Source organism: Helicoverpa armigera, chromosome 3 (assembly GCF_030705265.1).
Source record: "Helicoverpa armigera isolate CAAS_96S chromosome 3, ASM3070526v1, whole genome shotgun sequence".
Taxonomy (NCBI): Eukaryota; Metazoa; Arthropoda; class Insecta; order Lepidoptera; family Noctuidae; genus Helicoverpa; species Helicoverpa armigera.
In genome coordinates this window covers 1,515,117-1,985,781 of record NC_087122.1, presented here as the reverse complement: position 1 = coordinate 1,985,781, position 470,665 = coordinate 1,515,117, and the positions used below count along the sequence as shown (strand labels likewise).

Genomic DNA, 470,665 nt, shown 5'->3' with positions numbered 1-470,665 from the left:
AAATTATCTGTAAATGCGTAAGTAAGCCATAGTCATGGGTTTTACTTCCAAATTAGTAGTAGGCAATTGAAGACTCCACATTTTCCAATTCCGTTTTTTTTTTATTTAAAAATGTGACTTTGACTTCTAAAATATAGGTGTGTAGGCACACGTTGGAAATCATTGAGGTTCGTAATATAAAAGTGGTGCCCTGTAATTTTTCAGAAGAATACAGGCTTTCACAATTACAATTGCATGTATACATATTTCTTAACAATAAAATCCACAATATCGACATGAAGTTCATGAAGACATAAAAAAAAACAATAAATAGCTTACACTGGTCAACAAACCTAATACAATATCTCCTTGTAGATACCTGGAAATCTTTTTTATTTGTAAGCAGAGAGCTGATAAGGAAATATTATTTTTGTTATTGTTATTCTACGAATCAGTTTATCGACCGAAGGATCGGATTAGAGCGGGAGTTTCCCTGCGCAGGCGCAGCGCTTGACCACTGCTCTGTCAGTCAGTTATAGATGATGAAGTTGAGCGCTCGTGTGGCTGGTGAGTTGAAAGGGTTATCGACTTTAAATATAGGGTAGTAAGGTTTAAAATTAACTGGCTCTTTAGTGTAGAGGCTTTGTAAAAGGATCGACAATGGTACGGGTATTATTCAATAATACATAATAGTTTATGGCCGTGATAAAATACTCTTATGCGTCAAGTACATTGATAGTTTTTGTTATTGAATTATAAATATAAACTACTGCTTAATGTTTACTTAGTTTTTGATAAGTGCTAAGTCAATCGTATGTGAAGTATTAGCTCGATGAAGCTTATCGAGAATATAATTTGTAGATATTATGTAAACTTGGACAAAAAACGTTTAATGTCAGACTGGAATATTTTTTTATACTTGAGATTGCTATTAGTTTTATGTATGGGGGTTCAAAATAATTTTGTATAACTTTCAACACTGAAACAAATAACAAAGTCCGGAGTAACCTCTTATGAAATTAAAACAGAAAAACATACTAAGTCGTATATAGTTAATTGTTTAATTCAGTCTGTAAAAACTTTTCAAGTACTTATTACAGAAAATAAAGACGCCTAATGTTATCACTTGACTTTGGTTAACGACCATCTAATAGTCAAAATGTACTTGAATACAACATCTAAACAAATGTTTTGGGTAGTCAAACATGATTCAACCACATTCGCGATGAAAATACTAAATGTATTTTGATGTGTTACTTAGCTCTTGTAGAAGCGTAAACTTATGTAAGCCAATAAAAAAAATAGGTTCACTCGTGTCCCGTGAAAACTACATCTTGCCTGCACCTTGATAAAATATTATAGCCTACGTCACTCGGGGATAGTGTAGCTTCCCAACAGTGAAGAATTTATCAAATCGGTTCAATCGTCTTGAAGACCTTAGCCAATTAAAAAGCACGTAAAGCTATTAAATCGGATTGCATATTAAAATTTGTGCTCAGCTTCTAAACTTGACCACATAGGTAGGTACACTTAAACTGATAGTTAGCAAGTCATCAAAAACAGGCTCACCAAACTGGTATGTTCGCTCTATAAAAACAAATTCGAATCGATTGGTTAATCTTTTTAAACTATAGAACTTTTTTTGTAAGTTTTTACAAGAGGTATGGCGGGAGGCATGGTGGGTAACGTCTGAAAAGGAGGTCCAATACGGTGTGAATACAAAACGCTTCACTAATAATATATTGCTAGTGATACCTAGGTTTATAACCTCATAGAGAAAAATGTTGAGATACAAAAAAGTAAATGACCTACTTTTTTATAACATTTATTTCTATTAAGGCATATATAGATGACAGAGAAGAATAATAATCTGTATTTTCAAGAGTTACAGGACACCTAGAGGCTTCTATGGACCACCGACTCAAGAGAGATTTATTGGTTCTAAGCTTTTCAGAAAAAAAACGAGAAACCCAGATCCAAAATATCCTCTTCTTTTATTAAAATATTTACACTATGTTACTTTTGAGCAAGTAACAAAGTGCCTTTACTTATAATGACGGCTTCTGATTTATATTTAAACGTAATTTACAGTAATTATTATTTAAATTAGATCTTAACCCTTCGTTTTGTTATTTTTTGTGTTCACTCAAGCCCGAATCTACAATGATAAGTCTTTTTCAGGTTTTCCTCGAAGTGGAGGGGTTTTCCAGCAAATGTTAAAGGACAAAGCACCGTTCTTAGTATTTCTTGCAAATAATAATTAAAATTTTGTACCTACGTATAACTTACTAAAAAAAGAGTTTAGCTGAAAGGCGAATGGAAGTTAAGTAATTAATTGATTGTTTAATTTGTTTGTACTTAATTTGCATTTTCGGTAGCCGTTTTTCAAATGTAAAAAATTGTATACTGCATAATGTATACTGGTTTTAGTAAAGTATATCATATCAAACATTTTGAAAGAGCTAATATTTTAGGTAGTAACTTAAAACTTATATTTAACCCAATTTATCTAGGTTTTTTTAATTTCCTTCCTGTCTATATAAATGCTACCAGAACGTAAGTAAACTGTAAATCTTTCGAGCCTTTTCCTTAATCTTAAGTAAGTATAATGCCATGATATAACGTTACTTTCATAGCCTCAGTGGATCGACAATTTGAAGGTGTCGGGTAGTGGATGGATATTGGCTGCCTAAGAGTAGCATGGTTGGTACGCAAGCCTAATTTCATAGGCTTTCAAAGCTTAGTACAGATCCTTGATGAAACTAAATAGTCGTAGGGACTCCTTGAAATAAGAGTTACCGCGGTTCTGGTTAAGTCAAACATATTAATTGATTTGATCTAATTGTTTTTAATTTTCCTGATTCATAGCGATATAGAAGGGTATATCATTTTCCCCTATGAATAGATATATTTTCGATCTATCAACCTATTTACAATATACTGAGTTTCCATGAATTCAATTTCCTAGAAACATGAATGAATGCTATCTGGTCTGCAGTTTGCAGAATCAATATTGACAGGTAAGTATTCAGTCGGTAAGTATTGAATTATTTAACTACCGGCTGGTCCTTTTAACATGGTCATGTTAATTGCTACATGACATAAGTTGTGCAGGTGTTACATGATTTTGCATCCGAATATACCTACAGAGTATGTAGAGTGCTCCATAAGATAAAGTCATTTAGAAAGGGAATACATAATTTGTGTCAATTAACTTTGCATTTTGATTGAGGAGGTCAGACAGGCAGTCGCTTCTTGTAAAGCACTGGTACTCAGCTGAATCCGGTTAGACTGGAAGCCTACCACAACATAGTTGGGAAAAAGGCTCGGAGGATGGAATTAACTTTGCATTTTGACAATTGAATTAGCCATTTCTCGCTTTTGACTATTGTAAAGTCAATAGTAGCCATATCCGGACAAATAAAGCTTCTCGACAAGATCTCTATAAAAAATGCGCAAGGGGTCTAAGCCTAACTTGAGAAAAGCAGAGGTAGATAATTGTCGCGAGTTGAGAAGAATGATTACGAATGTTTTTTAACACTCAAAGACTTATTTTCGTCGATAGCACTCCACAACCTACTAGAATTTGGAAAATTGTAAAACAATAGTCTAAAAGAAATATATATCGAGACATCATAGATTGGCTATCTTTCCAAATATAGTGTATACGTTTACAATACAATGGAGCATTGAGCGCCTACATGTTGTTGCTAGCAGTACTATATTTGCGCCGTAAAAGTAATAAGATGGAGTAGGCGTTTGATGCGTGGTTTCACAATCCAGTATGTATGTAGTACAAAGATTCCAAGCTTGGAAACCACAGTATATTGGTGATAACCCATTAAATATAGATAGCACATTAGTCGGCTTTCTGCTAGAACGAACTATTATTTCAGGTGTAAAAGTGCTCCAAAACACAGGTTAGATACGCTTAGTAAACCTTTACATAGATTTACGAATGTTATATTCAAGGTGAGTATAAAGTATGTTAAAAGTAACTTTAGTTACCCATGTTAAATCGGGGATGTTGAGGGGTTCAATAAGCTGCTAAGACCAGCTTACTTTATATTAAAATACAGCTGCAAAATAACAGCCTTACTTATAAAAATCAGCTAATCATCTTCTAATCATTGTTTTAACAAATTACTACTTACAGCTTTAAGTAGTGATTAAATTATTTTGACCTATAAACGTTGCTTAAGCATGTCTTAAGTAATGAACAGATAATGTCATAAAAACATACTAATTTCTCAACACTACCGGAATGTTGGTAGCTTAAAAAAATTTTTGTCGTGAAAACGTTGTGTAATGGCAACAATGGCATCCGTAAAATATAAAATTAAAAAGTTGAGCTGTCAATAAACCGGAAATGAAAAATCAGCTGGTAAGAATCCAGCCATTTTGCTAATTAGTGGGTTAAACAAGGGTGTGAGGCTACTTAATTTGACAGCTAATTTAAGACATTGCTAAGAAAATGATTTAGTTCAGCCACGTTTATAAGTAAGATTTTTTCTTAAACACCCCTTAAGTATAACTTATTAGTTTATAAGTAAGACTGTAAATGTTTTTACGTGGTGTTTAATACGGTGCCTATTTGAAAAGTTATGCGACGGAAACCCACATTGCTAGTTGTTTTAGATAGGCAATCTAATTGTCTCCTGAACAAAACCGGGGAGTAATTTTCGTTTAAAATATTATTAAAATGAAACTTCTCGCGTTGTTGTGAAAAATGTTACGTGTAGAAAAACCGAGCGTTGGTACGCGGAAAAGAGCGTGAATACTCTATGAAAACGCTTGAGTTATAAAAAGTATCAAAATTTGTTTATTTTGAAAATAGAACGAGAAAATTCTTAGCAGACAGTGGTTTTAAAAAAAACTGTCGTTTATGTTCTAGTGAACTTGGGCCCAAGGTGTACAAAGTCATCTTCTGCGAAAGTTATAGGTACTTCGCCATTCTTAAAGCAGTTTTCAGAGTTTCTCTTCCTTTCATCAGGTAGATTATCAATTCGGATGTTTGTTTATTTTTTTTTGTTACTCGTGTTTATTTCTTATGCATGTTTTTATTAATATTAACCATATGATTGATGTAATTAATTTGTCAATATCTGTTATTGCTACTAAGACGACCCTAATCTTAGAAGCTATTCAAACCAATTATTTTCAATATTCGTTGTATCATCCAATTATAAGTAGTTCTATAGGTAGTACCTAAGTTTTTATCAATGCGTGTCGTTTAATTTGTGTTGTTGAATGAAACGTATGACGTCAACATTATTTATTTGTATTTGCCCTAACGTAAATAATGCTAAGAACTTCTGGGCATTGACCTTTAACAATTTCTAGATCCCAATATTTTGTCCCAAGGAGCTAACAATTTAAGATGCATTTGCTACTATCTTACTATCCTATTACTGCGACTGCAAATCTTATCCTACTGAAATTATGAAAGCGAAAGTTTTTAAGGATTAGGCTAAGAGTGTTTCTTTATGTTTTTTAGTTTTTTACTTAAACTATGTGACGGACTTTGATGAAACTTCAACATTAATTTAGCTTATATATTTAATAGAAAAACATATTATAGGTCACTAGGCGTCCATGTAAAACACTGGTACTCAGCTGCATCCGGCGAGATGAGAGCCGACCTCAACATAAGTAGTTGGGGAAAAGCTAGGCAGATGATATTTCCATGTTCGAAAAAAAGGTTCCCACGCTGGTGAATTACCGGGTAGAAGCTATTAAGTTGGTATTTAATAAACTGGTTACCTACCGATTAAATGCTGTAGGTGTTTAAATATGAAAGAATAGGTATATCGTGTATCAAAAACATGTTTAATTGATGAGACTAGACTGTTTATGAGTAGGTGAACGTGTTTTTCAATTTTGAATCAAAGGTGTAAAGAGCAACTGGTTTTAAAAAATAAAACGTCTGATTTGAGATTTTTGAATACAATAATTTATTATAATTATTACCTACTTATTTAACATAGTTTTGTTTGCTTAGAGCTAATTTTATTCACATTGAAATTCGACATTTACCTTCATCATTTAAAGATCGACTAATTTTGTCTTCTTCCTTCACATTTTCTTTATCCCGACATTACATACAAAAAACAGTTCGATAGCAGTAGATCAACTAGGCGGTACTACTTATCATAGTAAGTATTGCCCCTATCTCCTCCCGCGCCCCCGTAGGAGTTGGTACCATGATTGCCTCCGTGACCGCCGCTACCTCGACCTCTGCCGCCGCCTCCATGGCCGATGCTGAAGCTGCCGGCACCGAAGGTACCACCGTCTACAGCACCTACTCCGATACTGCCGTCTGATGCGTGGGCGACGCCTCTGCTCCTTTTACCTGAAATTGGAAATTTATTTTTAGAGAAATTGGACGGAGAAGTTACGCATTTTTACGTTGTTTTTAGATCCATATGGAGTGGTGTTTTTTTATCAGTCTTGTTACTTGAGATAAATATTGATAAATTAATGATTCACTTTGGTCAGTATGACAAACTACACAGCTTCGAGTATATAAATAGTTAGGTACGCATAATTTATGTTCTTCCCAAATTATGTACCTGGATTAGACGTCATGAAAATCCCAGAGTCTGGAGATCTTTTAAAGGGCTGAAAACTCAATATTATCTAATCCCGACTACTTTAAGTACTACTTAAAAAAATCTACACAATGTCAAAAGTTAGGTGAGCCAAAAAGTAATGGCCTGGAAAGGAGCCTGGAATTTGAAGATAAATAATATGAATAATTGATGGTAATAATACCTGGAGCAGCCAAAACACAAGAAACCACAGCCAAAACCAAAACTACGGTCAGTAAACGCGCCATCTTGCAAAAATATTGTCCACAACTGAATTAGAATCAGTTTGTCAGCAGCTTTTATATCCTTTACATTATTATTGCGAAGTTTTTTGAATAAAAAAACAACTGTTATAAATTCTTGATACTTATTCCAAAACTGAGTCGTTATGTCGCGTCGGGAAACCGGTTGCAGTGAGTAAAATGGAGGAAAATCATCTCCGATTCTCGTTTAGATAACAATTATTTTTTGTCATTTGAATTCGGCTGTTTCCTTTTTGGCAAAAAAAACTATAATATTTATAATCATTGCCCTTCCTTAGATGCCGTAAATTGCATTTCAGAAAGAGTATCCTTCTTATAATATAAATGCTAAAGTTTGTAGGTTCGGATGGTTGTCCAGCTTTTACGCAAAAATTGCTGGATGGCTTTTGATAGAACTTGGCAGTCAGTATAGTAGCTAAATATCAAAAGAATAGATATACTACTTTTTATCTAGATACAGGAAGTATTAACTAAATTATCTAAATTATCCTTGACTTGCTTGAAAGATAAAGTGAAATAAGATTTTGATTTTGAAATAAAACGGGGGAACTCCCACAAAATATTATTTGACAAATCAAGTTAGCCTATTGGATTATTACTTTGTTCTATGACTATATTAAAGAAAGGAAAAATAAGACGTCGATCAAATAAGGATGAAATGTTTTATTGCGTTTTTCGAGAGATGTCAATCTGTAAGAATTAGTCAGAGATTTCAAAGTTTGTGTGGTTTCCTTGTTCCTCAAGACTTGCTGGCCTGGTTGCCGCCATGGCCAGCGTCTCCGATGCCACTGCTGGAGCCTCCGTGGCCGATGCTGAAGGTGCCGTCTCCGAACTGTCCGCCAGCCACGTTGCCTACACTGATGCTGCCTTTTGTAGCATCTGCAGAGCCTTTTAGTGGGGGTGCTGGAATAGAACATATTTTGTTGCTGAGAAAAATGATACTTAAAGTACTCTTGTATGTATTAAGAACAAGATATGGGACTGCCTTCATAAGATCATCGAAAGAGCGCAGGTTAACGGCCGATGATTTGATGTTACACGTAAATAAGTATAGAGATGAATTATTGTGCGTACATTACAATGATCAGGTATCAGACCGATTAAAGTTTGATTGGATTCCCGATTACCTTGAAACTGAACAGCAAACTAATCATACGACCAACTATCAACATCGATAGATCAGTCAGCAGTGGGCTGAGAGTCTACCAGATAACAGTTAATATCTTCGTTTATGTTATGGTAATAAGTATGAATCTTAGATATGATGAATTATCAGAATATTTTGATATGTATACTATTTATTTGTAACTGTGACATTATGTGCGCTTCTCTCTCTTCAAAAGTAGTATAATTGTCGCCATTTAATATACGACCTCACTCACGACCTACTAAAGACTTGACAATACTTACCAATAATCCCAGGTGTTGCCACAACACACGCCACCACAGTAAGCAGCAACAGTACAGTCAGTAAGCGCGCCATCTTGTTCTCTGCACTACTGCACCGAGTACTGAACTCACATCACTCTATGCAGCTTTTATATCCACATAAACATTTCTTTTTTTCTGAAACCTGGATAATTTCTTTAACCTGTAGACTAGAGTAGTGAAGCATGCAAGGGAACCGGTCTAGGCGTGTATGAAAATAAACAATGTATAGGTAACTAACCCCGCTATTGCATCTAAGGGAAGGCTTGGTTCATGATTTCAAGACGAAGATCCTTGGTAATTTTTTCTAAGGAAAAAGTAATTTGAATCAGTTACTTTATTTAATTGATGTTAAGGAGTATTTTCACATGAATAGCGAAATAATTGCAGATTTAATTGAAGCAGTATTTACCGTGAGAAACTGTAGGTCAATATGCCGTGCAGACAGACACTGTCCTTATAGACAGGATTAAGTTGATGATATGGTGACGGCAAATAGGCCATTCTTGCTTGACAGAATTTGTGAGTGCAAGAATCATAAGGCCCATTTTTGTAGAATCTAGTTTTTGTGAATTTGACATACTGTTCACATAATTTTACTTCAGGAAAATAAAACAATTGTTTCTTCCAAATCCGAAAAGTTTATTTTCCTTCATTAAACTCAAAGATTAGGTGTTCTTTTCCCAATTAATTCTTGCATGCCGTGAGGTTCAGGACGCCTGGTTGCCACCGTGGCCACCGTCCCCGACGCCGCTGCTCTGTCCCCCGTGGCCGATGCTGAAGCTGCCGCCACCGAATTTGCCACCAGCCACATTGCCGACGCTGACACTGCCGTGAGATGCCTGTGCTTGTCCTTCTAGCACCGGAACTGGAAAGGTAAGTATGAGAGATTCTTTATTGCTATTCAAATTGTCTAATAGCGATAGGTATCCATTTTTTCAACTTGTGGTTACATTTCAAACTATTAATACAAAAATAAACAACGTTTAAAAAGGTCGTGTCCTACCAGGCATCGGGAATACCTTCTTAAAAAGCAAGTTACTTAGTTATTAGTAAGCTTTCTATAGATAGGGAGAAAAACTCAGTCTGCGTTATTTTTATCGTAATTTACTGCTTAATGATATTTAAATTATCCAATTTAGTTAAATACGACTAACTGTAAGTATTTGCAATGACCTTGTTCATTTATGGAATATGTTTTATGCACTGTCTTTGGAGCGTAGAATTTCCTTTTTTGATCTGAATATCAAGTTTTAATTCCTTATACGTCTTCCTTTTTTACCATCTCAGTTAATGTATAATTTGTTGGACTATTTTTATCAGAACCGACATGATGTTTGTTAATTGATTTATAGGTACCCCAAATTAGTAGTTATGTTTAAGAATTTCCAAAGAATATTTACCAACAACAGCCGGGGTTGCTACAACACACGCCACCACAGTAAGAACCAACAGGACTGTCACTAAACGCGCCATCTTATTCACTGTATAACCACAAGGAATACTGAATACACATCGGCCTTTACGCCTTTTATATTACACATAAACAGACTTTTCTAGCTTTTTTTTAGAACCTGTAGTAATTCCTAGCCCTCCCCGTCTATCCTTCAGGACTGGACTCGAAGGACCAGTTAAGTGTTTATCAAATGCAATAGTGCGTTTGAATAGCGTAGTGAGGGTTCCGTAGTTCGAGAAATAAATGTACCTATTGTTTGGGTACATCTTTAGATTACATCTTTACATTACATACCTATCTAAAATGAATTGTTTATTTTTTTATGTCATCAATCTATAATATTGTCTGTTATAATCTTTTAAGTGGTACCACTTTCAATTCGATAAAAGGCTGCAACTTTGTCTAACACACACGTTTACAGAATTAAGTATCGATGTATCATCTTATTTTTCTACTACCTTACGAACTTGGGGTTTTCGTTTTTCTTTTTTCGTAATGGAACCCTAAAAATGAGCAATAAAATAGTCAGGGCATCGAACGGTCTGGAAGATACTTGTATCTGGTTGGAGTGGGAATATACGAGACTTTGATATGGTTGTTTCTTTGGCTGGGAATACAAATTAACTAATGTCTAAATACATACAATGTTTTATCTTGTGCAACTTTTATTCGGACAATTGTTATTGGTTAGTTCCAAAAATGATCATTATTTCAAAAATGTTACGTCGTATGATTAAGAAACAAAATACGTGAGTATATAATTTTACTTTTGTTTTCGTTTGTTCATCATAACTTACATAATTATAAGAAAAATCTTCTATTAATGCAAGAAAATAATTTTTCCACTGCACTCTTTTTATACTATATTTTTTTAGACTGTTTCTGAGAAACGAATGAGTGTTATAAACAAAGGTTGCTAAAGGGATTTCAGAATTTTCAGTTTGTTTTAATTAAAACCACTATTGTTATACATCCGAAACATATATTTTCCAAATGCCTTCAAAATTTGTCATCAGTTGTTGTCAAATGACTCTTGTCTTCAAGATGCCTGGTTGCCACCGTGGCCGCCGTCCCCGTGGCTTCCGCTGGAGCCCCCGTGGCCGATGCTGAAGCTGCCTTCACCAAACTTGCCGTCTACCACGTTGCCGATGGCGATACTGCCGTGAGAAGCATGCGCTTGTCCTGCTAGCACGGGCTCTGTAATATTAAATTAGTTAAGTAATTATACTTGCACTCGCATCGCGTGAGAATTACTCAGCACACCCGCATGAAAAATAGCCTATAACCATCTTTGATAAACGGGCTATCAAACATTGTAATATTTTTTTAAGTCGTCGTATCGCGAATAAATCCAAATTAAACCATCTTTTCAGCTTTATAATATTACCTAAGTAAGTTCGTAGATTGATCGTCACCTTTTTCTTTTTTATAAAAATATTTATCTACTACACTCTTAAAATGTTTTGTAAAAGTTAATAAAATAATATTTACCTACGACGACAGTGGGGGTTGCCACAACACACGCCACCACAGTAAGCAGCAACAGTACAGTCAGTAAGCGCGCCATCTTGTTCTCTGCACTACTGCACCGAGTACTGAACTCACATCACTCTATGCAGCTTTTATATCCACATAAACATTATTTTTTATATTCCATGATAAGTAGTAGCCCTCCCAAACACCCTGTCTGGTTGAACCAGTTTAGGTCATGAAAAATAGTACCACTTAGTACGAGACGAGCCAGGGTTTGGTAAGTACTCTTTATTCTTATCGTAGGTACTGTTATTATTATTAGTAAAGTAGGATTCCAGATGATCTTATGTATGTACCATGTGAGATTTTAATTGCCCTAATAAATCACTGCCTGTTGGTGAAAATCTGTCATTCGTTTTTGACTTTAAAGTAAATTAAGTTCTAAGTAATGAGTTAACATTACTTTCGCTTTGCATTGTAGAGAGGTGAGAGCGTGTTTATCATCACACTGATTTAGACAAGGTGATTTTGGGGTTCTTCACTGTCATAAAAGGGACGTAAAGGGATAAATTCGTTTGATTAAATGGATTATTTTATTTGTATCTGAGGACTGGATTTCTCACGTTCGTTACGCAAGAAAAATAAAACCACAGTACACTTCAGATCTAAAACATGTATTTCGCCATGAACAAACATAGTTCTCCACTATCAGTTGTTAGATTTTTCCAAGTTTTTTCTCGCTCTCAGATGCTAAGGCTTGTTCTCCTGGTTGCCACCGTGGCCGCCGCTCCCGTAGCCGTCGCTCTGGCCCCCGTGGCCGATGCTAAAGCTGCCGCCACCGAACTTGCCACCAGCTACATTGCCAACGCTGATGCTACCGTGTGACGCCTGCGCAGATCCTGCCAGTGGACCTGGGAAAGGACATGATTCTATATCATCTTGTGCTTTCCTGATACTTACGTAGATTTCTATAACCTATCTAATCGGTTTTTTCGTGGTTGAAGATTGTTTGACATATTTTTTATGGAGCTAGGTAATGTCAATATTCAAACTCTAATCACAAAACAATGGATAGGCGAATTGTAGAAATCCGCAGTAAACATCTATTTTATTTTTATTTTAACCTAAAGAACAACGATAAAGTCCAAAAAACTGTTAAAGTAGTAATATGTGACGTATTGATGAAAACTTTGCTTCTGTTATTCTAACAAACATAGTCAAAATTATTTCATATAAAGTTCACAGGAGTGTAGCAGTTTATTATGTCGTTTCTAAAGTTTGTCCACACGTGAATTGGGAAAGGAAAAATAACCGTACATACCTTGTAATTAACATTACAATCGAGTCTCACTCTTGTGTATAAATATGATTTAATATCACCGTATTAAAATATATACTACTTGTGTTTTATTTTGGAACTATAAACAAAAACAATACGTACCAAAAACTTCGGGGGCCGCCACAACACACGCCACCACAGTAAGAAGCAACAGTACAGTCAGTAAGCGCGCCATCTTGTTCTCTGCCCTACTGCAACGAGTACTGAACTCACATCACTCTATGCAGCTTTTATATACACATAAATATTACTTGCTAGCTTTTTTAAGCCCCGCAATTTATTGTCCCTTTCTCTCACTCATCCTGAGCTAGCAGTTCCCAGAACCTGTTCAAGAATTGAAAAATAAAAGCGATCTACACCGAGGTAGATACATGCATCAAACCGTATTAAGTACTTTGGAAAGGAACGATATATGATTGTGTGAACTTGCGTTTATAGCGCTTATTTTGTCACTGTTATAATCCTTTTTGGTTAAAATGATTAGAATACAGGAAAGAAAGAAAGAAAAACCTCTTACCATTGCAAACTACTGTATTTATTGCGTCATTATTTGCGCGAAAAGGTCAGTATTCTATGCTTTGTTGCTCTACTACTTTGTACTCAGGACAAAAATCCGCCCATGTGAAAGCTCTGTTACGTGACGTTATATTTGACATTAGTTAACCAAGCAGTTTCAGTTGGTTCCAAAGTATTTCAAAGGAGTGCTATAACTGTAGAGTAGGTGTAGAGCTCTTATAATGTGACATTTAATGAAATAGTAATTTTATGTTCTCCGCATCCTTCAACTAAGACTAGAATTACTGTACGTAAAGAGAGCACAGTCACCGTATAAGTGTCATCATAACTTAAGCTACTGAGAGACAATCATATTTATGCCGGAAAAATAAAACTAAAATGCAAATCCGAATTCTGTAATTCCTTGAAATTCAAAGCAAATTAAGTGTCATTCGCAACGTTCACGACTTGCCTTACCTATAGTTCTAAGAAACTTGGTTGCCACCGTGGCCACCTTCCCCGACGCCGCTGCTCTGTCCCCCGTGGCCGATGCTGAAGCTGCCGTCACCGAACTTGCCACCAGCCACAATGCCGCCGCTGAGATTGCCGTGATACGCCTGTATTTTCCCAGCTATGAAGGATTCTGAAAAAAAAAAACATATATTTATGTGGAAACAGACCTGCTTAGGCCTAATTGGGGTCTTATTGATCATGATTTTGAAACGGCGATATTTTTAAAGCAGGTAAAAAGTAAAGTGGGTTGGTAGTTAATAGGTGTTTGATTCCAACGTTTATGTGATTCTACTAACCGCATCCGGATAAAATATTGCCTAGTTACGAATAACTTAGCTTTCTATTGGTAAAAATAATTTTCTAATTCAATTCAATAGATCTACTCTACAAAGTTACTCTACAACGTTACAGATTCTCAATTTTCCTCTATTTAATAGCAGCATGTATTAAATGTGACGATCAATTGCCTAATGTGACAATTAGATTAGTTAATGATGAAAAAAACTAAAAAAAGACGCTAGTCATCAGAACTCAGAGCGTGTGCAAAATTTCATCCTAATCGGAGACCGGGAAGTGGGTCAAAGTAAGCTTCTAAGATTTTCTTACATACATGGTTACAAGAAAAGCTAATTATAAGTGTGTTAAAAAAGGTGTATATTTACTATTGATCAAAGGGGTTGCCACAACACACGCCACCACAGTAAGCACCAACAGTACAGTCAGTAAGCGCGCCATCTTGTTCTCTGCACTACTGCACCGCGTACTGAACTCACAGCACTCTATGCAGCTTTTATATCTACATAAACATTATTTTCTAGCTTTTTTTAACACCTTACCTATAATATCTAGCGTTCCCTGTCTGTCTATGGGATAGGCTGGTAGAACCAGTTTAGGTTATGAAAAAGGAACGTTGTAATCGGGCTTCGAACGGCCGGGTAGCATATCCTATCCTACAATACACGGTTTTATTATGTATGTTGGTTTCTAGATAGTATTGCCGAAGCTGCAAATGGATTCTGGAGAATGCGAACTATTATTATAATTCTGAGATATTCCCAAAAATACCATTAGATCTTTTTTCTCTGTGTTTATTTAACGTTTTTTGAATAAAGGTAAAAATTTGATTAACCATATCATTTACTTTCATTTTAACATATTGGTTGTGGCCATTTTCCTGTGTATAACTTTATTTTCTTATGTGACACATAGTGATTGTTTTACTGCAGTGTCTGCTTTGTGGACGATAAAGTGATTTAATAATAGACTGTTAACAGTTATGAACAACTATAAAGCGGTTTATGGTAAAAGGAATTATTAAAGGAAAATAAAACTAACGACGTTGTAGAGAAAGGAGTGTATTGCTTACAAGAAGCGGCCAATCAATCAAGTTCTCATGAAGTCATTAAGGGTCTTTTGCAGTATCAAGGTTTGTTCTCCTGGTTGCCACCGTGGCCACCGTCCCCGAGGCCGCTGCTCTGTCCCCCGTGGCCGATGCTGAAGCTGCCGTCACCGAACTTGCCACCAGCCACATTGCCAACGCTGACACTGCCGTGAGATGCTGATGCTAAACCTTGGAGGGCAGGCTCTGGAAAAGGAAAATATTCCACAGTCATAAATTATTCATGCTACCAAAATACTCAGAATTAACCCAAGTTTAGTTTCATTCTGGCAATGGACCGATTTTTTTTCATTTTATTTATCCTTAATATTTGCATATTTATGATCTCCTTTTCAATAAAATTTTATCCAATTATTTATCACCAGCCTAATCTACCTTAAAGGCGCCTAATCAAAAGTATTTTTTAGCTTCGTTTATTTTGTTTGTTGTTACTATAACTAGCATGTGGAAAGCAAGTAAAGGTTAAGTTAGGAACAACATCATAAGTACATAGGTATAGTTCTCGTCAAACTTTTTGCAGACTCGGATCATTGACATAAACTTTGTTCGGAAAGAGCCGTCACCAAGTTCAGCGAAATCAACTGAAGACTATTTTGATCCGTATTCACGAACTTCGCCATTTGATTTACCTATAATCCCAGGGGTTGCCACAACACACGCCACCACAGTAAGCACCAACAGTACAGTCAGTAAGCGCGCCATCTTGTTCTCTGCACTACTGCACCGAGTACTGAACTCACATCACTCTATGCAGCTTTTATAGGGAGCCTACATAGCTATGCTTTTGTTTTTTTCTTCAATAACTTCTTCAGGGATGGGACTCGTGAGCTAAGGGAACCGGTCTAGGGTGAACGAATCACGAACAACATTAGTGCTAGTGCACCAATCCTTGGATTTACCATAAAAACAAAATATTTTTGATTTTCCTCTTCATCTTATTTTGTGACAAAATCATTAGGTGTCTTCTTTTTAATATTTAGATCTAAATCGACACGGGCAAACACGTTTTTTCAAACGATTATAAAAGAGGTTTTAATTTGTATTTTTGTTAGTGTTAATTCGTTCGCAATCAAGATGTCTCGTGTTGTTATTCTTTTGTTGGCCTATGCGCTGTTATCAACTGCATTTGCAACACCAGGTATATTATATTGTTTTATTAGCATTAACCTAATTTGTGAAGTTCTTAGTTAGATCTAATTCCTTGTACGAATCGTTTGTACTGAATGTAATATTTCATTTAGAAACCGAAATCTAGATAATAAAAAAATATTTAACATTTCTTGTGATGACGTATCGTGCGCATTCCACTTAAGATCTTGTCTTCTCTTACATAATTATTATTTTGAATCGTTTTTGTTTTCTATATTGCTATCTCTGCTCTTAGCAAGGTCAATGTATGTATAGGTCGTCTTATTAAAATATCTTCTATTTAAGTACCTATTAAAATAATATTGTTATCTGAGGATACCTATTCAGTATCAGGAAAGCTATTACTTCCAAAGTTGACTTCAATTTTGACTTTAAGGAAAACTAATGACACTTCGTTAATATCTCCATAGTCCTTTGTAACTGGTCCAGCTTCACAGGTTTTGTAAAAATAGCTCCTTGGACCGGTTGTATTTGTCGGGAATTAATAGTCCGCAGCTGGGATATTGTAAATGGCACTGTACGGCCTTGGCCCATGTTGTGCCCTTGGAAGGCTTATTCCACAAACAAACATCTAGTGCATTCAACTTTACAGACTTGACCGACTAACTACGAATGTAAGTGTAATAATGTCAGCACTGCAGTATAAGTTTGCATTTTATTAAGTAGTTCAGTGATAGCATAAGATGTGTGGTTCGATTCCCTGGACAGGTCGAAATCTTTACAACGTTGACAATGGCTTTATGGGTTATACGAAGCTTTGCATCGGATAGTAGATAAATCGGTCTTGCCCTTGATCTCTCTCAGGTCGTGTCTGATTCTGGACATTATTCGTTGTTTCATGATAACAAAACACGGTCACTCATTGACAGTTTAACTTAGAAATAATCTTACACAATTTTTATTCCTTCCAGCTCACTACAGTGCAGAAGAATATAGCAGCGACGAAGATAGTGGAGAGATCGACACAGTTAAGTCAAACGGGGGCAGCATTGGAGTTGGCAGGGTGAAGAGTGGGAGTTTTGGGGCTGGCAGCTTCAGCATCGGCCACGGCGGGGAGAATGGAGGCCACGGAGGTAACCATGGAACCAACTCTTATGGAGGACCAGGGGGTGATACGGGAGACACGAAGTATGGACGTTAGGGAATGAAGATTGAAAGAAGAATCGGTGAAAGTGATGAGAATTTTGGGACTGAGCCCGTATTTACAAATAACAAAGTGAATAAGTTCAAAAGTGTGATGAATCACTGATCAACAAAGTTGAAAAAATGTTATTTAGTTTTATTGAAATTGGTGATTGTTTGTAAAGAATTCGAATATCTTTGAATGGGAACTAAAATAAAAGATCTATGCCTATTGCCTATACTTCGACTTTATTTAATTAATCGTCTTTTAATGCTAAGTCATTACATCCAATCTGTACGTACATACCTCTAAATATTGAAACTGGATTAACTAGATAGTATGTTTTTTGTACATAGATAAAAATTATTTCAATGAATGTTTTTTCATCATTCTTTAAACCTCGTTTGTGTTCTCCAATTTTGTTATGGACATCAAGCGAGAGGAAAAAGAACACATTATAATAACGTGGCACATAAAAACACGTAGTATTGAATAATTAGGTAACTAAACAAAAACGAAATTGACAAATGTAATAATAAGTATTTTTGTAAGCGATAGCTGTAGAATATATGACATTCCTACATAACCCAGAATGAGGAAAATGGACGCAAAATATTGTATTTATGGTAAACTTGAACTTTGGTGACCAGACAAGATAAATATCATGGCAATGTCTTGTATTTACGAAATGTAGACAGAATTATTATTTTAAAGCTAAATAATATCGAATCAGGCTAAGATCCATAAGTATATACTTACCTTAGTAGGTACAGGACTATTAGGGCAGGGTAATGATGGTATTGGTTAAGATTATAACAGTAAATTCAAAGACTGCTGAGTTTAAAATCCTTTTATTTAAAAGTAAGGTGGTGGTGGCCACCAAGGTAGCCACATTCCGGGTCCATAGTCACTAAAACAAAATATTCAGCATTAAAAGAGGAAAGTGTAATGAACTAGCTCTAGACTACGTTGTACCAACATTCAAATCGGATGAGAAGTTTTGGCGGAACTGCGAGAAACAGACAGACGAGTCTTTCGATGTAGGTAGTAAAGATGTGGGATAATTTTCTCGTCAGTAATGGAAAGAAAAATCTGACGTACAAAACTAGTCGATGGGTAATTAAAAGGAAATAAAAGATTTTCATGTAATACCTAACAAAGTGATAATAACTAGAAGATTTATAGAGATAAGAGGAAAATGTAACTGTGGAAATAAGTGACGTCTCGAATGTGGGTTTTGCCGCTAGAGTATTCAATGAATATTAATAATATAGGTCAGAATCCCATACTACAAACAGTGTGTTAAGTTGGATTCATTATCCATAAAAGGACATGGGAGTACCTACATGTTACTATAATTGGGAACAGGACAGGTACCTAGAAGAAGTCGGAAACCTATTGGCGTTAGTGCAATGATAGCCTCTAACAAAGTATTAAAACCAGTTAATAATCCAAGTAACACGGGCAGCAAGCCATAGAAGAAAAAAATATCAGCCAAAAGAAACAAGAAGAAGAAGATATCACGGCTTCGGACACAGTATCTAAGTATAAAAAATAATTCCTTACTCATAATCGTATCTGTATTTCCGCTGTTTTGGTTTATAACGTTTTGTCATGAAGCTTTTCCCTTTGAACTTGGAGCTGGTTATAACGCCCGGTCCAATGCTGCCTCCGACTGAAAGAGCAAACCCGATGTTGCTGTCACCTAGAATTATGAAACGACGATCTCTTTCTGCAAACAAAAGAATGGAATAAAAACTCTTTTTGAATCTTTGGGCAGCCATTAACCTCAAAGGAATACAATGATTTTTGAAGCTTCAGTCCAAAAAGGTGCATCAAGAGTTGTCTATGATGTAATGACTCTAATCAGTTTTGTATTTGGAATTCATAAAACAAAACAAATGAAAAGAACATGCGTGATTGATTTCCCATAATGTTAAAGTAATGAGGGAATTGGGGAGACGGGTTTTGCTTGTGATTGAATTTAGATAGCTCCATATAAAACAGATAGATCGGGTAATGAAACCCGCAGCTATTTGGTATTATAATGAAATAACAACAATATTAATTACCAGGTTCACAAAAAACATAACTGCACACAACGAACAAAACAAAAGACACAAAGTTACTCTTAGCTAAAAACTGCATTTCTCAAAGTACTGTTTAACGAGATAAACGTTACTTCTTCAGATCATCAGCTTTTATAAGACCCATAACCCTTCCCTGCCAATCCATCAAATATGGTCAAATGACAAGCAACAATACTGACAATTATCGAAACTTAGGGTCCTTATTTAATGATTGTAATTCTGACATGTATACCTCAGCCTCAGTCATTGATAATGATCAGGATAAAAAGTTCTATTGAAACCTTAGAGCACTTAACGAACTGGAACCGCCGTGAACATAAACTATTCGTAAGAGAAGAGAAGTTAATTCAAATGGGGAAGGTGAGGCAATACAAAAAAAGTCATAGCTCGCTCATGACTTTTCGATGGCAAAATTGATAATCATAAGCATAATCTTGAAGCGAATACGAGTTTTTGCTGCTCACAGTAGAAAGTCTTGAAGCAAGACTGTGAGCAGCGTTTTCTTTTCATTTGGTAGAGGGCAAGCGAGCAATTGCGTCTCCAGTTCCTTCAATTCTCCAAGTAATTGGTTAAATTCTCTAATATTGAAACGCCCAATACACCACAATTTTGAAGGTATAATGATACGTTGGTAAGTTTTTATTGATTATGCAGCTGATTGACTGCATCGTCATACTATGACCTAAGTGCATCATGCGTTATTCCTTTTGCAATGCAAAAAGTAAATAATGTATGCGATTTTTTTTTGTAATAAACCTACTCGTTATTCTAGTTCAGAATGATCTAAACTTGATAGTTTAGTCGGAGTCACTTCACTACTGAGCGTTTTCCAGCACATATTAATATTGACAATTTGCATGTACATCAACTGCTTTCGTTATGTAAAATATCTAACACTGCTTTCGCACTGGCAGATTTTTCACTCTGTTTTCCCATGTCTAGCAAATGCGCGTCATATTTCCAGCGGCTAAACTCTTTGTTGTACCAGCAGGTTGTCCATTTACTGCCACAAAAATACATACGTCCTTAACCGAGCGGTAAATCTGCCAGTGTGAAAATACTGTCATACTTAGTTACTCACAGGTCAAAAAATCTAAACAATACACTGCTATGATTCATGGGGACGTGTATGACAGGGCCTTTGAACTCTATACAAAAAAACACCAGAACCGTATCCGAAACAAAATTATTACAAATGCCTGGATCCTCATTTTTTGAAGTTTGTTTTGAGAGGATGTTTTGTATTCCATCATTTTGGCTTACCTGAACGTTATTGTCATTTTAGGGATCCAGGATCTTACAATGATGAATATGAGTAAGATTCAGTAAAATAATGAGTCAGCTTCTTTAATCAAAACAATCCTCTTTTGGTATTTCATGGATCTAATGGACCCTCTTAAAAATATTAAAATAAAATAAGACGGTATTTGAAAAGGGATCATCAAAATGTATTTCGCGCAAATAAAATATCCCTATGTCAGTCTAGGTTGAAAGTGGCAAAATTTACTGTAAATCGACGTCATCATTAATTTGCCTTTCTGAAATCTATCAGATGGATGACATAGAATGGAAAAAGTCCATCCTGTGGGCTCTTGTGTCTACGGACGAAAAATGAGAACATTGAAAATTTTATATCTTATACTACCGAACATAAATTATTTTAATTTAAAAAAGCCCCCACATACACCAGCGCCATCTGTTTTGACCATTATAAATAACGCCAAGCTAACAAGTTTAGTATTATGGAGGCAGGTAAGCCAACTTATTCAATAGATTTTGTTGCCATAAGCTTGTGGTGATTGATCCTCGTTTATTTGCATCGCTTGCTCGACAACAGGATTTGATTCTGTTAAGAGTTTTTTAAGTACTAAAGGAGATGGCGCTGTTGATGAATTCTAAATTTTAAATGCTTGATATGATAATGAATCGACTTCAGATAGGCCTTTTAGACTAATTTACAAACTAATACTAGCTTCATGTGCTGAACGCATCGAAGAAAACATTTCTATTAAAATTTCTTTTACACCTGACATACCTACGCTGTTTTCAGCCACATCGAATCAGATGAGGTCATCTATTTTTATTTAGCAATTCTGAGTTTTTTCCAGATTCAGATGTTCTGATGAGCAGTGTATGACATTTCAAAATATTTCTTGTAAGTATTTCTAATAGAATTTAAAGTCCATGATCAAAGGAAGGTTTGGTGGGGCTATGTAAGGCAATTTGTTCAGGCGTGTAGGAATATAACAAAAATAATACATTCATTTAATAATTGGAATAATTTATTTGGCACTTCAATTTGTAACATCTGAATGTAAATCTTTGTAAGTACATTTTTGGTTATCACAAATCACAACTCACTTTTAATACAGTACATAAATGACATAAACATGATAATGAAAATAAATATCTGAATGCATCTCTAAAGTAACAAAACAATTGTAAAAAATAATACTGACTTAATTTTAGCTTAGCCACTAATACTGTTTTTAATACACACCAATTTTACCCAACAGCCAAGAAGAGTGTGAAACTATTATAAATTTCTTTGTATTTAGTCCCAAATCCAAGAATCACCCTTATTTCCAGAAAAATATCCAGAATTGTGTTGGTTGTTTTCTGAGCCATGTGAAGCTCCCCCCTTTTTATTACTATTGACTCCAACACTTGCTTCATTATCTGCACTGTTGTATCCAGGTTTTCCATTAATAGCACCACTTATCTGGTTAGGCACGTTGACTCCAGGCTTGTTGTTATAATTGATACTCATTGCTCCGTCTCCATATTCGCCGCCAACGATTGAGCTGATGTGAACATTTCCATCATCGTCAGTGTTGAGAGAGTATTGATGTCCAGCTGGGAAGTGGTAGCTGCCGTCTTCGCTGTTCAAGAATGATGATAAGCTGCCCCCGTCAGACCAGAAGGGTTTTTTGAAGCCGTTCTGCCATTTGTCGTCTTTTTTATCGTCATTAGGACCAATTATTGCGCCAATGCTGATGGTTCCTCCGTGTCCGTGGCCTCCCTGGCCTCCTTGACCTCCTTGACCCTTCCAGGGTTTTTCTGGTTTATATGGAGTATACCATGATCCACCTTTAAGGAAATAAATAAGACCATAATATTATAAAGTTTATTGAATAATACATAGTTATACAAACATTAAGTACAGAAACAGTCTTAGATGAAATTGACACTAGTTTATTTTGAATAACTACTTAATTATTTTTTTTTAGTAATACATCATTGTTAGAACTATTGTCATAACTACAAAGAGATTCACTGATTTAATTCCTCGGATAACTGCAGAACTATTTGGTTCATTCTGAGGTTCATCATTACCTTGGTTTTCTCCTTTATTTGGCTTATACGTATCGAGTCTATCGCCATCATCTTCGTGGTTGGATGGTGGCCTTATGGTACCAAATTGTGGACGGATGGTACTACCACCGACACTAAAACTTCCTGGGCCAAAGCTTCCACCACTTATAAGTCCTATAGCAACTTTCCCATTTTCTGCCACAACAGGAGCTGGAATAAGAAACAAGAGATCATTAAACACATTTTTTTAGTGTAGACTCGTATCATCGCTGAACATCCGGTAACGTCATGGTCCGATAACTAGGTACACTAACAAAGTCAAAACGGTTACTAACAGTCGCTAAATAAAAATAACTAACAACATTAACCTGTAGAGAGCTGGTAAACATGCATCATGATAACAGGTTTTCCGTCGTGGTAAACAGAACAAAGTCACGAATTATGTATGCGCGAATGTAGTTGCTTACTCACCCGTATTTGTGGCCGGCGCGGCGTGGTAGACAGAGAGGAGCGCAAGCGCACCCACGAGAGCCACGAAACGCTTCATCGTTGCAAATACACAAATACACTAGGCACGCGGCCGAACGAACCAGCTTTTATAAAGCTATACTACTACATATTAGTATACTCGTACACTTACGTTTGAACGGCCTGGGTTTTGCCGTGGCATGAACGCACCTACGGTGTTTTCGTGAACAATTACGAAAATTCGCAATAATAGTGAATGAGCTTATTGAGATGAATCAATTTTAATTCTGCTAAAATTGTTAAGCTAATATTTTGATGATGAACCGGTTCTTTGGTCATGTTTATTTTGGATTATAGGTAGTTCATGTTACGGTCCTTTCACACGACAGTCCAGTTTTTTGCAGGATACCGTTTTTTGCAAGATCCCGTTTGATCGCAAAAGATATTATATACTAGTGTTCACACGAGTAAACCGCATGCAGGATCCTGCAAAATGCTGTTCCCGTCGATTTGTGCGACTCGGTTTTGTCACTTGATACTGGATCGTTCGTCCAGTAAAAAGCGGGAATCCTGCAAAAACGGACGCTGTGTTCACACGTTGTTCAGTTTTGCAGGATACAGTAAAATGCCGGTCCCGCAAAACTGGACTGCCGTGTGAAAGGGCTGTTAGGCTTTATTCAAATTTGTCAAAAGTAGAAAAAGAAAACAAATTCAAAATTTTTCATATTTCATAAATAATTGTAGTATGAACCAATATGTCCGTATAGTACTTGTTATAAATGTAACTGTAGTTTCTCAGACAAAAGTTTTCTCTGAAGAATAATCTTGATTACCTACTTTTGCAAATTATGGCTTTAGGTAACTATTCCTTGGCATTCTGTTATCAATGCAACCCTAACAGCCTTTTCGCACTGGCGGATTTTCCGAGCGAATTTCCCGCTCTTAACATACAAATTAAATAATGTAAAGAATATGTTAACTAAAGTGGATTGTTTAATATAAAGTTTGCACATCCATTAAGTAGTACATATATTGTCTGTAGTATCGGATAATTTTCTACCTAAGGCTGCGTTCAAACCAAACTGACTGTCAGCCGCCGAATGTGAGCGAACGTTCCGCTGTATACTCGTATTGTATTTCCACACATAGGTATTCACTTATTCGTTCACATCTACAGTGCAAGTAGCTTGGGCATTTTGAGGCAATTTATAAACGTGTGGGTCCAGCGACTCGCTCATTTACCAGAGCAAAATATTCACCCGCATGCTCTTGTCACTTGCTCCAGCTACATGCACCGTGTAAACGCACCCTAAGAATAAAAGGTAATGTTACTTGGGTGGTGAAGTTTCTTTGTAGGATACTTGTGGACTGCAATATGTTAATAGAAATTGTTAACTACATATAAAATGGCGCGGGAAGCAGCTAGTCAACTGTTTATTTCTCACCCGTATTGGTCGTCATGTAGAGGTATGGTCGTATCGGAATGAGCAACTATTTGTGTAATGACATACAATTCATGTCGATGAACTATGATAGCTATCACAATTTCAAGGCAAATGTTTATACCATTTTTTTCATAACGATAATTGCCGAGATCAATTACATTTTACGAAAACATTCGCGGGCTGGGTAATTCCGAACGATAATAGCAGATTTTGATAAATGGTGTTCAGGTCAATAAGGAAAGTCAAACAGTCAAATATTTAAACTAAAAAATTATAATTAAGTTCTTTGGAAATTTAAACGGCGGTTAACGAAGATTGAGAGCCGCGGTCTTAAAAACTCCTATAGCCTATAATTAAGAGCTATTCCAAGACACTTATAAGAAAAAAATCTTAAATTCTCAGTATACAGGATCTTACACCCGGATGAGCATATTACGATAGAATTTTTAATGTATGACATCCTTTGGCGGTGGTCTGGTTAAATAAAGAAAATGTTTTTTACTACTTCTTTAGTAATGACAAGTTATCAAATACAAAAAAAAATACAGTATCTTGATTACCATAGGGACTGACAAAATAAATACAAGTCTACGAAAATATAAAAATAAATTGAATTCTCTCAAAAAAATCGAATAATGACACTAATACATAATAATTCAGTTTCAGGAATTTCAACCCCCTGAAAACTAGCCATTGAACTAAGGAGTTTATTGACCATGACCTTGACCTTCGCTTATAGCATGTTCTCACACCATTGAAGATTTGTTTTGTAGATAGCCAAGTGATTTACGTTTATTTGGCTTTTTGATTACAGTCATAGTTAAAAGGGGCTGAACACAGACAGAATATAAACCTATCTATGCAATAAAAACTATAAAACCAAGTGCTAAAAACCTAACTGCCTTAAAATAGGATTGATCAAAAGTAAACTTTAACCTCATATTTACATAAATATCTTTAATATACTTTAGATATGTAAAAAAATATCAGCAACGCGTTTCGCTGACCAGTGTCACGTAGCCGGCGAGAAAACCACAGATAGGACACTTTTTTGATGAACTTTTCGTGTTCATGCATCGGAAAACTGACCACGAACGACTTAAGTTCGTGTTGTGACTCGGCTCCAACCTTTCGACCCTCATAGTCAACCTACTGGCACATCGTAAAACAACGAAATTGAAAATGATAATTTCAGCCGTTTGTCAGTTGCTTCGAGTAACTGGGAAAAGGCTGAAGTCGTCAATCTGCTTGGCCAATCCGTATGATGAACATTAATTCCATCTCAGAAGGCATGAGAGGAGTATTGTGTCCTGCAGTGCAACAGTGAAAGGATTGTGAGAAACCCATTTCACTACTCCGACGATTAAATCAACGATGCAGTTAGCATACTAAATTCACCTTTGATTTATGACCAGGTTTTTTCCGTAGTACTAGTAGTTTTAGAAGAATATATTGGACAGGTGCCAAGTTTGTATGCGTTTATCTTTTGCAAATATTTGCGAGTGTGACGTTATGCGGGCTATGTCAACAAATTACTTTTTTATTTATGAGTTCGTTTGCATAGTGTGGAAAACGTAACCTCTGGGAAAACATGCTGTATAAAGAAACAATGAATTCAGAACCTACTCCTTTTATGCAAGTCGGTTTATAATGTTGACGATCATTATCTTTATGGGTTTTCTTATACTGTCAGGATCTCATGGAAACGATCATGGTTTTAGCTCCTTATTAAAACTTTTTTTGATACCTATGTTTAGACGTGAAAGACATTTCCTTACGCTAAAATACAAACTAACAAGTAAACAGAGCCATGCCATGTATGATGGCACTCGTCTAACAGAATAATACAGAAAACTGCAAAAAGATTGACAAGGTAATTGACTGGCTCAAAAATAGCTTATGTTGTCATATTCACTTAGAAAAGCATCTTAAAATAATGTTACTTTCATTTATGGTTTTGATGGAATAATTGATTTATTCATAGCTTACGTTTTCATACATATTGCACAGAGGGTAACCATTTTTGATAGTTTAATAGTAGTTATGAATTTGACTTGTTGGAAATTACCGAATTTTATTTTGAAATGCTAATGTAAACAGAGACAAACTGTGTAAAGTTTTAATTATTCTCCATTATATGTACGACTATCATTAACAATAATTTAATTTATCAGTTTAGCCAAACAGTGAACCATATCATTTGCATTAAATATTATTTAGGAAGTTTGGTTTCCTATACCTACATATAGCAGGCCGCAACCCATAACAGCTACCTTCTAAAAACATTCAAATATTACTTAGTAACATTAGTTAGTTATTATACATTACTATAAAGCTTGAAATAGTCTCGCAGTAAGCTTGCAATGTCGTCATATAGTCGTGCCTCTGGTGGGTATTATGACTCCTTACTCGATCTCCTTTGCATACCTATTGGAAAATCCTGATGATAACATCCGTGATGCTAACCCCAGCTTAAAGGTTCGTTTCCATTGAATCTGATGAATATTATTAATGGGAATATTTTAAGGGGTCATGTCTAAAAATAAGGTTTGCTGACTGCAGTTTATCACAGGCGAGATATTTTTAAATCGGTTTTGTTTTTGCTATAAAAAATAGTATGTACTCACTAGTTTTCCCTAGACGTTTCACCCCTACCTAGTAAGTAGATATTATCGCTCTCATGGATAGCCTATAGTCTCCTCCAACACATGGGATATCTAATACTGGAAGATAACCTTTTCTAATTAGCGCAGATCCTGAGATTATCACGTTCACAAACAAACTCTTCAGTTGTTTTCAAGAGTTTCACTGAGGGAATTACTTAACTGAAGCTCTCAGAAGTATCCTTAACCCTTCCTCAGGGTTCTAATCTTTCAACCTGCCAGCTTCTGAACCATTTTTCTAGTGAGCTCGAAAGAAGGCGTGTCATTACAGTATGAACGAAATTCCACATGACATAGTAGCTGTAACAAATTACGTTTTCTCCTCAACTAATTTTAGTACATGAAATACTTTTGGAAAGAAAACACAGCTTGGGTTTTACCCATCACATCATTTAAAATGGCTGTCACTACTCTGCCAAAGAGCCAGAGATTATTCTAAATGGCCATTTCTTATAACTCAGACTTAAAATAATAAAATAAGTATTTGTATAATGCAAAAAAACAATTTAATGTACGCAACGTCAATTCCTAGATGCTTATCTGTTAGACGTTTCTTGCCACTCTTTTTTATAGGCATTAGGCACTTTGTGGATATGTGTGTCAAGATTTCGTAGGTGACTACGCTTACCATTTAAACTAAATCTTTCAATTAAAACTTTCATTTGGAATTCATAAGCATTTAAGTAAAGGAATCTACAAAACTCTACTACTTTCTCTACATAGTCTTTTCCCTAACTGCCTATATCTGACCCTATCTGACCTCCTCAACCCGGTGGCAAGACCCGTAACGACAGCTAAAAAGATGCCGATGAATTGAGAACCTCCTCCTTTTTGGGAAGTCGGTTAAAAATGTTCGAATAACAGCTGGCCTACCAATTTAACGTGCCTTCCGAAACTTCACGAAAAGATGGACCCGTCTTGCACCATGAGTTGGTGATTACGAACCATTCAGCTGTTACTTAGCAACGACTTCCAAACTTCATTCCAAAATTAAAAAGCGCGCCATTTCCAGCGCATATCATTTTGACAGTACATAAAGATAAAAACAAAACGCGATCGCTTAATTCCCGCGAAGTTTTATTCATGCACAATTCGTGACTATGCTATTGTTTTTTTTTTTAATTATTATCTGAGTCACAGCGGCGCTCCTCGCGACCTGTCATCGTCGAATCGAACGTACATATAATAAAACGCGTTGTGTGTGTGTGAAGTAAAGCGAAGTTTGTTTTGTTCCCAGCCAGTGTTGTTCGCCATGTCGCGATTTGTGGCCGGTTTTATAACAATCCTCTATGTCTGCGCGGTCTCAGGTAAACATTACGATATTATTATTAGAGTAATAGGCGGGAAAGTGTTTTTTTTTTTGGTTTTCCTTGTTGCGTTTTGTTGCTTTCATATTTGGATACGTTAAATCTGTAAAGGCATTTGAGGTTATAGTTAGGCTTTAACCTTTTAGAGTCACTTGGAATTTTAGGTACCTACTTTAGAGTAGCATTTTTGAAATGCCAATTTTTTCCTTGTATTATAGATTTTTGGATTTAAGTGCATTCTTCTCAAAGTTGTTTTTATTTATTAATATTATGTATTTATAAATTCTTAAACAAAGTTTTCTGTTGACGTAAAGTCCAACTTATACCTAGCGACATTTTTCCTTGTCTATTGAATATTTATTTATGAAACAATCCAAGCAGTTTGTGCACGTGAGAAAGTGGGAAAACAGCATTAAGGGTCAGCGCACACTAACTCTCTGTACGAAGTTTATCGCAAGTGCATTGTTGGTTTTCTACTTTTCAACTATCCTTTTCATGCCAATAGTATAAAGCTGAGGAGTTTGTAGGTATGTTTGAACGAGCCAATCTCAGAAACCACTTTTCCGATTCTTTTCCTATCGAGTAAACCTTTATGCATCTTTTTGGGGTAGTTCCTACTGGTGAGAAACTGGTGAAGCCGCTGGAGAACTACAGTGGATTTGAAGAAGATATCACCATTAATACACTATATTTTACCACTAAAACTTATAGGTACCAATCTATACTAATATTATAAAGCTGAAGAGTTTGTTTGTTTGTTTGAACGCGCTAATCTCAAGAACTACTGGACCGATTTGCAAAATTCTTTCAGTGTTAGATAGCCCATTTATTGAGGAAGGCTATAGGCTACTTTTTATTCGGGTTCGTGCCGTGGTTCCTACGGGATGCGGGTGAAACCGCTGACAGAAGCTAGTATTATAAATAAGCAAAAAATAACTTTAAAAATAGCATAAACATATTATTATTTTCGGTTAGCTTATCGCCTTATTTTAATGTGTAATGAGTAGGTACAATGTTATCAATGTTACAGGGATAAAATATGCATAAACTTTCCAGTTTTTTGTTGTTGTGGCAATTGAAGCATGACATGGGAGTAAATAATGGCGTCCACGGCCGATTTCGGCCACGGCGGCTGTTCTCATTTAAGGAGATCAGCCAGCTGTGCAGGGCATATTATACTAAGTGCACGAGCATTTGCGCAGACACAGGGTGCACTCCCTATTCCTTCACTCTCATAACCCGATTTGACGGCAATCCGACACGACCGGAAAGAGTCATAGGAGTACCTACCATGGCGAACAAAATGACTAGCGGAGTTGTCACTGTAGGTACTTACTGAGAAATGAATATCCACCAACAATGGAGTCATTAGATGGTTATCAGTTCCTTTAAGAAAAGCTTATTACTGCTTAATGTGGATTGATGTCTGATACAAGTATGACGTGCATAGGAAAACCCATGAGTCATTGCTAAGTGCATACCTTTGTTTACTTTGTTATATCTTCACTAATCTGTTTCACGTTCGGTCACTGCCCATGTTAGCAAGACAGTGTTATGCATGACAGAATATTTGGTCGTCTTAATGAGATAATTTTGAAACCATGACTTCATAATTAAACGGAACAAACAGATAAGTTTATCCACTTTGAACCTTGGCAAAATTTCCCAAATACATAACCCAAAAATATAACCGTTGGGAGATGAAAAACTTAACTCAGAGACAGTAGCATTTTATGTCAATAAAACTACGACATTGTGCTTACAATTCTTATCGTGTATTGGGTGGATTTATTTACAAACAAGACCCTAGAGTCAGGGTTTACTCAAAGCCCTCTACAACATCGAATGCAGATATTAATATTTTTTTATGTACTTTTTAGTAACCATTGATATAATTTCCCTTTAACCCGATGGTTGACTGGTAGAGAATGCCTTGAAGCATTAAGTTCGCCAATGTGCCATTTATTTTTGTACGTGAAGTATAAATAAGTAAATATACTTACTGATAGAAATCCTTACCTCCTTTCAGGACAGCAGCAAAGAGGTCCACCAAACGACAGCAGCATCAGAGTTGGGTCTGTCACTGGTGGCAGCTACCCTGATGGCGCCTTCAGTATTAACTATGGAGACGGCAAGGGACCGATGGTTCCCTCTTCAGCGAACGGTAATTGTTTACAATAATTAGCTGGTTCTTATGTTCTAAAATAAGCCTATCATATACCATCTGATCTGATTGACTGCCTCGTTGGTCTAGTGGTCGCAAGCGCGGCTGCTATGCTCGAGGTCTCGGGTTCGATTCCCGGGTCGGGCCGAAATCGCTTTGTGGGTTTTCTTAAACTTTCACAAAGCAGCCCGTAGTCTGGAAGTTGGTTATTGATTCACCCGTGCATCGGAGAGCACGTAAATGTCGGTCCTGCGCCTGATCTCTTTCCGGTCGTGTCGGATTGCCGTCCCATCGGGTTATGAGAGTGAAGGAATAGGGAGTGCACTTGTGTCTGCGCAAATGCTTGTGCACTATAATATGTCCTGTGCAGCTGGCTGATCTCCTTAAATGAGAACAGCCGCCGTGGCCGAAATCAGTCGTCGACGCCATTATGCCATCTCAACTAGTTCACCTGTTTTACAACGAGAGCTTAGCAAAAGTTCTCTGCAAAGACAGCGATTCAATTTTATTTTCCTATCAAAAGTTAGGAATTCGTTATCAGTCTATAAGTGCGATGTCTATGACTCAAATTAGGTGAAATATAGAAGAGAATGGAGACGACATATACCTAAGACTTATTATCCAACAGAAAACACGAAACAAGGGCCTTATCTAACATTGTATATAATGGGCATGTATGATAAAAGGCAGATAGGAAAAGTTTCGGATTTAATGCAGGATAAATTAACTACGTTAACAAATGGTATAATCTCCACTGAGGCACACAATAAGCCATTATCAAGTTTTAGACATCATATCATTCCGACTTAATAAGCGTTCGATGCATCTGATAAATGTTTCCATGACCTTCACCAAGAACTTTAATAAGTTACCTCACTAAGCGATATCCAAATTAGTTCATCGTTTAAATAAGGAAACACCCATAACCGAATTAGTAACAAACAAACTAATTAGGAATCAAGTCAGGATATGCAACAGACAGACTCGAGTCATCCTCTATCATTGTCTAAGGATAGAGTGATTCATACATTTTCGACGAAGACATATGGATATTGACACAATTTATAATATCCCATGGTCCTATAATGAGCTAATTTTACATATAAATCTTTGTAAGCATGATGTAAACGTACAGGAAACCCCTATGTATCATTGCTAAAAATAATATTTGTTTGGTGATTTAATCGTTAACTGTCAAAATTGGTCATGGATGATTCATCGGGATAGGCTAATGCAGGTTAGTGATGAAATAAGTTAAGACTTTTGCTACCAATTTAATTTTGAGAATCGTTGTATCCTGTAGGCGAAATTTTCCTTCCATTACCATTTACGATACTGTGGCTATTTACCCCTTTTTTGAGCCTTGTTTGAGCATTTACGTAAATACACCCATTTAGTGTCCTATCCATAAATGTAGGAGACTTTTTATATCCACATTTCTTTCACAATATATTAACAAAGAACCTCATCTCATTCCAGTGCCCCAGAGAGAAGAAGACCTCAGAAGACTGAAAGCGACAAACGACAGCATTGCAGTCGGCGTGGTGTCTGGTGCTAACTTCGGAGACGGAGCCTTTAGCGTCAACCGCGATGACAATAAACCAGCACCAAATAATGGTGCAGCTGCATACGACAGACCGAATAATGGATACGACGGACCAAATAATGGATACGACAGACCAAATAATGGATACGACAGCCCAAATAATGGTCAAGGATTTGCCTACGATAACAACCATTTAGGTGATAGCCAGAATCCTCCGTACTACGGAAATAAATACGATAGGCGAACAACTGAAGCTCCGGCATCGAACTCTGGGACAGATAAAAAAGGGTTCTTTTCAACTGTCCGTAGTTACTTATCGAAATGGTTTTTCTTTTAAATGTTAAATGATTTTTTGACACGTTTACTTTTATAAATATATTTAGTAACAAATTGTGATGTTTGTTTTATGATGACTGAATTAAAAATAGAATTGTATTCGTTACTGGGGGTAGATTTTTGGACTATTGGAAATAATGTGGGTTGCTACTTTAAGAACACGATTTTTGTAAAGAGAATGTGACCGGCTTTTTGCATTTGTTTTGGCTGTGGACACCAGAGAAAGTATGTCTTTATAAAGTTCAATCATGACATCATAGTAAGGGGCGTACGTGGTTATCATAACTTTTTTGTTAATATTAGATTTTACAAACTTATTTATAATTTTATAAATTAAATAAATGCTTTTCCATATAACTGTTTTATTAACTTATATCTACATTTTACTCTTTTTGGTAAAATATTCTCAGTAGATCCACAATGGCTTATACATTTTGTGACCACTGGCAAATCTTATCTCGACGATGGTTGACAGCTAAACAATGTTTTCGCTTTTTTGTATATTCATCTACTTTACAAGTAAGGACTCTTAAATAATCTACGGAACTTTATCTGGCTGGATACCTGTTTAAAGTAAATACATATGACGCTGTACTTATCTCCCAAAATAGCCTTGATGGCCATTGTTGCATCATCGCTGCATTGAGACTGATGAAAACATGATACGTGGTTTTATCGGTAACTAGCTTCCGCCCGCGGCTTCGCCCGCTTCAAGTTCGGTTATATCGCGTTTCCAGGAGAACTCTTCAAAAGTCTGGGATAAAAACTATCCTATGTTCTTTATCAAGGTCAACTCTGTATCTGTACCAAATTTTATTAAAATCAGTGAAATGGTTTAGACGTGAAAGCGTAACAGACAGACAGACAGACAGAGTTACTTTTGCATTTATAATATTAGTAGGGAAGTAGGGATTCAAAATAAAACTACTTTTACGGATTTTTCTAGGCCTGGTCTAGCCAGGCCTAGAAATATAATCACTGTAAAATCCTAAACCTAAGAATTCAGTAAGCTCGTTCTGCGTAAATCGCATTGTCAATAAATACTTAATCAACAAAATGTAGAGTAGCTTTTTGTAACTAAAATGTCAAGACGACCAACACCTTAGTCTGCCCGTGATGGGATATTATCTGTCGGGATATAATAAAATTAATATAATCGCGATAAGATCCGTAAATTAGTTTTTTATAAAAGTCTTATGTTCGCGTAGGTAAGTGAAGTGAAGTAGAAATCAACATGTTAACCAGTTTATCGGTCAGTTTGAATTTTTGACCTATTCCTTTTCATTATATCTGACCGTATCGTGTGACGTATGAGATGAAACTAAGAGAAGTGCAGGATGTTTAGTATAATACATTTTTGCAAAACAATTAGTTGGTGAGAGTAAGTATTGTGATAATAAGTCACTGTATTACATTAGAATCTTGGATTCTCCAGTGCGAGTTGTGTTACTCGGCAATACTTAGCTAAGCCTTTTCTAGATACCATGGGTGACGACTTGGAGCCTAACAAGGCGCTAAATAATAACCAGGGACAACGCCATCTAGCGAAATGCGTGCGAACTATAGTTTGTGTAATGCGACGCCCTCTGTAATATTGTGAGAAAGATGCTTAATAACTTCATGGATTTCATTATTTTCAACAGTTCCTTCAAAACATAGAGGGCACGAGACACAATTTCAATTTCTCTTTGTTGCCTCCTTTTTCATTTTTACCGATATTTTGAGCTAAGATTAGCTGGAAGCCGAGCGACCCCAAGATAGTTGGGAAAAGGCTCGGGAGATGATGTTGATTTTGAGCTTAGAATATAAAATGCTCAAATGGAATTGGTACCTACATAGGAAAATGAATTAGTAAAAGAATATACTTTTAATAAATATGGTTTATTTTTCTTTAATTTTACATTAAGTATATAGGTTGTTCTTAATATTATCTAAGCATTAAAATTAGTAAATGCATTGTTTGAAGAGTCATCAACTCCGTACGTTGTAAAACTTTTCTTTTTTTTACAAGTATTCAGAAAGTCTTAATGTATAGTTCGGTAGGGTGTCGTAGAATACTTTCTTTCTCCTTACGTGAAAGGAATTCTGTCAGCGAATGTGTTGTTCCTGACGACTGATGCTGTGACACTGCCGAACATGGCCCAGGAAGCACCGGTGTTCACTTTGTTCACTAACGCCACTTCAGACACTGAAACGGTGAAAAATAACATGTTAAACAGTTAGTAGATAACCACAAGAGTACACTGCAATCTTCTAGACGAACCATAGTATGTGTGGGCTCATAAACCAGTATGAAGATGAATGGTAGTAAGAACATTACAAAGATCAGGTATTAAGCCGCTAAAAAAATTTGCTAATCATCGGGTCAACAGGTTTAGTCTACAGTGTCGGGAACGCTAAGTTTTAAGGACTTTTGTTTGCGAATAAACATGCGAACGATGGCGAGAGTCCACGGGCTACAAAGTAGATCAGTAGAAACACTTATACCTACGCGGCACTCAAGTGTTATCAATGTACATATGTAAGTACTTTATTTACGTTTTATTACGTTAGGCATTTGATTTTGATTACTATCCATGACCCCGTGACATATTTTTTATCTTAATTTTATACATTTATTTTAGTCTTATTTTAAAGCACTGGTACTCAGCTACATCCGGTTAGACTGGAAGCCGACCCCAACATAGTTTGGGAAAAAGGCTCGGAGGATGATTTTAGTCTTATTTTACTAATAACACTAAAGTAATCATAATAAAGAAGTAAGATCTGCCCAATTAGATTTGGTACTTAATAATATTTAGTATTTCACATACCTATATGTTACATAGGTACTTAAGTTTCGTACATAATCTTTAAATATCTTGGGAAATCGTTACTGCTAGTCAAGTCAAAGTCAAAAACGTTTATTGAAAGTAGGCTAGTTTTTAGCACCTTTTCACGTAAAATTTACATAAAGGGAGGGCCCCTTTCAAAAGTCAGAAAGTCTGATTCCTATGCGGCGAGCAGGTCAGAATTGGAAACCGACCACAATATAGGGGAAACGCCAGGCCAGGCTATTTTGATAATTATAAGGCTCATTCACCAACAATATAAACTGCCTCCTGTGATTTTACATGAAAATTCAGGAAACTGACAATGATGCTGACTTATAACTTGTTCCTTGGTGGTATATCAACATACCTTCTTCGTTATTTTCTGGGGGTTTAGTGGTGGGGTTCTCTCGCGCCCCCACCACTCGGTTGCCCTCCACGATGCCGCCGGACGCGCCGCCACCGATAGCGAACGCGTTCCCAATGTTCGTGTCCTTCATTAACGTTAGCTTCTTCCTGGCTGGAATTTTTAGAAAGAAATACAATATCAGAAGTTATACTTATAAGAAAGGTACGGTAGACTGCACATCAGTGGTAACTGTCATGCACCTTAACTTAATAGTAATAAGTATGATTTTCCTATAAAACTGTTACCACTGACCTGAAGTTGATTGCACAAGTTTTATTCGAAAATAAACCAACTCCACTTATACTACAGGCTACGATAAGAAACGAGCTTCGGCCAACTGTTTATTAGATGAAAAGTATTTTACATTAAAGGAGATGTTTCAAAATGTACCTATGGAGCCCCGGCCCACTCTTTGTACTTGCACCATACTAAAAACTGGTGAAAACTATAATAAACAGTCAATCCAATTAATTTAATTTGGCTGTAAAATACAAAAATATACACTTGAGATTGCAACACACAACAAAAAACCATTATGGCGGTAAGTTTAATACCATATGCTGGTGGTTCTACCATCGATGTCTGCTCGATAATGCTGCCACAGACCATCAATCAAACTACGGATTGCTATTTACAGCGGTATATAGTTCATTTTACATGGGTCGGCAAATGTCCCTTGCACAATGACTTAATTTATTGAATAATATAATGGGTTGGCTTAAAATTCCTGGCCAAAAAATTTAGATTTTAACGAATAGAACTACCAATCGACAGTATGCAGTACAAAGAATATGCAAAGCTTGGGTTGTCTATTTCTTTCCTGGCAGAATTTATGGGATCACAGATTTTTTGAAGAACTTTATGCGTATAATTTACAAACTAAATTGGGTTTACTATAAACATAAAAAAAAACACGTTAAATACCTGGACTTGCGCACACGCAGGCGAGGAACAACAGAGCCAAAGTGACAGAAAGACGCGCCATCTTGCTTCTCTGGTGATATTACACAACTGGTTCACGATACACAACGACGAACGTTTAAATACCGCCAATACCGCAGCTTTATCATTCCGCTGCACTTTCTTGTTATTATTTTTCATGATAAACGGACATCCCGAAGCTTTTGATAGTAGTTCTATAAATATCTAGACTTTTATATAATACTTTAAACTGACTTAATCTGTACTAGTTCTAGCTTCACTGGCTGCCCGAGATTAAGTATTGCTTCCCGTAGCCCTATAGTGACAAAAACTATATTCTCCTATGTCCTGTTCCCGTATCTAAGCTGCCTCACTAATTTTCAGTTTAAACGGTTCAGCCGAATTGAGGCATATTTGGAGGATACAGTTTTTGAAACAAAGATTTGGATAAAAGCTCTGAGTCTACTGAACTGGTTTAAAATTCTTTCAATTATGGGGAGCTACAGTATCCCTGGAAGTATATTTTATTCGGGTACGGGAAGCATTCATGAAACCATAGCAACACTTTGTCATTAGTATTTTATATCCCAATAATTAAAAAAAAACATAAAAATGATAAATTGTGATTCATCGAACCTTTATTAATAATGCCGGAGTGATGACTTAGGGACAGCAATTTTTTTTTTGGTAAAAATACCCGTTGGTGAGCTAAAAATACCTATACCTGCACATCTCTTCGGACATAAGGGTGCAATAACATAGCCGTTCATTTTTAAAGGTAAAGGACCTTTACCACAAGAGTTTCCGAATTAAGATTTTTTTTATTTATTCCTTAAAAAAATATCAATGACACAATGTCATGTCATTCTAAGTGGAAGCTAGTATCCAATCTTCGATTGTAACTGGGTTTAGCCTTCATCATAGCGGCTCGAAGTAGTAGCCGAAACCCTGTGGCCAAACATAGGTTTCGTATTTATCATCGGATAGGTTTTCAGTTCAGTCAAGCTTTTTGGATTCCTTGAATCTAGAGGAACTGCAGCATATTTGGAATACTGCAGGTAACTTGGAATACTTCGATATCTAAATATATATAAACGCCATCCGAGTTTTTATTCCGTAAACATAACGTCAAACGATACACAAAGCCATACAGCATTAAAAACAGGACGCCATCTTGACATTTCGGCTACCAGCCCCCAGCGAACGAGACGCCTGATTTGAAAACTTTTTCGGTAAGAATGCAATCAGTGGTAATCATTTGCTGTAATACTCTAAATCATTATTGTAATTATTTTAATTGCGGAGTAACCTTGTTAGTTTAAGATATTACTATGATTTTGTGAATATTTCTAGAATTAAAAATTTGACATGCAATTTTAAGTTAGGTTGGTGTGTTGTTAATTTGGAATACCGTGTTTTTTTTTGCTTTTCAGTTTTTTTGGGAGTCGGTTTTATTTTTTTGGGAAAGTTTCTTTTTTGTAAAGAGCCAATGACTATAAAAATATTAGAATTCTATTAGTTTCTAAGAAAAGGTGTTAGCAATTTTCAAAGAAAAAAAAATGAATATAATTTAGAATACTATATTCCAAATTATCTGCACCCTAGGTCAAATCACGTTTTTGGAGTTTTTTTAGTTTGATAATATATCTGGTATTTTTTATATTTGATTGTTCTCATTTTTAAAGTTTAATATTTTGACAATAATTTAATGTATTTTTTATTGAGCTATCCCGTTTCTCCTTCAATTTATTTTCAAAAAACAAACTGGTATTCCAAATATGCTTCACTTCCTCTACTGAGATTCTTATCTCGTTTCCAAACTTATTAAATAATTTCAGTGCACTTCGACTTCTTGAAATACTTTTTCGAAACATACGAGTTTCTTAAATTGACATAGAGATACATACCTACAATTTTGAGTTGACAGGTCTTATTTTATCGTAACATACATTACTTTTATTATTCTGATTACTTGTGGCCTGGTCATTATTATCAACAAATTGTATTGTTATATATCTTCTTCACTTTGGAAAATCCAGCAGCTAAGTATATACCTAGATTTTTATTTACATTTATTTATTCATTTGTTTATAACAGTACTTGCGTACTTACATTACGTAATATGTATATCCAAACCTGTTTAGACGTAAGAATGTTAAACGACACATGTAATTATTATCCTACATGTACGCAGTAATTATAAAATCTCCCGCAAACTGGGGACATTTTAGTTGGCCGACAGTTTCGTCGGGTCTCGTAGTATCTACTATATAAAAATAAGTCGGGTTTTCCTTCCTGAGTCAGAGAACGCACGAGCCGATTTCCACGGTTTTGCATTTGTTGGAAAGGCAAAGAAAAATCTCAAATATAAAACAAAAAAAAAACTTTTATCTTTTAATCATCAAACAAAATGTAACATAAAACGAAGCTATCTGGTGGCAAAACGGAGTTCGCCAGGTTTGCTAGTAATGTATGGATTAAGATGAATGGGAGAACGCACGTAACAAAGATCAGGTATTTGATCGGTATCAGGAAAATGATTGAATGATGATGAACTCAAATTTCTTAAAAAAATAAAAATCTTTGTGGCCCACTGTGGGCCGACTGTTTGGTCCGCAGTATGCAGGTTGGCTAAAGGTAATATCAGGGAATTCAAAACATGTTAATCGTTATAACTTACCTTCCTTATAAATTATGTTGGAAAATCAATCAATGCCACCTAAATAGCTAATAACATTAGATTGTAAAATGATAGAGCTGTCTAAATCCCAAGTTCACCGACAACATAAAAGTCCTTTTTCCTAAAACAAGGAAAAACTGTTTTCTAATAACGGGAAAATTGTTGTATACAGAATTGATTTAAGAAAACTACTGTTCAACTTTACTTTTGTCGATACCTTATTAAACAAATAACTCTCATAATATGAAAAATCTATTTACTTCAGATACTTGGAAGTTATTACTTTGGATGTTAAGAATACACATATCCAATATTTTTTAAAAGTGAACTGAATATTAATGTAGACGAAGGAACTAATATGGCTCCCGCTAAAAAAATATTTGGCCATGTGTGTAATTTTCAGTTGTAGTATAGTTATCGGCACGAATCTTGAGCTCTGACCTTCACCTGCGCAGAAGTAATTTATTGGGTCCCTTTTGTGGTATGAAGTGAGGTGCGGGGGCGGGCTAAAGCGGTGATTGGCCCGCAGTGCAGCGCGTCATAGCCGTCACTCGGGATTGGTTCTTTGCTAATAAATCACTTCTGCGCAGATGTAGGTCAGAGCTCAAGATTCGTGCCGATAACTTATACCTACCGCTATTTTACTATTACTCGTCAATATCTATGTGTATACTATAGGTATGACATATTACACAATATAAGAAAATATTTTTTATTTCTGCCAACGCAATGTTATGAAATTGATAACAATTAATCGTTACCTACTTAAGTATAAACTTGAGCTGTAATCTTAGTCAAAACTAGGTATTTTAGTACTAAAAAGATGCAAGATTTTTCCTCTAAAGATGAAGGGAGATCTAGAGATTTCTGCTGAAGATCGAGCAAAGGGTTATTCGTCAACTGGACGCTAAAGAATGGTCACAGGCTCGGGAAATGATACCTAAGTGTTGTCTCATTCCTCAGCAAAAGCATTTCCAATAAAGTATGGACACTGTTTCTTTTACATGCACTATCAATCCCAGGACATTCAGTATTTGTGAGTCAGCAATTTTTTTATTTGAATCTCCAACGATCGGATTTTTGCAGTATCTGATTCAAGCTTTAAAAAAATGTATTTATGGACATTTTCCACTGCAGGAGTTAAGTATATAATTCTTATAGTAAGCACATATATATCTGCAGCTGCATCCTTTACTCGTTGGAGAAAAAAGTATCATAGCGGTTGCCAGACTTTGTGGTTTATTTATGATCTCAATAACCTACCTCCCCGGCACTAAGAGTACTCCATCTTATACTGGATTATTGATGAAGGTTTGTCCCTGCTAGGGCCTATAAGTTCAGATTCAAGGTCTGCGCGGTCATTTACCTCCTTGCTCAAGTCTTTTTGTACTTCCAATACTAGTTCTTTGCCGGCTGCTTCGCCTGAGTTACAGAATAGGCTCTTATTAGAGCAGTATTAAACTTTTTCTATATCTATAGCTGTATGATATCAGCTTTACTTACTCAATATACTGACTCCAATATTTCATTATTTGTTTGTGATGTGATGATGATGATGATGTCCTCCTAGCCGATTATCGGCTACGGCGGCTGTTCTCATGTAAGGAGATTAGCCAACTAGGTACGGCACGAGCATTTGCGCAGACAGGTGCACTCACTATTCCTTAAGTTCATAGCCCGATGGGACGGTAATCCGATACGACCGGAGAGGGATCGACCCGAGACCTCGTGCTCAGCAGCTGCACTTGCGACAGCTAGACCAACGAGGCAGTGCTTGTGATATACCTTTAATTAGGGTCACTGTACTACTTAGAGTAAGAGTAATGCCTTTGTCCAGCCGTGAATGTCTTTCGGCTTACATGATGACTACCCAAGAATTTCTGCTACTGCGACTACCCGGTATAAGATATTCAGAAAAACAAAACACAACATATAAATTCCGATATTTATTCATTATTAAAAAAATACTGAAAGACAGTTGAATTCAGTCTACACATAGATCAAGATGTTATCACTTAATGACCGAAAGGTGCAAACATATTATTATTAATAGGGAAGGGTTGTTGAGGGGCGTCCTGGTTGTTCTTCGAGACTCCGGTGGCTCTTCCACCAGCCGCAGAGAAAGCACTTCCAGTGTTCACGTTCTCTACCAGCGCTATATCTGTCTCACCTGGAAGTAGACATTACAATGTTATTATTTATTTGAATATGAGAGACTCTTCAAAGTCTTGGTCCCTTATATCTGATAACTAGCTTCCACCAGTTTCAACCACGTCCCATGGAAACTAAGTACTCCAGGCACCCGAATGGGAGGTCATCTTTCCTCGATAAATGGGCTATCTAACACTGAAATGTTTTCTTCCAATCTGTCTAATAGTTTATTTATTTAACTTATAAGCTTGATAATACTAGTATATTGGTTTCGTGAGTTGTTTTGAGTTAGTATTTTGGCTTAGTATCCCTAACAAATCCTAATTTAAACAGACGAGATTTTTTTTCCCTTGGGAAAAATGCGAGAAGAATTCTCTACTCGATAGTTCGTTCGGTCTAAAATATAGGAAGAAGCTGATGCTTACCTGCTTCTCCAGGAATGGGTGCTTCAGCTTCAAGAGGTACTCCAGCCTTCGCAGCCATATCACTGTCCAATTGGGCACGACCACCCAAAGCACCAATTCCGAAACCAGATCCTATTGAGCTGTTCTTGGCTAAAATGATCTTCCCAGGCACTGGAAATAAAAAAAAGGGGTTGTTAGAACTACTCAAAGTTTCAATAAAAATGTCTGACTTAAATATCGTATTAATTTTCATTGAAGTCACTGATTAAAGTTAAAAAAATATCATAAAGTACTAAATAAAAATATTATTTGCAATGGTCTAACACAACAAATCACTACATTTAATTCTTCTTACAAGGTAAATAAACAAGAATAAAAATAAGTACATGAATACCTGGACTTGCGCACGCGCAGGCGAGGAACAACAGAGCCAAAGTGACAGAAAGACGCGCCATCTTGCTTCTCTGGTGATATTACACAACTGGTTCACGACACACAACGACGAACGTTTAAATACTGCCAATACCTCAGCTTTATCATTTGTGCACTTATTTTCATGATGATAGGGTATCCCGAAGTTTTTGATATATATTCGTTTTACACAATAATTTATTAATACACTGCCTGTATAACAATTTCATCATTCGGTTCCACTTACTTGATATATAAAAGTTTAAAGGACTCATAGATATTTTATTTCAGCCAAGAACCAAATTACAGTTTGTATCTCATGCTTCCACTGTTGTAATGTCTGGACTGATTTAGGTACAATTTTATATGGATGTAATATTGGTTATAAATTACTTGCCATTCAGTAACATCATATAGGTCTCCCAGGATTATAATAAGAAAAGATTCTCCTGGATTGAATTAGAAGTAAAATGAAACCTGTGTTACATATAGTTATATATGGATAAGAAATATATTTATTAAGTACCTGATCAAAATTAAGTATGTACCTATTCAAAATTATACTTCTAAGTATACGTAACAAACTTAAGTTTATATCACATTTTAATTAGTATTTATAATAATGTAATGTTAACTTATCTTAAGTACTCATTTTGTTGCTATAGGTATACTTACTTTTATCGTACCTATAGACATTATTTTTATAGTGCGTACATTGTTTACATACTTATGGCCATCTTCTTATCAATATAATTGTCTTCTGCTGGTATCTTTTGCATTTCGGAAAGACCGTAGATTATTTAAATCTATACATATAATAAATCCGTAGAAAAGTAATTTTTGTACATTGAAGAAATTGACAAAAAAAATAGCCAGCATGTTAAAGGATAACTAACAGAACCCATTTCCATCATTTTTGTCATTTTTGTCTGTTTGTCTGTTTGTCTGTTTGTCTGTTTATCTGTTTATCTGTTTGTTCGTTCGGGATTCACGTAAAATCTACGAATTCAACGCAGACAATGCTTATATACAAAAATTCTACGTAACTTGAGGTATTACTTAGTTTTTGTTTCATCGAAATCGATTCACTCTATCAAAAGATATGATTAATTTTGTGAATTCAAGATGTAAAATATTACGACACGCAATCTGTTTGTCAAAACTGCACATTTGAATGTTGTACTTATATTAGTTGATCGGCCTATTAATCTTTACACAGAAAATCACACCTTCATAAGTAACTTCGGAAGAAAAAAAAAATGAAAATTTTGTTTAGCCAAGGTTAAAGTAGCTCCATCTGTGGTAATCTGTGTTAAATAAAATACATAAAATTTGACAAAGGAGCGAGGTGGTAAATGACAACTAATTACCATACATTCTTTATAGAGGATTATTATTTCAACAGATGGAGTTGTGTATTTCCCGTAATTCACCATATTTTAACACGTAGTGTAATTTTTCGATAGACATTTCAATAGTGTTTGTCAGTTTGCCGTGCCACATCAAAATCCAATTATAATTATTACCTTGATGAAAGGAAAATTAATAGTTCTCAGCCAAATTTAAAACGGTGCCATCCAAATAAATTTTTGAACATTATGTCAAAAATGATGACTTTAGTATAACAATTAATTATCATTTAAAGTTACAGATGGAGTTCATATCAGGATTTTTTCATAAACATAGTTTAGCTTATCTTCCACTAATGTGGTGGCCTTAAAACAAATTACTTTGAGTGAGTAGTATTAAGTAGACCTTAATTATTTTTTCTGATGCAAAATATGTAAACTTAATCCTAGAAGAAATGAGGATCTGTCTCTCGCAAGCGCTGCTAAGCGTGAGGTAGGTAGGTAATGTAGGATTCTGTAGCTTTAAGAACAAGCCCAGATACAAAGTGCAGATAAGAAATGGGAGCTTTCTCGATTTAATACCATACACACGTAAAAGCGTCTGAAAACCAACACATTGCGCGTCGCATACCAGAGACATGCTTACTGTTGCAAATCCTATCCACACACAGGATAGGATACACCTATCCTAATCCAGCATGCATTGCAGGTGTGCATTGTACAAAAACCAATGGTATCCTATTCGAGAAGTCAAAAGAGTCGACCTGCCAACGTCAGCTTCTGCGCTAAGCAAGTGTTCTTAATAGTACCATCAGAATTACATTCATCGTTGAATGAGGTGAATAAATTTTCAGAAACCGCAATAACAGTAGGAGCCAAAGCATATGATCGCTTCATAGAGCTCTGATTGGCCCCAGGTGACCAAGTCAGGTCTGATTTGTTCGTTCATCAGATCTTTGAAAGTGTTTCGGTGGATACTGTCGTCCTGTGTGACACAAAATATGGTATATAAACGTCTTCCGCAAGAGCGAAATTTTCCCGGTGTGTGCGGTAGTGACGCACAGTATACAACACTTATGTTTCTTTCGATTTGCTGGCTCCACCAAGAAATGACAAATTGCAAGCGTACATTTTGAAAATCTTGGCAAAACTGCAGGTTTCAAGTACGAACTCGGGCGTGTGAGTAGCGCGGGCGCCGCGCGTGCGTCGCGTTTTGCTGCCCTGCGGAATTTACCTATAGCGCGCTCGCGACGCGCACGTGCCGCTCTCCTTGACGTTTAACTGCTAAGGCGTTTAGCGGGCGGCGGGGATAGCGGGCGAAGGGATAAGAACCCAACTCGAGCGCCGCGTGCTCGCGTGCACATGCCGTAGGGCAGCAAAACGCGACGTTCACGCAGCGCGCTCGCGACGCCCGCGCTACTCACACGCCCGAGGATCGCGCACGCCTAATGTGGAGTCAGCCTTACCATAGTGAGTAAGTGCACAGAAAATCCCCGTCATACAAGTGTTTCTCCCCAGTAGTGAAACTATCCTACCCTATGCGCCTGCTGATGATGATGACTCATTTTATCATCCATCCAGCTATTCCCCAACTATGTTGGTGTTGGCTTCCAGCCACCGAATCTGTTTGAGTACCAATATTTTGCTTGGAGCGACTACCTATCTAGCTACCTTCAATCCAGTCAACTACACAAGACGATATCCATGGTAAGACTGACAGACTTTCTGGCTTCTGATTAGTCGCAGCAGCTGCAGAAAATGTACAAATGACAGCTTTGTCAGACTCAAAGCATATAGACATAGATTATAACTGTTTCCTGTGAAAATTATTTACGCACCATACGTTATAATTTTCCAAATTGGCTGACTGGATCCAGAGATATTCACAACGTCACAAACTTTACTTCTTTTGTTTAGATAAATGGTCACATCCACAACACAACCTTGATCATTGAATCTATGCGACTGCTAAGTGCTAATCCTAATTATACTGTCACGTGAAAGAATGCACCTACGGGATAAGTAGTATTTTGACTATTCTATATTACCCACGCAGACGAAGTTGCGGGCAACAGCTAGTTAATAATATAAAAATAACCATAATAACAGAGTACGTCCTATCTATACTTCTACGCCAATATAATAAAGAGGAATTTTGTTGGACCTTAAAGGCTCTGAAACTGCTGAACTGTTTTGAAACATTCTTTCACTGTTGGGTAGCTACACTCTTCCCGAGTAATATAGCTATATTTTATCTCGGTACTGGCAGTAGTTCCCATTAGGACGCGGGTGAAAACGTGAAGAAAAAAAAATGTTTTCATTATTAATTAATTAAAGTATAAATTCCGATTTACATCAAATAAAATTAAATACATTTTAAGTAATATACAATTTCATAAATAAACCTAAATATTCAACCTCAGGAATACTATCCCCTAACGAGATAAGGTATAGCTAGGTCTCAGATTAGTAAATAGTTTCTAGCTAAGTTGAGAAATTTCCATTGAAAGCACAGTAGTCGTTAAGTGGTAAATAAAAATATTATTACGATCCTGCGACATATTTATAGTCTTAATCAAGTACTGCTCTACTAACCGGACTATAGATGGTGCAGGTATCATGGTCCTTTAGGGCATGAGGGTCAAGGCTCTAGCGGTCAATTACCTCTAAGGGTTTAAAACATTTAGCAATAAACGTTAAAAATTGATTAATCACGGTATCTTCATAAAAAAATTATTTACTTATTTCCGAGTAACAAAATTAAGACTAAAGTCATCCCCAAAAATTCAAACTAAAGTCCCCTCAAGACACAGGCTCAAGGCTGTAGCCTTGTTTGAGAGTCATTGTCAAACAATTATTGTAACTTTTTTGATGAATAAATAATTTTGAAAAAAAAAGAAAATCTCTACTCTCAACTAATTTCTATGCCCAGTTAGCTTAAAACCTACGACTTCAAAAGAAAAATGCATTTTTCTTTTAATTTTATTCATGTGTAATACATATCGATCACTCTTGATATTTTTCAATTTGGAACTAAGAATACGGTGAGACCACGTTAAATAATCCCAAGCTATGAATATCATTTAAAGACTAATAACTCTCTATTGGTTGCAGCTACAATTTAATGCAACAAAAGAATTACTCAGAATCTACTTGTGAATTGTATTTTATTTTCTCCCAAAGATGGGGTTTTTGCCATTGAACAAGTTGTCCTTCAGTACGCCAATGCTGATACTCTGGTCGAAGCCAAACGCTATTCCTGAGTTCACGTTCTCCAAGAAACTGAAGTCCGGTCGCTTGCGGGCTGGAAGTGGGAAATAGAAGTGGTTATTTGAGGAAATGTTTAAAAGACAGAATTATCATGTTAAAGCTAACTAAATAAATGACACAATATGGTGTATGTATTGTTACTGAAAATATTTAAAAAAAAACAGTAAGAATTGAAATTATTTAATGTTTTTATGTGTACGACATCATAAGTGCATCAACGCTCTTTGGGAATTAAACAATCGGTGACCTAACATACTCCAAACGTCACAGAACTAACGGAAATAAGTGTCTGATACACATAGTTAAGTTTCTTTAATAACCATATCAAACTATATTATACAGCTACATACAGATGGTTGAATGTGTGGATATTTGTTACTCATTCATTGCATCAGATCACACAAACATGATCAACGTGACAGCATTATATATATGTTACCGGCCGAACCCGATTTTAGGACAAACCAGTTTTGCCTAGGCTCAACTAGTTCTTCCTATACGCGTTAGGATTAACTAGTATAGCCTAGTCCAAACTAATTTGTCCTAAGCCCGATAGGACGGACCAGTTTAGGCTAGGCAAAACTAGTTGATCTTGATATAAGTACGCACACTCTAGGATAAACTGGTAAGGCCTAGTCTAAACAATAAACAAATGTAGCGAGGTCGGAAAGTAACTGAACAAACATGTCAAGAACTGCAGCTACGAAACATTCTGTTGGATCAGGCCAAGGTTTTGTAAGATGCGGCTGCAACAAGAACTGTTTTACAAACAGATGCCAGTGCAAGAAGGCAATGATACTCTGCAATTCTAAGTGCCACCAAAGCAAACCGTGTAAAAATAAATAACAATTTTAATAATTAACATAACACTCGTATGATAATGGCTTCTTAAAAAAAAAACAGTATTATTTGTTATAGTGTGATTGTTTGTATTGCCAATTATTATCCATAACTTTTAACGACAACAATTTTAATTTGAGATTTGATTATAGCTTCTATTAAAAAAAAATGTTAATTTGCTACATATATGTAGTATGATTGTTCGTATTATCAATTTATCCATAACGACGAATCATTATAGTTTAATTAAGATGATTATTTTTCTAAACACGGAGTAGTTTATTTAGTTCATCTATTTATTTAGACTTTTAGATATGTATATGTTTTGACTAGGCTATACCAGTTTATCCTAGAGTGTGCGTACTTATATCAAGATCAACTAGTTTTGCCTAGCCTAAACTGGTCCGTCCTATCGGGCTTAGGACAAATTAGTTTGGACTAGGCTATACTAGTTAATCCTAACGCGTATAGGAAGAACTAGTTGAGCCTAGGCAAAACTGGTTTGTCCTAAAATCGGGTTCGGCCGGTAACATATACATAGTACACATAGTTTATACATTCATTCGCTCTTGGGGAATAGTTCCCTCGTGATACTGGAAGACAGATGGCCAGGTACTAGAAGACAGCTAGTAAACAATAATGATCATCTTACCTACATCCTTAATTTGCACTTTGATGTTTCCATTGCCGATTTGTATGCCAGCAGTCTTGCTGCCGCCAGCCCCCAGCGCGAAGCCAATAGTACTGTCTCTTATCACCGATACTTTAGCTTTCTCGTCAGGCACTGAAACAAGGCCCTTGTGTTAAGATTCATATCATTTGCCTAGCCCCAAAAATATCGGAGTGAACTTCCATTAATTCCGGTCTAATCTTATGGAGCAGGGTACCAGTGTTTTACATGGTGCGACTGCCTATCTGACATCTTCAACCCAGGTAGGCATTACCATAATAATCTTATCTTATTGTTCCACTGAAATGCTTTAATCAAACATTGATGTACTCGTAAGTACCAATAATTTGGTACCAATAACAGCTGGTATTGGTAGTCAGAATCTCCTATGGACCGACGATAAAAAATCATCAGAAGGTATTCGAACTTGCATCTTCGTAAAATTCAAAAACAGTAATCTTAATTGATATTTCATCAGGTCATAATCCTTTAGAATGAGCGGTTCATCAAAAACGTTGACCCATCAGTTTATCAGTACAGCGCTCATACATACAATATGTCATACATGTGTGTAAATTTTAAAAAACAGGAAAGAAGCAAAAATAAATCATGATTGCAAAATTGTTGTTTTGGGTAAGCAATCTTTTTGTGCAAAAGGAAAATAATTGTAAAATATGTCTTTGTCACTGATTCTTAAGAAAACCCAGATGCACTTTTTCGCTGGGGGCTGTCTTTTGTTTTTGACGTTCAATAAACGTTTTTGAGTTTGAGTTGATAAGGGCAAACACATTACGGATATTTTGTTATATTTCAGTTTGGATCATTGTGTTTTAAAGACTATTTATAACACACCTTTCCATTCATATGTGCATAACAAAAATGCAAAGAAAAGACGTCTACACGAATAGTACCTATCTATTATTTAATCTTAATCATAAGATGCAGATGAATGCAAATGAAGAAACAGGTTTATCAACACCATGTTTATATGACATAGGTATGTCGGCAATACTGATCATGGAATAAATATTTATGTATATTACAGGTCTTAATCAAAGCCGACAAAAACATAGTTGTAATCGGCAGATGATGATACACAACAAACCATTTCTAATAATCAAGATATAATCAAAATTACTTCAAAATGCTAAACTTTCCTGTTTAACGCAATTTTTATCTATTTTATAACCATTTACTTAAGAAAATAAAGTTAAGGTAGTTACCTGGGGCTGCGCAGACGCAGGTGATCAATAAAGCCAGAGACACAGTGTAAGCCGACATGATGGTACAACGACTGACCAAAATGGCAGCTTTTCTAAAATACCTGGTCGACAATATTAAAGTTGTCGTTTAAATTATGTTAATTGAACCGCTTTATTATTTAGTCACTTTTCCTTGTATCTTTGAGGTAAAACGATAAAATCAAAATCAAATTTATAATTATCTTTTTATTTTATTTTTTTGCCAGGGATCCCCCTAGGTTTAACCAGCTTCTTGATGAAAATGCTAGCTACTGTTACTTTCCATAGGTATAAAATAATGACATAGCTTTTATCCAAATTTCGACGGTATCACGCACCAGTGGTTGTTAATTCATCTTTGTATCTCATACTAGGCTAGGCTTCCAATACCACTTATGGGGTCAGAGATAAATGTGTATGTTAACAAGCATATTTTGTAATTCATTTGTTACTATAGGCTAACTATGGAGGTAGTGAGCATTTCCGTATATCTTCTCTTTTGTCAGAAAATCATCTAGCTTTTTAAATAAATGTAATTGTATAGAGGTGTCTCACACAGAGGGATGGCTTATCTGCCCTTAGACTCCCTAGCGACTACCTTTAAAGACTGCTAAAGATATACAAAAGACAGCCAAGACCCCGCAAATATAGCCTTACTCTCAAAGTCAATATCAAAGGTTTTTATTTCATATAGGTAGATCTATTACTGGTTACCTAGGGGTATTGAGTTGCCTGGGTAACTGGGTTGATGTCAAATAGGTAGTCACTCCTTGTAACACTGGTACTCAGCTACACCCGGTTAGACTGGAAGCCGAACCCAACATAGTTGGGAAAAGGCTAGGCATGCAGATATACCTATTACAGGCTCTTACGAAACGTCAATAGCTATGGTACATGGCTCTATAGGGTGGGTCTCATGGTAAAGAAACTCCATAGATACTCTTTGATAATAAACTCTTTAATTTGATTAAAAATAAGATCCCCCAATGCTCAATTATCCATTGCAATAACTTAACAGGAAAATGATACAAAAATAAAATTATCTGAATAAAAACAATTGAATAAAAATAAAACAGATGACATAGGTTAAGTATATTTATTTTGCTTAAACAGTAGGCAATTGTTTATCGACGAATTTATATAACCAGGTGATGTATGAAAACATTGATTGTTTTATTATAATTTTAATGGGATAAACAGATCATTTTTATCGGATAGGCAAACATAATATTTTTCAATGTCATCTTATTACATTAACACCTACAATTGTTTGCTTGTTTTTCTTTTATTTTAAGGAAAAAACTTATTTTTGAATTTGAAGAAGTGACTCTTGACAGCTTCCACGTCGACTTTTCCTCCTAAAGCGATGCCTGCACCAGTGTTCACGTTCTCTAGCAATATTATTTCAGGAGCTTTAATGGCTGAAAAGGAAACATATTTATAAATTAGTATTCCGAAGATACTATGCCTCGATGGTTCGGCAAACCACCCAACTAACCTATGCTCGATCTTTACCTTTGAGTTATTATTTTTACCTAGCTCTGCTGTGTTTTCTTTCTTCCCTGATATTCGTATTTATTATAAAGCGACTCTATTTACTATTTATTTACGGGTCCGTAAGGGATGTTTTGATATTTGCTCCATGTTCCTCTTTCACGCAATTGATGAAACTTGGCTATATTACTAGCTTACTAAGCTAAGCTACTTTTTATCCATAAGCGGGAAGGAGTCCTCTTAGGAACCGTTGGCTGGAAGCAACTGATAAAATATCTTAAGGAACCATACCAGCTTCTTCAGGCAAGTCAATTTCCACATCTTTGGACCCCTGGTAGGTGCCTGAAGCCTTATTTCTGTTATCACCAGCGTCGAAGTCGTAACCAACGTTACTGTCCCGGAGTATCGTCACTTTAGTTCGACGAGGGGCTGGAACGAAAGAAGACAATTTTGAAACAAAGTGATACTATTTAGATTTATTTATATCGAAACTATGTATTTTTATATGAAATGATGACAACAACGTAGGATATCTCATGGAGTAAAGGTTATATACTGTATTATTAGTCAGCTAAAAGTTATATTTTTTTATCTTATTAAAAAAACTTGCAGCAGTTTATATACTATCGAACAAGCATCATCAAAAATACTATTTAATATTTTGAATGAATGAAACACAACTGATCCATGTTCAACTCTAGAACTATTCACATAAAGAAACTACTAACAATTTATTTTTGTAAAAGTAAAAACCAGAAGAATTGCTACATACGGTGTTAAAATACTGAACAATAATCAGACCCTTATATGTTTTACCTGTAACAGGCGTACTAAGGATAAATATGTACATTTTAAGTTACCTGAAATTGCAAAATCGCAGACAAAAAACAATATAGTCAGTAACACAGTGACTCGGGCCATCTTGCTAGCACCACTAACAGCACAACATGGATTTTGGAAGCTGTTTGACAATATCAAGACCTGTTTTTAAACATTTTCAAATGTTAACTACCTATGTTTTTTGGGCACACTTCCTCACGGAATTCTGAAAAGTAAAAACCCATTTTAGAAGGAAATTCTAGACTAATCAGTTGTCTAGAGTTATTTGGGAAAAAAGGTTTTTTTATCCTTGAAAGTTTATTATTTATTAGCTTCCACCCGCAGTTTCTACCGCGTCCCGAGATTACTGCTTTCCGTAGCCTGATGGTGACAAATACTGTAAGCTACCTCCTCTCTAATTTTCAGTTTCAGCCGCTCCATCGTTATAGCGTGACCATGGGATATAGGGATTCATTTAAATATATAAATATTTCCATTTTATAATTAGAATACCTATCTTAGTTTCGACTTTCTCTCTGTAACTGTCTCTTACCACACTAATATTATTATTAAGACGAGAGTCTACATTTGTTGCTTTCTTTACGCTCAAACCATCAAGATTTTGATGAAACTTTGCAATTATACCGGTTACGCATCAGAATACCTAATATTCAGGCTACTCTTTCTGTTAGTTTGCAATATTGATGAAATGATATTTTTTATTATTTACAGACGAACAGTTTTCACTATGAATAAAGAAATAAACACGTTTAGATTGTTTATCCTAAAAATCTCCGGGACATTAAAAAAAGTAAGTTTGTCAAAAACCTAATTAGGTAAACGTGTTTTACCGCATGATAAGGAAAAATTTTGATATTACCACCTTTGTTATGTATGATTCAATAATTTTATTTATTAAAACTTTTAAATGAATATAGAACAAAAATAGGCAAACCTTTAGTAATTCCTAAAGAAAGGTGATTTGGTTGTATCGTCACGGTCATTGTTGTGTCAGTATCGATGAAATAGTCATATCGGTGTAATGTGACAGTTGTTCTTCATCATCATCATCATCATCTCAGCCATAGGACGTCCACTGCTGAACATAGGCCTTTTAGGGGAGGCGACTTGCATCCAGCGCCTTCCGGCGACCTTTATAATGTCGTCTGTCCACCTTTTTGGTGGACGTCCTACGCTGCGCTTGCTAGTCCGTGGTCTCCACTCCAGCACTTTTCGACCCCATCGGCCATCCGCAATTACATCCTGATAAAAATAGCCTATTTGTTATTCTTGTACCTCGTACCTATAACCTACATTAAATGCAAGAATGCCTACCTTTTCGAATACTTAACTTTGGCACGATTTATGGTTGAACACATTTAGTTCCTAGCACCGTTTTAAAAGCATCGTTTATTTAAACACAACATCAACAAACCTTTTTTAAGGCGCTCGTTTTTAGTTTTATGTAAAACACGAGCCTGGTTGTCAAAGAAGTTAAACAATAATTATATTGAACTCTATGAGCATAATTTTAAAGTTCAGGTGTTATCCAAAGCCTGCCGGCGCTGCGGGATTGTTCGAATAAGTTGCCGCGGTCCTGGCACATAAAGGGCTCAAGAAGGAACATGGTGGGTTTTAATCATTAAGAGTCTGGCACCTCACACGGCACCTACAGTAGGAGGATTTCTTAAAAAGAAAAGATGTTATCAATTTCAAATACACAAAGCTCGACAGCTTTATAAAGTGCAGGCTGTATTCACGATTACTAAGAGCAAAACATCGGTTGTGAATAACGAGTTAAAATTCTTACAGGAGTCTGTATGACTCCAAAGGATATATAACACCTAACCAGAAAGCAGGGAACCGCAAATGAAACCTGGTTATTAGCTAAAACCTATAATTTCTCTTCAATCAATCAATCTCCGCAGTAAGATATAGGAAATGGTGAAGCAGAAAGGAGGTAAGCTTTTTGGGGGCCATCTTTTGTAATTTTTAACGTAAAAAAATGTGCTGTTTTGCAGCTAAGTTAGAATTTGAATTTTAGCATGTATCATCACTAATCTTAATCGCAATCTTTGCCTGTTCATCGTTTGAGATGATAAAAAATCTAAACTAAATTGTAGCGCCTGTAGACTTATATTTAAACCTACGCTGCTGCAAATTGCTATAACATGATGACAAGTTGCTTGAGAGGCATTTTAAGTTTTCCAAATGCAGGTTTTATTTACCAAAACTCGCCTTTGTTCCTTCTGGATCTTTTTGTATACCAGGTACCTTTCAAACAATCCTGCAGCCCCGGCAGACTGCGGCACTTAAGTTTCCCAACTATGTTGGGGTAGGCTTCCTGTCTAACCAGATGCAGTTGAGTACCAGGGTTTTACAAGAAGCGACTGCCTATCTGACCTCTTCAACCCTGTTACTCTGGCAACCCAATACCCCATCCTCTGTAAACTGGTTGTCAGAGTTGCTGACTACCCGTAATGAAGCCTAAATATATTCAAATGACGGCCGGACCTAGTTTATCGTGCTTTCTTAAACATTCAGATTATAGCCAGGAAAACCTATGTGCATGTACAAACATCATTAGCAACATAACTAAGTGATAATGAAATCGTTATAACGCCTAATACGCAGTAGATACACAGTAATCAATTAATAAGTATAATTGTACCGTGGTCACCTGATTGTAGTTCCATTAGTTAGCGTCAACCATTGTGTTGTTTAAGTAATTATTGACTGTAAGACGTAACTAGGCATAGTATGCGATGTTTCTTGTATTTTCTATGCTCAGTTATAACTCCAGCTTGTTACAGTTATAGTCTGAGCAGCTAAGTGATCTCAGGATAGAGGCAGCCGTTCTTGGGGCTGTGTTATGTTGTTACCTACATAATTTTTGAAGTTTGAAATTGCCAATTCAGCCTAGTTTAGCACACTTCTTGTCGTAACTTTGCTTCTCCAAATTAAGCCATAAGATGTCTCGCACATACGCAGTATGAAACTGTTTGGTTCTTTTTACCATCGGGAAGAGGTTAGGCTGTGACTCCAGACAATTATTATTAAAGCTAAACAAGAGCTCTGTAAGAGCCTTTCATTTATCTTATATCCTGGTTTCTACCTAAAAAACGAATTGTTACTTCAATCTCTTACGAAACAAAGGTGTACTCGTACTCCTTACAAATTACCCATCTAAATATCGGTTAGCTTACCTTTGAATGAACTGTGTCATTAACTCGGCATACAAACAAACGTACAATCATAAGATTTCATAACATCTACGTCATTTTCAGGGATTGACACACGTGCGGAAGAATGCAATTATAATTATATCGATGCATTCATATAGTTTTTGTCCCTTTGTAAAACGTGGCCCTTGTTATTTTCTTTTCAGAAAAAAAATAATTATATGGATTAATTAAGAGCACTGTAGTTTTTTTCCTACTTACAGTATTACTTTTTACTTCTTCAATGTGTGTCTGTCTTGCGGATACGACTGTGTAAGTCCGGGGCTCTAAACCCGATTGTGACAGCCTTGTTTATAAACTACTCGATGACAAAATTAGATTTACCTAGTTGATGGCTATAAGCTCTTCAAGCAAGGAACTTAAACATGACCGGGATCATTGGCGTTCGTTGGTGGAGACCTAGGTTCAGCAGTGGGCGGTAATTGGACGATGACGGTAGACTATTTTCCGTGGTCCTTTGGAAAAACTGGATCAATAAGTTATTTACACCGCAACAGTACTTATGTCCTGATAAAAATGTACAACCAAAAAAACAAACTCTTCTGCTTCATAATGTACCAGCCATTCCCGAAATAGGAATAGAATAGATACCTGTGATAGAATTTTTCACATCGGTTCAGTAGTTTCGGTGCCTTTAGGGTATAAAGAAACAAACAAAAAAATGTTCCCTCGTTATTGTAATAGTATAGAAAAACATTTATTTATTTAACAATTTATGTACACACACACAGAATACAGAGAAGAAGAAAAATAGAAAAGATAGTACAAAGGCACAAACATTAAGTGAATAGAACAAAAAATATTCAAAACATAGATTGTTAATACCAGTAACAAATTATTCCGCGTGTATAATGGTCAAAGTTCTTTAATTTATTGAGTTGTAATTAAATAATTATATGTTGTCTATATATTTTTGACCACGGAATCAATTGATTTGGACATCGATTTTTTGTGCGCTAATTATATTTGAGGCAAGATAACTGGGCACATATCTATACTGATATAATAAAGAAGAAATATTCTTTTGTTTGTTTGGAGCCTTTAGCTTCGAAACCACTGAACCAATTTGAATAATTCTTTCACTGTTGGAAGTAACATCACAAGTAACATAGGCAATATTTTATCCCGGTACGGTCAGTAGTCCCATGGGACGCTGGTAAAAAATAGAATACATCTACTTTTACTTATGGTAAAGGTAAATATTGTGAGAAGATAATTAAGTAGCTTTTGATAACTACGATGTGTAAAGATATTCAGCAGTTCCAATGAATTTTCTTTATAATTTACTATACTTACGGAAATAGGTAGACATAAATTCAAGCGTGTGTTAAGGATGGGATGGATTGGATTAAGAATGGTGCCTGCCAAAAATATAAATTTAATTTGTAGTAGGTGATAATAAATTACAATACAAATGTTCGAGAAGTCAGGTAATTGTTTTATGACTTAAGTATAAAATGGTTAAACGGTATGTATGAAACGGTTGAAAGACTTGGATGCATTAGGAAGTATCTCGGTATATTATTTATCATCTAGGGATATATTGAAAAAATATTATTATTCAATAGTTTTATCAGGTAGTCATCTGTTATGGCGGCCTTGGTAGCAGTATTTTAATTTATTTAATATTGAATAGGGCAAAGTCGATGGTCTTAGCCAAGTCATGGTCTTGACTTCTGATTATTATGATTGTGCAATATATTCTAATATTAATATACGTAGGTAAATATTGTCAGTTTGTACAGACTTGAGAATTTACCCAAATTTTAATTATTCTGTATGGTTTCTGTTTCAATTTTATGGCAATTTTTTAGTTTTATGTATACCTACCTAGTTAGAGATGTTGCTGCTTAAATTGAACTTTTTTCGCAACAGAAAAGGTAGGTACTTTTTTGAGGTACTTTTTGCAAAATTACTTGGAATCGTGTCTGACTTCGTGCATTTGAAATGAATTAAGTCAGTGCCTTTTACAGACAAACAATCAACCTAATGTAGAATAATGAGAACTTCAGGCATAAGTTTGTACCTAACTGATAGTACCTAAATAACATGGTATATTTGGAATTGAGAAATAAAACAACAAAATAAAACTATAAATAAGTTTACTGACTACGAGGCATAAACATCACTTTACAATTACAATCAATATGGCCGTATTATCCTGACTATGTACATAGAACTACTAGTATGTCTTATCCGTAACTGCCTGCGTTTGCTGAGGCTGAGGCTTTCGCTGACGCGTAAGCTCCTGACTGGCCATAGCCGCCTGATCCTCCGTATCCACCAGCTCCGCTGGACGCGTCACTATTGCTGTATGCTCCACCGGACGAGCCACCGTAACCACCGGCCCCGCCATAGCCACCGCCGCCGCCAGATGAACCCCCGTAACCACCTGCTCCGCCAGAAGAGCCACCGTAGCCGCCGGCTCCACCTCGAGCGCCTCCGTAACCACCTCCGCTGGCGCCGCCACCGCTGCCGCCGCCGCCGCCTATGCCAAACCCTCCACTTAAACCACCGAGGAAGGATTTAGCTAAACTACCCAATCCTAATCCGCCGCCACTACCTCCACCGTAGCCTTTTCCTCCACCGCCGCCGGCACCTCCGCCAAGTCCGCCTCCAGAGCCAGTTCCTCCAAAACCTCCACTGAATGAGAGGCCTCCTCCGCCAGAGCCGCCGCTGGCTCCGTAACCGCCGCCGCTGCCGCCGGAGCTACCCCCGCCTAGGCCACCTCCGCTACCCCCGCTTAGGCCACCTCCGCTGCCACCGCCGAGTCCGCCGCCATACCCGCCTCCACTACCTCCTCCAATACCCCCGCCATAGCCAGCACCGCCTCCTCCGGCGGAACCTCCTCCACCGCCAAGGCTTTTTCCTGAGCCGCCTCCAGAAAGCCCAACTAAGAATGAACCCCCGAGTGAGCTACTGCCGCCTCCTGAGCCACTTCCACGGCCACCACTTGATCCACCACCGTAGCCACCGGCGCTTCCACCGCCAAGGCCTCCACCGCCACCGCCGCCGAAGCCTCCCCCACTGCCGCTGCCATAGCCCCCGCCGCTGCTTGAGCCCCCTCCGATTGACCCACCGATGCTCCCACTGCTTCCCCCACTTGAACCGCCGTAACCACCGCTGCTACTGCCGCCTAGGCTTCCTCCGCCACTACCACCGAGGCCACCTCCACTTCCACCGCCGAGGCCTCCTCCAAAACCTCCTCCATATCCACCGCCACTACCCCCGCCGCTGCCGCCGCCGCTCCCACGGCCGCCACTTCCTCCGTATCCTCCAGAGCTACTGCTTCCACTACTTCCACTTAGTCCTCCACTACTACTGCCGCCACTAACAAGTCCACCTCCAAAACTTATTCCACCGCCCAGTCCACCCCCGGAGCTACCTCCATGGCCACCTCCAGAGCTACTGCCATGTCCTGAACTGCCTCCGTGGCCTCCTCCTGAGCTACCTCCGTAGCCGCCACTAGATCCGCCTCCTCCACTGATTCCAAATCCACCGCCACCGCCGCCGCCGCTACCACCGCCGAATCCACCTCCAAATCCACCAGCACTGCTGCCGGAATTAGCTGATACGTGGGCAGATCCACTGCTGCCTCCGTGTCCAGATCCACCACTACCTCCGTGGCCACCTCCGGCGGAATATCCTCCACCTCCACTAGCACTGCCTAATAGGCCACCACTACTGCCTGAGCCACCGGCGCCATATCCACCTCCACTGCCCCCACCGCCACCTCCTCCGAGGCCACCACCAAAACTCAGTCCACCGCCAATTCCCCCACTTCCACTGCCTGTGCTACCGTATCCCCCGGAACTTCCTCCACCACCGTATCCTCCACTTCCAGAGCCGCCTCGTCCTCCAGAGCCGCCAGATCCTCCCGAGCCTCCTCCTCCGAGGCCTCCTCCGCCACCGAATCCACCACCGGAACCGAAGCCGGCGCCGCCTCCGTAACCTCCGCCGCCACTGCTGCCGCCTCCTCCACTGTATCCGCCGCCGCCGCCGTATCCACCTTTACCACCGTCAAGTGTTCCCGTAAAAGCGAAACCACCAGATTTTCCGTCGTCTGATTTCGTATAAACTGATTTATAGTTTCCTCCGCCTCCGCCTCCACTTCCGCCTAGGCCGCCTCCGCTCCCGCCCAGGCCGGCGCTGAAGCCCGCGCCTGCACTTCCGAGCGCACTGAGTCCGGACTGCACGTCACTGAGTATGCTGCCGACACCATCGCGGACGCCTTCCAAGCTAGCTCCGAACACAGCAGAGCCGCCGCCATAGCCGCCGCCATAGCCGGCGCTGCCGCCGCCACCACCGCCGCCAAACCCGAATGCACCGCCCCCGCCACCCCCACCGCCCCCACCGCCGTGCGAGTACGCGCGCCCGATCCTCACTGAAAACAAAATGTTATGTCATTAGAACACATAAACTTTATCACTTAATCGCAATAAACTTTTAATTATGTCGACTGCTTATATCATAAAAGTTTTTCGTGCGTTACAAAAACTGTAATCACTGAACAATAACGACGCAAAAACTGGAATAACAATTACCTGATGCATCGCTATAGCCTAATATGAGGCAGAGGACGATGCAAGAGCGCACCGCCTTCATGATTCCTTCGTTAACTGACTACGTTTAGTAGTTAGCATCCTTTTATATTAAGTGCCTGAGCGTGTTCAAAGTTCATAGGAACTCATACATACGTATGTACGGGAAAAACAATTAGTTTTTATAACGCTTTATACTTCCCACAACAGGTTATGAATGTAGTAAAGCCACAGTTTTTGTCGAGCTGAGATTAGTCAGAAGCGATAGTGAATATCATGGCATCTTCGTCTTTGGCTATCCTTGAACTACAGTATTTAGGTACAGTATAAGATCACCTTGGCTTGTAACAATGCATCGAGTACCTACTAATTAATGCACAGTATGAATGAGTGGCTCTTACGGTGCAATGTTATGGTTTTGCTCTTATTGTGTCATTTCCCTTGTGTTGCCTCGTCTGTGTTGTACGGACAGCCTAATAAACACATTTCGATCAATTCCTATCAAATATTTTTTTTAGACCAAACAATCTCCCATTTGAATGCTATCAATCATTTCCCTAGAAAGGAGAGAGAATAATACGCCCAATAGTAACGACAAACTTACTTTGGATATCTAAATGAAAACACCACGTATTTTCGACATTTCAACTGATTAAATTATTATTTATGTGCATTTACTAGAAATATCCACATTAGAATAAAAAACGATTTATCATATCAAGGTTTTTCGCCTAATAAACCAGTTCAAATAAGACCAGAAACTAATAAATTGACATAATATTAAAACGTCGAACTAAAACCAACTTAGCCTTAATTGATGACTACTACGAATTGATTTCATTTTTCTTTTATTGGAGAAGAACAAAACAGTTTGATGCATATTAAGCATTATTATAAAAGGATGTTATCTCATTAGGAGGTCCGTAATCACGACATTTGACCTTTCATCATCTGAAACTGATGGTTATCAAAATGGACGAGTATTGTATTGTTAACGCCCTCAATGACGCGATGCCTTTAGATGCATTATTGACCTTGATAACTGTGTTTGTTATGTTTGTATTAACTAGCTTACTGCTGCCTGCGACTCTGTTTACTCCTTGAGATTATAACAACATAGCAATTCAAGTCTGTATTTTAGGAAAATCTGATAAGAGGAGCCCCTAAAATGTTGAAAACAGAATATGAATCATATCAGTAAGTTACTGCAATATTGTAGGTACCTAATGACAAATTCATTTAGCCATAGGTTTGGTTGAGCCATTTTTTGATAAATCTGGGTTGAAACATTTCGAACTGTAGTTTTTGCGCTCGCCGTAGTTTCCTTTGGTTTTTGTGTAAACAAACGATAAGAAATGACCGATAAACGAGCGTAGCTTCCGGGCAAGTCTGACACTATATAGCCTAAACTCGTCCTGAAACGAGAGACACCTACCATAGTCCCTACCCCTGCAATAGTGGCTTTTTCTTATACCCTAAGTGACCAGGTTATATACTTTAGTCCATCTTCCTTCTCCCGAGCCTTTTCTCAACTATGTTACGGTCAGCTTCCAGTCTAACCAAATGCAGCTGAGTACCAGTGTTTTACAAGGAGCGACTGCCTATCTAATCTCCTCAACCCAGTTAATTAAAAGAATAATATTTTCGTACTTCAGGCTTTCTTAGAGCAAGGAATATGCGGGGACATACAAACTTTTAGTTGGTCAATAGATTAATTCTTTTGACTGTACGGATATGTATGGTAGTTTGCACTTTACAGCGATCAGGTAACCGACCGGATCAACCAAAAAGCTGGGATTCACGATTCCTTTTAAAATTAAATATCGGGAACTGTAGGCTGTTGTTCAATTTGCAGTGGGTGGGTGCTCTTGTTATCTTATTACACCATGATAACAATTCATACACACGTTATGAAAGACTTTGTGTTCATCGATTCTTATTATGAATGTTGCACGTGGATACCGGAATGTTTTATTTTGAAAACAAATACTAGATGTTTTATCGAGTTTCCGCAAGCGGTTTCACCTGCTTTCTAAAGAACGATTTTCTCCCCACTTGGATGTGTAAGCAATATTACTGCTACGTCTTATCACAATCCGTTCAGCTGTTTGCGCATGAAGGAGTTACAAACAAACACATTTAGGCCGCGTTTCCACTGACGCGGAGCTGGGCGGAGAGGAGCGGAGAAGAGCGGTGAAAAGTGGTCAGTGTTTCCACTGAAGCGGAGCTGGGCGGAGAGGGGCGGAGAGGAGCGCAGCTGGGCGGAGAGGAGCGATGAAGACTTTGAATGCACCTAGTGACGTAACGAAGACAACTGACACACTGCACACGAGTCACGCACCGCCCCGCTCCGCACCGCTCCGTACCGCCCCGCTGTTCTCCGCTCTCCACCCCAATGCTCGCTGTCCTCCGCACTGCACCGCCTCGATGTATGAATATTCGCTCAGCTCTGCTCCACCCCGCTCGTACTGTTTCCATTGAAGCGGAGCGGAGATTTCAAGCATTGTCATTGGTCAATTTGTGCACCGCTCAGCTCCTCTCCGCCCAGCTCCGCGTCAGTGGAAACGCGGCCTTACTCACAAACTATCTATGTTAGAGTGATCCCACCCAAAACAAAAATGTGAAAGACTGCCAAGTTCGATAATATGGGAATGCTTCGCCTATAAAAGAAGTGAGATCTGAATAAGTACCAAGTTCCATACACATACCTCAGTTAAAAATAGTTACTTTTTAATGATGATTACTTGGCAAGTTTTAATAGAAAATTAATTACTTGATTCATTGCGTTTAGTAGGTGCGTTTAGTAACTTGCCAAGTAATCATCATTAAAAAGTAACTATTTTTAACTGAGGTATGTGTATGGAACTTGGTACTTATTCAGATCTCACTTCTTTTATAGGCGAAGCATTCCCATATTATCGAACTTGGCAGTCTTTCACATTTTTGTTTTGGGTGGGATTTCATTTATTTTTGTAAGGTTGTTTATTTTATTTTTTTCTTATGATGAAGTTAGTTAAAGAAATGTCTCATTTATACTATCTTTTAGATTTTTTAATATGCACTATGTTTCTTACAAAGAAATGAACTAGATTAACTATGACTAGATTTACCAACTGACTGACATGACATGTTATCATATATTATGTTCGTGGATCAAAGTTACACATTCGTTATTTTCGAAAGTGATTCACACTTGGCCGTTTTCAGATTTTTACTTTACTTTGACTAAATATAAACCTTTGTACCATTCGAAGATATATTATATAAATATAGATAAATTTAGTTCGTTTTAGTTCCTTAGGGGTATAAATTTACACCGGGTATAAAACACCTTCATTATTTTGAAACCGACTCACACTTGGCCATTTTCAGATTTTTCCCTTTACCTTGACATAAAGACCTACCTCCATGCCAAATTTCAAGTCAATACGACCATTGGAAGTGGTCTAGGTTTTTGATGAGTGAGTCAGTCAGTCAGTCAATCAGTGAGTGTATAGTAAAAATAGCGATTTTCTGACGTCAATATCTCAAGACCTACAATAGGTATATTAATGAAATTTTGTATTTTAGATAAGTGAGGGGGTCTCAACAGATACTAGAAATTTGATATGCGTAAATAAAATAGATTTTGAGTTACAGGGGGGTCGAATTTGGCCCGAAATGGTTCGTGTAATATAACCCCGGCCGGTGTGTCGCCTTTTTTGCTCGAACTTGGCGGACACACTGCCGTGTGTCTAGATAAGATGGGAACCAGAGGAAGTTATAAGTGTGGATCTTGAGAGCCCATTCATCCCTGGCTAATCAGTGACCTACAGCACATTTTCTAGTTTTTGCTACCGTACTCGCCTATCTATTTATTTTTAAGAATTGCGCTAGAATAAAACAGACAACGTACCTAGTTTTACTTTCCAATTTCTTCGATTCTTTTTTTTGTTCTGGTCTCTTGATGTCTTTTATTTGTTCTGGTCTATAAACAAACAAACGATTAGTTTTTCAAAGGAATATAAACAATTAAATTCATAGATATGTGAGTAATTATGATAATCATCTAAGGGCATATGTGGAAATAAATAAAAACCGGTATTGTTTGTGGTTTTATAAATAATTTATGTAATAATACCTCTTTTTTAATTGATACAAATCATCTAACGACCTCTTTACATTCTAAGTGTAGATGATCTGTATATAAAGTTAAGAATAGCGAATCAGTCACGATTTCTGCGCAAACGCAAGTAATGTATGTTATAAAACCGCATCCGGGTGCCATCTCAGAATTATCTGGGTGAACTTTTATAAATGTTTTATCTAGATCTGGAGTAACCTTCTACTTTATAATTAGTTCATTGGACTCCGACGCTATCATTTGTGTACATCTTTAGGGCAGGCAAGGCTTTAGGTAAGGGGTAGACAGAAGTCAGAAATCTGAAGACCAGTCATACCACAGGATTTCCCTAGAATTGAGGTGTATATAACACAGATATGCTATCGCTCCATATAGCTAGAATACAGGTTCTTAGCTGCATTAGATTAGACTCGGAGACTCCAATATTTTTGAGAAAAGTGTAGGAATCACAGTTTTGCGATTAGGTTATCAATCTTAAACTTTTTTGACTTTGAATATGCGTAGGAAAGTGTTTCTGTTCGTCTTTAAAACTACTTAGCTAACTATTGCACACTTACGCAACGGTCATCTGTAGGCAACAACAAGATTCTAATAAAACGTATATTTATAGCGTTTATTCCACATCATAAAATACTCTATCCTGCATTATTGTAATAAATTTATAATTTGCAACATACGTTAGTGTACGATTATGAATTACCTATCAAAGTTGCTATCAACTTTGAATCAATCAAGGTAGACTTAAATGGTAACCTTCAGTAAATACTTAGACAAAGCTAAGGAAAATGTTTAAAGCTTTAATATATTATGATAATAAAATAATGCTCAAAGTCAGCTCTTAACTTTAATAGATCTATAATGTGATTCTCCATAACACCGTACCTACGTTTGAAGCCGTTCAACGCAATTTAAAAAAATCATCACATGACCCCTCCCTCTGTGGGTTAGCAGCGGTGAGGGAGTGTCAGATTCTTACTGACTAAAAACCATCGTGTTCCGTCGTAGGCCTTTTATGTACTGGGGCCGCGGTAACGCTTTCGAACAAACCCCCAGCCCCGGCAGACCTTGGCCCTGGTGGTCCCCGCTGTTCTGACTATCCCTTGCGCCTGCCCAAAAGATGTACAAATAATAGCGTCAGAGTCTAATGAACTAATTATTAAGGTCCAGTCTTATTTTTTTAATAAGCGTAAAAAGGTCTATTTGGAATAAAAGTTATTTTCCACTTCATGTTTTGGAATGAATACTTCATATACGCGTGCACTGTTTTACAATCTTCTCGCTAATTACGCTTATCACATTGTGGGAGGTCATCACAGAGGTTTATGACCCGTGCCTTACCGCCTATAATAAACGCAGCTAAGTCAATGGTAAGCCAGACTGTTGCTTGAATTTTAACTACTACTTAGTAATTATGCTCAGTTCTATGCAGTTTGTACTGTAAATATCATCATCCTCCGAGCCTTTTTCCCAAACTATGTTGGGGTCGGCTTCCAGTTTAACCGGATGTAGCTGAGTACCAGTGCTTTACAAGGAGCGACTGCCTATCTGACCCCCTCAACCCAGTTACCCGGGCAACCCAATACCCCCTAGTTAGACTGGTGTCAGACTTACTGGCTTCTGACTACCCGTAACGACTGCCAAGGATGTTCAATGACAGCCGGGACCTACAGTTTGTACTGTAAATATGTGTTTTGTATTTCTTTCTGTAATTATGTCTCGACTCTAAGAACCAACGTTAAAGTTTTTAGTAGTCTGCAAAGAGCAATTTTGACTAAAATGTTAAAACCACAAGTCGCTTTAGTTATGTCAAAAAACGTAGCTTCCACTAGCCATTTTTCATATTGATGCAACGTTTCTATCGAAGTGAATATAAACAAATCCATACTACTAATAAGTACTAACGAGGATAGAGGTTTTGTTTCTTTGTTTACCGATACTAATGAACCAATTTAAAAAAATCTATTCACTTTTGGAGAGCTTCACTCTTCTCGAGTAACATATATTATCCCGATACGGGAAAAAGTTCCCATGGGAGGCAGATGAAAGCGCGGGAAAACCGCAAATGGTTGATATAACTGCATAAACAGCATTAATATAATTGATGATTACTGTCAGTCAGACAATAAAATTAATTTATTACACAAAAACAAGTTGTCTAGAGATCTAGACAGCGAAAAAACAAACAATACAAACATCTTTCAATAAAAAAAAAACAAGATGGCGATCGCTTCCTGATCTATATACGTCACGTGATGTTCACATAGCGATGTAATATTTCCATGAACATGGAAATTAACACGACTTCTAATAAAAAAATAATTATAATCAACTATTTTAATTTTTTATGATCGATGGTCAACATTGACAGCGATAAACGGCGATCAGAAGTTCCACATTGAAATAAACTTAGGTATCTACAATCAAAGAAATAAAGACTATAGAAGTCTGTGACCATGTATACCATCGTTTTCTAAGTCCTATAGCGAGATCATTTGACATAACTTTCCTTTGGTATACTGGAAAACAGGCTATAAAATTTTATTCCTCTGTACAGATCTATTTTCAATTTAAAGTTTAAAACATTCTAGATTTATTAGGATGTCTTCGTCACAAATACCTATCTATACTTCTAATAGTCTTTTGGGGAGGTTTCTTTGTGACTTCATTTCGAACAATAAAGACTGCCGCAGTCACTATGTCTGCTCATCTTTATCAGTATCTGAACCTTCTTACAAGTTTATCAGATCAGCAATTATATCAAGTTGTCTAGCTGCCGCTGTTACGGCGAGGCCGACAATGTTGTGAACATATCTCGCGAACAAAAAACTGTAGCAGTCACGTCACGCGAGAATAACACGCATTGAGATTTCATAATTAACGCTTTGATGACTAATATGAGGGACACACGACAAATCGCCAAGAAAACTTAGAAAATATTTCTCTGACAAGGGGAGTCCGCCTTAGATCCTCTGTACCAAAATTACACTGTGTCCATACTGCTTTTCTAGGAAAAGCTTTCAAAGAATCTTCAAGATGTGCAAGATTATAATTGTAGGTGATCCAATTTGTATGTAGAAATAGAATAACCTTGATTGATTTGACTAATTGACGGAAAGACGGCTGTTTGGATATCGTTATAGTTACTCAGTACAACCTAAGAATTTTAGGGCAGTTGCAGGGTGCAAATTCAACTTCGAGAGGAAAACAACAGAAAAAAACATAAATGTTTGATCTGTCTGAACCTCCATGTAAATAATGGAAAAAAATCAAGGCAAATAGGTACAGAGGATGTCCGGTAAAACCCTATTGTTTCACCGCACAACCCATTAAACGTAGGTACATCACGATTTTAAATAATTCATGTTAAGTAGTTTACTCAGCTTCTTTAAAATAAACACATATAATGTTATTAACTTCATTTGCATACTTTTTTCATCCATACTGGTTTTTCTAACGTCCGGTACTTTTTCGTTGGTTAATTATAAACTTCTGACGTAAGAAACGGGTTCCCCTATTTTGCTAATTACAGTCAAAATTATGTATCTACGTATACGGTTCATGATTGCAAATGTCAAAATATGCGCGGTCTTTCCCAGATTTTCGAATTGCATTTGTTTTGGTGTTCATAGACCGTGGTATGCTTGTTGGGGTTTTTTGGACTAGACCGGAAAAGCCGGTTCAACAACTTTTATTTTTATCTGAAGTAGACTACTTTTTTTTCTGGAGACCACAAAGACCACCAACCAAAGTAGGTTAAGATCAAGATTTGATTGCAGAAAGGCTATTTGATAACGGTCTGACCAGAAGTCTACCCCTTATCGCAGCAAACTCTTGATTGAACCAGAACATTTCCTAATCTCGTTGCCTCATTATTTATGTCCATGTAAAAATTCCGGTCTATTAATAGACATTTTGGTAGGCCAAGGAAATAAACGACGCAGAATATAAAGTTTCCAGAAATCTAAAGCTTATAACCAATGAATATTAGTATCTAGCACACACAAATGCAGACGTGATCCGTGGGCTGCATCCCAATGAGGTTCTTTAGAATGAACTATATAACGCGAATTCTGACTGTTGACAACAGAATCTTACTTGCTACTTAACGTGTAACATTGAACAAGTGAACTTGGAAATCAAAATGAAGTTGGTCTTCTTGTTAATGGTTCTGACCTTTGTGGTATTCGAAGCCAGCGGGTACCCGTACCCTGTGTATACTTCTTCGGGAAACGTGGATACTTGTAAGTAGTTTGTCTCTTATGTTTACTAGTCTATTGATACATCCTGTTAAACTTTTATCTTTTGGTCCAATTGTTATATTACGTCTTTGATGTTAAATTATGCTAAGTCGATTAGTGTACGTAAGATTTTTACAAGTTAAAAGTTTAATTTCTGCCACCAACCAGTGTCTTTTAAGTATCATGTGGTATTTTATCTCATCTACAGGGTCATACGGTGACGAAAATCGTGGTGGCCGAGTCCTTAGCCGCTCCTATGGCCCCTATGCCAACCGACGGATCATTAGAGGTGGACCAACGACCTATTCCGTCTACCAGCCTGAATCCAGACTAACTTCTCAGCAGGCCATCGAATACCACCAAGCTGTCAAGCGCCGTCAAGCTCTACTGGAAGTTAATGACACACCACCTCAGGAGAATGCACCATTTTACCCTCAAGTACAAGACAACCCCGCAGTAGTACCAGCCGAAGCTACTGAACTCATCTTACCTAACGATCAAGTAATCCCAACAACCGAAAAAGCTATAGTACCAGAACTTATTGAACCTGAAATTGAGGAACCCAAAGAGGAAATTCAACAGACCAAGAAGGTTCCTGAAGAGAAGAAGCAAAAGAAATGGTTCGATGAAGAAGACGATGACGATGAGGAAGATTATCCTAGTCAAGCCAAGTTTCTGCGAGGAGGGTCTTTCTTCCCAATGATCTTTGGATGGGGTGGTGGTAGTGGACCTATAGCTGTAGCCAATGCCTACAGCACGGGAAAGGGTGGAGCTGCGGCCAGTCATGCAACCGCGTACGCAACCCACAAACCCATAGAGCGAAAACCTTGAACCAATAACAATGCCAAGAATCTATCCGAGATAAAATTAGATATAATAATTGTAACAAAAATGTGGCCGTTTTTATACTGTATTTTACACGTGTAAACTGATACTGTGACTACCATAGTTTTTAATAAAAGTTTCCACAAGTAAAAATTCTATGTATTTTTTTACTTTATCATGACGTCAATCTTTATTAGAAACCCATCAAGAATGATGACATGACCGTGAAGATAATCATGATTATGAATATGAATAGATATCAATTAAACCAGAAAAAAAAGTTATCGAGTTCTATGACTCAGTTATTAAGTTATAAGATTTGTTATGATAATTAACTCAATTTGTTTTAAATAGTCAAAGGTTTCATTTACATCAAAATACGAATAAACTTTGATCTTTTTAAGAATTAATTATCTACATATATAGTGACGTAAATTAACAAAGTAAAGGATAAACATAGCAGCTAAAACAGTTTTGAGTTAAAGTCTAAGTTTATTTCAATATACAGTACCTACCTACATTTCACACCAAAACTATTGAACCGATTTGAATGTTTGGTAAACTTATAGTCTACTTCCAGAGCCTTAAAAATGAATGGATTATTTTTTTCCGGTTGTGAGAAGAAGTTTGTATACCTAGTTCTCTTCGCTAGAGCAACCCCACTCAATCAAACAGCTAATCTAGAGTAACTAACTAAAGGAGACTTGGCCATTAGGTATTTATTACAAGCCTCTGCCAGCGGTTACACCCGCATCCTGTAAGAACTACTGCCTTTGTCAGGATAAAGAGTTGCCTGTAGCCTGTAGCCTTCCTTGATAAATGAGCTATTCACTACACTGAAAGAATTATCCAAATCGGACCAGTTGTTCCTGTGATTAGCGCGTACAAATAAACAAACTCTTCAGCTTTATAACATTAGTATAGATTTTCGTAAAACTTACGAGGTTTTCTTTCTCCTGATTACTTGATGACAAGTCCTTGGGCGGTACTGTTCACATTTCCTGGACATTATACAGACGTTATTCTTGATGACTGTATTTCATAATGGACAATATTTCAGTATTTCCTTCATTTAAGACAAATTTAATTTCATCGGCTTAGATCTAAATTATATAAAATGCGAATTATTTATTCCTGACAACACTGACAGACAGCTGACAATATCCAAATTTTTATCAATAGCACCACAGATTAATATAATTGAAATACTGTCTTTCCGCCTCCTTAGAGCTCCCATCCTAGACCAATCTTTTTCCTTGCAAGTTCTGCGTGCTGTGCGGCGGCTGCAGCTGTGGCCGCGGAGAACCTCAAGCGGCGGAAATATAGTGGCCTTGTCGGCAACTATATTTTAGAATTGTTTGGGGTTGAAACGTCGTGGTGTCTTTTCAGCTTTTTAGTTTTAGGTTTTTTACTAGAATAGTTTTTATCTATACTAATATTATAAAGAGGAAACCTTGTTTGTTTGTTTGGTTGTAATGGATAACCTCAAAACCTACTGGACCGATTATATTCTTTCACCATTAGAAAGCTATATTATCTGCGAATAACATAGGTTATATTTTAAACCCGGTGCGAGCAGTAGCTCCCACGGGACGCGGGTGAAACCGCGGGGAAGCGGCTAGTATTTTATAATTTTAATTGTGTTTACTTTGTTCAGTGCCATCTACCAACAATTTTAAAGCCTGGTCTGTCTGCATTGACCAGAATATATGCAGACTCGACTGACCGGTTCGAGTGAAAAGCATAAGATGGCGCCTTATAGCTATTGAATCCCCATCATGATTTATTTTACAACGTTTATTTATTCGCCAGAGCAGTATATATCAGTATATATATATAGTTTATATACGCCTTCTGAAAATATAGTCGAATTACCAAATCGGGCATTAGAGGAAGAATATAACATAAGTAGGAATCCTTACTACTAACTTAATAGGTAAGCAAAAACAGGCCTGGACTACAATCTAACTAAATAATTAACGCTTAATTTATTTGTTAAAATTGTTAATTTTGGGGAAAACATACTAACAGAAACTGTGGTGACGCTTTCAGGACGGCCTTTGCTCTTCAACTGCATAGGGGCAACTTACGAGCACTATTACAACTTACTATTTTCTGGAACCTAGTTAGGAAAATGGTGTATTTAAATTTAATATTTAATTATGCTACGGATGGACCAATAAAATCAGTAATTATTAAACTACTTATTACACTGATTATATTAACATAAGTAACTTAAGCGAGTAGAGTAGGTAATAAAATTTCCATAGCGCCTGGAAAAAATTATAGCATAGGGGCCTATTACGTATAAGAATGATGCAAAATCTGCAGAAGTTATTAGGAGCCTAGAATTTAATAATTAAAGTACACAGATTAATGGCAAAAAATATTTTAATGAATCATGAAATGCGCATTAAATCTATACATATAAAAATATATAACAACATGAAGATATAAACTTTACACTTATCTCTAACAACTTGTGATACATTTATGATCGCTCATCTTGTCGGGGGGTTCCGTATGCGGTGGCGTGGCTCGTGGCTACTCCTCCTCTGCCGGTGCTGTAGGCGTTAGCCACGGCTGTGGGACCTCCGGGGCCACCTCCGCGACCACCGTAGCCGAAGAACATGGGGAAGAAGGCAGCAGCAGGCATCCTTGGCGCATATTCCTCTTCATCTTCGTCATCAATCGGCCTCTTGACTTGCTTCTTCTTGTTCACCTTCTTTGGCTTTTGGACGGGTTCTTCCTCTGGAACTTGTTCGATTTCAGGCTCAACCAGTTCAGGTACAGCCACAGATTTGATTGTGGTTGGAGCTGCTTCAGCCTTGTCAGTTGGGTCGGCAAGTTCGGTGGCCTCAGTGGGGACGAAGGCTTGGTTGTCAGGTTGTTGAGGGTAGTAGACTTCGTTCTGCTGGGGAGGGGCGTAGTTGACCTCTTGCTGTGTTTGGCGACGTCTGTCGGGGACGTAGTACTGGCTGGACTGGGAGGGCGTGGCCTGGGCCTCAGGCTGGCGGACCATGAAGGCAGCCATGCCGCCACCGACAGCACTGGGGTTGTAGTAAGGGTTGTAGTAGCGACTCATCGCCATGCCGCCGCGGCTGCCATCGCCGTATGAGACTGTGAAAGAACGATGAGAGAGTTAAATGACGAAAGAATCAACATTTTTTGGGAAATCCTATAATTGATTCAAAGACAAAATATATAAGAATTATTTTTGTTTTATTGGAAGTTAAAGCATCACACATAATAGCTCTATTTTTTATTATCTACGCATCAACACTGCAATTGTCTCAAACTTTGAGAGACAATAATAGAGTAGAATAATAGAGAGTTGTTAGCCTAAACATAAAAAAAATCTTCCCAACTTTTTAATGGCCTCACTGCTGGACTTCTCAATTAGGGTAGTAATGATTTTTAATGACTATCCTTGTTCCAGACAATTTAAAAATCGTCACTTATCAATAAACATTCCCACAAAAAGATAATATCCAAAAATCTACTTACAGGTATCAACATTTCCATAAGACGGATAATACGCGTACGGATATCCTCGAGCTTCGAAAACCGCGCAACTTAAAACCACCAGAGAAATTATGAACTTCATCTTTACGATTTTCGACAAAAATATGTTCACTACGATTCCCTTTTGTTCCAAAGGGTGTTGTGTGTTAAACTGCTTCTGAATGTGTGCTGGTCAAAGCGAAGCCTCGCTGTTATATACTGTGTTCTGTCGGGACTAATTGGGATGCAGATCACGGCTGCCACTTGCACCTCACAGGTTTGTCTCTCGACCAATTTACAATATTCGGCAGAGTTCTAACTGTAGTCAGTAAGACATCCTAGAGGAGACCTGGTCGTGGTGATGCATGACACGTAGCTTGGTAGGTAGGTGAACCGTTGAACTTTGTGTTTTTATTTGGTGTTTTTTTGCATTCTGTTGCATTTGGATGACTCAGGCTTTTACAGTAGTAATTGCCTACGATTTGAAAAAGTGATGAAAAAAGTTTAAGTTTAGTGGCCTAATTTTGTAGCCTATTTTTTCAACCCCTGCAGGTTGAAAATATTGGCTTTTAGAAAACTATTATGCTTATATCTTTACGAAGAGCATTATCAATCATACTTTGAAGATCAATCATGGTCATATTTTACGTTAAAAAATCGGATAAATTATGATGAACGTTCATTTGAGCCATGATCCTTATACTTTTAGTATTTTAATTAAATACGGACAATCCTCACATTAAACTCCTATACAATCCTCGGTAAAGTATACGGAACGCACCATACATTTATTTATAGTAGCATCGTGTGAATCTGCAACACAAAGTGCTATAAATATGGAAAAATCGAACTGCGCGTACGATGCGTGCGCGCATTATGTTGCGTTCACGATCACCCTGCATAAATCCAGCCCTACGTGGAATGACAAAAAGGTTCATTCATGGAGATTTATAACGATAGTAAACACAAGTTTACTAGATTTTTAACTACTTCTCGGAAACTATGAGGAGTTTAAATTACAGTGTTAACATCGCGGAAAGTTTTATTGTGTTACGCTGAATGTTTAGGTACAAGTCAATGCTATTTTCTATGTATTAAAAAATCTCTTTTATTACAAATCGTGTAAAGGCTGCATTCCTATTTATTGGATGCAAATTGTCTAGCTCCATAATCATACCACGTTGTTTATACCCGGAGGTATAGCAATTCTATACAATTGAGATGACAGAAGTTCAAGTTATGCTAAAGTCAAGAGACTGAAAGACCCACATGACGTCGTTATTCCCGAAAATGTCTCAAGACTCCCCCTAGCTGGCAGGATTGGTCTATACTCACCAAAAAACATGGTATGTTTAGTGAGCCAGATGGATATCTACAAATTAAACAAGTAATATTTCATCTTGATTAGTGAAACAATTTTGATTCTTGTATATCAATACTACAAGCATCTACAGAACAATGCATTGTCAGAATCATGTTGTTACATACAGTTATTTAATGAAGCACTTAAAACTTACTCGCGACGAATATTAAAAAGGCCATCGAAATACATAATCTTCTACTACGTCAATCATTTCCCAAGAAATTACTTTACGTACGCGGTGCCAATAGAAGCTAAACAGCACATGTCCGAAATTCTAAATATTAAAATCCATACATATTTGTATTTCGTCCACGTGAAAGATTTGAGTACACTGGTAGCTGAGGCGGCGATGGTATCGGAGACCGACGACTACTTGAGCCCGATAGCATCGGAGCCGAAGCATAAAGTCCGTTAAACGTTCATAACTGTCAAATTTGCCTGTCTGCAAGTAGGAGATGTAAGCTGGTGGATTTATGCCGGAAACGTCGTGAACTCCACATTAGTATGGCCCACGAGACCGCCTGAATCATGCTCTACAAGACTCAAGTCATGTTTGAACACCTGTAACAGCTACCGGACTATGAGTATTAAACTTGGACTTTAAAGACAATGCTATGTAATAAGTTGGAGATGTGATTGGTTCTATGTCTGGTATAGACGTGGGGTATTCATTACAAGTTTATAACTTTATTATTGGTATTTTATTTGTTTTCTTAGAAACGCAGTTTGTGAATTATCAAAACCTTTGTTCTTCAATTTTATTTTCTATTTTAGAATTGCTGCATACTAAAAGTTTAGCTTTTTGGATTCGCTTCGAGGTCAAGCTTGTCATTATTACTCTCCCTCTTTCTACGTCTGTTGTATGTGGTAAATCTGAGACACTTTTTCACCAAATCGCAATACTTATATGGGAACAACCAACACAGGTGTGAAAAAACTGCAAAGCATCCCAAAACTCAGTTCCATCAATAATTTGCGTAACAAAGTGTTCGTCGAAGTGCATCGCAGGCCTCGGCAGACATTCTGACTGCGACCGAGCTGTCAGATGGCGCGATACGAACATTGATGGTCTGATAACACATGCTAATGCTGGAGCAAGGACCTGCCCCAAAATGTTACAGTTATATTTGATTTCATTTAGAGCTGGTGTTAACTTTTTTTGGATATTATGATTTGCTTGGGTGTAAAATTGGTGAATTCAGGAACTTTGAAATTGTGGACTGAAGTTTGGATACATAGGCACTGCGTACCAGAACACACCAGTCGCAATGGTAGTTGAAAAAATGGGCAACTGGTTTCTCAATGATGAAAACGCTTTAGCGATGAGAAATGCAGGTTTTTGGCCCATTCCCCGATAGCTTTCAGAGGCTGCATGTAAATTGGAAGAGCAGAAACAAAACAGAAACTTTAACCTTCAATTAAAATTGTAAACACACGTGTTTGCAGACCAAGGTTAATACCAAGGATGCTAAAACCTCTCATAGTAAACAAAACATCAAATCTAAAACCCACTAATATATTCTGCAAATGCTAATGAAAATCGTTAGCATTAAGATTCAATCGCTGATGAGTTTCGAGGATGCATATACAGTAGCTGATCATATTAAAAATATGGATAAAGTCGAAAAGGCGTCATCTAGAAGATCCGGGAAGGGTCAAAAACTCTGGTGATCCTACATTTATCAATAGATAACCATCGGTGAAGACCGTGACTTCTATTCTTTGAGGACGAGATAAAGACGAATCGTGGACGAAATATTTACTCATTAAAATGTTTTGTAAAGCCCAATTTATGCAAATTGCAGCAGAGTAAAATATGGAATACACAAAAACTCAATTTTGACAGAAATATGTGTTTTACTTCTAAGTATATGACACCAAGCAGAAGACTTACAATAGAGATTTAGGGCGCCCTTATCAAGCAGATATCATCGAGCTAATTACAGGATCATATCGTTTTAAGCCCCTCGATAGCTAAAGTCAGTTTGCCTTTTCATTGGTTTTAAATAAGTGTAATGGTCGCTCTTGAAGGCACTCTCAGGTAGGCGTTGTTATGAAAGTTATCTCCTTCCTATATTTTCTTGTGTTCAGCTTTATCTTCACTGCGTCAACCCCACCGAGTAAGATGGTCCTCTAAAGTTTTTTTCTCCAAAATGACTTATTCTTCAAATTCTAGGAATATAGACTTTGTATTCTTACCTCTGCCAGAAGTCCTGTCGGCAATACAATATCAAAATTAAGTTTCTGAAGATTTATTTCTGGATATCCTTAATGGGTCAGGAAAATTTATGGGCAATGTCGGCAATCCTTTTGGCTTCAGAGTTGAAGTTCGCACCAAAGCTATCCTTTGTTTTACATTCATCATGTATGTTATGTGATTATTCTTATCACGGGCTTATTTGCATTCATGCTTCTCTGCACTGAATTTTGAATAAAAAATTGCTAGTTCTTTTTTTTTTTTTGGTTAACGTTAATCCGCCATAGACGCTGCCATGTATGATGATGTATAGTTTGCTAAACCATGGACTACTTACTGTAGTGCTCGTAAAGGAAATAATTGTAAACCTAACTTAATATCCAGTAACATTACAGCAAGACATTTATTTCTACATTACAGATAAGACTGATTTAAAAGCAACAAGCATTGCGGATCATTGCCCATCTAAGCAAGGTATAATTACAAGCATGTATTTTTGTAAATTCTGAGTCAAGACTCATAGGATATAGTAGTATACTTTTGCCTAATTTGATGCAAAAATGTTGGTGCCCTAAATTCTCAAAACCACAAAAGAACAATTGACTGTTACGCACGAAACAGCTTTCAAACAATGAACTTTACATTGAAAGCTCATGACGTAGACTCCCACCCTTCGCCGTCTGACTGCAGTCTGGCCATTGAATGCATATCGCCACATCTCCACGTCAAACGCGTACAGACAGACATGAAATTTTCCTGTTCTTTGTGTAAATTGCCATGGAGAATAAAACGACGACTGGAGATGGCATAACGGAAAATCTCTTAAGAAGGTGTCGCCAAAACGCGGGTGTTCGGCTGTTGAGGAACGTCGCTGATTCTGCCCTCATATTCCTTTTCTAGGGCCCGCTCATTTTTTGTAACACCAAAAATCTTCTACAGACGTCTAAAGGAACCCGAAAGCCTCGTTAGTTTACTCGTAACTGATCGTTATGACGTATTTTGACCCAGAAGAAGTCGCTTGACCTACCTGCCTTATAGCATCTCCGCTCTTTTTTCCTGCCTTCATGATATGTCCATATGTGAACGTGCCTAAGTTCACGATCATCGATTTTCATTTGTCATGTAGAATTGTAGATCATTACAGGTGTTGAATGTTTTATGATTATCCTCTTATATTACGTCGGTGGAGCCGCGTGCGCAGGTTTGTGGCTTACATTATTTATAATTGTCGTTGTGGAAATGTTGTTTGAAGGAATACGTATTTTGCATGATTTCGGCGAGAATCGTTTTGGTAATAGATTTGAATTACGTTTTTTATCAGTTCAGTGGTCAGTGTGGTCACTGTTAAAGAACGTGGGACTGACAAACTAGTTTATGACAGGACTTACGGTGTGGGTACAGGACTAGCGCTGTATACTTATTTTACCATTATTTTTGCAATGAATAATGATCATCATCTGCCATTTCATCTTTCCTCGGCTTGGCTCAGGCCTCCTCTCCTTCTCACAAAGAGGAGGTGTGAGCATTAAACTTCACGCTTGCTCCAGGTTTGCAAAAACTCCGGCTGATTGTAACTGAAAACCAGCGTGATCAAACGCAAGAACGAGTCCCGGCTTAGGTCCAGGACCCAAGATCATCAATCGTAAGTAGTTAGGTTATACTAAACATTTAATTATCGTAGTTAGTGGATACCTAGGCTAACATAAAAAAATAAGTAATATCAATAGTGACATAGTTTTCTATAAGATGATTTCTCCCACGGTACATATTTCGGTTATCACTTCGATATGACGGCAGTGTCTCCCTATGTGGCTGGTTGACGCACCGGGCGCCGACCGACGCCGACGCCTGATTATATCATCGCTTACTCACAATACATTGGTTTTTACTCCCATTACCTTCAATACATGCCTCACTGTACATACAGGAGCAATATGATACTCCACTAGAATTAATTAACATTCTAATCACGACCAACGATTTTTTAATTTACGACCTCATTGATACATCTCGATTAAAAATGCCTTGTGCGTTTAAAGAATTTTTATTGTTCCCAGTTGTTATAAATTCGGTAAAAACAGCTGCAAATACAAGAGGCGGAATATAAATCCTTGGCGAGGTCGTTACTGATTTTTTTTCTGCAATCCTAGGTACTCTTTGTCCAGCTAAGCTATAAATTGTCACGCAGACAATAGCTACGGAACGAGCAATTAAATGAATATTTCATAGTATTTCTTTACTATGCAGATACTAGAAACCGAAATCATGTGCATTTTAATTAGTTGTACGACTTAAATCTTTAAAATATTTTGTGCATCTATGCGGGCGGGTTACTAATGAACTCTGCAACATTGTATATGCAATTCAATCAGTCAGGTTTGACAGGACAAGATGGAGGCTACTCATCAATTTGTGGACAAACAAAACAATGGATTTGAACATTCTAAGAATTTATAAAAATAGAAGCGACGCGACCGATATCTGCTTGGGTGGCATTCAAGAAAACAATGCATCTGTTACATTTGATCATTCATCGGTATCGAGACACACTTCGTAACCGACTTGGATGAGGTACCTATACTTTAGTGACCTAACAACACAAATGTGTTTTGTATATCTCTATAGAAGTTTTTTTTATTCATATTTGAGTTCGATGTTGTAAGACTTCTGCCATTTTAGTAGGACGTATTGTATGATAATGTTTTGTGTTTTTGTATCTTGTCTATAATTTCAAACTCTAGTGGTTGCTAAAAGTTGAATCCTATTCTGAGATAAAGAGTCTGGGTTCCTCTGAATTCCTGTGAAAAAAGAAAGCTTCTTGTGAATAAGAGAATAGGTACTTAAAGATATTTAATGTCCTGATCGGGAATAATATGAAGAGACAATGAGTGGTGAGAGGGACCAAGAATTCACTTTGTACCTGGTTGCGTTTGCACCATGTGACAATTTACGCCGATGCAAGCATTGACTTGACATTTATTACAAAGTTAGCTTACTTTAAGTAGGCTTTGTAGAAAAAGTAATAAAAACATACTTTTCTTCATTGCAAATTCTGGTCAAACACACAATACCGCTTGCTTTAATATTCAATATTACCAAGAAACGAAATCCAGGATTGCGAAAAGTTTAATTAAACGTAGGAAAGGCATAGTAACAAATCATTTGTTAGATCGAAATGGTTCTACGAAGACATAAGGCGGAGTGAGCGACCAATGGCGTCCATACCAAGTACCTACGCGGTTTGGGCACAAAATACATACATAGGTACAGAAGTCAATCTCATGTATGTACTTCACTTTTCATGCCTAAACTCGGCGGTCGCGCTAGGGTCGTCAACTTTTTTATGCGCATAAAACTAACGTGGTAGTGGTACTCGTAATTATTTGATTTATTGTTGAGAATAAAACAGGAAAAATGAAATATAAACCAATAGTAATAAAATATTTAATGTGGCATACATGAGGTTAATAAACACTTTCAACGGAAATTCGTTTGAACGAGATACCGAACTTTTTCAGAAACCGCAATTTATAATTTTGTTATTCATACATATATAGGTACTTACTTATTACTCTTTACTTGCGAAAAAAATATTTTTGTATGTAATGGGTTGGTACAGTCCCTGATCTAAGCTTGCTTCTACCTACAGAAACCTTGATGTGCGAGTTTTATTTCGTCTACCTTACAACATACTCTCGCCATGATCACAAAAATTATCAACTCCTACTAGTAATAATCTTTGAGGGTAGGTTGGGAGGTTCGCCTGGGTCGACACTAGCAAAACTTATTACGGCATTGGGCCAGAGGCGCCCGGGGCGCTTACCTACCCACCTAACTGTTCCTACCTACTGCGTTTATTAAAAGAACCATCGAAATATGAGAAAATAAGTAGGTCCATACTATATGTAATACGGCAGGCTAAAAAGCGACAGTTCACTGTTTATTGTTGTATTAAAACAACCGTCTACTGAACAATTATAATACGACTTTTTTTGTTGCTCCATTATTACTTTTTCTTTTGTTATTAAAATTAAAAATATTACAGTCAAATTACAGTTAGGTAGGTATCAAAACGCGTGCACATTTATCTACCTTGTGTGTGACGCGCGTATCTCAAGAAAACGGCAGCCCCGCTCGCACTGTTTTGAGTTGTTTTGAGACAGCGCGTCTGTGAACACGCACACATAGACACCTATGTCTGCGTGACTCGAACGCGCTTTTTATGTAGATTGACTTCTGTACCTATGTATTTTGTGGTTTGGGTGCGCGCGCGCCGCTCGTCGGTAACGGTGGCCGGTGATCCTCTCAGTTCTAATGGTGATTGTATTCAAATATTGTATTATACTGACTAGTTTATACATGGTGTTTTTTGAGGTGACTTTGTTTGGCAAAAAATAATCTTAAAGTGTTACTTATCCAAGACTGCTAATCATCTCTGTCACTGCCCATTCTTAGCTATTTGTGAATTTCTTAATTACCAATCTGACACAAAAGAAATCTCTCATAAGCCACCGATTTAGCATTTATTCATTCAACTTAGCGAACTTTTGGGGTCATATTCATTCCTAAAGTGGTTACTCGTAGGATCTTGCCGTATCATCATCATCTTCATCCTCCTGCCCTTCTCCCAAGGATCTTGCCACAATACATGAATACAATTTTCCTCCTACACCCCACGCACATTTCTATTTCTTTATATATCTATAACTACATATCCTCGTCCCTCAACAAAACCACAACCTGTACCCACTACAAGCTCAAAGAACGTTATGCGTGACGCGTGCGCGACTCTGATGTCTGCGCACACGCTCAACGCATACCATTAGCACAAGAACATTTCGTCTTACTCCTTCTAATAACAATACATCTTCTAAATACACTATTTCTATTCTTGAGGTAAAACGTCAATATTGCCCGTCTTAGTCATAGTTTCTTTTTAATTAAATTAACATGTATTTGCGTGACCTTTTCAAGTGTTTGTCGGATGGGAGTTCATCTACCTTTGTCGATACGATCGGTATTGATGGTATCTACATATCGATGGATTGGTGTCCTATTTGGCAATAGAAAAAAGTATTTGGTAATATATGAGCCAAAATCAGATATGAAATCTTCTAAGTAGGTTAAGCACTTTCTGAAATTACGCCTTGTGAAGTTCTTAGAAACAGCTCAGGCATTTTTTGCCATATATCCTCATTATTTGTTGTCAGAAAATTGCTTTTAAGAGGCCAAGGCTTGTACCATAAAACTATTCGGTGATCAAATCTTCTCACAACACTCATTGCAGAGCAGTCGTGGTCAACTGTTTATCAGCCTTAGGATCTCCTACAATGGCCAAAAGAGGAGTTAGCATTCTACTACCTCCGCAGATACGCCTTTCTTTCCACTATAATACAGTCCCTTTTGTTTACCATTCTAAAATACACAAAGACACAGAGACTATTAAATTAATCGCTATACAGGGAGGTCGAGCTGTTTCCGTGAACATGTTCGAGGAACAGTCAGCTGACATGAGGAGACAGCTTTATCGTACGACCAGTGTTTTGTTGCCAATATTGTAGTGGCGCTTTAGATTACAGTTGAGTGCAATGATATGGAGGTAAGGTCAGTATGTAAGACTACATTGTGTGCTACAAATGAAAATCTGCATGAATTAAAAATCGGAACCAAAAATCGCCAAATTAATTAGCAGATTCATGAAATGAATGAAGAGATATACTACGGTACTAGATATATACTACTAAGATATATAGGTACTATAACTGTTTACATGAAATGAATGCAGTTTAGCAGTGACTGCCTAACTGTATGTAGAGACTTCGACTCCACATGGGACATCTGAAATTGTATGCTGGTGTAAAGTTACAAACGGTGCAATCCAAGAACAGTTTTAGTGTGTTATGTACTTTAATTTATACCAAAAATATATTAAAAAAAACAGAGTTTTGGGATAGCAGCTATAACTTCAGAGGAATCTATATTATTCGATGTCTCAGAACTTAGCATTTACCTCACCAAATGTTGTTCAAATCTAAGCAGTTTTTTATGCATTTATCGGTCCAATAATTGGATGCAAATCGAACCAGCTCATCAGAGCAACCTTTATCTTCTTCCGTGACATATTTTACAATGTTATTTATTTAAATATTTGCCAAACTATGCACGTGTAGTTTAATATTCTGTCCTAGTAACCTACAATGGTTGCCTACACCCCAGTGTGCTCCAATTCGTATTACTAGAATCGTAAAAATGGCGGCAATTTATGGGTAATCTGATCCTAATAGTCTCTAAACGCTATCTTGTGTAGAGATGTGTGTTGAATGCTTCATTAGGTACTTTTTTGTAGATACTTTTTTGGGGACATTGTTTAAAAGTCGTGGTACAGTAACAGCCGCACGGTGACCAGACGATAATGATACCATAATGGTCATCTTTGACAGTCATCATGGTTAGTTAGAAGCCTGGAAAGCCAGTTTTACCAAGGTTTTACTAAAGGGTATCGGATTGCCGGGATAACTGGGTTGAGGAAGTCAGATGTCGCTCCATGTAAAACAACAATACTCAGCTGCATCCGATACCTAAGTCTGAAGGTTGACCACATCATAATTGGAAAAAGATTAGGTAGGTAGGTAAGATTAGGTAGGATGATGATTGGTCCTTTGAATATCAAAACCTATTATTTAATATCCTTGTTTTATAGGTATCTACTTAGGTCATAAATAAAACACAAATAGCAATCAAAAGTTTCCACCCAAACATTTAGTAGGATCTATGACACTATTTACAGAAAATACGTATTACATATACAATTTTAAAGCATTCATCACTTTTGTTTACGTACATCTGGTGATAATGAAGTACATATATATGCCGAGGCTGTGCGCCGGATGTGTCTCTAAATAGTATTAGGTACTCGTATGTAAATATTATGCTTACTAAAGTATGGTTTTAGAATTATATGTTACATATTGTTATGCCATAGAAATCCGAAGGGTTTGTAGAACATGGATGATTCTATCTGATCCCCCAAAGACAAGTCATGTTTTTGTATCTAATAGACCTTTGGAGGCCGGTATTACTATCTATTCATCACTGAAGTTTAGTTTCTAATTATGATCTGAAACTCTGGGACAACCCATAAAAGACATGCAACCATATAATGCGTTATGGTATTATCTAATAACTGGTATCGTAACAAAGACAGTACTTAGCTGTAACTAGTAATGTGGGTGTACCTACTACCTGAATGGAAGACAACATGTGACTAAGTAGTTGCGTCTGGTAATACTGGAAACCGAGAGAGGCTCGTCTTGCATGAGGATAATAGGTGGTAGAAACGTATTTACTATTTGGAAAAAGACCAAGAAAAAATGAAGTTAGGTACCTAGGTACTTGATGAGTGTTTGAGTAGGTATCTTGCTAGAGCTGTTTATAAAGTAAACGCTGTTACAATCTTACAAAACTGGACATAATAATCTTAGGAGTTTTCAATAAACACAAGTGCAAACCGGTTAAGGGCCTATGACAGTCTCGTAATAATGTAATTATGCGTACGTAATTAGTATGCAAATATAGTATTAAAGCAACAATGTCAAAGCTAGGTTCTTCATTGCTCTATGGTTTATCTACATTCTTACATATTATTATTCGTGTCATGGCTGCTTTTTTAAAATTAAATCATGATTAATCGCTTACAAGCAATTACTACACAATAAATTCAATATTACATTTTATATTTCGCCATTCATATTCCTATAACCACCAACAGATGGCGCTTGTTTCAAAAGCTGTAACTTGTGTCAAGTGAATCATTTAAAAGGTTAAAAAGTAGAACTCGTTACGTTACGTAAATAAAATAAAGACAACATAAACCTACATTGTACCATAATTATAATATAATATTGCACTTATCCTAACACAACATAAAGTTCTAATGATATATCTTAGCCTCAGCGACACGCGCGCCATCTTGCAGGCTTGTCTGTGTGTTAGTGCGCGCTTGTCGGCTGGATGGTGATCGCACGTGCAGAACTGATTCCACCACCACCTCTTCTACGAAAGGCTGGCCGTCTGCATCTGAAAAAGATAGTGGGACAGTGTTAATACCTATGTTGTTGTGTAATGAAAGATCGGGAAAATTGAAAAATCTGTGAAAAGTCAATACTTTGTTATCATTACGGTTACGGAAAATGGAAAATTCTTATTTTTAACTGTAGGTACTGTTATTTATTAATTTGTTACATTATTTGTCATAAAAATTCCTCGAACAGTGTTTGGATTTTCAAAAACATTCGTGAACTGATTCACAAAGATCATTCTAAATCTCGAATATATAACTCTATACTTTCTTTCGCTTCTTTCATAGACATTTTTTTGGGAAGGAAAAACCGCTGTGAACGTTTAGTATTAGGTAAAATAAACAACAGACAGTGTTCAAGAACATGTTCTAGACTTGACACACTTTTTATCTCGGCGTGTGAATATAAAAGCTATTGTTAAGTATTAAGTGTCTAGATTTCTATTAAAATAACATTATCACAAAGAATGGCATTATATTGAGAAATCAGACGGCATCTCACGGTTTAGGTTTGAAAGAGTTACAAACGTAGTCGTAAAATATGTTCAATTAGAATAACTAATTTACTAATTAGTTGTAATATTAGTTAATAATAAAACATCGTCATCTTTCTCTATTTTCTCTTAACTTAAACACTATCTACCAATTATTTCAGGTGTAGGCTATAAAACTTACATAAAATAATAAACGCCTTATAGAATTACATTTAGCTATTTATAATGCCAAAAGTAAGATCTGCCATCTCGTTAGTCACACCTAGTTTAATTCAGCATCTTGTTTAAAAAACAAGCCTTTTTAAGAACTGCAATAAAATCTACACCTACTTTCTACCAAATTGCTTATTTCTTTATAGCCGGCAATTTCACATTTTTATTGAGTACCATATTTGGTTAACATGAATCTTCTATCAGTAATAAATATCTCTAGGTACCTACATATACCTAACATGATTGAACTCATAAACGCGGAGCCAAAAGTTTCTCCAATCTATACTAGACTAACATAATAGAGAGGATTTTTTTTTGTTTGTTTGTTTGTATCTTCCGTAAGGGTTACGAAACTTCTGCACCGATTTGAAAAAATATTTCACTGTTGGAAAGTTGCCAAAGAGTTACCCCAAGTTTTCAATCGCATCCCGTGGGAACTACTGCACGTACCCAGATAAAACATACCCCGCGTTCAGCGCAGATAGTGTACCTAGCTTCCTAACAGTGAAATAATTTTTCACATCGGTTCAGTAGTTTCGGAGACGAGTTTCGGTTCTTAGTTTACAAACAAACAAAAAAGTTCCTCTATAATATATTATAGTTTAGATAAATAGATTTACGGCTGTTTACATATAATGTCCCATCAAGTATTACTCACACTTCCTTTATGGTTAAAACTAAACCAGATACGAATGAGTAATCACGTTCAAAACGAGTATTTACGTAGATATATCTTGTTTACTACGTAATAACTATAAAGTAGTTTCAATTTGTCGGAAATTAACATACAGGCCTCATTGATTCATTATTTTTAAACCTTATGCGGTACGTCAGTTTGCCGCATTCTATTTATAAATGGGTCTGTACTAGACTGACAACTAGAACAAGCGCCAAATAAGTTATATTCAAGAATTTTATTGGTGTTTCTAAATTGAATCTACCTCTACATTTACTTCGTCACACTAGCCTTGAAGCCAAGCAAAGGAAATGTCACTACTGAATAAAAAAAACATAAAAAAAAACTTCCACAATCGCACATACAATATTTACAACTAAACCTTATTTATTAGAACTTCGATCTCTAAAACAAAAGAAAAACTTAAAACAAGCGAACGCGTGTTCAGATCAGAGCTGCGTTGTACAAACGCAGTACGCATACTAATTATCTAGTCGACTACCCGTTTTCCCGCGGTTTCGCCCGCGTCCTATAGGAACTACTGCCCGTACCAGGATAAAAAGTAGCCTATGTTACTCGGGAAGAGTGTAGCTTTCCAATAGTGAAAGAATTTTTCAAATCAGTCCAGCAGTTTATCCATTACAAGCAAACAAAAAAAAAATACTCTTTAATAATGTTAAGTAGACAGTGACGATTTTGTTAGTAAGAATTTTCAATATGTTCTGAACTACGTACCATTGGTTCCAGTCTGTAGTTTAGACTTCGCTGGTGCTGCAGCAGCGAGGTACAGGATAGTGAGGAGAGAGAACAGCAAAAGGGCTCGCATCTTGACGCATGCGCGGTGAATACTGCGCGCGCGACTGTCGGTGTGTCATTGCGCGCGCGGCCATTCTGTAACAAGTTGAGTTTTGATTGTATGAGTAAATTAAACAAATAATATTAAATCCTTTATTATTTTAAGTAACTTCTTGCTTCTTTCCTATTTTACTATTTAAACTAAGTCAAAATTTTGCCATAACAACACCTAACAGAGACATTTTATTAGGACTCACAATGATGATTTATAACTGATTTCAAATGACGTAACTATTATATAATGACGTTCTTGTTGTTTTCTTTTTGTTGCGTGAAAACCCCAACATCGAGTGAACACGTTAGAATAACATAAATTAGATAAATTACTATAACGGATCAAGCAATCTCGATGTTAACTTACTATCGAGTAAGTATTGATGATTTGAATTTTAAGAAGTTGTTGAATGATAGCGGTAAAAAATAGTGCAAAATAATGATATCGTCCCTACATTATTCTAACTAACATATTTTAGTTTCGCTCATTCATTCATATGTAGGTATTTTATTAAAAAATGGAACTTTATAAATAAGTAAGTACAACTACTTACCAGAGGTTCTTCAGTGCAGAATAACGCTACTTTAATTGCATAACACTGTAACTAGTGGGGGTGCGATTTCCAAGCTTCGCAGGGTGCTGTCATTTAAGTAACAATAAGCGGTTCAGCGAAAAAGTATCTGCCTATCCTTTGCCCAACTATGGCGTTGTCGGCTTCTAGTCTAACTGGACGCAGCTGAGTACCAGTGTTTTACAAGGAGCGAGTGCTTGCTCCTCAATCCAATACCCCTAGGTAAGATTGGTTTTCAGATTTACTGACTTCTGGCTACATGTAACGACTGCTAAAGATGTTCAAATGAACCTTTAATTGAACCTACACTCATACTTGAGAGGTAAGTTCTTTACCCACTAGGCCACCACGACAAACAAAAAGAATGGAGTATTTTTTATAAAAACTAATCTTCCATCGCACGGAATTCCAAAAAAAAAAAAAGAGTCAACAGTTATTCCTAAGTTTTATGCAAGCATTTTTTTCTAGGACTTTGTTATAAAAATTTCGTCAATCGACTAATATAATGCCTAATAGTTTATCAAAACTAACAATAATGTCGCTTAACCTGCTACCGGTAAAAGTAAACCCGCTATTCGCTATTCGTATGCTAATGTATGCACAGCTTGCAAACGGTTGTTGCACAATCGCTAACACATTTGTGACCAATCTTGTTGACTGACACACATTTTGTATCTTACATTAAAACATACTAAAAACTTGTCTCGTTAAATCACAACGTTATTTAAAAAAAACTTGTTTTTACTGTAGGTTCTTTGCGATATAGGAACTAAAATTATGTTTACATGAACCATAGAGGGGGTTGAAAATCTAGGCTAGGATCGCAGGATAGTTCTAAAAGAGTAGATTTGACTCTGAAACTTATAAGACTACAAATTACCAAACCTGACTTTCGGGCAACAAGGCAAATAGTCAGTTTTATAAAATCAAAACTCACTCAAACTCAAAAACGTTTATTTAAATTAGGCTGATAAATCAGCACTTTTCGAACGTCAAAAATAAAAGACAGCCCCCAAAACGCCCCCCTTCACCACTTTCTATGTGTTTTTGCTGGAAAGAAGAAGTGGCGCAGCAAACTCCCCAGCAAAATACACACAAGTTTTTTAAAATCTTACTTACTGAGGCTGGAGCCATGCTGCCCCAGTGATCGACGCTGATAGCATCTTTCGGTGGATTTTATCTTTAGGTTATGTGAATGGTACATGTGCTTTCCCACAGATGGCGCTTTACTTAAGTATATTTGCAGTAAAGCCTTTTTGCTATGTGTCTGTAATTAAATAAAATTCTCTATATGGGATCGCCGAAGATAGTCAGACTTTTTTTACTGACCAAATCTACTACTAGGGTAGGTAGATTTTGTTCATCTGGAGCAATTTCTGTCCTGGGTCTATAAAGCTATCGAAAAATCCTCAAATACGAAATCGATAGTCATCAGATGACATCTACAGCTGAGCGTATAGCGGGAAGCATTGACTAAATCCCACCCGAGCAGCGGAACTCTTTCACAAAATCCCACAGCACCATCACAGATACCCCTAAACTTTTATTTTTACACGGGTTACTGTGAAATTTTCGATCACGCAGCATGTTTGGTATAAATGACAAAGGTACCTGGCCACATAAGAGTTCCCACAATTAGCTTAGATAAATGACCACGTTTGATTACTCTAAACATCTTCACAAAGCTATAGATCATTAAGATATTTGAACTCTTGACCTCGGCTGTTGTCGGAGTGTTAATTGTTGACGTCTGATGCCTCTTCGCGAATCTTTATATTTTCTAATTTATCATTAAAAACGTGTTATTTATAAACCTTATTTATTGGTCGTTAAAAAGTCGTATATTTTATGGATTTCTTTAATAAAGCTTAGAATGCTCGTAAATCAAAATGCTATTAATGAAGTATGGGTTTTGGGGTAAAGTGATCAATTATTGGCAGTGGGTCTGTGGGTGTTAGTTTTGTCCTCATATAATTAAAAAGCATTCACTACCTTATTTGTATGTTAATCTTCTGGTAAGGTGTTGCTTGAACTTCAATTTTACCAACTTTCTACCAAAATTATGTATGTAGTATAAAATTGGTAGCCAATATCTTCCATAACATTCTTATGTGAAAGCCACCATAAAAACTAAAAAAACTGTTTTTGTGTTTATATTATCTAGGCACATATTCAATTATGAAATAAAATATTTTGAAACTACATCAGTCCAGATTTTCAAAATATTTTATTAACTTCACTCGCAGTTTCGAAGTAATTCACAACATGTTTTTTCTTTAGTGGACTCATTAAATCTTTAACCTGCAAAATACGTAAATGAGCAACAATTTAATAAACTATCCAAAGTCAAAAAACTCATAATTAATCTGGATGCATCGAAATGAGATCATTTGGTTATGCAAATGATTGCGGATGCTACACAGGAGCAATGATCTGTTTATCTAGAATCTAGATTATATTTATTGCAATTCCAATCTAGGTTTGACTATGTTGGTACATGCTATTAAGTATTTCACGAATAGCTGCCGGGCATACTGTGGGTTCAATTCCTACATCAAAAAATATCATTATGGTAATTAAACTTAGAGGATTTATTTCTTAAAGATGGGTTTTTAGCATTGTTGAAATTTTTGAGTCATAAAAATGCAGTTTGTGATTCTACTAGGTACTCATAATGCACCTTTACTTGTTGAGCCAAGTTAAGCATACAAAGATGAATTAGTAGAGCCAACCGAACACACACCGAAGTATTCATAGGCATAGAGTGTAACAACTTTTCGTACTGAAAGGGGACAGACCTAAAATTAAACTGCCTTTTCAGTTGTGTTACATACGCAGCTATTACGCAACCATTGTGTAGGTAACATATTGATTAAAAATCTAATAATTAGTATTGTAGCTTCGGGAATCGAACAGAGAAACTTATTCTCAGCAGCCGCACTTGCAATCACTACACCATGAGTCAAACAGAGTTTATTCAAATCATATGACGACATCTTCAAATTAATATGCAAAATTAGTCACTCAAGCCATTGTGCCTTTTATGAGTATAATAAATTAATTACAATCGTCTAGCGGAGTTATCTTTATTTTGGCAATAAATTCCGCCATATACAGAGCGGTTTTAAAAGCTTTTTCTGTGACAAAGCTTGTTTGTATCACGGTGGGTAAATCCGAGATGCTTTCTTATTTATTTTTGGCAAATTACGTAACTAAGCAACAGGGATTATTGTGGTACTGTTAACAACAGTTAACAGTAACAGTAACAGTGAAAAAAACTCACTCAAAGTTCACAACAATCAACAATCTTCAATAAACGTTATATTTCCTTTGGTGGTCATGCTAAAACATATACTTACTACCATACTTACATAGTTAGATTTCCTTGAACCAATAAACTTATTGCAAGTTCAGCAGCAACCATTTTGCCTTATCAATAATAGGTACCAAAATCAAACACAAATAAGGGCTTTATCGATTTATTCCATAAAACATTACCAGAAGTTGAAATAAGGGTTGAAGGTCGGGTAGTACCACGCGGGTCCCATTATATCGTACTGAGGCAGAGCGTGCTTGAACATGTCCTTACCCCAGGGGTCTTGTGACCTTGGCGTGAACGAAGACTGGGGCATCATTGAAAAAGATGGCTGAGGTGTCTTTGGGAAAGATGGCTCAGGAATCCTTTCAAATTTAGGCTCAGGAAACCTCTGGAATTTAGGTTCAGGAAACTTCTGGAATTTAGGCTCTGGAATCCTTTGAAATTTAGGCTCATACATCTTTGTATTGTAAGCAGTATTTGCAATACTAGGGAACGCTGGGAAAGGATCAGGGAAGAATAAGTCGTTCATCATTGGCTTCATGAAGGACGTTGACCAGGGATCAAAGCCTGTGATCTTAGGTCCTGCAGACGCTGACGCTGATCCTGAGTTCGCTGATGATGAAACCGATACTGATCCTGGCATGATTCGAATAGTTCCTGATACTCCGTCACCTTGCTTTGTTATAGTGAGGGGCATTTGCATTTTGTTCTCAGAAGACTTGAAGTAGTAGTTGCCTTTGCTATCTGTCTTCACCATGGAGTCTGCAGATGGATAGAACTTCACTCCAGATATGGAAGATACCCTACCGTTCCTGGATTCAACACCTGCAATGCTGGCAACGCCCATGCCATTGCTGACTGAGGCTGATGCAGAAACATGGTGAACTCGCGAAGCTTTGGAAGCTGTGACTGGCTCTTTTGACTTGCTTGTTTGTTCCGCTTTGCTGGCTGCTCCGGATTGGCTGGTGGCTTTCAAATCCGCTGAAATCAAAACATAAAATATTAATCGAATATAATATTACTATCTAAGTTTAGGATCTTAATTATTCAGATATAACTAATCAGAATTCATAACAAGGTAATTAAGACCAAAAAATCCAATAAACCGATCTAGATCGAAATTGATAGCTGACTAATTAATTAGTTTTAAACAAAAGGAAGTTCGACAGTTACCTGCTCCCGTTGCGGCTACAACCAATATATAGACGACGAGAACTCCTCCAATCTTATTCATCTTGCAGACCGAACAGAAATGCATGACAAACATCGATCTCTCACTTTATATCCTCATCGTAAAATTACAAGTTTTGGGCTTTATAGCATAACAAACGGTTCTTAATATAGACGCCGCGACAGATCTGTTTTTAAAGATAATTTCTCTGCTATTATTTTACGAACGTCGTTTTGATTGTCCGTTTATAGTTTCTGAATGTAGTAATCATAGATTTAAGGCATCGGTGCTGAGCAATTGTGTGTAGCAATTATTTTAGTTTTTTCATCTTTACCTTCACCTCCGTGGTTGGAGATAACAGTAGATATCATGATTGTTCATTCGAAGATTACAAAAACTGTAGTGGTTATCGAAAACAGTTGTAATGTGATCACGAACTATAGTGTGTTTGGTGAATTTGCAAATAATAATATTCCTATTACTGTTCAAATATTGAGTTCTGTATTGATATATCCAATTTCGTTTTATTGCCAATCATTTCTAACTCGTAAAAGTTAACGTGAGTACCGTATAGAGTTAATATAGTAATTTATCTTACATTATAGCGGTATCTTTGATTGATTGATCAACTTATCGTTAAGCTCATTCACTTAATTATTGTAACGCCTATTAAATGTTTTCAGTTTGCGGTCAGAGAATAATTATTTTATTATATTTACTATCAATATTTTATTCATAGCCTGCATAAATGAACTCATTATCTTTAGTGCTAGAATCAATTTGAAGAAGAAATGGCTCGAATTGATGTCATGGCTTTATGACTTTGAGGATTATTTTCTTTTGCTCGAGTTAACATGTAGTTTCTGCCCTGGCTGACTAAAACCACGTAGTAAAAATATATTTTCTGGGTATTTCTTGCGTTTAACACTCTGAAAGACTGACTAACTGCCTCTGAAAGATGATGTGATGATGTACTCATGACCTACAAAGTGCTTATAATTGGAACCTAATCAAAAATTACCTATTCTATGATTGTTTGTAGTCACATTTTTTTTCTTAATAATATTCTCAAAACCAAGTTATTCCTACAATAACAAAATTCACAGCTACAAAACTTTCTATTGCTACGTACCTACGTTCGTCAAATAAAAGCATAGAATATGTAAAACCAAATCTGGTTTTAAAACTACTTTTGGTACTAATGAAGGTATTAAAAATACGAGACATGTGAACGAGTTGTCCTTTTGAGAGCTTTTGCGGTGCGTGCAGTGTAAATCGTTCATTTTATACTGCTTTTTGCCCAAATATGAGGCTATGAGTCATCTGGTTGTTTTTAAGTTGTCATAAGATATTATTAATCAGATTGCGTTGCTAGCTCGTTTCTATTTTGGTAGTTTTTTTGTGGTTGTTACTGTAATTTAAAATTGAGTTTCCATCTTTTTTTGCAACGCACTGTCTATGTTTTTATTTTGCCTTTTCAGTGCTTTTACAAATCTAAAAGGTAAATGATTTTCTTTTCATGTTATTGAAAAAATATATTTTTTTTCTCTCTAATAAAATAGTGTGAAATACCCATTTCAAAAATGGCTACTATTTCGAGCTGTCTGATTTGTTTCCGAAAGACCATCAATTATTTATAAACGGTGTCCTAGACGAAATCGGATACATACTGATTTATGAAGATTGCTTCCACAATAACATGTAGTTACGCCTAAAGTAAAAACTTTTGAGTAATTTGTTACCTAATAAATTACGTTTACACCGTTTTGATGGTTTATTACCATGCGAGCAAAAAGTATTCTTAATTACTTCAGTATTTGATTCTATGCTAAAAATATATGATAATATGATGATGTCTTTTGATTTAACCTGTTATTGTGATCGAAATATTTAACGTATAAAAATTGCGTTTAACTATTTCCGATATCTCTTATATAGCTAGCTCTATATATGTAGCTTAAGCAATAATCATAATTTATTTCTGCTAAGTAAACAAACAGTACCAACCAAGTAAATATATTTCAGTCGGATAATCAGAATTTTACTAAAATATCAATAAAAAAAAATGATAGATTGAAAATCAAAGATCAAAACGAAACGACCCATTAGATTGCTATCATTTTTTTCTCCTAAACACAAGATGTTACGGATAACGGTAAACTTTAATGTTGTCGAGCACATTTGTCAGCCTATTAATCCATTAGACCGTGGCAGAGTCATTTGTTACCGTCATCAGTATGTATGAGAAGGAGGTACTGTTATCATCTAGCGTTTAACTCCTTAATATTAAATAAATAATCGATATTTCATCCGTTTTTGCCACCTCTGGTAAGCCTCCGTTAATTTGCATGGCATATAATTTTGTGTTAATTGTTTAAATTAAGAAAATAGCTGGTAGAAAGTTCTGAAATTAATCAGGATTTGGGTAAAAGAGGGCGGAGACTGGTTGACATCTCTTCACAGCAGATTTCGATGATATTGCTGATAGGAATTAATTCGCTAACCTGGCTCAAGTAATGGAGAAAAAAAAATAATGAAAAATGGAAAGGTTTCCATCATCTGCCTAGACTTTTCCCAAGTATTTTGGGGTCGGTTTCTAGTTTAAGCGGTTGTAGCTGTCTACTAGCTAGTGTACCATATACATGGAGCGAACGCCCACCTGACTTCATCCAACCAGATACCTGGGCAGCCCAATACATCTTGAGAAGACTGAATGGCAGATTTTCTCCGGCTCCTGAGGCTTCTCAGGCCCCTGATTATCCGTAACGACTGCCAAAGATGTTCCAATAACAGCCCATCAATTATCGTGCCTTCCAAAACACGGAGGAACTTGTCATGACGAAATGGTAACTCAACCAAAGACCGCAGCTCAAGGCTTTATGATTGATCGACCGGAGCGGCTATTAGGCTTCCAAAAAGTAGCAAAACAATGTTAGTGACTTTCTTCAATAATAACCATAATTTAGAACAATCGAATTCCACATAGAAACGGTTGACAATAGGAATGTAGCACAATAATAACATGTTTTAGCACTAAATTAACCCAAAATAAATTCTTTTACCAAACCTGCTTATAAAACAGTTTTTTCAAACATTCTTAATATTGATGACGATTAACGTTCAACTTAGCAACTATGGAAACACTAATTATGAATATTTTAGCATATTAGTAAGTTACGTCATAAGTAGGTATAATATAAAAAGCTCATATAAAATGAAATAGATCCCATAACCACGTAAAAATGAGCTAATGAGCTAATCTCATAAAGTTATTATTATCTTGGTAGAAACACAAATAAAAATATTTATTTTAAATCCATGTTAGCACAGTTGAATCTAGCGACATCTTTCGTTTCATGCCTGAACTTGATAGCATTATGTTTACGGTACAAAGTTGAGATAGTAAAAGTTGTTTATTTATGTTACGAGTCAACATACATAGTAGTGCCTTTAAATTCCGCTTTATATAATTGGCGTCTTGGCGCTTGTTAACTTTCAGGGTACAATATCAAATCATCGACTTACAAACGATCGGGTTGATACTGAATGGCATCCAATTGTATCGATATTGTAATTAGATTTTCCATATTTTGTTGTATGCCACTTACCAAAGATAGGACTATACTTTGTAAATAAAAAGTAATGACCGAAAGTTTTACTGAAATGCTTGGCTAAGGCAAGTTACAACATATTTTGATGAATAAAGTAATACTGAATATTTAATTAACTAAGGGCTGATTTTTCAAACGCCAGATAACTCCTATCTGAGGAATATTTTTAAGGTTTTGACAGCTTTTGTATGGAAAATATGTCAAACCGCCATATTTATTCCTTAGATAGAAGTTAATTGATGATTGAAAAATCAGCCCTTAACCTAATTGTCAGTAGACCCTAGACAGTTTGGCGCCTACACCAGTAGCTAATCGAAGCGTCACGGTAGGCGGTCGTCAGAAACAGGCTTATAGATCATAATTATATAATAAAATGGGATATAAACGAGTTAGTAGGTATATTTAGAAGAGAATATGATAACCACAAGCGGTCTGGTGATGGTCTAACAAGAAGACCAAGGTCTAACTTTTTGCACATTAAGGCTACAAGTTTAGGTTTTTGTCTTAGTAGAAGCTTCCTAACGCTAGTCTCGTGTTTGATAATAGGTTATCATAGTATCATCTCTTAATTTTCCACCCTATGTATTTACTTACTCACAAATGCCACAAACTATGAAAAGATTTCGAAGACATAGCGAATTGGAGAATATAGAGGTATAGAAGTACATACATGATGGATGCTACGCCTTCTACATAGAAAGAGGCGACGTTTATTCTAGTCCATGCTCTTTGGAGTGTTGCTATTTAATTCGTTCCAAATAAGTTTTATAGGTAATCTAAAAGCAGTCTATTAACATACGAATTAAATAACGACGCAAATTCGGATAGCAACTCAATAATAATACTCGATATAAAAATCGATCCATGCAATGCATCATCCGTTAGATCCTGTGAAACTTGCCTTGCAACTACGCCCAATAAACGAGAACCATCCATATTTGCTATACCTACATGAACCACAAGTCATGATTTAAGACTACGCAAAGATATTAATCTCCCAACATTTCTAAATCACGTTTGAGACAGTGAGATGGGTCATTCACCCTAAATTGAATATAATAAACTATCGTTCGGACCATAGCATCCTATATAAACCGTACATTGTGATCCGAACACTTATTGCGTTATAGAGCCTAAGTTATAAGTACGGAGTTCTTTGAAACGAGATAATGTTTGTTTTTAAAGCTTTTGCCTTTGTTTTATTTGCTAGTTTTGTTGTGGAAGCTGTTCCTGTTGTGTTTAAAGGTAAGTTTCATTATTTATTTGGGCGATATTCTTTTGTTTTTGTGGTGTTAAGATTCGACAGTTGAAGCTCACCGTTTCTATGATAAAGTTGCGTGAACTAGTTATGAGTGCGTAGTCATGTGAATCATCTTCTATTTATATTAATATTTTTTGTGCATATTCAAGTTGATTAAACAAGTTCAATCATAAAATTAGCTGTGAATCGATTTCTAAGATTTATTCTATTTTTGTGTTTGAAAATATTTTATGGCCAGGCTATAAGCAATAAAAATATTAAACACCTATAATTTCTTGTTGAATAAAGACTGACTTTTAAATTAAACTGTTGCCATTGTTTCAGAATCAACTCCTAATGGTGAATCTATAGTGGCAATATCATCATCGGACCCAAACGTTGAGAAGTATTTCACTCAGCAATTTGCTACCAGATCTGGCTTCAAGCGAGTCGATGATGAAGAGCAGAATCGTCCATTCAACAGCCAGGGTCAAGTACCTCAGGGTACAGTACATTCCAGCTACAGTATAGCTGTTCCCGGGAAGGCCGTGGCTGGAGCAGGGAGAAGCTTCGCATCAGCATCAAGTGGACCATTCTTCCCACTCTTCGCCTTCCCCATAATTCCCGACAATTATGGCTTCAACAACTTTGGTCCCAATGATTGGGTCCAAAATGTTGAAGGCTTCTACAATCCCAGCTTCCCTGCAAACAGTCAAGTAAACAGTGCGACTGCTATCAATGATAACGGACACATTTATGGGAATGTTAATTCAGTTACTTTTGATAATAGGAAAAAGCCTAGTGATGGTTTTGATAAGCCAGCTGAAAGATCAAATAGTAGAGACAAAAATGTAAACAGTTACAATAAAAAAACTAGGAGCGTAGACCCTTTCGATAACAATGTGAGATACGGTAACAATTATTAAAATGTTAGATTTTTTTAATGAGATTTTTTCGCATGTTTAATTGGACATTAGGACTTGGATAGGGCTCAGGACAGTTTTATGTAATAAACACGATTTAAAAATCAAGGTCTTTATTGATTTTACTAACTTAACCTAATACAAGAACCTCAAAGATATTGAGACAAGTTTATGTATCGTCGTCTCAACATCTTTTTACATTCTTAGTAACACTTCAGTAGAAGCCGGTGTTGATGGCGTGCGACTGCGCGGCCTGGATGCCGGGGCCGTTGATGCTGGTGGCACCACTGTGCTGGATCCTTCCACCGTTCTGCTGGGCAACGTGAGCAGTGCTGGCACCATATTGTCCATTGTTCTCAGCAGCAGACACGGCTGAACCGTAACCCAAGCCTCTGGTCTGAGCGGAGGACACAGATGATCCGAAGCCAGCGTTGCGAGCGGAGGAAAGGGCTGATCCGTAGCCACTGTTGGCCGAGGAGATGGCAGATCCGTATCCGTTAAGGTTCTGGGCTGATGAAACAGCGCTGTTGAAGCGGGCAGGGCCACCGCTCTGAGCAGAGGAGACTGCAGATCCGTAGTTGTTGCCACCGAGAGACTGGGCAGAGGACACAGCGTTGCGGTAGTTGCCGAAGTTGGTAGCAGAGGCAACAGCAGACTCGTAGGCAGGCTGGGGCTGAGCGACCACTTGGTATGGTGTTGGCTGGTACTGCACGGGCTGGCTGTTGCCGGCGTTGGCGATGCCTACACCGCGAGCGTATGATCCATCAGCAGCTCCGATGCCGCTGCCGTAGGCCTGACCCTCACCAGACTGGAAGGAGGCGCCGATGCCGGTGGAGTGGGAGATGCCGCCGATGTTGCTGCTGAAGCCGCTGCCGAAGCCGTAGGAGATGCTGGGGGAGCGACCAGCGCGCATCACTACAGCTGGGACACCTGAAAGATTGAGTCATTAGTATGGTGTTCCATGAGTTTTTCTTCCCTAGCGATCCTGTTTTCAGAACTGTATAATATATAATTTTGGGATAATTTAACTGTCACTTGAAAACAATGAATAACTAAAATTATTTACATGTATGCGACTGTATTTCAGTTAACAATTGCTAAAATGCAAATTGCGGAAATAACTGATGCCGTGAGTAATGTAGATCATATATCTAATTACTCTTTCAAGTTCACTTTCAATCACAATTGCAAGATGCACTTACCGCTGTACCACACAGGGACTGCATTGCAAGCAGCAAGCACGGCAGCAAGGGCGATGAATTTGGCGGCCATTGTTGTTTCTCCTTCAAGGATCTGATGACCTTTCCTGTGGTAGTGGTAGGTGGTTGTGGATGGTTGTGAAACATGCCCCTCAGCTTATATACTAGACTCATGGACCCCCTCCACTCACACCTGACTGGGTCACCACTACACCCAAAGCCATTGACACTCATAAACAAAATTTGTCTAACGAGTTACGGTAAACATTTTCTGATGGGTACAGGTGATCCGAAACCATAAATTCTAAGAGTATCATCGCCAAATTGATAAGACAACTGATTAATTGGCCGTTATAAAAACTGAGTCACTTAATTTAGAAAAACTAAGGAATCTTAATTAAAATATTCTCTTATTCGATGTTCTTGGCGGAAAGCGTTATATCATTTCAAATTAGCTCTTCAAACATTTTGACTTTTACTGCCATCGGACACATAAATGTCACCATTTTTGTTAATTATTCGGAGATTGAGTAAAAGGATCTCTTAGGCAATCGATTCATTTTTTTTATTTGATGAAGCCGATCCTGGTAAATAAGACATTTATGTCGCTATGTAATTAAAACTGTTTTCGCCTGGAAATACGAGTATGTGTAGTGTAGGTACATAACTAGATATGTAACGTCAGATCATTGAACCGGGCTATTTTATATCATGATTACGGACTTCAACCCTTTAGGTTCACCGACAATATGAGCGTCATTCTGAGAACAATTGTTAACCCGTTCAATTTCCAAAGTTCTTATAAGAAAATTGACGTTTAGTATTGAAAGAAGATGTCTATTGATATACGTTGCCTTTGTTAATGTTTTTAGGACCAGCGACTCCAGTCCTATTCACTTTCCTCATGGCTCATCATAACGATTCACCGTCAGTTGCACAATGCTCCATTAAAGTTAAAGCTTTTTTATATTGTTGACAAAGAAAGAGTCAGCAATAGATTTAAAGAAGCTTTAACTTTAATGGAGCTTTGTGCAATTGACGGTCAGTCTAGTGCTATTCACAAGCCTTTCATTTACTTAGTTAATAATTTGTATATTTTTTTTACTTTAAAGTTATTTCAGCTCGACATTGCAGCGATCATTAAGAAGCCATCGCGAGTATATAATTCGTAGCGAAGGACTGTAACTCCTACTCTGTACTCAATTTACATGAAAGTTGAGATTTATAGAAAGATGAGCATTCGTTTCAAATACATAGGTATTTGGTAAGGCATGTAAGGGCCGCCTTTTTAATCACTGTCTGAATTGCGAATCTGAATTTAATACCCATGAAGGGATTCATTTATTTATATTTCATAATGTGTGTTACATGTTATTATACCAACGCTTAAAGCTCGAGTGCAATAATTATGGACCCTGTAATGGCCTAGCAACACACTTAAACGAGAACAAAACTCGTTATTATTTCAAAACGAATGCACTTTTTCCGCTCTCATAAACAAATGAAAGAGGTAATAATTATTTTAGAAATAGAATGCGATTTCCTTAATGTCATTTTTAATGGCATTCATCTCAAAAATCTATTCACATACCTAGGTCATAGACCTTATAGATCGGGCAAATGATCTGAAAATTATACGATTAACATAAAACTCCTAATTTTATTGAGGATGTGAAACATTTATCAATAATATGCCTGACATAAAGAGATCTCATTTCGATTATAATAAAATCGTCTTCAAATCGATTATTTAATATTTAGTTTGTTCACATGATCTTAATTAGGAATTCTTTCGGTGCATTCTATTTTGATTGATAACTATTTTATATCTTTCTAATAAAAAATAACAACCAATAAATCATAACTCGTTTTATTTATACGAAACTATCACATTCATTACAAACCTAATCAACAAAAGCTTATCACAGTTATTTACTTCTTTCAACTCATAAATTATACATAGTTAATTTACATAACTAATCATTTATACAAAGAGATACAAATGTAATTATGAAAACATTTACAAGCGAAACATCCATTAATACAAACTTAATCATTGTTTTCAATAAATCTTTTAAAACGTGTCGTTTTAAATTTACAGTTTACATCTTCAAAAATAACTTAAGCTTTGCTTTCAGCTACAGCAGTAGCACTAGCACTCGATCTAGCATAAGAACCATAATCATTATCATTCTCTTCATTATTATTACTATAATCTCCTTCATTATCTTGATCATCTCTGAACCCAAAAGGCCCTTGGTACCCGTAACCTCCACTAGGTCCACCAGAGAAGTAGTTCCCATTAAACTGGGCATTGTAAGCTCCATTGCCGTTATTGTAAGCTGGCTTGAAACCGTACCCGCTACCTGGATTGTAACCCAGAACGGGGTAGACTTGGTTATAACCTTGTTGGTTGGAGTAACCCTGGTTGTAACCTTGGTTCTGGTATCCCTGGTTATAACCTTGGTCAGGATACCCCTTGTTAGGGTATCCCTGGTTATACTGGTAGTTGTTAGGGAAGTATCCACTGCCGTGGCCGCCTCCACCCTCATTGGCTGACGACTGAGATTGACTGATAGCAATGTTTATAGGAGGTTGGTATCCCTGATATCCTGGATAGCCCTGTTGTCCTTGGTAACCCTGGTATCCTTGGTAACCACCCTGGTATTGTTGGTATCCGCCATAACCCTGGCATATTCCGTATTTTTTGCATAATTTCTTCTGATGTGATGTTCGAGGTACTCGCACTAAAGTTGCAGATTCACTTACTGAAGTTTCTGAAAGTAAAAAAATATTTTAGTTCAAAGATCTGGTGTTGCTCTGCATTTTTTTTACTGAAATGATTATTTTAATTTAAAACTACAAAAATTGGGTGTGGCCAGTTTTGCACGATAGTTATCTAGTTTTAGAAGATGTCCAATTAAAAATGTTAAACTTATGTGGAACACACGCCATTATTTATGGCAGTGGAACCTCCCTATAAAAGTGTGTCGAAACGCTTTCAAAAAATGCAAATATATAATTTTTTAAATTACAAGAAAATGCTGTCAGGTTAAGAAGCACACCAAAACTTCGAAGAAGATAATCAAGCAACTCAGTTTAAACAGAACTCCACAAAAAATCCGTAACACAGTTTTTTGACCCATCCCAACATAAACTACACGTACTGTCATATAACTAGACCACCCAATTACCTACTACGCAAAGAGACAATTACCGGCGATTACCTAACGGTATCGATTCGGAAACTGCAAGTTTTATCGATTGATCGTGACACCGAGAAAGATTATAGACTATCGATACAGTATCGATAAAAAATTACCACCTTCGGCTAGGGTCGGGCTGCATCCCGCAATCGCGATCGCAAAAAACAAAAGGCTGATATTAGCCATGTTTCGAGTAATAGTTTATCGAGTGTTCCGTTAAAATGTGTTTGATATTTTTTTGCGAGTATCGTTTTATAGGTCGGTTCGGAGGTCGCGCCCCACGCCTTGAGACATTGAGGTTTTATTTGGTAAAAATCCCACGGAAGTGAAGCACTCGTTAAAATGGTAAACAATACCGTATTTGTGGGTCGGAAGTAGTTTATTGTAATATATTCAAATATGATGTACTGTGGTTGGAAGAGTCTATTCTTCTTTCCAGAGATCCTTAAGAATATTACTACTTACATGAGAAAAAGACGCAGGCAAAACTACTTGTAGAAGCTAGTTTGCACTAATATTAAAAGCTGAAAAGTTTGGTCCAACTTGAATTATTCTTTCAAAGCCGAAAGGAAAGCAAAGTTCCTTTTTATCCGAATACACGAAGCAGTTAGCACCGGACGCAGGTGAAACCACTGGCAAATGCAAATTCCTCCAAATATCTCATTCCATCATACAAATTTAGTTAACATCACCACCACATAACAACAGTGTTGTAAGCGTAACATTTCACAGTGATGCCGCGGCAATGATTACTAAACTTACAAATATTAACCTTGATCTTGATGGTTAAGTAACAGTTAATGAACTTGATCTGCGCAAGAGTCTTGTACGTGTAGCCGGTTTATCATCTGATTGTTGTACAAATTGTACAAGATTCTTTGTAGCAAGTACTTTCAGTTTTGTATTTTTCGAGACTTTTGAGGTATTTTAGGCTGGTCTACAATTGTAATTGTCATTTGAAAGTGTCAGACTGTTAAGCTCAAAATGTTTTATTTTGAGCGATTTTCTTGGCGTCGCTTTTTTTGCTGTATGCATAGCAGAATTCAGTTAATCTTTTATTTTAAAATATAGGCAAAATGAGGATCGTGAAAAAATCTCCAAACAGCAAAAACAAAAAATGGAGGCAGATTAATTAATTATCAGTTAATTACAAAGAAGAATTTTAAGTTTACTTGTAAGCAATTTATCTAAGCTTCGTTCTGCGTGCCATAAATCTACACTTTACTTGAAATGAAGATATTTCACTATATTCTATAATGAATGGCCAAAAGATAAGAGGTACGAGCGCCAGATGATTGAAACCGACATGGTCGATGACACTAGACCTTACAAATGTATTCACAGGAACACTAATTTAGAACTCTCGTAATTTATATATGTAAAGTCAAAATATTATTAAGAGCACACTACAGACTAAACAGTCGACCGATAGTTGTCCCGATAGTTACCAAATTCATTTTTTTTAATACATCTTGACTGAAAGTTTTCAGTCGGTCTGATTTCGGCAAAATACCCAATCTTTGTTATGTGCGTACTATCTCTTATTCCTATACTGATTTATGAGTCCGAACAAAAAACATTTTTTGAGGTACGTACATCTTGACTCCAATCAAAGTTCTCAGTCGGTCTGGTGCAGGCTAAATACCTGACCTTAGTAATGTGCGTAGGACTACCTCTCATTCCTATAAGTATTGCCGGACAAACTGTCAGCCGACTAAAAGTTTGCAGTGTGTAGTTACTCTAAGACCTAACAAAATTCACAGGAACACTTTAATTTAGAGCTCTTGTAATTTATTATACATACGTAAAGTTAAATATTATTAAATCTGTTTCAAACATGTTGTGTGCGAATGAACTCTGATAACTTATGACATTTTGATGCATAGCTTTTAATTCTACTTCAGGTTTTTTGAACAGAAATTAGGCAGGTGAAAAGACAGATATTAAGAAAAGCAGAAAACGCGACACACTTTTTTGGTAGAAACTTAACAGGAATATCAGATCTGGTGCATAATTCCCTTCTTAATTTAATTCGTTTTGTAAAAAATCGACATGTGTTACAAATATGTAAAAAGTGATATTTAATTTACTTTAAATGTCCTAAAACCACTCCAAAAGCTACCCCCTTGTTATTCATTCATCTTCCCCATGACATGAAAGTTTCGCTTGAATCGCTCGTTATAAAATTCTTACACGAATCCAATATAATTACAGCATTTACAAGTTATGAATGAAAAATCTTCAAATCAAACTTAACTGCTACCATAATGACTTAACAAAAACAAGTGTAACTTCATCTAAGAACAACAGAAAGTGGACCGCCACTAGTACTTGTCAAATAGCGGTACACACAAACGTAGTTACGTTTTATGGCCCTCTGATTGAGCTGATTTCGCAAAAAAACTCGCTTTATTGCCCAGTCTGGGTCAGTTGTGTAGAACTTCCCGACAATAACGGTTTCAGTGACCAAGATCAACAGTTAAATGGGTAGCTCTTTGACCAAGGCTTTCCTTGATGGCATTCGAGATATGACGTCATTAGGATTACTGGAACCGCGATGATAAAGAGACTTTTTGACACTTTTAACCGTGCAAATAGTGGTAGTGGCTTAGTGGGTAAAGAAGCAACCTCTCAAGTATGAGTAGGTATGGGTTCGGTTCCAGATCAGGCAAGCATCAATTTCAATCAAACTTTTCTAAGTTTGTATGTTCTTTCTCAGTATATCTTGGACACTAACGACGGAGTTTCCGAAAGCATGATAAGCCGTAGGTCCCGGCTGTCATTTGAACATCTTTGGTAGTCAGAAGTAAGTAAGTAAGACCTAAGTCTGACAACCAGTCTTACGGGGTGGCCCGGTAACCGGGTTGAGGAGGTCAGATAGGCAGTCTCTCCTGCATCCAGTCAGACTGGTAGTCGACCCCAACATAGTTGGGAAAAGAGAAGGCAGATGATGGAACCGCGTGCAATTAGCTTGACGTTTCTAAAGAGTTATAGGTAGGCCTATTTGAAATTAAAAACAAACAGTTTGATTTATTTAGAGGCGGTGTTGATCTTGTTTAGTTAGAATGAAAAATAGATCAAGTTTTAGGCCGTAAATGTATGGAGATTTATGAATATTCATGAAGTACATATAAACTAAAGTGGTGATTGAAGATATTAATGATCATGACAATACTCCGGATTTCCTAATCTTAGCTTAATCGGAAAGTAAATGGAGTAAGTATTTTATGGTAATCAAATAATGGGTTTGCGGTGCTTTTTTTGTCTTAAAATATATGCAAATAACTAAACAGCTATATAGAGAAAGATCACACAAAATGGAAGCCACGATCGTTTATTAATCTAGAACATTCATCCCAAAAAGCTATTAAATTAACATATTTACATAAAATAATCAATTATTTTACACCTTTCCCGCAAGAGGTCTAATATATCACGTTATTAGAGGAAATAAAATTAAATAAATGTTCTGTTTATTTTAAACAATTTACCTAATAATGCTAACAAATGGAGCTTTATCGCGCATCTGCACCGGTACATAAACATTAAGATTAGAGGAATTATTACTATCTTGCAACAAAATCTATTTTAACAATATTTCGGGGTTCCGTATCGAAGGACCATAAAAATCAAAGACCTGACTTTTGACGCCCCTTTGATATTAGTACTTATCACCTTTTTCTTGTTGTTGTATTTTCGAATGTCAAAATATTCTCTCTTAAACAAAAATATCGGTTCCAAATATCTATTGAGAAATTGCTATTTTATTCATAATATTTGCTAGAGAAATTATTCATAACTAATCGAACTGTCAACGATATAATAAACGATACGGCAATTTAATCAATAATTGCCTTTTCTACATTTCTTAATTATGTGTGATTTTAAGAAATTCGATGCCATATAGAAACAAAACGGAAGCATTATTTAAATATTTCCTCATTCATTAAGGATTTGCGAAATAGTTAATTTTGCCCAAAAACTTGAGCGCGAGGTTTTGCGTGGGATGAACTGACCTTAGTATAATTAAGATTCTACTTCATTGACGATACAAATGTCCTTTTGATCAACCGCCTTGCTGCGTAATTGTTTGAAGGAGTTACCGTGGCGCTGGTACATAAGGTGCTTAAGAAGGAACACGCTGCACCCACATTTGGGGGGGTTATTTGATGACTTCCCAGCAAAAAACAAATCGACTTTTAAAAACTACATGTGCACAAGATATCAAAAAAAAACCGACATAGGTACAATAAACAATGAAAAAAAGAAGTGAATAGGCTCGTTATTCGTAAGTAAAAAAGGACCAAAAGTAGATCATATTTATCAATGAAAAAAACATATCTAAATATTTTCTGAATAAAATATTTCAAGTCACCATTTCTCAAACAAAATAAACTTGTTAAAAGTAATCCATATTCGCTGTTCCCAAGGCGATAATTTATTCAAATCTAGGAAATTAAACATTTTGCATAGATAAAATAGTGTTCGATTTGTATCACAGGTTTTTACAACTATTTAGCATTTCTTCTTCTATATTAATATAGTTTTTTTGCAGTCAGTAATCAGTTAGGTACTTATCTTTTTAGCTGATAAATGGTAATGGTATAACGTTTCTGTGCCAAATAATCCGAGGGATGTCGGATATTACTAATAGTAGTGAATTAATAACTGTATCGCAATTAACATTTACACTTTTGAGCGTATCAATTAATTTATTCCGATTTTTTGGTAAATAGTTACCTATTATCTAGCTTAAAAGCGTGAAGAATTTGATATTTTTAGAAGATATTTTAAAGATACTTCCTGGCAAATTTTATAGGTACCTTTTCAGGTATAAAGCCTTTTCAGTAATTATAGGTTTACTACATACAATCTATCACAAACTGCTTCTTGCGAGTAAACGAAAACTAAGATTAAACTATGAAAGATATCTACTTACTTTCAAAACTCCTTTAAAAGTCAAACGCCCAATTAACTGCCTCATGTCTTAACCGACAATTTTATTAGTCCTATTAAAAAGTAATCGAATATCCCAAAGAAAGTATCACATTCATATAAAATTAAAAACTTTCATTTAACCATAACCTATAATTATAATCTTCTAATACACACAAACAATTTAGTTTTACGACTACATTATGACCTGCTTAGTTACTTTTTAAAAAGTTATTGCCAATTTGCTAAACACATAAGTTATATTTTTAAAATTATAGCTGCCAAAATGGATATTATCTTAATTGTATTGATTGCGAAAATATAAAATATTGTACTTTCTTCGATATCCGTCACGATTATGGGCGTCGCTAATTTTAATTGGGATAGCATGGAGGAATTGCCAATATAAATAACGATTGGAGTTGTATGTTGCCAGTGATATAAATTTGAGTGTTCTATTCTTGAAACTATATTCGATACATTGCTTTTGCACCGAATTTGTCTTTTGTGACGGCAAAACTTTGACTGAAAAACTTACATACTTTGTTGTACTTAAATATCAATTATTTAGGTACAAGAAGCGAAGAAGCGAAGAAGAGCTTTTAAACTATTCTAAAAAAAAGTTCTGTTAAACGAGTACCTACGATATAAAAAGTATAGTATGTAATCAATTTTGTTAAACCCGTTTGTCACCACACAACTTGAATCGAAGTCATTTCGAGATTTATTGTAGTTTTACAAAGGATGTGGTGACAAGTTATTATGATTTATACTTCTTGCTACACTTTTTTCTAAACTGTGTTTTTCTAGCCTTTTTCTCTAAACTGTCTCTGTAAATTTTTTGCCCACTGAAAATGATCCTATTGACTAGGAAATGCTTATTCTAATAATTTCCATAAATTAAAATAGTAAAACTATAATAATTAGCATTTCAATATAATGTATCGTAATCATATGGACCCTGAAGATAATGAAACTATTTTCTGCCAAGGGTAACGAGTGGTTATTTAGTAATACGTCTGACTAATCTAGTTTTGGTAAAACCGAAAAAATGACCCTGCCCTTGACCGGATAAGCAATGTGTAATAAAGCCTTCGTGTACAAAGTGCTAATTGTTCGTCCTATTGAAACTTTCAAACGGGCATCCTCACCGCAGTTAGGTTTCATTAGTAAATAAACATTTGAAGCCCGGTATAGTTATCAGCACGAATCTTGAGCTCAGACCTACATCTGCGCAGAAGTGATTTATTAGCAAAGAACCAATCCCGAGTGACGGCTATGACGCGATGCACTGCGGGCCAATCACAGCTTTAACCCGCCCCCACGCCTCACTTCATACCACAAAAGGGACCCAATAAATTACTTCTGCCTGCTCAAAATTCGTGCCGATAACTATATAAACAAGAAAGCTTCGTTTTGTTGGCGGTAACTTTTGGCGTTGTGTGTGTTGCTCAACAAAAATTGAGTAACTACATTATGGACCAAGAAACAATAAGATTTCCCCTAACACGTTTCATGTCATCTGATACTCCTCAAATTAACTCATTCACAAAACACTAAAATGGATGCTAAAAAAGCAAAACATTTAGTTAAATCCATTTCTTTAATTAGTAAATTTACTCTTGCGCCATCACACCTTCCAAGTTCTGCGTGCTGTGCTGCTGCTGCCGCTGCGGCTGCGGACAACCTCAAGCGGCGGAAATATAGTGGCCTTGTCGGAAACTATATTTTCGAACCGTTTGGGGTTGAAACCCTCGGGTCGTGGGGTCCGAATGCCCACATTCTATTTAAAGATCTTTCTAGGCGACTGGTTGACGCTTCTCGTGACCAGAAGGCTGGCTATTACCTCGGACAAAGAATCAACATGGCGATCCAACGAGGTAATGCTACCAGCCTCTTGGGCACGCTCCCAGTTGACAGCGATGGGGACGAATTTTTTGACGCTTTTTAGTTGTTTGTTTTACTAGGATAGTTTTTGATTTTTATTGTAAATAAGTATTGTAAATATTAGTATTGTAATTTTTAAATACCCATAAAGAGGTTGACAACTAATTAATGTCAAAAAAAAATTTCTTTAATAAAACAGCTAATTTCAATGGAAATCAAGATAATCTACTTTAGTAACATATATTATTATTTCAGAGCAGGTGGCAACATAGGAATATCTAATCTAATATGAAAATAATGCAGTTGTCAAGTCCTCACAAGATTGAAATGGCAATAAAAATGCTAATAAACAGTAACGGTACAAATACTTAACGAAACAATACTACCTATTAGATCTTAAGAGGATTAAAAGAAATAAAAAAAGTGTGAGATTTTACTGAATACCAAAATCTAACGGAACATTAAATTCTGAATGTGATACTTTTAGATCTTTCTTGAGTTCCGTAAAAAACGATAGATTTTGTATTACTATATTGTTTGGGGTAATTTACCCATACTCACCGCGCTAGGGCAGAGAGAGTAAGTGTGGGATATTCTTAGCTTCAGAGATTCTGCTACCCATCTCCAAGTTTTATTAGCATTTAGTATCCCACTCGATACTCTGTGATATTGTACCTCCACTAGTGGGTGGCTTTTTAAACCCGTGGTATATAACACATTTAAAGCCATTTAACTGGCTCAATACATACTTCAAGCTGAGCGTTTCAAAGCTTTCTGCAAGCTCATAGCTCGACCTCTAAGGTCAGCTAGAAAATGTCGTAATTAAAACGGATCTTTTTGCCAATAACCTCATAATGACACAAAACAGTAAGTTACAACAATGCGGGTACTGTTTCCTTCTAGGATCAGGTTTAGGTACACTTTGAAATTTTTACTGTTCTTCTAAGAATATGACTTGTTTTTACCGTGTAGATGTTTGTTTATGATTTTTTTTACTTTTTAAGCTTGATGTGACATGGTTGAGTAGGTAAGTATATCTACAATTATCCGATCCACTATACTTCTGGTTTCGAAAGCTTTTCATTTGAAAAGTTAGTTAGATGTAATAATTATATCTGATCATTTAATTGCAACTACGCATTCTACATGAAATAGGTATGCCTATGATGTCTTTTTTTCTTGACGGCTGAAGACACAAAATACAAATTAAAAATTAAATTCTTATATTTCGAACTATTAAAAAGTAACTATATCTTTATTTCTTTATGCATTTATGTAAATACATATTAAATTCGTATTTTAATGACTATATTCTTTCTTAATGTCCATCAGGTCAATATCCAGATCATTATGTTAAGAAATGAATATTCATACAATTTTTCGAAAAGGACTTACATAGAAAAGCTTTTAGCCGTAACCTAATAAGGAAAAGTTACATACCTAATAAGCCTATTCAAATCAATTGAATAAAACACAACAATTTTATTAACTAAACAGACTTTTATTTGTAGACTTATAAACTTAACAAAGAATAATGACAGATGAGCATCAAATGCAGAATCGTCATTTAAAAAATTGCTCGTGACAGCAACACATTTAAAAACAAATGCAGATCACGCTCAATTGTCATCAGATACATACAAGTGTGTTTAGACCAAACGAACCAAACAAGAATAAATCTTTCATAGCATTTTAACTTTATTAAATTCTTATAATGTTAACAGATACAGACCACTATTTCCTTGTTCTTATAATTTAACACTCGCTCGTTTGGTTTAAACACACCCTAAAACATTTGAATAACAGCCAAGAAACCTCATGATTTAGGACTAGCCTTAGCCACAGCTATCGCAATAGCGTCTCCATTCTGACTCTTAGCATTACTAAGAGCGGATGAAGTATCTTTACCCCCTGGGCACGTGGAACAGGGTTCATCGTCCCTTCTTGACGCGGCATCATAGATCTCTTCGAAGCGGTCACGATGATGATGATGTGGCCAGAATGGTGGTCCTGGTGGCCCTGGTGGCCCAGGTGGGGGTGGGGGTGGAGGCCAGAATGGTGGGGGTGGTGGCCCTGGTGGTGGTGGGGGCCAGTACCTCTCCCGCCGGTTTCGGTAGTAGTCGTAGTTGTCACATGAGTCTGGAGAGCGTTTTAGTCGCTGGATGAGGAGGGCTTCTGTTGCTGAAAATACATATAAGAAAGGTTATGTAAACATCAGCTAGTTGACTGTTCAATCTTGAGTTACTAGAAGAAATAGACAGAAAATACCTTTTCTCTCTTTCAACTGTATCCAACCCAAAACCTGATAGTGCATCAGAGTCATAAATATATTAGGTTAACGAACTTTTTGTGAAAGTTGCAAATATTTTTGCATTTTCTTTGTAGGTACACAAATCAGCAGTCTAAAAACTTATAGAATAATATTTATCGTCGCATAAAATGACATGTTTGATCAAGTAACACTTACGTTTAACATCAGCAGCTGCAAACTCTAATAGGACAGTCCCTAACAACAATACGCCTAGTCGCCACATTTTGCCGATATGTTCTGAACTAATTTCTCAAAACATGACATCTTATATACTTGAAAGATAAATATTAAATAGACGCTCCAAGAATTACTGCGAAAACTGATATTCACAGCTGAAGTATAATTGATTGTGACAACTTGGTTTGTTAGCGTGAAAATGTTTGTGGCGGTGGTGATTCCCAGTGGCGTGTTTGAATAAGGCTGGTTACATACTCATCATCTGTCTGGCCTTTTTCCAACCATGTTGGGCTTCCAGACTAATCGGGTGCAGCTGAGTACCAGTGATTTACAAGGAGCTAGTTACTGCCTATCAGACTTTAACCAGTTACCCAAACAAGCCTATATACCTTTGAATGGCTGGTTACATACTGTTAAGTAAAATCGTTAGTAGCTTTTGGGTGGAGTGAAAGGGGTATCAGGATGTTACTGCCCAAGCCGTGCTTTTCTATGTTCCTTCTGGAGCCCTTTGAATACAAAATACCAGAACCGAATATTCTTTTAAATGATGCCGTAACCCCGACAGGATTACATTCTAAAGGGGCCTTCTGCAAATATGCGGGTGATGCACGACGACGTCAGCCCTTTGAATCTAGCAAAATGCTTCATTATTTAATCTTGTAACGACTAAAGATATTAAAATTTGTTTTAAAAATTACTTCACAACTAGTGCCATAGAGGGCAGCACTTGTAGTACATTATTATTTTGGAACGATAGTTTGTAACCATCCTTATCATATCTAAGCCCATGTTTATGTTTCCATTGTCATGTGGTTTCTGATGATGTAACGATTTAGATCAATTTCGCGGTTTCTGTGTTTATTGTTATCAAAATGTTGTATATCCTGGTGGTTTTTTGGATTGTCTGGACTTTTAAAGTTGAGTGTTTATTTTGACTGAATACTCTAACAGCCAACAGTGTTGTATCTTATTTCCTACTATTATTAGTTATAAGTAACTATAGGTGTACATCATTGAAGAGCTCGTGGCTCAAAGACGTATTCAGAATGTATCGATAATAAAGTTAAGCAACGTTAGGCGCGGTCGGTCCGTGGATGGGTGACCATCTTGTCATGGCTAGTTCTTCGATGTTTCAAAAAGCATGACATGAAAGTCTCACCATATATGTATTGGGTTTCGCGGATAACTGGGTTGAGGAGGTCAGATAAGCAGACAGCAGTCGCTTCTTGTAAATCACTGTTACTCAGCTGCATCTGGTTAGACTGGAAGCGGACCCTAAAATAGTTGGGAAAAAGGCTATGCAGATGAAGTAAATACCTAAACATAATTTGGGTAGGCACCAGAGTTTCGACATAGCTCTACTGTTACCAATGCCATTTTCAAACTTCCTCTTATATACTAATTTCTCACTGAACCTCACTCTATCCATTTGCCGAACACCACAAATTCCTCTTAACATCTTATGAAGTACTTAAAATCTCTGCCGCATGCAGTTGTCTTTTATTCAAGATTATTTACCTTTATAAACGCGTCATAAGAATCGTCATAAGAAATAACTATTACCCTTATGTGCTCCCTTATGAACTCTTTCATATTCTCCCTTATCTACTACCCCAATATTATACAGACTTATGTATGTATTTCCTCTTATGTACCGCCTTATCTACTCTCATTATATACTCGCTTGTGTACATTTCTCTATGTACTTACTTGTGTTTTGTATGTTCTCTCTATTTACTCCCATATGTACTTCCCTATAACAAGGAGTATGGAGTATTACTCCTATATACTTAACGTACTTCCTTATGTACATTCCTACACTTATAAACTTTCTTATGTAGGTATTTCTTTATGTATGTAATGTATTCCAAATACAGCTCCACTCCTTTAGCAGGTGTCACTGAAATTCCTTGTCGTGTTCATTACCGAGATCTAACCTGGTAATAAATAGAAGTCGTATTAATTACTCCATCAAACTTCGGAATATCATAATCTTATATATGGTACTTAAGTTATTGGTATGTGTTTTGGCACTTTCATGTCCACTTGGGAAAGTTGTGCTAAGTTTTATTGTTACACAGAAGTTGCTACTGTTTCATTAAGTCTACCTGCCTTAGTTAACAATCAAGTACTTTCTATGTGCTATGTATAGGGTAATACGAGGTAGAATGATATAAAATTAACTCGGTACTTTGTGTTCTAAGTCAAAGCACTGATCTATGCTTTGTTATCTGTACTTGGCCCTTAAGATAAAGGATTTTCGTAATGAAAATATGAGTTTTAATGCATTAAAATTTTATTCAATATCATGCAACATTATTTATTAAATATTTACATCAAATTGTAAACAAAAAAAATAACCTACATTGTATCTTAATTAACAATCACAATATGCTCATAAACATTAAAATAATATCCAAAAAACATTAACACAGGAATTTATAGCATTAAAATCAGGTACTGTCTAACCGCTTACAGAAAGAGCAACGGCATTGCCATTCCAACTCTTAGCGTTACTTAAAGCATAGTTGCTCTTTCCACAAGAACTGCATGGTGCCTTCTGCTGTCCAGCAGTCTGCAAGCCTTGGGCAGCCAGATCCAAGGCGCCCTTGAGAGCTGCCTGTGAGGAACCCCTTGAGTAGCCACCGTAACCTCCCGAGCTGCCGGATCCGAAGCCATTTGAACCACCTGAGCCATATCCAGCACCCCCTCCAAAGCCAGAGCTGGCTCCACTGCCACTGGAAGAGCCAAATCCAGAAGACTGTCCATTCCCAAAGGAACTGCCTTCCTTGTGGCTGCTTCCTTCATATTCAAACTGCTTATTGTCGATTTGTCCACCGTCGCTGCCAGATTCAGCGTTGCTAGATGATTGCTGGTCATTGCCGCCAAAACCTTGGCCTCCAGATTGTGAATCGAATCCACCATGACTCTTACCTCCACTTTGGAATGAGTAGTGAGACTCCTGGTAGCTGCTCTTTTTCTCTCCATGGCCACCGAAGCCCACAGAGGATTGACCATTGAAGCTGCCGGATCCTTGTCCATCATAATTTCCTGAGGTCTGGCCATCAATGATTCCATCTTTGTAGCCTCCAGAAGAGTGGCCACCGTATCCACTGGATGATTGGGAATTAAAGCCAGAAGAGAATTGTTGACCGTAACCTCCTGAACCATGGCCTCCAGAAACTTGCTGGCCATAGCCTCCTGATTGGCCGCCGTTACCACTAGCAGATTGGGAGTTGGAGCCGGAAAATTGGTTGTCAAAACCTCCTGAAGAATGGCCACCATAACCTCCAGAAACCTTTCCACCGTAACCTCCCGAAGAGTGGCCACCGTAACCGCCTGAGTGGCCCCCATAACCGCCGGAGGACCGAGCGTTGGAATTAGCTGATGATTGGCTGTCTGATCCAGATGAACTCTGAGCATTAGAGTTGGCAGAGGACAGAGCACCAGATCCGGATGAGCTAGAACTACTTGAAGAGTGAGAAGCAGAGCCACCAACCGATCTGCCAGCTCCATAGCCACCAACAGATTTCACTCCGTATCCCCCAGAGAATTCAGACAATTGCCCATTATTTAAATCAGCAGACTGTTCTTGTAGGCCTAATCCTCCTCGTGCAGATGCTCCACTTGAGGCTAAGGAGAAAGCTTCTCCTGCAGCCTGGTTGGCATCAGCTGCATCACCGGTGGCTGCTGAAGCTCCACTGAACACTCCTCGTTGAAGGCCATCATCAGTTAGGCCCGTCCAGTGAGTGGCGTGGTAGAATACAGGTGGGCCCGCAATTGGTGGGGCGAATGGTGGCGGTGGTGGAGGAGGCGGGGGAGGGGGAGGTCCGGGGGGACCGCCACATGTGCTGCATGGTGAACGTGCGACTCGTTTGTGATCTGAAAAAGAAAGAAAGACCAATAAACATCAAACCAAAAACTTTTTAGAAGTCGGTAGGTGCAATCAGAAAATTGTCTTTGAAAATATTTTTATCGCTTATGTAAATAAGCATTTAAATAATGGTCATTGTGATGAAATAAATACTATACCTTCATCTTTGATAACAGCACAATGAGCCGAGAAAACGGACAGAGCCAAAATACAAACAAAAATTTTCGCCATCTTGTCGAGAGATCAGTCTTGTTCTGAAGCGAATCATTCGGCTGCTAACATTTATACGTGGTTACTGAAGGATGTGATAAACCCAGTCTTCCAAGAATAGTATACTCAAACGATAGTTGCCGTCAAATTGGTAATACAAATATCGCATAAGGTAACAGTGAGACAATTCACACTGATATCATAAATATTTGTACTGCAGCATAACTTTTGCTAGCAAAATCGAAATTTGGATTTTATCACAATATTATGTCATGTGATGTTTAAATATTGGTCTTATTTCGATGTGTGCTGTCAATGTTGATATACAAGAGCGAATTCTTGGTAAATAAAAACACTTGATATTTTGTGCGAATTGGAAAACAACCAGTTTAGAAGAATTGACTTTTCACGATTCTTTCCTTTGGTTCCTGGAAATGGCCTTGATAAGACATTAGTATGTCTGTGTAAGTTTATTTTTCTTCTAAAACTGGGATCATGCCATCTACGACCCTGTCATTAGACCTCAGGTCGAATTCCATTAACCTCGGAATTTAGGGATTTGGTTAGGGAATTGATCAAATCCCCGTTTTTATCATATCCCTGCGACAAACAACAATAAAAAATGTTAGACGAGATAGCTTTTTCAGAGATTCTAGATTTTATGCCGTTTGTGTTGTGACTGGTAATACTCGTATATAAGGAACCCGCAATTTAAAAAGCAGACAAATACCAATGTTAAAGTTTCTTTAATATTATATATAAGTATGTATATGTGTATGTATGTATAATAAGTCTATGTACGTTTATATTTTCGATTTGTCTTTTATATTTAGTGCACCTGCCATGAAATTTCTCTTCCACCTATAGGTTGTCTGGTAGAGAACGCGTTAAGTCCGCCTTTGTACATTGTTTTTTGTGTAAAATGTGTGCAAAAAGTGTAATAAATAAATAAATAAATAAATGTGATCTCATGTTTATCGAATAACTAAATCGTCAGTAAGACAAGGGATTTGATTTGTCTAACCTTCTCTGAACGATTGGAAAGATAACAGTTTTTAATAGTGTTCTTCTTACCACTGAAAACAGTATTCATAACTAAACTTATCATATTTTTGCTGTCTCACTGGAAGACAGGTCTGCCTCCTCTCATTCTGAGAGCATAAGCATAAGCTCAAGGCGAATAAGCGATTTCAGATAACTGGTTCTAACAACAATCTTTTCCTTTTATTGTGGGTATCCAGGATACGCTTAGGAAGCTCAATATAACTTTAGACTTTAGGAATAGTGACATTGCTTCACTTGGAAACTCCCCACTACCTGACATAATCTAGACTGATGTTTTAACTGCGAGGTCATCACGCACTAGTATCACATGCACGGTGTCAAAAATTAAAGAGTTTTGTCTGAACAGGAAAAAAGAAGTAATAGTATATGGTGAACTGGGTTGAGGAAGTCAGATAGGCAGTCGCTTCTTGTAAAACACTGGTACTCAGCTGAATCCGGTTAGACTGGAAGCCGACCCCAACATAGTTGGGAAAAGGCTCGGAGGATGATGATGATGATGAGTATATTATGGTGTAATTGCCTTCACATATGTATAAGTTTCATTTTGTATGAAACTTCATTAGAGACTTTATTGATTTACATATTATGAAATAATTATGGTGGGGTTTTTGCATTTGTACCAGGTACACGGAACGATTCACTCTTGTCCTGATTGATAGAAAATGTTTCCCATGAGCCAAAATGTTGACAGCAGAACTGTTTATTCTATTGATATTATAAGTAGTTATATAGCTTCAAGTTTGTCATGTTTTGGGAACAGTTTCTGTATCGTTTTGGATAAAGATAAGATTGTAAAACATACAATCATAGATCTTAGATGTAAGGGCTATAGGAAAGAAAACTAGTATATTTGCTCGATAGATTTTATTGCCTATTTACTTCAAAAACACTTTCTTGCCCAGTCTAACTAGATCCTTAATCATGCCCAAAGTTCTACTTTCAACATCAACTGTGTAGAATCTACGCAGTCTTCTTACATCTTCGGAAATAAAATAACAAAAAAGTTGCAACAAACATCTTTATTCCATTAAACAAAAGCCAGTGTTATTTTTCAAATCGACATCCAATATCATAAACAACTTCTTTAAAAGTCTTTATCCTCGTCCACCAGCCTGGGAGCTGGCACTGGATTGTGCTTGAGATCCTGACGAGCCACCGGTGCTGAAGCTGATGGATTTACTCTTGGAAACGCTGAAGGATCCAGATTGAGGCCGCTGAGGACCCTGGTTGTGGTAGCCACCGAATTGTGAGCCACGGTGTGGCGCTGAAAAAAGAGGAAACTAGCTTTTAAACAAAGTTCAGAGGCTTGGAAAACCCTGCTTCTGCTTGTTACTTGTTGTTCTGGTTGAAAATGGTGTCGATGATAAAACATTGAAATTGTAGAAGGTCAGCAATTTTGACAAACTTATTACGATTCTGTTTCGAAAATTGCCTCCCAACTAAACTTTATGTCAGTGAGTAAAAGTTTCTCGTTGTTCACAGTGGTTCCTATAATAAGTTTACCGTCAGTACTGTTCCCGACATGTCTTTCCTAAAATAGGATAGAAAATTTGAGATTAATAAAAAATAATTACCTGCATCAACACTAAACAAGCTAACTAAGACTAGAACAGCCAACAGACAGTATGTTAAGCGAGCCATGTTGCACGATGTTGAAGGATTCACAACAACTGATACAAAACTGCTCAATACTCCCCTTTTTATTGGTCTGTAATAGGAAATCCTAAAATAGAATCCAAGTGAGAATTTTAACACTTACCGATTTATTTGATAGGACAACAATCTCGTTGGTTATGGAGTACTATTGTCAAAAATCGAATGACAACAGTGTAATAGATTTTTCACACGGGCCGATTTTCCGAGCGGATTTACCACTCGGTTCATCCGCACCGCCCATACAAATCGGGCAATACTCAGAAAGTCTGCCTATGTGAAAAGGCTGTTACAACATTTGAGGAGCTGTTTTCGTAAGACACGTTAATGTCCGTTGAATATAGTAAGGGAAAAGCAAGACCTAACTAAATGTATTTTTAATATTTGTTTTTGTTTCAATGAGGAGTAAGTATATTGTTTGCAAAGCGATACTTTGTTATAAAATTAGGAGCCTCCGCCAGTGGTTCCATACTCGTGTCGGACGTAGCAAACAAACAAACTTCAGCATTGTAATATTCCATAGGTTTAGATACCTAAATTATATATATACCTCTACAATTTATTTATTTACATATTAATAAAAACACAACACATACTTATAAAATCATTTTTTTTATTTCAAAACATACAAAAAACTTTTAACACACTTGAGCCACAGTCTTATTTGCCAAATCCACCAGCGTTAGAACTAGATTGAGCTTGCGATCCCCCTCCATTACCAAAACTGATTGATGAACTCTTCGAAGCACTGAATGAACCAGGGAATCCTCCATTGTTACCATATCCATAACCTGGACCTCCAAAGCCGGGTCTGTGGAAACCGTGGCCCCCAAAGCCGGGGCCACCATAGCCGGGACCCCCAAAGCCGCGGCCTCCGTAGCCTGGGCCGCCAAAGCCGGGTCTTCCGAAAGCACCTATGCCGATTCCAATTCCCACGCCACCGCCTCCGAACTGTGGAGATCTCACTGGACGTGATGCTGAAATTAAAATAGGAACAATTAGTATATGTGTATTAAATGAATTTTTAAGGACAATAATTTGTAAACCCACGGACTCTTAACAGAGCTAAGAGTGTATCAGTTAAATCGTTTGTGAAAATTCTTGTCGGTGAAAATTCTCGTTTGTGAAAAAGTGAAAATCCGAAATTCTTATATGAAACAATTTTAATTAAACACTGAAATTATTTGACTAAGTTATAGACAAGTTTCCTGAGTAAGAAGTTAGAACTTAATTTACTTGAAACCTAAAAACACAGAAACAAATAAAAATTACCTGCGTCAATGGTTGAGACATTAGCTAAGACTAGAATAGCCAAAACACAAACTGCAAGACGAGCCATATTGTAAGTATGTAGGTATGTAAATGTAGACGAATGTCACTGAATACTGAAATAAAAACATAAGTGTACACCATTTTATATATTGATTGAAGTCGATCGGGTGCCAATTTTCACACCTGCGCCGGTAATTTCCTGATCACAATTCTACATATTTTGGAAATTCCTTGCGGTTTTTCTATTTTTGTAATTGGAATTATAGGATCTTCTAAGATTCGTTACTTATTTATATTTATTGAATAGCAATGCGGCCAGTCTTCTGGGCACGTTTTTGGTTTTTTATTCCCTTTTATTTTTATTCTAGTTTGTACGTAAGTTGTAGGGAATAATTTAGTTTGTGCATATAGTAATAGTTTTAATTTTTAGTGTAAATATGTCAATTATAATGTCATGTCTTATGTATGTACTTGCTACTTAAGTGTAATTCTTGACCAATTATAATGGAAGCTCTTAATAAAACTTTGTTTATAACGAACTTATTTTCTATTCGTTAACTTTATTGCAATTCGTTTTTCACTTCAAACTTGGCTTAGGTAATCAGGAAATCATGTATTAAACCTGTGTATTGTAGGTGTAGGTATTATCATCTAATTAGCACCTAAAGGGCATGGCATGTTTATGTCAATGACATTATCTATAGGTATCTTGTTTTTAGCATCTTCCAAATATTCCATTGTATTGAATCAAACTGTAGATAGCGAGATACATATTAAGACTTTTGTTATTTTGTAAAGTGAAAGATATATGGATTCTTGCTGCTCTTGTAGATCGTTTAGGCATTTTTGAGTACCTAGATCCGCTATACAGAGAGTACTGTTTTTCCAAAGTTCTAGTTAATCAGCCCTATATTTGTTATTTTGTGTCTAAAACCTGAAAATGTAATTATGAAAGTAGAAGTTTGAAGATCGGTTAGGCGGACCCGTCATGTAACCAGACCTGTAAAGGTATGTACCTATTTATAATTGTGTTTACTGATGATGGCCAACGACCCTTAGATAATTGGGAAACCCCTCTGTGGTCTATGATGTATGTGATGACGTACAAAGTAACATTGGCATAACCATCTCAATCAATAGCCACACAGTGTTTGTCCTTTGTATATCACTATTAGCTTTTCTTAAGTTCACAGAATATTTATTTTTTTAATTCTCTATATTTTGGGTTCTGATGGACGAAGGTTTCTCACTTAAACCTAACTTTAAAACTATTCTTACTTACTTACTGCTTCATTGCTTAGCTGTTTGAGTATATTACATTATTTTTTCGATGCTTCTGTCCCATCATGTAAGTTCTAATAATGTCGGGACACCTTTTCACACACGGTCGTTTAGCCCCATGGTAAGTTATTAATTAACTTGTGTTATGGGTGCTAACACAACTGATAAACTACATATAGCTACATATATATGTCACCGTAAGATTACAAACATCGTTAGATTACAATCTATCTCGAGAGATTGTAAACTGTCGAATTATTGTGAACCGTAACATCTGATTGCAATTTCACGCATTATGTTTCGCTATATTGTAATCTATCGATGAGAAATTGTCAAATTGTCAACTGTCCGAAAGCTCTCCCTGATTGGTCATTCTTTTTGTAAGATCGACCAATAATCCGTTCTGTTCCCATGGAGTTCCCGTAGAGTTAGGAATGAAATAGAGGTGTCAGTTAAATAAAATAAATGCTCTTCAAAAATTCTTCAAGTATTTATTATTTAGTACGAGGATGTAATTAATATTCCTGACATATGGAGAGAACAAATTGTAACGAAATATTTATTCTTCAAATACAAATTGAAATTGGAAACATATTGATTTCTGACACTTACGCGAATATTAGACATTTAAATAAAACTACTTTTACGGATTTTATCGCGGTTATATTATATTATTTAATCCCGACGTTTAAAACCGACCGCGATAAAATCCGTAAAAGTAGTTTTATTTAAATGAAATTGGAAAATTATAAGAAACTTTTATAAAAAAAAAAAACAAAACAATTAGGTAGTTTGTCTTCAAACACAAATTCATTCCTAACTCTACGGGAACTCCATGGCAACAGAACGGCTGGTCGTGATTGGTCGATCTTACAAAAAGACTGACCAATCAGGGAGAGCTTTCGGACAGTTGACAATTTGACAATTTCTCATCGATAGATTACAATATAGCGAAAAATAATGCGTTAAATTGCAATCAGATGTTACGGTTCACAATAATTCGACAGTTTACAATCTCTCGAGATAGATTGTAATCTAACGATGTTTGTAATCTTACGGTGACATATACATATTTATAAATACATATTGTAACACCCAGACCACGGCCAACAAGCATGCTCATCAGCATCACACAAATGTCGACCGAACCGGGAATCGAACCCGGGACCTCAGGTCCTGCAGTCCGGCATGGTGACCATTGCGCCATCGAGGTACAAGTAGTGAACATTATATGTAGATATTAACATGTAGCCAGGTCTGGCTTATTTATTACACTTAGGCTTAGATATATTTATTCTTTTATTTATGCCAATATGTAAAAGTCAGAAAATAAATACAACATTTTAATACAAAGTAATTTATTATAACATAATCACAGGTTTTTTTGTATAATTCACATAAATATCATTTTCCGAAACCACCAGCGTTTGAACTTGCACTGGACTGAGCACCACCTCCATTTCCAAAACTAATTGATGTACTTTTGGATATACTCAATCCCGGATTACCACCGTATCCATAACCAGGCCCACCGTAACCGGGCCCACCAAATCCGGGTCCACCGAAGCCGGGCTGACCGTAACCGGGGCCCCCAAAGCCGGGGTATCCATATCTAAAGTGGTGATGATGGTGGTGCCCAAAGCCTCCGTAACCGTAGCCAGGACCGTAGCCAGGACCGTAGCCAGGACCGTAACCTCCAGGGTACGGTGAGATTCCGCCAATTACACCTCCGACACCAAACACTCCGAATTGTGGTGATCTTGCTACTCGAAGTGCTGAAAAGTGAGAAATAAATATAACTTTTTTCCTCTAAATCATTTAAAATGGCTTGGACAGAGAAAAAAAATCACGATTTGATTAAGATATGTAGGTACTGAAATTTTATTTAAGTAAGTATTTTTATCAGTTTTCGCGTCCATTTTTAGAACATAGTCATTAGCGGATAGAAAACAAATAAGTTTTGATAGGTGCTTCTGGTAACTCAAAGATATTGCAACATCATTCGTTGGAAGCCGACCCCAACATAGTAGGGAAAAGGCTCGGAGGATGATGATGATGATGATTCGCTTACAATTAACTTGTAAAGTTAATTTTAAGTTTATTATCAAACAGTTTTCCAATATTACCTGCATCACTACTTTCAAAACCAGCTACAAGTACCACAGCAATCACAAACCACATGAGACGAGCCATATTGTCTAAACAACAAACAACTGATCTGTTCTCAACGATACAACAGTTTATATCGAACCATGGCAGTACAAATATACAACGTAAGTGACAATTCTAACACACCGTAACTGTGATAATTCGTTTCTAAATAGGAAAATCCTTATTATATTGGTTTCTCCTGATGGTTGCAAAATATGCAACCTTGTTCAGCAGGCCTTGGTCTTGGGTTACATTTTATATTTTTGGAAATACCTCTACGAAGGTATTGTTGATAAGCTCGTTACATCCAGGTTAGTATTCTTCTACTTCTCCCTATCTTGTTCCCAAGTTATTTGGGGTTGGCAGATTATGTTTACCGCGTTCGTTCTCTCTAGGTCTCCAAGTCATGTTTAGTTCTGTCAATTAATCCAAGTATTCTTATAATCTGTAACCAGTCATGTAAAGTTCTGATGTATCCATCTTGATTGAAATCAAACAAACAACAGGCTATGAAGGTCTAATAGAAAATCTTTGCACCTCTGCGGTTTAGGCTTTATATAGCAGAAATATTGACAAATACGTGTTAACTACAAGTTCATGGCTGATCAAATCCTGATAGTATTGCACAACATGGAGATATTTTTAATGATCTGTTTATATTGCATTTTGACTGTTCATATTATACAATCCCTATTTGTTAGGTCAGTTGAGACAAAAGTCATTTAAGCAGCTCAGAGGGTATCATTAAAAGAGAAAAATTAAGTAAAGTAACTAAAGTAATTGCAAATGAATAATATGTTCCCCTACTGAATAGAGCAAACATTGAATTAATTTAAGACGGTTTTTGTCTACGGTGCAAAACTTATGTTTTTCTTAACACTATAACACTTTATCTCTGAGGCATCTTACTTAATAAGGGAAAATAAAACAAAAACCAATAAAAAAACAAAAACATTTATTTTTACAAAGCAATCAACACATTTCAAACACATCTTCAAAACTTAAACATCATTTGCCTTTATCATTCGATGGTTCACTCGCCCAGATTTATTAACTTTACCCAGAACTGGATCCACCACTTGATGCTGCACTAGACCCACTGCCTGATCCTGCACTGGACCCAGCACTCGACTGAGCATTGTTCCCAGAACTTATACTAATAGTCTTGGAAATACTGATGGAACCGCCTTCAGGGATGTCGTACTTCGAGTCATGGCCGTGGTGACCATGGCTGTGGTGTCCGTGACCCCGGTGGCTGTCGAAGTCAGGCCCGCAGCTGGGGCCGAAACTGGGGCCGTAGCCGGGGCCGAAGCCACGTGGGGGTGGTGGTGGTGGTGGACGACCGTAACCGCCAAAGTATTGAGGTGAACGAGCTATGCGAGCTGTGAACAAAAAAGAGTAACTTTAGGTACAATTTTGTAAAAAAAAAATTGAGCCAAGAAACGTTGAGTGGTCTACACAAAACTTTACCTATCTATTAAAAAGTCTTCACAAAAATTCATGCAGAATCTTTCACATTAGGTATGTATTATGCTTTAATCTTTTAACCACCAGATCTTAACTCATAATAAGAAATACAGAAACAACTGATACAGAAAAGTAAAAGCTGCAAAAGACTGACCTTTAAAAACCGAATACTTAGCTTCTCCCTAAGATACCTAAGGTTAGGTTAATAAGTAATGTTTAAATAACGCAAAGTGCTAAATTATATCCTAGTAAATAATTAATTAGAATTACCTGCATAACCAACTTCCAAATAAGCGCAAACAACGAGGAGTGCAATACAAACTACACTAAGTCGTGTCATTTTGATCCTTTGAACATCACTGACTAAGAACATATTCAACACCAATTTATATTTCCATACTAAACGTTTAATTTGAACCTAAGTGAGAAAATACACCATTCTTGTCAATTTTGGAAGTAGATTTTCAAGCATTTTCCAACATATATTTTTAATTTTCAACCTTATTGTGAACAACATAAAAGACATTATACAACGATCGAATTTAATCACGAAATCTGCTAAATATAAATCTGAACTCTATTTCATCGTATGTAGGTGCTAAAGTTGTTGCGCAAATTAGAATGCTGTGAAACAAATATTTGTTTTTATGATTTCCTGGGACATGGGGAGTCACCCGTACCTATTGGAGTAGTTATGTACTTAAATAATGAACCTGATCATCGGTTAGGTCCTAATTATTTAGATAAACTTACTTTTTGCTCAGTCATTCAAAAAGTATCCTGCAGTCTATTTGATAAATGGGATACTAGTTCCTGAGATTAGCTCATTCAAACAAACATACCCACTATCCCCAGTATCGAGATATACTTTCGGGAGTCTCTCATCTGGAAATCTTAAGTTAGTATAGTTCACTACTATTTAGACTGAAACTAACCGTACCTCATACTATGCTGAAACAAAAAGGTTGCCGAAACCCGGGATCGAACCAGGGACCTTTAGATCTTCAGTCTAACGCTCTCCCAACTGAGCTATTTTGGCTGTATTCACAAATGCAGTATGATTCCACCCCAACTACGGATTAAGGCAATTCGGAAAAAAAGAATTAATAAGTTAATGTAGATTATCAAAAATATGATCTGCCGAAACCCGGGATCGAACCAGGGACCTTTAGATCTTCAGTCTAACGCTCTCCCAACTGAGCTATTTCGGCTATATTCATGAATGCAGTATGATTCCACCATAACTGCGGAATATGGCAATTCGGAAAAAAAGAATTAATAAGTTAATATAGATTATCAAAAATATGATCTGCCGAAACCCGGGATCGAACCAGGGACCTTTAGATCTTCAGTCTAACGCTCTCCCAACTGAGCTATTTCGGCTGTGCGAAAGGGGTCAAAATTGGCCAAAACTACGTGTGTTACTTTCACCGCTGCAGATTCGGGATGGGGACGTGCGAGTCTTGAAGTTATTTTGTAGAATGATGTGCAGAAATAACGTACAATTCATATTAATATGCTAAATAAAATTCCGATCCATAAAGAGAAAAAGGCCCCCAACTAGGTACCTACTAAAAACTTCTTCAACTACTCGTAGTCAGGAATCAACCAAGCAATTTTCAATCTTGTCGTTGTTGTGTTATTAAAATATTTTAAAATATATCACTTTTTTAGTCTATTTTATTACATACGACAAACTAGACTTCTCATAGAGGGAACTGCAGGTTACTTGACAATTACCTGACTAGCCCTGGACTTTCTCAAATCCACCTTACGGCTTTTAGCTGAAATTGTAACAACACCTGCTACTGTGTGTTACTCGGTAACTATACATGTTGGAACTAAAAAGCTTTGCGTGTCCTCCTAGACACGGGGGTATAACACCGACAACATCCAGACTGCGGGCGGCTTTGTAAAAGTTCCTAAAACAAAGCGATTAGCCGGGCAATGATCCAACCGACCGGTAATCAAAACCTTGGCTAGCTTTGCAGACAGGCTGGCGAAACCCGGGAAACCAATGGGCAGTTAAAAGTAGATAACCTATCAACTAGCATAAAGTGCTAGTAAGCTACAAATAAGAAAGCTCAGTGGCTCAAACTCCTCGCAAACTAATCAGCCATACCCTGATTAACAAAGATTGAAATCCCGACCCAGAGTTGTTGCGTATGCAGATGTACTTAGCTAGCAATATTTCTAATGAGCACAATGGTGCGATCCGTCACGTTTGCCATATCTGCACGTGATCGCCACAGGTGTTGTTAGATCGACCGATAGTCTGCGCGTTCAGATATTCAAACTACACTAGGTACTCAACGAGAATGTTAATATTGCACCTAATTATTCGGAGCTAGTGTTTGGGAGATATGTAAATTATGTATAAGATACCTATATCATTTGAGGCTTGTATGAGGAGGACCCATAAGGCTTCTTAAGATTCAGTAGCATTTTCAAACAAATCAAAGATTAGAATTGGTGGCGGAAGGGGTGTAAAACAAAATAATCATCTGCCGAAACCCGGGTTCGAACCAGGGACCTTTAGATCTTCAGTCTAACGCTCTCCCAACTGAGCTATTTCGGCTATTGCTGTTGTTCCAAGCGAGGTACGTCCATCAAGGGATGAAGCCCTCAAAATAACATAAAAATGCAACTTGCAGTGTAGTTTGTGAGGTTATTTTCCGAACTTACAAGGCTGTGAAGGTGTAAAATCAAAGCTAAGTAAGTATAACTACATTATAGGGACATCGAATTAAAACCTAGCAGGTTAAGTCATAAAAAGAATGTTGCCGAAACCCGGGATCGAACCAGGGACCTCTAGATCTTCAGTCTAACGCTCTCCCAACTGAGCTATTTCGGCTATGAAGGGGTAAGTTAAAAAGTAGGTCGGAAAATTTTCAGTACAGGGTATCGTTCGATAACTCCCTGTACCTATCTCGGGTTTGCTTCCCACATATTCCATTCTTTAACATATTATTGATAGCCTTATCATTTGCTGTAGTCCACAAAATTGTAAACAATAGGTTACAACTGATGCAACATATACCTATCTACGTATATGAAGCGATATCATTGCTATGATTTTTTAATGTTTGCCTGTGAATCTCCGCTGATGAAGGAGTCAAGAAGACGCTGTGAAGCTTCTGCTATACTAGCATTGTCGGGGCTGCGAGATTGTTCAAGACTTATCGTGGACTTGGTACATAAAGGGCTTAGTACAGAAGAACGAACAAAGTTAACCGTCGCGTTGCACTCATAGCGTGAGGGGTCATCTTGGATGTTCTGCCACCTAAAACCACCAATAATTAAATGTTTTGAATGACTGAATTCATGGTTGACGACAATATAGCAATCACATGATACATAATTTATGAAGTTCCTGATAATATTTTGTCAGTAGGTAGCTATAAGGAAAACCGCAAAAAATCACACGCTCGCAATGTCTTCATAATTTGCTTAAAAAATATATCTATTCGTGGAACAGACGTCTATTTATACGCAGGATACACATCTATTGTGTTTGATATATTTTCCTATTATATTTTAATGGATACCTTACGTATTTTCGTGCGTAAATACTGTCAATGACCTCTAGCAACTGTTTATCGTGTAATTTTGGGCAAAATCACATAGGTAGTTGTTCCTCTCTGCTGATAGCAATATGACTTGATGATACGCTTCACGCAGACATAAATAAAATAGGTAATACCGTTCCTTACGTTTCGTTATCATTATGCATTATGTTTTCTTAAACTTTCACAAAGCAGCCCGTAGTCTGGAAGCTGGTGATTGATCCCCGTGCATCGGAGAGCATGTAGGTAAATGTCGGTCGGTCCCGAGCCTGATCTTTCTCTGGTCGTGTCGGATTGCCGTCCCATCGGGTTTTGAGAGTGAAGGAATAAGGAGTGCACCTGTGTCTGCGCAAATGCTCGTGTACTATAATATGTCCTGCGCAGCTGGCTGATCTCCTTAAATGAGAACAGCCGCCGTGGTTGATGTGATGTGTAGCAAAGGGTGTGCAAGGCTTTTGAGACTTTTGGGATAGTTTTTCATAAAAATTGAAAATTTCTGAAAATGACCAGTTTTTTTTGAATACCTAAAAATAAGACGAAAACCATCTGGGCACTTTTTGCCAACGGTTCGCCTGAAAATGAGCACTGAATGTCATTCTGCGATGTAGGTATGTAAAAACACTTTCTTTCGAGCAAATTTAGTTTTTGGTAATCACCTACTTACTACGGTCGGAAAATCAAGTGCAAGTACCTACTTCTAATCAATACGAACAAAGGTAAACTCCTACTTCTAGGTGGTAGTACCAAGGGGTATAGCCTATAGAAGTTTGAGATAGAAGACCAAGCGATTCGAGTTCAAGTATTAAAGTAAAGGCGCCCCGCTTACTTGCCGCATTTTATTTCCCTAAACGTAACTAGATGGCGTTGTTACTTTCTGAATCGCGCTATGGTTTCGTTACCGCGGAATGGTGTAGTCTCCAAGAGACGTTAAGGCGCTGATTTTGATGAAACTTTTAATATTTTTGGACTTCGTTCGCAACTGCTTCGTGTTGTTCGCTGAACGATCATTATACTAAATTATGATTGTACAATGTCAATGTACAAAACTACAATCAAGTGCGTTTTTTTTTCAATCTTACGAAGAATTTATGTAGGTAAGCCTCTGCCGCGACCCGGAGATAACATCACCCGGGATAAAGTAGTCTATAGTCTGCAGGGTACCTATGTCAAATATCCCTAAACCAATGCAGCCGTTTTAGCCTGTCTTGCACGCAGATTATTTTAATGTTTTATGATGGCAGGGTTTTTTTATGGTGCCAATGTGCCATTATTTTTATAATTGTTGGCAAACTTAAAAACGTCTCCCAACTAGCTTCCAAGCACCTCCACTCCACCGTATGATTTGTTAGTAGGTAAATACCTAAAACTCGCTTTTTCTACATAACTTTTTACTGTCTTGAGTAATTTTGCGTGTGTTACAAATTACAATGAACAGGTAAATTGTATTTATTGCTGATTTTAGAAGTCAATATATACAGTTAGGATTGTTAGTTTAAAAAAACTAGGAAAAAAACTATTTACAAGCAATTAGCAATTTATCTATCTATATCTATACATATAATAAATCTGTAAAAAAGCTGTGTCTGTACATTGAATATATTAAAAAAATAATAATTGGGTGGGGTTTAGAAACAGTAATGGAGCACAAATCCAAAAAAAAAATTCTGTCTGTTTGTCTGTATGTCTGTATGTCTGTTTGTTTGTACACGCTAATCTTCCGAACTACTGAACGGATTTCAATGATTTTTTCTTTGTTGTATCAGTATTAAGCCTGGTCAACATATAGGCTATAATTTATCTTCGAAACTTGAAGACCTGATGCAGAACACCAACAGACCAACAAAACTATAAGAGATACAAAAATGGTGCCATGGCAAAAATTGTTTCATGTGATGAGCATTTTCAGCTGAGATAATAAATTTTAAGATCTGGAACACCTGATGTGGAACCCCAAGAGCCCAGCTTCTCTGTACCATATACAGGTATGGCGTTTTAGCAAAAGTTGTTCAATTTGATAAGCACTTTCTATTGACTTATACAAATTGAAGATCTAAAACACCTGATGTGGAACTCCAGGGGCCCAGCTAGACTATAGCATATAGAGGTATGACGTTTTAGCAAAAGTGGTTCAATCTGATAAGCACTCTCTATTGACGTATAAACATCGAAGATCTGGAACACCTGATGTGGAACTTCAAGAGCAATACTACACTTAAAATGTATAGAAATGAATGTTACGAAATAGGTATGGTGTCAAAAAAAGTAATTAGTCCATCTTTATACACTATAGAAATGAACCCAAGGACAATCCCCGGTGGACGTCGTTAAAAAAAAAGAGAATCCCCGGTTCTGTGCTATACCATTCCTAACTGTGGATGAATACTACTTGGGCTATTTTAACCCTTAATTTGGCAAGCATAATCTTTATCAAATTTTATTAAAAAAATACTGTAGTCTAATTATTTGAGGTATAAGGAAATAGAGAAAAATATTCAAAAAAAATTTTTTTCAGTAATTGCGCTGAAATAATATGTATCTTATTTTACACATTGCCAAATACGGAGGAAGGTATAGTTTTTCGATAATGTATCCAAAAGGATACATTACCAAATCGGGGTTATAAAATAATATAGTTAATTGGTAAGAATATGTATTTTTTTACATGAAAATCGTGAAAACAGTTCCGTTGTTCAGTTGGACATAATCTCACATTACATTTTATCCGAATCCAGTGAAGGTGTTGAGGAACTACTATAAGAATCATGTTGTATTCCATAAACTGGCAAAGATGTGTTATCTTCCTCATTGTCTGTTGTGTCACTGTCGTCCGATCGTGCATTTCCTGCAGGAATCAACACTAGAATGCGCTTTGATCTTGCTTGTTGTAATACCTACGACCAAAAAAATTGCACATGCAACCAAACCAAACCCAAGCAAACTGAATACTGAACTGTTTATATGAAATTATGTCAAAAATTATGCAAAAAAAAATCTAAATAAAAATTAATTTTATCCAACGGAACCTTACGGAATGCTGTAGGGTCTCTCATGCGTGTTGTTAATATTTTTTGATGTAAACATTACGAGAAATTAACTTGCGATAATAGGTTAACTTTTGGCAATGTGTCTTTAAAGATACAATGTTGTATAGTCGACATTTGAGCAAAGTATCTTTAAAGATACATTGAGGTTTGACAACTTGTCATGGCTCGATAAATACATTTCTATGCCATAAATTCAGCTAAATCGTTAGTATATTACGTTACACACATAAAATAGTAAGAACCTGACATCATCACATATAAAAAATAATAAAAATCAATAAAACTTACAGCTTTGTTGCTCTTCTCGTCCGTCATTTTTTCAGGTTGACGTAAATAGGTATGTCCAGTTGTTGAAAATGCAATAGACTTAATTTTCCTAGTGATGTCATGAGTCAAACTTTATAATTAAATTGATCGATTCAAAAAAATACAATTATTTAATGTTACAGATTTTTTTAAAGTTGTTGTATCTTTAAAGATACATTTTCAAATTAAGGGTTAATGGGATGCTAATGGGAGGCTAATGGGATGATGGGACTAGGAATGGGGAAACTACGGGAACTCTGGCACCTGCGATGACAATGTATTAGATACATGTAAAAATGGCAGGTGGAGACTCGCCAGCTCACTTACTGGGCCCCCGGGAGTCAGTCACTGAATAGCAACAAGAGGGCAACAGGGACATGAGCGGTTGAAGTGTGAGGATACCTCGGCAGATTTTAAACGCAGATTACGCGCTCCCTTTGCGTCAGTTACCAGTTACCACGAGGCACCTATCGAGGATCGTTACTAACCCTGTTCTAGCGACTCCACTCTGGACGGCCAAGCCAAGCCAGAGGCGTGAGACCTACCCCCGTCATGGTTCACTCCGACCGGCCGGAGATGGGGGACAGTATACTCTCCCTGGAGAACTCAGTATATTTAGCCCCGCGGGGTCGCTACTCCCCGTCATCAGCCTCAGATCTCCTGCGGTGCTTATATCTCATTCCTCCTCCAGATAACGGTCATCCAAAATATACGTAGAAAGTATATACGAACTTAGAAAAGTTGCATTGGCAGGCACTTGCCAGACCTGGAATCAAAGACGCATGCTCATACTTGTGAGATTGGTTCTCTACCCACTAAACCACCACGACTTCCACTAAGTCATCACGACTTTGTCATTTCAGTAACATTTAATGTTTTTTTACGTAATAATACGTGTAATATTTTTGCCACACAAAACTTAAATGCGGACTAATTAGAATCACTACTTTTATCCCTATGGGTGATCATAGTATATTGTATTGTTGTATATTGCAGTTCAGTTCCCAGCGTTTTTTTTTGTCTGCTGTGCTTTTGCCGTTGAAGTATAAAAATTAAATATATGAAACGTTTCTAATGGCTATGCGTATTCCGTTGTTTTCAAGTCAACGGGCCCTTAAAATTCAATATCAGACGATTCAGATCTTTGATTTTGCTGACCCCGTAGTCGCTGGCATAAGGGACAGGATCCGCGTACGAAGTCGCGGGCAGAAGCTAGTCAAAGAATAAACTTGCCTAATCATAAGGGATCCTGTTAGTTTTATACGAATGCACTTAGATTCAGTGCTAAAGTTAATGTGGATTCCTCTAGCCTTAAAATTTCTTCTACAATTAATCCCCTCTTTAAAAAAGCATAAGTAGATACGCACTAATATTGCAAATGGTTAAAATTCTGCTAAAAGAGTAGAAAAAGATATGCATAGGTATGCTTCGTGCACAGTGGAGTGCATAGCTTTAATGAGACCCTTTAGTAAGCAAGCAAGCATAAGGTAATATTAATAAAGTTGTTAGTATGTGAGAAACACAAAAGTGATAGTTATGAGACATTTATTAGCAAGTACCCAACAAGCACAGTTAATTAGTGTTAGTAAGACTATACAATTAAATGATGTTAAAGAATTATAATACTGACTGTTTACATGTTATTGTGAACGATATGAGCACTTTGCAAGTAACTGTATTAATATATAAGAGGTTGTTAATATTCCATGATTCTTTTATAACCCCTTAAGCAAAAACAAGGGTGTTATAAGTTTGAAAGCTTTGTGTCCGGAGCTCTTAAACAGATAACTAATTTGTACATGGCGTGCCAGTGGTGTTTCTTAGGTAGGTTTCATGAAAGTCGGCTTAGACGTTTTAAATCTTTAAGCTTATGTAAACAGAATCAGGTTGAAAACATCGCCTTAAGAAGCCTTGCGAAATACAGCACTCCATAGTACTTATTGACTTTTTAAAGGTTTATTATAATACAATTACTTGCACAGTGCACCAATAAGATGACAATGAGATAAGTTAGTTTCTAAAACTATGTAGGTATAGCGTAACTTTAGCCCTAATTATAGCAATTAATCATGTAAATGGAAGCAAAAACCATAACCAGTTAAATTGACTAGACAAACTTCCACCATGGAAAAAATGCTGATACTCAGAGGAACTCATTGTTTTTAAATACTACTAGTTAACGAACTGGTACTGTACCCTCACTAACGGTTGATCCCAATATTTTGTCTATCTGTTATAATATGTGCTTTCTAGAGATAGAAATTTAACATTAGTCCCATACATGTTATGTCAATCTCCTATCTTTAGTAATCAAAACAACAGATTCATAGAATATTGGAAGAGCTTCTGGAAGAGCATATAGAAGGTGAAACACACTGTGCAAATTATTTACATTAGTGTAAATATTAGTTTACAAAGTGCTTCTACAACATCCATCACTACATAACAATATGCTTCATACATAGCTAGGTAGAAACAGACTAAGTGTGAATAAGCAACAAGATTAGCATTTCTTTAAATGAAATGTTTGGCCCAAGCTTGGTACATTATTTCATACCATTGACACTGTCCACTCCCAATATTCTATCTCCCTATTACCAAAGATAAAATTTAGATATAAGCCCCAAACAACTCATATTAAATTCCTATCTCTGGGAAGCAAAAGTGAGACAGTGAGACTTAAAATATAGGGATTGGAACGTCTGACAGACCACAAAAATCAGTTTGTTTTAAAATTAGGGTTCTTCTAATGTAAAGTAGTATGAGACCTATGCAATTCAGCAGAGGACCCTCTAGCTTGTGCCATCATATTCTCAATCCTATTCGTAGTCTCCCTAACCATAGAGAATTCAGACAAGTCCGGTAGGTCAAGAACAATATGAGCAGAGAGACGTTTGTAAACAGAATTAGAATCTTTTTTATTTCTCCTAGCTTCCTCATATTTTAATTGTTGCTTTAAAAATATTGATTGCTTCAGCATTTCTTGGATGTTCTTAAAACTGGTTGCGGCACCGTCCATTGATTTTACCGCACTGGAATAGAAAAAAATAATTTCATTAAAAACTTGTTTATCACAGGTGTAAAGATAGTACTATAATTAATAATATTTAGAGATGAGTCCATGATAGTTATTTATATGTTTACTTCTCAATTCTTTAAGCTGTAACTTTAACAGTAAAACTAACTTAATTAACTGCTTTTTACTTGCCTTTTTACCATGTACTGTAAAGTACATAAGAAATTGTGTGTATAATATTTCTTAGTGTCGTAAATTGGACATAAAACTTTTTTGTTTTTTTTTTTTGTAGGCACTTCAGTAACTAAAGTACTACTAACAAGACTTGATGTTAACACATTCATGTAATAAAGTCAACTTTTCGTCTCTACATTCTGGCGTCCATGTTTTACTATTTACTAAGTTAATTAGGATACATATCAAATACCTGAGAGCATATTCCACGTCATAGCACCTTCCTTGCAGTTCGTGCTGTAATTTGGTAACTTCGACTCGTCTCTCAACCATGGGAGGCAAAGCTTTTCTTACGTGTTCCTGTAGTCTATACAAAGCCAATGAAGGCTCATTTGCCACTATATGCATGTTCTCCGATATCCGCTCTGCAGCTAAAATAAATAAAAAATAGAATAAATATCAAATAATATATTTATTTAAAAAAAAACACGGGTTAAGAGTGAACAAACCTTTTTTAGATTTCGATTCTAATTCACTGTCTCCTTGGTACACAAAAGCCATGTTTTAAAGCTTCTAAAACTACGATACTATATACTAAAATTTGTCTAAATTGTAATTATCTCTCAATTGCAATTAAATAAGCAATTTTAATATCACAATCATTTCATTTTTCTTGTTTATTTTGACTCGCCCGAATGCAGAAGGGAATTAAGAATGACATTTTGTCAATTCTGTCAATTCCAGTATTATATGTATTATCTATGGTCAATTCTCTAAAGAAAGGCCTGTCTGCATCGTCTCCATAGTGATTTTTCAAAGCCCGCTTGGCATCAAAATTACCAATTTTTCCAGATATTTTTCTAATGCCATGTGGGTTGCTTTTATGAAATGAAGTCATGTGGAAAAATCGCGTGCAGAAAATATTCCATTACGTGCACGGGTCTTTGAAGTTTCCGAACGAATATAATGTTGCAAGCATCATCTTACATTTTCTACTACTTTTAGTTTATGTTTGACCCACACATGTAACAAATCCATAATTCACCACTGCTAAAACGTCAAGAAATATAGAAGAAGCCCAAAATAATCATCTTTCTGGAAAAAAATAAAAAAACTGTGGTATGACTTTGTTCTGAAAAAAATGACCGATTGAAAATATTGTGTCAGTCAACCTGTCTCGAGTCACGTATGAACGCTGCCTGTCAGTGTGTGTAGAGCGTGCAAGTGTACCAAAGTTCTTCAGTGTTAACTAGGTACCCACACACAGAAAGAACTTTAGTTTTGTCTCCTTTGTTTGACAGCTATCAAATTCTGTGTCATGCTGTCAAGTAAAAGTATCAAAGTAAATAAATTGGTGTGTTGTATTTTGTTATCATCACAGTCATAAATTATTGCTGATACTGATTATTTCAATGTTACTTAAACAATGCATTGCATTGAGTGATTTTTATAATTTCAACAAGTCCAGTTTCTGATAGATTAGAAACAAATCTTGAATTGTGGTTTTAATATTTACCGATTATTATTTTATGTAAATGTATTTATACAATCTAGATTAATTTTATTTACACTTAAATTCAGATATTTTTTTGCTATGACTTCCGAAGTGTATTATGACAGAAAGGTACGTGTTTATTTTTTATAAATAAAACTTGCAGGTAGGCTATATTTAATTTTTTCATTCTCTGTTTTGAACTTTGTAAATGTTTTCGAGTTAATTATTGACTACTCTTTTACTTTCCAGGAAAGCAAGCTGCTAAATAGCGTATTGGGGATTTTCTTAAATGTCTTTTTCCCTATAAAAATGTTGTTGAAAGTATACTCCTTGTGCATACTAATCGTAGATATTGGATGGGTAGTACTAAATGCTATTTGCGCCGTACTACAAGCTATTTACGAACTTTTTAGACCTCCACCACTGAAATCAGTTCGCCTAGAAACTGCACTGGTAAGAGAAATTTTACTAATATCTTTATCCTTTTATGAATATTTTAATAATTAAATAAAGATAGGATTGACGTAAGCGTAAGTAAGTGAATCGAAGAGGACTTTCTTGAAAATTCTTAATCACTTTGATAAATCCAAGATGATACCAAAATTGAAAATCAGGCATTAATACTGAAACTAATGTTTATGTAATAAAATGTTCCAGATTATTGGTGCAGGAAGAGGTGTGGGGCGTGAACTATCCATACAATTAGCCAATTTAGGAGCTATAGTCCTATGTGTGGACAAGAATACTGTTTCTAACGAAGAAACAGTCGATTGCATCAAGAGAAAAGGTGGTTCGGCCATTAGCTACACATGTGATATTACTAGAAGGGAAAATGTTCAAGCATTAGCTTCTCAATTGAAAAAAGATGTGGGCTTTGTCAGTATGTTGTTTTACTGCTGTGGTATTCCAAGCCCTAGGTCTCTACTCACGCAACCTCCTCAAGATATTCATGATACACTGGATCTCACACTAACATCATATTTCTGGGTTGGTAAACATTACTTAGCTTATTTAATGATTATGAAACTAAAGTTTATAAATCAACAAGAAAAGTAATTGTTGCAATTTTCAAATTGTTGAAAAGGACCTAATGGTTGCAATTTTCTTAACTATGAATGATTAGTCAAAAAATGCCTATTTTCCTATTCAATATATAATATATTTTTTTTAATTAAAATTTTAATTATTTTGCAAGTGTATTTGGTACAAATGTTTTTGTTTTTTATTTCAGCTCATAGACCTCTTCTTGCCCGAAATGAAAGCCAAGAATCATGGTCACATCGTAGCTTTAACTTCTGTGGCTGGTCTCAGCTACATCAAAGACCAAATGCCTCTAAGTGTAGCCCAGTTTGCAGTTCAGGGTCTCGCAGAATCTCTGACAGAAGACCTTAGAGTGAACAAAATTGATGGCGTTCATGTCACACTAACACATATCTATCCTTTCATTGTCAACGATGAAAGTGCTGATATAAGATTGAGGTTAGTATATCTTTCGAAATTAATTAGTCATTTGCGAAGCTTCAAAAACTTATCTATCAGTAAATTTGCTTAATAGATATGACAAAAAGATAATGTGATAGAAACAAGCAGATGCATGACTAGGTAACTACAGATTTTACTGATGCTAGGCTAAACCGTTACTAAACTTTATGTTTTCAGGATACCAAGTTACTTTGGCACCATAACTCCCAAGAAAGCAGCTACTTCTATCCTCGAGAGTGTTCGTCGGAATTACTTTGAAGCTTCAGTACCAAAGCACCTACTATATCTCGGTCACCTCTTGCGTATCTTGCCACGAAAGGCAACAGTCCTTATCAGGGATCTTTTAGACACCGGAGTGGACTTTGCATGACAGATTTCGTAATTCCTATTCTTATCTTAGCGGCTTATGCTCGCAGTGATAATGTATCGATTAAAGCCATTATGAATAATTAGTTTCATAAGTTTGGTAGGTATGTAACCTTGGCATTCGAAGATTTTATTCTCGAATGAATACCTTAGTGTTTCAATAAGCCAAACTCTGGTCTACTTGGCGTGAATGTCTGTGAAGTTAGATAGGAAAAATCTAGCAACTTACTGATGCAATATAAATATGGTAGATACTTAGTCAGTATCATAATAATCATCAGGCATTCAGCCTTTATTATCCGGGGTTGACGCATGTTTTCTTCTTCCATAATATTCTTTCTACCCGTATCGTCTTTCACACCGTCATCTCTTCCTTTGTTTTGTCGTCTTTCTTCTTTCCACTCTCTTCAATCTATCGATCCTTAAGTTCAAGGTTCTTTTGTTTATATTTTCATATAAATAAATATTTATTGGAACAAACCTCATACCTACTACAAATTGGTTGTATTCAAAAATATCTACAGGAGTTAGAAACTTGCTATTGATGCTTAAAGAGTTCGAATTAACGCGTCACCCGGTCACGTAGCAATTGTTCCTGGAAGTACACATGTGTGATAATGAAGATGATGATATGAAATCGGTTATTGCAAAAAAGTCAACAGTGCATTTAGGTGGCATTTCAATTTAATGTAGGTATCAGTATCATGTTACTTTTATATTCAATTTTGTCGAAATTGCAGCAGTATTTTAATCTACCTACAATAATAACTTAATGCATTCGTATTTTAGTAGTTTTATGCAATTAAATCGAAAAAGACTGCATAAAAGCATTTTGCTCAATACCTGTCAATTGAAATCAGTCACAAAATTAATTATATGTGTTTTTACTCATTGAAAAATATTGTTCCTATGCCATTGAAAATGTCTAGATGTAAGCTTAGGTATTGTAAAATAAAATTTGATTATAATATTGAGAAATTAATAGCCATAAGTAATTTTATTTTGTTAGTAGTTTTATACATTCGATTAAATTAAGTATGATAGAATTTGTAAAATTGTAATTTTATAAAGTATATTGACATGCATATGATAATATTCATATACATGGAATTTTTATCCAGCGCATAGTTCTCAGAATGGAATAAATGAATTTATTTTTTAAACATTTTTGTTTATTAATTTTGTAAAATCCCAAACACTTCCACACACATAATTTCACATAAAATGGCTCATAACTTTTACTTTGTATCAGTAATAGCTGGGTATTATAAGATAGTGATAAAAATACCTGATAACAAAACGATCCCGGAATTCTTTCTTGTTAGGGAATTTAAAACATTTTGTGGTGTTGTTAGCACATTAAAAATACTAAATACTACCAATTTTTTAATAGCAACACAAACACCTGATGTCATCAGACTATTTGCATTGTGGCGCCATCTTAAACATTTTTCGTTTTCGCAACTTGTTTCTGTAATTTGCGTATGTTAAAAACAAAATAAAATCGGCAATTAAAATTGTGCTTTGTGCTGTTGTTTTTGTGTGGAACTTGATAACGTTTACAGACTGTCGAATAAAAGTAAAATAAGACTGCGGTGTGGCGACACATCGTTAGGTAAGTTGATCATTGCTTGAATTCTATCGTAGACTGACACCAACAGCCGATCGATATTAGAAAACTTATGTATTATTGGTTTAATCGGTCACGATTCGGTAATATTTCATTAGCTTTATGTATTACCTATACAATTACATTGTTAAAAGGTAATGCCCCATTTATTGTTGGCGCTGGAGGGGCAACTTTCTAAAAGGCTACATTACGCAAAATAGGCTTTGCGAACCTAAAATATATTCTAATAAGAAAAATGCTTTTCGGAGACTAGTGTTACTATGTGATTGTAATACAGTGCTGTTACTGTGAGGTAGTAAACGGCAGAGTAAAGTTTTTTAATGTAGGTATTTATTTTATTCTTTTTTGTATTGCCTTATGTTGCTAAGTAATATTGGCATGTCAATTTCAATATCAATCTAATAAAAATAGGTGTTTGCAGTATACGGTGCAAGCAAATAATTTACTATTGAATTGATTATTGTTATTGGTTAGTTTTTTCATTAATCAATTTCTTTCTTTATTTAATTTAATTTTTAATTCAATGAATTTAAGAAGCATCTGGACAACCTAATTAGCTTGTTAAGTTATTATTAAAACTCTTTTGTATAATTTGACACCCCACACATTACACATACAGTGGCTGAGAAATAATTACACCTGCGTTTGGAATATTACGTTCCAGAGTAATTTTCATACTATAGAGATTTGATACTAACATAGCTTTATAAGTCTGAATGTATAATACTGGTTGGTTGTTAAATACCATATTAGTACATAGTATTAAATTGAAACAGATACACATTAATTAGGTGTTGACTTATTAGCTATCCATGCTTATTTCAGTAGTGTAAGAATAAAAAAATAAATTGTAGTACCACTAGGACATAATACTGTATTTTGACCTTTTGACCTTTGCTTAAAGTCCAGCAAATAAAAACATTAGTATGCAGATACAAGTATGCATTGTATTTTTTGTTGATAACTATTTAACTATGCATCACCTTGAAAGTAAATAATATTTTGGTGTTCATGTTCAATGAAATACTTTTTTATTTGAATACTTTTCGTTGTTGAATTCTGGGGTTTTATTTCTGTTTTGTGCTACTTAGCAACTTTTGTTCACTGATTAATTTATAGATAGCGGTATTAGTCGCCTTTCAAATCATCTAGGTTCTATGAGCCAAAAGACTGAAGCCACGAGCCACGGAAAAGAACCATAAATCACCTTAGACATGGTTCCTATAAAAAGTTAACAGATGGTTTTAACTCAAGCATCATATAATCGAAACCTACTTTGTTACATAAAAGTTAAATAATCTGTGCTACTGCAACATTTCAATTTGTTGGAAATTATGTACAGATATTTTACTTATGATTATAATTTAAAAAATCTATTCAAATTGTAGTTAGTGGCTCTTCATGACCCATTAGAAACAAGCTGGACAAATATATTAATACTTACAAAATTTGTGTTCCAGTCCTTGATATCATCTATCTGGTCTATTAGAAACAATTGTATTTTGATAATGAGCACTATTCAATACACAATTAATCTTTTGTTTTTACATAATGTAGGTAATGTAAGAATTATAAACCTATGTATAGTTCCATATAAAATGTTCCTCTCTGGGCTGAGTCTGTTGAGGGCTGGTTAAGCCAAGCGCAAAATGCCAATACATATACATAAAGAAAACTTCGTTAAACGATAACACTAAACTTTTTTAGGAAAAGGCAAACTAGTGATGAGCTTTTGCACATTTTTAAATTATCCTACATACTTTTTAAGAAGGACTGAAATTATCGTTACGAGAACAGAGCGCTCATTTCTCTGTAATCGAACGTAAACATTAAATTGATAGCGAAACATAATGACGTTTATCGTCGTCTGAATGTCGTAATTTTTTGGCGCACTCATTTCGGCTTTTTTGATTAATTGCTCCCTAATGACACAAAGCATTAGGAGCTGGTAATTTATTGTTAATTTCATCGCTAGCCGTGGATTTGATCTTAGTTATCGAAAAAATGAATAATCGACCAAATTATGCGTGAATTCGATATTATTCGTATTCCATTTGTCATCTACAAACCTTGCGTTATAATCGTCGATTTAAATTAAGACCGATATTATTATATTTTTATTGAAACGTTTATCACCAGAGAGGGAAAGTGAATAAAATGAACTGTTTGTTAATCTCCATTATCATCTAGATTGATCGATTCAAAGGATCTTCAATATACCTAATAGACTATTGAATGAAGTTCAAAACCGATTTTAATGTTGCTTTTCTCCAGTTGGTAACAACATACCTAATCGAATAATATTACCAGTTAATTACTTGAACCTAATTGAGTTACATGAATTTGCGTAGCTCCCAGGCTTTAATAACTGTAATATGTACATTGAACATAGATCAAGCACACTTAAAATGAGATTGTATTTCAACAGTATCGATTACGACAGATTCTTGGAGATCGTGCTAGAATACGAGTAAAAAACATCATAAATTGACTACATACACACTCAAATCCTATAAAACTTCAATGCTCTTACCACGAAAAGCTTTAGCGGCATAGGTCGATACACTTATTGCATTACCGAGACATGTTCCCCCAAAGAACACGTGGAGAGCATTTCACCACCGACTTCAAGGCCGCAGTATCAAAGTCACTTCGTACAAAGCCCGTCATTAAAATTCTTTTCACGTCGTTTCGGTGTAATTTGCTAGGATGTGCGGACGCAGCCCCGTCAGTCCCTTGGCCCCCAATCCGGCCCTTTGCAGCCGTATGTTACTGTATTGTGGCCAATATACATTCTGTCCCGGTTTAAATTGGATCTTAAGTGGGAATGTTTATGTTTTTAATTAAATTAATTGATTAAACGGACGATGGGTTCAGATGCGTTTCGTGAGAATTGTTTGATAATTGGTTAATTTTGTTGTGTGTAGATATGAATCAGCTCGGTTCGTTGAGTTGCTGATTTTAGGTATTTCATTAATTAAGAGAAAAGCATGATTGAAGTCTGTTTTCCATTTCCCTGGGTACATCTGTACACTAGATTAAGCTAAAAAGGTTCAATGTGCGCAGGTGTTTGCCCGCCAAGATCGTTTTCCAAACTGCGGTTTTTCCACAGTTAAATTTGAATAAGCCATTATTCTAACCCGACTCTTATTGGACGGTAGCTTTCTTTACTGTAAATCCACTTTTACAAGTTTTCTGGATCCGTTCAGGGTATTCATTTATTGAGTTTCTACCCGACGAGCGAGAACAAACCCTTTGTTTGTTTTAATTATCATCTTGTGAGGAATACTTTAGACTTTATTTGAGCAGTGCTGCTTTCATAGCGTTTCAACGTGAACTAGGCAAGTATTTTACAGATGAGATTTTAGTTTGTACAAACATCATTATTATTTTTGTAAGATTGAAATTAAAATATTCCTGCATGGTAAAAACTCCATTAGGTACTTCATTATTCCTGGTAAGCATGTATTTGAAAAGTATTTTTTACATTAAAATGTATAGTTGTCTGTTCTAACAATTTAAACTCATCAACTTTTTGAGTAACGATAAAAACAAGAGCATAATTAAAAAATCTACCGTCCATTTATCACAAGAACCAACAGCAGCGGGAAACCATTTGTCGTTGGCCTAGCTACATCGTAACTGAGAGCTCAGATTGTGATCGAGTTTCAGGAGTAAGCCAGCCAAGCTTAGCTGTAATAATTGTGTTTATCACAAACAGAATTCACTAGCACTATGACGTTGCCTGTAATTTTAGTACTAGGAAACAATACTTTGATAGTTCACTTGGAAATGTGATGAAAGAGAATATCGTATGCCTTTTCTGCAATCCAATATCATCAACAAAATGATTGAAAGCACGTTCTCAAAGTGAAGTTTTTAATTTAGTATCCAAGCGTGAAATATAGAGCAGCACATTAAAGCTGAACTGACCTGGATCACGGAGGACATTGTTTTATCTGTGGAACGCACAGTGCTGCTGTAATTAAAACCTCGGCTTAGTCTGTGGCCCACTCATCAAGCGAGTAAATAAACGTGGACACTATTAGTGGGCGCTGGATTTACTTTGCCTCTTTAACTATTAATGGAGTAATCTCACTGAAATTATATCTTCTCGAAATTTAATTATGTTTGATGTAAACTCTGGAGTAATTTGAGAAGTATGAAAGGCTTCTTAATTTTGTCAACTGTAATTTTTTGCAGAAATTACTAAGAAACATGGTTAATTTGTTTAAGTTTCTACGTCTTTACCCCCGAGTTCTTACCATATGGAATTTATTTATGCTGTAATATACCTAGGTTTCAATTAGTTAAAAGTTCTTTGTTGTCATATTATGTAATCAACATTGCCGACTTAGATCATACAAGCCAAAGGAAAATGAATATTGTTTCATCACATATGCTTACAAAGAGGAAAATAGTTTTTCTCCCTTTGAAAATGTTTGCTGTGAATACGAAATTATAGGTACCTACCTACCAGCCATCTCAAGGTTTTGCTCATGCTGTTTTCTTCGATAGGAATCTAAACGATTGTACTTTTAGGTAGTGCACAGCAACTTCCTCACAATGGAATTCTTGTCAGAGTAAAAGTTCAGCTTGCAAGCAGTTAGAAAAAGGAGGCTTTTTCCTGCGAAGAAAAGAAGCATTTCAGCAAGCAAGACCTATTTAGTTGCTTCGACGTTTCTTTTCAATTGATTCTTGTGATGTTTTTCCAGTACTTACCTGTCTGATTATGTAGTACCTACGTCGTATTGTCAGAAAATACATAATGTATTTCATACTAGCTTACAAGTAAATATACCTATTTCTTAGATATTATTTACAAACTAAAAGTATTCAGTATACATTCTATTTAATCGATGACTTTCAAAGAAAATATCTACTTTATAAATAGGGCAGCTTATTTCTTATCCTCTCAAACTCAATAGATAGCCGCGATTGACTGTATAATCAAGTTAATAAACTAACAATTTTGTGTTTATAAAAATTCCTCCATTGTTCCTTCGTCCCCCTTTGAAGTTTTCTTTTGTAATAGATACAAAGTGTTTCTAATTCAGACGCCATGAGCTGGAAGATTGTTCATTTGATTAATTTTCAGCCTTCGCGGAGGGTGTTGCGTCGGCATTTTATTTTGTGTCAAAGCTATTTCATTCTGTATAGACGTACGTAGGCTATGTTAAAAGAAGGCGTAGGCCACATAACGGTTTCGGATGTGATTGAACGTTGTTGCAGAAGTTGGTTATTAGGTTCTCAAAAGTTATGATAGTAATTTAAAGAGATGATGATTACATTTTTTATGTAGCTGTTAATGCGCATGATTGGCAGCTTATTGATGGCAAATAACAGTTCTCCAATCACCATTCAGCTCACACAAGATTGTCAAGAATCCGTCTCTAAATATCCTTATATTCCGTAGCGATTTATTTTCACGAATCGTACCTTTATGTCCGTCTGAGTGAAATTGAAAACCTTTTATAATATGTAACAGGCTCTGGTATGTTCGATTACGTAAAGCCCCGAGCGGCCAGCGCTTCAAGGCCGTGAATTCCGAAAGAGAAAATTACAGTACAGGTTTCGGTGTTAAGAAAAATAAACATTTCAAAATACCACACCACAGCCCCTTGTAATCTTTTACTCATAAATTAATTAAGTTTACTCATAATATTAGGTACCTGAATTCTTCATCTCCCGCAGCGTACTGTGAATTTAATCCAAGATTTTCGTAATTTATTAGTCCGGTAAATTAAGAATTTTAGGTAGAAACGGTGCTAGTTAATCGTCTTCGTTAAGGTACTAACGAACAAAGAAAACAGCTAAATAGCTTTTAATGTAGTAAGGTAACAAACACTATGATTACAGACTGGTGTCAGTCTCGTTTATCGTGCATTATTAATGAGAGCTGTCAGTGGCAGGCGCAGGCGGGCGTGGACGTGGACACTGTAGAACTGTTGACGTCACGTGCAGCCTAATGAAGTGAGCAACCACAAACTATACCATGACTGCCGAAAACGGAGCCCCACAAAGTTTTATTATGCAACTTTAATTACGGCCACATGACTCGCAGAACCAGAGAATAGCTCCACATAAGGGAGGAGTTACCAGCTTGTCTACGTAACCTGTCTGTCATGCAAACCTTTGTTGGAACCCTTAGAACAATACGAGCCTCTCACGTACTCCACATAATAGTGTTCGATCGTTTGTTTGGAATATTCTGTGCTTCTGACCCACGTAATCTCCACGTCCCAATTTGCAGGCCTCACGGTTAACGTGCCACAGTAATAAATTGTTTTGGGAAACATCCCCAAGATTAATAGTTGTGAAGCTCTTGACGCGTGCTAAGTGAAAGCCGCTTTTAAGTTCTCTGCTAAATTAAACGGAAGTTTTCGACGGTCATTGTGCAAAAGCAATTTTTATTGGAGATTTATTTTGGCGAACTGCCCCAGTTTGTTTGTTGGACTGGATTTTAGTCGCAAACTAAGTAATTTACGGATTTAATTACATTTCGGGTGAAGGTACAATTTTAAGTCCCTTTGTGCGAACCAAAACACATACTTTGAAGAGATTTTATTTTTCTCATTTCGAGTTTCTTTAAAACTGTTATTAATGGTTGGATGTTATCTTGGCGTCTTGCGCTTACAGTCGTTATATTTCTTATGTAGTATCTGAATTCATTGTAATGTCGTTTGAACCGCAGCAGAAATTACTCGGGCCACGCTGTAATGACGTTAAAAGCTTTTATGTTTTCCGGACAACGGCTTCTGAACGGAACTCTTCGCATAAATTACGTTGCTCGCAGTCTTGCGTACGATAAGTGGGTTGTGTAGATGAAACATGTTAATGATAAAACTGTTCGCGACGCAATTTACATGCCTACTGAACATTGAAGCCGTTTTGCTTAAAAAATGCTGCCCCTTTGTGCTATGAAAGTCAACCAAATCAACATTTTTGCTTTGAAAATACGGTAGGTGTGTCGTTCTATTCAGATCAAATGTCTTTCTGTTTTTCCAAACCCAACGGCAGGCAATACTTTGGCGACGGAAAAAAACCATTGATGAGCTTCAAAAGCTACAATCTGTGGGATACTGCAAATTGGGAACAGATCACGATGAAAAATCTTTTGAAAAAATGTCCTTTCTGTGCGATAGATCATGCTTTTACGGAGATGATTACAAAAATGAAATAAAAAACAAGCTTTTTTATACTCATATCGTGGTATCGGCAAACAAGTGTAGCACATCTGACCTGAAACCAAACTATTCGAGCAACATGCTAGCTCCCACATTGTTCACGTAGTCCACAACTTTTTCCCAACTTATATCGCTTACCCGCCATATTTCTCCGCAGTCTAGAATTCTAGATGCTTCTATCTCAGACATATAATTTCAAAATAATTTACAACTTTAATAAAATAAGTTTTCTCTCGCTGTTTCTGCGTATTATTTACTTAGATCTCGGGGGAAGATAATTTGGACTAACTCTTCTAGACTATTTCGAATAACGAGTAATAAAAAGTAAATATTTAGAAATAAGAAAGGCGGTGCTAAGAGCTTCTTTATAATAAATACTCTAAATAAACCTGAACCTCCAAAAAGATGGAGATAAGCAAAATTTAAGACGCGAATAGGTAAGTATGGGAAGTGGGAAGGCGTAGGCGTAAGCGGCATTTTTGAAGTTAGTCATTTACTATAGCATCCAAATGTTATTGTATTGTATATTAATTCATATTTAAACTTAAAGTTTTCTACGTGTATCGGATGTAGGTTAAATATTTATGTCTGTATACAATAAACTCTTACCTAAGCCTATAAAAAGGTTAATACCAATGTGACCATATTTTACGATTATCTTCATCCGCAAACGATTGCTATTTCCATACCGTAAATCCTTATTATAAGCCTCGTTGTAAACGTTTAAAGAAATGGATAACAAGTACATAAGTGCTGGCTAGCGTATAAAACCCTCAGCTTCGGAAAAGGCGCATTAAAAAGCTTTAGCGTCAACAAGCGTGTTCCGGGCAAACTTCCTATTAAATTTTATTACAAAAAGTAAGTACTTCAAGCTCACGAGTAATCGATTTTCACTCATTTAAAATCAATTCACACCTTTCATCACCCTTAAATACAAATTAAAAATGAAATATTTCAGCCATTAGGAAAAGGTTACTTGAATGCCAAAGATATTAATTAAAAAAACCCTTCAGATACTTTTCAAATATAATCTGAGGTATTTCAACTCATTTGGGTGGACAGCTGCTAACGAACCCAACTTTTGATAGGATTTACGTCAAGGCTTATTGAAGTTAAAAAACTATTTTTAGTTGTAACCTTGGATGATGAGTCCTTTTACGTGGACTGTAAAATTTTGTAGATGTGTTGTGCTAAAAAGCCTTCTTAGTATACAGAACTTCGTTTTTATCGTTCTCAAGATTACCATCATGGAGTAGCATAAATCTTCTCCAAATGGCAAAAAAATACATTTAGAATGATTATCATACAAACAATATCAAAAACGTATCATATTATTTCGATTACAAAATGCCACGATATATTATTCAGTATCCTTATTTGCATGAGTACAGCATCAAACAAATGTCTTGTTTATTAACGTGAACACGACCCGAATATTGAGCGTTTCGCGTACGAATTTACATTCATAGGGATGTGATCACGTACCTATCTCATGTAAGAACCTAATGGCTAGAACATTGTTTCTCTCGGAGGAAATCTACTGACGGCTCAGTCGTTAGCGTTGCTACAGTCTTATTACGAAGGCGATAAGGTGTAATTTATGCTTTGATGACATCCTCGGTGATGAAGTGGTGCTAGATTTGTATGGTACCTAAATTGAGTAGGTAATGTTTCAATTTGCATTAAACTGTGTTGGTTCAAACTGAGTGTAGGTGTAGACAGTTTATGAGCGAGACTGAAGGGAGACTAATTATTTTAAACAAATTACATTTAGGTAACATGGAAAGATGTGAATGCTGAAACATTTTTTGTTTTAAAATAAATTCTTATGTCATTAACTTCTATTTACCGTAGTGTATCAAGCACCTGAATAGCCAACTCAATCAATAGACTCCATAAAGCTTTTTTACCTCTCAGCAATTATACGCTCCCTTCGGTTCCCGTCACTTACAGTGCCTCACCAAGAGCTTAGTTCTCAAGACATATCAGAGTGTAACTAAACAACGCATTAGATAAGTACATACGGTGTAACTGACAGCCGACATGAGCACCCATTTTCTAAGATACTTTACCAAATGAGTGCGAGGAACTTAACAGTTTTGTTTGCCTCGTCATCTGTGACATTGGACGAATTCTGTAGTTATCTCCCACAGTGAAGTATCGCGTTGAGAATTCCTTAAGGTTAATGTCTAATATTTTCCGGATGCGGGACTTTACAAGCGCGAACTTTATGATATCTTTGGTGCTTATAATAAACGTTGATACCTTACTATTGTACTGTAGGTACGCTATAAAATGTCTTGTTTTAATGTGAAATAGTTTCTAAAGACTACATTTTCCTAGAAATACCTTGTGTTATCTAACAAAACTTAGTTTAAAGCTCATACCTAGAATTGCTTTCTGTACTTTCTTTTTTTATCATTGGCCTTTACCTCTGGTAAATCTTGAGGCTTGATTTAATTAAGTAACTAGTCGGAATTTATATCTTAGACTTTTGATCAACTACAATCTTGCATTGGTGACTTTAGTACTATTTAATAACTCATTTTCGTCTCCACAGATACTAGGCCACCCGTATTTGTGGTTTTATAGTCCTGCCATGAATATCTAGGTCGGCATCAATTTCGCGAATCGCATTGAGTCCAGTCAGTGCCGACAAATTGAATAAAAATGAAACTGTACGATGCGTGTTACTCTGGTCATAAATCATTTCGCTCTCAGTTTTTGTTGAACACGCAATAAACTGACTAGATATCATTATTTTCATTGGAAAGCCGTTCTATCACTTCTCTGTTTTTATCTACAGTATATCTCGTAAGGCTTGTTAGATGATTAAACCTGCAGCTTACTCGATAACAAGAAGATCTACATTCTAGCTATTTTTCAATGACTTTCATGAATATATTATAGGTATTGCATATGTATCTAAAACTTCTAAGACTCGTGTTCCACCATTCAATTACTCCTCATATCACTCGTTTTCAAGTAATAGAGTTAGACGAATACCTATGTTAAGAACGAATATTAAATTTAATTTAGCAAGAGTATCAACTGTCATTGTGCCTGACGCCCTCTAGACAACCGCAATGTTAAAATGTAGGTAATATAAACTTGTAATGGCACGTGGTCGTGAATTTCGGGTTGTTCGACGTAGACAATATGAGAATTTTGATTCAAACCTATTGTTTACTTTATGTACGTCTGTTCACTGTTCCCTCTTAATTACTAAACGTATATTCAAGTCGAAGTTTTCGTAGAATTCTTCAAAAGTATTCATTTCCTTTAAAATGTTATCAAGAACTCCAATAATTCACTTCTCGCGTTAACCCTGTCATAATTTCTGTTAAAGTGCCAATAATATTTGCAATATTGGATTATGTAAATGCAAATAGTCGCAAACTTAAACTAAGTGAACCTTACTCAATAAATTTTGCGGAAGGACAGAAACTAGGGGGTATGATAGATGGGCATTTAAACAAATACATTTTTCCCCTCGAAGGGCTAGGGCGGGTTATTCCTCTCATTTCGACCGCCTAACTCGTATTAATCATTCTTTCTTGAGTGCAAAAGCCTGTCGTCCGTAAGTGAGTTAGGTGAGTAAGAACAGCAAGCACTCACTATGTTAGCTTTGAATCTAATATAGATAACGTAGGTGCAAACTTATCTATATGAAGTTCATTTGCAATTTCGTGATTGGAGTCGAGAGGGTTAAGTCTTCCACATCGGCATTATACAGCCAAGTATGCAAAATTTTGACTGTAAATTCTAGACTATCTTTCCTTTTCAATTAGAAACGTCAATTTTAATTTATGAAAAGGTTTTATACTGGTGTTAGATCAATGGTGGTAGCTGTATTTACGACCTGACCGCGTTAATCAACCAATGTGATCGCTATTCCATTCAGGAACCAGTTGACCATCAATTGCACACGGCTTTCACAGACCCAACAATCGTCAATGGTATTAATCCTCGATTCCCAGTTCAATAATCGAATACAGCTTTTGCTAAACATCGATTTAGTTCTGCACAGCGCTTTGCATCTGACACCGCACGCTATACGAAGATTTACTGAATACATTGAATGCCTCCCCGTCTCTATTGTGTCGCGACTTCGTAGGTCATTTCGTTCTCATTTTATTCGATAAACTGCGAAGTATTTGAATCGAATTCGCGATTCAATCGTTCGCGAATAATTTTTGAATGTAACGGAACGTTCAGTTGATTGATGACGCTCGCCATATTGAAACTGTGTTACCAACAAAATAATACTTAAATGAATTTAAATGTAACTACTTACCGCAATTGGAATAAGTATATAGCAAAATTGGTTAATAGATATAATGTTGTATCAATTTACATAGTTAACCAACAGGTAGAAACTCTAACAAGTATCTCATTGCTTATAAAGTGCGATAAGTTGTGCACTCAAACTCCATCTAGCCATTAAATTAATATTGAAACCCATAAAACTTGATAGCGGAACTGCTTGCATGTAATAAATAAACTGCTTCGTGCCTGCTACATGGGTACCTACTGAGATAGGTGATTTGATCAGACAGGTTACAGAGGAGAAACTGTTCATGGTCCATTTGCTGGAAATAGGACGGCATCGCCTCCTCTGCCCAATTTGTCAAGGGAGACGCACTTACGCCGCTATACCAAACCTGAGTAATTGAAATGTTTTATTGATTTCAGTGCTGTATTCTCTAACCTTGTTTATTAGCTAACAGGCCAGTAAGATTTTTATTATTCTCATGATTCATTCATTGTAATAGAATCTACTTTCTCGCATACGTATAGGCGTATCTACCTCTAGAGTGTGAAGACGATCTCATAATGTTAAATTACAGTCAGTTCAATATTGTTCTCTTGCAATGTATTCAATATTCATTGGCTATAAAACCTTGTGTTGCTCTATAATGTCATTATTAACATCGTCGGTTTGTTTATCATGTTTGTATTCTGTCCTAACAGCGGTTCTTGCGTACTTTATTATTATTGTTACTGATATTACATGTTCCGCTTCGTACACCAAATTGTTAATTTGTTAAATTGCAAGGAACTTGATACATTGTGTAGAAGGCTTTTCATTATCAGTTTTGGGTACATAAGATGGTTGATCCGTTCTCATTAGTACGTAAATGATGAGACGGGTAATGTAGCTTAATGATTTCCTTTAGGGTATTCCGTAAAGCTACTGGGAATCTGGTTCTTACCTGGATGAGGGTCTTAAAGTTTGCTACGTCTTTTATTCACGTGTTACCAGAATTGATTTGATACTTGCCTTTGTCTATTTGTATAATCCTGAAATAAATAGATATCGAAAATTAAGCTGTGATGTATTGATTTTCTGCCACTTACCACATATTAACACCCCACTCATCGCCTATTATGAGCTGAGTCAAAACAATTTAAACGCAACTCGTCCACAACAAATCTCGATTTACTCACGAAGTCGGAACAATATTTCACGGTGAACTTCTCAGCAAGTAACGTATTACCTTCACTTACCAACTTTACTAGAAATTAAAGAGCACATTGTTTACTGAAACTGTTCCTGCTTAGTTAGCGAAGAGTTTGCGGACTAGTAAAATGTATGGAGTCGCTAGACTAGGATAAGTTGTTCTGGAACTTTCCACGGTGCGGTGATGAAAAAAGAAATTAAAGCGGCTTAGTAAAGTGTAAAAGAGTTGTAGCCGAGCTAACGAGTGAATAATGAGTGGGTTGTGCGGTAGCTACCGGGCTTTTAACACTGTGCTGCTGTCAGTATGCATCTAATCTTTCTTTTAAAAGAATATTTTGTTGGACCTTTGTGAGGACTGTGATGTGGTATTAATGGTTATATTAAAACGTGTTTATTCAAGAGATTTGTAGATATATCGACAGTTTAGTTTAATTAAAGCATCGTTAAAGCTTATTGCATAAAAATACCCATTACTTATACCGTCCCTAACGCCTTAATCCCTTATTAAATACATCGTCATAATCTTCTCCGTACGCAACATTTATTTTCCCTCTATAAAATTCAAATAAAAAAATTCCTGTTTTTAAAATTAGGTAGAAAATTCAAGAAGGTAATTTATTTTTATAGCTATGACCTGCAATAACGGGATTTAAAGCAATTTGGCTCGACGACGATACAAATTGCAATTATTATGGAGCGGTAGATAATTGCCCATTACTTTAGTGATTTTCATCCCATTTCCATGTATTTTGGAGAATGAAAATTCTATCTAAATTGGTGTGGTGAGTGATCGTCGCAACTTTTAGGCACCATGTATCACCATGGAAAATTAGTTTACTCTTTCATCCTTATGCCTTTATGCGTTTAAAATCGGCAATGTTTTATGGAAACAACAGAGAAACTATGCTGGAAAACTAAAGTATCTAGCAAGCTTGTCTTTACCTTTGTAAGTAAGAATTCCTGGTTCAAAGACAAAATTATTGGCTAACCAAACAAGAATTTCTATTCGACTGACCAGTCTTAGTGATCCTAGCCTGCTTTACCTGAATTGTATTAGGGATACTTCGTAATGCTATACAATCCGGTTGATTGAATTTTTTCTTGTTACAAAACAACTGTTTGTTCTCAGATGACACTATGTACCAAAAAAGTTGACCCTAAGCTGCCTACTAAATATCTAAAATATGGGTATTATGAACTTTTACATGTTCGATATAAAATGTGCAGCCAAGCAAATATTCTCAAACACAGCTAAGTTTACTTACCAACACTTATTATTGGAAAGCGCTAATGCACATTGCGGTAATCGGAACGGGAACCGTGGGGTACAGTCAGCACAAAAAAAAGCTTGATATACTTTTTTTTAGAGATTACATAAAAATTAAGTTAGTGATAGTGTAATTCCTTTTGAGAAAATATTTAAAATTCCTTTCTTATTGTGCTTAATTGATATCATATCTGCCTAGCCTTTTCCCAACTACTTTGGGGTCGGCTTCCAGTCTAACCGGATTCAGCTAAGACCCCATGTTTCACAAGGAGCGACTCAAAAGTAATGGGAAGTTATTTAGAACACTTGAGAGGCTTTTCGAAAGCAATTTTCGAATATAGGTATTCGCGTTAAAGATGATATTGCAATTAACTAAACTGTCATTGTTTATTAGATTACCTAAATCACAGTTGAAGCACAGTTTTATCCTATCGACTGTACCAACAGCTATCGAGCTCATTGCGCGTCGATGTTGGAGCTTGTAAGCCGCTCATAACCGGAATAAAACGGCATTAACCGGCGCATTGATATTAAGTTTGTTAGCGCACCGGCTTACTGACTCCGAGCAAAACAAACACATTTGTGGGCTATCTGATAATCTCCAGCTGAATACGGAAACTTAAAGAATATTAAAACAGTTGATGTTGATGTGACGTTGACTAATTAGTGGTGTTAATTACTACGGTTATAAGCTCTATGGGCCATCACAAAGGCTCTGTGTCTTCAAAGAGGGTTGAATATGTCTAAAAATGTTCGTAACATTCTTTTATGGACGTGTGAAAGAAAAAAAAATCTGGAATATTCGTTAAATTTTATAGAAAAGTACAACCTTTTCTTTCTTTTTGTTTCCACTTCAGGCACGAAAATGTGGATCCAAACAAAAGGAATTCTCGAATTACACGGAAAGCCCGCCAAAAACGTAATAAACTTAGCTGAAAGTTGTTCGTAATCAGGTTTACGTGTAATAAAAGTTAGTTCACATTTACACATTGCATTCCTGTGGCATAAGTAGTGTGCAAGGGTTTACGGGAGCTTTACCGCGCTCACTCTTTATACTGAAAGTACTGCAGTTATAAAACGGTTTAAAACCGCTCACGCGGGAATTTATTCATACTGTGAAGATACCGGAGATTACACAGCTATGAGGAGGCTTTTAAACGAATTACGATGCATGTATGGAGTTATTCACATGTTAAACGAGTCTTAATGGGATGTTTTGCATTGCACAAATACTGTTAGTCTCTGCTTAGAATTGTATTTCTCATATTCATGTTACCGTTCGTTTTTGTATGAACGTAGACGGAGTAGGTATAGACCGATAGTTTTTACTCAAAGAACAACCCATTCTACAACAGTATTAATGTCAAACTACATTAACATTGGTCTGTGACCTTATCCATCTACGCCTGGAAGCTAGCATCGAAAATCATAGGTTTATATTTTGAAAAGCTTTTAACACTACAATGCTACTTTCTCGGAAAGGTTACCTATACCGACCATTATACGACAGCGAAAATTGCGGGGCCCCTAGTTCGATATAAATATTAAATGATTTAAAAGCGGCGGTGAAGCACTCCGAAATAGTCGTGTAATGTCGGCGCTGTCACCTAAAACTTTGTTATGAACATTTTAAAGCAATTATCTCACGCGCTCAGACCCGTTGAAAATGTACCGACTAATTTTGAATACTCTTTTACTTACTATTTCATCATTCAAGTGTGTTGATTACTAATAAGGAATTGTGGGAATGTTGTTGAAATGGAAACTGAATGTTGAATGAATTATATTTTTGTACGTTTATTTATAATTACATACTTTGAGAAAAGTTGATACCTAAGTTAATTTAATTTTATCTAGATACTAGTACTGGCTAATTTATTCATAACGATTTTTCTTGCCAGTGTTTCATTCTGACATAATTTTGGCTTTGTTCCTATTAATATATTAAAATTTTGCGTAGTTTTTTACACGGTTCTTGTATAATTTATTGTTTTATTTCGGTACATAAATCTTCCAAACTTTTTGACGTGTCTCATCTGCAAAATACCTAATTCTTCGTTAATATTGATTGATGGGCATCTATTAAAAATAATTCAAAAAGGCCTGCTTCGTAATGAAGACATTAAGAATATCGACAGGTACTAAAAGGTGGTTATACCCAAGGAGAGAAGACGCATATGAGAAATAACGATAGTTATTCAAATACTCCCGCAATCGTCGGATAAATAGCCTTTCTGACCTTAAAGGCCGCAGAGATAGAAGCAGGACCTATGTAGCTACAACATTTTATACTACAGGTAAATAAAACGAAAGGCTACATACAGAGAACATGCAACATAAGACTTAGATAGACAGAAATATACATCACCTACGTTTTCAATAGAATATTCTCTTAGAACATACAAATCATACTGTAAAATACAGCCTTTAAAATATTGTGTTGGCAGCTAGGTGTGCCGTTTTTGTTCGTTTTAGTTCGCATATCTAAAATGGAACCAGGTCAGGGACTGGATTTGCGTTATTTCTCATGTCAACTATTTTCTATGTTTTTGGCAATAACATTGTTTTAAGTTCGTGATTTTGTATTACGGGGTCTTTGTTTTATTTTTATGGCGAAGTCCAATTTTGGTAATTCCTGAAATGGAATTGTTTTTCTTAACAATAGAATACACACATTACCCTCTGTCATGACTGTTTTGATATAATTATACGAGACCTTTCAGAGCAAGCTTTTTAAAAATAATCTCCAGGTACGTATCGGCCTGTTATTAAAAACAAAAGACTACAAATAATGAAATCCGTCTGTAAACGTAACGTATCCTAATGGAAAAAAGGATGTGACACAAAAATATTTTCTTCAACATTTTTGGTACAATTTCACGATAAATGAAAGGCGAAACGAAAGAGGGAATATCCATAGTATTTCCCACTCATCGACTTGATATTGCAGTTGTATCATTCTGCTTCAATGCACTCGATCAACTCTGAGTGAATCGATAACCGATATGAAGTCATGTAAACGTCGATCAGCCAAAAGTCACGCGCTGAAAGTTCAAAAAACAAAAAGTGCTCACAAACTGTAAAAGGCAATTGAAACGCGCTCGTTGGGAATGTAAAACGGCCCCTGTCTGCGGAATAAAGATAAAACGAAACTACAGTACCAAAGTTTTGATGTTTAAACATTGGAGTACCCACGTACCCCGAAAGGTACATCTCGTGCTTGTGTAATAGTTTTTCAGGTCGGCTGCCGGTCTGAATCAAAAAGTTATTTTTATATGTATGCTTCTTACGAAGTAAGGTTATCATCGGTATCTGAGTAGGGGTTCAAAGAAATGTTTTTCTTCCGAGCAGAAAAATGTCTTTGGTTCTGAAGATCAGGAGGCTTATGATATTTTCTATAAGCTTTCATATCACGTCGTTACGAAAAAATTAACGCCTTCTTGAAAAGCAAAATTGTTTGTAGTTAAAGCCCTACGAGGAAAACTTTCATTGCGGTCACTGTACACTAACAAATAATTCAACTCAGAATACGCGTAAATGACTATTAATGGAAGCTCTATTTTTGATTCCAAGGGTGAAATCAGTTTTATATTGATTTGAACTAATCGCTTACGTACTTCTCACAGAAAACTGATTGCTATTCAGGTGAAGAGCAATTCTCCAAAATCAAAACTTACAAATTATTTTAAGCAGTCTTACCATCAAAGGCACATATTCATTTCACCACACTCATCACTGTTTTTATCGAAAGTCTGAATGACGACAAAAAACGGTATTCATCATACCGTTTTCGGCGCCCATTGCCAAAAAACGCCACAATCGCGTACGCAATCCCTTTCGCATCGGTCCACATTGTCCATTTGGTAACGCAGGCGAAATCTGGCGTCATTGTAATGCTATCTTAATTGCGAGGCGCGAAACATCCGGCTCTTTAGGTTCGTCATCCGTTGAGATACCGAACGCGTTTTCTTTTACAATTTCACCAAATAAATGTTTGTATTTGGAAACGGAAGTTTTTACGAGTTTTTACTGATATCATACAAAAGCCGAATCTTTTGCTTTGAGTTTCTTTATGCCAATGTTTGTAATACCACGCTTTCAGGAAGAATCTGCGATTAAATGTACCTGTTTATTTCTGTTTACCTAATATTATTGTGTGCTTCCGGTGTTTCGGTTATACTATCTAAATTACAGTGCACTGCTTACTCCAACGTGAAACTTTTTTGCGTCAATGAAAATCAGGCTTAAGCTATAAGATTAAATTGCATCGTACAATTTACACGAAAAACTCTTAATTGCTAACAGCGGCACAAGCTCTTGTATGCACTATTTGTTCGTGCTTTACACTGTTTTGATCAAAATCTGTTATTTTATCCGAGGCGTTCTCGTCATGTGATGCTTCTTCAGCAGTAACATGCAAATTGATATCAACTACGCTTGGCTTTATGTGTAAATGCTTGCTTTCTTTTTCAGATTACCTCCTCCGCTCCGTCAAGTAAACTTCTTCGTTGTATGGATGTAAGTGCTTATTTTCTGCTTCTAACACTAGTTTATATGTAGTTATTAATTTTATAATGTTACTACCAATTTATCTTTATTATTATCATGTGTGTCAAGCACGGTTTATCGATCGAAACGAATAGAGTAGTTTTATGTTATGCTACTCAATTACTATTATCTAGTCTGTCTAGAGCCAGATACCTAATCAGTAAAAAAAATCTAGTAATAAAATACGAACGTTATTGTCTCTGCTCATATAGTTTAAGCACCCATTGTTTTTAATGCTCGTTGTATGAAAATGGTCCTGCACAAGAAACAAAAGGATTTAAAGTGAGTATCGATTCAACGGAATCGCGTGCATTAAAGTCCTAACATAAAGCGGTGTATACCAACGATATTCTGGTAATTTTGAAAACAACTCGACGATTATCCGTTGTCGAACAGTAAGTGTGCATTTTTACGATATGCTTCAACTCTTTTATAACCATTTTTTGAAATTTGATATGGATTACGAAAATGCAAAAAATATATCGCCACGTGTCAGCCTGCGTGAACGTAAATATCAACATGCATTTCAATATGCTGTTACTATTTACCTATGTTATTTGCTCTTATAACTATCAGAGCATATGAACGTGTAGATACTAAATTATATGTAGCTAAATCTGATACATCGCCGACCGTATTATGTATTTGAGTCTTAACTGGACGTGATTTTGCATATATTATTATTTAGTTCATGAATAAGCAACTAAATCTATAGCGGGATTTTTTGGTCACGAGGTGAAGACCGGTGTCAGCTGATAAATATCTACTGATATCCAATGATCTGGTTAGCACTGACGATCCTTTCAGCAGTCTTGACTTCAACCTGTTCATAGAAAAACTTCTTCCTATGTCTCTATTTTATTTCTTTAATTCCATTAGTTATTTCTTTGTTCCGTGGGATCGTGTGACTAATTCCATTCCGCAGCCGAGAAGCTATTAGCTTAAAGTCGTATCCTGACGGCAAAAAATACTTCCCTGGGGCATTCCACGTAACGAAATGTTTCAACACTGCCTTACATTATCTCGGTTTCCTTGTAATGAGCTTTCCAGGTGCGGAAAAGTTTTTGGACTCTCTTAATTCCATGTAATAATTACTGAACCTGTTTATGACCTGGATTATTTACTTCTATAATGATAATATGGTTATTGAGCTTACCCGAAATCAATTTGTTCTTTTGAGTACCTATTTTCGCTTTGGCCTATTAATCTTTCGTAAAAATATAAAACTACAATTGGCCTGCATTTTTTACTCTAAGCCTGGCTCTAATCGATGTACTTTTTTTTCATATACCTGGAATATATTCACAAAACGAATATAAAATGTCCTTTCACCGCATCTGCATTTTAATCTATTTCAACACTCAATCACTAAATCGTCGTCAAATTAATCCATTGAATTATTAGCTTTACAATGGGACAAAAGATTTTGTCTATTGAATGGTAAATTCTAGGCCAGGTGGGGGCGACTTGAATCAGGTAATTATGCGGCGTGCGTGTCGGCCGCCTTATCTCAGTCTTTAAAATTATTGGAACAAGTTGCGGGCGGACACAATGGCGGCTTGACTGGCCAGCCCTTAATTTGGAGTGAAAGGTACAAGGGTATTTACTAAAGATTTTCGGCACACAAACGTGATTAAAGTAAGTAGAATGGCATGCGATCAATGAAACAAGGAAAGCGATTAAATTGTGTAAGCCCTACATTCCAAAACAAAGAAAGCACTTAAACTGCAGTATTAAGCAACAATAAAAACTTGAGCCGCTTCGACCACCGTAAGCTTCCCAATTCCAATTTGTTTGCAAACGCTAAACAAACCGAGACAATGCTGAAATGAGAATTTTATTACATTTTTGGGATAAATAATTCCCGAAGAATTCCCCAATGAATTCGTGTCGTGCCCTAATGAAGTTAAGATTAAACTCGCTCGCCACTTGCCCTTTGCGTCGCAAAAAAGGAGTTTCTGCCAAATTTCCCCCCTCCGAAGAAAAGGGACGATTCCGTTCATTATAACAGCCACGTCTTAGCAATTTTAAAGACACCTTTTAAGAGCACTCCAACTTAGTGCGAAATTGCTTTCGATAGATCCTTCCTTCCCCATTGTTCGGTCTATAGTTAAGTATATCTCGCTTTGCCATTTATCAGCCTATTCTTGAGGGCGATTGTCACCGATTCTTTTGTCTCACGTGAGGTTACCTTCTTCCGTCGCCTCCTTGCCTTCGGCCGCTGTGATTTATGGTTTATGCGCTCACTTTTATGTCCATGGTATATTTATTACACACCATTTCGCCTGCTGCGTTTGTTTTTGTTTTGATCTCACCTTAGCTTTGAAAATAATCATCCCGGTGGACCTTTTATTGCATTGCCAGCTTCAATTTATAACTATACTTGATGCCGCTAGTGGTTTCACCAGTTTCTTGATGGAATTATTTTCCACACTCGGATAACAAGTAAACTACATGATACGCAAATGTTTGCATCAATCGTTTGTAGTGTAAGTACTTAGGATTTATTTCGATGCGCAATAATTTGCGTTGAATTAGGCTTATCTTTAAAAGGTCAACAGCAGATTACCTACATCCACGTCGGGCAATATTTTAACTGAAAACTAAAACCAAACAACACAACAACGAATTCTGAAAATTTCGCTATTGAAGCCGACTGAAAATGTGCTTTTATTTCAACTGTCATTCCAGATAAGTATCACTTTTCCAGCATAGAAGATAACAATGGCACTGTGCGACAGACACGTTCGTAGCTTTTACGTTTTATATTTCCGATACAATTCCTATTCCTGATTTTGTACATAACGTCCATACGAATGGCCGAAGATTTGGCGGTGCGTCGTATAAAAACAAATAAAACCGAAGCACATTGGGGCGAGTGAGTCACCCCGACAGCTGACTAACGATACATACACCCTCCTGTATTCACCCCCCACGCATTTCGATTATACGCACAGACGTACGGAAACTAAAATTAAACTTGACCTTTTTCAAAGTAATTAATATTAATATTCATGAGCAAATTCAGGAAGGTATTGTTGTTTATATTGTAAAGCACAAAATAAACTTCGTACTTATCAAGTTATATACGAAAGTTCTAAGTAAATCCGGAAATACACAAAATTAATTCAGGTAAATTATTCGCTTCCCCAGAATTATACCACGTCCATTAAGCCGGTGCACCAAATAGTTAAAATTCTTGAAAAAAAAAACACAACGTATACTGAAAATTGTTCCAGAACATATTTTCCGAGCATAAAGAAGCCAACACGACAGGTACGCGAAGACATTACATCTAAAACCCAATTTACTTTAAAATGGCGAGCGAAAATAACTTCGCTACCTAGGTTTAAAAAAATACTCATGTAAAATACTCCGTCGAAATAAAAACCCGTGGTTGGATGGCTTGTTTTTCCAGTATTTTTTTCTGTACGTCTCCCAGTTTCCAGGTTTTAATGCGGAAAATTTTAACACTTTATGAAGTACCGGTTAACTACCTCAATGCTTTGAAAGAGTTGCACAGCGGATGTTAAAGAGTCTGATGAGAACTTGTATAAACTTCGAGGACGCTGAAGTGTGGATTTTGTGGCTGTACTGCGGAAAGTGTAATTAACGGATAAACAGTATTTACAGCAAGAGCTTTGGTGTTAAGTAAGATAATCATCTGGTTTGTTTTTAATGTGTCATAAACCTGTACGAGTTGTTTAACGCTTTATTCGGATTAAATTTACAGTCAAGAACATTTTTAGGTTTAATTGCATTTCTGCCATCATATGTCAGTGATGCTTGGATTCCGCTTACGTAGCAAATACTTGAAGTTATAACGGAGAACACGCAAGCAGAACCTTCTTAGATCAACAAAATGAGAAAATATTTGAAACGACACACCTAGCTATTTTATGGACACAAAAAATAAAGCACTCAAGTTCTTCCTGAACCAATTCGCATACTAGATGAAAAGCTAGTTCGATTGGCGTTTCAATTTGTTCATGAAAAATGTAATTGAATACTATCGTAGCTGCACTTCCAACGAACGAGAAGCCGTTGCGATGCAAAATTCATTTATCACGGATCCTAGCTATTTGATAGACCCGAGGTGTCACTAATGGACTGGAAGAAGTGAAATGTCGACGCTCTAGTAATATCTTAGAAGAAAAATCTGAAATAGAATACCTTTGACTCAATTTGTTTCTTCATTCTATTCACTGGAGGAGAGGAAAATTGAGGTAGATTCAAAAGGATGGTGAAGTGCGAAAATAATTTTAGTTTACACGTATTATAATTTAGCTGAAAATCATCATGTCTTATAAATATTTAACTGAAAAATTTTTTATTTTAATAATTTAGCTGAAAAATATTTGCATTGCAATTTGATAACTAACACCTATTGAAATTGAAATATTTTATTGCTCTATATTAGTTTCCATTTTAAAAGTTCTAGACTTGTTTGAGAATCTTCAAACAATTTACACAGAACAAGCAGATGTTCGTTTATTTCAAAGTTATCACGGTTAACTTAGTTCATTTATGTTATTGAGAACTCCATTTCAACAATAATCGAATTTAAACAAAGATACATCTTGTTTTGTCATGCCTTTAAAACATTTATCATTTCATCTGTCACTGATTTTGTACAAAAAGACCACCATTATAAAAAGAACTGCGTCTTTAGCTTTGACAGATTGAATAAGCCTTCGTCTCGTATGTACTAACAAGTACGAATTTAATATTAGCTATAAAGAGCGTGATACGGTCAATATCTCGACTTGATCTGATTCCCCCGCATCTCGAGTTCTAATAAAAACAGGATCAAACTTCATTTTGTCTAAGCGACAACGAACGCTCGTGGTGTATAGCTTTCGAATCTAATTTTCGCTCCTTCGAAGCCTTTTTGTTCTTATATTTTATTCCATTTACATTTTATTTTTCGTTTATTACTTTGGCATCGTTCAGATTTCAAAGAAATTAGTTTTGCATTGAGTTAACATTTACATTTTCAGCGATCACAACTCGATTATTTTGTTTTACAGCATTTTGAGACAACCGCTTTAAATTATAAAAAAATAACACTCCATTCAAGTAATTGTCTCGTCATAATTGAATTTGCAAAAGCAGTTGCACTTAATTTGGCTGCATTATGAAAAACTTCCGGATTTAGTGCAGTGTTCAAATCTTAAATATTCGTTTCCACTGCTTTATTTCCGAGAGAAACATTTCCAAAAGCTAATTGTGTAAAGTAATTTAGTTTGGACGCGAAGCGCTGTCCACGGCCGTCTTTCGTCATTTATTTCGAGGGCCCTTCCATTTACCTCCCCCGCTTTTTGCTCTTCAACAAATTTACAATTGTTTTAATTGCAATCCGAGGCGTATTTCTTAGTTATCAAAGTCCAATTTGCATTATCTGCTATCAAGTTATCGTTACGTTTCGGAATAAGGACTCGCTGGAATTATTGCGGGCCTGTTTCTGTGTCCCAAACCATCGTTTTGTTAAGTACTTTTATTTTCCTTTTAACCGCTGCTCAGTAAACTTTTCATTTCGTTGTTTTCTGTTTTTTTTTTGTTTAATTTGACTAAGTTTTTATTTTATGGCTACATAAAAGGAGATTGTAAAAAGTTTTGATTGCGCCGCATGTGCAGAGCTTAGAATCCCTGTTCTAAGCTTTGCATTTTTTTTGAGTTATAGTCAGATGAAAAAGAATTTGTAAAGTTGATATTTTATAAAATGTGAGCTGCATTGTACAGTTATTGTGCATTGCAAATTATTTAACGGGTACGTGAAGGCCACGTTTAAAAGCTTGCAATAAATTATGCAGTTATGAGGCGGTTACCGTTTAATATGTATTATTCATTATGCAATCAGTCCAATTAAATGCAAGAACTTCGATTAAATATTGACTGCTTTGTCCAGTATATCCGTTATAAGGCTCATCGTCTGGATATTTATCGATACAAATACTCTAAGATATTATCACAATTATACACATGATTACCATGTTCCACTGCTGTAAACCGTTTTAGAATGAAGACAAAAGTTTACATTGTCTAATGTCTGTACCTAGTTTTTTAAAAATATATATAAATCTTTAATTCTAGACCTGAATCAAATTTCTCTGCGATCCAGACATTCTTATTTCATTTCAACCACTTTCTGCCACTCAGTCTCAAGACACTCGAATCTGTCAAGTGTGCGGTGGAATTCAATCGATTCTCGACGATAAACCGGTTAGCGAGTTCGCATATCGATATTGCAGCATTGAGTGTATAGCACGCCTGGTTAAGCACAGTTAACCTCTGTTCAAACGTTGGGATTGTGTGGCCCTTGCCTTGTTTACTGTTGGGAATTGTTGACAAAGTTTTGTGAATTTGTTATTGATATTTGTGGTGAAAGATATTGGTGTTTTGAGTATGTATGACATTTAGAAAGGTGATGGTTATGTTGTGCAAAATATAATTAAAAAGCATGTAAAAATCCATCAAACGGTATGGCTCCTAAAGTGAAAATATTTAACTGCGAGCATGTAAGTACCTTGTTTTTTCTTACTGAGCTTTCGAAAAAAGGTTGGTGTATGACTGAGAAATATGTACAAATATTTTAACGTGATTTAATATCGAAATTGTAATCCACGAAAAGCTTCTTCGTTATCACCAGGCTACAATACATATGAAATGCCCAGCCACCGACCCAACATCATTTAGGTAATGTCAGTTCACGCAAGGTATTCAACCACCGAACTACGAACACTAATTTCAGTCTTACAGCTGACGTTATAAGACCTATTTTTGCATGGTCTAGTCTTGCTTTTGTGTCTGTGAGGACACGCGTGTTGTGGATACTAATTTATTAGTGTCAGGTCATCGGTTCGTATCTACTTGCATTTCTATCAACGTAGATAGATTGTTTAGTTAATTTATTGATCTGTTTTGGTTGGATGCATTTGTCACCGGTGTTTTGCTACTGAATTTGTTTGCCGTTTTAATTACTCTTTTCGTTCTACCTATCATGAAATGGAGAAGCGTTTAGGCTAAAACGGATTTTTGTTTCATAGAGGCCTTTGAAAGCTTTACGGTCTAAACTAAAATACTCCTGTTTCAAATGAAGGGTCTGCCATCGTTTGTCATATAGAGCATTGGATACTCTTACGAAAGAATTACTTTGTGTAATACGACTTGCCTGTTTCGAATGTCAAAGGCTTTCAGTTACTGTCCATTTGAGAGGGTTAGACTTTATATCGTGAGTGACTACATATTTGCAAAAGCAACCAGGAAGGATCTAGTAAAACTGACAGTGCGTATAAAGACCTGGATTTTTCATTTCCTTCTGTCCTTTGTTCCAATTACAAACGAAAACAACCCTAACTGTTTTTACAGTATTTCTTTTTTGTGCCGTAAACTGTGTTGTTCACTTCACGAAATTCGTAACAGACCATTCAGTAGCTCATGGTTTTTGTATCACTGAACACAGAGTCTGTCGCAGCGTGATACAAAATCGGATTCCCACATCTGGCCGCTACAGATAATTCGCCTGTTAGTATTTTTCACATATCCATTGTCCCAGCTAAGCCTCAGTCCTCTGGACTTTGAATTTAACGAACCTTTTGTTTATTAAAAGATTTCCTACGTAATTAAATTATGGAGTACTTATTTGTTTTTGAGAGTGTTTCGAAAGCAATTTTAAATGTCATTGCTAGTTTATCTCGTTTTCATTTTGATAAATTGACTTGTTTTCTTGAGTGAAAGTAATTTTCTATTCGCAGTATTCTACGAATAAAATAGCTGAGATGGAAAATATGATTTATCTAATGTTTATTGTTTTAAATATCAGGCTATTGTTTTAACAAAATAGCGCGCCAATCTCTGTTCTGAAAAATCATCTTTCCATGGATTTCAATTTCTAAGAAAACGGCGGCTAGTAGGTAAAATATGTTACTTTAACAGAAAATATAACTTTACTTGAGTTGTTTTTTTTGCTTTCAACATGTGAAGTGTTTTGAATCTTAGATTTAATGTTGACTTTAATAAGTATTCCACTTGTACCTAGAGGTATCGTGCAAGCGCACCTCCACTGTGCAAACATCTAGACTTCTATCATGCAAATATTTGTATCGCAGGAATCGAAAATACGAGATGTAGTCTGTATGTTCAACATTTCAATCGATAAGAGTGGACTACTTTCAAACATGTTTCAAGCTCTCCAATTTATATCTTAGAAAATAAACTTTATCATCAATTGCATCATTAGAAATATTTTCTATCTGATCTTCATTCTACTTATCTCCAAGAAAATGCGGCTAGTCTACTTTCCTTTTAATCTTAAACGACATCTTTATTACTTCAACTTAGTTTTACTTAGCATAAAGCGCAAAATTAATTGTTTCTTCTAGGTGCACCTGTAGCTACGGTTAACTTGTTATTTATTTAAACTAAGCGGAATATAATGGGAGAAAGCACCTGCCCAAAGAGTGCAATTTAAGGATTGTTTATTTCGGAATAAAGCAATTTTCCTCTGCTATATTTCGTGTAATGCTTGCAGACGTATAATACATGCGAGATAAACGCGGTCTGTGCGTTTAAACATTACAAGCGACTAGGGCCCACGCTCACCGGTCGATAGTTTAATATCAGAGATAACTATGTAACGCGGCATTCGAGATTAATTTCCGTCAAATTTCCTACCTACATAATCAAATTTAACACCCGATGTATGTTTAGTTACAAAATTAGTTTTACACCGCAACCAAACAGGAGTGTTACGTTGACATTGCCTACAAACTTTGGTATGGAAACCACCCCTTTCGCAATATACCTTCAAATTAAAGTTCTGTCTCGTGTGACACGAAAATACTGCGTAATCAGATTAGAAGTGAGCGGTACGGCACACTTAATAAAGTTCCCTACCGTCGCTATCGCTTGTAGTTGACTCGTTCCTGACGTAATTTGTTCCTGGAGTCTTATTAAATTCATAAGTATGCGTCGCCAGCCTTACTTTATGGTCCAAGTTAAGGGAGAAGGGTTGTATGAGTTTGTAAACTGTTGGGTCTGCCATTTGTTCTAGTTGTACATAACAATCCTAAAATAAGGTCTTATGTATTCTGTGTATAGTTTGTCGTATCGAATATTCAATTACGCTTGGATGGGAGTGATTTGGTTTACTCTTTATATCCTTGCCAATTTCGTTAATATTATGAGAAACTACCGTGAATGCGTTGCTTATAACCTATCTACTGTTATTGGTTACCAAGCCTTCTCCCAGTTTGTTTTCTCCTAACGCCTGTAACTTAGAACTCGCCTACACATAATAAATATCCAGCTCATACGCTTGTCGTGCTTCATGACATATACCCCTTTCCTTGTTCGTACATTTGCAAATTCCTACCTGTTCCGGCGATGTGTAGTTATTTTTACCTGTACCTGTGTTACATTGTAGATTTTATTGTACGTGTTTCATATTTTTTATATTCATGTTTAGAAATGTTTTTGATTACGGTGATTGGGTTTTCATTTATTGATTTTTCGAACTATGTCGAATGAACAATCGACTACCAGGATAGCCGGATTATATCAGAAATTACGTCAGATGAATTATTTGGTGCTACACTTTTATGTGGGTAATTTTTAGATACTTTTTACTAGCTAGATAAAACCTTTCATTAATTGTCGCTGATCGTGTCTTACTTGTACCGCATCCACCAAATCAGCTCACACGGTCGTCTCAGTAACACGCGACAACTTGTCTTCAACTTTCAGTTCTCCGTATTCACCAGCTAGGCTTCCGTTGACATGATGAATTGTAATCACCTGACTCTCAAACGGCACATCACATACATATTCATGCACTTCTTTATTAGCATTGCTCCCAAAGCCATTGTGTTACGTAATAATGTAATTTATTACCACTTATAAGGTAAGTAATGTGATTGCATTTAGCATTCAAGGTTGGTTGGTTATTATTTGGAATTCGTAGTATCAACGATAATATAAATTTTACTGTTCAGAATATTTGGTCACAGTGATTTGCATGTCTGTATAAATTAGAAAACGTTCAGGGAGTGCACGTAAAGCCGGTGGCCGTCCCATCGGACTATGTGAGTGAGGGAATGGAGAGTGCCCCTGTGTCTGCATACACCTGTGCACTAAATAACTCCTACATTGATAGGTAGCGTCCATTGAGATTGACTAGTGGCCGAAATTCGGTATACAGGACAAAAGAGAAATTGTCTCCCCATTGAGTGACAAAAGCCTGTAATGCACTAAGTTATAAAGGCATAGCACATATTATTAAACTATCACGATAATTATGCCTTAGTTAAGAACCAAAATTACTTATTGCCCGAGGAAATAACAGTAACCTCGATCACTGCAATCCGTTAAGTAAATTGAAACTGCTATTACTGCGAACCTTTTTCAATAAAGCCTTGTAATTAAACATAGGCAATACATTTCCTCAGGCCATATAACTCGATCACTCTAAGCCGGACGCCTTTGTTTCGCCCCAAACAAAGATTCATGTCTTAGAAATCCTTTTACGATACGCCATTCCAGTCAGTTTCTATCGACAATACATTTTATCCTCGCCATGGGACTAGTGTTTCTACGTGTCCTTATTTGAGAAAATCGTTATTTCTACGGCTTTTAGAAATATGTTGATCACGTGCACTCTAATATGGTGTCTGGAGAGAATTTTGATTTTTTTTGCCAAAAGTGAATTGAATTGCAATAAATGATACAATATATAAGTTCCTAGACACCCTGTCTTTAAACAAAAGAACATCAATTTATCACAAAATATAAAAGGCACTTTAAACTCATACCGATCACTGGAAAGACTAATGTTCTATTATTAGGTTCCTCCCCTTCGTGTAAAATATGGGGAACACTGGCTTAGACGCCGATGTGTCCGAACTGCCCCGGGGAAGACGGATGTAGCCGCCCGGCTTTATTTACCAGACCCGGGCGAAATGGTGTTCGACCGAGTGCTATGGTTCTTGTAAAAAACAGTTTTAAAAAGACTACAAAATGCTGAGCTTACGATATTAATGTAGCTATACTTATTTATTGCTTTCGTGGACTCGTTGGTAAATAACATTGATCCAAAGCGATGAAAAGTACATATAAAGCAGAAGGTTCAATGCCCTCTGTTACAAAGTTATTTCAAAATCCCTTTGCAAAATAATACACAAAGTAACATAAACCTGCATCAAAAAGATGGATTGAAATGTAAAAAGTGTAACCCTAATTAGGGTCCCGCGCCCGAAGTAATCAAAAACAAAACGAAATATCATGGGACGCTTGTTGGTGATCCCTTTGCTCGCCTTTATTAATATTCGGCACTCCAGCCCTCCCTGCTGAAGGTAAATACAAAATTTGAATACACACCTACACACACTTATTTGTCATGCAAACCTGGATGAAACCACAAAAGCGTTGTAATCTGGTTAACCGGTTTGGCGCGCAACCAGACACCAAGTGATGGCTGCTAGTGACAGCACTGAAAAAAATATTCGACGACTTTAGATTCGAAAATTTAATTTGCACTAGTTACGTTTTGAGTATTTGTATGAACATTTTATCGCTTGCGCCGGAATATAACCGCAGAGTGGTGCTGTCATCCGGCAATCCGGTTTCAAATGGAGCAACGTTTGTGTCCGGATGGGAGTAAGCTCTCAATGACGCAATATATGCACCAGTTGCTTTTATATGTACGTCATATTTCTGACATACACTTTATGTTACCTACTCAAGCGATGCGATGCCTTTTTCTATTTATTTCTCCACGTGCAGACTACCTATAGGGCGCTTTACCAGTCTGTGTTGAACTCCTGTGAAAATCCTGCATCTTTTTTATTTGTACGAATGTATCATCATTACTCATCATTCATTAGCTGTATTTGCAGAACAGGATAAACTAACGAAATTCGGAACATTAATGTTGAACCTGGTCTTAACTTTGATGTTACACCAGCCACGCCAACGCCACTGAATAAGATATTTACACTAAGAAACTGCATCTCAATCCAAACGGAGGAGCCGGCGATAACTTGAAATCTGTAGCTGTAAGAGGATTCCGGCTGGGCTATTGTTGACGTTCTCTATAGGGATGCTCTCTGCTCAGTCCTCGCTATCTAACCTAATTAAATTGCAATATCCAGTTATCTTTCTCAACTGGTTGTCAATTCTGATGTATATTCAGAGAAGTTTCTAAGCGAATCAACCCTTAATTTTGCTGCCGTTTGATATTTTTTTCTGTATTAGCCAAATTCGTTATTTCATTAATTTCACCAATTGCTCTTCTGATATTCGTGTTAGGAATTTGAGGTACAGTTTGCTCAGCACTGTCCTTATGCAATAAATTAACAACCAAACTGCGGCGATTTATCAAATCGATTGGCAACCCTACTTGGCCGTCAAGTGGTCTCAAGAGTGGCACCACAAAGATTTGATTTAAGTTTAACTCCTCCCTGGCTGGTCACTTCGCAACTTGTCGCATTAATAACAGATAAAAACTGGCCGACTTCACCCGCGCCACACTTTATAACGTTTGGCTGGCGAATTTTGATTTTATTCTTCAAAAGATACGACGAGCTTACTTGGCAACAAACTGGATACTTTGAATTACAAACGATCCCGATTCAATACACTAACTCAACAAGAATGATTTCTTAATTGCTTTTTGGAGGATCAAATTGTAAAAGCCTATCTCGTACCCTTTTCATGACCCTGACATTTGAATTTGTCTGGCGCTGTTTATACGCGTTCACACATCCCTTTCCTATCTGTGTAATAATGAATAATCATGACGGGAGTAAAGAAATTCAATCTAGGCAAAGGAAATTGAAAGTAGACGTGCGGAACCACTTTCAATGTATACTTTTTAATGAAAGCCTATCACAGACGGGAAATGCCCGTAGAAGTTTCTGGAAACTTCATACGTAGTCGACAGTCTAATTACTCACTGTACTTACTACCTGTGTAGGTATTTCCTAAGTGCAAAGCTAACATTTGCATGTTTTAGTAAGAGTTACTTACCTAACAAAATTGTAGCTTCTGTTCATTCTTGGATATTTGTCGAAGAGAATTCGCGCGTGCATTAAGTTAATTTTGGCAATCAATCCGTCTTTCATATGTGTTCATTTCTACAGAATATTGGTTAAACGAAGTCTCTCCACAACGCTTCTAAAAGACAATTCGTTTCAAATTAGGTAAGTCTTGCCATCATATTTCTATCAGCAAGCTCATAAAATCCAAGATCAACAGAGCGCCATATAGGATGCACCACTTTTATTGCCGTCCGCCGTCACGTCGGGACATTCCAGTCCGTCCCCGGAGCCCCGTCTTAGTCGATAAATTGTATTGAGCCCATAAATCGCCGCGGCCAATACCTCCTACTTCCGACCTGACGGCTAAACTGCGGACGACTACGTAATGGCCGTGTTAATCAAAGTTCACCAACTCTTACATGTCTTGCTAGTTGAGAGACGAATTGGTTAATTTTGTTAAAAGGTAAACTTGTTATGATCTGAGCGAGTTCGGGTGCTGCTAAGGTTGTGGTGGTAACTTTTGTGTTGCAACGATGTCTTTTGTTTCCTAGTTTCTAAACAGAACAGAAACACACTAGACTAGCTAGCACTAGCGTTCAGACTATGTGCGTACCGCACCAAGTGCTAGTTCATTTTGATGAGTTTTTCAGCGATAATTGAAGCGATGGATTAAATCATTTTGTGAATATTTAATCGATGTTGTTTTTTCCTTAATTAATATTATTTTCTTAAACCGCTTCACTTAATTGAATACTTAATTTGGACGATAAAGTTGTGACCTGGGCCAGTCGAGGTATGCGCAGTTATTTGTGTCATTTGCTGTACAATTCCTTCCTTCTGCAGTTCCAGATACTGTATAAAATATTTGGAACGAAATGTAATACTGAAGTCGACGTCGACCAATTCCCCGACCTAGATGTCAAGAATTTTGTGCACAATGCTACCGTTTAAACTAACTCCACAAGTCCAAACTAAAATGCCCTGCTCTGTCGTGAACTCCTTGCACACAAATAAACATCAATTTTCCAAAGAATCATTCGAGATGTCCAATTCCCAACAACAATTTTCAACATCGCTAAATTGTGGCGCAAAAGTACCGACGTTGAATTATGAGTCTGTAACAAAGTTGCAAACAAAAAATAAGATAAACACGAGACAACAATATTCACAAACGCCTTTCGCAGGGCAATTTCAGATCTCGCAGCAGTAGACAGCGCCAAATGGGGTGTAGGTAACGTACAAATCGTCTTGCCCAGTGCAGATGCGTTGCTGGCTGGGACTGACAGATATCTCTGAGGGAATTTAGGTCGCAATGGATGCTGAGCCACCAAATAGGTCGCAGCTACTCGAGTGGCTGTGAAGTGGGGCGTTGGCGTGGCTACGACGACACGAGACTATGCTAAACTCGTGCACATAAGTATGTTAAGTTTAAATTAGAGCTTCGTTCGTGATACAATTTGATTAAGAACTTGTTTGAAGTGAATTTCGAAGCGGTGCTCTCTCGTATGTATCTCGGTCTACTCCTAACTCCTGAAACTTCCATACATGCTTGTACTCTAAAGTAAACAAGATAGATATAATTTTCATCGTGTAGCATTACCTATTATTACAAATCAATTAATATAATACATCCCCAAACATGTAGAGCTAGTCACGTAATTGAATCCGTCTGTTAAACATACAATGTCAGTACAATTTGTATGTAAAGTACGTCTGTTCGAAGCAGGGCCTCTAACTCATGTCACTAAGTGGCCTTGATTGTTATGTCGTGTCGCGCCGTGCGTGTTGCTTACTCTAGTGGGATGTGTGCCTGACATTAACTTACAATTGGTAGTTACGACGCATATAACTGCATACATAGTGAATATATTAAGCTCAGAAGCGCAATTCATCATCATATAGCCTTTTCCCGACTATGTTGGGGTTCACTCCGACCGAATGTAGGTGAGTGTTATACATGGAGCAACTGCCTGTCTGACCTCCTCAACCTAGTTAGCTGGGCAACTCTTTGCATCTTGGTGAGATTGATTTACAGACTCTGGCTTCTGAATATCCGTAACGACTGCCAAAACTGTCAAATGACAGCCGGGGCTCACCACCTTCTCTCCGAAACATTTAGATACTGGACCGCATCGAGCTCCAGTAAAACATGAACAATAAAATCATACTGTTTTTCTTTCTAAAGACTTGCCTCACCCCCATTGAAATCAGTTCAGCTCAGTTACGATGACTTGCCTGACAAAGATTTCAATCTTACACCGCTTTTTACGTCGAGAATTAAAAAATAGTAAGAAGCTTTAGTTTCTTTTGTTTTAGTTAGGGCTGGACAAATCCCTCTTAGTTGTAATTAGTTTCCATGTTGGTCTTGGAAAATCCTGCAGGCTTTTCTTCCAACATTTTCATTATGTATTAAAACAAAATGGAGTACCAGTTACTTTTACTTCGAGTACTGTGGTGCATTACTATAAACAATGGTAGATAACGAAACAATGTTTGTATTGTCGATCCAGTTTATTGATCTCCTAGCTTGCAAGTCATATAAAAAACAAACAAAGGTTCAGAGAGATATTTGCTCTCAAATTGGGCGTTCGTTGTGCGCGACAGTTTCTAGTATTTCATAGTTTTAATAGGAGCTTGAGCACGTGCCCCGTTTTCGCGTACAATTAGCGAACAGAGAACCCGATAACAATGTCAGTTTATTCGGATTTGCAGTGTTTATAACATTTAAGAGTTCCAGTTTTTCGTGAATTTTGACTGGCGCTATGATTGTGTTGTAGTGAATATAGAAATATTTGCATTTAATTTGCATGTTAGTGTGGATAGGTTGGGTTTTCTCTGTACTATCTTGATCTAGCACTGCAGCTTTTAAGATGTGTATGGTAAAGCCAATGTCACTGTTCCATCGAGGTCATAATAAAATTCTTAGAATTTATCATTCTTAAATCCAAATTACTAATCGCCTATTACTAATCATAATAAGTCACGCTGCACCAAATACAGTAGGTTCGTCGATTCAGCGCTGAATTTGTATTCAATGCGTAACTTTATTAGTGGCCGTTCGTCAAACAGAACGTACGTACATTTACGGCTCGCTATAACCTGACCAGTACGGCTGTGTACCCTTTATTGACTAATTATTTGATTGACGATGCGTGGTTCTACCGCTCGTTTGTTTACTGGAATGGTAAAACTGTGAAAATTGCAGTCGTGACATTGAAATATTGCTTTTCCTAGCGTGTGTAATGTTTTTTGTACTGGTTATATGGTTGATGGTATTTTTGTTATGTTTTGTTTTTTTTTTTTTTTTGTATAGAATGTAACTTAACACTGAAGTGGATTTTTATTGACTTTTACATCATTAGCGTCTACGTGTCTAATGTCAAGATTTTGTTACAATTTTAATGACTTCTTATCATTATGCATGTTTCATAAATGTCCACTATGTATGCCGCATTGCATTGTGCCAGCACTCACGTTAAAGCAAACGTATCATACCAGTGTTAGCAGCCGGTCCGCGTGTAATTAATGTAATCTAATTTGCATATTATCACACGCTAAATTAAACTAATATTCGGCCTATTGGAGATACAATGGCGTGCGCCACTTTATCCGCCCCAACGTCTGTCGTTAATCTTTTCAAGTAATCTAGATGTATTGGATTTTTATGTTAAACAACTTGGCGATACGTGCCGCGACAAGGGCCCAACATTTAATATCGAATAGTTTTGAACTGACTTATTGGAATTGTGTAAGACGGATCAGAACAACTAAAACTCAAAGTTTACTGAAGATCTTAACATAAATCTGTCTCAAAATTACCTTTGAAGTCAAACTTATCGATTCATACCTGTTCTCCAGCCCTATGTAGTAATCCGGAGCGTACATAGCCAAACTCTGAGTACACAGTGCATTATTTCAATCGGACGGAGTCTGACGCCTGACGCCGACAAACGAAGCCAATCGCCGACGTCGCGTCGACAGTTTCAAACTCGCCGAATTTGTAACTCCACGGTATTTTCCGACAATTTAGTAATGTGCTGAGAATATTTGACATTGGGATTTTTGATGGGGTCATTGAATATGACTAGTTTTAGGGTCACGTTGGCAGTTTTTTAAATTGGCATATGGAGTCTCTTTTCTCAAGCTATGATTTGGCCACCCACTCGAAAGTAGAGGCTTCATCAGCTAACCATCATAAACATTCTTATTTTGGATTGAATTACCTTTCTGCGTGGAGGTCAATATACACGTCCTTAACCACTCGAAGCTGCGGGAACAAAAGAACAAAGAATTTATAAAAGGTTTATTGCTAATCCTTTCTTATCGTCATTCCACTATACGAATCCGAAACGTGTTCGCTCTTCAAGAGACACTTGAACCAGAAAATCATTTAAGCCTCGAAAAGTTCCGATCAAAATATGTTTTCCGCGTCATTGGAGCTTCTTCGCTGGTGTTGTGAAGTTTTCGTATGAGGAAATGTACTGGAACTTTCTATTTGTTTACTTTTATATCAACTGTGTTCTAAAATCGAAGTGTTTTGTTATTCACGGCATATATTGCGTTCTAGAATTGATGATGAACTTAATAGATACTGAGTAGCGTATCAATCAACTGTGCCTACTCACACTGTTGAATCTTTATTAATACCTCTCGATAATCGATCACGCATACGTATCGATAGATATCAAGCCACAAACTAATGGCCTAAGCTTAGTGAGGTTGTTTACGTATAAGTAGGCATTAGATACTAGATATGTATACGATTCGACGGATATCGGAAACCGCTACTAGCATTGCAGTCCTTAATGATAACGATGAGTGTAATAGGAAACAACCTATTTATAGTCTAGTATGTACTTAATTTAAGTTGTCTAGGAATAATTTTGGTTGAAAAAGTGCCCTTTCCAAAATATTCCCGTTATGTTATGATGTTATACAATAAATGGTCTGAAAGAAATAGCTACACAGTTACCACGTAACGTTTTCACGATTCGTAAATATTTGAAGTCTTTCATACCAGAAGAATCAATTCTTTCCATCCAATAAGCACCTAAGAATAACATGTATCCCTAGCAGAAAAAGCTCATATCCTAAATATCTTTTCCGATGTAAGTGGAAGCGTTTAGCGTGATAAATTCAGGAAGCTCGGAGTAATGATTGCGTTTCGTCCGATAGCCTTATCAAGTGGGCAATCGCTGCGTCATTAAGGATAATAGCATACGGCTTGATGAACCATGCTTCTGTATTGCACAAACAGTGCCTATCGAAACATAAAAGCTTATGTGCTTATATAAGCTGTGAAGTTACCTCTCATAAAATAAATAAATAAATCGTATTGAGAAGTGTTTACCAGTGTTTCACTAGTCATCAATAGCAAAGCCTGGATTATTTGGAGCTAAAAGAATACTGGGGATATAATATATAGGTTATAGGTTAATATTTTTTTAATTATGTAAGCGTTTCATAATATTAATATCATTTTTGGGATGCTGTGCAATATCTCAATTTATTTGGAATTAAAAATTATTTTTACCGAAAGCGACCCAAAATCCGGTCGTCGGGCACCTTAATTTAAAAAGAAAGGATCCCAAAATTGCCCATGTTTTAATTAAAACTCTTTAAATAGACGGGATTTTCGAAACAATTTCTCCACCGTATGTCAATATAGGATTTTCGTAAGATTTTTTCTAAAGATGTCAGTGTTTCCCTCAATATATTTTCATTAAGCGGGGTCGAGTGGCGGGAAGCCCGTGCCGGCCGCCGTTAATTTATTGCATCGCCCTAATGCGGAATTTAATAAGGTGCGACTTGAAAATATCCTGCTTTTTATTTTCGTAAATATTATCTCCATGATGTTAATTAATTAAGCTATTCCCTTCAGGATACCACAACACATTGTTGTGATTATATCTGTAGCGAGAGGTGTTGTGTTGGATTATGATTAACAACGCACATAATTTCGCGTATCTAATACTTTATTCAAGGTAAGGAAATACGTAGGTGAAACACGAGTTTCCTTGCTCGTGGAAAGTTAATGAAAATCATGCGTATTTTATAAATTCTTGCCTCAATTAATATTAGGTTTAATTGCCTTTGAACTCCACTAAGGCGCAGCGAACTGTTGCGAAGTGAAGTTTCTCATCCTGTTACTTGTTATCGCGATTTGTAGGAAGGTCAGGCTAATATCAAATTATTGTAACACATGAATTTCTCCCATTTTGTTTTCTGACTCAGCAAAAAATGTACACAGCCAACGCTTTTTAGATTGGATCGCGATCGTCCGTAGAGAATTCAATTCATAAATAAATATGGCGTCCGTCTGCCGCCATCTTGGCGGGAGCTGGGCCACCGAAGTGTTGCGTGAGGGGCATGCTAACGCGGCTTGCTGCTAGAAAATTTAATATAACCTATAAATAAATCAGTGTCAAAAGGGTTCAGACCGACCTACAGTAATTAAGTGAAAACTAGGAAATGAAATCAGTTCGACAGTTTAAAGCCAGGCAAACTAAGTGAGGTAAAGTTCGCTTGGACGAACCAGCAATTATTATGGAAGTTACCTAGTGGTTTTAGTTTCGATGATGCCATGGATAGGCACTGAAATACTAGGAAGTTTGTAGTGTAATCGATAGAATAGGTCGTGTAATAATTTAACTGGTGCGTGACTGGCTAGGTACGGCCTGTCATACAGTAGTAAACATTATTAATTGCTTGAAATAAACCGTTGAAACATTCATAACACTAATTCGTAGTTTAGAAAACATGTATTCTACCATCATCCTCCGAGCCTTTTCCCAATCACGTTGGGGTCGGCTTCCAGTCTAACCGGATTCAGCTGAGTACCAGTGCTTTACAAGAAGCGACTGCCTATCTGACCTCCTCAACCCAGTAACCCGGGCAACCCGATACCCCTTGGTTAGACTGGTGTCAGACTTTCTGGCTTCTGACTACCCGTAACGACTGCCAAGGATGTTCACTGACAGCCGGGACCTACAGTTTAACGTGCCATCCGAAACACAGTCAATGGTGTCTAAGATATACTTAGAAAGTACATACAAACTTAGAAAAGTTGCATTGGTACTTGCCTGACCTGGGATCGACCCCGCGCCCTCATATTTGAGGTTGGTCCTTTACCCACTAGGCCACCACGACTTCATGACATGTATTCACGACATGTATTCTACCAATTAACATATTTTTTCAAGGAACTTCTTAAATATAAATTGGACTAAACGCGTAATATAACTCATTTAAAATTAAATAAACCAATTCAAACACATAACTAAACATGAAACGATAAATTAATTCAGTTAACTGATGTGAACAATCAAGGCTTTATCTAGCTTTGCGGTTCAAATATACAGGTTAATCCATACATCGATAACCGCCAAATAACTGAACAACAGTTGTCGATGTTGGACAATGATAACTGAATGCGGTTATTCCATTTCTCGTCACAGTTGCACCAAAGTTCCTCTATCTCGCAGAGGGAGAAATTAAATGATTTCCCTGTAAGCGATCACACGGATAATTCCATTAGTCGTCTCAAACAACGACCACAGATTTCAATGGAAACGTTTCTTGAGATCAAAATTCAATTAAATTGAATGGTGTTTGTGGACCTGATTTGGGTGGTGACTATGTGAGATAACAAAACACGTTGATGGGTACCTTTGTTCAATCATATTAAAGAAGGAATGTTTTTAACGGAGAATATGTATATGGAATAAAAAAATAATGAGGCTGCTCCGCTTTCCTAGAAGTCTTTAATTTTAATCTACGGATGAAGTTAATTCCTCTGAAATAAGTGAGATGTTCCTAGTATTGATAATTAAAACTAAGCTGAAGAACAATGAGGTGGTTAATCTAATGAGAATAATTATTGCCAATAAATATTTCTTTACTTAATTAAACGTTAAAATATGTCTGTTCAATATACATCTAATGTGTATATGAAACAACGGCCTTATGAAGACTTTAAACTGATTTATATACCTAATAGGTTACTCGGTTATGGTAACACATTGCAAAGAGTAGTTTTTGCTGGTAGCTGAACAGCGGTGAAGTGGAGTGCCTCGATTGCATGCTACTTGTATCTTATCATATCTAAAACGCGGACACAAAGGGCGTTCCGCAGCTTTTGTCGTATCAAATAGCCCACTCCAATGTTATCACGCATTTTATACGAGAAATTGGCAAATGCGAAAATTCTCCGACTACTTCAATACTCGTAAATGGTTTGATATCACAATTGTACTTTACTCCCAGACGTGATTGATGAATTGCTATAGGTTATTGGATCAAAAGTGATAGCTTTTTTGCTAAGTAATCCATTAAATTAATAGTTCTTTCGATTCTATTTTATTCAACAAAACCAAACTGGCAATAAATAAGAATGAAAGCCAATATATTTGTTGTCAGAAACGCGCAAATATAACAAAATGAGAATGATTACTCAACCATCTACAATACTTATGGTTTACGCTCAAACGCGCGCAGTTAGCGTTTTGTTTCGCACGATTTGTGCGTGGGCGCTCTCCCGCGGGAAATCTCGACATGACAGCCACCTGTTCAATACCTTTCGCTACGGAGACACGGCGGTGAATCTCGCTTCAATGAAATTCCATAATGTTTATAATACCCATATTCTATACCCTTGCGTACGTGATTTGCGACCTCTGGACATGCTATGATTAAGGATCACATGGCAGTTTTTTTAAGCCCATATTTATTCCCTCACAATATCCATTGTTGTTGTTTTATCGTTTATGATCCGCTTCATCTATGCTCTGAAGTGTACGTAACAGTCCGTGTAGGTTTTATTCGTCCGTGTAGGTCCGTGTAGGTTTACGTTAGCTAGAGAAAATAAACGACATGTATGAATACGGATCGGGGGCAGTTTAGAAGAGTGAGTTATTAAGAGGATCAAGTAATTGCTTAACATTACTATAGTACCCGTAGCACGCAAATGCGTATATCCAAAACGTGACCAAACTTGAAGATACGGAAAGTAGACATGATATAATAAGTTCCAGAGCCTATAGCTGCATACCGTAGTACATTATGCCCACCTGACCTATTTCCTCGGGCCGACCTGACCCTTTAATGTTATGAAAGGCCGCTGCAAATTGTCAATTCAACATTTCGCTTTAACAAACTATCAAGCGTTATGAAATTAATATTAAAATGCTCCACAAAATGTCCAGAACAGACAACAAAGAGAATATTTTTAAACAAGCTCTAAGAAGTAATTTTATTTTAATTTAAAATGTTAAATTAAAATAGTTTTAACGTTATCCCTCTAGTCTTAGTTAACAAAGAAATTGTGGGGACCGCTAGAGACTAAACAAAAGTTTGTTATTGCAATTTGAATGCACTGTATGCACGAAAGTTGCAAGTTTTTGAGCTTGGAAGAAATACTCGTATGTTCCATCCGTTGGGAAATTAAAACCTGCAGTTAATAAAGGTCTCAACGGTTTGCGGTAATTTAACGTTTGGGTTTGAGGAATAAAGTTTGGTACAATTCCTTGCTTTGACACGAGGAAATATTGATAACTGTAGCTTGTCGGATGTGATACTTATTCTTATAAATGAGTAATCTTCTACTACATGAAATGCTCGCAGCGTTTCATAGTTGCAATATCATTCCTCATATAACTATAACTCTCGTCTCCGTCACGCACAGTCGTACATACAGACCGACATAGTGTTGTTTGCCAAGTACGTTCAGTGTTAGTTACCTCAAGCAGACAGTCCCCCACCGTCTGGTTCTTTGACCTTGTAACGAGGCGTAGCTCCCCCCAATATTCCCCTGCGTGGTCTTTTAAGCCGGTCCTAAATCTTTAAAGACGTCCTATGAATATTTTACCATCTACATCTCTTATCGTTAAGATGTATGCTATTGGTTGTTCCGAGTTAAAGACGGATGTTTGCTGTATTAATATTAAATTATCATAAATATTGCGTGCATCCAACTTTACTGGAAAATGGCAGACGTCGTGTATAGTAGAGAAGCTTAATTTTTTATTCATAAATAATAAGTCTTATGCGTCTTATACTGTTACTGTTACAGCCTTTTTATCGTCCCACTGCTGGGCACAGGCCTCCTCTCACATGGAGAAGGATTGAGCATTAATCACCACGCTTGCTCAATGCGGGTTGGTGATTTCGGACTTTATAGTCCAGGTTTCCTCAAGATGTTTTCCTTCACCTTTTTTTTTATCAGCCATTGGTGTCTAAGTATACTTAGAAAGTACATACAAACTTATAAAAGTTGCATTGGTACTTGCCTGACCCTGGAATCGAACCCACACCCTCATACTCGAAAGGTTGGTTCTTTACCCACTAGGCCACCACGACTTCTTATGCGTCTTATGCGCATCTTTAATATTTATAAAATTGCTTTTGTGTAGCTCGGCTTATCTATGTATTGGAAATAAATAGAAATGTTTCAAACACATGAATAGTGGTAACCTTTTAAGCCATGCCGCATCGTGACCATACAAGCTGTAACATTGTTCACTAAATGTCGTTTATGTCTCGCAGATACGATACGAATCCGTCACAACTTATGCACAATTGTGTCGATGAGCGTCAAGATAACGCGAACTAAAAGCAAATAGTTTCTTCATGTTTATGAGCGAATTTATTATACAATTGTTTGATATTATCTTGCACACGACACGAATTTATAGACCCATTCAGTTGTGATGCGTTATAAACGTAAACAGAAAATTTTTCGCGATAAATCTTGCAACAACTTTATTGTTTTTGGTGCCTCACGTAAAACCTACTTTATTACAGTAAAAAAAACCGGCCAAGTGAGAGTCGGACTCGTGCACGAAGGGTTCCGTAAATTACAGTTAAATCAACCTATCTCAAAAACTATAAGAGATACTTTGATCAAACCAAAAATCGTTGAAAGTGTTAATTAGCATGCATCACCTCTATTTTTTTTAGAATTTTATACCCCGTAGTTATAAAAATAGAGGGGGGGGGACATACTTTTTACGACTTTGAGAGCTGATATCTCAAAAACCGTTCACTTTAAGAAAAATGTTTTTTAGAAAACTTTATATCATTTTAAAAGACCTTTCCATTGATACCCCACACGGGTATTTACATCGAAAAAAAAAATTTCATCCCTCAGTTACATGTATGGGGGGCCCCACCCCCAATTCTTTTTTTTACTATTTAGTGTCATATTTTTGTAGCGGTTCATACAACACATATTCCCATCAAATTTCATCACTGTAGTACTTATAGTTTCCGAGTAAATCGGCTGTGACAGACGGACAGACGGACAGACGGACATGACGAAACTATAAGGGTTCCGTTTTTGCCATTTTGGCTACGGAACCCTAAAAATGTGTAGTCATAACATTTTAACACTTGTGGCCTGAAACAATTTCATAAGGCAGCAAACGTATGTGGCTTCGTGTCCATATAAAAGTAAATCTCCCAACTTAATCGCTCAGGTCGTCGAACACTTAATGAAGTGGGGTGCCGCTTTATGCGTAGCCTTAAAGGGGGCGAACCACGTACGATAACGACCGATCTAAATCGAACTTTGTAGTACTTTACTGCCTTGACATAAAGTTTATTTTTGGTCCGCTATTAAATATTGGCGTGGGCGCAGTTCGATAAATGTGTGTCACGAGCAAGGGTGCCTAGTTCATAGCCAGTACCAAGAAACTTCTATTATAAATGGTGGTAGTGTATTGCCCTTTCGTTTCATTGACATGAAATGGACAAGGACAGCTAATATTGAATTTATGAAGTGTTGTTGCTATCTAGATTTTAGGAACGTCCGTAGTTGATTGCGAATTGTTTTTATGTATTTTAGAATTGCAATCATACTTTGTAGGTGTTATAACTCAAGTTAATTACATTCTAATGTATTCAACAAGAATTACAAGGTTGTTTATGTTAGTGTAGGTGTTTCTAATGTGTCTGTCAGGAACAGGACGAAACTTCTAAAATTAACTAGAACCATTAGTATCTGTAATGTTCTGCCTACATGTGAAACTTTAATTACAAAATCATTGTGATAAAACAGTCCGGTTGTCAATTGTTTTGATTGCCGCCGTATTGTCCCCTCCAGGGTTGTTATTTATATATTTAATGGAACGACCCTTATACGCAACTGGATATATTTACAAGGGTTGATGACAATAATTTTTATTTATAGCGACATAACAGCTGTAATTTGACGATTTCTAGAACGTAATTTCACGGTGAAATTACATCGCTTATCTCTTAATTTCATCGGATCTATCGTGTGCCGCATAGTAATTATGCTAACGTTTATAGATTAACATATCTGTGCTTGTATGAGATTATATTGTTACTGTAAAGTTATAGCGTATATAAAAATTTAATTTACCTTCAATCAATGTAGTGGAAATTGATCACCATAATTGTTCAACAGGTTTTTTAAAACCTTAATTCGATTGAGAAGAACGCCTTTTCAGAAATATATTAGGTTACTTTTAGGATGACAAAACACAGCAGACATTTTTGTGGCAAAGTCAGGCTCAAGACAGCAGGCTTCAGTTAGTCGGAAATAATTTAAAGTTTCCCAATTTGAATTTAAAATACAGTATCCGTGAGTTCATTACGCGATCGCTGATTGGCTCCAGATAATTACAATGAGTTTTAATCACCGTCTTGATACTTTAATTGAAGTCTTGATTAACGACTTTGAAGCCTAGCCTACAGAATTCTGTATTTAGTTTAACAAACAATAAAGCGTTTATTGGGCTGATGATTTAGCAGTTTGTGTGACTTTTGTATGTACAGACTCGATGTTCTCTCTCGTTTCTTAATAATTATCTGAAGCTAGCACCAGCACTTTATACGCGTTAAAATCGGGCGTTACACAAAGCCTAAGTATATTCCTGATGGTATCGTCATTAAGGCGTTTTAACGTAGTTTGAGATAAACAAACAATGCTTATTGAACTAAAGGCTTAAAAAATATTGATAAAGAAATAAGACGCCATCATAAAATGAAGCAAGTCGCACCCAAACAAAATATCTGCAGCCAGTATATGACACCGCTATAAAAAGCTCGTCTAATTATAGCAGGATTAATGCAGTAGGACGCGCGGTTAGGCTGCGAACACGGTGTAATTAGACGCCGGGACCGCGGGTGTTCCATGTCACTGTGACGAAGTGTCTAATGAGAAGTAATTGGAACTGGGGCTGTCGATGGTGTTTTTTGATGAAGGCAACTGTATCTGGGTCGTGTTTTGAGGACGTCTCGAGTCGGACAAGAAGGCTGTGGCGTTGTGTTTCGGTTGTGGAATGTAAATGTAAATGGAATGTTCGATAAATAAGAGTGGCATAAACAGCTAAAGAGGTCTTGTCATGATATAGGATCCTTATCTAAAGATCGGCACTGTAAGCTATGTATAAAACAAAATTTGAACTGCTTTGTTCTTACGTCAGAAATACTGGTGGTAAATGATAACAAAATAATAACCAGTACTTATTAAGCTATATCGCATGACTTAAATAATTATAACGTCAAACAAAGTACCTACTTTCTTCAACCAACAGTATTAAAATTGCTTTATATTTCGTGTACGTTGTCGCCTGTATTACTTCGTTATTGGGTCATGTCGGAGGCTCGCTAGATATTACTAGGGCATGTTGTGAGCCTAGACTCCACAATGGCTGTGACGTCAGAGACATGTAGGGAACACCATGTTGCTATAGATATAGGTTTTGAACGCATTTACGAAGCTTTTGTAGGAAAATATTCGTAGTTTTTCTATCAGAGTGTATAAATTTGGAGGTTTTTCACATCAATGTTACACTTGGTGCTTACTTACGTCTATATTCCTGCAAAATTAAGGCCGTAAATATAGGAAAGTATTCGGAAAAAGTCTAGATAACATTGTGAGTCTGAGTCTGGATCCAATATCGACACAAAAAAACCTTAGATTTATCGGTTATTAACTCCCACAAGAAATAAGGTTCTAGGAAAATTGAGTTGTCACAGAGACACTTACGTTCCTAAATTATTTATTGTTTATCTCACAAAGCTTTATTATTATTGTGCGTTCTCACGATACACGAGGTTAGCCAAACATTGCCAGGAATATGTCAAAATAAGATCATGAGACACGAGTAGGCTCTCTATTATTTGTGTTATGACGGGGATATTGTTTGTATAAGGAAAGTGTCCAAAAAATAATGTTACTTCATTTTTGTCTAACTTCGATCACGCAGATGTTAAATGTTAAATCGCATAGCTTAAATGTTCGGGCATGTGCGTGTATTCGATGTGTTGGTATATTGGCATTAAGTTATCTTGATCCAGTACCCAGATCGAATCTATAAAACATTTTCTTGTGTTTACGACCAAATAAAACAGTATTCCATTTATATATGAATATTGAATCGGATAACATCGGCGCAGTAGCTTTTCCAGCGGTCGTCGGCACCGGCAGCGAGCGCCGTGACCATCGATCCTTGATACAAAGAAAATACATTAAAACACGCATGGGTATAAATTTAACGGAAATGTACTATTTATTTTATTACTACATTTGTAAAAGAAAACAAATTTAAGGCAACAAAGTTATTGCATTAGTCTATAAGCAAAGAGAAAAGGATACCAACCACTTTTATGCTATCGCGTTTCTATATGTTAATCAGGCTTTTACTAGTCCGGTACAACATCATTGAAGTAGCAACCAAGATGGCGGCATCCGGACGCCTATTCAATCGATTCAAAGCTGTTTAACATTTGCAAAGATACATCGATTCCTTTGAAGATCCGAGTACTAGATGAATAGTTAAATAAATCGTAGGAGTAGCAGCGTTGTATTGCACATTTCTAAATGCAAATGAAGCAATGGATGATAACATCGCAATCGCGGTCTCAGCAGGTCGCGGTCGGCGGTCGGTTGGCGCCTAACATCGATTCAGCGTACACTGTTGTTTAGATTTCCAACGGATAACTGGTGCCTGGTTGGAATGTGCTGGAAAAACGAAGAAGATAGTGAAAAGGGTATTTTAAAGAACATACCAAATGTGTTTTTGTGAGAAAAGATAAGACTGCAATCTGCTTGTAAATAAATATTAAGGTTAAATTACTGTATTTATTTATGCTCAAATGAAAGGGCTTGCATCAAATCAGAAGCTATTCAGCAAAATAATACTGCATCGCTATGGCTGTAGGATTTATTACAACATATCAGTGACTACAAATCAGTTTCTTCAAATCAATTCCTGTATCGTTCGTTTATTTATTCGAAAACTCCACATTAACATTATGAAGCTTCATAATAATTAACAGCAACGAACATCGTGCTTATTTAGCAACGAAAACAATAAATTAAGACGCAATTAAAGTCGTATACGCAGCACAAACTCCTCGTTGTTCAAGTTTGTATCAGTATACGTAGATAGTTCGTATAGCCAAGCGAACAGGCAAGTCAGAGCCGGCCAAGTTTCGCCAGTATCGTCGTTTCGTACCCTGTTATGAATAACAAATTAGGGAATAAACACTGAACATACAAATGCAATTGAGTTCCCAAATGAGTGCATTCGTGACTATCGTTAAATAGACTGCGGAGTGCAGATGTGTCTTTGTTTGTTATATAAAATGAAGTAGGTATTTGTAGTACTTTGTTTTGGATAATCCAATGCGTTTCGTCTCTAAATATAATTTCAGTAGGTATGGCATACGAGCAAATGTGACATTAGATAACTGTCCTCCTTCAGTGTCGTGCGTATTGTCTATTCTTGTTTTATTAAGCTATTTTGCGAAAAACAAAAAGAAGATCTTGAGTTGTAAGTCCACTCTAATTGATACTTCAAAATAAATCAATTTTAATACATACTATTTTTTTATTTATTTCAATTCCCCATATAATTTTAAACAGTCCAAGATTTATAAGGTTCTCAGCCAAGTCTTAGCAGTCTGTGTAATTTCATCGTCCACCGCCCGCAAGCCAAGCCGATAGTTTTTAGCGCTTCACTTGCCGACTCGATGCTCACGGCCAAGGATAGGCACAGAAAAATATTTCATTTTACGCTAGCTCACTTTGAAATACGATAAAGGTTAGCATTTTTGGTGGTATGGTGTAGATTTTTCTAGAATTATTAGGGATATTGAATGTTAGCCTTACGGTGTTCGTTTCTGTTAGTTGTGATCTTCAAAGGATAGTAAGACAGGGTTTGACAGACAGTTACAACAAAGTTTTGTCGAGTCTACAACAGAAGGTAATGATTATTAATTTAGAACTGAAGTGGTAATTGATATTTCAGTATTTTATGAAGTGCCAATCGGTATAAATTAGCCTAATCCAACCAAGCGAGTGATTTAACGCAATTTGTTTGCGTATGGATAATTTACGTATTGCATAAAATCTGTATTAATATATCATGAATGATATCGATAATATGTCCATTTGACTACTGCAAACAATTAAGCATATTAATTTTCAGTTAATAGACTACGCACTATTAGGTTGCATAGGAACTAATATCAAATTCAGTAATTACGCCTCTAACTGGTGATGAACTAAAATCTAGATAAGTTTAACCAAAATTTGAATTTTACTACCATCGACCTAATTTCAAAATAATTTGATTCAAAATGTTCATAGTGTTCAAAAACCTTTATGCTACGTGAAACGGAATTCCGTGTTCGGAACTTTCAAGAGAGGTATTCGTGACTGGAATTATTGTATCGATTTCTCGATAGACTCGATTATTCGCTTAGTTGACTCTTTATTTCTTCAGTACATGTACAACAGACTGCCGTATAGTCAGGATAAACCTGAAAGTTTTGATAGAACTCCAAAAAAGTTGATACATACCTTCCTATAAATATATGAAATATATTATATCTTCATGATACAGTTACCCAATATAAAGGTATATTAATTTACTGAAAGCTCTCGGAAAATTGCTTGCCAACCAAGAATTCAGTTTTAAATTAAATATCCCTTCAAACGTCAATCTCAAAGGTAAACTTCTTTGCGTAGGTAATAATAAAAGAGGGAAATATGATTCTGATTTATGTAATAATGGTTCCGTATCGGTAATACGATATGAATTGCTTTCTTTTTACTCTGGAGTATTTTTTGTAGCAGTGTTGTTCATATTTAAGGAAAGTTATCTTTTAGCTTCAATTTTTTAATTTTGATATGTATTGATTTTGAATTATTTTTTTTATGTTAGAGATTGAATTGATCTCTTTGTAGGCTGAACCCTAAAAACTCGATGAAATATTATATCATAAAATCTTCTTGGTTTTTAACGACTAAGTATACGATTTTCTTTTTAATTTGTCGGAGATATCCATTTGCTTTTCATATAATTTTACCTACTATTATATATACTGTCTGCTTTTAGAAACTTATGTGCTCATACAGTCTTCATAAAATGAATACCGCAGATTTTACGACTGAAACATCTACAGCATTTTAAAATGTAGAAATAATAGCGTCACTAAAACAAAGATAAAATGTGAAATAAACCGTAGGACGGCGCTACACCGGCAGCCGGCGACCGACCGTAACTTATTGTCATTATCTTAACAAAAACGGATTATATCTACTGGCTTTCGCCTGCGGTTTGTCATATTAAAATTGTACGATACATTAGTTTTAGTGAAATGAAATAAAAAAAATATTGTTAAGGTTTTCCGTCAAATATGTCAGGAACTATGTTTATAAGCTTGTCCAGTACAGAATGAAGTATCGAAAATGACCAATGTATGAAAAATCCAATCCAAATAAATAGGATTTAAACGCAGCACACAATTGCGTTCACTTATAAACTTGATATTTAACACCGCAAACAAACAACAATTTAAAACGAAATTGGAACGCAGCAGCGATACAAAGATTAAAATATCATTTTATAAAGTGCTTTATTCATTAAGTCGTAGTGCACGGCATAACGAGAGCGCGTTTTTCTCTCCAAATGAAACATTTCAAAAGACTGCTGCGAACTACTGCAGCAGTTCATTATTATGGAAGAACAGATGGAAAAATCCAACAGACAAAGGACATTTGAAAATTAAAAGCCGTATTGCGACCTAGAAATGTCAAGGAGTAAATGCGGGGCTCATAGGATCAGTAAATAAAACGTTTGCAGATTATATTTCTGTTAGATAAATCTCGAAGGCTTTTTTCTGTTTGTCTCAATTTTTATTATGATCGGCTATGTTGTATTCTAGTATGTATCATCTATAACAAACATTACATAAGCGTAGCTAAAATTGAAATAACTGTTTGCCACACTGTATTTCAGTTTAAAACTTTAACAACTATCAGACGAATATGCTAGCAGATGTCTATTGGATATTTTTTTTGGACGAAAATCCGCGGTTTCAGTATCCATGTTTTTATAGCCCCACATTCATCTAGTTTAGGATTCAGCAACACATTGTTACCTGCAGGAAAAACGTTTAAACTGTCGCCTGAAATTCCGTGTAAACGTGGGAATATATGTAGCTTATGTCACCCCGAGTAACTATGTGCTATGGCGCAATTTGGGAATACGTACTGCGGTTGTGGTAAAGTATCGTTTGTTTTTAACTTGCTGTGGACTTAATGTATGTTTCTGTTTTATGGCCTAATGTTTCAACTTGTTTATTTGCTCTTCAACCATAGAAATTGCTGTCCACTGCTAAACGTAGGCCTCACCTTACGAACGCCAACCACCCTGGTCACCACACAAATCTATAAATGCTTAACTGGCAAAAATATTAGCTTAACTGGACACAACCATCACTCTGAAAATTAAGGTCAGCCTTCCCGCTAATGTATGGAACCTTTCAAAATAAATCAATTGATTTCTCAATCCAAACCTTCCAAAATAGAGCTCTTCAGAATAATTCTTAAGGACATAATACTCGAGTCCATATTCGGAATAAGGTCTCGTATATTATAACGTAAGGTAAATATGTCTGGCCCGTATGAACTGCGATGGCTGACAAACGGGCCCGTCGTGTTGACACACGATATTACAATGTTTTTACTATAAACATTCCCATGTTTACTAACTGTTTGATTTATAAACACTGGAAATTGTTTCTGCGTCCTGTTGTATGACAGAATAAAATTGAATATTCTTTTATTACATAGGCTCCTATAACTTTCCTAGCTGTTTCAGTATCCTGATAACCAAATGTATAAATCGAAAAAAAAAAATAAGCGGGTCCCAGGTTTCACTCCCTCCCAAAACAAAACAAAATCTAATCTCAATCAGCTAAACATATTCTCTATCTGTCATACTGATTTACTTGCATACATGACACATTCCACACTAAGTAAATTCCATCTATCACTATTTGAGAAAACAATAATAAAACAATGTAATAATCATTCGAGTGTCATGTTAAGTCTCCGGAGTGACAGCCTCTTGAGTGATGTCCTGAGAATGTTCACAGAGGCCATTAGTTCGGGCTTAACTACATCATAAAACTTTTTATAAACTTCAAGATATTAGGCTTAACAAAGAAAATTGCGTCTGACTTATCTAGTTATTAGTATACTTTGTAGACATTATAAACTGTTGAACTTTCAGTACTGTTTTTGACAGTTACACCAAGTAGGCCACACGAATTAGTTAAACAAAGCAAAAATTCACACTTGCGTGAGTCAAAAAACATGCTACAAACCTGATTTACTTAAACCTTTTTCGCCTTAGTGTTCTCGAAAACCTCGCAACATTTTTCCGTTCACTATTTTCTTTTACGAATATTATAACTTACCTATCGGAAAACGAGAATGATACGACTATGCGAATCCATCCCCTACGCAGGGAGCCGCGCATGCGCTAGACATCGGCGCGCCACCCGACGCAGTTCGTCGTCAGGCGTCGTCACCGTTGCCCGTAGCCGAGCTACGCGCGTAGTCCGTAGCGCTAGCGTAGCGTGTAGCTTAACCCCGCACCTGCAGTGACGTTTCGTTGCGTTGCCGATAACGTTAATGAAATATAGCGTGTGATTAACAGCGTGATAAGTAGCAGTGATAACAACATATTGACATAGTGCAATGATTTACGTATTGTGTGGCTTTGGCTACCTGTGATTGTCAGATAAGCACGGGATTTCAATCGCTCTTCGTTTGTGATGTAAGTTGATACATTTAAGATACAAGTGGTTGGCTTTGTTTACAGATATTTTCCTGTTTGCGTTGTTTGTTAAAATTCTATTGTCCTTTAAAAGTTTGTTTGTTCTGTTTGTTAATTTTATTACTTTGCAAAACTTTTGTTTAAATGGCTAAATGTTGTAGAATAATCGATATACTTAGTATACGTCGACAAACGTGATGTTCACGTCAAGTCTTTGTTACTTAACTTTCTGTTCGTGATAATAAAACGTTGTGTAACAACCACAAGTACTTATAATTGTTAAAATATTCAGTCAAATGTAAAGGAATACCGCGTACAATGTTTTGGATTAGAACGGATTACATATTTAAGAGAATTTTAATGTACTGTAACTAAGAAGGGTTTCAAGTTCACCGAGTTATGTAGGATACATTTATTCGGAATAACGTTCCGGATTACGTAAAAAGGTCTTTTCTTTTCTGACGTCCTCTTTATTTTATGTAATCTGTTACGTGTTCCTTATTCGAACAATGACTTGTTGTATAACATTTTTAAGAAAGAAAAATATAACGAGTGTAAGCTAAATACTGCAGTAGCCGAGCTTTGACGTCCGCGGTGAAAACTTACTGCGGCGATATTTTTAGCCCGAAACAACTTTGTAACGTTTTTATTTCGCCTGAAGATATTAGCAGTGGGAGGGTTAACTGCGGCGGAATAATTATTCCGTTATTACGTGTACTGAGTAAATTGTGTTAGCTAATTAATGCTGTTGTATTTTAATATTACATGGTTATATTACAGTTAATTACAAAGAGTTCTTTGTTTTAGTGCTTGAAATTCTACTCTCACATGTAACTTTCTTTTGTCTAAGAAATCAATTACAAGGGTTCGTCATGAATCACTCGAAAATCCTATTTTAATCCAATCAAATATTGATAGAATACGGACATCGAACTATCGAAAAACACTAAAGCGATGACTCATCTTCCTCCCCCGATCCTTTGAACGAAACGGTATAAAATTGCAAGGGGATGAATCATGCGTGCCGGAGACAATTCGATAATTAGTTCAAATAATCCACCCCCGCTGGGTAATCTGTTGGGATCATGAATGAGATACGTGGGGTTGAAACTCCCTTATGACATCATAATGTGGATATGGCGTTCTTCTAGACGTGACCACTTTTTTTTATTGAGTAGGTAGGTATTTTTTAGTTGTGTGACTATTGCTATAGTTATAGAAAGGTCGTTGCCCAGCTCTGGGCATAGACTAATAAAAAAAAGCGATTTTACGAAAAGTGGGTTTAAAGTTTAAGTTTCAAACCAAGTTGCTTATTACTTAAGGATTACAAGGTTTCAACAACAAAATTTGATAATCTAAGTAGGTACTTTGATGCTGGATTAGGACTCCTAAGCTGTTGTAGTTTAGAACTAAACAAAGTTCAACCCCAGCTTTTGTATAAGACCTCAATCCAATTTGCACACATTACGTGTAGGTATAATATTTGCGAGAACTCTCAAAGTCTGAACAAATACGTATTCAAAAGTTAGACTCGTATAAAAACAATTGAACATCGCTATCACCCTTATAGTTTTCGTCAAGCACGCATTCACCGCTACTAAATCAACCAAACAAAAGTCAGAATTGATTTATGTAACGTTACCAAAATAACTCAGTAATTGTCGGATCAAGGTTGTTCAATGTCGCTTCTAGTTCTTATACGTCTGTGTAACGGAGTTTAGGGCTTGCCGTGTTTAACAAAGGGGGAGTAATAAATCAATTAGCAACTGAGTACGCAACTTGCATATTTATGTGTATGGGGGTCTGTGATTCTGTATGTTTCATGACCTATGGGTATCATGGAACCTTTTTTGTTGATACTTTATTAATGCTAAAGGTCCGAACGATTTAAAAGTTTGATGGGATTATATGAACGCAAAGTTAGCTGTCGGTTTCATTTGTGTTGAAATATTATAATATTCTGCCTTAGCCATATAACAAGATATCGTATCACAGCAGTTTCCATTTTCCTTCCTTGCTACACTTCAACCATTTTGTTTACATGAGACATAAGGGAAAACAGATAACCCCCAGCTTATTTCCCCGGGCGAATCCCCGCTAAGCAAAGGAAAATATGAGACTGTCCACCCAAAGGAAAATGCAGTAGAATATTTTGTAAGAATTAAGCAACTAACACAAGGATTATTAAAGCTACATTTTCAAACTTTGCAAAATTACTACAAAGAAGCGTACTCAAAATCCTGAAAGCATTTTCTTTGTAATAATTTCAAGGTGAACCTTTATTGTACAGTGAAGACAGCTTTCTAGAGAAAAAAGTACTTAAACTTTTCAAATTCAAGCCTTCCACATATGAAATGAGTGCGAAAGTGGAACATCTTTAGACACTGGCCTTGAGGGTGCCGTATTGTATGCGGCATCGCAACAGCCTTGGAGCCCAGCTGTGCAAAATAACTCCACAAAGTATACACAAATGTTGTGATGTAACTTGATCAATATTGAGAATCCTTATTAAACAATGTGCGTGACGTGTTAGAGTTATTTATACCCGGTTTCGCTATGAACATGAGTTGTCTCTAAGGCAATTAAAACGGGTAATGTTTTGGTGTACGTAATTAAGTACAGTCATAGTAGTTGGTCGCCTCAGGGTTGGCTAAGAGACGTCGATACCGCAAGGCCTTTGTTGGATACTCTCGGATTTATTCACTACCTACCTTTAGTTAATTTGTAGGTATTGCTGAAATTACAGATTTCGAAATGAAAACCGTGTTTATGGAATGGTGTTATTTCGGTACAATGTAGGACACCTAAACTGAGGTTTCGTTCATAAACGTATCCAATATTATTCCAACCCTAAACATTAATTTGGCCCATTTGATGTAATTTCAACGTAGATACATTAGAACCAGCCGGTACTGTAGATTTAAGTGCTTGGGAAATTCTATTAACTCCGTCAAGGGAAAAGAGTGCGAAGAAATGTAACGTTCATTACTATTATTTTTTAAATAGCTCGGCTGGCCGGCTCTTGCCTCCAGCCATTCGTTCACCGTAATATGTTCGAGCGAAATATTGCTTTAGCAGTTGAAAATTCCCGTTTTAAATTTAAACTGGCGCAATATACGAATATTGCCTTTTGTTTTATACTGTTGATTTTGCCTTTGCAATGGTTAATTGGGGATGATTGAATACACGCAGTTACCCCGTCAATATTGCGAGCTTTTAAATGGGCTGTTATGTCTAATTGTGTGGAATTTGATCTCTAGTTGACGTTAATGGTTTTGCTTTGTGAGTTATGTGAAGTGTGTTTAATTTTTTATTTGGTTATGTTATTAGATTTATCTGCTTGTTCCTTTCTTATCAAAATACTAGTATAGTATAGAAGGATTTCCTGTAAGTGGCAACTTTTGAAACTGAACAATTTTTTCCCCGTTCTAAATGCCTTAGAATTCCAAACTAAATTCCGGAATATTGGAACTCTCGATTTATTTTCGGATCGTTGCTTTTAATCCCGGTGCGGTTTACAAACAAAATGTGTCTCTTGACCTCAGCGTACCGACCTTTCTATAACTATAGTAACGCCGCACCAACAATTACACCTTTGACAGTTTTAGGAGTTCGTGGGGCGCACACCGATTCTAAATCCCCATTGTGCCCGGGTCCAATTCCGAAATACAACAGATTTCGTTGAGTACTCCGCTCTGTAGGTTTCTATACCCTTTCTTTTTTATTTATAGAGAAGGGTTAGGAAAAGTCAAGAACTTTTTGTAGACATTAAGAACGATTTGGGAATATTGCAGGATTTATTGAAAGAAATGTCAATTGATGATTTTACTATAACCAAAAAACACCAGAAATCTGGCTACATTTTAGCGAACAAATTAGTCAGTTCGAAGTTTAACTAGACTACATAGTTTATGTTCGCAACGTTAGCCCATGTAATATGCAAGTGAGACTTCATATGCCATGGTAAGCTTAATGAACCGCCCGTATTCTCGAAGAATGCATATCGCGACAGCTGTGCAGCCAAATACGCTGCTTGCATTAGACTGGCGTATCGCGCCGCCATTGTTCCGAGCCGCGTGGAAACCACTCTGTTTGGGGTGTCAGGGTGCTACTTTATAATTACATTGCGGGAAACCAAATTATACGAGTGTATAATGTAGTAGGAGCTTTGCGTCTGTAATGTAGTTGAAGTCAGAAAAGCAAGATTTGGAAAGTGATGGGACTAGTCAGTAAGACAAAATAATTCTCAAAAGTAACCACGAGAACATGTTAAATGTATCATAAATAATCAGATTCCTAGCAATAGAATAGCCCATTCCTCAACGGCTATGCCTAATAAATTATCACATACCTAACCGCAAACCTGATCATAAATTGCCTCTAAACCTATAAATTTGTTACTTTACATCGTGTACCGTTCGATTTATCTCTCTATTATGATAAAGGGTCAGTTCCGATATATATCTCGCGACGGCTAATGTCCCTGTGCAGGGCGCCGGTAGTCCATACTTTATTATAACGTTAGAACACCCGCCGGACAAGTAATACATAGCGGCCATTTGTTCAGGCGACAAGTCCGCCGACTTGCTATTGATGCCAACAAGTGTTTGTGTGAAGGAGTGTCACTTGTCACGCGGTCTTGGAAGGAGTTGGGTTTGTCTAGCTCAAATATTGAATGAAATTCGATGTTGAAGATAAAGCTTGTATTACATAAGTTATTTAATCGGGTGCTGTAGTGATGGGGTCATCAGCATTTATTATTTTTGGATCTATTGTGTAAATTACCTCCTACACAATTGCTTTTAATTAGAATCTCCGTTACTAATTTAACTTTATGACATAAAATCTTTAGTGCTAAGTTTCTGTCTTTACAACTCTCAAAGTTACTTCAAGACACGATGTCTCAGAAATGCATTCTCCATCTAACATGTCTGTATGTATCACTCTGCGTGTAACACTACGATCGTTAGTACGGTCGTTGACTCCCGGCCTTACAATGCGGGGCTGTGTACAACCTATTCGATTGTGCCCTTATCCGCATAACCGTGTGCCGACTTCCGCCCTATTAGTACTGGTGACGAGGCGATTCGCTAATGGAGCGGATTCCTTTAACTGGACCACGTGTTTTTGTTGCCACTGAATCAATTAAGGTTCTAGTGTTTTTGTTTAATCAATTTCGTGCGTGTACGCTTCGATGTATCGAATTGATTGGCGAAGGTTTAGTTTGGTTTTGTTGTACTGGCTGATAACAAAATTGTTTTAAACTTTTTCAACACGGAATTGGGTGGCTAACTTTATAAAACAATAAGCCCCTCATTTAAACACAGGCTGAATAGAAGAACACTACGTATTTTAAAATGTATTTACGCTATAATTTCCTTTCATAGTTCCACGATTTATCACAACACTATTACGAGTCTGATGGAAAATGCGGAAAACAAAGCAAATTAAAGTTGAAAGACTTCGGAAAACTGTATTGGATAACACGCGATCCGGCCACCCGTTAACCGACCCCGTAATTATGATAATCGAGTTCGTTCGTTGCACTTACGACTTTATTCGCCGAAACTTATTATTGGATTGCATTTTTTATCTGATTTGTCAGTCATCGACTTTTCTAATAGGAATGACCTTATCTTTGAACTATTATGAGTGTATTATCTAATAGATTTATTTAGACCCATGATCGTCAAATCAATATGTATGTGAAGTTTTTTGTGTCTATGTAAGTTTCTGGATATTTAATTCATACTTTTAAACAACACAGCTAAATACAACCTAAGGACAGAAAGTCTTTATAATTTTCAGCCTTGTATTGTATGTAACAAATTAGAAACATAATGTTAATGACCCATTACAGTCGGCATTCTTGCAATAAATTAAGCTTTATTATTTTGTAAGCCGATCAGAAAGTGAAGCCCTGAAAGTTAGAAATCAGATTAAATTATTGATAAAGTTACTCTGCAGGGTTTGAGTACACCTAGACAAAGTATGCAAGCATATTGCTTACATGTAAGGCTCTGCTTATAGCTTTTGTTCGGTACAAAATGTAATGTTATTAAAAAGAAGAATATGTGGAGGTGGAAGGGAAAAATGATTTGCTAATAAGCTTATTTCATTCACTTTGACTCATAAAATTCAATCGCTGGCACGGTTTGCTACCTGCAGGTATTCACAGGGGAGCCAAATTTTGATCACATTTGCTCCTACTTACAATGTACCCCGTTCCTATGAACCTATGTAACATATCAATTACATTGAAATCGCAATAAACCTGACGTTCAGCACCCGTAAACAATATGAGTTCATTAAAATGTTAATGCTGCCAACTTCCCTGATTAATTAATGTGTCGTTTTTGTTACAGGTAAGCAATACCAATTTACGCAGTAGGACCTCGCTACGGTAAATATTCGGGCTTCAATTAATACAGCTCCCAGCATTTGGAATAACGGGAGACATTACATTTCCCGATTGGGAAATTCCCAAATGGGAATGGAGGTTTTATAGCGTACAAGTAATAGAAGGGTGTTAAAAATATACTGCTTTAACCATAACTTCGCCTTTATAAGGTAGGGGCAGGTGTATTACAAACACGTAAAACTGAATATTGTTCAGACATTTTGTTGTTGCTGCAACGTTTTATTTTTACAAGGTTTATAGATCATATAGGTTGTAGCTTAAAACGGTTAACGTACCTTCTCCCAATTTTCTTAAATTGAAAAAGTTTTTCTTAGAACCATGTAGTCGTTAACTTAATTATTATACATATTCAGACAGCCTCTTGAGACGTCGTCATCAGCAACGCAGAAGTCACTGTAACCCAAATACAATCTTCAATATTGATAAATTTGTACCAAAAAAAAAGATTCGCTGACACATCCTATACACATTAGACTCGATGTTATAAGCAACACGTCATTGGGGGGTTCCCCCTCCCTTAATATACGCCCCCTGTATACGGAACATGTTTTCCAGTCTCGACAGTAATGTTAAGGGATTTCTATGTGATAATAGAAAATTCTGTGACGCCGCTGCCTTTTTGCTATCACGTGTAGTTACTTAGTTTATGTGGTTTGGTTACAAGATTTAGTTTGCGGTTTTACGTTCGACGCGGATCTTGTTTATGTATACCTCGTACTTATATCGGGATAAAAATCTCATCGATGTTTCTGGAACCCACGAAAATAATGTGCATTTCAAAGTCGGGTCAGCGAAAAGCTTTTAAGACATTAGAAACAGAAAAATATAGAGAATACAGACCTATTCATCTCCGCAATATTAGGGTGGAAACGTGTTCTGTGTCAGAAAGGTCCAGCACATTATGTTTATGAGGCAGCTCACGTCTACTTTCTATTAAACACGAGACGGCTCATAGCCCGCTACAGTGAACAATCCTGGGGGATATAATAACACAGCCATACGCACCATGAAGCGTGATACATAAACACACGCTCTATCTTTTACAGCGCCTCGCACTATGAAATATTTCATATCAACTGCGGTTATTACTTCAATATGAAAACCCTCACTTATTTTATCATTTGTGACCTCATCAGCTCAAATGCAATTCCAGAACTTCCCCAAAAAAGATTGCACTCGCATAAAATCTCAAGTGCCAAGATATCGCAAAGATGGCCAAAATATACGGAAGCTTACTGTACTATTTCGCAATATTTGTGCGAAAATGGCGACGCTTTCTCACCATTTTCGAGGGCATCGTCGGATGTCAGATAAAAAATAATAAATAATGAGTGTGGGAGGGGTGGGGATTACAAAGGGAGTTTCCGATGGGCAGAGATCAACGAGATTTGCGGTTTTGGACTGCTTTCACTGTTCATTTACCAACGACAGCTTATGTTTTGTTCAACCAGTGTTTGGTATTTAAATCACGTGTCCGTTATGTTTCATTACGCTGTGTTAGGTAGAACGACTTTATTTGGCTTCTGAATTATGGGCTGTTCAACAGCTGGAAACCAAAATTAGTATTTTGTGTAGGTGTGATTTATTGGTATAATTAATTATATCCACAGTGTAAATTAACTACTGTACTGAACAAATTGTACAGTGTTTGGTTAAGTCTAAAAAAGGCCATAGATAAATACATGTCGTTATGACATTCATTTGCAAATGTATTGCTGTTTTTTATGCTAAATTTCCTATCAGTCCTATCATATGCAATGTAGGCAAGTTCCGCGTAAGTATCTAGCTGGAGCTACTCGAAAATGAACTTACCGCCCTAGCCGATGTTGCGCGTCTTGATAATAATCTAATTCGGGACTTATCCGATACGTCCATTTACCGCGGGCGTCTTCGGGGAAAGTAAACAACCGTTTTTAACAAGGAAACTGCTAATACCGGCTAACCGTCTGAGGGTGAATTTATCGATACTGACTGCAAAATATATAAGGGCTTATCCTCCTTATTCTTTCGTGTTGTCTTCATTTGCTCTTATAGCAGTTTCCTTTATTGGTGTTGGTAAATTCTCAGAGTGCCTTTGAAGTTCCACTTTGTACGTCCGCAGTGCCGATCTAGAAATCGGGACAGCAGATAAGACGATGACCCCCTTCAGATATCGGGGGTAGCTGCGACCCGATTAGAACTCGATAAACTTGAATCTATCAAGAAAGCAAATAACTTTCCGATATAAACTGTCATTAGAACACCATTAGTTACAGTTCCGGAATACAAAACGATGTTTATGCCTAGTAATGTCTACGTAAAAGTGTATTCTTGTTTCTTTTAGTACGGCTTGTCACTGTGCTATTGAATAAACACTAAAACCTTATTGACAGCTTACATTTGCTTTTACTGTTGCCCCACTACCTTCTATTAGCTTATAATTCCCTATGGAAGCTCTGGTTGCTACCCGCGGGAAGAGGGTTATCAACCCTCCGACTGTCAGCGAAAAACAGTAGCACTTATGAAAAAATCCATATCACTTTGAAAAAAAAAGAACAATAATTTTTAAATCACCACAAATGAAGAAACATGCGTTTTTTATTTTAATGCACAATGTTAAAACAAAAAGTGATAAAGCGGTCCAGACCTAAGTTCGGTCCCCAAGTGGTTCAACTAAGAAGTTACTTTATGCAAATTAGTTCTGGGGTTATGTTATCAGATGTTTTTGTTTTACAGCCTTCACGTTATTAATACAAGTTTTACAAGAATATCAAAGTTTTACGTTGTAAAAGTTATATGTACTTAGGCGAGAGACGTCAATGTACTTCGGCTTTTTATTAAATTTAAGGACAAGTAAAAGAACCTAGGAATCTAAATTGGATTACTTAAAAGGATATTTATTTTTCCTTGGATTCAACCAGCTTAACCGGCAACTGTAAATAAAAGATAAATAATTCGTTTTAGCGTTTCCTTTCACAAAGCTTCTAGACACATATAAAACAGGTACTCAGCTCTTACCTTAAAGTTCCGACTTATCGTTTTGTATTTCAATCACTTCGATAGTTCACGATAAAAGAAAAAAAGATTTAACTTGAATCCCCTCTTTATTTTACTTCACCTTACACTTAAGAGACCTTTTCCGCAACCTTTAAAATAAAGCTTAAGTAAATAATGGTCGGCAACCCGAAAAGATCAGTCAGATTTAAAATGAAATCCGACTATATTCCTTGTATAAATTGTTGTAGATGTCTGCTGTCTACGTTGTTTTTGTAAGCTATTTGGTACAAAGGCCTAGATTGTGTAACCCTTTTGGGATGTCTTGCTATCGACACAGAACTGTTTTCTCCAAACTTTTTAGGTCACAAAAATGTTGTTATATAGTACCCGACACATTTGAAGCTGTGAGCGGTAACGACAAGTAAACGAGATGTCGTTGCACGTTAATGTTAGGGGATTTTAATGTAAAAGCCTGTTGTCGCAGAGGGGTACAATTTATTGTGTTACGAGCCGAGATTTTGTGTAAAGAGTTAAAGTAAATTAAGTACAACAGCAAAAATGTGTGAACTTACTTTGAAATATTGAGACGTGACCTAAAAATTAAAGTAAAACATAGGCTTAGTTACTTGTGAGACTTAGAACCATCTTTGTTAAAAGGTTATTGGCATAACATGTGCAATCACTGAATAAACCCATAGAAACTATTCGTCAATAAACATTCACAAGCTATTTGTAAGATGAGTTTTTCTCCCGAATCTCCAATACGAGGCCGATAGCTAACTCTATACATAGAGTGCCGTCAACCCTATGCAAGGGATCATAGCCATTTACGACCCGTCTTCCCCAGGGCGTAAGGGATTTGTAATCTTTCTACCCTCCACAAAACTTATACATTCCCCCCGTACAATTTCAAATATCATTGTAAACTTGCATCAAAAATAAATCTAAGAAACTCTGTCTCACGAAAGAAAATTCCAAGTAGTTCGATCCCCCCTTCTGCATTCCTTCGAGACTTTTCTTCATTTGCTAACTGTCCAAGTTTCAGCGTAAATCAATTCACCTTACTTATTTCCTAGATAGTTCACGAAGAAATGAGAAAAAGTGGACGTGTACACCTTTATTACCACTATGGGAGGAACAGTTTTATTCGAAAACTCCGGAAAAATAGTTTTCACGGCGACTTGAAGAGATTGGACTAGAATTCGCTTTAGAGAGGATTAGGTCTCATGTCTTTTAGATTACGTCCCGTGAAAGTAGTTGGTTAAAGTTGATATTTTCTCGCTTGGAATAAGAACCTATTTGTGGCGTGAACTCTTTTATAATTCTTCGGACAACAATATCAGTAGTGACTGGTAGACCACTAAATGAATAATTCAGTGTCCATCTAAAATTAAAGCTTTCCATGTCAGAGCATTTCACCTCATTGTTTTAAATACATTCCTGGTGAACCTTTTACTGCGGCACGAAGTTATTTACGTAGACTCATAAATCAACATCCAAAAACGAACCGTGAGGGTTGGTTTTCCGCATTATTTATCTTGAAAAACTAACATTTTTCAGCAGAAAGTATTTGTATGTTTTACATGTGGGATTGCAAATGAATCGTGGCTTGACTTCACGTGAAAGGGGGTTAGTTAGCTAAGTCGATGCGTTTGCACGTCCGCGTCCCGTAAGCCATATTTATACGGATTTTATGAATATTTGGAATAGCTTATACTTATCAACATTCACGGCGTGTCCCATTGACGCGGCCTCGGGCACGCTGTTATAATCCTGTGTACTGCTTATTATATTATTTTTTTACGCGAAATGTTATTTTTTTTCCTTTGTTTGCTGTTTGGACAGAAATTCAGTGTTTTAAATTGATATTTCTGTCGTGCACACGTGACAAAGTTCACAAACAATCAAAACTGAAAAAAATATGAAGACATTTCTCGAAATGACATGTAGTGCAATCAACTGCGTTCCTACTATGAATTTATGGATTTTCATTTTCAAAGTAGGTAAATAGTTTGAATTGAATGTTCATTATTTACTTTAAAAGTTCAGCGCCGGTCAATAACTCCCGCTACTGCGTTTCAGCCCTTGCACTAAAATATATTTGATAGCTATACTAAACAATGGCTTTATTGATCATAAATATGTACTGAAATCGCATATTTTTACTGCGCAACTCTTTTATTTCCTAATAAAGTACTTACCTTTAGATATCATAATTTACTTCGAAAGACTTGAATCGTTAAACAGTAGCACATTCAATAATATCTACAAATTAATATTGGAAATACACGAGTCCAGCCCAGATGTGATAAAAAAAATCTGACGTATAATTGCCTCCATGAAAAAGGACACCATAAAAAAAATACAATAATGATGAAAACGCCCATCAATTTTCCACTCAACAAAGCACCCCCATATCATTGTACTTTATAACGATAAATAAACGCCAGGTACAGAGGGCATTGTTCCTTTAATTCAGTTTGTAAACTGCGTATAACTAGTGGCCCATTATAAACTGCGTGCAAACTTCATCACGGTTGGTTGTCAGCGCGTGAACTACCGATGCATCATGCTGGTATTTGTCCGGCTTAGTTTTCTTTGAGCTGTGGTATAGTGTAGTTTTCTTTGGTTTATATAGAAGTTAAAGGAAAGAAATAGGTTGTGCGCGAATTAAAATGTTAAGCCTTTCAAGATGTTTAACCTGAAGACAAAGTCTTGGCCAATAATGAAATTATTTGGCAACTTAAATTATCTTAGCCTCTTTAGCTTCCACTACAGCTATTTACCAGTGTTATACATGGAGTGACCTACGAACCTGGGTTAGTAGAACCCGAGCCAATACCGCTTGGTAGAACTGGTTGTCAGACCTTTCCGGCTTCTGACTACCTGTAACATCTGTCACATTTCCGAAGCCGTTGAAACTGAACATTCGTATGGATTATAATAAATGCTCGACTGCCTCGTTGGTCTAGTTGTCGCAAGTGCGGCTGCTGAGCACGAGGTCTCGGGTTCGATTCCCGAGTCGGGCCGAAATCGCTTTGTGGGTTTTAGAAGACTTTCACAAAGCAGCCCGGAGCTTGGAAGCTGGTGATTGATTCACCCGTGCATCGGAGAGCACGTAAATGTCGGTCCTGCGCCTGATCTCTCTCCGGTCGTGTCGGATTGCCGTCCCATCGGGCTATGAGAGTGAAGGAATAGTGAGTGCACCTGTGTCTGCGCAAATGCTCGTGCACTATAATATGTCCTGCGTAGTTGGCTAATCTCCTTACATGAGAACAGCCGCCGTAGCCGATAATCGGCTAGGAGGACATCATCATCAATAAATGCTAATATTTTTTATTTGGATTGGATTTTTCATTGTTATCCGAATAAGAGACTTTTTTTATCTCGCATGGAGCTCTCATGTGAAATGTCAAAGTAAAAAAAATATTTCACAATCAAATTCAGAATAACGAGAGATTCCACGAAAAAGTAACGATCATTTCAAAGGTAAAATAAAAAAAATATTAAATCATTTTTTTTTTCGGAATTTTGTGAGCGGTTGTTATTAAAATAAAGTACTTATTTTTATAAAAGCATTTGTATTGTTATTAATTTAGTTTCATAATACTGCGTCTACTGAAGCACTTTGCAAGATTGATGTAATCTTAAAATCCGTAAAATCAATACAAAAATCCAAATTAAATCGTTTTGACCAAAAAAACCTTGCTCTGGACTCAGACAAACACTCAGTTTTATTACATTATTGTTCTACACAAGTCCGATATTTCAAGGCTAACATAAACCAACCGTCTAGACTAGACTACAATACACACCCTAAATCCAAACCAAAATAGTAATTCACGTTGAGACTTTAAACGGCGTCTATCACAAAGGAGTACATTGTACCGGTCCATGGGCGGACACACAGCACCTGCAGTTCAGCAGCAGACTGAAATACAAACATTAATCACGTACACCAGATGTTAGGGGACAGTTCTGTGTAACAAAGGGAGCCTTCCCTTTGTTCTACGGCCTATGTTTGTACCAGTATTTATCTTTTAATGTTAGCTGGATTGCTAGACGTGAATTAGGATAGCGGTCTAATTGGTATTATCCGGTTTTTGATATTATACCGGTAAGGTTTTTGTAGCCGATAAAAAAGCCGTCCTGAATAAGACCCATTTTTGAGTAGTCATCTTTGCGTCAGTCACAACACTACCTATATTTTATTTTTGACTCCCCGGTTTCGTGTTTATTAAAAGTTGCAGTTTACAAAGGCAGCGATGGGCATAATATGAGATGTGCCTGTGTTGCTGGCATTGTCTGAAAATAAATCCAAACCTACCTCCACAGCCGAGTCAATAGTGATTTCGTTTTATTAACTTCATACTCAAAAGGTTTCACATGAGTGGCCATCGCTCCATCGTCCGCGCGCCTCGTATCGTCCATCCCATCGGCTTATTTTCATCCACTCATTACCACCGTCGGCACAATAAAACAATTTTAATTGACATTTATGCGGCGCTGATGCATACCAGCCTTTATGAACGTGATATTAAGTATCATGTTTCAATGTAATTAATTTAATTTATTATTGTGCTTTCGGTGTTCATTTTCCGTTGTATGCTGTTTTTGTGTCTTTTATATCGCTCCAGAAATATTACACGAAAAAATTAATGTGCATTTTCAGAATAACGTTAATTGATAGTTAATAACCGCTGAAGGATTTCTTTAAAACTTGCAACCTATTATATAACCTATTGCAAGTCCGAAGATTCTCATTGGATTGTTGCTACAAAAAGATAAACACGAGTCACCGACTCCCAATCAACTACACCCGTAGCTCTGTTGATCACATCCCAAATAACAAAAGAATCGGTCACAGCAAATGACCAGACAATAGCCATCGATGGGTATAGCAATTAATCTCCATTAAGTGATCTAATTCAGTCTATTTGTCACCAAATCGATTCAGTTGTTTACCAGTCGTCAGTAAGACGGTCATTTATACTGGACGTCTTTACCCTCGGAATTAAGCGATCACGCCAGTGTGCTCACTGTAATTTTATTAAGGTAATTCCTGTAATTAATGGTACTGCTAATGTTGTTAATTTCTGGGCACCATTTTTTGTACTTTATGGGCGTTTTAGAATTATTAGGGGATTTAGAAAAGGGCTGCTGTTTACGAAATATGAGAAGGGAACGTGAGTGTAGCGAAGTTTATTATATTTGTTACTAGGGCAACTAAATTACTAGTAGACATGGCCTCAAACTCAAATATCAGTTTCACAGCCATAAGTTAGCTAGAAATATCAGTGATCACGTGATATATGAAGAGATTACGAGCTGGCTCTAACTGGAAGGCTCAAACGCCTAACTAACTCCATATTGATTTACGTCCATGACATTCTGTTCAACTTAAGCCGGGATTTGAAACACGACGCTAAATCTATTTAAATTAATAACTCGGTTGGCAAATTATTTCGCTTCAATCCAAGATTTAATGTCGAAATTATACATGTAATTCCAGGTAAAAGTGGCTTTGATGTTTAACCTTCTGAAATTTTCGAGGAGAGGTTTCGGCTCTTACCACTTCATCATCTCTTGTAAGCCGATGAATGAGAAATGAAATGTGAATTAAATAGCTCCGTAAGTCTATAGGAATGTCAAAATCAAATAAATCCTGGCGATCAAAGGATGAAAGCTCAAAACAAATATCCAAATTATGATTACCGTGTCTGCATTAACGTTTCACACCCCAATTGAGGCACATCAAACACCCATGAATTTGAACATCCCAAACTCTGTGTCTTTGCAATACAAAGTTAAACAACGTTTGTTATTAAACAAATAATTCACACAACAGTGCTTAAACATGGAAGTCATTTGTTTGAGAGTCACGAACTCGTAAGAAATGTTATTAAAAGTTTTATTACGTACATTGTAACGCTTCTTGGCTCCGGCGGTAATAAGGCGGCAGATAAATACAGGAGTGTCTAAAGTGCGAGCTGGAGTGTCCTCAGGCGGGGCAAGGACCCGGCCTGCGAGCCCGTATTATGATTAAATCTCCAACCTGTTTTAATTTCGCAAACACACTTTTGATTTATTGGATTGGAGCGTGAGTTTTGCATTATTATTTCTTGCTTGCCTTTTTGTTGCGGATTGATCGAACTTTTTGCTTTTGTGCGCACAAAAAGTAATAATTTCTAAGAGTTTTTGTGGCGAGAGTATTTTTCTTCGTGTCGCATCAATCAAATGAAATGATGGTGTTCGTGTTGGTATTAGCAAGTATAAAATTATATTTATGTTTACTTAAATATCTAGATAATTAGAAGCTTACCAGTTCTATTTAGTTATGCACTATATAGTCCATAGCAGGCCCGCCGCTAGCTGTTTGTTCGCCCGCGTGCAAAACCGATTATGCCGCCCTACGACTACATAATATTATACTGGGTTTAGTCAAAAAATATATAAGAGGGGTCCTGGTGGTCCGGACCCACCCGCCCATTCATATCCGTTTTACTTGTCCAACAGAAAAAAATATGTACATGCACCGCTCTGATTGCAGAAAACGCACTTCCTTTTGGATACATAAATATTGCAATAGGTCCATAACATATATTACACATAACTTTTTATTTACTTGAAATGCTCAAGTCTTAGAGTAACCTAAGAAGTCCTGGGTTAGCCCATAAGCAGACTAAGCAATTGCTTAGGGCGTCAATGCAGTGCAATCATTACCCAAGTGGCCCCTATGTATTGAAAGATTGTGATTAATGGGTAGGTACCAACATAATATTGTATATCAAAGTGCTTAGAACAGATTATGGGTAACTTAAACTAACGAACTTAAATTATTTACAGCAATGTTTAATTTCAGTAAAATATGTTATTAATGTTTTTTTGTGGGTTTACCGATGAAAAAATCAACGCATGAGACATATTTCATATGTAAGGAAGCGCGAGCGAAGCGAGCGCGAAATTTATTTAGTCTAAGGACACAAAACAAATAAAAACCACTGTAAATGCAAACAAAGCAAAGTCAAAAATTAAGATATGCACAGAAATGAAGTGCAAATGTACATGAAGCCGCGAGCGAAGCGAGCGCGATTTTTTATTTAGAGTTTTCATGAAGTAAACATACCATAAAAAGCCAAAGTGAACAAAAAGCTATAACGGACGTGCGCGAAAAATGATTTTTCGGAATTGAAGGCCTCAACAATTAAACAAAGATAAATTGCGATCAGTGCCGGTTTTAACTCAACGTGAATGTGTCTTCTGATTGCGCGAGCGAAGCGAGCGCGAAATTTTTTGTAATATTTTAGAACTCAAAACAAAAATTACTAAAAAATTTTGCCCAAACGTACATAAGTCTTTGTTGATGATGGCGCCTATGTATTAAAATTTTGGGACTTAAAGTAGTACCGTAAATACGAAAGTTCATATGGAAACTAGAAGTTACTTTCTTATTAATAAAAGAACTTAAAAGAACGCTCCCTTTTTGCTAGGGTAGACTAAAAAAAATTTGAAAAATAAAAACAACTGTAAAGTGAGGCAAGCCCGAAAATTTTTGAGTTTTGGATCACTAAAAGTCCTAAACATATATAGTAAAAAGCGACTGTGAAGTGAAGAAGCCGCGAGCGAAGGGAGCGCGAATTTTTTTGAGTATTCGGACATTAAAAGTAGCTATATGTGATAAAAAATTGAAGCGGAACCTTACTTTAAGGAAACCGCGAGCGAAGCGAGCGCGAAAATTTTTGAGTTTTGGGACATAAAAGTAGTGTTTCTTCGATAATTTCTCAAATTTAACGCCGAATTAAACACAAATTCGCCTTGGGCGCCCCTGAGCCCGCGGCGCCCGGGTTATTCGCACATGCTGCAAAGGTTAAGATGGCCCTGATGCTATCCATTCATTTGGATACAGTTCTTGTAAGTTGCAATCTTTGATGAAATTTAAAACAAAAATATTAGTAACATTCTGATCAAGGATTGGTAGGGGGCGCCTGCGGCGCCCCTTATATCCGGCGCCCTGGGCCGTCGCCCAACCGCGCCCTACCCTAAAACCGCTACTGACTGCGATATCTGACATGGAGGCGCGAGCGCAGCTAGCGCGAATTTTTTTGGGGATGCAAAGGATGAACCCGTCAAAATTGATAGGGGACGACCAAAGCGAGGGCGGTTTTTCTGAAATTTTATTGCTAATCTACTCATCTATTTTTAGTAAAAATATTTTTATTACGTAATTATGGTTTAATTTTGCCGTATGGGTTAATTTTGCCGCCCCCTAAATAGTGCCGCCTAGGGCATTTGCCCCCCCTGCTCTCTCCCCCCACGCTACGCCAATTGTTGATCTTAAATCGTAATAATTTTTAATTTTGAAAATGATCAACAGATGTAACTGAAACCGGCAGTGTAAGTAATATTCTTAGCGCTATTGCTGTGTTTGGAAATATTGAAATGAAATAATTAGTAAAAAGATATTGTTTTTTTTTAATATAACGTGATAAGTCGCTCGATTTGCCGCCCCCTAGGATGTGCCGCCCGCGTGCGGTGCACGCGCTGCACGCCCGCTTACGGCGGGCCTGGTCCATAGTTAGTAAAGTGATACGGGAACAATACTCACAAACGCAATAATAAACCTACGATGTGAACTACAATTCAATTTCCCACGTCACAAACATCAAGTCGAAAATCAGTGAGTTCGCACGGCTTGCATGAATCTAGTCTCGTAATAAAACAAGGAGAAACAGACGCCGCGAACAATTTGTTCGACAATTAGGTACAGCTGCAGTCTCTACGTGCTGGCAACTTGCTTCTTGGAACACGAAACGTAGCCAATGTAAACGACCTTTAATGAACTACAGGAATCTTTTTAGTTTGTTCTATTGTAAACGCCTTCAAAGAGAAGTTGTAATTTGATGTCTATAAATCAGTCTTATAACATGTACAGCTAAAAGTTTTGGTCATTCTTCGCCAGTGCATAACGTCTGCCTCAACACAGCAATTAACTTGTCAAACGAGAACAAAGATTGCGAGTACAATTTAAGTTAGCAAGTTCCTTTTACAGTTTGTCACACAAAACCGTTCAGTTACACACTTTGTGGTGCGGCTAGTAAATCCCCTAGTATAAAACGTGGCGTTCTGTAAAGTTTAAAACTCTTGGGGTTGCGGACGCGAGCTGAGCACTAAAGTAGCAAGTTACGCCGTCTTACTGCCAAATAGCTTTATTTGACGGTGGACAAGTTAAAGGCAGGCAGCGATTTACGAATTTAAAAATAAAGTACAGGCTACGTACCATACAAATCTGTATTTTCCCCGAACTTGAATGCACATAACAAAATACGGAATACGAATTTTGCTTCATCATCATTCACTGGTGGAACAAGTTCCTTTGTCTCTTTCCAGCAGTTTATTGTAATGCTTTTTGTCATTTGCATGGGATGCACAGGTTATAAGAGCCACGTTGAACGTATGTATACTTTTCAGCATCAGTCTATGCCTTGGCACTGCTTCTAACATTGGCTCAATTTCTTTTGTAAAATGAAACCTACTATGAAATGAATGAACAACAAACGAGCCTACACTTAAAGGAGGATAAGTACAAAATTCGAGTACCCAATCTATCTTACTAAATTGCTAAATTTTGGCATTACACCCCTTTCTAAATTAGTTGGAAATTTCCAGCTATTTCGGCATTTACCTGCTGGGGTGTAATGCGTTGATGGCCGGGTATGTTTATATTGTATTACCTTCGGGCAGCTTTGCTAATTAACCATGTGGCTAAGTTTGCCCGCCAACTATTTCTGACCAACTGAAATCTGGGATAACCTTACCTTCACTCAAGAATTTCAGTACACTGAAGGATTCAAATTAAGGGTCGGTCAAAAGGAAATTGAAAGGGATATTCTATTACGAATAAATTACAATGTTTAAATTCATTTTAGAAGAGTTTGAATAGATAAGCATCGACCGACCTGCGTTCAGTCTTTCTTATTAAACTTTGAAAACGGTTTTTCTATAAAAACTTCAGTAAGGTGAAGTATGTCCTTGAGAGGTCATGTATACTCAATGCGCCTGACTCAATAGGATTTATTGTGTTATCGTTCAAATACCTAAACACGTCAGTACTTTATAAAACATTAACTTTTATAGCAAAACATTGATATTCGAATAAAGCAGGCTCGAGCCTCGGTTCAGAATTTACGAGACGAGACTAGACTTCAATATTATTACATCATAAAATATTTAGCACTAACTCTCCTTCGAGTTTCGTGATTTCGGGTAAAATTAGACCATTTTAGGCAAATTAATTCGGGGTTCCATTTAAGCTGCCTTAGGGTTGACGCGAAATATGTTCCCACGCAGTATGTTTTCTTTATTTGCATAATACAAAATGAGCGGTTTGTTTTATAACTTTATAATTGAAAAAAAAAAATTGTAAAATCACGAAACCATCAACATCTTGTTTCTTCACACAGGCTGGTCACACAAATTGTTCATAGGTTTCAAAAGCGTATTCGTCCCCTTTATTAAAGGGAAACCTTTTTTCTTGCTTGCATCTTTCAACCCTCAAACGTTCAGTTCACTTGGATGACAGAATCATTACAAAACATTTCAAAGAGAAAATTCTAGCAAGTGACAAAAGGAATTCTTGCGTATTTTATTAATGAAGTGAGTGACGTTCAAAAAGACAATATGATTCTCTTATGTGTCTAGTAACAGACAAAGAGTTCCAAATAAACAAAGCGGAACGAAGAACGTTTTCTGAACTTTTCTTTGTGTTAAATATTAAGACCATTTCTAGTGCTACTGTGTATATTCTCTAGGGACTATTATTTACTGTTATTCGAAAAATAACTTCTAGGTTAAAAAGACAAAGTATTGAAATATTCTCTCCAGCAGGTTAAATCATTTCGGTTCGCCGCTATCTTGACAGGCGTAGATATTACAATTCGCAGATATTGTACCTACCTCGTAGGTTTTTACAAAATGTTATATCTATTGAAAATACCTTCATCATCGTTAGTTCGCTGTTTAGTGAGCAACACGAAATTCCGCGAAACAAATTAAGATTCTCTTTTGATGCTAAAGACAGACCTTTAAAAAATAAGTCGAAAGGAGCGTTCCATCATTCCTTAATTTGCCATGTATCAAGAGGTTGCCGCTCAAATGTGAAACGTGCCTTTGTAAATGTCACTCAAGTTTATTGAGATTTTTATATTTCGTACAGAAATATATTTTTCATTCCAGAGATATATTTTATTACGAAGATAAGTTTATGTTGTCGTAAAAATACTAACGTTGAACTTTATATGTCGTTCGTATAGTAAGTTCTGTTTAATACAATTCAAATGCGCCTACCTTTATTTCAGCTATTTTTCTAAAGTAGAAATACTGAATTTACATATGCCGCAATGTCGAACACACTTCGCTATCGTCCGTCACGCTTCAGTAAACTCGGAACTGTAAGACCACGTGTACACTACAGAATATAGCGGCCGACAATCGCGCAGCACTCGTACATCTTGCCAAGCCGTGAGCATCAACAGAATGGTGGATTTATTCATAAGTGAACGCAAACGGAGCGAAGACGTGCATTTTACCGGACCTTCTGCATAATTGAACACTCCCCCTTACTGGCTGCGTTGAAGTTTTCTTGTACTTACCACACCGCAGTTTGTGAAAATGTGCGTTCAAGTTATGATGGATTGCAGCTTTCTTACCTCTATAAGCTTTAACATACTCCTACCTACATCATAGAAAGAGAAAGAAAGAAAGAAAGAAGAAAGAAGTTTTATTTATCTTCTAGTTATTGCTCACCAATTGAATGATTTAGCTGAATTAGATTGATGGTTAGGTGATGAGATAGATGATGAGTACCTTTTTTTGACAAAGTATACCAGATACATATTCAGATGTGAGTGAATCATCAAAAGCTGCTATCAAAAGCATGAAATAAATATTAAATTTCTCTCACGAATAAAAAATGGCAACACTCGATGCCTCTTCAAACACGTTTAAGTTCTTATTTATACAAAAGAATGTACACAAAGCTATTTATTCATAAGCAAAGTGCAAACGGGGGATGTCGCCTTTATCGTACCGTTTACATAATTGAAAAGTTTTTGTTCCTTCAACAGTAACTAGTAGTTGGGGACAAAAAGTTGCTTTTTGTCCTCAACATCACGGTAATGTTGCTAGCTTGAATATTTATGTTTTAGAACTTTGTAGCTGTCGTCTACTTGGTGATGGGAGGTGTAAATGTTAGCTGGTCCATATTTAATGTGCGAAGTTACGAGCTGAATACCTGTTGGAAGACATAGGCAGTGTGTTCCGTCTAAATCGTTTATAAATAGATTTTAGTATAGATGTAAGTTGTGAATGCGAGTAACACCCACCATACATAAATGAATCGGTGTTACTCGCATACTTACATCGATAGTTTCCACCCTACGTATGGTTAGAAAACTGAAAATTTTTATATAAATAAACCGCGGTAATAATGGCTACGCCTTACGTTCACGTTGACAGTTTCTATTTTCATTCAAAGTTTATAAAGAACTTATCACCCTACGGATGTTGTGGAGGGTTGAAAAGTTGGATACATACATAGCTATCACGACAAGATAGTGAAAAGTTATCTAAATAGGGATGTATGAAGCGATGTAACATAGGTGGTACCTACATATAGTAGATCCATCTACTCAATAGTGAATGGATAGTAGAATATCTAAAATGAAAACGGTCGCGTCATGGTACGCATATTTCACAGCAAGCACTGAAATACATTTCCAATACAGTTTATTTAAATTCCGATATTTATTCACATTGATATGCCATAGAATATCCACAGCGAGTACCTACTAGAAGTATCGTACCTTCAAAAGTTAAATATGAAAGATTCATCTTAGAAAACGACTGTTTTTCTTTTGTATGTTTATCACCAAAATATAGTTACCTATCTGTTTACAAAAAGCCAAAAACTATAAATTAAAAACAACACCTTTATTCATAGAACACAGAACACAATATCACGCATAATCAGGGAACAGTAAAGTTAATAATGACTTTATACCGCGGGCGGCTAAAATGTTTGCCTCCAACCAACAAGCTAGCCCGGACACTGTTTACACCAGTGCATTATCATTATACCCTCAAACATTCCCTACCTATACTAGTTCCCAAATTAAAATTACCCCACGATTGAGTTTGTAGTTCGGGGTGTTTCGAGGTTGATTGCACTACAAATGAATTATGCAAAATTATACAAATACATTCCGTTTTCGATAGAAATGTATGGTAATAAACAACGTTGTTTGGTTCTAAATGAAATTCAGCTGAATGTGATGTTTGTGTGACATGTGTGTATTGTAACCCCTGAAGGTTATTGTGGTGAGTTTCATCAATAAAATGATTATGCAATGGCCCCTTTAATGAGCGCGAATTATCCAGCTCTTGAGCTGCCCGCAGTAATGAAGTTAGTTAATATAAAACACGGTAATTTCTTTTGATTCTGATTTTGAAAGTAAGAGATACAAATAAAATGCTTCTAAGTAAAAGCAGGCCTCTGTCACTCGACGTACTTGTGCGCGATAAATGCCTACCGCTCGCTGGGTTACCGGTAACCCCACGCGGCACAGGGCTTTCGACAGCCGCTCGCGACGCGCGCGTTTTATGTTTATTATTTTTATTTGTGAACATGACGACCTCTGGCCAGTTATGTGCTGTGCTTGGTTGCAGATCAAGTAAAAGAAAAAATATAAAGCTTTCTTTTTCCGTTTACCTAGAGATGTAGACAGGTCAGTTATTGTTTATTTTTTATTTGGTTTTTAAAATTATCTAATAAACTGAAGAACTATTTTGATTTGTGTAGGTGTATATGTGACTACTAGCTTTTGCCCGCGGCTTCGCTCGCGTTAAGAAGTATTATTATTAATTAGGTATGGTTTTTGCGGCTTTACTTTTTTTTAGCGTGTGTAAAAAATTAGGGCCTACAAAACTTCTTTGTACACAATATTCTTTACTAATCTGTGATTAGGCGCTAAAACTATTAAGTTATTGGGTGAACTTACTCGTGAGCAAGCAACATAAAACTGTCCATGAGAGAAGCAATGTTCTCTCAAGTCAATACCCGCAAATTTGAGAGTTTGCCTCTGAGACTAATTTATTGTCATGGCAAAGCAGACTTTTAGGGGAAACTGTAATCGTTTAAAATCGAACGGGATATTCGCAGCAACCAAACAAACAGATTACAGTTCAGTTCGAAGGTAATTAACTGGCGGAGAATCTTAACACCGCGATTCAGAAATGAGACGAAAATGCACAGCGCCATCTAATAGCGGTAGGCAGAACTTCTCAACATTTAGAACTAAACATTATTTTGTTCGTTCCATTACGTACTGATAGGTTCAAACTAATACATTTTACATCCTTCATCATCCCTTATTTTATCACCCGTGGGGGTTGAATGGGGGTTGAATTAATCAAAATCGTATTTAAGCGAACGTCATCATAAAATTCTGATTCGTCATCAGGACTTCTTCATAAAATCCAAGAAGATGTATACAAACTTTCATCCCCTATTTTATCCCCTTAGGGATGGAATTTATCAAAATCCTTTCTTAAGGGTTGCCTACGCCATAGTAGCTTTATGCATGCAAAGTCTCAGTCCGATCGGTTTAAAATTGACAAAGTTTCATACAAACTTTCATCCCCTATTTTATCCCCTTGGGGGTAGAATTGATCAAAATCCTTTCTTAGCGGATGCCTACGTCATAACATCTACCTGCATGCCAAATTTCAGCCCGATCCGTCCAGTGGTTTCAGCTGTGCGTTGATAGATCACTATGTCAGTCAGTCAGTCACCTTTGAGTTTTATATATTTAGATTTTCGGAAAATATAAAGGTTTCCTATTATATATGTATAGTCATTTAGAAATATTTTATACCTATGTATGAATATACTTAGTTTCTATTTTTTTAAGTAAAAATACTTATCTTCTTTGTCATTTTAAAAATAAGCGACTTACTTTAGATAGGTACTTAAATTATAGATACTTATACCTTATACTTAGTTATACATGCAATGATTATCGAGTTTTGTAGCTAAAAATCATTTCGAGTATAAGTAGGTATAGTTCTCGTCCAACTAAATGGTGGCTTGGAAACCAATTTTGGGTAAGTAGGTATGTATCAGCGGTCAGCGGTGTTGTGCCAGGGGTAATAGGTAAGTATAGAATTCTTGCAAGACTTAACTTAAGATTAGACTTAAGATTACTAGAAAAGTAGTTGGGCACCTCCATTGATTCGGGAAGTCAGTTACAAATAAGCGTAACTTTGTTCTCTATTTAATTGTAAGAAGCAACCCTACGCTCGCTGTCGGCACGGTCGCGGTCCCTGAACTGTGCGCTATCGCATTGAAATAACAATCGAGCGCTGTAGTTTTTAAGGTTCATTTTCTAACGCAGCTATGAATTTGTAGGTAGTTTGGGAACTTGTAGGTGCTTATAACAGTAGGTATGGACTTTTTTGTATGGAGTGATTTATCTGTTACGTAGTAACTATTATATAATCTGTGGTAAAAGGTTAGATACTTAGCACAACAACATAGCGCCATAAACAGATTTCCTTAGAGGAAAGGAATAGACCATCAGCAAAATGTTCATCTAATACCAAAACCACTGCAATTAAAGGGCTTTAAGGAAATTCGCAACAATCACCTTTACAAGATTAGTGACCCACCGTGTTATTGTGCCACAAGCGGATCCTTCTCCTTCATAATCCCTTGTAATACAGAATCAGAATCACACTTCAAAAGCTAGGATTTTCTTTGTACTTTTTTTCTCTGTAACGAATAAATTTCAAAGGTTTTTTTCGCCGTGGGTAAGAAGTAAATTATGATAATTTGATTCCGGCAAAGTCGAGAGACATTTTATATCCTGACCCAGCATATTGTGGTAATTAAAAATATTAATTAGATTTTTGTTAATTACTGCACTGGTACTGGCACTGGTGACGTCTTCTTTTGGTGTTTTGGCGTGTGTTTTATAACAAGTGTGGAGTTTGAGACTTGGTCTGAAGTTTACTTATAAAATATAACAAAAATTCTCTTTATAAATATTCATGCTGGTCATATCTTTGAGTAATAAAAATTGCAAGACTACGTTTGCTGGTATACAGTATTTATTCAGTTGGTAAAATTTTCTACTGCAGTAATAACAACTACTATCTGCAGTTCAGATTCAGTGCATACGAATTTTCTAGAACAAGCAAAACACTTAAAACAAACCCGCCGCTGTGGATTTTAAAACTGGCGTCGTTCTTGCCGAAATTAAAGAGCAATACAGCCCGCGTGAGCTGCTTATCTTCAATCCCGGCTACGGCTTATACGCAGCATGCATGTCATTCACAGCTACAATCTTTAAAACTAACATTCGCTGCATCGTCAAAGAGCTGCCGTTACTTTACCTAGAAGCTCTCATTTCTATTCATTTCGAGATGCTCACAGTCAACTGCGAGACTTGAATATGAATTTCATTCTGTAATTCACAAAGAGTTCCGTGGAAATGGGTGTGTGATACTGACGTGTCGACGTAAAACAATATTCTGCACACACATAAAAGAATTCTGAAATCAAGAAACCATAATTCCATGATAATGAATTCGCCAGATCTTAAACAAAAAATATGTGAAAGTAAGGTTTCCAGAATAAAGACACAAAGCATGTAATAGGACGTAAGTAATCTCCATTAAGAGGGAAAGACCCAGTTCTCAAATAAAGCACCTAGTATAAAGATCCCATTGTACACCTCGAAGAATTAAGTTCGTAACAGGTGTGGTTCGCTAGATTGCGTTCGTCGCGGCGACGCCATTTTCCTGTTTTGCGGATTTCCGCTTTTGTAACCATGCTGGCCCAATTAATTTGGCAGATCTTATTACCAAGCAATTGGCAAAATGTCTTTATTATTATAATACAAATATTTTGCTAAATAACAGCATAATATTTAGGAATGTAATAAGGATACATGTTAGTACAAAATATAATTGATGAGGTCAATACCCACAATTCAATAAACACCAGGATATTGCAATCATGCAATTATCGAGCTTGATTGGGTACTAATCAATCCTGAAACCAGCAGCATTGTGGTGAGCCGCATTAATGCATACTTTATAGGGGTACGTTGACACAGCATCGCACACGACTATACCTAAGGCATCATGCAGGCTTGAAGCCGTCTGCTTAAATCTATGCTGCACGATGTAGCCGCAACGTAATACCAGCTTTACTACCAAAGCTACGTAATACTGTATGTAAACTGCAGTAAAGCAAGGGCTATCCAATCCAGCGTGTTTATGTATCAATTAACTAATCGAATGTGGTCCTAACGTTAAACACGTTTGACGTGCCATCGGCGCTAATTGAACCGAAAATCATTATGCGATGTTCATTAAACTTGCTAAAATTGTTCACGATCTCTGACGGGAAAAAATAAATTGTTCCCGACAGGACTGTACGTGACACATTTGGGGAATGACGAACGTTTCCTCGAGGGTCGTAAAGCGAGAGGTCGCTTTTGCGTATTTTTACAGTGAATTTCTCGTTGAAAATACCGGTTGGAAATCACGGGGACCAGGTTAATAGGATAGCGAAGAACTTCGTAGTTATGCAAATCAATGAGGCTGTTGAACCCGAAGGATCGATGCTGAGCACCCAATGCTGTACTCACTGAAATAAGATTCTATTACCTACCTGAGGTATTTTGCATACGGACAAATTAATAGACATTGCAAATATAGTAAACTGATTTGGTATTCATATTTATTCCGCGTATGAATTAAGTCGGTACCTACTCCGAAATCCCGATTGCTTAAACATTCCAACACCTCCAGAGCTACAACAAACACGTGAATGTTTTACCCGTAAATAAACAGTGCGCGTGTGTGCCTCACAGCGATTCTCTCGCATTTATTGCTTCATTTAAAGGGTTTTAAACCAGATAAGTGCTTTTAGCGAGGCCCTTATTAGGACTTGTATACACAGGACAACTGCACACAGGGGGAGAAGAGAAAACAGACAGCTGTTTGTTTTCGTTGGAGGTGTCTTGTGTGTGCGAGGGCTTTTTTACTGGTTGAATATTTTTTTTCTTTTTGTTGCGCGTTTTGTGCGGGCCAATCAACTGGCGCTGTGCGAATTACATTTTAGTTGAGTTTTCGTGCCATGCAAATCCGATTTTCGGGGACAATCGCGTTTTGTATGTTGATTGTGAAAGCTACTGGGTAGATGAGATAAAAATATTAATATTATTAAAAGGATAAAGCAACTCATATCCTGTCTCGTGCAAATGAATGAAAAAAAACGTGAATAATGTCTCAAAGTATACTTCACTCGCATTAAATAACCTAGATTCTCTTCATAAATTAAACACCTGAAAAAACTCATTGAGTAAATCAAAAAGTCACAGTACAAAGGCATAAGCGTTGATATCGTAAGCGTGGGATTGCGTGTCACGAAGGCTCCCCCACGATCGAGACCTTGGGCGCATAATACGTTCAATAAGTGCTATGCGACAGTTAGTACCATTGTCAAGCGTATTAAGTAAAATCAAGGGGATACACGAAGCGACGAAGCCCAATGAAGGGTAAGGTTTGGACTAAAGTATACAACATTACTCCAATTCGTCTAACTGTTAGACTTAGACTCTAACATATGCCTCGGTAAACCCAGTTTGGCAAAGAAACAAAACACTCGAATGAGCAAGGACATCCATTGACCCGTGCGGGATCGGCATGACGGACTAAATCACACAGAACAGGCGTGACCTAAAAATATCAATACAAATCTGACTCGCTTGAATAATTTACAGAGCCCTGTAATCTCGTATTGATCGCAGAGTGTAGGTATTTCATTAGGGCGGTCTAGACTAGACGCTAGCTCGGTTCATTCTACGCACCACCTACCCGGTCCCTGTGATATTTGTTCAAGATCCTTGAACCTACTCTTTATTTATGAGGCGATGATGGTGAAAGATATTGTTTGCTTTTGCAGAATTGATGAAGAACCATGCGGTATTGGTGTTCTTTTGAAATTTTAATACGGCAAGCCATAGCCAATTTAATTGACATCGACACTCCTTGACTCAGACGCTGTATTTAGGCATCGTTAGGCCAGCTGGCAAAAAAATTCCACCTACAAATTGTAAAATCAATACAGATTACACACTACAATATGAGTCACGCTTTACAACCAGGGTGACGACCGCAGCCAACAGCAACATCACAGCAACTTATGCACCTCCACGTAATATCCGCTGTACAAACCGCTAACAGGCAATATACCAGCTGAAGCCACAGCGTGGCGTGGCAATACGTTTATTATCGTGTCGGACATGCGTCCTTGTAGTGTACCAAGAAGCCGGCCGCAGGACCAACCACATGATATCCGCGGTCAGTTCGATCGCGCCATGTATTTCCTGGCATACAACAGTGTTTACACGCAAACATTTTACAGCCACACAAATATGCCATATCGGTGCTTTTCAGGAACGCTGCCAGAGTTTTGTTGAACTGGAATTTTTGGGTAGAATGTTCGGTATGAATTCTTCTTTTTAATTTACTGATGAGCTGTTGGTAAAACCAAAAACAATAGTTTATGGAACCATATTCCTCTTAGTCTTTACATACACATAAAACTTCCATGTAGTCGTCACTTTGCGTCATAATATGAGCCCTATCTTCGAAAACCAAAAGCTTTTTCTGTTACAATAAAAACATTATGCTCGTAAAGTCTTGACATAAGATCAACGTCACGCCAATGTAACCTCATCCGTGTTTGTCCCTCGCAATATTATATCGCAACAGATGGCCCGGCCCTTTCCTTCAAGTATTTTAACGATAATATTCTTCTTAACTCTTATACAACACGAGTTAGGGTTCATTTTTGCTTAATTGATAAATGAGATACGTAAATGAAAATATTGCAATTAGTTTCGATAATTTAAATAGAACATGAAGAACCCCGACAGGAAAGTATTATTATTTACTTTTAAAAAGTATAGCTTTTTGCGATAGGGTATTTTTTTGTAGGAAAGTCAACATGAAATTAAATAAACACAAGCTTAACATCGTATACTACCCTAGGAAAGCTGAAAGGTTCGAGCTGTGTGACCTTGGCCCTAAATTCGTGGGTTCAATCGATTTGTTTTAACGCGTATCTATTCGATGTCAGCACACCCTCGAGACAATAAACTAGAATACTAGTTTGGCTTGTAGTCGCCAAAGGCCTAAGTAATAAGAAAACTTAAAATTCTGATATTATTTTCTCATTATTTAGTTTCAGAAGAAAGTATTTCTTACGCTATTAAGTTACATACTTTGATATAGTACTGAGTATTTTTAACCAGTGTTTACATTAGTTTAAAATGTTTTAATTACAAAATGGCAACAGGAAAATGTGTATAGAATACAACAAAAACTCATTCCTTTGTAAAAGCTTTGTGGCCCCTTAATTTCCCTACAAGTGTAAAACAGCGAATAAAGTGTCTGACTAACCGCCACCACTAACTGAGCCTAATCCGAAAAGCGGGTAGTTGCAAATATTAAAATTTCTCAGGCCCGACCAACGAGGCCGACCGAACCACTATTGCCGGGAATTAAAATGGCGTTCGGTACAAGTTACGCGCGTTTATAGTTTGTAATAAATGGAAGTTTTCCTCATACGTTTTCAGTTTACGGTGTAACGAATTTGGTCCCCTGCCAGGTTGAAGACATGGCTTGTGGCGAATATTAAAATTTCAGAACACGTCTGCGCCAACCTGCATTCACCTCTGAAGCATGGAATTAAATTGTTTTATGATGGGAGCTTTCCATGATTTTTTATGCAATCTATTTAGGACGAAAATAAAAAAAAGAATTCCTGATAACGCAAGGCTTTTTCACGTGTACATTGAATGTAAAAGGTATTCGCTTTGTATCGTGTAACGTAACAAAAAATTCTCTTTTGTGCCTTGAAATATCCGACACAGTTTCAATTTCTATTTAATTTTACGTTTGTGCTTGATAAAAACTTCTGGTAAAATAAAACGCTTACTGCTTCCCTTTGTTCCTGAGCTTCAAAAAGCCATATTATATTAAAGCCATCAAGATTACTTTTCCCGTATTGTTTTCAAAGCAGTTGTTTTAATTTTACGCCAACAATATTATTTCGCGCGCTTATAACGCTTTGAAAACCTTTTTGAATAAGCTTTAAGCTAGATTAAGTTTACTGCATATCGGTTAGTATGGTTGTTTTTGTGTGAAATATAAAATGAATACTTTTCTTTAACTGTAAAATAAACCAGTTTTTGGAATGAGACTTCAACAGCGTATTTCAAGTTAAAGGTCAATTGAGGGTTTCTAAATAAACAGCAGCCAACAACAAAATTTAAACACGTTGTCGACCTAAATTGCTTCCATCTATTGGCCGGCTCGAATCGAACGATCCTTCTAACGTAATTACGTTGTAAGTCACTCTTAGAATATTAATAAAGCCGTAATAAGATTATTGAATATTATTACATTTTAATAAAGCTGTTTGGGGAGGCTTTGAATTCCGGGTATGCAATTAGAATCTTGGGCGGGTAGGAGCTCGCTTTATGGATATACTATGGGTACTCAACTTAGACGTAATCGCTTTGAAATCGTTTGGTTCTTGCATGATAGTGTTATAGGACAATATCAACTTGAATTTTCTGAAACAATAAGTTCGTAATTTCCAATATCGAAGGACCCAATCTTCTGCCACATCGAACCATATATTATCCGTATCAACTATGCACGAGCAACCCCAAAGCGTTACCCTCAATTTTAACGCCTTAAGGTCACAAGGACGAATGTTTGACTATCCAAATTTCGATTACGAATAAATCACTTTGCTTTTGGTCCACTTAACCAATTCCCAATTTTGGTACTGCAAACTCAAATTAGATTTAGCCAACTTTCCGTCTATTACATTTGAACATTTAATAGCGGTCCTTAGTACCCACTTTAAAAAGAGATTTTTGCTTTTATCCAGAATTTATTTGATGAAATTGATTAATAGCTCTTACAGTACGTATGCCATTAGATAGAACGATGTAGCAAACTGTATTTTATAATAATACGCTGTGATATTGTTAAACGAAAGGGCAAGTCATTATAAAACGGATTCATGTTATTTAAATAGATGCGGACTCTGTAAGGAATCTGTCTTATCATGCCGTCACAAAGTCGAAAGTTACCAAGTATCCGGCTAGCTTGGAGGAATGTTTTGAGCTTAATATACTTGCTAAATGCCTTTACAAACTTAACCCAAATATACCAAAACTGAATTTCTATAAGGGAAGTGTCGTACTGACGTTCTCGTAACACAAACTTGAAGCACAAAGCGCTGAATTTCCCTCTCAGTACTCACTTCACAGCGCTTTCAATATCGTCTACGCCACTAGACGCTGGATTTGCATCTCAATTTAAAGCGCAGCCCTTGCTTTAAGCTTCAGGGGCACGCGTTAAAAGAAAATTGGGGCAAACTTACATTCATAAATAATGTATGTTATTCTTATTTATTCCGCATTTACATGCGTAAACGAGGCTTAGAATATTATATAAGCTAATTTTGTTTTTATTGCGTACACAAATATTTTGGTTCCGAAGAGAGAAATATTCAAATAAATAATGTTATTCGCGGAACGAATAGAACAGCCAAGTTTCTCATATATTTTTTCGAAGTTAGGTAGGATATAGATGTCAATGCTAACTTTCAAAACCTAACTAGTTTCTGCAATTTTTGCGAGTTTTTATGTTTATGAGCTAACTTGGTATCCTAGCTTGGAAACTTGCAAAACTTGGCAGGACTTGGCGCTTGGCAAAATGGCAGCCGAAAACAAATAATTTATTCATCCCATTGTTTGTTTGCAAATTGTTTTTGTTACACTTATTAATATTAATTATTTTGTTTCAGGTTTAAGAAGGATACAACTATGAGGAAAGGTAAGGGATCGCTTCTAGAATAAATGAATCCCATTGTTTTTTAACTAACTTCTTCCTATTTTAGTGCAATGTTAGAATGTACTCTTCCGTTAAACCAATCATTCTTACAGTAATGCCTGTGCATTTGGAGCCTGTTGATTTTTTTCCGGAATCAAATTATAATTTGTCATCTAAATAAAAGTATATATTTTTATATTAGTTTTGTATTTACAATAGTTTTATATTACTAACCATTTTCATTTTTCTAACATCCTCTAGAATCTAGAAGACGTTTATACTTTGCAAATTCTTCTTGTCTATTTTACTTTTATTTCACATTCTATTCTACCGACGCAGTTCAACCAGCTAGCGTTTCAAAACTCCGCCTTTCCCCTGAAAATATGGCTATAAAACCTTTTTACTGTACTAATGAGGTAAAACATTAGCATTCTCACGTTAAATTATAGTCACGAAACCTTCTCTGAATATTTACAGTTATTTATTTCACCCGTACATTTAAAATGCTAACTATAGGTAGGTACCTACCGTCAGTATGATAAATAATATAATAACAAAATCAGTGTGTAATTGTAGGAATAAATATTTAGAGTGAGGCCATTCATTTCAAGCCTGAATGAATGACGCCAAATTGCTGGATGATTTGTCAGTTTTGTTGATTATTCAGTAATAAATGTAGTCCCAACTGAGTTAGCAAACTGTATGTTAATTATAGTTTGCAATTTATAATTTTCATATAACTTCATAATACTACTCGTTAACACAAAGAGCTTGTAGTTACATCCATACTGTTTCAAAAATTGTCTTACTTAAAATTCTACCTCGTCGTTTTTCAAGATAATTATAATTTCGTAAACGTTCCTTTAGAAGGGTTCCCTTGTTCCAACTGTGTAACATTCAGAAAAGTGCGCAACAAAGTTGTTTGGGAGGGTTGAATGTACTCTCGCCTTTATCTACAAGTTCTATGGGCTTCTGTTGAGGTTTCTGATACTTTGTCGTGTTATCCATGACTTTACTAATTAACTGACAACGAGATTGTGCCATCGTTTTGCTGTATGAACAAGTTTTAGGTATTTTTTTTCTAAAAGAAAAACAATTTTTCGATAATCCGTCAAATGGATGCCGTTATTCGTGAGGAAAAACAGCAAAAATTACTTTAACGAAATTTTCTAAAATAAATATTCCACCTGCGTCATGTGAAACGAGATAAGATAAAATTCTCATTAATTCAATCCCGCACCTAAAGCTCCGGTGCCAAAAATCGTTTAAAAATTAAATCACAACACGTTCCAATTTACATAACTCAATCGCATCCCTATTTCCTTGCCGGCTTTCTCAAGGAAACTCATAAAATTACACGGTGGAAACGGAACATGCACAACGGGGTTGTCAACTTGATTTTCTAGCTGGTATTGTGACCACACGTCGACGAACACACGTAACCACAGCCGGGGGTGGCAGACGAGTTTTATGGCTCGCGAGTGTACGATACCTAGCACTTTGTACCTACACTCAAAATAATGTGGCGCTGGAGATATAGTGTAATAGGATACCTAACATGTCTGGTTGCAACGTTAGGTAAGACTTTTTATAAGGTAAAGACCGTTTCAGGGGCTAAATGCAAACAGATCATACTGTTTCAGCCATTATTTAATAGGCTATTTAGTTCCGTAAGCTGGTTGACATATTACCATATATTTTTAGTTAAAGAACTGCATTTATGTTAGCCATTTATATTCAGACTTCTACTAAGCCAAAGGATTCGTAACATTTTCACCAATAACTAGAAAAGGTATGATAAATAACGTTAGGGCTTACGGATTATCCTAAAAAGGTTTTCTCACACAATACATTTCCACAGTCTAGATAACCTTTTCCCATAAACCAAGCGAGGGTAGTTCGACACAAAGGGTCTATAGACCTGACTCTTTCGTAACGTTGACCTTTAGTTTACGACTTTTAAATGTCGACTCTCTGGGCACACGACCTCGGAATGTACTTTGCCAATAAATTCCCCATTGGGACCTATAGTCCATTTAGTTTTTTTGAGTTTTCTAACAAGTGGCAGATGGTTTCTGAAAATGACTTTCTTATTTCTATCAAAAGTTTGGACTTTGTTTAACAAGTTGAATCGGCTTGTTATCTAGATGGCGAGTAATATTGTAGGATCGTTGGGTCAGCAATAATAAATGGAAGAAGTTAAAGACAATCTATATAGACGATCAATTTTATTTTTGATTGTATTTTGGCAAATGCTACAAAACATACCTACCATACTGCTTAAGAATCTCCATTAATTAACCAACTCCGTATTTCACCAAAAAGCCCACATTTCTTATTAAGTTACGCTCAATAATTCGGTTTCTGAATGGTGATAGACAAATATACCTTCGGAAAGGCAGTAAGGAAAAGAAAGTTATTGGAGACATTTCCCAGTTACGAAGGCACGTGTTATTAGTAGGATACGTGCTCACATTCCCTATATTTATACGTATATTTCGACCCATCTTGTTACTACTCTAGAAGTACAAGATATTTTTTGGTTAGCAATTTGTTTTAAGCTTCCAAAGGTACTAGAAAACTTTCAAACTAAATCTCTACCACTGAATGCTATCCGAGGTTGTTTTGAGATCTCTTCATGAGCATTTCCATTTGCTCGAACTAAATTGTTGCACTAAAAGCTTCTTCAGTAATAACAATTTAACAGAAGTTTGCATTGGTTTGGTATTTAGCTGTTGGATTAATCTGAGCATTGTTGGTAAAATTGGCTATGCTGAAGGTCTCTAATCAAATATTCACCAAAATGTGATATTTCATGCTCCTTTTCTCGGTATTATTTGTAGGACCTTGTTTAGCCTTTAAAATAAAATGCGGTAGATTGTATTCATAAAATATTAGGTTTGTATTATTTACCTAAAATGTAGGGCTGTTAGACTGACATTTTCCTGTTACAAGGGAATGTGGTGTCGCGGCTCGTATGCCCCTTTCTACATGTTTCATGTTTGACCCTACTCTGGTTGTAACATCTGATGTTTGGCACTTTGTTTCTTAAGTTTCGTCTCCGAATTTTTCGAAAATACCAGGAGAAATGTGAAGTCAAGGGTCCCATTATTTGGAAGGCTGTGTTGAATATTCATGAAGAATTTTCGCAGTCCATATTGTCGTAGATTTAATTTCCATCAACGGAACTTGGTGTGACTCCGGTGACTCCTATTATATTCAATTTTTGTTTCCGCGTGACAGATGAATGAGCACTTGAGCGTCGCCCTCGTGCCTATTCCATAAATGGGGTTTTAATTACCGCCTGGACTCGAGTGTTCCATTCTTTGCGAAATTCATTAAATATAAGTCGGGCCCCGTGAGAGACTTGCTAATTGGCGAACTGTAGTGACGTCTGGCCAAAAGGCACGTCACTCGGGCCACTCTCCCTCTTACCAAATAAAAGATATTAAACAAAATTATATCTTCCCCACGACAATTTAAGTTTTAATTTCGATTGAAGACACGAGGGTTCCATTTAGAATAGGATAAAAGGGTTCGAATTCTCTGAATGTAAATTACGTTGATTCCATTTGCTTTGAAAGAAAGATTTCGTTCTCTTCAGTGATATTAAATAATAAGTAAGTTGTAACGTTAATGTAATTAATTTCATAGAAGACAACCTTCATCTTGAATAAGGGACGGATGAATAACTTTGTTTACCAGAGTAAGTTAGGTACCTGTATTCTTCATAGGGAAAGATGAAATATAATTCTACGTTGAGGACTCGTATTCAAGATAAATAGTATGTAATCTTTATAACAACTAGTTCTCGGCAAAGGCTTCATACAATATTGAATTATTGTAGATTGCTTCATACAAATACGGGACAATGTAAACTTGATTGAATGGGCTTGTTCAGCCTTCAACTTATTACTGCAACTTCCTTTCGTTTATTTAACAAAATATATTCCATAAATTCGATAAATAAATAATGCTATTTCTCTTGAAATGGATAATATTATTTCTTCATTATTTATGATTCTTCGTTCCACCATTTTCACATTTCTTCAAACTTAATAAACTAGGTTGACGGCTTTTCCATTTATGACTGAAATAACTTCTGCATTGAAATGTTTATTCATGAACATTTCCATTTATTTATATTTCATTTTCGGCAGTTTTGTTTCGTAGTAGCATTCATTGCATAACTACTATAACTAGAAACACGTCTGCACGGCAGAAATATTATTTCAAGAACTTTAGCGACTTATTCCTTTCGAAAATATTTTCAAGACTTGTCGTCATGTTTTCTCTACAAATTACTTATTTACCGTGATGCTAACTAACTGCACCCATGATCATTTCTGTAAAGCACTTCATCAAAAAATCATTTGTATTCATTCAGCTTGCAATGAAGCAAAACATATGCAAAATTGAAAACAGACATTGTGTTCGGAAACAAACAGCTGCCGGCGACGTAAGCCTATTTGCCTACATCATGTTTAGAACAACAAAAACTGCTACGACAGCTCGAGTATCGTCCGCCGTAATAAAAACAGTCCGTATAAACCCGCCCTTAGGAAACGCGTCATCGGGGACCCAGCCTTTATTGGGAATAGGGTTGCTATATTAAACATCTGGTTTTAAATTGACTTTTTGGGGTTTTTACCTCGCTATTTAAAAGGAAATCGCATCGTTTCACACATACCATTTTAAAGCAAACGAGCTATTTGGATCAATACATAAAACTACAGACGGAAAGATATAACGATAAACACCGAATCCTTTTAATGTCTCTGTCTGGTAATGTGTCATTCACACGTAATGTAGCGAAAAAATATCCAACCGCTTGTCCGCCCTCTGATCTTTGATCTGGCAACCCTATTGGAAGCCATGAAATACGCGAGACTCGTTACGTTCATATGGCAAAATGTATTCCATAAAACTAGCATAAGCTGAGTTATGTCGGCGCTGCAGAAAATGTTCCGAATGTTTGCTGAAGATATCAGGCATCTGTGCCAAAGTATTGTTTTTATAAACATCGCGCGTTTGCTAAAGCAGCGATTTGGATGCTTTTATTTGATCGTTCGCAGGTCTCTGTGGAATTAATTTGTGGTTTGTTTACTGTTACTTTTCTGACCCAGATAGAAGCTTTCATCATGGGTACTGCTAAAGGTTTTAAAGCGTTCGTTATTAATGTTTTACAAATAAAGATACATCGATGACTTTTTTTCAAAACATAGCACTTCAGAATGAGTATCTCCATTAAAACATGTGTTTAAATAATATTTTTCATCCAATCGCTCCCGCTTACTCCATTTTAGCAGCCACGCCGCTAATGTTCTATCGATCTGGTAGTTTGGCAGCGGTTACAGTCGGTGCCATGCGAAACACGTCATTGGCCCGTGCCCCCAATACTCAGTGCCTTGGCCGAGCACCAGTGATAAACCTCAAACGTTCGTACTACCGATTAACATGAACTGCTAGGATAAATACTCCAGTCATTTCGAACCTAATCTACGATATTAATGACTGCGGGTTTGAGCTGTGTTTTTGCTGCAATATATGAAAATTCTGTGTGTTATTGCAGGCAAAGATGGTATGGAACGAACAACCTTTCATTGTAGCATTTAAGTCATTCATTACAACTAAAGGGTTTATTGTTTTGGAGTTACGATTTTCGGCAGTAACTTGTTCCATTTATTTTGATGGATTTGATTTCTAGTCAAAGTTAGTTTATCTGGTTTGCTTGAAGCTGAAGTTGTCAGAAGACGCACAACAAATTCCTAGCACTTTGCGTTTACTTACTACAACCTTCCAAAGCCCACGTCTTTCTTACATCCCAGTGTTCTTGCTTCACCACTAAGTGTAAAATTCCAAACCAATATACTTGATTCCAAGAAGGCTACAGTTCTCAAAGAATCAGCAGACACTATTCGCATTTGATTAACATATGTACATACTGCTAACGGGGTAAGAACATAGCCGGGCGTCGTGAGGGTTGGCACGGGACCAGGAATAAATGTACTGGTGTTGCATTCAATGTGCTTCTTTCTTATGCTGTATATTCGAAATGTCTTGTAGGCGCGGTTGAGTTGGGGTTCTATAGTAAAGTATAGCTGTATGAAGACGCTAAGCTTTGATGACAGCATACGTATGTTCATATTTGTTAACAGTGTGGCATCATGTCAAAAGTGTTGATGCACCTTTGGTGATTGTGAGAACTTAAACAAAGATAAGTAGTTCTCGCAAATGAAAGTCTTGCCTATAAATTTTTTTGGAAGTAATGAATGACATTCGCTCGCATTCCGATTACATTATTGCGTTAATATTGTTCATAGTTACATAAGTTCAGTTCAAAATAGCATTAGGTATGTTAAGGATATTAAAACTTTCGTTAGCGGACTAAACTATTTACAAATGTAGATTTGTGACCCACAAATTCGTTTAGTTCAAAACTCATTTATTTGATTTCATATACTAAAATGAAATCCAAAATGTAATGTTCAAATATTCTGACTCCGCTTAATGTCATACAACTCTTGGTAGTGCTGAGCTCATTTCATGACTCGCATTATAAAGTTGGGCACCATAATTACAACTCCACTTTCATTGCAAATTAGTGGATAATCAGTCATATTTTGTGGACTCCACTACATAACTAGAAGGAATAATATCTTTTCCGCGACCAATTCTGACAGACACTTTCAGACACCATCCTGATCGTTTCAAAACTCCCGAAAAAAACAATTACTGCTCCATTTGAAAAAGGTCTAGGTATACTGTTAAACTCCCTTTGGTAAGTAGTTCTATTAACTAACGTAGCGGCACCTCTTGCCGGTAGAGGCGGTGGCGGTGTGACCCTGGCGCCGCTGGCGACATGAGCGCGGCCGCCCTCCGAGCGGACGGCGCGGGCGACTCCACGCCCGGCTCGGACGTCGGCGAGCGGATCACGCGGCTCTTCCCCAAGTGCCGCCCCAAGAACATGCAGCACGCACACGACAGGTAACAACACTGTTACATCACTTCGTAATAAGTGATGGGTGCCTTTGTTATACATATTGTGAAGAAAGCAGGTGAAGTTATGTATACTGCATTACCACCCACAAGAACATGCAGCACGCACCCGACAGGTAACAAAATTGTTACACCATTCCAAAATAAGTGAGGGTTACCTGTTTTACTTTGAGGACTTCTTAAGAGAGGTGGTGAACTATGGCACATAGTCATGATAGGCTACCGTCGGTTGCTGTATGCATTGACAATTTTCTGAGAAGCGGTAACTATTTTCATGTACTGACATACCGATCTATTTCATGTCGTTCAGCAATACATGCTATGCGTGTTACAGAATGTAAAACGTTAAAATATTTCATATTCTTCCACAGTAAAACATTCATAAAGTACTTAACATGCACGTAAACGCCAGCGACCACCCCTTAACAACTTCGTTAAACACAGATATTCATTAAGTGATAATTATCGTGTTTTACGTGTTCAAACAGTCTGCGATTGCCGACATCTTACGTGTTCAAACACATTAAATTCCACCATCTTGATTCAAAGGGGCAAAGGCTTGCGCTGTTGATTCTGCATCGCAATTAGCCCCTTATTTAACCTAAAAGGTTAAAAGAACGTTTCTAAAAGTTTCTAAAGATTTAGGTAGATTTTTGGAACTGCGTTAAAACCTTTGTTCTTTATATTAATGGACTTAGATAGAAGTACTTGATAGAGTAGATATAGCTTTGTTAATGTCTTGATATTAGTGTCTCTTCTTCATGTAGCAACTAAAATTTTCTTTCTTTGATACTAGTTTAAATACTTGTCCGTTTCTTACTTTCTTTCCTTCTCCTAGTTTTAAATGGACCCTTAATACATTCCAGGTTGACCTCCAGCCTGGAGGGTCGCGATCGCGACACCAACAACGTGAACAACGCCTCGTCGGACGAGGAGCGAGGCAACGAGAGCCAACTAGTCATACTCAACTCCAAGGGAGGGACTTACAAACTAAGAGACTCGAGGTAATTATCAGGACAAATATAGTCCTATAACCAAGTTTACTGCTAAACAAGGACTGTTTAACAAAAGATGTTATTTTGGAAGACGACTAGATACAAACATTTTACAGAAGACTCCAACTTTTGCTTTAGTCCTTCTATACGAAAACCATCTATTCTTGATTAGATTTAGCTGCGAAAAGACGTCATGTTCTCCCAAACTGATCTTCAAAATCTTTGAAACCGACGAAAACTATTTATAATGTATTTCGAAGAACAAATTACAAATAATTTCCATGACTTACCTCTTACTACAATAATCTAACACCATAAAAATCTTCGATTACCAGGATCATAGAAATCGCAGGAGGTCGGGAGCTGTACTCTCAGAGCCGGACGAAGGCGGTTCGCAAGCTGAGACACAACAACACGCACAAACACAACATGAGGAACAAAGTGCGCTCGCTCACTAAAGATACCGTGGATTATGCTGCTGATAACCTTAGTAATGAGGTACGTGCATTATTATTATAAAGTTGGTATGGGTGGTTTTTAAACGGGGTTAGGTTATGAAGAAGAAGAAGGTTATTAAATGGAAGGCTATGGGGAAGCTTTTGACCAGCATAAAGAGGCGTTATCAACGACAGAACAACGTTTAGAAAAAATATAGGAGTCTGTTTACTTGTCTGGTTACTTATTTCTGTAGCATGTATACCTACAGTACATACCATGTATGCCTACAGAAATAAGATGAACTTCAAATGAGATATGGATGTAACTAAAACTAAATTGGATAAATTCAATCCTTTTATCGAGAAGGGCACAAGCACGTTCACGTACCATTATCAGTTACAGTTTTTTAATATTATAGGAAATACCTATTTTATAAATAAACATTTGCACATAGTGTTAAAAGCCGCCATTTAAAAACTAATGACGTCACTACACAATCTCTAGTGTGACGTCATCGTGCACCGCATTTGAACCCGGTGTGGCAGTCTGAGCGGCTATAAATTACCCTTTCACGCGACTCTGACCGGCTAGTTGGCGCCGATATGATGGTAGTGGCGACAAGTATGAGAGTGCAGGCTATATAGACTGTTTGTGTGACTTTTGAACGTTGAAAGGTTTATTTGATTTTGTTTTAATTTTGTAAAAGAAAAGTCTTCCTATTAAAAAAGTGCAAATATCGAAGACATTTATATGGTACATGTATGCCAGTTTATTGTTATACACCCATAAAAAATCTCATTACAGATTTTTTTAACTAGCCAAAGGCCAAAGGCCTCCCCCATAGACTTCCATCTATCATTATAGGTACCTTATTATGGCCAGTTGGCGTTCTTCTATCCAAGTCTTCTTTCCAAATATAATTTACATAAATTGCCTCCATAGTACGGGCGAATATAAATCACGAAAGAGCGATAACATTCCAAAATTCTAATCAGACAAATGAAAGCCGATAAAGTCCTTCCAATTTGTCACATAGAAAGGGGGGTTCAGTGACTCATGCCAAAAAGTGATAGATTTCAAATGATAAGTATTATTATCACGGCACTTATCTCACCTCGAGATGCAGGCGACGATCGATCCCGTAGTTTTATAGATAAATAATCTGCACCGTATATTCGTGACAAACACACGTATAAATAAAATATTTTAGTTTGGTATATATTTTGTTAGTTGAACAGTGGTGGGTTTTTTGACTTTGAGTGCAGTGAAAGAAAATAACTACAAAATGATAACTGACCTGTTATTGCCGCTACAATTAGGATTTGAAATGTTGATGGTATGATTTATGTTGGTTTAAATTTAGGACTGAATACTTTGATATTATCTTGTTTCTGGAGGAGGATGGAGAGAATTAACTGGACGGAAAGAGTTACTAACGAGGAAGTACTAAACAGAGTAGGAACTAAGAGGCAACTATTGCAAAATATAGAGAATAGGAGAGGAAGAATGATAGGACACCTTATACGTCACGACGATTTTATCAAAAACTTCGTGGAAGGGAAGGTCGAAGGAAAGAGAGGAAGGGGTCGTCCAAGATATAGCTACATCAAGCAAATTAAAGAAAAGATGAAGGTCGTGACATATAAGGAAGTTCAGGAGTTGGCGCTAGATAGGTGTAAATGGAAGGAGCTGCACCGACAAGAGCTGGGCTCTTAAATTAATGATGATGATCTTGTTTCTGTACTTTTTAAAAGCTTTAAGTTTTTGGATAAACTTAGTTTACTTAACAATCATTAAGTGTACAAACTTTAAACAACTTTCAAAAGAATTTCTTTCTAAAGTGCTTTTTAAAAATCACAGCAGCATATTATGTGAATGAAAAAATAACTTTGTTGCTTGACGAAAATGTGACATTGAAAATTTTTCGTACCATCAAGCATTATGCAGAGTCAATGCGTACTTCTAAGATTAATTAAATTCACCTTCATTATAACGCCTGTAAAGTTCATAATTACCTGTAAATTCAATATCTAAATCTTTTTAATTCTTACTATTCCAGATATCCCTACACAGAATAAACAATGAGCCTAAGAAAATGATTTCCCGGCACACCTCCCCAACATACACGAACGGCGATCGTGACGTCATTCTAGAGAATAGTGCTATGGGTATTCCGAAAAACAGTTCCCCCATACTCGACCCCCATAAGACGACTGATGTCAGCACTAAGAGTAGTCCTATAGCGGTCGTCGCTGATGGCGAAGTCGTGGTCTTTGATGATAATGATGACTGGAAAGGTAATTGTTTCTTTTTTTGTTTGTTATTTTTTTGAAGTTGAGGGCATTCTTTTTGGCTATTGTTGTAGTAATAGGCTCTTAAATTAATTTTGACAATTCATGTGTTGGATCTATGGAATTGCTTATGACTTGAGACTATGAATTTTCAGAGAAACAAAAGACGTTTGTGGATACGTTCTGATTTCAATTTTGTTGTATGCTCTTTAGCAAACTAACTGCCAAAAAGTTTGCGTTCAACTTTTTGTAAAATAATTACTAAGCTGCCAATGTAAAATGTAAATCGCTTCCAATAATCAGCTGATTCATATGTCTAATATAATTTCTGTGTGTTACTAATGTTTCTTTGTTGTTTTAAAATTGTTTATCACACTCCACTTTCTTACTAATTATTTCAGCTTTTGCTTTTCAACTTATTTATTGACACCTTCATTAATGATTTTGTGTGTTGTAAACTTTTGTTAATATTGTTGCTATATGTTGTATCTTTGTGCTGTCTTTCCTTACATCATCAAACACATCTTAGATATACTTAGGAACCGTAACAAAAGTTTAAAACAATATTAAACCTAACCAATCCTATCCAGTAACCATCGTTATTCATACAACTTTGTTTTCTCTTTCTTTTATTTTCAGTGATATTGAATTCTGTGTCTCTAGGTTTGAGGACGGAACCAGAAGCTAGTGACGATGAAATCGATATCAGTGTTAAGAGAACTTTAGACAATATTAAAAACGGTGATAGTGACGTGTTGAATAATAAGAGTGAAGTGAGTTGTGATAGTCAGTCTTCGCGGGAGGACGCCAGCCCGTCGGCCGCGTGGCTGTCGGGCGAGGAGGACAAGGCGCGGGTGACGAGGGTGATCGGCGAGCTGCCCATCGCGGAGTATGAAGGCTCGCCGAGAAGGTACGGCGTGGGCACGCAGAAGCCGACGCGGTCGCCGAGGCCTGGGTTTCCTCAAGTGAGTATTTTATTTTCTGAAATCGTGAACAATATTTGTCGTCCAAAGCTGTGAAACAAAACTCGATCATAATTTAATTGTCTATCATCAAATAACACATTCCAACAACTTCAAACGTCACAGGATACTTTTTGACGAAAAGCAAAATTTTATTTATAATATTTCATGCCATTCCTTTGATCCCCCAAAAATTGTGACAAAGTTTATACACTGTACAAAACGATACATACTTTCTGTCACAATCATCTAATTGTAAAGCAGTCCAAATCCAGACCTTTATCAAGCAGGTAATTTAATCCAAAAATTCTGTCAATTACAGAGGGTAGTAACAGAAAGCAGAGACATCTCTCCGCCGTCAGGGTCGGCCGCCTTCGACTACTTGTACGAGTTCTCGGAGACGCGGAAGGTGCTCGAAGAGTTCTTCAGATGTCCCACCAACGCGGGACAGCCGCAGATCAACAACTTGATCGCGAATGACGAGATTGTTAACTTTCAGGTAAAAATTTTGAAGCATGATTTATTTTTGTGAGTAGAGGTGAAAAGTTGTTCTATTATTAGGTATGTGAGTTGTATACCTAAATGTAGTACCTACAACAAAAATATGACCTATACATTCATCATGCGATATTTTTGTTGATAGATATCATGCAAGAAACTCAAATATATTGTCAAATCAGTTATTTCCATATGGTTTCATAAGGGAGGGATATCGCATGCGAGAGGTTTAATTAGGTACATAATATAATTTGTCTGTGCCAAGCTAGTCCCGATTTCATGAATACGTAATGTTAGGTATATAATTAAATTGTCCTATTTATTATTTTCTATTCGATGTAATATTGAAGTTTAATGTTCTATTTCCAGGAGCTAGACTATGAATTACGACGCCAGCCTCAGGAGTGTCCGTCAGAGAACGGTCTGGAAGGCGGCAGTGAGTCGGAGTGGCCGCACGTACCCGACACGCTCGACTCTCCCCACACACCACATAACCACACCAACTTCTTGGGCCTGCAGGTAAGTTATTAACTACCCATATATAGTTGAGTGGCAACTATGAAAGAAGGAAAGTAGTTCTATGTAGCAGGCAGTACGGACAGGCGACCATTTTTTGGTAACCTTTATTTTTCATATAGCGCACGGTAGGTAAAATACAATACAATACATAATACAATAAGTGACAATAAGAGAACACCGCAATACTGGGGCTGGGTTCATGCCGAGTGGCTGTGCCGCTGGCGGCTCACCGCACATAATCACCAAGCATCATTTCGGTTATGACAATACATAGCATGAACTGATACCAACAAGTCGCACAACCCGCCGGCACACCTTGCCGGCCATGTTTCATGCCATGCTGGCTCTTATGCGCGAACGATGCGTTTCGTTTAGTAATCTCGCTATATTACTCGTTTTTACTTCCCAAACCCAATTTGAATATCTACTAAGTTACCATTTTAAAAAAACTACATCACCAACTTTCTCCCCCAGGTGCGCTCAACCCAGCAACCCGGCACGTACAACACGCCGAACGTTCGCGAACTCTCCGTAGGCGCGGCGTGGAGCGGCTCGGGGTCCCCGGCGCCGCGCGACGTGCCCTTCGCGCTGTCCACAGACTCCAGCGATAGCGCCAGCGACCGCTCCCTGTCACTCATGCTCATGGAGAATGAGCTGTCCGAGATGAAAGGTACGAGCGTTAAAGTGGAGTGGTAAAATTAGGAGATAGTTTTAGGAACAATTCACCTGACGTTATTTTCTCTGCAAACGTTGTTTGTCACTGTCCCCCCGACATGACTGGCCCATGAAGTTGGGCAGACCTTAGGACTGCGCGATCCTCGGGCGTGTGAGTAGCACCCCTGTGACCAACACGCGAAGAGGCGCTTAAGCAGTGTGCTCACGTGGCGCAGGCGGCGGCCGCCGACCTACGAGCCTAATGTGCGGAGGAAGCCTCTTTAGGCCACACTACTGTCATTTTCTAACCTGTGAAAGCTGATTTGCGATTCATTTACAACCTTCCAGTCAGTCTATTAATATTTCCCTGCGCTTTGCGCTTTCCAGTATTGTCGTAAAATTAGATTTTCTTGTTGAATAAATACAATTAATCTTGTCGAATAAGTTTTTCCAATCCTGCTTTATAATTCCATGGTGATTATTTCGATGATTTACTATTGTTATAATTTTTCAAATCTTCTATGTGCTTTCACGGCAAATGTTTAATTAATATACACTGTTGTTGCTTAAAACATGCCTCTTGTTTATTTTATTCATTTTAAAGTAACGTACTATAACTAAGGTCCGTATTACAGAACAACACTGTGAACTTGGCTTACTTTCTGCAATACGAACCTTTTGTTACAACTTGTAAATAACAATGTAAATAATTTATAAATAAAACCGCTCTCACTTAATATTTCCTTCTCACTCACACTACAATAAATTCATCCATTTTGTTACAGCAGTGGTAATGGACACGAACCGTGTCGTGGTGACGCACTTACCCGTCGTGGAAGATGGCCTGTCTTCAGGACATGCGTCCGATACAGATAACAATAATCAGATGATACAGGTAAGCTTTGTGATGTTTTGAAATATAACACATATGAATGGGAGTTATTCAAAGAGACATCCTCATAATATAATTTGCAATGTATGTACATGTACAATGGTGGGAGTAGTATAAAGTTGAATTAACGCCAAATTCAGTGACAGCTCACAACTAACTTCCTAGCAAACCAAACATCCAAACATCCTCCCCATACCTCCGCCATCCGCAAGTTGTACTAGTTACAGGCTTTGTCGTCGTTGTTAGCCCTTATCGTCCCACTGCTGGGCACAGGCCTCCTCTTACACGGAGAAAGATTGAGCATTAATCATCGCTTGCTCAATGCGGGTTGGTGATTTCAGACTTTACAGTCCAGGTTTCCTCAAGATGTTTTCCTTCACCTTTTTATCAGCTATTGGTGTCTGAGATTACTTAGAAAGTACATACAAACATAGAAAAGTTGCATTGGTACTTGCCTGACCTGGAATCGAACCCACACCCTCATACTCCAGAGGTTGGTTCTTTACCCACTAGGCCACCACGACTTATTGTACTATAACAATATATTGTTCCAGAACCATTCAGTAGTGATAAAGGAAATAGTGGAAAACGGTACGAGCACGGACCCTCATGTGCTATCCGATGCTGACTTACATTCACTGGATCCTTTAGGTGAGATATAAAAATACAAGTTTTATAACAATACATTAGTTTTTGTTTGTTGATTAAAAAATCTGAATTTATGGAGCTGCAAGTTGAATGTGTAGTTGTCAAAATATGTTTAGTTAATAATACAGACTATTAAAATGAAATTCTAAACATGCCTGTAATAACAAGGAAAATATGTTATTTTCATTATTTGGGTTCATGTTGTCGATCATCACAGTGTTATCTGGAAGTATATTAATAAAGTACATATTTTGTGAATTTTAGTCATAAATAAACTAAGTAATGTTTGGTAATTAAAATTTTCATATACCCAGTATTTATTTTGCTAATATTAGTAAAATAACTTCTTGAGGACTGTGGGTAACGCGGTACCATCGAAAAATGCGGGAAACCCTTATATGTATATGTATGTATACCGCCAGCAAAAGCATATAGAAAGTAGTGAAGGGTGGGTCGTTTTGGGGCTGCCTTTTGTAAACTGACGTTCAAAAAGTGCAGTTTTGCAGCAAAGTTTGAATAAGCGTTTTTAGATCTAGATTTACCTATAGGTAATTTAAAATGTAAACTTACCTTTTTTTTAATGCCGTCAAAAATCATCAAATGACCCCTCCCACTGTGGGTTAGCAGCGGTGAGGGAATGTCAGACTCTTACTGACTAAAAACCGTCGTGTTCCGTCTTTCCGTCAGGCCTTTTATGTACCATGTGGCCGCGGTATCTCTTTCGAACAACCCGCAGCCCCGGCAGGGTGTAAACTTACCTGTGTTTATATTTGAATAGCAATGTTGTCCCCTCAGTGTGCAGCGAGTCCGCGCCACCGCCCCCGGCGCCGGCGCCGCACCGGCCCGCGTCGCCCGCGCCCGCGCTCACGCCGCACCACCACCACCAGCACCACGACGACGTCTACCCGCCGCGGTTTGAAATTCTTACACTCTCATAAGCCGGAACATTCCAAGTTACAGAATCTTCGATCTTAAAGCCTCGTTTCCACTAGGCAACATTTGACGCGCGACATGTTTCGCAACTTGAATGTTGACGCGGAACATTTGTTTAACAACGTTGTCTGTCCACACATTCTCAGTCGTCGACAACATGTCACCAGAGGAAATTGCACGCGTTGCGCGTTGGACGAAATACGGACATTGTTGTACGTCACGTCTCCACTCGACATGAAATAATGCTTAACTAACGATGCACTTTAAACAAACAACAAGCCGCGCGATTCACGTGTCGCGCGCCAAATGTTGGCTAGTGGATACGAGGCGTTAGCTACCTGTTTACCTGTACATGTAACAGTTTTAATGTAGGTACGGATAGTCCTGCGCATACGCGACGCGTTCAATATTATATTTTTGACTATGCTATAACGTGTCTGGACATAACTGAACTAATCTGGAATAGGCTCATAAGCGCAGTTTTCCTACAATATTTTAAACCAAACAAACCCTGGTGTAATGACAACTGGATAACTGATGACGTCACTACCAAAATGAAATAAAAAAAAAACTAATTCATCATCATCATCTCAGCCATAGGACATCCACTGCTGAACATAGGCCTCCCCCTTTGATCTCCACAGATACCTGTTGGAAGCGACCTGCATCCAGCGTCTTCCGGCGACCTTTATAAGGTCGTCTGTCCACCTCGTTGGTGGACGTCCTACGCTGCGCTTGCTAGTCCGTGGTCTCCACTCCAGCACTTTTCGGCCCCATCTGCCATCTGCTCTGCGAGCAATATGGCCTAATTATTTTTTTTTAAATAATTTCCTGATCGTATTACAACATTCATTAATATTTTACTTTTACAGCAAAAGGCCGTCGTCTGCACAGAGTACAGAATCAGTTGAAATCAAACCAGCCAGTGGGGACGAAGGTATAACTTTGTTGTAAATAAACAAATACCTAAATATTTGACAAATATCTTCTACGTTTTCTAATATAGTAAATATTTCAGATGAAGCGGACACAGATCTTGAGACAGACAGACTACTGGGTCAGCAGAGAACAGACGATCAAGGATTCTTTGACGATAAAGTGAGTACTTACACATAAAAACGATTATATATCTAAACCTATATTAACACTAGAAAAAGAAAAACTAAATTATGATATAACTAAAACTAAAGCTGTATTAACACTAGAAAGAGAAAAACGAACAAAATGCGTAAAAAATTAAAAACATTATTTTGGCGCTCAGGTAATTTTGGTCGCTAATAGGATATGTAGAAATTACTATAATTTACAATTGGTAAAAACACAAATGGCAAAATTGCCTTGCATTTTTGGCCTTCCATTCGTTACTGTAGGACAGTATTAAAATAAAGACTCGTATAATCGCAGTAAAAATAAATTATTGTCATTACTATGAATATAAATAATCCATAAAAATACTCCTGAACAAACAAAGCAGATTACAGAAATCTAACCATAAAAATATCATTAACAACTCCCGTCATATGACCTTGAGAATCAATGGCGGTTATAAACACCATATGCTAACAGCATAAAATTGTACCTACTTTGTGCTATATGAACGTTAACACATCCATATTTGCACCATAAAAGGTTCGCGACCTTCACCATTAAGGAGTCAGATACCTCAACACTTACTGTTTTAAAGTAAAACAGGAAAATTACATATGTACAAGTTTTTGTGACTTTATTTTATCCTTTAAATAAACGGTGTTTTTAAGTTATTCTAAGAAGATCTTAAAATACAGAAACACCAAAAGGACGGTGGTCATTTTTTGTTAAATTATGTTATTAAAATAAATTTCATTTTTTAGTTCACAAAAACAACTACATACTAAAAATCTGAGCACAATTTTGAATTCATTTAGAGTAAGGATTTAGTATTCGCCGAACATCACAAAGGGCTTATTGATTACACTATTAAAACAAACATTAGTCCTACACTATTACACGCAAAAGGCATTAAAGACACGACACACAAACAACAGTTCAAAATAAATTCTTCACAATCCAAAACAATAACTTCAATGGAATCAAAACAAGTAATTAGGTACCATTTCATCACATAAAACTACTATCAATACTCATGCACCGTGTGATATCAACCTGTTATTAATTAAGCCAAGAATACCGCCTACACATTAACGCGATGACGCAATCATCAGCTGTGAGTATAAACACAAGTCGAGTCAGCGACGCACGCGCACTGACCTTGTACGACTATTATTCTTGCCAAAGATTATACAAGAATAGATGGGTATGTATTGTGCCTAATTGGGTTGAAACTCTAAGAAAACGACCTCTTTGGCGTTGCAGATTTAGAAGGCGTAATCATATTTAATGTGGCTATTAAATAAATTGTCATCTAATTATTTTCATGGCACATCTGACTAGGTCATGATCGTTGTGTACATTTTTTTTACTATTACAAATCTTATCGAACGATTAGGTAAACACTACATAGTATTAATTTGTAATGTGTTTATCTATATCACGTAAGCGTTATCAAACAATAAACTTTTATCGTGTCGTGTATCCATAAAAAGATACTATGACTACTGATGTTTCATTACAAAAATTGATTTGCTATAGCTTTTCCTCAAGGAAAATCGTTCAAGAACAAGTAGAGATACGGCCAATCGCATCTGCAGATGTTCTTAATCTTTGGCCACCCGTCTGTTTACTTAGCATAACACGGTGGCGAGTCAGTATCGGCGTATAACGCGAACACAACACATTACTTCACTAATCTTTATCGCATGGGAAATGACCAACTGCTCTGATAACAACGTATTTAACGCCCAGTTAGAACTCAGTCTACCAGCTGCGTAGACGTTCAAAATGAGTGAGGACGAAAGACAACCCTGTTTAAATGAGACTAAAGGTGAAATTTCAGTGGATAGTGAAAGTAATTTAAACGAAGTGAGCAATGTTGAAGACGTAAATTTTGATGTTCCTTTTAATGAAGACGAAGTAAATCTAAATGATAAAACTATAGACGATATAGATGATAATACAAAATTAGATAGTGTTAATGCAGTGCTAGATGAAGAACCAAAAACTAGTGATAAAACAGAACATAGTGATGATATAGTAAATGAAGACTTGAGTGAAAAGGAAGTGGAAATTAAAACTGGTAATGGTCGTGAGTCAAATGTTGTTGTCGTGGAATCAAATGATTTGAAGGAAGCGAGTGATGATTCAAGCGTTGAGGATACGAATGGAGAAAAGGTGATTTAGCTACTTTACATGTAATATTAGTCCAAGCTTGTTTAACTAGATTCGTTTATGTTGGGAACATCGACGATATGTGTGTTTAACCGGTATTTTAATGAGGTGTGATATACGCAATATTTTAAGTAAAATCTCAATTCATTCTAAGCTATATTAGTTGATTTGAGAATATTATTAAAAAGCCACGAAAATATATAGTTTTTTGTAAAGCAAGTCTTCAGTGCTGACAGTTTTTGCGTGAAATCGTCGCTCGCGACAATTTTGCACGCTTTCTCTTGGCGGTAACGACCGATAAGCGCTTGATATAACAGTGTTTTATAACCAAATTATATAAACACTCAATAATGTATTATATTACAACTTTATACAAACTTAAAGTATCTATAAAAACTACGACACTATACACTCAACATAAATTGATACTTCATGAGAATAAATAAGAATTGCATTACTACCATATTTGGAAATACCGTTGAGATCCATCACTCTTGTAGAAAGCGTAAACTGTGTCAGATTGAACGTAAACATGGGATGCACCGATGCAGTCCACTTAAAAGTATGTTATGCATCGCTTCAGTGAGAAATACGTACATCACATTTGTTATCAAATGGTGAACTATAATTATTCTTACCTTGTGTCCTATAAGACTCAATTATTTATGTTTTAGAAAATTGAATCCTTAATATCCTTTAAATATGGCAATAAAAAATGGAGGATCTAGGGCAGTTAGCGTCAATACATGTTCTAAAAAATCTAGCGTTCAATTCTGAAAGAGTGTAAAATACTGTTTCTTTATGTGTACCTAATAAGGTATACATAACCATAGAAAATAGCATTATCTTAGTTAGTTAATACAGTCAGGTTGTTAACCTTCTCATACTGGTTAACAGTAAGGCAACAGCAGGCTATCCTTAACGATTTTCCCTAATAATGACTATATACATATCTGAGCTAATTAAGGCTGCCACTTAAAAACTCATACATTGCAACAAAAGCGTCGCTTGCGCATCTGAACGACAAGAGGTCAAGTCGTCTGACCTGATGACGTAGGTATTTAGAGTTTAAATTGATGTGTTCTCGGTAACAAATGTACTGAACTGATTTGTATGAACAATAAGGAATGGAATTTGCTGTGTAAATCAGTCATTCATCGAATTTATGAGCAAGAAACAGAAAGTTATAATGGCAGATTGTACATGATTCTTTCAAATGATATTTGTGAAATATGTATTATGAAATATATAGTCCTGGGTACATATTGTCTAGATAGTTTATAACCTTCTGGCTATACATAACTGAGACTAAAATAAAATATATCGGTCATTTTAGAATCATTTGACCTTTTGTCTATAAACTTTTACAATAAAATTAATGACCTGACACCAATGACTAAACCCTGTATAATGTATTTTTGAGAAATTAGAAAAGGCGTGCTATTGCACATTAGGAACTGCAATTTTACTAAAGTGTCAAATAAAACTGTCTTTTCTATTTGTGATGTTAAACTATTTCATAAACTATCATGTTCAACCTAACATGTATTTTATCCCGTTGTCCCAGGGCTGGCGCAAGCCGAAGTCGCGCACGGTGATGCCGGGCGGCAGCGTGGTGGCCGCCCGCTCGCCGCACGCGCACGACGCGCAGGACGCGCGCGACGACGACGCGCTGCATAACGGGAAGGTAGAACATGGCTTATTAATCTAACCTTTTATCACAAAAATCCTTCGTACCCTTGTCCCAATTATATTTGGGGTCAGCCCAACATGTTTTTCTTTGCCGTATTCTTCTATTTGTCGTCATCTCACAAGTCCAATTCCTCATAGCCTTTTATCATCATCTTTGGCTTTTTTATTGTTTCACCTGTAGCCAAGTCTCACTCATAGGTACAGAAAACGAGTAAGTGTTAATCACCACGCTTGCTGGTTTCCGCGAGGTGTTTTCCGTCACCTTTACTATTGGAATCCTATGAACTAAGAAAGTAGATATGACTTAGAAAAGTTACTTTATAACTTCTTCTTCTTTCGAGTCGATGACATGTCATATATTGAGACTACACTATGTCAGCCCAATATGCCGCCACAGCAAGAGCACGGCCGGATGCGCTCATTAAGTCCTCCCGCGAGCAGGTTTCACGTCAGAGAATTCACTTTATAGTTAGTTAGTTACAGCCTATTTATCGTCCCACTGCTGGGCACAGGCCTCCTCTCACACGGAGAAGGATTGAGCATTAATCACCACGCTTGCTCAATGCGGGTTGGTGATTTCAGACTATAGTCCAGATTTCCTCAATATGTTTTCCTTCACCTTTTTATCAGCCATTGGTGTCTAAGATATACTTAGAAAGTACATACAAACTTAGAAAAGTTGCATTGGTACTTGCCTGACCTGGATTCGAACCCGCGCCCTCATACTGGAGAGGTTGGTTCTTTGCCCACTAGGCCACCACGACTTACACGACACTTTATAACTAATGCAATTATACTTAATTCTGGTGCATTAATCACTGGACTGGATCATATGACTTACAGCATTCCTAACAACTTGTTTTAACTGTTTCAGGACAAAGATGCGAAGAAAAAGAGCAAAAATAAAGAAGGTAAGTTAAATAAATATCTTTTACATTAAAATATGTTTATAGAACACAGTCCACTAAATCGATTTACCTCTTTCACGCTGCTCTTGGATTTTGTCCATGGTGAGTTTCTAGATGGTAATGGTTATACAAATCGAGTCTTATTTTCAAAAAGAAATTATCTTCGTATTAAAAGAGCTATGTAAAAATACCAAAAATGACCTGACCATATTAATAGTTTCAAAACTTTTGCCTGAAAACATAATACTATAATAGATTAACTTTTTTTAATCTGGCATATAGACATACCTTCTCTGCTTATGTCTTACAAACAATATAATAATTATTTGGCTAAATGGTCGCCCCTAAAATTATATATAATTATTTAAAAATGTAATATCTCAAAACTATCACCAAAAAACTTGACAGAAATATTAGTTAAATCAGTACTACATTCTATTTCGCAGACGTAACCCGTTCAGTGCTCATAGAAGGCGTATTATTCCGTGCTCGCTACCTCGGCTCCACCCAGCTGGCATGCGAGGGTCAACCCACTAAAGCTACCAGGATGCTTCAAGCTGAAGAAGCTGTCTCCAGGATTAAGGTATCGTATTAACATCGATATTTAATTTTATTACTAATCCTTTGAAACCCATTTCGTATTAAAACCTTTTAATTTTTTGATATGACTAACCTATAACAAGTTATAGATATGTATATTTATGTAATTGAGAAATTAATTTACTTATCTAACGATTTTTTTTACTCTGGTAATTTAATAGTGTTGCCACTAATGAAACTCCCGTAGGGTTGCTAACTTCCGTGTTTAATCCTTGCATTCTCATAAAGACACAGTTGAGCAACTTACCGTTTGCCCGTGTGAATCGGTATTAATGTAAAATGTTTGTATCTTATGTAGATGTTTATTGAGCGAGAGCATGAAATTACTTGTCACTTGCTGTCCCACTCTGACTGTAGCACTCTTCTCGACAAGCCGACTTTGGTATTACAATGGCATGCGAGAAAATATTTATTCTGTAACAAATATGCTGACCAAAAATTTCACAAGTGAGATAAATTTTCACAAACCAATCCAAATCTTGTCCTTCCGAAAACTATCACACTTGAGAAGTTAAACTACTTAATATTTTGGAGAATCGCATTACCATTGTAATTCTTAAAGTCGATAAAAACCAAATACTGAGTACAACACTATTATACCGACTTCCAACACCACTAGTCGAGCTACAATATCGATACAAGCTACGCTATCACTACTCTACTCAAACGCGTGAAGCGATACTGGCACGCAACTTCTTCCAACTGTTTGCACGCAACTCTCCTATGTTCTAACGTTTCACGGTCATCCTGTAAATATGTAATTTCATGCTCATTAGGATTAGTGTATTGAGAATGCTAGTGGGATATCCTTCATACCCTTTATATAAACGAACAAAACAATATTTAGATGCTAGAACGTTGACAGGACTTTGCCCTGTGTATGTTTAATTTTCAAATGTTTTGAGCCATCCACGACCTGTCCGCCAAACCGTTTGAGCTCTTATTGACTTGGCACTAGAGTATTTTTTTCAGTGTGATCCTCACCCCTCGACCCGACCCAAGAAGATTGTCGGATCCCGTATTGGCCGGCTAGCCTCCTCTGAAAATGTTTGTTTATCTGTCGCTTACTGTTCCGCTTGTCGCTAATGCTTTGTATCATTTGAGCCGACCACGGCTCCGTAAGGTAAGCTCCGAGTATGCGATCATATTGTGCTGTGCTAGACTTTTACCTTGGCATGTTCCGATTTCGGGCTATTTACGAGTTACGACCGTACTTTCACACCGAGTTGTATTTACGACCATTTTTTTAAATTCTCCTTCATACGTAAACATGACTCGAGAGTCGATAAGAGAAAGTACGTCACTAACTGGTACGGAGGCTTTTTTATCCATGCACTATTTCATAATATGCACAATATAGCATGTAACATACCCGATTCACACCGGCTGAGGTGTCCGGCCGACGAGGCACACACCGCGGAAGGCTTAGCTACGCACATGGAATCCCTATTCTAATGTTAAGGTTAATTCGTTAGGTTTGCTTTCATACTAACGACGGTGGATCGCTCGCTTCTCACATAATCATCGTGTGTTTGTATTCGACTTGTTTTGCTTGCTTTGCCGCGAAAACTTTCATCTTTTGCTATTGGTTTGGTTGAATGCGTTTGGAAAGCAAGCCAAACAAAGAGGTGCTTAAAAATTATAAAAATGCAAGACTTTTCGTTGCGCCGTATCATAGATAATCACGCGCAAGTTCATAAACTATTGTCATTAAGAATTAAATAGTACTTATTTACGTTTTTAGTCGACATCAAAAGGAAGGTTTTCAATCGACATTACTTATGTATTTTTTATTATAAGAAATACGTCTCAACTGTATCAAGATTTTCACCTTTGCGGCTTAAAATATTGAATTAAATCCACGAGGTTTAAGGAAACGTCAAACATATATGGATACATCCTGTGTATGTAGATAACTCCTATTTTAGCTCAGTATATCAATTAGAAACAGGAAACCTTTTATCAAAACGTGTAATAACGACAACAGCTAATTCGTTTACAATCCGATCTCACATAAATACTAAAAACTTGGATTTGTCAACTCGCGCATGGAAACTAATACCTAATGTAGAATTCTAAAGTTGACTAAAGAGAATGTCTTGTGGTATACAAGCTTCATAAACTTTTAATGAAGAACAGATTAAAATAAAAAAATTAAATTATAAAACAAAAACAAACCTTCCAAATTCAAAACTTCAAAAAACAAATCGAATACGAACACGTGAGAGCGTCCGAGGAGGTTAGCCGTAGCAATGTCGCAGTGGGGATGCGACGGGCCGTACTCCGGCGTGTACGCAGCTCCGGCCGCCGTCTTCCGACTGTCGTTCCTGGGCTCGGTCGAGGTGGACGAGGACTCGCGAAGACGCAAGAAGCGCCCCAAAAAGAACATGGTAGAGGAAGCCGTCACTAAGATCAAGGTGGTTTGGCTGACATATTTTGTTTAGGCTCTCTGTTTTGCGTGTTTTTTGTTGGGTATTGGATGTTTTAGAAGTTTTTTTATCGATTTATTGGCAACGCCACTAGTGATTCGAAAGTCTGGGGATAAAAAAAAACTGGTGACTTTTTGAAAATACATAAACTACTTGTGGATTTTATGGTAAAACTTTTAATGCATTTCAATATTCAACAAAACACAGTACCAGAAAAATATGAACGCAAAGAAATGCGATGGATAGCAAATTACAATGTCTAATGTGTCAAAACACATCCTCAATTGGTATCGAAAGTCAGAAGTCAAATAAAAAGTAGCGTTGGTAACACCAAAAGGTCAGTGTTGCTAGTTAAAATACGAATCATTCGATTGTGTGTATGTTGTGATGTTTTATTGGAGTTAAAAAAATTAGCATAGTCTAAAAATTTTTTTTTTTCATAATTTGAAGAGTAACTCCAATGAAACATCTACTCCTAAGTGTTGCCATATCATTATACCTACTAACATTATCGTATTTCCCTTTGCGCTGTCTTGGGTAATCAGGCTTTGGTAAGTGTCTAAATTCTAAATTAACTATTTGATGCAATGGCGGATTCATAGGACATTTTCATCTTCTATTGTTCATTTCCAAAAATCTATCTCTTTCTTCTTCATCTATGTTTCCCATAATCCGTCATTGCTACAATAGGACAGCAATATTAATAATCTACTTCATATCGTTAACACATACAATTATTGAACCATATCTGAACAAATCACAAAAGCCCCTTTGTGTTGTCCTTTCAAGAGTGACAAGCACTTTCTATCATATTGCTTACTGAACAAAATATTAACACTCTACTTCTATAGTAATGGAAAATTAAAAATGTGCTTATATTTAATTCAGTTAGCAATATTTGCAAACTATATAAGAAATCTTGAAAGCTTGAGCTAAAGAAGTCCCTAGTTGCTGTTTGCAACCAGTCACATCACTGTGTCAGCTTGCTTTGGTGTCATGGCGTCGATTCTTTTAGGTTCCAACAAAGCCTAGATTTCACTGTAAAAGAAACGTGAATTAAACCCTTTGTGGCGTAAAAGGAGTCCTTATTCGAAACATAATTTTAAATTCGTCAAGACAATTCGAAATTCTCGCTTTCGAACTTCGAATTTCGAACACTCGCTCTTGTTTAGGTCTTCAGCTTAATTTGTGCCTCATAGAATCAGCCATGCAGTAAAACCCAGCTTATCGTACTATGGAGAAGCCGGCCTTTAAAATCCTATATCACATTCTACATTTTACTTTCTAGGCTCCCGAAGGCGAAAACCAGCCAAGTACAGAAGTCGACCTATTTATTTCTACGGAGAAAATAATGGTTTTAAACACGGAATTGAAGGAAATCATGATGGACCATGCGTTGAGAACTATATCGTATATAGCTGATATTGGAGATTTGGTCGTGTTGATGGCAAGAAGAAGGTTCGTTCCACATGAGAACGATTCGGATCAGCCCAAGTTGAATCGTACGCCCAAAATGATATGCCATGTCTTTGAGAGTGAAGAGGTAAGATTTTAATCTTTGGTTATTGCTTTAGAGATAGGGATTTAGAGCCGCCGTACACGGACTGCTTCAAGCAGTTGAGACCGACTGCTTAAAGCCGCGACCGCGCAGTGAACTATAGTCATTCATTCGCTGCCGTACACACGACTGCTCGAGCAGTCGCGACCGCTTCAAGCCGTCAACTGCATGATGAAATTCCATCGTGCCGTCGACCGCTCGCGAGCGGTTGCGAGGCATACACCGACTGCTCGAGCCGTTGACTGCGCTAGAGCAGTCGACAGCTCTCCGACTTCCCTCTCCCCCCCGCCCTTTGCGGCCTCGCGGCGTCTGTTTTCTCATTTGCCGACTGTTTTTTGAAAATCAACTGCTCGAGCAGTTGGGTCGTAGCTCGAGCAGTCAACAACCGACAGCTCAAGCAGTCGACACCGACCGCTCGAGCGGTCCGTGTATTTCACTCAGCCGCTAACTGCTCGAGCAGTCCGTGTACGGCGGCCCTTAGAGCCGCCGTACACGGACTGCTTCAAGCAGTTGAGACCGACTGCTTAAAGCCGCGACCGCGCAGTGAACTATAGTCATTCATTCGCTACCGTACACACGACTGCTCGAGCAGTCGCGACCGCTTCAAGCCGTCAACTGCATGATGAAATTCCATCGTGCCGTCGACCGCTCGCGAGCGGTTGCGAGGCATACACCGACTGCTCGAGCCGTTGACTGCGCTAGAGCAGTCGACAGCTCTCCGACTTCCTTCTCCCCCCCGCCCTTTGCGGCCTCGCGGCGTCTGTTTTCTCATTTGACTGCTCGAGCAGTTGGGTCGTAGCTCGAGCAGTCAACAACCGACAGCTCAAGCAGTCGACGCCGACCGCTCGAGCGGTCCGTGTATTTCACTCAGCCGCTAACTGCTCGAGCAGTCCGTGTACGGCGGCCCTTTGACTGTTTCTTAAAGAATAGTTAAGGTAGGTATGAGATAAGTGTTGCATTTAGTATGTAATTATAGCCCGTGCTAATCAAACGTCAAATTAATTCCAAAATTAAATGAGCTGTGTAACATGTCTCAAACTTGAAGAAAAAATATTATTTAATTTCGGGAACTTGGTAATACAATTAATGATAGTGAGGTCATTTTCTCAGTAATATCTTGCAGTAAAAAAATCAAATAACTCTTATATTGGTGTCGAGATGGTCACATTAGTAACAGTAAAAGTAATTAAGTAAAAACCGGATTTTTCATATTCCAAGTAGTTTACGGCACGCGCACGTTTAAGTGAGCAGTGACTTTAATACAATTCAAAAAATAAATAAATAGTGGAATTGTTATTCTGTCGCATATTGAACATGGTAAGTTAGTTAATACAAAATGTAAAATATTTATTTATTAAAAGATATCAGAAGTGCAAACTGCTATCATCCCTAATTACATTAAAGTTACAACTGTAATCCCGCCAAAACAAAAAGGACCTTAAGTCTCGGTAAACTAAGATAACATATGTAGGTACATAACACAACACAGTATAAAACAGGTCTAACCTCAAATTATATCTCGACGAAATTATGTAAACATTGATAACGCTTATTTACTCAGAACATCTTGATGCCATTTATATGCTTATTATTCGGAAGACTGGCCGTGTTAATCATATCATTATTTTTCATATAAATAAAGAAATGTTTTGTGAAAGAAATACCAAATTAAAATTATATTTGCATCACTAAATAAAGTCTTCAGTGGTATGTTAAAATAATAAGTCCTTCTAAGAATGTAAGTAGCTGTTAGTCACTTAGTACACAACAAAATATGATATTCTATGCTCATCATGATAGACGCAAAAAACTTTAGGGTTGGCCTTTATAGATCTAGAATCTAATTAAATCTAGAATTCTATTGCTGTGTTACCCCTTTGGTATATTGTTACAGTTCTTTTTCACAAAAACCTATAATATTAACTTTGAACTCCACTCCAAACATTCTATTTCCACCTTAAACTACATTAATAATACCACAACTTTGAGTGCTCTCCTAATTCCATTGAAAATTGTTCCAGGCCCAATTCATAGCGCAGTCCATAGGACAGGCGTTCCAGGTAGCCTACATGGAGTTCCTAAAGGCCAACGGCATAGAGGACCACAGTTTTGTCAAAGAGATGGACTATCAAGAGGTGTTGAACAGCCAAGAGATATTCGGAGACGAGCTACAAATGTTCGCTAAGAAGGAATTGCAGAAAGAGGTAAGTAATTACAGCTTGGCCGAAATTCCCATGGTCCACGCGGGGAGCGGTAGGCAGTGAATTACAGAAAAAATGGTTTTGTCATCCAATTTTTGAATTTGCAATTGAACTTAGCACGGCAAAAGTCCTGCAGAATCTAAAATAGACGAGCATGATAATCAACCATAGATAATTTAACATTATTTAGACATGGGTCTCCCCTAAGCTAGGACTCCCGACTCAGGGAAATCTTCAAACTGCTATATGCAAATTCTTCTTCTTATGTGTCTTTGCTGTCTAAACTTCAACCTTAACTGCTCGCAATAAAGTTCAAAATCGAACAAACTTATTTCAGTAACAATAAATTCTCGTGTTATCCAGGTGGTGGTGCCGAAGACGAAGGGCGAGATCCTGGGCGTGGTGGTGGTGGAGTCGGGCTGGGGCTCCATGCTGCCCACCGTCGTCATCGCCAACCTCGCGCCCGCCGGCGCCGCCGCCAGATGCGGACAACTTAATATAGGTAACACTATCCTACTAGTTATTATTCTATATGCACATACCTACGTTGCAAAATAAACAGGTGTCTTAAATCTTGCATAGGTTGTCTACTCCTTTATTTGAAAGGTAGGAGTTCAAAAATAGCTCTCCCTTTTTATCCGACTGCCAAGAAGAATTATTTAGTTATTCTCTATTGTGCATAATGCAATGAGTAAACATATTAGTATACGGATCCTTTTGCCTGTCACATCATTTACGACAACACAGTACAAAGCAGTGACAGGATTTTGAAATCTGTAAATTACATAAAACCGGTGTATTCCTGTCAAGGCCCTAGAATCATTGCCCTTCTACTCAGAGGCTCTAGACTTGTCTATCATGAAATGCTTTCTTATTTCCCAGGAGATCAAATAATTGCAATAAACGGCGTGAGTCTCGTCGGGCTCCCGCTATCGACCTGTCAGACTTACATCAAGAACTCCAAGCAGCAGACCGTCGTCAAGCTGACGGTGGTGCCCTGCGCCCCGGTCGTCGAAGTCAAGATCAAGCGGCCCGACACCAAGTACCAGCTAGGATTCAGCGTACAAAATGGCGTAGTAAGTGTCTTCTTCCAACCCTGTTACCAAGTTATTGTTGATCGGTACAATATGTTTTTTGCTTTCATTTACCCCTGTCAGATGCCTTACAATAGCGGCGGAGGAGCGTGCGGGACTCTTACCGGTTGTCAACACTCCGGCCCTCCTAGCACTAGCGCGCCGGACCATTCTTCATCTCAACTTTCTCATCTCTGCTGCATGCACCATCGTAAACATATTCGACGATAAGCAAACTAACCGGCTTATATTGTTCCAGATATGCAGCTTACTCCGCGGCGGCATAGCGGAGCGCGGCGGCGTCCGCGTGGGGCACCGCATCATCGAGATCAACTCGCAGAGCGTGGTCGCCGTGCCGCACGAACGGATCGTCAACCTGCTCGCCACCTCCGTCGGAGAGGTATGTAGATTACCCACATCGTCATGTGTTACGAGAAAAGACCGAATGTAAAACAGAAAAGTAGTCCCTAAAACACAAAACAAGGTTATCAAAGTTACGGGGCTGCGGGATTGTCGGGCCGTGTACAAAGGGCTCAAGAAGGAACATGGAGGATTTTAGTCAGTAAGCGTCTGACACTCCCTCACGCTGCACCCACAGCGAGAAGGGTCATCCTATGATTTCCCACCTAAACTAAGGTTATCAAAGTTTAAAAGGCCCGTTTTCAGGCTAAAAAGTCACCTTGATCACCTATTCTGAGACCGCACGACATCACAAACTAATCACATATTACTATGTCCTTACCCAGAAACTACAAAATACATACAATTTACTATGTTATCCACAGATCCTGATGAAAACGATGCCGACGTCAATGTTCAGGCTTCTGACGGGGCAGGAGAACCCCGTGTTCATCTAACGCGCGCGGCCGCCGCGTCTCAAGTGCCTGCTTACTGCCACTGTACACCACGGCCCTAGCCTCGCCTACATACTGCCCACAACTAGAAATTAATAAAACCTCTATACTTCACAGCTATAGTTCTCGTGAAATATCTTTGCTGCTCTGAAGTTAGCCATTAAACGTATCGCGCATGACAAGAACAGTGATTTTTTCATGTCACTAATTGCTTGTTGAGTAATTAAGCGTGCACCTCAAGACTAGTAGCCAACGTCAGACTAGTAAAGCTACTTGATGACGACTACACTACGATTGCGGTATCTTGAAGTTAGCTGCGCAATAGACAATTTGTTCCTAAAAATCTACTGCGGAAGAGCTAATTTCAAACAACGTCGATCGGTTTGAAAACTTAGCGCTTTATATCTGGTTATTGTTGCAAGATTTTGTGGCTGAATTCAGCGCTTTACGAGTTAATAACGTGGAATATGCCGCCATCTTGGATCGTGAATTTGAAAAGTGCAGAGGTATAGTTTGTACATATTTCATATTTTCTGTATATAAAATTTTAGAGCTTGAAATTAGGGTAGCTTTTCAATGACTATGAAAAATATAAGGCCACATTTACTGTCTCGGTCAGTTAAACAAAAAAAGGTTCAGCAGAAAACTTCATCAGGTCGTTGAAAACTTGCCCTAAAGGAAGTTATCTCCGTTTATAAATCAACCCCGTAGGCCCCATATAGATATTCCCAAAACTAACAAATTAAATGTTTAACAAATTATATGTATGGAAATTCGTCACCTTTGCTGACAAACCGGTCTATGGTCCATTTCTTGTAACTTTAGATAGAGGTCCCACTATAATGCAAAGAAATACATAAAGCAAGGTATGACACCACAAGTTTATGAAATTAGAAGAAATTGTAAAAAAAATATGTTCTAGTATTACTAGGTTCATTATCTAAAATTACGTGAAATGGAATGTCTGAATAATGAAGTAGGTAGGTGAACTTGAGTTTGGAGATCGTGACAAATAAGTTCTTAATTTAAAATAATATGGTGCAATAACCAGTTGTAGAATGATTTTAAACTTTATTGCATTGTAATAAAGTTCTATATCGAATGAAGTAGATGCAACAATTGATCGAGTATCGTCGGATCTTTTCGATATAAATGAAGTATGAACAGAACTCTAAAACTAAATATTTAGTTAAATATTATCTGTATATTTTTGTCAAACTAGTTTAAAAGTATGTAATTTTCAATTGAGCCTTGGTAACTTGGTACAACTATATAGATTTGACACAAAGAATATAATTTTATAAAGCGAGGATAGGGCCCAACTCAAGCTTAGCTGATAAAATACTCAAATAAAAATACATATGTGATGAGTTTCAATGCTTACAATGCTTTCGTGGCTAATAAGATAGAATATAAGTTGTATTATCTCTCTATTATTGAGCACTTTGTATTTATTATAACGATAGCATCTTTTATTCATGAAATAAATGATAACGCATTAATCTCACCCTCTTCACTACACAATGTTTAAAGAGCGTTTTAGATAATAGTCTCAACTTCTCAAGTACACTTTGTGAACGAAAGATGTATTTTTCTTCCCGCTATAGTAAATACACAGTGCTACCTTTGATTGTCATGACAATGTGTATACATACTCCACTAACTATATTTATAAACTGAATATCAAAACCCACTCATATCTGCTTAGATATTTATTAAAAATATTAACAAAATTCAGGCAATATTTTTAAATAATTTCACGTCGCTTCTGTTCAAGAACAAATTATTTGAGAATACAGATTTTGCCATATTTTTAGTTGATAAGTATTTTATGATATGAATCGAGTTTTGTTTTAAGTATAATTTTTTAAAGGATGTTTATTTTTGTGGGTTTCTTGTCTGCCATCGTTTTTTAGGTACTTAGATTTCGTTTCCTATTTATTTTGGAAGCTCTATAAGTTATTTCATCATGAACTGTGAAAAATAGAATTTGGGTGTGTGAGGGAACATTAGCAAAAAGTTAATTTATTTATTTCGTATCACCGTTCACGCCTGTTAGCAATCTACCATTCCATTATCATAACTTTAGTTTGTATATTCTGTCTGTCATACAATCGTTAAGTTTTAAACTTATTTCTAATAAAACCTGCACCATAGTTCAAATCATGTCATTCAGTTCAGAATCAATATGTATAGCTTAGATAAGTGGGTCAAATGTTCTGTGGTTTGGCCCTGCTGTGGAATTTGCATCTATCATAGTCCGCATCGAACCAGCAGAGTCACATCACAGCACCACAGACCCACAGTGATCAAATTGAATAAAAAAAGAATTGATTAGTGGATATAGAGTAATAAAAAAGCATTATTTCGTGTAGCATCTCAAAAGATATATCATATTTTGTAAATTTTATAGTGTCGCTATAGCTATGTAACCTACATATGTATGTCCTGTGTTCTTAGCTAAGCTTAGCGCTCTGAGAACGAGTAAACAATATTTATTTATGTATAAAAAATATTATAATATATATAATTTATAAACAGTTCTAATTGTAAACACTTTAGATATAAACACTTGAATAAACCGCTTCTGATTACGTACATTTATCCCCGAATCTATTATCCTCTCAATATGTCTTCTCGTTTCACTTGTTAGGTTCATTTGCTCTTTCGGCCAGTGTCTTACTATGGTGACCCTGCCTGTCGCGGGAAACATCGACATTACCCACCCAATGTCACGCATACCTTGAAATAACAACATTCAGGTACTGCTGAAGCCATATTCTATCTACTACCTTCGTCGCTCAAAATGTACCCAAACCGTTCCCATTTTAGTTAGTCCTAAACCCCCGAACACTGGCCACGCCCTTGTGAACTAAACGTAATATAATAAGTATACAGTCTGATGTAATTTTGTATTGCTAGCTGTTGTGAATAAGATTTATTTACATTGAGGAACACAGATAATAAATAGCCTTTTATTGTGAAAGCTGGTATATGGTAGGTACACTGTAACATGTGAAATAACTATTGTTGTTCTCATTTCTAAGAGTATTATTCTAGTCTGCATTAAAGTTAAGAATAAACTGAACAAACTGATGTTGTTGTTTTATTGCCCACATGAACTTATGATAATTTTGAAGGTCTGGAGAATATGTTATGAACGCTTAAAACTATAAATTGAAATAAAAATGTCGTCCTGGTACTTAGGTACCTACCTACATTAAATTTGAATAGGCATTTAACTAAAGATAAACCTAGTAGAAATCCCCAAGTAGCAGGTAAGTAAAAATAGAAAAGATGATTCGATAAATCGATGCTAAAATGGAACACGAGCACATATAAATTCTTTGTCAATACATAGTGCCGGCTGTCTGCTTGTGTCATGTTTAAATAGTGCAATTCCTTTTCTTGATTTTCAAGCAGCTTAAATTGGGACTATAAGGAAAACATCTGTTTTACAGGTTTTACTCAATACTATCATTAATCTCGGTTGTACTTTGAACGCCATCTGTCGGTAGCGACTACAAATCACGAAGAAATCAAGATAGTAGCGTAGCGGCTACCTAATAAGTAGCCACAACGGTTTCTACTAGACTATTTTATCATAACTACCAGGCAAAGAAGTCTAGCAGGTCACGGGGCCAAAGTACTGAGTTCAGAACTCACTGTAGTCTAAGCCGCCGCTGTATGCCTAGGTATGAAAGAATGCCTGTTTGACATTGTCTAGTATGATAACTTTGTAAATTGTTTGTCTCACAAACGATAACTAGGTAAGTATCGACCTGCTTGAAACGGATTATCCCATTTTATAAATACCTTTGTAGGTATTGAGGCTATGTATGTGTAGGTAAAGCTAATAAGAGAAGTCTGTATGTTCAACTATTTCGTAGCTGCGTGACCTGTATCAGGTTTCGGAATGAGGGTTTCGAAACATGGCGTCCACGAGGTGGCAGCACCGAGTCGTCAGGTCCAGATAACTGTCAAAGTGCTTATCTTTACTATGAATAGTGAACGATTTTAGTGTTTTTTTTTATTTTATAATTAAAGCACTGCATTATTGTTTTACTATTGCGGTTGAGTAAATAAAAAAAACTAAATCATATTGTGTTAAAAAAATTTTCAACAAGCTTTTCCTTAGTACCAGTGACTTTTGCACCCTCTCTCTTAGCTCAATTTTTAGTTCGGAAACCTTATTCTGACCGTAGTCCATAATAAAATCAATAACACTTCCAATATAACAGAATTTCAATAAACAATAAGTTCGGCACCTACAATTCCATACTATTTGACAGCTGTTTGGACCAGACGCATACGTGGCGCCACCCGGTGGCAGAAAAAATTTCAAAAACCCTCATTGTGCTGTAATGCCACATATGAAAATCTTATTTTAAGCCAATTATGTAAGGAGTTACTTAGAAAAGGTAGGAAGTAGGTACTTACCAACAAACTGATATCAATTGCTGATTTTAAAATTAATATTCATTCTTCTGAGAATAGTACCTAAATACTCACCCTACGAAAAGGGAAAGGAAAGTAGATAGATTACAACTGTCTCAAATCAGGCTATTTTAATTAACAGTAACCTGGTAAAATGCCCAGTCTAAAATGGCAGACTGTGTATGCAGTTTTGAATCTGTTTTCTGTTTGAATTCTTGATAATGATTTCTAAGTACCTACCTATTATTCTTTGGTAAATCCTCCATCATGAAGGATTCCATTGGTAGCAGAATGCTTCTCTCCGGCTTCTACTGTCCCTGGTAATCCTCCGGGAACAGCTTGTGTAACTAAATACCAAATGTTTTTTAGATCCTATAATTTACAATACCAAGTGTAGCAGATAAAATAAGGATTATTCTTAACTATTTTTGTAAGTCTTCTTTCAATACTGAATCCATGACATTTTACTGTCTTTGGTGTTAGAAAAAAAATCTTTCCTTAAAGTATTTTATGGATCAAGAAATAGTAATCTGATAGCATATTAAATCTCTAGACTACAAAGCCTTTTGTCCTTCCTTTGTGTCAAAAGGGAACTCAAATGACCTTTCAATCAGGTGTACTGTTGCAAAACATAAACAACTTTGAGATAAATATTGAAGATAAAGACTGATACTGAATGACAAAAATAAACAAAGGATTGTTTGTCTATTGCTATTAGCTAGTTTTTATGCAGTTCTATTTTGTCATACACCTGTTCAGACATTTTTTTGTTTTCAACCTTGAATTGTCAAAGAATCACAGTTGCTGACGATTTTTTAAATATTTTCTGAAAGGCAAACATGTTTTTTTATTAAAATTCAATTTTGTAGATACATACCAAGTATTTAATTAAGTAGGCAGTAGAAAGCAGTGGGTTGTACATGAGTTATGTATCAAAAGAATAATAATATAGGTACCTTAACGCACCCTGCTGTTATCAAAAGATTATTTAAAATAAATGTGTGAATGTCAATAAAATTCCAATATGTAATGCTTGTTTTCCTGTAAAAAGAGGTAATACTCAATAAACTGATACAAAATTAACCTATGAGGAAAAAAATATTGGTTGCAAATAATTGTAGCGCACTAAATCAGTGAAAACATAACCTATTACTTATTCCCAACCCACTAGCAGTACAACATGTGTATAAATAAAATATTGGTTTAGCTTTTGTATATTATGTATTTTGAAGTTTTTCACAAAGCCAAATAAAATTTACATAAATACAGTTTAATGATAATTTTTATACAAGATGTAATAGTACATAAAAGATTCATCGTGAAATCATGCTGTTGTTGCTTATCAAGTAAAAATTAAATCATCTATAATGCATTCACTTTTGCTATGTAAAAAAAGAATTAAATTAAAGTTTCAGTATCACTAGTGATCAGAAACTGAAGTATTTTATCAAGCATAACATTTTGCACTCAAGAGATGGTGTTCCGTAAGACTTACAAAGATATTCAACTTTGTGACAGTAAACACTATCCATTGTATAAAATTAACCAAATTTGTAACCATGAAATATATACATTTAAGTCTCCAGGTTTTGTTTTATTAGCTATTATAATGATAGTAAAAAAATATGCATACCTAATATTGTAACGAAGCTACATGTGAACGGGTAAACAATGACCTGTGGGACTGTCGGACCGCTCCGAGACAATAAGGGCGAGGCTACGAAATGCAGGAGGATAACCTGAGCGATGAGCGCCCGCAGCGCCGCAGCGCCGCTCACCTATAATAAAATTTATCCACAATTGTCTCTTCACAAGTTACTCGGTCTAGGGTGTATAACATAACTTGCACTCTTAAAATCATGATATATGTTAGTTCCGTCCTCGTGTGGCGCGCGTCGGGGAGGCACTGGTGTGTGAGTGCTGGCGCACTGTTCAGTTGTCCATGGCGTATCTCCGCGTCCACTCCTTCGCGTTCCGGATCGCCTCGCTCTCGTTCACCTTCCACAGCTCGGCCACGTCGTTGGCCAGCGGGTCGTCGGGGTTCGGCGCCGACAGCAGCGCCTGGATGGACAGCAGCACCGTGCGGATCTGAAGCGCGGGACTCCACTTGTCCTTCAGTATGTCCAAGCATATACGACCCAGCCGGTCTATGTTCGGATGGTATATTTTCGTTATAAACCTAACCTTAGGCGCTGACATGGGATAGTCCTCTGGCAGAAATAACTCTAATTTGAATAGTCCTCCTTCGAATGGCGAGTCTTCTGGGCCAGTGACGATTACGTGAAAATAACGAGCATTCGTTTCGCTTGGCACCGCGCTGATTCCCGGCACCGGCTCTTGCATCAATCGCTGTGTCTCTTTGATTATTCTACGTGGTAGGGCTGCCATTTTAAATATGCGGTCTAGCGCAATTTGTCAAATGAAAGCAACTAATCATATAATCGTACAAAATATCTAATTGTCTTTTCACACTAAGTGTTTCCGACGATTATCCAGGCACGTCTTCAGAATTAACGAATTACAACTGCATTTTAGCCATGATAATGCTAAAAACGCGACTACAAAAGCGAAGGTACATCAATTTTTAAAGCATAGACTATATAGACTTTTGCACCAAAGAGAACACGTGCAATATAGAATCGGGTGCGTTTTATGTTACGTTAAGCATTTATCTGGTAAATACCGGTTTTTTTAATCAACGACTCTAAGATGAAAAAGTACGTGAATATTTTTATTAGATGTAAATATGTAAAATATCTTTACATTTTACCAGAATAATGTTAATTATATTGGAGAATTTGTTAAATCCTGCGGAATGGAAGCAGTTCTAGACATCGTACGGATTTTACCTTTATGGTCTTTGATCTGTAGTTCATAATTTTTCCGCAAGATGTCAGTTACTTAACCTTTTTTTTCTAGAAAATCAATTTTGAATTCAAAATCTCTCCAGATAAAAATCTGACCGATTTCTTTTCTCCTTTTTAATAATTTTTTTGATGACATATACATACGTTTCGTTACATGACCTCAAAATTATATGCCGTTGCTAACTTATGACTCCCCGTTTCTTGCTATAACTTACCAAGTTCAGCGCTATCCAGGAAAAGAATTAAAAAATAAAAATCGGTTTGTAAAGTTTTGAAAATGTGCACATGAGTTCGGTTAGGGAAAGAACGGTATGTTATTAACTTTTATGTAGTACGTAACAAGAATAAATGAGTAATTCATTAATATCATTATTATATATAATGTTGGTTCGAAAAAATATCAATAGTTAGATAAAAAAATACATTTTAATTTTATAGATAGGTTAGCAAATTAATAGTTTGTTGTATTCACAAACTCCGAGTCGGGGGTAAAATCGTTCAATTCGTTTCTAGCAGAACAAGGGAAAATGCGGGAAAGATAAAGTTCTATAGCATTTTCCTTTAGCTCGGTACTTCTAGTTACATTTTTCTTCAACAGATGTGTTTATGAGAAAACGATTCTAGTAAAATTTATTCACTCACATTTCATATTTAACAAGTAAGAAGGGAGTTACTTAGGTAAATAATACTTAGTTTTTTTCTATGCGTTTTTTTTGTTTCAGTAGAATATAAGTTGTGACCTACCTATAGATTATTTCTAAAAACTAATCTATAACGCAGAAAGCAGCATGGTATGTGTGTTGGTCAGGACGCGGTTATTTCCAAATGGATGACGAGACTTGCCATTATCAATGTCAATGACCTGAAAAAACTATTGGCTGTAGGTAGGTAAGTAGTTCATAAGATATACCTACTAAGGCACACTTCGCTCACTGTCGAAAAACTCTCAAGTTCAATTCGTCTTCGTAACTCGAACAAGAATTTGATTATTTCAATCAACAGGCTAACTTTGTTGGGGAATTTGTTGCGCAAATATTTGTTATTTTTGCAGACGATTCAATTAACTAAGGTTTTAGGTACAACAGGCTTGTTAGCGACGTTTACCTACCAACAATCTTTTGTTGAAAATGTTTAAGTTTTAATCAATGGAAAATGAATTGTTCCAGGAACGATTTTTAAAATGAGGAATGCCCATGTTTTTACAAGGACAAGAAGGATTCTTCTTCTTTATTTCAGTCTGTGCCTAACTGTTGCCCACTAGATTTCCAATATCCTAAGAAGTTAATAGATACTTAAACTCAAAAGCCTTGCCCAATCTATTAGGTATTAAAGTACAGGTATTGAAATATCTAGTGGTCCTACATTTTATAGGTTCGATTTACCTACATAAAATACCTTATACTTAATATACATTTTCTGGTAGTAGGTAGGCATAGGCCAAACCAAAGAGACCATAGTAAGCAGGTACATTACGAAGGCAATCCCGATAATAGGCTTATGTTCCAATCTGAACGTGTCAGTAACACGGCTCATATTATCGGCCACTAATAGCCAATCGGCTGTTCTCGTCAACGTGTGATTGACGCGATGTGATGAGCTGCACAACCAATTTACCTGCTTTATGTGAAACTCCATGGAGGTAGTCTGAACGTTTTGAATAGATTGCCTTGGTCAAGTTAACGCTAGGATGAAGCATTTATTGACAAGGGTATTTAATGGAAGGACCTAGAATTACCTGCCCAGCTGTTTGGTATTTATTATCTATAGGAACATGATTATGTGGTTTAATATTTCATCTTATTACGTTAAATATGAGCATAGTTCAGTCTGTTAGTTTTACCGATTTAAAGCATAGAGTAGATAAGTGATTCAATAAATAGCGTCAGGTTCTTATGCCTTATACCATAAAATTAGAGAGGCTAATCTGATGGCATAAGTGCCCACTCCCGAAGTAGGAAGGTACTTCCAAGTATCATCCAAAAAGCTGATTCAGTAATTTTCAAAAAAGAGTTCTTACTTATAAAAATCAAAAAATGTCTTTAATATCAATGAATCAATTAGAAACATGTTCATGGATGGAGAATAGAAAATAACAACGCAGATAATTTTACTCCATATTCTATTTTTAAATGCAATTGCGTCATATCAATAATCAAATTCCCATTCAATGCTAATATTGTGGTGTAATCAAATCAGTTTGTTACAATACAAGCATTTCGATAAGAAAATAACGCTGATAAAGTTATTCGTACAAAAACCGTTAACTTCGCATTTTACGTAATCGGCAGCAGTTTTTATCGATGTTTTTCGGTATTTCTGTAACTAAAGTGTCTGTGAGGAAAGAGATAGCCGACTTCATAACAGTGAGAGAGAAAGCTAATATAAAGTGGTCGCTTATTTCGCCGTCTGTATACAAGCTCCGATAGCCGTGATCGTCTAGTGGTTAGGACCCTACGTTGTGGCCGTAGTAACCCAGGTTCGAATCCTGGTCACGGCAGTGTACTCACTGTCGCGGCGGAGCAGATGTTTTTGTTGATTTATTTGCTTTTTGTTTGGACTTATAAATAATCTGGGATATTTTTTGTGGTTGGATTAAGCGAGGAAAAATGATTTTTAATTTATTTAAGAGAAATAGGCGAGATTATTTTAGAATTTCGATTGTATTGTTTCTAAAGTTTCTGTGTCTTTAACCGACTTCACAAAAAGGAGTTCTTGATTCGGATGATTGTTAACTTCAGATATGAATTTAAGTTTTTATTAATATATTATGAAAACAAAAAAATATATTTAAAAAAAAATAAGTAAGGAGAAGATAATGAGCCTGTTATGTTGTCGATCATATTACGTGAAAAATAATTAAAATTTTGGGGCTTGTCTTGCTATAGTACTTATTGCTCTTTAAACCAGTATCATGCCTTTCTTTGGGTTAATTTCAAATCACAGCTTTCTCAGTTCAGTCATTTTACTTTAAAGGTGAGTTTTCTACCACTCTTACCACTCTTTAAAGGTGAGTATACAAGTATCCTGCCCTTTCGCAAATATTTATCTAACAGTTACACTATGTTAAGCCAAATGGTTTTCAGTTAGTCACCTCTGCATTGCAGATACAAATCTATTTCGTTCATTCTTCCTATCCCTAGTTCCGTTTCTACGTTATTCCATTTACAATATTAGCATTGCTTGTGTTGTTTGTGAAAACAAGCCATAGAACAAAGTCTGGAATACCTAACTAATGTGTAACTAATGTTAGCAATGTGGTATACCTAGTTCTATTATGGCAAATATTTATAAATTTTTCAGTTTTAGACTGGAAGCCGACCCCTACACAGTTGGGACAGAGGCTCGGAGGATGATAGAGGATGATTTTTTTTCAGTTTTGTTTAGTTTCAGAGATTTTGTAGTTTTTTTGATTATGTAAGCATTTGTCTATAAAATCTTTTACGTACTCTGCTTCGTATCAAAAGTAGTACATACTTGTTTTGTCCCTGTATACATCATAATGGATGCTTCCGATTTCATTGCCAAAACCTTAATAGTAATGAGAAGTTCAGTAATAGGAACGCATCATCCGAGCCTTTTTTCCCAACTATGTTGGGGTTGGCTTCCAGTCTAACCGGATGTAGCTCAGTACCAGTGCTTTACTAGGAGCGACTGGCCTATCTGATCCCCTCAACCCAGTTACTCAGTTCAGTAATAGGTACGCATAGCGAATTAAGTATTTGATGTAGGCTATCAACTTAAAAATAAAACCACCAGCAAAGAACTCAAAAGCTTTATTCTCATCACACTCTGATATGGAAGGTGGACAGAAAGTCCGGCGCCCGCACCACGACGTGCTCGAAGTCCATGAAGGAGAGTCTCCCGTCGCCGTCCACGTCGGCCTCGTCCAGCACGCTGGCCACTATCTCCTCGCGCTCCTGAGGGTGCAGCTCGCCCTTCGTGAGGAGACGAGTGGCCTCGAGGAGATCGTCTCGACCAATGTACATGTCGTCATCTAAATCGTAGATGCGGAACGCGTACCTGGAAAAATATATGTTTTATTTTCTATTTCAATTCATGAAATTGTGGGTAAATAATCAATTAACGAAAGAAAAAGAAAGTTTTCCTAGTTATTTTTGTAGCCAGTTATAATAAGATTGTTTTTTTGAATTTTTCATTGAATCCTAATAGTTTGTGAGAAAATTCAGAATCTTTAAAATCATATTTTGACGCATATGTGCAGATAGGTACTGCATGGATGGCTGGTTTAATTATATCTAGCCTAAAAGGTATTGTAAAAATAAAACACCTAGGTATTTTAGTACCTAAAATACTTTCGTGATAAGCTAAAATAACAAACATTAGGTAATAAAATAATGGAATGTATGCTCGTAAAATTAATTAATGAAGCGTATTCATTATACACCCAAATATATTATAGACATTAAAAAGTTAATTTTAGCCATTATTCGCATGCAAGATAAGAAAAAAAAACGTCGCGCGCTAGACGCCATTTTGACCGAATAAAATTTGAAAATAGAATCGTGTCTATGGCGGGAACACAGCTATATAGGTACGACTAGGGAGAAAATTATCTTTGAAACTTTTCTTAATTTGACATTAATGTCTGTTTTGCGTGTTTCGACTTTGTTTTATTGGAAACCGTTTTTTCGTTGAAGCTTTTCTCTAACCTGTATTTAATTTGTGATTGAATAGTAACTGGGTAATTTAGAATTGAATAGGGGTGAACTAAAAAAACCGACCAAGTGCGAGTCGGAATCGCACACGAAGGGTTCCGTACCATTACTTAGAAAATGAGCAAAAAGGTCACGTTTTTTGTATGGGAGACCCCCAAAATATTTATTTGATTCTAGTTTTCAGATTATTTGTTGTTATAGCGGCATCAGAAATACATCATCTGTGAAAATTTCAACTCTCTAACTATCACGGTTCATGAGATACAGCCGGGTGACAGACGGACGGACAGAGGAGCGAAAACAATAGGGTCCCGTTTTACCCTTTGGGTACGGAACCCTAAAAACAACAAATTGGATTAAAAAGTTGCCAGTGAATTTTGTACTTTAAGATGGGAAATCCCAATGGATAAGCAGATAGTACTAATTCACAATTTTGAACTCAAAATCACTTTGCGATTTAGACAGAATAATACTTGATTACTTATTGTGGTTTTTAATCTTAATATTCTTTGCTAAAAATATTTAAAAAATATAATTATCACGCTTGTTTACTTTTTATTTGTATTTTTCAGACTAATTAAACGCTTAGCATGGGGACAAATAGGGCAATCTAGTTGTTGCCCTACCCAGTCTGCCGCGCCCCGACTCCTCTTGCTAGTTACGTTGTGTATCATATTTTTCAATGTTTTTTGTTTTAAAATTAACATTTTTGTGAGGCATTTGTTTAGACAAATTATTATTTATAATTTTAGATTAAAGTGACGAATTGCAACATGTTCAATTTAATTGTTTGGAGGACGGAGAAAAAAAAACATTTAGCTATCATCATTATTCTGCTGCCCTTATCCCAAGTTTATTTAGGGTCGGCGCAGCATATTATTTCTTCCATACTCTTCTATCTGACGTCATCTCACAATGTTGTCACAATGGTTTGAGCTGTTATTAAACATTTCACCATGAAAAATGTAACACCACACCAAAAGGTATGCTAATCTTCTGTTCAACCTTTACTTTGAAACCTTATTTAAAAATAGGTATCTTACCAAGCCTTGATATCTCTGGGCGCGGCCTCGCTGAAGACAGACATCATGTCGAGGAAGTCTTCAAACGTCAGGTTCCCGGAGCCGTCGTGAGAGAACACCTGACATATTCGACGCTTGAACGGATTCTCCTGGAATTCAAACCAAAGAGTTCGTGAATTGATTTAAAAACTTTATGGGAAATCCTCTGTGAAAAGCGTTGCAGAAAAACATTAAGATATTTTTCTCTTGAAAATTGACAGCTGTCAACTGCACGGAACCTTTGGTACCCCTGTAGTTGTTTTTGTTCTAAAGGCCTTTATTCGTTTTTAATTCGCTGACTTTAATTTGAACTCACAAGCTATTTTATTTCGAGTGAACAGAAACGAAAATCATCAATAACATTGTGTAAAGCTGTGAGTAAAGGAACGCATTATCCCTAGGTACATTATTCCAATCAATCACTATAATACCGAGTTTAGGCCAAACTTCTACAAATCCCTAGACATTTGTCAGACTTCGACACGAATGAGTACGATTTATGAAAAAGTTTCTACTTTCGACTTTAATTCTTACTTTTCTTTCAGATTTTTTGGTAGCTTTATTATTTTGTGAGTTTGAGATTACACAACCATCATTCTTGGATAATTTAACTAACGGGAGACGCCTTTGCCATATCTGCCTCTCTACCACAGATAGATCATACCACAGACATCGTACGAAAGCGGGTGAGCCATACTTGTGTGTGCAAAATGTAAATGCTAAATAAAACCTCAATTTATGTTAGTAGGTACCACTTCACTATGTACTTTGTCATTGGGACTGTGTTTGCAAATTTTGACGTGTGCCTGAGTAACAATGTCATCGAATTAAGCTATCACTATTGGTTCTGTGGCCTGGGCCTCCCGTGCTCATATTGTCAGACTGTTTCGCTCAATTTGTTCTCATGGCGTATCCAGATGGTTATTTGCTCTAAGCTATCGTTATAAAGTTATGCTAACATTGAATTGAGTTAGGAAGTTGCTTACTGAAAAGAAAATTGATTGTTTAATGAACGCCCTCAAGTTTTTCTTCGGCTTGCGAGGAATACAAAATAACGGTTTGGTTTTCCGTATTGGATTATGTAAGAAAAATATTTTTCAAAAACAACTAAGAGTCCATGAATGATCCACCAATGTATTTTATCGGGATAAATATATTGCGTGTTTTAAGAATTTTAGAGTGGCCATATTTTCCTTATCCAGCCAGTCTGCAAGCCTGACAATTATTTTAACTAGTTTCGTAGCTCCCAACGTCTGGGTGATAAAATATTTAATTTCCTAATGATATCATTATCTCCAAAATTGCGTACTTACTGCAAATTAATACGTCATTGACGTCAAACATAATCTACCGAGCCGTATCGCAGCATTTGTGTTATTTGAGCAAAGTTTGCGGAAAGCAATGTAATTCCTTCTCATCCAATTACTTAGATTAGCTGTTGATATACTAAGGCTTGCCTTAACGCCCACTGAGGACGAGAAATTGGGTATTGTATAGGTATGTGCGACTTAACAATGAAGTAAGAATTAATATAATGCCTTTTCTATTTGCTAGGTATGAGAAGAAGGCCTGGTATCAACAGTTGGATGACAAAAAAGTCGCTGATGAAGAAAATCTATGATAGATTATTTAAAGGTACTTCTATAGGTTCTAACATAAAAGAGTATAATTTGATTTATTTGTTTTGTAGGTAGTAGATATTAGCCTATTTTAATGTTACGCCTAGACTTACTTTTAATTCAGGTAATTTTTCTATCTCTTCCACAGGAACAACGACAGTGTGAGGCTGATTCTCCGTCATTCGTTTAGGCACTAAGGTAGGGTTCACTTCTCTGAAGCGCTTGAATACTCTGAAATGTACAAACAAAACAATAAGTATGATGAATATAAATGTAATCCCTAATCTACGGAGCTAAGTAAGAGATGGATAGATATATATATATATGTACACTAATTTACATTAAAAACACTTAAATATTTAAAAAGTTTACACAATGGGCGGTTTTACGGCTAAAATGAAGTTTTTTGTTAAATATTTTTTGGCAATTTCATTTTTCGGAAGCCAGTTCATTGACCCTAACAAAATAATGAAAAACCTACAACCATTTTTCGGAAAGGCCTGTATGATATTTAGCTGTCAGTACCTACTTTATTTTTTATAAGTAGGGACCTAATAATTTTAAGCCTCTACTCTTATTTTTGAAAACAGAATAAGCGGCTTTTATGTCAGTCCGAAATGAGAAACGTGTTCATTTGTCCTTTTTTTGGCACAAAGTGTAATGAACCGAGGAAATATGGCACGAGTGGAGTGCTACAGATCTCATTTATCATGGTCTGTTACGTAGACTTAGGTATATAGGTACTTACTATACTTTGGTACTAGGTATATAGAGCGCCCTGTAGGTACTATTTAGACAGCTAATTGGGGGATCGATTCGCAAGTTAACAAAATTATGTTTCATATATAATGACTAGATTCCACCTGCGGTTTCATCCTCGTCTAAACTACTTCAAACACCAGGATAAAACATAGTTTTACTCATTCATAGGGCTATCTTATACTGAAATATTTTCAACCAGTTCAAAAGTTTCTGCGATAAGTCAATCAAGCAAACAACCAAAATAATTCATCAGAATAATAAGATTAGTATAAATTATTTCGCGGATTTTAGTACAATAATAACTTTGATTATTTTCCCAAACAATGCTGATCATATGAAATTGGTACAAGTTCTCTAACCAATATACCCGCCCCTCTATAATTGCAGTGGGGAGCCTTGACTTGGATAAACTGACCTGGGAGTGGTACCAACTGTGACAGGCCGTCACTCTATTAACAATTTAAACTAAGAAATACTCGTATCGATTGCTAGTATTATTTCAAGTGTTCCAAAATACTTTTAAACTTTTTGATGGCTTTTAGAAAGAGGACTTTAAAGGTTGATGTCGTTTAAGCAGGTTTTTTTAAATAAATATTAATTAATAATATAATTTTAAATAAGCTTCTTCAGGCCTAAGCCTTCTTCATCTGCCCAGCCTTATGCGACTGCGACTGCCTATCTGATCTTCTCAACCAAGTTACCAGGGCAACTCGATACTCCTTGGTAATACTGGTGTTCCGACTTTCTGGTTTCTGACTATCCATAACGGCTGCCAAAGATGTTAAGATGATAGCCAGGATTTGCCCACCTTTGTTTTAATAATATAATAAAGAATGTTTTTAAAGTTTTAAAGAGTGTTTTCTGTGTTGTTACCAAAGGTCATTGGCTGTATTTTTGTAGGTACATTTTCGCAGGCCAGTATTTTGACAATAATATGCTATTCTTTATCGAAGACATTGACACCTGAATTCAGCACGCCTAAAAGAAATAGTTTATTTTGTAAATTGAATGGATGTATGAATCACGTAAATACGCATTCCGCATGAAGGGAAATGACCCTATGCATCATGGTTCACCTTTTAACTGAAAAGAGGTTATTGGCATTGATTAGTCATAGTAGGACAATCTGAAAAACTATAATCAAGAAAGTGTGTCTCATCCACTACTTTTCCCACGGGGTTATAGATCTAGTTCCGTTAAAGTTAGCAGAATAAATTAAAAATGTTGATTAATAGGTATTATTTGAATATGGAGCTTCTTTTACTGTCTGGACAACCATGGAGAACACAATGACGTGCGCAGTTTTTATAACGTAAAATCTCCTAAGAAAGTAGGATCGCCACAGTTTGGGGCCGAGGAACGTTACTGGTTACGGCTTCATATGACTTCTTTGAAACCCGCCTATTTTTGTAAAATTAAAAATCTACGACAGATGTATCAAATAACCCGAACAACTCGTTAGTTCACTCGTAACAGAGCGTTTTGGTCATGCCCACCCTACGTATTTTTCGTACGTTGTAATTTTCGAACAACAATACGTAATATGGAAAACAGCGGAAAAGTCGTAGGCAATTTGAAGGTTAATTTCGTCTAAGATTTCCGTGCGAACTTGTACCTAATTGTTATGATTTAGTTCCGTGGCAATTTACAATAAAAGCTTTTATTACATCCGATAGTGTGCAGTAAAAATAAAATACCTCATACGTTTTGTTATGACGCAGGAAATAAAATAGGCTAAGTAGGTGTTGGCTTCGTTTATAATAAAATTTCTAAAAAAGATCGAACAACATCAGAACAAGTTTTTTGGGACAAAACGGAAAAACTGACCAAGACAATAAACATAGATCTGAACTTTAAACTAATGAAATTACTTCACTTTCAAGCGACTTGGACAAAAGGAGGCATATCTGGTTGTTGTAATATGTATTATGACTGGATACAATTACATATTACAACACCCAGCCCACTACAGCCAACAACACGCAAATGTTAACTGTACCGGGAATCGAACCCGGGCCCAGTTCGGTAGACCAGTTGACCATTGTACCAACGAGGTCGTCAAATTAAACCAGAGATGAAAACAGCTAAGCTGTCCCCGGTACAAAAGGCGGTTCTTTTTCTCATTATTTTTGCGAACAAAGTAAACGAAAATACTGACAAAGTCCAAGTTCTAATTATAATGGCCTGACCACAGGGGCTGAGCTGGATTATATATTTCCCTAACAACGCTAAGCTTGGCAACTGACTGTTTAAAAATAAAATTATGAAAGCCAATTTATTTAATTTTAAAATTAGAATTTACTTTGCATAACTCTGGCTGATAAAATAATTTAGAACCATTTTTTTTTTTCTTAAAAAATATCAGTGAATGAACTGTTCTCTATGGTCTTCACAGAGGTTGAATTAAAAAGGATGATTTATAATACCACAGATATCAAATTATTTTGCTAATATTTTTGATTACGTTATTAATTAGAATTAGCTAATTACATTAGGCTGATATTATCTATAGGTTTGGCAGACGTTAATAAAATATGACGTTCATAATGTCTACTTTGACTTTATTATTATGATAAATGATGTAGGTCAAGATTAATGCTTATTAGGTTTTTGTTCATTTAATATTAGGGGCGGGCTTGCTTTTCTGTGATAGAGAAATGAGTTTTAAAATCAAAATGATTAGGTACGCTCCATTTTTAGCGGGCTGTGTCCAAAAATACCCAAAAGTGTCAACATCTTTAGGACTCCTTTTAATGTTATGTATTCAGGAGGCAAGAGAAGAGATTGAAAATTGATATGAAGCTTATAATATATCTAAATTCAATTTCTAATCGAAAAATTCGCAATTAATCCTTACTTTTTCCCGACGTGTCGGATTACCGTCCCATCGGTATATGAGTAATGGAATAGTGAGTGTGCTTTTGTCTACACAAATGCTCGTGCACAATAGTATGACCGATAATCGGCTGAGCGGCGTCATCAATAAACCCTATATGTCACTACACAGACCATAAATAGGCCTTTCCTATATCCAATTTTCAGCTCCCTAAATATTCCTAAAATTCATGAGCTATCTACACCCGTACCTAATGAAAATCCTTAATTAATATAACATATAACACGTGATGTTCAGTCACCACGTTGTGCCAGTGCGTCACGCTGTAAGCGGCTTAGCTATTTCGGGCTACTTAGCCTTTGCTTTGTGATAGACGGATATATTGAACATTTTGGGCTTCCGAATTTAGTGGCGAATAAATGGATTTTGGGGTATAGCTGTTTTGGTTTTGTTGTGGTGTGAAATTTGCGTTGGGGAATAGATATTTTGTGGGCCGTAGTATTTTTTAATAAGTCTGCGGTTTATAATTTTTGTAAGCAGCCGTTTTAAAATAACTTCAGTGACGTTTCATGATTTTAGAAAGGCATTTAGGTAACCAAGTTGTTTTAGGATTTTTTTAGTACTATGCAGAATAATGCTGATAAAGAAAGAAAAATGGAAAGAAAGGGAAGATAAACCCAAATTAGTCGTCATAATACGATTAGTTGAAACGGTACCTATTTCAGGCAATACTGTTTTAAGAACTTTGTTTATTGACTTTAAAACACTACGTAGTTCTAAAAATAACATCTTTCTTTGTATGCCATTGAAGTCGAATTGCAGCGATAAAATAAATATGTAATGAAAAGAAAACGTATTACAGAACAGTAGAAGGTTAAAAACAACACAGGTAATCGAAAAACCATTACAAAATAATGTGCATGCTATTTTTATCCGACTTAAAAAAAGGTTTTCAGTTCAAAGTCTAGACAAAATAAAAAAAAGATACTTCAGGTATCAAGCTAAATTATGGGTTGTTGTTTGTTTCAGTTATTTTGCTCGACTGATATCGATGAAAGGACAATGGGCGATTCCGGTCCAAATGTCCACCACGAACGAGACCTATATGGCTAGATAGCCCGTTAAATATAGAACATTTTTTGTTATGAAAGTAAAAAAAAATATAATGCCAGAAAAAAGTTATAGCCAAATCAAAAAACTCATTGCATAGATTTTATCAATTTCATTTTTTCAATTACTTTTCGTGATTTTTGTACTTTCTGACAAAATAGGATTGTTCATTATTAGAGAGAAGACACTGCTAGTGACATCGAACTTTATTAGATCCAGGCACCGCTGAGTATATTCAAGCACTTCTGGGGCCACAATTGGTTAGTGATTCGTCATCCATCGGGCAAAAAAATATGGGCTTTTTATATGCAAATGTGTCTTACTCATCATAGTTTTAGATAAAGTGCGGAAATAGAAGTGGAATAAAATAAAAAATAATAATGATAACATACAAAAACTACCGAAAATTAAGAATACATTTTTGGCTATAACTTTTTTTTGGCACTGTTTTTTTTTTTACTTTCTTAGTAAAAGTTACTCTAAATTAAGTGGACTATTTAATTATATAGGTCTCGTTCGTGGTGGACATTTGGACCAAACTTCATACATTCTTGCCCAATCTCCTTTTGCACAAAAAGCTGTTTTAAAGCACATCAGACGTTGACATTGTAATATTTATTTTTTTATACAGTAGTCTTGACATTGAACAAAATAAAAACCTATCTGTTTGTTATTATGACAAGCGAGGGTCGAACGTCTGTGAAATATCGATTGACACATCATTAATGAAAGTGTGATTTTTACTTGGTATCAAATAAAGATACCCTGTCTGTGTAACTTATTCTTGGATTTTTTGAAAACTACGTTTTTATTATCTTTAAACTGACTTAGAAATAAACACTTTAATATCATTTAACAATAACAAGCTTACCTAAGTATTTCTTTCCTTGTAAAAAATGTACAGTCCTGTTTGAAAAATAATAAAATTATTTATCAAATAAAAACTTCCTTAGTTATCAAACCTACAATTCGACTAGCAATCACAAACCAAACACGCCGTAAAAACAAACAAAACGTCAAAACTTCGCGCCAAAAAGTTTGAAAAAGGAACGAAAACTGAAACGAAAATCAAACTGGCCACAAACGAACCACTTACCTGGTAATCCTCTAGCTGTTGTTCCGTGAACGTCACAACTTTGTTCCCCATTTCGGAAAATATTCCACTCGCGGTAAAAAATATCGGTAAAAATCCGGTAAAAGGCCGGTAAAAGCTGCCTGTTGCCGCGACAGCGACAAAACACTGGCTGTAAGCCACGATTGGGATTAGGGTGTGACGGCACAGAGTAGGGGGAGGACAGAGACTTCATGTCAAGGACAAGGTCATTCGCGCTCGTGTATTTATTATACTGTTATTATTATTTTGTTTTATTTGGTTGCGTTGGTGTTTTGAGTAGGCACGTGTAGTCCTGGCGGGCTTTAGGCACTTAGTTAAGTAATAAATAATGTTTGTCTTTAGCTACCTAGACTATCATTAATTATAATTGTTTTTGTTTTATAAATGAAATAAACTGAGACAAAATATAGTATTAGTTTTAAATCGGACGAGAAAAATAGTTAAGGAATAAATTCGAAAAAATAAACATTATTTTAATAGGTTTAAAATCAGACCATTCAATTCGGGTTTACCTGCATCTTAAGGCATTCAATGATATCCCCAGAATTCGATGAAGAACCCAATTTGGTTCACATTTCACATATGTAGACAGATTTATTTACTTAGCTAGATAAGTACTAGAAGTTTTAAGTAAATTTTCTAGGTGCCATGCGTGTACAGGTGCTCCTGCTGATTCTATCTTACTACAAAGAAATAAACGACCTTTATTTATACTTACTTCTAATCATAACAGTGCATGGTAAACATAGTCAGAAAATTCATTCAACAAAAAGCCACAACCATCATTCATTCAGCTTGAAATCTCTGTGTCATCATTACTCTGTGCAAAATATGGGAAAAGTTAGGCGAGCCGCCTATTAGTCGCCGCGCCCCGGCCCCGTCTGACATCCATGCTGATTGTTCTATTTTATATTCATACGAATCATAGTGAAATGCGTTTGCCCTACTTATTGGACCGTTGAGCGTCTAGCCTTGTGTTTCGCCAAATTGGGATGCGTGATTCGAATGCTGAGGTTCTTTTTTTGAATTTGAAGTTTGACGTTTATTTTGGCGGGAGATTGTTTATTGTTTATGGTACACAGATTTTTTGTTTGTAATTCATAACTTGCAATACTAAAATATTTAAATAACTTAATAAAATAATACATTAGTTCTGTTCTAATTTCTCTATTCAGGTATCATCAGTTGTTCATATTACTATAAGCATTTTTACAAAGAACTCCATTTATAACAATGTACATATACGTCTCTAAATTAAATAAAACATATATTCTTTTTTTGCGACAAGGTCTGTAGAGATCGGACCAGATTGAAAAGGTTATTAATATGTTCGGATTACATGCCCGAGATATTTAGGCAAATTGTTATCTGATAACTAGGATCATATTATACCTTTATAAAAATAAAAGAAGTAAAATAAAATATAACAATTGTTACAAATCTGTATTCATATACGTTTATTCATAATTCAACATATCTATAGCTTTCGGATACAAATTGGTTTTTCGTTGGGGATTGGTAGATATGAATAAAGTTGTCCGTTTTGTCACAAATATATGTAATTTTCGATATTTTTCAGAGTTGCGTATTATTATATCTGTTATGATTTTATGTCGAGTGATTTTGAATTGTATTTCTAAGAAAAGTATCTGAAGGATCGAGCCATTAATCTGCCCTAAACGTTTAAGTGGTGAAATATTGTAAGAACCAAAACTTTTTCTAGAATGTTGAATTTCCAAGCCATTCCGGCAGCACATTCAAAATACGGTTATTATTACGGATCAAATAATCTCTAATTATAAATAATAATCAATTGAAAAAGAATCATTTTATTACAACTTTTACATACGTATGTAAAAGTTGTAATTTTATTACAACTTTTACATACATACGTATGTAAAAGTTGTAATAAAATGATTCTTTTTTGAAAATGATTGATTTTATCAATGTCGTTACTTACCTTTAAAACTAACCTAACTTAGCCTAACTTTAAAATGGCAAAGTTTTTTTAACTAGAGCTACCGGTCGTGACACATGATCCCGTTTATCCCTGAACATAATGGTTTTCATTCGTTGGGGAACAGTTAGCAGTGGACAGCAAATGGCTGATATAGTGATCATGATGATACCCTAACACTAATCAGGCTGATGATGTCATCACGCCCACCCACCACACTGGTCCAGACACTCCTGGTAAGTCAGAAAGTTGTTGGTGGTCGTTGGCGAGGGCACGGCGTGGCAGTTGTCTGACCAGCGGATCTCGAAGCAGGATTTTGTGTACCAGTTGTATACGTATCTGTGGAAGATCAGGTTTGAGATTACTTCTGTTCAAAGTTATTTAAGATTAAGGAATGGAGGTGTCTTAGTGGCTAAATTATTATTATTATTATTTATTGAGCACAAAATATTTAATACACACTCAATACAGGGAAATTAAACCACTGGTTCTCTGGTATATTCGAGGGAGCTGGTTCGGTTCCAAGCCTAACATGAACGAACGAATTTTTCTAAAGTAGAAAACTCAATTACAAGTAGGTAACGTGCAATTAAGTACTTTCTAAATGACCGATGAAGAAAAACACCATTTAATGAACTTGAACCGAAAAGTCTAAAATCGTTAATTGATCCACCTCGAGTTAGATTGGCGAATAACCTTCCTGACTTCTTGTACAAAAGAGAATACTTGCAAGCGTTCACATATTTTGCACACACTTGCAAATTCATTATTTACCCATCACAATTGAACGGTCTCATCGACAAAGCACTATATTCCCCACCAGATCTCAACGCAAACATTCCCGTATCGCCAAAAGCAATACGCTAGCGATATTTCAAATGCAAATACTGACTACATCGAGTTTATTATTGTGCTGCGTTCACTATTACTGGCACGCTGGCTGAATACACTAGCACGGTGGAAATGGGACTACGGGATAAACGAACTGAAAGGTTGAATGAAGAAAATCTTGCTATGTTTGCAAAGGCCTTTTGGAGTAGCATAATAATTAGGATTGTGGTAGTTAGCACGGCTTGAAAGTACTTTTTTTCGCGAAGCTTTACGTTTTTGATGTTGTGCCATAAAAAGACTGCTAAGAAAAATTTTTATGATGAATTTATGTGGTACCATTACGGTCCCAAAACACAATTGTTATTGTTAAGTTTTAAATATTTTGGAGAAGGTTACATATTTTTTGGTGGTCTGTCTTCATATATATTGTACCGATTAATAAAAAATCAACTACATAAGGTACATTTAAATATCATAGTAATTACTATTTGTACTGGGGCTGCGGGATTGTTCGAAAGAGTTACCGAGGCCCTGGTACGTAAAGGGACATGATGGGTTTTGGTCAGTAAGAGTCTGACACTCCCTCACACTGCTAATCCACAGGAGGGGTCATTTGATGTTTTCTCATTTAAAAAAAAGTACTATTTGTACCAGTATGCAAGTTGTTACAAGGAACTCACCTGACTTGGTGCGGCCATCGATCTCTCACGCTGTACTCTATTAGACAGTGCTTCTCCTTCGGCGTTTCTTGACACAAATTGGATTCCACTGTGTTGAAGAAATACTGATTAATATTCTAACAGTTTCTAAGTTTTTGCATTTGGTGATAATGAAAACCTTAAAAATATTATTATCTATACTTTAAAAAAAAGGGAAACACACGATTGTTTGTAATGGATAAACCCAAAAACAACTGGACCCATTTTAAAATTCTTTCATTCTTCCCGAATCCCGAGTAACATGGCTATAATTTTATCCCGGTACGGGGAGTAGGTAGTTCCTACGGTACGCGTGTGAAACGGCAGGTAAACGGAAAGTATATTATTATTCCGATTTTTATCGTTAATAAGTAGGTGCCTAAATGTAAGTAGTTATAGGTATCTGACTTTGTATTCATAAGCTCATAAATCGTAGATATTTATTACCTTTTGTTAGTTGGTCTATTTATTGCTACGACCCCAAACATATTAATATGAATTAACTTTTGATAGTTCTTGCAACGTCTTACTTAATTTATTAGAACTGCTTTTGTTGCAAATAACAGGCCTAGATAATATTCAATAGGTAGTTGTTTAATTTGTATCGGGTGTGTCATACTTAATCACATTAAATCTCATCACATATACTTTAAGGTACTCTATAAAAAAATCAAAAACACTTATTAAAATAGTGTTCTAATTCTTGCACATTTTTATTCTATTTACTTTGTTCGAATTTTCTTTGTGCGTTTTTGCGTATTTTTATATTCTCTTTGTGTTAATCGATATGCATTAACCAGTATTTTAACGTGTTTAATTTAATATACGACAGACTTTGTAGGTATACAATATAGGTAATATTCTTTGTCACAATCAGCCTAATTGAAAAAAAAATGTCGCTTGCATAAAAGGACGTATTACGAGCATACATAAAGTCCTCATCATTAAATTCTCATGTGTTACTGAATTGGTTTTCATTTTGCCTTTCATATTTTTTCAAAGTGGACCCGGGCTTTGCCTTGGGCGGTAGGCATTTGTTTCAGTGACAGCGAGCAGCGAGAAGTGATATTTTACTTTATCTTACTAATTTTGTGCAACTGCGTTGTATATCGAAAAAAGCGTTTGTAGAAAAAAATGTTTGTACTTATTTACCGACCTGAGTTTTGTTTATATTTGCTACCTACTCAGATGATAAAGTATAACGCCCAAAAGAGATGGATTTCAAACACATTTGAAAATATGGTCTGTGGGTCGTCTTAGGGGTATAATGAGAGTGAAACTTTTTATATAACTACAAAGGACACACCTTATCCGAAACCTCCCTCACTAACCACATAATTTCATTAAATATATTTCTTTCAGTAGTTATGCAAAATGGACAAGTGTTCAAGCGGGGGTACATTTTTTTTCCCGACTAAATAAAAGTGCGTAAAAATACCATTTTAATCATTCCACTGATATACAACGCGTACCTATTTGACAGAAATTAAATTAATTATTAAAAAAAAATGGAATTGCAAATCAAAAGAGCCTTTTAGCCGCGGAATTCTAAATGGTTCCCGATTCAAAGCCTGCAGATGTTGATAAATAGTAGTGAGTCATGGTGACGCACAGTTCAAGGTTCAACCTTCGATCAGGGTGAGGAAGAAGGATAGGTGATTCAGCTATTTTCAAACCTCAATGGGCATCTTATAGATAGGTGTAGGCATTGAAGCTGTTAATGTGAATTAATGGAAATTATTTGGGATTGAATCGAAACGAATGCTTCTTCGAATTTATTTTAGATTTCGGATTTGGCAATGAATTTTAATCATTTTGGTGGATTTTCATGGTCAGCATTTTTAATTTAAGATAATTACGATATATTTCATGAGATCTTTTCTTTTATTTATTTTTCTTCTGATTGCAAAACCAATAAACAGGCGGACTTAACAGATGCTCCGCCAAATTGCAACATATATATGGCAGACAAATCCTGTATTATAAGACACACAATTTTAAATCTAACACCGTCCAGCAATTTATGATGAGGTCAGTGACAAACACACGTACAGGCAAAAAAATGATGACATACATAAATATTACGAATCGTATGATTACTTACGCGCATTAACATGACAGAGTGATAACATAGCTAAGGTCACAACCTTCCACATTGTACTGATAATGGGTTATCACTGTTATCAGTTAACTATTTCACTTAATATATATTAAATTATATGCCACGATTGTTTATATACAAGCGTTTTAACGAATACAATTATTGTATGAAGTTTTGTGTTAGATGTTCGCTGTGTGTGGTCCAATTTGTAGGTTGAAGCGATTAAAATTTTTGCAATTTCTGTAGCTGAGAGACTGGAGACTTCTTTGACGTGATGATATTCAAATTAGCTAATATTTATGTATTAAAAAGGGATTTCCATCCTCGCGGGTAATCAGATGTGAACAAATTATAATGATCATTACATACATATTGGGCACCGCTTTTTCTGCTGCACTCCATCCGTATTTTTGTTCGCGATAAACTTTTAAGCAACTGATTTTCAAATGGTTATCGTCAATAGATTTTCTATAATTTAGCAACGGGATTTTAACGCTCCTATATATTTTTTACTATCAAATCAAGCATTGCTTGAAAACTATGCATGTTTTTTAAGTGTTTTTTCATTAAGTGCCTGTAAAACTTTTGATTAATAAGTCCTGTAATTGCTAGCAATTAAGAATTAGCCCATCTCTAATGAGAATATTTTTCATGTCTTTATTTACACCACACGAATAAAATAGCTAATGAGTCGATTACTCAAAGCTGCGGTCGTTAGTCACAGTTATCAGTTCGCGCAATGAAGATATATCATTAAATAACGAAGGATTTATGACTAATGTATTTATTTATTTACTAACTTTCAGAAAGTACATTATTAGCACCTCGGTTGCACCCGCGCCCCGGGCAAACTGCTTCTCGTACCTGGATAGTAGCCTATTTACAGGCTCTAATCATTGGTCTTTTCCCAACTATGTTGGTGTCAGCTTCCTGTTTAACTGGATGCAGCTGAGTACCAGAGTTTTACAAGGAGCGACTGCATTTCTAAATTCCTCAACCCAGTTATCCGGGCCCCTTACGAACTTACTGAAACGATTTAAATTAAAAAATATTCGGAGCCTGAGCTGTCAGTAAGTCCGTAAGACTGGTTGTCGAATCGTTTCAGTAGTTTCGTTTAGCGTGAAAGAGCGACAGACATACATTCACTTTTATAATATTAGTGAAGATAATACTAGGTGTAAAACCAGCATAACAATGGAAGAAGTCACTGAATATTTCATCATACTTTTCCAATTTTATGTTAAACTTTGTTTGCATTGAATATTTTTAAAACTCGTACAACTCGTACCTTTGCGGTATTAAGATAGGAATTGTATTTCATCTCTGTTTTATTATTTAGTATTCTACATTCTTCCATAGTCTTCTCTTTATCTGTATTGTATTATGAAGCTAAAAATTTAAGAAAGGGCAGGCATATGATTAAAATTATTGTTATGTTAGATAGATTTCACGCACGTCCCGTGGCAAATGCGTGCATCCGGATAATAAATATACTATTGCCTTTCTCAAAAAGTAGGCTATCAAAAACTCAAACATTTTTTTATTGGTCTAGTAGTTTTCAAGATTAGCCCCTTCAAACAACCAAACTCTTCAGCTTCATAATATTAGTATAGAGAAGTACAGATTTAACAATATCCACTGCAAAGCAGTTAGTCCACAGTTAGTCTATTTGTTCAAACTTGTAAGTCGAGTAGTTGGACTAATGTCAGACAGTGCTAGGGTAACCACACACCACGACTAATGTAGGAAGTCCTGTTTAAGTTCCACTGGGAGTCAAGTTTCCTTGATTGGATGCACTCTACAGACTAATAAAGGACTTAGGAATTAGTTTGTCGACTAAATAGTTATTTGGTGTTTGATTTCAGTTGAAGTGCTCTCGTTACGGTAAGGTTTCGAAGTAGTTATGGGGGGTCTTGTCGTTAGTTGGCTATTGTGTTGCTAGTTTGTGTCCTGACAAGTTTTCTTAATGATTGGCTTATAGAAATACTGGCCCAATAAATTAATACTATGAATCTCCTTGTTATTTTCGTGTAGTTTTCGTGGATAGTATTACACGCACTTTTTAATTTTTCACGAGGTGCTATGAAAAACTTTGTTTTAAAAAATATGTTAAGTTATCGCTTTTGCTTCAAATAAGAATATAGTATTACGTAGGAACTTTTGGCGAACAGTTGATGTGAAGCTGTGACACTTAAATAGAGCATCGACTTACTACTGGAAAAATGTGGGGGTAGGTACACAAACTATACATATATGTATATCATACATGAGCCACAGGGCTCAAAAAGTAATCCTCAGTGACCTTAATATTGTCCTCACCTTATTTTAAAATTTGGCGACCCTACAAACACTCGGTCAGCAAGCTAAACATGAAACAAACAAGTTGTAGTGTTGTCATCCTTTTTGTATCCGTTCCATTTCAGCTGGATACAGGAACCAGTATAGAATACTAAGTGATTCCGAATGGCCACGAGAATAGAATATTTACTATGTCATTTTGAATTTCAAACAGCACGTTGTTTTGTGCCAGTTTCATTTTAATATTATACAGAAACACAAAAATGTAGATTGTCGTAGATACATCGTTAATTTAAAATAATATATTAAGAGATTGACATACCTACCAAGTAACTCTAAATAATTTTAAAACATTCCATGTACCTTAATAATCTAGTGTATCATGACACTAGCCGACCACCACGGTTTCGCCCGCGTCCAATAGTGAAAGAATTTATTAAACCAGTTCAGTAGCTTCAGAGCCTTTAGGGTACAAACAAACAAAATATGTTTCCTCTTTATTATATTACCAAAGATATTCGACAAGACTGTCTCCAACGTGACTCCTATAATCTCATTGGGCATTTAAAATAATCTACAGACAACTTCACCTCTTCATACACAAATGTCATCCCTTCTAAGGCTTCCATAAACAATATGACACCTCTTAATATTCCTTCGCGTGACTAATCCGATCCAATTAAAGAACTAGTTCCAAAGAACAGTGATTTATACCTGTTCCGAAGACTAGGGAAGTAATCACTGTTCCGATTAGGGATGCTTGTGATTCGATTAAACTTATAATTGAGATGCAAGTTCTGATTGGGGTTAAATCTATTGTTTTGAAGTTTTGAGGTAGCTGTGAGACTTGGATCTCAAATAGTTTCAATTGGTGCAGATGCTGAATAAGGAGGTTGATTAATTGATTGAGTATTTCTTGTTATAGTTGTCGTTTACTTGGAGGCTGGGTTTTGAAGGCCAGATAGTTTGTCAAAGGCTAGGTAGATTCCCCACCGAGGGGGTCCCCACGTTGTCGTCGTGGTGGGGCTTGTGTGCCTCAATGATCCTGAAGCTCTGCCGGTAGAGATACTCATGCCGGAAAGGTTCAGGGGAGAGGCCAGACAAAGAGGGACCCAGGAAGGGGCCGCTCCTGACCAGTCCACGCTAGTGGACATGGCAAGGATGCGGCCATACCCGCGGAGGTGCAGGCGCACTAAAGCGGTGGTCGTTTGCTCTTCGTACAACGAAGAGCAAACCTTTCGGCGGGTTTGCTGAGCCGGGTTGGCCGGACAGCAGACGGAGGCATGCATAATGCCGCCGCCGAGGGCTTGGCTTAATCGCCCGGCCCAGAGGAAGGACACCTCTTGATAAAAAACCACCCAATCCCAAGTTTCGGGAGCGCGGCGAGGGATGAATGGCCGTGGGGACACGGTCGTTAGCGCTCCCCTGTTGGGGCCAGCCGCCCCAACAGTATGTAGGCTTGCCCGGTATGAGGCCACTGCCGGGGTCGACGTTTAGTGCTCTCATAATCGTGGGAACTGTATGGATACCTTAACAAAAAATAATAAAAACAAAGATGATGAAAGGGAGTGGGACGAGGACTCGGACTCCGAGTCCGTGTCCAGCGAGGGGGATGCGGGGGGTTTTAAGCTCCCCCGCAACAAGAAGGACCACCGGGCCGACGCCTTCCTCAAGAGGAGGAGGGAAGACCCCGGGTCCTCCTCTGGTGGTCGCGGGCCTCGGCCAAAAAGGTCGCCAGGAGGCCCGTCAGCGAAGGGTCCGCTAGGGCTTCTGGGGGTGGCGGAGGAGCGGCTCATCGGAGCTCCTCCTCCGAGGAGGAGTCGGCCATCGGCTCCGACCGGGAGCGCAGGGCGGATTTCGAGAAGACGGTGGAGTCCGCCATCAGGCAGGTGGCCTTAAAGAGAAAAAAGGCCAGCAAAGACGGCGCCATTGAGGCCGCCACCGCCTCCATCACCGCCGCAGCGGTGAGCAACTTTGGCCGGGCTCCCGTGAGCGAGCTGGCCAAACTGCAGCAGGAGGTGGGTCGTCTGACGGCCGCCCTGGAGTCTCTTGTGGAGGAGAACAGGAGTCTCCGGGCGGAGCTCGCTAAGATGCGCGAGCAGGGGGCGGAGCGCGGTGGGGCCAGGCAACAGGCGCAGACTGCGCCGGCTGAGAGCCAGATCCTGGCCCTAGTCCGTCAGGAGATGGCGGCCTTCCAGGCTCGCTTCTCAGTCCTGGAGGGCAGGGTCCTGCGCCCCCCCCTCGCGGCGTCGAAGCCCCAGCGGCCCAAAGGGCCTCCTATGCGGCCGCGGTTGCAGCGGCACCCCCACCCAGAAGGGGACCGCCGAGCAAGCCCCCTGTCGCGGCGCCGAACGGACCGACCAGGAGGGCGCCCGCTCAGCCAAAGCCCAAGACCGCAAGGGCGGTCCAGGCGCAGAGGCCCCCGGTGCCACCGTCAGCACCGGCTCCGTCGTCGGCACCAGTGGCGAAACGCCCTCCAAAGCCGACACCGTCTGCGGCCCCTACCTCTTCTGCCACTGAGTCTGAGTGGCAGGTGGTGGGGAAAAGAAAAGAGGCGGAGGGCGGCCAAAGCGGCCAAAGAAGGCCCAGAAACAGCGGCGCAGGGAGCGAGCCGCCGCGGCGAAACTCCGCGCCCCCAAAACCGCGGCTGTAGTAGTCACACTACAGCCGGACGCGGTCAAAAGGGGCGTGTCGTACCGCGACGTGCTCGCCCAAGCAAAGGAGGCGGTGAACCTGCAGGAGCTGGGTATCGCCTCCGGCCTCCGGCTCAGGGTGACCGCAACGGGCGCCCGTATGCTGGAGGTCCCAGGAGCGGCCAGTGGGCCCGCCGCAGACGCTCTAGCCGAGAGGCTTAGGGCGTCCATAAGTGCGGACGATGCCCGAGTCTCCAGGCCCCACAAGTGTGCGGATCTGCGCATCATGGGCCTGGACGACTCAGTTACTGCGGAGGAGGTGGTGGCCGCCGTCGCTAGGACGGGTGGGTGCTCTGCCGACGAAGTGAAGGCGGGCACCATACGTCCCGACTTCAGGGCACGTGCACCATCACGGTGAGCTGCCCCGTGACGGCGGCCAAGCGCATCGTAGACGGCCGAAGATTGCTGGTTGGCTGGGTGTCGGCGCAGGTCAAGCTGCTTGACCCCCGACCGCTGAGGTGCTTCCGATGCCACGTCGGGCATCATGTGGGTGTTCGTTGCACCTCGGAGGTCGACCGCAGCGCCCTCTGCTTCCGCTGCGGTCAGCCCGGACACAAGGCCGTGGCTTGTAGCGCCGCGCCGCACTGCACTGCGTGCGCGGCGGCTGGCAAGCCGGCCGAACACCGGGCGGGGAGCAAGTCCTGCCCCACCCGCCAAGACCAAGAGTAAGGGCAAGGGCCGGCCGTCCGTCGCCGCCACCACCACCACCTCCGCAGTGGCCACAACCGCAGCTCCTGCGGCCGCCGCCGCCTCCAACGCTGCCGCCGCTGTCAACGCCGTCGCCACTGCTGCTGTCGCGGCGCCCGTGTCTGCGTCTCAAGAGGAGGAAGACGTGATGGAGTGCTAGTCTGGCTCCATTGCGCTTCCTCCAGGCGAACATCAACCACTGCGCCCGTGCCCAGGATCTGCTGCTCCAAAGCATGGCGCAGTGGTCGATCAACATCGCCGTGGTCGCTGAGCCGTACTTTGTCCTTCCCAGGGATGACTGGGTTAAGGACCTTAGCGGCTCAGTGACCATCATATCGTCGGCCGCCGCTGGTACTCCTTCCCTCGAAGGGGTGAAGAGTGGAAGGGGTTGCGTCGCAGCACGGTTCGGGGAGATAGTCGTCGTGGGGGTGTACTTCTCCCCGAGCCGAACTCTCGCCGAGTTCCACAACTCCCTCCTGGAGTTGTCCGTCGTCGTCGGAAGTTATTCCCTCCTGTGCTAGTGTTAGGGGACTTCAACGCCAAGAATTTGGCCTGGGGTTCCCGACGCACAGATGCACGGGTAGGATGGTGGAGGACTGGGCGCTGGAAGCAGGCCTGGTCGTCCTCAATCGGGGTTCTGTCCCCACGTGTGTACGGATGCGGGGCGAGTCAGTGGTGGATATCTCGTTCGCCAGCCCCGCTCTGCTACCGCGTGTCTTTGACTGGCGCGTGGAGGAGGGTGGAGACCTACTCCGATCACCGGTACATCCGGTTTGACGTCTCCGCCCAGAACCCTAGCGCGCCGGTCCTGCAGACCCCGAGTGGTCCACGTTGGGCGCTGAGGCACCTTGACCGGGAGCTTCTCCTGGAAGCCTCAGTCGTGCAGGCCTGGGTGTCATCACCGGACAGGCCCGCCGACATCAACGACGAGGCGGGTGGTTCCGGGAGACCATGTCCGAGATTTGTGACGTGGCCATGCCCCGAGTCCCGCCAGGACGCGCCCGACGCCAGGTGTACTGGTGGTCTCGCGAGATCGCCGCCCTTCGAGAGGCGTGCGTCGCTGCGAGGCACCTGTACACCAGACACCGCAGGCTGCGCATCCGCCCTCCGGATGCAGAAGCCAGGGAAGCAGAGCTGTACGAGGGTTACAGAGCTGCGAAGACCGCCCTCCAATTGGCCATCGTCCAGGCCAAGGAGGTGGCCAATGCGGAGCTGCTGGGGTCTCTGGACAGGGACCCGTGGGGGCGCCCGTACAAAATGGTGCGGGGCAAGCTCCGCCCATGGGCCCCCCCGCTGACCCAGAGTCTTCGGCCTCAGCTGGTGGAGGAGGTGGTGAGCGCTCTGTTCCCTTCGCGCGGGGAACACTCTCCCCCGCCCATGTCTCTGCAACCCGCGGTGTCAAGTACGGACCACACTTCCGACGACGACGATGTCCCCGAGGTGACTGGGGTGGACCTGAGAGTGGCGGTGGCTAGGCTGAAAGCCAAAAACACCGCCCCAGGGCCTGATGGCCTGCCTGGCAAGGCCTGGGTCCTGGCCCTTGAGGCTCTCGGGCCTCGACTTAGGGGGCTTCTCAGCGCATGTTTGGAGAGGGGCCAGTTCCCACTTCGTTGGAAGACAGGGAAACTGGTCCTCATACGGAAGCCGGGGCGCCCTGCGGACTCTCCGTCCGCATACCGGCCTATCGTGTTGCTCGACGAGGTGGGCAAGCTCTTTGAGCGAGTTGTCGCACACCGCCTCGTCGCGCACCTTGGGGGGATAGGGCCGGACCTTGCGGACCACCAGTTCGGTTTCCGCAAGGGGCGCTCAACGGTGGACGCCATCATGCGCGTGAGCTCTCACGACGGGGGATGCTGTGTCCCGGGGGTCGTCTTGGCGGTGTCTCTTGACATCGCCAACGCCTTCAACACCCTTCCCTGGAGTTGCATCAGGGAGGCACTCCGGTATCACCGGGTGCCGACCTACCTTCGTCGCGTGGTCGAGGCCTATCTGTCGGATAGGTCCATCATTTACCCTGGTCACAACGGGGAATGGAACCGGCGAGAGATGTCGTGCGGTGTTCCGCAGGGGTCGGTACTGGGGCCGCTCTTGTGGAACATCGGCTACGACTGGGTGCGCGCCGACCTCCCTAGCGGCGTCAGCGTGGTCTGCTACGCTGACGACACGCTGGTTCTGGCACAAGGGAGGTCGCACCAGGAGGCGGCCGACATAATGACGCGCGGGGTTGCGATAGTCATCGAGAGGATCCAGCTGCTGGGACTGGAGGTGGCCTTGCACAAATCCGAGGCCATGTGCTTTCATGGGCTTCGGAACGCGCCACCTTCAGGCTCCCAAGTCACGGTGGGGGGGGCTACCATCGGCGTCGAGAGGGCGATGAAGTACCTGGGACTCGTCCTCGACGGCCGGTGGAGCTTCGTCGAGCACTTCCGACGTTTGGGCCCCAAACTGGAGAAAGCAGGTGCTGCATTCAAGCGGCTCCTGCCCAACCTGGGAGGCCCAAACGCCCCCTGCGTAAACTCTACGCGGGGGTCATGCGGTCCATGGCCCTTTACGGGGCCCCGGTATGGGCACGTTCGGCACGGCCGCGGGCTGTGCACTACCTGAACGTGCCCCAAAGGGTGATAGCCATTAGGCTAATCCGGGGGTACCGCACGATCTCCCGCGAAGCAGCTGGCCTACTCGCTGGACTGCCACCGTGGGATCTGGAGGCGAGGGTCTTCTTGCGCCTGTACGACTGGCGCGAGGAGGCTCAGCGCCGGGGAGAAACCCCGTTGCCGCGGCAAGTTGTCGCGCAGCGGGCGGAGCTCCGGCGCGATCTCATGGTGGCCTGGAGGGAGCGACTATCGCAACCCAGTGCAGGGCACGCCACCATCGTGGCGGTAAGTCCCCTCTTTGAGGAGTGGCTCGGGAGGAGTCACGGCGCCCTCACGTACCGCATGACGCAGGTCCTCACCGGACACGGTTGTTTCGGGAGGTACCTGCACCGCATCGGTCGTGAGGAGGCGCCCGGGTGCCACCATTGTGCGGACAGCCCCGAGGACACGGTGGACCACACAGTCCAGGTGTGCCCCGCATGGGAGGGGCACCGCCGGGTCCTCGTCGAGGCTTTGGGCGGCGGCGACCTCTCGCGTCCGGCCCTGGTTCAGGCCATGGTCCGGGGCGAGAGGGAATGGGATGCCGTCGCCTCCTTCTGCGAAGCGGTCATGCTCGAGAAGGAGGAGGCGGAACGCCAGAGAGTCCGCACCTCTCATCCCGGCCGCCGCGCTGGACCAGGTAGACACCATGGGCGTGGGTCTGTGGGCGGTGAGTTCGGGTGGCTCATCGTCCCTCTGTCTTCCTAGACGACAGACCCGTGTCGACGGCGCGCGTTGTTCCACGCGCTCCTCAAAGAGACGTCAGCAACCCAGCGGGGCCAGCAGGGCAAGGCCTGCCGGGGCTGCGGGTTGTTCGAAAGAGATACCGCGGCCCTGGTACATAAAAGGCCTATGACGGAACACGACGATTTTAGTCAGTAAAAGTCTGACACTCCCTCACCGCTGCTAACCCACAGCGGGAGGGGTCATTTGATGATTTTACGTCGATAAAAAAAAAAGGCTAGGTAGATTATGCAGGGCAGAGTAAAGTTGTAGCTGAATATTTAAAAACTGCTTGCATTTCTTTGTATCTTGTTGTGTCTTATTAGTTACTTAGGACATTGAGAGAGATCTGAAGATTTTTGGATGTCTACATATCAAGAGTAAAGCCGAGTCCTTCAAACCATAAATATAAGAGTACCACAATGAGATCTACCCAGAGTAGTTAGATGTTTGTAACTTTAGCAAAAAAATCTGCTCCGCCGCGACAGTGAGTTCACTGCCGTGACCAGGATTCGAACCTGGGTTACTACGGCCACAACGTAGGGTCCTAACCACTAGACGATCACGGCTGTCGGAGCTGGTGGTAACACCACTCAAAACCTCACTTACATTCACTTGATATACAGGGTGATGTAAGTTCGACAATTTTAAAAGTCGTGATTGAAAAGTGAATGGTGCTTAAATGAAGTGTATTTCAATTTTGGTTGGGTTGTAAGAAATGTGGGACAGTTTATCGCCCGAGGCAGTCCTAATGTAGCGTGTAATTGTGCCGTACGAAATAAGAGCAATGAGAGAGTCGTGTCATTGTCAGCCGCAGGCTTTTTGACGTTTTGTTTTGGAAACAGGTTGTATAGTCTCTAAAAAATATTTGGATACGACATTTATAATACACGACTGTCATGTGAAGTTTGAAACTCGGGAAACTTTTTTTCCGTAACCAGATAAAAAAGGGGAGTCGTGGTGGCCTAGTGGGTAAAGGACCGTCAAGTATGAGGGCGCGGGTTCGATCCCAGGTCAGGCAAGTACCAATGCAACTTTTCTAAGGTTGTATGTACTTTCTAAGTATATCTTAGACACCATTGACTGTGTTTCGGATGGCACGTTAAACTGTAGGTCCCGGCTGTCGTTGAACATCCTTGGCAGTCGTTACGGGTAGTCAGAAGCCAGTAAGTCTGACACCAGTCTAACCAAAGGGTATCGGGTTGCCCGGGTAACTGGGTTGAGGAGGTCAGATAGGCAGTCGCTTCTTGTAAAGCACTGGTACTCAGCTGAATCCGGTTGGACTGGAAGCCGACCCCAACATGATTGGGAAAAGGCTCGGAGGATGATGGAGGATGATGTTCAGCGCAAAAGAATGTAGCTTCCTAACAGTGAAATAAACTATTTTTGTCTTTGAAAGAAATGGTCAAATCGGTTCAGTAGATGCGGAGCCTATTCGATGCAAACAAACATTCAAATCATCCCTTTTTATGTACAGCATTATTTTTCATGAAAATTATATAGGTACAACATTAAACTAACTGAATATTCGTATTGTTTGTGATACCAAACTTATAAAATTTTAATAAACAAGCATAATATTTGAATAGATAGTCACACAAAGGTATACAAAGGACCTTTATATATCAATACATACTTTTATAATAATACCTTATTTGTAATTCAGCAAAATATTCCTCACCTCGCTTCAAATTTTCAATTTCAATATATAAAGTCTCAAAACGAAGTATCTCTAATACATGATTTACATAAAATTTGAACTTGAATGCAGAGTTCAAAACTTTTATGATTTACATGTAAATTATACATAAATTGTCTTCTATTATCCAAGCAATGTTTTGTTGTACATTTTCCAAAGGAATTCTATGAAAATACAGTAACATGTTACCTTTTATCTTTTATCTTTATTTCTTTGATGATGATTCTTTAATGTTATTGGGACTGAAATTATGGCTGGGAGATGGCTTTGATGTTTTTTCTAAGACGTTTATTTTTGTAAGCGAATGTTTTAGGTTTTATTGATGGAGATGTCGTATTAATTAATACGAAGATGCTGAAGCGTGATTTTGTTTTGAAATGTTCATATTGTGATTGTTTTGTTGGATAACAGTTGATTCTATCTAACTGTAAGTAATTGTGCTTTCTAGAGACAGGATTTTGACATTAGCTCTATACATGTCTAGTAAACGAAGCAACAGGATAGGTAGGTAAGAGTATGTTATTGAAATCCACAATCCACAGTAGCTGCTGAGTAAAATTCTTGGGTTCATATTCTGATTACCTTTATTCTATTAGAAGTCAAAATGCTTTAGTCTGTTTAGGTCTAATCTCGGATTGCTAGAGTTTGTTAGAGGCATGCAGATATAATTTATCCTTATATAAGTTAACAAAAGTAGAATATCCCTTGACTTGTGTGATTAACACATATATTTACAAATAACTCTTTTATATTGGCCCATAATTGCCAAACTGTCTACCATAACAAGTTAACAATCCACAATTAAATCTCAAAAACAAAAGAATCGCTCCGCCGCGACAGTGAGTACACTGCCGTGACCAGGATTCGAACCTGGGTTACTACGGCCACAACGTAGGGTCCTAACCACTAGACGATCACGGCTGTCGGAGCTGGTGAGAACAGTACCGAAATAACGGACCAGTTTTTGCCTTAAGTGGTGCACTTTCACAATTGCAACGGTTCAATGAGCTCAGTAATATAGCAATTACTTTGGTTATGTAATTTGATACCTTTTTTGCTGTAAATACCGACAGCACTGCAATTTACGTAGTTTGAATGAACTGCTTCTTAATTCATGATTCAGTAGTTTGCCTTGCGTCCTGAGTCTTGATACCATGGTACTTTTTAGGCTCCGAAGCTGTGCCATCGAAAACGGCATAACGCATCGATCTCACTATTGTTAGATAGATAGATTTGAGAGAATGGCTTTGTTTAATGAATTTTAAGACGTAAGACCAGTAGGTACGGCCAATTGTTTTCAGTGTTAGATAGATCGAGGAAAGCTAACTTTGGGAAACATCTAAGTAGTAGAGAAGTTGGTTAATAAAAGACAAACATCCAAGTTTATTTACATATAATTTTATTGTGTTGGAACCCGAACCCTTTTTCTTAAAAAAAATATCGTCTTTCCTTCGTCTTCCATATTTCCACAAGATAATAAATAACAAAATATGTCTTACCGTCTTACCCATTTCCATGGCGGATTTTCATCGTTTATATTTTATGACTTGTCATTTTGGTGCCCTTTGTTTTTCTTGCTCTCTTTTCATTTTTTAAATAAAAATAAAAGTAAAACAAAACCTTATTCGCTGATGATTCTGCAAAAAGGTTTGTCATGGTCTTCAAAAGTAAGATGAATCGTTGGTGAAATAAGGAAATGGGCATTTTTTTTTATTTTTCCGGGAAGAAAAAAAAATATTTTTGGACATAAAAATAGATTTATTCAAGGCGCATTCATCGCATTGGGGTAACCTGTAGTGGTAAATAAATAAGTATGTAGATAAATAAATAAAGTAAAATACTTGGTTTGAAAAATCTCATTTATTTTTCACAACTTACCATAAATATAACTTTAATCTGTCTGTCTCGCTTTCACGCCAAAATTACTAAAGCGATTTGAATACAATTTGATAACCAGATAGAGCCCGAGAAAGCTCAAGCTTTTTACCCGGCTGTAGGAAATTGTTTTCCTGGGAAGTGTCTATATTTTATTTATTTATTTATATCGCGGGGAACAGCTAGTTGGACATAATTAACATGACTGAAGTTTGACAACAGTCCCCTGAAAAATCATACAACGTTCCGACTTTTTTTTATACCTAAACGTGATATCATTTTCTTCTTAAAGCGCTTTGTTAGTTTTTATTCGTTTTCAGTAACATTATCAAGCCCGTGTTTATAGAACGTGACTTCATTTTCAAGAGTCTGACCCCTCGTAATCCGCGTAAAGCGAACCTTCTTGAAAGAAAATTTGATGAAAACTAGACTAAATAAACTTTAATTTAATGTAATAAGTAAGACACGCTCTATTTTTTCAATCTACAGGTAAGGTCTCAATTTTATGTCCTTCTTAAAGATTCTGAACGTTATTTTTACAACAAAATAGTTATCCAGTTGATTAAGCCATTTTATATTCTTTACATAACTATAGCTGTTTTGAATTGTTTCAACCAACCTCCGGAGGAAACTAGCTACTTCCCGCATCCAGATAAAAAGTACTTCCGGCTTTACAGTAGGTGTCTACTCGATTTAAATCAGACTTTCGCATTTATAATATCAGTAGGGATAGCCAAATCAACTTTTCTATCATCAATTTTTCTTTCACAACTATTTGGTATTTCGTCCGTCTTTTGTTTTCCCTTTTCATAAATAGAAGGTCCATATTGGTGTATTTTGGTTGGTACTACATCAATCAGGTTCAATGGCATCCCTCTTACGTTGGTATGTCTGTCTTTGTGTTCGCAATTACTTTGATTCCCTTTAGTGAATCGGAGAGAAATAGAGCAGAAATATAGCCTGGAACTTCAAGGCTGTGAAACAACTTGTGAAGGGTACTCGATTTCTTTAATTGAAGAAAATATCTTGTGGAGTGCCACACGTAGGCTTTTGAACGTAGGTTTTTTTATTTATTTTTTTCAAGGCACTATGATTTGTAGAGAATACATAACAATATTTTTATTCCTTCAAATTAGTTACTATAAACTTTACCTTAGGGACATTCGGCATCAGTTTAAAGTAAAGCCTGAAAGATAGTGTAACCTATGTTAGCATGCCAAGTTACTTTAGTATCAATTTTCGGCTTTTTTTAGACATTTTTAAACTATACTAAAGAATCGAGTTTTAATAAAATTGAGAGACAGCAATTTTTATGGTCTATTCGAAGTATTCCATACTAACTTTTCTTTACTTCATCATCCTCATCCTCCGAGCCTTTTTCCCAAACTATGTTGGGGTCGGCTTCCAGTCTAACCGGATTCAGCTGAGTACCAGTGCTTTACAAGAAGCGACTGCCTATCTGACCTCCTCAACCCAGTTACCCGGGCAACCCGATACCCCTTGGTTAGACTGGCGTCAGACTTACTGGCTTCTGACTACCCGTAACGACTGCCAAGGATGTTCAATGACAGCCGGGACCTACAGTTTAACGTGCCATCCGAAACACAGTCAATGGTGTCTAAGATATACTACTAACTTTTCTTTACTTCTTTCTACCATTTTACCTTACTTCACAAACAGGTGAAGTATTACCACATATCTACAATACGGACCACCATTACTTGAAGGACGTAAGGTCAACGACCTTTATTGCGGTAGTGACCGATATTTAGGAACGTGAGTACCTTGGTATTCAGGCTAATGGCATATTGGCATTGGTGGGTAATTTATGTTTGCCATATGATGCTTGGTGAATTTTTCGTTATATTCGTATTTAAGTATACTGGTGTATATGTATTTCTTCTAATATGTACACTTACCTACTGATTTTGTTGTAATAGCTTGCACCTGCAGTTTAATCTGCGAGGGAATGCCTAAAATAGGTATAGGCAAATTCTAATAATATGCTACATTACCGCCAAGTTTCATCAAAATCCATACGATAGTTTTTGTGTGAAAAAAGAACAAACATGAATACATTAATAGAACTTTCAGGGCTATATATTGGTAAGGATGATAACAAGAGGTTGATCGGGATTCTTAGTTATTGTACTATTACCGGTCACGACATTTCAGACGACAACATTGTGCGCTAAGTCGAGAGACATTATTTATTTCTCATTCCCAAAAGAAAATATGTACCTACATACTTACTTATTATTTTGATACTATGAAATAATAATTACTTACCGACTTGTCCATTATTTAGTAAATAGACGTGTCAATTGCGGTGTAGCAACAGTTGTCCTAATGACTACGCATGCGTAGTCAATCCTGCTACGCCGTAGACGTAGATGCTACGCAGGTACTCATATGTTCATTAGAATAAATAGACGGTTGACAAGCTAGAATGTGTTTTATTTTGTTAAACATAAGATTCATTTTAGTTTGATCTGTTTCATACAGCTTAAATACGGAGTTGATACGTGTTGGAGAACTTTTAATAAATAAAAAATGTTTTATCCAGCCCGTGCTTAAAATTTTGTCCAATTAAACCTGCATGGAGATTGTACGTGATCAATTAAGAAATTAAATTAAAAACAAATATAATGGCGGTCGGTTTGTAGCCACCGTGTAATCGTGAATGCAATTATAAACGGTGCATTTGACTTGTTTCAAGTCATTAATTGGATCTTTATACAATATTTTGTGAATAAGTTTTATTGTTTCACGGATGGCGTCCAATTTTATCCGAGTGTAAATATATTTTTTTAAATGAATGGATTTTAAATTACATAATTTATGTAATTTTAAGTGATGATAGGATAAAGGTGTGCTTTGATTTACTTTTGCAATTGCCTCTTTTATACCATTGTTTTAGTCAGAAGCCAGCAAGTCTGTCGCCAGTCTAACCAAGGGATGCCCGGGTAAGTGGGTTGAGGAGGTCAGATAGGCAGTCGCTCCTTGTAAAGCCCTGGTTCTCAGCTGAATCCGGTTAGACTGGAAGCCGACCCGAACATAGTTGGGAAAAGGCTCGGGAGATGATGATGACCTATTCTTATTAACTCTATAGTATGTAGAACAGCTTTGAACTCATTTTTAAAAGTCCGCATTACGGGAGTCGACAGTTTCAAACTAGCCCTCCCTCTCTACCTTTTCGTAATTCCCTGAGTGCACTAAGAGGTTTATCTTCAATTAAATCACAAAAATATCAAACCCATTAGACATGCATTAGACCCAACCAACCTCTTTTTACATACGTCACAAAAAAAGAAACACTCCTTATCATTTTGAACTTAGAACCGCTACCGTTCCAAATACAAAAAAAAAATCCTGGCTGGTACATTTCCCGAACAACAATGTATGACGTCACAACGCGTTGCTGATGATGTTTGTTAACTTCGCGCCTTTTATACAAACATGGCGGAGCTATTTTAGGCGGGAAAACATTTGTCTTGTTAGTTCCTATTCATTTGATGTGTTGTTATAATGTTTTTGGTATATATCTTTGTGGTTGATAAATGCTTTATTGCGCACTGAAAAGAATGTTTCATGTGATAAAGTAGAAATAAGTTTGTATAGTTTAACTTCTGTAAGTACACAAGCGTCTGAATTTGTTGACGCTGTCCTTCGTGTGCCTTAATTTTTTTTGCAGAAAGTGTATCAGGGATTTTAGAAAGAGATGAAAATTCTAAGTATATAAAACCTTAAAAAACATTATCTGTAAAAAATATATAGTTTAGTTATCACGGCTTTAAGATCCAGCATGGTGATAGACGGACAGCGAAGCCTTAAGTTCCATTTCACCTTTTTGAGTATGGAACTCTAAAAAACAATGTAATTGAATAAATACTAGCTGTTGGTAGACTTTTCATCATGCTTTATCCATACCAACCCGCATTGAGCAAGCGTGGTGATGAACGCTCAATCCTTTTCCGTGTGAGAGGAGGCCGCCCAGCAGTGGGGCGATAAAAGGCTGTAACGTAGGTACGTAACGTTTGTCCATATTTTGTCAAAGGGCCCTTATATCACCAAGACATTTCCTCATCAACAATTCACTTCTATTTTCCAAAGACTGGTTAGTAAAGGAACATACAAGTTTGTAAAGCATGCATTCAGATATTGTTGTACAAAATCGAAATGCAAATGGATTGGCTTGCACCGAGAATTGTATTCACGCCATTCAAAGAACGACCATTTCAATTTATACGGGAAAACCTTTCTATAGTTTCTATAGACTTTTTTTCCTGTGTTTGTGATCGAGAGGAATGTATTGATATGAGGACAAACAAAAGAATCTTCTGTGAATTTCTTTGAAACTACTATAAAAGGTATATAATCTTTTGGGCAGTTGACAGCTGTTTGCAGCAAGAAAATACCGTTGTCATTAAAGTAACTGGTAGCAACTGTAAAGTTCTGTAAAAAAACGGTCAGACAATATTGAAAACATTTGAAAACACGTGATACTCCATTGACACTGGGCACGTTTTTTTTTTCATATTTTTGAAACGTCAAAACGAATAAAAACTCCAACTAGTTACTATCAATAATACAACTGGTCTACATTCGTTATTTGTTTCATAAACAAAAGCCTATCAAGGTTCACTCAAAAAGTCCCTGTTGTCATGCATTTGTTTTTAAAATATCATTTCAACTACCAGCATGATGATAGATTGAAAGTTAGTTCTTATACCTATGTATTAATAAGTATATGTTCCCTGCGGTTTCACCCACATCTCGGGAGTTCCACTTCCTATAATCAGGTAAAAAACTAGCCATCTAAAAATAATATGTATCGACTCAGCAGTTTTGTCGTAAATGCGTAAACAGGGGTAAGTATTACCACATTTCCAGTTTCGCTTTCAACAGTCCTGAGAGACTACTACTAACCAGACTGGAATAAAAAGTAGCCTATGTCCGTTTTCAGGCTCAAGACTATCAGTGCTCTTTTAATAATTTCTGTAGTTTGGCGTGAAAGCGCAATGGAAAGAGTTACTTTCGTATTTATAATATTAGTGAGGATACATTGTGTTAGTTGACCGGAAAGTCGCAAGTTTGTTAATAGCTCTTGATAGCGCAGTTCCGCTGTATAGTCGGAACTTGTTAATGGGTTACACTTATTTATAATGTAGCAGTCGAAGTAGAAATGTGGTAGCTTTTAGATACCTATTTGGAATTTAATCCAATGAATAATTTTTTTATTATTTCGAACATTAGCCAAGTTGCTCCGTAAAATCCTTTAAAAAATGCGTACATTTTACCTTTCCTTGTTTGGTCTTGAACCTAGCCAGCATAAGCAGGCTTTTAACCAATCACCAGATGATATAATCAAACTTTTTCGGGTAAAATATTTTCCTCATAATTCGAGTGAAACTGAGGGAATCCTTTAGTTTAAAATTATCATGTTGATCACTATACTTAACTACTTACCATCCATCCCTTTGTAAATACCCTAATGACCTTTATCAGGGTGTTTACACTTAAAATGTCTGTTATAGGGTTGCCATACATACGAGTTTCTCAAAAACCTGATTTATGAGTTGTCCAGGATAGATTTTTTATCGGAGAAAAATGGGATACAAAATACTGTCTTGGTATTCCCCCATAGCAAAATTATAATTAAAAATGGCTGAGCCAACTTTAATGAAACATCTTTAAGAATTACTGCTGGAACACCAGCTTCAATCGTTCATTCGCCATCATTGCTACATACAGACACTCATAGCGGTGTTAATCTTGCTATACAAAGTGGAGTCCGAGAAATCATATCTACCCGGTTACCGGGTATCGACGAATTAGTCGATAGCAGCCCTACCTTGTCCGACAAAGTGGTTGACGTCGGTCGCTTTTGAACGCATTCGAGTCTTTAATAGGTCCCCGCGGAGTTGTTCCGGGTCGCAGTTGAGGGAATATGACGCCCAAACTTACTAATGGATCCCTGTGGCCTTTTCTAAGTATGTAGTCGATGTTCTTTCAAATGCTGAGTATCGAATGAAATGTCTTTATTGTAGGTACATACTTTTATTTTTGTATATACTTACGAGTTTATAGTCAAGTTACAGGGGCTCTGGGTTAGAACCCGAAGAAAGGTATCTTATTTTACGATTTCTCGTGACGTGCCATATGCTCCATACCCTTTCCTGTCTCCTAAAATACGTCAACTGTAAATCTAAAAACTGTTAAAACGTTTTACGGCCTTATAAGAACTGGCGGAGCACATAAACAAGGGATCTGTAGCAAGGATAAATCACAGCCATTCCGCGCAAGGATACCTACGACACGTCAACAATCGTTTACGTCCACAATAAAACGTCTATAAGTGTTTCATACACTTTATTGCTTCACGGATATTATTCTCCATAAAATCTCAAACAACCACGTTTATAACGACGAAACGAGCGGCTCCCCGCGAGGGGCGCCTGTAGACTATACGAGGCACTGAGAGACAGGAATCACAGATTGACAGAGCTTAGAAGATAGACGGACATCAATAGAGGAAGCTTGAGGGGGGAGGGCGGGGCGAGGGCGCGGGCCGGGCGAGGCGCGGGTGGAAGGCTCCGAGAGCCGCTTCGTTGGTCGACGAGGGGCGCTCCTCCCGCACGCGCAGCTGCGGCAGCCGCCACGCCGCGCACGCCGACGTCAGCGCGTGCCGGTTCAGCACCCAGTACGCCACGGCGTTCAGCGCCGAGTGCGCGTAGCCCAGCAGCAGCGCGAAGTGCGCCAGCAGGAACGGCACGTGCAGCCCTAACGCGCCCGCCACCACTATCGCAGCATGCGGACACCAGCACATTGCGAATATCGCTGCAATCCCCATGAGGACGTTGCCTAACCGTCGTCTGGAGCGGAGCGTTGAGGTTTGGGGTTGCGGGCCTAGGAGGCTCGGTTGGAGCTTTTTCTTGGATCTGACGTCACCAACGTCGACGGCATCTCGGCGTTCTCGGGGTCCTACGCCGGCGACGATGATGACGTGGGTTGGTCTCCTCATGAGGGGCACGGGGAGTGGGAGCTCGCCGTGCGCTGCTCGTGCGGTGAGGGAGAGGGCTGTGAGCTTGACTCGTACTGCCCAGTGGCACCGCGCGACGGCGATCACTGGGAAGCAGTACGTGAGAAGAGCGTGCGCCGCCGCTAGTGGCGGACATGATACGCACGTCGTTGTGAATGCTGCCGCACCTGATGGAAAGACACAAAAATATAAGAAAATATTCAAATGGCACCTAGAAATAGTAAGTGTTTTTTAAGATTAGGTATGTCGCCGGCTTTAAGGATAACGTAAATAAGTTCTAACACCTTTCTTTCAAGAAGACCCATAGTACAATTGACCAATATATTAAAGGGACAAGTTTAATGAAGAAGAAACAGGGACATAAAGGGATTTAGTTTCGGTTCCGTATTCATGAATTTCAAATAAGGACAAATAAGCAACGCCGGTTAAACGATGTAATAAAAATATTTACTGCCAGATTACAACTGGCCTTTTGTTAAATTAGAGAAGCCATTTTGTTTACTGATCAAAACGTTTGCCAAATTGCTTTTTTTATAGATGTCTCCCTATAAATTAAATAAGATTTACTGTCACGGAAGGATTCTGGGATAAACAAAATTAAAGGTCTTTGTGGCTTCTAAGGTTTCGCCAGACGTTTGTTATTTTGAAAATCAGATCAACTCATACTAGACGTGGACTCACAAAACTTTGGTGGTAGACTTACTAAGACGCCATAACACTTACTAAGTAACAGCGCGGCGATCCACACAGCGACTACGGCGAGGTGCGCGCGCGCACACAGCGAGGTGCCTCCGCGTCGCACCGCGCCGCACCGGTCTGCGGCAATCGCGACCAGAGATAATGTGCTCGCTGCCACTGGGAATGACTGTGGAAAGGATAGAAGTTTGGTCAGCATATTAAATGGACTCTGGAATTGGCTTCTGCCTGCGCTGCGTGTCATATTTGCTTAGTGAAAGCTAAAGAGTTAGAATGAAAGGAGTAAAGCCAAGAAGTAGACAACATACGCGCCACGCACTTACAAGCTTTGTTCTTTATTATGCTAGTGTTACAGTGAGATATACCAGCTAATATACTGCAATGTTAGCTTTATGTCTTTTCAATGATCTTCGGTTCATTGTAGGTAATATACAGGATTGTATAAGTATACCAACATAACCTAATTATGTATCACACTAATCTCGTAAAAATCCAACATAAGCTGACCCACCTCAATATAATAAGTAACTTGGCACGGCAGCTCATCTATCCTGGCCGCCCTGGTGGCCGCTAGAGGCGCGCTGGCCGCACATACGAGGAAGTCAGCTGCGCACGCGCTCAGCATCTGTGGCGTGCGGAGACGCGACGCGCCGCCTGACGCTAATGCTGCCATTAAGCTTACATTGCCTGGGGAAGAATAAAGTGGTCTGGTTAAAGGGTATTTTGACAGGGAAACAATCATGTTGTAGCATAAGATTTATGTAGTAACAGGTATAGTTATCGGCACGAATCATGAGCTCTGACCTTCACCTGCGCAGAAGTAATTTATTGGGTCCCTTTTGTGGTATGAAGTGAGGCACGGGGGCGGGCTAATGCGGTGATTGGCCCGCAGTGCATCGCGTCATAGCCGTCACTCACTTCTGCGCAGATGTAGGTCAGAGCTCAAGATTCGTGCCGATAACTATATAATAAGTCCCACAAATCGGTTTTCCCAAGTACGTTCGGCTGAGCTTTCGGTATAATTGGCGACTACCAGTATTTTATATGGAGCGGCATATTACCCTTACGAATATACCATAGGCCTGGTGTTGTTTTAACTCATTACGCAACAAGTATAGCTGTCTATTCTGTTTACATAATTTATAATACTACGTGAAACCACAGATTATATAATAGTTACTACGTAACAGATAGATCACTCCATACAAAAAAGTCCATACCTACTGTTATAAGCACCTACAAGTTCCCCAACTACCTACAAATTCCTAGCTGCGTTATAAAATGAACCTTAAAAGCTCGAGCGCTTGATTGTTATTCCAATGCGATAGCGCACAGTTCAGTGACCGCAACCGTGCCGTGGCCGTGCTTAGGGTTGCTTCTTAAAATGTATTAATATTTAAGTAGGAAAACAAAGTTACGCTTATTTTAAGATAGCCTTTTTTAAAACTGAGTTTTTAAATAAAAAGTAATATCAAGAATATTTTTCTTTAGTTAACTATTGTATTGCCTACTAAAATGGAGTATGGGTACATATTACTAAATATTACCTAATACGTAAGCATAGGTAAGTAGGTACTTAAGTAAAGCTTTCGTCAAAATTAAAGGCGGTTTCCAACTATTTTTCGAGCACAAGTGCCATACCCCATATGGTACAACTCCGTCGAGTGTTGATACATACCTAAAATTGGTTTCTGCGCAGCGACACGCGTAATGTTCCGAGTCGTCATTGAGTTGGACCAGAACTATACCTACTTACACTCGAGATGTGTTTTGAGCTACAAAACTCACAATACAGTTCATATAACTAAGTAGGTATCTAAAGTAAAATAAGTATCTAATGATCTCTGTTGTTAAAATCATAAAGTAGATAAGTATTAATTTATTTAAAAAAATAGAATTACTAGATAAGTTCATAAATATAAAATGTTTCTAAATCTTACAATAGTCGCATATAAACCAACACAACTCAAAATAATCCATCAGTTTGTTAGGTAGCTTAAAAAACTAATAAAAACCAACAGCAGAACATGCCACGAAATAAAAATAATAATATTGGAGCGCGCGCGGCGCGTGATACTATTGAAAGCCCTGAGCCGCGTGGGGCTACCGATAACCCAGCGAGCGGTAGGCATTTATCGCGCGCAAGTACGTCGAGTGACAGAGGCCTGGTGAAACTGCCATACAAAATCGATAAAGTTTGTTTACCGTTAGTACCGCAAATCGATAACAGATGGCGCTGTGCCGAAACGTCATTTTTCTACATCGCGGTGTTAAGATTCTCCGCCGATATACGACCTATGCAGTTTTATGTGCAATAAATTGTCTTGCTCTGGACACGATTGTTTTATTCTCTTGCGAGATATTTTTGGGACGTTGTACAAAGTGGTCCTTCGGAACCGGGTGAAGGACTGGTGTGCATCGTCATACGGTGTCGTAGGGTTGCACGGTCAACCTGCCGCGAGTGTGACGTCAGCGCGAGCGGCATCGGCGGGCCGTTTATGTTAGGCGCGTACGCGTGTATGTACTAGTGGTACACAACGGTCGGCGCTGGCGCTGCTGGTTCCTGTTGGCGTGAGCGGCTGCGGTGCGGGGGGAGGAGTACCCCGCATATCATCACGACGAGTATAAGTGAGTGAGTGGTGAAGTGTTGTGTTACGAAGACAAACTGTGAGTACTTTATAATTTCAAAGTGACTAAATTAATACATTGAGACTTAATAAAATTTCAAGCAAATTTAGACCTTATTAACTTAGAAAATTTTACATAACAATTTGGACTTAGGAAATTTAACGTGTGCATGGACTTAGAATAATTTCAATAAAAAGTGAACTACGGGGAACCTATGCCCGATTTTGCAGCGAAGTTTAATAAGTTAAAAGACTTGTGATTTTTTACGTGTTGGCCACGGACTTAGTATAAAATTAGTGAAAGACTTTAATATTTCAACATGGAAGCGTTGAGTAACTTACAATTTAATTTACAATCTACCATCAGTAAAGCAAGGTCTAATTTTAAGAAATCACCTAAGGAGCGACTAACTAGTTCTTATATAGAAACTAGACTAGAAAATTTAGAAGCTAACTGGTCAGCTTTTTTTGAAACTCACATGAAAATTGTGTCATCTGTTAAGTCCATGGATTACGAAAAATCTGAATATAACTTAAAAAATGTTTACGAGACTACGGAAGAATTATTTACCGAGTATAAAGCAGAGTTGAAGGAAGCATTGAAAAAAATTTATTGTTCCGATAGTTCAGCTAAAGTGCTTGAATCTTCTGCGAAGGGTTCTAAAGAGACATCTTTTGAGAAATTACCTAAAATTGAATTGCCTATGTTTAGCGGAAGTTATTCTGAATGGATTAGTTTTAGAGACTTGTTTAAATCCTTAATTCACGATAACAGTGCACTTGACGATGTTCAAAAGTTACACTATTTGAAATCACATTTGTCTGGAGAGGCTGAAGGTCTTTTACGGCACATTCCTATTACTAGTAGTAATTATGCAACTTGTTGGAGTCAATTAGAGAATCGCTATAATAACAAAAAGTATTTAGCAAATTGTATAATTAAACGTTTTATGAGTCAAAAGAATATTGTAACGGAATCTTCTAGTGCGATTAAGGAATTATTATATACTTCCAATGAATGTTTACATGCTTTGCAAAATTTAGGTATAATGGTTGATCATTGGGATGTAATAGTTATTTATGTATTGAGTTTAAAACTAGATACTGAGTCACGTAAACAATGGGAGATGAAAATTAGCGATTGTTCAGACGAATTGCCTACAATGAATCAGTTTAAATCTTTTCTTGAACAAAGATTTCGGTCTTTGGAATTTTTAGATAACAAAGGTCAAGGTCGTCAGTCAAATCGTAATGTGCCAGTCAAATCACTTCATGTGTCTACTACATTGTGTATATGTTGTCAGGATAACCACAAGCTTGCTAATTGTAAAAGGTTTGCCGGTCTCGATATTGAAAAGCGTCGTAATTTTGTCCAAACAAATGGTTTATGTTATAATTGTCTAGGGGCAAATCACTCCGTATATGCATGCCGCCAGTCTTCTAGATGTCATATATGTAAAAGGAAGCATCATAGTCTTCTTCATCTCAAAAACGTCTCCAAATCAGGTGGTGATAGTAACAACCCGGATCAAGTTGTCGAAGGTAGTGGGTCAGCTGTTACCACTTCAAACCAGAGTAATTCCACCAATATTGTTAGTTGTTTTGCTAATAGTCATAGCCAAATATTATTGGCTACTGCGCTGATTGCAGCGGAATCAAAGAGCGGTACTGCTATAGTATTAAGATCCCTGTTAGACCAGGGATCTCAGGCTTCGTTGTGACGGAGTCCGCAGTCCACTCTTAGGTCTTAAAAGAATACCAACTAAGGGTTCAATTTCAGGTATAGGTTGTGATCAAGACAAGTCATCAATTCCACTAAATTCGATGGTTCTTATTAAGGTTAAATCACGCATTGACCCTAGTTTTATTATCACGGTTAAGGCTTATGTTTTAAAGAAGTTAACAACTATTTTACCGGAAAGGAAAGTTATGGCAAACGTTTTAACCACAATTTCGTCTTTGGCTTTAGCAGATCCTTCGTTCGATACGCCGAACAAGATTGACTTGCTTTTAGGCGCCGAAGTTTATGGCCAGATTTTGTTAGAAGGTTTAATCAAAGGTTCATCCAGTCAACTCATCGCGCAAAACACAAGACTAGGATGGATCTTATCTGGTCAAGTAGGTGAAATCAACCAAAGCGAAACATGCCACAATACCGTCGTTACACTGCATTCTACTCTCACAGATGAAAATAGTCTCCTTAAAAAATTCTGGGAGTTAGAAGCTGAGCCCAAAGGCCTTAACGATAAGGCGTACTTGACCCCAGAAGAGCAGAAGTGCGAAGAGATATTCAAGGGCACGACTAAGCGAGATGAATCTGGTCGCTATATCGTGCACATGCCCTTCAGGTCAAGTGATCCTGCTTGTAAATATGGGGGATCAAAGGACATTGCTCTCAAACGCTTTTTAACCTTAGAAAAGCGATTTCTAAAGAATCCAGACTTCAAGGCTCAGTATTCAGCGGTTATCAAGGAGTACTTAGATCTGAATCATATGGATATAGTACGAGATAGTGACAAGGAAAGTGCTGTGTACCTACCTCATCATGCCGTCATTCGAAACGACAAGAGTACAACAAAGTTGCGCATTGTGTTTGATGCATCATGTGTAGGCAGCAACGGAGTGTCTCTTAATCACGATTTAATGGTGGGTCCTCCTCTACAACCTGATCTTCGTCATATTATCATGCGGTGGCGTCGTGAACCTATCTGTCTGGTCGCAGACATCGTTAAGATGTACAGGCAGGTTAGGGTATGCGATGAACACACAGATTTTCAGCGCATATTATGGCGGGAGAATCCAGATGACGAAATTCAGGTGTTACGTCATTTGCGAGTAACTTTGGAACTTCATCGGCGCCTTACCTGGCAGTAAGATCATTGCAGCAGTTAGCTCAGGACGAAGGCGCTGAATTCCCTTTAGCAAAAACCCGTGTTCTTTCAGATTTCTACATGGATGACCTTATGGCAGGCTGTCAAACCATAGAAGAGGGAGTAGAAATATATAAGCAGATAACTGAGTTACTTAAACGTGGAGGGTTTCAGCTTCAAAAGTGGGCTAGTAACAACGAAGAATTATTAAAATTAATTGAAGACGGTCAACAAATATCACAAACACAAGGGAACATGGTATTAAAAACTGATGCTATTTCGAAAATATTAGGCTTAACGTGGGACAAAGACAATGACGAGTTCGTTTACACAATTCAACTTAAGGAGCTAGATTTACCAGTTACGAAGCGTAAGGTTATTTCAGACATAGCACGACTATTCGATCCCCTTGGATGGTTAGCACCGACAATCATTACTGCGAAGGTGTTCATTCAACGAATATGGATGACTGGGATCGAATGGGATGCAGAACTACCTGCACCATTGCTGAAAGAATGGCTTGACTTTCGAGAAAACCTTCGTAACCTTGTTAAGTTTCGTCTGCCTCGTTGGATCAACTCTAGCAAAGATAACAGAGTTCTAGAATTACATGGCTTTTCAGATGCATCCAATGTAGCATACGCCGCGGTGGTATACGTTCGCATCATTGACAGAGAAGGACACATTCATACAAACTTGGTGACTGCAAAGACTAAGGTTGCTCCTGTTAAGCAGGTATCAATCCCTCGTTTAGAGCTCTGTGGAGCTGTCTTGCTTGCAAAACTTCTTGAGGAAGTCGCTACAACCCTAGAAGTCCCCAAGCAGCACTTACATGCGTGGACAGACTCATCCGTCGTATTGGCGTGGTTAAGCAGCCACCCTAGTCGGTGGAAAACGTTCATCGCGAATCGTGTTTCCGAAATACTTACCATTATGGATAGAAATCAATGGTCACATGTGGTGTCGTCGGAAAATCCAGCAGATTGCGCATCTCGGGGAGTTAGTCCTTCTGAATGTAGTGACTTGCAACTCTGGAAAAAGGGTCCAGTATGGTTACAGAATGAAAAAATTGATTATAATAGAGCAAATATTCAAGAAACTACGTTAGAAGAAAGAAAGATAAAAACAAAGTGTCATGCAACTGCAGTAGAATTTGATGATAGTATATTAACTAGATTTTCTAAGTTCAGTAGGTTAGTAAGAGTAATAGCTTATTGTAGAAGGTTTCTACGAATGAAGGAATTAGAATGTAATAGAATTAAACTAACTACTTGGCTAACTACAAAGGAATTAAATGAAGCGGTACTTACCTGTGTCAAACTCTGCCAACTCCAGTCGTTTAGTGATGAAATAGAATCTGTAAAGAAGAACCGTAAATTAAATAAGAAGACTAAACTTACCTCGTTGAGCCCTTTTCTCGACGATGATGGCATTTTAAGAGTTGGCGGCCGCTTGCACCGCGCTTCTATTAATGATAATATGAAGCATCCCATTTTGATTCCTCACAAATCACACTTTACCAATCTTTTGATTGCAGAGGCTCACGAGAGAACTTTGCATGGCGGGCCGCAATTGATGCTGAATTACTTAAGATCCAAATACTGGATACTCAATGCAAAGACTCTCGTTAGGCAACACGTTCATAAGTGTGTAATTTGTATTCGGCATTCCACACAAACACATCAACCAATGATGGGTCAGTTACCGAAGTCCAGGGTGTCTGTTCAGAAGCCTTTTCAATGCAGTGGGGTAGATTACGCTGGTCCAATCAGCGTCCGAAGCTCGTAAAGGTCGTGGTCATCACTCTACGAAGGGATATATCTGCTTATTTGTCTGCATGTCCACTCGGGCTATTCACCTCGAGGTTGTCAGCGACATGACTGCTCAGAGTTTTCTAGCGTCTTTTAAGCGTTTTGTAGCCCGACGTGGCCGAGTATTGGACCTGTGGAGTGATAACGGGACCACATTTGTTGGTAGTGCGAAAGAATTGCGACAATTATTCAACGCTGAAAGGTCTATGGTAGCTTCGGAAATAGCTGATTTCCTTTCTATGAATGGTACGACTTGGCATTTCATACCTCCCCATGCTCCGAATTTTGGAGGATTGTGGGAGGCGGGTGTCAAGTCCACGAAGCACCATTTAAAAATAATTATAGGCACCAGCACATTGACTTTTGAAGAAATGACAACTGTGCTGGCTCAAATTGAGGCCTGCCTAAACTCGAGGCCTATTTGTCAGCTTTCTAACAATCCAGAGGACTCATGTCCATTGACGCCTGGACACTTTCTCGTGGGTGAACCTCTGGTAACTGTACCCGACGTTAATTATGAAAATTCGTCTGTTAGTAATCTGAAGCGGTGGCATCTTACACAGAAAATGCTTCAAAATTTCTGGCGTAGATGGTCACTGGAGTACTTAACTCAATTGCAACACCGATATAAATGGACAGACTGTAAGCCTGAACCTGAGATTGGAGACGTAGTTCTGGTGAAGGAAGATGGTCTTCCACCTGCTCGATGGCTATACGGTATCGTTACAAATAAGCATCCAGGTTTGGACAATATTACTCGCGTTGTAACAATACGCTGTAAAAATAGTGAGATTAAAAGACCCATATCTAAATTAATTATGTTACCTGTAACTACTTAGTTGTTGTTTATCACCATATTGTTGAAGTTTATATATAGTTTATTTTACATTTCTTATACACGGTTTGTGAATCTACTTGAATGATTTTGTATCTTTTACTTGTTTTTACTGTTGTTTTTTTTTTGTATGTTTATTACCTAAGGAATGAACTTGTACATTTCACTTGTTTTTTTTTGTTGTTTATTGCATTTGTATTACATAAAGCATGTTCTTGTATTGTAGACATAAGGCTTTAGTTTAGATTTTTTATGCATTGTCAAAACCAAATTAATTTAAGTTAATATTGTCATGATTTGGTTGATGGACAGTGCCGTCCATGGTGGGCGGAATGTCTATTCTGTTTACATAATTTATAATACTACGTGAAACTGCCATACAAAATCGATAAAGTTTGTTTACCGTTAGTACCGCAAATCGATAACAGATGGCGCTGTGCCGAAACGTCATTTTTCTACATCGCGGTGTTAAGATTCTCCGCCGATATACGACCTATGCAGTTTTATGTGCAATAAATTGTCTTGCTCTGGACACGATTGTTTTATTCTCTTGCGAGATATTTTTGGGACGTTGTACAATAGCCAACCCTAATTTAAACAAGAGGTGGACAAATATTTTCTGATGAATTTATTTTGTACTTAACACCTGTTTTGTAGAACCGAAAACCTAATCAAAAAATCTCCCGGCTCTCAAAACAATAAACCCACTACGTCCACTATAACTAGAAATTAAAAATTAACACGAAAGAAAATTATACTCCACAGGCTAAATTAACTATGCAAAGAAAACTATGAACTTCAGTTTGTTACCAGGAACTGTTGTAGAATCTTATATTAAGCTTAGCTTATGAAAGGATTTGCAATTTCATGAAGTAGTTACATCACTGGATTCATGAAAACAAGACTAGCGTTACTTTTTCTTTATTTAAGATGAACTCGCCTTTTCTTCAGTGAAATTACTTTGCATAATAAATATAAAGTAAAGCGAGTAGCTTATTATCCGTAATAAGAAACTGGGCAATTGTAACTCGGACTACCAAATGAAGGGATCAGCATCTGAGTTCTTTTATTGTTTGGTATATACTTTCCACTGAGGAAAATATGGTTGAAAATCAGTATCATACGCGGACGGGTGGCTAGCGGTAGTTCAGTAAAAAATGTGGTTTTTACTGTCACATAAAAAGACTTCGACTGTACTTTACGACACGCCTTGACATACGAGCTATGGATAGTTCTGTTTGATTACCATTATATTAATAATGGACCTAGAATAAACTACATAACTCTGCATACTGCAGCATCTTCACACTTACCGATAATACCTATGACAGAGACGAGCACGTAGAGCGCTACGAGCGCCGCGAGCGTCGTCTCCTCCGCCGCATCGCGCTCCGCGTCGCTCGCGTTACTGTACATAGCGCGGCATCTTCACACTTACCGATAATACCTATGACAGAGACGAGCACGTAGAGCGCTACGAGCGCCGCGAGCGTCGTCTCCTCCGCCGCATCGCGCTCCGCGTCGCTCGCGTTACTGTACATAGCGCGGCATCTTCACACTTACCGATAATACCTATGACAGAGACGAGCACGTAGAGCGCTACGAGCGCCGCGAGCGTCGTCTCCTCCGCCGCATCGCGCTCCGCGTCGCTCGCGTTACTGTACATAGCGCGGCATCTTCAAACTCTGGAACAACAACGGAACAAGTTCAGAAGGGATTTCAAACTTTTTGGTGTAGCTAAACCGCAGGCATTTTTATGTTTTTATTTATTTTTTTCCTTTTCATTTAAAGTTCCATCAAATGGTTCCAGACCTTTTTATGGAACTGAGTTTCAACATTGTAAATATTAGTTTTCATTAAAACAATTATTTGGGACCTTATGTGTTTTATTTGCCACATATGTACTCATTGCATAAAATGCTATTACTTTCATGAAAAACCAACAATAGCTCCTTATAAGCAATTTCAAATAACGCCCTTATCATTACAATGCACTTACGCATATTACATTTTCAAATTACTTTTTTTCAATAAATCTTCAATGTCATTGCGTATGTATAAATATCGAAATACATAATGTATTAGATCTAGCTTTAGCCGAGATTAATATCGTCACTCAAAGAAAGATTAGAAAAGATCTAAGCAATATCATTATTGCTTCGAGACTAAAAGAAAATAAACACTTTCTTTTGAGCAAAATATTTTATTTTGCAATTCAGTTATTAAAGAAATAATATGTACATATTTCTAATAAATGCTCCAGTCTTTAAGATATAAAGGTAATATGACCAATAAGAATGATTGAAACTTTCTCTCTTAATACACATTTTTTTTTCTGTAAAATAACTAGCTTGTTACCCACGGTTTCACTCGCATCCATAGAAAACTTCCTGTACCCAGATAAAATGTGTCCTTCCTCAGGCTTTACTATCAGTATAGGCACCTAAAACGGTTCTATATATTTGGCGTGTAATAGCGGCAGACAGAGTTACGTTTGCATTTAGATAATAGTAGTAAGGTTTTGTATTTTGTACCCAGAGAGTGACGACGAAGTACTTCATTTATAAATACAGTGTACACGAGTGAACTTTTGATATTTAATTCATTTTCTTTGACATTTGCACTTTGTAAGATGACTGCTCTATCTTCTATTATACGTGTTTACTGTATTTCTGTGAGATGGTCGCAGTCTCTTTATTAAATCGGATTGAGAGACATTCTTCATTAGAGTAATGAGATGTTGCTTAATTAAGTCTTACTTGTCAGTATAAACACACGTTTTCTTCAATAGCTGACATTTAAGATGCTGAATTATTCTTTAAGCATCGTTAAAAAGGGGTTGTAAGTGAAACGTGTTCAATATGATTCAAACATAGTTTTTTTTGTAATCAGTATTGCTTAAAGTAAAGCAAAAAATATTTTTTGTTACCTATCCTGTCTGTCTGTGGTTCTCAAACGGATTTCGAATTGTGAATTCGTTCTTTGAAATGTTAGTAATTTAGATGATTTTTTGGGTGCGTAAGTATATTCAAGTTATGCCTGCCTGTTTCAAAGTTACAAGTCACTGAAAATAAAATGCCCAATGTGTCTTTGTAACTAAAACTATGTAAGTAGTTGAATATTATCTACTCTACATTGTAGCATCCACGCATATAATACAGAAACATTTCATATGAAAGCTATTTTATCTTCGTCCACAATCTGTTATCTTATACATCGATACAAATAGCGAAGTAATAAAAAGTAACTATTACTGGCCACCGACGTTAGTTGATTACATGGAAAACAAAATGACTAGCGGAGTTGTCATAACACAATATCTACTAAGAAAATAGCGCGGCAAAATGCGGTTCTCCGGGGGACGAGGAACATTACAAACTCCGTCCTGATACTTCTTTAGAACACGCCCATTTTAAAAAAAATATAATGACCGATCAATCAAAACCAATCTGTCAAAGATTGGTCTTGAGATTGATTTGACAAGGAATCAATCACAAAAAAATTGTTCCAGTAACTGATCGTTTTGATCACGCCTACCGTACGTTGCTTGACCTACAAGAAGACGCCTGATCTACCTTTATGGCACCTCCGCTATGTTTCCTTCCTCAGTGGCTGACTATAAAATAAAGAATGGAACTTCTTTTGTCCCTTATTACACTTAAACGCGTCTAGACGGCCATATTGAGTTTTGAAGAACACTTGCAATCGTTTGTTGATGAAACTTTTTAGCTATCGTTTCGTGCTTAGTAGATATCTAATTTTGTTTTTGTGAACAGACTTGTTGTAATAAAATGAAGATGAAAGACTGAAAATTGTAATTTTAATAAACATCTATTTTTGTTTGTCCCAAAATTGTTTAGGGTTCCTTGCTCACGATTTACCTTATAATAGACCAGCTTATGCCTGTGACTACGTTCCGATGTTTTCCGTCTTTGCGCTTTCATCCTATTAATGAGAAATAGGGAAAAGCAATGAATGTGTTAACACTGGTACCTACTCAGCTGCATCCGGTTAGACTGGAAGCCAACCACAACATAGGTGGAAAAAAGGCTCGGGAAGATTTCTTTAATATTTAAACGATATAACGATGTATTTAACTCTTGACCATCCAAAACATTCTTAGAATACATAATAAATTCAACTAGCATCAACTGCCAACCTCTGACCTGAAACAAGACAGCCTATCATCCCTATCATTGTTATTCACCGCAGAACTACTGTCAGTCCCCTGCCCAAAAGTTGTTGGGGACCCAGGGGACTGTTTTATATTCAAGATGTAGCTCCCTTATAAAATAAAATTTTGTACATTTCACGCCTAAATGGTGTTGTAAAGTTCTTTTGACAGTTATTAGGGTTATTTAAAGTTTTGTAAGAAAGCGGTTTATGTGTAGTCGTTATATTTTTAGTATACCTTCCTTCAAAGAGTTTTGTAGGAAAAGTTGTACTCTCTCTCTTTCCTGCTATGTATCCCACGTGGTGGTGGGGTCAGCTTTCCTAATTTTTCTTTTCCACTTTGCTGTAGTTGTCGCTCTCGTAAAGAAGTTGGTGGTGGTGGTTTTCGATATTTATAATAAAATATAGGAATGCCACTACATGGTTTACGTATATATGTAAGTACCCAACGGATCAACAAAACTATGGAGCAGATCACCCAGAAGTAGGAATGTTGGTCGTTCGAACCCATAGGAAACAGGTGCTGGTCGCGAGTTAGTTATATTAAATATAACTTGGTACCAGCTTAATAAAGAAATTGACGACGATATTAATTGATATTAAACTGTCGATCTTGACTATCCAAGCGGTTATATTTAATTAAATCAAATTAACTCTAACAAAGTAAATGTCACAAGAAAATTACTGGAGGTATAAAATATAGAAAGTATCTACTATTTCCTTTTAGAAAGAAAAATAATAATTTCCACTAATTAAATTGTTTTTTAATTGCATTATTGTGTCAGAAGAGAATAGAAAATATCATATGTTTTTCTTGTGAATTATTGTCGCATAAAAATTGGATACCCGACAGAAACCCGTCTCGCATCACTTATACAATAGCTTTTCCCTAATGTCCACATCATTATCTTAGAAATCTTTGGCTCTAAATCAAATACATCGATCACGAACATACTCATAACCTTCAAATACTAACAACAGTATTAATTTACTCGGAGCACAAACTCAATACATTACACAATAATTATTTGTTAACATAATTACAACACCAATTATTCGCTACACTGCCGAAGAGAAAGTGCTCCACTTTGTATAACACAACCAAATTACGAAGCCTACCTGTCGGTACTAACAAGTACCTCAAAAGGTACTTTCTAATTTTATAATGTTATATTTCTGTGGCAAAGCGATCGTGATATTAAGTGGTGTTACCATCAGCTCCGACAGCCGTGATCGTCTAGTGGTTAGGACCCTACGTTGTGGCCGTAGTAACCCAGGTTCGAATCCTGGTCACGGCAGTGTACTCACTGTCGCGGCGGAGCAGATTTTTAGCGTTTTGTTATAAAAAGTGGTAAGAGTTGAAAGCTATTTGTGGACTCTTTCCGAAGCCCTTTATTATCACAATACGTGGTATTGTAGCGACAACAAATATTTTTATTAACTCTAAACCACTTAACTTCATGATTCAATAACAAGACCAAAACTTTCTTACTGATTACTCACTCACTGATTATTTAGTCACCTATTATATCTATAACCCGGCCAATAAACAAAAGCCATCTAACTCAACATAACATTAAATACATAAAGTACCTAATTCCCACTTTACCCGGCTTATGTCAGCATTGCCACGATTTATATAGAATGTCCCTAACTACAGTTTAGCTCAAGGCATTGTCATCTTCTTGTCAAAGATAACGACTTTTTCTCTTTTCTTTGCTAAAACAGTTTTTCTTTGGAACTCCAGTGTAATAACTGTCTGGGTATATAACTATAACTAATAACTATAAGTGGACATAATAAAAATGATAGACTGTTGGTTTAGGGGGGTGTTTGTATGTACTTGTGTTCAGATTGTTTTGTTGCTTACTTATGGAAAATCCCTATTTTTGAGATAAGTTTATATTGTGTTTAAGTTTAGTAGGAACTGCCGGGGCTGCGGGATTGTTCAAATGGTGGTAAATTGGAGGGTTTTAGTCAGTATGGGTCTGAGTCTGACACCCCCTCATGTTGCACCCACAGCGGAATATTTGAAATCTGGACTTCTGAAGTCTGAAATCGCGCGAATACGCCTTCAGCAAGCTTGATTAATGAAAACTCTGTTTATTATCAATTTCCATAGAAATGCAAATTGTATCGAATATCCCAAAAGCATATTTTGATTGTCTGTTTACATATCACTCTGAAACAAATTACGATCGTACCGATTCCAGCCTTAATTATTCGAGTCCGGAATCGATATAAATCGAATGATTTTGTATCCGAAATACTCATCTTGTTTTAATTACAACACGAGCGATATTTTATTCAGCACTCGATTTTAATTTTACGGAGATTTAAAGATTTTCCGGTTGCTTTAATAAAGTTTGCATTATTTATTAAAGAAAATATACAAAGAATCGTACGCTGCGTATTTTTTTAAGCAGAGTGTATCATCAAGAGTATTTTGGGAGATGGATTCTCGAGACTGTATATTAGAGGTATTTACTAAGTTTTTTCTCGAGACGATTTTCTTAACACATGAACAAAAATATGTATTAGTCAACGTACGTAATAAATAGTATCTGAATTATAAGATTGAGATCATTATATTCAAGGAAAACGATTGAGTTGGATGATGGATATAATAGTCTTACTTTCTGTATAAAATCTAAATAAAAAGAAAAAGTATTCGTTAAAAAGAGTGAGATAGGTACAGTTTCAGTAGTAGCATTCACTAACTTAGAATGCAAGCGTCATAAACAGCACAGCTACTAATCAGTTTATCTTCCCTATACACCGACACCTATATTGATACCAACCAATGATGCCATTTCCAGCACGAGGTCAAATGCAACATTGCAATGCAGCCACCGCGCTGTTGATATAGATGAGGAAGCACAACAATGCCTTGTCACATCAGCTGACAGTTCTCACGGATGTGACGTCATACTTATGAAAAATTAACTTATAGAAAGTTGCTACCTAATTGCTACCATTAGTGGCATTCAGAAAGCTCAAATGCAAACGCGATAAACAGCTACTAATTAATCAGTTGATCTTCCCTATCACCTATATTGATGCAACATTACAATGCAGCCACCACGCTGTTGATATAGATGAGGAAGCACAACAATGCTATGTCACATCAGCTGACAGTTCTCACGGGTGTGACGTCATATTTATTCAGTTGACAGGTTATATAGGTAAGCTTCTATTTAAAAAAATAGCAATTTAAAAAATAATTTTTTTTTATTAAAAAAATGCAAATGGTTCCCCTCAGAATCGCAGTCACTCCTTGCCAATCCCCTCGAAATACATATAGAAAGTTACTACCTAATTGCTACCATTAGTTTCATTCAGAAAGTTCAAATGCGAACGTGATAAACAGCCACTAATTAATCAGTTGAAATTCCCTATCACCTATATTGATGCAACATTTCAATGCAGCCACCGTGCTGTTGATATAGATGAGGAAGCACAACAATGACGTGTTACATCAGCTGACAGTTCTCACGGGTGTGACGTCATCCAATTGCTGTCATTCCTCACCAATCATACATAGGTATAGAGAGTTGCTACCTAATTGTTACCAGCTACCATTTGGTGGTATTCAGAAAGATCAAATGCAAACGCGATAAACAGCTACTAATTAATCAGTTGATCATCCCTATCACCTATATTGATGCAACATTACAATGCAGTCACCGCGCTGTTGATATAGATGAGAAAGCACAACAGTGGCGCGTCACATCAGCTGACAGTTCTCACGGGTGTGACGTCATACTTGTTTGGGGAAACAACATACTGGTATTTGTGCAGTTCGGTTTGGTTGACAGGTTATAGATAGAAGTATTTTTAAAATTAAGTTTGGTTTTATTATTTTGGTGCATTTTGGAAGCGAGCCGCCGACTGCAACTGCTGCTCCCATATGCAGCGACTACAACTAAAATAATTTTGGTTGTAAATTACATTTAATTATTTAACTTTTATTTTTTAAGTTTAATTAACTTCAGATTCAACTCAACATAAATATACGTACTTAATCAGTTGAAACTCACAAGTTCAACCAATTTATTAACGCATAATTAAAAACAAATTAAAAATAAATTAAACAACAACGAAGCAACAGAGTTAATTGGACTTACTCATAAATATTTCGATGAGTATACTCTCGGCTAATTAGATGATATTAAATTAATCCGTCCCGTTTATGTATTAATAATGAAGGTGACAGACTCATTAAAATCAATCTTCTTTATAACATTATTCTTTAGTCTATTGTTTTTAGATGCGTATATTTGACGGGGTTATTTTACTATCAAATATTCCCATGAATTGGAAAAATTACAATAATTATTTTGGAGAGCATTGCATACCTGCACTATCAGAATCTAAGTAGGTATCATTAGCAGGGAAAGTCAAAGATGACTTATTATCGCCTTCAAACAGCTAGTCATGCTTGCTTTTTTAGGAAGTTCACTAACCGCTCAGTAACGTACCTAAATGAACATATCATGAAAGTATAAACCTTACAAAAAGTCTGTAACAGTCCATGGATATACTAAAGACATAGCAAGCGCAATGATTAATGCTTGTGCCCTATCTATGTAAGAAAAAGCCTCCAGCGTTGACAAAAAGTATGTCACTCTTAAAATAATTTATCTTTAATACAATTTCCTAAGACCCAAGGATACGAAACCACAAAAAAGTGGTAGAAAAAAAATATATTTACCAGGCCAAATTATTTTAGGCAACATCAACAAATTGGTGGTTTCTCTGCAAAATATCGATGTTCGCGACAAAATTTCCATAATCCCTGGAAAGTATTCATAATACCGTACTTGGGTAAGCAGGAATATCTAAAGTAGGTACTTCCATTTTGTGGCTACAGTCATTGATTGTATCGACCTTGAGTTTTTGTAGGGTTACCATAAAACGTATGAATTTTAATACTCAATTTTATTTACTTATTAAAAAAAACATAAATTAAGTCAGTATTTATTTATTATGTCAGTTTTGGGGACATCTAAATTTGTACTCGTCTGTGCCAAAAGAAGGGTTATGTTTTTATGCCAAGTCATCTTACCTTAAAAACTTTTTTGACATGGAAATTAAACCAAATCTTTTACTCAGTTCTGTAACTGAGGTAGCAGCCATAATGAGATTATTATTAAAATTAAAGGGTATTTGGCTCAAAGCGTCCGTGAAAATTAATTTGGCAGTAATATAGAGCTGTAGTTAGTATTAAACTAGTTACCAAAACTTGAATACATAGACTAGATATCGACGTCATAAAGTAAACCTCGTAAATGCATTTTTGTTCTTTTATTTATTTTAGGAAAATAATGCCGTAAAACACAACCCATATCTTCCTCCTAAAACGTTACGTATTTTACTAACTACATTTACAAGGTTTTCACTATAAAGCATAAATAAAAAGGTACGTATCATAGAAACTCTCACGTCGAATCGCACACGTATTTCCTGTCCCAACTATTCCATAAAAATATTTTATACTAATGAAACTACAGTGATTCAATAGTATTACCTCTATACTCATAACCGAATGGTAATCAGAATTTAGTGGCAATTGAGGAAGGTCTGAACAATATTCTGTACTTTTGAGAACACAGAAAAGGTTTCCAAGAAATCTGGTTAAGTGACGTCACAAGAATCGAGAGTGTCCGCAGTGACATCAACCCTCGGTCATTTGTAGGGTGACCATCAAAAGGAATATTACAGGATCTTATATATTTGTTTTAATTTGACCTTGGATCATTCAGTTATGAAATTTTCAAATAGTCGGAGTTTATTAAATAAGTTCAGCACTGTTGTTACTTTTATAATCACATAGTTTAAAAAAAATATCAAGGTCAAAGGTCAAGGTATCAGCATAAGTAGCTCTGCTAAAAATATTATATAACTACAGAGTTGATGAACTTTGGCACTCTCTATAATATCTCATATGCAAAACAGGGTATCCACTAAATTGATAACTTTACCGGTCGGGTAGCACTAAAAACCAGACATTTCCCAAAAAGCTCGGTCGTTTGGTCACCATAACTATGAAGTCACATTCGCGTAAAAAATGTTTTACGGTATAAAAAGAAAATCGTGTTTTACTGAGAAACCTCATACATACTTATTTCCTAGAAAAGTTGTGTGCACTTCTTAGAAAATAGCAGTTTTTTTTATTTGTGATCGAATATATTTTATATATCTATTATGTGGTTTGAATTTTGTTAACTCAGGTAAAATGTTTTTTTTTGTAAAATTAATCAATTCCTAATAGTGATACTAAAACAAAAGCACAAAGTCATCTTTATATACCATAAGTATTCAATCGTCATCAAAATCAATTCCAAAATTAAAAAGTAAGGCACGAAACTTAAATTGTTCTTCGACATCAAATACCCAAGAAAACAATAATTCATCTATCTCTGAAAATCCTTGTATTATTTGTTCTACGACTTGTCCCAGAAATTAACCAAAAGTTAAATGGGTAACTTTTGATTGATGTCCCAGCACGGTTCAGTTAAAACCAATAGACTTGAAATCATTTGAATGAACTTCGCAAAATATGAATTAATATTTGAGTTACAGCCTTTGTTGAATCAAAAAGATAAATGAGAGAACTAGGTCACAGTCACATTGTTTACTAATTGATAAAATAAATGTCATGACAAAAGTTTTGTGAGGCTCATCTTCATTTCAAAACTTCCTTTTACTATACCTTCACACAGTTTGCACAAAGCTATTTCGCTGACATCGTTCAGATTTCCAAACTTTAACGATCTATTAGGTGCCGACTCGCTTTTTGACCGACACTGCATATATCGGAACCACATAAAACGTAGTAAGTACCTAATCGTGATATGAACCAAGAATACAAACCCACATTAAGATCAAACAAACCACTGCGCTATAAAGTTGGAAGTTTATAACGCTATAAATATTTTATGTGTATAGAGTGACACATATTCGAATATTATCTGCACCTGCAAGTATTGAAAGCTGATGCTTGATAAACTTCTTCATCTTGAAGAAAATTATCTTACGTTAGTATTTACTTATGTATTTTTATTTTCAGCTATATGATTGGACCTTGTTAAAACGTCTTGAATCTCCATAAAGAGTAGGACCTTTCAATGATCGTGGAATTCATTTGGTCTTGCTTATTACACTTTCATAATATGGTGTAGTATTTCTTTATCTGTATGCTGGAAGAAGTTATAATCTCTATCTCTACTAATAGAATAAATAGGGAAACTTTCTTTGATTTTCATACTTTTTTTTTGTGGTGCTACAGTTACACTATAGTGGCTGGCATAGATTATATATTTTATCTGGGTGCGGAAAGAAGTTCCCCAGGATGCGGGTAAACTCACGGGAAGCAGAGAGTCAAAAATATAAAGATAAATGATATGCATAACTAATCATACATTAGTTTTATGTAACTTGAGCACAGAGTATCAAGTCCTAATACTTCCTAGTTACGTTGAGTACGATATAATCTGTTCAAGTAATCCGCAGTTAAACTAGATTGAATATAATTACACGTCGATTAGTTATCTGTTTAGTAAACGTAACGATTAAGGCGATTACATGACTGGATCTATGCCTGATTAATTTAGTTGACATAATCCCAGATCTGGTACATTCAGTGTGGGATGGCTACCAAAGAGGTTGGATGATCTGACGAAGTTCGCGAGCGATGAATGCAGGAAACTGGTATCCGGACTTCTTGGAAATCGATGGAGGGAGAGACCTATGTTCAGCAATGGACTTCTTACAGTTGAAATGACGAATTGTGTAAGTATTATTTTTGTAGTCTGCAACTCCCGATCCTGTTGCGTACATTTCAGAGTAGAAAACGCGAGGTTTTATTTATTTACAGTGTATTTTGTTTCGTGAAAAATAACGGCGAATATCATAAAGCAATAAAATACAATAAATAAAACGGCATTTTTCACAATGCAATACCTAGTTCCAAAGACTATAAAACCACTTGACTGCGCATACAGTGCCCCGACGCTCGCCAAAAGTTAGCGATTTTGCGCGTACTATAAGGCTACGATCAGTACGATCCTTTAGTAGCGACCAAGTCTATGACCTGCGAACACGCTAAATTATTGAGGATTTTATTTAGTAAAAAACAAAAAAAAATGCCTACATGCGCGATGAAATGGTGCGGGAAACAATCCAGGACATCTAGTTACAAAAAGGATGGCATCGGCAAGTATCAATACCAAAATTTGGCTTTGATTTAATTGTATTACGAAATACCACAGGGGTCTATTTAAATTGGTGGTTGGTGAACCGCGCTCACGCTCGTTGATGTCTTTTGGAAAAGTCCCTTTCTTTCATTAAGAAATTCTAATACGTCCATCTCTTTCTTGCCCTTTGTATTCTTATCGATGAAATTTGGGTTGTTACCTTTAAGGATGAAGTGGATATCGATAATAGTAAAATTTACATTGATTAAAAATGTTTTATTTTGGCTAATGAGTTAATTAACTGACCATAGACATTTTAGATTTTTTAAGATTCCAGAAATATGGAAAATTGGTCCCCAAAAATAACAAAGTGCTGTTTGGTCGAGGCACTTCACTCTCAATTGTTTTGAATATTTAAAACAATGCCGACGTTTATTTAGTTCAGCGATTCCAACAATGTTTTTGCCTATCTTGGTTTTTATAAACCTCATAATTTTGGAATACATTTTGGATATATTTTAAATAGGTACATCGTGTACCTATTTAAAATATATCAAGAAATATGTAGACGTTCGATTATCGTTTTTTTACCAAAAACAATCAGAACCCTAAAACGTTAATTCGAAAAAGTTATACTAAATTTATTAATTTAGTATAACATTTTAAGAATCAATAATTTTCTTGTACGGAGGTCTTTTTTGTAATAGACTGATTTTTATTAATTATTCTTATACGATTTTTATTGAGTATTTATTACTACGATGAAATACATTTTATCGATATTTTTTAATTGAAAGAGAGCAATCCCTTGCTGAGCGTACTCATGCAACTCGATCTTGAACTGACCAATAGTAGCCGCGGATTATGTCGCGTCCCCCCGCCCGCAGCGGTGAGTCGTGTTCTTAGAAGAAATTGGCGAGTGCGCTCTCTAGTGGTTATTTACTTTATGCCTAGTTCCTACGACGCCTTAAAAACAGACTCCTAACGAAAAACATTTACAAAGAACTTTTCCTACAACGTTACTTTGAATTAACAATTTAGTTACGTAGACAACAAGCTAGGAAACCTAGTTACCTACAATTTTCGTTCGAAACAAGAAAGTTGAAAACACCTAGAGGTAGTATGTTAGTTACGTCTGCACGAGGCAAGGAAAAGTCTTGCATGCAAGTTTTAGACGTATGACTGGAATAGACAACTGTTAGTTTATTTTCTTGTTTAAGCTGGAACTCACACTAACAGCGCAACTTTGTATATTTTTTTGTATTTCCTCGTTCTGTATTTTTCTTAATGATGGTGCAATACATTAAGAACCCTCGCAGAAAAATATACTGTTGGCTACCTATGCGATCAACTAGAATTGGCCGTCACTTTGTGAATCCCAACAAACTTTAAGCAGACCTGATAGTTGTTTACAAACATACAATCCATACTGATTAAGAGCCTAATCAAAGGAACTGCCGACAAAAAAACGCACGTCAGAAGTATGCTGGCATTTATTAAAAAAATACTTGTATTTTTCAGTCGCTCTTGACTTCTTAATCGAATTGAAAAAGACCGACTTCAAAAACACCTAAAAGCTAAGAGTCTATTAATCTCATTTTTTAATCTTATTTTTTATTATTAATTACATCGCTCTAGAAGACGATAGCAAAATAAATCCTGAGACAATTTCTTTATGACTTAGATATGGTAGTGTGTGATCCGCCTCGTAAAACTTGCAAGTTTGGGACTTATGATAGGAATAGACACGTGTCTTGTTAACCTCAGTTTAAGTTAGCGCAAGTTTGTATCAAAATTAATAGCAGAGATCTTGTGTACAAAGTAATGTTTGCGGAATATTGGTAGTTTGGTTGTGTAGTCAGGAATTTTACACTTTGGTATTTTTGGTGTTAATACCTAGGTACTACGTAATAAAACCATGGTTGTTGAGGTGAGTTATAAAAAACAGAGGTCTGCTATTTCACTCAAGTAGTGAAAAAATCGCACGGTTTTTAATCAAAGGTTTCAGGTTTACGTTTCATAGAATGTAAAATTAATTTACTAACGAATATTTCTTTGTGATTTTTTAAATACGTGCAGCACAGAACACAAACGAATGTGTGAAAATTTTAAAGCTCAAGCCAACCTATTCTTTTAAATCCTTTATTTTCAACTTCTCTGCACGTAAGAGCTTTAATTTGCTTTAAATAACTTCCTTTGCACGGAAAACGAAATATTAACCACCCAAAACAATAATGTGAAAGACTGCCAAGTTCGATAATATGGAAATGCTTCGCCTATAAAATAAGTGAGATCTGAATAAGTACCAAGTTCCATAGTTACAAATACCTCAGTTCAAAATAGTTACTTTTTAATGATGCTACTTGGCAAGTTTTCACACACCTTGTTATAAACCTACTAAACGCAATGAATCAAGTATTTAATTTTCTATTAAAACTTGCCAAGTAACATCATTAAAAAGTAACTATTTTGAACTGAGGTATATGTAACTATGGAACTTGGTACTTATTCAGATCTCACTTATTTTATAGGCGAAGCATTTCCATATTATCGAACTTGGCAGTCTTTCACATTATTGTTTTGGGTGGGATTTCATTTATTTTTGTAAGGTTGATTATTGTATTTTTTTCTTATGATTAAATTAGTTAAGGAAATGTCTCATTTATACTATCTTTCAGATTTATGCTTCTTACAAAGAAATGAACTAGATTAACTAAATGGACTAGATTTACCAACTGACTGACATGACATGTTATCATATATTATGTTCGTGGATCAAAGTTACACATTCGTTATTTTCGAAACTGATGCACACTTGGTCGTTTTCAGATCAGATTTTTACTTTACTTTGACTTAATACAAACCTTTGTAACGAATTTCAGATCGGTACGACCATTCAAAGATATATTATATAAATATAGATAAATTTATTTCGTTTTAGTTCCTTAGGGGTATAAATTTACACCGGGTATAAAACTCATCATTATTTTGAAACCGACTCACACTTGGCCATTTTCAGATTTTTCCCTTTACCTTGACATAAAGACCTACCTCCATGCCAAATTTCAAGTCAATACGACCACTGGAAGTGGTCTAGGTTTTTGATGAGTGAGTCAGTCAGTCAGTCAGTCAGTGAGTGTATAGTAAAAATAGCGATTTTCTGACGTCAATATCTCAAGACCTACAATAGGTATATTAATGAAATTTTGTATTTTAGATAAGTGAGGGGGTCTCAACAGATACTAGAAATTTGGTATGCGTAAATAAAATAGATTTTGAGTTATAGGGGGGTCGAATTTGGCCCGAAATGGTTCGTGTAATATAACCCACGGCCGGTGTGTCGCTTTTTTTGCTCGAACTTGGCGGACACACTGCCGTGTGTCTAGATAACTAAAATGGCGGAGTTTTTATTCATTCAAGTATCCGAGCAAACATCGCGTTTATTATGCACAGGAGTTAATATGCAATGAAGTGGATGAAACGTAATTAAAAAAGTAGATGCATTATTAATTTAAACTGCAGTTAAAGTTATTTAAGAATTTTTTTTATCTCATAGTTAGCTTCCACCAGTGGCTTTACCCATTTTTTGAGGGAGCTCCACACACCCGTGTAAAAAGAAATACCTTTTATGTTATTCTGATACGTAAATGACATTATCAGGTACTAAGTTTCATAAAATTCGGTCATCCGTTTGCTCTTGAAGACGTCACACAAAAATTTGGATTTATTAATATTGGTGTGATTGGTGTGTATTTTAATTAGGTAGGTATGTACCTTTTACAACACGTCTCATCAATTAACTATTCCGTTCTGAAGTTGGTTTCAACAAACAATAATAATGGAAAATAGAAAACGTTCATTTGCAACATGGCGTTAATTAGGAAAGAGACCTAAAGCTTTTTTCATAAAACATGATGTTTTTTATTGCACGACTTTTAATTAACTTTCCACATCAAATAGTAATAGGTATTGCAGTGGATCAAATAAATAGCGATGTGAACTGATAAAGCACATTTGCTGTACCAATGAACAGTAGTGTACTATATTGCTCTTTGACACAAAACTATACAAAGTAGTAAAATAACATGTTTTAGTAGTTGTTTGACGAATGACCTGAATATTTGTTTTGATATACCTAGGTAATAAAATTGTTTTTACGTAAAGTAAAATAATTGGCTCAGAAAAGTAGTCTGTTTGTAGTTAATTTAACTGTAGATAAATTAATTAAAACAACTTTAAAACTTCACAATTTATTAATTTTGAAACATGTGAAATAAAGAATAGGCAAACAATGCTTTTATGAAAACGAAGCATGTAGACATTAACATTATAACTTGATTGTAAATATTGTAATTTACAAATAAAATAGAATACTATAATAGCCTTTTCTATTCGTGAATATTTATTTAACCACACACGTGTTGGCTGATACGCCAGTACTTATATGTTGAATCCTCTGTGACCAGCGATTCCGCTCAGTGCGCGCCAAACGTTTGAGTAATGACCAACGCTCTGTGTGTTTACACTGCACAAGCTACAGGTTAATTTAAAATATACATTGTAATTACTGGGATTAATAATGATTTATTTGGGGTGATTATATTGGTGTTTTATTGGATAAGAACTTTTCCGTAGTGTAAAAAATATAGCAATCCAAATGGCTATGGCATTTTTAACACAATTAGTTATCTGTGTTTTAATATGTACGACCATGCTTATAAATTATACATACAAAATGTAAATGATAATTTATAAATAAACTAGAATACTATAAAAATATTTTATATTTATAAAACAGTATTTATTTAAGCGCACACCAGGTAGCTGATACGCGAGTGATTCCACTCCCGTTTGAGTAATGACCAACGCTCTTTGTGTTTACACCGTACACGCTACAGGTTAATTTAAAACATACATTGTAATTACTGGGATTAATGATGATTTTAAAGCTTATTTTTCTTTTATTTGGGTTGATGTTTTAACTGGATACATTGCAATGACCGAATAAATTTCATAACTACTTTCTATATTTAAAAACGAAGTGAGTTACACAACGTGATATAAAATCTAACTCAACATCTGGCAACTATAAGTGTTTTAAGCCGACCTATCTGGGAGATAGCCAGCTTATTTAATTTGACCTAATATGTGTATTAAATAGGGTTTGGTACTAATAAAACAACTATTTGAATACACTGATCTAGATAGCTCGATCTAATGGTCTCATTTATTGCATAAAAAAAAATCACACCTAACCAAATTAATCGTTGTAACGAAACCATAGCGCGATCTATTTCGACGCCAACGCCATCTAGTTACGAAAAAGACAACTTTGGCGCGCTATGGTTTGTTTTGTTTTAACTTGATGAGCAGTTATTGATCATGATCATTAACAATAAGCAACTGCTGGCATTTCCTAATTTTTATGGAGTGGGCCGTGATTAATATATGTAATATTTAGCTTTATGGGTATTTCTTTAGCAATCGATATTGATTTTTCTTTATTAATATTTAGAGAATTCGTTTTATAAAATCTATATTTTCGTCAATCTTTTTGTACAAAGTTTAATACTAATTATGTACATATTTTCTAGAAGATAAAAGGCAGTTTTTGTTTTTAATGGGCTAAAGTAAAGTGTAAGGAAGTAGTTCCTTTAGGACACTAGTGAAAATAAGAGCGAAAGTGATAACTGAAAAAAAGTTCTTTTTTGATTAATTTGAAAATATTATCTCCTTTTTATGACTTTATTACACAGAAAGACTGAAGTAAAATCCGTTTATGATAAAAATACTGAAGTCACTCTTATCCTTATCTCTTGAAACTTAGAAGACAGATTACTAAGAACTTAAATAAACCGCTTAAGTTATCCCTAACACCGAACTTAGTAAGTATTTATCTGCTAACAATATTTATGAAGAATTTCTATTCTGTATTCAAAAAGTTTGTCTTTGACATTCATTATATATTCAAACTGAGAAAATACGTAAATGTATAGATAGGTATTGAAAGCAAGAAAGTGTGAAATGAGATTATTTTAAAGTTTTAGAGTACCTGCGCACTGCAGACTAAATAGTCGGCCGACTCTTAATTAAAAATATATATTTTGGGATTCCAATCAAAGTTTGCAGTCGGTCTAATACCGGCTAAATACCTGATCTTTGTAATGTGCGTACTACCATTCATCTTCATACTAATTTCTGAGCCAAAACAAACTCTCGGCCGACTAAAAGTTTGCAGTGTACTCTTACGGCCAGTTTCTTCATCAAAAGTTAAAGTTAAAGTTATGGCTAAAGTAAAAGTAACGGTCAAATTCGTTTTTTCGAGGCTAAACTGACAGCAAAACTAATAGAAAAATTGAATTTGACCGTTACTTTTACTTTAGACATTACTTTAGCCATAACTTTAACTTTAACTTTTGAAGAAACTGGCCGTTAGTGTACCTGCAATAAATTGGTTTTAGCATACAACGTGGTAAGCTGAGCGAAAAATGAATGACGTCATTCGAATGAAAACTTTCTTTTCAAATATAATCTTTCATTTTTATGGCTGCGACTTTTAATCTTATCTTTGATTTATTTGATCAAAAGATTTTTCTGAAGTTACACAAATTCTATTATTGAGATTGAAATTGATATGAATTCTAACTGCATGAATTTATTTCAATAGTAAGAATATTGGTAACAAAAATCTTTTAGCTTTCAGGTAATGATTTTTTTTGGGATAGGCTGTGGATAATTAAATTACATGTGTTACTTTATTAAGCTTTTATGATTTCATTTCTGACACATCATTTATTACTAAGTACCTACTGTTCTCTGAGGAACGAATTCCCGCTGAAAACATCATAAAGTGTGTGCCCATTTAAATACTATTTTGGCAGTTTTGGCATCAAAGTCGGACAAACACAGTTTCTTTCGCATTTATATTATTACTAGCCTCCGCCCGCGGTTTTCGGTACCCGGATGGTGACAAAAACTTATCTTATCTTACGTCCTTCTCCTGGGTTTAAGCTACCTCCCCTATAATTTTCTACTCAAACGGTTCAGACATTCACGCGTGATGACATGACAAAGAAATATTTTATATATGTATAAGTTAATATCGATAGTAAGAATTTCGCCCTAAACTGTACCTAAGCTCAATCTTTCAAAAGTCACGAACACAATTCCTAAATCATCTGAGCCACACAGATCAATTTGTTTCACAAAGCGCAGCATGAAAGCCGTCAGCTCATACATACAGCCACTCAAACCGGCGCCGTATGAGTGACGGGCCAATCAAACCACTTTGATGTAGGCTCGATATCAAACTGCTATTTTTTTTTTTCGAAGCAATTTTACACGACTTTGCCTATAGATAGACTAAAGTTTTGATTATATTGGATTTTTTTATTACAAATAACAATTAACAATAAATAGAAAAGAGAAATTACCTACAACTACGGAGTAACAAATTCATCTGCATCGGTTTCAGTGGGGTCGTACTCAAAAGTGATAGAAAATAATATGTAACACAGAGATTCAAAACTACACGTTGGCAGCAAGCATCTTTACTTACTACAGTTTTCTGCCTCGTGATCATCTAAACAAATGAGCTTACAGCGCTCCACCAAACATGCTCAAAACAAAAGAACTATAGCATGTCTTCAAATGCAATCAAGTAAATCCTAAAAACGTCACATTTTCATCAAACACACATTCGAAAAGAACCCTAGCCCTATTAGTCACACACACCATTCATTTTCCCTTTTCACCTAAAGGACCATGACCATTCCTGGTCCTTAAGGCTTCTTCTTTCGAGGTATAAAACAAACATTAATTAAACCGCCAACGCGTTGATGCGGATCATATAACGTTCTCGGAACGTCAGCTAAGATCTTCGAACGAAGTCCTGTCGCCTTAAATAAATGATTTTTTTCACCCGCCTTAGAGACGGGAACTTTGTATATTACAGGTCTTTTTATTAAGGTGTATTAATCTTTTTTTTTATCCTTGACCTTTTTTAGTCCATTGTAAGAGTTTTAAAAGGAATTCTGTATTCATTTGTGAACTTACAACCTTTGGTGTTAAAGACATCTGTACTAATATTTAACGCTGAAAAGTTTGTTTGTTTATTTACTTCAAAGCGCTAATGTAATGAACTACAGGACCTAATTGAGTCAGGAACTACTGGGCGACTTGAAAAAATACACGTAGCGTGTTACATAGCCATTTACGACTATACTGTTTATTCGGGTGTGCGGAGTAGCTTTCATGGGACGCCAGTTAAACCGCTAGGTACTGAAATCCAGTCTACTACAGAAACTTCGACAAATTCAAAAGTGACAACCTAACCAAAAGAAGCTTGCAAATAAAATAAGCTACGTATCTAAAAAAAATACAAAACATCCCAGAATATATCTAATAGAATATCTAGCCAATAAATAATTCACAAGCAACACGTACTTTGCGAATAAATAGAAGAATGTGTTGTGAATATTGATCAGGTCTTCGTTGGGTACAAAGGGAGTCCTTCGTGTGAGGGAATTGGCAAGAGTGCTGTAACCTATTTGAATAGGTCACGCACCGATAGGCTCGCCGTATCTAAGGGTTGAATGCTGCGAAAATGTACACGTGTCGGCTTTTTCCCACCTGCTCCACAAAGTCATTCCCAAAGGCATCCAAAGCGAAAAAAAAAACATTCTTTAAAAATATACCTTCAAGTTCCTTCCTCCGAGCTAGAAAAAGATTTAAAGTAATTTTGATATTTAACTGACAATACACAACATTTATCTATAGGAGCCATGTGAATGGAATTTGAATGTTTATTTTAAATAATTAATTGTTTTCTACAAAATTATTGACCCAAGAGTAAGAAATTAATGAAAATCTTGCTAACAGAAAACAATGGGTTTGGAGTAAATAAGAGCAAGCCGACGTGTCTTCGGATTCAAAAACTTTGCCGTGAGATATTTAGGTATTGTAGCTTTAAATGCGGGAAATTCTAAATAAGTTTTCTTATATGAACTGGATTATTTTATGGGCCCCAATATTGTAAAGCTAAAGTTTGTAATCTACTGATCAGATTTGAAAAAAAAAAATTCGAGCTTGATTGCAAATGTGCAATCAAGCTCTAATTTTTTCCTATAGCCTATAGGCTAGTTTTTATCCGTCAGTGTTTTCTTAATAGAAACCGGGCATTTTCTAAATATCTTCAGCTACAGCACTATGACGTTAAGAAAAGAAAATCAATGAAGACCATCATATATTATAAGACTACACAGATTATGACGTTGAACGACGCATAATATGTATGCAAATGTACACGAACCAAGCATGCTCATAAAACTTTCACAAATGTACCTACGTCGTCCACTCATCTATGCATTTTACATTAGAGTAACACACTACAAACTTTTAGTCGGCCGAGAGTTTGTTCGTACTCATAAATCAGTATGGTAATGAGTGGTAGTACGATAGGATGTCCTCCTAGCCGATTATCGTCTGAGGCGGCAGTTCTTATGTAAGGAGAGCCAACTGCGCAGGACATAGTACCTATAGTGCACAAGCATTTGCGCAGACACAGGTGCACTCACTATTCCCTCACTCTCATAGCCCCATGGGACGGCGATCCGACACCACCGGAGAGAGATCAGGCGCAGGACCGACATAAACGACTGGTAGTACGCTCAAACAATGATCAGGTATTTGGCAGGTATTACACCGACTAAAAACTTTGATTGTATTCACGTTATTATAAACAACAAAAACTATCGGCAGACTGTTTAGTCTACAGTTTGCATAGTTTCAGGAATCTGCAGTGCATAGTTGTGGAACATATTCATATGTTTCCTTCTACTAGTTGTTGGTCCCAAACTGCTAAACCTAGAACAGTTTTGAAAATAAAAGGAATGTTTGCTACTATAAGTGTGAAACGTATCTTGTTTTTATTGAAATTGTTTCTAGCACAGTGAAAGCACGAATGGTCTAAAATGGAAATAGTTCATTAAAACCACGGCTTAATTTAAAATGGAAGAAACATTTTTGGCGGTCTGTGTGCCATGTTTTTTTAGAATTTAGGAACGCCAATACACGAAAGGCCAATAACACTGTAGTAGCGCAAATTAACACATTATTACCTACATTTGTGCTCATGGCACAAAATATACTATACCACTGTAGTCTTACACCTATTCCACATTCAGATCATAAAATTCAAGGTAAATTGCCAACAGAATAACATAAGCGAATTTTAATTATAATAAATGATCGAATTATCGAGTTTTGTTCATATTAACTGGCTACATAACACACCACTGAAATTACACCACTGTATATTGTGAAATGACCCGATATCATGGAGAACAAAATGACTAGCGGAGGTGCCACAGTGGGAAATCTCCCAAAAAAGTAGCGTAGCGTAGTAACGTTACAGTTTCCTGCATTAATCGACTCCTTTGGACCCGACCATAATACTAGAAATCGTTGTCAGATCTCCCAAAGAATCCGAACGCCTCGTTTTTTTACGCGTAAATGATTGTTTTGGATGTCATGCCGACCGTATGTAATTGACCTAGAAGAAGGCGCCTGACTTACCTGCAGTATGGCATCTCCTCATCTTCCCTTATTCCGTGGTAATGACCCAATATAGATGGATTTTCGCGTCTTTTCACAAAAGGTTTTTTGTGTTGCGACAAAGGCCGTGATTATCCTAAGCTCGGGACGGGTTTAATTCACTTCCGACTAGCCGTGTTGAATCATCCGTCTTTTGTCAAGGTTGCGGACTTTATAAATCTTTATTGGGACGCCTATATGGAAATCTTTGTAATGGAATGGTTAGGGGAGAATATTTTTTTTTCAATGAGTAATAATTTTGTTAATAGTAACTGAAATGTAAATTAACTATGTACATACATACTCGTAGATAGTTAGATGCTTTTAATGTTTTTAAGGGAGTATCGAAAATTAAAAACTTTTTTCCATAATCAGCACCCGCAAGTTTTATTTAATAATACATTTTACTGAATAGAGATCGTCAGAAATGTAGTATATCTTATAGTGAGCTGCATGGTTAGTAGATAGGTATACATAATTTGCTGCTCTAATTTCATATTCAATTATATTTCATGCTGGGTTAGCGTATGCAGAATCCATTCATCATAGCAGGTTAACGGCGGCGACTTATGAGTTCATACACTATACTCTGAACTGCTGATAAATTACTCTATAGAGTTCTTTTGACGAGTGAGAAATTAGTAAGGATCTGGATATTGATATAGTCGAGAAAGTTATGGAAAGTTATTGGTACCGTCGATTATATGTTCATCATGAAATTACTTATGTAAACTAACTTCTACTTAATGATCCAGGTATACTAATATGTCTACATACTCAGTCAGGTATAATATTATTGTGAAGCTGAAAAGTTTGTTTGTTGGAACGCGCTAATTTCAGGAACGAGTATTGGATAGCCCGTTTATTTCTTAAGGTATAGGGTATCTTTTATCCGGGTGCTGAATTAGTTGTGCTGAATTAGTTCCTACAGGACGTGGGTGAGGTCTCTGCCAGAAGCTAATTAATGGTTTTATATCGGACATATCCATCTTGATGACCCGATGGTTAATGATTCCCTGTTAAAACAACCTTAGTTAGCCGTTTCACCTCACCAATCCTAACAAAAGTAAACGAATAATATTATTTTTCCTGTTAATTTTGCGGCCAGTTAATTAAAGCAAACTGAGAGAAATGTTCCTGCAAATATTTTCAGTCATTGAAAATTAAACCTTTTTCCATTCTAATAAGATCTTTTTTCCGTGCATCCTTGTTGAGTTGTAAATCACTTTCGAAAGCAATTTTGGTCCACCCCTACACCGTGTATTGTGAGAAACGGCGTCTACTTAGTTAGCCCTGATTTATAAAAGTCTCCTCAAACAAATCTTATCTTTATTGCCTTTAGAATAAGACAACAAATCACTTTACTACAACTTTGTACCATTTATCTTTAAAGTAATGGTTATATTTCGGTACAGTCGCGATGTTTGCATATTTTTATTTTTATGATGTGCAAAAATTTTGAATGTAATTTACATTAAATTATGGATGGAAGACTCAATGACGAGACGACTTCGTTTGAGATGAGAAAATATTTCTGTTAAGTATTACACAGTACTTACCCCAAGATTAGGTAAGCATAGGGGTACCGAACGTTTTGTGCAGTACCGTTTATTATACTAACTGACGGCATTTGTCAACTGCATCAAAAATCGGTTGGGGTATACAATAAAAGATGAGAACATGACGACACGAACAACTTACACATCTTATAATACTATGATACCCCCGAGAATTTTGTTCGAATTTCAAACCGTTTTTCCCCAAATAAATATTTTTTACCCCACTCAGTGTCATTCAAACAGGAGTGGCCAGGATTTCCTTGTTCGAGGGGATTTTTGAAGAAAGAACAGTGAGTTACTAACTGTCAACGAAAAAAAAGGCGAAATAAAAAAAGACGCTTTATATCTTCTGAAGTAATTTAGAGATCTTTTTGTTGATAACATTTTTTTTCAGCAAGTCTGTCGGACTGTTAAGCAATGTTTTTTTTTGGCACTCTTTCTAAGTTTGGAAGAAGGAGGAAAATAGTTCAACAGGTAATTCGAGCTTACCAGTCTTACTAAAGCCTTTCTTTTACTTTTCCTCTGCCTTTTCCTTACTATGTTGGGGTCGGTTTCCAGTCTAACTTCAGGATTCAGTTGAGTACCAGCGCTTTACAAGGAGCGACTGCCTGTCTGACCTCATGAACCCAGTTACCCGGGCAACCGAATACCCCTTGGAAAGACTGGTTGTCAGACTTACTGACTACTGAAAGATGTTCAATAACAGACACATTGCATACATAAGTTAACGATATTCATCCCCTAAAATAAGCATAAGTATCTCAATACACCATCCAAAATGACGAAACACCACGAACGACCACGTGACTCGATTCAAATGAAGCCATATTGTTTCTCGTTCGAAATTGGAACGAGCAAGCGCTCAGCGGTTTGTGAATGCGTTGCGTACATCGTTGTACAATAGCCGTGATTGTCAATCTGTTACCGTGAATATTGTTGAATGCGCAAACTAGAAAATGTTTTTAGTATTTTTTAGAGGTGGATTTTTATAACGTATCTATCCATTGTGCGATTAGACATTGAGGGCCTTACTACAAAAACTTTAAACCCTGTTTTACACTTGTCTAATAAAATTTTGGCTGCAAAATGAACCATACGTGTGACGTTTAAAAGTTTTTGTGGTAAGACGGTGAGATTTTAGCTATAGCCGTTAAACAACTGATAGATACTTACGTATACTGTAAAAATCGCGGTAATACAAGTGCTTTTTCAAATGACAGTTTTGGTCGATGGAATGTTTCAAAATATTCTGGAAGCTTTTTACAATCTTCCCTAGCAATTTCAGTTACAAACATAATGGAAATGTTTACAGCCCACATAATTTATAATGCATAAAAAAAATCGTAGTCAATTTCCCAATGTCAATAGCTTTTAAGTGAAATATTACGACAAGGCCTAATGATACCTTTGCTTAATACTGAGCGTAAAACCTTTTTCTATTATAAAATTCAGGTCACGATCGCGATTTGAAACTCATTAGTTTCACTGTTCGTAATCAACTTCTTCACAAGACTTGATTAAAAACGAGATAGACAGAATATTCGCTTTCTCTCTCACTCAATCACGCCATCTCTTTCCTAACCTATTATTCTCCCTTCTTTGATTACAACCGACCTATTTCTAGCATCAATTGTTACGCACTTCAGTCGAGGTATATTGTAGACTAGCTGTTTTCCTACGGTTTCGGTCGCGTCCCGTGGAAACAAGTGTTTGCACCGGGAAAATAATAAAATACGTCCTTTTTTATGGCAAATTTTCAAATGACCCCTTCTATTGTGGGTTAGCAGCGTGAGGGAGTGTTAGACTACTACTATTAAAATCCATCATGTCTCTTCGAATGTCCTTTATGTACCGGGCAGCGTTAACTCTTTAGATTTTCTTCAAATCGGTCCAATAGTTTCGGAGCCTTAATTGATACAAACAAACAAACAAACGAACGATTCCTCATTATTATATGAGTAAACATAGATAGTACAATGAATAGACCTGCCCCTCTTTAGTTTCCAAGTGTTTTCACCTCATAAGATAGTGACGTCATAATGTATTATTGTTTGGACCTTATGTATTTAGTGGTCCTCCTTGAGAGTGAGATGGGTTACGAGGAAAATGACACTTTACCTCGTGAAAAATAAATTTTGTCATAGGAGCTGTCTTCGCAAGATGATGAAATTATTACGACTAAAGACTCTTACAATATGTCTTTTTAAAAGGAATTAGAAATAACTTAATTATTTAAGTTATTAAGCTTAATTTTATTTTGAAGTATTTGGTAATTTTGCATAATTTTCTTTGGTCTGCTTTTTAAAAATCTCTGTGTCTTTATGTATATCATTTCATATCCTTCATTGATTAATATCATATTTCTCATTATATCATTGTGGAGTCATGATTACCATTAAAATAATCATAAATAACCAAAATAAAAACTATATAACACGGAAATACCAAAACTAAACCTTTGCGGTAAAACCTAATTTATTTAGAACACGTTAATTCACCACATTGAACTATAATGTTTCACATAACATGTAGTTAAAGCGACCTCAGACGGAATGTATGTTTGTGCGGTCATTCTAAATTACGGTGGAACGCAACCGCAACAGTCAGTGTGGAAAACCTTTATAAATTCTGATAGTTTGCGGTTTTTAACGGCGTTTTGTGTTTGCTTGCTTTTATAGTTTTTGTAGCAGATGCTTTTTAGTGTGTCTTTGTCGTACCAGTCTATGTTTGGGTGCTGAAAAGTTAATTGTTTTAAAACGAACGTCGTATTTTCGGATAAAAATATAAGTTGTGTGAAACTATTTAACAGTGATATAAATAATCATATGTTTTCAAAATTTGAATCTTTGGCAACGAATTGTTTTGCATTAAAGCAAGAATGAAATTACTTTCGTGAGGCTGCTCTGAAATTTCTATTTCACTAGATCACTTGTGTTTTTGATCATCCTCCGAGACTTTTCACTTGTGTTTTTGATATCAGAAATAAAAGAAAGAGACAAAGATACTCTATTTAGCTGCCATATTAACAAATAACACTAACAACTTTAGCTAATTAACAAAAACTTCCTCCTATAAATAAACACCCAAAAAACAGAAAAGAGGATCAATTACTAAGTTCCTCTAATCCAATTTCATTAAAGTTATCAGCCAAGTTACAAGAGTCCAAACTGTCACAGTATCTTAAGATTGTTCACCAATTCCCTTAGTACAAAAGTTGGACAACAATTGTACAACATTTGGCCAACATCGACCAACAGCCAACTTGTGTGTACAAGTTTCCTAATAATACCCTAGGGACGCAAACGGCCTTAAAGGTGAGGTTCCGTAAATACAAACATGAAGTGGTCTGGTTAATTAATTTATTAATTTTGTTTAGTTTAGTTTAACTTTTAGGTACAACTTGCTTCCGCCTGCGGTTTCCCATTGCCGAATGGCGACAAAACTATCCTATATCCTCCTCCTGTCTAAGCTCTTCTCTAAATTCTTTCTTAAGCTATTGAGCCATTCTTGAAAGTAGTTCTTTTATATGGACAACATTTTTTTATACGTATGCAGATGTATAGAAATCATTAATATTGGTACCCAACTATCAACTCAGATGAGTTGCAATTTAGTGACTTTTTGTACGAAAGAGCGACTCAGCAGTCTACGTGTCCAACAAAATGGCTCACTTCAAGCTGAAAGATGGCAAGAAATAAAAGTAGTTTCTAACTGCAAACAACGCCAACGACAACCATTAAAGTTTCAGCAAGTTTAAAGATCCTAATCGGTAAGAATTCATGGCTGGCAATAAACGTATTTTATTTGAACACGACACTTGGTGACGTTATTACACCCGGTCGCAATCCGCAATAAGAAAGTCGCGAGGTCGTAATTTCGGAACCCACCCTTAAATGGTTGGTGTCAATCTTGTTAGGGAATAAAGTTTTAATTAACTGTTTTATTGTTTCAAGTCTGAAGGGAATATGAAAGCACAATTTTTGACGGAAAAATAATTAGGTTTTATTGTTTATCTTTGCGAGTTTTGACGTTTCTATGATTAGTTCTGAAATTAGTTTATTCATGAACGTCCTGAAATAGAAAAAGAAGAAATAGAATAAGTTACTTCAAAAATATACTGGCCAATTAACAGTATTTCTATCTTTTAATATTCACCTAATAGTTGAAATGGTCTGTTGTTGTGTGTTGTATAGGGCTACTTTTTTAATTCTTGCAGCCGACTGCATGTAGTTGGCCGCAGCCGCGCTACTGGTACCGCTCTGAAAGCGGCTGCAGCACGTGCAGTCTCTGTCAGACATCGATGTCAGATGTCAGAAATGTACCTTCAGGTTGCAAACTTAGGTTTCCCTTTTATCAAAAGTGGTAAGTACTTATCAATACCTAAACAAATCCCTTCTCTGCCTTCTAAACCCCATCATTATTAGGATAATTACCTAACTTATAACACTGGTAATTAGCGAGCTTTACACCTCGCACCTCGCTCTCGTCACGTCGACGTGATTAGATAAACATCGGGTGGCGTGACGACGCGGGAATTAAGAACCCCAAGTACTTCCTATATTGAGGGCAGGGACGTAATAGAAAATACAGATTCATTTTTACTTTATTATCTATTATTAACAAAATGTTTATTTTGTATCGACTCCAAATAATATTGGGATAAGGTCAGGAGGACGATGATGAACTATACTTGCCTTTTGTTCCGTGGACACTATTTCAAGCATCTTGATAAGAGTCTATAACCTTCCTCGACGAATGAGCTATCTAACACTGTTTTCTGGTTAATCGGTCCCGTGGTTCGGGACATTAACGCGTTTATGTTTTTATGAATAAAAAATAAACCAACTAATTTATATCTGAAAGACACTCTTTACGCCATTAAAACGATTTTCCTTGACCTCTTTCCAGTATGAAAAATATTTAAATAGGTACTCCAACATCAAAAAGGCCACGTTGTACTGGTTTGATCTTTCACTTAGTGAAGGATGTAGGGTTTTTGAAATTAAGTACTTCATAATACGAACTGACCAAGCCTGAACCCTCTTTATGTGTCAAATCAGCGTTGATAGCTTTGCACAAACTAAATTGTATGTGTTACATTCTTTCATGAAGTAAACGTAACTTGTATGATACAAGTTTTTGAAATGTAAATATGTAGGTACTCTTGTCGAATATACAAAATTTTACGCGTGTTGAATTTTGTATATCTACTAACTTAGGCTAGACTAAGGAGTCCACAATAATTTAGAGTCACATTTTATTTGTATGCTTAAGTTTTAAAATTCTAAAATCTTCTTAATTTTTCTACTCCCATTTTTCTATTAAAACTCACTGATCTCTTTAAAACTGACGACCGCAAGTGGTATAAAAAATGTTTTTTTTTTTTTGTAAGAGAAAAAAGCCATTATAAAAATATTTTTGATTTCGAATACGCCGTGTAATCCGGCCCTGTGCCACTCATTTTAATATTCATATCACTTCAGATAGGTGATGGATAAGCTCGACGCACAATGACACCAAAACGGCATTTTCATCGAAGACTTTGTTAACGTCAAAATTCGTCGAGTTTTCAATAAATCTTACGAATTTTCTTCTGAATTTGAATTTCTCTTTGAAATGCTAATACTTTCTTTATTATTTCATCATTTTTTTTTTGAAAAATAAAGCCTTCTTAAAGATATTTTTTAAAGAGTGATATTACTCTGGTGTATTAAGTAAAATTCTTTATCCATGTTGCCATAAACTATGAGAATGGCTTGTTCTGTGTTAAATATTAGCTTGTCAGTCAGATAAATAGCGTCGCTGATTGTTCAGGGTGGTTCCAAATGAGTATTACGTCTACACAGTGGTTCAGAATTGAAAATAAGGTGTTTAACAGACAGATGTTAGGCATTTTTCAGCAATATTTTGGTCGGATGCTACCTTTAATGAATATCAAGTAGAGCTAAGTAATCAGATGTCAAGATGCGTGCTCATGACTTCAACTTATTTGCTGGTGCATGCAATGTGTGCATGTTATTTTTAATTGATGTTTTAGTAGGTACTTTAAAGTCATGCATTTAGCTTGTAACTTTTTTGCATGTATCGATTTTTCCTAAACACAAGGAAATTTTTTTGGCATCCCAAATAAACAAATGCAAGCTAAAATGAGATCATAACGCAAATAACAACATCATCCCACACCCAATCAATATCAATTTATGTATAGGAAAACATACCAAACAATTGATGGGAAACCCAGCACGTATTCACCCAAATTGATTAACCCAATAACATATATTATGCCAAAGGAAATGAAACGGAAGCCCTCGCGAAAACGATCGGTCGTGAGCTGACGCGAATTCTGACGGCAAACGTGACCTTTGACGGCAAACGTGACCTTTGACGGCAAACGTGGCCTTTGACAGCAGACGTGGCTCGACGTGCGTGAATTGTCATGACGTCTTCATTTTACGTACAGATATGCGACTGGTAATGACATTTGACGTTCGACGTTTGACGTGTGATGTTAATGAAATGAGCATGAAGGAAATGAGTTGTGTTGAAAGGTGATTGATGGTGTATCTGTATATTGGGTGTGTTTCAAAATACATATATACTTTTGTAAAGTCTCTGGATAATATAATATTAAAAAAATAAATGCATTATGTAAGTTTTTTTAGGTATTTTGATTATGTAATATTTACTTTAATTTAAATACTTCTTTTGTTATAAAAGTCTATGTAAGAAACCAAAAGACCTATTTCAAAGTTGCTAGTAATATATCCTAACCTTTACTAATACAACAAAATATGTAAATGCTTAATAAAATTTTTCCAAATCAACTATTTTTCTTATGAATACAAAATACCTATCACTATATATCAAAAAATATCAGATTGTCGAAGCTTTGTCACCGCAGGTAATATTCGATTCGATTCGCGTGGGAGGAGCAAATGACAAATTCAATTTTCCTCACCACAGTGAGACGTGTAACTTGCTTCTATTATATCATTGAATTCGAGAAATAGAGGTATTATAGGAAAGGAATACAGTTTGGTTTAAGTAAATATTTACGGAGAAAGTTTTCTAAAGAGTAAAGAAAAATCAAGGAATCAGTCTTCCCAAGGGGTATCGGGTTGCCCGGTCCGATAGGTCCGATGGACAGTCGCTCTATGTGGCATACTGGTCTGAATACGATGAGACTGAAAGCCCACCCCCATATTTTTTGGCAAAGTTGCATTTTTGAAAATAATTTTACAACAAACTATAAAATTTTGAATAATGTCATCAACCAAATCTATGTAGACACTAATCAAACAAACTTCATTTGTAACTCAAACATGGTCAAATCCTGAATAAATTACACCGCAGTAATTACACCTGCATTTGACTGCAAGATAATCTACCGAGCGTTGATTAAACTATCGATGTCTGTTCGGTAAAGATTATGGAAAACAAAATAACTTGCGGAGATGTCAAAACGCAAAATCTCCCAAGAAAGTATCTACGCCAAAATGCCTCCCGCATTTTTTTCGGGGCAGGAGGAACGTTACTGAGGGTGGACGTTACACGCTATCAATGAAACCCGACCATCATTTTCAAAATAAAATCACCAATCAATCGGGACCGATCTTTGATAGATTGGTTTTGATTTGATAAGGAACCTCTTGTTAGTTCTAGTAACTAATCACGACTACCGAACGTTGCTTGACCTACAATAACAGAAACTTTCCTTATGGCATCTCCGTTATCTTTCCTTCCTCCGTGGTACCGATAGTCCCAGGTAACTACCACCGTATCGAGTTTGATCACACTGCAGATGCTCAATTTAGGGATCGATTGGACCTGTAATTGATTTGAAATCGAGTCGATTGGTGGATTTATAACCGGTATTAGGGTCAGTGGGTAGATTATAAGCGGGGATTCGAAGTGACGGAGCGGTTGTATAATCGAGCGATTAATTTTGGTGATTTGGTGCAGTTGGCGTCTGTTTGGTGCATTAGAAGTTTGAAAGCTAAGAAGTCCGCTTGTCATGGATGAATAGTATGGGAGTCCAAACTTAATTCATGTATCCTTTACTCAAAGTACCGAAGACAGATAGGTATATACTTTATTAGGTATACCAATTTTACATTTTTAATATGTATCTTTCTAGAAAAGTTTTACGTGTATTCTTTTACTGAAAGATCATTCAAATTAATTGGTGACCAGCTTTGCCGTTCCGTGGAGTTCCCAATGAATAGTGTTATCAAACACTGAAACAGCTTTTCAAGTTGGACCAATAACTCCCAGATTATCGTCTGTAAACAGCAAACTCTATTATATTAGTATAAATAAATAGGCACTTCTTATTCCCCTCTAAGGTGAGTTTTTCCTCGAAATCAATGGATGGTATCAAAAGAAATTGAATTTCTTCGAACCAAGTAATGCACGAGAAGTTTTCTTACTCGTATGTGTTCTAAAATAGTATTCGACAACAAAACTCTTGGGAATGCATGAAGAAAATCGATGTATAAATCTGAATATCATTATTTATCCCTAATGCTACCTATTTACTTGTCAAAAGTATTACATTGATACGTGTTTGTAATTTGACTTGAATAGTCTATGTCTCACTTTGAAGGCGTTCTATTTATACAATGAAATAGTATTTATGTGAAAAAGTAAATAAAAAGATAGATTATCCAACTATTATTCCGATCCGATAATAATATCATCTACAGCTAGCCTACTACTTATCAAACTGATCGAAAATCGAAATGCCAATATCCTGGCCATCAACTCGATTAAATATGGATACTTTAATCGATATTGAAATCTTATCTCGTCTAGATATTACCTAGATAGCTTGGAAGATGCAGGAGAACTTGGAGATACATATTAATATATCTGAAAAGGGGTAAAATTATCGTTGGTTAAGTATTGTAATTTTAAATGTAGGAAATATGTCTGGTCATGTGAAGAAGAATATGTTGTCTACTGCATAATATCTGGATAATTTATTGAATACTTTTCATTGTATCCATTTTCTACATAAAATACTAAGGTTTTCTAATAACCAAGAAACATATACAAACATGTTTTCTTTACGATGTAACAAAAATATAGCCTCCGGGAAGAATAGCCAACATGGTTGTTGTACAAGTATTTTATGATTTTTCTTTGAATTTTTGCCGACTCAGAATTCAAATGAAAAGAAATATATATATCCATAACTGTGTGCACCAGCGTTTATTAAAAAAAAAGTAAAAGCAGTAACAAGTTTATACTTCTACCGTCGTCGTACCACAAAAAGTATTAAACGTCTGTTGAACACTTTCCTAAAAAAATGACAGATTATGACGTTGAAATAAGGTTCGTTTTGGAGCCACACTTTTTTTAGACTAGTGTTCAACACCTGTTTTAAAGTTTTTGTAGTAAGGCCACTATTATTTTAGTATCATAAGTGAAACATTTACAACCAACTCATTCCTTTCATCCACACAAAGGACCAGAAATGAAAAGCTTCAACGTTTTTGGTCCTTTAGCACATAACCTCATTCGTGAGACGTGTAAAACAAACATTAATTAAACCGCGGAGTTGCGAATAATTAGTATTACTTGGGCTGACAGTTTAAATCTCCTTGTCATACAAACAACCACATTCTCACGATATTGTGTTAGTCTTAATACATTACTTAATCTTAGTATGTACTTGGTATAATGTATTGTGTACCTTATCTTATAAACAGGTACATATTTTACAAAATACAAACATATTTCGTAAAATTCTAGTATTTTAACGCATTCTAATATTTTGTATATATCTCTCTCTCTTAAGAATATTAAAAAAAAACAAAAACATAAAAATAAAGAAGTAAATTGTGTTTTATAAAACACTCGTTTCTTTATGAGGGCTCCATTGATTGTTGCCAATTATTTATACACAGCGTCATTCTTACAAAGAAAAAAATACACCGCGCAATATAAAATCTACACAGCTGTTGATACTCTATGGTGTGCCAAAAACGTACTTATATACTTACATATATATCCTCGAAAAACATAATAAACATCCTTCCGTCGCAGTTGGACAATAATTTATTAATGCCCCACACTTTATGTAATCTCCCAGTAAAACTGCTTTCAACACTTAAAAACAATCCATAAAATATTCAACATAACGCTTCGAACAAAAAAGAACAATGTATTTCAAAGCAATCTTTCCATTTCCCGGCCTAAGATAATCCGTATAAAATTGATATATTTCAGCTTTTACAAACGCTACCGAATTCAACACGAATTTCATAAACCTTTCAGTACTGATCGCAACACGTAACCATCTTTCTAAATAAATGGTGGGGGCTTTTGCCTCACTTTGTATATACTCGTATGTTCGTGTAAATAATATATGGAATATACGGGTTTGCCATTAGGATTTGGCAGATTATTATCTGTTAGCTTGGTGTGAAATGGTTGTTTAGTACGCTGCTGAATTAACATGTTACAAGTTTGTTGTAGTTTATTTTTGATGCTATAGCTAATCATCACATCGCCGGTCTGACTTGAGTCGGCATGGTAATCAGTGCACGGACGAAGTCAGAAAAAGAAAATTATTGCATAAATGAATACCAATTACGGTAAAATGTTGGGATGTAAGTTAAGTTAAAGACGAGTAGCTTCTTTTAGAAGGCACAAATTATCGATAACTTCCCTGTCCCATGAGTCGTATATGATATTTACCGATTGTTTAACTATTCTGTCTGCATCGTGGACAGTGAAGTTGTTAAGTAGAATAATGTTGATGACAATTTTATTTTTCAGGAGGTAGGTACCCAGGCACGAACCACAAAAATATTCAAAGGTTTTTAGTACGCTTGCTGATGCAAATAAAAGCTACACTCCCAAACGTAAAAGGCGTGAATGAGTGGCCCTTTGAGCCTCCAACTGACCGTGAAAGATTTTAATATTCAATTCAATATGAAAATCAAGTACATATGTAACATGTACACATATATATTACAAAAAGAAGTACTTAGGTATGATTTGTGTGTTTGTGACGTGAGTGTTTGTAATCTTTTCATCTAAAGAACTAAGGAACAAAATGTAGAGTTTTTATACGCATAGATAATTTCCGAACTATAAATCAAAAATATGCTTTATTCAATAGTTTTACAAAATGATCTTATTATAGGGAAATATTAAAACTAGGTATCAAAATATTCATCCGCATCGCATAAATCAAAAATATTTTACTTTTAGAAAGTTTCAATATTAGACTAAGGTTATATTTTATCTGGATACGGGAAGAAGTTCCCCCGCGGGTAAAACCACGGGCATCAGCTTGTATAAACATATTAATATTCTACTGCAAAGGATCCGGTTTAGCCTTCATTGTAACCCATGTGATTATGAATATATTGAATATTTAACTAAACGTCGCCTTTGACGATAAACCGCTGATTTTCGTGTGTACGTGAATATGGAACGCGTTTACTATTTCGTGTTTAATTTATGTTAACCCATTTTAGTTTGAGAGCGGATTTTGTTCAATACATTAGCTAGGTTATAGAGTCAAAGCCGGAATTCCTCGAATAAATGGGCAGGTAATCGCAAAAGGTGCTAACAATATGTGTTATTTTGTTCTATTTTATTTTGGCTAAACTATGATTAAAATACGCCTAATTGCCAAGTTAGAGTAGTTTTATGTAATTATTCTTCATGGTTCTTCTTCTTGCTCTGTTCCCAAGTTATTTGTACGGGTGGCTGTTAGGAAAAATAGAGCCAAATCATTCTAGCAATGTTTGATATAATTAATAGTATGATTTAATTATTTTCCGGAGTAAAAAAATAAACATAATTAAGCAATGTTCAGTGTGTGTATATTCAGATGTACATACAAATATTTCGATGTTCAACAATTCATGAATCCTTCAAAAAGCTTTTACATGGTAGCGAGCGGTTATCCGCACTTTGAATATTCGAATATTTCACTGCATGAAAATTAAAATTCGTTAATACCATTCGCTGTATAAAATTCTACTTATTACTTTATCGACTTATTGTATCTCTAGCTACTTTTGCCGGTTTCACTAGCATCCTGAATCTTGTCTTTTTAAGCGTTTTCTAAGACAACTTTTATTTGTAGATGGATATAAAGATATATGAAAAATAATAAATGTATAAAGTAAGCTGTAAGTTTACGTAACAAATTCTAGTTTCATAGTTTTCCCAAATCTACCTGGTATGATGACCTACTATAACGACTGCTACTAAGTAAGTAGCAAAAGGGAACGTCAGCTTTTCGTATCCTCCCAGGCACGGCTCCCAAAAAATCAATGAAAAAATAAATTGTCGGACCGAGCCTCAATAAAATTGCGGCGTGTTTTCTAACAATATTTACTTTGACTGTTATTACTTCGTTAATGAAATTTTTACTTCGTAATTTTTGCTCCTATCTCTCCAGAACAGCTGGTCTGTATAAACAGAGTAATCTAAATAATTATTTAGGAACATACTCGAGGTAATAAGATTACTGGCCTAGCCTACATTGTTTAGATAATCTCACTGGCAGCCCACACCTAGTGGGTAACCGAATTATAGATTAATCAATCAAATTACGCTTAGTTCTAATTTCATTAATTAACTGGACGTTATTCGGGGATAGAGTTAACCTAGTTTGTGTTTTACTAGCTTAGCCACACGGATCTGCCGGCTTTATGAGGAAATTACAGGGTTTGGAGTATAAAGTATACCTACAATATCATATATAACATGGGGAAAATCCTGATGGCCTGTCATCCTCTACTAAGAGTTGGCAGTGGTATCCCACTTATTCTCTATCTGTAATTTAGAAAAGAATACACACAGACATAAATCGCTGAAAGCATATAACATTTTCTAGCTCTAAGTATAATAACATTTCCCTAATAAAATGAAACTTTTCGTCTAACAAAAAATAATAAAAATGATCAAACAAAAACATAATAAAATAGCTAAACATAATTTAACAAAAAACGTAATTTTCTTTTGTCCTAATTTCAATCAAACTTTTTAATGAAAATACCTTTGCTAAGAAAATACGTGTTATATTATTAAGTGGCTTATCAAAATTCTTTCACTGTTTTATGAAATATCTTACACGGGATTTTCTATGTAGAAACAAAATTGAAGTTCCTTCTTAAAACTATAATAATATAAGTGACTGTTAAACAATTTGCAGACTACCAAAAATGTATTATGAATATCACTATCACAAAAACTTATAGGTAAGTAAGTAGTCGTCATCGTTACTGCCTAAAAAGTCCACTGCAGAACAAAGGCCTGCTCCAAGCTGGGGTCTACGCAAAACAGCAATAAGGTGTGGGCTATTTTTTATCTGCACGTAAAAAGTATCTATGTACTCCTGATTTGATGTAGTTTGGCGGTAAATGGAGCCTTTTAGATCATTGTACTTAAACATAGTTGGTTAAATGCAAATACTGTGTACACTTCACAAACCTCATACTCATGATGATTGTTATATTACATAGTTTTCACATTACGTCCTGTTTGAAGACAAGTGCACTAGAAACAAAAGCAATGAACATATACTTCCAAAAAGATCTGCTCCGCCGCGACAGTGTGTACACTGCCGTGACCAGGATTCGAACCTGGGTTACTACGGCCACAACGTAGGGTCCTAACCACTAGACGATCACGGCTGTCGGAGCTGGTGAGAATGGTATCGAATTACAAGACTTTATCTCGATTAAACTGGAGTACTTTCACTTATCTGTCACGGTTTGCGCAATGTTGCAATGGCGTTTGGTCTTGACATTGAAAACAGCGGTAGTTCCTCAGTGCTGGTCAATTCACTGATCACGCCTTTTCTCGACTAGGAAGATGACACCTCTCAGTCTTACCAGATGCAGCTATCTGAAATTCTCTAAACCTTGGCTTCCAAAAGAGAGACTGGTTTTTAGGCTTTACGACTTTCCATCAAAACTGTTCTCAATAACGTGCCTCATGAAACTCTTAAGAACTATGTACATATATGGTCTTACGGACCAAGGACCGCCAAGGACTGCTTAACCTTTGGATGGTCGACGAGGGTGCCTGTCACTTATCTACAATAGTACATTATTTAATTTGTGTACCCATAATACAATGGGCACATTCGGGCCTGATACGTTAGCAAATGTAAAGCCAACAAGAAAAGGAGAAGACTTACTGAAAATTCTGTTTTCCTAGACATGTATTTTTTTTTTACTTGAGTATACTGTCAGAAATTGTAGAGTAATTAAACAGACTTATTCAGTGTCTATATTATAGATGTGCTTAAAATAAGACATCTTTATGTTCCACAAAAATTCAGACCAAATGCAAAAAGATCTGCTCCGCCGCGACAGTGAGTACACTGCCGTGACCAGGATTCGAACCTGGGTTACTACGGCCACAACGTAGGGTCCTAACCACTAGACGATCACGGCTGTCGGAGCTGGTGACTGTGATACCGAAATGTTACATTTTATTCGAAAACTGGAGCACTTTCACTTGCAATAACGACTTGCGCAAGAGTTTAAGAGACGTAATTGAAACACCTCTTGTAGTTAAAGACCAATTTGTAGTCCATTGGTGGCTCTGAATACTGCTTGAGGTTATTGCTAGTAAAGAAATGGTGCAGTGGTTATGGTAAACAAGCTGGTACTTATTTCCTCTTTGCTGTTGTTATGGAGTACATAATGTCCATATTTCCCATGACATCTACAAATTATTATCTTTAAGCAGTTCAGTTTTTATAACGGACCCTCAACGCCTCTTGTCTCTCAATCTCCCATAAGAATGTTAATCCTGTCTGCATTGTGCTTCAGACCCCAGAGTCTGTTTCTTATTGCTTTATTCTCTGAAACCTAAAAAACAATCATCTTTTGATAAGTCATGCAGAGTAATACTGTGTTGAAGAGTATTACTTGATTATTAAAAAAGATCTGCTCCGCCGCGACAGTGAGTACACTGCCGTGACCAGGATTCGAACCTGGGTTACTACGGCCACAACGTAGGGTCCTAACCACTAGACGATCACGGCTGTCGGAGCTGGTGAGAGAGGTATCAAAAAATCAATTTACAATGCAATTGTGACGATAAAAAGTGCATTTTTATTTGGAGACAACCGTTACGTGGCTGTTATGCTTGAATGAGTTTCAGCTTATTTAAGTTTACAGTTTCTTGAATACCGTGTCAATTGGATGACAAACGCTGAAGTCAGTTAAAAATAAATCGTGTATTCAACGTTCATATAGACAGGAGCACTTGTTTCTAAAAACAGTTAAATATTTTGTCAATAATAATTTGTAGTATGTGGTATGTAGGGTAACTCTAACAAACTTGCTTAATTATAATTTCTTTATCGACCAAAACTCTTAAGTAGTTTGTTAATTTCACTAAGTTATGTATTAGGTACTTAGTAGTACCTAATAGTTTTGTATTTCAAACCGAACGATTTAAAACTTAATCCGCAATGCAAGTGCAACAGTTGCACGACGATAGATTGGAAAACTTTCGACTCAATTAATCATAGTTGATTGCCAAACTGAGGGCTGAATACAAAGTTAGTACGCTCTACCATTATTCAACAAGTATTGGACATATTTTAATGTAATCTATAAGGCTGAAAAATCTCATTTTATTTAATAGATACGATTTTTTCAAACATAAAGACCGCAAAAGAAACAGTTTTTTTTCATATTCTATCTTTAAATGATAATGACATCACCACGGAGGACCAATCTGTCCAAAACTGGTTGATTGATTGGAGATTTTATTCAGAAAATAATGGCCTGGTTCCATAGAAGGTGCGTCAGGACGGAGCTAGTAACGTTTCTCGTCCCCCGAACACCCGCCTTTTGGCGCGCTACTTTCTTATCATCATCTCCGCTAATTATTCAAATTCTAATTTATTTATTTTTGCGAATATGGGTACATACATTTACATCTTTTTTCATTATATCATTTTTTTCTCTACGGATATAACAAAACCGCATGCAACAAAGTGTGCGCTAAGTATGAATGTAGATGGATGGAGAGGAAGAGGAAGACCTAAGAAAAGATGGATGGATTGCCTGAAAGATGATATGAATAGGAAGGGAGTGAGTGTCAGTATGACGAGTGACAGGGGAAAATGGAAGAAAATGACATATTGCGCCGACCCCAAGTAAAATTTAACAAAACCAGTAAAATAGTACCGAGAAACATATGTCCCTATTGTCCTACCTATGTCAATCCTAACTCTCTCCCTAAATAGTCTTGTGGCTTAAATTCACAGTAACACCTCCCAGTTACCAAATCAAATCTAACTGTAAAATCAATTACTAGCTTAACACCTACGAACCGACCCGAGAGGGTTAACCGCAAGACACCGTTACATGTGGACACGCCTTCATCAGCATGTAGGGTAGTTGTGGATTTGACACAATGTACACTCAGGAACTAAAGTCTATTACAACGACAAAAAATACAAAATAACTGATACTTGAATTCTTAAATGCTACTGACTGTGTACAGTGACTTTTGTGATTTACTTATGTCCGATTACTTATTTATTTATTCAAAACTTAGTTCTATAGTGTATGTAAATAGTCCTCCCATAAGTATCTGTTACGAGAGACTAGCTAAAGCCAGCGTGCCCACTCGCTACGTTCTACTACTGGATTAAAATTAGCCAGTAGCTTTCCTTGATGAAAGGACTAGTTTAAACTAAAATGTGGATTTTTTTAAAAGGCTCTTCAAAACAATAAATAACTCTTCAGCTGTGTAAGTCTGTAGGACAATGATAATTCGTTTTATTATTCAGGAATTTGTCTTTTTGCTAATTGACTTTTGGTCCCGACTGTACCCATGAATAGCTGATAATAAAGGTTCTTACATTTACGCAGTGACCGTACCAAGGGGTTTGATAAATAGATTTGACGGGTCACGTCATAAATAGATTTAGCATTTCGGAAAGGTTATCGATAAGAGATCAATGGCTTTAATGTTATCTTAGTGAAGACTTACGCAGAAAGTTTTTTAGTACGATCGTGTAGGTTGTTCGTTAAAATTAGTTCATGCCATTAAAAACCTTTTCATTAAAATCTATTAATAAATCATTTATTTTAAGAAGGTTATTTATGGCTTCCAGGCAGATTTTTGGACGCGGCAGCTATTCTTTCTCTAGAGATTAGTCTCATTCTCATAGCCCGATAGGACAGTAATCCGACATGACCGGAGAGAGACAAGGCAGCTTACTTAGTAAGCTACCACTAAATATAGCTCCGATTGAATATTTATTCTAAAAACCAATATTATTACCTATACAAGAAAATTAAAAAAAGTATAGTTAGTTAGCAAAAAATGCTAGCTAAACTACTTTATAAAGATTGTTCTGAAACCGAGTTCTGCAAAAAATCACTATTAATGCTTCTGCAAAAGAGGTCAGACGATTTGACATTTAATTCTTACGGAACCACCTCGATGGCAACTATTTATTCCTTCACCATTGTTCTGAGAGCATTGTTCTAAATGTTCCTCGAGGAAAACAAAGGAAAACCGATTCTTATGTATTTGCTGACTGGTCTGCATAAAAGTGTATATTTTGTACAATAGTGTTCGTTTTCTTGCGAATAGTTGTGGACATAAAAACTACTTCTAAGTATAGGTTTTGTCATTGTTACTTTATTTCAAAATTCAAAATAGCCGATTTTTTTTAAGAACCTAAAATACATCATAAAATGTACCTTAAAAGTAACATACTTTCTGCATCCATTTTCTTATAATGCTGCAAAAAGATATGCTCCGCCGCGACAGTGTACAGTGTACACTGCCGTGACCAGGATTCGAACCTGGGTTACTACGGCCACAACGTAGGGTCCTAACCACTAGACGATCACGGCTGTCGGAGCTGATGTTGGTTGTCGCAAAATATAAGATCTCTTTGAGTTTAACACATTCACTGCGGCAGCGTTAAATCTAAACTTTCTACTAGTGCGATACGAGACAAATGCTGCCCGTATCTATATTTCCTGATATGCGTTACGGCTTCTATTTTGCCGTACCAGAACCTGACTTTCAAAGCCTATACAGACGTGGAAACCACCTATATCAATGGTTTTTATCAACAAATCGATAGACTATATCCTTGTATATACCTAGCTGCAGTCGCCCCGGGTTCTCTGTTATACTTTGAAAGATACAGAGATTTTTCAAAATCTTTCATTCGCGGCAATATATATGCCGTACAGCGTAGAAGTGAAAAAATGCTAGGGATGGGGTTTACTTCTGGAATGATAGTCGATAGTTTAAAAATATTTTTTTTTGTAGATAAAATATTCATATTTATCAGTGTTATATTATTATATAAATCAACATAATTATGTAACCTAATTATATAATATACATAAATATGTATTTATATTCTACCACAATCACACTATAGCGCCACCTAGTCCCAAATACATATAATGCATAGTATAGTTAGAAAATACACCCAGACCAAGACAACTAGACAAAGAATGTTTGATTTGTGTGGGAATCGAACCCACAACCACTACGCCAACAGACCAATTAAAAAAAAAACACAAAACTATTAAAGGACGTGTATGAAACTTAGTAAGTAGATAGGTAGTTATTCCACTGAATTATTTTCACACTTGACATCTTTGGCATCAAGATGATGATTTCCCCTCTCTCTCTCTACTCAAATCCAGTTTTTTTATGTGAACGTCTCATTGTAGCAGAACCGCGTAATATTTTTCACAAAAAATATTGTTAGGTTTTGCTTACGGCCAGCACTAGCGCACACTGAACCGCCGCGCGGACGCATGCAGTGTGGTGCGGGGTTGGGGGGGTACGGCAAGATATTCGCCGTACCGCACTGAATGAAAATAATTATTTTACTGTGCGTTACGGCAACTATTTTGCCGTATATTGTTAGTGTACAATATTATTATATTAAAAGCAACAATATTGAAAATATCACTATCTCATTCCTACGCGCAAGGGAACTTAGATAAATCGCCCCCGCACAGTACGCAAAACAAGGACAACGAGCTACCGCACTGGCTGAGAGTCAAATACGGCCAAATACTTGCCGTAACGCAGTGAATGTGTTAAACCAGATTACTTTCACTTGCGATTCGTTACGGCATGCGCAAGAGTTGAATTACGCGACAACCAATTATAATGCAGCAATCACTTTATTGTGATACGGTAGTTATGAGCCAGTTAGTATAGATAATGCTTCACGCACCTTTTAAAATAATCCCATAAACTGGTGAAAAAAATACTCTAGCCGGTGTAGTCGTTTTTGATTCAAAACGTTACAAACCAAGCAACTCAGTTTCGCATTCATAATATATATATTATTTACTTAGTAAGAATTAACTAACAATTTTAATTTTTAAAACATAATATAATTTATTGTTTGCATAATTATTAATACTTCGTACAATTTAACGTTTCAAACATTTGCAGTGGATATTTGTTTTTCTTATTTATCCAGTTTCACAGGAACCTGACTCGTATTACTTTGACCACAAACAGAGCCTTTATTTTTCAGCAAAATGGAATATCTTTATTCTTAAATATTTAAATTTGCATCCATTGTAGATTAGACATTTGTTTATTTTGTGAAAAACAAACAGCTGAAATATTAAATGTTGAAATAGCAAATTAGGGCATTCCCCCATAAAACAAGTATATGATGTACCTACCCTATTTATACAGTTTGTGTAAAAACGAATAACGACCTAAGAGCCCCAGTGTTACCAGATAACGAAGAATTATTTGATCTCTGAATACATTAGGCTCTCCTTTTAACAACTCTCTGAGCGTTCATTTAGTAACACAGTACGTAAAATTAACAATTGTTTATAAGCTTATTCTTTTCCTTCTTTCTTTTGAACAAGTCTGTTTTGAATTTCCTTTTTGAGATTAAAAAAGGTGATGCATAATTTATTCTGTTGAATTACAAACTCTGCATTGATTAAGAGTACCACACTGCAAACTTTTAGTTGGCCAACAGTTTGTTTGAAACAAAGAAACAGGTTGTTTACCTGTTTCAACTTACCCGTTTCTTTATAAGTGAGTGAATAGGATTGTACTGAAATATTATACCTGCACTGATCGGTACCTACCCGTACAGGTTTGTCTGTACCGGAAACCTGTTTCTTTATGTAAGCACCCTTACTGAAAACTCTTGAATGGAATCAAGGTTTTCTTTTAAAAACTTATTGCCAACCGTCGGATCAACTGTCGGCCGACTGTTTAGTCAGCTATGTGCAGGTAATTTAACATTTCTGGTGAAGATTATATTATTCAGATGTTTTCGCATAAAAAATAGAAAGCTTCCTATACTTTAAAAAATATTGAATGCCATCAAAAAAATCTGACGGCTTACTCATAAAAAGAGTCATTATAACGATTATAAACATCATATATTAATAACATCGAAAACGCAAGTCAATAAAAATAGTTTCAATGTAATAAAGAATGTATAAAGTTATATGTTCTAACGTAGGTAGCTCCGAAATAGAGTTTTTAAGAATCTAGATATATTGTTTAGAAATACTAAGTAGGTATAACTTTCAACCCACACACATTTTTAGGAATATCTATGTTCATAGTTTATTGGGTTATAATAAATCGTTGATAAATCAACATAATGTATGATAAGGTAAAACAAAATGTAAATTACAACGATAAAATTATAATATTTCTAATAAATTGCACTTCATAAGGGAAAATATATCTTTCTCCTATATCAAAGAATATCTAAAGTACTATAAATAATAATTTAAAACAGCTGGTTTGCATAAGTTAAAAAAAATATGTAAACACATTTATATAAAAAAAACAACATAATAGTGCTGCAGTAATAACAATTCATAAAAAATTAGGACACTAATATTTAAATATTCTTTGTCACATTTTTTCTGTATAAAAAAATATTATGATGAAAAAAGTGTATGTTTCTCTGATTCTATTTCACGATATTGCAGTATCAATCGTTATATAAATCACAAAAAAATATCACATCTTCATTCAGCATAATCACTTTCAGAATAATCCGGAAAACAGCAGTATTTTTCTTGCGGAAAAACAGGGTCTTAATCCAATATGCATTGGAGGATAATTGTCGGTAATACCCTCTGTTATATCTACGGAATGCTGGCATTGTAAGCTTGTGTTACTGACGTATATACGGGCTGAGCAAGGCAAAATGATAAGATGTACGAGTAATTCGAGTAATTCCTGTAGTGAACAGGAAAATACATTTGAGAAATAAAAATATAGGGAAAATCTGTGGAGTAAAAATAGGTTGTATTTTTGGTATTTATTAATACAAAGTTTAAATCTTATAAAAATGTTTAATACTTGGCCGATGGCTTTCCTAGCAAGCCGAAGGTTGAAAGTTGCCCAAAAATAAATTACAATTTTAATCAAAATGGTATTTTCTATAAAAAAATGTGTGAAAGCTCTTATTTATTTGAGTACTCTTACACAGTCAGATAAATAGTACTCAGATTGTATCAGGTAAACAAAGAAACGTCTAAAAATGAAATACCTACTGTGTTTGAATGGATTTTGGCCAAAATAACACCCAATAAACTTTACACAGCTAATGATAATCCCACGTAACACAAATTGCGGAAAAGCTTCACAACTAACAGTAACTATTCCTAAACATTAATAACCTATTTATATCCTAAAACTTACTCAAACATTTTACTAAAATAAACAAACCGTTAATTGGCTTCCTCTCCTAAATTACTATTTTAATTTCATAACAAACTTCGTACAAACTAATTAGTAAGTGTTGCTTGTATTTAGTTGTGTTTAGCACAGACTGTGCACAATATAACAAAAACTGTGCACGATATCAGCACAGATTGTGCACAAACTGTTGAGATATACAGATGTCTCCGTGTACCTAGTGGAGAATAACATGTCTATCGAAATGAGACATGCTGCATGCGTTTGTAAAGGTGCGACAGATGAACTAGCGATGCGTTGCGGTTATATGTACCTACCTATTGTAAACTCGAGATTTAGTTTTATGAGTCTAGTAGGTAAGTAACATCATGCTTGCTTATTTGCTCGAAGAAAATACATAATTATTAATGCTAAAGTAGGTACGTAACGGCATAAATTATTATACAAACAAGGCAAAAAGTGGGGGTTAAAACAGCAGGTATGCTCATTACAATAACTTTTTAATAAAGTAAGAATTGTAAAGAGGTATTTGAATATACCTCTTTATGTAATAAATAATACGACTTTTTAAACCAAGTTTTAAACAGAAAATCAATTCCTTAATCTGAGGGCACGGCAGTGCCCCAGCCAATATTTATTTTCTTGCGCATTCAACGCACCTCTTCATCTGAAACTCCTTTACGAAATCACTGCCAACAAAAACAGCTTTGTTTCATAGCAGTCTGACGTCGACATATTCTAAATACCGACGCTCTGATGTTCGATACAGATGTTACTAATATCACTTGCAACATCATGCTTGTGAAAATTAAGAGTAATAATATACCAAAGTTCTGCTTGACTTATAAATGCGACTGTTGAGTTTATTTGTTTAGTGTTGTTGTTGATTATTATTAATATGTCATTTTATTCAAGCTTATGCATGGCATATGTTGTCCAAACTTATGCGGAGCACTATTGATTCGATCTCAAATATTCTGTAGAACTAAAAATGAAGCTTTAGCTATTGTTTTTTACATTTGGATTTTTAACATACCACATTTTTTTAAACTGAAATATTTTTTTGTCTTCAAGATCTTAGTATTAACGAGAAGTACCTAATTGAAGTTAATCTTTACAAACCCGTTCAGTCTCTCCTTAGCAGAACAATTTTACTACGATAAAATAAATCTTACAATCACCAATTTAAATCAAAGAGCAAACGACTTAAGCAAAATTGTCGTTTTATGTAGAAAAAGTGCAGATCCCATTAAAATGTTAAATACCTAGTTGATCGAGCGCTTTGCTAGAATGGCAAAGGTGAAAGGAAATTGAATTTTCTATTCTTTTTAAGAATATTTTTCTTAAATCAGTGTTCTAAGGGATTTTATTAGCTCTTATGTTGTTCTATTAAAATAGACCTAATAACCTTTTTTGTAGGCTCATTTTCCCTCCGTTTTTTTCAACGTGTCATCGTTTGACCCGGTGGTTGTCAATATCAATGTTTGGACGCGCCCATGACGAACAGCGAAAAGTTCGGAAAAATCGAGCCGAAAATCCGCCAGTTGCAAGGCATAGCATGATGTATTTCGACTATTCTATGACTATATTTTATTGAATTCATAAACATTCATAATTTTATATAGGTTCCTGACAAGGAGAAGATTCCATAACTCTATAACGGCAGCGGTTTTATGAACGAATAAAACGAACGATTTAATTACAAGCATTATCTTTATTAAGCGCGTTTAAACTTGTACCAACACTTCCGCCTTTTCACGTCATTACGAAACAGTCATTAATTTTAACGATGACGAATAATTATGTTGTTCGCGAAATTTGATATTTTATTCGTATTTAAATTTTCGCTAGGTAATGTTACCAGAATAGTATGTTACCAAAATGTTACCAGTTAACAGAGTATTTGGTAACAAACTCATTTGTATTAATGAGGATTTTTTTTCTGTGTCAGAAAACATGTAAAAACAAATCCCTTTTTACCTTTTGAATAACCAAAATTCTGGGAAAATTATTGTATTCATTATATATATAATATATTTGCTTACGTACAATTCGTGGGAATGTTGTTAAAGAGAAAATATTTGCAGTGGAAAACGCAACAGAGTACAGTAATTGCTATTTGCCCGAGGCAACAAGTTGCAAACAGTTGACGGTCTGATTTAACCCTTCTACATTAATATTTGTTTATACAGGCCTATTAGGGAAATTATTTATTTTCTGGCATTTTGTAACTGCAGTTAACGTTTACGCAACCGAACAAATTTTTGTGTGTGTCACACAAAAACAATTGTTTACAGTAATTAATTATAATGAATACATAAATAATTACAGGCTTCGGTTTTTGATCGACGCATTCTTTGTAATGTGTCGTGGACACAAGATTTCATAATACAACATCGTCTTTCAGACATATATATTGGACTGGTAGAAAGAGTCGTATCATTTTTAATCGATACTTACTGTATTTTATCATTTCATCATCATAAGCCAAAGCTCATTCAAAAAGGGAAGGTCGACGGCTTTGACTCCCGCAGTCAAGCATTTGTGTTAACAAAAGTTGTCTACCTATCAATACAATCCTTGCTTAGTTTTATAAAAAAATATTTAATGGTTGTGAATTTTTTGAAGCCGAAAATCGATCTCAGTGGCGTGCACTTGGAGAGGCCTATGTCCAGCAGTGGACTTCGATAGGCTGATGATGATTATGTGAATTTTTTAATGTTTTTTTTCCTATTTTTATATCAGCAGCTCATCAACCAACCACCAGAAATCGCCTACAAACAAAAACTCCCAAAACAAACAAACTAGTCCATTATTAATCTTCAGAGAGAACGCGCGGCAATGGCCGAGAGGCTGCCCTGCATACTAAACTTCACTAATGAATGTGTGATGCCCACATGAATTGGAAGAAAAACGTTTGACTAGGCTCACAATTACTTGGTCTGATATGGGTGTAGAAATATAAGTGTGAGTGACCCAGTCTTGTTTTTGTAGTGGTCATCTTCATCAGTTTTTCTCATTGCAGGAAATAGGCGTCTGTTGCTACAGAGAAGGAATGAGAGTTAATCACCACGCTTGTTCACTGTGAGTTAGTGAGAAGTGCGTAGGAGCAAAGTTTTTTTTGGAAGATCAGACACATCATATGCCTAGCCTTTTCGTTGGAGTCCACTTCCAGACTAACCGAATGCAGCTGAGCCCGGAAGTTCAGACTATGCACCAAAAGTTTCCACCAACTGCAACCTTATGTCTATCTTATGTATGTTACATCTTATGTCCTTCCTAGCAAATCAGACCCAAGAGAGAATTTATCATCATAATAATCGTAAATATAACCAGGGTCATTTAATAAATCAATCGCCCAAACTAGCCCATACAAGTCAACGCACTTCAAAAGACGCATTGCGTACCAAATGGCACCATCCCAAGAGTTAGCCATATGACTGGACAAATTGTCTTAAAAGAACCCACATTTCACACCATGGGAATACCAACCTTGTCCTGAAGTGATAAGGTTGTAAATTCAGTGGGGGTTTTATATCGGATAGTGTTAGTAAGTGACCCGTGATGTCCCTATTGCATAATCAGTGCTATTTTGTAGGAAAAGGACTGTAGATTCCTATAGCATAGTCTCTGTTGGCCAGTAGACGGCTAATCGAGTTCAGTAGTTGTGATTTATATACCCTGGGGGTGAAGTTCTGTATATACAAATACTGATTTTCACGGTTTTCGCTATTTCATCAAGATCTCTCCTGGGAAAACTTTATAGGGAAGGTTTAAAATATATGTCATATGCTCGGCCTATTGTCAGTCAATTTGACAAACTACAATTTAGTAATGCCATTTTTGTTACTAAAAAATTTGTCGTATCAAAAGACATTTTTATATGTTTCATCATCATCATCATCATCTCAACCATAGGACGTCAATTGCCGAACATAGGCCTCCCCCTTAGATCTCTGTTATATGTTTAGTTATTTTAAACTGCATTTTTAAATGAAACACGCTTAGTGGTAAAAAAATGTGTTATATTTCCTCCAGGGTGTTCTTTACACATGTGAAAGAGAAATACTGTTTTTCCAGAGTAAAGTGTTTTGCTAGCAGGTTCTTTATGTAAGCAAGGCGAAGAAAAAACTAAAGACGCAGTGCGCAGTAATAAAATGTTAAGTATATGTTTTCCTACCGGTGGAAATAAACGAGTTAGTACAACATTTATTTTGCCCATATCTTCTAACTTGTAGATGACTTTAATTTGCATCTAAGTGTATTTTATCAGTAACTATACATACGTACATATGTATAGAGATTTGGTTTAGTACTTAACGTAAATCTTTTTAGTTACAACGTTTTGTGTATATTTTTTCTTTCTATTCTTCTTCTTCTTCTTTCGAGCCGATGACATGTCTTATAGTGAGACTACACTTTGTCAGCCCAATATGTCGCCACAGCGAGATATATTCTTTCTATTGATAGTCATTGATTCAAAATATAAATAATAGCAGCGTGCTTAATAAAATATAGGTATTCGTTAAATTTCAGAAGGCAGATGAAGATGATACTCATAAACTATGCGCCCTAAAATGAAACTTTTCTTATTGGTAGTCGGGTTAAAATAAAAAAGTTGAACAACCCTTCATTCCTCACTAAAATTAAAACCACGAAAATGTTTACGGAGCCTCTTAAATAAATAAATTTATAAACGGTGAGTAACGTTCGGGGTCTTTAACCCTAAGAGCACACTGCAAACTTTTAGTAGGCCGATAGTTTGTTTGGGCTCATAAGTCAGTTAGAAAATGAATGGTAGTACGCACATTAGAAAGATGGATATCATACTGACTGAAACTTTCTTTTAAAAAATGTTATTGCTAACTATCGGGTCAACTGTCAATTGGGTATTGGATTGCCCGGGTTACTAGGTTGAAGAGGTCAGATAGGCAGTTGCTCCTTGTAAAGCACTGGTGCTCAGCTGAATCCGGTTAGACTGGAAGCCGACCCCAACATAGTTGGGAAAAGGCTGGAGATGATGATCGGGTGAATCATTGGCCGACTGTTTAGTCTGCAGTTTGTAGGTACTCTTGAGGAATAATAGGAATTATATTAGGAAAAGGGTGAGTATCCTTCTTGTGGTCATAACTCAAACCTTTTTCGTGAGTTCTCTGGTAAAGATTTGATGGAATGGTCTATGGTCGTACATTTCTTTTTGATGGTTATAAAGTATTACGGCGTATTATCAGGTGAAGGGAAGGACTACAGATTATTCGGTATATATTGTTAATGAAAACTTGGTATTATAAAATAGCGATTGGCGGAATATTTTTCGTCCGACTGTTTAAATCTTACTAGCCTAGATTTTTAAATATATGTACTTTCATCAGCACTTATACATATAATAAATACTTACCTTGTACAGATTACCTATATTGATTTATCCATTTGCGGGAAATAGTTCCCTCGAGACGCGGGTCACAGGGAACCGCTTGTATTATATTTGTAGTAAAATATAGGGATGTTAAATTTAATTAACATTACCAGTATAGTCTAACCTAATAACTAGTGCTCTAAGGAGTCAGAAATTAATTAATTCAGAACGAGAGGCGGTCCCGGGAGTCATTTGTTTCATCAGCTTCAAGGTCACTGCTGTAGTATAGATTAATGGTGATGGATGAATGACCTTGAATAGTAGTACATGTTCTTGATAGGTTCTAGCTAGGTATTCGATGCGTGATCAATGATTATGCTTTGATGACAGATTGATATAATTGAAATTACAGATTGACATTATTAATCTTTTGGCTAGCCTCTGAGTTTTGGCTCACATTTGTCTTCATACTTCCGGTGGTATTTGAACAACCAGCTAAAACCTCACGTCAATAAAAAGTAAAATTATAACCTGAATTTTGTGGATTATTTTTCCGACCCAAATATCGACCAATAGAATTGCACCATTCGACGTCACGTGGTACAACCTACATGGTATTATACTGATAATTTTTTGAATATTTTCTCTGGTCGTTGCTATGTCAAACTGACAGGTTGTGGCCGACATTTGGGACGGAAAAAAATAATTCGAATACACGAGCTTCAAAATTCTCTGGCATTTCCCTCAAGGTTCCCTGCAAACAAATGAAGGAGTCAAGTTTTTCAGGTTAAAAAATCACGAGCGCGAAGCGCGAGTGATTTTTCCTGGAAAACTTGACGACTGACGACTTGACGGAAATACCCGATAATTTTGAAGCTCTTGTGGTATTATAAGTGAATATTTGATATTAGCCAATGTCAGATAATTTTATTCAGTCCCATAGTTAAGTAACATGCTTAAAATTCTTTACAAGAAAACTATATTAGGTTTTTTTTTTGTTTTATACTACATACCTCAGAGTGGTCTAACACTAGAGAATTCCCCACACCCCGCATATTCCGCGCGGAAAACCCGCTATCGTGAAGGCGTTGAAAACCATTTCTTTGTGTTAAAACTGACGATCTCCCCACAGAACGCACATTACAAACAAGTGAAGATCTCGTAAGAACTCTTTCGTTCACAAAGGGTTTGCCGTGTGACGTCACAAACCCCTATTGTTCTCCAGTCTACAGTCGAGCTATGTGGGATCTTGACTTTGACACTTTACTGTCAGAAAAGAAAGGGCTCAAATATAGGTATGTGGGATAGGAGAGCTTAGAACTATTTTTTAAATACGCATTGTGTGCGTTTTGTCTTTAAAAAAAAGTTATATTTAACTATTTGAAGCTTACCTATCTATCTTACCATTTGCATTCATGTTGTTACGTCAATTCATTACATTGAAAATTAATTAGAAAGCAATATAATTTTGTTGCTTGAGAGTTGAGGACTATATTCCCGATTTCTAGGTCTCGCAAAATGACTTACTGAATTGACTTATGTCAAAAGTTTCGCTACGAATACTCAAAGCTCGTAAAATGACCATATAATGTGCTACACGTGCTGAGTTAATAAATATGTTGTATTATTATATCCCATTTCGTAATACATTCTTTTAAAAATACAAAGAAGTCTAAATCCTAGAAGAGCTCAAAAGATCTCGTACCAAATTACGTCGCATTATAAAAATACGTACACATTTTCTGTCAGAAAATAAAACAGGTTCGTAGCAAAATCACATTACAAACACAACAGAGTTGTTAGCACATAAAATACAAAGTTAAAGATGTTGAAACATGGTTGCCTATGAAAGCTTATTCAGCGTGTTTAGGAGCAGGTCTTAATGTAAGTAATTAAAGCGCGCTCGCAAAGCGACATTAAAGTCTGACCTTTCTAATTAATTTAGATCTTTGTTCTTGTCCTTCCATGTTCACACCTTGCTTTAGTACGAACCATTTTTAGAGGCAGATGAATGAGTCTCAATAGTGAATTCTGTTATCAACAAACTGATTGAAAACTACTGAAACATCAAATAGAATAGCAAATGCAAGATAACCCACATTTGTGTGTTACATCAATAAGATAGGATTTTCACCCGTATTCCTTTCAAGAAATAATATCCAGGGTTTCGTAATCCCTTGTCGATGGCGAGCGCGAGCGTTGTTTCACGAGCTCCTCAAAGATAGTCATCAAACCCCCGTGGGCCCAGCAGGTCTAAAGCCTGTCGGGGCTGCGGGATTGTTCGAAAGAGTTGCCGCGACCCTGGTACATAAGGGACTTAAGAAGGAATATGATGGGCTTAACAAGGAACATGTTGAGTTTAGTCAGTAAGAATCTGACACTCTCGCTCCCCCCTCACGCTGCACACACAGCGGGAGGGGTCATTTGATGATTTCCCATAAAAAAAGGGTTTCGCAAACCGTCTCAATTATTTGTGTGTCACCATAATTTATCGCTAAGACATACGGGTTTAATAATGCAAGTCAGTAAGATCGTAAAGCAGAGTATTATCGAATGACCTCGTCTCAGGTCAGCTAGAGTTAACTGCTTGAAGTTATGGGTAAACCTTGGTGGGGCTATAAAATACGGTAGCCTTTTTACTGTTTTTTTAGATCAAATTAGGGATGATAGATTAAGGTTTTTGCGAGGTAAGCTAAATATTTTTTAAATATGTCAAAAATAGTTTATATTTCATTTATATTATCTAACCTGATCATTTCTGTAAAATTTCAAAATGATATCGTACTTTTACATCATTAGGTTTATGTGTTACTTACAAAGTTTTCAGTTTGTTTTTTTAACAGGTGTCCGCTAAGTACTATGAAAGTTATATTGTAAAAAGAATATACAATAAAGCACTAAAATAAAAAGTTTCTTCTGAATAAAAATAACCACGTACATATTCAGCAAATCGCATTTTAACACGATACTTCTTACATTGTTAAGAAAAATAAGTTAACAACACACTTAAAGATAATTTGCAGCAAAATAAAATGCTTTATCAAACGAAATCCATTATTTTTGCCCCAGACAAAAGAAGCACTTACAATGCTCGTTTACATTGAAAAACTAAATTCGAATAAAATCTTAACAAGTACTTAAGTTAACACTTAGCGTAATAATGCGATTGAAACTTAATTATCTGACTGGACCTTAATTATTATCAGATAAGGTGAGATTTATTTATAACAAAACCACGTAGTTTTATTTGCGAAATTATAAAAATAAAATTATATCAGAGGTTCTTTTTCCTGGAAAAGTTAAAGGGTTTACTGCTGTCATTTGAACATCTTTAGAAGGCAGAAGCCAGAAAATCGAGTATTTTGTTGCCCAGGTAAATGGCGAAAGTCAGACAGGCAGTCGTTCTATGTAAAACACTAGTATACTAAGAGATACCGCGGCCCTGGTAAAAGGCATACGACGGAACACGACGGTTTTTAGTCAGTAAGAGTCTGACACTCCCTCACCTCTGCTAGCCCACAGCGGGAGGGGTCATGTGATGATTTTTGACATCGTTAAAAAAAAAAGTTGCACCTGTAAAATACCCTACTAAACTATCCCAATCTAGCCGATCCCAACATAGATTGTAAAAGGCTAGGCAGATGATGCTTTTTAATGTCTTCATGAACAGTGGGCTTAATTTATTCAGAATATAGGCAGAACCGCGAGAGATATCTAGTATCGTGGAATATAGGGTTACATAGCTCCGTGAATTAATGAAGGTAATCTTCCATGGCGGGTGAAACATTGCGCGGTCCTACAGTGATGGAGATTTTTATACTCCTACGTTGTTTATTTTTAGGGTTATTTATTTTGTAATTGAATATAAAATTAGATAGTATATTACTCTGTTATTTACTGAATACTGTAGGTATTTCAATTTCATATTATTTGATGAGCGGAAAAAAGAACGCATGAGAAATTAGGCATGTATTGTAGGAAAATATAAGAAAAATGTATACCATTTTTGAGTTCTTTAGCTCCGTAATTAATAAAATGTTAATAAGGAGACAGATAATCTTACACCTCGGTCAAAGTCAGTCTCATGGTCAGTTTCAGACTACCTTTAACAGTTATTTTTTATAGAAAAATTATTACAAAACCGCGGCCAAAAGTACTCCGAAACCAAACATTAGATTCTTAACAACAATTTTTCACGAACCACAGAGTTACTCATTACATTATCTCAGTTCAAGCGATATCTTTGATCATGTAACTGTAATTCCTCCGTGCAGTGCTCACGGCGAAATAATTGTTGCTTCCAGATGTTTATAGAAGACTGGCTTTTATATCAAAGCGATGTCAAAGACGATGTGATGTTTGTCATGAGTCTACGGTGTATTCAGGTGGATGGTTTTAAAATAACGGAGTACAAAATGTATTAGAAGCAATTATGTGAGAATGCGGTAAGGAATTAAGTCGGTATCTTTTTATTATTTTATCTAACTACAGTATTTGGGTGTGAAATAGGAATAATACAAAATGAACCCAAATAATTAAAAAATATATCAAAATACTTAGGTATTTTACGAACCCTACTTATGTATAAATGAATATATTTATTATGAACGACTGTTAAGGACGCTGAGAAATAAGTACTTAAGTACCAAATTCTCCGAGTGTTAATACTACTATTTGGTTTTCTACTATCCTTATAATTACGAGTACCCATTATAACAATAAACATGATACCTAGCCAACACAATCTCTGAATAAATCTATTTCCATACAGATAATTGAATTCACATCGTGAATATCGACCGGTGGTGGTGTGTGATGCATCTCAATTTCAAAGGCTCTACTCCATCACAAGTAAATTCCAGTCGTGTCGTCTGTCGGCTGCTGTATGCATATACAATGTAGCCTGTAGCACTTGGCTATGATTACCTGTAGTATGAAATAAACTGGTGACTGAAAAATAGGAGCTCAATTTAGGAGTAATTGATGAAGTTTTCTAGCTTGTATCTCCATATTTACTCAATATAATGAAATATACAATGCTTCATTGTAAAGTCCTTTTAGTTCAGAAGCAAAAATGCAATCATGATGAAAGCCTATAAAGATCAACGAGGAAAGAGATCAACTCATTGATACACTCGTATGATTAAGGGTAACCCTTTTACACACGTATAAAAACAAACGTTTTAAATTAAAATTAGAAACCACCCTACAAACCTTACTCTTTGATTCGAAATTTGATTAATACGCTCAAAACCTGTTACCATCGGACACAAACCACCATGTTAAGTAGCCATATATAAATCTACAACCAGCATTACAGCAAGCCACAATGTTGCAAGACTTTGTAGCTAGAAATGTAATACGAATAGAACACCAGCACATTGCAGACAAACAGTCGGCCGACAGTTTACCTGATGGTTGGCAATTACAAGAAAAATAAGTACACAAGTATTTTAATACAATCACAACACAGAGCGGTTATGTACAAAGGCGAGCTCAACCCGGAGTTGGTTGGGAAGAGTAAGTTATAAGTGCACAACAATAATAAGTTAACAAATATGAACCAAAACTACATAATACATGATATATACATAGTACATTAATATAGTATATAAGTACATTAATTAGTAAAATACCTGATCTTTGTAATGTGCGTTCTACCATTCTACTTCATACTGATTTATGAGCCCAAACCATCTATCGGCCTACTAAAAGTATGCAGTGAGTGTGACCTACAGGGCTGAAGTAGTGAGTATGCGGGATGCGGAGTGTGTTAGCTAAGGAGTGAGCTCTGCTTGGAAGCTAGGATCACAATGTAATGTTGTTAGTACACACACGAAAACTAGTATTAACTAGTATTTGTTCAGATTTAATGTGGTTCCTAATGTATGCTGAGTTTTATTTAACTTAAAATGTAACCACTTTCATGTTACTACATTGTGAAGACTGGTCGTAATTCGATTTAGTGTTAATTTAATCAAATTAATTATTTAAAAGCAACAGGCTTCGTTAATTTTTACTTTGCACAAACTGTAGAATGATTTATTTGTACTGAAAAAGGAATTCATTTAAAATGATCATGAAGGGTTATGTGAAACGTGACTTATCTTGGCTTTCCATTCCATGATGCTTCCTAGCCTTGTTAGAGGTTCTTCAAAATAAATTACCTACTTTAGTTCCCGTTTGAATAATCTATAATACAAGACTGAGATATAATCAAAAAAGTATTTCCTGAACTTTGAAAACCGTAAAGGATGTGGACATCCTCAAATAACACGCTACTGAAAAATTGCATATTTATTCCACATATCCTCTTAAAAAAAGCACGTTAGGGATTTTTTCAGACACCATATTCGTTATGCAATCTCACATGACAATTCAAGAAGTTGCATACAATTCCCAGTGCAGTTCAAGATGCTGCCTGAAGTCTAGCAATTTCAGGAAACTAGGCTATGCGTCAATCACAATCAGTACCGAATGTCTTTGTCACATGTCGTTTTAAATCTTTTCAGTTTCAAGATAGTGCAAGTTTAAGCCCGTTGCAATGACATTTTAACATTCCTAATACATCAGTCAGTTTGCAGAAATTCCTTCTTCTTAGGAACAAGACTGATTGACAGAGCTTCCAGCTTATATCTACTCGTAGAGGTACGCTTTGAATGCCAGCTGTCGACTGCAACTGCTGACTGCATATGCCGCGACTGGAGTAAATTTGCCACAGCTGCACTACTTGTTTGTATGTATTTATATGAAACCGTTTTGGATCGAAACGGCAGCAGCACGTGCAGTCGCCCTAAGATATCAATTGTTTTCAAGCAGTCACTCGCGGTTGACAGTCGACAGCTAGAATTTAAAACGTATCTTAACAAAGATAGTAAACGTGTAACTATTAAAAAAGAATAAAGGAAACATACCACCTATTTAAAAAATATAGATTCAAATAAAATAACCATTCAATGAAGCCCATACAAAACCCCAAATAGTCCTTGACTCTTGACATTTTCTTTCGCAAGTTTCATAAGATAACAGTACAATAACTATTCGCATCCATTTTGTGCGTGATAACTCATTATCTCCCTGTTATCTATCATTGTAGGCGTGGGATTAACTTATTCAACCGAAACCCAACATAGACGTCACTAAGGAGTATTGTGCAGAAGTTTCACTCCGTCAAAACTTACTCTGTTCTGCAGTTTTAGATATAAACTTTGTGTAGTTGGATACAAAGTTGTGTATGTCGATGTATTTCTCCGGTTTGAGTACGGGCTCCGTGCCAAATATCAAAAACATTTTTGACCTATTTACATACACGGGAAAAGGTAGAAGACATACATTTTATAACATTGACATTTTATAAGAAATTGACTCTCAATCAGTTCCTTATAAATTTTACAGCTAAATTAAATCACACTATAATATTGCGGTTACATACGTATACAGAAACTTTATATCATCTCATCCCATCATGCTCTGATAAAAGCTAGCAGATGATGGAGGAGTATCCCAAGACACTCATTTTACAATTATTTCAGTATTACGATGATTTCATCCCAAGCAATAAACCGACCCGTAGTTTCTGATATTTGATTCTGGTTTTATCTGTTGTGCAAAGGCATACTATCAAATATTTAGCGAATGACATAAAACCATTAATCAGGGGCCGCTGATGCGCACATTATCGTTTAGTTAATTAACATCGCCCTGTATGATAGGGAGGCATAGGTTGGTATGAATTCATTACGTAATGAAGAACAATAGAAATGCGACTAGACGATCACAATGACAGCGAGTAACATTCTATTGTGAGGAAAAATATGATGACTTTGTTAGTGATGCTATTTAGTGACGCAGTCAGTCACTAATAGTAATAATGTTGTAAGGGGGCTCCCTTACATAAGTATTGTCGATGCAAATGTAGTGCAAATTGTCACTTAAATGTGGAATGTCAGTATGGAATGCAAAATGATGTCACTGAATGCCCGACGGGATGAATCTAAATAAAAATGCAAGTTGTCCGATTCAAACCACGTCTAATTGAACACTAAAATATAAAAAAAATACGATACATAATTTGCATCGAAGAATGCAATATGTTAGTGTCAATGCACTGCCAAATGTAGGTTGCGTCCAAAGTGCAAATGCACGAACCTACTAGCTAACTTATTTATTGCAATAAGTGTATTTTTAAAATTCATGTACGTGCACCGTACATATTGCCACACACAGAAAAAGAATACTTAAATAAACAATAAGAATAACAAACAATAACAAATAAGAATGTAAAAGAAAAGAAATGTAGAATGGTTAAGTAAAGACTAATGTAAATAGAATTGAACTATGACTACTATGCAGAATTATATTTAAAGTCTATAAATATAATATCACTATAATAATAAATTAGCACACGTCACTATGAATTTCAGTGTCAAATTTCACTTCACTTGAGGTAGGGTTAGCACACGACATTTTTGGGTCCCGATTGTCGATCTCGCAGTTTCTGTCCTCGATGTCATGATTTTCCTTTCGTCTGCTTCTGCTTCTTGCGTCTTGCGGACCCGCCACTTGTCTTTGGGTGGCCATCTTTCGCCAAAGGAACAGCGATGTTACAAACAGTGCAATGCTAATCGTAACAACCACATAGATTGCGACGTAATGATGAACGTCGTGAGAGGATAAAATGTCTAGCTTAGACTGTTCTTCTATCGAACGTAGTTGCGTGTCAATCTTCTTGAATCTCTCTTCATGCGTTTCAATATACAACGATGAGTTACGAATCGAAGTATTGATTATGTTGTTAATTGGAGAGATAGTGGGCGCGAGTATCGCATATGGTTCATTCACTAAAATTTTGCTTGTATGTTCCATATATGCATGCAATGTGAATGAATCGCCTTGCAAGGTGCATCCTTGTGTCAGCGTTATCAAACCCGAGTGACGTAATGTCTCCGATGTCATTTGAGTGCCGCACACTAATTGTACTTCGCACGTGCCACAACAATAATAGAACCAGGTGTTTTGTTTATGTAATTTGACCCATTTGTCAGCGCATATTTTTATTTCCGTGTGGCAATAAACGCTGTGTTCTTCATTATCCCGAATCAGCTGTACGTCGCAGATAGATTTGTGACGATCACCGGTGTTGTAAATAGGGTGGTTTAGTTTGCACAGGAGAGATTGGTCATGTAATTTCGGGCATTCATTGATGTCAGACTGGTCTAGGGGTATAAATGAGTATTGGTTGGCATTAAATGCTATTAATGCAGAGTTGGGAATAACATACATTACCCGATTTATGTCAATACGTTGAGGAATGCTAATAAGTCTGTTAAGTTCGTATAGGGCATCACTCAAGATCGGGACCTTTATTTCCATCAACAGGTAATGCTGTGTTATGCGTGCGTGAATTCTGAACAGCTTGTAGATGTCTCGAATGTCATTACGGACTTCAGGTAGTGTAGAGTCACGAGGTAGTAGTCGAGCTATTCTATTTAGTTCGCTTTGCATTTGGGTTGGTGATAATAGATGTACGTCCATATGTCCTTGATACATATTTGTCAAGGTATTGATGAGTGATTCTTGAATATCTTTTAAGTTTTGGGCCATTCTTTCTGCAGCTATCGCCGATGTAATAATGTAGAATGCATGTGAAGTCTCAAGTTTATCTTTGAGCGTCTTGTTCTCTAGGGACGTGAGGTGATCGTTGATTAACGTGAACTGCTTCACCATTGTTGCTTCGTTACGCTGTACAATGTTGTTTTCGGTTTCCAAAACACTTGTCTGGTTTTTAAGCAATTGCAATAAATGATTTTCATTGTGTTGGATTGTGTTGATATCCTGTTCGTATTGGTCGGCAAAGCGTTGATCTAACACTCCAAATAGCGAATTTGCAACATATCCTACTCCGTCGACCAATCCTCTTTTGAACCTGTGTTGAATTATCCGCTGGGACCTCAGTAATTCGTTATAATAATTCAGTTCACTCGTGCTTTGTTCAAGTTGGTTAACTAGAACATGGAATTGCATCATCCAATCTTCACAACGAGCTTGCTTTATATGAGCTACGAATTCTTGCAAGGTGTCCACATTGCGCCAATAATTTGTCATGTTGTAATAGAATACCAGTTTCCATTCATCTCTAATTTCTTGCAGATCTGCTATCTTGTCAAAGTAAAGTGTTTGATTTTTTGTCAGTTGAGTAAGTGTGATATCTTGTTGGACAGTAGGTGTTATCAAAATTGTAACTAGCATCAGCATATAACATACTAAGCTGTTCCAGGTAAGTCCTTTGCCGCGGTTTCGTCTGGTTTTGGGTAGTCTGTCAGTGTCAGGGTTGTGTTGTTCGTCATCCTCCACTAGGGGGACCAGTTTTGTAATAGGTCGTTTAATTTCGCCTTTTGCCGTTTGTAATGTCACAACTCTAGTGTGGCCGTCCTTCCCAGGGTGTAACTCCGCTACACGACCCAGTGCCCATTTTCCTACAGGTAATTTTTCATCTTTGATGCATACAATGTCATTTTTCTTTATGTCAGTATTCTGTCGTTTCCACTTTTGTCTTACTTGTAGTTGTTGAAGGTACTCTTGCGACCACTTCTTCCAGAAATCCTTGCTAAGTTGTTGTACCATTTGCCATCTCGTGTTTAAACGGTAGGTTTTGTCAGTGTCGGGTTCTGGAATTGTCATGAGTGATGTACCGGTTAGAAAATGTCCAGGAGTCAAACAGTTGATATCTTCGACGTTCTCTGAAACGGTACACAGTGGTCGCGAGTTCAAGCAAGCTTCTATCTGACACAGTAAGGTGGTAAATTCTTCGTATGTCAGACGTTGATCTCCAATGACCCGTTTGAGATGATATTTCATGCTCTTCACCGCTGCTTCCCACAGTCCGCCTGCGCTAGGCCATATCGGGGCATTGAAGTGCCATTGAACTCCCATTTCTGATATTTTGCCTAAGAAGAAGTTGTCAATGTTTTGTATAATGCATTTGTATTGTTGGCGTAGGATTCGATTTGCACCCACAAAGTTCGTGCCGTTGTCGCTGTACATGTCCCGTGGCGTACCTCTACGTGCACAAAACCGTTTGAAAGCCGATAAGAATGCTGTACTGGAGAGTTCTGATACCAGTTCTAGATGAATGGCTTTCGTTGCTAGACAAACAAATACTGCAACGTATGCTAGCAATGTTCTGACGCTTCGGCCTTTGCTTGCCTTAATTTCGATGTGTCCAGTAAAATCGACACCCGTATGTGTAAAAGGGCGAGATACTGTCACTCTCGGCTCCGGTAGATCAGCCATAATCTGATTCGGTTGTTTAGCCTTAAATCGGCGACATGTTACGCATTTATGTAAGACCCTTTTGACGGCGCGATGTCCTCCTACGATCCAAACTCTTTGTCGTAGATGTGTCAAGGTTAACTTAGGACCTCCGTGCAATGTTCTTCTGTGAGCTTGCCAAATTAATAACTCCGTCAGTTTATGGTTATGTGGTATTAGAATTGGATGTTTAGTGTCTTCGGGTAAGTGTGAGTTACTCAACCTTCCACCTACTCGGAGAATGTCATGTTTGTCAAGATATGGATTTAAACTTAAAATATTACTTTTTGTGCTCACACTTTTGTTTTCCCTCAATTTCATAATCTCGTCATGGAAGGCATGCAATTGAATATGTTTCATTATCAGGTTTTCGGCGTTTTGTAGTTCTGTCGATGTCAAGTAAGCGGTAGTATGACGAGTGTCAGGTTTCGAACAGCTGTTTATGAAACGTTTCATCCAGGCAATGACTCTTGTAATATGACTCAAATCGCTGTGTCTGTCTAATAACTCTATTACGGTTGTAGACGGCTCACATTTCACAACATACGTTTGCATTTGTTTTTGTTTTGACTCGCATGTTGTCGGTGTAATTGCAATTTTGTCAAAAGTATCTTCATTGTAATTTTTCATCCAGTAGGGACCTTGCCACCACAAAGAATGTTGCAATAGTTGGGAACAACTGATTCCGCGTGATGCACAATCTGCAGCATTTTCCTCGGACTTGACATAGCTCCAGTGCTGTTTTGGAATCACGTCATGCACTTGCTGTACTCTGTTGCTGACGAACGACTTCCATTTTGCGACGTCCCCGTGCAGCCAACCTAGTACAATCATGGAGTCTGTCCAGGCATATGTATTTTTGTGTACGTTGTTCCATTTAAAGGCCATCAAGACTTTTTTCATAAGTCGAGATAGTAGTAGCGCTCCACATAATTCGAGTCGCGGTAGAGTCAATTTTTTGTTGATAGGCGATAATCTCGATTTTGCAGCGATGAGTCTAGTCACAGGCTCGTCTTTGTCATTTGTTGTCACCAAGTATATAGCGCATGCGTAGGCCTTTTCGGACGCATCGCAGAACCCATGTACTTGGAACGATTTTGTTGTATCTCCCAGCCACCTTGGTATTTGATATTCGGTAATGTTGTGTAAATCGCTCGTAAACTGCTTCCATTCTTCTTGTACGCTGTCAGGTAAAGTTTCATCCCATTCGCATCCCGATAACCAGACGCTTTGAAATAGCAGCTTTGCTTTTACTGTGAAAGGCGTCAGCCAGCCCAGTGGATCGAAAATTTTTGAGATTTCAGATAGTAGCTTTCTTTTTGTTACTCGTTTGTTGTTGTCAGGTTGTATTTTGTTTGTAAATGAAAATGTGTCCGTTGTAGGATTCCACTGGACCCCCAAAGCCTTTGTCATTCCATCGTTTGTAAAATGCATTGTCGTTTGATTAAGATCTGAAGAAGATAAGCTTTCAATCAGCGTCTGGACATTGCTTGACCACTTCCGTAGTGTAAATCCCGCTCCACTCAGCATGTCAATGAGTTGCTTTTGCAGTTCTTGTGCTCGTTCGATGGAGTTGCTGCCACTTAGGACGTCGTCAACGAACATCTCATTAGTAATGACATCCGCTGCTAATGGATATCTTTGTGCATCATCGTCTGCAAGCTGTTTCAGCGTTCGAAGAGCTAGAAATGGTGCTGCCTTGGTGCCATAAGTCACTGTGCATAATTGGAACTCCTTTAAAGGGTCCTGATTGGAGTCCCTCCACAGGATCTTTTGCAGGTGTTGGTCTTCTTCCTGGACACTGATCATGCGGTACATCTTCTCACAATCTGCAGTAAATACGTACTTGTATAGTCGCCACCCTAATAATAGGGTCAATAGATCTTGATGAAGCTTAGGGCCACACTCCATCAAGTCATTCAGGCTGTATCCTGTGTCAGTTTTTTGAGAGGCGTTAAAAACCACCCTCAATTTTGTTGTCACTGAGTCCAGTTTTAGGACTCCATGATGCGGTAAATAGCATTCCGTGTTGCAGCTCGGTCTGCTCTCTTTCATATGTCCCATTTCTAGGTACTCCTTCATAAATTTGATGTAACTATCTGATAGTTTGTCATCTCTGCCTAATCTCCTTTCTAATTGCATAAACTGTGCTACAGCTCGTGGCTTTGAATTGCCCAGTAACTGATTAAAATTAGGCTTCATTGGCAACCGAACCGTATATCTACCATCACTTAACCGCTTGGTAGTTGCAGTGTAGAACTCCTCACAATAGCGTTCCTCTGACGTCATAGAATTGTATGCATCTCCATTGATGTCTTCCACTTCCCAGTATTTTGACAGGTCGCTCACTTCATTAACTACGACGTTGCAATTAAATGTTTTTGTGACGTTGCCAGACAATATCCATCCCAACCGAGTTTGTTGCGCCATGGGTTCATTAGCTTCCCCTTTGACCAAGCCATTCATAAGTATTTCGGAGAATACGTGTGCATCCAGAAGTATGTCAATAGGCCTAGATAAGTTGTAATCTGGGTCGGCTAGTGTGATGTCTGTCACATGAGCCCAAGGTTTCTTAACAAATGTGACGTTAGGTAGGTTGTTTACTACTCGTGTCATGATTAACGCTTCCGTTGTAAACTGAAAGTCGGTATATAGGGATTTGCATGACAGACGGACCTTTCCTTTGCTCCTGTTGGATAACGTACCGATGCCGCTTATGTTTGCACTCATCTGTTGACGCTTTATGCCCAATCTTTGAGCTGCATTCTCCGTTATCAAAGTAATTTGTGAGCCCTGATCCACTAGAGCCCTTAGTGTAACGTAGTCACCCTCAGCTGTGGCTACTTGCAATAATGCTGTCGGCAGTAATATTTCGTCATCATTATTTGATGCGAAGTTGTTTTGCAGATTCTTATTTGACCTCGTTGAAGTCGATGTCGACGGTTTCGGTGCTGTTTGTGTTGCTAAGGGCGTTTGCGCTGACTTCACAATATCACTGTGCAGAAGTGTGTTATGTTGTTCGTTGCAATCTCTGCATCTTTTCTGTGATGCACAGTAACCCTTAGTATGCACATACAAACAATTTTTGCATATTTTATTGTTTTCTATAAATGCCATTTTTTCCGGACTCAGCATATCAGCGAATTTAGAACATTGAAATAATGCATGATTCGTATTGCACAATGGACAAATAATCTTGCTGAATTGTCCAGCGTTTGACAAATGGAAATTTCGAGAGTAGTTCGCTGAACTTTTATTGGGTTGTGACTTGGAATTTCTTACGAACGAATGTGGCGTCTTAAAATATGGTTTTGATGCAGGTTTATCGACGTTTTCTGGCTTTTTCCTGTGCAGTGGTTCCAATGCCATAAACTTATTTTCGACGAAATCCATGAAATGATTGTATGTCGGTATCTCGCGCGGATCCGACCTGGATTGCATGTACTCCGAATACGTTTCGGAGTCTAATTTCTCGCATAACACGTAAACTAGCATTGGATCCCATGAGCTTGTATCCACGCCCAAATTATGTATAGCGTTTATGGTTTCATTGGTAGTGTCATATAACCGCTTGAGGTCGAACGCCGATTGTTTTTGCAAATTAGGTTGACGCATAAATGCCTGGAAATTTTTTGTAAACAACAGGAACTTATTATTGTATCTATGGTTCAAAATTTCCCAACACGTGTCATAATTTTCGGGTGCTATGTGTAAATGCTGCACGAGCTTTTCCGCTTCACCGCGAAGTCTACCCTTTAGATGCTGCATTTTTTGGGTTTTTGCAATGGTAGGATTATTATGAATCGCTTCTACGTAAAGATCCATAAAAGTAGGCCATAAAGCATAGTTGCCGTTAAAGATAGGAATGTCAATTTTTGGCAATGTTTGCTGTTGATGTAGGGAAGTGTTTAATTTCGTATTCAGCGCCCGTTTTATGTTTATGAACGCATTTTCATGTCGGCAGAACTCGTCGTAATAGTCCTGTGAATTACCCTCTAATATGCCATCAATTCGTAAATGCAGTTTGTCAATCGCAGACCACCGCAACTCTACAGTCTTAAGCATATCCTCAATTTCCCATTTTTCCTTAACCTCGTTTAGGTTTCGATTTACTAACCTAGTGAATGCACGGAAGTTAGCTTGTTGCAACTGCTGTAACTCGAGTAGCTTATCCTCTGCCTCTTCATATGTCTCGAACAGGGTATTGTCGAACTCAATGTTCAACTTACCACGGCCGGTGTTACTCGGTCCAGCAAGAGTCTTCATCTCGAACGCTGCAATTTCCTGCCGCGTTCCATGGTACCAGCCCTTCATGACCTCATAAATGCTACCGGTGAAATATTGATGATCTTTCACCTCTGCTGCACTCAACTCACGGTTCTTTTCTTCACACTCCGCCCATAGTACATCTAACCTGTCAAGCCTTTTACGAATGTAATCGCTGGTCTTCCTGCTCACTGAATCCTTCTTAAAATTAGAATGGATTCTCTTAATTTCCTCGAGGATCTCCGCTTGACGCACGATTAAACCCTCCATTGCAAAGCCGTAAGAGAAATAATGAACGATCTTACTTGAAATTCAGGAACTTTCCCTGTATGCAAATGCAGTGCAGTGCGACGCTCTGGACCCTGGACCGCTGTTTCTTCCCCGAATGCTCCTGCACGGCAACACACGTGGCACGGTATGACGCGACACGACCCAGATCCCGCGCGGCGACTTATCGAACAACGTATCGGACTGTATCGTACTTGCAATAGTTACGAAGGACCAAAATACTATGTAAGGGGGCTCCCTTACATAAGTATTGTCGATGCAAATGTAGTGCAAATTGTCACTTAAATGTGGAATGTCAGTATGGAATGCAAAATGATGTCACTGAATGCCCGACGGGATGAATCTAAATAAAAATGCAAGTTGTCCGATTCAAACCACGTCTAATTGAACACTAAAATATAAAAAAAATACGATACATAATTTGCATCGAAGAATGCAATATGTTAGTGTCAATGCACTGCCAAATGTAGGTTGCGTCCAAAGTGCAAATGCACGAACCTACTAGCTAACTTATTTATTGCAATAAGTGTATTTTTAAAATTCATGTACGTGCACCGTACAAATGTTATCCAGGCCATTTTTCAATGAGACCACCAAGCTGCACTAGACGTATTATAGTGCAGGTGCACTCTCTATTTCCTCACTCTCATAGTCCTCCGGGACGTCAATCCGAATTGACAGGACCGATAGCTTAGTATGCTCAACGATAACTAAGATAATAATAGGAAGACCAAGGTAAAGAAGACCACTATAATAATAATAACGTTTCAAAATGACACATAAAAGAAACATATGATTTTTACAAAACGTCCAACTGCTTTTCAAGGCCTTAGCAAGGCACTCTTTTCCTTTTTCATTTGACTTCAAAGACCAGCTCGTTTGCTGTAAAATCAACTAGTTACAGGCACGCCTGCTGCTAGAAAACTAATGTTTGCCTCCAATTTAACCGATGAATGATCACGTAAAACGAATGCAGTTGCTGCTCTCGATTTCATAGGCGTCGTTTGTCGCTTTACCTAGTGAAATAGTGTGTTTGTTATACCTATGTATATGTAATGAGAGTTGTATGTATTATTGTAGGTATGGGTAATTTTAGTTATGATGGTATCTGTTTAAAATTATGTAAAACGGGGTATGTAATTTTTGGTTATGTAGTAATCAGGTTTTGGAATTTATAAAACTCAGCATTGTTTTCCTTTTCTACGACAACTGTGGCAAACTGGTCTAATTGACAATAACTTATAACTACTGTACTTTACATTGTTCAAGGTAAGTAAGTAGTTGTAGAAGGTAAGTAGTTTAATTAAACCCTGAGAATCGACCTAGGCAACTTTTTATTCGGCTATGTATAGGAAGTGACACCCTCATGACGCGAGCGAAACCTCGGGGAACACCTAGTACATTATATAAAACATTAGTTCAGTTGATAGTATTGACAATGATAATAAAAGGATAGAATAGTAGTGAAAGGTCACACTAGTGAGGTAACCTATTGTGTAATCTTATCAAACGAAAGGTCACTTCATCTATCAAACTAGTTTTCCCTGCAACTTCGTTCGCATGGAATAGTCGCTTTGATCAGACGTTTTTTGTTACTCAAGGCTTTACTAGCGCCCTTAGGACACTGTTTTGAATACTCTTTAGATTTATTTCCTAGCAAAACCAGGAGAGAATCAAACGTCAAAAAATGTATAATCGAAGTTGGAGTATAATAATACATACATATAAAACATATAATTTGTAAGTTATGTTAGTTTAAAATAGTTTGAAGCCAGACAGATAACGAACATAAACAACAATTAATGAAACTCTTGGGAGAAATAAAAAAAGGGACTGGTAATATAATTAATCAGCTTTCGTTATTTCTAAAATACCATTATTTTACAACTGAAAACTGGATATCTGAATATATTAATTTGACTAAGATTTTACTAATATTCATTGATCGAATTAATATAATTAATTAATTATGGGCATGAACGTGGAGGGATATATTGGAAGACGACGACCAAAAAACTATGGATGGATTGTGTGGAAGTCGATATGGCAAGAAAAATGTTACTTGTGCGATGACGGCAGACAGGTAGAAGAAAGAGTATGGAAGGAGAAAACATGTTGTGCCGACCTCATATAAAATTGGAATAAGAGCAGGTAGATAATGATAGAATTAATACACGAGTTGATATATTGCTGGTACTGCATACAATGCCACGTAACCTTCATGATTCACGTTGAGAATTTACCGACTGACCCGGATTCATCGGTCTCGAGTGTAGTGTAAAATGTTCGGTGATACGTACTATGAATATTAATAAACGGATCAATAGGAAACTATCATGATCTTGTTTGTTTACTAATAAGCCTGCATGTTGTGGTAACTGAGTGCATGCTATTTCATTATGTGGGAAACAATATGACCCATTTCCCTTCGTTCCACACGAATCCATGTGTGTGTTCCATAAAAATATTTCCTTCTTGAGTCTCTAGACTCTAGACTATCTGTGTCCTTAAGATTGGTCCAGTAGCTCTGGCGTGAGAGAGGTGCCAAAGTAACTATGTAACTCTATACGACCATATGTCCCGGTGTCACGCCAAAACTACTAAAACAAATTAAGTGCACAGATATTTCAGAGCCTCAGAAAGGGTTAAGGCCACTTTTTATCTATATGTTTGAAGAAGTTTGAAAACGAGGGCACTTTTCCCGCATGGGCAAACATGAATGACCGGGATAAAAAGTAGCCTAAGCAGGAAGATATTCCCTAGTTTCGAGGGCAGTTCCCGTAAACTTATTCCCGGTAGTTACCGGGAACAACTAGTAGTAACATAAACACAACACAAACTTCATCGCAAACTATCCATTCCTGCCTACAAATATTTGCCGACACATTCCCTAACTATTGCAATTTAACTTGCATAAATCAATATAGTTAACTTGTAGAAGCCGAGTTTAGCTGACTCCATACTTAGTTACAAGTTACTCGTATCCAAGGAGGAAGGAAAGATAGCGGAGATGCCATAAGGAAGGTAGGTCAGGTGCCTTCTTGTAGGTCACGGTAACATACGACAGGCGTTATCGGAGCAATGAGTTACTAGAACTGACGAGGCGTTCGAATTCCTAGTCAAATCAAATCCAATCTGTTAAATATTAGTCTTGATTGATTGGCGATTTTATTTTGAAAAATATGAGCGGCTTCTAACCTCGTCCCCCGAACACCCGCATTTTGGCGCGCTACTTTCCTAGAAGATTTTGCGTTATGACATCTCCACTAGTCATTTTATTCTCCATGGTTACAAGTTACACACATCTGCTTCGAACAAAAACTTAGCAGGCGTTTTACTTAGTTCCAACTTATAATACGTTACTGATGACATGGCAAATGTGTCAACTAAGTTATGTTTGTTATGCTGAGTAAGTTATTCTGTTGGTTTGTGTATTTGTTTGTTATATATTGTTTTTATTTTTAGGTAGATTGAAGTCTGGAATTGATTGCCTATATCTATACTAAAATTTTTGTGAGTAAAGATTTGATTTTTTGTTTGACATGATTAGGCTCCGGCACTACTTGATCGATTTGGAAAATTCTTTCACTATTTGGAAGCTACAATATCCTCGGTGAACATGGGCTATATTTTATCCGGGTACAGGAGTAAGTTCTCCCAGTAAGCGAGTGAAACCACAAGAAAACAGCAAGTTTTTAATAAAGCTTTATTTTAATTTAATCTGCATACCTATTTGGAATCAGCAATTTAAAAATGAATAAACAATCCGATGAAAACACTGAATTTAATTTAATTTTGATTGCAGTAATAGAATAAACGAATAACTGAAAGTAACGTTTGTACAAATAAAAATAAACAAAACAGCTATAATAAAGCGATATTCAAAAAGCATTCTCGAACAATCATAAGCGTATTTTGAAAACAAATGAGTTTTTATCTCGCGTAGGTAAATGAAAAATAAATTCAGGTATAAAACTATTTTGAAATTCAAAGAAGAAAAAAACAATTATGACGTTTGAGTGTATACGTAAAACTTAGGATCGTTATACACTGCGACACAAAAACGCGTACTGTATTGTGGAGTCGACAATGATGTGTAAGAAAGCTTGGCTATATTCTTATTTATTTTACTCTAAGGAAAAACATGCATCAGTAGGGATGTATGATGTGCCAACGTTATTAAATAAATTAACAGTTAAACATATACTAATCTTTATTAACATTTAGAAGCTAAAGCTTTGTTCATTTAAGTGAACTCTCTAATGACAGATGAAACGATTTGAAAAATTCTTTCAGCGTTAGAAAGCCCATTTATTGAGGAAGGCTTTTTAAAATATTGCTTTATTTGTTATTAGTTAGTTCCACGAGATGCAGATGAAGGACGAAGTTATGTTTAAATTATATTGACCGTTTTCTATTTCACATATTCAAACAATGATAAATCACATTTATATTTCAGAAAAAAGTGACAGTGTACAGTAGACCGCACATCAGTGGTAACTGTCATGCACCTTAACTCAATAGTAATAAGTACGATTTTCCTATAAAACTGTTACCACTGACCTGAAGTTGACTGTACAACTTCCCTAAAACTAAGTGGAAATTCCAGCTTTTCATACATTTTATTTTACCAGTTATACCAACATTGTTGGTAGTTTTCAAATGTAAAAATGTTGACCTCACTACAACAAGGATAGAGCGGTAATTCTGTGCGGTAAGCTAATTTGAATTTATTGTTACGCAGAAAATGTTTGTTGTAGAACTCCATATTTTATATTTGCTTTAGTTTGTTTTATTTGTAATTTTTATATTGTTGTTTTAACGGATTACTGTATTGTGGGTTTTATTATTGTAATTCTATATTTAAATGTGGTATACCTATTTGGTGTTGGTGACCAAACAAAGATAATATTATTTACTTTATATCATTACCAGCATACGCCCACAGTTTCAACCGTATCCTGTGGGATGGGTAGCCGAACAAACATTTAAATGTTATTGACTTTATAGTATAGCTTCTGCCAGCGGTTTCACCTGCTTCCCGTAGGAACTACTTCGCAGACCCGGATAAAAAAGTAGTCTATGGCCTTCCTGGCTAAGTAGACTAAGTATTTAACACTAAAATATATTTTTATACAGGCCTCTTCCTACACGGAGAAGGATTAATCATTCATCACCACGCATGCTCAATGAGGGCAGGTGATTTCAGACTTCATAGTTCATGTGTCCCCGAGATCTTTTCCTTCACAGCCATAGTGCGAAAAAAAACACATATTTCAAAATCAAATCACCTTTATTGTCAGGCATCAAAGGCCCATAGATAAATACCTTAAAACTAGCATACATATGTTATACAAAATTGTTAGTAAAAAAAACTTAAAACTATGTTAGTAGCACTTCACTTATGCACTATGACACTGTGCTATTATATGATATTTACTTGATCCTCTTTTTTAAGATTATAAATCCAGCAATGTCGTAAATCAACAATAAAATTCTCACAACATTCAAAGAAAAATGCAAGTTATCTAACAAAACAATAGAATAAACACAAGCCACAGAGTCTAGAGAGGAGCACCGCCCACAGAGTGCGTCATCTCTCGATTATGATGCGTTATTGAAACGCCTGCGTCACGACTCCCGGGAGACAGTGCTTTGTAAGATGGTTTGAAGAAAATCACTTAGTTTGTATACTTAGATGTTTTATTTCAAGAAAGTTGTGTAAAAGTAGATGCAGATAGTCTACGTATGTGTAAATTTGGGGGAGCTCAGTAGTATTTTTGCAGTATAGATGTTTTATTTCAAGAAATCGGGTGAGACTAACTTGTGTTTGTATATGAAAATGCACATTGTCTGTATAGGACAGCTCATTAGAGGTGAGAGATGTTAAGTCATAATTGTAAAAAGAAAATGTGCATTTACACATACACTTTTGACTAACCTGCTTTCGTGAAATAAAACAACCTATTAAGATAAACGGGTTCGTTCGACTAAGTTACGCTATAATATAATTCACGCTATAATTTTGTCGCTATGGAATGTCGTTTGAGTTGCTATGGAAGTTTTCAGTAATAGTTAGTCTTACTCACTTCTCATTCATGAATGCATTTAAAAATGGTCGACAACTTTCTAGGTGAGTAAACAATTCAACCTAATTTCAAGACTGCTATTTAAAGAAACAAAAGAGTCATAACAAAAAATCATTGACCATTATTTTCCTTACCTTGATGGAGTATCAAAACATTTTAGTAGGTAATCCGTCTTAATAACAGCCTATTATGGTTGTAATAACTGTTTGAATGGGCTCACAACAAACTTATTCTATTGTGCTGAAAGTTAACAGCTTACTAAGCCTTTTATCGCCAAAGGGGTAAAGAGGTAATCTCGTCTCGAGGCTGAAAACCGCGGGAAACTATTTTAAATTTCGAATGACTTTTTGTCTGGTGTGTGTAACTTTTTCGCTTCTATGAAGGTTGTATATGTAAATAAAATTAGTGTCTACAAATCATTTTTTATCAGATAGGTATACCAGCTTATATCGTAATAAAACATACGCAAAAATACGCCATCTGTTTATCTGCGGCCATTTACCCTAAATAAACAAACACAATTCTTTCCCCAAACAAATAATACTAAAAATATCCTTTTACGCAAAACCAGCATGACATATGACGTCACAAGATACGACAGATATGACAAATATTTATACGCCATTCAAGGGTTAACACATCGCTGAAGGGTTGTCATAACTCGAGTAAAAATAACGACTGAAGGGATTGGAGCCCTTTTAATTGAGTCCTTAGAATTTAACGATGCTTGGTGCCCTTTGTTATACTGGACACGCTTGACCCTTTAGGTTACAATCATGGAGAAAATAACTACTGAAGGTGGCATAACGGAAAATCTCCTAAGAAAGCGCGCCAAAATACGCGGTATGCGGGGGACAAGGTACGTTACCGTCTTAGGCCTTATACGCTTTCCATGGACCCGCGCATTTTTTGTAATACCCACAATTGTTGACAGATATCTTACCAGAACCCCTAGATAATTCACTCGTAGCTAATCGTTTCAGTCATGCCCACCCAAAGACTATAAAACCACTTGACTGCGCATACAGTGCCCCGACGCTCGCCAAAAGTTAGTGATTTTGCGCGTACTATAAGGCTACGATCAGTACGATCCTTTAGTAGCGACCTTGAACTGACCAATAGTAGCCGCGGATTATGTCGCCCCCCCTGCCCGCAGCGGTGAGTCGTGTTCTTAGAAGAAATTGGCGAGTGCGCTCTCTAGTGGTTATTTACTTTATGTGCCCACCATACGTATTTGACCTATATGAAGGCGCCTAGCCTATCTGCATTATAGCATCTCTGCTCATTTTTCCTTACTCCGTGGTTACACTGGACACGCTTGACCCTTTAGGTTTCCATCAAATTGGAAGTGTTTAATATAAATCTCGGGTGTTAAGGGTTGTTAGTGCTTTTGTGTTAGGACAAGGTCGAGGTAATTGGTTCATACCTTTGTATGTGAGTTTTTAATAGTTCAATTTCTACGAGTTGAGTGGAGACATATTTTTGAGGAAAGACAGTATAACAATGATACACTTTTTTTAATCAATAATTTAAAAGAAGAAAATACTTATCTATACGGAATAAAAATTATAACAATATGCTTTATAAACTAAAAAATAAAAGTGAAAAGGCTTGGCTACTATAAGTATATAAAGTTAGTAGTATATAATGCTTTATATACTTGAATTAAAAAATATACATAAATTAAGTATTAAGTATCCATAAAAATTTAAACTAAGGTTTTTCTTGTAGTTGATTAATACAACTCAATGGATTGAAGGGCTGATATAATACATTTTTCAGTCAGTAAAGTATATAATATCCCTAGATAAATTAGAACCTAGACAGACAGACAATGATAAGTACAAGAACATAAGGAAGGCGACGGCGTATGAATACAAATCTAACTCATTACTATATGCTGTAGTAAACAGAAAGCATTTGTAGTAAGAATTGTAATAGAATACTATTATCATAGACGTAACCTTGGAAGAAAATTGACGATAGAGATCCACAAAGAAAATAGATATTATACGTTAATTGAATGACCTGGAATCGACCCCACGCATTTTTATCTTTTACCATCAGGGCTATACTGATTACTTTCTCAGCTAAGTATGTGTAAAGGTAGCATCCCTTGTAATTAATTTCTCTGATGTACAAAAATGTAAACATAAACAAAACCTTACCCAGAATATTAAAAAATATATCATTTTTAAAGCATCACCAAACACCATTTGATCCCAAAACACTTAAGATCCTATAAATTGGATTCAGAACGGTAATAGCAAAATGATTTATTTAGGCAAACCTTCAGAATAACGCGACCCTATAAATGTATTTAACTGAATCAATTTAACTATATCGATTCCTATCTTCGATGTTTAAATTTAGAACGTTTGTTTGGTAAACTGCGGTTGTTGATGTTAACGATACAAACGTAAACTAGCGTGCAGTTTAGAACTATTGTTCTTGAAGATATTCTGAAATACCAACATGTATTATAACTGAAATGTGCTTGTTATCATCACTCATTGTCAAACTTATGTGATAAATTATCAATTTTCCGTTAACAATTGAAAATCGATGCGTTTTATCTTATCTCTTGACGGGGCACTTTTCGCGCCTGTTTCAATGAGATAACAAAAAGTTAGATGAAATATGGTTCAGTTTCAAAATATTTCTAAATCGACTTACCAAACAAACAAAGAATTAGCTGATCAGCTGTTTCAATCCGCTTTTCTCACATAACACTTATTCAATTCTCATCAAAACACTGGTATAGTAAAACCTTAATATGAAAATGATACAGGCACAAAAGAAAATTCAAAAACCAAACATCTCATCTCATCAACCAAAAAGTTTACAACTCACTCTCAGAAAAAAAAGAAAACTCCTATTTCAAAATCCACCATTAAACTACAAACGTCAAATAGAACTGTCAAACCATTTTCGAATTAAGATTTTCGCAGCGTCATACTTGTTATGAAAACTGCGATGTATTTTTGTTTTCGTGACGTCACAAGACGGGATGGCTTGCGTCCTCTCTGCGCGGAACCCGCGGTCATACTGAAGTCTGAAAGCTTCGCTCCCAGGGATACATATCAATATACGTATGAGAGACCGCTTAGCAGACTTTTTAAAACTATTTCAGCTTTTTTCAGCGTGAAATCAATTGAGAATCTGAATTGGAAAAGTTGTTAATTAAATCGTTGCTGAAATGCAAAAAGCTTTGACTATTTTTCTGTACTGCACTGTAAATATTTTTTATCAATGGAATGTTTGTATGTATAGGGTTTATTTGAACAGTTTTGAACCTTTTTTCTGCCTGTATAGCTGTTGAATTTTTCGGTATTTACTCAAACTAAATTAAGTTCGTAGTTTGTTTTGGTTTTGCGGTTTCAAAACATAGTTCGCCTTTTCTACGGTAACAGGAATATGTAGTTTATATTTCTTATTTACTTTTATCCAGGTACTGCAATGAATGCATTGTGTACACGAGTCAAATGACTTGCTAGTTATGATTAGATATTTTTCAATAATAACAAGCAAACATAAGTGGTTTTTGATTGTAAGTACTTATTTTAGCACCTGAAACATGTTACAAATTGCATGCCTTTCTATCCTAACAGTTATCTGAGCAAATCAGATTACTAGAATTTCTTGAAATCGCGTAACAATTATGCACATCAATCATTTGTTATTGCTCTTCTACTAGGCGTTCTTCATTCAATCAAAACTTAATGTGGCTTAATATAATTACACGTAATTCTTGAATTTGGAGATGAAGTTCATAAAGTAGATGAATTCAGAAGGTTCTCTAAACATTCGACCTTATAAAGGTAATATCACGTAAGAAGGAAAGATAGCGGAGATGCCATAAGGAAGATAGATTAGGCGCCTTCGTGTAGGTCAAGCATACGGTAGACATTCGAATCAAGTTCCTTTTCAAATCAAAACTAATCTGTCAAAGTTTGATCTTGATTGATTCTTGGTTTTATTTTGAAAATAATGGGCGGGTTCCATAGAAGGCATGTAAGGGCAGAGCTGATTGCGTTCCTCGTTTCCCGACCATATGCTTTTGGCGCGTTACTTTCTTAGGTGATATTGCGGTATGACATCTCAGCTAGTCGTTTGGTTCTCCGTGCATACTCCTTACAAAAAAGTCATCTAAGAGATCAGACCTTCTAACATTTTTGTATGTTGACATAAAACTGATTAGATCGTTTAGATTTTCGATGAGATGAGATAAGATTCTCTTGATAAAGTTAAACGAATTGTTTCGCGCCATTTACCTCGTGTGTTAGTTTTATTGAACTAATCTCGTGAATAGTTAGATTTTGAGTTTGTTAAAGTGTGAGAACATGATTTGGTTTTATTAGTTTTAAGTAGAGTGTTTTCAATAAAGGAGTTATTTACTAGGTTTTTAAAGGTGTTTTCTCATAAATCGGTTATGTAACCTAAATAATTATTCAAATTGAATTGAAATAATTGCCCAAATAAATAAACTCTTTCCACCTTATTACAAAACGTGGTTTTAAGAAGTACACGCTTTAGTAATAGGTTTAGTCCACTAACTTTGTTCGGGACGATGGTTTAAACCTTTTTTAAAACCAGGTTTTATAATAAGGTGGATTAACTATAATCCTTATAAATATAGTGTGAAATATGACTAGTGTGAAACCGCTGTAAAACAGCGTGAAACAACCAGCAATAAATAAAACAACAAATTTTTCAAAGATTTTAACATTTCCAAGCAGAAAACTTGTGCCATAACATTACCATACATTACAAGTTAATGTAAAAATGTAAGTTACTGCGTCGTTACTTTACATTAACCGTGGTTTAGTGCCAAACTTAACTGAGACGTTGCACAGTTAAATGGTGTATGACAAGAGAACGGAGTTGCCAAATGTATTGTTTTCAGTTGCGTAACGAAAATTGTGATGACGGTCAGTAGAAAAGAAACTTAAAAAATATCTTTTTTCAAAGTGCCTAGCAAAGTAAAGGATCAGAATTTCTGAACAAGACAAATGCTTTACTTTTAAAAAGAAGATGAATACTCTGGTATGTTATCGATGACACGTATTAGCAGTTTTGAAAATTCTGATTTGTTCAGCTACTTTTGATACTGTCTCTATGAATATATGTGGGTACAAAAGGCTTTTAAAGCTAAGAAGCAACGAAAAGAAAGATCTTAAAACGAATTCAGTTTATTTTCAAACTTTTATAAGAATATAAAAATAAACTTATTCACCATTTACAGCCGATTTCTATAAAATTAACACAAAACTACTCAGGCTTTTATTTTTAACTGTAAAATGAGTTTTCATAGCATAGCACAACATAAGGCTGAATTTTCTATTTAACCTACTTCATATTTTGCGCTACGGAATATCAGCCTTATCAACTTCAATCGCCAGCAACGCTACGGCGTAGCGGTGCCTCGTAGCGCTATCTACGAACTTGTCGTCCGCAAGTCCAGGCTAATAGATTTTTCGTAGCATTCATGCAATTATTTTTGGGGTCATGATTTTAATATTACATAGTAGATTATTTAGTAGAGCAGTTTAAGAAAATAGCAAAGTTTTCTTTGAATCATCCTCCGAGCCTTTTTCCCAACTATGTTGGAGTCGGCTTCCAGCAAAGTTTTCATTGAAATAAATACAGTTTCTAGACATTCAGCTTATCTCGAATACCTAAACGTTTCAGAAAAGGGAAATTGATTTTAAAATCTTATCTGTAAAATTGATGCTCCCAAATTGTTCATTCGTGCAGTTACAATTTAAAACAGATTAAAGCAATTTTTATCAAAATGGATGATTTATACATCCTAGGTAGGTACATTTTTTCCGATCAAATTAAAATATTCGAATATTCGAGACAATTAAATAACATGCTACGAACTTGATAGAAACATGGACACACGTTTATTTTTATTTTCAAGAAGTCATTCAACCTTCTTTTGTATGGGGATTAAAAAAGGTTCGATGCAGCTAAAGATAAATAAAATTCAATAAGCCGTATCTTCACAAATCAGGCTGATACTAAAGCCTGATTATATTTTACTACCATAAATTCGTCACACAAGACGCTTTGTCAGCACTTTGTATTATCTTTAACTTGGATTATTGAAACAACTGGAACTGCTGTGAGCACAAATCTTTATGCAACAGTACTACCGTTTACGAGCGGTACAATAAATCCCACCCTCTACGGGGCATCTTCAGGAGATGTTGTTCGGAAAAATGACAAGACTCGTTGACATTTTTCAAATATTTTATGCCATGGGTTTCTTCAAAGTAACTGATTCTGATTCCATAATTTAACAACAAATACTGATAGCTCACTCATAAATTTTTAATCACAAACCTGACACACACATGCACATACAAGTACGGCTGGCGGTCGCATCCTTTGGCAGAGGGAAGGCAACTCCAGATGTTTAAATGCTCTAGGATCTAAAACGACCTTCTTGAGTCAATGACCGATTAGTGGCTTTTAATGTCTACGCGAAAGAAACTTATCTGGGAGGATCTTTTTATTTGATGTCTTTGAATACTACAATGACTTGCAATGGATCTGGACAATGCTTATTTATACATATACTTTTAATAAAAATATAAACTTTACCAATTCTTACTTATAAATCTGTCTGTCTGTTATGTCTATGGAGAACAAAATATTTTCTTACTTGCTATATTTTCTCTTCCGTGGTCATGCCTAACTTTTACAACGTTAATAATCCATTAAGATCAATATCTGCCGCAATCGGCTATTTTCTCTAAAGAAATAAGCCAGCTTCGCAGTACATACTAAAGACACACTCCCTAATTCCTTCACTCTCATAGTCCGAGCAGAGAGCAATCCGACATAACCGAAGAGGGATCATAAATGTCGGCTCTGCAAGGTTAGAAGACCTAATAAACAGCATTGAAACAAACAAAATGACACAACATAAAGTTCGGAAAACTGTACTACATACACAAAAGCGCACGCAACAAAACAAAACACGATCACTATTGTCGTCGTACTAAGCATTGTTTTACACTGCAGAGTTTGCGCGAAACTCTATGAAATACGTCTATGGACAATAACTGGTATGCTGTTTGTTGGCTGTGGAAGTTGGCGCCGGAATTCCGCAAAAACGGTGACTGCCTTTTTGAAAAGAAGGCTGTGATGTACCTTTTTGTTCTTTTTATGTACTTATGTCTTAATATCCGCAATACCAGAAAGTTAAACTTTCGAACCTCGAGTTAGTGAGAAGCGATTTATTTATTAAACTTTATGCACATTTTGCGTAATGGCGGACATAGCGCCTTAGGCGTTTTCTCCCAGTCTACCTTTGGGTGGTGGGGAAATAGTTTAACTACTTAAATCTGAATTTGACAATATTTTCTTATTGAATATGTATACAAATAAAGCTTTATAGAGTTAACATAAAAAATGGTATTTTAAGTTACAGTCAAAAACGAATTATAATAATTTGAGTTAACCCAACATACTTTAAGCTCCCGAACTTCAGACAAACTCGTGAGCAGCTTTCCCTTATAAATATCAAATAAATAAACTATGCAATAGGAAAAACTTCAATAGCATTGTACGACAAAGGACGTGAGAATATAAAGAATCCTTTATACCATTAGTTGGAGCGTTTTATTTATGATAGCGATAACAAACATACACCCCGACGCTTCTACAATTTATACTGGGGAAGAAATATCGTATTATTCCTTTATTCTTTAAGTTCAGTATCTATTGGGAGTCAATGTTTATTGGTAGTATCATTTTATAGAGGAACAAGCTGTTTTCCTGCGGTTTCACTCGCGTCTTGTGAGAACTAATGCCTGTACCGGATAAAATATAGCCCATGTTAATCACAGATAAGCTTGTAGCTTTCTAATGGTGAAAGAACTTTTAAAATTCCTCTTTATACTATAGGTATAGACAAGCTATTTTACCGCGGTTTCACTCGCGTCCAATGGGAACTAATACCTGTACCCGGATAAAATATATCCAATGTTACTCGGGGATAATGTAGCTTCCCAAAACGGTGAAAGAATTTTTCAAACCAGTTCGGTAGTTTTGGAGCCTGGAGGTATAAACTCCCCACTAGATGAACGGACGATCTTGCCAAGGTCGCCGGGAAGCAATGGATGGAGGTTGCTGAAGACCGAGCTAATTGGTGAAGCTTTAAGATGGCATTTGTCCAGCAGTGGACGCCTTTCGGCTGACACGACGACGGGTATAAACAAACAAAAAATGTTTTTTCTTTATAAAAGTATAGAGCAGCGATAACAAACACCTCGACGCTTCTACAATTTATACTCCAAAGAAATATCGTATTGTTCCTCTATATTCTTTAAGTTCAGTATCTATTGAGAGTCAATGTTTATTGGTAGTAATAATTTAGGTATATACTTGGAAGAATGTAAAATTGTTCCGTGGTATGATTATCGGAAATTATCTGAAATGCTGTTTTGTTTTGTCTCATTGTTTCTATTTTGGGGGACATATGTACTAAAATGTGGTTTGTAATTGAGTAACTATTGGACAATAAACTATCTAAAATAAATAATTATTTGTCCAATGAAAACTAAAATGAAACTTAATAATATGTAATTTTGATTAATTTCATTGTATCAAATACATCAACAATTTTGTGCCGAAATCATTTTAATAGTCTATTTCAAGAGCATTATGTTTTAGACTCATGAAACTCTAAAATACTAATAATTAATTAATTGAAATGTTTCATTCGTAATAACTGGCCTTGTTAACATGACATATATCACTTTAATACACTCATTATCGAAATTGGTTTATGCAATATTGGTCATCATATTACCTCATTAACATTTACTAAAATAAAGAGTTTAAAATTATGATAAGTACTAATTGGACTGATATATCGAAATATTTGATTTAGACAAAGCTTATTATCAGCCTCTTTATCATATTGGCACACGCAGGCTACTCTCACACAGAAGGATTGAGCGTAAAATATCATGGTGGCTTAATGGGTAAAACACCAACCTCTCAAATATTTGGTTTTGTTTGGTTGAGTTTGGTTTCGATTTCAGGTCAGCCAACCAACTACCTTTTAAGTATATCTTGAACACCAATGGATGATAAAAGTTGAAATTAAAAATTTTTAGCTATATCACAAAACACCTCAATTAATCTAGAGAGCAAGCAAGTATCAGTGCACCAACGCATTTAAAAATTATTTTGCATCTAACAAGATTGAAAAAAGTGCTAATTAAAATATTCACTTCATTGATTAAACAACTGCTAACAGGATATTCTAATTGAAAGAAAAAATAAGGGAAAAAAGCTACTAGATTGTGAAAGAAAAATGAAATAAAATCTCTTTCTAATTAACATCGTACCCTGCAGTGTCGTGAAGAGGTTGACAAAAGAAAAACGTCGTATGTTCCTGTTGTTTATCATTCAGATACGTCTTTTTACCTTTCGTGCATAGGTTTTCTTTGATTTGTATGTAAATAGATTAGAACTGCGGATAAATGAAATATTATTATTTCAAGGAAACATATGATTAGAGATTACATGTTTGAGGTTTGGATCACGTACTTATTGTTTATGAATATTATTATAATTTCTTTAGAACTATAAGAAACTGTATAGCTATCTTATGTATCTAGAGGCAACGAAAGCTAGGCTACATACCTTCTTCACTATTTCAGTGCATACGATGCCATGGTAGAAACTTATACCTATGTAACTAGAATCTTTTCAAAATAAAACTTAAACGTACAAATAAAAAAAAACACCATCTAGAATACAGAGCATTTTCATTTATCTTTGCAAAATGAGCTAAAACAAACCCGAAGCTTTACAAGGTTGCTAACGTCATCAACCCTCAACTGCAGTCGCTGCACTTTTATACCTTAACCCTTCTTCCCTGGTATCTCAGTCTCCACACAATATATTTACATAAGCACAGCGGGCCGCAGGTTGGAGCAATTTCTCGCTCGATAGGACATCCGCATCCCGTGTACATTGCGGTTGCTAATCCTCGACGTCCGTGCCGCGGTATCTGACCTCAATTTCATGGTAATGGCACTATAACTAGATAAAATTTACCTACTATTTACATATGTATTTTAGGAATTATTATAATCAGGTATGGTATGTTCTTACAAACTAGGCCACCACGACGGTAAGGTAGAGAGGTAAAAAATTCGATTCGATTCTAGGTCCGGTAAGTACCAATGCAACTTTTCTAAATTTGTATGTACTTTCTAAGTATATCTTAGATACCAATGGCTGATAAAAAGGTGAAGGAAAACATCTTGAGGATACCTGGACTATATAGTCTGAAATCACCAACCCGCATTGAGCAAGCGTGGTGATTATGCTCAATCCTTCTCCGTGTGAGAGGAGGCCGCAGCCCAGCAGTAGGACGATAAAAAAAAGGCTGTAACAGTATGGTATGTACCCTTGATTGTCTTTAATTTTCTTGTCATCTTCTCTGTGGATTCGTGAACGGTTTGTTTGATATGGGAAAACGAGCCGACATGTCACCTGGTGAATTTTATTGTAATCTCCTGGTGTAATTTATTTTAATGAGCGTTTATCATCGCCCATAGACACCCGAGATGTCATATGGTTCTTGCTAATCGATCCATCTGCCAAGGCTATCAAGAAACATTTGCAATTAAATAGTAATCTTAATTATCACAGGTATACTTGTTCCAAACTAATATAGCTATGTCTTTTACTATCAGCAGCTTATACTTATAGTATAAAATGCTGGTACAATGTAAAATTGTAGTGTTAAGGTGTTTATCAATTATTAAGTCCATTAAGAGTAACACAATTTGAATCTGACCAATCTAAAATAATAAATCCTTCGTGCAGAAAAGGTTTCTTAATATAAAGTGATAACTTGAGCACTTCACAGCTACGATATAGATATCCGGGTGGCACGCGTCATTTGGTAATCCTCTCGCTTGCTTTACACGTCACAACTTATTCTTTTCTTTGAAGTTTTCCTTGTTGACGCTTGAGTTAACTTTCTTAGCTTGAGTGTCTCTTTATGTATGGGTAAAAATATTCCCATTGAATTCAGAGACAACTTGTCGAAACCTTTCAATGAGTGAAGTGAGCAACGCTCATATTTTAATTTGCTTCGATATCAATACTATTAAAATATTACTCATAGTTTTAATCAGCAAAACTGTAGAGAAAAACGCTGTGTTCAATATTAATTGATATAGTTTTTATTAAGTCTTCTTTGGATAATTTAATTGTGGAGTAGACCAAGACCCAAAAAGGATTGTAGAACCAACAAAAGTCTTTTTATCCCCGTGCCTGAATTGCTTATTCGGAAGATGAACTGTGAAACTGAAAGTACTGAAAGTGGTCGAGTTCTCAAGTATAGAACAATAAACATTGCTCATTTATTTCTGCGTTATAAGACTAGAAACTCTTTTATATATTAATAGCAATCGCTAGCAGACATAACGTAGTTGCAAGATTGTAATCGTTTTTAAACACTGTTGGATAGCTAGTTAATTGCATAGGGATACAGGAATGCTAGACTAGTTCTAATCTAGATTGCTATTTTCTATCTCTTGACTAAGAATTTCAAATGGCAGACAAATTAATGGGGCTTTTATAAAATGGCTGCTACCTACTGTTCATGAAAATATTTTTCTTTAAAACCCTTTTCTTGTATTATGAATCGTTTATCCTAATTGGATGCATATCTATAGCGAAGTATGGTAATTTTACTGCAGAAATAAATAGGTATGTTTAGGTACCTATCCCACACTGTTTGTTAATGAAAGTATAAAAATCATTAATTAAGAAGAACGGACTTTTAATCTAAATGAAAATATTTTTGCCCTTAGAATTTTAATAGTCACGTTTATCAAACTTTATTAACTAAATAACAAATCTCAAGAACGTACAAGCCCACGTGCCTTCCACTTCACACATAAGGGCTACGAGCATTCCAATAAGTGCCATCCACTTCACGAAATTCATCACGCTATACTCACCCTTACTACTAAGCCCTAAGGGTGAAAATTGCTTAAATAAATATATTCATGCCATCGTGAGTTCGAGTGCCTAGTGCGAGTGTACTCTCTCTCCAATTTTCACGGGTAATTGAAAGTCTTTGAACGTAAAGGTAGTTCTGATAACACTGTTAACAGCCTGATAGTATGAAGATAGGTCACGTGAGGATATTTTTTATGAAGGGTAACGAAAAATCATAGTAAAAGTAATGGCTGTACAAACATAAGTATGGAAAGGGATCCTTGTAAATATTTACGAGTGTTGGAATAAGGGATATCAATGTTAGGTGTTCAATTTTGTTAGACGACTATGGCCTGGGTCATAGAGCCTGAAAAGAGGCCGAAATATATGAAATAACTGCAGTGTTTATGTATGAAAAAATTAAGAATCTGCCTGTCATGGCCTATTTCTGGGAACATAAATATTTTTTAGGAACTTGGAATAAAACCTTTACAATTCGCCTCTTGTTAAAAACTCTGTTAAATTACTTTATCGATACAGTTACCGCATAAACGAGTTTTTTGCATCTCTTGCGCATACTGTGACAAATTGCGAAAGAAAGCGCTCCAGTTTTTTAATGCGGTGGCAATTTTCGACACTCTTGTCACCAGCTCCGATAGCCGTGATCGTCTAGTGGTTAGGACCCTACGTTGTGGCCGTAGTAACCCAGGTTCGAATCCTGGTCACGGCAGTGTACTCACTGTCGCGGCGGAGTTTAAGTTTTTGAGGTTTTTAGTGTATTTTAAAGTTAACTTGCAACGATTTCTGTAAAGTAAATGATGAAAATAGCAATTTTACAGAAATTACAATGATTATGGCCAGTTTCATCAGTTACTGATAAAGTCTCTGATAATCTATCATGAACTTATTCGACAGATATACTTATTCGACAGATATGCTTTTGGTTTTACAGGGCAATAGCATGCTGGCAGAAATTATAAGCAGCCTCTATCTGACAGATACCATTAATTATCAGATAATTAACTGACACTTTATCGGTAACCAGTGAAACCAGGTATGTTATTAAATAATACGATTAAGTCTGATTACGCTTCTTTTATCTAATTACAATTAATGAGATAATCACTAATTGAGACATACGATAAATATCGTACAGATAAACACACATAAAATGGAAGAAAATTGTAACTCTATATTTACATAGACTTTTGGAAACTGTCCAAGTGTGAATCAGGCAATCATGCAAATAGATTTTTTTCTTCTATAAGATAAAAGTTACGTTACGAGTTGCTGTACACATATACTTGAGCTTTCCTAAGAAGCAATTCGGAAGAAACGAAGTGGTAAACTGTTGTAAATATTAACGTTTTTTCCTATATTATGACGTCAACAAAAAACGAACATTAAATCACAGCCGTCTTTTCATATGATACCGTTGTAAATAAACCATAAAAGTTACTAAAGTAATCCCAATGTTTGCGACCTTTGACCTCAATACAAATCATGGAGGAAGGAAAGGTGAGCGGATATGCCATAAAAAAGATAGGTCAGGTCTTCTTGTAGGTCATGTACGGCAGGCGTGATCAGTTGCTAGAATTAATGTGGCGTTCCGCGTGCGGATTCCTTGTAAACAATCAAATCCTATCTGTCTAAGATTGGTATTGATTGATTGGAGATTTCATTTTGAATATAATGGATGGGTTGCGTAAAAGGACTAACCTAGTAACATTCCTCTTTCTCCGAACACCCGCATTTTGGCACCCTATTTACTTTCTTCGGGGATTTTGCACATGACATGTCCGCTACTCATTTTGTACTCCATGACACAAATATACGAATTTGGTCCTTTTACCCTCTTTGTGTAGAAATAAATAACGTTTTGGTAAGGACCAAGGTTTTGTTGAAGATAATATTTTCATTGTTCGGATTATCTCAGCTTTGGTATGTGGTTTAATTTGTCATGCTTGTGGATGATAATTTATTTTCTGTACCTAAAAGGTTTGCTACTTTATAATTTAATGTTATACTGATATTTTGTTTTCTGTTGTATTGCTGATAAACTGGGCCAGTAATAAGACACTTCAGAATATTTCATATCCGGGACAAGCAAGTTTTTTTGCAGATCGTGTTCCTAAGGGCTAATGCATAAACGAGGTACATATAACCTCATTGTGCCGAAATCTCACAAAGAAAAATTAACATCTAGCTTAGTGTCTTACAGACGGAAAATAATGAATTTCTTTTAAACAAAACTTTAAGCTGCTTTTAATTTGCTTACCATAAAAACAGTAACACCTAAAACACATCCCCAACTATAACAAACCTGAACATCTCTGACGTCACACTATTTACAACCTTTTTAATCAACAGAGACCATATATTTTTACGAGCACCATAAAGGTTGTATGCCACCGATACCTTTTTAATGGTGTTCGCTAATTACTACCATCAAACCATCAGTTTGCCTTTCACCTGGTAATCCCAGACTCGGTTATTGAGGCTATAAACTGTAAAACAGTAAAAATGCACTAACTCGTAGTACGGAACCCGTAGGTAGGTGGTAGTTAGAGCTGTTTTATTTGCGGAACCCTAATGGCTGTGTGATGGAGGATAGCCTTTCAATTACTGGTTTTATTTTCAAATGGCTTGTATGTGTGTAATGGAGGTGGTTTTTAATGTAGGGAAATAAAGTTTTTGTTTTGATGGTGTTGTGAGAGTAACTATTTGTTTTTCCTCCCATTTGAAATCTTACATTCAACGCATATAATATGCTGTCAATATAATAAAAGAGACCCTAAAACTATTAAAACCTAAAACTGCTTTGATGCATCACTACGGTATTCACGTTCATTTTGCTTTTGACGGGAATCGAGCCTAGGACCTTTCGTGTACGTTTGCAAACTACTGACTTGTAGGCTATTGGCACTTCAATTACAGCAGTATCAGGTACACAATTAATGAATGAACATTTTTGTCGAAGAATTTTGTAAGACCAACACCAAGTAGTGAAAGTGGTCTCGCTTCAGTGATTTTCAAGCAAAGAGATCGCAATTTTCGGCACTTCTGTCACCAGCTCCGACAGCCGTGATCGTCTAGTGGTTAGGACCCTACGTTGTGGCCGTAGTAACCCAGGTTCGAATCCTGGTCACGGCAGTGTACACACTGTCGCGGCGGAGCAAATCTTTTTACATTTTAATATTTTAATTTCGAAATGAATATTTATGTTGGATATTTGCACGGTTTTATGCCAGTTTCAATTAGGCCTCAATCCTAAGGGATTACAAGGGAACGTATGTGTAATTTAACGACCGCAAATATTTCATTTCAGTCTCGGGTAATTTTACATTGATAACTTTTATTGTTTTCAGATGATTCAATGTTGTAAGTGTGATACCAAGCTAGTTCCCTTGTAAGCAATGATATATTGTAGGATTAGAAAATTTGGAGAAACGCGTTAATTTCAGCTTATGATGAATTCGATATAGATCACCATTTCTTTCACACCTTTTTTTACAGCCCAAAGCTTAAAACAGTTTATGCCTCTCAGATTTAAATTGATTAATTATCTGACAACAAAAACATCTTGTGAAATAATTATTTTGCCATAGTTTCGTTGGCAACTGCGTATTTCAGGGTAGGTTCCTAATTTCCCAGAACTTTGTCTTGGGAGTGTCTCCTGCATAATTGCGGCTCCTTCATCAAACATTAACGCGGCTGTATTAATTCACTCAGTCCAATCTCCACAAATGCAAAACAAGGTCATTTACATATCCCACACATTATAATGTTTGCGGCCAAACCCACCCAACCTTTGTCAACAGACCCATATACCCATATAAAACATGGAGAAGGAAAGATAACGGAGATGCCATTAGGAAATTAGCGCCTTCTTATAGGTCAATGTAACGTATGGCAGGCGTGATCTGTCACTAGAACTCACGAGACGTTCAGGTTCCTTGTCAAATCAAAATCAATTTGTCAAAGGTTGGCCTTGATTGATTGGCAATTTTATTTTGAAAATAATGGGTGAGTTCTAAAGCAGGCGTATTAGGGTGGAGCTAGTAAAGTTCCTCGTCCCCCGAAAACCCGCATTTTGGCGCGATGCTTTCATAGGAGATTTTGCGTTATGACATCTCCGCTAGTCATTTTGTTCTCCGTAATATAGTACACGTATAGAAAGCTCTAGTTACATGGAAGCACGAACCGGGCTTAATTCACAATGTTTGTGACGTAGCCAATCACTTGATCAAATATTGGCCAACCTTATCGGTAACATCAATTTCAATATTTGAACTCGTAACCTTTATAATATTTTTCTATTACAAAAAATATAAATGAAATTGAAAGTTCTGTTTGTGATTTGAAAATAATATTTTTACGACAGGCATTTAAATGTTCATAAATTACTTTATCTAGATTATCAATTACTTTATCTGGTTTATCAATATAATCAACGTTTAATATCCCACATTCCATAATAGTATAGTAAATACACACCAAACCTTGCTGCTAGCTACAGCTTAATTAGGCATACTTACCGTCAGTTGCACAAAGCTCCATTAAAAGTTAAAGCTTCTTTATATCTATTGCTGACTCTTTCTTTGTCAAAAAGAAAAACAGTGTTAGCAATAGATCAAATGAAGCTTTAATTTTAATGGAGCTTTGTGCAACTGACGGTAATTGACGGAAGAAAATAAGGGCAATAAAAAACACCTACATATAAAATATTGTTTTTCTCAAAGAGTCTTTGCATAAAAACGTCACATCGTTACTGAATACGAACAAAATAAAATATGTATTTCTTTTCCATAGCTTTTGTTGAAGATCCTTTTCTTATATTATTTCTATGGGAGTTTTTATTGACGCGGAAAATTCGGATCCGAGCTCCATATTGGCTTCCTGTCTATTCATTCAGGTACGTAAATTGGAACATATACTTCTGACGTTATTATATGTATTTCTTGTTACATTCGTCATATTATATGTCGGTGGAGATGGTAGGAAATGAAGATGCTTTGCGATTTCTTTTGTCAAATGTTTTGAGATGGGTGCTTATATTGATTAGCGAAAATAATACTACATCAGCAGCGCGCTGTTTATCTTTTCTTACAGCGATTCGGTCCTTAAACAGAGATGAATTGATCAATGTAAATAAAGCCCAGTACATTAACTACCTATTAGTAGTGATTAGTGCTCAATCCTTCTCCGTGTGAGAGGAGGCCTGAACCCAACAGTGGGCCGATAAAAAGGCTGTAACAGTAACATTAACTATGTTCAAGGTTTGCTTCTTTTAAGACTGGATAACTGAGGAAGATTTATAGAAAGGATAGATTGAAAAAAGGTATAGATATTCATTCTAGCAAGACGTTGACTACGATGCTTTTCAATATATTTTACGGTTTTTTGCTCTCCAGTTGCAATGACCGTCCATTTAAGTCTCTTGCGCAAACTGTGACGAATTTTCAGTGAAAGTGTTGCATTTTAAGCGAAATAAAGCCTTACAATTCAGTGGTGTTACCACCAGCTCCGACAGCCGTGATCGTCTAGTGGTTAGGACCCTACGTTGTGGCCGTAGTAACCCAGGTTCGAATCCTGGTCACGGCAGTGTACACACTGTCGCGGCGGAGCAGATCTTTTTTAAATATTCAGATAATGCTCTTAAGCACAGTATTGCTCAACAGAACATATCAAAAGATAATTGTATTATGGGTTCCCTTTTTTAACGGAGTAGGGAAATCAAACAAGCAGGTCCTGGGGTCCGAAGCATATAAGGGAAGAGTTAAGGTTTTTATTAGTGTGATGAGCAATCGGTGAATGAGAACCCTACCAGCAAATTAAGATTATATAGTTGTATAATACTCGTATATAGAGATTATGTACTGCTTTTTAATAGTTAATTGAGTTAGAAAAGAACAAGGTACTTGGTCGTGTATCACAACCACTGCACAATGTCTTTGCCAACAGTTACCCTAAGCAGTATTTAAAGCCACCAATGGACTACAAATTGGTCTTCAAGTACAAGAAGTGTTACAATTACGTCTCTTAAACTCTTGCGCAAGCCGTTATTGCAAGTGAAAGTGCTCCAGTTTCCGAATAAAATGTTAAATTTCGGTATCACAGTCACCAGCTCCGACAGCCGTGATCGTCTAGTGGTTAGGACCCTACGTTGTGGCCGTAGTAACCCAGGTTCGAATCCTGGTCACGGCAGTGTACTCACTGTCGCGGCGGAGCAGATTTTTTTGCTACGACGCCGCCGGCTACGCCGGCTACGGCGTAGCTAGATGTCCTCGGAGTTTGTAACCGTCCTGAATTTTGTTTCTTAACTCATTGATATTAGAACCTCGTTTTACAGGTTTATTTAATTATGTGAAATATATTTAAAAAAGAATATTATTTAAAACTTTTTCTCGTCGTAAAGACCAATAAATTCCAAGCAATTATAACCTAGTAATTAAACCATAATTCTATTCAATTCTTCTAATTCTTACTGAAAAGCCTGTTTTTTTCTAAAACATCCAAGAAACAAACAACCTCTTTTCTGCGCTACACAGGATGCAGCATATACTTAACAATTTCCTAAAATAAACGCTAAAAGTATAAAACTTTAAAAGCTTTCCACTCTGCTAGGATCAACGGTTTAACTAGATAAGCGGAGGCAGCAAGATTGTCGCATAATGTTTAATGCTAACTTTTAGTATAAAGAGATTTTTAATCCCACCACTTTGTGTCTGTAAGTTCTGTGGTCTTGTAAGTTATAGTTTAAAGGCAGTTTGTGGTTAATTTGAAGCCACCCTTAATGGTATAGTGGGTAATTTATTTAGCAGCTATGTAACTAATTTAGAAATGTAATAATGATTTATTTATTTTTGTAAGGAACACGATTTTAATATACAGATTGCATTACTCGATTTATACATTACAAACTGATCCCTGCGGCTTCACGCGCGTTCCTGTGAGACCTGCTTCCTTTACCCTGATAAAAAGTAATTGGCGTGTGCCAATTCTCAGGCTCTAAACTCTAGTTTATTTTTGTACCAATATAATTCGGTTAAATGTGATTTAGGTGTAATAGTGTGACACACAGACGCAGTTTTTTACAACACAATTATACCCTACACTTATTTATGAAGTAATGCCTTTACCTTTTGTAAAATAAGTAGGTAATACTACTATATTAAATCAGTTACAAAATAATATCTCAAGCCCGTTAGCCGTCTTAAAGTTCACTGGAGAGCGATCCGTCTTCCATTTCTATACAAGTTGAACTAACTTAAATTACTTACTATCTTGTAGATAATCTATTGGACGTAGAAGTATACTGTTGAAACGCCTACACCAGATAGTTTGTAGAAGTTTCTGTGAAATGAAGACATCCTCTTCTTTATTATTTGTATATCATTGTTAAAGGAAAATATCTGGTCAGCGTTCCTCGATATTTATTTGCCTAGCCTTTCCACACGACGGTTATGATCGGCTTTCAGTCTGACTAGACTGGTTTTTACATGGAGCGTTAGCCTATCTGACCTCCTCTAGCCACTTAGGAGGACAATCCGATACTCCTAAGTATTTGCATCATCTATAGAAGATAAGTGTAGAATTATTCGAATATCTGAATAAAGTTAACTTTAATATACATTCCGAGCAAAAAATTAAAACTATAAATTTTGCTCTGTAACTATCTACATCCTCCTTAATATAATTTACCAAACCAGAGCTAAAAAACTAAACATAATTTTCTACCCAAATTCCCTATAAACAGAATATTAATTAATTCGAGCGTTTACCTCATAATCCGACAATTTAGTCAGACACCTAATTACTTCGTTATAAGTAAATTATTTTGTCGACGGCACGGGGGCTTTGTTTAGGAGCATAAAAACGTTAATTAGTTGGCTGGTTAATTACTTTACGAGGTATCAGAGAGGTTTATGATATTTTACAGGATTTGCACGCACGTTTAAATAAGTTATCGAGGAAAGTTTTTTTTATAATTTAACTAGCGTTTCTCCGCAGTTCCATACGCGTCCCAGAGATGATTACCGGACACAGATAAAAAGTAGATTAGACTCTCTAGACTATCTGGGTTCCAAAATTGTATTTAAATTAATTCCGTAGTTATGTAAATGCTGGACAGACAGACAAAGCTACTTCCACGTTTATAACATTAGTAAGAATTTTTAAACTTGAAATTTTCGACATCAAGAAACTACTTAAAACCAATAAACAAATCTAACTTATACCCGACGTTAGGTCAAGACCTCTATATATTTTTCCTTAAAATTCGTTTAACAATTTTTGCGAGATAATGTTACAAAGAAACTCACATCCTACGCATTTATAAATCTGAAAATTTTACACAAACATTGTTTGAAAGGGATGAGATGTATTGGTCTACAAGGGTTTCGATGTTTTTATAAGATAGTCTTTGTTTTTATAAATTAGACTTTGTTCCTTCATTTTCCAGTTAGCTGTTAGAGATTTCTGACTCAAGTTTATTTATTATGTTTTCGTACTGAGACAGACAGACAATTCTGTTCGTTTATTAGTTTTCCTGATAAAAATACTTTCATATCGTAAGAATGGTGATTATAAGTTTGTTATAACAAACTGATTAACAAATTAAAAAATGCAATGCCTACCTGAACAACTTATTATTATGTATTACTTATTAGTAACATGATAATAAAGTCATTCTTTTCATTTAAAAAATATATCACCGTACAACTAAACTAAACCTAAAAATAGATTTTTTGTTCTGCACGATTTGAAATTCCAAACGAAGCTATTTAGATGAAATGAAAAAAGCTGCCATGAATTAACACATTCAGCTATTTTATTGTAAGCATTTTCAGCTATTTTAGCACGTGCTGGTTTAAATGCATTTTAAACCAGATTTTGCAGCTTTATTTATAGGTTTCCAAATATTAAAGAAAAACTTTTAAGCCCCCTTGATTTACAGGATTCTTAAAACCTTGTAATCATATACTATGTGGTATAATATTATACAAATCTAATATGATATTCGTAATTGTTTTTGTTTGTTTGTAACCTAAAATTTTGTACTCCAAAACTGCTGAACCGATTTTTAAAAATAGTTCACTATTAGAAAGCAACACTAATCCTGGAGTACATTTTTCCGGTACCAGTTCACCAAGCAGGGAAAACAGCTAGGATACTCAAAATATGTGTCTACATACAAAGAGCTCCTATTAAAAAATTACCGAAGTAGGTACATATATTTCTGAGCGTAGTTCTGAACCAAATCGCATAATTGTACATACTCATTAACTATGGCTTTGATCAAGTGAGCCATCATTGTCGTGTATAAAGTGCCTGCCAACTACAGCCGAGCATGAGCTTGAGTTAATCAATGGAGTTGGAACATTATCGCCGCAAAGTGCGTTACGTTGCAATGCGATACGGTGTAGGCGGTTAGCTTTTGTGTGTCAATGTGTTATTGTCGTGTTGTTTTACTAGAAAATAATTTGGGAATAAATATACGAATACAATTATAAAGGAATGTGTTTTTGATTCGCTTCTTGTAAAAGCACTGGTATACAGCTAAATCCGGTTAGACTGGAAGAAGATAGTTGGGAAAAAGGCTCGGCGGATGATGAGGAATGTGTTTTTGACTTTGATTTTGACCATGGCATTTTTTTACCAATTACAAAATACCTACATACATAACATTACATCAACAACAAAATATTCTTTAACTACAATTTCAAGCGTATTCTTATCATTGATACTCAACTTTGCTATGACTAAACGTGCAGGCGTCGCAATCTCCTTCACGTTGCAGTATAATTTACTGCAGGCGCTGACATTCTGCGCTCTAGTGCTCTTACGACAGACGACAGAATCCTGATATCGTATCGGATCTCTTCTAATTGGGATTTGTAAAAAGTGAGAAAAACTTACGTTTGTATTTTCCTGGTATTTTGGTGGAAAAGGTCTTGGCAAACAGTTACACGGAATTCGATGTTCTTAACTGTTGTAAATTAACAATTCTGATACTGTTTCATAATAATACCTTTTCGTATAATTTTTTTTCAATTGTACTAGTTTACGTTTCTGTGTTTACTAAACATGTATAGTAATTAATCTGAAAGATTTAAAACTTTCGCGTCTTGTAGGTACCTACACCTGTTTATATACAATAGGGATTTACTCGCGATAGTAGTACAATTATATTTTTTCTTTACAATTTACAATAGTATAATTATTTAATTAGCTTTATATTGTCTTCTTAGTTATAAAGTTTACGCGAATATTGAAGAAATAAAATAAAATTAAAGGCAAAAATACTTCCTCACTTAAAAGTAAGTATACCTATAACCGTAAAAGTTTATTATTAAATATTATTCGTCGTATATGGCAGGGTCGGTTTAAGATGTCTACAGGGAGCTCAGGGGATGGTAAGCATATTTAAGAAGATACCTTTAATATCACCATAAACATTATATTGTACTGGCGGTTAATGTATTTTGTATAGCTTTCAGACAAAAGTATTTATAAATAGTGTAGATAAATTAGTACTAAGTTATAATCAAAATAGTTTTAAGGTAACCACCGTACCATTAAAAATAAAAATACATATCAAGATTGTGCTTAGAATAGAATACCTTTATTTGGAACAAGAAGAAAAAGAAGATATCTTTAATCGAATATTTTGCTTAAACACGTATTTAGATAAAGGACTGACCTGCATAACCTTCAGAAACTTGGTTCACTTCCCACAATTTTCATTCCTGTTCTCAAGCTAAGGAAAATGTTGAAAAAAATAAAAACTTTTGAGAGCAACCTCCTTGAATACTAAACATTGGTGGGACAACAAACCACAATTTTATTTTCGCAATACATTTTTAACGAAAACCGTTGGACTGAAAGCATTAGTTGGAGTCCTTGAGTAAATTTTTGAATCAAATTTTTTATAAAATTAGGAATGGATTTTAGAGAATTGCTTTGAGTGTGTTTTTGTAAATTGGGTGTTTTCTAAATCTATACATATAATAAATCTGTAGAAAAGTAATTTTTGTACATTGAAGAAATTGGCAAAAAAAATAGCCAGCATGTTAAAGGATAACTAACAGAACCCATTTCCATCATTTTTGTCATTTTTGTCTGTTTGTCTGTTTATCTGTTTGTTTGTTCGGGATTCACGTAAAATCTACGAATTCAATGCAGACAATGCTTATATACAAAAATTCTACGTAACTTGGGGTATTACTTAGTTTTTGTTTCATCGAAATCGATTCACTCTATCAAAAGATATGATTAATTTTGTGAATTCAAGATGCTGTTTGTCAAAACGGTACATTTGAATGTTGTACTTATATTAGTTGATCGGCCTATTATTAACCTTTACACAGAAAATCACACCTTCATAAGTAACTTCGGAAGAAAAAAAAAATATGAAAATTGTGTTTAGCCAAGGTTAAAGTAGCTCCATCTGTGGTAATCTGTGTTAAATAAAATACATAAAATTTGTCAAAGGAGCGAGGTGGTAAATGACAATTAATTACCATACATTCTTTATAGAGGATTATTATTTCAACAGATGGAGTTGTGTATTTTCCGTAATTCACCATAATATTTTAACACGTAGTGTAATTTTTCGATAGACATTTCAATAGTGTTTGTCAGTTTGCCGTGCCACATCAAAATCCAATTATAATTATTACCTTGATGAAAGGAAAATAATAGTTCTCAGCCAAATTTAAAACGGTGTCATCTAAATTATTTTTTGAACATTATGTCAAAAATGATGACTTTAGTATAACGATTAATTATCATTTAAAGTTACAGATGGAGTTTATATCAGGTTTTTTTCATAAACATAGTTTAGCTTATCTTCCACTAATGTGGTGGCCTTAAAACAAATTACTTTGAGTGAGTAGTATTAAGTAGACCTTCATTATTTTTTCTGATGCAAAATATGTAAACTTAATCCCAGAAGGAAGGAGGATCTGTCTCTCGCAAGCGCTGCTAAGCGTGAGGTAGGTAGGTAATGTAGGATTCTGTAGCTTTAAGAACAAGCCCAGATACAAAGTGCAGATAAGAAATGGGAGCTTTCTCGATTTAATACCATACACACGTAAAATGCTTTATGCGTCTGAAAACGTACAAATTGCGCGTCGCATACCAGAGACATGCTTACTTTCAACTTCTGATCGCAAATACACTGGTCACGATTACGAACAGTCTCAGTAAGACCCGAGCCAAGTCTAAAAAAACACCTTTTATATAAATAAAACTACGTTTGATGTCATTCAATCACAAAGACAGAATTGTTTTCTGTTGCAAATCCTATCCACCTGTATCCTATCCTAATCCAGTATGCATTGCAGGTGTGCATTGCACAAAAACCAATGGTATCCTATTCGAGAAGTCAAAAGAGTCGACCTGCCAACGTCAGCTTCTGCGCTAAGCAAGTGTTCTTAATGGTACCATCAGAATTACATTCATCGTTGAATGAGGTGAATAAATTTTCAGAAACCACAATAACAGTAGGAGCCAAAGCATATGATCGCTTCATAGAGCTCTGATTGGCCCCAGGTGACCAAGTCAGGTCTGATTTGTTCGTTCATCAGATCTTTGAAAATGTTTCGGTGGATACTTACTGTCGTCCTGTTTACGTGTGACACAAAATATGGTATAGAAACGTCCTCCGCAAGAGCTAAATTTTCCCGGTGTGCGGTAGTGACGCACAGTATACAACACTTATGTTTCTTTTGATTTGCTGGCTCCACCAAGAAATGACAAATTGCGAGCTTACATTTTGAAAATCTTGGTAAAACTGCAGGTTTCAAGTACGAACACATGAAGTGGACTCTCACAGATACGTACATTTTGCCTATTCGTGAACTAATGCAAAAATTTCGGTGGAGTCCCGGCTTAGGCCACCACATTAGGCGTGCGCGATCCTCGGGCGTGTGAGTAGCGCGGGCGCCGCGCGTGCATCGCGAGCGCGTTGCGTGAGCGTTGCGTTTTGCTGCCCTGCGGCATTTGCAGCGCGCTCGCGGCGCGCACGCGCCGCTCTCCTTGACGTTTAACTGCTAAGGCGTTTAGCGGGCGGCGGGGATAGCGGGCGAAGGGGTAAGAACGCAACTCGAGCGCCGCGTGCTCGCCGCGAGCGCGTCGCTTGCACTCTTCACACATGCCGCAGGGCAGCAAAACGCGACGTTCATGAAGCGTGCTCGCGACGCCCGCGCTACTCACACGCCCGAGGATCGCGCACGCCTAATGTGGGGTCAGCCTTACCATAGTGAGTAAGTGCACAGAAAATCCCCGTCATACAAGTGTTTCTACCCTATGCGCCTGCTGATGATGATGACTCATTTTATCATCCATCCAGCTATTCCCCAACTATGTTGGTGTTGGCTTCCAGTCACCGAATCTGTTTGAGTACCAATATTTTGCTTGGAGCGACTACCAATCTACCTATCTTCAATCCAGTCAACTACACGAGCCGATATCCATGGTAAGACTGACAGACTTTTTGGCTTCTGATTAGTCGCAGCAGCTGCAGAAAATGTACAAATGACAGCTTTGTCAGACTCAAAGCATATAGACATAGATTATAACTGTTTCCTGTGAAATTACTTACGCAACATACGTAATAATTTTCCAAAATGGCTGACTAGATCCAGAGATATTCACAACGTCACAAACTTTACTTCTTTTGTTTAGATAAATGGTCACATCCACAACACAACCTTGATCAATGAATCTATGCGACTGCTAAGTGCTAATCCTAATTATACTGTCACGTGAAAGAATGCACCTACGGGATAAGTAGTATTTTGACTATTCTATATTGCCCACGCAGACGAAGTTGCGGGCAACAGCTAGTTGTAAATAAGTTCGGTGTACTGTGTGCATAAACTTTTATCTTTGTTTCCCTTACTCCCCGAACTAATTGTCTATGAGCCTCTTACGAGCTACCGATTATGTATAAAATAATAATTTCTGCCTCATAATATACCTTTGTATTAAATTATTCCCTTGTCTAATAACATGAACTATTACATACATAAAAGGATCTTACTACTATAAATCTACCAAAAAAAAAAAACAGAAGATTAAAAATATTTTTTTATAAAATGATTTCCCATTTTATTTAACGTAAGTACAATAGAGAAAATCCCTTATAAATTGAATTGCTCTGCGGAGGGCTCAGCACACAGTCTGCCGGTTTGCGGCGTTCCAAATTGAAAATGAGATGTCGGAACAAAACTTACAAGGAAACGGTCTACTAGGGGGGACCTTGTAGAAAATGTACTACTATTATAACGAGTACTGTCTATGACTGTCTAATATTATTTAACCGATTTAAAAGGCATTTGGTATACTTACAAATATTATCTTTTGTAACTTTGCCAGGAGTTAATGAAATAGCGCATCCAAACATCGAAAACTGTTCAGCTTCATCCCATTATTACACACATTAAAACACAAGTTCACAAAATCATCTTACTTCCGATCCGAGATCTGTAGCAATATATGAGTAGATTACCAGGCAATCTCAGTCGTACACACGACGTCTGAATCCCATATATATTCCATACATGAGCCAGTAATAATATTTGGCGTCGGCAAAGCAACTTGCAATTCAATGCGCCAGTAATACGATATCGGAAGGAAATGTACTAATACATACTTGTATTTACTATTGCTAAGGAATAATGGATCTGATTTTAGATTTTGTATTTAGAATGTTGTGAGTCGATTTATTTTCTTAAATGGATATTTGTGTTATAGCTTCATAATTCGATCTAGTTGGATTGTCACCGTTGATCCGTGGATAAGGAACTTTTTTCATAGCGATAGCATTCCATATCCCACAGATTGGTCAAGGTACTTAAAGGCAAGAGACCTATGAAAGTTTCTCCGGAAATCTGGCAATGTTGGAAAGATCAATTAAGAACGAAATTAATTTAATATCATTCCTAACATGGTAGGTTTTTTAATTGAAATATGTTTTATATGATCTTATGATAGGGAAATATTAAAACTAAGTATCAAAATATTCATCCGCATCGCTGTCAGCGGGGATCGTGCCCAAAAAAAGGCTGGCTGCATTGCCACGCTGGATGGCAATGCATATCCTTTGACCGAAGTATAGGCCAGCCCTTTGGTCACGAGTGGACTCCACTAATCGCTTACTGATTTCCCGAAAGAGTCTGTGGGCACCTGGGCCCCATGGTCTCAAGGTTTCAACCCCAAACGGCTCAAAAATTGCACTTTTGAGGCGTTTGGGGTTTGCAATGCAATCAATGCAAATTGTTTGAGGGGTTGCAATGCAATCAATTAATTTATAATTGATTCACGAAATAATAACTGAATGGTTTAACCGTATACTAATGTGATCTACTAGATTGTCTTTAATTTCTTCTTTTCTATTATAATGGTGACGAAATTTTTACAGAAAAAAAAACAGGACGCAACTAATTGCTAATACATAACAGCACTCATCAGAGCCCAGCTGTGTTAGCACAAACTTATAAATCCGCGGTTGCGAGCAACATTAATTACACCCGCATAGGGATTTCTTCGTTGCAAGTAAAATAGCTTGAAGAAAACTAAACGCCCGCTAATAACTTGCAAACATTGCTCCATTAGTTAGACCTTGTTTAAAGCAGCAATGTTTCACTGTATATTTATTGCAAGTATTTTTTATTTTTAAACTAGCTTTCCGCCCGCGGCTTCGCCCGCGTGGAATTCGGTTATATTGCGGTATAAATCACAACTATAAGAAAACTTCTCATTCCCACGGAAAAATCTAAGAAGCGCGATGTAACGCTGGATACGATTAGTTGTTAAACCAAAACTGAATGGTACACTATATTATATGCTTTCCCTTGTGGAGCAAAAACATGCAGATTTTGGGCACTGGAAACCCGGGAACACGCTACATAGAGCTGACCATGCGAAAAACAATGTTTTTCTAAGTGTACCTACTCCAGCAACCCTTAGAGTTTGGCCTTGTGCTTTATTAATGGTCATTGCAAATGAAACCCTTATAGGAAATTGTAGTCTTTTAAATTGAAATGGGAGGTCTGTTGGAATAATCGGAATCCGAGGAATTAGTACACTTTCACCCTTTGCTGCGCCAGTTAAAATAGTGGCTGTAATAATGTTCCGCCCAAGCTGAGTGACACGCAGCCTGGTACCATTACACAGTCTAGGGGCATCGAGATTACGCAAGAGCATCACCGGAACACCTACTTTTAGTTTTAATTTAAGAGAAGGCACCCCAGACAATTCCAAAGAATTTAAAAACTCCACAGGATATGAGGCACTATGTTCTGTTTCTATCACTGTGTCTACAAATAAATATTCAGTATTTTCTCCCATAACTTCATTCAAAATATTTTCATTTATTATTTTAGTGACCGTTTCATTTTTTGGTGCTAATATTGCGCGTTCGCAGAGCCATTGATCATCATTTATATGACCGTGTAAGTCAGTATAAACTTTTGCTACCAACTCCGATTCGCTGCCCACAACATTACAAAACTCTTCCGTTAAAGTTATCATTCCCTCTGCATCTACTGTCATTTTAAACGACACACAGCGCCATCTACAATCCATCCATCAAGCAAACAATATTTTTGTTTTCCCTCGGGAATATCTATTTTTTTCGGGATAAAAAGTACCCTATTATTTAATCCGGACTTCTAGCTTTACGTCTGCAAAATTTCAAAGCAATCGGTTCAGTAGTTACGGCGTGAAAGCGGAACAAACAAACAAACTACTCCCGGTAGCATACAATATTTTGGTTTTAGTACTCGAGTTACTTATAATTATAAACTACATATAGCTGGAAACAAGATTATTTCAGATTTTCATATTACAAGTACATAATAAATTAACAATAATGCTGGCATGTAACAAAAGATCAAGAACGAAGTAAAAAATCATCCATACAAAAAAAAACATAATATGTTTGTATCAACTATAATAATTTAACTAACTATGTGAATTCTTGATAAACCTTGAAATAACTTAAAAGAAAAAGTTTGTACATAAAAGACACTTCAGTAACATACCAAAAACCTTCTCCTTAGTCTACCAAATACTATGGTGAAACTGTATGACAATCGGTCTAGTCAAACGTACGATAATAGCGCACAAACACACACGCACAGATGAAACTGAGAACCTCCTTTTTGAAGTTGGTTAAAAACTAATGCAAAATTTTTATTCTTATCTTTCCTTCTCTTTCCTATTCTATTATTTATTCCACTACAAACAAAAGAAAACTACCCTCAAAATCGAGAACAATCCTAAAACAAAGCTAACTAAACATTTATAAGCACTCTTGAGATTAAAAAGCCGGCACCTACACATCTGTATCTATATTGTATTTAATTTTCAGCTCAGTAATAACAAAGAGAGATAATATTTACTTGTATATCCCGGGGGATCTGAGTTCTGACTAGCTGACGCACCCGTACAATACTAGGCTTTTCCCGTGATTACGTCCGAATAGAATAGTATACCTACATACTTTTATACATCACTTAAAACAGCATAACTGTTACTTTCCGAAATATTCTAAATATTTATATGTGAACTGTAAGCTCATTAACTTGGAATATCTTTTCGTTAATCTATGCTCTCTAATACTACAAAGCTAATGAGTTTGTCAGTTTGCCTATCTCAGGAACAATTGAACCGATTTGAAAAACTCTTTCAGTGGCAGAATTGATTATTATTTACTTTAAAAAGTAGGATTTAACAGTCTATCGTCTCGAATCTCTCCGAATCTAATTTCATACATATCAATTCATCTACCATGCAATTGTAACAAACGAACTTTCCAATTTTTAATATAGGTATTAAAACCAGGGGAAGCCGGCAGGAGTTTTGTTTGAGCACAACTCCTATTATCTGCCGAGATAAAGCGAAAATGTACTGAGAAATACATTTACAATGTTTGTTAGCAGGTGGAAAATACTGGCAAACTGAAATGTTAGAAATTCTGTATCTGGGTTTTGTTTTTCCTGGTGCATATTTGATAATTCTTTATAAGATATTTAAGTAATAGAAGGATCTTTTACAGTAGTAAAAATCAAATTCATTGTTCGTTATTTTTCAAATACCTAAGACAAAACAATCAGTTTATCTAGACAAAGAAGTGTTTCGATATGGATACACAATATCAAGACCACAATATTTCGTATTGTAAATAGGCACATATAATCAGTTAATTAGACAGATTTGAGATAATTTTGAAAAGCCTATTTTGTTGAAGTTTCAGTGATAAAATATCACGTGCAGCTAATTTAATCAAAAGTTAAACGCAATAAGTAATTATGAAATATAGTTGTTGTTTTACTTGCGAACGTTAAGTACCTTTGGGACGCTCTGGTAGACTGCAGACATTTTGCACCAAGTAGGTACCAGTAGTGTTACCATATATCTGCATTACATGATATTTTTTATGTTTTATTGTTACATACATGGTTTTTTTATCAATCAAATTAATCACGTATTTACTTAGCTCCATCCGGTTAGACTGGAAGTCGACCTCAACATAGTTGGGAAATGGGTAGGCAGATAATGGTGATTAATCACCTTTTAACTACTTATAGTATAGGTTGTAGGTACTTCACATTGAAATCATAAACATATATTCTTTACACCTATATTTATTAAAAAAGAATTATTTATGAAAGAGAAATACTTTAGTAAAAATATAGGTACCTACCTATAATTTTTTTTATTTTGTCGAACTGTCCCACTGCTGAGCAAAGCCCTTCATATTACATATGATTAATCAGTTAATACTCTGATTTAAGAATATGTCTAAATACAACAATACAATTATTAAAGACTTGAATAACATATTACGTGGACGATAACATTATTTACATAAAACTCGGAAGCTGTATTCCCCAAAAACTGACAAACAAAACAAAACTCCCCCTTAATACATTAATACATAAAATGATTACACTAATGTCTTCCTAACAAGAATATAAAGCATATCTGAAAGTTCTTTATCATTCTACTTAGAGCACACGACAAACTTTTAGTCGGCCGACAGTTTATTCGAAATATACGGAAAATATTCACGATTTTCTTTTTAAAAAATCCAACAGTGACTGTCGGCCGACTGTGTTGTATGTAGTGGGCTCCACTCTAAAATAAAATAGATGTTACCAAAAAACTATAGCAATTATGTAAATTAAATTCTTGGGAAAATAAAATCTTAATTCGCTAATGGGCTTGTGACGTCGGCCATTAATTTTGTGCTGTCAAAAACTAACGCTTGCCATAGATAATCTTAAAATACGGTTCTTCCTCTATGGTCTTTTTATATCAGTGCTTAATTTAGTAGCTTTTTGGTGGCGTATTTTTACAAATTCCAATTTTGGCATGAAAAATTCTCGTATTTTTTTTTGGTTTTGTTATTTTAAATTCAGTAAATGCAAAACCGTTAGAATTAGATTGTTTTTATATGTTTCCATCTGTTTATTGCAGTCGGATCTAAGTTACTCGGAATAAATAAGTATAACAAGGTCACATAACAAGCTTAAAAATATAATTTTTCAAACTGTGTTCTGTGCTAATATTTTTATGTTAACCATGAATTGCATCTAAATTCAGAACCAGAGCTACGCCAATTTTACTCTGCTTTATTAAAAAACAAATCTACAAAAGCCTATGAGACCAAACCCGTAAAGACCATTAGTCATCACCCTGCAATCCATCAAATATATCTTTGAACAATTATATTTATTATTTCATCAATCTTTTATGTATTGCCAATATATTCTTAATTGAAGTTCAATCAAAGTGAGGATCCCAATCAAATTAATATCAGTTAATGATCCTTTAAAATATCGAATATTAAATCTTTTATGATCGAGAGCACTATCTATTAATTTATTTCATTCAAACTAAAGTAATTGTTAATTTTGTTTAATTGCTATTCTTTATAGAGTACAGGCAACTGAAAAAGTCTGAGTAGCCTTTATTTAATCTATTTTTTCATGATTCTGTGATCAAAAATTGCTGCCCAGGATTTAATTATAATGTTATTCTAATTTAAGTGTATAAAGAAATAATGCTTTAAGCAAACTTAAGTATTAGGTGTATGAATAGTGCTTCTTCAAAAGTGTGTGTGAATATTTTTAACTTTTTCCAATATAAAGACTAACAACCGGATACTGGAACGCCACTAAAATTAAGTGGCGTTCAAACATGCTGAATATGAGGCGAGATATGAAGAAACGTAATTGTATTCTAAGACCTACAAGTTGTAACCATATTTCAAGCAAATAATTTATGTTTTATTTTACTTTATTCTAAAATCATTCTATCTCTGTTACAGTTTTGTGAATTTCTGCGACGGATATGGTAAGTCGAATTTAAAGTTAAAGTTTATTAACATTAAAAAAATACATAGTTAACTCAAATACTGAATGCTTTTTATAAATACGTCTATGTCATCTTCATAATCACGTAGACGAAATACGCATGCAAAAGATAGTAAATTAATTAAGAAGGATTTACATCAAGATCTTGTAAATATACTTAAAACTTTCAAACTATAAGTAGGCAAATGTTAATACGTTTAAGTTTTAATTAATTCTAGATTATCATTATAATGGCTGGAGTTTAAATAAGTTATTTTTAGAGGCCTCGTGTAAAGATCTGAGATACCTGAGAACTGCCAATTTAAGTACCTTTAATTTTACAAAGGTGTATGTTTTAATCGGTGCTTTTTTTTCTTTTAGAGATTAAAAGTTGATTTTTTTTTAATTTCTAATTATTATAATAAGGTTGAAATTTTGATTTCATAGTTCTTTTCAAGTTCTTAAAATAAGAGCTTAAAATAATTTCACTTGGCCTTCGCCTCGAACAAACAATATGGAAATGTTAGATTAAAAACCAACATACAAAAGTAAACAGATTTTCCAATACACATCAACTAGAGTAAATATGCGTCATGAACACAGGTTTAACCATTTTTACAATATACGTACATCAAACAAAAAAAACACAAAAGAAAACTAAGTACTAAAAAATAAGTACAATATGCCCAGTACGTTAAAAAATAATACTTATAACAACAAACACATTGTTGGTTATTGAAAGTTTATTGTAATTAGAATAGAGACATGGTAATTAGTTACATAGGTAGTTCACAAACACACGTCGTACTTAACTACATAGCCACGGTCGCGAGAGCTATAACACAGCGTGCGAAATATATGGCGTCGTGCGCCGGACTGGCGACTCAGCGAGCGTCCCCGCTCGTGAGAGTAGGCCCTCGCTCCCCGCACCCCTCTGCCGGCCGGCCACGTATTGGTCGGCTCGGTGATCATGCGATGGCCATATATGGCCATGGACTCGACCACGAAAAGTAGGCGCGCGTTACACACTCCCCCTTTAGACCAGGGAGGGTCCCCCGACTGGTCGAACAACAGTAACGCGAGGCTCTAAGTTACATCACAAGGTAAGTAACATTATAAGTTAAACATTGCAAGGTAAGCAAGCCTATATAGCCTATAAGGTAAATAAGAATACAGTAGACTTAAAAGGTAAACAATACAAGATATGTAAACTTGAAAGGTAACCAATACAAGGTAAGTAAACTTATAAGGTAAACAACACAAGGTAAGTAAACTTATAAGGAAAACAACACAAGGTAAGTAAACTTATAAGGAAAACAACACAAGGTAAGTAAACTTATAAGGAAAACAACACAAGGTAAGTTAACTTATAAGGAAAACATCACAAGGTAAGTAAACTTATAAGGAAAACAATACAAGGTAAGTAACAACTTAGCTGAACAACCACCTAAGGTAAGTAATATAGTTAGGTGACACCCTTCCGCGGTCTACCCCTACCACGCTTAGGCACCATCGGCTCAGGACACTCACCTTCCCTCGCATGATATGGGCGTAAGTCAGACACATGGTACTTACCAAAAACTTCCCCCGTCTTACTATGAGCTAGGAGGTAAGTGGTAGGACTCACCTTTTTAGATATAACGTAGGGTCCGTCCCGTTTCGGAGTGAACTTGGACGTGATACCCTTAGCAGTGCTGCTGAGGACATGTGTCTTCATCAACACCAAGTCACCCTCAAGAAACTTTACAGGCGAAGACCGAGTTTTATCAGCGTATGCTTTACGTACATCCTGATGACGTTCGAGGTTCTCCTTGGCTGTCGAGATGGTATCCGCGAGTTTCCGCAGGTAAGGTGTGATTTGTGGTACAAAGTTTTCAGTTTCGACCACAGTTCTCAGGTCAGCTTGAACTGTCAGAGGAGACCGCAGCTCACGACCGAAGGTAAGATAAGCAGGGGTGTGCTCAGTAGACCGGGTAACGGAACTATTAAAAGCAAACCGTACAAAAGGTAATACCTCGGGCCAATTCTGGTGACGACCTTCCACCAAGATGGCGAGCTGAGCCTTGAGGTCTCGGTTCTTCCTCTCAACTGGATTAGCTTCGGGGTGGTAGAGAGGCACAAGGCTTTGCTTTATACCTAAGACAAACATAGCCTTCTGCATAACATCTGCTACGAACTGCACTCCGTTGTCTGAGATAATACGCCTAGGAAGACCAAACCTCATAAAGACTTCATTAACCAAAGTCTTGGCACATGTCTCCGCTGTAGCTTCAGTAAGAGCGAAAACCTCCACCCATTTACTAGTGGTATCCTCCACTATCAGGATCCATCTCTCACCTTGAGGACCTTTAGGCAACGGACCAAAGAGGTCGGTTGCAACAGTTTCAAACCTCTGAGCTGGAACTGGAGTTTGTAGCAGACCGGCAGGCTTGACATTCGACGGCTTGAATCGTTGACATTCGACACACGTCTTCAAATAGTCAGTAACAAACCTTCTCATCCCGGGGAAATAGAACCTTTGCGAGATACGATGTAAAGTCCTATCAATTCCACCATGAGCGGCGGTGGGCGAGTCATGGCACTCGAACATGACTGTGCTCCGCAGGCTCTCCGGGACGACGAGCTGAGGCTCCTCCGAATCAGTATCCGGGACGTACCGATACAAAACACCTTGATTCAATAGGTAACCTCGCTCGGACCAACGAGTAACAGAAAGGTCATCCTTACCTTCCAAGTCCAGGATGATCTTGGCGACTTCAGCATCTGCTAACTGCGCCTCCCGAATTGAGGTGGCATCCCAGCGTGGAACATCCACGACAACTGGGCAGATGTCACACTCTGATGCAGAACCATCTTCCAACACGGGGCGGCTAAGCGTGTCGGCAATAACATTGACTTTACCTGGTGCATACTCGACACGTAGATCAAAAGCTTGTAGCTTCATGGCCCAGCGAACTAACCTTCCACTAGGTGACTTGAGAGAAAAGAGCCACTTCAGGGGTTGGTGATCAGACATCACGTGGACCTGATGACCATCAATGTAACCGCGGAACCGTTCCACAGCCCAGACAACGGCGAGAGCCTCTCTCTCCGTAGTAGAATAATTCTGCTCGGCTGGCGTGAGCAGACGGCTGGCATACTCGATCGGATGTTCTTGATGCGGTGACTCCCCCTGGAGTAAGGCAGCGCCTAGGGCATAATTACTGGCGTCGGTTCGCAATATGAATGGCCTCGTGTAGTCAGCTTGCACTAGTATAGGTGCCGTAGTTAACAACTTCTTAAGAGTATCAAAAGCCTTACCTTGCTCTAGACTCCATTGCCACGCCTGTGATTTCTTAGTGAGGCGGGTCAGCGGCTCGGCCACCTTCGCAAACTCTGGTATGAACTTACGGAACCAGGAGCATGTTTGAAGGAAGGTGCGCAGCTGTTGGAGGCAGGTAGGTTCCCTCATACTAAGTACAGCATGTACCTTGTCTTCATCCGGTGATATACCTTCCTGGGAGATCACGTGACCTAAGTACCTAACCTTTTCTCTGGCGAATACACACTTGTCTCGATTCGCACGGAGCTTAAACACTCGGAGACGGTCAAATACTGCACGGAGATCTGAAAGGTGACGAGTATAGGACTCTGATATCACTAGGATGTCATCTAAATATGTCAGTACGGTGACGTCATTAAGTGACGACCCCGCACGGAACCGGTCAATAAGCCTCTGGAACGTAGCCGGTGCATTCTTGAGTCCAAAGGGCATACGTAAGAATCGGTACGTACCAAACGGCGTGACAAACGCGGTTTTATCCTTATCCTTGACCTTGCATTGCCAATAGCCACTCCGAAGGTCACAGGTGCTCATCACACAACCTCTCTTAGTGGACTGCAGCAGCTCATCAATACGCGGCATAGGATACGCGTCTGTCTTAGTGACAGCGTTGAGTCTCCTGTAATCTACACAAAACCTATACCCACCGTTAGACTTCGGTACCAAAACAGTAGGTGCAGACCAGGCAGACTCGCACTCCTCGATGACACCTTCTGCGAGCATCTTGTCCAGTTCTATTCGCATGACCTCCTTCTTCGCCGGCGTGACCCTGTATGGAGGCACGGCGATAGGAGGATGGTCACCGGTGTCGATGTGATGCTCGGCAAATGGCGTTGGTTCCCACACCTGATCAAAAATATCAGAATACTCACCCAATAAATTTTCAAGGTCAGAACGCTGATCCAAGGTCAATAGTGTGCCCTCGTCCTCCCGCAGCAGGTTGACCGAAGCACATTCCACCGCCTCGCGTGAACTCTCTGTGAGCAGGGGGTGAATGACCTGAGGCCGATCAGCTGTGAACCACGTCATATTACTAAAATTTAAAACAATCTTAGACTGCCTAATAAAATCTATTCCCAAAAGGGTTTCGTTATTACATGCATCGGGGAACACAATAAATTCAATAGGTATACACAGTGACATACATTTTACATTCACACATGTAAACAAAACGGTACTATTTCTAATAGTACCATCAGCCAGTTTCACCGACATGGTTTTTGAAACAAATGTATTACCCAATCGTAAAAGTAAGGCATACAGGGTCGAACCCGCGATACTACGTCGGGCGGCGGTATCAATAAGCGCTGAGCCACTGTGCCCTAGAATCTCAATATTTAAAATCGGTCGGCCTTGGCTGATAATAATATTATTCTTACTTTCACAGCTTACATTACACTCACTGAGTACCGTGTTAAGCGAGTAGAAAACATTTTGTTGTGGTTGTGAAACTGAGTTATTAACATCAACATTACAAGTGGAAACATTTTTACACGACGGACAATTTGATCTCACAAACCCTTTCTCGCCACAACCATAACAGAATAAGTCTTTAGAGTCTCTTTTTGGGCAAGACTCACGCGAATGACCACGACACTTACAATACACGCAAAACGACTTTTTGTTTACACTATCACTCGCGGCACTAACACTCGGCGAAATATTACGCTGGAGCTGCGACGACGACGGCTGTGCCCCCGCGCCGCTGGACAGCGCTGGCGGCTTCGACGCGCCCTTCCCCGCCGAATACGGCGTCTGCATCGGAGCGGCCGCGTGCTGAGCCCGCAAGCCGGCCGCGCTGGGTCGTGCTGGCGCTGCTCGTGCGAGCTGTGACTGCGTGTTATTGTTACTCGAACTTGACGACGTTGTCATCTCTTTTTCGGAGAGCGAATCTTCGACGGCTCTCGACTTTTCGATTAATTGATCGAGGTCCTCAATAGACTCGCGCGTTACGCGTTTACGAATGCGTTTGTTTAACAAACCGTAAACCATGTCGAGCTTGATTCGTTCGTCTAGGCTGTAAGGTAACCTGCTCATATGTGCGCGGAGACGACCGACGAACACCTCCGTCCGTTCTTCACTTTGTTCCGCGGCGAACATATCCCGGAATACCTTATGTGGCGGACGAACACCAAACATCGCCCGCAGCTTGGCAAGGGCGTCATCCCACGACGTAAGCGATGCCTTGACGCCGCGGAACCACACAGCTGCCTCGCCATGTAGAAGCATCGGGAGACCACGGAGTGCCAGGTCATCGGAGACAGATGCACACTCTTTGTAGATTTCCACGGAGTCTATAAACGCTTCTACGACTTCTGGATCTCTGCTATGCCCGTCGAAGCGTGCCGTACACTTGGACATGTTGCCGGTCTTGCATGTCGACGAGGGCGTCGGTGAGGGTCGCGCTGATCCTATCGCGTGCGATGCCATGAGGGATTCGACGAGCTGCCGGTTCGCTTCCGCCTGAGATTTAGCGAAGGCGGTAAGGAACGAGGCCAACTGGTCCCCAGACATGAGCGTTGGCGACGATCTCGGTGCTTCTTCATCCGAGCTGGATTGCGCGTCCTCCACATTAGCGTCGGTACGTACTTTGCGTGGCGGCATTTTCAGCGACGCAGGTATAAACGCGAACACTAATGTCCTAAGTCGATCGGCAAAGAACCGGTTTAAACTGGCTAGCGGATTCACGGCCACTAGTTGGAAGCGCCACTTATAACAACAAACACATTGTTGGTTATTGAAAGTTTATTGTAATTAGAATAGAGACATGGTAATTAGTTACATAGGTAGTTCACAAACACACGTCGTACTTAACTACATAGCCACGGTCGCGAGAGCTATAACACAGCGTGCGAAATATATGGCGTCGTGCGCCGGACTGGCGACTCAGCGAGCGTCCCCGCTCGTGAGAGTAGGCCCTCGCTCCCCGCACCCCTCTGCCGGCCGGCCACGTATTGGTCGGCTCGGTGATCATGCGATGGCCATATATGGCCATGGACTCGACCACGAAAAGTAGGCGCGCGTTACATACTTCAATATTAGCAAAACGTTAACAAGCATAACGCATTAAAGTCTTTCAAATACTAAGCAAGACTGTACTTTAAACAAGACACATAGTTAAAAAGACCAAACACAATAAGTAAAGGACCAATTCAGTTCAAATGTTGAAGTTCCATTTTCATTCAATTCTCTTCACGTGTCGCCGTCGTATCGCTGTCGTATCGTTGTCGTATCGTTGTCGTATCGTCGTCGTATCGTTGTCGTAGATGGCACTTAACTCCGGTAACCTAGCTTTATGATGTCTCAATACTCATACAGCTAGATAACCAAAGATAATTAACCTATCTACTTTCTTCTTTCTTCAATAAAACCTTCATATCTTCTCTTCTTCTCTTCAAATATTAGCTCGTGCTTGTTCTTTCTTCTTGAAGTTCTGAGTTCCAGTTTGTTTCATTCTACTCTGTAGTAACGCTTCATACTTCTGATTTGATGAGAAGTCCCAATGACAGGATCTGCCAAGTTCCTGAAATTACATACAATATACGTATTAGCTTCTGTTTGTTAACACAAACAAAACAAAGGGAAATGACTGCGCATCATCCTCCGAGCCTTTTTCCCAGCTATGTTGGGGTCGGCTTCCAGTCTAACCGGATGTAGCTGAGTACCAGTGCTTTACAAGAAGCGACTGCCCTGCCTGACCTCCTCAACCCAGTTACCCGGGCAACGCGATACCCCTGGCTAGACTGGTGTCAGACTTACTCTGGCTTCTGACTACCTGTAACGACTGCCAAGGATGTTCAATGTAATGAAAATTGAACCCTATTTCACACAACAAAAGATCCATTACGGTAATTACACATATTTCTTTGAAATAAAAACGTCTTTAATGCGCTAAAATGTTCACGCCAATTGCTCAAAAAATGCCAAGCAGAATTCAGGATCACCGATGTTTACGGAGATATAACAAAAGAATGTTTTACAATCTCACCCTCCATTTTATGAGAAAAAAGTTTCCTCCACGGTCGCTTCGAAACAAAAATTTTGCTTTGAAGATGGACCCTTATATTGTACAATCCCGAAATTAAAGAGACCCTCTGTTTACATTAAGATGTTAATAATTATGGCTTTTTTGTTTGGGAGAAAGATTGATAGATAATGTAATTTGGAGTGTTTTCGCGGTATGCGGTAATATTAATAAGCTGTATAAAAATTAATTAATTTGTAAAAACATTTCGTTCTGAATTCTAATTTCAATATGGTTTTTTTCTTCTTTCGACATTCCAATTTTGAAATGCCTAATTAAAGAAATATAAAGAAAAATGTCTCCGCTCGAGATTTCTGTCGAATTATTCCCATTATTTTTATAAAGCCGAGGCGGACGCTATAATGAGGTTGTCTTTGTTTTTTTTTTCATAATCGTTCTAAGTATTTTTCTTTGGCAGTCTTCAGTTGCTTTGTGCCCCAAACTCGAGATTTCGTCTCATGTAAGTACTTATTATTGCCTAAATTATTCACCTACATATTTTTTCAATCTTTCGCTACAATAAATTGCTTTATACCTGGGAACATTCTCATAGAAAAACTACTATCTATCACAGCCGTTATGACAAATATTCTTCCTACTACCGAAGTCCCAAAATCGGGATTTAAACCTATAAAAAAGAAAGTCCGTGCACCTGACATCAGGTACGACTCCATTATTAACTGCCAAACCGCATAGCGCCGCGACCACAGACAAAAAACTAACAAAAAAATTGAAAAAAGAACATCGGATCATCCGAACCGGCCAGTGACATATTGTGTAAAGAAAAACGTCAATACTTCTTGGTATTGTTTGTGTAAGTTAATAATATTATTAAATGAACAACCAGTAAATCTTGAACTCCCACATTCTTTTATTAAATGAGTAAGATAAGAAAGAAGTATGGGCGGCGAGAGGTCATCTTTATTTGGTTAATTGACATTGAATAGCCTACAATCTCGCTTGTCATTAGCGATTTTTCTATCCTTAGAATCATTTGCTTTGAATAATATTTTTGTTGAGTCATTATTATGAAGATATGTTCTAACAAAAAGCCTTTAATTTTGTATTAAATAGTGGCACCAAGAGTTTAAGTTATTTAATAATTTAAAAGTTGATTATATGTAATCTTAATCATAAATTCTACTACATCTTAATCATAAAATTAACACCGGTTACAGTAGGCAAAGGCAAGTTCCACAGATTAAAAACTCAAAGGCCCCATTACCTACTAAGACCAGACAATAAGACAAAGACCTTTTTTGTCCAAGCCCGCACCGCGTCGTGACCACGTGAAAAATGACATAATGCTACAAAAAAGGTAAAAGTCTTGAACCATAGAGTCACGCCAAGGAGTTGTCGCCTCTAAGAAGGTCAGATAGCCGAGCTAACGGCCATACACGACCTTGCTTGTGTTTATTGTAATTCCGTGCTAAATAGGTATGTACACACTTCATAAGACGAGAAACTCAACATTTTAGCATACATAGCGTATTTTTTTCTTCTAGAAGTCATTTTATAAGGGATAAAACAGGTAATGGATAGATCAGTGAACGAAAGAAGTTACTAAATAACTTGTTGTTATGTTAGACGGATGTAAATTGAACTGTATTCCAAAATGCGTCATGTTATCTCACATTGATATGATAACTGTATTCTGAGAATTTAATTTCATATTCTGCTTTTCACTGGATATTTTAAGAAGTTCTTTGAACTTACGTATACCTTTAAAATCAATCCTGATTTATAAAACAAAACAATGTTTGTCGATTTTCTTAATGCAGAATAATTAAACGCCAATGTCATATGATTTGTAAAGGACGCTAATAACCAACAACCAACTGCTTACACAATACACCTGTTCGAAATTCAAAAACATTTCAAAGATGGCCTCCATCATTTTCTTTTATTCGATTTTCGAACTCTAACGGCTGCGGCTGTGATTGGCCGTTACGCATATCGTCCTTCGGTACGCGAATTGTGTTAAAAAACGCATGATTTGAATTCGGTATTGGCAGACAGACATTAGTATTCAAGCGAGTTGGTCATGTATAAGCGAGTTTTTGTCGTTCCTCTTCAGAATTGCCTTGTGGGGACGTGATGGGAAACGAGCTTAGGAACATTTGACTCATATTGGACGTGTTTAGGCTAGCTTTGCTATTAATTACCTACGTGTTTTTTGAGGGATTACCTCATGCGTTTTTGTGGCATTAGTTTGGTTAAGACCACCTAGGCATGATTTTAATACAATACCTTTAAATTACCCTATTCGTGGGCCTGTACAATTATAATAATTCTGATGTAAAGATCAATAGATAAGTGAATTTCGATAAATTTAAAACAGCAGCTGCTACCAAAATCATTAGTTAGTAACTAACTCCTATCTCGAGGTCCACTTTTTGGCATAAAAATACACTCAAAATTTAACCTTGATCGCGTAGACTTAAAGTATAAAAATTAAAATACAGTTTCACGTAAACCAAAATGGAGGTTTACAAAATTTCCTTAAAGTTAGCAATCTAGCCTTCTTTTCGCGGTCTTCACAGTCGTTTGTAGGCGGACATGACTGAGCTAAGGTTTATGTCATTGTACCTATTTAATCATTCAGCCTATTACCATAGCCTAGGTTATTACTCTGTTGAGTAATAAATGAGTTGTAGCCTTTATTTTGTGGAAATTCCGGGTTTTTGTTGAGTCATTTGTCACTGTTTAAGTTGCGAACAAATTATATATGTCATAATGTATTTCAAATTCTTAAGAAACTGAATATTTTCCACTCTATAATTGCGTAATCTTAACCCTGATTTTTATCCTTGGTTTCCGTAGGAAATTATGTTGAGTTTGAAGGCTAAGAACAGATATTTTATAACCTATTTAAAAATGGCCTTTATATCAATAAGCCAAGTACATAAGGATAAAATATTGAATCTTGAGTCCTGTTTTGCATAATTCCACACATTGTGATATCCATTCACATAATACATTGATTGCACTTAAATATGCAAATGCATAAGAAAATAGATGTAGAGGAAACATTAGCACAATATTGTTAGCAGCTATTATATTATTTAATTCTACCTACACTCCGTGACTTACCTATTAAGATAATATAACAAAAACGGATACCTATTACTCATACAATTCAATTTATCTATGAAAAAAGTTTATATATAGGTAGTGACTCAGTGCACTTGCGTTTGAAATAGACTAGAATTTTATCCGAAAGGAATCATGTTCGAAATTCAGTTCAGTTCGTGGAAAGGAACGTTATAGTCGGCTACATCATGATAGACCAGCCGTCACGATCAGGACAGCGCGTCATGGCGGCGACAATCCGCCTGCGTGACTCGCAACACCAATGCACCTCATATTTGTATACAATTCGACATTCAAAAATTCAAATTCAAATGCAGAATTTAATTTCTTTTTAAACCGCTCTTATTTAATGCCAGCTTTCTGAGTTGAGAAAGTAGGTTAAAGTGCTTAGATACAGACTGCAAGCCGTCGACCTCTGCGTGGGTAGTTAGAAAAGATACGTGTTCAATGTTCACTGCAGATTTTAACCGACAAGTTTATATTTGTAACCGCCAATTTAATTCTGAACTGTTATATAAAATTGAGGTGTGAAACTTAAAGATTCATATCAGTGGAGAAAGCCAAATTTTTATCTCGCAAAAGTATAGTAAAAACGCGATGCAAAAGACCGGTGTACCAAAGAAATACCGTCCGATTCGGGCCGAGCATCTGTGCAATATAAATTTTATGCGGCCGACCAGACCAGGCCATTTAAGGGCACTAGTAATTGCTGTAGAAACTTTAGTAATGGCTTATTCAATCCGCGAAGCCGGCAGACCGGTTGTACCAGCCGTGTCTATGTAGGTACGTACCACGGTCTGATCTAAAACTGAACGAAAAACTCTTTGAAATTCATTGAAAGATACGCTCCTGTGTAGGAAATTGACACGCTTGTTTGTGTAAGGAAGATGACTCAAAAGATCAATAGATAAATAAATTGGTTCTTTTTGTGTGAAATCATCAAATGATGTCTGATATCCCCTGTTGTGGGTCCAGCGTGAGGGTGTGTCAGACTCTTACCAACTAAATTGGTCGTAAAGTACAAAGAAACTTTATGTATATTATGCGTAACATGTCTTTAATTTCTTAAAGCGATTTTCACAGTTTATAAATTCAATTTCTTTCTACAAAATAATATCCGCAAAATCTAACACGAATTATATTCCGATCGAAAAATTTACTACTAAGAAAACACTTCCCTTACATCGTTGGAACATCAAAGGAGATTGTTCGAACTTAAAAGGTTTCTAAATTAAATTCGTTCTTTGTTCCGATTCGGTTAGGGGTTGGTAGCAATCGTTATGATGAGACCCTTTGGTCGGTCGGGTTTAAGTCTTAATGTTCATGAGATTACCTTTCATTGGATCAACAGGAATTTTGTGACCTTCTACCTGATTGCTTGTGATTTGGTTTGATAAGGCTGTTCTCAATAGTCTATTTTTTGTTATGCTTAATAGATAATTTGACCTAACTTGTATGAGAGTAGTGTCAGACTTCTATCTCTAGTAAGCGAATCAGCAGAATGCAATATGGGGTCGTTAGTATATTTCACGTAGTTTGTATAAAAAATATATTTTTAATCTACTTAAATCTATGTATAAAGAATTTTTCATTTTTTTAAACAAATCTGTTAACTCATTGCAGTTATAAATCTTTTTGCTGAAATCCATTTTTCAACGCTCTAATGTTTTTTTTCAGTTTAAAGCGAATAAAAACAAAACTCCAAACATAATTACTCGCAATTTAATTTGGTATATTTGACAAAAACTATAACTGTAAGAAGTTTCTTAAAAGAAGACAATATATTTTTTTCTGTAATAGCTACGTTTAACATAGCATTATTTCATTTCTATACAAGTAAAAAAGTTAAAGGCATATAAGTAACATAACGCACGGAAAAAAATCTAAAACTATACTAAATATTTTTGACAGCTAAAAGCACAGGGCACTAACACTATTCTTTTTTTGAATCTGTACAAAAAGGCCAGCATCATTTTCTTCTAAAACAAAAACCTCTTTTGAGACTAGGTATATTAATATAGCGCTAAGTTCCACTAAGTTCTAAAGTTTTGACAGAGCGTGGACCATGATTGATAGTCCTGTCCTACATACATACAAAACTACTCTGCTTCTAGCTCTTTTAGATGGATATTACTACAAAACTGTCTACATCAATCAGGTTTTTATTAATATTTTACATCACATATTTTCAATTTAATACACATCTTTCATGAAAATTCAACAGCTCATTAACTTGTGAACTGAGTAAATGATTTATCGATGTCAATTTTTGCTTTGGATTTTTTACATTTATTTTAAGTCTACTACATATTTCCACACAAGTTTAATGAAATAAGACTTGTGTCAAGTTCTTTTAGATCATGTATTTATATGTTACCTTTTTTCGTATATATTTGGAAGGCTAGTCACACCTATCTTTTCTAGATCTATTACTAAAGAGGTTCGTACACCATTGTCAACCTATTACCATTAAAAAGTATTCTCACTGCACTTGCATACAATTGAAAAAACATATCACGTAAAACTTTTAAATTTCGAAAACGCAGTCACGCGCATTTTGTATTCCCGATTGTAAAATTCGTAGTAAAGAGCACGGGTGAATTTATAATATTGTGGCAACATTATAATAGAAAATACTTGCATTGGCTATGGTGTTAGGCGAGGTTCACACTGGAAGCGATGCGATAAATATTTGAAACACGTACGCAGCGTGACGCATTGTTAGAAATGTCAAATACTATGTATTTATGATGAAACAAAGTCAATGACTTCAATTCAAGTATTTACAATAAGCACCATATGGTATGGCCGTTTTCTGTCAGTCTGTGGAATCAACGCTTTTTCCTTAAAACCTGACAGCTGTCAATTACACAGAACATTTCCTAAGAAGAACTTTTGCGTACCTAAGAAACTTTTTTCTACCTGAAAGTCTACTAGCAATTTTGTGAGCAACAAAACTTTCTTTAAATTCTAAGAATGGTCGTCAAAAATTAAATATGTCTTATAAAATATGGTTTGTACGTCTTCGTGGTTGTAAAATGAAGTTCCCGGTAACGTCACAAAGGACCGTATTTTAATACCTGCAGTGTAATACAATGAGACAAGTCTGAAAGCGACAAGTTGTTATTATTTGCTATCTACATTCAAGAAAAAAGTTTTTGTTTTAACGTTTGGAGTTTTTGTAATGTCTATCCAAAAATAATCGAAAAATAAAACTTTAAAGATTAAATGTTATTTTCGTAGTAAATTGATAAATCAAAATACCTAGTTGTTTAATTCACTTAAAACCGTTTAGGTAACTTTGTCAAAGTGAAAGAGAAAGAGAAAGAAGGAAACAGCGAAATGAGTGTTTAAATCTTGGAGTACATATGTCAGTAATAAATAACGATACGCCAAACCAAAAGAAAACAAAACCTCAAAAGACTTAAAAAAAAGAACCTGTACCAAGCTCGAGGCCCGCAATAATAGCTGTCACTGATGATAAAGATCATTTCCTTTTCATAATAACCGACCCTCGGGCCGTTCTATCTCTCATCGCCATAGACCGAACGCATTCGTGAGACGCCTCTAGGCGATCCAGACGATCCTGACCAGCTTAGACTTGCACTATTAAATATTGTACCTAGTTTATTATATAGAGGTCTTTGTGAATGAATGGGTTTAATTATTTTGTATTGGATATTATTCGTCGTGTTTTACTGTGACATTTGGAATAGCTCTTGAAATCTACCAATTTTTTGTTTATTACGCTGCACTATCTACGAGTGATTAAGTCTACATTTTATATAGCTATACAGTATACACGTCAAACTGAGAACGGCCTTTTTAGTTCGGTTATAAAAATCATAGTTTTGAAACAATACCTACTTAATAATAAAATCGCGAATCTCCTTACACTTGAACCTCATCCAATCATTCTTCCATAATCGATTCATTCATTCATTACTCGTTATTGGCATTACAAGCGCCGCCTGCGCACAATTACTAGGTAATTACAAATTCAGCATTATGTTAAGTGACGCGTCTACGCTTTTTCTAACTCTGTGACCAGACACTGTGGCGAGTTTTTAAACAGTTTAGAATTTATAGCGCGGTTTTACGACTCGCTTTCAATGGAGGAAAAGATTTTTTTACATGCTTTTTGTATGTAGCATGGTAGTTTCTTATGTTGTTTATTAGCATGTTATTTTTAACGCGGCAAGTATTGTGGAAGTTAGTTTTCAAAATCGTTAATCTTATGGCTACATTTTTCTAAAACCCCAAACCCTCTTGGTTGTTTTTGAGGCCCCCAAAACAGTATCAGAGACATTTCAAAAATGTTAGTAGAAAATAACACAAAATCATAATAACCTGACCATCATATAAAGTAAGAACATAACAAAAACATCTACCTACCATCATAGAGAATAACATAGGTAAACCACACTTCAACAATTCACAAAAGAGAGGCGGTAAGTTAGCCTATCTACATAGAAGTATAAAACACACTTTTCAACACCACAAAAGAGACGAAAAAAAGGCTTAAGCCCCATACAGTTAAAAAACAGACAAGACTACTATAGCCAGGTGTGTCAAAGTAATAACTGAAGCAAAAACAGGTGAACGGTGCCAAATAAGGCTCAAACATCAACATGCCAGATGCGGGAAGACGTTGCTAGAACCGCGTGACTTGCGTAAACCACAGCGTGGAAAAGTACCAGGTGTTCACGTTGTTACACTGGTGAATTTTTGGTACATTCGGTCGGAAAGAAATTACTCTGGATTGGTCTGTGCTTGCGCAGAGAAATAAACACAGGTTCTTCAATAGCTACATGAAGATGTATAGGTTTAAGGTTATGAGTAAAGATGGACAGTGCAATCAAAATTACAATAGCAACATGCAAAACGGACCATATTGATCAAAAACCATAAATCAAGAAGCAAATCACACACTCCCTTACAACCCAGCAACCATACAAACGCACTTACAAAGACACAACATCACATTTCATCATTCATCATCACAAAGACATGGAACACAAAAACTCACAATACGAACTCCGAATCTCACACATTCAACAGATACAAGAAAGATTTTACCTTCAAAGGACAGCTGCACAATGGTACGTCAATAGGACACTGAAAGAACCGTGTTTACGGCACAGGTGGCTGCACCAGACTGACCAATGTAGGGAAACCTTCCCCTCCCCCCGCGGCTCGTCCCAGGCGACGCAGGGGCAAGAGGACTACGGCGACAGGTGACCGAGCACTTACCTGCTCCAAGGGAGAGATAAAAGGTACCTGCGATCCGGTCCGGTCTCCAAATTAATTGGTCGAAACCGACTTTTGGGATGATACGATTTGTAGGTTTTGTACTGTAACTTGATCATTATTTCGGGCTATTTACTCAAATTAACGAGTTGCTGTTTGATTTCGTTTGGCTTCGTTGAGGTTCAGGAAACGGTGTTCTCATTGCGAGGGGAAATTAGTTTGGAACGAGAAACTGGGTTGAATGTCACCAGAGAAACTCGTAAACGAGAGAGTAGAGTAATAAGAAGCTGTAAAAAGTCGTGGCTGCCACCAAACTTTGAATAAGTTTTGATTTCCTCAACCCTTTTATATGATTTCTCTTTGGAACCCCTTAATTTGTTTTCGAAAAAAAGAATTCGGACATCTCCTAGGAATATTTCTCCCTTTGCACAACGGCCAGAAACATTATAATCGTAAAACACAAGGAACTAGGTAATTAGGTGTATATGCCAATCACATGCGTAACGTTCTTTATGTCCCGGATATTTTTACTCAAATTATCGATACCCTTCAAGATCATCTAACAAGCACCCAAACATGGTGACGAATTATTTAAAATGCAAACAACAAAGTCATTGCATCTAATTTTGGTAAATCGATTGTTCCCACGTTTATCGCAATCAATCCACCCACTCGATCAAATACAATCGATACCTTAATCGTCAGGTCACGTATCGTTACCCAAGTTAAATAGAGAAATTCGCCATTACTTGCCTTTAAAATTGAATCGATTCAATCGAGTAATCAGGTACTTAGAATCGATAAAATGTTCACAAAGTTTTGTTTGTCTGTGTTGAGATTGACAGTAAAAAAGTTTTGTTGGCGAATATTTCTTGCGAATAAGTGCTAGACAGATTTTTTCCAGTGTATGCAACAAAAAGTAATGAAAAAAGCTAAATGTCTAGTAGTTTTATAGATTATTATCAAAATAAAGATTAAATTCCACAACTGGTATTAATAAAAACAAATTATTTGGCACTTAATTAACTTTAAAAAATAAAAGACAGTGAGGAATGCGCCACTATAAAATACAATTAATAAAAACTAATATTGTACAAAAAAGATATCTGAACTTATCTTTTTTTCACCATTAAGTATATTAATACTTTACACCGGTTATCGAATACATATTCAAATAAATACAAGTAAATTTAAAGCATATACATAGTTATTTTTATACTGAATTTACTATACATAGTACACACTTTCTTTCGTCCTTACTATACAGTTATTACACAGTGCACGTGTTATTTTTTGAACTTTTGACAGTTCTGAATTCTGTCATCCATTGCTGTCCAACCCATTGCTGTCATCCATTTCTTTATATACCAGAATATAGTATGTATATGTATTTTGATTTCGTTCAAAAAACTACAATTTAGAATTAAAAATTCAATAGCAGTTTTTAGTTTATTCACATTAAAAAAAAAAAAAAACAAAAGTGCACTTACACCAGTCCACGAAAATTTCGCAAATCACATTTCAAGTAAACTCCAAAATACATCAAATAAAGCCCACCTTTGTTTTCGTGAAACAATATTATTTTTAACTCACAAACAAAGGGCCTATAGTCCTTTTAATTGTCTCCCATTGTTTAAATTTAGTGGCCACTCGAAAACTTAAGCACCCTATAGTTTTTTTATAGCCAATTACTTGGAACAAGTGAACTGACTTCTCCGAGTATTGGTTTTCTCTGAAACGTAAAGTGTGGCCGCCATTTTTATTTTTAGCATTCTTTTTTTGAATTACACGACTTTGAATGTCTTTTGTGGGATTATTCGGATTATAAGGGATGGGATGTAATGAAGAAAGTTCGTGGTTATTTCTGGATCTTTCTTGTTATATTGTGTGGGAATTTTTAAGGGCTATATCTATATTTAGGCTTTTGTATTCATATCTAAAAATAGAATATTCTTTTTAGCCATTGTTCATACTTAGTCGAAAATTTAGTATCACTGACTATGTGCTCTTCAAACACCTCCCTCACTTTAAAAAAAAGCTATTTCTTTTAAAAAATAACTCATTTTCTAACAGTTAAAACACTATAAAACGCACACAGCAACAACTATATAGGTACAGTCGCGTAGATATGTCTATATCGAGCTCGTCCGCGGTCTGTCCGTGACTGTACTCGTAATGAGCTGCACAGCTATAAGGAACACGGTGTGACGCTGACAGGATAAATTTGGATAAAATTACATGCAAATATTGTTTTCGTAGAACTTTAGTTTATAATGTTTTGAGGTAGTTGCTTTAATCGCCTTTTTTGGAGACATATATCTTGGTAAAAAATTGGCTTAGGAAATAATAACGAGTTGCAGGATTTAAGCGTATCATTTTTCCCCCTATATTGAAGGTACGATTCTGAGAGAATAGCCGCTATTGTTTTTCACCAAATAAATTGCTAGAATTTTCCACTCAATGAAACTGCTAACCAATTATGAAATTATATTACCCAATACAGACCATTCAACACTAGCTCCCCACACACAAACACAGCTTATCATACACTAGATCTTTTTCGAAAAAAACATCCACAAAACGTTCTAATTTAATTTGGACAGCCGCCATAGAAGAAGACTGCACGCTCCGACGCTTCAGTCTTTTCACACGAGAAATTCACGGTCACTGACTATGTAAATGTAGAATGTAGATACACGAAATAATAATGTGTAGAAGAACTGAGGGTAACAAACTTACGCATATTGGAAAACTCGAGCCGAGCCTTCAATACAATCTTTAGTTTAATAAGATCTTTCTGGATGTCTGGACTTATACCCTTTTAATCAATGGCATGAAAAATTGTAATAAGGCCCAAGATCACCGATAACATAAACGTCAATTTTCTTAAAACAACTGTTCTCTATGAATTTTTAAATTATGGTTGTCGATGAAGATCCTAAAAAACACACACACCAAAAGTCATGTGTTGACTTAACATCTATTACACAAAATAGAACTAAGTCCTAAATGCATTTGAAGAAAGATTAGTTACTAAGCAAAGCGAATGTAAAGAGTTAGATAGCCCAAACAGCTATCTACAACTACAAATTAATCATTTAGTTCCAAATACCATTTCTAAACTTCCCACTACGTTTCAATGACTAATACCTACTATGCCTGAACAGTCGAAAATACAGTTATACACAAAGACAGAGTTAACTGGCGCGAAGTAAATATTGCCGAAACAATAGGAGTGTGAAATATAATGATGTATGAACCGTTTGTCCGTATGTTCGGCTGAAGATGAATAGGAGGTAATTTAGTTATAATATGTACGAGTCAAGGAACTTTAGTTAGTTGAAGGAAATTGCAGTAGGAAGTTGTGCTAACTTACAGTTGGTAGTTGTTCAAAATCACCTGCCTAGCTTTTTCTGATAACTACGTTGAGTTCAGTTTCCAGTTCAGCAGGATAAAGCTGAGTACCCGAACTTTACATGGAGAAACTACTTATCGACAACGTTATCTATCAAAATAAACGAATAAAAATAGATATTATTTACAACAAATAAATTTTATATTGTCTGGTTAGATCATCTGTTACTTGCCAAGAGTTCCCAAGAATTCAAAAGTTCAACCAACCAGAGCCAAAAATACACAAAACACAACAAAAACTAAATTAATTAACACAAAAAAGTCCGCAAGACTTTTTCCAAGCTCGCCGTTTAGCTTCATTCGGCATTTTTTCAAACAAAGGAAAAGTACGCAAAGTGTTGGCAACACCGAGATGAATCTAGCAGACATTAGAGAGGTATCGAGCTGCGATTAACTTGCGAAACTCGGTTAACGACGCTGTCACAGTGGGGCATTGCAAAACTAATAGTTAGTCATCATCGTATATGTTGGGGCCTTTTCTTAAGTGCATCTTAGTCATGTAGGTATAAAGTGGTGGATTTTACACAACATTATTTTTAAGGTATCTTGTGAATACCCGCAATCCAAAGGAGTTTGAGAATACTTAACTTCGTAGGTATAATATCATTTCAAACACGCACAACGAAGGATACAAAACTACACAAGTAAAACCCAAGTTTCCTCGAAAAAATAGCAAACTTGGCTAAAGACTAAATAGTCAACTTTATACACAGTTAATTCTCATTTCTCTGGCACCAAACCAACAACTGTCTGCCAAAGGAGGTCTTGAACTTTCGAAGGACGTAAAACTTTGGCATACACATAATATAATACTCGTGAAAATCGCATAACACTTAAATGTTAAGTACGTACCGGCCATTCAACCTGTCGGCGTGAATAATGAATATGTACACGGCATAACAACATTATTAAGACCAGCCTTCGTCTTTACAAAGACGGCGTCCATAAAAAAACTAATCATCTTAACATGAAATTCAACGGACCGACGTTCTGAGCTATCAAAATACAGTTACACGAAAGATATTTTCGAAATAAACTTGAAATATACAAATTTTATGTTCTAACTGTAGACTTTAGTTGTGTGTCTAGAATGAATCATGTATTTTACTTTATTGTTATGTTCTACACCACAAATATCTATCACTAACCTATCTATAATCCAACCTCTTTTGTTTTATTCCTTACACTGGGCACCACAAAAACGGCCCACCAAATTCAAAAATTCACATTTCGAACTATTACACACATTATCAAAAAACCGTGGCTACCTCACGGTCGGTTGAAATGCTTCCCCCGCATTCTCAGCCAAGCGGATTCACACGGTAGTCACTTGTGAATGATACTTACATACATTCACGGTCGCTGACTATGTAAATAGGTATTTGAATTCTAACACAGCGAGCGACGACCGCCCCAGGAATATTATTAGCGCGAACAATGAGTTACAGAAGAGTTTTCTTTCGAAAAAAATCGTTCGATTGATGAAACGGCTTAATTAGGCGGTAATTGATTGAAGTGTGCTAATTGGTGTTGAAGATGGAATTGTTAACGTAAGTACTTCATTTAGTAATGTATGAACTTCGGTCGTATAATGTAGAAATTATTAAAAGGCCTGTCGGCAGGTATTTTAATGTACATGTAAGACGCATTATTTCTTTCATCAGACAGAAATATATGGCGCAAGATTTTGAATAAGTAGTAACACCTACCCGTAACTTTTAACGTAAATAGCCTACATACACCAATTTTCGATTTCTTATCTGGTTTCGAAAACCCCTCAATGCATTACCAAAACCCTCCCTTTTTCTTTGTATTATTTTCCCTATAAAAAATCCTGTAGAATTTTCTATAAAAAAATACCTATCAAAACTTAAACACATACTTTTTTATGTTGAGTAAAACGCAACAAAAAAGTATGTCCAATTACAGACAATTAGTTACAAACGCGTCCCCATTTCTTTGGCGGCGAGTTCATAAGAGGAAACCTGCTACAACCAGCCTCACATCGTTGGGTAACAAAATGCAATATATTTGTAAGTGCTGTCGACACATCATCAGTTTCACATTATATGAGAAAACGTTAATGCGTTTTATTTTTGCAATTGAGTAAGGTTTTATGTAAGTTTAATGTATTTGCAATAAAAGAGGATGAATCATCTTAAGTACTGATGCCGAAAATTTAAATCCATTCGATTAAATATATTGGATCCTATAATGTGCATTAATGAATTAAAAATCTATGTTCAGATTTAATTTTAATAACGCATAAAAATATCAATTTCGTTAAGTACACCTTGAAATACTAAAACTAGATTTTATACCCATTCTAAGCTTTCAAGTCCCAACTCAAACTACTAACTAACCACTTTTGAAATAGGTTTCCTTATTACTTAACTCCATTAACTAGCGACCAATTTCTCAACTTAAAGCTTTTAACTTGAATGATAAAGTTATACCTAAGTAAAGTACACGTTATAATTCATAGTGACGGACTAGCTCGCTCACTGCGGTTGGCATAATGCCAAGAATTTCATAAATAGATCACGGTTTTTACATCCATTCCGTTAAATATAGTTTACTTCATTAGCATTTTTGATGATATTTGGTGATAATTTGGAGTAAAGTTATGAGAAAATATTTGACACCTATCAATAATTGGTTTCATATTATTACTTTGAAACAATCATATCCATATTTTTTTTTAAATTATAGAAAATTAATGCTTTTTAATCATTTGGATGTAAATGGACCCGCCCCGCCCCGGTCCATACAGAAGACATCAACGCGTTGCTACGTCACCATTATTCATTTCTGAATAGTTAATTTATTTATTCACGTCGAATAGATTAGATGTTTAACAAGTTTAACAACTTTTATTCGTAAATTATTACCTACTAATAATTTTATGCAATCTGTCGCTGCCAAATAATATGTTTTTAAGACAGAAACGGTTTGTTAATCGAGTATGTAGATGGCTACTTAATTAAGACGTGCGTGGGAGTCGACAGAAACGTTTATGTAAAAAAGAACATTTTCATTCGCCGGCTCAAGTATTCAAGAGGCGTAACTAAACAGCAGTTCATTGTACTGACTAACTTAAGTATTTTCCCAAACGATTATTTAAAACACCTACCGCCATTTTTAATTCGAAATCCAGTCTGTTAAAAACCGTTAAAAATTTAATAGTCTCAAAAAATCTTTTTAAGATTTGTGTGTAGATAAGTCGTGTCGTGGCCGTGTCGTGGCCGTGTCGTGGCCGAGTCGTGGCGGGTTCGCGGCGGTCAAGGCCTGCGGTGGGCGGCGCAGACAACGAACCCGGATGTAAATGCCTCACAAAAACCCACATATGTTGTACCACTTAGCTATATACGTCTTAGAATTAGATTTGAATAGAACATGAATCTTCACTCTGAGATGCGATGAAATGGCGGTGAAAAGATGCTACCCACATTTTTCTACAATAGGTTTAAGTAACATAAAACAGGATTGTTAAAAGTATCGGGTAGTGGAAAAAAAGATTCTGAGAGAGGTGGAAAAAAATCTTGTTAAACGAAAGATAGAAAAAATACTACAGACACGAATTGTCGGTAATAAAATATTTGTTAGGCACAAAAAACCAGGAAACAGACATTTCGTATCTCAATCATCTTAATACATTACATAAACTCATAATTAGTTCATTATAATGTGCAGGAAATTACTTGTACTAATTACAAAATAGGCGGTAGTCTGATCACAAAGATAAATGGCGGCCGAGGAATTCGCACCGGCCCAACTTACGAAACCGGTCACGAATACTTTAAACCAACTTAAAAAGAACAAAAAAATATATAACTCACCAGTAGATTAAAGATCCTTGTATCCCAAAACCGCACGTTCAATATATAGCCAAAACATTTTACGCCCTTAGATAAAAAGGCTGTCTTAAAGTTAGTGGTTCTCGCTATGGTAAAGTATGGAGCGACGAAGCGTGCGGTAAGCGGCGTGGTACTCGTGAGGTTCACTGTGCGCACGCGGCTCGCACTGGGCGGCGGAGGGCCGCGACTGGCCGCGCTCGTCCCGCGCACCCCGCCCGCGCCCCCATTGGTCCAGCGCTGATGACGTCAGCTCGCGATGACCCCGACGCATGGTACAGGCGGACGCGACAGACAAAGGCTTTGGATGCAGTTTGATTTTTTGGTAAACGAAACAGGTGTAAAGTATTAAGTACCTGGTTATTTTTTCAACAGGATTCTTACGATAAACAATATGAAATGAAACAATGTTTTTGGATTTACGGTAAGGACTCATAAGCATTTTCAACTAAATTATATTGATAAACAATACACTACTTTGTATGGATGTGGATTAGTATTCATCTTTGGTTAAAGTACATCTAGTACTACTAGACTGCCTAAGTGTCCGCAGTTATATACCAGAATAATGCTTTAGTTCCCCCACCCTTTAACGTCAAACGCCCAAAAAGTTCGTTAGATTCAAATAAAGTATCATAAAAAATCGATATTTAATAATAAGACTTACAGAAAATCAGAATGCAAAAACAGACCTGAGTCGAAAAAAAATGCTAGCTTTTAGACTTACAGCGTTACGCTTTTCTTATCCAATGTGTGAGAAACCTTATCCACCGCCAACGCCTCTGACATGTAACCACAAGTTATTCACGCCGACAGACGATCTCAGACGAACTATCCCGAATCATCTGTTCGAATTTGAATTTAGAATCCGACATGACGTCTCTAACCGCGACTAGACAGATCGTTCACTTTTGCCGCGTTTTTGCGCCGCGAAACAAACATGGCCGAATTTTCGTAATGGCCGCCCCACAATGGCGGCTTTCTTCGAACGCCAGACCGGTTTGGGCCGCGGTTATTTCGCGAACGCGCTCCGAACACAATTTCATGCACTAATTTTGTATAAATTACGTCCTCCCTCTTCAGGCGGTCTCACGGCACTGAAATAACCGGTTTTCTAAACCTCCAGAGTTATGATTAGCATTGCAACAAGTTCGCGCTAGTTGGCACCTCCGTTCAAGGTTAGCGGCTGAATTTTACGTCGAGTTTACTATTTCTCTGTTGGTATGAAATTACTTGCATACTTGCCATTCACTGAGAAACGTGCGGTGGTTTATTTTGAGGTTTAAAAATGTCTGAGGAACCAGTTTCGAAAGAGTTGTGTCTTTAAATAGTTGGTCGGGTGTATCTAGGTCCGCTTGACGGATGCCGGTATGAAAATTCACGTTTAATTACCTTGTGGCGCCAACGCAATTAAGGCGAAAGGAGTACGGTCGTGGAATAGAATATTTCTCATTTCCGTGCATTCCGAATGTTAGTAGCACCCGATGCTAATCGCAGTAAGTCTTGTGTTTTTCGATAGATTCGATATCATTTGTCACTTTTTAATTTTCGATGTGAGGCCACAAAGAAATACTCTTCTTTGTTACAATTACTTCTCACCAAGCATACAGTTTTGAATATTACCTACTTATTTTTATAAAAAACCAAAATCAGTTACCGATACTTATTTACTCGATTATATCGATATAAAATACACATTCACTACGTCTCGTCGTCGATGTCTTTAACCGATCGATACATGAGATGCATCAGTCGATTGCTATCGGAGTGAACCTGCTACCATACCAAATAGGTTGACATGGGGATGTAAACCTTAAGTAATGGATATGCAGACAACATCATTCGATCACATCGTAGGCTTTGGAATATATCAATTGATGTTTGAGGGAGTTTTAGAAACTGAAAATGTTACTTAATCGTAACTTAACTTATAATGTCAGTTATTATGATTATGATGGTATTTGACAGTACTTTTAATCAGAATAATGAAAATAACATTTCGTTCTACCCCCGATCATAAATTATGAAAAATATACTGTGCCAAACAATAAGAAAAAACACGACTAATACAGCCATTAAAATTACCCTATAAAGGCCTCAGAAAACATCGCTTACAATCAGCTGTTTCTTGTCCAGCAACCGTCTAAAAATACACCAGACGGTGATCACAATTCTGTGCACTCAGTACTTGCAAGTACGCGCAGACTGCAAACTTTTAGTCGGCCGATAGTTGGGCTCATACATCAGTATAAAAATGAATGGTAGTAGATACGCAAATAACAAAGGTATCAGACCGACTGAAAACTTTGATTTGAATTTGTATAGAAGAAGATTTCCTTAATTTTTTTTTTCAACCATCGGGCTCACTCCTTCTCCGTATGAGAGAAGGCCTGTTCCCAGCAGTGGGACGATAAAAAGCTGATGACGATAACGAACCATCTTAGCAACTGTCGGCCGACTATAAAGTCTGCAATTTGCTTCAATCAGTCACAGTTTCACACGTCCATACAAACATTAGGTATTTGTAATCGATGTAAATTCCTGAGCCGACTAGGAGCCGCCGAGACAAACGGTGGAATGCCACCAAAGCCTACCTTTAAGGGTGAGGCTGCTTCTTGCAGCTAATCGTAGGATTAAAGGGAAAATGATTATTGTTTCTTTTAAGTCGTGAAGCTCTTGTTAGCTTGATTGGAATGTTATCGGGTCTTCTGAGATCTTGTTGATAATCTAATAAGGGTTGGTAAAGAAGTAACTAGACTTGTTAACTGTTTATTTAAAAGTTTTAATTTATTTCAGTGTAAGGAATATACATTTGTGGTGTAAAAGGAAAATGACAAAATACTAACTTGAAGATTAGAATTAAGGTATCAAATAAGGTAAAGCTATATGCTACCTTCCAGCGTCTATGAAAGTGAACATAATTGTTTGTTTTGTGAAAGTTGTGTATATGTAAGCGAGAGAATAATACCTATATGGGCAAACATCCACAGTCTAGCGTACCTATACCTCGAAACAACCAAGTCTACCTAATCTTTCATCACAGTTCTTAACTTAACCTCCATAATACATAAGTGTAGACTGTAGGTACTCATAGACAAGTACTTGAGAATATTTTCCGGCGCAACACCTATCAGTCTATAGCGAGGCGGTCAAGCACCCACGATTCTTGATTAGCCACAGCGTCTGCTCGCAGCACGAATTATCACGAACCTTGCCGATTGTAGCCGAAGGCAAACCTTCTATAATACGCAGGTTTTGTTGGTAAAATCTGTGTGTTATGTAGTATTTTTACCGAATTCTAAAAGAGGAGGTTTTTTTCATTAGTATATTTGATATTGATGTAGTCATGTGGATGGAGTAATCTGTGGAAATTTATTGCTATGTATAGAAACATGATGACCAATTAAAACAAGGGTCCAAAGGGCCTTAGATGTTTACAATGTGTTGAACAAAATGAGTCAGAAAATGTAATTTGGAAGACTAGCTGTTGATGATTTCCTTGATGATACTCCCTATAAAAACTGTCCGAATCATCTTAAATATTATTTTTAACCTCTCAAAAAGGAGGAGATTCTCAATTCGGATGTTTGTATTTTTTTAAAGCTTACTAAAGAAAACCTTTCAACAAAATTAAATGTGAATGAAGTGTGCTTATGTGAATTGTTTTATTTATACTATGTTGATATCGCGCCATCACCCTCCGGCGGGTATGCGCATGCCCGAATCATTTAGCGTGGGGCCATTAATATGCGCTTCTAATGTTATGGGAAACTACCGCCATTGTGAGGTAACGATGGAAATTAATGCATTCCTCATGGCGACGCAACGCTGAAGGGAATTCGACATTCCAGAATTGGCTACGTATTTCTGTCTAGGTCTGTAAGTTACCTAATGTCCTTTAACCGGTTAAATCCTGTTATCGTTAACTGATAGATTTTATGTTCTTCGATTTCTCTTATCGAAATGAAGCCTATTAATATTATAAAGTTGGTAAATACGTATTTATTGTCTGTTACTCATTCATAACTGCTAGACTAATATAGTGTCTACAGCCTGAACAAGTACAAAGGAGGAAGAACAAGATAACGATTACTTTTTATCCGGGTGCAGGAAGTAGTAACCTCGGGACGCAAGGAATACCTAGTTTAATATAAACTATCATACGCTTAACTTTGTTTAAGCTACGTATTTAGTTGCTACTAAACCACCAACTTATATGCATTTCAGTTCACCACAGCCTTTCCTATACTATCTTCTCACTATGTCAATCATTCCATACAAGCAGCCAGTCGACAACTACCTTTATCCTCAGATTTTTCATTCGACTACTGTCTATCGGTCACTGTCGGTCGAACCAAACCTCTTTCATGTCGGTTCAGAAGTAATAACTCAAGTTCTAAAGCTTTTCAGCGATGTTCGCGGTTTGACAATCGACTACCGAATCTACTTTGTCAACTATGTTTTATAGGCTGCAATAAAAAGGGGTGGACTAAGATTTGTTTATATTCCAGGAAAAACCTTGACGGTTTAAAAAAAAAAAGGGAAAATTTTATAATCTTTTTTTATGTCAAATCTACATATATTTTTGGTCTTAGGCATAAGTTCAGACACAGGTTACTTTAACTTCAAAAATTATTTAAAAGACCCAAACTTTTTTTTAAGATTTGATTATTCCAGTGTAACTCTCAGAACTAAACTCCAAAGTTATATTGATCTTTCATATGAATAACGACCTCGCAAAACAGCTGGTTATTCTAATAAATATCTAAGTCAAACATCACCAATACCATAAACTATAGACACACTATTGAGTAGTTTGAACCTCAGAACAAATTATCATATAACGCATCAACGTTACTCCATCTGTCTATACCTATAACTACGTAACTAACGCACACTATGTGATAAAAATCATGCTTATTTATAGAACACAGTCACGGACGAGGAAAATTCTTAGTACATGAGTTTTCTCGTCAACAATATCCGTTTTATATAACGACTAGATTTGACCCGTAACTTTGTCTGCAAGGAAAATTACATCTGGTAGATTTTTTGTAACATTTATATGAACCTATTACATGGTGCTACATTTTGCTTATGATATATTTCTCACATATTATATACAATACCCGTCTATTACGAAAATAATATATTATATGTATTTTCCAGTACCCGAGACAACCGGAGTCTATCTTTGTCTCCAAAATTATCACATCCAAGCCAAATTACATCAACTAGTTTCAGCCATTTTCCCTATCAAGTAAAAATTTATATAACAAACCACAAACGCATATTTGTAATATTTGCAAGGAGCAAAGTTCAGTACACATCTTCAAGACATTTTGTGCAAAGACCAAAGTCTATTCTATCGTTTCATGGTGGTAAGCCCAATTTCATCATAATTTGTTCAGCGGCTCGACAATGATAGATGAAGAGATAAAGTTACAGTCTCACTTAAAATATTAGTTTGCATCGACACAGAGTTGCGAACAAATAGACAAGAGAACTGTGTATTATATTTGCAAAGACGGTTCTATGTAAATGTTTGAACCTTATTCACACATCATAGTTAAAAATTGAAATGTATCACATAACAACCTATAAAAACAAAGTTAAACGTGTGTCAACTTACCTAAATGTGTTTTTTACCATTATATGTATTAATACACATACCTAGTTTTTTTATTATAAAATCTGCTTTGAAAATTAATTTAAATTAAAAAATCCAACTTCTTTCTTCACAGTCGTGTAATAAACATTTCTCTGTTTTTATGAAGTCCACATACGCATATTAAAAATAATCATTGTAGTCCTGTCTATACATTACATAGTCTGTGGCCGAGGTTGTTCATTTGCACTTGTAATTGACACCGCATGCAAAACAGTTGGTTCTCGTGAATTGTTATGAATGTATTAGTGTGTGGGGGACATTATAATGAGTTTTGCTGGGAATTGGTCATATGAAGGCGCCCTTTAATTGACAGGGTCTAGGAATTAATACGTTTTTGAGAATTATTTTTCATAAACCTAGACTTGTAAATAAAGCTATCTGATTTTTAATTAGTTACCGTTAAATAAGAAATATAAATGATATCATCATAAAGCTGAAGAGTTGGTTTTCTTGAACGCACTAATCTCAGGAATTACTGGACCGATTTGAAAAATTCTTTCAGCAATAGATAGCCTATTAATCCAAGATGACTACAGGCTACTCTATATCCAAGTGCAAGGAGAAGTTTCCACTGAACTTTCACAGAAGAAACATTAGTGAAGTCTGTAACGGATGCTAGTTTTAGAGAAACATCAATACACCACACACTAACAGTACTATTGAAGTACCAATTTTATTCTACATCACTGCTTGTTTTTTTTATCGTCGAACCAATCCATCATAGTCGAAGCATGCCTGACAAGAGGCCGGAAAGCCGATAGGTTTAAGACCACTCTTATAAACAGGTTGTATTTTAACTAAGGGGTCATTGAACTTGTGTACGCTCTTTGGTATTGTCGGTTAATATTTTTGTGTGAGGGTTATTTGTCGGTTAATCACCCGATTAAGGTTTTGGTTTCTGGGTTGATATAGTTCTCATCAAAAAACGTTGTTGTTCTAAAGTTAAAGTTGTGCTCTAGTGACTGGGAACACATCAGTTAAAACGTATGTTTATACTGAGATTATAAAACTAAAGAGTTCTTTTGTTTGAACTGCTGGCCCGGTCAAAAAGAATCTTTCAGTGTTAGATAGCCCATTTATACAGGAAGGCTTTAAGTTACTTTTTACCAAGGTGCATGCAGCAATTTCCACCTGATGCGAGTGTAACTGCTGATAGAAAAGCTAGTGTAGTGATAATATGGTAACTGGCAGTTGATCCAGCCTGGAGATTTTCTTAACACGGTATAATGTGGCAATGTACTCGAGTTTACGCAACTTATAAGCAGCTCGTTTCCTTTAACGTCCACCCACTCAGATATTGCTGTTACATAGGCTGACAGAACAGTTATGTAAGGATTATCTTAAAAAAGCTAATTGATAAAGAAAAAGTATACCCTCAGATACTCATTAGCTGTTCCCCGCAGTTCCAACCGTTTTCAGGCTTTAGACTATCTGTATACCGTCATTTAAATCGGGTTATACGTTTTTGCGTGAAAACCCTACAGACGTTTCATGAAAGAGTCATCAAGCATCCTTACATACGCATCCAAACTTTCACTATATTATATTTTTAATTTGTGATAGCACTTAGAACCTACTATGCTACCTTATTATACCATAAGTTTTTCTGTCATTCCTTATCTCAAAAATAAATGAACGGAAAATCTCCTAAACCGCCACCCGTTTATAGCAGGCATTATAGTAAAAATACTAACGATTGTTATTCAAAAAATTACCGGTTTATGCGCTTGAATTGTAACGTTTGAGAATAAGAGCATGTAGCTAACAGGAACCGCCTTTGAGACGAGCTATTCGAATCAGTGTATTCTGTGCGCGTCAATGCGCTCCGGACAAGGCAACGCCATTTTTGTTCATATAGCTCACTCATACATTTTCGATCACATTGCACACAACACACTCAATACAAAATTGACAAACACACATGAAGCACACATCAAGAACGGCGCTTTCGTTCCCGTCTCAAAGAAGGTACAGCAAATTGCATATCCTGTCGGTTCAATACTCCAAGGCTTTCAAAAGTAACGTTTGAGAGCACCTAGCAACATCCATGGGCGTTATCCCAACACAACATAACCAGTTTCTAATAATTTATGTTTCTCGCATCCACGAGCTGTATCCGACGATTTTAATCTTGTAAGATGGAGTCGCGATCTGTTATGCAGTGTGAAATGTTTTAAACACTCATTATGGAATACTAATCGTTTATTGCATAAAATATATTTGAATAAATCCTACTCTTATATGCTTTTCTTCGGTGAGATGTCAGGAATGCTGGCCTTAAATTTCTGCGAAAATTGTTGCAGCGTGGGTGGTTTTTGAAAAAAATATGGAATGACTGTGAAAAGTTTTGAATTAACAGAGGAGGACGATGATGAATATTATCATCTATATTACCTCTATACTATTATAACAAAGCTGAAGAGAATCTTATCTAATCTCAGAAACTACTGAAATGGATTTGGAAAAACCTTTCAGTATTAAATAGCACTCTCATTTATCGATGAAAGCTATACGCTACTTTTTTCAAGGGTCTTGGGTACCAGAATCTACATTATCTAAATATTATATGAGAATGAAATCCTTAGTGTCGTTATATTATCTAAATAAACACGTTTAATAGTCTCATACCCATGAGTTGCTACTTGACAACGTATGTAAATTAAGTGAATAAATGTTTTTATGTTAAAAGAAAAACTATATTATTCTTCTTTTTTAGCCCATTTTATGTATAATTCCAATAACAGTACTATAGGCAATTAAAATTGACAATATAAATTCAAAAATAATCGTTATTTCGTGTCGTCAAAACATCGCAGTTCATAGGCCTATTCTTTGCATATGGGTACACTAGTTTTTTTTCATTATATTTCTGTAGCCTCTTAAAGAAACATGTTACAAGACAATTAAAATCAATTATTTTTTAACAAATAAAAGATTTAACTATAAATGGAATTCTCACAACCTATCAGATCTTTTTATTTGATAGTGATATATTGACATATATTTTTATTATTTATTGGTCATAATTACGGATGCTGTTTCCTCTCATAATAAAAGATGTAAAGGAAAAGAAAAAAGATGGGTGTTTCACCTGCTTGTTGTAGATACCTATGTATGTGGAGAAACCAGTTCTGAACTGACTAGGTTTCTTTATTATTATTGTAACTCACTGATAGGTATACGTCGAAAAAAGGTATATAGTTTTTTTTATCTCCCAAAGTTAAAAAATCACCCATCCCAGAGCTAAATTATATATTTTTCCAAGAAATCCATGTTTGTATGCCAACTCCTTTCTTCATATTACTTTATGGAATTTGCTTCGTCTCATGTAAACCTGTGCAAATCCAAATAAATACCGAAACACGAGCATTTTTCTTCCTTTCAAACAAAACCATATGTTTATTTAATTTTTATATTTACCACCAGCCGATCACCTAGTCCTTTACTATTTCAGCTAAACCACAACTCGCAACCACACAATGTACCTCTAATCTGCGATAAATTGAAAGATATCATTATTATAAACTTTACTCCAAGATTAGGTTAAACTTATAACCACTACTGTTCACCGTTTAAGATATCGTATCTATAAGATTATCTTATTGCTATTTATGAAGCACATTTCCTATCTTAGATTTACCTTATTGTTTTAGGAATAAACTAACGGCTGTTGTGTGTGTTCGTGCAAAATTATATTATTATATTGTTTCCTTATCGTTCTCATCTAAGCTGTGATCGTATACTTTCTTCTGATTTGATATGTAAAGGTTCATATACTTAGGAAACTTATTATTATGTCCTCATTTTGGTGTTTGTTATTATGATAATTGTTTTCTAAACATACCTTTTTCTGTGTGTACTAATATGTCTTACATGTCTGTGGAAATAATAATCTAATTTATATTAGCGACTAATAAATACAAGCAAAAGCTTAAATCATTTTTTCCAGTTCAACATCAGTCTTTTCAGAAAGCTCAGGTAACAAAACCTAGTCATCTAGAAATACAGGTCAGTTCTCCTTCCTATAATTCAAGAAAGAACCGCTCAAATTGTTCCTACAAAATATCTCACATCTTCTACACAAACAACCTGCTTCACCCATATCAATAACACCGCCAAACAAATAAACAGCCCAATCACAATAACTAATAGTATTTCCCTCACAACAGAAGCGTTGATACATCACATTTTCGTGCGTTCCCAAACATATTCTTCAAAACTACACAGACATGGAGAACAAAATAACTAGCAGAGATGCCATAATGGAAAATCTCCTTAGAAAGTAGCGCGCCAGCATGCGGGTGTGTGGGGGACAGGGAACGCTATTGACTTATACGCCTTTTTTGACTCGCCCATTTTTGTAATACCGAAACTCGTTGGCAGTTGTCTTAAAGAACCCGAACGAAACTATAGTTCACTCGTAACTAATTTTGGTCATGCCCGCCGTATGTATTGGACCTACAAGAAGGTCTTGACCTACCTGCATTATGGAATCTCTGCTATCTTTCCTTACTCCGCGTACTCATATTTCAAAGACATGACGCGACGTATGGCCGGGAGCGTGCGTCCATTTTGTACAATATTCGTACTTACTGAGAAAAATCTGGGTTGTGGATCATAAAATATAGGTATGTTATATCGTTTCTGTATGGTGGAATGCCATAAAATAGAAGAGGGTATTGTGAGACGTCAGACCGATGGTATGTATCAGTCCGTAGTTCCTTATATGAATTTTCTTTGTCCTGAATTTTGAGTTTATCGTAATAGAGTTCATTCTGCTGGGAAGCAAGGTTATCTAAGATATTCTCGCTATCCTGTTTTCTGTCACCCCATGTTTGTAGAATCCGAATCTTTAATTCAAAGAAGAGTAACTTTTTACTTTACGGATATAAATCTTCTAAGTTTCTTCTGTCGAAAAACAAAATGACAAACGTAATATAATAAGACAAATCAGTTCTGACAAACGGGAACTGTATGCCTTCTATTGATATCCAAATAAAAAATTGAAGTGCCTAAATAGAAAAGAATAAACTGATGTGGAGACGGTCTTCTTTTAGGTTATACAAAAGACACCTGACAGTAGTGATAGTAGACTGATAAAATTTACTGATACTAAGTAGTTCCAACACCAAAAATTACCTTACAAAATCCTAACAATACTACATCAGAACAGAACAGTTACACCATTCTAAGTCTGAATCCTACTTTCTACACAGACAATAGAGGGCGGGCTAGTCGGGTCGCGATCGTGACGACTCGGCAAACTCCGTGACTCTTCGTGACACATGACTCATCTATCCGATCGTATTGGCACGACTGGCCTACGTATTTGTTTTGAACTTTCTCGTAATTCGAAAGATTGGATGTCGGTTCTAGATTTGAATATCTGATTCTGGAATTATGACGTCATCGTGGTTTGAAAGGTCGAAGGTTGTAAAGAATGGTTTTTGGAATGATTGTTAAAGGTCAAGTTTTTGCGTAATATCTTAGTTAAAGACATTAAGATGCTAATATTTTATTGATAGTAGTAGAGATAATACAGATATCCTCAAGTACCTAAATCAATCTTCAAGTTACCAGCAATAAATAAGATTTTGTAACAGCAATAACATCTCAAACATTTTTTGCAATAACTGTAGCAAAATGAAGGAAAGGTTCTCCAAATCACGTAAACAATTTATAATCCAATCCCTTTGAAGCAGTCACGATTGTGAAAACCTTTAAGTATTCCATTTCAATCTTGGTCCAAATTAAAGCTCAACCCAGGCTTAACTATAGCTTATTGGATTTTCGGTAAAAAAAGAATCAACTCCAGGATTTGAATTTGGAATAATCAATTTCGAAAATAGAATTCATACTGGCCACTTCTGAATTCTCGAGTCTGGTGGATTCGTAGACATAAAGCCGGTCTCACACCTATGTATTGTTCTAGAAAGTGAAGACCGTCAAAAGGTCGGCTCTATGTGAATTGCTCCCTGACCTTTACCTACAGAAACAATACCAGTGTGTCAACACAGTCGTCTGAGCTTCATACATAGTGTAGTATAGCACGTCACTCGCCCATTGTGTAGGACCTCTTTTGTAACACTTGTGTAAGTAAGTGTGTACGGGACTTATTTGGAGCGGAAAAAATCTCATAGTGTTGTCGTCATAGTTCTTTATTAAAGTGCCTTCCTGGCTTAGCGTGTTGGGAAATATGAGCGCAAAAATATGGAAAATGGAAAATATGAAGCTGTAAGCTTTTCGCAAAAAACAGCCCGCATATTTTGACAGAGTACCTACCGAAAATTAATAATATTATTTGTATTCGCAAATAGTAAAAACGCAATGTAGATTCTATCTACCATCTAAATGCATAAAATATTTCAAACCATTCCAAACCGCCAATAAGGAACGCAGCGAAAATTGAATTTATTAAACAAAATGCAAAATATTTCAAATATTTCCGAGAAATAACGTCGAATAATCGCATTTTAAATCGCATCGCCTCGAAATTCGAATTTTAAAATATAAAAGTTCTCGTAATCCGTGACGTCATTTTGCAACCAGCCAGCGAGAGCATGCAAGAATTTCACCTCTCGATTGTTTTTGGTAAGATAAAGAGGTTGGTTTAGCAAAAAGTTTTTATACCAGAGATTGTATCGAGTGGAGGAAATATAAAGAACCGTTGTTTGTAATGTTTGCTCGATCTGAATCCAATCTCGGGTTGTATTCCCACAGGCGGGCTTGTGTACTAAGCGAGTGGCTAGTTTTATCCTCTAGAGACGATGTCTTTTTTCGCTGTAGGACAAGCGTCTTGGCGGTCGCTATATTTTGTTTCACTTATCTTAAAGTGCTGTGTTGTTTACAGATAAGCTTAGAACTTCTTGGTTTTGTGTTACGTTCAAAAACGATTTTATTGAAGGAAAAATCTTGGCTTTAGCTTGGGAGGCTTATTTCAACTCTTACATACAAATATAAGGAAGTACGTCCAATCAAGTTTCGAGATCAATTATTATTTTATGACGTCATTAATTGAGATCGGTCTCTTGTACTCTTAATTGCACCTAAAAACAACTCCGTCAATGTTTACAATAATTGCTACGATCAACAAGAAAACTGGATGTGAGTATTTAAGCAAGGCTCCGTATAAAGGACTTATTGGTTTTGTTACTTTTGCAATATTTATTATGAATTACAGTACAGTGAATTGTCGAAAATAAGTAATACAATTATTTTCTTCACCAATCGCTCTTTGACAAAAATCATAAACAAAATCTCTCAAACAAATCCTCATTTGAACAACAACCTTATTCTTAAAAAAAAACTACAACCCTATTTTTAAATTAACAGTCAAACATATTTTCAAACGTTTAAAAAAGGAACGTAGGTATACAACCTTATTATAAGCAACTATCATTGAACCTCACCTCCTCACGTATTGGCGAGGTACATACGCCGCACCCAATTTAAATACAAAAAAAGTTCTCAAATCACCTCGGATTTAGTTCAAGAGCCACTCGTGGAGGCGGATTTCTTATGGGTGTGTGGTACAAGTCATAAGATGTTATGGTTAAGATGGTTTTAAATAGTAAATTAGTTATGAGGGCAAATGTAGTAAAATAAAACACTTCCATCTTTGACTTTGACTTTCCATCTGTTTATAACTAAAACTACTTTAATATAATATTAAGAAGTCTGGCATGATATTCCTCAGAAAGCAATGTAATTGGAGGTAAAAAAGCAAGTAAATAAATACTAAGACTTTTGGCAACTTTACTAGCAAGGCCACGCTAAGGAAACTGAAGAAGAAAGAACATACATTCAGAAAGAAGAACGCGAACTAAAAATTCGGATCCAACTGGAATAAGTTCCTCTCTGACTCCTTTAATTTCGTTTAGGAATACCTAAATCTCTACAGCTTACACAAACGCTTTCGCTACATCTCATGCCTTAACCCCCCTTACGTGGGAGGTTGTATTGTAACGCTACATGTGAACGGCGACGCATCTGCATCAACAGAGTTCATTGACCCCGGCCGTATCACGTCTGTGAGAAGGTCATATGTTTCGGCAAGTGCGAATAACGTTCGAAATTTGAATTCTGTTGCAGCTAACGTACTTTTGAGAACTGGTTTTTCAAGATGGCGGGTTTTAGTCACGTTTAGATATGCTGTTCTTATACCTGTATGTTTTAGGTATTTGTTTAAGAGTTTTTAAGAGCCAGTAGGTACTAACTTGGGTTATTGAAATAGAGGCTTATTATCCTTGACATTTTATTTCTAAGTTTTAGCCTATTGTGTCTGACAGGTAACTTAATTCAAGGTTCAGTTTGAAAGTAATAGCAAAATTTTCAATAACGGCCGTAATTGAGATGTCTTCTTTGAAATTGTTGGAAACTTTCCACGATCCCTAATCTGGGAAAAATGGTTCAAACAGAAAACGTTAGCAATGAATTCTGTTATTTTAATAAGACGCAAAAAAACGAAATGACATTGAAATTGACAACTGGCTTAAAAAACAGACATGGCCGGACAAGTAAATAGTCTACAACCAAAAAGGTACATGTACCGACCTCTATGCCTCGTTCATTTATCATCTACCCACATTGCACTTAATCGGACGTGAACGCTCCATAACATGACGTTAAACAGTTAGCTAAATAACTTGGGTTTTCCTTATGTTAGAGGTTTCCATTTTGAATTTGGAATTAGAGGAAAATACAATGTACTTTTGACCTTCTTTGGAAATAAGGTAGCACTGGCACACATGCCTAACCGAATATTTTTTGGTTTAAATCCTCCTTGGTGATTCTTTTTTTTTTCATTGACAAGTTTAGTAGTATTAAGTCGATTGTGACTCCATTATGGCAAAATTATCATAAATTAGTTTTTTATTTATTCAGATCAACAATTTAGATAAAATAATATTAATGTAACGTTCGTGTGTATTAGCTTTTAAGATAAAATGCTCTGATTTATAATTGTGTTATTTTTTTGTTAAATGTTTGTTAGCTTGATAAAAATTCTTATTTCCTTGGGTTCAACTTTCACAGCTTTTTCCGAAGAACACAATCATCAATATATTGCAAAAATTATGTCTATTTTAACTAGGTATATTCTTATTTATATTTCATTGATATGAACATAAGGAAATCTGAGGGCACGGCAGTGCCCCAGCCAAGACTCGAGCAAAGCGGGCACGGCCGTACCATCTTTTCTCGAAGTGTTTCGCGGCTATTTCAGCCCCCTGTATCTTCCATGTGAACAAAGCTAGGAGTTTAGGTTTTCGATGACCAAGAGTAAGTATTAGAACAAGCTCAGTCCCAAAATTACAAGAAATTTGAATAAATAGTTTACGAGTTATGAGCGATCAAAGTTACACCATTTTGTCACTGACTCACTCACTGACCGATCATCAAAAGTCTAAGGTACTTCTAGCAAACTTAGAACCTTCAAATTTGGCACCAAGATAGGTTATTGGCTACATATAAAGGGAAAATGATAAAAACCTTAAAACTTAATAAAAAAATAGGAAACAAATTTATATTTGCGGTTTTTCAAGAACATTGTGTATGAATTTTGACTGCATTGATAACTTTGTTATTTATTTATGTACAAAATGTTACTATTTGTTTTATTGTTACGTAGTGTGGTATATTGTTATTATGTATTAAATATACATACATATGAATAAAAAAGCTAGGTTAAAATAAAATGAATAATGATAAAATCTTTCATATTAATGCAGTGCGATAAATACTGCATGCTCGCTCGATAGATGGCGTTGTCCTGGTCTAAATCGCGCTACGGTTTTTAGTAAAAAAAAAAAACAATTTCATGTGATAGCGCCACTACCTCTGAAATAAATCTCTTTTATTCTAAAAGATATTCGATTAAAAAATTCGACAATTTCGAAATTGTTTAATTTATTTAAAAAATATGTTGTTTACGTGCTAGTTTAGGTCTACATATTTAGTTTGTTATATATTTAGTTATATGCATGTAAGTTAATTTAATTTGTTATATACTTAGAGAAGAAGGAGACCTACAAAAAATAAATTAGATCCCACCAAAAACATTAAATGTAAAAAAAGCCAATCCTCTACGCAATTCCTCCACCGTAAAAAGTTTTGAGATCGCATAGAAGCCAAGTCCTGTTCAACTTTATTTGTACTAATAAATCAATATTTTGTGACTATATCAATAGTTTTGTTCACATTACAATAATATTGTCTTGGCCATGAGCACAAGTTAACACATTCACTGCGTTACGGCAAGTATTTGGCCGTATTTGACTCTCAGCCAGTGCGGTAGCTCGTTGTCCTTGTTTTGCGTACTGTGCGGGGGCGATTTATCTAAGTTCCCTTGCGCGTAGGAATGAGATAGTGATATTTTCAATATTGTTGCTTTTAATATAATAATATTGTACACTAACAATATACGGCAAAATAGTTGCCGTAACGCACAGTAAAATAATTATTTTCATTCAGTGCGGTACGGCGAATATCTTGCCGTACCCCCCCAACCCCGCACCACATTGCATGCATCCGCGCGGCGGTTCAGTGTGCGCTAGTGCTGGCCGTAAGCAAGACGTAAAAATATTTTTTGTGAAAAATATTACGCGGTTCTGCTACAATGAGACAATACAAATACAATGTTCACATAAAAAACTGGATTTGAGTAGAGAGAGAGAGGGGAAATCATCATCTTGATGCCAAAGATGTCAAGTGTGAAAATAATTCAGTGGAATAACTACCTACTTACTAAGTTTCATACACGTCCTTTAATAGTTTTTAGTTTTTTTAAAATTGGTCTGTTGGCGTAGTGGTTGTGGGTTAGATTCCCACACAAATCAAACATTTTTTGTCTAGTTGTCTTGGTCTGGGTGTATTTTCTAACTATACTATGCATTATATGTATTTGGGACTAGGTGGCGCTATAGCAGGCCTCCGTCACTCCATGTACTTGCGCGCTATAAGTGCCTACCGCCCAGCCGAGCGGTCTCGGTCCGCCGGCGGATCAAATTTAGTTGCGGTTTTCACAAGCGAAGCGCGCGCACGCCGTTCAATTTTTAACCGACTTCTAATAGTGCTGTTCGTTCGTACGCGCATTACGATGCCGTGTGGTGCCTTATGTGCTGTAAATTTAAAGATTTTTTTATTTTACCTACACACTGATGTATATAATTATGTTTTATCTAGGTTTCTTCTACAGTCAGCACCAATAGGTATATAAAACAAAACAAACTTACAAAAATAATAAAACAAACTTTACAAAAAGAGAACCGACTTCAAAACATTAAACCGTAAGAAATAATTTATTTTTTGATGTCGGTGCTTTTTCGATTCGTAATTACCAGCTGTTAGCACCAACATAATTACCAGCTGTTAGCACCAACATAAAAAAAAAAACAAATTATTTCTTACGGCTTTGTGCCTTATTTGAAGTCGGTTCTCTTTTTTTAAGGCTTTTTTTTTCATTTCTAGTGAACATCTCCGAAGATCATCATCAAACTAAGAAGTATTATACTTATTTTAAAACGTTCTCCTAAATGTAACAAATCCTTTTCTGAAAATCGCATCGATATCGGTTTAGCCAAACGCGAGATTATCGCGCACAAACATACATACCTACAAACCATACAAGTCAAACTTCTCAGTTTGGCCTGTACCTATGTCTAATCACCTCCTTTTTTTTAAGTTGGTTAAATATTTTATAAATGATAAAATTTTTAACTGCCACATAAAAGTCAGAACATATTCACAGTTCTCAATAACATAGATAAAAAGTTATGTTAATTTAATTTTACCGAAGAGGCAGCCCTGCGATTACTGTGGAATCGCGCGGTGCGAAGCAATCACTGCTGTACGCTTGAGCATTTAGGCGCATTTTAGCATACAGTGGTTGCTGACGCGAAGGAGTAGGCAATTATCGTAATAGGTATTGGAAGTTTTCTACTGAGTGAAGTATCTGTAGTAATCTGTGGCTATAGTGTGATTGTGGTAGAATATAAATACATATTTATACATATTATATAATTAGGTTACATAATTATGTTGATTTATATAATAATATAACACTGATAAATATGAATATTTTATCTACAATAAAAAATATTTTTAAACTATCGACTATCATTCCAGAAGTAAACCCCATCCCTAGCATTTTTTCACTTCTACGCTGTACGGCATATATATTGCCGCGAATGAAAGATTTTGAAAAATCTCTGTATCTTTCAAAGTATAACAGAGAACCCGGGGCGACTGCAGCTAGGTGTATACAAGGATATAGTCTATCGATTTGTTGATAAAAACCATTGATATAGGTGGTTTCCACGTCTGTATAGGCTTTGAAAGTCAGGTTCTGGTACGGCAAAATAGAAGCCGTAACGCATATCAGGAAATATAGATACGGGCAGCATTTGTCTCGTATCGCACTAGTAGAAAGTTTAGATTTAACGCTGCCGCAGTGAATGTGTTAAAAGTCGCTCCCTGAAATAATGTGTAAATACCATTGAATTGATACATTGTATATGGGCATGATTTTACGATTGGACTGATTGGAATTTGAGATCACCATGGACCAAACATGCGCCATAGTAAATGTGCAGTTCATGATTTTGAATGATACTGACTGTCGGTCATTTAGTAACAATTGAAAAAACTAAAAGTATTTAATTCTGTGATATTAAACTTCATGATTGACTTTCACCTCTCCAAGATATGCTGTATTATATTTGTAGTTTATTGTGCTCATGGCCAAGTCAATATTATTGTAAAGTGAACGAAACTATTGATATGGTCACAAAATATTGATTTATTATTACAAATAAAGTTGAACAGGACTTGGCTTCTATGCGATCTCAAAACTTTTTACGGTGGAGGAATTGCGTAGAGGATTGGCTTTTTTTACATTTAATGTTTTTGGTGGGATACACATTATTTGTACAAGAAATAATACAATAAGTATCGAAAATGTTTTACAATATTTAATCTATCGCATACCTAATCAGATAAACCATAACATCTTAAGAGCGTTAACATGTGAATGGCAGGAAATAATAAAATAATTCCGAACTTTAGACCATATTATTATTTGTGCTGTACAGAATTGAGGATAAGTATCATAAACGGTTTAATTTATTGAAAACCTGAATTGCTACTACATACTAATAAATACTTGAAAAATAAACTGGTAAATCTACACATCTCATTCGGCGGTTCATCCCCTTACAAAAAATAAATCTTTTTTGACCACCTATGTTAAACTTTTAACACAAAATAATCTAATACTGATACCTCATTTCTTATTCTTATTTAAATGGAATGGTTCAAGATTGTCTCCACGTACCTACCTTAAATGTCGAAAGGAGTATATAAACTCCTTCGAGACATACTAGAACGGACTGGCCACATAAAGTACGTTACACACTGCTCATTATCTCAGAACGAGTAAGTGACATATACTAGACGAGAACATTGCGACATAGTAAGTAAGCAACAGGTTACCATTGCTTAACTTAATGACTCATTGACTCGAGTCAGCTTAAACTTGTTCGCGACGCAATCTGATCGGTTATGTGTAGCTAGCCTAATTTTCTTTTATACAAGTATCCAATATTTGCTTGTAAGAAGTTGTGCTAATGACTTCATAGTAATCAAAATGTATGAACAAGACACTGCTGTGTTAAGCTTTCATGGCCAGCTAACTTCGGAGAAGCAAAAGTAATTTGACGAGAACTTTTCTAGCTTATAACTATAAGAATGAGTTACGTGTATTCTGTGTTTCACTATAAGTACTATTTGTTGAAATATCGACTGCCGTATATTATTGCTACCTATCGAAATCGATTTTAAATTAGAGCCTCACTATAAAACTTATATTTTTTCTACAAATCAAAACATTAGGTATATGACGTCAATAAAAATCCAATAAACAAATTCGTGGATCTTGATTACGCTCGAATTACACGTCGTTATATAAGGTAAATTCTAGGTAGGTTATAGGATTCACGTACGTATTTTTAAACCAGGAAAATTAATGCTACGAAATATTAAGCATATAGCATATCACTTTTAGTTATAAGCCCTACAACAGTTCGTTCTCTTATCTAGAAAATACAATTTTGAGAATACAAGATGAAACAATGGACAATCGAACTAACAGAATCACCGTAAATATTTGTAGTTTCATAAACATTATGTTGCATTAACGAACTGACAGTTCTGTGTAGCATCCAAGTAACATTAATTTGTATGAATAGTATAACTTTTGCTATGAACTCGATGCATCTGAGTGCAAAGTTCTGCAAAATGCTCCATGTGGCAAACTTTAATGTAACATTCTGATTATTCGTTGAAAATGCTAGGATATGTTCGGGAAACTTTAAGTAGTTAGAATTATTTTAATTAATTAAACTGAGATATACTGACAAATAATACACGAACGCACGTAATAAGAGTGGTCGAAGATTGGAATTCTACACGGTACAGCTAAAATCTTTCCGGGTCTATGTATTGTGTGTATGTATAGAACATCATAAATATTTAGTCAGGTAGCTATTCTAAAAATTCTGCCAATCATACTTATTCATTTACATCTACACCCAGAAAATAAGTATAGTGTTCACGAGATTAAATATTAGATACATAGCGATTCTCAAAAATTATAATCTAACAATCTTCAGTGTCCACTTTAAAAAATATTAAAAACCAAGATAGGAGCCGAGATAGTGATCTCAGACACCTATAAGAAGCCTTAAAAGATTTCAAGGGAAAGATAAGAAAATTTGTCTCACAAAAGAAAATTATATCTATCGTTACTCTCAGCATAATCAGTGATCTAATAAAATTGGTACTTTCCTTTAATATATTATGCCATCACAGTTTTACAACCCAATTACTGGGTGCCGGCATCCAGTATTTTAAGGTGAGATCCTGAAAGAATCTTATTTTTTTTGGTGTCCTATTACCAAATGTATGTTGCTCTGTAAAGTATCGAATGTATTAAAAATCCTGATGACTTAAAATTTGCTACCCATCTAAGGATACATCGCGCTTTGAATCATAAATTTTGGTACATCTAGTGTCCTAGGTTTACCTTCCTCACAAAACACTCTATTTATTGGTGACAACTGCATGGAAATATGTTCAGCAATTTTTGAGTTTATCGCGAATAAACACATGCAGGTGGAGGATAATATACAAATATGGTCCACCATTTTTTCCCAACGAAAAACGTAGCAAACACACCATATGTATGTATACATAACAAGTGGGTAGACAACATATTATATACCTAGCGATCAATTCTTAATTTCAGTTCACTTCCTTAACTGCGCGGGAGTATTAATCTACATGCCTTATCAGGACATTTGCCTACACTAGACATCCATTTTATTCCATATCTGTAGCTGATTTTACATATACACTACCTAAGTATAAGGTATACTTGTGTTCTGCGGAATAATCTGGATTCTAGCGGCCCCGCGCGTACGGGTTTTTGAGGTTTTTTTTCGGAGAATTTTTACCCGGGTGCATAGAGTTGTTTCTTCGGAGCAGAAGGGAATTATTAAATAAACTGTTCGTTATAAATGGTTTTCAGAAAAATCTTTATTTACAGGCACGAATAAAAAATATATTAAATAAATAACACGCGGAGAAAGCACAGCAAATCAATCAGCTTTTCAGTCGTAAACTCACAAATGATACCTACACCAATCCCACAGTTTAATATCGAAATACGAAATTACTTCCAAGAAATATTCACAGAGTTTCCAAATCGTGAAACTTAATATTAAAATGAAATGACCATCTTACGGTCTGCGCACTTACATATGACAGAGCGCAGAGCATATTTCATTGTCATACTAATATCAACATTGATGTTATTAAAATAATACTTAAAATCAATCAACACAATTTGTATATCTTCGATATTTTTCACATACAATCTGTGTTAATTAATTTTAAACTCTATCTCCATCATCATAAAGTTGATAATAGTTTGACAGTTTAATTCTGCTCTGCGCAGCGCTCCCCCATATCTGCGGCTCGCGATATGTGTTGTATAATGGCCGAAGACTGTCTGTGTCGCCTTTAAAGGCGAAGCACGTGATTCGCGGTGCCGATGCAACTCATTATGCAGCTCCGAAGAACGTGATGCCATAGATTATGGTGGGCTACAGATGTCACAGTTCTTTGGTGTAAGGTTTTAGCTGTGAGTTTGGTTGTTTGATTTCTATGGTCTATGAAGGATAGTTTTCGTACAGGTTGTAAAGAAAACGTTATGTTTTCCCAGATATAAAGGTGATTGACTTTCGAAACGACGCGACGAAACATGTTTCAAACACGATCGCCTTTCAGAAATCCACAGTATTAATATAACTGCTCATTATGGCCATAAAACAATTTTAGCATGCCTCTTGCACTAACTATTAACTTTCCTTATAAACCATTTCTATTTTTATTCTTGTCTGTGTGTATCTTTGTACATAAACTATTAAGTAGGTAACTAAGTTTTATGACTAAATACTTATTTCGCTTGGTTTCAAATTCTTGTTCATTTTATATAAAAATTAAATAACATGTCCTTTCTACGCCATAATCTTTGCGCAGCATGCAAATTCAACGTCGCAACGAAAGGCTTATCTGCTAGGCGTGGCTCCGATTTCTCCGCGACATTTCTCGCGGTGCGTGCATATTATTGAACAAACAACATCGTTATTGAAATGGAATACTGATTCGTATCCTTAATTAGATGTCGGTTTAGGCAAATTGCTCGCTTTGTCTTATCTGCGTAATGGGATGTCTAATCTGTGGTCATTTTGTTAAGTGAAGTAAGTTTTGTGTGGAGTAATGTAGTTTGTTTTAATGAATTTTGTATTTGTGTGGATTTTTCAGATTTTGGTTGGTAACTTAACAAATGCAAATTGCGTTTAACCAGTGTATGTATTTTTACTTGAATAGTTACATCAGCTCGTCGTCATCTTCACAGCCTAATCCATCCACTGCTGGACAAAGGTCTTCCCCAAGCTAGGGGATTTACCCATACATCTATATTAATTTTATAAAACTGAAGAGATTGTTTGTTTGAACTCGCTTATCCAAGGAACTACTGGGTTTTTTTATAACTTACAACAATATTGTCGACTTTTTAAATACGAACTAATTCAAATTCAAAATCACCAATCAAATTCTATCTGAATTAGAACTCGCTACCTTCTCATCATTACGAGCCTCTTCGGCTACCAGTCTACCACTACCAGTGTTGTACCTCGTATCAACGCTATCTGATGGAAGCATTCGTGACGTCACGAGCCCTAATCTACGCGTGTATCAACGTGCTCACTGGATTTATTCCGCTACGGTATCTTATTTATTTTAGGTAGGTTTTACTTGTCTTATATATTGACGTTGCTACTGTTTGAGACAGCCTTCGTCTTCTTATCGTAGCTATGGTTTTATTACCAAACCCTAGTGTCAGACTTTTCTCTTATCTACTACGTGATGGCCTCTGACTTGGTATTTTAACATCGGCTGCTGTTAGGTAACAGACAGTTTTACATGCCCTCACAGGTCTGGGTCATCTTTCGTAAATGTTTATGAAAACCCACAAAGCTATTTCAACCTAAACAAAGAATTGAACTAGGGACCACGTTTATGGTAGCAACTGCAAGACTCAACCAGTTACAATACTTAAGCAAACATACACCAATCATTACCATAAAACCAAATAATCAACCACAAAACAAAATAGATACGAAATTAACACCAGCACCTTTCTCCCTATAAAGTGAACTAACTTTCAGTCTAGACCGGGGCACTCCTTAAAACATGTTCGCTAATTAATGTGGCTAAGTCTGGCTACTGCAATAGTTCATGGTAGCGAAACACGCGAGACTGGGTTACTAACTTAGTTTAACTGCACACTAGAAACTAAAAAGTCGGCCGATTTTTTTTTTGAAATCTTGAATTCAATCAAAGTTATAGGCTGGATATTACCTCAGACAAAGGATTAGCATGGCGATCCAACGAGGTAATCCTGCCAGCCTTTTGATGCTTTTTAGTTTTAAGTTTCTTACTAGAATTGTTTATTAATTTTAATTGTACATATAAATATTTTTAAATGTGATTAATACATTTTCTACAATCAATGTTTTTAATCAATCTGATACCGTCCAATTAGCTCATCGTTGTTATGTGCACACTCTAATACATCTGAATACTTATCAACCGCTCGACCAAACTGTCGACCGACTAGAAAGTCTCCAGTGTGTGAGTACATTTACCAAACGTTTATAATTTATTTGTACGACGGATTTTCTGGGATACTAGGTTAAGTTAGCCGTGGTATATTTGTCGAGGGAAATTATGGAAATTGGTTAGTGATATACAACAGATATAAAGGATGGGGTCAACCTCTGAAATGATGGATTGGTTGTGGGTTAGACGATATGGGTAGAAACATGCTGAAAACAATATACGTTGTTGACCATATGACGTCAAATAGAGGAGTGTGCTAGAAGCCGACTTCTTCGACCCCAAATAAAATTTGAAAAAAGACAGAAGGTATACTGATGATACTGTGATATTTATTCAATTCTAGAATAGCGGTAAGGAAGAAGAATTAGATCAGGATAAAGTCTCTTAAATATGTAGTTAATTAATTTTATACACTATTAATAAATTGGAATAAGCTATAACCTACATTGAATTTACTAAACATTAAAACAAACAAATGAATCCATAATTCTAGTATCACGACATTTTGACTAACAAACATCCTAACGGGTGCAGCTATAAAATATTTGATTTAATCCTACAATCGTGACATTTAAGACAACCTACAAATTCACGCTCAATTTTGAAGCAAGCGATGCTAGCAATCTATACAGTACCTACTAACTGTTGTCCCGCGGTTGCACTCGCGTCCTAAGGAAAGAACTTTCCAGTACCCGGACAATATAAAGGTAGCCTATGTTACTTAGAGATAATGTTGTTTTATAACAGTTAAAGATGGTTTAGGTGCTAACTCGAAGAAGAAGATATCCAGAGCAGAGGTAAGTGGAAGAGAATACGGAAAGCGGACTTGGTCGCGAGACGAAACAAGCGTATATAAATATATGCACGTATATAAGGTACTAACAAACAAGCAAAAAACATATATTAGTATAGATAGAAGTACAGACTAACAAATATCATGTCAACCAGAAAATCAATAAGCAATTTAATATCTAACCAATAAAATAAGCAATATATTTCGCGGACACGGTCCACGACAGTGAACAAGCAACTGCTGCTAAATACGGATTAAAGGACCAATAACTTTGTGAGTGCTAATTGGTTCGATTGGACCTCAAGAAATGTTCCCCTAAAGGGAATTATGGAGGTCCTTACAGACGTATTTGGAAATACAGTAAATTCTTTCACACTTACACTTCAATGGTAGGGGATTAAGGAAAGTCTGTATGGATGGTGTTTCGTGTAGGTCCTTATATAAAATGTGCATTAGTGTAGAACAGTCTTTATAAAATACTTCTTCATTGGTCGGTTTTCTGAGTGCTTATGGGATTTTTCTTATGTCTCTTTTATGGGACATCATCAAATGACTATCATTTATGGGAAATCTCATCCCGTTGTGGGTGTGAGGAAGTGTCAGACTCATAGTGGTGTGCCCGTATGTTTTGTTTTTATTACATGAATTTTTACCAAACTATTGACAATACATAAAGACGTAACTACGTAAAAAAATAACAATAAAATACACTTAAATTAAATGGGAGTTTTTTCCGGAATTATGTATATTATGCATCCTATATGTTTGCACGTCTGTAACCACTTTTCTGTGTAACCAAGTTATACAAATTGTATTTAATTCTACATAGTAAAACGATGACAATCTTGAAACTTTATGAGACAAGTAGCGCAGTAATTACTACGGATAATTGCCCCGGTTTAATTACCAATTCACTATTAGTATGATTTCGACATCTAACTTTATTGCATGGGAAACGCCGATCGAGGATCTAGTTAAAATTGAGCAATAGAGCAATTAGACTGTTTGGTCCTTTATACTTTGTATTGATATTAAGATAGCTGTCTTGAATCTAATGGTCTGGAAACCTATTACGTAGTATCCTGAGGAAACTACTTCTAGCACCCGGATAAAAAGTAAACGATATATTCTTCTAGATATAACTATAAGGTGCCAAGTCCATTCATTAGTGTTTGCGTGAAGGAAATACATCCATCGATACATACAAACTTTCAAGTTTATAATATAAGTAGAAGGGAAGACAAACAACTTACAATCAACTATACTGCTGAATACATTTCTATCTGATTGAATTTAACTACATTAGATCATACAGGCTTGGTCCTTTGTGTCACAGTCCAAATTGTGTTGTGTATATTTAAAAATAAATATGACGTGTCCCATATTTAACAGTTACAAAAACACGACCAAAACAGTACTAATCTTATCACAAGTGCAAACAATCAATTATTACTGTAAAACAGTAGCATTATACCAAACACACTGAACTACCAGTACTTCTAGACCCACCAAACAAAAGGCGGAGTACGAAGCCAGAGGTCAGGTTACACTGGTCATTGAAACGACGCGTGTATTTTGACTGCGAGCTCAAATTTCGGTCTTTAGAGCGACGCAAATCGTATTTCGTGCTGAATTCTACAACAAAAGAGGTCAAATGCCGATAACTGAACGAATTGTCGCACGTACGGATTTGAAACAGTCGCCTTTTAGGTTTAGGAGAAAGGTATTCGACCCTGAACTTTCGGGGAATTTGGATTATTTTTCAATTTTATCTTCCTAATTTAAAATCCAACAAAAAGTAAGTAAGACAAGAATTGTCTGAGGAAATACTGATCCCATTATAGTTTTTATTAATTTCGTTATTTATGTAGTTCTTATTTGCATACAACTTACCTTTAATTTATCATACCTATGACCAACGAAGACAACCTTTGACTCACCAGGCTGAATAACCAAAAACCACAATCAATACAACCTATAATCCTCCTAACCTTCAACCCTAGCCTGAGATCAAGCAAAAAGTTCCCACCGACTCACAATCAAACTTCCTCAAGCCAAATACCAGGTATATGACGTCATCAGTCTATCCGGCTCGTCTAGTTTTGTTCCACTAGTATCATTGACCCATTGCAGTTGGCAGACCAGTCACAGCCCAAGGCCACTGCAGCCGTTACACAAAGCCGCCGATTTTCAACAAAACATAGTTATAAGTTCGCGCAAAAAAATAAAAATATGCGGTGAAAAAATTGGTATAAAGAACCTCGTTGTTGGTTGTAAAGTTTATAGGTGTCGGCTCGTCTGGTCTTTGGTGTGAAGTAACTCTTTCAGACTGTTGGACGGTGTTTTTGATGGTAACAATAAGGGTTCAAAAGTTGAGGTAAGACAACAGTATTAACAGGACAGAAGACATTAAGTAGACAAGCGAAGATGAGGAATTTATTCGCGTTTTTGTAAAAAGTTTTGTTTCCTTATTTTTAGCTTTTCAGTGATTATTTTTCACTCATTTGTAAAATTATCGGACACACAAATGAGTGTTAAGTTTCTACCTGATTCCTATCGGTTTAAAAAGAGTACTGCTTCCCACATATACGAGGATCTCACCCTCGATTTATTCTCCAGTCCATTCATAAGGAGTTCCTACCACAGGACTAATATACCCTGGTTCTACAAACCGCCAAAGTAAGCCTAGTATTGGGCTACTGTCATAATCACGCTTCTCGCGCATGTTGCTAATCGACTTCGCTTATGACATGTGATCAACGTAATCGAAAAGCCTAAAGCCATTACAGAAGGTGAATCTTAAATAAAAAAAAATGCTGATCTCAGAAAATTATTGTATCTATCGTTAAAAATCACGTCTAAGCACTTTAAAATTGGTACCGAATTCCAATCCAGAGCAATCCTTATAATCTACACAAAATTGTATGTTTCACCTTTCCACGAAAAATGTTCTATTTACTTTTGCACCAAAAATGTTGTTGACCAGTGTTATGGTACATAAAGTGAACCTTCTGTCTATATTTCTTTTAGTTAACATTTAACCACGTCATGTCTCAAGTAACCGGGCTACGAACATTTCGTCTAACTCTGAAGGCCACTAACTGGTTCGTCATAACTCATAAATATTGTACTAAAATACCTATTAACTGATACTTGAGACTAGACAAAAGGAATGTTTTACTATGTTCTAGGAATTATTTCGTATGTCTGTCTGTTTGCTTATTAAATTGATTTAATGCTTGTAAGGACTTGTTCACATAATATTAGGCAAATATGTAGTTTTAAAATGCAGAAAATTAAAATCTATTTTTATGGAGTTTTTATGAGATAATTATGTAGTATTTCTTATTTAAATTATTTTGTTACAAATTTTTGGAGAGATTTTAGAATTCTAATCGATTAGGTATATTAATTTTATTACAGTCATAACATTTTATTGAACGTTATTTTTTAAGAAAATACCACTATTTACCTCATTTAAATTCCAAAAAAAAATATCTGTGATACAAATAACATTCGAAATTAATGCTTGCAAACGATACAAATCGTATTTAAACAGAAAGTAAGACAAATCATTTGTTATTTAAACACAAAAGAAAACTACCTACATACTTAACATCAAATTAATACCTCAGCACCAAAATCTTAATTATTCTTACGCAACGACAACACACGAGTACAGTCACTCACAAAAACCCCTCAACCATCCCTGCACACTCACACAAAAATCACCTTTGTTTCTTTTACAATAGAGGTGACAATTCCGTGAACTTTTTTCGGTTTGATGGTAACTTGAGGAGGTGTACCTTCGTCACGGGAGACGAATGTGGCGTGACTCGACGTTACGGTGGCTGCTTTGGGTGGTGAGCAGTCAGATTTTGGAAGAACTTTTGAGGGTTCTATGCACGTGAGAAAACGAAAAAGTACGGTTGGTTGGTAGAGTAAAACAGAATGGTTGTGGGTTGAAATAAATTGGGAATAAGAATGCTGCTTTAGATATTAGGATGGGCAAATAGTATTTGTAAAACATACGCGAGAAATAAGAAAAGTCATCAGTTATAAATATATATCACAATAATTACTTTTATTTTATAGTGTTTAAAAATTATAAAAACACTATTTTCACACAAACAAACAAATGCAATAAAATTAATTGAACTAGGGAAATCAAACATATGTTTAATTTAATAACTTTTATCAAATACTCGTAAAAGCCTATTTAAAAATGTTCATAATAAATATTAAAAACAAAAGAACTAATACCCTAAAACAATACGCGCAGAAATTCGAGAACAAATTGCTTGAACTCGTGGGATACTCTGTAAGTCAGTAATGAGCGCTTGCGCTTAATGACTGGTGCACACATGCGTGTTCTTCGACAGTTGTATTTCTCGAATGTTGTTTTGCAAATATTTTTTTTACTAGGTAGCATTTTTTTTATTTATAACAATTGATGTACAATTTTTTAACTTTGCGTAAATTTTTTTGTGATGGTATCCACTATAGACTGATCTTGTACTTTATACTCACTAATAAGGGACACACACATTAATAAATTACATTATGGTAATTTGGGTAGTATTCTGTAATCTGTGTTAGCACTGTATCTAACTATACCTACCTATAGCAAAAGAAATATGGATTAAACCACAAATAAACTAAAATTGACGTAAAACTAAAGTTGAGTTCACAAAGTTGAACGTTGAGACAATCGGAAATAAGTCAAAATTCAATTGAAATAGGCATACTGATTTCGAAAACGAAAAACAGTTCATCGAAATCGACGAAAAAATCATGTATCTACTCCCTTACTGCACTGCAGTGTGCGTTCACAATTACACCTGTGCATGGGTGTGCCTATGTGTGCGTAACAATGAATTCTGAGCGCAACTGTACCGGAACATAAATTGTTATATCAAATTACCCGTTTCTTACCTAATTTTGTATTTATTTGTACCTAGAACGTATCTCTAAGTCAAGTTAATGGTTATATTTTACGGTGAATTATGAAAATGCCATTGTCATTATGACTTTGAATACATTGTGTTCAAGCTACTGATAATGTTTTGATAAAGGTAAATATTCAAATAGGTTTCGCTGGAATTAATTCATCACTGCATCTATTAATTTATTTAAATAAACAAAATACAATGCACAATTACAATTATTAGAATATTTAGAGTTCAATGAGCCCATGTAACTTAAAAAATAAATCCTTCTACTTTCGATCACTTATATCTCTTACTAGCTTCCACCAGCTGTTCCACGGGCATACCACGGGAGTAATCCGTGCACCCAGAGAAAAAGTCCTCTGGATAAAAGGCCTTGTTCAAATCAGCTCAGTAGTTACTGAGACCACTGCGTTAAAACAGTTCAGCCTTACAATATTACAATTTCTGAACAGTATAGTAAGCTTTGATTTATTTCATGCAAATAGGTCTCCACCTCAATCTGTAAGCAACTACAATGGCTTCCATGTACCCATTAATACCATAATCACGAAATTAGGCTAATTGAGTTATCTATCAGCTTGATAACAAGTTCGTGTTGCCAACATTAAAACAACTGCACACTGCAGACTAAACAGGTAGCCAAAAATCTACCCAATGCTTGACATTGGGTAGATTTTACCAGACATCTGGCGTATATCTCATCCGGAATTTCACATAGGGTCCCATACTACCAAAGACTAAATTTCTTTAAAATGAATACTCTCCACAATCGTCGCAAAATTCATGACATTCAATTCTTACACAAACTCATTAATGGAAAGACAGATTGTAGCGAATTAGTTCATCACATCAAACTTGCTGTTCCCACCAGAATACCGCGATACCCAATCACCAAACCATTCCACATTCCATTTTACAGAACCAATGTTGGTAAACGCTCGCCTATGGCACGAATTTGCAGTGAATATAACTCTTTGTGCGGGAGCTCAGACAATTTTGATATTTTCCATGACCCCTATAATAAATTTAAGCGCAATATGAATGCCTCTTATAAATTAAATTTTGCACAAAATTGACCAATTTGAATAGTACCTTGTCATTTGCCTCGTATCGATTCTTCTTCATTTTTTTTATTATTATTTTTGTTATGCATAGTTTGGTTTAGTTTAATTTAAGTTATTTTTAATTTGAACGTTGTGCGCACCTATAATTGACATATTTACGCAGGACCTATTACAATTGTAAACGTATATATGTGAACGTATTTGTAAATAAGTTGTTGGTGTGCCTAAATAAATAAATAAATAGACATTTTCAGGGGCCAGCAGGGCCAAGATCTGCCGGGACTGCAAAATTGTTCGAAGGAGTTACCGCGGCCCTGGTTCATAAAAGGCCTGCGACGGAACACGACTGTTTTTAGTCAGTAAGAGTCTGCCACTCCCTCACCGCTGCTAACCCACAGCGAGAGGTGTTATTAATGATTTTTAGCGTCGTAAAAAAATGCTTGACATTTTAAAGAAAATCTTGATTCCAATTTTCCAATCAAAGTTTTCAGTCAATACTGGTACCGCTACTATGTTATGTGCTTACTACCATTCATCTTTATACTCATTTATAAGGCCAAACAATCTATAGGCCGACTAAAACTTTGTAGTGCACTGGTACTCTAAAACGACTGCATTTATTTACTTAACACTTACGTATGTATTGTAAAACAAACCCGAGTATTTCTCGTTCGTAACTTGTGTAACAAATTGTGACCATTTGCAAATAAATTATTATGTTGCCCGTTTTACTTCGCTCTAGTCAGGAAATATCTATCTACTTTGTCTTTTTGAATTATATTTGTACTGTCTCTGGATCAGGAATTTACTTATCTAGTATGCATCTTATACTAGCATGAAACGAGATTGTTAGTGTGACAAAAGATACTACATTATTTTCCTAAAAAAAATATTCATATATGATTGAACTAAACACCTGAGGACACGACGGGAAAAGCTAGTTTTTTATTACAAAAACTTTGACCAAACTTTGAGGAGCAAAATAAGTTTAAAGTTTTGTGAACCAATTTTGAAAGTTATTCTACGAATAGAAAGCCATGTTAGTTCTGAGTATATTGTTTACGCGGGATACTGATTACACCCAAGAAACGGCTAGTTAAAAATAACTAAAATCATATTATATTAAAAATAATTCCAAAATAATTCTCACATTTCCGGAATGCAACAACAAAACTTAACTTGACATTGTTATATTCGTGACCAACACTGCTTGGTAGCGCTCTGAAACAAATTGGATACAAGTGTCCCCCTTGCCTCCAAATTGTGTCGCAATATTATTTCTAAAGCCTCAAGAATTTCGTCAAGTATTCAACTACAATGCCAGTCTAACTAGATGCACTTTTGAAGCCAACAATATTCTAGAAAAACTATGTGAAAAATTATTTATAAAACAAAAACTTGGTCTAGTGCTATCTTGACACACATATTATAATTGCCTCCTTGAACTATTAGTTTTGTGGTATTATTTATATAAAATCACTGACTAGCCCTTTTTTCGTATTTATTCTTATTACGTAAAAGTAACCAGAACACAAGCAAATATTTTAGTTTTCATGTATTAACTGCTCATCATCATCTCCTGAGCTTTTTCCCAACTAAGTTGGGGCCGGCTTCCATATTTTAACTGCTCATATGATTGATATTCCTCTAATTAGACTTGTTATACCAGTTATTCTTAAGAGTAAAATATCATTCTGAATACAACAAGCAATAGAACTCTCCATTCTTATTCAAACGCGTAACAACACAAATGAAAACCTATATAATTTCCATCTACATATTCATAGTACTACCAAAAACAATAAAAAAGGCTACCGTCTTACAACCAAACTTGTTGCAACGTCTAGCAACGAGAGCTGCGCACACGCATACACTAGCACAGGGATGGCGAACCAATGGCACGTGTGCCCGTGGTGACACGCAGCTTTATAATTTGGGCACGCTATTATTTTACAAGAAAAAAACATGTAAAAATTTACATTTAATAAAATCCATAATTTGCGAATCAAAAAGTAGTCCCTTCTTCATAATCTTTTACCTTTTCATGTTAACTGTTTACCATAGGGACACACCTCTAATTATCATTGTGTTTTTTATTTAATTTGGCACGTAGGCAAAGGTTCACCATCCCTGCACTAGGACATACAAACCCCCGCTGGGTTTAAGAACTACGGCGTCTATTTACCTGCAGGTGGGCTCTCGCCATTCTTTACAATAAGCACTATCTTTTATAAAATATGGAGATTTTACGCGTCCTATAAATAAGTTTGCATTCAACGCTTTCGCGAAATGGCTGGTATTTTGTTCGTGCATACAATAGCTTCGGGTTGGTGTAGGCGGTGGATGTGACTCACTGGTACACTGAGCTAGGATGCTGGGTGCTGTCTCATCTATTCTTCTTTATTCTATCGGTAATCTTCGTAGTGGTACCTAAATGACATCTTTTTATCATTATTATTAAATTAGGAAATCAGGCTTTATTTAACGTTTAACGCAAAGTAACTTATACTTTGCGTTAAACCTCGATTTATTGTCTCGCAGATTTAACGCTACATACATTCTTAACATTTTATATCGTTATCATTTCCAATCTGAGTACAAAAGCAATCTCTTCAATTATTGTTTTAACAGTGTTTTACATGAATTTACAATCTATCTAGAACCAAATAGCGTGAACCAATGAACAAAATACAATATCAGATTAACGCTCAATTTTAATCAAGACTGCACCTATCCGAGTCTCACCCGTGTACAACTGCCCTAAGCGTATTAAGCCGCGAACCTAAACACTGCAGCGGCAGTGCACTCCGATCTTTATGTAGGTGTACCTTTCTAATTGACGTAAATCTAGAAAGCCGACTACATTAATATTTCTAGCCTAGCTCTCAGTACATTTTCTATTTTATCATTGTAATGAACTTGAGTGAAATTGTGCTGGCTAATTTAATAAAGTTAGAAGCTATTTTCTGTAATAGACATTAGATTTGGATTTTATTTTAGGTCGAATGCTCGGTTTTGTTGCTCAGTTTTAGCTATGAGTAGATGCATTATTTTAACTGCTAGAATGATGCTGATTAGAGAACAACAGAAAATCAATTCCCGCGTGGATCCGCGCACTGGCACACAAGGGCTTAAGCTTGTGGTTAAAGCGTCAAAAATTCTGCAACATAAAACATTTCCACCACAACCCTTACACATTA

At 36.8% G+C, this 470,665-nt stretch overlaps 24 protein-coding genes, 4 long non-coding RNA genes and 17 other non-coding genes across 50 annotated transcripts; 12 read left to right on the top strand and 33 right to left on the bottom strand.

The window, feature by feature from the left end:
- Positions 1-5,909: 5,909 nt before the first annotated feature.
- Positions 5,910-6,977, bottom strand: LOC126053765 (uncharacterized). The gene is made up of 2 exons (XR_010278145.1): positions 6,754-6,977; positions 5,910-6,331 (listed from the first exon to the last, which is right to left on the bottom strand). It is a non-coding gene; the product is annotated as an uncharacterized LOC126053765 (long non-coding RNA).
- Positions 6,978-15,935: 8,958 nt separating this feature from the next.
- On the top strand, positions 15,936-17,583 carry LOC110377537 (uncharacterized). Its single transcript, XM_021336469.3, has 2 exons — positions 15,936-16,073; positions 16,996-17,583. The coding sequence occupies exons 1-2, from the start codon at positions 16,010-16,012 to the stop codon at positions 17,223-17,225; spliced, it is 294 nt and encodes a 97-aa protein (XP_021192144.3). The 5' UTR covers positions 15,936-16,009; the 3' UTR covers positions 17,226-17,583.
- Positions 17,584-18,039: 456 nt separating this feature from the next.
- LOC135119211 (uncharacterized) lies at positions 18,040-18,916 on the bottom strand. The gene is made up of 2 exons (XR_010278051.1): positions 18,774-18,916; positions 18,040-18,117 (listed from the first exon to the last, which is right to left on the bottom strand). It is a non-coding gene; the product is annotated as an uncharacterized LOC135119211 (long non-coding RNA).
- A 2,645-nt stretch (positions 18,917-21,561) lies between these two features.
- Positions 21,562-23,244, bottom strand: LOC110377531 (protein FAM98A). 2 transcript variants are annotated; one of them, XM_021336463.3, is made up of 3 exons: positions 23,084-23,244; positions 22,634-22,822; positions 21,562-22,387 (listed from the first exon to the last, which is right to left on the bottom strand). In XM_021336463.3, exons 1-3 carry the CDS (start codon positions 23,157-23,159, stop codon positions 21,852-21,854), a joined length of 801 nt encoding a protein of 266 aa, XP_021192138.3. In that variant the 5' UTR covers positions 23,160-23,244; the 3' UTR covers positions 21,562-21,851. The 2 variants fall into 2 exon arrangements, with proteins under 2 accessions (XP_021192138.3, XP_049692639.2); XM_049836682.2 differs by lacking the exon at positions 23,084-23,244 and adding an exon at positions 22,981-23,068.
- Positions 23,245-28,320: 5,076 nt separating this feature from the next.
- LOC110377526 (uncharacterized) lies at positions 28,321-32,601 on the top strand. Its single transcript, XM_049836684.2, has 3 exons — positions 28,321-28,495; positions 30,525-30,659; positions 32,139-32,601. Exons 1-3 carry the CDS (start codon positions 28,441-28,443, stop codon positions 32,540-32,542), a joined length of 594 nt encoding a protein of 197 aa, XP_049692641.2. The 5' UTR covers positions 28,321-28,440; the 3' UTR covers positions 32,543-32,601.
- A 1,802-nt stretch (positions 32,602-34,403) lies between these two features.
- On the bottom strand, positions 34,404-42,467 carry LOC110377533 (uncharacterized). 3 transcript variants are annotated; one of them, XM_049836697.2, is made up of 3 exons: positions 42,311-42,432; positions 35,722-35,871; positions 34,404-34,729 (listed from the first exon to the last, which is right to left on the bottom strand). In XM_049836697.2, exons 1-3 carry the CDS (start codon positions 42,369-42,371, stop codon positions 34,611-34,613), a joined length of 330 nt encoding a protein of 109 aa, XP_049692654.1. In that variant the 5' UTR covers positions 42,372-42,432; the 3' UTR covers positions 34,404-34,610. The 3 variants fall into 3 exon arrangements, with proteins under 3 accessions (XP_049692654.1, XP_021192140.2, XP_021192139.2); XM_021336465.3 differs by lacking the exon at positions 42,311-42,432 and adding an exon at positions 36,685-36,844; XM_021336464.3 differs by lacking the exons at positions 34,404-34,729; positions 35,722-35,871 and adding exons at positions 41,295-41,531; positions 41,938-42,087 and having other exon boundaries at positions 42,311-42,467.
- Positions 42,468-46,826: 4,359 nt separating this feature from the next.
- On the bottom strand, positions 46,827-49,834 carry LOC126053763 (uncharacterized). Its single transcript, XM_049836698.2, has 3 exons — positions 49,680-49,834; positions 48,439-48,570; positions 46,827-46,980 (listed from the first exon to the last, which is right to left on the bottom strand). The coding sequence occupies exons 1-3, from the start codon at positions 49,735-49,737 to the stop codon at positions 46,844-46,846; spliced, it is 327 nt and encodes a 108-aa protein (XP_049692655.2). The 5' UTR covers positions 49,738-49,834; the 3' UTR covers positions 46,827-46,843.
- A 7,503-nt stretch (positions 49,835-57,337) lies between these two features.
- Positions 57,338-59,943, bottom strand: LOC110377516 (uncharacterized). Its single transcript, XM_021336441.3, has 2 exons — positions 59,797-59,943; positions 57,338-59,636 (listed from the first exon to the last, which is right to left on the bottom strand). Exons 1-2 carry the CDS (start codon positions 59,855-59,857, stop codon positions 57,445-57,447), a joined length of 2,253 nt encoding a protein of 750 aa, XP_021192116.3. The 5' UTR covers positions 59,858-59,943; the 3' UTR covers positions 57,338-57,444.
- An 8,054-nt stretch (positions 59,944-67,997) lies between these two features.
- LOC110377515 (uncharacterized) lies at positions 67,998-69,135 on the top strand. Its single transcript, XM_021336440.3, has 2 exons — positions 67,998-68,157; positions 68,363-69,135. The coding sequence occupies exons 1-2, from the start codon at positions 68,058-68,060 to the stop codon at positions 68,983-68,985; spliced, it is 723 nt and encodes a 240-aa protein (XP_021192115.3). The 5' UTR covers positions 67,998-68,057; the 3' UTR covers positions 68,986-69,135.
- A 2,217-nt stretch (positions 69,136-71,352) lies between these two features.
- On the bottom strand, positions 71,353-72,673 carry LOC110377535 (uncharacterized). Its single transcript, XM_021336467.3, has 2 exons — positions 72,487-72,673; positions 71,353-72,099 (listed from the first exon to the last, which is right to left on the bottom strand). The coding sequence occupies exons 1-2, from the start codon at positions 72,584-72,586 to the stop codon at positions 71,471-71,473; spliced, it is 729 nt and encodes a 242-aa protein (XP_021192142.3). The 5' UTR covers positions 72,587-72,673; the 3' UTR covers positions 71,353-71,470.
- A 10,101-nt stretch (positions 72,674-82,774) lies between these two features.
- LOC135119285 (uncharacterized) lies at positions 82,775-86,390 on the bottom strand. The gene is made up of 2 exons (XR_010278114.1): positions 86,239-86,390; positions 82,775-84,119 (listed from the first exon to the last, which is right to left on the bottom strand). It is a non-coding gene; the product is annotated as an uncharacterized LOC135119285 (long non-coding RNA).
- Positions 86,391-90,387: 3,997 nt separating this feature from the next.
- LOC110377519 (uncharacterized) lies at positions 90,388-92,669 on the bottom strand. The gene is made up of 3 exons (XM_064043466.1): positions 92,547-92,669; positions 91,417-91,601; positions 90,388-91,224 (listed from the first exon to the last, which is right to left on the bottom strand). The coding sequence occupies exons 2-3, from the start codon at positions 91,508-91,510 to the stop codon at positions 90,419-90,421; spliced, it is 900 nt and encodes a 299-aa protein (XP_063899536.1). The 5' UTR covers positions 91,511-91,601; positions 92,547-92,669; the 3' UTR covers positions 90,388-90,418.
- A 3,324-nt stretch (positions 92,670-95,993) lies between these two features.
- On the top strand, positions 95,994-97,191 carry LOC110377548 (uncharacterized). The gene is made up of 2 exons (XM_021336480.3): positions 95,994-96,270; positions 96,611-97,191. The coding sequence occupies exons 1-2, from the start codon at positions 96,195-96,197 to the stop codon at positions 97,189-97,191; spliced, it is 657 nt and encodes a 218-aa protein (XP_021192155.3). The 5' UTR covers positions 95,994-96,194.
- Positions 97,192-97,284: 93 nt separating this feature from the next.
- LOC110377547 (fibroin heavy chain) lies at positions 97,285-98,548 on the bottom strand. The gene is made up of 2 exons (XM_021336479.3): positions 98,391-98,548; positions 97,285-98,118 (listed from the first exon to the last, which is right to left on the bottom strand). Exons 1-2 carry the CDS (start codon positions 98,458-98,460, stop codon positions 97,403-97,405), a joined length of 786 nt encoding a protein of 261 aa, XP_021192154.1. The 5' UTR covers positions 98,461-98,548; the 3' UTR covers positions 97,285-97,402.
- Positions 98,549-100,495: 1,947 nt separating this feature from the next.
- On the bottom strand, positions 100,496-101,849 carry LOC110377529 (prisilkin-39). The gene is made up of 2 exons (XM_021336462.3): positions 101,713-101,849; positions 100,496-101,164 (listed from the first exon to the last, which is right to left on the bottom strand). The coding sequence occupies exons 1-2, from the start codon at positions 101,777-101,779 to the stop codon at positions 100,509-100,511; spliced, it is 723 nt and encodes a 240-aa protein (XP_021192137.3). The 5' UTR covers positions 101,780-101,849; the 3' UTR covers positions 100,496-100,508.
- An 8,310-nt stretch (positions 101,850-110,159) lies between these two features.
- On the bottom strand, positions 110,160-111,090 carry LOC110377524 (zinc finger CCCH domain-containing protein 4-like). The gene is made up of 2 exons (XM_021336454.3): positions 110,883-111,090; positions 110,160-110,596 (listed from the first exon to the last, which is right to left on the bottom strand). Exons 1-2 carry the CDS (start codon positions 110,947-110,949, stop codon positions 110,232-110,234), a joined length of 432 nt encoding a protein of 143 aa, XP_021192129.3. The 5' UTR covers positions 110,950-111,090; the 3' UTR covers positions 110,160-110,231.
- A 2,222-nt stretch (positions 111,091-113,312) lies between these two features.
- Positions 113,313-115,092, bottom strand: LOC110377517 (loricrin). The gene is made up of 2 exons (XM_021336443.3): positions 114,936-115,092; positions 113,313-114,785 (listed from the first exon to the last, which is right to left on the bottom strand). Exons 1-2 carry the CDS (start codon positions 115,006-115,008, stop codon positions 113,368-113,370), a joined length of 1,491 nt encoding a protein of 496 aa, XP_021192118.3. The 5' UTR covers positions 115,009-115,092; the 3' UTR covers positions 113,313-113,367.
- Positions 115,093-118,365: 3,273 nt separating this feature from the next.
- LOC110377539 (uncharacterized) lies at positions 118,366-119,044 on the bottom strand. The gene is made up of 2 exons (XM_049836695.2): positions 118,978-119,044; positions 118,366-118,682 (listed from the first exon to the last, which is right to left on the bottom strand). Exons 1-2 carry the CDS (start codon positions 119,042-119,044, stop codon positions 118,366-118,368), a joined length of 384 nt encoding a protein of 127 aa, XP_049692652.2.
- A 2,555-nt stretch (positions 119,045-121,599) lies between these two features.
- Positions 121,600-122,921, bottom strand: LOC110377540 (keratin-associated protein 19-2). Of its 2 annotated transcripts, none has more exons than XR_010278163.1 (2): positions 122,683-122,921; positions 121,600-122,033 (listed from the first exon to the last, which is right to left on the bottom strand). XR_010278163.1 is itself a non-coding variant. In XM_064043592.1 (2 exons), the coding sequence occupies exons 1-2, from the start codon at positions 122,815-122,817 to the stop codon at positions 121,663-121,665; spliced, it is 402 nt and encodes a 133-aa protein (XP_063899662.1). In that variant the 5' UTR covers positions 122,818-122,921; the 3' UTR covers positions 121,600-121,662. The 2 variants fall into 2 exon arrangements, 1 of the variants encoding a protein (XP_063899662.1); XM_064043592.1 differs by having other exon boundaries at positions 122,787-122,921.
- A 426-nt stretch (positions 122,922-123,347) lies between these two features.
- Positions 123,348-124,307, bottom strand: LOC110377541 (ELL-associated factor 1). Its single transcript, XM_021336473.3, has 2 exons — positions 124,147-124,307; positions 123,348-123,791 (listed from the first exon to the last, which is right to left on the bottom strand). The coding sequence occupies exons 1-2, from the start codon at positions 124,247-124,249 to the stop codon at positions 123,466-123,468; spliced, it is 429 nt and encodes a 142-aa protein (XP_021192148.3). The 5' UTR covers positions 124,250-124,307; the 3' UTR covers positions 123,348-123,465.
- Positions 124,308-124,842: 535 nt separating this feature from the next.
- On the bottom strand, positions 124,843-124,915 carry Trnaf-gaa (transfer RNA phenylalanine (anticodon GAA)). Its single transcript has one exon. It is a non-coding gene; the product is annotated as a tRNA-Phe (tRNA).
- Positions 124,916-125,014: 99 nt separating this feature from the next.
- Trnaf-gaa (transfer RNA phenylalanine (anticodon GAA)) lies at positions 125,015-125,087 on the bottom strand. The gene has a single exon. It is a non-coding gene; the product is annotated as a tRNA-Phe (tRNA).
- A 99-nt stretch (positions 125,088-125,186) lies between these two features.
- Trnaf-gaa (transfer RNA phenylalanine (anticodon GAA)) lies at positions 125,187-125,259 on the bottom strand. The gene has a single exon. It is a non-coding gene; the product is annotated as a tRNA-Phe (tRNA).
- A 1,122-nt stretch (positions 125,260-126,381) lies between these two features.
- On the bottom strand, positions 126,382-126,454 carry Trnaf-gaa (transfer RNA phenylalanine (anticodon GAA)). Its single transcript has one exon. It is a non-coding gene; the product is annotated as a tRNA-Phe (tRNA).
- A 203-nt stretch (positions 126,455-126,657) lies between these two features.
- Trnaf-gaa (transfer RNA phenylalanine (anticodon GAA)) lies at positions 126,658-126,730 on the bottom strand. The gene has a single exon. It is a non-coding gene; the product is annotated as a tRNA-Phe (tRNA).
- A 3,349-nt stretch (positions 126,731-130,079) lies between these two features.
- Positions 130,080-130,983, bottom strand: LOC126055678 (uncharacterized). The gene is made up of 2 exons (XR_007511603.2): positions 130,775-130,983; positions 130,080-130,333 (listed from the first exon to the last, which is right to left on the bottom strand). It is a non-coding gene; the product is annotated as an uncharacterized LOC126055678 (long non-coding RNA).
- Positions 130,984-133,506: 2,523 nt separating this feature from the next.
- Positions 133,507-134,713, bottom strand: LOC110377513 (BLOC-1-related complex subunit 8 homolog). The gene is made up of 3 exons (XM_021336439.3): positions 134,492-134,713; positions 134,236-134,413; positions 133,507-133,824 (listed from the first exon to the last, which is right to left on the bottom strand). The coding sequence occupies exons 1-3, from the start codon at positions 134,541-134,543 to the stop codon at positions 133,539-133,541; spliced, it is 516 nt and encodes a 171-aa protein (XP_021192114.1). The 5' UTR covers positions 134,544-134,713; the 3' UTR covers positions 133,507-133,538.
- A 560-nt stretch (positions 134,714-135,273) lies between these two features.
- LOC110377521 (epidermal retinol dehydrogenase 2) lies at positions 135,274-138,488 on the top strand. 2 transcript variants are annotated; one of them, XM_021336448.3, is made up of 5 exons: positions 135,274-135,606; positions 135,727-135,930; positions 136,135-136,464; positions 136,709-136,956; positions 137,137-138,488. In XM_021336448.3, exons 1-5 carry the CDS (start codon positions 135,577-135,579, stop codon positions 137,327-137,329), a joined length of 1,005 nt encoding a protein of 334 aa, XP_021192123.3. In that variant the 5' UTR covers positions 135,274-135,576; the 3' UTR covers positions 137,330-138,488. The 2 variants fall into 2 exon arrangements, with proteins under 2 accessions (XP_021192123.3, XP_021192124.3); XM_021336449.3 differs by having other exon boundaries at positions 135,275-135,640.
- A 246-nt stretch (positions 138,489-138,734) lies between these two features.
- LOC110377543 (amyloid-beta A4 precursor protein-binding family A member 1) lies at positions 138,735-256,441 on the top strand. The gene is made up of 26 exons (XM_064042925.1): positions 138,735-138,940; positions 157,347-157,391; positions 222,912-222,940; positions 229,766-229,924; positions 230,803-230,940; positions 231,267-231,429; positions 233,429-233,666; positions 234,300-234,625; positions 234,945-235,121; positions 235,490-235,639; positions 236,114-236,309; positions 237,079-237,188; positions 237,740-237,836; positions 238,629-238,746; positions 239,639-239,703; positions 239,773-239,864; positions 243,598-243,717; positions 244,597-244,633; positions 245,077-245,213; positions 247,492-247,647; positions 248,948-249,202; positions 251,239-251,421; positions 251,782-251,920; positions 252,301-252,494; positions 252,751-252,891; positions 253,277-256,441. The coding sequence occupies exons 4-26, from the start codon at positions 229,800-229,802 to the stop codon at positions 253,346-253,348; spliced, it is 3,429 nt and encodes a 1,142-aa protein (XP_063898995.1). The 5' UTR covers positions 138,735-138,940; positions 157,347-157,391; positions 222,912-222,940; positions 229,766-229,799; the 3' UTR covers positions 253,349-256,441.
- A 2,543-nt stretch (positions 256,442-258,984) lies between these two features.
- On the bottom strand, positions 258,985-260,414 carry LOC110377527 (ubiquitin-conjugating enzyme E2 N). The gene has a single exon (XM_021336460.3). It carries the CDS (start codon positions 260,168-260,170, stop codon positions 259,715-259,717), a length of 456 nt encoding a protein of 151 aa, XP_021192135.1. The 5' UTR covers positions 260,171-260,414; the 3' UTR covers positions 258,985-259,714.
- A 2,660-nt stretch (positions 260,415-263,074) lies between these two features.
- Trnah-gug (transfer RNA histidin (anticodon GUG)) lies at positions 263,075-263,146 on the top strand. Its single transcript has one exon. It is a non-coding gene; the product is annotated as a tRNA-His (tRNA).
- Positions 263,147-264,406: 1,260 nt separating this feature from the next.
- LOC110377528 (calcium and integrin-binding family member 3) lies at positions 264,407-273,988 on the bottom strand. Its single transcript, XM_049836688.2, has 5 exons — positions 273,810-273,988; positions 273,585-273,619; positions 268,119-268,236; positions 266,369-266,496; positions 264,407-264,669 (listed from the first exon to the last, which is right to left on the bottom strand). The coding sequence occupies exons 1-5, from the start codon at positions 273,858-273,860 to the stop codon at positions 264,432-264,434; spliced, it is 570 nt and encodes a 189-aa protein (XP_049692645.1). The 5' UTR covers positions 273,861-273,988; the 3' UTR covers positions 264,407-264,431.
- A 1,804-nt stretch (positions 273,989-275,792) lies between these two features.
- On the bottom strand, positions 275,793-279,568 carry LOC110377544 (uncharacterized). Its single transcript, XM_064043477.1, has 3 exons — positions 279,418-279,568; positions 277,296-277,383; positions 275,793-276,123 (listed from the first exon to the last, which is right to left on the bottom strand). The coding sequence occupies exons 1-3, from the start codon at positions 279,467-279,469 to the stop codon at positions 275,985-275,987; spliced, it is 279 nt and encodes a 92-aa protein (XP_063899547.1). The 5' UTR covers positions 279,470-279,568; the 3' UTR covers positions 275,793-275,984.
- A 9,377-nt stretch (positions 279,569-288,945) lies between these two features.
- Positions 288,946-289,017, bottom strand: Trnah-gug (transfer RNA histidin (anticodon GUG)). Its single transcript has one exon. It is a non-coding gene; the product is annotated as a tRNA-His (tRNA).
- Positions 289,018-290,996: 1,979 nt separating this feature from the next.
- Trnah-gug (transfer RNA histidin (anticodon GUG)) lies at positions 290,997-291,068 on the bottom strand. The gene has a single exon. It is a non-coding gene; the product is annotated as a tRNA-His (tRNA).
- Positions 291,069-298,379: 7,311 nt separating this feature from the next.
- On the bottom strand, positions 298,380-384,461 carry LOC110377545 (galanin receptor type 3). The gene is made up of 5 exons (XM_064043370.1): positions 384,102-384,461; positions 309,217-309,588; positions 300,272-300,447; positions 299,788-299,929; positions 298,380-299,231 (listed from the first exon to the last, which is right to left on the bottom strand). Exons 2-5 carry the CDS (start codon positions 309,317-309,319, stop codon positions 298,549-298,551), a joined length of 1,104 nt encoding a protein of 367 aa, XP_063899440.1. The 5' UTR covers positions 309,320-309,588; positions 384,102-384,461; the 3' UTR covers positions 298,380-298,548.
- Positions 313,303-313,374, top strand: Trnah-gug (transfer RNA histidin (anticodon GUG)). The gene has a single exon. It is a non-coding gene; the product is annotated as a tRNA-His (tRNA).
- On the bottom strand, positions 346,019-346,090 carry Trnah-gug (transfer RNA histidin (anticodon GUG)). Its single transcript has one exon. It is a non-coding gene; the product is annotated as a tRNA-His (tRNA).
- On the bottom strand, positions 346,787-346,858 carry Trnah-gug (transfer RNA histidin (anticodon GUG)). Its single transcript has one exon. It is a non-coding gene; the product is annotated as a tRNA-His (tRNA).
- On the bottom strand, positions 347,383-347,454 carry Trnah-gug (transfer RNA histidin (anticodon GUG)). The gene has a single exon. It is a non-coding gene; the product is annotated as a tRNA-His (tRNA).
- Positions 350,225-350,296, bottom strand: Trnah-gug (transfer RNA histidin (anticodon GUG)). The gene has a single exon. It is a non-coding gene; the product is annotated as a tRNA-His (tRNA).
- Positions 384,462-394,071: 9,610 nt separating the features above from the next.
- Trnah-gug (transfer RNA histidin (anticodon GUG)) lies at positions 394,072-394,143 on the top strand. The gene has a single exon. It is a non-coding gene; the product is annotated as a tRNA-His (tRNA).
- A 2,351-nt stretch (positions 394,144-396,494) lies between these two features.
- On the top strand, positions 396,495-396,566 carry Trnah-gug (transfer RNA histidin (anticodon GUG)). Its single transcript has one exon. It is a non-coding gene; the product is annotated as a tRNA-His (tRNA).
- A 2,379-nt stretch (positions 396,567-398,945) lies between these two features.
- On the top strand, positions 398,946-399,017 carry Trnah-gug (transfer RNA histidin (anticodon GUG)). Its single transcript has one exon. It is a non-coding gene; the product is annotated as a tRNA-His (tRNA).
- Positions 399,018-399,548: 531 nt separating this feature from the next.
- Positions 399,549-399,620, top strand: Trnah-gug (transfer RNA histidin (anticodon GUG)). The gene has a single exon. It is a non-coding gene; the product is annotated as a tRNA-His (tRNA).
- The last annotated feature ends 71,045 nt before the right edge of the window (positions 399,621-470,665 follow it).

Bases quoted from the DNA above. Each gene is read 5' to 3' on its own strand.
- LOC110377537 (XM_021336469.3), top strand. From the start codon at position 16,010: ATGTCTCGTGTTGTTATTCTTTTGTTGGCCTATGCGCTGTTATCAACT. The intron at 16,074-16,995 runs GTATATTATATT...TATTCCTTCCAG, and splicing joins AACTGCATTTGCAACACCAG to CTCACTACAGTGCAGAAGAA.
- LOC110377531 (XM_021336463.3), bottom strand. From the start codon at position 23,159: ATGAAGCGTTTCGTGGCTCTCGTGGGTGCGCTTGCGCTCCTCTCTGTC. The intron at 22,823-23,083 runs GTGAGTAAGCAA...TTCTTATTCCAG, and splicing joins CGCGCCGGCCACAAATACGG to CTCCTGTTGTGGCAGAAAAT. The intron at 22,388-22,633 runs GTAATGATGAAC...ATTTCCTTAAAG, and splicing joins AAATAAAGGAGAAAACCAAG to GTGGATCATGGTATACTCCA.
- LOC110377526 (XM_049836684.2), top strand. From the start codon at position 28,441: ATGTCGCGATTTGTGGCCGGTTTTATAACAATCCTCTATGTCTGCGCG. The intron at 28,496-30,524 runs GTAAACATTACG...ACCTCCTTTCAG, and splicing joins CTATGTCTGCGCGGTCTCAG to GACAGCAGCAAAGAGGTCCA. The intron at 30,660-32,138 runs GTAATTGTTTAC...ATCTCATTCCAG, and splicing joins GGTTCCCTCTTCAGCGAACG to TGCCCCAGAGAGAAGAAGAC.
- LOC110377533 (XM_021336464.3), bottom strand. From the start codon at position 42,371: ATGGCGCGTCTTTCTGTCACTTTGGCTCTGTTGTTCCTCGCCTGCGCG. The intron at 42,088-42,310 runs GTATTCATGTAC...TTTTATTTCCAG, and splicing joins CTGCGCGTGCGCAAGTCCAG to TGCCTGGGAAGATCATTTTA. The intron at 41,532-41,937 runs GTAAGCATCAGC...GTCTACTTCCAG, and splicing joins ACCCATTCCTGGAGAAGCAG to GTGAGACAGATATAGCGCTG.
- LOC126053763 (XM_049836698.2), bottom strand. From the start codon at position 49,737: ATGTCGGCTTACACTGTGTCTCTGGCTTTATTGATCACCTGCGTCTGC. The intron at 48,571-49,679 runs GTAACTACCTTA...GCCTTGTTTCAG, and splicing joins CTGCGTCTGCGCAGCCCCAG to TGCCTGACGAGAAAGCTAAA. The intron at 46,981-48,438 runs GTAAGATGATCA...TCCCACTTCCAG, and splicing joins AGTGCAAATTAAGGATGTAG to CCCGCAAGCGACCGGACTTC.
- LOC110377516 (XM_021336441.3), bottom strand. From the start codon at position 59,857: ATGAAGGCGGTGCGCTCTTGCATCGTCCTCTGCCTCATATTAGGCTAT. The intron at 59,637-59,796 runs GTAATTGTTATT...TTTTGTTTTCAG, and splicing joins AGGCTATAGCGATGCATCAG to TGAGGATCGGGCGCGCGTAC.
- LOC110377515 (XM_021336440.3), top strand. From the start codon at position 68,058: ATGAAGTTGGTCTTCTTGTTAATGGTTCTGACCTTTGTGGTATTCGAA. The intron at 68,158-68,362 runs GTAAGTAGTTTG...TCTCATCTACAG, and splicing joins TTCGGGAAACGTGGATACTT to GGTCATACGGTGACGAAAAT.
- LOC110377535 (XM_021336467.3), bottom strand. From the start codon at position 72,586: ATGAAGTTCATAATTTCTCTGGTGGTTTTAAGTTGCGCGGTTTTCGAA. The intron at 72,100-72,486 runs GTAAGTAGATTT...GTTCTTTCACAG, and splicing joins TTATGGAAATGTTGATACCT to TCTCATACGGCGATGGCAGC.
- LOC110377519 (XM_064043466.1), bottom strand. From the start codon at position 91,510: ATGTTTGTCATGCATTTCTGTTCGGTCTGCAAGATGAATAAGATTGGA. The intron at 91,225-91,416 runs GTAACTGTCGAA...TTTTGATTTCAG, and splicing joins TGTAGCCGCAACGGGAGCAG to CGGATTTGAAAGCCACCAGC.
- LOC110377548 (XM_021336480.3), top strand. From the start codon at position 96,195: ATGTTTGTTTTTAAAGCTTTTGCCTTTGTTTTATTTGCTAGTTTTGTT. The intron at 96,271-96,610 runs GTAAGTTTCATT...CCATTGTTTCAG, and splicing joins TGTTCCTGTTGTGTTTAAAG to AATCAACTCCTAATGGTGAA.
- LOC110377547 (XM_021336479.3), bottom strand. From the start codon at position 98,460: ATGGCCGCCAAATTCATCGCCCTTGCTGCCGTGCTTGCTGCTTGCAAT. The intron at 98,119-98,390 runs GTAAGTGCATCT...TCAATCTTTCAG, and splicing joins AGTCCCTGTGTGGTACAGCG to GTGTCCCAGCTGTAGTGATG.
- LOC110377529 (XM_021336462.3), bottom strand. From the start codon at position 101,779: ATGGCTAATATCAGCCTTTTGTTTTTTGCGATCGCGATTGCGGGATGC. The intron at 101,165-101,712 runs GTGGTAATTTTT...TTTTACTTTCAG, and splicing joins CAGCCCGACCCTAGCCGAAG to AAACTTCAGTAAGTGAATCT.
- LOC110377524 (XM_021336454.3), bottom strand. From the start codon at position 110,949: ATGTGGCGACTAGGCGTATTGTTGTTAGGGACTGTCCTATTAGAGTTT. The intron at 110,597-110,882 runs GTAAGTGTTACT...ATGTATTTTCAG, and splicing joins TGCAGCTGCTGATGTTAAAC to CAACAGAAGCCCTCCTCATC.
- LOC110377517 (XM_021336443.3), bottom strand. From the start codon at position 115,008: ATGGCGAAAATTTTTGTTTGTATTTTGGCTCTGTCCGTTTTCTCGGCT. The intron at 114,786-114,935 runs GTATAGTATTTA...TTTCTTTTTCAG, and splicing joins TGCTGTTATCAAAGATGAAG to ATCACAAACGAGTCGCACGT.
- LOC110377539 (XM_049836695.2), bottom strand. From the start codon at position 119,044: ATGGCTCGTCTTGCAGTTTGTGTTTTGGCTATTCTAGTCTTAGCTAAT. The intron at 118,683-118,977 runs GTAATTTTTATT...TTTTAATTTCAG, and splicing joins TGTCTCAACCATTGACGCAG to CATCACGTCCAGTGAGATCT.
- LOC110377540 (XM_064043592.1), bottom strand. From the start codon at position 122,817: ATGACTTGGAGACCTAGAGAGAACGAACGCG. The intron at 122,034-122,786 runs GTAAACATAATC...CTCACTTTTCAG, and splicing joins ACCTAGAGAGAACGAACGCG to CACTTCGAGTAGCAAGATCA.
- LOC110377541 (XM_021336473.3), bottom strand. From the start codon at position 124,249: ATGTTCTTAGTCAGTGATGTTCAAAGGATCAAAATGACACGACTTAGT. The intron at 123,792-124,146 runs GTAATTCTAATT...TTTTGTTCACAG, and splicing joins TTTGGAAGTTGGTTATGCAG to CTCGCATAGCTCGTTCACCT.
- LOC110377513 (XM_021336439.3), bottom strand. From the start codon at position 134,543: ATGGCTTTTGTGTACCAAGGAGACAGTGAATTAGAATCGAAATCTAAA. The intron at 134,414-134,491 runs GTTTGTTCACTC...TATTTATTTTAG, and splicing joins AGAATCGAAATCTAAAAAAG to CTGCAGAGCGGATATCGGAG. The intron at 133,825-134,235 runs GTATTTGATATG...TTTCTATTCCAG, and splicing joins GACGTGGAATATGCTCTCAG to TGCGGTAAAATCAATGGACG.
- LOC110377521 (XM_021336448.3), top strand. From the start codon at position 135,577: ATGACTTCCGAAGTGTATTATGACAGAAAG. The intron at 135,931-136,134 runs GTAAGAGAAATT...AAAATGTTCCAG, and splicing joins TTCGCCTAGAAACTGCACTG to ATTATTGGTGCAGGAAGAGG. The intron at 136,957-137,136 runs GTTAGTATATCT...TTATGTTTTCAG, and splicing joins AGTGCTGATATAAGATTGAG to GATACCAAGTTACTTTGGCA.
- LOC110377543 (XM_064042925.1), top strand. From the start codon at position 229,800: ATGAGCGCGGCCGCCCTCCGAGCGGACGGCGCGGGCGACTCCACGCCC. The intron at 235,122-235,489 runs GTAAAAATTTTG...TTCTATTTCCAG, and splicing joins ACGAGATTGTTAACTTTCAG to GAGCTAGACTATGAATTACG. The intron at 245,214-247,491 runs GTATCGTATTAA...GCAATGTCGCAG, and splicing joins AAGCTGTCTCCAGGATTAAG to TGGGGATGCGACGGGCCGTA.
- LOC110377527 (XM_021336460.3), bottom strand. From the start codon at position 260,170: ATGGCAGCCCTACCACGTAGAATAATCAAAGAGACACAGCGATTGATG.
- LOC110377528 (XM_049836688.2), bottom strand. From the start codon at position 273,860: ATGGGGAACAAAGTTGTGACGTTCACGGAACAACAGCTAGAGGATTAC. The intron at 273,620-273,809 runs GTAAGTGGTTCG...TTTTTCAAACAG, and splicing joins AACAGCTAGAGGATTACCAG to GACTGTACATTTTTTACAAG. The intron at 268,237-273,584 runs GTAAGCTTGTTA...TGTACATTTCAG, and splicing joins ACAAGGAAAGAAATACTTAG to AGTATTCAAGCGCTTCAGAG.
- LOC110377544 (XM_064043477.1), bottom strand. From the start codon at position 279,469: ATGTGGAAGGTTGTGACCTTAGCTATGTTATCACTCTGTCATGTTAAT. The intron at 277,384-279,417 runs GTAAGTAATCAT...TCTTCAACACAG, and splicing joins ACTCTGTCATGTTAATGCGC to TGGAATCCAATTTGTGTCAA. The intron at 276,124-277,295 runs GTGAGTTCCTTG...GATCTTCCACAG, and splicing joins CGATGGCCGCACCAAGTCAG to ATACGTATACAACTGGTACA.
- LOC110377545 (XM_064043370.1), bottom strand. From the start codon at position 309,319: ATGTACAGTAACGCGAGCGACGCGGAGCGCGATGCGGCGGAGGAGACG. The intron at 299,930-300,271 runs GTGGGTCAGCTT...TCCTTTCCACAG, and splicing joins AAGTTACTTATTATATTGAG to TCATTCCCAGTGGCAGCGAG. The intron at 299,232-299,787 runs GTAAGTGTTATG...TCTTTCCATCAG, and splicing joins GATCGCCGCGCTGTTACTTA to GTGCGGCAGCATTCACAACG.